The sequence below is a fragment of the Lithobates pipiens genome, unplaced genomic scaffold, assembly GCF_037356315.1.
Source record: "Lithobates pipiens isolate NorthernLeopardFrog02 unplaced genomic scaffold, aLitPip1_a1.2 Scaffold_19, whole genome shotgun sequence".
Classification (NCBI taxonomy): Eukaryota; Metazoa; Chordata; class Amphibia; order Anura; family Ranidae; genus Lithobates; species Lithobates pipiens.
The window spans coordinates 347,126,475-347,703,190 of record NW_027507764.1 but is presented as its reverse complement, the minus strand read 5'-3'; the positions used below and the strand labels follow the sequence as shown (position 1 = coordinate 347,703,190).

General features: G+C 42.5%; 3 protein-coding genes and 1 long non-coding RNA gene across 6 annotated transcripts in view; 1 reads left to right on the top strand and 3 right to left on the bottom strand.

Moving 5' to 3' along the window:
- The window catches only part of BMP6 (bone morphogenetic protein 6), a 227,730-nt gene extending 53,164 nt beyond the window's left edge, over window positions 1-174,566 (bottom strand). Inside the window, exons 1-4 of the mRNA XM_077492163.1 lie at window positions 173,648-174,566; window positions 45,793-45,985; window positions 22,333-22,481; window positions 6,511-6,708 (exon numbers count right to left, since the gene is read on the bottom strand). Coding sequence (XP_077348289.1) covers window positions 6,511-6,708; window positions 22,333-22,481; window positions 45,793-45,985; window positions 173,648-174,104 — 997 coding nt within the window. The 5' untranslated portion in view covers window positions 174,105-174,566. The remainder of the gene's footprint in view (window positions 1-6,510; window positions 6,709-22,332; window positions 22,482-45,792; window positions 45,986-173,647) is intronic.
- Window positions 174,567-215,211: 40,645 nt separating this feature from the next.
- LOC143996871 (enoyl-CoA hydratase EchA19-like) lies at window positions 215,212-379,486 on the bottom strand. Of its 3 annotated transcripts, none has more exons than XM_077492160.1 (6): window positions 379,346-379,486; window positions 335,943-336,110; window positions 297,166-297,263; window positions 296,903-297,047; window positions 266,129-266,278; window positions 215,212-219,040 (listed from the first exon to the last, which is right to left on the bottom strand). In XM_077492160.1, exons 1-6 carry the CDS (start codon window positions 379,467-379,469, stop codon window positions 218,820-218,822), a joined length of 906 nt encoding a protein of 301 aa, XP_077348286.1. In that variant the 5' UTR covers window positions 379,470-379,486; the 3' UTR covers window positions 215,212-218,819. The 3 variants fall into 3 exon arrangements, with proteins under 3 accessions (XP_077348286.1, XP_077348287.1, XP_077348288.1); XM_077492161.1 differs by lacking the exon at window positions 379,346-379,486 and adding an exon at window positions 374,653-374,727; XM_077492162.1 differs by lacking the exon at window positions 266,129-266,278.
- Window positions 379,487-386,187: 6,701 nt separating this feature from the next.
- Window positions 386,188-422,399, top strand: LOC143996870 (uncharacterized). The gene is made up of 3 exons (XR_013277608.1): window positions 386,188-386,352; window positions 418,359-418,455; window positions 420,146-422,399. It is a non-coding gene; the product is annotated as an uncharacterized LOC143996870 (long non-coding RNA).
- On the bottom strand, window positions 401,240-528,139 carry LOC143996869 (uncharacterized). Its single transcript, XM_077492159.1, has 30 exons — window positions 527,971-528,139; window positions 520,238-520,346; window positions 511,643-512,203; window positions 476,492-476,657; window positions 472,835-473,060; window positions 466,864-467,037; window positions 462,667-462,744; window positions 462,460-462,471; window positions 462,180-462,260; window positions 460,794-460,847; window positions 459,164-459,217; window positions 458,786-458,839; window positions 452,522-452,566; window positions 446,960-447,013; window positions 435,493-435,546; window positions 434,210-434,263; window positions 432,065-432,118; window positions 427,889-427,933; window positions 426,123-426,176; window positions 423,299-423,352; window positions 423,170-423,223; window positions 417,817-417,888; window positions 417,548-417,583; window positions 416,972-417,016; window positions 416,848-416,880; window positions 413,579-413,725; window positions 413,379-413,433; window positions 407,841-408,029; window positions 407,589-407,666; window positions 401,240-402,853 (listed from the first exon to the last, which is right to left on the bottom strand). Exons 2-30 carry the CDS (start codon window positions 520,326-520,328, stop codon window positions 402,663-402,665), a joined length of 2,865 nt encoding a protein of 954 aa, XP_077348285.1. The 5' UTR covers window positions 520,329-520,346; window positions 527,971-528,139; the 3' UTR covers window positions 401,240-402,662.
- Between the last annotated feature and the right edge of the window lie 48,577 nt (window positions 528,140-576,716).

The window sequence follows — 576,716 nt, the reverse complement described above, 5'->3', positions numbered from 1 at the left end:
TCATCAGACTGGACTCATCAGCTCTGCAGCCCATTGAACACCTATGAAGTGAGTGTCCCTAGGAACGTTGTTCCATTCGTTTACACTGACTTTTCATACAACGCTCTGGGTTCTTTCAGATGATTGATTGCATTCATTAGGCATTCGATAGCTGTACACATTGGTCTTTGGTTTTCACCTTTCCAAAGTTTTAATTGAGAGATCTGAGGAGCTTTTCATTATCAAACATCTGTCCGTTTTATGATTGGTGTTTTTTATGTGTTTTAGATCCTGCAGGGATCAGATGTCTGTGTTCATTGTTTACATTTAATAAATGACATTTTAAAGTCTTTTTCACATCAATCTACTAGTCCCTTTGATGCGCTGTTTTTGATCGTTTTTTCGATTGATAATAAATGGCTTCAGCCAAACAATAAGAGTGAAAGAAAAGGTTTTTTGTGTTATCATTTATATTCTCTGAAAAATAGTCAAGAAATCATAAATTCTGCCAGGGTATGTAAACGTATGAGTACAGCTGTAATTTACTTTAACATGCGCAAACGCGCATATTGCTACAACAAAACTTTGTGAACAGGCTCCAAGTTTTAGAATGACCAACTTTCCTTATTGTATCATGAAATGTGTTATATACATGTATGAAACGTGTACACTATCTATATATGCATGATGAAGCTTGGCAGCGGGCTATCGGGCTATCACCCGATGGGGGGACAATCACCCAAACGCACACTAGGAGGCTCCCAAGATAGCAGGAAACACACAAGAAACCAACCATGTGAGAGCCTGCCACCAAGGAAGCTGCCCCAAAGTCCAAACCTGCCATCACCATCAGGAAGCACTTTATTGAGCAACACCCCCCTTGGCCTTACAATCTCAGCTGCAGCCTGCTGAGGAGGGTGTTGAGATCATTTCTTTTCCACAGAGGGGGGTTGTAGTGAGGAGGGAGACCATCATTTTGACTCATCCACCCCTGCGGCTGAGCCTGGCTGGGGTTATACTACTTCCCAGTTGTCAGAACGGGGGGGGGGGGGGGGAATTAGCCCTTGAACATGTTATAGATGCTATCCAGACCCGTCAATAATCTTTCACTACACAGATAGACTCAGTTAAAGTAGATCTGTCTATACTGAAACATGATATGCAGAAAATCTGTGGCAGGCTGTCCAATGCCAAACAAAGCATTAGTGATGTTGACGATACGTTGCCTCCCTTGCAAGGTGAGGTCCACTCTCTGCACCAAGCTACTGTAGATCATACTTCTAAAGTGGACAATGTTGAGGATTGATTCGACACAATAACTTGCACCCTGTTGGCTTCCCGGAGGGTTCCGAGAGTAGGGATCCAGGACACTTCATGGAGACCTGGCTTGAATCGGTTATACCTTTGGATACCTTCTCTGCTCCTTTTGCTATAGAACGGGCTCACCGCGTACCCCTGCTCCCATTATCCCCTCGCATACCCCCCTTGTGCTTTACTCACTACTTCAAGGATAAGGAGCAGATTCTGCATGCTGCCCGCACACTGGGTGAATTGAAGTATAATGGAAATTGCATCTCTATTTTTCCACATATCTCTGCAGCCTCTCAGAAAGACAAAGTGGCCTTTACTGCAGTCAAATGTAGGTTGCATGACAAGAACCTCCTGCTAAACTCAGGGATGTCAGTGCGCAATTCTTCACCTCGTCTGCTTCTACTTGGCTGGATGGCCTAGGTATAAGGGGGAGGCTGAGGGGGATCCTTTGTAACAAAATATTTTTTTTTTCCCTTAATGCACATAATGTTAAACATTCTAAGCCTTTAGAACCACTTTTAAGCATTTGAAACATTGCGGGATATATCTATAAGGGAAAATGCAATAGGGTCTTTACCCCTTACTAATTATTGATTCTCACAGGGTGGAGCAGTGAAAAATCATCACTCCCCCGGGGACCATAAACAAGGCCCAGCCTGGTCTAACAAAGTTACAACCCCATCATCAAACCCACAATCTTAGCATTTTTCCCTTTTCCACTGCACAAAAGAACTCCCCCATGAAGGAATAATCCAGGCTGGAATTGCAAATGTATTAAACTTTGCACTGTTAATTTCCAATAATGTAACTTTCAACATCTACAGAGGCATCTGTTACTTCTCAGTTACTTCTGCAGCACATACTTTTGGTAAACTTCCAAATGACTAAGCTTCCTTGCAGAGACCCATGTCAACACATTGCATACATTTCCTCATACATACTCTTCCCAGAGTATGGGTCCTGTAGCTTCCCTCCCCTCTTCAATTGGGAGCAGTCCAAGTGCACCCCCACCAAAGGAGGGCACAAAACCCTTATGAACATGCACTCACATGTCTTCTGTGCAAGGTCTAGATAAGAAGAGTCCCTCCATTCCTCCACTCCTCCACTGTCCACCAAAAAGCCCGGTCACTCCGACCTACCCCTTGCTTTTATTCCCAAGGTGAGTGGCAGGAGGAGGCTACCAAGAAATCTTAATGCAGGACCTCAACTTAAAGGACCTTCCATCCCACTACATCTTCGCAACATGGGGTATGCACTGGGTGTTAAATTATAATAGCTTATTGAACAGAGATTAATGATAAGTATACCGTGTATGAGTCTACATTGTAACAATGATTATATCCTTAATCTTTCCAATTATGTATAAATAAATGAATGAACAAACTAATGTTTAGGGACTTTATACAATACACAAAGTAGATGTGGATTTGTGAACACAAAAAGCCCCTTTGACACACATCATGGGAGCTTAATATAGAAGCATATCTGGAGATGTCCGCCTACACCACACAGTAGGCATACAATCAGAATTGCCCATTTTTGGCCTGTTCCCTGTCACTTATCACCATTCATGTCAGCAGTACTCTAACTGAATTCACCAGTACCACTGGTCTCACTTCATGTGATGTTTTCATCTCCTGTGGCACCCTTCTTATGTCACAACCAATTGACAGTTAAAGTAGAAAATAAAATTACATATATGAGGCAGTCTAACACTTATTAGCATTACACACCTGTAATGCCCTGTACACACAGTCAGACATTCCGACCACAAAATCTAACCGGTGTTGCATACACACCATCGGACAAAGTTGTCGGAAAGTCAGATCGTTCGGAATATGGTGATGTTCGTTGCGTATGATGGGACTACGTAAAGTCTAGTAGCCAATAGCTTTGGTTACCTAATTTGATCTGAGCATGCATGGCACTTTGTCTGTCGGAATTCTCTACAAACGATTGGAAAAAGTCAGATCAGATTTTGTTGTTGGAAAATTTTAGATCCTGCTCTCAAATTTTTTCCGTTGGAATTTCCAAAAGAAAAAGTCAGACAGAGCCCACACATGATCGGATTTTCCGACAATATAAGTCGATCGGACCTTTTCCATCTGAATTTCCGACCGTGTGTACAAGGCATTACTGTTTTATTACCTGCTGATTCTGCTTGAAAGTTGTTCTGCAGTAAAATCATGCAGCAGCACTATCAATATCAGATAGGGTAGCTTTAGATGGACATCTAGTTTTAGGTAGACTTTAACCCCCCTGGCGGTATTCCCGAGTCTGGCTCGGGGTGGAATTTTCATACCAAAAGCGGTATCCCCGAGCCAGACTCGGGACTGCATCGCTGGATCCAGGAGGAGGTTTACTTACCTTCTCCCTCGGATCCAGCGTTGTCTCCCCGCTGTACGAGCGAGCCGTGTCTCGCTCGATGCATCACATCGCCGATCTCCGTGCCCTGCGAGTGTTGCTTACAGATTACATTGCTGTATGTAAATATTTCACATCCCCGTTGTCCCTAGTGGTCTGCCCAGTGTCCTGCATGCAGTTTTATGTAATAAAAACTGTTCTTTATGCCTGGAAACTGGAGATTGTCCATAGCAACCAAACTGTCATTTTACATCAAAAATGGTTTTAGACCAGCTAGAAAACAGCGATAATAAATTGGAATCACTCGCAGAATTGAGCGATAGTGATTTGTGGGGAGATCCGTCATCAAATACTGAAAAGTAATGACAGTGACAATTCTGCAACTGAGCAAATTTCAGTGTTTTTGATTTGATTACATTATTGAATAATTTTTATTATTGTTATATTATTATTTGGTACAGTTATTTATAATTATTTATTATATTATAATTTATGATTTCATTTTTCAAACTTTATTATACCCGGGATGTCTGCTAGACTCTGGTTTGGACAGATTTAAGTGAGTTATTCCTAAGAATTACAGGACTACAATATAAAACGCCAAATTTTCATGCAAAATAATGGTACCTCTTTTAGCACCTAAAATCCGAAATAATCGTACCGCCAGGGAGGTTAAGTAGGCAACAAACAAATTAAAGCCCAAGTTAACATTTTAAAAGCAGTTACAGCAATGGGTTTTCTTTTATTCTCATCAGCAAAAAAAGGTTCAACCCCTATATGACTGCGGTACATATATAGTGGCAGAGCAGGTGAGCACCCAGCTGCCGAATATATGTATTGCTGTCTATTTGTGGGGTGTGCTTCCCCATAACTATGACTAAGCTGTCACTGTCAACTAATGACTGACTTTTAATGACATCAGCGTAGTGCGCCTACTCACAGTACAGCAAGATCGGGAGCCACGTCTATTGGCTTTGGGTGTTACAGTCCATTAAAACGCCAGCTTCAGCTGGAGTAAAGGGGTTAAACTAGATGACTAAAAGCTGAACATTGAGCCCCTACTAGTATAATAGTTTGCCCCAACCCATGTAAATGTCACTTTTGTCTGTATGTAAATACAGGGAAAGTATAAATAAAGGCCTGTGAAATAAAAGAAAAAATGGAATTCATATGCTGAATACAATCATTACAATTATTAACCATAAACAGTTACCAGAATAGAATGTTGTCCTTATAATGGTGTTTTAGGAATGCTTTCCTGATCTGACACCGATGATTTCCAGTGAAAGAAAGGCTCCTCTCTATTTCAACCACTTCTGGACCAGCTGCCGCAGTTTTACTGTGGCAGGTTGGCTCGACTGGGCAAATCGACGTTACCTTACGTCGCATTTCCTTTTGGGCACTAGGGGCGCATGCCCAGAGCCGATGAGAGTGCCCAGTGGGCGCGATGGCAGCCGGGCACCAGCGATCGCTCGTGATAGAGAGAGAACCGGGATCTGTGTGTGTAAACACACAAATTCAAGTTCTTTCAGGGGAGTAGAGACAGATTGTGTAATAAGTATGACCATCAATCTCTCTCTCCTCTTAGACAGTCCCATCCCCCCTACAATTAGAACACAGTTAACCCTTTGATCACCCCTAGTGTTAACTCCTTCCCTACCAGTGACATTTTGTACAGTAATCAATGCACCCAATAAAAATTGCAGATCGCCATTATTACTAGTAAAAAAAAAAAATATAATAATAAAAATGCCATAAATCTATCCCCTATTTTGTAGACACTATAACTTTTGCGTAAACCAATTAATATACGCCTATTGCGTTTTTTTTACCAAAAATATGTAGAAGAATACATATCAGTCTAAACCGAGGAAAAATTTATTTATTTTTTTTTAAATTTGGGATATTTATTATAGCAAAAAGTTGAATATATCGGGGGTTATTTACGAAAGGTAAATCCACTTTACACTACAAGTGCACTGCAAGTGCACTTGAAAGTGCAGTCACTGTAAATCTGAGGGGTAGATCTGAAATGAGGGTAAGCTCTGCTGATTCTAATCATGTGCAAGCTAAAATGCTGTTTTTTTTTATTTTCCTTTCATATCCCCCTCGGATTTACAGTGACTGCACTTCCAAGTGCATTTGCAGTGCAAAGTGGATTTGCCTTTAGTAAATAACCCCCATTGTTCTTTTTTCAAAATTGTTGCTCTTCTTTTGTTTATAGCGCAAAAAATAAAAACCGCAGAGGTGATCAAATACCACTAAAAGAAATCTCTATTTGCAGGTAAAAAAGGACGTCAATTTTCTTTGGGTACAGTGCCGCACGACAGCGCAATTGTCAGTTAAAGCAATGCAGTGCCATATCGCAAAAAATGGTCATTGAGCAGCCAAATCTACCGGGCTGAAGAGGTTAATAATCTTGCCCATTTAAATTACCTTGCAACTTTCTTATGGGTCCCTCTTGGTTACACAGACAACATGTCCACTGTCACACATAGGTAAGGCCATGTTGGTGGTAACAATATTTGTACAATTATTTGTTGTTTCATGCATGATCTGAATGTTTGGTGAAGGATGATAAGCTAGGTCAGGGATATGCAATTAGCGGACCTCCAGCTGTTGCAAAACTACAAGTCCCATCATGCCTCTGCCTCTGGGTGTTATGTTTGGGGCTGTCAGAGTCTTGCTATGCCTCATGGGACTTGTAGTTCTGCAACAGCTGGAGGTTCGATAATTGCATATGCCTGAGCTAGGTCTTGATCATTTGTCCAAACGCATGCATTGCCAACTATTTAAAGCTAAGCTTTAGGTCAATCCAGGTAGCTTGATCTTAGCATGCAGTGTTAAGCATATTACCTGTTACACTGGATACTCTTGACACATCTTGTGAGTGAGAATAGCGATTGCGGTTCTGGTTCTTGCGTTTGCCTGTTGCAGATCTTGCTGTCCTCATATGAACCTCACTTGCTTTGAAAAAAGCTACCATGAATGGTTGCTTGTCATATGGGCCATCCCTGCCAACCAGACCGGCAGCTCTTGTATTTACATTCTGACCTAGAGCCAAATGAAAGATGAGTGTATTTGTTATGTAAGGGAACTATAGCATGTATAAATATACGTATATATATATATATATATATATATATATATATATATATATATATATATATATATATATATATATATATATATATATAATTACATCTATTGAATAGTATAACCAAATGTAAGAAAATATAAGTACAAGAAGGAAATATGCGAAATAAGACATGAGTAAGAATGATGTCTAAAAAATAATTAAGTTACTTTCCATGATTGTACATTAACTTTTAATTTGTTAAGGCAGTAATGAAGAGCCAGCCCAGCAGATCTCTCAAAGAACGGAATTATTAGGAAGACCGTATGTTTTCACCAATAGCTATAACTTTTATGTAGTACTTAATCAGCTTATAAGTGATACAGAAAATATACATAGGATACAACATAAAACATATTTTTTTACTTTTCAGCATTGCCAACAAAAAAATGTGACCCTACAAAAACCTGTTTCTAATACTTAGTATAAACAGAAATCACGGGGGGCATGCCCATCTCTTGGCTGATGAACAATAGCTTAATTTAGCTCTGCTTGTACTGAGGAATCCTGTACTCATCTAGCTCTTTTTTGTGTTTGTTGCAGGCCTCTTTTTTTCACTATGATTTTTTGTTTACAAGCCACTGTATGACACAAAACATGTATGACACAGTCCAGAATATCCCTAAACTGTTGAGTACATATTTTTGAGGTTGGTTAAACTAGATGACTAAAAGCTGAACATTGAGCCCCTACTAGTATAATAGTTTGCCCCAACCCATGTAAATGTCACTTTTGTCTGTATGTAAATACAGGGAAAGTATAAATAAAGGCCTGTGAAATAAAAGAAAAAATGGAATTCATATGCTGAATACAATCATTACAATTATTAACCATAAACAGTTACCAGAATAGAATGTTGTCCTTATAATGGTGTTTTAGGAATGCTTTCCTGATCTGACACCGATGATTTCCAGTGAAAGAAAGGCTCCTCTCTATTTCAACCACTTCTGGACCAGCTGCCGCAGTTTTACTGTGGCAGGTTGGCTCGACTGGGCAAATCGACGTTACCTTACGTCGCATTTCCTTTTGGGCACTAGGGGCGCATGCCCAGAGCCGATGAGAGTGCCCAGTGGGCGCGATGGCAGCCGGGCACCAGCGATCGCTCGTGATAGAGAGAGAACCGGGATCTGTGTGTGTAAACACACAAATTCAAGTTCTTTCAGGGGAGTAGAGACAGATTGTGTAATAAGTATGACCATCAATCTCTCTCTCCTCTTAGACAGTCCCATCCCCCCTACAATTAGAACACAGTTAACCCTTTGATCACCCCTAGTGTTAACTCCTTCCCTACCAGTGACATTTTGTACAGTAATCAATGCACCCAATAAAAATTGCAGATCGCCATTATTACTAGTAAAAAAAAAATATATAATAATAAAAATGCCATAAATCTATCCCCTATTTTGTAGACACTATAACTTTTGCGTAAACCAATTAATATACGCCTATTGCGTTTTTTTTACCAAAAATATGTAGAAGAATACATATCAGTCTAAACCGAGGAAAAATTTATTTATTTTTTTTTAAATTTGGGATATGTTTAATAATTTCAGGAGACTTTAATATGGTCTTGTGTCCAGAAATTGACAGACTATGGGGTCAGCACTCTATTGCTACACCACTAGTAGGATGTGTATACAATTCTAATTTAACCAAAATCTAGTGGAAGGTCTAGGTGGAAGAATTCCACTAGTAGACATGTGCAATTTGCTTTGTAATGCATCCGAATGTCCGAAGAAAAAAAATAACAAATTTGAACTAATACGAAAGAAATTATAATGAAAATAACGAATGAATTTGGCATGATTTGTAATTCATTAAAGGTTTAATGAAACAAAAGGTCAATTTGCAGACTGCATTCCTGAGAACTACGTAAGAAGGGTGTTGTATTGTCATTCTGTGTGTTAATGGATTCAATAAACAAATGACTTTCCAAACTACAAATCGTTATCGTGAATATATATATATACATAAATAACAAATTAACAAATTATATGAAAATGAAACAATTAAACAATAAAACGAATCAATTTCTTATAATGAATATCTATAATCTACAGAAATAACAAATTATCTGAAAACAAATTAATGTAACATAACGAATATAACAGAACAAAATGATGTATTTTATGAATGGAAACAAAACAAAATAAGATTTTAGGTCATGCACAAGTCTATTGCTAATACGGAGTATTGTGCTTCTCACGCACAATAGACTTTATCGACAATTTATGTTGTTTTACTTTGCATGACACACTTGCTCTTGTTCAGAGTATTACACACTTGACTAGACTTATTTCAGATCACTTGCCCCTACAATTAATAACTCAAAAAGCTCAACCGTACATCACACACGGGTTCTCGTTGGCTAGATAAACCTTTAATCTAAAATCAGTGGAGGGATATGAAAGGCCCATACTGGTCTGTGAATCTTGCTGATCCAGGTGTATTGATGTCCGTTAAGTGTGATGCCTATAAGGTGGTAATAAGAGATGGCTTTCACGGTCTATCAGAAAAGCCCAAATGAAATCCTGTACTTTAGCAAACAGGACCTCTACCTTGGTGAAGGGCAAATTTATCTGTTATCCTAAATATCAGAGATGGAGGGCTGCAGGGCGTATAATCTACTCCTCCAAAAATTGTTGTATTCTACTTATTTCATCTTTGAGGCCAGAGACAAGGCTGCTGAAACATTGGCGTACCTTGCCAGGAGAGAAACATCATCTAATATTATACCACAAATATACAATCTAGGAGATGTCCCTTATATCTTATGAGCCTTCACTGATTTTTATTTGTCTTTACATAGGTCCGCTATCACTTATTCATGGGCCAAGTTGCTGGCCTTACTATCTTCTGTACACCTCCCTAAGCTGACATCTCAGGAGAGGCTAGCTGTAGAGGAGCTCATAGGGACCACCAAAGATGTTATGGATCACAAGGGACCATACACACGAGCCGGCTTCTGTCAAAGGGGCATGAGTAAAAAAGGTCTGCCGATTGGCACCTGGCCAGCCCTCTCAGCCAATGGCTGAAAGCGCTGGCTGGTGTGTCCCGTCACAGCACAATAGCTCAGTGGAGATCGATGTACTAACATCAAATTGTTAGTACAGCGGCTCAGCTGGGTTGACAGAAAAAAAATCTATTTTAATTTAGGTGATTGCACCTCACCTATTGTACTTTTATAATTCAGATAGGGAGGAAGGGAGGAAGTTTTTTTCCCCCATTCTTTAGGAGAGGCATTGGTGGTTTTTAATCTCTAAACCTTTCAATGATCATCTTAATTGTGATATTGTTCAGGCTGATATTTCTAATTATTACAGATCCCAAGATCTTTTCAAAGGTTTTGGCTATATTCTAAGGTATATATTCACCAATTTGCAATCCATTTAGTGTCGTTTGGTGTCTTTTGATGTCACTTAGATAAGGCTATTCCACCTTGTCAAAGACATTGTATTTATGATACTGGAGAAATTCAGCTTCAAACTGAACCTTGTAGGACAGTTTTTTTTGTGCAATCCAGCGGGGTCTCAGGGCTGTTTGTTGCATTTCTAGACGAAAAAAGCCCTTCCAAATTTTTGTATTTTGATAAATCTGAAAATGGCCTAGAAAAAGCGCTAACTCTGATACATCATATTGGACAGTTTTTGGAATTTAGAGACAATTGGAACAAAACTATAATGTTTTCTATTGATCGTCCAGTGGAAGAACATATTTATCCCTCTTGTCACCTACCGTAAAGATATTTGAAAGATTTCATTATATGGGTATTAAAATACAAGTGTCACTGAAAAGTTATATGGATAATAATGTCTCCTGTACTTACAGGTTTTAGGGGGTTATTCTGCTGAATTTATTAGGTAGGTTTACTAAGTTCAAAATTATCTTTTTTTGCAGGTAATTAATATTTTTATCGCTTCCTTATGTTTTCCCAATTTTACCTGTGATTATTCCTAGAAAATGTTGTGAACTGGATAGGGTTCTTTCCTTCTGTGTGGCTCAAATCCACCTAGAATATCACTAGAAGCACTACAACAAGCAGTGAATAAGGGAGTGAATAAGTGTGGGTTAGCACTACTACACCTATATTTATACTACACAGTATGAAAATTAACAAATATTTATTGGTGGTTGTGCCCACACACTAAAAACTCAGCCTTAACAATGGAGGAAGCTACAGTGCCTTGCGAAAGTATTCGGCCCCCTTGAACTTTTCAGCCTTTTGCCACATTTCAGGCTTTGTGAAGAATCACCAACAAGTGGGACACAATTGTGAAGTGGAACGAAATCTATTATATTTTTGAAACTTTTTTAACTAATAAAAAAATGAAAAGTGGAGCGTGCAAAATTATTCGGCCCCCTTGCGTTAATACTTTGTAGAGCCACCTTTTGATGCAATTACAGTTGCAAGTCGCTTGGGGTATGTCTCTATCAGTTTTGCACATCGAGAGACTGAAATTCTTGCCCATTCTTCCTTGCAAAACAGCTCGAGCTCAGTGAGGTTGGATGGAGAGCGTTTGTGAACAGCAGTTTTCAGCTCTTTCCACAGATTCTCGATTGGATTCAGGTCTGGACTTTGAGTTGGCCATTCTAACACCTGGATACGTTTATTTGTGAACCATTCCTTTGTAGATTTTGCTGTATGTTTGGGATCATTGTCTTGTTGGAAGATAAATCTACATCCAAGTTTCAGGTCTTTTGCAGACTCCAACAGGTTTTCATCCAGAATGGTCCTGTATTTGGCTGCATCCATCTTCCCCTCAATTTTAACCATCTTCCCTGTCCCTGCTGAAGAAAAGCAGGCCTAAACCATGATGCTGCCACCACCATGTTTGACAGTGGGGATGGTGTGTTGAGGGTGATGAGCTGTGTTGCTTTTACGCCAAACATATCGTTTTGCATTGTGGGCAAAAAGTTTGATTTTGGTTTCATCTGACCAGAGCACCTTCTTCCACATGTTTGGTGTGTCTCCCAGGTGGCTTTCTTCTTGCCACTCTTCCATAAAGGCCAGATTTGTGCAGTGTACGACTGATTGTTGTCCTATGGACAGACTCTCCCACCTCAGCTGTAGTTCTCTGCAGTTCATCCAGAGTGATCATGGGCCTCTTGGCTGCATCTCTGATCAGTCTTCTCCTTGTCTGAGCTGAAAGTTTAGAGGGACGGCCAGGTCTTGGTAGATTTGCAGTGGTCTGATACTCCTTCCATTTCAAAATGATCCCTTGCACAGTGCTCCTTGGGATGTTTAAAGCTTGGGAAATCTTTTTGTATCCAAATCCGGCTTTAAACTTCTCCACAACAGTATTACGGACTTGCCTGGTGTGTTCCTTGGTCTTCATGATGCTCTCTGCGCTTTCAACAGAACCCTGAGACTATCACAGAACAGGTGCATTTATACAGAGACTTGATTACACACAGGTGGATTCTATTTATCACCATCAGTCATTTAGGACAACATTGGATCATTCAGAGATCCTCGCTGAACTTCTGGAGTGAGTTTGCTGCACTGAAAGTAAAGGGGCCGAATAATTTTGCACGCACCACTTTTCAGTTTTTTATTTGCTAAAAAAGTTTAAAATATCCAATAGATTTCTCTCCACTTCACAATTGTGTCCCACTTGTTGGTGATTCTTCACAAAAAATTTAAATTTTATATCTTTATGTTTGAAGCCTGAAATGTGGCAAAAGGTTGAAAAGTTCAAGGGGGCCGAATACTTTTGCAAGGCACTGTATACTTGCATCCTTTGAGACCCTGAGTAATTTGTTTTATAGGAGATATATTTCTCATACTAGGGTGTGGAAATACAAAAAATCTACTTTACTCTGAAACACTGGTGTCTCCAAAGATACTCCACCCAATCTATAGTTTGTTCTTGAAATACTCCTCTATGGTGAAGTCCTGAGCTTCCAGAACTATCTGGACTCTCAAGAGAAACCTATTGGATGGGATTCAGAATTAAGTACTTTCACTAGCTTTACTTGGGAACTAATTTTAAATCTTTTGAGTTTTTTTGCTGGAAATACTAGGTCCCTAGGTCATGCTTTTCCTGATACATGTAACTTAGGCATGCAATGGCAGCCTAAATTGGGGTTAGCAGATGTTGTATTACAACCATAAGCCTCAGAGAAAATGTTGTTGACCTCTGAACATACAAAATTATTTCCACCTACTACTCAAGTCAGATATCTTTGAAACTTAGTAAGCTTGATAAACTATATAATAAATATGGATTAGCTATAGAGGAGGATTGGGCTTTGATTTTTAAACCACAATGATATTTCATCCAGGAACAAGCCGATTCAGATTCAATTTTTACACCACTACATTATAATATGAAACAGATTCCATTATCCTCTTGCTTTAGGTGCTAAAGCGAGGGGGCAGTAATTCTTCATATGATGTGTGAGACCTCCCAGCGATTAGACTATGTTGGTCACAATAAGTTAGTACTTCCAATATCTGAAATCCCTTTTTGAGTATTCTAGGGCAACGTGGGATAATTCCAACTATCATCAACACTGAAAATGTTTGTAACACTTCTCTTCTTTTATATAAAAAATGAATGCTCTAACTTGGAAAAGGGTGAAGCCATTCACAATTATGAATAGAAGGGGTTGGTTAATTCTATGTTTCCAATATATAAGCTTACCTATGAATCTAAGGGCTAAAAATTTGAGGCTGTTTGGTCTAGCTAGGTAAAGATATCAGACACTATCAAATACTCTGACTATCATGGGGATGGTATCATCTGAGTTTCAATGGGTTGGTCATCTAATGCCGCGTACACACGTATCAGACTATCCGGCAGACTTAGTCTGGCGGACAAACCACCGGACTGTCCGCCGGACTTTCTGAACAAGATACCTGCCCACACACGGTACTTTTGCAGCAGACTATCCGCCGTACTTTTGAAATTAACGGACTCACCCACACACATGGAGGAAAGTCCATTAATTTTGAACGCGGCTCCAGGTAGCCGGGACTAGCGAAGGAAGCGTCGCTGGCCCCATCACCTGGTATGGAGTTAAAGGGGAAACCCTACGCCGAAATAACGGCGTGGTGGTCCCCCTCTAGGTCCATATCAGACCCTTATCCGAGCACGCTACCCGGCCGGTCAGGAAAGGGGGTGGGGACGAGCGAGCTGCCCCCTCCTGAGCCGTACCAGGCTGCGTGCCCCCCCACCCCAAAGCACCTTGTCCCCATGTTGATGAGGACAAGGGCCTCTTCCCGACAACCCTGGCCGTTGGTTGTCGGGGTCTGCGGGCAGGGAGCTTATCGGAATCCGGGAGCCCCCTTTAATAAGGGGGCCCCCGGATACCGGCCCCCCACCCTATGTGAATTAGTAAGGGGTACAATGTACTCCTACCCATTCACCTGTGAAAAAAACGTTAAAAAAACACAACACACAAGGTTTAAAAATAATTTATTGCACTGCTCCGGGGGTCTTCCGTCTTGGGGGGTTTTCTCGCCGGACTCCTCCGCTATCTTCTGCTAGCTCTTTTACTAGCGGAGGAGCCCGGATTTCTTCTTCGCTGCCGCCCTCTTCTTCCGACTTCGGGGGTCTTGTCCCCCTCTTCGGGGGTTAAAGGGGGCTCACGGATTCCGATAATCCCCCAGCCCGCAGACCCCGACAACCAACGGCCAGGGTTGTCGGGAAGAGTCCCTTGTCCTCATCTAAATGGGGACAAGGTGCTTTGGGGTGGAGGGGTGCGCGCCCCCTTCCCCAAAGCACCCCCCCATGTTGAGCGCACGCGGCCTGGTATGGCTCAGAGGGGGGGGGCGCTCGCTCGTCCCCACCCCCTTTCCTGACTGGCCGGGTTGTATGCTCGGATAAGGGTCTGATATGGACCTGGGGGGGACCCCCACACTGTTTTTTTGGCGTAGGGCTTCCCCTTTAACTCCATACCAGGTGACGGGGCCAGCAACGCTTCCTTCGCTAGCCCCGGCTACCTGGAGCCACGCTCAAAATGAGCGGACTTTTCTCCGGGCGAGAAAAGTCTATTCATTTCAAAAGTACGGCGGACTAGCACACACACGGCCGTATTGTCCGCCGGACTAGCACACACACGGCCATATTTTGGTGCAAAACTACTTTCTTAGTCCGCCGGACTTTTCCACCGGATTGTTTGATTATCTGTACGCGGCATTAGCCTTAAGCCCCATACACCTTATCAGTATTTCTGCTGAGTTTTTCCATCGGATTTACCAAAACCGTATAATATGAGGTCAAACCTTAGAAGTTTCAATTCGTATGCAATCAGACAGGCCCTTCTACTACATGGTTTTGGTAAACCTAAAGGAAAAACACAGCAGAAAAACTGATAGTGTGTATGGGGCTTAAGGTGTGTGCTGTTCACCAGTAGATTGAACATTCAACAAAGACTGCCTTTTCCTTAAGACTACCCTTGAGGACTGTACTGGTTGATTGACACCTATGAATTCTATGTAAGCTGTTTTATGTATCTATGACATTTAACTGTACTTTTACTGTTTTACTATTGCAAAATAAATAAAATCTCTGCAACAGAAACCAAACATTTTTATACTTACTTAAAGGGATTGTAAGGGTATTTTTTTTATTTTTTAAAAATAAACATATTATACTTACCTCCGCTGTGCAGCTCTGCTCTTCTGGGGTCCCTCGGCGGCTGTCTCTACTTCCTCCCACAGGTACTTCTCATGTTCATGCGAGCTCCCTCTCATGGTGAGAAGCACCTGCGGGCGGGCTCCCGTGATACAGCCAGCAGCTATAGCCTTTTGCTGTATCACACGGCCCCGCCCCTGGCGCGCGGCATCATTGGATGTGATTGACAGCAGCGCGCACTGCTTTCAATCCATCCACTCCAACCAATCAGCGGCCAGGCTGAGTGGCGAAGAGGACGTCGGGGGCGAGTGCAGGACTTTTGACGGGTCAGGTAAGTAAAACGGGGGGGGGGGGGGGGCTGGGGGTGCCGGCACTGTCAGATGTTTTTTCACCTTAATGCATGGAATGCATTAAGGTGACATTTTTTTTACCTTTATAACCCCTTTAAGCACATAAAACACTATCAAGATAACACAGCAAGAGGAATATCAACGCTAATTGATGAGACTATGAAGTCATACACGATGAAGACATGTCAGCTTACTTATGGATTACCCCATAACTCTTTAAGCATAAAACACAATAAAGATCCAAATCCACCTTATATTCTAGGTAAGAGTAGGTTAGAATAAGAAGCACTCTTGCAGCAAGCATAATTATGGTGTAATTGTATTCAAAATGTTTCATTAAGATTATACTTAAAGAGGAGTTCTGCCTTCCAGCAAAAAAGTAAAAGTCAGCAGCAACACCTACTGTAGCTGCTGACTTTAAATATTAGGACACCTACCTGTCCTGGAATTCAGTGATGTTGGCACCCTAGCCGCTGTTTCCATCGGCTCTTGGGTGCTGTCACCACCATTCATAGTAAGGGAACCCAGCAGTGAACCCTTGTGGATTTAAAGCTGTTTCCCTACTGCGCATGCTCAAAGCGTGCTGCGCTTTCTGAATAGTCCAGCGGCAGGGGAAGGAGGAGGGCCGAACTTTTGAGTGATCGCTTTGCAATCTCCCAGAAGTGGGAGTCAAAAACAGGTAACCACTCCTCTGAAAGGTGCCAAATGTGGTACCGGAGGGGGGGGGGGGAGTCAGATAAGCGGAGCTTCCACTTTTGGGTGGAACTCACCTTTAAGGCCCCGTTTTAATTCACTTTTTTTTTTTAAGTATTAGTAGCACCCCATCCTCCACTCCTCCCCATTTATTGTTAATCAAACCTTTCTCTTGGGTTTGGACCTCAATTAAAAAAATTGCTACAACTTCTCTATGCCTTTCCCATGGTCAGAGTTTGTGCCAATGGGTGGACGTCTGAGGCTTTTCCACTCACTTCCCAGGGATGCTAGACAGGGATATTCTCTTTCTCCCTCCTGTTCCATGGCTGCTCAAATCAGGGAAATTTTCTATAATAATGCTGTTATTGACATGTTGAAAAAAAAGCTGCATCCTGACAACTATATGATTTTATAATGAGAGAACTCAGACCTTTCACTTAATACTACTGTCACGGTTATTACCGATTTTGGCTGTTTTTCAGGTCTGATCATTAACGTGTTGAAATCACAAATTTTGCCTATTGATTTTTTACCTGTTACTCGCAATCAGGTAGTCTCACTTACATTTTGCAGGACTGGTGTCATTACATATATTGGTATAGATGTTTGATGGGAACTTTGTGATTATATATGTCTAAATGTTGATCCCCTGCTTACTACTATTACAACTAAAATTGGCATATGCCAATAATATGTCTACTCCACACTTAATGTGTTTATATATTCTAATACAGCTGCTACATAAATAAACACTTCCTAAATTGTTTCACAATATATTTATATATACTGTATATATATTGAGTATGTTTATACTCTATATGTGCTCAACCTGGCTTGACCTGATATCTGTGTGCAGTAAGTGGTGCTGCGGTAGGGGGTCCCATATGTGCTAAGTATCCAACTTAGAAGTAAATACCTTAGGCTCAAAAATATGCTTTATTAGACACCCGGGTAAAAGTCACAGATGTGGGGGCATGGCTTGGACATGGCGTGTGACGTTTTTTGTGAGCTCCTGGCGTCCCCCTGCTTATCTTGACAACCTACATGATTTAACAGCCTCCTTCAGCGGCATGCTAGCTGCGAAACGATACCAGACCAGATCGTCAGCTTGACCGACTCGCTCCCACACTCCCCAAGGGGAGATCCACCGCTTCTTCCATAACGTGCACCGCACCTCCCTGGGCGCCATTGTGGCAGCGCCACGTGGCTCAGGTCTAGAATTACAGGCAACGCTGGGCCCGCCGGGCTCCCCTGGCTCACCCTCTTCTGCCCAAACATGTCAGAGGTCGCAAATTCCCCTCTGAGAGGAGAACCAGACCACCCCAATGGTGACATTAGGACACTTCTACAAAACAGGACATAGAGACCCTGATCCACCGGGTGGAAGAGGCACACCACCGGAACATACAGGAGGTTATGGCAGAGATCCACTCGCTAGTGGAGAGGGTAGACACAGGGGAGACCTCCATCTCCTCCCTGGAACATCGAATGGAGGCCCTGGAACAGTTGCATATCGCACAGGCGGATATAACAGTAGCCCTCCAGCTTCATATGGAGGACTTAGATGACAGAAGCTGCAGGAACAACCTAAAGCTAAGGGGCCTCCCAGAAGCCACTGGCATTGAGCACCTTTCTGCTACGATGAGTGCCATTTTCCAAGTATTAGATTCCCCACAGACTACTGTAGATCTAGACAGGGTTAATAGGGCCCTAGGCCCAAAATCATCTGACCTCAATATGCCTCAAGATGTTGTGTGCCGCCTACATCGTTACCCCCAGAAAGAACAACTCCTCCACAAGGCGTGGGAGAGTGGGGAAGTGGAATTCGACGGAGCATCCATCAAGATGCTTCCCAGATCTCTTCAGGGCAACACTCCAGCAAAGAGCCCACCTACGCCCGATCCTAGACCTGGCACGGGAACAGGGAAGTACATACAGATGGGGATACCCGCTGACAGTCACCTTTCGGAGAGCCTCTGCTTCCTTCCCCCACTACGTACACCCACAAACCTACCAGATCTCTTTGCTTTCCTTGATGTAGAACCCATCCAGGTAATCCTGCTTCTCCCATGCCCGGTGGGCTGCCCTGGCCCCTCTGGGCCGGGGGGAACATCCTCAAGCGCGCCATTAGAGGCCACGGATGAGATCCCAAGCCCTCTCCAGGGAGATATCCAGGGAAGCCTAAGTGTTGAAAGCACTGTTTTACATGCCTGCATGGCTGTTTATGGCTGTTGATTTTATGGCGAACGTTCTGAGTTGTCCCCGCTGACTACCTGCAGTTGGCATGACTAGATTTTTCCTGCACTTACTTACCTGGTATGTCCCCACGTGCCAATGCCCAGATGTACCCATTACTGCACATGAGAGGGGCCTTGCTCTTCTATGACATTCCCTACATGCATATCCCTAGCCGTATTTGGTTTTCTGTGTTTCTTATGAATACAAGGATACAGTACCTCTTCAGGATGTGTGGTCTTTGTGCCCCAATGTTTCCACTGCTCTGGATTTTTTGGGGGGGATTTTTCATATAGCAGTAAGTTATGAGACTTCTGATATGCTGCCCAGATGAGGTCTTTGTGCCTCAATGTTTTTTCATGCTTCATACATAACCCCTCTCTCTATAACAGCGTTGCCTTACCATGCCCCTCACATGTTCATTTAGGGCTAGAGTGACCACTATGTTTTACCTACTGTCATGGTGTCTAATGTGAAGCAGATTATACTATGCAAATATTTTGGGGTCACTGACTGCCACTGTTTAGATGACATCAGAGCCCCCAGGTTGTGGCTGGTTGCCACAGTGTCGGCCCCTCTCCTTGGGTCACTTACTGGAGGTCTCGCCGAATAAGTGTGAACAGACATGTCTGTCCCGTACCCCTCCGTGAGGCCGAGTCAAACCCAGTAAGGCCGCGTACACACGCGGGGACTGTTCGCTCAACTTTGTCCGCTGAACAGTGTTTCAGCGGACAGTCCGCTCGTGTGTGGGCTTTCAGCGGACAGTTTCAGCGGACAGTTTGACGAACAAAGTTTTTCGGAAATCCCGAAAAACTGTCCGCTGAAACTTGGTTTGAGCGGACAGTCCGCCCGTGTGTGGGCCAGTCCGCTGTACTTTCGAAATGAGCGGACTGTTCCCGCCCGGGAGAAAAGTCTGCTCATTTCAAGCGCGTCTCCAGGTAGGCGGGGCCCGCGACGGAGACGTTGCGGGCTCCGCCGCCTGGAATGGACTTAAAGGGGAACCCCAACGCCGAAAAAAATCGGCGTGGGGGTCCCCCCAAAGTCCACAACAGACCCTTGTCCGAGCACGCTACCCGGCGGCCAGGAAAGGGGGGCGAGCGAGCGCGCCCCCCCTCCTGAGCCGTACCAGGCCGCGTGCCCTCAACATGGGGGGTGCCTTGGGGAAGGGGGGGCCGCGCGGCCCCCCCACCCCAAAGCACCTTGTCCCCATGTTGATGAGGACAAGGGCCTCTTCCCGACAACCTGGCCGTTGGTTGTCGGGGTCTGCGGGCGGGGGGCTTATCGGAATCCGGGAGCCCCCGGATACCGGCCCCCCCACCCTATGTGAATGAGTATGGGGTACAATGTACCCCTACCCATTCACCTGTAAAATAAAAGTACCCAAAAAAAAACACAACACACGAGATAAAATATTTTATTGCACAGCTCCGGGGGTCTTCCGTCTTCGGGGGTCTTCTCGCCGGACTCCTCCGCTATCCGCGACAGCGGCGACAGAAGACCGGGCCACCGCCTGTAAAAGAGCTATAAGAAGGCGCGGTGGCCCGGCAGAAGAACCGAAGAGGGGGACAAGACCCCCGAAGTCGGGAGAAGAGGCCGGCGGCGGGGAGGAAGAAAGCCGGACTCCTCCGCTAGCAAAAGAGCTACAAGAAGATAGCGGAGGAGTCCGGCGAGAAGACCCCCGAAGACGGAAGACCCCCGGAGCTGTGCAATAAAATATTTTATCTCGTGTGTTGTGTTTTTTTTTGGGTACTTTTATTTTACAGGTGAATGGGTAGGGGTACATTGTACCCCATACTCATTCACATAGGGTGGGGGGGCCGATATCCGGGGGCCCCCTTATTAAAGGGGGCTCCCGGATTCCGATAAGCCCCCCGCCCGCAGACCCAGACAACCAACGGCCAGGGTTGTCGGGAAGAGGCCCTTGTCCTCATCAACATGGGGACAAGGTGCTTTGGGGTGGGGGGGCCGCGCGGCCCCCCCTTCCCCAAGGCACCCCCCATGTTGAGGGCACGCGGCCTGGTACGGCTCAGGAGGGGGGGCGCGCTCGCTCGCCCCCCTTTCCTGGCCGGCCGGGTAGCGTGCTCGGACAAGGGTCTGTTGTGGACTTTGGGGGGACCCCCACGCCGATTTTTCTCGGCGTTGGGTTTCCCCTTTATGTTCATTCCAGGCGGCGGAGCCCGCGACGTCTCCGTCGCGGGCCCCGCCTACCTTGACACGCGCTCGAAATGAGCGGACTGTTGCCTCGTGTGTGGGCGAGTCCGTTCATTTCAAAAGTTGCGCGGACTTAGTACGACGAACTTAGTTTGCCGTATTTGTCCGCTCAAAAAGTGCCGTGTGTGGGCAAGTTCGTTCATTCAAAAGTTTGAGCGGACTGTTTGACAAACTTAGTTTCGGCAGACAGTCCGCCCGTGTGTACGCCGCCTTAGAGGTGTATGATACTGAGCAATCTATTGGTTATATGACCCATGGTTTCTACATAAGGTGTTGGGCTTGCATACCACTCTTGAGTACTGCTATATCTATGCAACCTGGTGAACATTTCCCTATGAGAGCTATGTCCCTCCTCCACCCTTCCAACCCCCGCCTTACCTCATCCTCCCTCCTTATATATATATTTTGGTTCACTATGCACTTTTATGTTATAAGATCAATCATTCCTTGTCATGTGGTTGGTTGCTTGAGAACAGATGTGCAGTTTTTTTAGCACCTAGCATCTCACAGTGTCCATTTTTTTACTTTGATTCTTTTACATTATTTATTACACTTTTACACGTTGTTACATATATGGATTTTCATTTACAGGATACTTTGCACTTTATTAACCATGTTGAAGGGATTTAAGACATTTGATTTAGCTTATTATTGTCACCCCCCTTTTTTTTCATTTATGAATTTACATATATTTTATCCTTAGAATCACCTTTACATTTGGTGGTCTGATTTATCCAGTTTATCACTTAGCACATTTTTTTAAGGAGCAGTGCACGACGCAAGCACTCTTATTATATACTAATATCAGGCAGCACCACCCATACCTCTTTTTATTCATAAACTATTTATTGCTCGTCCTAAAAAAAAGTATTTATTAATTCTTTGATTATTTGTTTTCCATTTTGTTATATAATTTAAATACCTGATCTAACAAAATGAACAGTTCTTTATGACCATAGCTAAATTTTTTGTATTAGGAAATGATTGGACAATGTCTGAAAAGGGTTGACAAGAAAAAAGGTAGTCTTGTGTTTATGATCCACCTGTGTAGTAATATGGAAAGGGCCACCTCCTGAATTTACCTTGCACATACAACAGTGAGATTCCATTTCATTTACCTTTACTATGTTTGGTATACTGATGCTTGACCATTTTCATACTCTAGTGGTACAGAATTATTGTATTTCATACAATATAATATTGCACCAGCAGGCACAGCTACCCACTGTGCTTGCTAGCACCCAGGTAATGCCCATTTTAGTTACGGGGAGGATAAGTGTCAGTTGAGATAAAACACTTTATATTAAACCCATGTCAAATATTTTTTGTTGGGGTTAAATAAATGTCTAACACTGTGATTACTTATCTGTACTTTAAAATGTATTTAAAAGTATTTGTGGCTATACTACATTAATACCAGTTCATATGTTCCTAATTGGCATAGTTTTTTTTTTTAACAGTCAGAACCTACCGTCTCTGGTTTCTACACTAAGCTGTAGTCCAAGGTTGCGCTGTGGATTCATTACCCATAAGTTGCTGGTTGCAGTAATGTCGAATTCCAGCCAACCTTCCTCAGAAGCCCACACTGTCTGAGTATCCAGGAGGAAGAAATCTGATTCTCTGTTATAGAAACAAAACAACATCATCTTAGTATAGCATTACAAAGCAAGCTAAAAAACATAAGCATGTACCCCCATCCTAAGATAAAGCTCAACCCCCCCCCCCCCCCTTAAAAAATATTTCTATATTTCATTGATCAAAGTTTGACTGGTTCCTGTTGAACTGCCCAAATTTTTTATTCATACATCAGTAAATTAAGAAAGACTTAAAAAGCAAGAAACTCTTTTTTTTTACATTTAAAATATGTATATAAGATAATGATCATCTCTCTTTGTAGTACAGTAAAAGCAGATTTTTTTTAAAGTTCTGCACCTGTCATGCTCACTCTGCCAGGCACGTGCATGGTGAGTGGAGTGGTTTTTAAAATGCTGTACAAAAGAAGGCATGCATCTTGAGTGTTTGTAGGCTCTCTCTTGCCCAAAGTAGAAGAAACACTTTGCCCAGCCAACTTATTCTTGATACAGTTAACCTCAGAAACCATGGCCATAAGAGCATCATTTTTCCAAGACAGGCCTTGTGCATAGAGTTCTCCAGTAAGGACAAGAACCAGGGAAAGACAAGAAATCAATAGCCTGGGGAACAATCACAACCAACTAACCCTTTCATGACAGAGGTAGATTTATGTGGGCAAAATATATTGTACTATCCAAGGCACTGAGTAATCATGGTGAGGCATGGTTAAAAGTGGGTGTTCTGAAATGTCATTGCTTATTGTCACACAGCTGGAAAAGAAGTTGGTGCTGGAAGGTTTCCCTCAACCACGTGTTGAGATTGCTGATTTGAACAGGGTGAAGGTGACTATATAGTGCCCACCATGTATCCTTTCCTGATCTATGTTTGAATGTTGAAGTACCTTCTCTATTGCCCCCCAGACCAGTCCTCCTTGAATAGAACTGCAGGGGAGCCTGCTGAAGAGAAACAAATCATAAACCTTCTGGAAATTCTTCACAGGTGAATAATAGAGCTAATTTCACAGAGTGGGGAGGCCAATAATTAAGAGTGAAGCTAACAATGATTGAGGAATCCCTGACAAAGTTTTGGATAACTGTAGCAGCGTTGAGGTAGTGTATGCAGCAAAGTAGTAAAAAAAAGTCCTCAGGAACAAGAAATAGGAAGTTGCCAGAGCAGCACACACCTGTGCAAAGCAAGGGGAAACCACTGCATCACATACATGAAGAGGTCTGCTTAAACCTCCTGCCTTGATCAAATCAAGTCTTTCATAGTATTATGAAAGACTTGACACGATCGAATTGTCCAGCGGACTTGGTCCGGCAAACAATCTGGCAAACAATCCGCCGGACTTTATAACGAACAGACTTGGCCACACACGCACACTCCGAAAGTCCGGCGATTTCTAATGCGATGACGTACAGCACGTACGACGGGACTAGAAATAAGAAGTTCAATAGCCAGTAGCCAATAGCTTCCTTCTCGTACTTGCTTCAGAGCATGCGTCATTCTTAGTCTGCCGGACTAGCACACTGACGAACGGATTGTCCGCTGAAAGCCAAGTCCGGCGGACAAATTTTGAGTCACAACTACTTTCTAAGTCCGCCGGACTTTTATGATGAAAAAGTCCGCTGGAGCCCACACACGATCGAATTGTCCGGCGTACTGTGGTCCGGCAGTCATGTGTACGCGGCATCAGAATGAGAAACATCGACAGGATTCCTGGTCTTAGCACATTCCCACAGGTTAGTGTGGACCCACTGCTTCACCAGACAAGAGATACAATAAGTCTTAATGTACACGGAACATTTTACAACCTCCTCTAAACTATGCAACTTGACAGATAGTAACCGATGTTTAAAAATGTCTGTTTTGCCACATTTATATGCCGCGTTTAGCTGCATTTAGGAGTGTTTTTTTTCAAATAGTCAAAAATTAAAAACACCTGTAAATAAAACATGGCTAAATGTGAGTTACCGCATTTACAAGCTGTTATAGGCGTTTGTCATTTCAAATGCCTCTGAACATCCATCCTGAATGCATTTTTTTGATTTCCAAAAAATGCTTCTATACTCAACTGCCTAGAAACGACTAAGGCCGCGTACACACGCGCGGACTGTTTGCCCAACCTTGTTCGTCAAACAGTTTCGGCAAACAGTCCGCTCAAAATTTGCATGAGCGGACTTGCCCACACACGAGCGGACTGTTTGACGAACAAGGTTGGGCAAACAGTTCGCTCAACTTTTGAAATGAACGGACTCGCCCACGTAAGGAGGAGGCAAATCCGCCCATTTCGAGCGCGTGTACAGGTAGGCGGGGCCCGCGAAGGAGACGTCGCGGGCTCCGCCGCCTGGAATGGGCTTAAAGGGGAACCCCAACGCCGAAAAAAATCGGCGTGGGGGTTCCCCCAAAGTCCACACTAGACCCTTGTCCGAGCACGCTACCCGGCCGGCCAGGAAAGGGGGGCGAGCGAGCGCGCCCCCCCTCCTGAGCCGTACCAGGCCGCGTGCCCTCAACATGGGGGGGTGCCTTGGGGAAGGGGGGGGCCGCGCGGCCCCCCCACCCCAAAGCACCTTGTCCCCATGTTGATGAGGACAAGGGCCTCTTCCCGACAACCCTGGCCGTTGGTTGTCGGGGTTAGCTCTTTTACTAGCGGAGGAGTCCGGCTTTCTTCCTCCCCGCCGCCGGCCTCTTCTCCCGACTTCGGGGGTCTTGTCCCCCTCTTCGGTTCTTCTGCCGGGCCACCGCGCCTTCTTGTAGCTCTTTTACAGGCGGTGGCCCGGTCTTCTGTCGCCGCTGTCGTCGTCGCCGCCGCCGCCTGCCGTTCTTGTTCTTCTTCTTGTTCTTCTTCTTCTTCTCCTGGAGATGTTGACTCGACGATCTCTCCGGCCGGAATGCCAGAGCCGCGCTGTGCGGTCACTTATATAGTGACAATGGGGCGGTGTCACATGGTATATGTCACATGGGTTGGTCACATGGTGACCCCGCCCCCTTACGATGTCATAGTCCCCATGTGACATCAACCCATGTGACCAACCCATGTGACATATACCATGTGACACCGCCCCATTGTCACTATATAAGTGGCAGCGGAGCGTGTCCCTGGCATTCCGGCCGGAGAGATCGTCGAGTCAACATCTCCAGGAGAAGAAGAAGAAGAACAAGAAGAAGAACAAGAACGGAAGGCGGCGGCGGCGGCGGCGGCGACGACGACGACAGCGGCGACAGAAGACCGGGCGGGGGGCTTATCGGAATCCGGGAGCCCCCGGATACCGGCCCCCCCACCCTATGTGAATGAGTATGGGGTACAATGTACCCCTACCCATTCACCTGTAAAATAAAAGTACCCAAAAAAAAACACAACACACGAGATAAAATATTTTATTGCACAGCTCCGGGGGTCTTCCGTCTTCGGGGGTCTTCTCGCCGGACTCCTCCGCTATCCGCGACAGCGGCGACAGAAGACCGGGCCACCGCCTGTAAAAGAGCTATAAGAAGGCGCGGTGGCCCGGCAGAAGAACCGAAGAGGGGGACAAGACCCCCGAAGTCGGGAGAAGAGGCCGGCGGCGGGGGAGGAAGAAAGCCGGACTCCTCCGCTAGTAAAAGAGCTACACACAGATAGCGGAGGAGTCCGGCGAGAAGACCCCCGAAGACGGAAGACCCCCGGAGCTGTGCAATAAAATATTTTTTCCCCTGTGTTGTGTTTTTTTTTGTACTTTATTTCACAGGTGAATGGGTAGGGGTACATTGTACCCCATACTCATTCACATAGGGTGGGGGGCCGGTATCCGGGGGCCCCCTTCTTAAAGGGGGCTCCCGGATTCCGATAAGCCCCCCGCCCGCAGACCCCGACAACCAACGGCCAGGGTTGTCGGGAAGAGGCCCTTGTCCTCATCAACATGGGGACAAGGTGCTTTGGGGTGGGGGGGCCGCGCGGCCCCCCCCTTCCCCAAGGCACCCCCCCATGTTGAGGGCACGCGGCCTGGTACGGCTCAGGAGGGGGGGCGCGCTCGCTCGCCCCCCTTTCCTGGCCGGCCGGGTAGCGTGCTCGGACAAGGGTCTGGTGTGGACTTTGGGGGAACCCCCACGCCGATTTTTTTCGGCGTTGGGGTTCCCCTTTAAGCCCATTCCAGGCGGCGGAGCCCGCGACGTCTCCTTCGCGGGCCCCGCCTACCTGTACACGCGCTCGAAATGGGCGGACTTTCCGAGCGGGAACAGTCCGCTCATTTCGAAAGTACAGCGGACAAGCCCACACACGGGCGGACTGTTCGCTCAAACACAGTTTCAGCGGACAGTTTTTCGGAATTTCCGAAAGACTTTGTCCGTCCAACTGTCCGCTGAAACTGTCCGCTGAAAGCCCACACACGAGCGGACTGTCCGCCCAAACACTGTTCAGCGGACAAGGTTGGGCGAACAGTCCGCCCGTGTGTACGCGGCCTGAAGGACCCTGTGTACATGTACTGAAAAGATAACAGAGGAGAGTTCAGGGTAAGCTGAAAAATACGCCCAACTGCTCCTAAACGTCCGATTACCAGCAGCATTGTACATGAAGCCTAAAGCATCAGCACTAGTTCCAGACTGGTCGGCTGGAGAATTGTTACTTGTGCAGTAGAATGGAATGGAATACAGATATTTGGATTATATTTGTTTTCAGTCATATATTTTTCTAATCTAAACAGCAAAAGAAACAATTGCCCCTGCTACACAGACATGTTTGACCAAATTTAATGTTCTTTAAACTGGAACACTAAAGTATAAGCCACGCTTTAATGAAACAAAGAGGGTAGAACAATTACTGATACATACATACATACATACATACATACATACACACACACACACACTGTATATATACAGTAGTATTTGTGCATATAATTCTCAAAATGCATTTATTCTGTGGAAAGGTCCCATATTTTTAAGCTAGGTACATCTCTATACCTATGACAGGACAAGCCTGACCCTTGATAATGTTTATTAATATTTTAATTTAGGAAAGTTATTTTACCCCTTGTCTAAATGTTCTTATTGTGAAAGAGTGAAAGAGAATTAATCTCTGAAAAAAAATGTATACTATATAGTGCTTATTTAATGTTATTATATATTTTCCTTGAAGGACATTATTATTATACAGGATTTATATAGCGCCAACAGTTTGCGTAGTGCTTTAAAGCATGCCTGGTTTCATATTCCCCATTATTATGTCTATGTTTCTTTCAGAGAAAAATTGAAAAACAAGGCCACACAGAAATTCCACTTGTAACTCTATTATGTGTAGCTGGCTGTTGACACAGTCCTCACCCCAACATGTTTCGCCCCTCCTAGGGCTTTATCATAGAGGTTTCTTTCAGAGTGTTATCAGTCTGTTGTGTGTTGGAAAACCTGTTGAGTGTTGGAAAACCTGGTTTGGACAGAAAGACAAAAACAAGGGAAATATAAAGAAACGTGGTCTCTCTGAAATTCCTTTATCAATTCAGAGAAAGGAAGGACTCTCATTGATGAGAATCCAGATGGTTGAGGAATGAAGGAACTATACCCTTGAATTAGCTGGAGCTCGGGATGGAGTATGACTTTTGTTGTTACTCCTTGGCGGTGGGGGACAGATTGGGATAGGAGAGGAGAGGAGAGGGGAGGGAGGAGAGGAGAGGAGGAAGAATATTAATAGTAATATTTGGCGTGGGGGTCTTTTTTGCTTCGTTCTTTTAATTTTTACCTATAATTTTTTTTTTTCTTCTCCGTGGGAGGGAGGGGATGGTTATATGTCTGTGGGACCCTGAATCTGGGATCAGATTTTCCTAAGTGTATGACCGGGGTGAGGAAATAACGTTTATCAACAAGGTGATAGGTTATGAACAATTCGATATGATTCCTTAGTTAGGAGATTATTGTTTTAGCTTTGTTAGTATTATGATAGATGCCTGTGTTATCGTGGAAAATGGCGTCCTTTTTTTTCTGTAATAAAATAAAGTGTGGTTTCCTTTCTCTCCATATAAACTGTAGCAAATCTTTCTGAAATGTCTTAAGATGTAACATGGGAACAGTTTATATTTTAAGGCTAAGGCATGCCTCTGAACCATGCTCAAGTGAAACACACTTAATAAAACACACAAAGGCCACATACAAACAACTCTCAAACCATAACAGAAGGGACATGACTTAAATCACATCTTCACATTTTTTTGGCAGAAGCTCAAAGCTTTCAATTAACGTAGTGTTAAAACAATTGCTATGCATCAATAGCACTTCAGCTGAACATTAATTAAGCATGTTCATAAAAAATATAATCAGTTAATCCCTTACAATGACACTACTTCAAAGGCATTGGTGTAAGAACGTTATAATCTCATTTTAATTGAAGTTCACTTTTTGCATTCATACAGTCTAGAGTTGAGAAATACACCATATTTTGTAATCTTATGCTTATCTGAAAATTCTGTTTGTACCTAATCCCAGAAAGAAAAGTGTGGACTAGTTAATTACAAAAGAGTAACCTGGTTTCATTTAATTGTCAGTCTCCATATGCTCTTTTACAACTTGGAGTACTAATAATACAGATGATGACTTCATTAAACGTAAAGCAAGCCCAAAGCAACATGGTTCTTCTCACATAGTACCTTCAAGTACAGCAACTCTTTGGATATATTAACAACCAAATGAAAGCAGCAAATCAGTAACTAAAGGTCATAGCTCAATGGATGTGATTTAAAACCTCATCCCTATACAAAGTACCATGTATCTATTGAGGGTATAACACAGTTAATTCTGTGATCTTATGATTCCAGAACAATACCGTAGAACCCCCTCCTCCAGATGGCATTAGGCATTAGAAAGGAAGTATTTTTTTGAATTTCACCCAAGCCATAACAAAGAACATGATATGAAAGTGTGAAAACGGATTTACTGTAAAGGAAAAGTTCACCTTTGGGAACATGTTATATATTCCACTTGATTTTATGGTGGAACATGTAACATGTTTCCAGTGCTGCAGCCGCCGCCCACTCTTCCCCCTCCCAGTGGCAGCAGTATAGGGATAAGTTCCCTGTACTAGCTGTCACTGTTTGATACACAGCGTGCCTGTGCGAGGCTCCGCTCACACGGCTGCGTCATTCAGATACACAGCTACATGTGTCTGAATGAACTACAAACCCCTTAGCGGCTGTTGGCTTGTAGTTGCAAAGAACTACCAGGGCGCTGTGGAGCAATCTGCTGATTGATGGTGCAATGCTTTCCAGGCTCCTGCAACAAAAATAATAAATGCACATTTTTTACCTGCAAAAAAATGTGCATTCATTATTATTTTTTTTTAATGTGAACTTATCCTTTAATAATAATTTACATTGTAACACAAGATTTATCGCAAATATTTGAGCTTACTGGTGTCACCAAGACTTCTGTGATGACAGGATGCTTTTTTATGTTGAGCTTTATTTTTTGTTATGTTTCACCTGAGAATTTTTTGTTTTGACCCACAACTACCAATCATACTTCCAAGTAATTATCCAGTAGGATTCTTAAAGTGGTTGTAAACCCTTACCCAGTGAAGTGATTAGCCTCAGGTGATACAGAGATTTAAAAAAAAATCCTCCTACATACATTATTCCTGTTTACCTAAAGCCTTCTCTTCTCTACATCAGTTCAAATTGTATAATTTACGCAGCATTTGAAAATGGATGCAACCACCCCCCTTGTAAAATCTCATATGGAAATATGCACAGCTGAGACTGTCTATCCCATGCTGTGTGCTGGAGCTCCCCTTCACCTACCTCTTGATCTCATCCAGATAGCAGAGGATTGAGGCAGAAGGCAGAAATCGCAAAGGTTTACAACCCCTTTACAGTGGGTCCAATTTGGACATTTTCACTTAGGGGTGTACTCACTTTTGTTGCCAGAGGTTTAGACATTAATGGCTGTGTGTTGAATTATTATGAGGGGACAGAAAATTTACACTGTTATACAAGCTGTATGCTCACTACTTTACATTGTAACAAAGTGTAATTTCTTCAGTGTTGTCATATGAAAAGATAGAATAAAATATTTACAAAAATGTACACAATTTTGTGAGATACTGTATATTCAAACCCGTCTGTGCAGAGTGAGATGGAACTATAGAAGGGTGCAATTTTCTCTGTTCATTTTTATCCTGGCCCTTGAACTATTTTTATGTAGAGTATGAGCAACTCCAAGCATTATGGTAATGCCAGAAAACAATCTTAAAGCACAAAAAGTGGCAGATTACGTAGATGAAATGCTATAATTTTATCCAACCCAATTGCCTTTTTCTCCGAAACCTACTGACAGAATACACACTGTATGGCCAACTCTCAAATTTGTGAATAAATTATCAAAAATCAGAAGCTCTTAACATATCCATCCCAGAAGAGGTCCTGTGAGCTTAAAGGGTATCTCCACTGGGAAAAGAAAAAATAATAGCCTACATAATTGAGACAGTCAAGTCTTATTGTAATTTATTGGTATTAAAAATGACCCTTTACTTTTCAATCGTATTTTTATGCAAAATGCAATGCAATATAACTACCTGGAGGCATTCTGTTTCTGGGGGGGGGGGGGACATAATTTCCTGCCTATATGATTGGCTTACTGATTCTCCCAGAAGTCTGCACTAAAATACAAGTCAGATCTTGAGCAACCCCTGCAACATAAATATAATTTTAGTTAGATACTCTCAAAGGGAAATCATGCCTAAAGGGATGCAGACCCTGCCAGTTTCCTCATTAAAGACCTGCAGATGCAGCAGCTGATTGAGAATTATAAAACCATTCCCCTACAGATTCATTTGGCACATGGACACAGACAATTAAACATTTATTTCTTCAGAATAACAGAAGGTAGGAATCTGCAACAAAGTTTGTTAAAATCCTTGCAATGTACATTGATCACGCAGAGGGCAATGTTTTTCCTCAACAAAAGTTACTCTTTAACCTCCCTGGTGGTATTCCCGAGTGTAGCTCGGGGTGAATTTTCACTACCAAAAGCGGCAACCCCGAGCCACACTCTGGATTGCATCGCAGGATCCAGGCAAAGTTACTTACCTAGTCCACAGGATCCTGCAATGTCTCCCCGCTGTGTCCTTGGGCTGTGCTCTTCACCTGATGTACTGTGTGCCATGCTCCGTTCCCTGTGAGCGTTGCGACGCATGGGGGCAGAGCCCGGCGTCAAATTCAAAAAGTGTGAAAAAGATAACACATACAGTACACTGTCATCTTACAGATTACATTACTATATCAAATTGATTTATCTCCCTTTTCTGTCCCTAATGCTTTGTCCAGTGCCCTGCCTGCACTTTTATATTATTTATGCCATTCTTTCTGCCTGGAAACTTGAGAATGTCCATGGCATCCATCCTTTACGTCAAAAGTGTTTTTTGACCAGCTAGAAAACAGCGATAGTAAATAAGAATCTCTTGCAGAATTGAGCAATAGTGATTTGTGAGGAAATTTGTCATCAGACACTGAAAGGGACAACAGCGACAATTCTGCGACTGAGCAAATTTCTGTGTTTTTGATTTACATTATTGAATACATTTTATTATTATTATTTTTGACAATTATTTATAGTTATTTATTATATAATAATTTATGATTTTGTGTTTCAAACTTTATCATACACTGGATGATATGCAAAACAATGTACCGTTTTGAGACGCAAAAATCTGACATAATCATACCGCCAGGGTGGTTAAGGAGCACTTTACCTTTAAATGGTTGAAATCGACCATTACAGTAGATATTTGGGGACAAATGTACTTTAGAAAAACAAAATGCCCAGACTTTGTCAATCATGTCGACAGTGCCAGGGAAGCAACAGGATCAAAGGTGCATCTCTCGGTCCTCGTCGCTAGATAAGAAAGAGGCTGGGTGACCCAGTTGAGATTATTGATGCCTCTTTGTTTACTTTAACGGCAGGGACTCAGAGATGCTTCCTTCTTGCCAAATTACATCTCTGGGTCCTGCTGCTAAAGTAAACAAAGGGGCATGGTCACCCATGTGACGTTATTGAGCAAATATGGACATGCCCATTTTTAGTCAATTACATCACTCGGGTGACCCCGCCCATTTGTGTACATTAGCAGCACAGATCCGGAAACATTATTCAATGCAAGGAAATGAACAAGATTGGTCGTGTCTTGACATCGGTTGAGGTTTTTTCTTTCGGGCGGATCGGTGATTGACGTGGGCAGTGCATAGCTGAATAACATGATTGACAATGGATGTACAACGTGGAACAATTTTTTAAATGTATATGATTAAAGGTAAAACATTTGGGTGTTTTCATTTCTAGGGTACATTCTATTTTTTGTTAACAGTACCCCTTCCTTTTTAACATGGGGGTTGTTTCTAAGGGCCCACTTATTGTTATAAGGGGGTTTCCAGATTCCAATAGGCCCCCCCACCCACAGACTCCCACAATTACCAGGCCAGGGTTGTGGGGAAGAGGACATTGTTCCCATTATTATAGGGGCATGGTGCTTTGCCATAGGTGTTTACCCCCCATGTTGAGGGTATGTGGCCTGGTATGGGGTGGGGAGGGAGGCAGGCTGCATGCTCAGCTAAAGGTCTGGTATGAAATTTGGGTGGGACCTTATACCATTTTTTTTTACATTTGATATTTTTTTTACATTTGATGTTGGATCCTCCTTAAAATTCATACCAGACTCGAAAAGGCCTGGTATGGATTGTAGAGGATCCCCCGTGCCATTTTTTTGTAAAACACTGTCCTTGCTCTTTTGTTTACATTCACCTGTCAGACAGGAATCTCTGGCTGACAGCTAAATGAGCAGGCAGGGATGTATAGTCACTAGGGCTGTTAATGATTAAAATTTTCGTGTTTGATTAATCGTTTTTTTTTTTAATCGAATAATCAACTAATTTAGATTAATTATAATGCACATACAGATCCAACTACTTTAACTGATCTCCTTGCATTGCAACTCTGCATTAGTCAGTGGTAAATGTGGTATACACTATATACCCCGACACTAGTTAGTTTCCACAATCCATGACTTAACTTCACAGGTTACAAAAAAACGTTTTAAATTAAAATTGTAGCACTGACGTAAGTAATTTTTTTTCCACAGTAGCGTGACAATCCCTCTACCTCCGGTATAACTAATCACTCTCACCTTATGGCATGGACCCCTGTGCAAATAGGTGGTCATGCAAGCGGGTATCAAAAGGGTTAACACGGACCATAAACCTCTCTCACATCTCCTTAGATCTCAGCAGGTCATTGGTAGAAAGAAAAGATCTAAGTGCTCACCGCTTAAGTATAAGATTAAATTTTTGTGTTCAAACACAAACTACTCACATAAAGATGATAAAAACACAGCATGTAAAGCCGACAATTGTGTTAGTTCCATAGGACAGCAGTGGGTGACGTCATGCGTAGCTCCTCCCCCGTATGCATTGCGTTCAATCAGAACTTCAGCTTCACCAGACTCCTCCCCCCTTCCCTTTGTTAGCAGACGTAGGCACTTGGGGAAGGGGGAGGAGTCTGCCGACGTCAATGTCCATGACATCACCGGATCTCCGACGGAAGTTCCTGAAGACCTGGTAGCTGGTGGAGAAGTGAGTACCAATCAAAAGAATTTTGATTGATCAAAAAACGTAATCAAATAATCGAGGAATGAATCTATAATTTCCACAGCCCTAAAAGTCACTGATTGTTAAGACAATAGCAGGTGCCGCTTCCTAACAATCAGCATCTCTAAGCTGGAACTGTCACATTTAACAGGGGTAGGAATACCATTACACAATGTTTTACTGCATCATGCAGTAAAATAAGGTGCAAAAAAAATGTAATAATGTAAAATAAATACATTGAAGGAATGCATTATTTCAGAAACGTTTTTGTTAAATTGCTTACATTACTGAAAAAGTTATGCAATATTTTACTACTATTTTTGAGCGCAATGATCTTTATTTATTAGTTAGAGCAATAGCAATTTACTGAAAAGAAAGCAGTATAGGAAATATTACAAAAAATGTTTTATAAATTGGAATAAGTAACATTAAAATACTTGTTTTTTTAAATTGTGTATTTAACATAAAAAATACTTAACTAAACTCTCTAAGGTTTTAGGTTCATTGCAGAGTTTGAATTAGGTTTAATCTGATGAGCAAGAATCACCTGGTCTCTTAACATGACTCTGTATGCTTAGCTGTTTAGATGGTAAAAATGAGAGCTCACAGCTGCCAAATGTACAGCTTTTTCTTGACCCTCAAATAACTGTACCAATCTAATGGACTGTGGGGTATGGTGTAGGTATGTTGGAGAGTATTTTATTATGCTCAACAGACATACCCTAAAAGTCAAATATCCTAAATACATCTATACTTCCATCTGACAAGGTTTTCGCAAAACACAACAAACAACAAATTATCTAGCAGAATAAAATTAGGAATTGTTAGATACCAAATATGATAGAGATTGTATGTATAATTTTTCTTGGGAGATCTAAGTTGTCTTATTAGCTTTTGTGGACCTTTTTAATTAGGTGTGTTTGGCATCTAACCATATAACCATTTTTTATGAAGGTAACTCCATTACAGCAGGAATTATTAAATAAGTTTACAGTTGAGAATTGGAAATGTTTGAAAGCTCAGTTTTGGTTTTACCCTGCATTTGTGTTAAAACGTATCCCATTCTTCTTGCATTTCTCCCTTTGTGTGAAATTCCTGGTGATCCTGCCTTCCTAATTCAAACTGATCTGCATCTGTTTACTCATCAAATAATATTAGGTAGCCATGGGCTTTTTACTGGACATATAGTAGAAACAAAAACACTGATATGAAATCAAGAAATTTTACTTAAACATAAATAATAAGAAAAAACAAACATTGGATACTGCAAAAATTAAAAATATGACTATTTTTAGGTTCACATAGATGTAGTGATCCAAAGAAATTCACATGTAAACTCTGCTTTTGTGGTATCCCCTGTTTGTTGTTTTTTTCTTTTTATTTATATGTAAATATTATTTCCTGATTTTATATCAGTGTTACTGTTTCTTAGAAAGTCTAATATTATTTGATACGAATACTGTTGTACACGGTCGTGGACGTATAGCACACAGTGTCTTGTTTGCAAATAGTTATATACAATATTTATATTTGCCTCTGATAAAAAATCTTCAAGTTGAAAGGAGGACACCTTCTATATCCATTATTTTCTACGCTATTCTTTTATAAAAGAGATTGAAGATATTTACCTTTTTTGTTTTACTGAGGACTCTGACTGATCGTCCCTGACCAGCTGCTCACACACGTGAATTTCAGTCCTTTCTTCCGTGAAGTATAAAAAGAAATAGTAAATTTAGCTTTTACCACTGGATGATTCTATCAGCGAGAATAGATGCAGTAAGAAAGAATATGCGCCACCTCTCATATTCAACCACTTTCTGGAATCCTCAGTGCAATGCATGGTGTAGCCTACCCTCTGGCAGAAACATTCTTTTAATAAATGCCCACTTCCTTGCATCTTCATACATTACTAAGAGCCGCCTCACTAGTCAATAGCAATATCCACATTTTTAGGAAGTTTTGGCTCAGCATTGACCTAGTATTTGAACATGGAGGGGGCAACTCTAGATGTCTGAACTTTACATCTGCTAGCAGTTTTTTTAAGTGTAAGCCCTTGTACACACGGTCGGAGATTCAGACGGAATGTTTCCTATCAGACCATTTTGTCGGATATTCAGACTGTGTGTGGTCTGCATCGGACTGTTTCTGACGGAATATCTGACGGACCAATTTTTCCAACTTGCCGGTAAAATTTTCCGACAAAATGCTCCGATCGGACATACTCCGATCATGTGTAGCCTACTCCGACGGACAAAGTGCCATGCATTCTCAGATCAAATTCCTAGACCAAAGCTATTGGCTACTTGCCTGAACGTAGTCCCGTCGTAACGAAATAACGTCATCACGTTATGTACAATCGGATTTTCCGACAACTGAGTCCGACCGTGTGTATGCAACATCACTTCTGGACCTCTTCCGGAATTAATCCGTCAGAATAACTCCGACGGATTTGGTTGTCGGAATCTCCGACCGTGTGTACGGGGGCTTAGACTCACTAGAGAAAAAAACAGCTATAATAGTTCAAAACAGGTACTCGCTAAAGACAGACTTTTTCTTTCCCTTTATAACGCATAAAAGAGAGAGGAAAAAAACTGCAAAACAACATCTCTCCATGGGAGTATTTAGAGAAGTTAATTTGTATCTAGAGGCTACAAAAACATATGTCCCCAGCCACCCATCAAAGATTGATAATACTAATTCAAGAACAGAAAAAAAATTATTTAGAAAAAGATCTGTCAGTTTTGCACTGGGCGAGAACTCTAGCTTGCATACATCTTGGCGATTGATGTCTTTTTATCATCATAGTTTAGTTTTTCTTTAAACAATACATTTCTTTGACTTCTCTCTTTGAACAGCTTGGCGATTTTTTAGCATATTTTCAGCCAAAATAAAATTGATAAATAAGTCCCGAGTCGACAATTAGTATGATTGCGCATCCACTGAGTAAGGATCATTCCAAATAAAAATCTTACATCTCAGATTCATTTAGCCTTGATAACTGCCTTTTTGTATAAGGGCCCTACATTCCAGGACTACAGATTTGCCAAACAACAGCTTTAAATTCATGCAAAATTCCTAGGAGCATCAAAGAAAATGAAATATAGTTGAGGTATTTAACTAAATGTGACATGTCAAGAACTGTATCCTTGTTTGCGCTGAGCAGCTGCTCTAAGTTGGCTAACATGTAGCGCACTAGAACATAATGTAAGTCTTCCAAATATGAAGCTGGCTGCCTCTATTGCTGTACTTCCTTTTGTAAAGATTATGAGTGCTACACTCCCAACAGGACCAAAATGACATTCCTAATGAATCACGGGGAGAAATTAAAATATGTATCCAAATCAGCTTCTGCAGATGTTAAAACACCAATAATGTTGACAAAATATCTATTCTGTTTGTATGATGCTTTGAGTAATGTCTTGTTTGTATACTGATCTTTGTAAAATAATGTTTGGACATGAGCATTTGGTATTTGTAAGCTTCCACAGACAGTGCTGTTGTCTAGCCTGGCACTAAGCCTTTCCCCTGAGGCTAACCTATCCCTAAGAGCAATGTTGTCTAGCCTGACATTATGCCCTTCCCCTGAGGCTAAGACTCCACTGACAGCAATTTTGTCTAGCCTAGCATCAAGCCCTTACCCTGAAGCTAAGCCTCCCCTCACAGCAATGTTGTCTAGCCTAGTATTGATTGCTTCCCTTGAGGCTAAGTCTCCCCTGAGAGCAATGTTGCCTAGCCTGGCACTGAGTCCTGCCCCTGAGGCTAAGCCACCCCTGACAGCAATGTTGTTTAGCCTAGAAAAAAAGCCTTTCCTCTGAAGCTAAGCCTCCCCTGACAGTAATGTTGTCTAGACTGGGATTGAGTCCTTCCAATGGAACTAACCTTGAGTCCTGCCCCTGAGGCTAAGCCACCCCTGACAGCAATGTTGTTTAGCCTAGAAAAAAGCCTTTCCTCTGAAGCTAAGTCTCCCCTGACAGCAATGTTGTCTAGCCCAGCACTAAGTCCTTCTACTAATGCTAAGCATCTACTGACAGCAATGTTGTCTAGCCCAGCACTAAGTCCTTCTACTAATGCTAAGCATCTACTGATAGCAATGTTGACGCTGTCTATCCTGACACTAAGCCCTTTCCCTAATGCTGAAGCTCCCCTGACAGCAATGTGGTCAAGCCTAACATTAAGCCCTGCCCCTGATGCTAAGTATCTACTGACAGCAATGTTGTCTGTCCTAGCACCAGGTCCTTCTCCTGATGCTAAGCCTCAATGTTGTCCAGCCTCTCACTAAGTCCTGTCCTTGGTACTAAGCCTGCAAAGATAGAACTGTTGTCTATTTTGGTACCAAGCCCTGCCCCTGAAGTCATGCCTGCACAGACAGAACTGTTGTCTAGCTAGTCCTAAAGCTGTGCCCTTAAATCTAAGCCTGCACAGACAGAACTGTTGCCTATCCTGACACTGAGCCCTGCCCTAAAGCTAAGCTCTGCTACTTTAATGGCACTGCCACACTAGCTACTGCACACATTGCTTTGATGAAGATTCTATGACATTGTACACCTCTGTTAACTATGCACAGGGCTGTCATTGGCTGGGAGTCAAAAAGTGTCACATGCTCCATTTTAGAATATTTCCTGAAACAAAACTTGTAACTTCAAAAAGGTTCATAGAACAGAAACAAAATACTATCCAGGAATTAAAGATTATGGGTTTTACTTCCTCTTTATTCCCCTGAAAAGTAAAAGTATAATGGGCTGGTATCACATACTAGCCCATTATGTGGCACTTACCTACAAAACGAAGCCTGCGATGTCCCCACAGGTGGAAGCATCCATCTTCACCCCTCTTCCTTCCAGGGGGGGCGGACTCCAGGTCTGTGACTGGCTGGAGCCTTGTGACGCCATGAACACGGGAGCCGCCAGTCACGGCACACACTGAGGAAGAAACAGCACGGAGGGACGTTTCTTCACTACACATGCACCAATTACATCATCGGTGCACTACAAGGTAAATATCTCCTAAACGGCGCATGTTTAGGAGATAGTTTCAGTACATATAGGTAAGCCTTATTATAGGCTTACCTATATGTAAAAATGTCTCAGGGGGGCTTACAACCACTTTAAGTACTTAAACATACCTAAATGCAAAATCTACCTCTATGATTATTGGCAATAAAAAAAAATATGTGTTTGTTAAGTTTTAATTGAATGTTTATAATACAGGATAATATTCAAACTTTTTTATACCAATCCAGATTTTAAGATTTTTTTTTTATAAGCGTATCATTACTACACATAGTAGGTTTCATACTTCAGTCATTATATTTATACATTTATGTACGGTAAGTCATAAATTAAGTGTGCCTAAACAGTATACAATAGATACTGTACATTCTGACTGCTTTATTTCCTCAGAAAGAACTGGGGATAAACCTGGATAAGCTGGACATGCTTATACAGTCTATGTAAGAGGGGAAGGGGGTAATCTTCCCTTTGTTATGTAATGTTCTGTTTATTTTTTTCTGGGTTTATATTACATTCACTTTTATAATGATGATGTAGCCACTGCCCAGAGCAATCAAAATTGGACAAAGTCAAATGGTTCATAGGCTGCTGGGAGACTATCATAGATGTGGGGGGCTGTCTAAGGAAAACGAAGAAAAGAAAGGAACTGATTACTTGGAGCTTCTGTCACACAAACAGAAGCCATGACTGGCTGTGTTCTTCATTGGTTAAGGGAAATGAAGACATGCCAGAGAAGACACCTGAAAATGGAGTAACTGAATATTATTGCTCAATGTACTTCATCTGTCTGTGCATAGAGAGCAAGCTTAAGCATGGGGAAGGCCCAATGTAATAGAAAAGTCCCTATCAGTAAACAAGGAATCACTCACAGCAAGGAGCAGAGACCACTGAACATGAAATTGTATATTGTCTTTTTTGAAACAAAGAACTTGGATGTTTTGTTGGAGATTTCATTGTGTGAGACTGTGCACACAGGTGTTAGGGCTCCACTTCCTCACAATCTTTACTTTGCTCTGTTTCTACTCCCTTTCTAGAAAAGGAACATGGGAGACAATGAGTGGACGAAGAAAACATGGATTACCAGGTCACCGCCTCATATAAATTCCCAATTGTTCTTTTTCTTTTTTTCATAATAACTAGGGATGGAAGCACATAGTTCTTATCTAGTTAGATCTGATGATTATAACCATTTTATTTAATTATTACTCCAATTTATTGTCCCGTTTCTTTTACCTACACTCTATAGGGTGCTGTCCTCATGGAATGTTGTTATTATTTGCCATTCCTTGATATCTAGTCATCTTCTATGTTTGATTAATGTGACATGCGATCCGATTGGAGCAATTGTTCCCCTCTCTTCCAGGAGCTGCAACGAGTGCCACTGGATCTCCTTCTCCCCCTTTTGGGTGGGTGGACACCGCTGCGCCGTGCCTCAACATCACGACATCAGCGCCAGATGTGTGGCGTTGCGTGGTGCCGCGTGGCCGGCGCTATTTGTACACCTGGCGACTGATAGGAGGGATGTTTTTGGCGTGAATTATGGACGGCTTGTCCACCCAGTTGTTGGCGCCTCCCTCCCCTGGTGTGCGCCTACGTGACGTTGGTGGATGTGGGGTGGCTGTGCCCTTATGGGCCCTACTCACAGGAGGCTGGTTCACTCTGTTGGTTCTTTTTAATTTATATGGTTCCCCTTTTGTATCTGGTCTGGAAGCTTTATGGTTCAGTCCCAGGTAATTTATATACTTTTCATTCACCGTTACTCTCTATTAGTACTATCTGGTACTTTGTATTTATCTAACCTTTCTCACAATTTCACTTCCCTACTCTCCAACTCCCACCACCCTTGTTATCTATCTGCACCTGCTTGGACTGCATTGACACTTCCTATTATAATAACACTATCTATCCTGCCCTTTGCCGAGTACAGGATATTTTGCACACTATATATATTAAACTATATTACTCTCACAGCAGTCCTTGTTTGGTTTTAGCACTTATGGTCATCGTGATCAACTTTCACTTTTGGGAATCCACCTCTCTTGGATGTGTTCCTTGTTGGGTTTCGGGCCGCTCCACACCATCTCAGCTCCCTAGGGGTTCTCTGAATGCAGTGCCACACTCTCATCATATAGCTATGTTTGTAAGTACTTTACTGTGGGGGCTTTTATGGGTTTAATCTTTAAATCTTCTTCTCATCACCAAGGCCCCTTTTGCTTTGCAGGGCCAGACCTTATAGATACAGTTGTGCTCATATGTTTACATACTCTGGCAGAATTTATGATTTCTTGACCATTTTTCAGAGAACATGATAACACAAAAACATTTCTTTCACTCATGATTAGTGTTTGGCTGAAGCCATTTATTATCAGTCAACTGTGTTTACTCTTTTTAAATCATAATGGAAACAAAAACCACACAAATGACCCTGATCAAAAGTTTACATACCCTGGTGATTTTTGCCTGACAACATGCACACAAGTTGAAACAAAGGGGTTTGAATGGCTATTAACATCCTCACTTGTGATCTGTTTGCTTGTAATTAGTGTGTGTGTATAAAAGGTCAATGCGTTTCTGGACTCCTGATTAACCTTGAATCTTTAATCCAGTGCTGCACTGAGGTTTCTGGATTCTGAGTCATGGGGAAAGCAAAATAATTGTCAAAGGATCTGCGGGAAAGGGTAGTTGAACTGTATAAAACAGGAAAGGGATATAAAAAGATATCCAAGGAATTTAGAATACCAATCAGCAGTGTTCAAACTCTAATCAAGAAGTGGAAAATGAGGGGTTCTGTTGAAACCAAACCACGGTCAGGTAGACCAACTATGGTTTCAGCCACAACTGCCAGGAAAATTGTTTGGGATGCAAAGAAAAACTCCCAACTACAGGTCAAGTACAAGACTCTCTGAAAACATGTGGTGTGGCTGTTTCAAGGTGCACAATAAGAAAGCACTTGAAAAAAGATGGGCTGCATGGTCGAGTTGCCAGAAGAAAGCCATTACTACGCAAATGCCACAAACCATCCCGCTTACAATACACTAAACAGCACAGAGCCAAGCCTCAAACCTTCTGGCACAAAGTCATTTGGAGTAATGAGAGCAAAATTGTGCTTTTTGGCCAGAACCATAAATGCTACATTTGGAGAGGAGTCAACAAGGCCTATGATGAAAGGAGGTGGATCACTGATGTTTTGGGGATGTGTGAGCTACAAAGGCACAGGAATTTTGGTCAAAATCATTGGCAAGATGAATGCAGTATGTTATCAAAAAATACTGGAGGAACATTTGCATTCATCAGCCAGGAAGCTGCGCATGGGACGTAATTGGACATTCCAACAGGACAATGATCCAAAACACTAGGGCAAGTTGACCTGTCATTGGCTACAGCAGAATAAAGTGAAGGTTCTGGAGTGGCCATCTCAGTCTCCTGACCTCAATATCATTGAGCCACTCTGGGGAGATCTGAAACGTGCAGTTCATGCAAGACAGCCCAAGAATTTACAGGAATTGGAGGCTTCTTGCCAAGAGGAATTGGCAGCTTTACCATCTGAGAAGATAAAGAGCCTTATCCACAAATACCACAAAAGACTTCAAGCTGTCATTGAAGTTAAAAGGGGCAATACACGGTATTAAGGACTGGGGTATGTAAACTTTTGATCAGGGTCATTTGGGTAGTTTCTGTTGCCATTATGATTTAAAAAGAGTAAACACAGTTGACTGGTAATAAATGGCTTCAGCCAAACACTAACTATGAGTAAAATAATTTTTTTTGTGTTATTCATATTCTCTGAAAAATGGCCAAGAAATCATAAATTCTGCTAGGGTATGTAAACTTATGAGCACAACTGTATTTCCACTACCAGATAGTTCATTTTTTAAGTCACGTGCATGCTCCTGAAGATTGGATCAATCCATGAAAGCATAGAGGTATCCAATGCCGTGTCTCTACTTACCATACTTTTTATACGTGCATTATGTGATTTCAACTACCTATTTTTCATGTGATTACTTGTTTCTACTACATGCAAAATTGTGTATATATATATATATATATATATATATATATATATATATATATTAACTGTATTGATTCCATTATGCATCATGATTACTACCATGTGCCAGATTATTATTGTTATTATTATCATTAATAAACTATTTTTGTATACCTATGTCCTTCATTGAAAGCCCCACCGCCCCTTTTCCCTATTTTCATGGATTGGAACACTCTAAATTACTAATGCGCTAAAAAATGTCATATGGCTATTGCTAAATGATGACTGGACTGATTAACTCCCTGGATATTATAGACCACAAAATAGCATTTTTAATGTACAAGAAAATCCTTTTCTTGCATTACATTATTGTACAAAGGATGAGTAATACAGTTACATAAAGTTATGCTGTCACCCATAGGAGGATAGGACAGACACTGGGAACTAAAACAATATTGGACAGGAAGTATAACCCTTGCTAATCCATCATGCTTTAGTGGTATAGAAAAGCAGGAGTGATCATAAGACAGATTGGTAGGACCCGTGTCTCCCAAAGTAATCCAAGAAAAGGATTTAATGGTAATTCCCCCCAAAAAAATTTTCATGGTACATTAAAGGGCCACAGCATGAGTAATTCAGTTACCCAGGGTTATGCTGGATAGGATACTGGGAACTAAAAAAACTGAACAGGCAGTATAACCCTTCCTACCCCCGTCGTGCTTTAGTTGTATGCAAAAACAGTAGCAGGAGTGATCATAGGACAGAGGGGTGTCATTTAGAGTGCTCCAAGAAAATGGTTTTAATGGTAATTCAAAGATCCAAAGACTTTTTTTTATTGCAAATTAAGGGACACAGCATAAGGACGTCCAAAGCAGTCCAAATGAAGGGTGGGCAACACAGCAAACAACGTTGCATTATACAAAAACATGTTAACATTTGGGGATAGATAGAGCTCATAGGTCTCCCAGCTGTGTTCTGGTCTGATGATGGCGGCTTGTACACTGGGTGACTGGGATTATAAATAGACAAGGCTTTACTAACTTTATTTAGCAAGGTCAGTAAAAGATGCATGTAGAGGGAAGGGCATGCTGCTACATCTACTGCCTCATATACTCTGCATTCCCTACTGCTGCCTGCTACACACTACTATACTTAATGCTGACCCCCTTACTGTGCGTTACTTACTACTGATCTCTGCACTCTACATTATTACTGACCTCCGTGTTACTTACTGCTGATCCCTGAACTCTGAGTTACTACTGAACACTGTGTTACTTATTACTGACTCCTGCACTAAATGTTACTACTGACCCCGATACTGTGGATTACATACTACTGACCTCTAAACAATGCTTTAGTTATTTATCACCAATGCACTCATACCCACTCATATGACTTGTCCATAGTGAGCATCCTGGGAGCCAGAACACGTAATTAAAATGTAAATTTTTCCCCTTATGACTATGTATTGTCATGATTGCCTGTTTGTTACTCTTGTATTGTCATGATTACCTATTTGTTGCCCATGTATTCTAACAATTGCAGTATAAGTGACATATAAGTGACACACGGAAACAATGTGGACAGTCCTGGCATTAGGACCCAAAGAACTCACCAGCAGATGCAATGCAATGCCAAGATCTGGTGAGTACAATTCAGGGAGGGAAGGGGGAGTTTGTACTGTTATAGGGTGGCTGGGTGGTTCACTGGGGGAAGAAGGGATTTTTTGCTTGCTTGTTACATACTTTTGATCTCTACATTCTGTGTAGTACTCTCCACTCCAGCACTCTATGGGGTTTATTTACTAAAAGCAAATCCACTTTGCACTACAAGTGCACTTGTAAGTGCAGTCGCTGTAGATCACTGTAGATGTGAGGGAAAGCTCTGAAATGAGGGGAAGCTCTGCTGATTTTATCATCCAATCCTGTACAAGCAAAAATGCTGTTTTTTTACTTTCCTTGCATGTCCCCCTCAGATCTACAGCCAGTGCACTTGTAGTGCAAAGTGGAGTTGCCTTTAGTAAATAACCCCCCCCCCCCCCCCCCCCCGTTATGCCTCTCCCATTGTTAGCACAATTTGGCCATGCCCACCCTTTGGTAGGGCATGCTACACATGCTGCTATTTACCCCATCCTCAGCTCCACCCTGCCTTACCCTCACCAAAAGTGGTTTTGGTCATTAGGGTGATCCCCAGATGTCATGTTGTAAATCTGGTTACCTTATACTCTACGCTCAACATTTTTTTTGTTTTGTTTTTTTCCAGTGTCTGATTCTTCTGTAGGTGGCAGCCAAACCGCATGTGTCTGAATTACTTATTCTGTGTCCCTTAATATACGATTAAAAAAACACTGCTTTATAGATAGAAAAGGTCCAGTGACCCCTTTTGTGATCGGATGTGTCCAGACCAGCAGAAAAAACTTCCAGTGAACTCTGCTGTGCTCAGATGTATTCAGACAAGCAGAAGTTCATAAAGGATACTGTTCTTCTCAAGTTTGTGTGTCCCCTACCTGGGTTTGCATTGGTTTCCCAAGGGTACTTTAGGTACCTTTAACCTGCACTTGCATGTCTGTCACATTAGGACAAGCATATGTGTTCGTGCAGCGACTGTATCCTTATAGACATGAATGAGCTGCTTGCATGATGCAGCACCTTCTGGCTACTAGGGCGTAGCCAAAAACAGCCTGTTCATGGTATATGGGCCTTAGCACCTCGGTAATAAGGCCTGAATGGTAATAGCTTATTAAAACACATTTTCATGAGAAGTACCTGTTTTTGTGTTCTGTTAATACTTGATAAACGCTGATTAAAAAAGTCTGGTTTTCATAGGTGCCCAAGACACAATCCTTGTAAATACGGAATTCCGCAGCCGTCACTGCCTCTCCCTCTGGAATCTGTGATAGATTAAACTTGAATTCTTTATGATGTCTTAGACGGGGTGACAGCTCCTTATCATATTCAACTAGAAATAGAAAAAATAGAAGCCAGTCAAAGTATATCCTAAATATTGTTCTGCATTATAAAATGTATGTACAACCCCACTTCCAAAAAAATGTGGATGCTGTGTAAAATCTACATAAAAAAATAATGCAATGATTTGCAAATCTCATAAACCCATATTTTATTTACAATAAAAATACATATCAAATGTATAAAACGGTAGTAAACCACTGTGGGTTTTTTTTGCAACCTGCAAGGTGAAGCCATAATGTGCTAGCATTCATCACATACTAGCACATTATGTGAAACTTACCTTAGAAAGATGCCTACCGCTGACAAGACTTCCATCTCCACCCAGTCTTCCTTCCGGTTTTGTGGATCCAGCTGTGTGAGTGGCTGGAGCTGCAATGAAGTCACTCCCGTGTGTGTGCACGGGAGTCGCCATTTACGGCACAGGACTCTGATGGAACGGCCCTCCAGAGTGCATGTGCCGTTGACGTAATCAGCACAGTATACAGTAAATATCTCCTAAACGGTGCATTTTTAGGTTATATTTACAGTACCTATAGGTAAGCCTTATCCCCTCACTTTACGCCCCATTTCCTTACTCACCTTCTCTTCCAAACTTCTTGAAAGACTGGTCTACAACCAACTGAGTGACCATCTGACTAAGAACAAACTTCTTGATCCCCTTCAGTTCGGATTTCACCCTCAACACTCTACAGAAACTGCTCTCCTTAAACTCACAAATTACCTACTAATAGCTAAAACCAATGGACACTATCCTGTACTGCTTTTCCTGTACCTCTCTGCTGCCTTTGACACTGGCTGAACAAGGCTCTTCGAGTTTGTGAAGAGTGGGAGGTCATCTGAACCTGACACCTGGAGAGAAGGTACCAGTTGGTAACCAACACGCATATTTGGAGAATTTCACAGTCACGGTGCTACCCTATGTTCCACTGACACAGTGGACCACCCCCTCCGCAAAAAAAAACTCCACTCCTTTGGTCTCCATGACTGTACTCTTCACTGGTTCTCATCCTACCTATCCCACCGATCCTTCAGTGTCACTTACAACTCTACTTCTCCTCTCCTCTTCCTTTCTCTGTCGGGGTCCCCCAAGATTCCATTCTTGGACCTCTCCTTTTCTCAATCTACACCACCTCCCTGGGTCAGTTGATTGCCTCCCATAGCTTTCAATATCATCTATACGCTGATGACACCTAAATATATCCCTCCACCCCCCAGCTCTCTCCATCTGTCTCCTCAAGCATCACCAAATTACTAGCAGACATATCAGCCTGGATGTCACATCACTTCCTCAAACTCAACCTATCCAAAACCAAGCTCATGTTATTTCCTCCACCAGGTGCCACTTCCTCTGATTTCTCTGTCAATGTCAATGGCTCAACTATCAACTTGTCTGCCCACGCCAAGGTTCTAGGTGTAATCCTGGACTCCAAACTAACCTTTCGGCCCCAATCTTATCGCTATCCAAAGTTTGCTTCCTTAACCTCTGCAACATCTCCTTCCTAACCAATGTCACCACTAAGCTTCTATTCCACTCCCTGGTCATCTCTCACCTTGACTACTGCAACTCCTTCCTCATTGGCTTACCTGTAAATAGGCAATCCCCACTTCCGTCCATCATGAACATTGCTGCCAGGCTCATCCACATCACAAACCGTTCAGCGTCTGCTATACCTTTCTGCCAATCGCTCCATTGGCTGCCACTCAACCAACAAATTAAATTCAAGATACTAACAATAACTTACAAAGCCATCCACAACCTGGCCTCCAGCTAAATCACTAACCTAGTCTCAAAATACCAACCTAATTGTTCTCTTCGCTCCTCCCAAGGCCCCCTGCTCTCTAACTCCCCTGTCACCTCATCCCATGCTCACCTTCAGAACTTCTCCAGAGCCTCTCCCATCCTCTGGAATGCTCTACCCCAATCTGTCCGACTTTCTCCTACTTTGTCCACTTTCAGATGATCCCTGAAAATGCATCTCTTCAGAGAAGCTTATCTGGCCCCCACTTAACAACTGCACATTTACTTTTCCATCAGTACATTACCCACAGATATTACCTTTTGTATCTCTTGACCTTCCCTCCTAGATTGTAAGCTCTAAGGCACATGGCTCTCTGATTCCTACTGTATTAAAGTATATTGTGTTTGTACTGTCTACCCTCAAGTTGTAAACGCTGCATAAACTTTTGGCGCTATATGAATCCTGTATAATAATAACAATATCATAGGCTTACCTATAGGTAAAAATTATGCATGGGAGTTTACTCCAACTTTAACCTGAGAAAATGTGCCATTTTAAGAAAACAAATTGGAAATTGATGGCAGCCACACATCTCAAAAAAGTTGGGACAGGGCAACAGAAAGCTGGGAAAGTAAGGGAAATAAATGGAACTAACAAGGAAGAGCTGGAAGAATATTCTGCAACTAATTAGGTTAGTAGGCAACAGGTCAGTAACATGATTAAGTATAGAAAAGGCATCTTAAAGAGTCAGAGTGTCTCGGTAGTAAAAATGGTCAGAGCTTCCTCAACTGTGCAAAGAATAATGTCCCTCAATGTAAAATTGCAAAGACTTTGAATATATCACCATCTACAGTACATAATGTCATCAAAAAAAATCCAAGAATCTGGAGAAATCTCTGTGTGCAAGGGACAAGGTCGAAAACGCAATATAGGATGCCTGTGATCTTCAGGCTCTCAGACCGCACTTCATTGAAAACAGGCATAATTTTGTGATAACTATCACTGCACAGACTCTAAAAAACTTCCAAAAATCACTGTCTGTGAACACCATTCTCTGTGCCTTTCACAAAAGTAAGTTAAAGTGGTTCTAAAGGCAGAAGGTTTTTTTGAATGTATAAAGATAAAAAAAAAAAAAAGTCTGCATGAAACAGCCCCCCTCCTACTTACCCCCTAATACTTATCCTCATTGGCTGAGAAAGCAGTGGACGCCATTCGCTCCTACTGCTCCCACTGCTGTCGATCAAAGTCAGTGATCCAATGAAGAGAGAGAAGGGGAGGGGCCGAGCTCTAGGAATTCCAGGTACTGTATTGTATATTTTTACCGTCATATTCTTTCAGCTTGGACCAATGTAACTAGGTCTATATCACACCTGGCAGATGTCCCTGGAAACTTGAAATCATTGTAGTAGACACCACTATTTGATCTCCACTTGGTTAAAGGTCCCATGATAAGCATCCTGCCTGATGAAATCTAAACACAGGCGATCGGCAGCTCTTGGAAAGTGTTCATTGATTGGATGAGGTGGAAAAGAAAGGTGGTGATGTTGGCTCAAACTTGTCTTGCATACACACGGTCACACAATGTTGTCGGAAATTCAGAATGTTAAGAATGAGGTGACGTACGACGAGCCGAGGAAATTGAAGTTCAATAGCCAGTGCGGCTCTTCTGCTTGATTCCGAGCATATGTAGAACTTTGTGCTTCAGAACTGTGTACACGCGATCGGAATTTCCGACAACAGATTTTGCTGTCGGAAAATTTGAGAACCAGATCTCAAATTTTGTGCAATGGAAATTCCGATGGAAACTGTCCGATAGAGCATACACACGGTTGGAATTTCCAACAGGGAGCTCCCATCGAACATTTTCCGTCGGAAAATCCGACCGTGTGTATGGGGCATTGGTCTCACTTGCTGCCTACTTCATACATTTATATATTTATACATTTATACCTTGATATCTACTAAAATTGCAAATGGGAATAAAAATAAAAACCTTTATAAATTATATGTAAACCCTAAAATGAGCTCCATTTTAGTCTGTTAAACATAGTTATTGCTTTTGAACTTGTAAGTTACCCAACACATTGGGAGATTCCGTCTAAGTTTCCAATGGAAAAAGTCTGATAGAGCCCACACACGACCGTTTTTTCCGACAAAATAATCCAATCGGACCTTTTCCGTCTGAATTTCCGACCATGTGCACGCTGCTAGATTTTCACAGGGTTCATTAGAAACTATAGCAAATCATATAAAGCCTGCCACCTTTCCTGGCTGAAAGAGATCTTAGTAGAGATTAAAACTATACTTTGAAAATGAGCAAATGGGAATTACATATGATTATTTAACCTACTACAGGGCTGTATTTAGTTATCAAGCTGTCCTAGGCACAATATTATGCCCTTTTCTACTTTCTCCACTCTTTGTACCTTGCGTGAATTTTGGTAACAAGGACTGCTAGAATGAGCTGTTAGAAGCATCATGCTGTCTTCATTTTATGCAGAACTACTTTCAGATGTACAGACCACCAAAGAGAAAGAAAAAAAGCGGGCTCATGTTTCCTGAACTACGATGCCTCTCGACATTTCTTAAAACTCTCTTATTGGATTTAGTCAAAAAAGTCCAAGGGTGGACAGAAGAGGGAAACAAAATGAGAAAAAAGTTAATACAGCCCTGTTCTAATGTGTAAAAGTGGAGCTCTTCTTTAGATTACCTTTAAATGACATACAGTAGTTGTATTTATTATGTCAGTTCTAGAAGCTGCTGGTTTTCAGAAGCACTTCAGTGTTGAACGGGGTGGTGATGGTAGACTAACATTCCCTGAAGTTTACACAAATGTTAACATTTATTTTTACAATTTTACTAAATGGTGCGATGCTTGAAAAAAAATTGCCGACAGAGCATAAAATATGCTGGAAATATGCTGTACTGGAAGAAAAAAACAATACATGTTTAATAGTAATTCAGCTGAAGTCATAGGGCTTTTTGAGGAAATGTCAATCATAAATCTCTAACAGACTTCCACTGTGTGTTATAAGGTTAGCAATTTTGATGCTTGGCGAACTTTCAAAGTATTGCTTACTGTACTTTATATAAATTGTGCTGTATGTGACAGTGCATTAAAAGATAAAGGATCTACAAGTTTGAGATTTAAAAAAAAAACCATAGTTTTAATAATATTAATGTATTTAAGTAATATTTGTATTTATAATTTTAGCCATACTGAGTCTTACATATAATTATTATGTCTATGAAAACATATTTTATACAATCCTTTAGCTCTATGGTTATCTGCTTGTCTGGAGATCATCTTTAAAGCCCTTGTATTGAAATCACTCCAAACACCACAGGTTATTAAAGCGTTTAAGGGGTTGTGACAAGTTGAGTATAGATTATGTGACTCTAGCTGACTACTACTGTCCATATAATGCCAGGAGTAAAAAGGGAGCATATATGTAGGCATAACTACATATACCGAACCTCCTCTTTGCTGGCTATGGGGGAAGGGCTCGATCCTTAGCCAGGCTATGTGTGTCCACAGATACACACAGTGCAGCTTAGCCCAACCTCCTGCTCCCTCTTCATGGGATTTGATTGACAGCAACAGAAGCCAATGGCTCTTGTTACCGTGTCTGTGTCTGTAAGCAGAGTGAGAGAAGCCATGCTGCTCTCAAACACAGCGGTGGATCGAAAAAGGAGCCAGGTAAGTATTTGGGAGGGTGGAGGGGTGGCTGTGGGGAGCTGACACTGGAAGTTTTTTTTTTTAAAACCTTTAGCCTTTAGAACTGAATTAAATCCACAATACCCCTCCATGGACAACAAAATGCTATTGCATTTGACAAGCACAGCACTCAATTTTCTGCTTGAAGCTTGTAGTTCTAAAACGCTCAACAAGCCAAATCCCATTAATTTCAATGGTCCCTGTTCACATCTGAGTGCTCTGTCACCTGAAGCAAAATGCCCAAAGCTCAAAAAGTACATGAGCTTTTTTTTTTGGCAGATTACAAGCATTTTTGGCCCAATAGACTTCAATAGAAATGCCTGACTTGAGCATTTTTTGAGGGTTCTACAAGCTTTTTACAAGGGGTTTCTGCTCAAATAGCAGCTCTCCATCCCTATTTTCCTCTCCCTCGCCTCCCCTAGTGCTTTCTATTGGCTAAACAAAAATGTCCGAAGCTGTAAAATGCTTGTAATACACTTCTAAAATGCTTTTAAAAATCCTGTAAAAAGCTGCAAAAAATCATCTGAAAAACGCCAGTAAATTAATACGCTCAGGTGTGAATGGAGCCTTAAGGAATTTTAAGTGTAATTTATGAGGGTCAGTGACTCAGATAGACTCATATACTCTACAAGAGAATTAGACTCTGTATAAAACCAAAGACCTGGAGAACATTGCCTATATTTTTTTTCACTTTTAATCCCTACTATTTTGCTGTTGTTTATGTCATATCTTTCTGTAAATATTTTCCTGCACCATATTCCTGTTTTCTTTTTATGAAAATTATACCTTCACGTGAAGGATGGCCATGCTTTAAAATAAGACTTTTGTATTTACCAAAATTCTGTTTCTTGAAGCCCAGTGAGGGACACAGTACTATGGTAAGTCTTGGATATGTGGGTATATACTGCCACCTACAGGAGGTTTGAACACTGGCAAAGAAAAGAGATGCTGGCCCCCATATAACCCCACCCCCAACTGTCAAGCCTCAGTTTCGTGAGAAAGCAGTGCATAAGGCCAATCACACAGAGCAGTGGGATCAGTGTCCCTCAATGGACTTCAAGAAACAGATTTTACAGTAATTACAAAAATCTTGTTTTATTTATCTTCTTTTGTGGGCTGTAGTAAGTCTGGAGTGGGAAGTCCAAAAGCAGTGAATGAGCAAAACCAATATGAAAATCAATAGATGTGTAATTATAAAAATGAATGTCTAAGTAAGGCTTGATGGGTACAAATGTACCAAAATGTAAAGGACATTACAAGGGAAATTACACCAAGGATTAACTTGGCATTCCACACCAGGGCAGATAATTCCAAAAGTAGGATTATTTGATCCTTCTCTACCTATTATTGTGACAACAGATGCTTCTGACTATGGTATTGGTGTAGTACTTAAACAGTACTATGCAGACCAGGTAGAGAAAACTGCTACTTTTGCATCTGAAACTCATATAAAAGCAGAACAAAAGTATTCTACTGTACAAAACGAAGCCTTAACAGGCGTTTGGGCAACAGAAAATTGAGAATATACCTGTAGGGTCGACAGTTTACATTATGGATTGAGCTTTGTCCATTAACCACCTTAAAGTGATTGTAAAGGCTATTTATAAAAAAAAAATAACAAACAAGTTACAACACAAAAGTTTTTTTGCCTTAATGCAGAGAATGCATTAAGGTAAATTTTTTTTAACCTTAAACCACTATGTTTACCACATAGTCATTAGGGCTAAAGCAAAAGGAAGGCTTAAAGCCAAATGGTCAGCAAGGCTACTAGATTTTGACTACATAATACAATCTGATTTTGAAAAATGTTACTGCAGATTGTTTGTCAGTTACCCCTACGTGCAGTTACTAGTACACAGGTTGAGGATGTTGAAGTTGTTGTATTTGCTGATGTAGATGCAGTTACGACATCTCAGTTCAGATAAGCGTGTCTTGCATGGCAAGAACAATTACAGGATATTCTAAAAAGAAAATGACCAAACTCTGAATTTTTTTTTAGCCCTGTTCTATGACGTTACTTAGACAGAAAATGTCCTCAGATGATGACGGTATTGTCCATGGATCTCATCCTTTGCTAGTACTAGAGACCTTGAGAGAACGCCTTATACAACTTTCACCTGAGGACAGCCAGTTTGCTATAAGAGTAAATGGCCAGAAATTGCATTTGTCTCAAAATATAACATCTGCTACTGTAATTGCATGTCTCTTCACAGTTTTCAGCAGGGAAGGCAACCCAAAGGAACTCATGCTCTGACAATGGACCACAATTTGTGTCATCCAAGATTAAATACTTCCAGAGAGAGAAAAATATTGTGTATAGGAAATCTTCAATTTATTGACCCCAAGCAAATGAGAGATTCAAAAGAAGCCTTAAATAAGCTCTTCAGACTGCTAATCTTACAGTGAAATATTGGTAAGTTTTTATTATAGTGTTCCTAGATGTAGGACTTGATTAAGGCCCAGTTCATATCACAATTCCTGCATTCTGGAAGCGTTTTTGCATGTGCGTTTTAATTTGCATTTGCAAACTTTCCGGGACAGTGCCAACAAGCTAAACCAAATTCCTTGTCCTGGGACATGTCACCAAGCAGTCAGGTGGGCTGTAATTTTCAAGAGAGAAGACAGAGCTCCTGCAAGTTGGGACGTTGCTAAATTCCAGGGGACACAGAGCCTCCTACTCTCCAGGTCTTCCCTTGCTAGCCAGGGTGTCCCTTAGAAGAGACTGTAGGGTGTGGAGATCCCTCTGTCTTTCTTCCTCAGCTCTAGCCTGGAGGCAGAGCCCTCTCAACCCCAAGGTTCCCTTCCAGGCTACATGACACAGCTTTAGCACCCCATCTTCCCCCCCGACTCTCCTGCGGCCAGGCTCCACAATATTTATGGGTTGATCCAGCCATAAGGGGAATTCTTACTGCCATTTCCTGTTATTGATCCAAAAGGGATACAGTTTACAGAGTGAAGGAAGTTGTCCTCGTGGTGTTCTTTCAAGTCAAGTTGGGCATCCCATAATCCTTCTGCCTCATCTAAGTTGTTTTCCCCAATAAAAGAACAAAAACAAGCCCATGGACTGATTTTTTATCTCCAAATGAAAGTTGGAAAATGCGTGTTGCCTGGTTGTGTAGGAATAGGGGGACTGAAAAACCAGCGGCCCTTTAGGGGGTAGCGCAACATTAATTTAAAGGATTTTTTTTTTACTGCATGTTTGTTTTTTACTTTTAGTTAATATTTGTCACTTTGATTTTCAAAAATTCACACTTTGATGTTAACAAAAATGGAAAAATGACTCAAAAGTCTTTCATAAAAAAAAAAAAACAATTAAAATGTAATTTTGATGTTAATTATTTGCTTTGAACTTTAAACCCTGTAAGCAAATTATTTACATATACCTAAATATTTATTTAATTGTAGCCACTTCAGCCCCAGAAGGTTTTATTCCCTCCCTGACCAGAGCATTTTTTGTGATACGAAACTGCATGACTTTATCCTCCCTGGTGGTATGATTATTTCATATTTTTGATGCTCAAAGCGGTACAATTCTTTTGCATGGAAATTCTTAGGAATAATACACTTAAATCTGTCCAAACAAGAGTCTAGTAGACATCCCTGCTATGATAAAGTTTAATACACAAAATCATAAATTATAATATAATAAATAACTCAAAATAATTATAACAATTAATAATATAATAATAATAAAAATGATTCAATAATGTAATCAAATCAAAAACACTGAAATTTGTTCAGTTGCAGAATTGTCGCTGTCGTTACTTTCAGTGTTTGATGACGGATCTCCCCACAAATCAGTATCACTCAATTCTGCAAGTGATTTTAATTTATTATCTCTGTTTTCAAGCTGGTCTAAAACTGCTTTTGATGTAAAGGGACAGTTTTGGTTGCTATGGACAATCTCCTGTTTCCAGGCAGAAAGAACAGTATTTATAATATAAAACTGCATGCAGGGCACTGGACAGACCACTAGGGACAAAAGGGAATTATTTGATACAGTAATTTAATCTGTAAGATTACAGTGTATTGTATGTATTGTGTGTGTTTCACTTTTTGAATTTGGCGCTGTGCTCCATCCCCGTGCGTTGCAACACTCGCAGGGAACAGAGCTCGGCTCTGTAATACATCGAGTGGAGACACCGCTGCTGCACGCAGCAGCAGGACATCGCAGGATCCTGGGGACAAGGTAAGTAACTGTACCTGGATCCTGCAATGCGACCCTGAATGTGGCTCGGGGTTACCGCTTTTGGTACTGAAAATCCACCCCGAGCCACATTCAGGAATGCCGTCAGGGAGGTTAACTGACAATTGCGTGGTCGTTCAACGTTGCACCCAAACAAGATTGATGTCCTTTTTTTCCCACAAATAGAGCTTTCTTTTGATGGTATTTGATCACCTCTACGGTTTTTATTTTTTGCACTATAAACAAAAAATGAGCGACAATTTTGAAAAATTTGCTATAATATATATCCCCAAAAAATATATAAAAAAAACAATTTCTTCTTCAGTTTAGGTCACTATGTATTCTTCTGCATATTTTTGGTAAAAAAAACCCGCAATAAGCGTATATTGATTGGTTTGCCAAAAGTTATAGCGTCTACAAAATAGGGGATAGATTTATGGCATTTTTATTATTAATTTTTTTTATTAGTAATGGCGGCGATCTGCATTTTTTATCATGACTGCGACATTGCGGCAGACAGATTGGACACTTTTGACACTATTTTGGGGCCAGTGACATTTTTTACAGAGATCAGTGCTATAAAAATGCACCGATTACTGTGTAAATGACACTGGCAGGGAAGGGGTTAAACACTAGGGGCGATCAAGGGGTTAAATGTGTTCCCTAGGTGTGTTCTAACTGTAGGGGGATGGGATCACTACAACATGACAAAGATCAATGCTCCTGATGACATGGAGCAGTCATGTTTCTAGGCAGAACAGGGAAATGCCTTGTTTACATAGGCATCTCCCCGTTCTACCTGTCCTGATCGCATGCCACAGGCAAACATAGAGATTGTGGGAATTGCAGGCATGCTCATGGGGTGATTAGCCCACTAGCCTGCGATTTAAAGGTGAAGTACAGTGTGCCGACGTATATCGTCATGCGCTGGACGGCAAGTGGTTAAAATTTCTGCTGAATGGCCAGAAAAGAGAGGACCTGCAGCACAGGATGTAAAATAAAACAACAGTTGCCATGGCAGTCGGATCTTAATAAGCATATATCTAGGGAGGGGGAGGGAGGGGCAGTTAGCTTAGGGCAAAGGAGCAAAAAGGATAAGTGCATTATTTGAAAAAACTGAAAACTATCAGTTGCTAAGTCTGTTAAAAATCAAAAAGATAAAACTAAAGCCGCGTACACACGGGCGGACTGTCTGGCCTACTTAGTCCGCCGAAACACATTTCAGCGGACAGTCCGCTCGTGTGTGGGCTTCAGCTGACTTTTTCAGCGTGCAGTCTGGCGGACTAAGTATTTCGGAATTTCCGTAATACTGTCCGTCGGACTTGCATTTCGGCGGACAATCCGCCCGTGTGTGTGCCAGTCCGCCGTACTTTTGAAATGAGCGGACTTTTCCCGCCCGAGCGGGTATCCAGGTACGTCTCCTTCGCGGGCCCTGCCGCCTGGTATGAACTTAAAGGGGAACCCCAACGCCGAAAAAAATCGGCGTGGGGTCCCCCCCAAGTCCACAACAGACCCTTGTCCGAGCACGCTACCCGGCCGGCCAGAAAAGGGGGGCGAGCGAGCGTCCCCCCTCCTGAGCCGTACCAGGCCACGTGCCCTCAACATGGGGGGGTGCCTTGGGGAAGGGGGGGCCGCGCGGCCCCCCCACCCCAAAGCACCTTGTCCCCATGTTGATGAGGACAAGGGCCTCTTCCCGACAACCCTGGCCGTTGGTTGTCGGGGTCTGCGGGCGGGGGGCTTATCGGAATCCGGGAGCCCCCTTTAATAAGGGGGCCCCCGGATACCGGCCCCCCACCCTATGTGAATGAGTATGGGGTACAATGTACCCCTACCCATTCACCTGTAAAATAAAAGTACAAAAAAAACACAACACACGAGATAAAATACTTTATTGCACAGCTCCGGGGGTCTTCCGTCTTCGGGGTCTTCTCGCCGGACTCCTCCGCTATCTTCTTGTAGCTCTTTTGCTAGCGGAGGAGTCCGGCTTTCTTCCTCGCCGCCGGCCTCTTCTCCCAACTTCGGGGGTCTTGTCCCCCTCTTCGGTTCTTCTGCCGGGCCACCGCGCCTTCTTATAGCTCTTTTACAGGCGGTGGCCCGGTCTTCTGTCGCCGCCGTCGCCGCCGCCTTCCGTTCTTCTTCTTCTTCTTCTTCTTCTCCAGGAGATGTTGCCTCGACGATCTTTCCGGCCGGAATGCCAGGGACGCACTGCGCGGCCACTTATATAGGGACAATGGGGCGGTGTCACATGGCTTTATGTCACATGGGTTGGTCACATGGGTTGATGTCACATGGGGACTATGACATAGTAAGGGGGCGGGGTCACCATGTGACCAACCCATGTGACATAAAGCCATGTGACACCGCCCCATTGTCCCTATATAAGTGGCCGCGCAGTGCGTCCCTGGCATTCCGGCCGGAGAGATCGTGGAGGCAACATCTCCTGGAGAAGAAGAAGAAGAAGAAGAACGGAAGGCGGCGGCGATGGCGGCGACAGAAGACCGAGCCACCGCCTGTAAAAGAGCTATAAGAAGGCGCGGTGGCCTGGCATACTCATTCACATAGGGTGGGGGGCCGGTATCCGGGGGCCCCCTTATTAAAGGGGGCTCCTGGATTCCGATAAGCCCCCCGCCCGCAGACCCCGACAACCAACGGCCAGGGTTGTCGGGAAGAGGCCCTTGTCCTCATCAACATGGGGACAAGGTGCTTTGGGGTGGGGGGGCCGCGCGGCCCCCCTTCCCCAAGGCACCCCCCCATGTTGAGGGCACGCGGCCTGGTACGGCTCAGGAGGGAGGGCGCTCGCTCGCCCCCCTTTCCTGGCCGGCCGGGTAGCGTGCTCGGACAAGGGTCTGTTGTGGACTTGGGGGGGACCCCCACGCCGATTTTTTTCGGCGTTGGGGTTCCCCTTTAAGTTCATATCAGGCGGCGGGGCCAGCGACGTCTCCTTCGCGGGCCCCGCCTACCTGGAGACGCGCTCGAAATGAGCGGACTTTCCTCCGCGTGTGTGGGCGAGTCCGTTCATTTCAAAAGTAGGGCGGATAGTATGGCGGACTTAGTACGCCGTATTAGTCCGCTCAAAAAGTGGTGTGTGTGGTCAAGTCCGTTCATTCGAAAGTATGACGGACTGTCCGTCGGATTGTCTGACGGACTAAGTTGGCCAGACAGTCCGCCCCGTGTGTACGCGGCTTAAGGCATATACAAAATGGAAACAGAGTGTGAAAGAAATACTCTTTCCGCTTGGATTCCCATGTGACATGACATGTTCAATTGTTTCCTTCTGAATTGAAATTCGGACACATTTTTTGTTTTTTGGAAATTCAGATGTATGCAAATTTCTGAATTACAATAGTGAGGAATTTAAACAAATCTAAAATAACAAAACAAAATTTCGGTTGAAATTAGAATTCAAATAGTTTTCGATTTGAATTTCTAATGAGAATAAAATAAAGGAATAGTATAGAAAAGAATATAATAGAATATAAATGAATATAATAGAAAATAAAAGAATATAATATAATAGAGCAAAACAGAATAGAAAATAAAATAATACAAAAAAATGAATAGAAAATAAAGGGGTGGAATAGAAAATAAAAGAATAGAGTAAAATGGAACAAAATAGAATAGAAAATAAAAGAACAGAATAAAATAGAATAGAAAATAAAGGAATGGAACAGAATTTAAAAATAAAAAATAAAGAATTTAACCATGTTCTGAAATTCGAATTTCAAATAGAATAAACTGGAATTTGAATACAATAGAAAAGAATACAATGGAATAAAATACAAGAATTCAAATTTTGAATAGAGTAAACATTCTAAAATAGAATAGAAACATTTTTCGAAATTCTAATTTTGAATATAATATATTGGAATAGAACAGAAAAGAATAGAATAGAAAATAAAATAATAGAAAAGAATAAACAATAGAAAAAATAGAATATAGTGGAAAAAATAACAATATAATCATTTAACGAAATTCGAATTTCAAATAGAATACATTTGAATTTTCATAGAAAAGAATAGAATACAATAGAAAAGAAAACAATAGAAAAAACAATAGAATAGAATGGAATAGAAAGAATATAACTATCTTCCAAAATTCGGATTTAAAATAGAATAAATTTAATTTTGAATGGAATTCAATTCAAATGGAATTTGAAATGGAATTTGAAATGGAATTTGAATGCAATTCGAATTCAAATTGATTAGAATTTTGCAAATTCTGAAAATTTGAATCAATTCAAATAGACTAAACGAATTTTGAAATCAAATTAACTGAATTAAAAAGTTTATGCAAATTGATAAAAAGTAAGCTGCGCTTTGACCAAATAATATATGACATATTAACCAAATAAGTGAACACAAAACAAAAAAATGAAAAATAAAAAGTGATTGAAAATGTTAAGGAAGTCCCAAACAGTGAAACATGTGACTTATGTAGAGTCCTCCAATATCTATTGAAGATTCTGATGGTTCTTTCAATGAAGGATGAACCAGCAACCACCGGTTCAATGAAAATCTCATGACTTTATAATGTGAACACAGTGAATCCATCACCACGCAAAGTGCATGCTTACCAGCTGCACAAGTTTAAGCACTTGTGGCTAATACCCAGCCAGGGCTTTTTCCTTCAAAGAATGTAGATATTTGGTCTGGTCAGTTGACATAGTAAGCCGTTTTGGTCAGGACTCAGGAACGTAATTGGTGGTACAGCTTATGGACCCATACATGGTTAAAGTAGTGATGAGGCAATGGCAGCTCAAAACGAAAGAGCAGGGAAAATCGGCATAAGTAAAACCAGAATGTTATTTCTTCAAAAAATCAAAAATCAGTATTGCTTACAAAGCGTATACAGATTCAGTAAAAGATTCCAATATGCAGGCAACAATACAAACGCCCGTGCAAGCGGGATGTATAACGCGGTGACGTCAGCACATCGCTACACCCAACGCATTTCGTCACTAATCTGACGTCGTCCTGGGGCAGGGGCGGCGTACTGACGCACCGCTTAATATAGTAAACACATACAAGCAAGCCTGCACTGTATTAGAAACTGTACACCACCGAATGCACTGTATATATAGGCTACACTGAATGCAGAGTATATATGCAGAGTACTAGTAGACTATATATATATATATAAAATAAATACACTGCCTGTTCTCATTGAATATAGAGTTTACACTGTATATATAGGCTACACTGAATGCAGAGTATATATATATAAAATGGGTAGAAATATAGGCAAGCCAAGATTTCTACCCATGTAGAATACCTTTACACCCTGTTTTGTAGCACTAGTGAGTAAGTAGTAAGACTCCCCAGACGGTGGCAACATTCCAGGGCTCCTTCCCACTGCTTTGTTACAAGGGGCCTGGAACACACAGATTTGCAACGCTCTGCAACTTTCTTCAATAGTAAAAAAAAAAAGCCTGCTGAAAAACCGTGCAATCTGTATTATTTTTGGCTGGCATCATTCCTCTTTGTTAAGGGTAATACAAAACACACCATGTAAGCCTGTTTTAATGACAGGTCCAAAACTCGGCCACAATAAATTCCAGGGGACATAATTTGCTGTAAGAAATACAGTGATTTTGAGAAAAAGAATATCTGTTTGACTGAGAATTCCTCTGTAGTGGTTTCCTGCTTGTTTAAATTAAGGGAAAAGAAATGAAACAAAATAATCTATGCCCACATTCTCTTTCAATGGTGTTAGGCAAAGAAAACTTTTGACAAATGGAAGGCTGGCCTCTGTTTCTAGCACAAAACCGTACACATATGGCGTGTGTTTCCAATGCTCATTTCCATATTTAGCACTTAATTGTCTTTTCATGTTTTCCTTCATGTATTCAGGCACAAATTAGGTTTTACAAACGTGAAGAAAGCTAGGGGTTCAGAAGTGTGCTTACCAAACAAACAATATGCAATAACAATTATATAATCAACCAGCTTTAACATTTAGGGCCCCTACACACTAGGCCAGGGGTCGACAACCTATGGACCGCGGGGCGCACCTGGCCCACCACCGCTAAACATCAGGCCCATCAGTGCACGTGATCAATTCACGTGCACTCGGCCCGCAGACATTTTAACCACAGTCAGCTTTCCTGGGATAACAATTAATGCGGCTAAGAAGCAGTTTGCCTGTTATCCCAAGCAGCGAGAGGGGACGCCCCCCCTCCCACTGCCTTCCATTGCTCACCCAAGCTCTCTCGGCTGAGTGACCAGCCGGCACATCTGCCGGAATCAGCTTCAAACGGGTCTCTGATCTAGTAACCCGGAAGCGATGTCATGACATCAATTCCGGTTTACAAAAGACTCAAAGGCGACAAATTTAAAAAAAAAATGACAGCATTCAAAACAGCTAAACTTGGCGTTTTCAATGTTTTTAAGTGCAAAGGAGGGATTTGGGGACTTATAGACCCCAGATTCCCCCATAAAGAGTACCTGTCATGGCCTATTACTGTCACAAGAGATGTTTACTTTTCTTTTGACAGCAATAAAAGTGATCTGAGTTTTTCATCTGAAGAAAAAATAATAATATCAAGCACCCCATCCCTCCGTACTTGCGCGCAGAAGCAAAGACATTCGAAAGTCACAACCGCAACTGTAAACAGTGTTCAAACCACACTTATGAGGTATCACGATCATTAGATCGAGAGCAATAATTCTAGCACAATACTTCCTCTGTAACTCTAAACTGGTAACCTGTAGAACCTTAAAGCGTCACCTATGGAGATTTTTAATTACCGTAGTTTGTCAATATTTCACGAGTGTGCGCAATTTTAAAGCATAATAGGGGGCTGTGTAAAATGCAGAGGGGGCTGGGTGGGGGGTTTGTGTGATGTGCATAGGGGGAGGCTGTGTAATATAAAAGGATGCTGGGATTGGATGCACATGGGATAAATACCTTAATGCACCAGATTTTGCACTCTCCAGCTTTAGTAAATCAACCCCCTAGTGTGCAAAGGACCTTAGAAGTAAAAATACTTACATCATATATCAAAAGAAAAACAGCTAAATTTGAATGTTCAATCCATTGCAATTAGAGATGGGCTGAGCAACCCCCGGTTCGGTTTGCACCAGAACTCCTGAACATGGAAAAAGTTTGGATGCGAATTGAGAATGCGAACCCTATTAAAGTCTATGGGACCCAAACTTTAAAAATTAAAAGTCCTAATTTTGAAGGCTTATATGCAAGTTGTTGGACATAAAAAAAGTATGGGGGGCCCGGGTACTGCCATGCTGGACATGTATCATTGCAATTTAAAAGAAAAAGATTCTCTTTAAAGGAGCAGTGGTTTTAATGATGCAGTAAACAGTAAAAAATCTAAAAATTCTTTAACTATAGTGCCTGTGGGGGGGGGGGTTCTGCCCCCCCCAAAAGCACCTGGTTCCCATGTTGATGGGGACAAGGGCTTCTGCCCCACAATCCTGGGTGGTGGTTGTGGGGGTCTGTGGGCAGGGGGCGTATCAGAATCTGTAATCCCACCCTCCCCTATGTGAGTGAGTATGCAGTACGTTTTACCCCTACTCATTCACAAAAAAGTATCTTAAATAAAAACAAAAACACACACACAGATTTTGACAATTCGTTTATTAAAAATAAAAAAGAATGTCCCCTAATGTAGAATAATCGTCAGTCATGACACCTGCCTGCTCCTCCATCTCACAGTTCTAAAATATGTAAGGGTGGGCCCACCTGGCGACATAACTTGGTGGCATCACCCTATCGTGTTGTTACCGACCCAGCATGCATCAGTTGATAACATCACATGGGAGAGGTGCCATCAGGTAACGTAGCCAGGTGGCTTCTCGCCATACCTATTTAAGAACTGTCAGATGGTGGTAACCTTCATGGCGTGTGGAGCTTTTTCTTTGGGTCTGGCTGTGCGTCAGGAAACGTAATTGACAATGTATCCACAATATTGAACATTGTTTTTTTATTTTTAATAAAGGAATTGTCAAAAACTGTGTGTGTGTTTTTATTTCTTTTTGACACTTTTTTTGATGAATGAGTACCCTATACTCATTCACATAAGGGGGGACTGGGATCTTGACAAAGTGCATGCACGTGAAACGTGTCATCACGGTAAGTCATGCTTGCATTCTACACTGGCACTCTGAGGCTTCTTTTTGGTTTTCCTGGTATCTCGAGCAGCTTGTTTTCCACCTCACAAGGGCTTTTAGATTTTGGACCCCCCTTAGAAGTACCCACCCTATCCCATCAATGCCCAGGGTCCTTGGCTTGGTAACATTGGTTTTTTAATCTTTAATCTCATTTACTCTTGTTGTGGACAATAGAATAAACTTCATAAACGAATAACTAATAAACTGATCCCTGCAGCTATTTTCTCCTACAGTGATCACTGAGGGCACCGAGCGCTGCCATTGTTGCATGTGTTCATTGAAGGAGATGATGGTGAGGAAGGGCATGAGGATTTCCTTCTTTTTTTTCTTTCTCTTTCTATTGTTCTCTTGCTTTTCTTTCTCTTTTATATCTTTTTTTATCTTTGTCGTATCTCTTTTGGGCACAGAGGATAACCAGGGTTGTACTGGGTTAATGAAAATGTAACAAAGGTAGAAGTTATACAGTCTTATAGTAGATCAATATGAGAGCGATTAAATGGTGAGTCAGCTAAATGATAATATAACTTTTGAGTATGAGTAATAGTAACTGATGCCTGCCAAGAGGATGTTATTTGTAAAATAGTGGATGTGTTGTACTGATGTATTAATATGTAAAACGACATCACTATCTTTGAGAAAAAATTAAGAATTTATAAAAAAAAAAAAATCTGAAAAACCACGTAGTATGTCTAGTATGTCACTACATTCATAATTGTTGGCCAACATTTGTGTGACCGTGTGTATGCAAGACAAGTTGGAGCCAGCAACCTTCGAACAAAATTCCACGGTTTTGCTGTCAGGAACTCAGATCGTGTCTACGGGGCATTATAATGTTCTCTTCTGTTGTCCTCTCTCCTGCTCTATCATGTGCCTCTGATTTCAGGATCTCTTCACTCCTACTGGATGCTTTTGAGCCCCAGCCCAGGGTCATCCCTCCCCAGACTGGGGAGCTCCCCATGGGCTTGACACACTCCACACCCTCTCACTCCAGATCCTCCACTCGACAACTCCTCCCCAGCTGGGCTGACCACAGGTATTTTAGGAGCCCTGCTCCCTGCCAATCCAAATTGGGGATTGATCAAGGCTCCTCAGATACCTCAAGCAACTTCACCTCTCCTTCCAGGACCTTCTAGATGGAAGAGGGAGGTGATGGTGATGCCACCTGTCAGTCACCCAACTCTTTCTGAATCTCTCCCAGCCCAGAAGGAAAACAAGCAGGCCTAGCCACAAGCCAGGCCTACCTACCCTGTCAAAAACTCCTCACTTTGGTGTCTTACTAACTAGATGGTGCTACATATATTAGAGTGTCTCCACACTGGATGAATGAGCACAGGTGGCACCTTTGGACATCAGCATTGACAGTCCTAGCCACAAGCTAGGCCTGCCCAAATTTACCTACCCTGTCAAAAACTCATCACTTTGGCGCCTTGCTAACTAGATGGTGCTACATATATTAGAGTCCCTCCACTCTGGGTGAATGAGCACAGGTGGCACCTTTGGAAATCAGTATTGGCAGTCTGGGAGAGGGTATGTCTAGCTATACTAGCAGATTTAGATACAATAACTAACTGAAGCTGAACTCCGGATAAAACTTTATAAACAGTTACAACAAACAGTTCTTTGGGGGGGGGGGGGGGGGTAAAGGTTTTACATAAATAAATAAATAAAAGCTGATCATTGGAAAAACCAATGTCAGTGATAAATGGTTTCTCTGAACCCCAAAACTGATGCATCTGCATGAAAGCGTGCTCTTTTGAAAAACAACTGACTTACTGGCCAGATCAACAGATACAAATAGAAAAAAGAAAGCTTAAACAAGGAAATGAATACAGCCATCACATCTAAGAATTGGTAAGCTACATTTTAATAAATGTTTGCTTTTAGGTACAATACTGTCTTAAATAATTACAGATCATTGCAATTTGAACACAAAATTCTTCGGATTTAAGTGCAAACACTTCCTTCCTGTTCAACATCAGTTTTTATTAAATATAAAAAGTTCTTGTAAATCAAGAGTAGCACAGCATATTCTTTTACTTGGTTTTTGACATTCTCATCATTCAATACCTAGCTGCATCAGCCTTAGCTAGAAAAAAAATGTAGTGAAATCCGGCATTGGCTTGGGTATAGGTTCAGATTTCATAATTTCTTGTCTGCCAGTACTAGATTTTTATCACTGTTACTGCACAGGACATCTTAGGTCAAACATGTACTGTTCATAAACACTAGACTACACTCGAGAACAGGTGCAGCAAAGTAGTACATAGGAACGGTTAACCACAGCAAGTGCTATGACAAGGCACAGGTTCAAAGTAGAGTTTAAATCCCATTGTCTGCCTTGACCCTGTTTCTCAATTAACAAGAAAAAAGATCTGAAACAATAATCCAGAGATAATACTTAGCTATTAACCCTCACACAAAGGGAGAACAGAACCTGGCAACTTCAGCGTAGGGGTTAAATGTTTTTCTCCCTGACCTCAGTGGAGAGCAGTGGTTGTCTGCATTTAATTTTCAAACCACATTTAGTCCTTTTCCGCCTTCACATGACCACAAAGAAAAACATCTTTCATGCTCTACATTCTTTTCTGATTTCTTTTGGGTTAATCTTCACATTCTGCTAGAAACAGCTCTTGTTCATGTAGCCAGAACTGTGAAAGCTCAATTTTATAGGTCTTCCTCATACACAAAGTACTAGCACTAAGGATATGTGTGTATTTTTTCATCCAGTGGCTATTCTACACACAGAAAAACAATTAGAACAGAATTTAGTGCTTATGGTTTGGTAATCAATTAAATACACTAAAGCAGTAACGTTACACTGTCATGAGTGTGGTAGGCAAGGTGATTCAAGGCTCTTTGAGCACTATACAAGGAGTTGGGGAGATATCCTACCCAAGAATGTAGGAGTGTAATCCTACTGTGTACTCTGCTCATCACCTTTTAGCACATGGCAGCTAAATTAGGAGGTGCAAGAAGTATAACAAGTATGAAGCAAGGTCACTACCTAGATCAAAATCTGTCAGCTTCTTAATAATGGTTCTAACCATCGACCAGAAGTTCTGGAGTTTATGACATGTCCAAAAAAAAATCACCTTCATCCCTTTCACACCTCCAACAACCACTGGACGTCTGGGGAACATTTTAAACAGAACTGGCTGGACCTTGTACCATCTTGCCAGGATCTTATAGCCCAGTTCCTGCTATAGAAGAGTATTGTGCAAAGTATAGAATCTGCTTCCTTTGATCTGGGGAGAATGTGATCTCCAGATTCATTTACGATTGGAGCAAGTATGTGGGCATGAAGTTTTCTGACAGTTAAAGTTGAAGTGCGTGCATAGCTAAAGGCATTAAACATTGCCGGGCTGAGTGATGCACCCCTCTTGACGGCTGGGGGTGGGGGAGGGGAGTGTCAAACAGCTGTTGGAGAGAACTAGCAGATATTGGGCCCAAGTCACAGAAAAAGTCTGAATATATACCGGATTGCAGAAGTTGCTGAAAAGGCCTATCTGAGACCCCAGGTGGGTACTCCAGATTCCCCAACACAGGGGTGAGTCGGGACTCATGGAACAAGAGCTTAGAGGAGTTGTCAGCTGTCCTGAGGGTCCAGAGCATAGGGCCTATGAAAGGGTGGCCTTTAAGATTAGCCAAGAGTGCTGGGCAAATCCAGGGGAAACAACAGAGGGTTGACTGAGCTAGCTTGTTCCAAAGAGACCTATTGCTTACAACTGTAGTCCCTGCACCATGCTATCACTCTGTATAGATACGTCACTTGGTGATACTTCATAGGATCTGGGATAGCAATACCTCCATTCAGTCTGAGAATTGTGAGATAGTTATGTGATAGAGGTGGATGAGAACTGCCCATACAAAGCTTGAGGATTTCCCATGAGGAATGACTGTGGTATTGTGATAAGTAAGGTCTGAAATAGGTACAGTACCCTACATATGATAGTCATCTTTAATATAGCTTTTCTGCCAAACCAGGTGTATGTGTGTCTGTACCATCGCCGAAGCTCTTCTTTTATGGACTGTTGTAGAGGTGGCAAATTGTCTTTGAACATTCTATCAATGGACAGGAAGATCTTAATAAGTAATATTGACTCCGCCCAATGGAAGAGAAACTCTCTACGCAGGTTTGCTACATATTATGTGGGCATGGAGATGTTCAAGGCCTCTGATTTATAGAAGTTGATTTTAAAATTAGACAATTCCTCATATGCATACGGTTCTCTAAGAAGGTGTTGAAAAATCATATCCGGGGAAGTAATAAAAAAAAACAAAAGATCGTCTACGTAAGCGGCTACTTTAAAGTGCGTCTCGCTCACAGGATAGCCCTTAACGTTCTTTCAGACATGTCGCAGGAAAGGTTCCGGCATCTAAATGAATATTAGGGCAACAACGGGCATCCTTGTCATGTCATGTTGGACAGGGCAAAAGAAGAGGAGATGGCTTCATGTGAGTTAAGTTTTAACTTTATTTGTCTGGCAAAAACTGAAATACTAGTTTTGGTAGACCAAACCTTGAAGAAAGTAATTATTTTACCAGGCATTTTTAGAAAGGCATGTTTAATAATTTTAATAAATTCTATAATTTTCTAAGACTCAAACTGGTATATAGACTGTTTATTATCTGTTGATGCCTTAGTATATCAGTTAGCATATCGATAACCTTGGGGCAAAACAGGTGCTACTAGTAAGATACTTATGCTACAGAGGAAGCTTACACTGTTGCTTAAGAATTCCACTGAGACCAGAAGGATGCAAAAATGAACTGCAGCTGTTTGGAAAGTGTAATAACATCTGTAATAAGCCACCATCCACCTACACCAATTGAAATCAAGACAACCATAAAAGATTTTCTTGAAGTCCAGCGGGACACAATTGTGAAATTCATATTTCAGCACTAGTTAATTGTTTGCTTAGTACAGTTAAAGATGAAAATGAACTGCTACCGAGCTAAGAGTCTAAATTACCTTGATACAAAAACACTGCTTTAAAAGGGTACATTAAAGCAATTGTTACCCAAAAAATAAAATTGGATCCTGCTACTTTAAAGCATGTTAAATAGCACAGTGCTTGTACTGTGTAATTTGGCCCCCTGTATCACCTGAAATACCTGACTGATCCTGCCTGGTGCTGCCCTCCCCTCTGTAAACTGACCCCAGCTTATCATGGCTGCTGAGCCCTGACACCGTGGTCAGTTTACATGCGTTCATGTAGAAATGGGGATATTATTTACAAAGCAGATACACATACCAGGCTTACCCCATACTGAGGCAAGAGGCATGCCGAGGCAAGTTCCAAACAAGTACTAGATTGTTGCTCCCCTGATGGGATCCCCCATGGGCAAGGGTGCTCATCCACGCAAAAAAACATAAACAAAAAAAACATTCAGGACAAGTCTGAGTACCTACATCCTACTAGCCGAGTGAGTAAAGTGCTTTGTGCATGAGCAAACATAAAAAAGTGCTATATGCCAAAGTACAAGACAATGGCTGGTCTTCTGGTAGGTATGAAAGTTCTTCCAGTCTCAGCCAAAAGGCCCATCTCAGGAGGCAGGCATATAAAAAAAAGTGTGCAAGAGTGCTGTGACCTTGGTGTCATATTGAAAACACAGTGAGCTCAAACCTAAAATGAAGAACCACCAGTATACTTGAGACAAAGCATTTTGCTTGAGTCAAACCTTTCCACTAGACCTCCAACAACAGGTACAGGTTTTCGATGGTCGCAGACCACTCCAAGTATAGCAAAATCAGTCCTTTCTGAAAATTAAGCTCCACGTAGGAGTGAAAAATGTTAGCATTGTAAATATAGGAACTTCTTGATAAATAGGAACATTGGCTTTTAAATGGTGGGTGACTACTAAGCAATGAACTGGTAAGACAATAAACACTTTGGCCAGGATTATATAATAGGCAGCACAATTTACAGAGTACAGCAGTTAGGAGTAAGCAATGTGTACAATGTGTACAATATTTCCCCTCACTTTCTATTCCAGAGGCCATAACACTTGATTCTTATCTTCACCGCAAGTTATTTTAGGGTGAAGTCAAGGGTCACGTAGTATGATCAGATTAAGTGTTAAGTTTCAGGGCTAGGTTATTAGTTGAAACAAACTTATATTAAAATGAAGGGCCTTTCTATTTAGTAGCTTTCCCACCCCTTATGTAAGATGCTGGTTTAAAAAGCAAAATACCAGTAAAAAAGACTTACCTTAGACCACAAATTCTGACCCGAATGCCTTAGGCCTAGTGACGTCACCTGGATTTACCGGGGAAGACTCTGTCTACACAGCATTCTCCTTCTGCTGTCAGTCAAATCCTGTGAGGGGGAAGTGGGGGGCAGGGGGCGAAATCGCGTCGTGTCTATGTACAGCTTCATATGGGGGCACATACAAAAGAGAAGGATCAGACTGCACCAGTGGGGAACCCCAGAAGAGGTGGAATGGGTATGTATAACATGTTTATTATTTTAATAACAAAATGAGCTTTCAGAACCGCATTAATGTAGATCTAAACCCTAAATTGATGATATTAAATTTTTTACCTTCATAGTAGGAACATATTTAATGAACGCTGCAGATTTAAAAAGAAAATAACTTTTGAATTTACATTAACACGTAAAATCTTATTAGAGATTTTAGTGTTTGGGTAAAGATTTGCTTTAATTAACATTAACTTAATTGGCCATAGAATGTGTGCATAGTAAGGGACCAAAATATAAATTCCAAATTCTAATAGGCAACGAATAATATGAATGGTTTTGTTTAATCTAAAAGAGCTGCTTAATACATTAGTGGTTTTAAATGTCACTCCAATAGATTTACTGATTTTTTTTTAATTTAAAAGTATTCATATAGCACAACATAAAAATGTAAAATTGTCCCATATTTTCTTTGTGACTTCATAGAAACCATTTTGTTGGTAAGTTTTTAGGAACTAATATTTCAGTTGATTGTTGAACATCATGGTATTGTTTTTCATGAAATTAAAGAATGAAACAGGTATATTTTCCCCTTAATTTAACATGTCACATCGGTAGGATATAGTCAGGAAGCAAATTGCAAGCTTCCTAAAACAATTCTGTATGCTGAGAAAAAATCAAAGTATGGACGTTCATCCAGAAAACTGGAGATGTAGCCAGACATAACTGTGTTTTGTAGCCAAGAATAAAATATGGGAATTAGGACCTCAATAGCTACAAAGTACAAACTGCGATCCAACATAGTAGCTCAAAGACGTGTAATGGATAACTGTGGCACAGAAAAGGGGAGGTAGGGATTTCCTCACCCAGTAAAACTAATGAGGTGTCTTGAGGCCTCTTTTGCTAGTGTAAGGAACAGCATAGAATAATAGGAAAAGTAAATGGCCACACTGTAGATTGACTCACTCACCACATGGAATTGCACAATTGCAGACTGCTGCTGAGAATTCTATGACATTTGAACATATTAACAAATATCAAATTGAGTCAATTTATGCAAATGTTACAGACAGATGTGTATTTATTTAAAGTGACTGATTAGGCACAACGACAGAGTCTGGTAGTAAACTCCCCCCAAATAACTTATACTCACCTTCCCTGAATTCTTTGCCTCTCACTTCTTCCACTGGAGTGCTGAGCCAAAACCTGTGTAAACCCTTTGATGGAAGCTTGCCCTAGGTTGACAACATTATCCTTCTCCTTGTGACAGTGTGCAGACCTGGCAATTGGCCAACCTGGCCCAAAAACTGCATCCTAGGAGGAGGTTACATGTTTCTCTATACCTAGAAGCACTGAGTATTTGAAGGAGATCTCTGGGAAGGTGACTATAATGCACCGTACACACGATCGGACTATCTGGCGGACTTAGTCCAGCAGACCAGAGTATGCCAGACAATTCGACCGTGTGTGGGCTCCGGCTGACTTTTTCTTCCCAAAAGTCAGGCAGACTTTGAAAGAAGACTTGACTAAAAATTGTCTGCCGGACTCGGCTTTCCGGCGGACAATCAGCTCGTCTGTGTGCTAGTCCGCTGGACTTTTCAAATGAATGGACTTGCCCACACACGGAGTAAAGTCCGTTCATTTTTCCATCAGCGAGATTGACACCTTGCTAGCCCCGTCACCTGGTATGGGTTTTAAGGGGAACCCCTACGCTGAAAAAAACATCACGGTGGTCCCCCCCAAAGTCCATACCAGACCCTTATCTGAGCACGCAACCTGGCTGGTCAGGAAAGGGGGTGGGGACGAGCGAGCGCCCCCCCCCCCTCCTGAACCATACCAGGCCGCATGCCCTCAACATGGGGGGGTGGGTGCTTTGGGGAATGGAGGGCCCTTTACGAAGGGGGCACCCAGATCCCGGACCCCACCCTATGTGAATGGGTATGGGGTAGATCGTACCCTTACCCATTCAACTGGGGGAAAAAAGTGTAAATAAAAAAACAAACAACACAAGTTTTTAAAGTAGTTTATTAGGCAGCTCCGGGGGTCTAGCAAAAGAGTATAAGAAGATAGCCCAGGGAGCCTGGCTATCTCCTTCTTTGTCATCCGGGGGTCTTCTTACAACTTCTCTGCACTTTCCAGCCTCTTCGCCCGCTCTTCGGTTCTTCTGCCGGGCTCCTGTGCTATCTTCTTCCAACTCTTTTACTAGCGTCGGCCCAGTGGTCTTCTTCTTTTTCTATGCCAGGGACACGTTGCACGGCGACTTATATAGGCATAAGGGGCAAGGCCACCAGGTGATGTCACATGGTGACCCTGCCCCTTATGATGTCACAGTCCTGGGGCATGCTGGGACTGTGACATCATAAGGGGTGTGGTCAGAAGAAGAAGAAGACCGGGCCAATGCTAGTAAAAGAGCTGGAAGAAGATAGCGGAGGAGCCCTGGATGGCGACAACAACAAAGGAGAAAGCTGGGCTCCTCCACCTGCAAAAGAGCGGCAAAAGAGCAGAAGATAGCGGAGGAGCCCGGCGAGAAGACCCCCGAAGTCTGAAGAAGACCCCCGGAGCGGCCTAATAAACTACTTTAAAAACATGTGTTGTGTGTCGAGTGGGTAGGGGTATGGACTTTGGGGGGACCCCCCACGCTGTTTTTTCGGCGTAGGGGTTCCCCTTAAAACCCATACCAGGTGACAGGGCTCACGAGGTGTCAATCTCGCAGATGGAAGCAGTGACATTGACTTCCTTCGCTAGTCCCGTCGTACCTGAAGTCACATTCAAAATGAATGGACTTTAGTCCGTGTGTGGGCTAGTCCGTTCATTTGGAAAGTCCAACGGACCTCTGCCAAAAATACGGCGGATTGTCCGCCGGAAAAGTCAGTTTGTGTGTGGTCGTGTGTGGGCAAGTCCGCTTGTCCGGATAGTCCGATCGTGTGTACGCAGCATAAGTGGTCAGGGGTCAGGCTAGCAATAGGACCTGACACTTTTTCCCATATGGCTCTTAAAATATACAATAACATCTCTGTTGTTTTTTTACTTAAAGTTGAAAGCTTTGTGTTTCTGTCCATCCACTGCTGAGATTTGCACAGCTCTGCCACACAACAGAGCCCTGTCTGGTCCCCAGGCTATGACTGGGTAGTGAAAGAAGAAGCAGAAGATTGAATAGCTCATCTTTCTTTCAACCTGCACTCTCCTTATACCAGCACATTTCATGTCCGCACATTAATATTGCAGCACAGCTGATTGGCTACTTGTGCTGCTTTCCAGTCTAAGCTCTGCTGCACATTAGGCTGGATTCACATGGAGCGGATCTGTTGGACGGAATCCCCTAGCTCAGCGGGGGATCGCTTAGTTAATCCTCGCTGAGCAGGAGGATGACAGGTGCGTCTCCACTCACTGTGCAGGGACCCACCTGTCAGAAGCACGCTGTTCTCTATGGGGGGATCAGATGAAAATGGACACCACTGATCCCATCCGATCTCATCCGCTGGACAGATGGCGATCTTATCGCCATCCATCTGTTTTGAGGGGATCTTGTCGGATCAGATGGCAGGCGGGTATCAGCGGACACATCTTGACATCCGCCTGCCCATAGAAGTCAATGGGTGGACAGCTCGGATCTGCCTGCAAAACAGACAGGCGGATCCAACTGAGCCGATCATGTAAAAGGGGCCTTAGACTACAAGATGTTGATACTAAGTCCAACTTAGGTACTTACACTGTTTGTATTTAAAAAAAATATTTAATGATATATTAATGCATACAGTACTGCATTATTTTATTATAGCAACTTTAAGGCTGGCTTCACATCTCCGTGTGGAGCTGATCACAGCAGGGGTCCGGTGTGTCCCTGTTCACTGTTCCAGGTCCGAATTTAGCCCAAAATTTTGGCTGAATTCTAACCTGAAACGGACCAGAAGATGCACAGGAGTCCTGTGCAATTTGCTCCACAGCCGTCCCGGAGCTGTGGGAATTGGCTCAATTGAGAGTCGGTCACAGGCTACTGACATGCAAATTAGATGCTGAGAAACCCACATCCAATTCGTAATAGTGTGAACCCAGCCTAAATGTTTTTTATAGGAGCTTTATGATACCTCTGGATTTAGATGTGCTGCATTTAAGACATATTTTTGGTGCGTTTTACATATATTGCCATTCTTGTGGAATGTGCCTAAAACATTACCAAAACAAGCAGAGCTCTTTTAATGAACTGCACCTGACACAGGTGTGAGAATTTCCTTAATATGCTTTTAAGCCCCAAAACAAAAATGTAATATATTGCAAATGACCAATTCTTCCAGAGTATTGTATTTGCCCTAAGTTTGGTACATAAAACGTGTAACCATTTACCAGAAACTTTCTACTTTAGTATTAAACTGAATTGAGCTATGGGGTTTTACGGCCCCACAAGCCACAAATGTAAACAAGCCCTTATTGTCCTGAGCGTCTTATAAATCTGCTTTCACACTAATGCACTACAGATTATCCACACAGTGTGGGTGCAGCGCAGTGCACCTGCGGCTTTCCTGTGGGTTAGCTGCGCTTTGCCATAGACTTATATTACATCTTGGGGGTGTGGTGTACTTTCAGAAAGAGCACCAAACCTCAGGACATAATAGAAGTCTATGGCTGAGTGCAGCGAACCCATAGGAAAGCCATAGGGGCATTGTGATGTACCTGCGGATCAGTGTGAAAGCAGCCGAATAACCCTTTTTTTTTTATAAGTGCCCCCAGCCCTACGGATCCCCCACTCAGTAGTAACCACCGGCTCTGCTGATACACTGGTTTGCTGATCCTCCTCTCTTTCTGGTCCTCACTCACCTACGGCTATATTGCTCTCATGGTGCACACCACATGCGACATTGCTAGCTTTTCCTGTCTGCCAACTCTGCTGGTCTTTCACTGCTCAGTACTCTCTCTCCCATGCCCATTCAGCTTCCGCTATAGCATTCCCATGTTGCACACCGTGTATACTGTTTGCTAGTTGCTCCACTCCAGTCTGGACCCCGCTCACCTTCCTGCTGCTCCACACTGCACACCAGATGAGAGGTCTGCACCAGTCACTTCCAAAATATATATACATTAACCAGAAGTGACTGCTTATGATGTCTTTCCAGTTTTCTTGTTGATCTGGTGCATCCTGGGATATCTCATACCTGCAATACCTCCAAAACAAAGTGATGCTAAAGCTGAATAAAAGCCTCTCAAAAGCTGCAGGTGTTGTACATATGAACAGGAATGTAAGCTAACCGTTATTTAGTGACAGGGGCTTTGATTGGCATTCATAGCGCTTTAAATGCCACATTTTGAAGCAAGTGTAAACAAGCCCTTAGGACTGAAAAGTACAGTTCCCTGTCCAACATAAGCTGATGTCATGACCAGTTTCTGTCATACGACATGCTGGAAGACCAGCATTCGATCAGTGCTCTCTGCGAGCGTAGGCCAGTGTGTTCACAATAGCTCAGCGGGGAGATTTACTGCACTAACATCGATTGTGTTAGTATGGCGATCTGTACTTTTTTGTTTCATTCAGCCCGCTGGGTTGAATGAAAATAAAAACATATAGTGTACCCAGCTTTATGCCATGTACACACGAGTGGAATGTCTGACAGAAAAAGTCAGATGGGAGCTTTTTATCGTATATTCCGATCGTGTGTATGCACCATCTGACTTTTTAATTATGACCGACCTAGAAATAAAACATGTTCTAAATATTTCCAATGGAACAATACCTATTGGGAAAACCGCTCGTCTGTATGCTGTTCTGACGGACCAAAAACGACACATGCTCTGAAGCAAGTATGAGACAGAAGCTATTGGCTACTGGCTGTTGAACTTCCTTTTTCTAGTCCCGTCGTACGTGTTGTACGTCACCGCGTTCTTGATGGTCGGACTTTGGTGTAATCGTGTGTACGCAAGACAGTTTCAGTGGAATTCCATCGAAACTCCGTCAGAAAAACCTTCAGAGTTTATTCCTACGGGAAAACTGGTCGTGTGTACAGGGCATTCGTTTCTAAGCAGCATGGCCATCTGTTTCCCTCACCTCTCTCCCTACCGACAATGCCAAAAAAAAGGAGACAAATTTATGATTGACAGCTCTGGTCTCTGGCAGCAGAAGCTGCTCTGCATTGAGCACTGTCATTCACAAAAGATCACACAACCTGTGGCACTGTGTGTCTATCAGCAGCTGCTTTTACACATACACAGCACGGCTGATGGATCAAACAAACAATACATCGCTAAGTCATCTTCCATTTTTAACAATGAGTGACCAGTGTTGTCAGGAGTGATCAGTGCTGTCAGGCTGTGTTCTGCAATGCACTGGCACCTACATCACTGATCATCTGGTCATAAAACTGAAAGATTGCTCAGTGGTAAAAGCAGCCGCTGCAGTCCGAGTGATCTGTCACAATTATGCATCAATGATCAGTGCTGCATTCAGAATAGTAATACATCCCTTAGCACTGCGGCTTTGTGTAATCTATCTGTGGATGCTTTTACTTTATACAAGACATCAGCAGAGACTTTACACAGAATCTCAGCTCTGAACGATCTTTTAGTATGAGGCCTCGTGCACACTGGATGTTTTTGGATGTTTTTACAGCTGCTGTTTTTGGCTTCAGACATTTTTTTCTACAGCCACTAAACGCTCCAGCATGTTATCCTATGTGTCCATGTACACATAAGCTGTTATCAACTGTTTTTGGCTGGGGTGTTTTTTGGCTGTAAAAAACCCCCAAAACTAGTGGGTTCTGAGAGGAGTTTTTCTACTGTAAAAATGCTCTAACATAAAGAGCTAAAAACTTTGAAAAATGCAGATAAAAGCTCAAAAAACGTGGCTCGCCAGCGTTTTTTTTACATTTTTGATCACATTGATAAAAAAAAATGCTAAAAAACGCTGAAATTTTTTGAAAAACTCACTGCAAAGCTACTGCCATTTTTATAATGTTATTATAACATCCAGTGTGCATGAGGCTGCATAATCAAGCAGGCCTGATCATAATAATAGTGACAGATCACTCAGTTTAGAGAGGGGATGGGGCTCTGTGCTGGCTGTACCCACCCCCCTTCCCCACAGGAATGCCCATAATTTGGACTTGAAAAGAGAGTAGAGCTACAGCCAACATATAGAAACGTGTTTTGGGGAGAACCTGAGCCACCAATCAGGGCAGATGCTATATGCACTTGGTTCCCCTGGGGAATAAATAACATAAAACAAATAATTATTTAAAAAAATAGGCTTACCCGGATTATCTTTAAGTCCTAATAGTTTCACTGCTCATGTATGGTGTATAAAGAAACTGCAGAGTGTGTTTTTGGTACATGTCATTCTTCATAAATTCATGAACAGTATTATATGAAGCAATATTATTTTATTTTTCTGGTTCATGGCCAGACAAAATAAATTGTCCTTTCTGAAGCAGTAGGGCATTTGAGAGACACACCTTGGGAAGATAATAAAATGTACTGAGAAAGAAACACAAATGTCCTACTTACTCCAATATAAGCAGCCTTGCCTTAGTGCCATTAGTAAAGGTCAGACAACTCTCAGGAGCTCTGCTATTTTTAATAACTATGAACGCTCCTTTGGTCCTTACGATCAGCAGACCAACCTATCACAAATTATGGATGACTACAGGTCTCCTACGTGTCTTTTCCCAGCAGTCTGGCTTCCTCTGCCAGTAAAATCTGGAATACGTATTTGACCAAACCATCGAGTCTGGTTGTTTATGGAGTAAAATATTTTTTTTAATGAAATCATTTACTTGTCTTACAATGTCTTGTGTCTCAAGAGAACCAAGCCTCGCTTTGGCAAATGGCTAAAAACGTGCCCATTTTTATATACTTTTTAATTTTTTTATTTAAAAGGGCAGTCTACCATAAATTGATATTGTAGTTAAAGGGGAAAATAGTGACCTGCGTCAGCCCCGGGCTTCTTCAATTTCTTGGATACTCCAACAGTGAGCCCCATTGCAGATCCCATCCATCTGGGAATTTCATATGTTTCTGTGAACATTTGCATGTTTCAGCCTCCCCCATTGCAGCAAACATAAAAAGTTAATAAATCCAACTGGGAGAGCGGCTACCTCTGCTAATGGGCCAAGAGCACCAGAGACATCATCAGGCAATATAGGAAACTGATCAGTGATTTAACTCTCCAGGATCTACCAAAAAAATCTAAGTCAAATTGGCAACTGAATATTTATGCAGCCCTGGCCAATCTCATTGCCCAGATGATTGCTGGGAGTGTGTAAAAATATTCTTATACCCGCAACAGAGGAATCTTGTCCCTGAGGCCCACAACAGCCTGGGGGGGGGGGGGGCAGCTGTTTATCGGAGACCCAGCAAGGCTAGCTAGGACCTTTTCTAATGAAATTTGCTGAAGCTGACTCAGGCACTTTTTTTTCATTTTGGAATGTAGTCTGCTAAAGTGTCTGGAGGGAAGCAACCAACTATTCAAGGACAGTAGTGAGTGCAGGCTGGTGTGAGATATCCTTGAGACTGTATGCTGCTGCCATACCTCTTGTGCTAGAGTCAGTGTTATTCAAATGGGTAATTGTCCATGGTTTCCTGAAGAGCTCAGACCATTAACTACCTGCACAAGCACTTTTGCTCACATTACTGTGGCTGCTAAATCTCTTGTAATAGAGTCAGTTCCACAGGAAAGGAAAGCACCACTATAGTCTTCCTGATAAACTCAGTCCAACGTTTGCTGCAAGCAAGAATTCATGCTCACTTTCCTGAGAGGAAGATTAGTGTCCTCAAGTTTTTTGCTAGGAATTACTGGTGCATCCTACAATTTCCCCGTACCTATCCAAGTTCAGGTTTTTATTAAAGCATCAAAAAGCATACCCCTTGCCTGCTTAATTAGTTTAAAGAGTGATCGAATCTGTGTGCCTGGCTGTAGGGCAATTACTGTGAAAAGAACCCTGGGAATATATTCAATAGATATCGCTATATATAAGCCCTGTACCCATTGCTTGACAAAGGAGTTCATCTGACAGGTTAGTTTCAGTGCACATGCTCAGAAACCCAACTCAACAAGCCCGCTGACATCATGATGCTCGAAGGAGCACTCCATGAGCGCTCCAGCCCTCTCTTTTGGCTCCCATCTACACACAGCTGGCTTATGGATCCAGCTGAGTGGCGGTTCATAACATCCACAGCACAAATGATGACCTTTATCCCACCAGAGATGGACTTTGATTTTAGCTTGCAAAATGTGAGCTGCTCTTACACCTTTCACTTTAAATACATTTTAACGGTCTGCACTTAGAAGAGTTTCTGTGCTCTTTTCTCTTTTACATGCTTTTTGGAGATCACTTCTGCACCTAACAAGAGGCTTGCCCTGAGCTGCAGACATCCTTGTGCTTTTGCAATCCTACTCCTGGATAGACTTGATTTACATGCTTTATGTTTAAATTTTTTTCTTAGCCTCATTTATTGGACTCTTTACATAGACTGTAATTACATTACTTTGCGCAATATTCTATCCCATTTGATCTATTCAGCAGCTCCTGTGGGGATAGCACTACACATTATAATAATTTTTTTATGCCTATGTGTAATTTTAGCCAGTAGACTATTTGTCGAAAAAAAAAAAATCTTCTAGCAAAAATTCAGTTAACAAAAAAAAAAAAGATCACAAATTATATACTGATATACTGGAAAGAATTGTTATATAAAATCAACTTATTTTTTAGAGGCCAACCTTTTGTCCACACCTTCATAAGTCTTGCATGACAGGGGTCCTTTACAGCATGCATTCTGTTTTTACAATCACTAAAAATAATTTATTATAAAAATATATTTTTGATTTATGAAACACTACTAAAAACGCCACAATGTAATCATTACAATGAATTCCCTAAATACTCTCTGCTAATAATTCCTTTAAGACCCTTCAAATAATCATAAATAAACCATTTCCTCATCATTAGTCCACTACAGCAAATATGTAATTATTTTTCTTTCCATAAGCTCATAAATAAATTAGCAAATGCAGTTTGCATTGCTTCATACATTGCATATAAAACCAAAAATGTTTACAACCTCCATTCCCCTATCACAATGAGTATCACATCTGCTGTAGCCTGTACAAAATCAAAACTCTATACTATAATATACAGTTCTTTGATTGCATGTAGTAGATATTGTGCTAAAATCCTCCTTTTCTCAGTACTTAGTGTTTGAATTGGATAATGTTTTTTAAATGTTATTTTGGGCAAACCCCTGTAATCGATGCATGGGTGCAAAGTGGAGTCCTTTTTTTTTCAACAAAGAATAAAGCTGCCCCTGTAGGAAAAGTGTTCAGTGTCTAATAAAGCCCTTCTATAAATTCTCATAAAGTCATTCCCTGAGCACCTTTAGTTCAAGTTCAGACTGATTGAAAAGGTGGGCAAAAGGTATTTCTGCCCCCGGGATCAGTTCAATAGGCTAATCATACAGGTGATGTGGAGGTTATTGATCAGCATTCTTTATATCACATACATCTCATGGCATTGTGTTGGCAGGTTTTCACATGACTGGGTAGTTACCACATCAACTTGTGATTCCCTGACTGGTGGAGAACTTGTTTGACAAGGTTCTCTACAGTGTTCTTCTCAAATGGGGGGAGGGGATGTACACTTTATGGTCCATGCTCCCTAGTTGATGGAGGGATTGTGGGTATAAAACCAAGAAATACCAGGTTGACAGGGATCTCCTTGTGCGTGTGACGTCCCTTCACACACGCGTTTGTATTTCAGCTTGGCTGACATGTGGGGAGTCAGTCCGGTGGCCACCGTGCTGTGTCTCCTTTTTTGGCATAAATAAAAAACAAACAAAAATATTGCGCTTGGGGCAAAACCTAAAAGCTGCAACTAAAAACCATCAAATATCAAATTATGGATCAAATCAGAAAAATGTTAAACATAAAGTTGCACTAGATATATGCCAAATATATACTATATACTATAGTGAAAAAAGTAATAAAACTCAGTATAGATTATATATAAAAAACAAATAAATCAAAAAAGAACACCATATGAAAAATTCAATAAAAAAAAAGTCCTTATAGCCAAGAAATCCTGGTTCTAACTAAAGAATAATGAACAGGGAAATCAGTCCTTCTCAAAAATGTTATGAGACCTTCCTGGTTTTGCCAGTATCGCTTCCAGGCCGGAAAATAGTTGGACTCTTACCGCAATGGGTGGACTCCAAACCTACGGAGTCGTTAGCACTGGCAGACAACCCTCTGCAGGGATCACTTATGCATATTCCGTTCCCACACGCTACTGAGGGCGTGAGTGCGCGCGAGTCCTTCGAAGACTACTGACGCGGGCCGAAGAGTTCCGGTAAGTATTGCAGTAAGAGTCCAACTTTTTTCCGGTCTGGAAGTGATACTGGCAAAACCAGGAAGGTCTCATTAAATTTTAGAGAAGGACTGATTTCCCTGTTCATTATTCTTTAGTTAGAACCAGGATTTCTTGGCTATAAGGACTTTTATTTGATTGAATTTTTCATATGGTTTTCTTTTTTGATTTATTTGTTTTTTATATATAATCTATACTGAGTTTTATTACCTTTTTCACTATAGATTTCACATATATCTAGCGCAACTTTATGTATAACTTTTTTCCTTTTTTGGCATGCCAGCGTGACGCTGGATGGGACCTTGTCCACACTGGCCTAATTTTCCAGTCCCCATCCAGAATTTTCCTAAGCATGTTAGGGTGGAAAATAATATAATCTCTAAAATACTTGCTTTATTGCTAAATATATGGCCTGGAATATGTGGATGGGGCTCTTGGATGCATTTCTGTACAACTTTAAAATTTCAGGAAAGCATTTCTAAAGAAAAAAAGATACCTAAGGCTTCCAAGTTTTGTTAAAATTTTTTACCACAGTCCTCCCCACTCTTCTTTTTCTCCTACCTCTTCCTCTTTACCCTTTTTCACTGCTTATTCTTGCCTCTTTTCTGTTTTTGTCTCTTTTCCTCCTGTTTTCCAATATTCTGTCAATCATTGGCTCACATAATTCAGCCTTTTCAGGAGACACTCAAACTAGTAAATTACCTATGAGGCACTATACTACTACCAATAAATATGAAAATTATCAACCAAGCTCTTAAACCCTTGTGTTGACCCAGTTAAAATTTATGTGAATACTGTATTATTTCATTACTGTGTCATATTTTTGCTTTATAATGTATTCTTCCTCATGCATTAGGTTAAAGAGCCATGCTTATGTTTGATGTAAGTACTTCTTCTGTACTTGGAACAAAATTTCTTAATAAAAACATAATCTTAAAAAAAAAGAGAAAAGAACGAGAGACAGAAGTACTTGCGACTGAAAGGTATGTCATTAGAGAAAGGTTTGAACTGATTCCAGATGAAAAGAGAATATTATTTTATTCTTTTTCTTACTGTGTATAATGTATGGATTTTTAATACTTTTTTTTATGTATGGCCTTTAGTACTGTAACCAATTTTACTGTCACTATCTTTTTTGATCCACTTCATGTAATTCATGTCAAATGATGCAAGCCTGGTTTCATCTAGATGAGGCCACTAGAGTAAGGCCTCTCCCTCACAGGTGGCTGGGCGAAAGCAGTAAAAAACAGCCTTGGCTTTATGGCCCCCTTTTCATCCACTAGAGCTTAGACTATAGCTTAGGGGGCTGTTCACATGCTGCAACTGCAATGCGTTACTTCGAAGGCCACAGCAAATTGCCATGGCTGGCAAAAAAAATGTATTGTAATTATTAACACAGTGGCTTTTTAAACTGTAAGCACACTTTATTGATTCTTGCTACCTTGCTACACATCCATTAAGGTACCACAACATTTTTCTATATAAAGTACAATATATGAATGATAACACAAAAACTTTTCTTTCACTCATGGTTAGTGTTTGGCTGAAGCCATTTAGTATCAATCAAATGTGACTCTTTTTAAATCATGATGAAAACAGAAACTACCCAAATGTTTGTGATCAAAAGTTTATGTACTCTTTTTTTGGCCTGATAACATGCACATAAATTGACACAAAAGAGGTTTGAATGGCTATTAAAGGTAACCATCCTCACCTGTGATCTGTTTGCTTGTAATTAGTGTGTGTGTATAAAAGGTCAATGAGTTTCTGGACTCCTGACAGACCCTTGCATATTTCATCCAGTGCTGCACTGACATTATTGGATTCTGAGTCATGGGGAAAGCAAAAGTATTGTTAACACATCTGAAGGAAAGGTAGTTGAACTGTATAAAACAAGAAAGAGATATAAAAAGATATCCAAGGAATTGAGAATGCCAATCAGCAGTGTTCAAACTCTAATCAAGAAGTGGAAAATGAGGGGTTCTGTTGCAACAAAACCATGGTCAGGAAGACCAACCAAAATTTCAGCCACAACTGCCAGTAAAATTGTTCGGGATGCAAAGAAAAACCCACAAATAACTTCAGGTGAAATACAGGACTCTCCGAAAATATGTGGTGATTCTGTTTCAAGATGCACAATAAGGAGGCACTTGAAGAAAGATGGACTGCATGGTCGAGTCACCAGAAGAATGCCATTACTATGCAAATGCCACAAAGTATCCCACTTACAATACATCAAACAGCACAAAGACAAGCCTCAAATCTTCTGGCACAATCATTTGGAGTGATGAGACCAAAAGTTCGCTTTTTGGCCACAACCATAAACGCTTAATTTGGAGAGTGAACAAGGCCTATGATAAAAGGTACACCATTCCTACTGTGAAACACGGAGGTGGATCGCTGATGTTTTGGGGATGTGTGAGCTACAAAGGCACAGGAAATTTGATGAAAATTGATGGCAAGATGAATGCAGTATGTTATCAAAAAATACTGGAGGAACAATGGAGGAACTGGAGGAATAATGGATAACATCAATAAGGGAGCTAGGAAGGCGGTGGAACCCTTATGGGTAGAGCACCAAAGGGATGAAGCTAAGGGGAAAATAATACTGGGACTATGCTATAGGCCCCCTAACCTGATGGAGAAGGGCAGCTATGTGGCAGCTACTGTACAGTTATGCACACAGCCTGATGAAGAGTATGCTATGCTCGTAACTGTACAGTAGCTGCCACATTACATATGTCTTCAAGGTCAGTAAAAAACTTTTGCAAAAGAGCTGGTTGTATCTGGAGCATGCTACATACAGAATGTAGGGTTCAAGAGTGCATTACGTACAGAGTGTATGGTTTAGGAGCCTTGTGTTTTAAATATGTAGTCTAGTGGGTGAACTACAGACTGTCATTGGGAATGCAGCTGTGGTCAGGTCCACGGCTATGTTTAGGTGGTCTGAGACAATCCTTTTCAACCAGGGTGCCTTCAGGTTTTTTCAGGGGTGCCTTGGCAAAATGCCTAAAAATTGGCCAAAAATGTTATACAAGCCAGCGGATAGATCAAGCCTGCCTTTTGGTTACACAAAGCCACAGGTTTTTATTGTGCACCATTACAACATTCTAGCTGCCGATGTCCTAAAAACCAACAATGTTGCGGTTGATAAGGACAACTTTGGGCACTGGCCCAGCATCCTTGTTTGCCTCTTTCCTGCCCCTCTCCATCAGCACTGGAGTCACATTAGCAGATTGAGGGAGAGAAACTGAAGTATAAACCAGAATAAACCTCTCCCTTCCAGCACAGAGTTTCCCTCTACCCCAGTGCGGAGCTCTCCGCCTTCCAGAAATATATTTCCAGTCTCCCATGTAAGGAGTTTCCCGAGTAGTACAGAGGGCCCTTCAACCCCCAGATATGGAAAAAAAATCCTGGAAGCTGGTTGGTTTCTATGGAGAGCTGCACCAGATTTTTCACTCTAGTTTTTTTTTGTAAATCAAACCCACTGACTATTTTAATAAAGTTCTTTTTTAAAGGAAGACTGAAAAGCACATGTAATGTAAGAGTTTAAAAAAAATGATTGTGCTGAGGTTTGTATATGTCTGATAGACTTTGCTTATGCTGTAGTAATTGAAGCATATTCTGGGGAATTCATAAAGAGTGTCCTAGAGACTCTTTAGAAGTCCATCCTGTTTCCACATGACAAATGTCAATGCTTGCAAGAAGATACAGATAGCGCAGCAGCTGAGGAATTTTGTAGCTGGATGGGAGAAGCCTAATGGGGATTCAGAGACAGTAATTCCCCATCCAGTCCAAGGTATTTCACAATTCTAGCTATGCCCCTTCAATCCACTGCTAGAATACAGATTCGATAGAGTAAGGAAGTCTTAGAACCTGTTCCAGGTGTTAATTGCTGTCACTGGCTACATTGGAAAAATCTTCCCCTATGGGAATCTTTCCCTATAAAAATCTTCCCATATCGATTTTTTTTTTTTAGCAGAGTGGAAAAAGGACAACATTTCTGTTGTCATTTTTATAACCCAGTTGGGCAGATTTTTCTTACACTTTATCCTTGAGGCATTGGTTTCTGGAACACAAAATCAGGGTAAATTCCTTAACTGGGCACAGGCAGTGATAGAAACCTGAAGGAGGTTTAAAACTCCACTACTTCCCATTCTATTAAAAATTAAAAAGAAAGATTTTAGCTTGAGACATATTTCAGTGTTTGTTGGTAGCTGTAGAGAACAACAAATGGTTCCTATTAACATTGTCTACATAAAGGCAGCCATATACAAGCAATAAAATTAATAAAAGCGGAGCATTACTGAACATTTCTAATTCATAAGAGAGCAATCTATTTAGAGTAGGTAATATTTTATGATTCCACTTATCTCTTGCAAAATTATTTAAAAGTATTCACATCATTAGCCGAAGCCATTCTTTTAAACACTGCATGGGGACTGTTTAAAGAATTAGATATGGAACAATTCTGAAGCAGGCGCTGACTTTATGATGCCGTTGTGCTGCTTACTTCTTTAATTACCAATTATGTCTAGTGCCCTTGTAATTTTATTCTTTACTTTTTTAATAATCGTGCGGTTTAGAAATTGTTTCCAAGAACATTTTTAGTATTTTCTTGTGCCCATGATGCACACACATAGTCACTTTAAGTTTTGCAAGACTTTTAACTGTGCTTTTTTAATACAAGAAATATGAGGTCCAGCACTCAACAGCTGTGTTTGTTTACAGGGTTTGCAATTAACACTGAACTAATGGAGAGATTCCAACGACTTTCTTGGCACTGTGAGTATAAATTAAAATATATAGTCAAGGACCCAAAATCATAAACTTGCCATTTGCGGTGTGCAAAGATTGATATGCACACCATGGCAAACCTCACAGCACTGTGGGGCCCAAACATAGTATAGATCACAGGGTAATGATGTCACATAATCACAAAAGCATTTTTTCTTTTACCGTTGCCATAAAACATAAAACCTGGCTGAAAAACATGCAGACTTGCAGAGGGTTTTAAAAATGTCAGACATGTAAGGAGACCCATTTTAAAGGCAACCTGTATCGAGAGAAATATCTTGACTGCCACTGCTGATCTTGACTTCTGAAAATGCTGGTTAACTGGCTGACATACTTCAGTGGCTTCAGTACTCTCTGAATAGCAGAATAGAGGAAAACATAAAACAATAGGGCCTCTTGCACACTGCTGCCTAAAAACACAGCGTTTTTAGGCATACCAGCATTTTTTTTACTGCTCTAAATGCAGCCTATTGTTTTCAATGTGCCTGTACACGTGCACTGCGTATAGATGAATAAAAAATTACAGAAATTTGAGTCACCAGTCAGTATTTTACACATGTATGTGTGCAAAAACATGCACATACGCAAGTAAAATGTTAATTTGAAGTGTTCAACATTCAATTCTGGGAAATAGATTCTATTTTACTAGTTTACACACAAATACTTGCGAAAAAATACACAATATAGGAATAGTAATGTTCAAACATCAGTACCATGTGCAAGTATCCTGAGACAAGTAAGGAGTTCTTAAACTTGGTGCATATGTGTTTGGGTCAGTATTGAAGCTGGCCTGGCTAGCATTTTCAGAATAAAGTCAGCATAGGCATCCTACATGTTGCGTGGGGAAAGGCAAGAAGCTTATTTCTGTCTGTGCAGACATTGCAGATTTTCCTTCACTTCCTCTTGTCACTAGGAAAAGAAATTAGTCAAAATTTGTCAAAATCTTTCTAACTGGGCCACAAATAGTATTAAAAACAAACTGGGGGTTCTAATCCTTCCACGTAATGCCCGAAACTAATAAAATGCTTTGACTGGACATACACTTTAATGGTAAAATCAATTGGCCTTCAACTAGCCCCCCCACCCCCCCCAAAAAAGGGGTTATATAGGCAAGTTGTCCATAAACAATTTTTTTATTGTTAATCCTATCCACTATTTAAGAATAGTAGGTAATCTCCCTATGTATCGAGTACAAAAGCACTGCGGACCTCAGAAGATTAGGATGAACAGCCCATCATCTATGCTATGCAAAGAGATATAATACCTGGTGGGCCCCATCAATCAGAAATGGGGAATTGCTCGATACTCACTGATTCCTAAATGTCAGTATCAGTATTTGAATAATCTGGCAGCCTGATAATACACATCTAAATAGTCAGACCCCACAGTGCATTGCCAAGTAAATTCACCGCAAAAGATTATGGATAACTGACATCCTAAAATGGTTTGTATCTCAGATAAATTGGATTTCAGGAAGCAAAAAGATCTACTTCTAAAATGGTACACTCCTACTTTTTGTAAGGCAGGGTAACAAGAAAAATATAACTGGCTGCCCTTAACTTTCCTCCAAAAAAACTATTGCCCAACTAACCAAGAAAATGTACCAAACTACTATATAATACCAAAGTATATCTTAGAATGGGACTTTTAAAAGGCAACCAAAGACAACAAAAATATATTATAAAAATAGATTGCATTAATTTCACTTTAAAAACTCATCACATGAGGCACATGTTTAAAAACAAACATTACGTCAACATTGTTCCACATAAGGCACAAAACATAGAAGAAGTGGTGATACCCAAAACCATGAATGGCTGTATGATCAAGGTTCAATAACAGCAGTACATGGAATGGGCTATCCAAAGGGGATCAACTGGGTGGGCTTCGCGCACAGTGCTCTGCGCCCTGAGCCCACCCTTTTTTGACCCTAGAGCCTACCTACTGTCCAGTTTTCATCTATGAACATTTACTGACCACTGGATGCAAGATAGATAGATAGATAGATACTTGTATTTCCAAATTTAACTATTCTGACAATTAATCCATCTCAACAAATACATAAACAAATAAAACATGAACATAAAATGATGCAGTAGGGTCAAATATATTAAAGAATGTTCCTGCTCATTGGATATTACAACAAATAAACACCTAAAATAAGAAAAGTATTAGTGTACCATTCTTGTTATGAAAAAGATGGGGAAGAATTCCTCATTCTTTATCCCTTCCCCAACCCTCTGTGATAATTATGGAATACCGCAATCAGAACTATTTAGGTACCTCCAGATCAAAAATGTCTTTATGCCTCTTTTAACCACAGACAGTTCACTAACTAATTTAACTAACTTTGAAAAATGTTGTAAAAACAACCCTCATGCTAGGGGCATAATCTCGACCTTATATGTTCAATTGTTAGCTAAACCTGAAACAGTAAAACCAGCTTATGTCCAGAAATGGGAGGTGGACTTAGAACAAACACTGGAAACCACAGAATGGAATCAAGTCTGGTTAACAACCAAAACAGCCTCTCCCAATATATTAGCGGTAGAGGCGAATTATAAAGTACTAATAAGATGGTACCTTGTACCAGCTAGAAAAGCGAAATATGTGCATAACTACTCATCAGATTGTTACCGTGGATGCGCTGAATTAGGAACACATTTCCACATTTGGTGGTCATGTCCCAAAGCTTAAATGAGATGAATGAGATCTTTACTATAGCATCTAAAATGTTAGGAATATCCATTACCCCAGATCCCTCAATGGCACTCATCAATCGAAAGCCAAACTTTCTAACACACACCCAATTTAAATTAATTGTTAATTTATTCACCGCAGAAAAACAAACACTTGCAAGAGCCTGGAAATCCCCTTCATTGATTGTGGATGAGGTAGTGAATAGGATGAACAACACTATGACGCAAGCCAAAATGGCAGCTCTTGAAGCTGACACGCTTATCAAATTTGAAAAAGTATGGCATCCGTGGATAAAAAAAATTTTACCATCAAATTTTAACAAAGAATTTCTATTACCATGGTAGCTGACCCAATGGGTAAGTGATTACAGTATATGGATTCTGAGTGATATGGTGGCCCCCGACTCGACCCTGCGGACCTCTCTTCTTCCCTTCCTAGTTTCTTCTCTTCCTATCTTTCCTTTCTTCTCTATCTATTCCTATTATGATTTTGAAGCTCTTTCCTACTTAAGAAGCTAATTCCTCTAATAAACCATACCATTAATATGCGTTACTGTTATCGTAGTAATTATAGGAAAATCACCTGGCTTTTAGGAAAAAACTCAAGACCTTCCTCTTTTAGCAGATGATCAAAGCTCGCCACAGCGCCTAGAGGCGATTCAGTTCGCATTGTGCGCTATACAAGTATTTCATTCATTCATTCATTCATAGTTGAATATATAATTTACATTGTTTTGAATATATAACTCTGAGCTTCATTACTTCTGTTATATATTATGTACTAAACCTATTGTCAAATACTCTATTGTATGTTCAATAAAATATTTTGGACAAGGAAAAAGATGGGGAAGTGGGGAAGAAGTCAGATTTTTACTGCTACTCAGAGCTCCAGTACTTCCCCTATTTTAGTGAGATGGTGACACCAGTTTCACCATGTAGGGGAAAGTTAGGGCAAGTCTCAAACACCAATACAGACACCAAAAGCTTTTCTTAGTAGAGTACTGGAAAGCCAGAACTAGACATGTCCGGTTCGTTTTGTTCCAAATCAAAATTCGGACAAAAGTTTTGTTATTCAGAAATGTGGATATAACCAAATTTTCAAATTACAATAGTAATGAATTTTAAAAAATCCGAAATAATGTAACAAAATTCTAATCTAATTTAAATCAAATTCCAATAGAATTTGAAAACAAAATTAATTTTGAAAACAAATTAAATAAATCTAACAAATTTAACTCAGCAAAATTATTTAAATAACAAATCGAAACCAAATTTTTGCGCCCTAAATTCTGTACTGATTAAATGAAAATCGTACATTCTGGTATCGTACGAGAAAAATGTGTCCCTTTGGATAATTTTGTGAGAACTGTCGTTATCAGCTCTCAAAAGCTGTGTACTAACAATCAGATTATTGACGATCGCTTCTAAAGCAGTATTTTGCATCCAATATTTTGATTGTGAGTACTAGGGATTACACTATAACAAACATATTTTGATGACATGCTTGAAACATCTCAGCAAATTTCCAAATTTGAATCATGGCTCCAGCATTGCTTTATTATTTCAATCAGTTACATGTGAGCATTTGTAGCGGGGCCATATATCATAACAAAGATGCTGCAATCCTGGTGTGAACAGCGTGAGAGCATAAAATAATTCAGCACGAAATGCTGGTCATTGCACCATGCAGTTATGTGACACTAGAGGGCTTTGCTGGAAAACATCATCTAATCATTAACTGACAGCTGAAGGGCATACTGTTTTGATTGTCAAACAGGTTGTATATGATGCAAATATATGAGTCAGAAATGATTTCACATAAACATTTTAGCAGCAGCAGAGATCTGACTCATAAGCTCCGACACAGGGAATAACAAGTCTCCCAGCACATCTGTGCAATGCAAGTATGTTCAGTTGCTGCAGATCTCCAGAAATATTGCTAAGCACAAATGACAGTGGTATTCAAAGCAGAACTCTAGGGGAGAATAAACAATACTCCATAGTTCAGTTATGCATTGATTAAAATAAATCATTAAATGTATTTTCACATACAGATATTGTAATGCTTAAAGCCTAATTCCATTATATATATATATATATATATATATATATATATATATATATATATTTATATATATATATATATACAGTGGTGTGAAAAAGTGTTTGCCCCCTTCCTCATTTCCTGTTCCTTTGCATGTTTGTCACACTTAAGTGTTTCGGAACATCAAACCAATTTAAACAATAGTCAAGGACAACACAAGTAAACACAAAATGAAATTTGTAAATGAAGGTGTTTATTATTAAAGGTGAAAAAAAATCCAAACCATCATGGCCCTGTGTGAAAAAGTGATTGCCCCCTAAACCTAATAACTGGTTGGGCCACCCTTAGCAGCAACAACTGCAACCAAGCGTTTGCGATAACGTGCAATGAGGCTTTTACAGCGTCCTGGAGGAATTTTGGCCCACTCATCTTTGCAGAATTGTCCTTATTCAGTTACATTAGAGGGTTTTCGAGCATGAACGGCCTTTTTAAGGTCATACCACAACATCTCAATAGGATTCAGGTCAGGACTTTGGCTAGGCCACTCCAAAGTCTTCATTTTGTTTTTCTTCAGCCATTCGGTGGTGGACTTGCTGGTGTGTTTAGGATCATTGTCCTGCTGCAGAACCCAAGTTCGTTTCAGCTTGAGTACACGAACAGATGGTCGGACATTCTCCTTCAGGATCTCTTGGTAGACAGCAGAATTCATAGTTCCTTTTATCACGGCAAGTCTTCCAGGTCCTGAAGCAGCAAAACAGCCCCAGACCATCACACTACCACCACCATATTTTACTGTTGGTATAATGTTCTTTTTATGAAATGCAGTGTTCCTTCTACGCCAGATATACTTGGACACAGACCTTCCAAAGAGTTCCACTTTTGTCTCATCGGTCCACAGAATGTTGTCCCAAAAGTCTTGGGGATCATCAAGATGTGTTGTGGAGAAATTGAGACGAGCTTTGATGTTCTTTTTGCTCAGCAGTGGTTTTCTCCTTGGAACTCTGCCATGCAGGCCATTTTTGCCCAGTCTTTTCCTGATGGTGGAGGCATGAACGCTGACCTTAACTGAGGCAAGTGAGGCCTGCAGTTCCTTGGACGTTGTTGTGGGGTCTTTTGTGACCTCTTGGATGAGTCGTCGCTGCGCTCTTGGGGTAATTTTGGGCGGCCGGCCACTCCTGGGAAGGTTCACCACTGTTCCATGTCTTCGCCATTTGTGGATAATGGCTCTCACTGTGGTTCGCTGGATTCCCAAAGCTTTGGAAATGGCTTTATAACCCTTTCCAGACTGATAGATCTCAATTACTTTCTTTCTCAATTGTTCCTGAATTTCTTTGGGTCTCGGCATGATGTGTAGCTTTTAAGGATCTTCTGGTGGACCTTACTGTGTCAAGCAGCTCCTATTTAAGTGATGCCTTGATTGTGAACAGGTGTGGCAATAATCAGGCCTGGGTGTGGCTAGAGAAATTGAACTCAGGTGTGGACAACCACAGTTATAGTATGTTTTAACAAGGGGGGCAATCACTTTTTCACACAGGGCCATGATGGTTTGGATTTTTTTTCACCTTTAATAATAAACACCTTCATTTACAAATTGCATTTTGTGTTTACTTGTGTTGTCCTTGACTATTGTTTAAATTGGTTTGATGTTCCGAAACACTTAAGTGTGACAAACATGCAAAGGAACAGGAAATGAGGAAGGGGGCAAACACTTTTTCACACCACTGTATATATATATATATATATATATATATATATATATATATATATATATATTTTTTTTTTTTTTAAACCCATAGGCCTGCAACAGTAAATTAAAACAGTGCAGGCACAATACTTGCTCCCTCCCTGTTGCCATCCCTTGCAGATTTCGTCCGGGTCTGTGACCCAGTGTTGTCCTTTTCTTGGTTCAATGACCACCAATATCATTCTACCCAAGACTTGAAGGACCTGGGGGGGGGCATCACTGTAAGACCCTGCACTCACAGTATAATGACAGTGCCCTTATCACATTAGCAATGCTTACTGCTGAGGACCACCCAGAGCAGAAGATCCCCTGTTTGACCAATCAGCAGACATCAAAAAGTTAACTATAAAAAAAAATCTAAGATACATGCAAAGTGGGCCCTCCATGATAAAGGGGGGCAGGGCACCATAGTTATCTTAGAACAGATTTCCTTTAACTATTTCATGAGTTTTGATGTGTACAGTTGTGCTCATAAGTTTACATATTCTGGCAGTATTTATGGTTTCTTGGTCATTTCTCAGAGAATATGAATGATAACACAAAAACTTTTCTTTCACTCATGGTTAGTGTTTGGCTGAAGCCATTTATTATCAATCAACCGTGTTTACTCTTTTTAAATCATAATGGCAACAGAAACTAGCCAATTGATCCTGATCAAAAGTTTACATACCCCAGTTCTTAATACCGTGCATTGCCCCCTTTAACATCAGTGACAGCTTGAAGTCTTTTTTTGATATTTGTGGATGAGGCTCTTTATCTTCTCAGATGGTAAAGCTTTCCATTCCTCTTGGCAAAAAGCCTCTAACTCATTTGAGAGCTCGCCAGAGTGGCTTAATGATATTGAGGTCAAGAGAGTGAGATGGCCACTCCAGAACCTTCGCTTTAATCTGCTATAGCCAATGACAGGTCGACTTGGCCTTGTGTTTTGGATCATTGTCATGTTGGAATGTCCAAGTATGTCCCATGCTCAGCTTCCTGGCTGATGAATGCAAATGTTCCTCCAGTAAGGTATGTAAACTTTTGATCAGGGTCATTTGGGTACTTTCTGTTGTGATTATGAATTAAAAAGAGTAAACACAGTTGAATGATAATAAATGGCTTCATCCAAAAACTAACCATGAGTGAAAGAAAAGTTTTTGTGCTATCATTCATATTCTCTGAAAAATGGCCAAGAAATCAACAATTCTGCCAGGGTATGTAAACTCATGAGCACAACTTTAGATGCCCAGACCAAAATTATTAGCATTGGCTTGAGTTAGTTAATGGGACTCTTCCTACCTACATTTTTTTTTTAATCTTGACTCAACAATGTTAAACACAGAGTTGAAATACATATATGGGAGAAGTTTTCCCTGCCAAATATTTGAGATTTTTTTTAGCCCTGCCAGGGGGCACAGATGAGCTAGTGAATTAACATTTCTCTGCTAGCGAAAAGCAATAAAGCTCAACCACTTCCCTGCCTCAAGCCTGTGACTGAACAGCGAAAGAGCAGCAGCATCTCACTACTAGGGATGGACGAACGGTTAGGCCCGAGCATCGGCCCAAGTAGAATTTTGGTTGTTCTGATCTTCTGCGAACACCAAACAATATGCAGTGTTCGGGGCAAATTCGAAAGCCGCCAGAACACAGTTAAAGTCTATGGGACATAGTTACATAGTTACATAGTTAGTAAGGTTGAATAAAGACACCAGTCCATCCAGTTCAACCTGAGTAAGTGTCTACAATTGTCCCTATCCCAGTATATTGCACACTCAAATTGGTCCCTACCCTCAAGGAGCCCTCAATCCAAGGTCCCCATTCACATACTAGGGCCAATTTTGGATAGAAGCCAATTAACCTACCTGCATGTCTTTGGAGTGTGGGAGGAAACTGGAGTACCCGGAGGAAACCCACGCAGGCACAGGGAGAACATGCAAACTCCAGGCAGGTAGTGTCGTGATTGGGATTTGAACCAGCGACCCTTGTTACTGCTAGGTGAGAGTGCTAACCACTACACCACTGTGCCGCCCTGTGCCGGACATTAACATGAAAAATCAAAAGTGTTAATTTTAAAGGCTGATATGCAAGTTATTGTCATAAAAAGTGTTTGGGGACCTGGGTCCTGCCCCAGGGGACATGTATCAATGCCTGAGGGGTCTGGTATGGATTTTGAGGGGGACCCCCACGCAAGTTGTTTTTTAGATTTTGGTTCGAGGGTTCCCCTAAATATTCATACCAGACCCAAAGGGCCTGGTAATGGACTGAGGTGGATGCCATACAATTTTTTTCAATGACTTTTATCTGTATTGCCGGGACCTGACAATTCATTATAGCCGCTAGTAGTTTTAAATTACTTTTTTCCTTTAGAAATGTCATTTTGTGCAGGGACTGTTCTAAACATGGGAAAAATTTGCCACTTTACAGACATACTATAGGTACGAAATGTAAAGGAATATTTCACTTTTATTGTTTCACTTTAAGCATTATTAACATCATTGCCCTCGAAAAAACAACCGTTTTTAAAACTTTTTTTGCATTGATACATGTCCCCTGGGGCAGGTCCCAGGTCCCCAAACACTTTTTATGACAATACCATGCATATAAGCCTTTAAAATTATCACTTTTGATTTCTCCCATAGACAATTCATTATAGCCGCTAGTAGTTTTAAATGACGTTTTTTCCTTTAGAAATGTCATTTTTTGCAGGGACTGTTCTAAACATGGGAAAAATGCGCCACTTTACAGGTATACTATAGACACCCCCCAGGTACGAAATTTTAAGGAATATTTCACTTTTATTGTTTCACTTTAAGCATTATTAAAATCACTGCTCTTGAAAAAACTGCCATTTTGAAAACTTTTTTTGCATTGATACATCACCCAGGTCCCCCAAACACTTTTTATGACAATAACTTGCATATTAACCCTTAAAATTAACACTTTAGAATTTTCAAGTTCGTGTCCCATAGACTTTAACGGTGTTCAGGTGTTCGAACAAATTTTTTGCCTGTTTGCATGTTCTGCTGTGAACCGAACCGGGCGGTGTTAGCAAATGTGTGACTGATTGACCTACAGTGCTGCCCTTCTTCTCTCAATGTGATTGCTGCAGTACATAGGCTACAAGATGCTGATACCAAGTTAATTGCAGCTATATTTACTAGATGCATTAAGAACTAAATTTGATTATATTTAATGAAAATGATACTGCATTAATTGTTGTTTTTTATGTCTGATGTTCAGTTTGAAGGATGTAAAAGCAATTTATTCTATAAACTGTTTAAAAAAATACCCTTTTTATTTATCAGATTTTTATTATAAGCTAATAAATGTGAAAAACAATGTTCTTTTTAATAATTTTTTAAAACATACTTTTTTATTTTTTTTTATTTTACCTACTTTTTGTAAATAAAGCCCTTAGATTTCTTATATATGGTATAGCAAGTGCTATGGTACAGAGAAAAAAGATACTCTGACAACTGGAGCCAAAGGAAGTCTGTTTAACAAACATCATGTGATCACCATGTTATATCTGTTATGGTGATGATGAATACATGATCAGGAGCCATACTGATCCGTTCACAATGATTAGTTGAGACTAGGAGCTGTCAATGAAGGGAACTAACTTCACATCATTTTTTTTCTTGAGATAAAGCTTACAGTAAATACTCAAATTATATAATGACTTCCCATTAAGTACTTAATAAGGCAATGAATTAACAAGGCCTTTTTAGCAAAGCCAGACATGATATCACTATTAATACAGTTGTGCTCATAAGTTGAACTAACTTTGTCAAAATGTATACAATGTGCACTATTCTTTAAGTAAACATGAGTGATCAGACCAAACATTTTACTTTTATTTTAAATGTGATTCAGGTTAAACTATTGGACATCACAATTGGCAAAATCATTAAACTATAGCAATAAAAGTAAATAGTAAAACAGCCCAGTTCATAAGTTTAGATGCCTTTCTATTTAACTCTATGTACCCAATTCTATGACTAAGTAGCGACTTGTTCCTCCCACACGTTATGTCTCCCCCAGATTCCCACTGAGTACTTGATACTCAAACCCTAGTTTTCAAACCCTTGATCCTATTCCCCACCTTAGTTATTAGCAGCATGGGATTGTGCTCACAGCCGTCATTTGAGGCCCACTCCATTGCTGATCATCCATCAAAAACATGCTTATCCTCACAGGCCTTGTTAGTGTTGATGGTTGTGACCATAAAGTTCAGTTTTGGTCTCATCCCTTCAAATTATTGTATTTCAAAAGTTTTAAGGCATCTGTAGGCGCTGTTTGGCATTTTGTAAGCTGACTGTTTTGTAGTACTGGTGCAGCAAAAACAGCTAATATTTTACAAAGTTGGCCAAGGGTAAGTAAACTCATGAGCATAATTGTATCTAGTGTTATTTAAGTGGAGTTGAATAAGGACTTGTATTTGATAGTTCGACATTTCATTTCTTGGCAAGTTTGTTTTAAGATTCCATATATTTAATGTATTTTTTTTTCAGTCAGGATATGATGATGATTAGCCTTTAGATTACTTTCTACTATAAACCCTAGTCTTATATACAGAAATATGTATGAGCCAATTAGAACTAAAAAATAATTGGTGTTCAGCTATAACTTGCTAATATTTACATGCTATTGTGCAAAATCTACACTCAAGTTTTCCCCTGAAGTGTTGTGTAATACTTTTGTTCCCCAATTAGCACAGCTGGGTTGACATAACTCTGATGTGTGTGTCACCACTTTCTATGAAACTTACGCTGACACAGCCCATCAGGAAGCAGCTGGTAAACATGTGAAGAAAATCTAATGAGTGCTTGTTGGCAGCCGGTTCAGCTCATTTAAGGGGGGACTTCACCTAGCAAGTCGTGTATATGCTTCTAACCTCCCTTCTAAGAAAACATCATGGTATGGCATGATCACCGTTCCTTAGAGAGGGAAAGTATACTGACCACTTAATAGGCCAAAATACTTAGGACACAAACTTACTGCCTAGATATTGAAGTTGATTTTGATCCACTTTTTTCAGTTTGGGACTGCTTGGACAAAATAATTTACAGATTTAGACCAAACTTTTTGCCAGGCTTTTCTAATAGCTTAGATCCCCTTTCGCTGCACTTGCTGTCCTCCTGTTGAGAAAGTCTGACTTCCTCAACAGGAGGTTGGACTTAGTAAAAGGAGATTTAAGCTAGTGACCTACAAAATTTACAACACATGGACTGGAGCTTAAGAAGTATCTCTCACCCACCCTAACAATACATTTACAAATTTGTATACCCTTTTTAAGTGTGTAGGGATAATTTAGACCATGGGTCTTCAAACTATGGCCCTCCAGTTGTTCAGGAACTACAATTCCCATCATGCCTAATCATGTCTGTGAATGTCAGAGTTTTACAATGCCTCATGGGATGTGTAGTTTAGCAACAGCTGGAGGGCCGTAGTTTGAGGATCCCTGATTTAGACTATCACAAGATTGTGAATCTCCAATGTTCTGATATCACCTTATTTGGGGGGGCGCCCTGCACTACTGAGCTCTTGGCATGTTGCTCAAAGCTGCTTTTAAGCTGAACTTAAAAACTTTTTTTATGTACACAAAAGGCCAATTTCTCTCAAATATTGTTCACATATCTGTCTAAATCTGTGTTAGTGAGCACTTGTCCTTTGCCGAGGTAATCCACCCACCTCAAAGAGGTGTCATATCCAGATGCTGATTAGACAGCATGATTATTGCACAGGTGTACCTTAGGCTGGCCACAATAAAAGGCCACTCTAAAATGTGAAGTTTTATCACACAGCCCAATGCCACAAATGTCACAAGTTTTGAGGGAGCGAGCAATTGACATGCTGACTGCAGGAATGTCCACCAGAGCTGTTGAATTGAATGTTCATTCCTCTACCATAAGCCGTCTCTAAAGGCGTTTCAGAGAATTTGGCAGTACATCCAACCAGCCTCACAACCACAGACCACATGTAACCACACCAGCCCAGGGCCTCCACATCCAGCATCCAGCCTCCACATCCAGATTGTCTGAGACCAGCCACACGGACAGCTGCTGCAACAATCGGTTTGCATAACCAAAGAATTTCTGCACAAACTGTCAGAAACCATTTCAGGGAAGCACATATGCATTCTCGTTGCCCTCATCGGGTTCTCGACCTGATTGCAGTTTGTTGAGTGGGTAAATGCTCACATTCAATGGTGTCTGGCACTTTGGAGAGGTGTTCTCTTCACGGATGAATCCCGGTTTTCACTGTATAGGGCACATGGCAGACAGCATGAATGGCGTGTGGGTGAGTGGTTTGCTGATGTCAAGGTTGTGGATCGAGTGGCCCATGGTGGCGGTGGGGTTATGGTATGGGCAGGCATATGCTATGGACAAGGAACACAGGTGCATTTTATTGATGGCATTTTGAATGCACAGGGATACTATGATGAGATCCCGAGGCCCATTGTTATGCCATGCATCCACGACCATCACCTCATGTTGCAGCATGATACTGCACAGCCCCATGTTGCAAGGATCTGTATACAATTCCTGTAAGCTGAAAAAATCCCAATTCTTGAATGGCCAGCATACTCACTGGACATGTCACCCATTAAGCATGTTTGGGATGCTCTGGATTGGCGTGTTCCAGTTCCTGACAATATCCAGCAGCTTCGTACAGCCATTGAAGAGGAGAGGACCAACATTACACAGGCCACAATAAACATCCTGATCAACTCTATGCAAAGGAGATGTGTTGCGTGAGGAAAATAGCGGTCACACCAGGTACTGACTTGTTTTCGGACCCCCACCCCCCCCCCCCCAATACAGTAAAACTACTCATTTTAGAGTGGCCTTTTATTGTGGCCAGCCTAATGCTGCGTACACACGACCAGACTCCACCAACAGTCCGCCGGGAAGAACGCCAGACCTAGTCCGTCGAAAAGTCCGGTCGTGTGTACACCTGTGCAATAATCATGCTGTCTAATCAGCATCTGGATATGCCACAACTGTGAGGTGGATGGATTATCTCGGCAAAGGACAAGTACTCACTAACACAGATTTATCCAGATTTGTGAACAATATTTGAGAGAAATAGGCCGCTTGTGCACATAGAGAAAGTCATAGATCTTTGGGTTCAGCTCATGATAAATAGGAGCAAACACAAACGTGTTGTGTTTATAATTTTGCACAGTGTAAATGGAATATGTGGTGAAAAATTTCTGTTCTTCTAAAATGTATTAGTTTATAGTATTATTAATTAATAGGGGATGTTCACACATACAGGTGCATCTCGAAAAATTAGAATATCATCAAAAATGTAATTTATTTCAGTAATTAAATTAAAAAAGTGAAACTCATATTTTATATAGATGCGTTACACACAGAGTGATATATTTCAAGGATTTATTTTAATTTTGATGTTTATGGCTTACAGCTAGTGAAAACCCAAAATTCAGTATCTCAGAAAATTTGAATATTACATAAGACCAATAACAAAAAGGATTTTTAATACAGAAATGTTGGCTTACTGAAAATTATGTCCATATACAGTATAGTATGCCCTCTTGGTTGGGGCTCCTTTGGCATGAATTACTACATCAATGCGGCGTGGCACAGAGGCACATTGCGGTGTGGCACATTGATGTAGCCTGTGACACTACTGAGGTGTTATGGAAGCCCAGGTTGCTTTGATAGCAGCCTTTGTTGGGTCTGGTATCTCTCATCTTGATTAAAGAAAAAACAGCTGTAAAGTACAAGTTTCCTCTTGACAATGCCACAAAAAAATCTCTATGGGGTTTAGATCAGGCAAGTTTGCTGGCTAATCAAGCACAGTGATACCATGATCATTAAACCAGGTATTGGTATTTTTGGCAGTGTGGGCAGGTACTAAGTCCTGTTGGAAAATGGAATCAGCATCTCCATAAAGCTGGTCACCAGAGGGAAGCATGAAGTGCTCTAGAATCTCCTGGTAGAGGGCTGCACAGACTTTGGACTTGATAAAACACAGTGGACCAACACCAGCAGATGACATGGCTTCCCAAATCATCACTGACTGTAAAAACTTCACTCTGGACCGCATGCAACTTGGAATCTGTGCCACTCTTTCTCCAGACTCTGGGACCTTGATTTACAAATCAAATGCAAAAGTTTCCACAGCCCGTGATGATTTGGAGAGCCATATCATCTGATGGTGTTGGTCCACTGTATTTTAGTTCAAAGACAGCGCAGCCCTCTAACTCACCTGACCTAAACCCCATGGAGAATCCGTGGGGTATTGTCCAGAGGAAGATGAGAGACACTAGACCCAGCAATGCAGATGATCTGAACGCCGCTATCAAAGCAACCTGGGCTTCCATAACATGTCAGCAGTGCCACAGGCTGATTGTCTCCATGCCACATTGATGCAGGAATTTATGCAAAAGGAGCCCTGGCCAAGTATTGAGTGAATACTATACTATTCGTGGACATACTTTTCAATAAACCAACATTTCTGTATTAAAAATCCTTTTTTTTATTGGTCGTATGTAATATTCTTATTTTCTGAGATAATGAATTCTAGATTTTCATGAACTGTAAGCCATAATCATCAAAAAAGAATCATTAAATCATTAAAATAAAGAAATGCTTGAAATATATCACTCTGTGTAACGCATCACAAAATATATATGTCACTTTTTGAATTGAATTACTGAAATAAATTAACTTTTTGATGATATTAAAAAAAATTGAGATGCACCTGTGTATGAAGTAGTTGGCTCAAATGCCTATCACCAAGTTTCAATTAATATAGAGAAAAAGGAAACGGTCTGGTGTCCCCAGTGACACACTTCCATCCCTGTAACATATAAGAAACAAAGGATTCGCCCTGGGACTTTAAATGAAGTGGGTACTGTTTCCACCAGTAAACATAACAGTAGTAAATATAGTATATGGTTTATTCAAATACAATTGTTTACATGCATAAATAACACCAACAGTTGCCAATTAAAAAAGATACATAAACAAGGAATATTGGTACATAAATGTAGTAGTAGTCATAGTACCCGGGCATCATGCTACCCGACTAGTTTCGCGAGATCCAGCTCGCTCTTCATGGGTGGATGTGTGTAACAATGTACCACTGAGCTTGACCATGGCTCCAGGTATGCGGCCTCGAGACAGCGGCAGCAGATGCCTCCCCATACTTTTTATCGACTAACGAGGTCTCTAGTGATACATCACTAAACCTATGCCATGCCTGCTCTCCATTTGGCCCCGGGTGGGGTCCCATCTGACTCTGCCCCCTCAGCTCCCTGGGGAGGCATCTGCTACCGCCGTCTCGAGGCCACATACCTGGAGCCATGGTCAAGCTCAGTGGTACATTGTTACACACATCCACCCCTGAAGAGCGAGCTGGATCTCGGGAAACTAGTCGGGTAGTATGATGCCCGGGTACTATGACTACTACTACATTTATGTACCAATATGCCTTGTTTATGTATCTTTTTTAATTGGCAACTGTTGGTTATTTATGCATGTAAACAATTGTATTTGAATAAACCATATACTATATTTACTACTGTTATGTTTACTGGTGGAAACAGTACCCACTTAATTTAAAGTCCCAGGGCGAATCCTTTGTTTTTTATAAGTTTCATTTAATATGGTTTCTTGGTTTGCATAGCTTCATTGATCAACAGGAAATATACACTTTCTAGAGCACATTAAACCATATGGGCTTCATAGTTCATATGGAATAGGTTTCGAATTATACTGCACTCTATCCCTGTCAAGTTCCTCAACTTCTAGGTACATTTCTTAAAAGGTTTATGCTGCATTTATTATACTACTCATATTTGTAGTTCACTGAGACTATGCAGGCCTTTAATGCTGATGTATCATTGTACTTTATGCAATGCATATTTTCTTTCTAGACTCCAAGCAAACTTGTTTAATTTGAAAAAAACTCCACTGAAAATACACTAGCTTCTAGTGAATTCCCATTTTTTTCTTAGGCTACCTATTTTTAATACTTGTCTGCATTAGAGGCAGCTTGAAGGCTCGGGATGGCATTATGAGATGGATGGCTTGCCAGCTGGATGGACCTGCTTATACAATGGGAGGTCCCATTTTGTAGCTATGATGGAAAGGTTGAAGAGACACAACTTGCTGTAAAACATTTAGCAATAAAGTTTTAATGCTGAGAAAATTTGTCAAATTCTTGGAAGGGTCTGAAGCAATGACATAATCTAACTACATCCAACTGTAAGAATGTACGTCTCATAAAAGCATCATGTAGCAATGGAGAACAAATAGAACACCAACAAAGTGATTTAGCACATGTAATACCTAAACACATTTTGGGAGAATTTATCAAAACTGATGCTGTCAGAATCTGGAGCAGCTGTGCATGGCAACCCAATAGCTTACATTATATCTTTAATTCTCAAAGCTTAATTGAACAAAGACAGAAGCTGATTGGTTGCCATGCACAACTGTTCCAGATTCTGGCTGCACCAGTTTTGATAACTCCACTCTTTTCCCCCATTGCATATTTATGACACCAAAATAGGCAACTACTAGACTGAAAATTTAGATGGTAACTTAATGCTCAACTCCAGGGAAATGTAAAAAAAAAATCCATGTTAGTTATGCCAAGGGTAGACATGAAGAGATTTAATCATTTACCTTACACCCTGATGCAAGGAACGATTTGTATTTTTTTCATTTGTGTTCAGTTCGACATTAACATTTTATATTTTGTAATACTGAGGTATCAGTCAAATGATTATACAAGGGTTCTACAAACTTTCTAAACAAAGGGTCATTTTATTATCCTTCAGACTTTAGAGGGTCTGGACTGTAGTCAGCGGAAGGAGAAAATCTCCTAGCATCAGTGGAAGTAGACAAGTCACAGGCTTGGTGGTCAATGGTGGTAAAAAAAAAAGACAAAACACTGTGGTCAGTAGGAGAAGGAATAGTGTCCCATCGTTAATGTTAGTGGAAAAATTATGCCCCATCATTGGTGTCAGTGGAAAGAACAGTTTCCCCATGTTGGAGTCACTGGAAAGAGTAGTGACCCATTGTTGGTGTCAGTGGAAGTAATAGTGCCTCGTATTAGTGGGAGGAACATTCCCCCAAGGGCAGGATGAGGGCAAGCAAAGGGTCACATATGGCCGCAGTTTGGAGACCACTGGATTAGACAAACAGCAATGTGCAATTTGATGTTTACTGGATAAGTGCAGGTTAAATTGACAATGCCAACAGAATGGTAACTGGTATGTAATAAACAGATCATTATAACACAGGCAATGCAACTATAGCAGTAACAGGGACTGCCTATGGGCAGCTTTCAATTACAGATGCTAGGTGGCAGCACAATACAGAATAACAGGTTTCTATAGCACAATGTATAAGGGAGAATCACTGTGACATAAACAGTACACAGTACAGTTCAGACTAATACAAATACAGTTATTTGTTCTTCCCTGGGGTAATATCTCTCTCACAAGGAGGATGCCAGCAGCTGGTAGCCCATGTGGTCAGCTGCAGGCTCCACAGAGAAAAGCCAGAAAGGAGTTACTCAGGTAGCAGAAAAAGTTCAGGGTGTGGGTGTACTGTACAGAGGAGCAACTGAAAAAGCAGGGTGAGCCCACCAGCAAGGCAATATTCTTAGGCCAGCTAGCACAGTATCCACTACAATGGCTGGAACTGAACTGGAAGCTGCATCTTTTTTGCACCTTCACTCAGTGGCTGGGAACAATGGAAGACCAAAAACCTAGTAACGAGGTGGAATGTATATGCCCTAGGTATGTCCATGGGATAATGGGAGTCCAGGTGGCTGCTGGGGTGAGTCTGCGCCCACTGTTGAGCAAAGTGGATAAGAGGGCACCCTGCTACACTTTTATTTTTATTTAACTCTGTGCTTTTTTGTATATAAACTAATTTTCAGAAGGTTTTTAACTGACATATCTGTAAGAAGGTGGCCCAAAACTAGCATGGTCAACAGATGACAAAAATATATGGTATAATTTCACTCAAAGCAAAATAATTATAGGAATATCAAGTAACACCAGTTTTCTACATCTTCCCCATGTAGAGGATGAAGAATTATGACTCTTCTGAGATTCTTAAAGCCTACATTTAATCTGTTTCATTTGTTCTTATCTGGTACCCTCCTCTCCTCCTTCATCAACATACAAATAATGTGTTAATAACAAAAAAACAATTCTGGTTTCATTACATACCTTATTCTAGACCAATGCAAAAAGATCAAGTCTGAGGGGAGGGGCCAGATGCAGCAGGATGCAGTCCATAGCTTTCTGAAATCATCACAGAACCCTCTCAAGAGCCCTCAGCCCTGATGCAAACGGAGGACTGGCTCTAAGACCCCTTTCACACTGGAGTGCTTTTGAGGTGTTTTAGCGCTACAAATAGTGCCTTTAAATTGCCTCTCCTGCCACCACAGTGTGAAAGCCTGAGTGCTTTCACACTGGGATGGTGCACTTGCAGGACAGGAAAAAAAAGTCCTGCAAGCAGCATCTTTGTATACATCGCTCCCAAAACACCCTGCCTATTGAAATGAATGGGCAGTGCTGCCGAAGCGTCTGCAAATTGCTTCATCAGTGACGCAACAGCTTTTAACCTTTTCCTCGGCCGCTAGTGGGGTCTCAAAGCGCCCTGCTAGCGGCCGAAAAGCTCACCTATAACAGCGGTAAAGCGCTGCTAGAACTAGCGGCACTTTACTGCCAACACATCCCCTCCAGTGTGAAAGGGGTCTAAGGAGGAGTTTTATAAATATCAAAATGCCTTGACGAATGGATGTCAGTCTGGAGACGTGGGCATGCACACTGCCTTAGGTAATGTTCACATGTGATGCTGACCCTCCATGATTGAAAAAACTGAATATAATGGACAATGAATAAATGGTGTGTGCCAGTCAGGATGGGCAGGAAATTACTAGGAAAGGATGATGTTGGATGTCCTCCAGCCAGGAAATGAGGCAGACTCTATCTGACTTGTAGCTTCTAAAGCACACCGTGTGATGCTCACAGTGTGCAGCAAAATCATAGTAAGCATTTTCCATACAGGAGGGGAGCCCGTACAACTGTGCAAGAATGCAGGTAAGGGTGTAGTTCAATTTTAAGCACCCAAAGTCAGGTAAAACGACCGTTTCACCAGTATATGAAGAACTTGACTTATTCCCTTTGTCTGTTCAGTCCTAATCGTGTCTAATTAAATTTATCATTCATATCTCACCAGCAGAAATATTCCACTGACTTTACTAAAAGTCTTTTACATACTTTTGTATATAAGTACCTTTCCTAATCCCCTGCCAATCTCAGTAAAACATTTATTATCATAGCACTCAGAAAGCTGTTTTAACACTATCCTTGTGATAAATTACCTTGTGGTTTCCGTGGAGACATGGAGCCTAAATTACTAAGGGATAGGTGTGAATGCTGGAGTATCATTGTGGACAAGCAAATCGTATTTACTACAGAAGTGCGCACATGCTACATTATATACAGTACAGTTGTGCTCATAAGTTTACATACCCTGGCATAATTTATGATTTTTTGGCCATTTTTGAGAGAATATGAATGATAACACAAAAACTTTTCTTTCACTCATGATTAGTGTTTGGCTGAAGCCATTTATTATCAATCAACTGTGTTTACTCTTTTTAGATCATAATGACAACAGAAACTACCCAAATGACCCTGATCAAAAGTTTACATACTCCAGTTCTTAATACCGTGTTTGGGCTCCTTTAATATCAATGAAGTCTTTTGTGGTATTTGTGGATGAGGCTCTTTATCTTCTCAGATGGTAAAGCTGCCCATTTTTATTGGCAAAAATCCTTCAGTTCCTGTAAATTCTTTGGCTGTCTTCCATGAACTGCACGTTTGAGATCTCCCCAGAGTAGCTCAATGATATTGAGGTCAGGAGACTGAGATGGCCACTTCAGAACCTTAATTTTATTCTGCTGTAGCCAATAACAGGTCAACTTGGCCTTGTGTTTTGGATCATTGTCATTTTGGAATGTCCAAGTACATCCCATGCGTAGCTTCCCTGCCTGATGAATGCAAATGTTCCTCCAGTATTTTTTGATAACATACTGCATTATGTTTTTGCCATAAATTTTGACCAAATTTCCTGTGCCTTTGTAGCTCACACATCCCCAAAACATCAGCAATCCCCCTCCGTGTTTCACAGTAGGAATGGTGTACCTTTCATCATAGGCCTTGTTGACTTCTCTCCAAATGAAGCATTTATGGTTGTGGCCAAAAAGCTAAATTTTGGTCTAATCTCCAAATGACTTTGAGCAGAAGGTTTGAAGCTTGTCTCTCTGCTGTTTGGCGTATTGTAAACGGGATACTTTGTGGCATTTGAGTAGTAATGGCTTTCTTCTGGCGACTCGACCATGCAGCCCATATTTCTTCATGTACCTCCTTATTGTGCATCTTGAAACAGCCACACCACATGTTTTCAGAGAGTCTTGTATTTCACCCGAAGTTATTTGTGGGTTTTTCTTTGCATCCCAAACTATTTTCCTGGCAGTTGTGGCTGAGATTTTAGCCGGTCTACCTGACAAACTGGTTTCAACAGAACCCCTAATTTTCCACTTCTTGATTAGAGTCTGAACACTGCTGATTGGCATTCTCATATCCTTGGATACCTTTCTATATCCATTTCCTGTTTTATACAATTCAACTACCTTTTCCCGCAGATCCTTTGACAATGATTTTGCATTCCCCATGACTCAGAATCCAGAAACGTCAGTGCAGCACTGGATGAAAGATGCAAGGATCTGTCAGAAGTCCAGAAACTCATTGACCTTTTATACAAACACAATAATTTCAAGCAAACAGATCACAGGTGAGGATGGTTACCTTTAATAGCCATTCAAACCCCTTTGTGTCAACTTGTGTGCATGTTATCAGGCCAAATTTACCAGGGTATGTAAACTTTTGATCAGGGTCATTTGGGTAGTTTCTGTTGTGATGATGATTTAAAAAGAGAAAACACAGTTGATTGATAATAAATGGCTTCTGCCAAATACTAACTATGAATGAAAGAAAAGTTTTTGTGTTATCATTCATTCTCTCTGAAAAATGGACAAGAAATCATAAATTCTGCCAGGGTATGTAAACTGTATATGCAGAATTTACCAACAAAATTGGGTTGGTCCAGTTGCATGCTATGACATTTTTATTTGATCTAGTTCATCTAACCACTGTTAGCATTTTTAAATGCTGACAACATGTAGGAATACAACTGCATCAAATGTTAGTGAACCAGACACTGCATGATACTGTACTGCTTAAGTATGCATGCGCAGAAGCACAAGCACTAGGCGGGGTACCCGATTCCATATGCTGCTGCTTAGAATAAATATTCCAAAAATAAATACTCATACATATGTTTCCTTTTTTTCTATGACAACATAGCATATGGGGCTTTGTTTTATATGCCATTTAACTTGGTGCTTAATTTTTAACCACTTCAGCTCTGGAAGGTTTTACTCCTTTCATGACCAGGACATGTTTTTCTATTTGGCACTGCATTTCTTTAACTGGTCATGCAACTCTGTCCCCAAATGAAATTTCTATAATTTTTTTTTTCCACACCAATACAGCTTACTTTTGGTGGTATTTGATCACAACTGGGTTTTTTATTTCTTGTGATATAAATGAAAAACGACTGAAAATTTGGAGGAAAAAAATATATTTTCTACTTTCTGCTGTAAAACATATCCAATACATTTAAAAAAAAAAAATCTGATTTCTTGTTTGGAAATTTTGCTTGGAAATTTTGCTAGCTGCAGGTTACCTTGATGGGAACATCAATGTGTCATTTTCCTATCGATAATAACAAAAAACAACACAATTAAACATTAATTAATGTAATATGTCTATAAAACATAATTGATTATATATATATTTATTTAAGAATTATACATTTCATGTACAGGTTAATGTAGACAAGTACCGTTGTCACTGAGAGCTCCTGGGTCACTGATGGCTCTTCTGTGAGTCCTAGCTCGTCATGGTCTGCTCCACACAGATCTGGTGACAAGGCCTCAGTTGATGTTGATGGCAGAGTAGACAATGAAGTTCTGCAGTCGCAATGTTCCATCAGAAAGTGCAAGCTTTCAAGATACCACATTTGATAACACTGAACAAATTACACTTTGCTACAATGTAAAGTAGTGAGTGTACAGTTTGTATAACAGTGTAAATTTGCTGTCCCCTCAAAATAACTCAACACACAGCCATTAATGTCTAAATCGCTGTCAACAAAAATGAGTACATACTATGTAAGTACAATATACAATAAGTGCAATATAACAACGCCACGCCAAAACTGTGGATGTGGTCAGAATTCATCAATATTTAAACTTTATTAAAGGACCATAATCTTTAATGGCTGTGCAACAAGCGAGTATGTAGCAGATAGAGAAATCTCAGTGCACTCCAATTTTAGAAAAACTATTATTATTTATTTTTATTTTTTTAATAACAAACATGTTATAATTATCTGCTATATGTAGTGTTTTTTCACAGAGCAGCTTGGATCGTTCTATTTCTGGGTCCCTCGCTGGAACCCCTAGCCCCTCCCTCTTTAAGGGTGACACCACTGCAGGCAGCTCACTATGGGGGCACCCAAGCAGGTGCACTCCCAAATAACCGCTCTGTGTGTCCAATCACAAATTGAGCCATAGGTTGCCACCTCCATCATCGGATTGGCTCACTAGCTGTGATTGACAGCAATAGGAGCCAATCACTCTGACGCAAACAGCCAATCAGCAATGTGAGTCCCCAGGGAGCAAAGACTCTTGTGGTCGGTGTACATGCCTCCGTCATCTGCACCTCTGCTTTGACTTACACTCTCTTCCTCTTCCTGCCTGTCGGCTCAGTGTCAGTGTCTGCTCTTTCCCTCTTGCTGCTGAAATTACTTGTATAATTCCATAGTATGGTGCCTTAGGGTGTGTGATTTATAATAATAAAAATCCAATCCATAAATTATTGCCGAGCACAACTTGGCTCTCATGTGACTGTCCGCCTCTCCCCTCCTCTACCACACCCACCCCCCTCCTGGCTAAAATCAGCGAGTGATTATCGGCCCCTCATGCATTAACTGTATGATTGAGAGAGGGGAGAGGAAGGCCGATCATGTGAGCACCTAGTTGCGCTATGAAATAAGGCATAGACTTTTTTTTTTTAAGCATATACGCACACACACCTATCATTATTAAACACAGAGGATTGTGTAGAGAGAAAACTGTGGGCTAATAACCACTTTATTCTCCTATTTTTTTAAACATGTTTGGCAGAAGCCGTGCAGAGTGAGGAGGGAACATGCCAGTCAATAGTGCCTGCCAGCACAGATGAGGAAGATTTTGAGGAGGAAGTAACTGAGCATACCTCAGGCACAGATGCTCCATGCAAAGGTTAGTAAAATATGCTATGCAATATAATATTGTATAGAAATGTTTCCACATTGGCTATGTATCAGCAGTGGGTGACATTATTTCCAACTGTTCATAACCATTGAGATCCGAATTTGAATCTGATGCCACTGGATCATACACTTACAGCAGGGTAAGTATTCTTTTTATATTTTCTCTTAAAAGAATAATATAATAAAATTGTAATAATTAAAGTCCAGATCATCACAAACCTGAACAGAGACATGGAACTGCATTGTGCCTATCAGGATTCTGGAATTGACATACAGTAACACGGCCCAAGACAACCCACAGTTGACCTTACAAGAATTGATGTGACGGAGGTGTTGATGATCGAGTTTTTCTGAATATAGATGACATGGATCCTATCTCCTACACACGTACGTGTACATTATCTTAGAATTAACATTTACTTTTTCTAAATGCAAATTTTAATTATATTTCTTCATACATGTCATGGTGCGAAAAGTGCAACGATTTTGCATATGCAAATGGGTTTGTTCAACTGCTGTCATGACTTAGAAAAAATAAGGGATGCAGCAATTGCATGCATTCTAGATATGCATGGAGGAACATATGTTTTTATTGCCAAAGTTTATTGACATGAACTTTAAAGAAGTTTTTATACTTGTACACACTATTTTCAACACCATAGGCGTGCTCACTGGGTTTGCTGGGTGTGCCCAGGCACACCCTAATCATCCCTGTGCTCTGTCAGTGTTTCACACCATTTTTTAGTGCTGATTGCCTGCAAAATGTCTGTCCTGTCCCTGTGTAACTCAGTCACCACCACTGGGGTTGGGTCAGACTGGCAAAAACAGCTGTGCTGCGAGTGGGAGGTGATTGAGCAGGGAACTAGGACCACAGCCGCGGAGTAACCTCGCCGCATTTGCCGATGCAGCTTCTATGGTTCCGGCTGCAAGTCCCAGAGGCGCCGGCGGAGTGATCTACATCTGCACTCTGCCCCCCCTCTGGCCTCTCTCTCCCTTAGAAGCAGCCGACTATTGGAGCCTGGAGAGCGGCAGACGAGTGGCTGCAGCCCGCTAGATCGAGGTGAGCACTGCAGTGAGTGAGACAGCACTGAGCAGGGCACCTGGGCAGGGTAGATGCACCAAAAAAAAGAAAAAAAACAACCATTCCATATGAACCCTGGCTTGTCACTTACTATATAATTATATATATATAAATATATATATACACACACATACATACACACACTACGTCTTTGGTATTAAAAAATAAATCCCAAGTGTATATTGACCACTTCCCTTATGCCCACAACAACAATATATGGCGGACGGGAAGCAGTGAAAAATGTGGGTTAACGTCAGCCCACATTGAGGGAAGTGGCGGCCGGTGCTCAAAATTTTTTGGGGGGGCAAACAAACTGAAAACAAAAACAAAATTTGCAGCCACTGTGCCCATTAAACGCAGCTACTGTGCCCATCAAACGCAGCCACTGTGCCTATCAAACGCAGCCATGCAGCTACTGTGCCATCAATTGCAGCAACTGGGCCATCAAATGCAGCCACTGTGTCCATCAAACGCAGCCGTGCCATCAATTGCCCCCACTGTGTCATCAAATGCAGCCACTGTGCCATCAATTACCACCACTGTGCCATCAAACGCAGCCACTGTGCACATCAAACGCAGCCACTGTGCCCATAAATTGCCACCACTGTGCCATCAAACGCAGTTACTGTACCCATCAATTGCTGCCAATGTGCCCATCAATTGCCGGCACTGTGCCCATAAATTGCCACCACTGTGCCATCAAACGCAGTTACTGTACCCATCAATTGCTGCCAATGTGCCCATCAATTGCCGGCACTGTGCCCATCAATTGCCGACACTGTGCCCATCCAGAGTTGATAATTATAAATCCGTTGCTCCCTTGTCAGATTTTGCATTGGGAATGGTTTCAAAACATTTTCAGAGAGCGCAAAGGCATCAACTGCTACGAATACAAAGTTGAGATTTTCAACATTCGCGTCATAGTTGGGCAAGTTTAGGTTTCCATTCACCAACCTTCTATGAAAATCCATTTGATTGATTATACCACCATCAGAATTATGGCCATTCTTTCCAATATCCATAAATATATACTCATAGTTTGCATTTAAAACTGCCATCAGGATGATGCTGAAGAAGCCCTTGTAGTTATAAAAATAGGACCCTGATTTGTGAGGGGGTCTTACGTGTTTCCCATCTATTGCTCCTCCACAATTAGGAAAATTCCAGTGTTCGTAAAACTTTTGGGCAATTTCCTTCCACTCCTCAGCATTTTATGGAAGCTAATATAGAAAGAAGAATTCATGACATATCAATATAAATGTGTTTAAATTAAATTTTATTCTGTGCAAAGGTTACTTCAACACTTATCAATTGTGGTTAAAATATATGCACTGTACCTTGATGTAGTCTTTTTGTAGGACTAAAATGATGGCTCGATAGGTTTCAGGTGTGATAACACCAAGGGCTTGCAGGGAAATGCAATTTTAAAGCGGAGGTCCACCCTAAAGTGGAGCTTCCGCTCATTGGAACCCTCCCCCCCTCCGGCGCCACAATTGGCACCTTTCAGGGGGGAGGGGGTGCAGATACCTGTACAGTACAGGTATCTGCACCCACTTCCGGCATAGATATCTGCAGAAGGTACGCCCCTTTCCGCAGAATCTACGCCCCTTTCCGAAGGTCCCCCGCTGTCTGCTGGGAAACACACGGATCCCAGAGACAGCGGGGACCATCCTTATTGCGCAGCGCGACTCGCGCATGCGCAGTAGGGAACCGGGAAATGAAGCCGCAAGGCTCCACTTCCTGATTCCCATACCCAAGATGGCGGCGGCAGCACCTGAGAGACGATCGAGAGATCGGCTTCGGGTGCCGACATCGCGGGCGCGCTGGGCGGGTAAGTGTCATTATTTTAAAAGTCAGCAGCTGCAGTATTTGTAGCTGCTGGCTTTTAAAAAAAAAAACGGCGGACTCCCGCTTTAAGTTTTAAATCCTGTAGACTTCCACCTGTGGCCAGGTAACGCATTGTAGCAATCAATCTTTGTTCCGCAGTGATTGATTCTCATATGATGGTATTTTTCTTGATGATATATGGCTGCACTGCATTCAGTAGTATATTAAAAATCGTGTCGGTCATTCTTAAATAATTCCTGAAGTCGTCAGGAATTATTTTCCTGTAATTCCCTCAGAAGTGTCATATTGTGGTCACAATTCTGCAGCCATTTCTTGCACCAGGTTCTCTTCTTTTTAAGCTGGCTATGGATAGCCAACACACCAAGGCCAACTATGGTAAGTACCTCTGATGTTTCCATGTCCATCTTAAAAATCATACTGGAAAGCTATTAGAATAGTTTTTTACATTTTAGAATGGGGGGGGCCTAGAGACTGTCTATAATTGTAAAGGGTGCCTTGACTGAAAAAAGGTTGAGAAACATTGGTCTAGCCATTACAATTTGGCCTTTGCCAAAGTTGCTTAAATCCTTACGCTTGCCTGCTTTTCCTGCTTTCAACACAGAGACAACATGTTCAGTTGCTGCCTAATATATCCTATCCACTTTCAGGTGCCAATGTAACAATATAATCATTGTTATTCAATTTACCTGTCAGTGATCCTAATGTTATGGCTGATCAGTGTATGCAGTCCTTTTTGGTATGAAAACTGGCATGTCACAAACAGGCAGTGGTGTTGTAGATAATTAGGAGAACCAAAGCTTTCACTAAGTGGAAGAGGGCATTTAATAGTAAATTTGGCAATGTCTCCACTCAGGACTGGGCCTCTATGAACAGAGGGGATTTTCCTTCTTGGGAGATTAACCAGTAATCTAAGCAAAGTAATTGAGAGCAGAGGAAGAACTGTACCCAGCATATAACATTACCCATACATTATTGATACATACCAGTATAGAAAAAAGTATATGATAAAAGATTAGTAATAGTAAATGCATCCAATATATAAAAATATAGCATTAGCAAATTAACCCAATCAGGCGTACTGGTGGAGTTGTATACATATACCCAGGTATATACAGTTAACTAGCAAAGATACCTTCAGATGAAACTGGTAACAAGGTCCAGTTGCAAGGACCCCTGGGAAATTAGGTAGGTTTGGTGTTTGTTATGGTTTTGAAGAGCTAAATACTGAATTAATTGGTGATGCAGAGATCCTCCAACTGGTTCTTGATCAACTTGAGAAGCAACTTCTTACCAACAACATCAGCGGTGTGACAGGCTATCTACTTTGTAATCACTTGTAGTGCCACTCAAGGTGCTCTGCTGGCAAAAAGATCCTTTCAGGTCCACCTGTCAGTTTTTTAGGTGGACCTGAATGGACACAACATAGAGGTCTATGGAGGGATGGATGTCAGCGGTGCAGAGACAGACCTGTCATCTGCCTGCTCAGCGGGGATCGACGGAGGGATCCCCCCGCTGAGCAGAGCAGGCTCCGTACATGGATACGTCCGTATGAAGGAGCCCCAAGTTTGCGGGTTGTCTTGATCCAGAAATCAGCCTGAGGCCATTCTCATTCCATCCACCTGCTGAGCTAGTGGTGTGCAGTGTCTCTCATCCCCTCAGCCTACCTACTATGCTTCTCAGTCCTGTTGGATACATCACCTGACTCTACCCTATGCTGTTTACTGAGCCCTGAGCTATATTTAACCACTTCAGCCCTGGAAGATTTTTCCCCCTTCCTGACCAGAGCACTTTTTGCTACTCAACACTATGTCGCTTTAACTGACAATTGCGCAATCGCGTGACGTTGCATCCAAATAAAATTGACGTGCCTTTTTTCCCCACAAATAGAGCTTTCTCTTGGTGGTATTTGATCACCTTTGCGGTTTTTTTTGCGATATAAACAAAAAAAAAGAGTGCCAATTTTGAAAAAAAACACATTTTTTACTTTTTTGCTAAAATAAATATCCCCCCAAAAAATATATAAAAACATTTTTTTTTCCTCAGTTTAGGTTGATATATACCATATTTATCGGCTTATAACACGCACTTTTCCCCCCTTAAAATCCGGGGAAAGTCGTGGGTGCGTGTTATACGCCGATCCCCACTGTCTGTGAGGCAAAAAGACTGAGCGCCGCCGAAAAATACCATGCGGCGCCAAAAAATACCGAGCCGTCTCCTCGGCTCCGCTCGTAGTCCCGCCTCCCTGCTGTTTCTGCGAGCGCTGCCGAAAAAGACCGAGCCGGCTCTACTGTGTACTCGGCTCGGCTTGCAGTCCCGCCCATACTGGGCGGGACTGCGAGCCAAGCCAAGCCGAATACACAGTAGAGTCAAATCAGTCTTTTTCGGCAGCGCTTGCTCCAGAAACAGCAGGGAAGCGGGACTAAGAGCGGAGCCGAGCAGACGGCTCGGTCTTTTTCGGCGCCGCTCGGTATTTTTCGGCGGCGCTCGCTCGGTCTGTCTTGGCGGCGGAATATTTAAACATGGAAGGCTGCAAATGGTGCTGGGCGAGCTGGAAATGACACTGGCAAGCTGCAAATGACACTCTGCAAGGCTGAAAACAGCGTGGGGCAAGCTGCAAATGACACTGATCATTCTGCAATGATGGACAAGGCTGCAGATGCACACTGACGGGCATTTAAATGTAAGTTTTTTTTTCCCTTAAACTTCCCTCCTAAAACTTTTTTCCTTAAAATGCCCTCCTAAACTTGGGGTGCGTGTTATACGCCGGTGCGTGTTATACCCCGATAAATACCGTATTCTTATTTTTGGTTAAAAAAAAAAAAAAGGCAATAAGCGTATTCATTTCATGGATTCATTTCATGGACTTTTTTATTATACATTTTTTTTTACTAGTAATGGCGGCGATCTTCGATTTTTATCAGGACTGCGACATTATGGTAGACACATCGGACAATTTTGACACATTTTTAGGACCATTGACATTTACACAGTGATCAGTGCTATAAAAATGCATTGATTACTGTAAAAATATCACTGGCAGGGAAGGGGTTAACACTAGGGGGCGATCAAGGGGTTAATTGTGTTCCCTAGTGTGTGTTCAAACTGAAGGAGGAAGGGGACTGTGTAGGGGAGATGACAGATCGCTGTTCTTATTCTGTCTCTTCTCCTCTCAGAGAACCGGAAACTGTGTATTTACACACACAGATCCTGGTTCTGCCTGTGTCAGCAGCGACCGGTGATCGTGACCGCCGGGCATTCGCATCCGCGCCGGGGGCAAGCATCGGCGCGCGCCCCTAGTGGCCACAGGACGAAGCGATGTAACATAACGTTGTTTCACCCAGCCATGCCATTCTGCTGCAGAAAAACTGCTGTGGCTGGTCGGCAAGTGGTTAAGGTAGCAGAAGCTGTATATCAACTCTATTTTATTAACCGGTTCCCAACCAGCGCACGCCGACGTACGTCGGCAGAATGGCACGGGCAGGCATATTGGCGTACAGGTACGTCCAATCTTCAATGCCGCCCTGCCATCACAAGCGCGCCATCGCCGGTGCGCTCGCGTGCCGGTCGGGTGCCCCCATTTGTCCGGTCGCAGGTCCCGCGGACTTGATCGCCGTGGGCATACCCGCGATCGTCTCACGGGATAGCTGAATGGAGGAAATGCCATGTAAACAGCATTTCTCCATTCTGCCTAGCAACTAGTGACGCTGATCTCTGCTCCATGTGATTGGAGCAGAGATCAGTGTTCACTAAATGAAAGCCCAACCCCCCCACAGTTAGTAACACATCCCTAGGAACACTTAACCCCTACACTGCCACCCACTGGTTAACCCCTTCACTGCCAGTGTCATTTACACAGGAATCACTGCATTTATATAGCAGTGATTACTGTATAAATGACAATGGTCCCAAAAATGTGTCAAAAATGTCCGATGTGTCCGCCACAATGTCGCAGTCACAATAAAAATCGCTGATCCCCACCATTACTAGTAAAAAAAAAAATAATAAAAAATTATTAATAAAAATGCCATAAAACTATCCCTATTTTGTAAACGCTATAACTTTTGCGCAAACCAATCAATAATCGCTTATTGGGATTTTTTTACCAAAAATATGTAGAAGAATACGTATCGGCCTAAACTGAGGGAAAAAAAAAATATATTTTTGGGGGATATTTATTATAACAAAAAGTAAAAAATAATGCGTTTTTTTCAAAATTGTCGCTCTATTTTTGCTTATAGCGCAAAAAATAAAAACCGCAGGGGTGATCAAATACCACCAAAAGAAAGCTCTATTTTTGGGAAAAAAAGGACGTCAATTTTGTTTGGGAGCCACGTCGTACGACCACGCAATTGTCAGTTAAAGCGACGCAGTGCAGAATCGCAAAAAGTGGTCTGGTCTTTGACCAGCAAAATGGTCCGGTGGTTAAAGAGGTTCACCTAGTAATATACTACACACATACAGTAGCACAGACCTAACTTTCTGACACAGTGCATGTGAGATAATAACAATAGGACAGAGACACTTCTGTCACCAGACTTTAGACACTCACAGAAGCTGCAACTGTTAAACTATTAGAAGCCAGGAACACCTGCCTAATAGTCTCTGCATCTGGCCTGGATGAAATACATCAGTGGCCGCTCCCGCATGCATGGTTATGTCTATTTCTGTGTCAACTTCCTAAAAATACCCTTTGTAACGAATCAAAGTCCTCCAATCTGGGGTTTCTGACCCAGCTAACACAGATAGGAAGTACCTGTCCACAACCAACTCTATAATAAATACCAAGCAACAGCTATTTAAACATCAAGACAATAGAGGAAAGAGCATATCCCTAAACCCATCTTCTTTAGTCTAACCCCTCCTGTTTAATACACCACGATATAAATCAATAGGAAAAGTGCGATGTATGTAGCTGATCAGCAGGAATATCTAGGGAACTAGGCACAAAGATGTCACCACCAAAGAGAAAAAGAGAGAGTGAATGAGTGAGTCAAAGAGTAACGTACTGAAAGCAAATACATCATTGGCATTTTATGTGCAATACGCTGTAAGTGACAGGATTGCTTTGAATATAAACATTATTGTCGATTTACAGATGGTAGCAGAATATTTACACTTATGCAAACACTTTAAAAATGTATAAATAAAGTGTATATTGCAAGGTATCATATAGGATTATTTCATGTTTAAAGCCTATAAAATATAGTAACACCTAGTGACAGGAAGTGTTTCATAGCTGTAATGGTCAGCAGGTTTGTCATTAAGTGATTGAAATTTGGCTTATTTATTTCTCCCTTGCAGAACGTAATATGGCACTCTGGCCTCCCTGCTGTTACTGTGCGTAGTAATTGAGTGCATCTAGACCTCTCAAGACTTTGATGTTTTTAATGTTCCCTGTCAGTCACTAGTGACTGCATTTCAATAGACATTATGTCACCTCTCTGGCACAAGTAAACATAATGTCTAACACCTAAATAACGTGTGCCAGGCAAGCGTAAGGCAAATGATGACAAGATAAGTACACAATTTTGCACCTGCAGGAAGAATTATTCAAACGGCTGAACATGGACAAGATGAGTGCTATTTGCTGCTCCTCCCTGTTTCATCCAGCTGTTTTGGTGAGCTAAGTAGTATATTATGCAACACGGCTTCTAGAGATTCCAAAAAAGTGGAACAAAAAATGCTTTTAATTTATTGAATTTACACAAATATTTAAAAAATGGAATGATAAAAAAAAAGAATTAAAGAATTCTGACAATGATTTAATGCTTTAAAGGGCCGGTCCACCATAAAATTTAAATTTAGATTACATTTATTGAACACTGATGGTCTGTGTCAACCCCTTATATATTGTTTTATATGGCTTAAATACTACAGACAAATGTCCCTGCTATAATTTCTGGTTCTGTTCCTGCCTATTTGGGAATTTTGGATGCTCTTATCAGTTTCCGCGTGTTCTAGTTCCTGTTGCTGTATTCTCTATAAAACATTTAAAAAAAATCCAACAGGGAGAACGGTGCCCCCCTACAAAAACCACAGCTTGCGTTGCCACATTTGTTTAGGCAAAATAAGGGACAGGGTGGGGGGAGTTGAAGGGTGAAATACATTTTTAGGCGGTGTTGAAATACTGTATTTATTGGCGTATAACATGCGCTTTTTCACGCTGAAGATCGGGTGCAAATAGCATGTGCGTGTTATACGCCGATACTTCAATTTTAGCTGCCTCGGAATGGACAGGGAGGGGGGAAGCACGAGCGCCATCAGATTACATACCGTGAGAATCTCCTGTTTACCTGGTGGTCTCTGTAATAGGAAGTCCCATCTCCTGGGCCACCATTGGACCACTGTTCTGTTTATCATAGGAGATTCTCACGGTATGTAATCTGTCAGCGCTTTTCCCGCCCCCCTCCCTGTCCCCTCTAGGCTGCATATGGGCATCGATCAGGCTGCACTGATGGCAATGTTGAGGGTGCTGCATTGAAGGCAATGGTGAGGCTGCTGCATTGAAGGCAATGTTGAGGGTGCTGCATTGAAGGCAATGGCGAGGCTGCTGCATTGAAGGCAATGGTGAGGCTGCTGCATTGAAGGCAATGGTGAGGCTGCTGCATTGATGGCAATGGTGAGGCTGCTGCATTGAAGGCAATGGTGAGGCTGCTGCATTGAAGGCAATGGTGAGGCTGCTGCATTGATGGCAATGGTGAGGCTGCTGCATTGATGGCAATGGTGAGGCTGCTGCATTGATGGCAATGGTGAGGCTGCTGCATTGAAGGCAATGGTGAGGCTGCTGCATTGAAGGCAATGGTGAGGCTTCTGAATTGATGGCAATGGTAAGGCTGGTGCACTGATGGCAATGGTGAGGCTGCTGCATTGATGGTAAGGCTGCATTGATGTGGACAGATGAGGCTGCATTGATGGCACTTGTGAAGCTGCAGATAGGCATGATCAGGTTGCATTGATGGCAATGGTGAGGCTGCAGATGGGCATTGACCTGTATTTTCCTTAAAATTTCCTTATTTAAAATTTATGTTTTTTTCCAGAAACAAAATGAATGTGCGTGTTATACGCCTGTACATGTTATACGTTGATAAATACGGTAACTTCAAAGCAATCTATTTCAAAGACACACATGGCTTAAAGTTCTTTACAGAAACAAAAGAACAATTATAACAATGTATTAACAAGAGACTTAAGCCCCGTACACATGGATGGAGACATCAGCCGGTTCAATAACTACCCAAAGTTTGGCCCGTGTGTACATCAGCTGGTTCAACAGAAGCCGGCCATTTGGCATGCTTCTGTCAGATGAGCATGCTGGAAAACCAGTAGCTGACCAGCTCTTGATCAGCGCTCTCAGCCAATGGCTGAAAGCGCTGACCGGAGTGTTCTGGTGGGGTGGCGGCCCCCCTGTCAGAACACAACAGCTCAGCGGAGGAAACCACTGTACTAATGTTGGATTGTTAGTACAGCGGCTCCGACTGGAGCAACTCAGCGAGTTGAGCAAAAAAAAACTATTCTTGTGTAATAGGCTTTAAGCCTCGTACACACTACTAGTCTGGCTGAACGTATAAAAACTAACAGCTCAGGTCGGAGACACTGTACTAACAATCCGATGTTAATACAACAATGTCCCCTGCTGAGCTATTGTTTAACTAATGTTAAAGTGATTGTAAAGTCTCTCTAAAAAAAAAAAAAAAAAAATAACAAACATGTTATACTTACTTCCTATATGCAGTTGGTTTTGCACAGGGCAGACTGGATCCTCCTCTTCTCGGGTCCCTCTTCGCTGATCCTGGCTCCTCCCTCCTGTTAAAAGCCCCTACAGAAACAGCTTGCTATGGTGGCACCCAAGCCGATCTGCAGCTCTGTGTGTCCATTCAGACATGGAGCTGCTGTTCAGCCATGCCCCCTCTTTCTCCTGATTGGATAACTGACTTTGATTGACAGCTGGGGGAGCCAATGGCATCGCTGCTGTGTCTTAGCCAATCAGTAGGAAGAATCTCAGATGAGTCAGGGACTTGTGGACATCGCTGGACAGAGATGGGGCTCAGGTAAGTATTAGGGGGTGCTGGGGAGGCTGCTACACACAGAGGGTTGCATATGCATTAAGATAAAAAAAAACTTCAGTACAATGGAACCGTTCTAATAGGAGCGACTCAAGTTGCTCTGACTTAGAAAAAGGTTCTTGTACTACTTTGGGGGGACTTCAGAGCGGCTTGCATTGACTTCTATTAAAGAAGTAGTTTGCAAGTTATGCTGAGGTCGCGCTGTGCGGGGCAGCTTCAGAGTCGGACCTGCTCTTAAAGTCACAATTTGAAGGCTTTTTGTTAATATGTTTGAAAAACGTAACAATTAACTTCTCCTATTTGCTCATTTCAATAAACTGTTGAAATTGCTTTGTTATAACTGTTTGATAAAGAAAAAAAAAATAGAGGTTATGACAGTGTGCATAGGGAGCTGCAACACACCCCATTTTCTGGCTGGGACATTTCCAGCATCATATAGCTTTTCCTCCCCAGGTTTACTGTTCCTGGTCCACCCCATATATTAGTTCGATTTTAGTTCTTTCAATCATTGAAGTTCAGCTTCACATGCGGGCATTTCATAGACCAGTCTGCATGCAAATGCAGCCTGCCTAGGAACATCTACTCCAACAGACTGATATCCACCCATCAAGGTAAGCCTACAGCAGTAATGGCGAACCTTGGCACCCCAGATGTTTTGGAACTACATTTCCCATGATGCTCGTGCACTCTGCAGTATAGTTGAGCATTATAGGAAATGTAGTTCCAAAATATCTGGGGTGCCAAGGTTTGCCATCACTGGCTTACAGCTTGCATAAGGGCTGAGGTCTCATGAAAGGAGTTCTGAGGCAGTGATGTTTTCAGCAAGATATGTACAGAAATTAGATGACCCCTCCCACCACCCCTGATCTAACTTCATTGCATATAGAAACACAAAGACCCAGCAATTATGTCACTGGGTGCAAAATAAAGTATAAAATAAAAAAGTAAGCTTTTTTTTTCCATTGGCAAATTAATATAAATTATTAGAGATTCAAATCCAGGATATATTGTTATAAAATGTTATTAGCCTGTTGTTGATTTTGTGCTCTCAGTGAGGTGAAATGATGGTGCTAAGACTGAAATTACCAACCCTGTAGATCTATCTGTACACTAGATACTTATGACCAGCCCACATGTGCATTGTACATGTACATTGTAGCAAGATTGCAGGTAGGATTGAGGCCCCATCCACAGCTGAGCAATGCTCCCTTGTCGCATTTTTGGAGCTGAACCATTGCTTTTGAATGGGCCTTTCTCTGATCCAAAATGCGTCAAAGAAGCTAATGTACCAAATGTTGCCAATGGGTCAAGTGTTCTTGCTATACGCGTTTTTGGGCATTTTTCACATAATTTTAACTAATGGGGGCCCAAACGGCAATAAAAACTAGCAGGTGTTCTAATTCCTCTCCATTCTATCCAAAACCAAAAAAACGTTTTGCCTTTAGTTATACTTTAACAGTTCCGTGAGTGGGCTGGTTATTAGGTTTTATGGAACCATGGTAGGTAAGCAACAGGCCTACATCCATCAGCTAGATACCAGTTGGGCACCGTTTCATTTTCTGTCACAGTTGTTCTGTATTATTTAATTTGCTCCTTTGCCTCTTCACTTTGCTTCTATGTCAGTAATATGCTGTAAGTCACCTGCTTCCATGGATCTGATCTAAGTTCCCAAGCACTGTGATCCGAAGTGCAGGAAGTTTGAGGATAGATCCTAATTTCTATTTCTACTGTGAGTTTCCCATCACACCTTTTTCAGTTTTGTCCTTTTTTTTTTCTAGCACACGAACCAAAAGCTAATTTTATTACCCTCCTGTTATTTATTCTCCCTAGGAGACATACTGTATAATTACTGTACTACAGTATATTATATGGCTTATGTATGCTACTATAACTGTCTAAAATGTGATTGCTTGATCCAGGTTACTGCCCATTGTCATTGCTCTTTGCACTCCCAGATTGAACAAGCCAGTATATTTTTTCTACGTTTTACGATTAATTTAAGCAAAAATGGTTCCCTATGGAAATAATAAAAAAAAAACCTAGCCATATGGCAGAATTAATAGCAATAATTAAATACTGGCATTGTTTCATGTAATTTAGCTTATCTAGTCAATGTGAAACTGCATTTCCCAGTGGGAAATTTGGGTTACAAAACAGGGAAACATTTAACCAAAGCACTGACATTATGCAATCATTGACTTCAAGAAGAGACTCGCAGCACAGCATGAGGGCTATGGATTTCAGTACAAAACTTGAACTTAATTGATCTGGTGATGTAATTATGGAACAGAAGGGGACCTGTGGTGAGCTAAAGCAAGATGCTTTGCTGTTAAATATGCACAAAATTTGCAAATTTAAAAGACATTGATACATACATGGAAAGCATGACGAATGGGCTGGGGAAACAGCAAGAAGGGAGTGGAGCACGACATTTACAGTTCCAAAATCTTCCAGCTTCAAGTTAAATATGGGTTTTTCACTGTTAGGTTAAACACATTGACCAAAATGTGTATTGCTGTGTCAGATGAGGTCAGCTCCACAGTAAGTTGACATTTGAAATATTGTATGAGTAAAAAAGCCACAGATGTGTATGTATATATGTGTGTGGTTGGGGTTGGAGGTTACACAGGGTTCTCTATTCTTAGGAGGCCAAGTATCAGAGACAGATGCATTGTTTGCATTATTAAAGAGCTAGCCTGACCAAAATTAATATTTCAACTGGGTGTTAGTAGGGTAAAATGCCCATTCAGAACTATCTCTCAAAAACTGTGTGCCAAGCTCTGCATAACAAATGGAATCTAAGTTGTTCTGCTGGAGTTACTATAATGGTAATAAATGAGGGTTTCCCTCTCAAAGCATCCATCCAGCATTGAAGTGCCTATAGATTGATTTCAACATGGCAGAAAAGACTGCATGCTCACAGTCCTTGGGGAACCAGTCCATAAAGCTGGGGTGTCATTTTCAAAGAGGCATTTAGTAGTTTTTTTTTCATATTTTTAAACAGAAAAAAAAGGTATCAGGTTATGCAGATTGGCTAATTTTATGGATATCTTCGCTAGCAAATCTGAAAGCCTGGTCTACAACAAACCTCAAGCATTATAAATCAATTTGCTCATTTTTGGTGGCATAGTCAACCCATTCACATGTATGTAAAACTGATAAGTGGGCTGTCTTTAGCTTAAAAAAAACATTCACTGGTATAGCGATAAACAACAACAAAACTGCAGAGTATTATTTTATTTTGCATCAAAATCCTTCCCACACTTATATTCAAGGCTTATGATGCATTTGAGGTACAATTTAAGGTAGAAACACAGAAAATTAGAGTAAAGGGATACCACACTGATGTTGTGCATGCTTTGGTATACTGCTGGAACACAGAAGCTTACATGTTCATGACAATTTAACTGAACCCCTAAAAACACAACCTTTTGCCTTAACCGCAATAGACCATATGCACCTCAGATCTCACTTTTTTATATTTGCTTTAGACTTTTCATCCTATTAAGACATCACTACCATCCAGTAGAAAATTTCAGCATATTGGACCCTACCTCAATGTTTGCCCTGTGCCTAATTTTGTATAAAATAGTTCAGGGTAGGGGTAGTTGCAACTGACAGTTCTCCTAGTCTTAAAAAAAAAAAAACGTAACCCCTGTAAAGATTTCCTCTACCATGCCTTTTACAATTATGGTTACAGGGCTTTACACATATATTTAGGTTGCTTCTCATTTCCCTATAAAATAACAGATTCTGTAAGTCTATTTTAAATACCAAGGATATATTTTCCTAACTATCCTGCTCTTTTGTGCCGCTGAAGAATTAGTGTAACTATACAGTATAACAGAATGTTGTCAAAATGGGCATTGTTTCTTATGCCCTGTACACACGGTCGGAAATTCAGACGGAAAAGGTCAGACAATCCGATCGTGTATGGACTCTATCGGACTTTTTCTGTCAGAAATTCCAGCGGAAAAAGTGTGAGAGCTGGATCTAAAATTTTCCGACAAAAAAAATCCGATCTGACTTTTTCCGATCGTTAGTAGAGAATTCCGACAGACAAAGTGGTACTGATGCTCAGATTAAATTACGAGATCAAAGCTATTGGCTACTAGATTCTACGTAGTTCCGCTGTACGTAACAAACGTCACCTCGTTCCAAATGATCGGATTTTCCAACAACTTTGTCCGACCATGTGTATGCAACACAAGTTTCGGCCAAAATCCGTCGGAAAAAATCCGACGTGTGTACAGGGCATTAGATCTACTCAGATATGACAACCCTACTAATGTCCTTATATGCATTTTGTTCTATGGAAAATTGAGATTATGACTGTGCCTGTTGCCAGTTGACCACATGTAACTGAACATGTCAGTACTGGCTACTATTGCTTGTACAGATCATATATTCATATCCTCATTAATTATATTCCTCATAGGTAGGGATTAACAAATCTGCCTGGGTTCAGTTCAGAACTTCAAAGCTGAATGCGAACACATCTGAATATATTGGACTTTTTTTTTTTACAATGGACTTTTTATTGAATTTTAACAAAGTAGCGTTATTTAGAGGGAGACGAAAAAGTAAGTCATCCTTTACAGTTAATGTATCAAGTTATAATGTTATATAAAATGACAACTTCAAGGAGGAAAGCATGAATGAACTTAGAAACAAAGGCATGTAAAGGTCTTGAATGTATAATATAATGTAGTCCATACTTGGCAGGAACTTTTCTAAATACAGTATTTTGTGTATCAGGTCTATGTCTTTGCTAAGATATATCTATATAGCTCTAGGCCAATAATTTGGAATAGTTTCCTAATTCAGGACCAACCAGAGCAACGGTAGACTTGAAGTCATTGACCCTAAAGCTGATTCAAGTTAGAGGCAGAAAAAAAAACATTGTGACTTCAGGAGAGGGGCTTTGGAGCAATAAAAAATGCCTGATGAGCCTAAATATGGGTAAACGTGGGTAAACGTGTCTAAATGCGCATTAACGCTAGGTAAATGAACATTCTGGCCAATGAAATGAATAAATGCCGAAGTGCTTGACAGGCCTAAACGTACTTGAAAAAAGGAGCATTTTTGTAGCTGCTTTTTTTCCTGCCAAGAGAATAGCATTTATAAGAGCCCTAGTGTGCATGAGACCTAAAAGTTCTTCAATGGACTTGTTTTTACATTTTAATTACAGTATGTATTTTGTATGTTTTATGAGGGCATACTGATAATGTAGGGCACTTCCTGGCAGGTTACTTGTGAATAAGAATGTGTTCTTTGCGCAAAAAGCATAAGACTTTGCTATCTGCCTGATAAAGATATATACTGACTGTCTGGTGCATTTCCTGACAGGTTATTGCTGAACAAGAAGGTCTGCTGTGCCCATTATCAACAAGACTAGGACTCCTGATATGACACAGGAGGGCTGTAATTGCTGGATGCTTATATACTGAACTCCAAATATGGGATGTTATGTGCCTTTTGCTTGCATTTCATCATAAATGACACCTTGAGGAATTGCACAGTGTAGGTGTATGGTAATATTCAGTCGAGCATAGAAATTGTATATATGAGATTATTTGATAACTTCATTAACAGAGTAGCCTTTGGCAGAATGCGTATTTTAACATTCCTAGCATATGTCACACTATGGAGAAAAATACATTGTTTTACGGAATCATATCTAGTGATTCCTTTTGAAGAACAGCAATGATGTCCCACAAGCACGGCTTTTCAGTATACTGAAAAGCAAGGCTCCACAAACAGGATTAAGACTCAAGCAATATGTTATTTATACACTACTGTGAGCTATACAGGCCATTTGAGCTGACCAGTTATATATAGGTTATCCAAAGACATTCTGGTAGGTTAATTGGCTTCTGTCCAAAAATGACCCTAGTATATGAAGTGGAACCTTGGATTGTGGGCTCCTTAAGGGTAGGGACCAATGTGTGTGTGCAATTTACAGGGATAGGGACAATCGTAGACACTCACTCAGGTTGAACTGGATGGACTGGTGTCTTTATTCAACCTAACTATGTAACTATGTTGGGCATACAAAGTTTAAATTTTTATGTTGTTTTATCTTTTTTTTACTAAGTAATAGACTTGAATATGCAGTTTATATGATTCTTATTTTTAAAGATGGAACACGTGGTATATGTTTGTGATTGCATTGTGGTGGTGGTTTTGCATTTGTATGGACCTAGAATTCTTAAATCACCCTAAAATCCCCTATATTTTGCAAAAGGAGATGTATTTTCCCAGAATTATTGGAAACCTTCTAAAAGGTGTATATGAGGTCTCAATCACTGCAAAGAAAATGTATATAAGGTAAAAATACAACAGTAGACTTTTGAACAGAGGACTTCCTAGTCCATAATCAGTATTTGCATAAAGAGTTAATAAAAGCAACCCTAGCGGCGGTTTGCTTATGAATGCAGCAAAGATGGTTTATGTAAACAGAGGCTGTGTCTTGAAACATATAGGCCTCCATCTTTCTGAATCAACCAGCCTTTTCAGAAAAGAACGTAATTCTCACTAGCACGTCATTAGGGAAAAAAGAGTTCATGCCAAGTGAACCAAATAATTAATATGAGACAGAAAGTAGCAATTGGGGTGGGAAAATCAATGATGGTGTTATTTATTTGCACTTTGCGCAGGTCTTTGATCTGGTGAGGCCCAAGAAGATCAAATATAACACTTACAGGACATAACGTGGTGCAGTCTGACTTCAGATTTACAGTATAAACATCACATGTGGTAGAATATTAAGGTGTGACCGACCCAAAATCCACTCCGAGCTAAACATAGCCTGTGAAAGAACAGCTTATTCAAAATAAACTCTTATAAATTTACAAGTACACTCATTGTGATGAGCATTGGTTTAGATTGTTTCTGTTGTGTAGTTGTAAAAATAACAATAGTAATGTGAAACTCAGGGCAAATAGTTTAGTATACATTTGAAATATCATACTGAAGGGTTCACAATTCAGTTCAGCTAATCCTTGTGGTTCACACACCATTGCCACCTTGTATATTAAAGTTCTATTTAGTGCTCCACGGTTCTTTTATTCTTCCTGGATCACCTTCCAGCTCAGAGGTGATGATGCTGAGTCAGTCTAGTGAGCAGGTGAGAGGATACACAAGAAGTATTACGTGTATAAAGCAGTGCTAAAGATCAGCATAATAAAAACACAAATGAATTAAACATAAACAAATGTAGTGATATCAACCCTATTAAGTGAAAAACACATGAGTAAAAGTATCACCAAATACATGAAAATAAAGTCCATGAAAGACCATATCTAAAGGGTAGGATGAGAAAATAAGTGCACAACAAAAGTTCAAAAGGAACAAATTGTCCATGATTCACTTGTTCCACTAGTGTCCCCACATTCCCAATTTGCGGTGCTTCTACCACCAGGTGTCACCAAGTGCTCAAGCTTCTTACCAGATCCTGTGGATCATTATATAGTATGGCCAAATGTGCATGTTAAATCTTTTTGTGAAGGAAAACTCTAAAACACCAATACGTATTAGACATGTGCGATTCGTTTCGTACGAATCTCAAATTCGTACAAATTTCCCAAAATTCGTACGTCCGGGAGGATCCGAAATACGAATTGCCGTGCGTCCGAATTCTGTACGGAATACGAACTTTTGTTTACGAATTTCGGATTTCGGATCAGTTGTCATCGAATCGACGACGACTCAGTCATTATGCTTATTATGACTTGCAAAAGACTTCTGTAATAGAAGTCAATGTAAGTTGCCTGAAGACATCAGTGAAGGACTTTCCTCCTCTCTGGGCAGGCTGCCAAGAAAAGATCAAAGTGATACAATGTTTCTTCTTCAATGGGCTGAACTCCCTATGTAGAAGTTCTTAGTTTAACCATTTAAAGACTAAATCTTTTCTGACACTTGTTGCTTACAAGTAAAAATCCAGTATTTTCTGCTAGAAAATCACTCAGAAGCCCCAAAAATTATATATATTTTTTTAGCAGAGACCCTAGGGAATAAAATAGCGGTTGTTGCAATATTTTATGTGACGCGGTATTTGTGCAGAGGTCTTTCAAATGCAAGTTAGCCCTTTTTTTTTTGGGTCGACCTCTAGAGAGCACTGACATTAGCAGCGTGACATACAGCAATGACACCTGCACCGTGATAGAGTGATCTGACACCAGCACCGTGATAGAGAGCACTGACATCAGCAGCGTGACATACAGCAATGACACCTGCACCGTGATAGAGTGATCTGACACCAGCACCGTGATAGAGAGCCCTGACATCAGCAGCGTGACATACAGCAATGACACCTGCACCGTGATAGAGTGATCTGACACCAGCACCGTGATAGAGATCACTGACATCAGCAGCGTGACATAAAGCACTGACACCAGCACCGTGATATACAGCACTGACACCAGCACCGTGATATACAGCACTGACACCTGCACCGTAAGCAGCCCCAGGAGAAAGTCAGCATAGCAAAGGGATGGTGGGAGCCCCTCATAATAAGCAGCCCCAGGAGGAAGTCAGCACATCACAGGGATGGTGAACTTTACAAACCTACAGGTCATATTTGCAGCCACAAAATAATTACTAGCTGTGCACACATAGTCCCACCACATGGCCAATGACATAACACATGTATGAGGTGAATCTGGGATCGACAACTACAAGCATTCTTTTTTTATATGTGAAATTCTGAAAATTCAGGACTCTTGAGACAATGGAGGCGAGGGAAGGTGAGGGTAGGCAAAGAAGAGGGTGCAGGAGATGATCACCAGCACCAGCACCATGATATAGAGCACTGACACCTGCACCGTGATAGAGTGATCTGACACCAGCACCGTGACATAACACATGTATGAGGTGAATCTGGGATCGACAACTACAAGCATTCTTTTTTTATATGTGAAATTCTGAAAATTCAGGACTCTTGAGACAATGGAGGCGAGTGATCTGACACCAGCACCGTGATAGAGAGCACTGACATCAGCAGCGTGACATAAAGCACTGACACCAGCACCGTGATATACAGCACTGACACCTGAACCGTAAGCAGCCCCAGGAGTAAGTCAGCACAGGGATGGTGGGAGCCCCTCATAATAAGCAGCCCCAGGAGGAAGTCAGCATGGTGCAGGGATGGTGGGAGCCCCTAGGAGATGATCACCAGCACCAGCACCGTGATATAGAGCACTGACACCTGCACCGTGATCATGCTCATTATGAGGGGCTCCCACCATCCCTGTGCTGTGCTGACTTCCTCCTGGGGCTGCTTATTATGAGGGGCTCCCACCATCCCTGTGCTATGCTGACTTCCTCCTGGGGCTGCTTATTATGAGGGGCTCCCACCATCCCTGTGCTATGCTGACTTACTCCTGGGGCTGTACCGTCCTGTGCTGTGCATATTATGAGGGGCTCCCACCATCCCTGTGCTATGTTCATTATGAGGGGCTCCCACCATCCCTGTGCTGTGCTGACTTCCACCTGGGGCTGCTTATTATGAGGGGCTCCCACCATCCCTGTGCTATGCTGACTTCCTCCTGGGGCTGCTTACGGTGCAGGTGTCAGTGCTATATATCACGGTGCTGGTGTCAGTGCTTTATGTCACGCTGCTGATGTCAGTGCCCTCTATCATGGTGCTGGTGTCAGATCACTCTATCACGGTGCAGGTGTCAGTGCTCTATATCACGGTGCTGGTGATCATCTCCTGCACCCTCTTCTTTGCCTACCCTCACCTTCCCTCGCCTCCATTGTCTCAAGAGTCCTGAATTTTCAGAATTTCACATATAAAAAAAGAATGCTTGTAGTTGTCGATCCCAGATTCACCTCATACATGTGTTATGTCACGGTGCTGGTGTCAGATCACTCTATCACGGTGCAGGTGTCAGTGCTCTATATCACGGTGCTGGTGCTGGTGATCATCTCCTGCACCCTCTTCTTTGCCTACCCTCACCTTCCCTCGCCCTCCATTGTCTCAATAGTCCTGAATTTTCAGAATTTCACATATAAAAAAAGAATGCTTGTAGTTGTCGATCCCAGATTCACCTCATACATGTGTTATGTCATTGGCCACGTGGTGGGACTATGTGTGCACAGCTAGTAATTATTTTGTGGCTGCAAATATGACCTGTATGTTTGTAAAGTTCACCATCCCTGTGATGTGCTGACTTCCTCCTGGGGCTGCTTATTATGAGGGGCTCCCACCATCCCTGTGCTATACTGACTTCCTCCTGGGGCTGCTTACGGTGCAGGTGTCAGTGCTGTATATCACGGTGCTGGTGTCAGTGCTTTATGTCTCGCTGCTGATGTCAGTGCTCTCTATCACGGTGCTGGTGTCAGATCACTCTATCACGGTGCAGGTGTCATTTCTGTATGTCACGCTGCTGATGTCAGTGCTCTCTATCATGGTGCTGGTGTCAGATCAATCTATCACAGTGCAGGTTTCATTGCTGTATGTCACGCTGCTGATGTCAGTGCTCTCTATCACGGTGTTGGTGTCAGATCACTCTATCACGGTGCAGGTGTCATTGCTGTATGTCACGCTGCTAATGTCAGTGCTCTCTAGAGGTCGACCGAAAAAATAGGGCTAACTTGCGTTTGAAAGACCTCTGCGCAAATACCGCGTCACATAAAATATTGCAACAACCGCTATTTTATTCCCTAGGGTCTCTGCTAAAAAATATATATATAATTTTTGGGGCTTCTGAGTGATTTTCTAGCAGAAAATACTGGATTTTTACTTGTAAGCAACAAGTGTCAGAAAAGATTTAGTCTTTAAATGGTTAAACTGAGAACTTCTACATAGGGAGTTCAGCCCATTGAAGAAGAAACATTGTATCACTTTGATCTTTTCTTGGCAGCCTGCCCAGAGAGGAGGAAAGTCCTTCACTGATGTCTTCAGGCAACTTACATTGACTTCTATTACAGAAGTCTTTTGCAAGTCATAATAAGCATAATGAGCAATGTTTTTGCCTTTAAATTCATCTTAAAGAACGTTCGTACACGTTAACGAACCTAACGACAATTCGTATCTCATACGAAACGGAACGGAATTTCGGACACGAAATACGAAGTACGAATTCATTTTATTACAAATCGAAATGGAACAGAACGAAACTAATTTATTGACGGCGCCCATGTCTAATACGTATATCCAGTCAGGGTTGTTTTTTCAGCATGATGAAAAATAAAAAGCATAAAGGCCCACAGTGTAACCCATAAAAAAAATTAATAAAAAATGTAATATCAAGAAAAACTTGTGAACGAAGTCAGACTAGACAAATCTTTGGTCAATAAGTAAAAAAAAACTTGGATCCAGCAATGTAGCATGTAGAAATAAATATATAGCAAACACAATTGCTCTCCCATATGAAGCAGGCTGGGTGGCTGCACCGGACTCTTCCACCAGTCAGCAAGCGTGCGTGATGCTTTAGCGTTCTAGCCATACCCAACGCGTTTTGTCAAAGAGATGACATTGCAGGGGGTCTGGCTACTTGTGGTTCACACACACCATTGCCCCCTTGTATATTAGAGCTCAGTTTAGTGCTCGATAGTTCTGCCTTTTATTCTTCCTGAATCACCTTGCGGCTCAGAGGTGATAATGCTGAGTCAGTCTAATGAACAGGTGAAAGGATACACAGGAAGTGGCAAAGCAGAACACTGAAAATTATGTGTCACCTGCCTGGCTGTGGAGTATGCCACACTTACAACACTAGTAGAACAGAATTTCAAATCCTTTTGTTGGTATGACTGTGCACAGATATGAAATATGTTTTAACCTATATCTAAACCCAAATTGTAGATATTTTGTTGGCTAATGTACTGTGTATTATAAACAATAGCCATTTTTTCATTTCAAAAACCCTTTTTACATTTTTCTTTGCTTTTTTTGCATATTAGTTCTGCTGGTCTCCTGCAGCTTCTTCCTGTTTACCTGCATGCGTTCCAGAGGCAGACGCATGTCATTTCTGTTGTTGTGAACATCTTCACAGTTGTCCACAGGATCTCCTGGTATTACTTTATTGAAAGCTGAAGATTTAAAAATATTGAAAAGTACTTTTGTAGTTGCATGTTTCTGTGAGATTTTAGTGATTGGGTTTGGATTTAAAGAAGTATCTCCTGAAGTTAAAAATGATTGTTAAATCCCCCAGGGTCCCATTGCACATACTTTGTTTCAAATCTGTGCATTGGTTGCTGAGCCAGCATGGTTAACTCCTTCACCCACAGCTGTCCGACCACACTATTAGCAAGAAGACCTATCTACAATTAGCTCTGATTGATGTATTCATACCCCTTGATATTTTTCACATTTTGTGATGTTACAACCAAAAACATAAATGTATTTTATTGGGATTTTATGTGATAGGCCAACACAACGTGGAACACAATTGTGAAGTGGAAGGAAAATGATAAATGGTTTTCAACATTTTTTAGAAGTAAATATCTTAAAAGTGTCCCATGCATTTGTATTCAGCCTCCTTTACTCTGATACCCCTAACTAAAATCTAATGGTCAGAAGTCACCTAATTAGTAAAAAGAGTCCACATGTGTGTACTTTAATCTCAGTATAAATACAGCTGCTCTGTGAATCCCTCGGAGGTTTGTTAGAGAACCTTAGTGAACAAACAGCAGCATGAAGGCCAAGGAACACACCAGACAGGTCAGGGATAAAGTTGTGGAGAATTCTAAAGCAGGGTTAGGTTATAAAAAAATATCCCATGCTGTGGACATCTCACGGAGCACTGTTCAATCCATCATCTGAAAATGGAAAGAGTATGGCACAACTGCAAACCTACCAAGACATGGCCGTTCACCTAAACTGACAGGCCAGGCAAGGAGAGCATTAATCAGAGAAGCAGCCAAAAGGCCCATGGTAATTCAAGAGCAGCTGCAGAGATCCACAGCTCTGGAGAATCTGTCCACAGGACAACTAATCGTGAACTAGTCGTGCACTCCACAAATCTGACCTTTATGGAAGAGTGGCAAGAAGAAAACCATTGTTGAAAGAAAGCCATACAAAGTCCCAAAGTTGCAGTTTGCGAGAAGCAATGTGGAGGACACAGCAAACATGTGGAAGAAGGTGTTCTAGTCAGATGAGACCAAAAGTGAACCTTTTGGCCTAAAAACAAAGCTCTATGTGTGTCAGAAAACTAACACTGCACATCACCCTGAACACACCATCCCCACCGTGAAATATGGTGGTGGCAGCATCATGTTGTGAAGATGCTTTTCTTCAGCAGGGACAGGGAAGCTGATCAGAGTTGATGGGAAGATGGATGGAGCCAAATATTAGAAGAAAACCTGTTAGAGTCTGCAAAAGACTTGAGACTGATGCAAAGGTTTGCCTTCCAGCAGGACAACAACCCTAAACATACAGCCAGAGCTACAATTGAATGGTTTAGATAAAAACATATTCATGTGTTAAAATGGCCCAGTCGAAGTCCAGCCCTAAATCTAATTAAGAATCTGTGGTAAGACTTGCAAATTGCTGTTCACAGACGCTCTCCATCCAATCCAGTTTTGCGAACCGTCAGTATTTTTACTGGCAGCCAGTAAAAAATTGACTTTTTTCCTGCCAGTAAATACCAGTGACAGGAAAAGGCTGCCAGTAAAAAATACGTCTGTTACACCCAGCCAAGACCATCCGAGTGCCTGCTACAGTGTGTTCGGGCGGCACTGGCGGAGGCAGGTCTGGCAGAGCCGGTGCCTATGCGTGTTGTGTGACGTCATGGAGCAAGGGAACCTGAGGGGAGTGGCAGCACCCTTGTGTGCAGGTCTGCAGGATGGTCTGCAAAGGTAAAGCATAATGGGCTCCTATGCATCACACAGGAGCCCATTATGTGTCACTTACCTGAAACCGAAGCCTGCGATGTCACCGCTGTCCCCCCTAGCAGCGAGCATCCATCTTCACCCCTCTTCCTTCTGGGGCCGCAAACTCCGGCTCTGTGACTGACCAAAGTCGCGTGACGTCCCTCCTGCGCACACGCGCGGGACCCATCAGTTACGGCATGACCCCCTTTAGAAACAGCACGATCTGCCCTTTGTAAGACATTGACGCATGGCTTTATTGTAAATATCTCTTAAACTGTGGAGGTTTAGGAGATATTTCCAGCACCTACAGGTAGGCCTTAATATAGGCTTACTTGTAGGTAAAAGTGGTTGTACAGGGTTTAATAAACAACACATATGAAACATCACCTAAAAAAATATAGACTAAAACGTATAAACCGAGTAAAAAGAAAAAATGTGTTTCTTGTTAAAAAAAAAAAAAAAAAGAAAAAATTTGAAAAACGTTTGCCACACTTGCGGTGCCATTAATTGTAAATGACACCCAAATACAGCGGTCGCGATGCTTGTTTTCCATGCAAAAAACTCACAATAAAAGTATCAAAATGCAGTTAAAAAACTGCAACTCTCAAAAAGGTGCATGAGATTCTTTGCTACGTTTGTCATGTATACGGAAGTCCATTGAAATAAATGTTTCTGCCCTATGCATGAAAGCACAAAAAATTTGCATATTCACAACGCCTGACGTCGCACAACATTATGTGAATGGGGGCTTATAGCTTCCCTTTAGTAGCCCGGGTTGTAATTGTAAGCAGATCTGGTTAGTATTTGTTCAGCAGGTTAGGTTATTAATAAAGCATTCTTGGCAAAGAATGGGTTACAAAAAAGTAGATGCAGACAGAAAATAAAAGTCTTTTTACAATCCCACACAAAGGCATAAAATAGACACATGATGGCCAAACTCTACTGCTGGAAGATGTGGAGCTATGATTTATGATGTCATAAGATTCCTTGATAGACTTTGCAGATCTATTTCGTTTTTTTGCAGAAAGTGAATTCTATATGTTGCTGCTCTGAGCTTACGATACAGAAATGATGCACAACTATGTAATGTCTGCTTGCAAATGAGTAGATGTATGAAACACCTAACATCTTGAATGTTCACAATAACCAATTGTGCTTATTCTTAATACATAATGAGGTATCTGCTTGCACAAAAAAAAAATGTTTTCCCATATAAGATTTTTATTTTGAACATCTCCTAAATTCACAAAAAAGCGTGAACTTCGTTTATCATCACAGGGTGATACTGTGGCTACACAAATAACAGTGTGCCAATGTCCTGCTATTGTTTAGAAAAGATTGGAATAGAAATATGGACTTTGTAGGCACATGCATAAATTTAGTAAATGAATTGGAAATTTTTAATTGGATAACGTTAAAACCATTTTATACAGACAAATTAAAAAAACATATAATTGAGTGACCTCAACTACTCTCATCATAACACCTCTAATAATTATACATATACCACATCTAACAAGCGCAAAGGTTAGAAGCACGTAGAATGATATGGATCCAATGGTTGTTTGGATATGTGGAGAGGTTGAGTCGTGTTCGGAGGTCGCGCAAAAAAAAACGCTCTACACATTGCGTGCGTTGATGAGCTTCTTCAGGAGATTGCGTATCTAATAGACACGTAGGAAGGTATTATAAGAATACATCATAATATCCAGAAAAAAACATAGTTATATATAAGTAAAAAGATAGTCACTCTGATGAGGCTCAGCAATACATGCAGCCACAGAACAAGCAGCCAAAAACTCCTACATTCAACACAATTAAGCTGTCTACCACCACCATGCTGTGTTTTAAATTGTATTCAGATATTGGAAACACAGACTGGTAATGCTGTTACCATTATATGAAGGCCTGTGGCAAAATAACCACAAGATGATATTAATGATAACCTGATGCAAAGTACTGGGTATGCTAGGGGTGCTGATGGGCAAATCAAGATTTGGCAAACTGCAAATCTGATGTCAATGGGGGGAGGGCTATGAATCCTGTAACAAAAAGACACGGAGAGCTGGGCAGTACCCTGGGAGACATTTAACAAAGTAATCAAACTCTTTTAAAATGTTTGTATGGTGGGGGAGAAGATCCATATAATATGGTTTATATTTAAACGTTTACATTTAACTTGCTTTAAACCCTTCCCCCAAAAGGATGTACCTGTACCTCTCCCTTAGGCTGGATTCACACCTATGCATTTTTAGTGCTTTTTGCATTTTGCAGATTTACACTCCAGAATGTGTTCCATAGGAAACCATGTTAAATGGACTGTAGTGCAAATCTGAAAAATGCAAAAAGCACTAAAAATGCATAGGTGTGAATCAGGCCTCAATGCAACTAACGGGTCATGCCTACTTCCTCCTGGGAAATCTTAACCCTAAGTCCCATTTATGGAACTCTGGGACTCCAGCTCTCCTCCACCAAGTTAAATCCGTTACCGACATTCTACCTCTCTCTACACTCCTACCATCTTCTACAGTGGCATTCATGGACCACAGCTCTCCAAATTAATAAAAGCACTCCCTAAACCACTACGCACTCTAACAGACCTAACACTGGTAGAGTCAGTCCTTGTAAATGATCAACCAATCTCCTAATTTTATCAAGCCCTACTGGCAAAATCCTCACAGGGTTGGCCACCCTTTTTAACTAATTGGGAACAAGATCTACAAAAATCACCATTGGACACTCAGCGATCTGAGGTGGCATTACACCCCAGTGGTGTTAAATAAACAAACCACGAACATGTGTGATGGTCGTGCCCGCTCATTCTCCCGTATTGGTTGACTATATTACACTGGATCAAAGAGATCTAAGGCTCTGAAGTGCCCAATGACCCATGGGTTATACTGCTTAATTGTACAGGCAGATCAGCACGAACCTATAAAAAACCTAGAACACCTCACTTTCTGAATGCGGCAAAAACATTTATTCCCAGGCTCTGGAAACAACCAACCATCCTAACTCTCTGCCAGTGGCTACTGGAAGTAGATCATACATACCATATGGAATATCTCACATATACCCTTAGAAATAAACCTGAATTATCTAAGAAAATATGGTCCTGCTGGTTAGCCTTTAAATTCTCATCCGCTCCTGCAGAAATTATGTCTCAATCAACATAAGGAGACTTGTAATCACTCATTATGTGTTTGCAGATGAGGCTGAGGCAGGACACCTCCCACCCCTTTCCCATCCTCTCTTTTCCCTTTTCTCTCTCTCTACCTCTACTTATTTTCCCCTTATATCACATACAGTTTCCATTATCCTCTATACGAGGTATGCTTGGTCCTATACTGGCGTTATCTGCTTATATCCTTTAATAGGTTATCGAGTCATAAAGGCTTATGGTTACTGAAAGGCCCTAAGCCTCTATTGATGCCTTGTCTATGACTAATACTATGTTGAATGTTCAATACGCCTGGTGTCATCTTGTGTTTGTATAGTAAGCTCTAATGAGCAGGGCCCTCTGATTCCTCTTGTAACAAATTGTAATGTAAATGTAATGTCGGCCCTCATGTTGTAAAGCGATGAGCAAACTGTTGGCGCTATATAAAACCTGTATAATAATAATAATATAATAATAGTATGCCATCAGGTGACTCATACTACTGTTTTATTTCTCTGTGACCTGTATCTTGCTTTTCAATAAAAGCGTATTAAACAAAAAATCATGGAGGAGTGGAAGAGGACTCTAGTGGCAACCTGTGAAGCTCCATGCCCAAAAGGGTTACGGCAGTGCTGGAAAATAATGGTGGCCACACAAAAAATTGACACTTTTGTAGCAAAGTGTCATTTCTTCAGTGTTGTCACATGAAAAGACATAACATATTTACAAAAATGTGAGAGATGTACTCACTTTTGTGAGATACTGTATATATATATATATATATATATATATATATATATATATACAGTGGTGTGAAAAAGTGTTTGCCCCCTTCCTCATTTCCTGTTCCTTTGCATGTTTGTCACACTTAAGTGTTTCGGAACATCAAACCAATTTAAACAATAGTCAAGGACAACACAAGTAAACACAAAATGCAATTTGTAAATGAAGGTGTTTATTATTAACCACTTCAGGACCGCCGTATTGCCAATGTACGTCAACACAATGGCACAGGCAGGCACAATCACGTAGATGTACGTGATTGCCTTCCAGCGGGTGGGGGGTCTGATCGGACCCCCTCCCGCTGGTTACGGCGGTCCGGTTCGCTCCAGGAGCGCTCCGTGATGAGGGGATGGCCGTTCGTTTTCGGCCACCCCCTCTGGATCGCTCCTGGCCAATGAGAAGCTTCCTCCCACTGTGTATTGTTTACACAGGAAGGAGGAAGTGATGTCATTCTCCTCGGGGCGGTCTTTTTGACCGGACTACGAGGAGAAGACTAATAGTAAGTGTGCACCAACACTACACTGACATGTAGGTACACACAGGCACACAAACCCCCCCCCCCCCCGATCCCCCCCCCGATCGCCCCCCGATCCCCCCCGCCCCCCCTCCCCCCCCAGTCACAGTGTCACTGATTGCATTGATCATTTCTTTACTGATCAATGCATTCAGTGTCAGTTGTGACAGTAAAAGCTGTCAGGACAGTTAGTGTTAGGTCCAGGGTAGCCCCCTATCACCCCCCAATAAAGATTTAACCCCCTGATTGCCCCTAGAGTTAACCCTTTCACCCCCTTTTGCCAGTGTCACTAAGCGATCATTTTTCTGATCGCTGCATGTGTCGCTAGGTAGCTAGTTATTTTTTTAGGTTCACCGCCAGGTTTTTATATCGCTTGGTACCCCGATATACTACTCAATAATGGTTTTAACCCCCTGATTGCCGCTAGTTAACCCTTTCACCCCCTTTTGCCAGTGTCACTAAGCGATCGTTTTTCTGATCGCTGCATTAGTGTCGCTACAGTCGCTAGGTAGCTAGTTATTTTTTTAGGTTCACCGCCAGGTTTTTATAGCGCTAGGTACCCCGATATACTACCCAATAATGGTTTTAACCCCCTGATTGCCACTAGTTAACCCTTTCACCCCCTTTTGCCAGTGTCACTAAGCGATCATTTTTCTGATCGCTGCATGTGTCGCTAGGTAGCTAGTTATTTTTTTAGGTTCACCGCCAGGTTTTTATATCGCTAGGTACCCCGATATACTACCCAATAATGGTTTTAACCCCCTGATTGCCGCTAGTTAACCCTTTCACCCCCTTTTGCCAGTGTCACTAAGCGATAATTTTTCTGAACGCTGCATCAGTGTCGCTAGTGTCGCTAGGTAGCTAGTTATTTTTTTAGGTTCACCGCCAGGTTTTTATAGCGCTAGGTACCCCGATATACTACCCAATAATGGTTTTAACCCCCTGATTGCTGCTAGTTAACCCTTTCACCCCCTTTCACCAGCGATCACAGTATAAGTGTCACTGGTGACGCTGGTTAGCCAGTTAGTTATTTAGGTTCCCCGTCAGGTTTTTATATAGCGCCAGGGACCCCCATATACTACCTAATAAAAATTTGAACCCCCTGATTGCCCCTAGTTAACCCTTTCACCACTGATCACCGTATAAGTGTTACGGGTGACTCTGGTTAGTTTGTTTTTTATAGCATCAGGGCACCCACCATTTATTACCCAATAAAGGTTTAACCCCCTGATCACCCGGCGGGTGATATCAATTAGGTTTTAGGGTCAGGGTCTGCGTCGCCCCAGGCAGCGCTAGGTTAGTGCCAGTACCGCTAACACCCACACGCAAAGCATACACCTCCCGTAGTGGTATAGAATCTGAACAGATCAATATCTGATTTGATCAGATCTATACTAGCGTCCCCAGCAGTTTAGGGTTCCAAAAAAACGCATTGTTAGCAGGATCAGCCCAAATACCTGCTAGCACCTGCGTTTTGCCCCTCTGCCCAGCCCACCCAAGTGCAGTATCGATCGATCACTGTCACTTACAAAACACTAAACACATAACTGCAGCGATCGCAGAGTCAGGCCTGATCCCTGCCATCGCTAACAGTTTTTTTGCTAGCATTTTATATTCAAATCCGGAAGGCAGTGCTTGGTTTTCGGGGTCCCGTACGTGGCTAGGCTCCCAAAAAGTCCCCCACATGTGGTATTCTCGTACTCGGGAGAAGCAGCAGAATTTATTTTGGGGTGTAATTTGACTTCTGCCCATAGCATGTGTGAGCAATATATCATTTAGTGACAACTTTGTGCAAAAAAAAAAAAAGTTTGTAATATTCCCGCAACTTTTGGCAAAATATAAAATATTCCATGGACTCAACATGCCTCTCAGTAAATAGCTTGGGGTGTCTACTTTCCAAAATGGGGTCATTTGGGGGGGTTTTCTGCTATTTTGGCATTTTATGGCCTTCGAAACTGTGATAGGTAGTGAGGAGTTAAATCAAAAATTTGCACCCTTAGAAATCCTGAAGGTGGTGATTGGTTTTCGGGGTGCCGTGCGCGACTAGACTCCCAAAAAGTCCCACACATGTGGTATCCCCGTACTCAGGAGAAGCAGCAGAATGTATTTTGGGGTGTCATTTCACATATGCCCATAGCATGTGTGAGCAATATATCATTTAGTGACAACTTGGTGCAAAAAAAAAAAAGTTTGTAATATTCCCGCAACTTGTGGCAAAATATAAAATATTCCATGGACTCAACATGCCTCTCAGTAAATAACTTGGGGTGTCTACTTTCCAAAATGGGGTCATTTTGGGGGGTTTTGTGCTATTTTGGCATTTTATGGCCTTCGAAACTGTGATAGGTAGTGAGGAGTTAAATCAAAAATTTGCACCCTTAGAAATCCTGAAGGTGGTGATTGGTTTTCGGGGTGCCGTGCGCGACTAGACTCCCAAAAAGTCCCACACATGTGGTATCCCCATACTCGGAAGAAGTAGCGGAATATATTTTGGGGTGCAATTCCACATATAACCATGGCATGTGTGAGCAATATATCATTTAGTGACAACTTTTTGTAAAAAAAAATTTTTTTTTTTTTTTTGTCATTATTCAATCCCTTAGGACAAAAAAAATAAATATTCAATGGGCTCAACATACCCATCAGCAATTTCCTTGGGGTGTCTACTTTCCAAAATGGGGTCATTTGGGGGGGATTTGTACTGTCCTGCCATTTTAGCACCTCAAGAAATGAGATCGGCAGTCATAAATTAAAAGCTGTGTAAATTTCAGAAAATGTACTCTAATTTGTAGACGCTATAACTTTTGCGCAAACCAAAAAATATACGCTTATTGACATTTTTTTTACTAAAGAGATGTGGCTGAATAAATTTTGCCCTCAATGTATGACTAAAATTTCGTTTATTCGATTTTTCTTATAACAAAAAGAAGAAAATATCTTTTTTTTTCAAAATTTTCGCTCTTTTTCCATTTATATCGCAAAAAAAAAAAATCGCAGAGGCAATCAAATACCATCAAAAGAAAGCTCTATTTGTGGGAAGAAAAGGACGCAAATTTCGTTTGGGTGCAATATTGCATGACCGCGCAATTACCAGTTAAAGCAGCGCAGTGCGAAATTGCAAAAAGACCTCTGGTCCTTAAGGTGTTTATTGGTCCGGAGCTGAAGTGGTTAAAGGTGAAAAATAATCCAAACCAACATGGCCCTGTGTGAAAAAGTGATTGCCCCCCTTGTTAAAACATACTATAACTGTGGTTGTCCACACCTGAGTTCAATTTCTCTAGCCACACCCAGGCTTGATTATTGCCACACCTGTTCACAATCAAGGCATCACTTAAATAGGAGCTGCTTGACACAGTAAGGTCCACCAGAAGATCCTTAAAAGCTACACATCATGCCGAGACCCAAAGAAATTCAGGAACAATTGAGAAAGAAAGTAATTGAGATCTATCAGTCTGGAAAGGGTTATAAAGCCATTTCCAAAGCTTTGGGAATCCAGCGAACCACAGTGAGAGCCATTATCCACAAATGGCGAAGACATGGAACAGTGGTGAACCTTCCCAGGAGTGGCCGGCCGCCCAAAATTACCCCAAGAGCGCAGCGACGACTCATCCAAGAGGTCACAAAAGACCCCACAACAACGTCCAAGGAACTGCAGGCCTCACTTGCCTCAGTTAAGGTTAGCGTTCATGCCTCCACCATCAGGAAAAGACTGGGCAAAAATGGCCTGCATGGCAGAGTTCCAAGGAGAAAACCACTGCTGAGCAAAAAGAACATCAAAGCTCGTCTCAATTTCTCCACAACACATCTTGATGATCCCCAAGACTTTTGGGACAACATTCTGTGGACCGATGAGACAAAAGTGGAACTCTTTGGAAGGTGTGTGTCCAAGTATATCTGGCGTAGAAGGAACACTGCATTTCATAAAAAGAACATTATACCAACAGTAAAATATGGTGGTGGTAGTGTGATGGTCTGGGGCTGTTTTGCTGCTTCAGGACCTGGAAGACTTGCCGTGATAAAAGTAACTATGAATTCTGCTGTCTACCAAGAGATCCTGAAGGAGAATGTCCGACCATCTGTTCGTGTACTCAAGCTGAAACGAACTTGGGTTCTGCAGCAGGACAATGATCCTAAACACACCAGCAAGTCCACCACCGAATGGCTGAAGAAAAACAAAATGAAGACTTTGGAGTGGCCTAGCCAAAGTCCTGACCTGAATCCTATTGAGATGTTGTGGTATGACCTTAAAAAGGTCGTTCATGCTCGAAAACCCTCCAATGTAACTGAATTAGGACAATTCTGCAAAGATGAGTGGGCCAAAATTCCTCCAGGACGCTGTAAAAGCCTCATTGCTGCTAAGGGTGGCCCAACCAGTTATTAGGTTTAGGGGGCAATCACTTTTTCACACAGGGCCATGATGGTTTGGATTTTTTTTCACCTTTAATAATAAACACCTTCATTTACAAATTGCATTTTGTGTTTACTTGTGTTGTCCTTGACTATTGTTTAAATTGGTTTGATGTTCCGAAACACTTAAGTGTGACAAACATGCAAAGGAACAGGAAATGAGGAAGGGGGCAAACACTTTTTCACACCACTGTATGTGTGTGTGTGTGTACAAAACAGGCCTTCAGTACACTGCTCAGCGCCAAATTATCCAACCACTCTTGAGTCTCCTTCTCAGTACAGGCATACCCCACTTTTAAGCACACAATGGGGTTTATTTACTAAAGCTGCAAAATCAGGCTCACTTCTGCATAGAAACCAATGAGCTTCTAACCCCAGCTTGTTCAATGAAGCTTTGGTAATAAAACCTGGAACTCATTGGGTTCTATGCAGAAGTGAGCCTGATTTTGCACTTTTCAGCTTTAGTAAATAAACCTCATTGCGTACTTAAAAGTGGAGTATGCCTGTATATAGAGACAGAAAATAATTAAATACAGTATATATTAATAGCATTGATACTATGTACCCATTAATCCTTTAGATCTATCAGGGATCAAGTGAGGTAGCGGCCATTTAAAATGCAGTAATAAGAGTTCCCATACAGTACAGTAATAAAACAAAAAAAATAAAAAAAAATATATAAAACAATCTAAACAATCTAATTATTAAAACTGTCAAATGTTAAAACAGCGCTAATACTGGATAAGTGTCCAACTCCACAAAAGAATATATGATGATGTAGTAAAATGAGTCTATAGTTGTAGGTGATCCTAGGTAATGGATTGCATGTGCACCCTACACTGACTCCCAGTCTTCACCACAAGAGGCACTTTTTCCCCTATGGAGTTTAAACTCACCAAAACATTGAAATAAATCAGCCTTAAACAATCATTTCCTTCAACCAGACTTCCATCATCATATTAGAAGGCAGGCAAATATTATGCTCCAAAAGGGTTCATAAAAACACAGAAATGCTTCCTTATTTCACCTCCATATCAATCAAGGTCTGGAGGCTGTAGAAAAGATGGAGGAGACCAGGAGTTTCCTTTCCCACGATCACAGATACCTAAAAGCCTATGGTGGGGCAATAAGCACATTGAGACCTTGTTTGATATTGAGGTGAAATAAGGAAGCATTTCTGTGTTTTTTTTTTAACCCTTTTGGTAGCATAACATTCACCTATCACTATAGACTAATTTTTCTACATAATCTTATATTCTTTTGTGGAAAAGAAACGTATAAAAACAGTTAATTAATACAACTGTCCAGTGTTTTATATATATATATATATATATATATATATATATATATATATATATATATATATATATATATATAATGTTTGGGGGTAATTTTGTTTTAGCAAAATAATGTCGAATTTTAGGTATATGTGAGAAATGTCAGATTTGCCCAGGTTTTGAAGTGGTTAAATACAGAAGCAACACTCCACTCTGATTTATTACAAATCTAATAATATTAGTATTACAAATCTAATAAATCTAGTAATATTACAAAGAACTTTTGCCTTCTACACCTGATTTTTAATCAAATAGTAATAGGCCCGAATTAACCAGTGGAAGGAGCAGCCACAACAGATTTAAAACTTTTAGGAACGTTTCTTCTTAAAAAAAATAAAACTTAAAGGCTAAGCATTGTACAAACTGTTAACTTGTACAACAGTTTCAGGCTGGGTTCACACATAAACCGGCCACAGATCACACAGGAACGCTGTGCTTCCCTGTTCTCTGTTTCTGTTACGGCGCACGGGAGCGGAGAACGGCGGCAAATTCAAAAAAGTAAAAGTACACAAAACACACACAGCACTGTAATCTTACAGATTACAGTGCTGTATTACAAAATTACACACCCCCTTTGTCCCTAGTGGCCTGTGCAATGCCCTGCATGCACTTTTATATTATAAATCCAGTTTTTTCTGCCTGGAATTTGGAGATTGTCCATAGCAACCAAAACGTGTCCCTTTTTCAGTGTTTTAGGATTTGATTACATTACTGAATATTTTTTATTATTCTTTATTATATTATAAACTTTATCATACCCAGGTTGTCTGCTAGACTCTGGTTTAAACAGATTTAAGCGCGTTATTCCTAAGAATTACAGGACTACAAAATAAAACGCCAGATTTCCATGCAAAATAATTGTACCGCTTTCAGCACCTTATTCCAGACTGAATCATACCGCCAGGGAGGTTAAAGGTTAAGTTCATCCTTTATTTATTAAGAATTACAAGCTGTCTGTCGTGCCACTTAATTGCTGTGAATGAATGATGCAGCTGTGCAAAAAATTGCACTTAGTGCTGAAAATTATATACCCTATATGCAAAGAATTGGTTGTCTTATATAAATACAAACAATAGCAGCACTCCCAAATACCTCAATACCTAGATACAAAAAGTATAGTCCCCCTATTTGATGTGTTGCTCTGTTGCGCCGCTAAAAAAATCATAACATTTTTTTATATTCAGTCCCATATAGCAATAGATCCATAAAGAAAGGTTTCAAGTTTACTACATTATGGGTTCCCTCCTCCCCTTTCTCTTGTTTGAGTTTAATATACAGTGCCTTGAAAAATTATTCATACCCCTTGAAATGTTCCACATTTTGTCATTTTACAACCAAAAATGTAAATGTATTTTAGTTGGATTTCATGTGATAGACCAACACAAAATAGCACATAATTGTGAAGTGGAAGGAAAATGATAAATAGTTTTGAATTTTTTTTACAAATAGATATCTGAAAAGTGTGGCATGCATTTATATTCAGCCACCCTGAGTCAATACTTTGTATAACGCCCTTTCGCTGCAATTACAGCTGCAAGTCTTTTTGGGTATATCTCTGCCAACTTTGCACATCTAGAGAGTGACATTTTTGCCCATTCTTCTTTGCAAAATAGCTCAAGCTGTCAGATTGAATGGAGAGCGTCTGTGAACACCAATTTTTAAGTCTTGCCACAGATTCTCATTGTCCTTCTGGAAAGTGAACCTCCGCCAAGTCTGAAGTCTTTTGCAGACTCCAACAGGTTTTCCTCTAATATTGCACTGTATTTGGCTCCATTCATCTTCCCATTAACTCTAAACATCTTCCCTGCTCCTCCACACTCATTGAGCGATGAGCTATGGAGGGTTGGGGAGTGGCCGTCTCAGCAGCTCGCTGAGAGGCTGATACTGCCATCAGTCCAGGCACCAGGTGGGTCCAGACTTCGGAAGTTGGGATGATGCAGTGCCGAGATTGATCTTGGTGACGTCAGCAGAGAGCAGACTTCAGACTGCTCTCTGCTGAAAACAGGTCACTGCTGTTCCCAGGGTCAGTCCACGCAGCTCTATAATGTGGGCCTTTTTTAACATATCTGCTGTCAACAGCACCACTGCAGTCTGCAGCCTCTGTCTGCAGAGTATCAGCTGTGTTCAACATCCAGCCATTTCGTAACCTTATGCATGTAACATATGATTCTGCACCACAGAGCTCAGTGGGAGCAGGTCCTCAATGAGACAAGACCTGTACTCCTCCTTTTTCTTCACTTTCTGCATCACCCTCGCTTAAACAACATTCTCCTGCTGCATTTGCCACAGCATCTGCAACCTTTACTGTCAGGAAGTAATTTCTTGCAGTGGATTTCAGAGGTGTAGTATATGCCACATTCAGCGGGAAAGAAGGTCCTTAGGCTTCGCTGAAGATAGTTAAAGCGGGGTTCCACCCTAAAGTGGAACTTCCGCTGATTGGAACCCTCCCCCCCTCCGGTGTCACAATTGGCACCTTTCAGGGGGGAGGGGGGTGGAGATACCTGTCCTGCCGCGCTGTCTGCTGGGACACACACGGGTCCCAGAGACAGCGTGGACAATTCCTATTGCGCTGCGCGACTCGCGCATGCGCAGTAGGGAACCGGGAAGTGAAGCCGATTCGCTTCACTTCCTGATTCCCTCACCTAGAATGGTGGCGGCAGCAGCCGAGAGCCGAGCGATCGATCGGCCTCGGCTTCCAGCATCGCTGGACCCCGGGACAGGTGAGTGTCCATTTATTAAAAGTCAGCAGCTGTAGTATTTATAGCTGCTGGCTTTTAATATTTTTTTTGTAGGTGGAATCCCTCTTTAAGCAATGTTTCTGCAGCTCACCTCAGCTGCAGATTGATAACATGCCTCATCTCTTCCTCTAATATTGAAGCCTAACCAAGCTGCTTAAATATTGTCCAGCCACTGCACAGTATTTGTGGCTATTGTCTTCCAGATACAGTGCCTTGAAAAATTATTCATACCCCTTGAAATTTTCCACATTTTTTTATGTTACAACCAAAAACTTAAATGTCTTTTATTGGGATTTTATGTGATAGACCAACATAAAGTGGCACATAATTGTGAAGTGGAAGGAAAATGATAAGTGGTTCTTTACAAATAAATATCTGAAAAGTGTGACGTGCATTTGTATTCAGCCCCCTATACCCCTAACTAAAATCTAGTGGAACCAATTGCCTTCATAAGTCACCTAATTCATAAATAAGTCCATCTGTGTGTAATTTAATCTCAGTATAAATACAGCTGGTGCAGCTTGGTGCAGCCTCCCCTCTTTAGGTATTTAACCACATCAATACAGTGCACTTACACCCCCTTCCTGACCAGACCAATTTTCAGCTTTCAGCGCTCTCACAGTTTGCATGACAATTACGCAGTCATGCAACACTGTACCCATATGAAACTTGCGTCCTTTTTTTCACACAAATAGAGCTTTCTTTTAGTGGTATTTAATCACTAGTGGGTTTTTTATTTTTTGTGCTATAAATAAAATAAAACGTAAATTTAGTTTCTGTCATAAATTTTTGCTAATTAGTAATTTTTCTTCATAAATTTTGGCCAAAATTTATACTGTTACCTATCTTTGGTAAAAATAACCCACATTAGTGTATATTATTTGGTCTTTGTGAAAGTTATAGAATCTACAAACTATGGTGCCAATCGCTGAAAATTGATCACATCTGATCAGGCCTTCAGTACATCAGGTGTATCTCATTTCTTGAGACACTAAGGCCGCGTACACACGCGGGGACTGTTCGCCCAACTTTGTCCGTCAAACAGTTTCAGCAAACAGTCCGCTCAAAATTAGCATGGACGGACTTGCCCACACACGACGAACGAACAGTTTGCTGAAACCGTGCGCGATGACGTGACGGACGGGACGGAAAATACAACGTCCTATACACTGCATTATAACTTTCGGCGTGTAAATCCTTTCTGAGCATGCGCGGAACTTAGTTTGACGAACAAGCCTACACACGAGGGGACTGTTCGCTGAAACTTTGTTTTACGGAATTTCCGAAAAACCTTGTTCAGCGGACTGTTCGCTGAAACTGTCCGCTGAAAGCCCACACATGAGCGGACTGTCCGTCGAAACACTGTTCAGCGGACAAAGTTAGGCGAACAGTCCCCGCGTGTGTATGCGGCCTAACAAGTCAGGAAAGTACAAATACCCCCCAAATTACCCCTTTTTACAAAGTAGACATTCCAAGGTATTAAGTAAGTAGCATGGTGAGTTTTTTTAAGTTGTAATTTTTCCCACAATTCTTTGTAAAATGAAGATTTTTTTTATTATTTTTTTTACAAAATTGTCATATTATCAGGTTATTTCTCACACACAGCATATGCATACAACAAATTACACCCCAAAATACATTCTGCTACTCTTCCCGAGTACGGCGATAACACATGTGTGAGACTTTTACACAGCCTGGCCACATACAGAACACCAACATTGATGTAGTACCTTCAGACGTTCTACGAGCAAAAATGACGCATCTCATTTCTCAACCACCTATTACATTTTTGAAGGCCCTGGAGTACCAGGACAATGGAATTTCCCATAAAATGACCCCATTTTGGAAAGCAAACACCCCAACGTATAATCTGTGAGGCATAATGAGTCTTTTGAACGGTTAATCTTTTTCCAGAAGTTTTTGGAATATGTGGAAAAAAATTAAAACGCATTTTTTTTTACACAAAATTGTCAATTTATAAGATATTTCTAGCACATAGCATGTATATAGCAAAAATGACACCCCAAAATACATTCTGCTACTCTTCCCGAGTATGGTGATACCAAATGTGTAGGACTTTTACACAGCGTGGTCACATAGAGAGGCCGAACATTGAAGTAGTACGTTCAGGCATTCTAGGAGCATAAATGACACATCTCATTTCATTCCTACCCATCACACTTTTGAAGGTCCTGGACCACCAGGACAGAGGAAATTACCCACAAAATGACCCCATTTTGGAAAGCAAACACCCCAATGTATATTCTATGAGACATGGGCTGCAAATAGGTACTCGGGTACTCTGATGGGCTGGAGATAGGTACTCTGGTACTCTGATGGCCTGGGTACAGGTACTCGGTTACTCTGATGGCCTGGTGGCAGGTACTCGGGTACTCTGATGGCCTGGTGACAGGTACTCGGGTATTCTGATGGCCTGGTGACAGGTACTCGGGTACTCTGATGGCCTGGTGACAGGTACTCGGGTACTCTGATGGCCTGGTGACAGGTACTCTGATGGCTTGGTGACTGGTATTTGGGTACTCTGAAGGGCGGTGACAGGTACTCGGGTACTCAGATGAACTGTGACAGGTACTCAGATGAACTGTGAAAGGTACTCGGGTAATCAGATGAACTGTAATAGGTACTCGGGTACTCAGATGAACTGTGACAGGTACTCGGGTACTCAGATGGACTGGGACAGGTACTCGGGTCCTCAGATGGACTGGGACAGGTACTCTGGTACTCAGATGGACTGGGACAGGTACTCGGGTACTCAGATGGGCTGTGACAGGTACTCGGGTACTCAGATGGGCTGTGACAGGTACTCGGGTACTCAGATGGGCTGTGACAGGTACTCGGGTACTCGGATGAACCGTGACAGGTACTCGGGTACTTTGATGGGCTGTGACAGCTACTCAGGTACTTTGATGGGCTGTGACAGGTACTCGGGTACTTTGATGGGCTGTAACAGGTACTCGGGTACTTTGATGGGCTGTAACAGGTACTCGGGTACTTTGATGGGCTGTAACAGGTACTCGGGTACTTTGATGGGCTGTGACAGGTACTCGGGTACTCTGATGGACCGTGACAGATACTCGGGTACCATGATGGACTGTGACAGGTACTCGAGTACCCTGATGGACCGTGACAGGTACTCGGGTACTCAGATGGACTGGAACAGGTACTCGGGTACCATGATGGACCGTGACAGGTACTCAGGTACTCTGATGGACCATGACAGGTACTCAGGTACTCTGATGTGCCGTGACAGGTACTCGGGTACTCTGATGTGCCGTGACAGGTACTCGGGTACTCTGATGGGCCCTGACAGGTACTCGGGTACTCTGATGGGCCGTGACAGGTACTCGGGTACTCTGATGGGCTGTGACAGGTACTCGGGTACTCTGATGGGCTGACAGGTACTCTGATGGGCTGTGACAGGTACTCAGGTACTCTGATGGGCTGTGACAGGTACTCAAATACTCTGATGGACTGTGACAGGTACTCTGATGGACTGTGATTGACAGGTACTATGAGGGGTGGTGACAGGTCCTCTTTATTGGGGGGGGCAATCAGTGTGCTTGATGTGTACTGTAGGCGGTAACGAGATGTTACTGCAATCTCCTCCTCACGCGATCGGTGTGTGAGGAGGAGAACCCGGTAACATCTCGTTACCGCGGTTTGTTTACATTTTAGTGATCGGCTGTGAAAGGATCACAGCCGATCACGTGGGTAAACAGCCGGCCAATGGCTGTTTATCAGCATTGGTGACGAGCAGTGTTCCCGGGGGAAAACGCCGCCACCGACGTGCACGCGCAGCGCGCTCACGATCGCGCGCATGCGCCGTGCACAGTCGGGTGTGACCATCTGTGATCGGCCGTGATTTCATCACGCCCGATCACGTGGTAAACAGCCATAACCAATGGCTGTTCACCCCCTTCGGTGGCGAGCGGTGTCTCCATGACACGCCGCCACCGAAGAAACAGGGGTGCGCGCGCACGTTCGCGCGCATTCCCTGTTTAAACGGGAGGCCGTCATATGATGGCCTCCCGCCACAATAGGTGCGCCGTCATTTGACGGCCAGCGGTCAGCAACTAGTTAATGACATTTGGCAAACAGAAAGCAGCTTTTGTAGTCTGTGCACCCACAAATAAAGATCACTAAAACTGTAGCACCTCCTTATTCCTGAGCAGTTGCAAGTGACCCCCAGTTGACTTTAGAGGGCTAGTATTTTGGTTTTTATGGTCTGGTCCTTGATGTATGATGGGATGAAAAGAAGCTGGTCACCAGTCACTTTAGTCTTTTTTTGTATATTGATAAACTCTACAATAGGAGAAATAGTTTAGGTGTGTAGGATACCTGAAAAAAAGAAAAAAACACAAAAAAGCAAGGCCCAAGCAGAAACCTTTACACAGACATCCAGGGAGAGGCCCCAGGGGTAAGATAATTCTGGAAAGGTGCTCGCAAACATTTATTATTTCTCAATCTCTAAACAAGGCCCTCAGGCATTGGTTGGGTCAGATACATAACTCAGTAACTGTCCTTCCTACTTTAGTAGTACTATTTTACTGGAACCATCTTCATAGTCCCAGGCAGAAACTGTAGTTGTTCCTGATACATACAAAAAGGTAGTCCTAAAAAGGGCTGTTTGGTCTCTGAACTGTGAACAATGGGGGATTACACAAAGATATGTAGCCCACTACACTGAAATTCACAATAAATCAGTGCAGTATAGAAACTAGTTTTTCCCCACACTGTCAGCTCTTCCTGAACTACTCAAACACACACTGGAAATGGCTTCTGGGAACCCACTTTTCTATGGTGAGAGACTGGCACATAACAAATCCTTCATTACTGGCGATTCTAAAGCCTTGCACACTATTGGATTGTTGGCCAACAAAACCGTTGACGTTTGTCTGAAGGGCGTTGGCCCAAACTTGTCTTTCATACACATGACACAAACTTGTCTTTCATACACATGACACACAATTGGTGGCCAACAATCACGAACATAGTGACGTACTACTTTTTTTTTAGCTCTTTAGCGCCACCCTTTGGGCTCCTTCTGCTAATTTCATATTAGTAGAAGTTTGGTGAGTGTTGATTTGTGCTTTTCATTTTGTGCTTTTCATGTCGTGCTTTTCAGTTAGTTTCTGAATGGCCGTTCGTCAACCAGACATGTTGCGGAATCAGAGGAGATAATGTGTTATTTATTATTGGCCTTGGAATTATTGCTTTGACATAATTTTTTTGGTTAAATAATGATTTGATTTGGTATATTTTCTATATTTTTTTATGCATAGAATGCACTTTTGGTTAAGTTCTATTGGCAGATAGCATATCTAATTTTATTTGTCTCCTTTTTTTAATGCACAATAAAAAAAATTGTGGAGAATAATACTTGGCTGTATGTTTTACTTTAAATGACAGCTTGGGAGAAGGCAGTTACATTTAAAAAAAATACAATGTAAAATTGACAAGAGACAACAACACAGTTGTATCTTTCATATTAAAAACTATGGGATAATGGTGTTGTGGTAACTTGCCCAAAAAAAAAAAGAAAAAATAAAGCATAATAATTTTATTCTTGATATCAATAGAAAAAAAAAGGTATTTTTTAACTCCATCAGTATCACCAACAAAGCAGCTTCATTATTATCACATTAAAGAAGAAGAGAATTGTGTGCAGCATTTCGAGATTTCCTAATTTGCCACATCACGAATGTTAATTCTCCATTACGAATGCTAGTTTACAAGACCGACCACTTCTGGCTTGTTCTTGCTTCCGAGCATGCAAGAATCCGACAACAGACATTTGTCCACAGAAAATTTTAAAACCTGCTAGCCAAAATTTGTCCACGGAAAATCCGTCAACAATCGTCCGATGGAGCATACACAAGGTCGGATTTTCTGCCAACAGCCTGTCGGAAAATCCGATCGTGTGTACAAGGCTTGACCCTGCTGACCACAGTAAGGAACATTATGGGTCCATTAAAAAGTGTTCTGATACATTTTCCTATAAATTGTAGATACCGTGAACCTTGCACCCCCTCCCCCCCCCCTTTATTCACTGAAAACTCACCAGGCGGAGAACCCAAACTTCATTCCTAGTTTTAGCCGGTTATGTCCCCCTTTTATGATGCATTTTATCACTAAGGACTTTGTAGATGGCATGGGGTGAGAGTCCCGTTGTTATACATTTAACCTATTCCTGATATGTAGGCAGCTCCTCGCAGTTTCCTACCTGGCAGTACATATTCATTTTTCTTTCATAACCTGTAGCTCTATTTAGCCAATGTGAACAAAGAAAGGAAGCCAGCAATAAAAAGCTGATGGGGATTGATATATTGTCACCAGGCTAGGAAAGGACTGGAAATCAACAGCAGTAAAATCTAATAGAAATTCTAAAAATCTCCTACACTATCCCAAAACTACAAAAACACATTTTAGCTAGAGATAAACTTTAATAACGTGCACAGACGTATGTTAGTATTTTTCCAATACAGGCTTTTGGAGAAATTCCCCTTTGTTCTATATTAGCATTCCTTAAGGATGTAAACAGCTTGGTTATCGTGTGAGCAAAAAAGTGATAAGATCTGAAAACAGAAACCAAATCTAATCTAAAAAGCAGGAAATTCGAATAATGAAATGTATGGCACAAGGGCAGTCACCGTAACAAGCCCCTCTGAAAAGGAAGGTCAGCATCTGGCTTCCTTTCAGCAGTTTTCTTATCAGAACAGACCTGAAAAATATCTGTTCAGTTTTGTGAAAGTCATTTTTACTCAAATATGTAGAGCTATTTCTTATAGCATGGAACTCCTAATACTGAAAGTTACTGTAAATATTTTTTCTGGAAAATATTAAAATGGAATTATAGCGGTCACATGTTATGTTCAGACAGCACTGTGATTTAATTATTTTTACAAATTTCATTTTTAAATTGTTGTCTCTTAAAAGTCAAGTCTACGCACAGCTGATAGTTCAGTCATTCTACCCACTTATGGATAGATGTTGAGGAGTTGTAGCTCCTTATACATTTTGGGATCTCCGGGGATGTTGTCTCCCTAATGCAGCATTAAAGGGATATTCTGTATATTGGTTTTCTACATGATTTCTTTATTATAGAACCAACTGAAAAAAAAACATAGCTTTTAAAAATGCTTTTCCTTTCTTATTAGTAATGTGGATGTTTAGAGTTCTTATGAGTCAGCAGGTGGAGCTTACTCCCTTTCACGTTTTCCAATTTCTCACTTTCACGTAAAGCCTGATTTTTTTTTTTTTTGTACACACAACTGAATGACTGCTCTCAGTGATTCATCACTTATTAGAGGGCTCTGTCTGCGGTTTCAGCAAAACATAGTGAGAAAAATAGTAGGAAGCTACTTATAACCCATAGTGCTTTGAAAACCCTTTGTCACATATTATATGTGTGCTTTTAAAGCAAAGACTGTTTACAAACAGTGAAAGAACAACAACAACAGTTTAACAAAGAATACATAATAAACACAACTGATCAAAAACTATTAAAGTTTCGCTTTAACACGAAAATCCAAAAAGAAACTTCACACAACTTGAGAACCCAGGTACGGTAAAACCTTGGTTTGACAGCAACTTGGTTTGACAGATTTTTGCAAGACAAGCAACATTTTTTTATAAATTCTGACTTGATATACAAGCAATGTCTTGATAAGTAGCATCAAGTTACAGCTGAGTATAAGCCCCTGTACACACGGTCAGAGATTCCGACGGAATGTGTCCTATCGGACCGTTTTGTCGGAAAATCCGACTGTGTGTGGTCTCCATCGGACTGTTTCCGTCGGAGTATCTGACGGACCAAGTTTTCCAACTTGTCCGTAAAATTTTCCGACAAAATGCTCCAATCGGACATACTCCGATCATGTGTAGCCTACTCCGACGGACAAAGTGCCACGCATGCTCAGATCAATGTCCTAGACCAAAGCTATTGGCTACTAGCCTGAACGTAGTCCCGTCGTAACGAAATAACGTCATCACGTTATGTACAATCGGATTTTCCAACAACTTTGTCCGACCGTGTGTATGTAACAGTTTTGTACAAAATCCATCGGACAAAATCCGTTGGACAAAATCCAACGGATTTGGTTGTCAGAATGTCCGACCATGTGTACAAGGCCTATAAGAGCAACTCAAATTGTTACTGATTAAAACAGGAACATCTAACTATGCGGGGTAAAGCTGTCCACATAGACCATCCTCCTCCCCGCCATCAACGTCATCCCTTCCACGCTGCACTCCATGAGCGGATCAAGCCTCGCTTTCAGATCACTCTGCTGCAGGGTAGTCTTCCCAGTCACGATTACATATTGACAATGGTGAGAGCCGGTGGTGCGCAGGATGGTCTATGTGGACAGCTTTACCCCGGATGCCTGCATACTCAGATGTGTTAGTTTTAATCATCAACCATGTGAGTTGCTAAATGTTGTACATGTAACCATATTGCTACTCTTATAGGTGCCTCTCTTCTCATTTATACTCTGTAGCTCCTGATTAATTTTTCTTCTAATCCACTTGTGGAGGCTGCCATTTGTGGATGGACATTTTATGGTTACACAACGTATCACATTGCTATAATCTTTTTATATGGACTATAAACTGAAGGACTTACAAATAAATGGTTGTGGAGTGAATAATCTGAGTTTCCATTATCTCTTATAGGGAAATTTGCTTTGATATACAAGTGCTTTGGATTACAAGCATGTTTCTGGAAGGAATTATGCTCGCAATCCAAGGTTTTACTGTACAAAGATAACTAGTGTTTTTCAGGAGATGTATAAAGCTGCTGGTTACCTTGTTTCTATTTTATTCCTAATAAAGAAAAATATTAAAAATACATAAATGCATAATTCACAGGCATACTGTTTTGCGTGTTACAGAACCACCTGTTGCATTTTAATATAATATGCAATAAATAAAAAATCTGAATGGAGCATGTGACCCCCCTAAAATGGCAAGTCAGTTCTAATATGGTTTTTAAAGGTTTTTAACATTTGTAAATATTTTAACTACTCATATGGGCTAGTATATAGTGACTGTAGTATTTGCATATTAATACAGCAAGCATATAATTATGTTTTTACATGTAATGTTACTACCCTAGAATTAGAATATGGCTCAAGGGATAGAGAATGGTCACATATCTGGTAAGATTGAACTTACTTCTCCCAAAAGTAAAATCAAACATGACATAAGTCCCTTTAAGAATACACATAATACAGGATAAAGAATGAATAACATATTATTAGTGTAACCTTTTTTGGAGCATTTTATTATCTCAGTTTTTCCATGGAAGAACTGACTAATATTTTATATTAAATTTATAAATCTTTTCCTAATAATGGAAACAACATTCTTTGAATTTTTTCCTCTTTTCTCTTACATTAGCATTGCAAGAACATTATCGTTAAAGGTTGAACTGACCCATTATTAAATGAAGACAAATAAACAAAAAAGAGTCATTCACAGTTTCACAAAATTAGTAACTTCTGCAACTCACAAGTGTTTGATCTCAATTTTTATTAGAAAAACTTTTTTTTTTTTTTTTTTTTTTTTTTAATCTGCTGGGTTACAAATAGCTAAAACTCAGGCGGTGTAAGCCACTTGCTTGATTGCTGCCAGTTATTTACAATTACAACTTTCATTGAGTGCAGTCAGTACTGTCCTCCTCACTATAGTTCTGTCCTATTGTAAAGAGACTTGCACTAGACACCCTGTTGTTTGCCCTCTTGTTCAATCACAGAACACTTTGTATTCTGTGAACCTATTTACAAAATATAAAGCATTGTGAATGCATTCTGGGATTGGACAGGGAACACGTGGTAGAAAGGGTGGCTTGTATGTAGGAAAGCCACAAGCCTCTAGTCGGAGTTCCTGAACGTATAGTAAAAGCTGTACTTTTTCTATAGCTCTTGGTAGAAAATGTATTTGCAGCTTGAATAAAACATTTTGTGGACTCTTAAAATATTTGGCAAAAGATTTTGTAGAATAAGGTTGCCACTTACAAGCCATTGTTTTAATGTGATTAAGATTTTATTGATACTTGAAAAGACTGGGCAACAAATGCAGGAAAACAAGTGTTTTGCTTCATAACAAATACTACATTGTTAAAGAAATCTGCTAGCATGTTGCTACCAGCTGAGCATAAATCAAGCACAATTTATTGGTCCTTAAATGTTCCGGTAATAAAACAAAACCAAATTAATGATATACATTTACCCCATAGACAGGCATGGATTTTCATCGCTTTTGAGCTCACAGCTACAATTCTCTTCTAGGATCACCTCTTCTACATTGTATATAGAAATGATCATACTTAATTGTCCTAACTTGTCCATAAAAAATTTGAGAACGTGTTTAAAAGCTTATTTGAGATGACTGATCTTATCCTAATAATGTGGAGAAAAAAAACCTGTGATTTATAACCATACAAGGAAAAGCTGCACCTTTGTCTCTGACAATCAGTGGCGGCCCTTTTGCAGGGCGCAGGGGCGCTGACCCCCATCCTTGTGTCCGGCCCCCTAATCTACATGCGGGGTGCCAAACACATTGATTCCAATGGGGTTTTTTTTTTTTGAAGCACCTGATTGGAGCCACAGACTCTAATCGGCTTCAAAAAAGGGTGGGCTCGTTGTGTGACAATAGCAAATTAATATTTGCTATTATCACACTGATTCTCCTCCTGGCCAATCAGTAATCAGGTTAATGAGACCCATTTCCCGACTGGCTGAAAGGAGAAGTGATTCTATTAGCTTAGGAGGGGGGAGGAGACGCACCTGCTGACACCTATAGACACATAACTGCTACACCATACTGGTCATTTGGCCCTGGCCATACATTTGTGGATTAATGCTAATCAGTTGAAGGAACATTGCAGTCAAATACAGACTAGCATTTCTCCTTCTTGGACTTCAATAAGGAGTGTAAAGACAAATGAGGGTGTGAGTAATATATAATATCCAATCAGATTTTAGTTTAGTTTTTTTTAACAGAAAAGTTTATTAATTTTGAAAAAGACAAAAAAACAACAAAAACAGTGGTACATTTGACAGTCCACAAATACAGTTTAGACAAAAACAACTTGATAATACAGTAGAGGGTAGTGTTTCTATGCCTGGGGACCCAAGCAGTTTGAGGCCTAAATCGGTGAAACAAATAAAAGGGGTCCCAAAGGTTGGGTACAAGTCTAAATCTACATTGAATATAAGTCATTGGAGGGGAGTGGTGGGGGGGGGGGGGCGCCTTTCACGTTTTACATTTCAGCAGATCTCGGGTATTCAGTGCCTGAATCCAAACCCTACTCCAAAGACAAAAGCCGCTCCTTAACCCATGCCACCCATATCCTCTCAAACTTTTTAGGGCAGTTGCATCCTGTATAGATTCATTTGTACAGAGGCACAGCTGCATCTACTAAGTATCTCCAGAGTTGCACCGATGAGGGGGAGGGGTCATTCAATTTCTGGAGGATCGCTTTTCTGGCATAAAAGACTGTGTAGCATACAATCAGTTTTTTTGATTGGGTGGTCTCAAGTGTATCAACAATACCCAGGAGTAATGGTATTGGGTCACGCAGGACAAGTAGCTTGCTAATTGAGTTAATATCTTTAAACACTCCATCCTAGAAAATCGCTGACAGGACCAGGTTACATGTATAAATGAGCCCACCTCCATGTTACATTTGGGGCAGACCGGGCTCCTGGTGGGGTAGCTCTTAGCTAGCCTCTCCGGGGTATAATATGCTTGGTGTATAAATTTAAGTTGGGTGAACCTATCTCTCGCGGAAATCATGAGGGGAAGGTACTGTCTGAATACCTTCCTCCCAGTCATCATCAGTGAGTGCAGACACGTCTGTCTGCCACTTGGAGAACAATCGAGTCACCTTGGAGGTGTCTAGCCTGACAAAGTCAGAGTAGAGAGCCGTCAGTGGCTTAATGTCCTCCAATAGGGTTGAGCATGTGCTCAACCCTATTAGTCGCTAGAATAACAGGGAGGGGGAACTAAGCTCCGTGGGCATGGCAGAGTTGCAGGTAGTGAAAAAACATGTGGTTAGGCACTCCACGATCTCTCTTCAGAACGTCAAATGTGAGCCAGGGACAAATTGTGAGATGTCCTTGTGTATAACAACATCTAGGTATTTAAATTGTGAGACCCTTTGCAGGGGAGTGTCAGTTGGCAGCCTATCATGTGAGGAGTGTAGTGCAAAGAGGACCAATTTTTCACAATTGATAAGTATGCCCGAGTATTTACCGAAAACGTCAATAAGTAGAAGGGCCTCCCTCAGTGAGGTTGTGACATTGCTAAGGTACAAAAGGGTATCATCAGCATATAGGGAGATTTTTTTCTTCTACAGGGCCTATTGAAATGCTGTGCACCATCGGTGAGGAGCATAGTAGGATCGCCATTGGTTCCATTGCCAATGCAAAAATAGGAGAGAGCGGGCAGCCCTGCCTAGTGCCCCTATGAAGACCAAAGGTGGGGGACAGGACTGAATCAGTGTGTACCCTTGCTCTTGGGGATGTGTACTGAGCCTGCACCCAGGAAATAAATTTATGGCCAAAGTCGAAACGTAGCAGGACCTCTCATAGATATACCCATTCACAGAGTTGAATGCTTTTTCAGCATCCAGGGAGGCCACTGCGTCAGATTGGGCCAGGTGATCCCCAGAACCCAGAACTGTGTACAACCTCTGCAGATTGATATCTGTACCCTTGCCCGGCATGAACACGGTTTGATCTTCATGCACCAAGGTTTGGATGACCTGATTCAGTTGCTTAGCCAAGATCTTAGTAAGAATCTTGGCATCAGCATTGAGCAAGGAGATGGGACAGTAGGAAGCACACAGCTCGGGTCCTTGCCCGGTTTTGGTATGACCGCATCTGCCATAGAAGCCATGAGGGTCTTGTCTTTTAGGGACTTGACTATGATCTCATGAAATTTGGGCATCAGCTATTCACTATATTGTTTGTAGAATTCCAGTGGAATACCATCTACCCCCGGGGTCTTTCCTGCCTGCAGGTCACCCAAAGCACATTGAACTTCCTCTATTATTATGGTGCTGTCAAGGTGTTCTCATGCAGTGGCGGTGAGGTTGGGAAAGGTAATCCGGTCAAGAAAAGAGGTCAGTTCTTCTTTTGAATACCCAACCCTAGATTAGTATAATTCGCCATAGTAGGAGACAAATCCTCATTGATGGCCGTGGGGTCCACAATAATGACCCCATTTGCATCCTGTATATGGAGGATAGAGGAAATTGGTTGCTGCTCCTTGACCAACCAGGCCAAGAGCCGTCCGTTCTTTTCCCCTTGTTTGAAGATGTGCTGTGTTTGTGCCAGTTGTTTTTTCGTTTTTGTCACCCTGAGAAGCATCACTTCCCGGTATGCAGATTGCATGTCCAGGTATGTGATTGGATTACGAGAGAGGACGTACTGTGATTCAAGAGTCTGTGCTTTAGCCTCTGCAACTGCTATGGTGAAAGCTGCATTTTTGTCTAGCTCGGGAAATAGAAGACTGGCAACAACCCCTGATGTAGGCCTTAAACGTGTCCCAAGTGTTACCTATAGAGGCATTTCTTACGTTCATCGACCAAAATCCGGTCGTGTATTTAGGAATTTCTATCTCTATTGTGGGATCAGAGCCATTAGCGTGAAAGTCTCTCAGAAGGAGGTGTTTTGGTCCGGAAACTGCACAACACAGAGGCATGATCCGATATGCCCCTAGGGAGCACATCAACCTCGTGCCCCCGGGAGAGCAAGCCCCCACTAACATAGATCAGGTCTGTGTGCAACATGGCACAGTAGGATGTGGAGTGGCAGGTGTAGACCCTATCTGCCGGGTGCCTCCACCGACAGACATCTATCAGGCCGTACAGGGGTGCCCATTGCAACAAGGGACAGTCCACACCGGTCCCCTGGGACAGTCTATCTACAGATGGATTCGGAACCATGTTGAAGTCACCAGCGATAATAAGATTATCGGTGGGATAAGCAAAGAGGAGAGGGGTCAGGCACTTCAAAAGAGCAACAGTAGCCGGTGGCGGTATACAGATTCCCAGAATAACCATTTCAATAGTATCAATAACCACATGTAGTAACGTGTACCTACCCTCCAGGTCCATCTTAACCTCCGGCAGCTCATATGTAAGAGATTTATGTATTAAGATACTAACACCCCTGGCATAACTGGAGTGTGTTGAATCAGATTTTAGTTTACTGAAGTCAGACCATGAAAATAAGAATTCTGACTGATTGTTGTGGGTAGCTGTTCTTGCCCGTTTACCTAAGGGGCTGTATCTGAATATGTTTTTACATTTTTACTAATATGAAATTAAAATACAACATGGAAATTGAGAACACCCCCCCCCCCCCCCCCCCACCACCACCACAAATTATTTGCAAAAGGTAGGTCGATTTGTAATCCTCAATCCCTGAATCATCTCTTCAATAAAGGCTATTATTGATGTTCTATAGAAAGATAGTTTAGACATACAGCTGTTCCCATTATGAAAAATAGCTTTCAAATTTCAAATTTTTCATAGTTTTGGCATCATAGAAATCACAGTACTAGGAAGACCATGATTTTCACAGTCTATAGCATTATAAATATATTTTTCTTGTGTGTTTTTCTTAGAATGATTGCTAGGAAGTATGGATAAGATTCTTTGCCATGAATTTAAACAAGATGTAGAAAATGATGACTTCTACCACAATAAGAACTCAAGCGAGGTACCTCTGACATGCCAACACTTATTTCATTTTATGTTATATATTTATACTTCATTTTAGCCATTTTATGGAGAGGAATGCTGTTTAAGAATGGAATGCATTGGAGATAGCCTCTTACTCCTGGGGAAGAAACATGCTGGGTAAAAATGCTGACAGCAGTATGCTTTAAAATACTTGAACATTTGTTACAGGCACAGTTATGTCCACGAACTGTTATTGTTATGTGGAACAATAGAATATGTAAGATCTAACATGAATAATATGGAAAGAATCCAGTGTAAACCTCCCAGATACCATGAAAATAAAACCTTAAGTAGAAAATTCTCATACTGTTATGTGCTGAGTAGGTAGACCAAGGGAACAGACAGAAGGCAACCAGATCTGTCGATCAGCATTACTGAGCCCTTGTACACACGGTCGGAGATTCTGACGGAATGTGTCCTATCGGACCGTTTTGTCGGATATTCCGACTGTGTGTGGTCTCCATTGGACTGTTTCCGTCGGAATATCCGACGGACCAACTTTTCCAACTTGCCGGTAAAATTTTCCGCCAAAATGCTCCGATCGGACATACTCCAATCATGTGTAGCCTACTCCGACAGACAAAGTGCCACGCATGCTCATATCAAATTCATAGACCAAAGCTATTGGCTACTAGCCTGAACGTAGTCCTGTCGTAAATAACATCATCACGTTATGTACAATCGGATTTTCCGACAACTTTGACCGACCGTGTGTATGCAACAGTTTTGGACAAAATCCATCGGACAAAATCCGTCGGACAAAATCCAACGGATTTGGTTGTCAGAATGTCCGACCGTGTGTACAAGGGCTGACAGTGCACTTTAACTGAAACCTAGAGAGTTAACCTACCCAGACCTGAGATAACATTTGCCTGATTTGACAGTTTTTTTGGATGGATCATACAGAATAAATAAAATGTCCCTGTTGCTACTGTTAAATATATAGAAATAATGTAATTTGCCTGAACAATACCAATGTTCGCCCCCTTCATTTTCTATTTACCTCTAGAGAAATATTCTGCAGTTGGGCTCACTAACAGATTGGAGTGCCAGAGGTTAATCGCATGATACTTGCACATCCAATAGTCATTGGGTATTCTATGGGCACTTTGAAGCTAGTTAGAGGCACAAGATGAAATGCACAGATAAAAAAAAAACAATAAAATATATTTTTGTACAGGTTTCACTAAAATATCTTTCCAAACATTATCTTGGCATATGTAAACTAGAGAATGTAAATTTCACAAACATTCTCAGGTGAGGAACCAACCGGGTGCATTTGTTCTAATTGGAAGTGATTGATTCTCCACGAGGGAATCTTTGTAAAAGTCACATTCTATGACCTATAAATAGACCCCATAGTTACGTTCCTAGATTGAGTTATTTCGGGGCTGCAGTCAGTGGTTTTACTAAAGGGGGCTAATTATTTTATGAACAGGGGAAACAGGGTTGAGCAGGAGATGGGGATTTCTGGAACACTTTACTTTCCTTCAATTTGATGAATAAAGTAGGCAGACTTCCTTTCAACTCTATTTGTATTATTTATAGTTATACTATTACACCTTAGGCTCCGCTGCAGGCTAACGACATTGATTTGGATTTGATTCCCAAATTTGGAGTACATCCTCCACAAAAATATATGAGATTGTAGGCTCTATTGACTGCAGAACCCCTGCTTTCGTGGCAAAAAATTTTTTTTTTTTGGCAATCTCTACCTCTAGGGATACAAACAGCTTTAAGAACTTTACAGAAGTTCGGCACTGGTGCATTCCACCAACAGCTGAAAAATATTCCACCTTGATTTTTGACACCTTTCTCCTCGATTACACCAATGTGAAAATAATGTTGTTTTTTTTAAGACTTACTTTTTCCAGAAGTCTTTAAGCCAGTTACATGAGTACAGAGTGTATTGTTGATGCCCCTCCGGAATATGGCCTCATACTATAGCGTACATCTGTGCCTGCACCGGGATGCACATTTGTCCCATGCATCCCCATGAAGGTACTCCCAATCATGCCAAATGGGCCGCAGTGACTGCACAGACACATAAGCTACTATTCCCAATTTGACAGTGCAGGTGCGCTATACAAAAGCAGACCCACGCAGCTAGTAATTTGGGAGCAGTGGCTGCATCCCAACTGAAATGAATCAGACTGCCTGCATGGAGATACATGAAACACTCGTGCATCCCAATGTAGGTAAACATGGCCTTCACACAGACATACACTATAGTATATCTGTATGAATGTGGCCAATGTCCTCAGTTTTCTGGCTTGAATGACTCCTAAGAACATCTTGTGGAAGAGAATAGGTGCTTTGGGGTACCATGCCATAGAAAAGATATTACAGAGATGTTTTTTGTTTTTTTACTGGGGGTGATGGGGTACCATTTAATGGGTAAGTGCTGGGGGACCATTTAATGGGTAAGTGCTGGGAGACCAATTACTGGGTAAGTCCTGGGGGACCATTACTGGGTAAGTGCTGGGGGACCATTACTGGGTAAGTGCCGGGGGACCATTTAATGGGTAAGTGCTGGGAGATCAATTACTGGGTAAGTGCTGGGGACCATTTACTGGGTAAGTGCTGGGGGACCAATTACTGGGTAAGTGCTCGGGACCATTTTTTATGAAAGAAAATGCTCTCTGAGCTTTAATGTGGGAAAGACATTATACTTGGAACTTTAGGCAAATAAAACAAGTATCCATGAAAAAAAATCACTACATGTATTTTGAAATACTCCTAGCATAACTACCTGGAATATATTCTAATGTTATCTACCTGAACTCTGCAGCACAAAAGATTTCTAACTGAATGTTACGCACTGTGTGCCAATAGCTGTGTTACATTGGTAGCTACTGAATTGGGCAAGGTGTGTAAATCACAAAAGTGGCTGTACAGAATTAAAAATATTTTGAAAGGTATAAAAGCTCTCTATATGTTCTATAAATCCTTTTTTTTTTCATGTGGTGTTTATGTTACCTTGTTCAACCCCTGGAGAGACTGAATTTAGAATTTGTATTTTATAACCTGTATAAAAGCTCTCAGTATGCATTTCTGTGATATTATATATCCTATTTATTTTTTAAATAGTTTCTAGTTTTTAAATCTAACCCATATTTTATCACTGCTAATCAACTAGGTTATTGAATTACAGGATACAGACATTTACATGCTCACACATACAGATACTAGATTCGTACAGTTAAAGCAGAACTCTGGCCAAAAATAACAAGATAAAAATGAATAGTCCGTTAAAACATAAAAAGACAAAACAAGCTTTTGCTGCTATATTCAATTCAGAGATTTCCCTTGCAGTACTTTTTTCATGGTCATGCAGTAAGGTTTCTATACCCCCTCCTCCCTTTACCAAGCCCGGGGGGGCGATTGACGGGGATTCACAGGACAACTGAAGCAACCTACAGTGACCGATGATTGCAATGTGCAAGAAAGGTGAAAAGATTCACTTGTGGTTGGATTTTTCCATTGTTCTATGTATTTAGGCTAAGGTTGGTGCTAATTAAAACACCCGTACTTCTGATTGGAAGGGTGAAAAATATATGGTCTGGGTGAATGATAGGAAAAGGGGAAGGCGGTTTCAATTTCCCTTTTCCTCATGGGAAAGTGGTGGGAATAAACGGTTTCAAGCTCTCCCTGGGTGCTCGTGCTCTCAGGGGGATCTTCTGGCCAATGTGGATTATAATATTACTGCGCAAGATATCAACAAAAATGAACAAAATTGAGTAGGATAGCTGCTACACGAGAATGTGCCAAAAATTCAAATCAAATAGGTGCAAAAAATTTAGCACTAATAACATGTGTACATCAATAAAAAATGTATAAGAAACATAAGAAATACATAAGAAACATAAGAAATAAGTCCAACATATTAAATTGAATCAATATATATATAAAGGTTTCAAAGTAAATCTCATAACGTGCCACAAAGAGTCCAGCAGAGTTACACCGCCCAACATCTTTGTGACAGATTCTCTATCTGGAGCTACAGGCTATCTTCTTATTGAGTGTTTATGCCTTAGCACAGGGCCCTGGAATATACTAACCAGACCTTTCTTGGTCACATACTGTGTCCTGTGGAAATATTTTTCCTGCATATGTTCTGAAGCCTCATCATTCTCTTTGAAGCTCACAGCCACTGTGCTTTCATCTAGAGTCCACCAGTCTATTAAACTTACACCTGCTAGGCTTGATATTGAAATTCTTACATCTCCATAGCCAAGATTTTGATGAGAGTGGCTGGGGTGTTCTTCAGTCGGGATCTTAGACGTGGTCGGAGGACACCTTGGAGGTTCTGGGTTCCTGTATCCAGTGGAGAGAGTTTTCCATCCCTGTTCCTGTATTTAACGGAGAGAACCATCCATTTTTTACATATTGATTCAGTTTAATATGTTGGACTTTGGTTTCTTATACATTTTTTAATGATGTACACATATTATTATCGCTACATTCTTAGTATCTTCTGGGCACACGTGGCTTGGGAGAGGGATACAGGTGACCTCTCCTGGGTCTCGTGTATATGCCCAGGAAAAAACTGTTTAAACTGGGCTTATCTGGCCCCCAAAGGGACTATAAAGAGAGGGTTCTGTCCTGTTAGGCACAATCTCCTTAGAAGACTGAGCTGTGGTGTTCCCCTCCCCTTTTGTCGTGGCTGTAATTATGTGGTGGTGTCACCTTTGTATAAGTAACGATACAAAGTGGGACTAGTTTGTTAAAGTTGATAAAGTTTTCAAATGTTTGTATTGTGTGGAAAGTTATGAAGTTTGTAATATATTATATGCAGCCTGAGGTGTAGTGGCTAGGTTGCTTAAAGTTTATATATTTAGTCTTTTATATGATGAACTGATATATTGTTTTTGAAACCAATAATAAACAGCCTTATAAAATCCAACACTTGTCTGCATTTCTTTAATTTAAGTATAGTTTGCTATTTATGGTTCCTGCTTGCTGTCCCATGAGCCTACCATTCTGTTGGAGCTCATAGTAAACACAGTTTACTACACTTCAGTTGTGAATGAACACAGTGAGTGAGCGTGTTTACTGTGTTTATTTATAAAAAGGAGGGGGCTGGTAAATGACATATTTACTCGCCCCTTCCCCCGCTTTCTATCCTGAGACATCCCCCGCAGCAGCCGGGAGGAGAGGAGAGGAAGGAAACCAGCAGCACTGGGGACAACCCAGGGGGCAGTAGGGGGACTCAGCACCACACGCAGTAATTAGGGTGTGCCCAGGCACACCTGGCAAACCCTTTGCGCACGCCTATGATCACACTACACCTGCATTGGATGCACTACTTTTGGAAACACACTGCAACCAGATCACATTCTGGTGTGAACGAGCCCTATGGGCAGATGATTCATGTAGCTGAGATCCACCCCTCGTGCCCCTTCTGCCCCCCTGTTGGACAGCAGGGCTTCCCTTTGCATTTAGCTGATATCTGCATAGTGCACTAACCCAACTGTAATATCCTAGGAGGCTCTGAGAAGAAGCCAACTACACCTGACTGTGTACTCGCTATTGACTTGGTTGGGACCTCCTTGGAAAGAAAGGCGAGTCCACAGGCTTGCTGCAAAGAAATCCTGTTCTCAGTAAAATGTTGTCATTTCAAATCTCTTTCAGTTCTGTACGTTTTAATTACCTGATTTTTATGCTTCAGCTTTAATACATTCCGAGTCACTGTCCTGGGACAGGTAGGTAGGTCACATGTATAGCTGTATGCTTGTCCTGCTTTAGTGATCCTAAAAGTATTAACGTCATAGACTTATAGGAGGCACATTTGTTTTTGCTATTTATTCTGGTAAACACTTGAGAAATACTGCATCTAAAAAATAAAAAAATAACAAAAATGTAATGAATTTGCCCAATTTTGGATCCCTTTAAAGTGAAAATAAACTTCCATCACTAGCTTTTACCTAGAATAAGGCTTACCTATAGGAAGCGTAAATATCTCCTAAACGTGCGCCATTTAGGAGATATTTACTGTACATGCAGTCAGTGACATCACTGTCGCATGCACTCTGAAGGAACGGCCACTCGCGCTGTTCCTTCAGAGACCCGTGCACCCATGCGCATGCACAGAAGTGACGTCATTGTGGCTCCAGCCAGTCACAGAGCCGGAGTCCGCAAACCCGAAAGCATGATGGGTGAAGGTGGGAGCGCCTGCAGCTCTGACAACTCAGTGCTGGAAGAGGTTTGTTTTAAAGAGGAACTGCAGTCTGCTCACATAATTTGTAATGAAACATCCACACGGCTCCCGCATCATTGGATTTGATTTACAGCAGCGGGAGCCAATGGATGCACTGCTATCAATCCATCCAATTCAGAGCCTGGACCACCGGGCAGAGGAAGAACACGTCTCCGCCGAGAGAAATTCCAGTTCTCAGGTAAGTAAAACAGGGGGGGGGCTGGGTCACTGCCAGGTGTTTTTCTGCCTTAATGCATAGGATGGTGAAAAAAACACGAGGGCTTACAACCCCTTTGAGGTAAGTTTAACATATTGTGCTAGTTTGTGATGCATACTAGCACATTATGACATTACCTTGCAGGGTAACAAGAAAAGAAAAACATCCAGCTTTAAAGATCCTGTAAGTAAGGAAAATACTTTTTTGTTCTCTCTTGATCTGCTCTTAAATCCTGTTGTGGCCAACAACACACAGCTTTTTTTTGTTGACTGAATGGTGTCAGCCCTGCCCAGTTGTCTCTGGATAAACTACTCCACCAGGCACCTTTCTATTATAAAAGGTAATTCGTTCTGTAGAGCACTTTAAACGGAGTTCCGCAATGCAATGTCCTCACACTAAGCCGACCCATCCCTTGACTCCCGGGCAGAGGCGCCAGCATTTTCACAGGCTGGTTCCCTACTGCGCATGCGCAAGATGTGCTGCACATTTTGAGTGGTCTTTGCTGTCTTCTGGGACCTGTGTGTCTCCCAGAAGACAGCAGGGGGGACAGGACATGGCGTTATTTTGTTATAAATATAATATTACAAAAAATTTCAATGGTGTATTTAAAGTGACACTAAACTCTATTCAAGTATACACTTGTCCACTGTTTATTCCAAACAAATGCAAATGAGAAGGAAGAGGAAAGGTTCAGAAGCTCACAGAGGATAAGGAGAATAAGGCAGAAAAAAATACAATAAAAAACAATTTAATCAAAAATAGATTACAGGGCTGAAAAAAAGTTGTTGAATTATTCTCAGAGAATTAGGATATTGTTTCATTTTATATATATGGGATGTATATATATATATATATATATATATATATATATATATATATATATATATATGGATATGCAATTAGCAGACCCCCAGCTGTTGCAGAACTACAAGTCCTATGAGGCATAGCAAGACTCTGAAAGCCACAAGCATGACACCCAGAGGCAGAGGCATGATGGGATTTGTAGTTCTGCAACAGCTGGAGGTCCGCTAATTGCATATCCCTGGTCTACAGGCATACCCCTCTTTTAAGCACACAATGGGGTTTATTTACTAAAGCTGGAAAGTGTAAAATCAGGGTCACTTCTGCATAGAAACCTATGAGCTTCCAGGTTTTATTACCAAAGCTTAATTGAACAAGCTGGGGTTAGAAGCTGATTGGTTTCTATGCAGAAGTGATCCTGATTTTGCACTTTCCAGCTTTAGCAAATAAACCCCATTGTGTACTTAAAAGTTGGGGTATGCCTGTAGACAATGCACTTAGCGGACCTCCAGCTGTTGCAGAACTAGAAGTCCCATCATGCCTCTGCCTCTGGGTGTCATGCTTGTGGCTTTCAGGGTCTTGCTATGCCTCATAGGACTTGTAGTTCTGCAACAGCTGGAGGTCTGCTACTTGCATATCCCTGCTGTAGACAGAAAGGGAATAAATAAGAAGAATATATATATATATATATATATATATATATATATTTTTTTTTTTTTTTTTTTTTTTTTAAACAAGAAATAAAGAAGAATAGTTTAATGTTGTTTTTTTAAGAATATCCATTAATGCAACCAAATACTACTACTACTACTACTACGCGGGGAAAAAAAAAAAACAGGCAATAGCCACTGCAATGTTACAGCAATAAATCATACTACCGTACTATGTCATTACAGTATAACACAAAGCATAGTAATTATAGTGGTAGCGCATATAAGCAAAACTGCAAAACCAGCATAGCACATGTCTGTTTGATCATCAAAACAAAACTGGAAAAAAAAGGAAAGCAAAACACAAGTTGTTGCAAACATCTAGTATAAATAAAAGTTTCTGAATGCTAAAAATAAGGAATTTTTTTTTTTTTACTTTCTTCCACAGACAGCATACTATCACATTTATATCATTTTTATACACAATGCACTAAAAGACATTCGGGAAGCCTGATTCAGCACTTCCTTGTCATCCTGTGTTTAGGGTTATTATATTATTATCAGTCTAAAAGTTGCCTTGTCATCTCAACTCATGTGATATTGCAACTTTCTATTTTCCCACAGTATCGCTGTGCTGTTTTTATTTACTTTATATTAATATAACCCCCCCAATCACCATGTTTTCGCCCTAAAATGAATGACGTGTAGCGTTAAAATAAGAGGTGAATGAAAACTGCAATCAAAAGCTTGTGAATAAAAAAAATAAATAAAAAAATGTAAAGTGACTATTTCTTGTGTGTTCTCCATATGTTTTTCGATTAGCTTCACATGTTTTAACAGAAAAAGTATCTTTGCAGTGCAATAAATCTCTACCATATGCACAGTTTCTATGTATTTCTGAGCAAAATAGCTTGTGCCTATTGCAACATAGTTGACATGAAAGCAATGATTACGCTTTTGTGCCTGTAAAGTGTATTTATAGCTTCTTTTTTTTTTTTTAAGTGTAGAAGGGTTAGGTCCTCTGTCAAGTTTTTATTGCTTTCCATGAAGGGTTAGGTCCTCTGTCAAGTTTTTATTGCTGTTTGTGACCCCGGTGGGGTCACAGACAGCAATAAAAACTTGACAGAGGACCTAACCCTTCTACACTCCAAAAAAAAAAAGGCTATAAATACACTTCCCCCTCTGTATTGGTCCTGTTGGCTTTAATAGAATAAGAAGGGAATCCAAAATGTCAATGTTCTAGATAAGAAATAGAGAGGAAACCTTCCAATGGGGAGATGTGTTTCAGGGGCAGCTGTCTGCCTGTATGAGGGGAATGCCTACTAACTTGTAAAGAGTCAACTTCCTGTTCCATCTTCCTGACAAGAAGTCAGGGCAAATCTCCCCAACTGGCCACAGACAATTAAAAAAAATTCTTTTTTTTTGTGCGGATAGATCAATGCCCCCCCCCCGAGCCCCCCTTGTGGAGGGTGATAACTCCTGCCAGTTTGTTTTTTGCTATCTGTGTCCTATTGGGAAGATTTCCCTTCATTTCCCATCCTATTGTCACAATAGGAAATTAGAGAAATTCCCTCCAAAGTGAGGTTGTCACCAAAACTGTCCCCTTTATTCCTATTGTGGTGACAACTCAAAGTTTGTGATATTCTTTCACTCTCAGTGATAACTTTCACCAGGTAAAATAGCATGATGAATCTCCTTATCGGGGACAAAGACAGCAATAAAAAGCTGTATGAATCAAAGAAAAAAAGAAGAAAATAATTGTGATTTTAAAGAGTTGTGCCGAAATAAAGTACTTACCCGTGTACTAAGAAAAAAAAAAAAATGCAGAAAAGCAATAAAAACCTAATAGGTGTCTTAATTCCTCTTTACTCATTCCAAAACTAAAATACATTTTGGCTTCAGTTATATATTAACTCAGTAATAAACCCAAAAGAAAGCATGTATTGCAGCTTACCAATTCTTAGATGTGATGTCTGCATTAGTTTTCTTTTTTTTGGATTTGTTTCTTTGATTTTCATCTGTGATCTGGCCAGTAAGTCTGTTGTTTTTCATCAGAACCAGCTCTCTTGCAGTTACAGGGATGAGACAAACCATTTAACACTGACAGGGGCGCATAAATGATCAGTTTTCATTTATTTATGTGAAACCTTTAACCCAAAACAATAAAAAAAAAAAAAAGAAACCTGTTTGATGTAACAGATTATAAAGTATTAAAGGGGTTGTAAACCCTCGCCATTTTTTACCTTAATGTATTCTATGTATTAAGGTGAAAAACATTTTTTAATGCAGCAGCGCCCATTATACTTACCTGAATCCTGAAATTTGCACGACGGGAACGAGCACACCAGCTCCGGTCGGTGTCTCGTCTCCTGATTGGATAGATTGATAGCAGCGCAGCTATTGGCTCCTGCTGCTGTCAATCAAATCCAATGATGCAGGCGCCGGAGGGGCAGGGCCGAGTCCGGCATTCGTGTCTATGGATGCAAATGCTGGACTCGGGGGTTCTCCCACAAGATAACCCCCTCAGGAGAGAGCTTCTCCTAGGGGGTTACCTGATGTGGAGAGGAGCCGCGAGAGCCGCTGGGGGACCCCAGAAGATGAGGTTCGGGGCCACTCTGTGCAAAATGAGCTGCACAGTGGAGGTAGGTATGATAACTTTGTTATTAAAAATAAATAAATAAATAAAAACCCTTACAATCAAGTTAACTGGAGTTCAGCTTCAATTTGTTGGTGTATCTAAATCTGATAGTCCATCTAACACCCACTCCACCCAGACTGACAATGCTGCTGTCCAAATTTGCTCCCTGTGCTCCTTCATCTAGAGTGAAAACAGAGCAAAAAAAGTAAAACAAAAAAAAGAAGAAAAAACTAATGCAGCCACCACATCTAATGACTGGTAAACTGCAATATATCACATTTTCATTTTCCCTACGCTACCCACATCTAAAAAAAAAATTATTAATATAAAAGCACCCCTATATTGAAAAAGGGTGGGCATGGATTAAAGACTTACCCAGGTTGACGAAGCTCATGACCATGTCAGCATCATTGAGAAACGCACTGTCCTGGGCACTGGCCAGTGGACTGTTCAGTAGACTCTTGACCTTCATATGATGGCTATGAGGGTATGTTCTGTGTGACCAGTCTCTAAGGTCCATTCCCTGTTCCTGACCAGACATGGCATTATACAGGTCCAGCATGAAGAGGGGAGCAGAGTTGAGTTTCCCAGGCTGGTGCAGCTGAGCAGGACTAAGTCCATGCACCGGTCTTGGTCTATGGGGCAGTCCAAGGATGGAGAGGATCTCCTTCTGCATCTCCCTCTTTTCGTGGTTCTTCAAGCGCCTGTATAAGAAGCCACTGTCCATGTTGGCTCTTCTGCTGCTTTCAACCAGTGTCCCTTGTGCCAGGGACAGCAGCAGGGAGCAGGAGACCCAGAGTGACCAAGAAATGGGTAAAGCTGACCTCTCCATGCTCCCTGCCAGGGAATGAGCAGGGTCCAAGTAGTCCCACCTATAGTAGATATTACTGATGATCTGAAGACAAGCTCAAGGAGAACATTTCAAATGTACACTTCCATTTCCTCCTGAGTAATGCAGGTTGATGGTCCTCAGGGCAGTGCACAAAGAGATGGGAAGCACCTGCCTAGTACCTGCCAGTCAGCTCCCACTTTCCTTCTGAAGAGCTCCTTCAGTATTGCTCATCATATGTCTGTATCCTGCCCATAACAGTCATCATCTGGCATACCATCCCAAGGACACCAGCTGCTGATTAATGGCAACAAATGAAATGGTGTGGAAATGAGCCTCAGAAAGGAGAGGAGCCGTTATCATCACATGTGCTGTGCTCTATTTCCACCCTTTGCAGTGGGAAGAGAAAACTTCTTAGAGCTTTCTGTGCTTTGCTCTTCTTCCATCGCATGTACTGACTCACTTCTTCTGCACAGGGATTTATGTGCGGGCAACACGGGCCCACAGGAGACATCTAGTGGCCGTTCTGTAGAATGAACCAATTCAGGTCAATCCTAGGCACAGTGACTTACATGCTAGAGACACAGAACAACTGACTTTGCTCGCAGGGAAGCAGGAAAAAGGTTTAAGCCCCATACACACTATTAGACTTTCTGCTGTTTTTTTTTCTTTCAGATTTACCAAAACCATATAATATGAGGTCATACCTTAGGAGTTTCAATTTGTATGCAATCAGGCAGGCCCTTGCACTACTGGGTTTTGGTAAATCTGAAGACAAAAATCAGTAGAAAATCTGGTAGTGTGTATGGGGCTTATAAGGCTCTGTTCACACCTAGGTGTTTTTCGGACATTTTTTTTTTTTTTGTAAATTATTTTTATTAAAGGTTTATTAAACATAGAAAAAGATACATACAAACATTGAACATAATAAACATTCAGAGCTACAATTCCTAGCACCTAGTGTATAGTGCAACGCCCATACCAAATAATAACAGACATCAGAAATCCTTCCATATTAAACCCTAGTAAAGGGGGGGGGGGGGGACATATACAATGTACAATCATTATATACACTATGATATGCCCATTTTTGGGCATTTTTGCAGAGTTTTTCAGAGTTTTTGTACAGGCGTTTTTAAGGTTAAAAGGTCACCAATGTAAAAGAATTAAAAACGCCTATAATCTGCCAAAAAAGAAGCTCCTGTACTTTTTTGAACGACGGGCATTTTGAGCGACGGGCAATAATGCTCAGATGTGAACAGGAAACATTGAAATGAATGGGATTTGTCTTGGGCGTTTTTAGAGCTGAGGCTAATGCCCCGTACGCACGAGTGGATTTTCCGTCGAAAAAAACTTGGATTGTTTTTCCGATGGAATTCCGCTCAAGCTTGGCTTGCATACACACAGTTACACAAAAGTTCTCTGAACTTTCGATCGTCAAGAAGGCGGCGACGTACAACACTATGATGAGCCGAGAAAATGAAGTTCAATGCTTCCAAGTAGGGATGAGCCGAACACCCCCCGGTTCGGTTCGCACCAGAACTTTCGAACGGACCCCAAATTCGAACGAACTTTAGAACCCCATTGAAGTCTATGGGACTCGAACGTTCGAAATGAAAAGTGCTAATTTTAACGGCTAATATGCAAGATACTGTCCTAAAAAGGGTTTGGGGACCTGGCTCCTGCCCCAGGGGACATGGGTCAATGCCTAAAATGTTTTTAAAAATGGGAGCACTGATTTTAATGACGATTAAAGTGAAAAAAAAAGTGAAATATTCCTTTAAATATGGTGCCTGGAGGGTGTCTGTAGTATGCCTGTGAAGTGCCACGTGTTTCCCGTGTTTAGAACAGTCCCTGCACAAAATGACATTAAACGGAAATAACACCATTTAAAACTGCTTGCGGTTTTAATGTTATATCTGGTTCCTGCAATATGGTTGAAAATCATTGAGAAAAATGGCATGGGTAGCCCTCCCTGCCCATTATTAAAAAAAGGAAATGCGTGTGGCCCCCAGGCCCTATATACTCAGAACAGCAGTATACAGGCGGTGCAAACAAGACAGGGACTGTGTAGGTTTGTTGTGTTAAGTTGAATCTGTTTGTAATTTTCAACTGGTACATTTTTAAAGTGTAGCTCCAGTCAAAAAAACTATTTTTAAGCTTTTTGGAAAACATAGGGAAGGGTTATCACCCCTGTATAATTTGTTTTGTCGTCCATTTTTTTCATCTCACTTGCTGTTGTCTCCTTCCGTTTGCAAGTAGGAGATGTTTGTAAGTTGGATGTTTGAAAGTAGGGGCCTGCCCTATATGCTCTGCAGAAATGGCGGAACAAGGTGTTGGTTTTGCCACAACATTGTAAGCCCTCAAAGTGACTCTTGGTGGGCGCTGGAGCGCCCTGCTGTGAACGATTATATCAAGAATTGTAATTACATGCCATTGTTGAACAGTGGTAGAAAAATTGACCTTTGGTGGTTGTGGTGCTGGTGCCACAACACTATAAGTCCTCACCGTTACTCTGGGTGGGCACAGGAAGGGGCCCTCCTGTGAAATATTATATCAAGAATTGTAATTACATGTCCCTGTTAAACAGGGGCAGAAAAATTTGGCCTTAGGCACTGCTGCTGGTGCCACCACACTGCAACCTCTCCCATATACTCTAGTTTTATTGCAGGAATTAGCCCTGCTGCAAAGCATTGCATCAAAAATTGTAATTAAACGCCCCTGTTAAACAGGGGCAGAAAAATTGGGCCTTAGGCACTGGTGCTGGTGCCACCACACTGCAACCTCTGCCATATACTCTTGTTTTATTGCAGGAATTAGCCCTGCTGCAAAGCATTGCATCAAAAATTGTAATTAAACGCCCCTGTTAAACAGGGGCAGAAAAATTGGGCCTTAGGCACTGGTGCTGGTGCCACCACACTGCAACCTCTCCCATATACTCTTGTTTGATTGCAGGAATTAGCCCTGCTGCAAAGCATTGCATCAAAAATTGTAATTAAATGCCCCTGTTAAACAGGGGCAGAAAAATTGGGCCTTAGGCACTGGTGCTGGTGCCACCACACTGCAACCTCTGCCATATACTCTAGTTTTATTGCAGGGATTAGCCCTGCTGCAAAGCATTGCATCAAAAATTGTAATTAAACGCCCCTGTTAAACAGGGGCAGAAAAATTGGGCCTTAGGCACTGGTGCTGGTGCCACCACACTGCAACCTCTGCCATATACTCTAGTTTTATTGCAGGAATTAGCCCTGCTGCAAAGCATTGCATCAAAAATTGTAATTAAATGCCCCTGTTAAACAGGGGCAGAAAAATTGGGCCTTAGGCACTGGTGCTGGTGCCACCACACTGCAACCTCTCCCATATACTCTTGTTTGATTGCAGGAATTAGCCCTGCTGCAAAGCATTGCATCAAAAATTTTACTTAAACGCCCCTGTTAAACAGGGGCAGAAAAATTTGGCTGATGGCATCAACCAGAACCAGAAATGTTCTTCCAACATATCAGCGGAGGAGGAAGAGGATAGATAATCAACATAACAGGACAGTCACTCAGCATCAGCATAGGCAGTCTTGAAGGGATGTGATATTTCCAAAAATATTATTCTGTTACATCAGCTTCAGGTGCTTGGTAGCTGTGGGTGATCCAAGACTGATTCATCTTGATGAAGGTCAGTCGATCAACTGATTCGGTGGACAGGCGCACCCTGTGATCGGTAACAAAGCCACCAGCAGCACTGAAGGTGCGTTCCGAAAGAACGCTGGATGCAGGACAGGCCAGTAGCTCAATTGCATACTGTGCAAGCTCTGGCCAGTGATCCATCCTCAAGACCCAGTAAGCCAGAGGATTTTTGGTGGGAAAGGTGTCCAAGTCTGACCTTGCCCCTAGGTATTCCTGCACCATGTAAATCAGACGCTGGCGATGGGTGCTGGAACCGATCATACCTTGGGGCTGCGGACTAAAAAATTGTCTGAAAGCATCAGTCAGACGGCCACCTTCTCCACCGCTCCTTCTGACCGATGCCTCAGCAACACGTTGTCCAGGACCAGGAGTTTGTAACCTCCCAGTCTCTGGGAACGCGTTGCACAGACCTTTCTGCAAGGCCTCCCGGAGATGTCTCATCCTCTGCTCCCTCTGCGATGGCAAGATAAGGTCGGCAACCTTACCCTTGTACCGTGGATCAAGGACAGTGGCCAGCCAGTAATGGTCCCTCTCCTTGATCCGAAGAATACGAGGATCCTTCCGCAGGCTTTGCAGGATCAGGGAGGCCATGCAGCGTAGGTTAGCTGAGGCATTCGGTCCGGAGTCCTCTGGGTCACTAAGGACAACATGATCCGCAGCTACCTCCTCCCAGCCACGCACAAGTCCACGTGTTTCTTGGGACTGTAAATCATCCCTACAAGACTGCTGCTGCTGCTGCTGATGCTGAGTGCCAGCCTCCACCTCCATGCTGACACAATCATCCTCCTCCTCCTCTTCCTCCTCCTCATCCTATTCCTGTGTGATGGGTGGCACAGCAGGAACACTGTCTGGATAAAGGGGGCCTTGAGAGGCAAGGAAGTCCTCCTCTTCCTGCCTCTGTTCTGCCTCAAGTGCCCTGTCCATTATTCCACGCAGCATATGCTCCAAGAGGTGGACAAGAGGTACAGTGTCACTGATGCATGCACTGTCACTGCTCACCATCCTTGTGGCCTCCTCAAACGGTGACAGGACAGTGCATGCATCCCTGATCATGCCCCACTGGCGTGGTGAGAAAAAACCAAGCTCCCCTGACCCTGTCCTGGTGCCGTAGTCGCACAGGTACTCATTGATGGCCCTCTGCTGCGTGTGCAGCCGCTGCAGCATGGCCAATGTTGAGTTCCATCTGGTGGGCATGTCACATATAAGGCGGTTCTTGGGCAGGTTCAACTCCTTTTGGAGCTTAGCCAGCCGAGCACAGGCATTAAATGATCGGCGGAAATGCACACAGACTTTCCTGGCCTGCTTCAGGACATCCTGTAAGCCGGGGTACCTGCCCAAGAACCGCTGCACCACCAGGTTAAGGACGTGAGCTACACAGGGCACATGGGTCAGTTGTCCCTGTCGGAGGGGGGAGAGGAGGTTGGTGCCATTGTCGCAAACCACCATTCCTGGCTTAAGCTGGCGTGGCGTCAACCACCTCTCGGCCTGCCCCTGCAGAGCTGACAAAACATCCGCCCCAGTGTGGCTCCTGTCCCCCAAACAAACCAGCGCAAGCACGGCATGGCATTGTTTTGCCTGCGTACTTGCGTAGCCCCTGGAACGCCTACGGAGCACCGCTGGTTCTGAGGACAGAGCACTGGAAGAGGCCATGGAGGAAGAAGAAGAGGAGGGGATGGAGGAGAGAGGTGTGTCACAACCAATAGTAGCATTTTGGAGGCGTGGTGGCGGAAAAACCTCCAACACTACTGCACCTTGTCCTGCATCCTTCCCAGCTGCCAGAAGAGTGACCCAATGGGCCGTGAAAGACAGGTAACGTCCCTGTCCATGCCTGCTGGACCATGAGTCAGCGGTAATATGCACCTTACCGCTGACCGCTCTGTCCAGCGAGGCAAGGACATTGCCTTCCACATGCCGGTAGAGAGCCGGAATCGCCTTCCGTGAGAAAAAGTGGCGTTTGGGGACCTGCCATTGAGGAACCGCACATTGTACAAACTCACGGAAGGGGGCCGAGTCTACCAACTGAAAAGGCAGCAGTTGAAGTGCTAGCAATTTAGCCAAGCTAGCATTCAACCGCTGGGCATGTGGATGGCTGGGAGTGAACTTCTTTCGCCGGTCCAGCAGCTGGGGCAGGGACATTTGCCTGCTATAATCGGACGTGGGTGTACCGCTAGCAGAGTTCCCAGAAGCACTTGGCTGTGACACACCTAATTCTACACCTTCATTCCTCTCAGAGCAGGTTTCAGAGAGGACTGAAGGTCTAGTGGGGTTGGAGATGCCAGCTGATGAGGAGCAAGGAGAGGTCCGCTTTGTTCTTTGGTGTGGGTCTTTGAGGTACGCTTGCCAACGAGCTGCATGGCAGGTCAACATATGTCTGGTCAAGCATGTGGTGCCCAAGCGGCTGATGTTTTGGCCACGTGAGATACGCTTGAGACATATGTTGCAAATAGCAGCGGTGCGATCTGATGCACTCGTCTCAAAAAAGGCCCACACCAAAGAACTTTTAGAATAACGCGCAGAGGCAGCGCTCTGCGCAGGCGGAGCTCTGCGGTGTGATTCAGTCGGTGTGCTGCCCCTAAGCTGGCCCCCTGAGGGCATCCTGCCTCGTTGGACATGTGCCTCCTCCTCCTCCTCCTCTCTCCTTCCAGGCACCCACGTGGAGTCAGTGCCCTCATCATCCCCTCCCTGTTCATCGCTGTAGCAAACCTGGCAGTATGCTGCAGCTTGTGGAACATGACTGCCAGATTGCTGTCCTTCTTGAGCATCCCCTCTCTCTGCGCTCACGCTACTGCCTTCCTCTAGCTGAGTGTCATCATCAGAGCCCACAAAACACTGGGCATCCTCCTGTAGCATGTACCCAACACTGTGCTCAAAGAGTTCAGGAGACTGCTCAGGAGGACGTGGTGGGTCTAGGGAAGGAGTCACTGATGATGACATTGAGAGGAGGGAAGACGATGCGTTGGCAGCTGCTTTGCTAGTACCCTGAGACTGGGTGAGAGAGGATGAGGAGGATGAAGAGGGCTTGGTCATCCACTCTACCAAGTCGTTGGCATGTTGCGGCTCAACATGTCCAGCTGCCGAAAAGAAGGACAAGCGTGTCCCATGGCCACGTGCTGATGACAATGCACCGCGTCCACGAACAGCACTGTTGTCTCTAGACACAGAGCCTGCTTGCCCTCTTTTATCGGCTCGCGCCTGTCTGCCTCTCCTTGCTGGCCTTCCAGACATGGTAATGGCCTGAAGGGAGTTGGGTAAAAAAGCAGTTGGGTAGTGTATATTGTGCTAGAGGCACACAACACCCACTAACTCCTGCAGATGCCTTTATTATAGAACACCAGAGATAAAGGGGTATATACAGATGTATACTGTGCTGTGCTGGAGGCACATACAACTTCCAATAACTCCTGCAGATGGCAAGTGGGCTCAAATAGAGAACAGCTATGTAGGTAGATATAGCGTTATGTACTGGGTACAGAGCACGCAGACAGCACGCATCTCCTAACACTACTGACTGCAAGCTCTATTATAAAAAATAGATCACTAGCTTTATATGTGAGGTGAATATAGCGGTGTATACTGCGGTCAGGGCACGCAGACAATAACCACTACACAACAGCAAGATCGAAAATCGGCCGAAAACGATCGGTGTGTACTGTGTTGAAGGTACCCAGAACACCCACTGCTTCAGACGCCAACACACTACACAAGGCCGCCGCGCTGGCGGCCTTATATAGTGTGGGGCGTGCACTACACAGCCTGAGCTATGATTGGCCACAGGCATCCTGCCTGTGGCCAATCATGGCTCTCCTCGCTGCTGGCGCTGCGATTGGCCAAGCATGCGGGGTCACAGTGCATGCTTGGCCAATCATGAGCCAGCAATGCACTGCGCCATCGCAGTGCATTGTGGGCCGTGAGCGCCACACGAATTTGGCGCGAACGGACCAAAATGTTCGGACTTCGCCGAACGGACGAACAGCCAATGTTCGACTCGAACACGAAGCTCATCCCTACTTCCAAGCATGCGTCAAATTTTTTCTGAGCATGCATAGGAATTTTGCATGTCGGAATTTGTACAGACAATCGGAATTTCCAATTGGAACTTTTTCCGATCGAAAAATTGAGAGCATGCTCTCAATCTCCGCCAGCAAAAGTCCGATGGATTATACATATGATCGCATTTTCTGACCAAAAGCTCTCATTGGACTTTTGCTGGCAGAATTTCCAATCGTGTGTACGGGGCATTAGGCCCCATTCACACCTGAGCGTTTTGTAGCTGAAGCTACAAAACGCTGGAGGGGAAAAAAAAATCAATGATTCTCTATGGAGATGGTTCACATCTCCACTCCAAAATGCCTAAAGCTCAAACAAGTTCTGGAACTTTTTTTCTAGGCAGATTTGGGCATTTTTCTGCTGTTTACATTGGTGACCCTTTGACCTGTTCAAAATTGCAGCAAAAAACTTGGCAAAAATTGCGGCACAATCGCATGGCTTTCTGCCTGAAAACGCTACGCTCAGGTGTGAATGGGGCCTTAGAGCAGAAACATGCCCAAAAAAGCCTAGCAGACCCCATTCACACCTGAGCATTTTGTAGATTGAAGCCTGAAGCTACAAAACGCTGGAGGGGAAAAAAAAATCAATGATTCTCTATGGAGATGGTTCACATCTCCACTCCAAAATGCCTAGAGCTCAAACAAGTTCTGGAATTTTTCTGCTTTTCAGGAAGTCGACGCTGCGCTAATCACAGGCAGTGAGACATTGTCCCGTTGCGTGGCTGCAGAGATTGGGCAATGTCTCACTGCCTGTGATTAGCGCTGCGCCGACTTCCTGGCGGGCTCAGCACATGGTCCATGCAAACACGCCTGAGCTCATCCCTAGTCAGGACAAGTCTGATCATTGGAGAAGAGCAGACTGAGCTCACAGCATAGCTAGAGAACTGACCACTGTGTGTTTTCCTGCTTAGGCTTCATGCACACATAGCCTAATTTGACCACCGGCCGGTCGGTCGGTCAGTCAAAACGTTCCTATATTGAACGGGATTCTATCACGTACAAGAGAGGGAGGTTGAGCAGCTCCTAAACTATCCTAAAAGCCTTTGTGTACATGGACATATAGGGGTCAATTCACTAATGTTTACTGCATGCGATAAGGGTATCATATTACTCATTTGCATAGATTATTGCATGTGGTAAATGAAGTCAATTTTATAAAAAAAAAAGGATTATGTGGTATTTACCGGGAAAAAAAATGTGATGGTAAATATCGCTTTAAAAACACTTAAATCCAATTCACAAACAGGCCAGAGAGTAAAAAAGCATGTGATATTTATCATCAGGGTTTTCCTGGCAGTATCATATGCGGTATTTGTATAAAAAAAAAAAAAAAAAGTGTGGGTCGAGGGGTCCCCCACGCTGCTTTTTGTCTAAAAGCTGGTAGCTAAGGAGCGGGTGCCCACCGTCGTTTTACCTCGTTATTTTGCAGAGGAATATCATTGTTATGGAAGCAGCTAGCTGCCACTCCCCCCCGGTATCCTCTTCTTCAGCGAGCAGTCCGCTTTCAGATAAAAGTGGTCTCTGTGGCGGATTCACTGCGAGTTCACTTTTATCGGCGGTCGGAGAGGGGCCATCGGTAGAGGCGGAGGCGATCGGGTTCTTCTCCCTGTTAGGCATGGAGAAGAGTGAGGGGAAGATGGCCTCCATCCATCTCCATATCATTGCAGGGCGGAAGCGACCTCAAAACTTCTCTTCTGCCCATAGCTCTTAAAGGGATATTTTTTTTTTCAAATGACATTTAATAATTTTTTTTTATTAATGCATTTTAGTGTAAATACATATATATATATATATATATATATATACATGAGGTCCTGTCATGCTTTTTTACTATTACAAGGGATGCTTATATTCCTTGTAGTAGGAATAAAAGTGACACCATTTTTTTTTAAAAAGAACAGTTTAAAAATAAAAAGTAAAATAAATAAGATTTGCTTTTTCTTTTAAACGTTCCCCGTCCCGCCGAGCTCACATGCAGAAGGGAACGCATACGTGAGTAGCGCCTGAATATGAAAATGGTGTTGTGTTCAAACCACACATGTGAGGTATCGCCATGATTGTTAGAGCGAGAGCAATAATTCTAGCCCTAGATCTCCTCTGTCACTCAAAACATGCAACCTGTAGAATTTTCTTAAACGTCGCCTATGGAGATTTTTAAGGGTAAAAGTTTGTCGCCATTCCACAAACGGGCGCAATTTTGAAGCGTGACATGTTGGGTAACAATTTTCTTGGCGTAACATTATCTTTCACAATATAAGAAACATTATTTATTAAATTCAAAATGGGTATTTTTTCCCAAAAAAGTGCGCTTGTAAGACCGCTGCAGTATTTTTGGACATGTTTTTCTTTTTTTTTTTTAATTAGTATCAGTAGGAAAGAAAAAAAGCAAAAAGGAAAAGATCTTAGGTAGGAAAGAAAAAAAGCACTATTGTTTCTGGGCTGTACTATGGGTACAAATTACAACTAACATACACATATGTGGTATCGCTGTGACTGTCAGGACCATAAGAATTTATTTTGGGTTGCTCTTTGGTGGTAGGCTATGGTAGTAGAAAAAAAGACACCAGAATTTAACCACTAGAGATCCGCGCTATAGCCAAATGACGGCTACAGAGCGGACCTGCATTGCCGGGATGCCGTCTATTGACGTTGTCCCGCAAAGGAGCGGTCTGCGTGCCCCCTAAAGGGCGCACGCAGCGCGCTCTGTGGTCAGTCACAGACCAAAGTAAGGGGTCGATCCCGACCCCTTACCACATGATCAGCTGTCATCAATGACAGCTGATCATGTGATGTCAACACAGCCGGCAGCACAAGGAGAAAAAAAAAACGATCACCGGTGGCAGTGAGAGGGATATCAGTGCCACCTAGCACTAGGCAACAGTGCCGTCTACTAGTGCCCATAGTGCCACCTGTCAGTGCCCACAGTGCCATCTGTCAGTGCCCACAGTTCCACCTATCAGTGCCCATCAGTGTCACCTACCAGTGCCCATCAGTGCCACCTATCAGTGCACATCAGTGCCATCTATCAGTGGTACCTAATTTTTAATGCAACTGTGTTATCAATTGACTTAAAGTGGAATTTCAGTCAAACATAAAATTCTGCCCTTGCTTAGTACATTTAAAAACAAATACTTTTGTATTATGCAGCTTCTTAATTGCTAATTGTCTAGATTAGAAACAACAGTGTAACTAGACAATCAGCAGTCTCTTGAGGTTTGTGGACAATGCTGTGCCTGTGCAGCTGAATGTGGCTGCTCTCAGACACTTACTTAAACTGTTGTTGGCTTGTGTGCAAACATGGGAGCATAGCTCTGAGTGGACCCGCCCCTGGTCCACCCAGCTCCACCCCTGTCTGACCAGGCCCCCCCCCCATGTCACACCACTCCCCCCCGTTTTGCTTACTTCCTACCGGGCTAGCATTCTTTGTGAACACCTGCTGGCAAGCTACATCACTTCTGAAAATGACATATCTAGCCAGCAAGAGACTTGCCCAGGACCCGGAAGGAACAGAGCAACCAGAGTGGAAAAAGGTCACGTTACAAGCGGGCTTTTCAACAAAATTAAGTACAAGGATGCAAATTTTGCTCTTCTTACTAATGCAGATTTTATAAAATAGTCGATTCAAGTTGATTGGTGCTTTTTGATGGTAATGCCTTTTCTTCCAATTTAATACTCAATACTTAAAGTGATTTTAACTGCTTGCTGACCAGCTGTCATCATTATACTGCAGCAGCGCTGCACTGGGGGGGGGGGGGGGGTGCCAATGCGAGTGGCCAGCGGTCGCGATGAGAATCAGAACAGGGACGTGAGTGTAAACACACAAATCCCTGTTCTGTGAGGAGAGGAGAGGCAGATTGTTCCTACTAGCTTGGAACAACAATCTGTCATCTCCTGTAGTCACTCCCATCCCCCTACAGTTAGAACACACACCAGGGAACACAGTTACCCCCTTGATTGCCCCTAATATTAACCACTTCCCTGCCAGTGACATTTACACAGTAATCAGAGCATTTTTATAGCACTGATCGCTGTATAATTGTCAATGGTCCCAAAAATGTGTCAAAAGTGTCCGATGTGTCCGCCATACTGGCGCAGTCCTGATAAAAATCGCTGATCACCGCCATTACTAGTAAAACAAGTAATAATAATAAAAATGACATAATTCTAAATTTTGTAGATGCTATAACTTTTGCGCAAACCAATCAATATACGCTTAATGCGATTTTTATTACCAAAAATATGCAGAAGAATACATATCAGCCTAAACTGAGGAAAAATGTTTTTTATATAGATCAGACCAAAATGAGGGACAAAGAGGAGGAATGAGGGACAGAGGGACATTGCTCCAAATCAGGGACAGTCCCTCCAAATCAGGAACATTTGGTAGCTATGCTCGAATATAATTTTCTTTTTTTTTTAAACTAGTTTAGTATCACCTTAACCCTTTTTGGACAGTGTAATATAGGGGTAGGCAACCTGTGGACCTCCAGCTGTTGCGGAACTACATGTCCCATGAGGCATGGCAAAACTGACAGTTACAATTACTCCCAGAAGCAGAGGTTTGATGGGATTTGTAGTTCTGCAACAGCTGGAGGGCCACAGGTTGCCTACCCCTGGTGTAATGCCCTGTACACACGGTCGGATTTTCCGACAGAAAATGTGCGATCGGATCATGTTTTCGGAAAATCTGACCGTGTGTGGGCTCCATCTGACTTTTTATGTCGGATTTTCCGACATGCAAAGTTTGAGAGCAGGATCTAAAATTTTCCGACAACAAAATCCGATCGCATAAATTCAGATCGTGTGTAGACAATTCCGACGGACAAAGTGCCACGCATTCTCAGAATAAGAGACTAAAGCTATTGCTACTGGCCCGTTTATACGACGTTTATACGATGTAGGTGTTTGACGTCACCTCGTTCTGAACGATCGGATTTTCCGACAACTTTGTGTGACCGTGTGTATGCAAGACAAGTTTGGGCCAAAATCCGTCGGAAAAAATCTGACGGATTTTGTGGTCGGAATGTCCAACTGTGTGTACAGGGCATTACACATATATGTGCGGCATACAAGAAATTGGGGTTAATCCTGGGCGCCACAAATATGTTTTTCTTTGCTTGTGCTGGAAGCGCACACAATCGCATGCTCCCAGCACAGAGACTGGGCTGTCTCCAACAGTCTCTGGTCTTCTACTAAGGATTGGGATCCAGATCCCAATCACATGATTGCTGTGATAGCCTCTGATTGGCTTTCACAGTGATCATTCATCATTCATTCTCTGTGAAGAGAGAAACAAAAGATACCTCTGGAGAGGAGGAAAATATTGTATACAATGGGGCTATTACTCCTTGCTGGAGGAGATGTCTCTACAAAAAAAAGGTCTGTTAAAGAACAAAAAAGAAAGCTTAACAAGTTCAGTGGCTGACCTAGTTTAGTAAGTGTAGGTGTCAGTTTTGGTGGCGGTGTAAGGGCCGGTTCACACCACAGAAAAGATGTCTTTTTACAGTGCCTTTTTTTTCTCTTTTGTTTTTTTTTTCCAAACTTTCCTTTTCTTTGTTTTGTTTTGTTTGTTTTTTGTGTTTTTTATGTGTTTAGATGCGTTCTGATGCATTTTCTAATTGTTTTGCCTCGTTGCAGTGCAGTTCCTTGGAGAAAATTTTCAACATGTTCTAGTGTTGTTGACTGTCCTGGAATGCACTGCAATGGTGTGAACTTTGCCACTGAAATCAATGTAACTTATTGTACATGCATTTTTGATGCAGAGAAAAAAATGCAGATTTCCTTTCATAATAAAATTAAAAAAACAAAAACAGGATGTATCTATTGACAAATCCAATCAAATAAAAGCCCAATTTGTCCTGAGAAGAACAAGGTATAATTCACAGGGGCACACTACGTAGATGTGATGATATGTTAGTTACACTAACATATGCCAAAGTTGCAAAATTGGGCTTGGGTGTTAAGAATTGTTTTGACTCTGGTCATGAAGTGGTTCTAAAGAGAATTTTTTTTTACCCTAATACTCTCCCTGCATTAAGGTAACATTTTTCCAGTATTTGTATTGCCCCCTCACCCCCTAAATATCGAATCCTCACTCAATCCATCGCTTTGCCCGTTTGCAGCAGCTCTCTCTAGGACAGAGAGGTTAAACAAACAAATCCGGTTAGCAGAGCGCACCCACACAGCGGATTCCTATGATGGCACACAGAGAAGAGAAAGAGCCTAGAGCACCAGCGGGGGACCTCAGAAGGGGAAAATCGGACTGCTCTGTGCAATACCATTGCACTAAGCAGGCAAATATAAGCATGTTAATCATTTAAGAAAAAGTAAAGGTTTCTGACCCCTTTAAACACTTAAACCCCAAATTAGAAAATACAGTGCAGGGGCGTGTCCAAGATGGCGCAGGGAGAAGGCACTTGACTGGGGAACTCAGCTGTTTGGACCTATCTATTTGGTCTCCTCTCTGCCACAGGGGAACCCACACCAGGCTATGACTAGGGGAAAAGCCTTGCATCCCCCTGCCATGCAAGAGATACTACCTGATCACCTCACCAGACACAGCGGGGAACCCAGAAAGCGCCATTTGCTATGAGATGCCCACACAGATGGACTACAGGCAAATTTCACAGCAAGCTAACTCAGGCATATTGTGGTGAAAAGGCAAATGAAAAATTACATTGTGACTAGTGTTGAGCAAACCCAAACTGTAAAGTTCTGGTTCGTACTAAACTTTTGGGTTTTTGGGTCCCAAATTTGAACCCGAACAATTGACTGAACGGGTTTGGGTCCGGTGATCGGCAAGGTAATGGCGCATTTTAAAAAGCCCTGCAGCAGCCAATCAACATTTGTTTTAACTGGTGTGCCCTTAGAAGCCATCACAGCCATGCCTACTAATAGCTGTGATTGGCCAGTGCAGCATGTGACCCAGCCTCTATTTAAGCTAGAGGCACACAGCACATCTCTCTGCTTTAGATAGTGTAAGGAAAGGTTCCTGTCTGTGTTAGGGAGAGAATAACATAGGAGTCCTGATTCTGAAATCTATTCTAATTAGTCAGCAATTTTACACTGCACTGAGAGAAAAGATAGTGTAGGGCAAGGTTCCTGTTACTGCTTTGAGGCAGAGAGAATTATCTAGGAGTCCAGATTCAGAAATCTATTCTAATAACTCAGCGATCTACACAGATTTACCTGGTTGGGTTGCAGTGTACAGTCTTTTTACACTGCCATGAGCCCAGTGCCAGAGAAAATCTAACTTTTATCTGCAAGCTCAGTGCACCAGCACTGCATCTGTTACTGTGACATACACCCTGTACATACTCTGGGTGTATTCTGCTATTGCAAAAACACCCATTTAGTGCAAAAAAACAACTTTGCAGTGTTTTCTGCTTATGTGGAGGTGTGTGTTGCACAATTTATATATTTTTCTTCTATTGTGCTATTCTAAAAAAAGTTTTAGGGCAAAAACATTTTTTTTGAATAGCATTTTCGCCATTTCTGCAGCTCTAAGATACATGTTTACATACTCTGGGTGTATTCTGCTATTGCAAAAACACCCATTTAGTGCAAAAAAAAAAAAATGTTGCAGTGTGGAGGTGTGTGTTACACAATTTATATATTTTCCTTCTATTGTGCTATTGAAAATCATTTTTTTAGGGCAAAAACATTTTTTTTGAATAGCATTTTTGCCATTTCTGCAGCTCTAAGATACATGTTTACATACTCTGGGTGTATTCTGCTATTGCAAAAACACCCATTTAAGGCAAGATCCTAAATTTGGAAAATATAAGGAGAATGTCAAAGAAGGGACGTGGCTCCAGTCGTGGTGCTGCTGGTGGAGCTCCTGTTGCAGGGAGAGGGCGTGGTCGATCTGTGCCAGCTACATGCACAAGTGAAACACCTTCCTCAGGTGCGAGTAGATGACAGAGCCTGCAGCGGTATTTGGTCGGGCCTAATGCAGCTGTACGAATGTTGAGGCCAGGACAAGTACAGGCGACAGTAGATTGGGATGCTGACAGTGCCTCCGGTTCCTTGACATTGTCTCCCACCCAGTCTCCTGATGAAAGATCAGAGTTGGCACCTGCAGCCAATGTCCATCAGTCTTTCACATCACCCCCTTGCAAATCAGCCAAGCAGTCTGGGCCCCAAATCATGCAGCAGTCTCTTCTGCTTTTTGATGACTCTGTTAGCAGGGTTTCCCAGGGCCATCCACCTAGCCCTGACCCAGAAGTGAAAGAGATTGAGTGCACTGATGCTCAACCACTTATGTTTGAATATGAGTACATGTGAGGACCATCGCAGCACGTCTTGGATGATGACGAAACACAGGTGCCAACTGCTGCTGCTTTCGCAATTGTGCAGATCGACAAGGAGGGCAGGGGTGAAGACTGGGTGGAAGATGATGTGGAGGATGATGAAGTCCTTGACCCCACATGGAATCAACGTTTTTGGTAATATTGTCACATCACAATTTTTATTTTATTTCTTTATATATCAGTATATTTTGGGCGGGATTTTTTTAAGAAAAAAGCATTAAAAAAATTGTATCAGTATCCGTTAGTGTCAGTGTCAGATTGTTTTTTGTAGAACAAAAAAAAAAATGTGCACTACTGTTTCATAAAGGTACTATGGGTACAAACAACAACTAACATACAATTCATTGGTATCACTGTGACCATCAGAAGCAGGAGAATTTTTTTTTTTTTTTTTTCCATAAAAGTTTTATTTTTCATAAAGGAAAAAATTACAGATTGTGTTACATAGTATGCCAGAGGTACAATCAGGTAGATAACATATAAGTAACCATCCCATACATAAAAAAAACTATAAGGCAAACTTGTTACTGGGTATGTGGTCTAATGAACCCGCAAAACGTTTCAATTGGAAAGGTAAAAAGGTAAAAAGGTCCCCTAACCCCAAGAGCTTTGGCTAAAAAACGTGAGTGTAAGCTTCGGAGGGGAGAGAGGGGAGAAGGTGATTCCTAGATGTCAGCCTTTGCGCCGGAAAGAGTTCTATCCGAAGTCAGGGAAGAGAAAAAGGCACCTTGGCGCTTGGCGTATTCGGGGTCTGATTGGTCCTTTCCTTGGAACAGGGTGAGCTGTCCTGGATATAGCGTGTGCCTAATGGTCTCAGATTAACCCGGTAAATAGAGCGGTCGTGTCAGTCTTTCGTGTAAGGGGAAGGGGGGTAAGCATCTGGCGTCAAGTCATAGAGCACTGGGGTACTGTCAGGGGGTCTGGGATGGGAGGGGAAGGAAAAGGGGGAGGGGACAGGAGGGAAGGGGAACACATCAGAGGGGTCACAGAGAAGGGGAGAGGAGAGGGAATAAGGACCTTTGTGGTCTATCCTCTGACTCCCACCAAGACAAGTCTTTCATAGGGGCTGGGTATGGTAGCTCCAGTTCCGGGTGTGAGGAGCCCCATTAGCCTTGGGGCTGATATGAGGGTGATATGAGGGACCTCCTCCAGTCCCGGACGCGTCATCATGTCAGGGGGACATAGGGTCAGTTTCCTTCAAAGGCTTGGGCGTTCCTAGAATCGTGTGTGAATGGGCTTGTAGGGGATCCGCTATCCGCCGAGGAGTGGAATTGGGTCCAGAGCTCCCATGTACGTGCGTATTTGTGGGGGGAGTCTCGAGCAATATGGATGAGCTCCTCCATTTCCGCTATCTTCCCTACCCTGTTCAGCCATTCAGAGGTGGTCGGGATCTCAGTGGATCCCCAATGTACCGGAATGCATAACTTGGCAGCGTTCAACATGTGCATGCCCAGGGACTTTCTGTAGGAGGGAGTAGAGTTGGGGGAATGGTGTAGAAGAAGCCTAGCTGGTAGAAATTCAATTTGCTGATTCGTAACTTGAGAGGTGATTGTGTGGACCTGCGCCCAGAAAGTCTGGATTCTGGGGCATGACCAACAGATATGAATGAAGGATCCCGGTTCTGTCCGGCATCTCCAGCAAGTTTCCGGTATTGCGGCATTAAATTTATGTAAGCGAAGCGGTGTACGATACCACCTGGAGAGAAGTTTGTAGTTGTTTTCTTGTGTATGTACGTTTAGAGATCCCTTGTGTGTGGTGATCAAAATGCTTTCCCAGTCAGCTTCTGAGAATTCTACCTGAAACTCTCTCTCCCAAGCAGGACAGGCCCTTCCATCCTTCGGAGAGTACAGCCAGAACAACATTGCGTGTATACTGGATATCAAATGTCGTTGTGGAGTGGCTTGGGAACAGAGAGTTTCAAATGGGGTAAATGTCCGAGATAGAGCTTCCGCTCGGTTAGACGCTCTAAGAAAGTTGCGTATTTGGAAGTACGACCAAAATGGGAGAGGCTGACTATCGGGCCTAACAGGGAGGGTGTTATGATCCAGAAGCTTTCCACCCTTATAAAAGTGGTGAGCTTGTATATCTTCATGGGGCCATTCAGATTGTAAAAAGCCTTTGGTCATGCCGGGGAGAAATGCAGGGTTCATGCGAATCGGCGTAAGTGGACCTGGGTTCGACGATAATTGGAACTGTTTGCAGGTTAACCTGAAGCTATTAAGGGTAGCTCCTATGAGGGGGTGTTCTTTCGCTAGCTTAGGTACATGGGAAGGGAGAATCCAAGGCAAGGTCTTAATAGGAAGGTCGGAGAACTGGCTCTCAAGATGAACCCAACCCTTGGATTCCTCTTGGGTGACCCAATCCACAATTCTACTCAAGTGGCAAGCAAAAGAGTAGTTCCGTAGATTTGGGAGGCCAATGCCACCCAAGTGTTTGGGCTTTGTGAGTTGGACGAAGCTTATCCTAGGCTGTTTATTCTTCCAAAGGAATTGTTGGGACAGACGTTGGATGCGTTGGAAGAACGAATTGGAAGAACGAATTGGGGATCGCGATAGGGATTGTCTGTAGCAGGTAGAGAAAGCGCGGGAGAACGTTCATTTTTAAAATGGCCGCGCGGCCAAACCAAGAAAATTGGGGTTTGTCCCATCTGCGTAAGTCGTCTGTCATTGTGTGGGCTAGTGGGTGATAATTTTTAGAGAATAGGTCGGATAAATGGGTTGGGAGCTGGATACCTAGGTATGTATTTGAGTCAGTCTTCCAGGAAAACGGGAAGTTATCTTTACATTGTATAACTATATCTGGAGGGAGGGAGATGTTTAGGGCGTTGGATTTGGAGAAATTGATTTTTAAATTAGAAAGGCGGTTAAACAGAGCAAAGTCTTTCAGCAAGTTGGGGATAGAGGTTAACGGTTCACTAAGGAATAGGAGAATATCATCGGCAAATGCCGCTAGTTTATGAGTGTGTCCTGCTACATGTATTCCTTTGATATTGTCGTTCGCCTGGATGCATCGTAGTAGTGGCTCGAGTGTCAGGATGAAGAGGATGGGAGAGAGAGGGCAACCCTGTCTCGTCCCGTTCCGGATGAGGAAGGCGTCTGACAGGTGGCCATTGACCCTGATTCTTGCTGTTGGGGTGGTGTATAAAGACATAATCAAATTGTAGAACCTATCTGGTAGGCCCAGGTAGCGTAGAACCGCCCCTAAATAGTCCCAGGCCAACCTGTCAAACGCCTTCTCCGCATCCAGAGACAGGAAGAATCCCTTTTGTTTAATGAATAATATCCAATGGTGAAGATTGATCGCTTTTACGGTGTTGTCCCTAGCTTCACGGCCAGGGACAAAGCCCACTTGATGGTTGCCAATTAACGTGGGGAGAAAAGGAAGGAGGCGATTTGCCAGGATCTTGGCGAATATCTTAAGGTCTACATCCAATAATGAAATTGGCCTGTAATTAGTAACAGCTGTTGCATCTTTTCCGCTTTTCGGAATCACTGTAATGTGACCCTCTAAAAGCCTGTGAAAGGGCGGTGTTGTCGCGTTCAGTGAGTTGAATGCTCTAAGGAAAGGTTTTGTTAAAATATCAGAGAAGGTTTTGTAATAGGGAGCTGGAAGGCCGTCTGGACCAGGGCTCTTGCCTGGTTTAAGCTGTTTAATGGCCGATTTAAATTCTTCCTCAGTAAGTGGATGGTCTATGTCTTGAGCAGTCTCTCTAGGTAGCTTATTAGGGCAATATTTTTGTAAGAATTGCGCGATGAGTGTCTCTCTGTGTACGCGTTCCTTATCATTTGCGTATGTAGGGGGAAGATTGTAGAGCCCTTTGTAATATCGCTCAAACTGGGTTGCTATGTCCTTAGGAGAGTTGTATGCAATACCTTGGGGGTCTTTAATGGTGTGTATGTTTGTGCTAGCTTTTTGGGCTTGAATTGCTCTCGCTAATAATCTCCCGCACTTGTTGCCTTGTTCATAGAACAGTTTGTGAGTAAGGGTGATTTTACGACGTGCTTTGCGATTGAGTATTTCGAGAAGTTGCTTTCTGGTTTCTATCAAGTCTTGGAGGGTATTCTGCGCTTGAGTGTGTTTGTGAGAAGATTCTAGTCCCCTAATTTTAGTGATTAATGGGGTCAGACACTCTTAATGTGCTTTTTTCCTAATGGCTGCGAGTTCCATGAACTTCCCTCGAATGGTACACTTGTGAGCTTCCCATATCGTCAGGGGCGTAACATCTGGGGTGTCGTTCTCCCGAAAGTAATCAGTTAGACTGCTATGGATCGAATTAATGTCAGTCTCTGACGTGAGAAGGGAGGTATCGAGTCTCCAGGTTTTCGTGGACCAGTTTTTCTCGTCAAGTGAGAGGAGAAGGGTAACAGGGTGGTGGTCTGCTATGTTGGAAATCACCACTTCCCTCCTTTTTTGCACTTACGGATTTTTCCGTCACCCAATAGAGACTTGCTCCATCACGTCCAATGTTTACAACTTGCCTGCATTTTTTGCACATCTTTTGCACAATTTTTGCACATTTCTTGCATATTCTTATTTTTATGGCATTTTAATCTTTTGTAACATATCATTTCATTGCATCTATGTTTTATGTTTATGGTATTTAGGTTTTATATTAACTTCCATATAGCATCACTATTAGTCTCAATATCAGATTATGCTATCACTGTGATAATTTATTTTATATCTGGGCACCTTAGTATAATTTTCACGGTCATTTCACCAGGTATCACACCTAATTTTCAGCTTTATATGAATTTATTTGCACTTGCACCTTAGTAATTACTTATTGATATAGAGATAAGTATTGTATAAGAGTGTCACGGCACTTGCCATACCGTGATCTTTTGTATTTTGTATTTTATTATTTTTTTTTTGTGTGGTTTTTATAATTTTGGGTTTTTGAACCAGCATGCTGGAAAATATATATATTATACGTATTTTTGCCTAAAATCAACCAGCACGCTGGAAATTACACATATTCTCACACATGTGAAATTGACTAACAAACATAGCACATTTATGTTCACATTTTACACGCCAATATATTGGTAGCCCTCACATATCGGTATAGCGCCATATCTATTATCTCTCTTTGTTTGCTATGAGCAAGGGCTCGATCGTGGCTGCTTTCAATAAGGGTAGGTCTTTTTGGGAAAGGAACAGGTAATCGAGCCTGGAGTATCGGTTATGTGGTATTGAAAAGAATGTATAATCCTTATCATGTGGGTGCAAAGTGCGCCAGGAATCATGCATGGCTAGATTATGAAGGAGCATTTTGATCTGTCTCAAGGTTTTATATGGGAGAGAGGAGGAGCCCGAGGAGGAATCTAGGAGGGGCTGAAGTGCCACGTTGAAGTCGCCTCCCAGGATAGTGATCCCAGATTGGAAGATTGTCAAATGTTCGGTAACCTAGCGGAAAAAACTGGTTTGGGCTGTGTTAGGACTGTAAATATTCGCCAGGGTGACGGGCCTGTTGTGGATGGTACCTTTAAGGAAAAGATAGCGACCTTCTGGGTCTATGAAAGAGTCAATAAGTTGCCATGGGGTAGCTTTGGATATTAGAATTGAGGCCCCCTTAGTTTTCGCTAGCGGATTGGTGGCGTGGAAAGCTGTTGGGTATCTATGGTTCGTCAATTTGGGGATGTTTTTTGAGCAGAAGTGGGTCTCCTGTAGGAATATCACATCTGCCTTTAGGGCATGCATCATGTTAAGGATCTGACTTCGTTTTTCGGGTATATTTAACCCTTTAACGTTTTGCGATACAACTTTAAGGGTGGTTGACCGGTCCTGTGAGCGTGCCGGGGCCATGGCGTTCAGGTTGGCTAAGAGTATATGCTTAGGGATGTCAGGAGCCCGGGCTGTAGTGTCTTGACGCGCCCGGGAGCAGAGGGAGCCACGTATGAGCGGGAGGTGTGTCGGAGCGTACCGCTCAGGAGGCCTGAAGTGTCTCGGCCGGAGTCAGAGGGGCCGGGACCAGGTAGCGGGGGAAGTGGAAAAGGAGGAAGGGTAGGAGTGAGGGGGAGGGTATGAAGGGAAGGGTGAGGGGTAGGGCTTGGGAGGAGAGGAACAGTCAGTAAAGGGAGTAAAGAGTAGCCGGAGGGGTGTGTAGCACTGCTACCTTACCCTAGGTCAAGATGAGAAGTCCGGGGTATGTCAGCGGTCGGGTCGTTTCTCCCGCTGTGTGGAGGTGTGGAAGGTAGTCCGGGATGAATAGGTGCGATGTCCGGTCCTACGGGAGTCCTCTTAGTTCTTAGTTGGATAAAAGGAAAGAGCCTGCTAGTAAAGAAAGCATATCATCATGTGGGGAAGCCATCAGTCCAGTCTAATGGAGATCTCAAGATATTTAAAAAAAAAAACAAATGAATCGTTAACAAAAGTAAAACGTTAACCAAGTATAACATAACAACCTGCACATAAAGAGGGAGAGTGCATAAGCAATACTAGCGAACTGTGTACGATCCAGAATGCCTTCTCGAATCACTAGGTCGGGAGAGGCGTGAGTCATACAAACTAGGGGGAGGAGGAGAGAGGGGAAGTGAATCTACTAATGGGCTTACTCATCCCCTCCAGGTAGGTGGTCAAAGCAAGGACGTGGATAGCAAGTTGCATAATAGAGCGGATTGGGGTGACCTGACGGACAATGGTACCATATGAGAGTTAATAATCCAGATTATGGATCTAAGGTCTATTCTGTTAGATGAGGCCTGAACAAGCAAAACAGTAGTGATATTACGACACAATTAACAATATCAAAAAATAAATCCTATCTTGCCATACGTTGACGCGACCAGCTAGGGGAGAGAGAGCCAGCCACCTCCGGGCAAGAAGTCGTAACGGAAGCAGGTCACCTCGTTCAGGAAAGGAGGCAAGTCGCTTACTGAGTATGGACTGTGGGACTGTTGTCCTCCCGTGAAGCCAGTGAGGGGTAGGCCGTGGGGTGTGGGAAGATGGCTGGCTGTCTCTGTGCAACCCTTGTTTTCCCTTTTCAGCCCGTAGTGTCGTATTCCCATTGTCATAACATGCCTGGTATGCCCCCTCCCCCCCCCTGTTCTTGAATCATTTCCCTCCCGACCCCCCTGCCCCCCCCTACTAAGGGGGGGTAACCTGAGTCCCGTAGCCGCAGAGGCAGTCACTGAACGGTGGGGTCAGTTCTCGAGCACTTTCCGGTGCGGACGGGCCGTAGCTTGGTAGACAAGCCTGTGGGGTGTAAGAGACAGGTGACAGGCGATGAACTGCGACCTCTCTCCCTCCCGTGTAGACGATTACCTGATCACCTGGTAAAGCTTAATCGGGGGCAGGTGAGAAGTCCACAGGATAGCTGCAGCAATAATTAAAAAAAAAAAAAAGGGGGGGGGGGGAAGGGGCAGGCAGTCCCAGATGTTTGAAGTGGGTCCCAAGCTGTGCATAGTGGGTCTCTTGCAGAAAGGGGTAATGCGTGATTCTTTGAGGGGTAAAACTGCTCAAGGGTTCCACCGTGATCCTAATGCGACGTGCGCTATGCAAGGTCGAATCAACTGGGATCACACTGTCAGCATTCTTAAGGATGTTGGTGTATCATTGCAATGGGCGTTGAAAAGCTGTAAGTGCTTACAGGGGGAGTTGCTCGGTTTGCACACCGTCGGAAGGTGTTGCCTCTTGTGGCGAGAGACTGAAAAAAAAAAAAAAAAAAAAAAGTCGCCCGCCACCATGGTGCTACTGGAGTGACTGGGGCAGTTGTAGATCGCCTGGAGGGGTTAGCGTATTAAATTGAGTTATACTTCCCATCTCCTCCTCCTTAGTTCCTTGAAGAATGCTTGATCAAGCGTTGTCGGGCCTGGCCCTTCTGTGTGCAGGGGAGGCCGTGGGGCTGGGGCATACTCTGTCTCCATGACCTCTCTGTGTGGGTGGTCTCGGTGAAGAGGATCTGCGTCTCCTGATGTGGAAGTCATCCCTTTCTGGAATGGTGTCCATCGAGGTGGTTCTTTGAAGATGAGCCGTACGGAATGCTTTGTACCAGTCTGGGAGCTCCACAAGTGGTATTTGTAGCGTGGTGCAGAATCCTCTGAGGTCTTCAGGAACCCTCAAGTTCGCGGTGCGGCCCCCAGCAGTGGCTGACAAGCAGAACGGAAATCTCCACCTGTATTGTATGCCCTTGCGGCGTAGCACATCAAGCAATGGTCGGAGATCACGCCTGTTCTGGAGAGTCAGAGGAGAAAGGTCTTCAAATATTTTAATGTCTGATCCCTGGAAGAGCAAGTTGGGATGATCCCTGGCTCCTCTTAGAATGTCCTCTTTGAGCTTGAAGTTGACAATGCAGCAAATGACATCTCTAGGGGGATCTGTATCTCTTCCTTTGGGTTTAAGGGCCCTGTGCAGCCTCTCAAATTCCACGGGTGTCTCTGGTGGTCTGCCCAAAATGTCATTAAATATCTGCATCGTGGCTTGTGAGAGGGCGGTTTGCTCAACATTTTCAGGGATACCTCTGACCCTTAAGTTGTGGCGACGTCCCCTGTTGTCGAGATCCTCTAAGTGTCTGTGGACATCTCTGAGCTGGGAGTTGTGGGCCTGGGACGTGTGATGTAACTGCTGTAGAGCAGTGTCATGGCGGTCAGCTGCCTCTTCCAGGTCAGACATTCTGACATGCATCGCGTGGATGTCCCTCCTCAGCTCCGAGATTGCTGCAGTGAAGGAGCACTTAATGTCTGCTGCGACCGACCGGAGATCAGCCATTGTCAGTGCGTGAGTCTCGTGTGGGTGTTCTGCTCCCCCCCTGGCTCCTTCTCCCGGCGGGCTCCCGCTAGGGGAGCGAGGCTCCATGCAGGCCTGTGATGAAGCCTCGGCCTCGCGTGAACGAGGCCGGAAGATTTCGGGTATGCTGCGGCCGGGATGTGTTTTGGGTCCCCGCGGGGATCGCGAGCGGGACGGCGATCCTTTACCTTTGTTTCTCCCCATATTGACGGGGAGAAACGGCTCTCTGGCTGAGGTTCCGAGGACTCCCGAGGACGGAGCTCAGCAGTCAAGCGGCCATTCACCTCGGCTCCAAGCCACGCCCCAGGAGAATTTTATTTTGGGTTGTTCTTCGGCGGTAGGTTAATGGTAGTAGCAAGAACTATACAACTACATTTAAAAAAAAAAAAAAATGTAAAAAAGGCAATAAAATAAGAGATGATAAAAAATCACTCAAAAGATATTGCAGCAGCGCTTAATTAAGTCCATCAATCTTAGTAGACCCTCAAATACAATAGATCAAAAATAAATCAAAAATAGTCCCATAGAGTCCTGGAAAAAAAGGGAGAGGTAAAAAAAAGTGTCTCAAGTGAAAAAGTCCTTGCTTCCCCTTGTCTGAGGCTTCAACCAAAATCCACCATGTGAATCACCAAAGCTCCCCCAATGGGGATACACTCACCAGACAAAGATCAAATACAGGCCTTTTCAGGATCTTTTTCTTTATCCACCTTTCCCCCTGCTATTTCCGATTCTCTCCACCAGATGTCAGCACAGAATGGGATGGGTTTCCGAAATATACAAAAACAAAGGGACATCTACATAGTGTAATCCCGTTCCCTTTATTGATTCAAATAAACCCCCCGTTAATCACATTCTGCGTACCATAAAACATATCTTTAAGAGCATATAAAATGAAAGTGCACTGTGCCTTAACAGGTTCCGGACACCGGAAGACCCCGAGACCGGAGGCCGGAAGTCAAGCAGCTGGAACGCTCGTCCTGAGGGGCAATCATCATATCCGGTAGACCACATCCCTGACGTTTCGTCATACACTGACTTCTTCCCATTCTGTGCTGACATCTGGTGGAGAGAATCAGGGGGAAAGGTGGATAAAGAAAAAGATCCTTATGCTCAAAGGCCTGTATTTGATCTTTGTCTGGTGAGTATATCCCCATTAGGGGAGCTTTGGTGATTCACGTGGTGGATTTTGGTGGAAGCCTCAGACAAGGGGAAGCAAGGAATTTTTCACTTGAGCCACTTTTTTAGGATTTATTTTTGATTTATTGTATTTGAGAGTCTACTAAGATTGATGGACTTAATTAAGCGCTGCTGCAATATCTTTTGAGTGATTTTTTTATCATCTCTTATTTTATTGCCTTTTTTACATTGATCGTTTAACAAATAGTAGCTGCTGTTGTATGTATTTTAAAGAAAAACCTTAGGTTATTCTCATCCATAAGGCGCAGAGCGGTGGTACTTTGGGGCGCAGTGTATACACCAATTTTTCTTACATTTAAATTTTTTTATTTTTTTTACTATTTAAGATCAGTTTCCTTTTGATAATAATAAAAAAAAAAATTGGAGATATCCGTTACACTTTACTACCAAAAGAAAGTCCAAGTTGTCTTGAAAAAAATAAGGCATAATCCAACTCAATGCACAAAGTAGTTGCGATGATATATACGGTTTTACTAACACATGTCAAAGTTGCAAAATTGTGTTCATGCATTAACATTTGTTTTATAACAAAATGGGAGGGAAGGGATGAAGGGATGATGAAACTGGGGTTTCCCAGTGAAACTTGTTGATGTCACCACCTACAGCATCAGACACCTCTAGCACCACCCTGCATGCCACCTCGCTGCTGAGTCAGTTCGTGTTTCTTGGCTGAGCTCTTGATATGGAGGATCCAGGAGCCATTTTTCTCTTTATAAGGCTCTTCATATGGCAGCTAGCCTACCTTTTGCATGACGGGCTTTTACTGTGAGTGGCTTTTTATGGAGTTAATATGAATCTATATAGCCATGATGAGAATCTCCTACAATCTACAAAGCCATAAATCACCTGCTTGCAATACCGCTGCACAGCGTTACATTCATTGACCTACACAGACAGTGAGTAATTAATCGATGTGTATCTTCAAATCCTGTTGTCTGAACTACTGTGTAATTTCCACTTAGAACCTTATTATTGTCTAGGCTCGGACCTCTGTTCATTGACTTTGGTTCAGTGGATTAGTTCTGATTCATTATCACAGCCTTGTTGATATATCAACTGCTGATCTGGAGTAAGATGAGTTTAAAAGTTACACAGCCTGTCGTCATTATCTACAGCCTAGTGGACTATGTACATCTGTAGCCGCAGGCGGCTCCCTGTCTTCATTTTGCTCTTTCCTCCAATCCCTTGGATTAACTTTGTCCTTTTGCTCTGCAAATTTCACCACGGACTGCTACATTTAATGCAACATTGTTTATATCATAAACTTTAATTCTGCAACGGCCGTTGTTTCTGTGTACAATTTACTAGACATGTACGCCGTCAATAAATTTGTTTCATTGCATTCCGTTCCATATTAGCCATTAATTCGTATTTCGTAATTCGTGTCAAAAATTCAATTTGGATTCGTACGAAATAAGAAATTTCGTTAGGTTCGTTAACTTTTCGTAACAATAATGAATGTTCATTATGATGAATTTATCATTATAAGGGGCTCCCACTATCCCTGTGCTGTGCTCATCATGAAGGGCTCCCACCATCCCTGTGCTGTGCTCATTATGAGGGGCTCTCACCTTCCCTCCTGAAAGTTTTTCTCTTTTAAATTCCCTCCTAAACTTGGGGTGCGTGTTGTACGCCAATAAATACGGTAACTTTAGCTGATATAGACAGTTTTTTCTGACATACAGTATTCAAAGAGGGTGAAGGTTGTGCTTGTAAATTTTTTTTTTTCCGTTCAAATTTAAATTTGAAGTTTCATTTCAAGTTTCAAGTCATTTCAGGTTAAATTTCCAGCTTTGGGACAGGTTATTTTTTTAATTCTTTATTTTCTGTCAAGTATACAATCGGAAGAAAAACACCAAACTGTACAACAGGTCAAGTGCTATACTAGTTCTAGTGACAACAGAAAACATACAATGTAAGACAAGCACTAAAAGACCATGTGAAATATGTTTGTTCTTCCTGGAAGGGATTATATATATATATGATGTCTTATCCAAGGCTTTAGTGCTGACATTCTCTCCGACTGCCAGACTCGATATTTTCCAACTATAAGGAGGTGTTATGGTAGAAGGGTAGACGGGCAAATTCACTGGGAAGTCTTGTCAGTTGGGGTGTTAGGAAGAGCATTAAAGATTATCTGTAGAATAGGTTTGCAAATAAGAATTTTTCACAAGGGCCAAATAAACATACCTACTAGCTAAATACATTGCACGTAATAGTAAACATGCATTCAGATTTATTGCTTAACGGTTCAACTCTTTCAGTTTTTTCTTAAGTTTTTTTTCTAGGCCAAATGGAAGATCAAAATCATTCCTTCCTGTATGCTATAATAGGATCGTATAGGGGGCTTTTGCAGTGCCCAAACAACCTTAACCATTTCAATACTGTTTGAAAGGAAAGCATGCTTCTCAAAGGAGCTTTATGATTGTATAATTTTGATCCCTATAAATTAGAATGAGGCAGGAATTGTATATGGAAACAGTACTTGTTTTACTTACATAGTAGGTGAGGTTGAAAAAAGACACAAGTCCATCAAGTCCAACCTATGTGTGTGATTATATGTATTACATTGTATATCCCTGTATTTTGCTGTCATTCAGGTGCTTATCTAATAGTTTTTTTTATCAATGCTACCAACCGCCCCCAGCCCCCCCCCGCTGAAACCACCGCCTGTGGAATTTTATTCCACATCTTATGCCTTGTACACACGGTCGGAAATTCCGATGGAAAAGGTACGTTTGGATTATATTGTCGGAAAATCCAATCGCGTTTGGGCTCTATCAGACTTTTTCCGCCGGAAAAAACTTGAGAGAAGGATCTCAAATTTTCAGACAAAAAAATCCGATCTGACTTTTCCCGATCGTTTGTAGAGAATTCCGATTGGACAAAGTGCCACGCGCAGATCAAATTACGAGACCAAAGCTATTGACTACTAGCCTCAACGTAGTCCCGTCGTAACGAACGAACGTCATCACATTCTGAACGATCAGGTTTCCCGACAACTTTGTCTGACCGTGTGTATGCAACGCCAGTTTAGGACAAAATCCGTCAGAAATATCAGTTGGATTTTGTGGTCGGAATGTCCAACCGTGTGTACAAGGAATTACAGTGAAGAACCCTCTACGTAGTTTAAGGTTAAACTTCTTTTCTTCTAATTTTAATGAGTGGCCACGTGTCTTGTTAAACTGCCTTCTGGGGAAAAGTTTTATTCCTTTAGTGGGGTCACCAGTACGGTATTTATAAATTGAAATCATATGCCCTCTCAAGCGTCTCTTCTCCAGAGAGAATAAGTTCAGTGTTCGCAACCTTTCCTCATAACTCATATCCTCCAGACCCTTTATCAGCTTAGTTGCCCTTCTTTGTACTTGCTCCATTTCCAGTACATTCTTCCTGAGGACTGCTGCCCAGAACTGGACAGCATACTCTAGGTGCGGCCGGACCAAAGTCTTGTAGAGCGGGAGAATTATCACAGTAACATAGTAATTGTTTGGTCATGTCTCATAGCTCTGAAACCATTGATGAATATATATTTTTTGAACATTATTTATTTAGTTGAGCGCTCCACTAGAACAGATAAAAACTGTTTGTGGCCACATAAAAAACTCAAAATTTCAAAACAATCTATGCAAAAGCACACTGCAGCCAGACACATGCTATAATCCAAGTGTACACAATGCAATGCCAAACAATACAGTAAGGAGCAGCTGTATACTTTGACATATGTGGGAGTTATTTAGGAAAGGTAAATCCACTTTGCACTACAAGTGCACTTAAAAGTGCAGTCACTGTAAATATAAGGGGTAGATCTGAGATAAGGGGAAGCTCTGCTGATTTTATCATCCAATCATGTGCAAGCTAAAATGCTGTTTTTTTATTTTCCTTGCATGTCCCCCTCGGATCTACAGTGACTTTACTTCCAAGTGCACTTGTAGTGCAAAGTAGATTTTCCTTTAGTAAATAACCCCCATGGTGTTCAGTGAATCCATGATTACACTTGTTTATATTTGGATGAGCATTTAAATTCCTCCCAATAATACCATTTAGTCTGATCCGCTGACTTATTCCCGAGGGCTGCGGTAAGGCCTTCCATAGTCCTGACAAACTTCCTCAAAAGATGACAAGGCACTGAACTCAGGGACATTGCAAGCCTCAGTGATAGAGGAAAAGTTGTCCAACTCTTGGGTTGATAAGAAATCCATTGCTCTTATAACCCCTCACTCAGCCCATTTACAGAAGACTGTATCTGACTGACCTGGGAGGAACTGAGGGTGTCCAACAATAGATGTCAAGGGAGATGGAAAACTCTGAATATTAAGAAAAAAAAAAGTACCTGCCCATTTCATTAAGCATTGGCCCTATTAACGGCCAGCCCATGAAATTCCAGCCAGCGGGGCAGGTGAACAGTTCTGCTCTAAGGAGACCCATTATTTGAACTTACTAGGTCTGCACCGGTCTATCACTCCTGCCATGTGAACTGCCATGAAGCAGTAGTGGTTTTAAAGTGGTTGTAAAGGTACACGTTTTTCTTTACCTTAATGCCTTCTCAGCTGTCAGTCAGATCAGGATTAAGCCCGCACAAGTGCCCCCATAAGAAGTGGCTTCCTATGGGGGCACTCGAGGGGAGGGAGGAGCCAGGAGCACCAGCAGGGGCCACCAGAAGAGGAGAATTGAGACTTCCGTGTGAAAAACCATTACACAGAGCAGGCAAGTATGACATGTTTATTATATTTTTTAAATAAAAACCAAAGTTTTACAATGTAAGTGTTAATCTCTTTCTGACCCGCTCACAGTAGATGTATTGCAAGTGGGCGGCACAGCCAAACACTGTGGCACACCCATACATCTCACTGTACTTACTAGTTTAGTGGTGTGTATGCGTGTGCCCCCTGCTGTGATTGGACACAGCACAAGTTTGTCAGCAAATTTAAGCCAATGATTTTGGCTGAAACTTGCTGATCGTTCTGTGTTGACAAACACATGGAACTCTGTGCACAATCAGCAATCTGTCTGTTTCTTCTCCCTGAAATTAACTCACTTGATTTCAGGGAGAAAAAGCAGACAGATCTATCAGTAAAAGTAGCACACTTTACACTTGTTAGGCACCCAGGTAACCCCTTCCCAGCCTGTGCCATTAGTACAGTGCACAGTGTACAGAGTTTTATCACTGATCACGGGTATTATGCCCTGTACACTCGGTCGGACATTCTGACGCCAAAATCCGTCAAATTTTTTTCTGACGGATTTTGGCCCAAACTTACTAACACAAATGATCAGATTTTGTTGTTGGAAAATTTTAGATCCAGATCTCAAACTTTGTGTGTCAGAAATTCAGACGGAAAAAGACCGATGCAGCCCACACACGATCGGAATTTCCGACAACACAATCCGATTGCACATTTTCCAACGGAAAGTCCGACCGTGTGTACAGGGCATTAGTGTTACAAGCGATGTCAGTGTCAGTAATGCCGTGTACACATGATCGGACTATCCATCGGATTTGGTCCGGCGGACTCTCCACCCGTGTGTGGGCTCCGGCGGGTTTTCTTTCCAAAAGTCCGGCGGACTTAGAAAGAAGTTTTGACTCAAAATTGTTCGCCGGACTTGGCAGTCCAACGGACAATCCGCCCGTCTGTGTGCTAGTCTTCCGGACTTTAGAAATGAACGGCTTGCCCACAGACGGAGAAAAGTCCGTTAATTTTGAACGTGGCTCCAGGTAGCCGGGACTAGCGAAGGAAGTGAATGTCGCCGCCTCCATCGGTGAGATTGACACCTTGCTAGCCCCATCGCCTGGTATGGATTTAAAGGGGAAGCCCAACGCAGAAAAAACAGCGTGGGGGTCCCCCCAAAGTCCATAGCAGACCCTTATCCGAACACGCAGCCCGGCCGGTCAGGAAAGGGGGTGGGGACAAGCAAGCGCCCCCCCCTCCTGAGCCATACCAGGCCACGTGCCCTGCAGCCCCCCACCACAAAGCACCCTGTCCCCATGTTGATGAGGATAAGAGCCTCTTCCCGACAACCCTGGCCGTTGGTTGTCGGGGTCTGCGGGCGGGAGGCTTATTGGAATCCGGGAGCCCCCTTTAATAAGGGGGCCCCCAGGAACCGGCTCCACACCCTATGTGAATGAGTATGGGGTACGATGTACCCCTACCCATTCACTTGGTGGAAAAAAGTGTAAATAAAAAAACAACACAAGTTTTTAAAATAATTTATTATACAGCTCTGGTGGTCTTCTCTTCTTCCATCTTGGGGGGTCTTCTCACCGGACTCCTTCTGCTAGCTCTTTTACTAGTGGAGGAGCCCGGCTTTCTTTTTCGTCATCGCCGCCACCACCCTTGTCCGTATATAAGTCTCTGCACAACGCGTCCCTGCCATTGCGGGCAGAGAGAGCGTTGTGTCAACATCGCAAGGAAGAAGAGAAGAAGGCGGCAGAAGACCGGGCCAACGCTAGTAAAAGAGCTATAAGAAGATAGCAGAGGCCCAGCAAGAAGAACCGAAGAGCGGGACAAGACCCCCGAAGAGCGGGATAAGACACCGAAGTCGGAAGAAGACCCCCGGATGGCGGCGGCGACGACAAAGAAGAAAGCTGGGCTCCTCCGCTATTAAAAGAGCTAGCAGAAGATAGCGGAGGAGTCCGGTGAGAAGACCCCCAAGACGGAAGAAGAGAAGACCACCAGAGCTGTCTAATAAATTATTTTAAAAACTTGTGTTGTTTTTTTATTTACACTTTTTTCACCAGGTTAATGGCTAGGGGTACATCGTAGGGTGGGGGGCCGGTATCTGGGGGTCCCCTTATTAAAGTGGGCTCCCGGATTCTGATAAGCCTCCGCGTGTAGACCCCGACAACCAACGACCAGGGTTGTCAGGAAGAGGCCCTTGTCCTTATCAACATGGGGACAAGGTGCTTTGGGGTGGGGGGCCGCAGGGCCCCCTCTTCCCCAAAGATGTTGAGGGCACGCGGCCTGGTATGACTCGGGGGTTTCCTCTCTCGTCCCCACCCCCTTTCCTGACCGGCCGGGCTTCGTGCTCGGATAAGGGTCTGCTATGGACTTTGGGGGGACCCCCATGCCATTTTTTCGGTGTAGGGCTTCCTCTTTAAATCCATACCAGGCGACGGGGCAAGCGAGGTGTCAATCTCGCCGTTGGAGGCAGCGACATTCACTTCCTTTGCTAGTGCCAGCTACTTGGAGCCACGTTTAAAATGAACGGACTTTTCTCCGTGTGTGGGCAAGTCCGTTCATTTCATGTTGTCCGCCGGACCTAGCCCGCCGGAAAAGTCCGGTCGTGTGTGAGCAGGTCCGCTCGTTCGGAAAGTCCAGTGCACCTCAGCTGCAAAGTCCGGCGGTTTGTCCTCTGGATTAAGTCCGCCGGATAGTCCGATCGTGTGTACGTAGCATTAGTGTCCCTTCCAGCCAGTGCCAATTAGCGCTAGATTGCCCATCACACTATCACAGTCACACAAAAGTTACTGGTCACTGCCATTACCAGTATAGTGTCTGTACGGCTCAGCATCTAAATCATGATCAGGAGAAATTAGATTTTATTGGATATGTTTTATACTAGAAAGTATTTTTTCATTTATATAATAAAAAAATAAATAAAAAAAACAATGGTGAAGAAATATCACCAAAAGAAAGTTCTATTTGTGTGAACAAAATGATATAAATTTGAATTGCGTACATTGTTGCATGACCACGCAATTGACAATTAAAGTAGCACAGTGCTGAATAGCAGAAAATGACCTGTATGATGAGGTCAAGCGGTTAAGCTATGTTTTAGGGAAGTGAATGTAAAAGCTATTTCTTAGTATGTTTGCCATTATATCACACTGTATACTTTTTCCTTTGGCAAATAATTTTTTAGTGAACGCTTTGCAAATCTTTCTACTTGGGAATCCTGCCACTAACACCACTTATGCCGCATACATGCGATTGGACATTCTGACAACAAATGTTCGATGTGAGCTTGTTGTCAGAAATTCCGACCGTGTGTATGGTCCATAGAACATTTGTTGTCGGAATTTCCATCAACAAATGTTTGAGAGCAAGCTCTCAAATTTTCCCACAACAAAACTTGACGGAAATTCTGAGTGTGTGTACACAATTCCAACGCACAAAAATCCACGCATGCTCGTGAACATTTGTGGGGGCATTACTGTTGCAGGCTGACAATGCTAATCCACTGCCCTGCAGTCAGCAGCACAGTCTTCGGGTCTCTTGTGTATGCTCCTCTTTTTGGCAATTAGGCTGCCTATATTGGTCTATTATAGGCAGGAGATAGGAATGTACATGACAATGCTGCTGATAATTCTAAGGTTGTGGCTTGCTATTATCAGCCTGCAATGGGAAGTGCTGGTACTGGCAGGATCTCAAGGTAAGAAAATTTGCAACAGATTAAAAAAAAATATATATTTGATTTAGAAATCTGTGGCAAAAAAAATTTGAAAAATAGACATAGACTTTCCATATGATTTATTGCAGAATTGTGTGACACATTCAATATTTTATTTCCATAACTTATAATGTGCCTGGCTTTATGATTATTATATTTTACAGATGTTGAAGTTTAAAACCATATTTTATTCCTGGGTTTATCTGGCTAATTTTAGATGCAAGCTCACTAGACATCTAAAGGGTAGCGGAGCTTGCTTTTCATTTCACAGTGGTTTATATGGTGGTACTTACCTCATTATTAACACCCGCAGCCATATATATTTTTTCCTTTGCACAGGTAATTTTACTCATTCAATAAACATACAATTAGTGTAAATGTACTGCTGACATAACATAATTGAAAACACATATAGGGGTTGATTTTCTAAAACTGGAACACTCAGAATCCAGTACAGCTGTGCATGATAGCCAATCAGCTTCTAACTTCAGATTGTTCAATTAAGGGTCCTTTCACACGGGGCAGATCAGTTCTGATCCGCCCCGTGGATATCCGTTTGCTCAGCGGGATCACTCAGTCGATCCCCGCTGAGCAGGGAGATGACAGGTCCGTCTCTGCACACTGCGCAGGGACAGACCTGTCACTGCGCCGCTCTCCCCTATGGGAGATCGGATGACGACGGACTGCAGTGCCCGTCGTCACCCCATCCGATCCGCAGACGGATGGAAAAATAGCTTTTTCCTCCGTTACACTTTTTCGGATCGGAGCGGGTCGGATGTCAGTGGACATGTCACCGCTGACATCCGACGCTCCATAGAGCTCTATGGAGCACCCGTTCAGGTCCGCCTGAAAAACTGACAGGTGGGCCTGAATGGAACGTCAGTGTGAAAGGGGCCTAAGAGTTGACAACAAAACCTTGAAGCTGATTGGCTACCATGCACAGCTGCACCAGATTTTGTACTCTCCAATTTTTTGTAAATCAACCCCATTGTATTCAGGAGTGTGTTGTAGGCGTGTATAGTATACTGTATATGAATGCTGCACTCAAGTTCTGACGATCTGATCGAGGAGGGACATCTTGTGGTAGATTATTATAAATGTAGGAATAATATCTTTTTAAAAAAAATAGTGGATATAAAAAAAAGTCTAGTCTTTAACTTTTATATATATAAAAAAAATCAATTCTAAAATACTGGTCATTTTTATTTAATTAAACCTAGAAAAATATGTAAACTACTGTAGGTGAAACAAATTAATCTTATAAATTACGGAGATGGATGGACAAATCCCAAGTGACAGCTTGTCACTGCTCATTAAAAAAAAAAAAGATCTGTCAAAAAATCTTTTTTATATCATTTTCTGATTTTGTTAATAGAAACACATTGTCAACCTAAAAGTGCTTTCTGGTTTTTACAGTGGATTGACTTATGAAATCTGTTTATGAACATTTGCCCTTAAAGTGACATTGAACTACTGTATATCCTTCTCCAAAAATAATCCATACATGTCCTGTAATCTGTTTTTCATGAAATCATTATTTACTGTGTTTTTCTGCCTTCTTGTAATGTCTTCCATGAGCTCTCAAACTATTCCTTTTCCCACTAACTTCCGTTTGTTCGGAGCTAGCAATGCATGTTAGCTGATGTCATGTGCATTGCTCTATGCACACTACACATCCTATAGTCCATAATCCATTTTGGAAGAGAACAAGAGGGTGGTTACATTTCTACATACAGTGAGACTGTGAAGAACGAACAAAGACATACTCTAATGTGAACAACCTTGAATTAAAGTGGTTCTAAACATAAAAAGGTTCTTTACCTTAATGCATTCTTTGTATTAAGGTAAAAAACCTCTTAATAGTGACTCCCCCCCCCCTCCCAAGCCCCCATAAATAGTTACCTCAGCCCAATCTCAGTCCAGCACTGTGCACGTCTGCAGCAGCTCTTCTCCCCTCTTCCTGCTTTTACTGGCTTGGCTGAGAGCTGTGGGGGCCTTTGGCTCCTGGTGCTGAGTCAAAACCTGTGTGCAGAGAGTATTGGGCAGGGCCAACTGGGCTGTGTATCTGAAGCAGCTTCCCATAGAGACACTTGGCGGGGGGGGGGAGCCAGAAGGGCTGGCAGTGGACCCCAGAAGAGCAGGATCGGGGCTGCTCTGTGCAAAACCATTGCGTATGACACGTTTATTATATTAATTTAAAAAAAATTACAATTACTTTAAGAATACATACTTAACCGCTTGCCAACCACGCTATAGCCGAATGACGGCTATGTCGTGGCTCGATAAGTCTGGGAGGGCATGCGTTGACGTCCTCCCAGAATCCCACTCTCATGCACCCCCGGGAATATCCGTGACCGCTGGGTCCTCTGATAGTGGCCGTTTATCACGTGATCGCTCCGTCAAATGACAGAACGATCACTTGTAAACAAACCCGTGTCACGTTCAGTTCCTCTCTCCCCTCTCTGTACCGTGCGAGGGGAGAGATCAGTGGCAGAAGCACTGTGGGCTGGATCTGTTGTGCCCACAGTGCTGATATGTGCCCATTCCAGCCATCCATGCTCAGCATACCCATCTATCCATCCATCCATGCTCAGCATACCCATCCATACTCAGCATACTGTACCCAGCCATACTCAGCCGTACACAGCCATCTCAGTCGTAGTCAGCCGTGCCAAGCCATACTCAGCCCCCCCACCCCAAAGCACCTTGTTCCCATGTTGATGAGGACAAGGGCCTCTTCCTGACAACTCTGGCCGTTGGTTGTCGGAGTTCTCGATGCTCTCTCCTGCTCTAATGCTGGGGGAGCGGTGTGCCACTACTCATACTGGCATGGGGTGGGTGATGTCACCACCCCATCATGCCCGGGGTGGTGGTGTCATAAGGGGCGGGTCCTCTGGATGACTTCACCCGGTGACCCTGCCCCATGCCAATATAAGTAGTGGCACACCACGCACCCAGCAATAGAGATATTGTTCATGCTGGAATTTTTTAACCTCTATTTAAGTGTATGTATACTATTTTTTTTAAATAAAATTGTCTGATTTACACTATGAGGCTTCTCCCTTTTCATATATGATCTTTTGAACACATGGAGCTCATTCCTGTAAGTGGATCAAGACATGTTTGAAATCTCCACACCTGTGATCATTCTGGTACAAGCTTCCTTGTTCTCTGTAATAAGGATCCATCAGATCTGGTAAGAGGCCACTCTCTTTTCTTGTGGATGGAACACTTTGCCATTTTTCTTGAACACTGGTGGTCATGGAGTTGAATATATTTTTTTTACAAAATGTTTGATAAATACACTGCCTGTAAATATGTAGCCATACAAAAAAATTGCTTTGCAGGAGGTAAATGGCTTTTTTTTCATGTGTGCGCTGTAATATTTTGTTCGGTTTTATGGTCTTATGGCTGCACCAGCTTTAATGGGTGTGCCCCCCAAATATCTTTGTCTATTGTATGGATTCTGACCAAATCCTTTTGGGCAGGAGCACCCCACTCCCTCATCATTGCCTCTCATTAGTGTCCACCTGTGTCATAGGTGGAGACCTTTTAGTTCTCCCATATAGAGGAGTATAGCTCCCATGGTTCAGAGAATCAGGATCTCCCAGTCTTTGAATAGTGTAGGACGGAGATCACGTGACGTCACCCGCGGTCATTGATCATTTTAACGATCGTATGAAGCTTCGTTATTGTAAGTGTGTTTTTTATGTATATTTATCATTAAAACATTTTTATATGGAGAGCACTATGGCCTGTCTTTCTATCCACATGGTCTGAGGAATTGTGAATACTGCTATATACCGATCCAGTGTGGGTATTCCACGAACGTGTCAGTTCATTTGACTCTGAATGGGAGAAAGCTGTGTTTTTGTTTGTGAATCGGTCGGATATTGTCGGAGAGGAGTACAGCGATTGGATGAGTTTATATTTAAGTGCATATGACCCTCTGTAATTTAAAGGGTCCATACAATGAGGTGAGCAGCCAATTTTACCATTGGTGGTGGTCCCCCCCCCCTTGGCACTAAGTCACTTTATGCATGAACTGACTGTATACCACTGAAGATTCCTCACGTGGACTTTTTGACTCAAAAGCTATCTTTGGACTTTTTATTAATTTTAATATGTTAGTAATCATTTTATTTTAGTTAGAGCGCTGTACCATCTGTTTGAAATAGTGTAGGACCCACTAACTATGGGGTACTTTGTCGCAGTAAGTGGGCTTAAGCACCATTTAGCAATATGGTGTGATCAAATCCCCATATTTTTTTAAAAATGTTCAGGTGTTTTAAATAGCCTTGCAGGAGGTAAATGTCTTTTTTACATGTGTGTGCTATAATATTTTGTTCAGTACTAGTAGTAGTCAAATACCACTATATACAGAGCAAGAAGGGTTTTCAGTTTAGCCCCTGGCAAAAAAACACAATTACCTAACTTGATATTATAACTTTAGAGTTACTGGAATTGCCAGATATTTCATGTACTGGAAAGCTGCAAAACACATTTGTATAATACCATGGATATAAGGCCAACTAAACACATTCTGGTCCTATCCCCCAGTGGCTTATTTAATAACAAAACAAAAGCAATAAATGAGTAGTAACCCAGAACAGGCCAATCACAAATCATTAGTAGGCCCACTCTAAGCTACTATGGATTACTGCACATTACTGTACTTTGCACTCTATTATTATCAGTTTCATCCAACAAGTGAAACTAATCAGTGAGCTACTAATGCTATCCAACAAACACTGCAGCGGTGCCAAAATCAGAATGTTCACTCAATTTATTTTAATCCGAGTTCCCTGTAATCCACTGTAGAATGAATACTAAGAGTACCCAATGAGATTACTGGGAGTGTATTTCCAAAACCTGTGCTGTGTAACATTCTTACCTTCAGAATTCTGTATCACCAATTACATTTAAAGTGTTTGTAAACCCATTTGTATACCTTGTGAAATGACTAACCGCAGGCCATACACCGTGATGAAATAAAGCCTCCTACATAAGTTGTACCTGTTTATCTGCAGCCCTTCTTCCTCCACAATTCTTCAAAGTCCAGAATTTACACATAATTTCTCAGCTCCAGAAGAGACGAGGTGGGGATCTGATGTCAAATACTACACAGCATGGGGGATGAGTGTAATCTGAGACCTGAGTGGAGGGAATGGACGCAATGTCCTCTACACAATCTCATAGGGAAACATGCACAACTAACAGGCTATCAATGTGAGCTGGGGGGGGGGGGGTGCATCTCTTGGGATTGCTTGGTGTCATAGACTGTCAGAAGTGACTCATAGCAGATGATATATAGCAGATGTAAAAGAGAGGAGACAGAAATCACACTGTGTCCTTGGATGAGCCAAGTACACACTATAGAAGGATCTGCTTTGCTCATTTTTCATCTCTGGGGTTTACAACCAGTCAGGTACAAATTTGAATGGTAGATGTGAAAACATCTTAGTACTGCCATGTTTTTTTTTTATATCAGACTTTCCACGTGTTAAAGACAGCAAGAAGCCAGCAGTGGGTGCGTTTCAGACTTTCTTGCATATGTCCCAAGCAGGGATTCTCACATCACCATTGACAAATGAGACTGGATTAGACTTGTATACTACAGCAATGCTCTCAATAATTAACTTTCAATTTTGATTAAAGGATACCCTTAAAAAAATGGCAGCTGAATACATATTACACATTATGAACTAAGTGATTTGAGCAATCATATGGATGTTCTGCCATTTTTTTAATCCTGCAATCTTGAAAAATACAGAAAATAAATTAAATGCACACTTTTTTATTTCAGAAATTCAAACATCTAGCAAAATCTTGTCTATCTCGTGAATACTGAATAACATAGAAAGACTCATATTTCAGTTGCTCATAGGAACACTCAAAGTATTCACAACCTAAATCCTCTAAAAATAAATAATATGAATAATGATGATTTTGAAAAACAATCTGTGTACTATATTTTGCTCTACTAAGAACATACTCTTTTTTCCCAGGGGTTTATTTTTTACATTCACCTTACTATTCTAATGGAGCAACATACAAAGCAGTGAACTGTATACCGAGGAAGAATTGATTTTAATAACATACGCAACCAGAAATTTTTTAAAACAAAATGAGAAAGGGAAAGTGGGAATAATTCACTAACATTTATCGCATGCGTCACGTGACCTTTTTTTCTGAACATATTTAATATATTTCTCAAAAATAACAAGGTTTGCATTAAATTTCGACGTGAATGATAGTTTTGCAATAAATAATGTTTTCTAAAAGTGAAGATTAATTAAAAGTAAATTCATCCATACAAAAAACGAGGAAGGTGGAGGAATACCCCCTACTGAGACATTGGGGTTTATTTACTAAAGGCAAATAGACTGTGCAGTTTGCAAAGTGCAATTGCACTTGCAAGAGCAGTTGCTCCAGAGCTTAGTAAATGAGCAGAAGCTCTGCTGACTTCCATCATCCAATCATGTGCAAGCAAAAATTCTGTTTTTTAAATTTCCTTGCACGTGATTGGGTATTCTTTGCAAAGTGAAGCTTTACCTCATTTACTATTTGCCTTTAGTAAATTAACCCAATTGAAGCCTTAGCGTGCCTTCATTCACAGAACAATTTTCCTTCATTGCAGTGTGTTACAGCCTGTTGAAAAAACATTTAGATAACACAACATGAAAATAATATTACCGGTAGTTTAGGTGCTAAATATCATAAAAATAACAAAAAAAATCACAAAAAAAGAAATGGAAACAGATTTGTTAAGTAAGGCATGATTTATTTGACTTGATAGAAAAGAGTTGCAGCTGTAGTTGCAGTGAAAGGTGGTTCTACAAGGTATTGACTCAGGGGCTGAATACAAATGCACGCCACACTTTTCACATTTATTTGTAAAAAATCTTGAAAACCATTTATAATTTCATTTTAATTAAGTGCCACTTTGTGTTAGTCTATCACATAAAATCCCAATAAAATACATTTATGTTTTTGGTTGTTACATGGCAAAATATGGAAAATTTCAAGAGGTATGAATACTTTTTCAAGGCACTTTAAACGTACCAAAATCGCACATGTCCTTAAAGCGGTGTTCCACCCAAAAAAAAAAAAAATTAAAAGCCAGCAGCTACACATACTGCAGCGGCTGGCTTTTAACAATAGGCCACTTACCTGTCCTGGAGTCCAGTGATGTCGGCACCTAAGCGAGTGCTGCCACCGTCATTACGGGCAAGGGTAACCGACAGTGTAGCCTAACGGCTTCACGCTGGGAACCCTACTGCACATGCACGAGGCCCTGCTCTTTTCTCCTACTGGCCCGGCAACAGGGAGAGGAAGAGGTAGGAGGAGTGATGTCTCGGGCCACAGCCCGACTCCCAGAAGTGGGAACAGTATACCTGTCAAAGAGAGGTATTATGCCCCCCTCCCCAAAAAAGGTGCCAATTGTGGCACTGGAGGGGGAGCGGAGACAAATGAGCGGAAGTTCCACTTTTGGGTGGAACGCTGCTTTAAGTGAGTTGAAGAAGAGGGGGGAAAATGCACCAAAAACGAATGTAAACGTGCATTCAGAAATGCATTTGGGGTGAAGAAATTGTGGTGTGAACCAGCCCATATTGGGGAAACCTGACAGTCGCTGACAACCAGCAGTTCTAGTACTAGAAGCCATTAGGACTTTCAGGAGTCCGGCCACTGTCCCTGTGCTGTTTTACAGCTGATTGGAGCTTCCCAAAGGCTTTGTAAATGCATTGCAAAAGCTTGCTCTACTTTTTCTCTTATACTAAGCTGAAGCATGTGTGAACAAGGCCTAAATGACTTGTAGCAAACTCTTAGCTGATGAGTAGGACACAGGTAACCATTCATTAACCACTGGAAGGATTTGCCCCCTTAATGACCAGGTCATTTTTTGCGATACAACACTGCGTCGTGCGTCGCTTTAACTGACAATTGCGCAGTTGTGCAACGTTGTACCCAAGCAAAATCCTTTTTTCCAACAAATAGAGCTTTCTTTTGGTGGTATTTGATCACCTCTGCAGTTTTTATTTTTTGTGCTATAAACAAAAAAAGAGTGACAATTAAAAAAAAAAAATCCGCTATAATACATATCCCAAAAAATATATAAAAAACTAATTTATTCATCAGTTTAGAACGATATGTATTCTTCTACATATTTTTGGTAAAAAAAAACAAAAATCGCAATAGGCATATATTGATTGGTTAGCTCAAAAGTTATCGCGTCTACAAACTATGGGATAGATTTAGGGACCTTTATTTATTTTTTTTATTGTTTTTACTGGTAATGGCAGCGATCTGCGATTTTTAGCAGAACTGCGACATTGCGGCGGACAAATCTGACCCCACATTTTAGGGGCCAGTGATATTATTACATTGATCAGTGCTATAAAAATGCACTGATCAATGAATAATGACACTGGCAGGGAAGGGGTTAACACTAGGGGCGATAAAGGGGTTAAATGTGTTGCCTCAGTGTGTTCTAACTGTAGGGGGGATGGGCTACCTGGGACATGACAGAGCTAGCTGTTCCTTATCACTGGGAACAGCAGATCTGAGGTGTCCCCTGTCAGAACAGTTAAAGTATTATAATGTTCAGCTTATGAAATGTTTTTAAAAATGGCATGAAATATTTAAACACTAACTCATATTAAAGTATCTGTATGAAATCATTAGCTTTTATTAGCTTACTAGGGGTGCAGAATTGCTACTAATTTATGCAATGATATTGCTGAACATTATCAAGTTTATAGCACATTATAGTACATTAAAGTATATATAAAAACAAAACTTTTTGTAGAACTGCATTAAGAAGTAACATTTTTCCTTTTTTTCCAGGCCTCCCCATAACGAGGACACAGAGAGCAATACAAATCGACTCTGCAGAAAAAAAAAAGTTTTGCCTTTTTCTCACCCCTTCCTGAACGCTTTCATACTGTTCATAAGCACAATGTCCCATGCCAAGGATACCTTAATGCCCTTGTACACACGGTCGGACATTCCGACCACAAAATCCCTCGGATTTTGTCCGACAGATTTTGTCTGAAACTGGTGTTGCATACACACGGTCGGACAAAGCTGTCGGAAAATCCAATCGATCGTAACGTGATGACATTATTTCGTTATTACGGGACTATGTTCAGGCTAGTAGCCAATAGCTTTGGTCTAGGAATTTGATCTGAGCATGCGTGGCACTTTGTCCAATCGGAAATTCTCTACAAATGATTGGACAAAGTCCAATCGGATCATGTTGTCTGAAAATTTTCATATCCAGCTCTCAAACTTTGTTGGTCGGACATTCCGACGGAAAAAGTCAGATGAAGCCCACACATGGTCGGTTTATCCGACAACGCGGTCCGATTGGACATTTTCCGTCGGAATGTCCGACTGTGTGTACAAGGGCAATACGTGTCCATTCTTTGAGAGCCAGCAGTCAACCCCTGTGCGTGACTGCTGGCTCTTAATCCCAGCTGTCACTGACAGCGAGAGTCTACACTGACGGATTGGGAACTGTGATCACTTTATGATAAAACTGGCAAAAAAGTGTCCAACAAGGAGACCAAATTACTGCTTGGCTGAATTTTAAATGAAAGCGATAAACTCTTTTAATAATAACCAAAGATTATTATAAAAAGCAAGAGAAGAAACTCTAATTTTTAAATGAAAATTGATGTCAGAATATAAAATGCAGGCCTCATGCACATGGACAGTAAGGCTGGATTCACATCTATGCAGTTTTAGTGCTTTTTGCATTTTGCAGATTTGCACTACAGCCCATTTAACATGGTTTCCCATGGAACACGTTCTGTAGAGCAAATCTGCAAAATGCAAAAAGCACAAAAAATTCATAGGTGTGAATCCAGCCTAAAAAGCTGAAACTATGACCAGCGTGAAATTCTGGGTGATTTTCTACGCCCAGGGAGCCGCAGGTGCCATGTACAGCCTGCTACAGAAGTGAATTGTTTGTATGTGGCCATACTCTTGTAAATGGCAAAACTTTGGTGAATCTGTGTTTTTCCATCCATGCACGTACGATATATTTGTAGTTATACTAGTATGTTCTGGTAGATGCTGATGTATCATGAAAACATCAGCTTTTTTAAGAATACTGCTGTGTACAGCCATTTAATTGTATGGCAGGCCGTAAGCGGCAACTGAAATGCCCAGGAATTGTACACTGACCATATTTTCAGCTTCTCACTGTTCGTGTGCATGATGAGATCCAACATAAGAAAACTCAAAAGATACTAAATAATTAATTAATTATAAATTTATACAACAGAATACATAATTACTGTGGATTAGTTGAGCAAATTAGAGTTCACCATTATTATAACATTACCAGTATAGACACAGGTTTATCTACAATTTTCCTTTCCTTCCTTCTCCTGCTTGGAACCTTCTGGCTCCAGCAACTGACTCTTCAGCAAGAACGTTTGCTCCATTGTCAAATTCGTATTGCATTGCATCTGTAAAATTGGCAGCATCAAAGGTACTATAGTAGGCAGAGGCTCTGTCAGCACGCATACATTTCTGAGGGAAGGACGATATTTGCTCTGCTAACTCAATAGCACATTTAAGTCCTGAAAGAAAAAGAACATAAAATACATGACGCATTTTCTCTCTCAATCAATATAATCATAAAAGGTATAGGTGATCTATATACCGTAGGAGGTTTACAATGCCTCCAAAGGCTCCTCTCGAACAAAGGGGGTGGTGTCCAGTGGGTCTATAAAGTAGGATTTTCCCGCATCTCTATTAAATAGACAGTAAGGAAAAGAGTGTTCTTCTTAGATGGGATTTTAAGTGGGAAAAAAAGCTACTTGGGGAATGAATGCGTATATGAGTTTTATTTAGGATAAACCATATAAGAAAATTACCGTAAAAAAATACAAATGTGAAATATACATTAGTATGAAAAAGCAAGCAAAAAATATATAGACAAAAAACATGGGATGCAGTATACATGAACTAGAATGCAATACAATATGAGACAATAACAATCATCGACTCCACAACACATGTACAGGAACAAAGGGACCCAAAGGGTTTCGAGTAATCACTCTTCTTCAGGGGTACTGATTGGAAACAGCACGATATGAATGTGTCTTCAAATAAGGGAATACTTCATGAACACTTAATGAAGGATTATGCAAACATCAAAGAATATATAAACCAAAAAAAACAGGAGAAAGGTGCATATATATTATGAACACAGTATATGATAACAACAAGGGTATAGGCGTCAGTACTGACCATAAAGTATTGCCGGGAAGCATCGTAATTTGCTGCATCCGTATGAATGTTGCATTAAAAACAATGAAAATGATGAGAAACCATCCGGGGCAGCTAGGTGCTGTTGATCCCAGAGACTGCTACACCGAGTCGGGGGGAGGGAAAGAGGGAAAACCCCTCTGCGTCCAAGCCCAAGGAATCCCCGGGGGGGGGGGGGAGGAAGAGAGGCACACAGCTCCCCCAACAGAGGGCGCCCAGAGAAAACCACACAGCAAAAAGGGGTAACAGTACATCAGAGTTGGCCTCTGTGCCCTAAGGGAAAAAAGAAAAAGAGAGGAGAGGAAGAATGGGGTGTCAAAAAAGATAAGACAACGGCCCTCCATGTGCTGTGTAGCAGAATACATACCTGGGGTAATGTATGATGAAATTGCCCCAACCAAATGGTAATGGCTCCCCTGGGCCCTAAAAGGAGATAGATGGGCTGCTGGGTGATAAACCATAAAAATGGATGCCTGGATGCTGAGGAACTGGCAACAGATGCTCTGTTAATATAGAGGAGTGGGGGGATGGCCAATTGCGCTGTAAACCAGCTGCAATTGTCACCAGGTGTTTGGGAGGAGGCGCCCCACGGGCCGGTGGCACGCACGCCGGCCCCCATGGCAACCACGGCCGGTGTGTGTAAACAACGCTGAGCACGGCTCAGCCCGCCCCTGGCGGGATAACGTCAGGCACAGGACGGGGGTGGGGCAGGGACCCGCACCCCCGTTAGGCCTCATGCACACGAGATGAGGGTGAAAACTCTGCTAAAAAAAAGCTGAAACGTGCGTTTAGAAAAGCGCGTTTTGCCGCGTTTGCATGCCGCGTTGGCGTTTATAAGCGTTTATAAAGATACCATCATGTAGACCCTCCCCAAGCTCTCAAAGCATGTTTTTTTTAACTATTTCTACTATTTTGATCAGAGTGAGCAGCAGCAGCATAGAGAGCAGTTGTACACTTGCATTTGCCTCTTTCTGTGGTATACATTTTGAAATGGATCCCATATTGAATATATTTCAGGAAATGCTCCTGAAGTTGCTCTTGATGAGACAGCAACGTCATCGCAAATTTCGTAAGAGGTCCAGAGTCAGAGCTCATCGATATTGGACCCATCCGTTGATGGGAAAGCGAATGTCCGTTGGATATTTCACAAATATGTATGTGCAGCTGCGTACCTACCCCGACAAGCTTTTTAATTTTAGCCGGATGTCACATTTGATCTGCTCTTAGAAAAATTACGACCTGGTCTGACATTCATGGACACCAATATGAGGAGCAGTGTCATCAGAGGAACGTCTGTTGGTAATGATCAGGTATGTGTATATATTTATAAAATATATTTATCTATAGATGTACAGATGAATTTTTTTCTCTGTCCTTTATTTTAAAAAAAATAATGTCTATTTATAGCAAATTATCCAATTTTTTAAAATATCTAAAATTTTATTGTGGCAATTTTTAAAATGTTTTCATTATTTCTAATATAAAACAATATTAAAATAGTTTTTTTTTTTAATCTTAATATATTTTTTTATTCATTTTTTCTAATTGTTTTATTTAAAAGCAAATCTATGTTAATTAGATTTTTTATAATTGTTTTAAATTTATTTGGCCAATTTTTTAATATATTTTCATTGTGAAATATGTATTGATTAATATATTTTAATTCTTTGCTGCTGTATATGGTAGTATAATATTTTTTAATGCCTTATTAAAATATCCAGAATCCTAACCCTAACCATTCATCCTAACCCTAACCACTAACCCTACCCCTAACCCTAAACAATAACCCTAACACTAACCACTAACCCTAACCCCCAACACTAATCCTACCCCTAACCCTAACAGCTAACCCTATCCCTTACACTAACCCTAAACAACCCTAACCCTAATCCAACCCTTAATCCTAAACAATAACCCTAACCCTAACCACTTACCATAACACCCAACCCTAATGACCAAATTACATTTCCGCAGATGGTCACAGTTGACTTTGAGGCCATGTATCTCTGATGCAGAAAAGTGCATGACGTTTTGCGACCCAACTTTGGGGCCCCCTATCTCGAGGTCACTTGGTGATAGGAACCTCAAAATTTGGATATGTCGTAGTGCTAGTTCCACAGTGTCTGCATATCAAATTTAGGGTTCCTGGCAATAAGTGGCCCCAAGATATGGGCCCCCAAAGTCGGGTCGCAAAATGTCATTCTTAGATCATATTTCTGAGTTTTCAGGTCCAAAAAATTGGGTTCCTTTAAAAACAAACGCTTATAAATGCAAACGCGGCTAAACGTGGGTGCAGCGTTTAGCTGCGTTTTGCGTCTGAAACTTGGAAATTTTTGCGTCTGAACCTATTTTTTTGCTTCTGGAAAAACGAGGTTAAACGCAACTGCATAAAAGCGGCAATAAAACGAGACTGTGTGCATGGACACATAGGATAACATTGAATGAGTTCAGGGCCAGTTGAAAAAAGTGTCCAACTGCATCTGAACACACGTATCACAACACAACAGCATCTCGTGTGCATGAGGCCTTAGAGGCCCGTGATGCAGGGAAAGACCAGCAGAGTGAGCGGGCCATGCATAAGATGACCCGCACCTCCGCGATATGGGTCCCGCCGGCGGCAATGACATCACCATCTGCAGCCCCTCTGCGTCAAGTGGGGGAGTAGGTACCACCCCCCTGGGGGAAGAAAACAGATGAACAAACACCCGGCTAGACTGAAACTCCCCCCCAGACCTGGCTGGTTAAAAAAAAGCCGGAAACGCAGTCAAGCAGGAGGCAATATAGGAGAGCTGTGTAGAAAAAAAAAAGAAGGGGGGAACAGAGCTTTGAAGTACAACAAAAAATCTAAATGAAATATACAAGATATTAAAAATAAAATGATATATATATATATATATATATATATATATATACATATACATATATACAAATATATACAGATAAAAAGCAAAACAAAAATACACATGTTGTACATTAGGGGAGCTATCGACATATTTCCTCAATTTGTTTTGTAGATTGGGATGTGGATGAGAAGGCTAGGAAGGCATCTCAGGGGGTTCCCATTCCGAAAGGGTCTATATGAAATCGCAGTGTTGAGACCTGGGGGTTGGGTGGCGTTGAGTCTAAAGATCCACCTTTGTTCAGATTGAAGCAGAATTTTGTTTAGGTCCCCCCCACGCATGCCAACATGCACCTGCCCAAGATGATGAACGAAAATTTGGGACAGGAACCCTCATGTATATTTGTAACATGGCGGCCATAACAGTAGTTTAGGATTGCATGTTTTCATGGCTGCAATATGTTTTGAGGTTCTGCGGCAAAACTCCTGGATGGTTTTGCCAATATAAAAACTGGTGCATTCACAAGTAAGCAAATATACCACCCCGCTTGTTTTGCAATTTGCAAAATCTCTTGGTTTGAAAAATCTGCACAGTTTGCAGCCACCACAGGTAAATGTACCTAGGTTCTTACAAGGGTTGCGTTTGCCCCCGCTCTCTGAATTCACTGCAGACGAGCTGGTCCCGAAGGGATCTCGCTCGTCTGTGTGTGAAGCTGGGGGTGGCGGGTACGAAAGGGCCAATGGCAGGATCCATAATCAACATGTGCCAGTATTTTGTCACAACTTTTTTGATAGCTATGTTGGTTGGAAAATCTCGTGATGAAATCTAGGTTTAGGCCTAGACTTTTTGTTTGAGGGGTTATAGAGTATGTCCTTGTGGGTTCTGGCACATGCTCGCTTGTAGGCTTTTTTAAGACAAGTGTTGGAGTATCCTCTCGCATGTAAGCGTATTCTTAACAGATTGGCCTCTTGTTTGAAAATGTTATCATCAGTACAGTTCCTACGGGTACGCAGGTACTGACTGTAGGGAATGTATGCAATGAGGGGTTGAGGATGAAAACTTCTGGCATGGAGAATGGAATTGCGGAGGATTTTCTAAAGAGGCTTGTGCTGAGGGATCCATCACTGTCCTTACAGATGTTTACATCAAGGAATGTGATGGATGCTTTATCCCAACTCAGTGAATGATAAATTGCAAGTATTGTCATTGAGTGCCACCAGAAAGGCTGGTAGTTGGGTGGTGGGCCCATTCCACACCAGGAGGACGTTGTCAATATAGCGATACCACATGGCGACGTTCTCCATGTGCGGGGCAAGGCTGGCAGATTGGTGTACCATTTTCTCCCACTTCCCCAGGTACAGGCTTTGCGTATGACGGAGCACAAGAGGCTCCTCTCGGGCTACTGTCAAAGGGTGCAAAGGGTAGGCTCAGCAACCTTGCACTTTGCATTGATTGATATGCTGCTTCTTCTAGGGATTCTAGGGAAGAAAATGTCACACTTCTGCTATGCACCATTCAGGATACAAAGGAGGAAAAGTCTGCATTAGCAAGCTGAAAATACATGACTGTTATGCACCCTTAAAGGAGGAGGAGAATGCAAAGTGGTAATGGGAATAAAAAAACAGCTCACAAACTTTACTATGAAGCTTTATTGCAATTAGCCAATATGTATGAAGTTGAGGGCTTTAGCTTTATAATTATTATTCTGGAAGAATACATTTTCCTTTTAGATCCATTGTTGCTGCTATGTTCAACAATCGCTTAATTAGGCCTATTGCCAGGGATAAAAAAGTCAGATGTTGCAGCCAAAGTTATCTGAAAAAGCTATTTGCTTAAGAAAAGTTGAAATTAATATTATTAAAGTACTGCTGCTATATTTAATATTTTAGTCTATAGTACACATGCAGAATATGTGATGGTCGACTATGGTGTTGCTGATGCTATCCGTGACAATTGTACTGCTCCATAAAACCATATGTTAGTTGTATTTTTAGATTTTTACTGAGCAAATAAAAAAATGACTATATTATAGGAAGCTCCTTGTTCCTTATCTTTTGAGCACTTATTATCTACCCGAGATATTGAAGGGGACATACACCTTGTGCCTGTGGGAACATGCAAATCTAATGAGTGACCCTGGAAGATGATGCAATTGAGCGCTTATTGACCTGTGGGCCAGTTGACAAGGTGAGCATGCACACCTGATGGTGGTGGGACGCGGTGATATATTTATTCCACGATTCACTGCTGTATCCATTTAAGGACTATAAGGCTGGGTTCACACTATTCCCTGCATCCAATTCGCAATACCTGGAGATTTTGACCGGCTCTCTATGGAGCCGGATCACATATCTCCTCTGCGGCTCCGGTGTGAATTGTACAGGAGCCCCGTGCGTCTTTTGGCCCGTTTGAAGTCCGAATTCAGCCACAAATTTGGGCTGAAATTGGACCTGAAATGGTGAATGGGGATACACCGGACGCCTGCTGTGAGCCGCATGTGAAGATAGTGTGAACCCAGCCTTAAAGATTGATGAAGCGGGACTTCTGCATCTCTTTGAAGTTTGCAAACTTAATTGGACTTTATTTCATCACTTTAACAATGTTCTGTTCTTTTGTCTGTGTTTTATGGGGTATTAGACAATTTTTGGTTTAGTAACCCAGCGGGCTATTTACGTTTGTCATTTGCTTTATATTCTATATATTGTGAATTTTTGCAATTTATGAATAAAACCCATCTATTTATTTTATAGTTGATGTTATATATATATCAAATGTTCAGTATTTATTCCACTATATGCAGGTTTGATGGGCTGGAGGGTGTTTACTTGGAAAACATTTTGTTTTTTACACTTTTTTATTGTTTACTTTATTATTATGAGATGTTCTTAACCACTTGCTTACTGGGCACTTAAACCCCCTCCTGCCCAGACCAATTTTTAGCTTTCAGCGCTGTCACACTTTGAATGACAATTGTGCGGTCATGCTACACTGTACACAAATTCATTTTTGTTCCCACACAAATGGAGCTTTCTTTTGGTGGTATTGAATCACCACTTGGGTTTTTATTTTTTGCTAAACAAACAAAAAACACAGAAATAAAAAAATAAAAAAAACATGTTTCATAGTTTGTTATAAAATTTTGCAAACAGGTAATTTTTCTCCTTAATTGATATTTGCTGATGAGGCTGCACTGATAGGAACAGAAAAGACGACACTGATAGGCACAGATAAGGCAACACTGATAGGCACTGATAAGACGGCACTGATGGGCACTGATAAGACGGCACTGATGGGCACTTATAGGATGCCACTGATAAGCCCTGATTGGTGGCACTGATAGATGTCACTGATGGGAACTGGTAGGTGGCACTGATAGGTGACACTCATGGGCATTGATAGGTGGTATTGATAGGCAGCACTAGTGATGAGGCACTGATTGGTGACATTTATAGTTGGCACTGTGGGCACTGATAGGTGGCGCTGGTGGGCACTGATAGGCGGCACAGTTGTGCACTGGTAGGTAAGGGTAGGTAGGTAAATTCTCTCCACGATTGGGACTGATGTCCCTCTCACAGCCGCCGGTGATCGGCTTCTTTCTCTCTCTGGTAGCATGAAAAAATAGCCAATTACCGACTCTGTTTACATCACATAATCAGCTGTCATTGGCTGACAGCTGATCACCTGGTAATGGGTTGGGATCAACCCCTTACTCCAATCTGTGATCAGCCGAGTCTCATAGACTTGCTGATCACAGAGAGCGCAACGCGCCCTATAAGGGACGCGCAGGCTGCTTGAGCATGGGAGGGCATCTATGGATGCCCTTCCGGCAACATAGGTCCCCGTTGTAGCCGTCTTTCGGCTATAGCGCAGATGGGAAGAGGTTAATCTATTTCCTTATTTTCTCATCATATATGTATTAGTTACTTTGGTGGTTTGCTATTAAGCACCTGGTGTTTGCAGCAGCTCGGATTGTCATTTGTTTAGTAGTCATTTCTGGCATCGCAGGAGAATTTTTTTCTTTATCTACTATTTTTTTTTTCATGTTGCCCTCAAAGTCACATAAAAAAGGCAGATCCTTGCCCTGCTGTAAAGTATTTTAAAAATGTTTTGCCACTGGTTGATTTCTTCATGGTTCACAATTTTCAGACTTTATGGTGCATTCGACATACAGTCCACGAACACTGGAACATTTACTCCTAATTGATACACAAATTTCTTTTTTTATCTGAAACATGTGTGGAATTAATTATTAAGGCAAACAATAACACGCAAATTGCTGTAATGTATACACACATCTCCTTTTAGTTTTTTGACTAACACGATCATAAAATTCTAGATCAAGTTAATTGGTTTCCCTTTAATACAAATCATGTTTTTTCCTGCTGAAACTTATGTGTCTAGTTTACACTTCATTATGTCCGTCTCCACCCGAACATCCTTTAGTAAGTATAACCTGCCAGGAAAAACATGCCAAGTGTCATTCTACTTTGCTTTTCGGTATATTCAGCAAACACCACTTGATTTTATTAGCATTAGTTTTAAAGATAGCTTATTACCTGCCAACTAAAACAGTCATATTTCAATCTGAATAAGGGCAACAACATACTCAGGGTGCAAGACAGCTGTAGTGAGACTAGAGAGACATTAGTCACCTTTTGGATGAAATGATGGTGTTTTCAGGAGGTTTGAGTAAGGTTCTGTTGTAATATTGTATACTTCATACATGATCACCTCCCTAGGCTCTGCTTGTGTACAAACTATGTGCTTGTAAGCACAAACATTAGGCAGAAAATGTCTTGGCATTTACTTCTGAAACATTGCTCAGTTTGGCCATGTGGGTATAGTTCATAAAAAAAAAAAAAATTGATTAGCTTTTCTAAATATCCACCACTTATGATGAAAAACTGATTTTGCAAAGCGTATAAATAATGATACAGATGATTATTGGTTCTCAACCAGTGGCCCAGCATTTGCATGGGACTATCAAGTCACTCTTTATATCAGCCTTTCTCAACCTTTTCAACACAGAGGAACCCTTGAAATAGTTCTCCAATCTCGGGGAACCCCTGCTAAAAATTAGAAATGTACAACTCATGATACATTAGTGTGATGGTCAGTAAGAATGGTCCTTACATTGGGAAGAATTACCTCCTTACAGATAGCTAAAAAGATCAATGGTGTCGGTGGGAACTTATCCAAGAGGCAGAAATGGCCCAATGCTGAAGGAACCCCTAGCAACCTCTGGAAGAACCCTAGGGTTCCACGAAAGCCTGGTTCAGAATCACTGCTCTATATGTTTAAGGTAGATTGCCATTCAAAACATCTTCAGTTTGAATAGCTGCAACATAGATATACAGTATTCTGCAAAATTTTTAGGCAGGTGTGAAGCAATGCTGTAAAGTAAGAATGCTTTCAAAAATATATATTTTCATTGTTTATCTTTCTTCATTTACAAAATGCAAAGTGAACGAACAGAAGAAAAATCGAAATCAAATCAATATTTGGTGTGACTACCCTTTGGCCTCAAACCAGCATCAATTCTATTTATTTAAAGATATGATTAATTAAGTTTTCAATAGCATACAGAGAAAACAAAACTACCAACCACTCAAACAACCGAAAAAATAAATAAATTCCTAAATCACAAAAAAAAACAAAAACAAAAAAAATAAACAGGGTCTCACAACGTACTGTGATATTTGGGGGTTATTTAGCCTCTGTGTAGAGCACACCAGTGATCAGAGTCCACGCCAGTTATGCCATTTAAGGGCTTGTTGGCCCACTTTTATTAAAAGTAAAAGAAAACAAGTCCAACAACAGATGGGTTTCCCACACAGGGGTTTCAGCTTTCCACAGCAACAGCGTAATAATAAAAATGAAAAATGCCAGGCCACCTGGCTCTCCTCAGCAATACCGCCGTTCAGGCTTACACTTCAGCCCTTTTATCCCTATAACAGGGATGTCATACAACTACTGTACCTCTTTTTCTCTTCTTTGCTGCTCAGCCCACAGCTTTGGGCCCTCTGATTATACCATGCAGACATGCATGCTTCTCCCTTGTTTGCCTGGACTCCTCGGGAGGGTGGAGCCCAGAACCATGGTCTTGGCTCTGTTATAAGCCCAGGACCCACCTGTGCAATCAACCAGCATGACTTCTGGCTGTTCCCATAACCCGGTCCCAGGATTGGAGATTCCGTCCCACCCATAACACTATGGAATCTCCAGGCTCCAGGTCCCAAACTGGATTTTTGAAAACAATGAGGAAACTGAAAAGCCAGTTTCCTCACAAACAAACAACTTTCCTGGAGCCCCTCAACCTGCCTGGTTGAGAACCCTGCATTCTTCTGCTGGTGGGGTACCATACTACCACAGTACATAGAAAAATATTGGCTGTACAGAAAGCTCAGCATACATGTATGAAACACCAAAAATGTTTTGTCACAAGGGTCATGAGAAATATGGATGAAAAAGCAAAGCTTAATAACCTGGATCCAAGGAGGCCAAGGTATGAGGACTAGACAACCACCTACCCCATAGTTTATTAAAGGGGTTGTAAACCCTCATGTTTTTTTCACCTTAATGCATCCTATGCATTAAAGTGAAAAAACACCTGGCAGTGACCGGCCCCCCAGCTCCCCCATTTTACTTATCTGAGCCCTGGAATTTCACACACCGGAGATGCACTCTTCCTCTGCCCGGAGTTCTCGGCTCTTGATTGGATAGATTGATAGCAGCGCAGCCATTGGCTCCTGCTGCTGTCAATCAAATCAAATGATGCGGCACCGGGGGGGGGCATTCCGGCATTCATGTCTATGGACGCAAATTCTGGACTCAGGAGCGCGCCCACAAGGTAATAACAATAATAACACAATATACGCAGTAATTGTTTTGCATATGCAGAGATAGACAATTCTCTAAAGACGCCCTTAAGGCAATTTTTAGGATGTAACACATTGGGAAGTCTCAACATGGTGGAAATGAAGGAGCCCACTCTTTCCCAAAGTCAGAGAACCACTGGACAGGACCAGAACAGCATCAGTTCATATGCAGGTTGAAACACAGTCATTATCTGAAACAGAAACAGCTGTGTAGGTGGTTTAGAACTGGGTGATGAACACCTACTAAGGAACTCTGCTACTACGGTCAGGTTGTCAAAAACTGTTTACTGTCATAGGTCATATAACGTCAAGTCTGAACACAGCAACAAGATACAAGGAAGTTAAATTGCATCAGAGGGTTTTTCCCAGGCAAAGATTTCAAAACAGACTGGGGTTTCAAGATGTGCTGTTCAAGCTCTTTTAAAGAAACAGGCAATGTTGAGGACCATAGAAGCAGCAGTCAACCAAGGAAACCTAATGCAGCAGATGAATGACACATCATGCTTCCTTCCCTTCAACATTGGAACATGTCCAGCAGTGCCATCAGCACAGAACTGGTGGTATAGGGAGAAGGGATTTGGGTTTCTAGAGCACTGGGCTGACTTTTCATTGGGGTGTAACCTATATGCTAAAGATGGTTTGCACCTGAATGGTATAGGGAGAAGGGATTTGGGTTTCTAGAGCACTGGGCTGACTTTTCATTGGGGTGTAACCTATATGCTAAAGATGGTTTGCACCTGAATGGAAGGGGGAGAAGTTTATGGGAAGGCTGGAGGAGTATTTAAACTAGGATTAAGGGGGGAGGGTGAACTAGAATTCCATCGGACAGACAGGTCAGTTAAGGGTCAGACAGTAATGGAGGGTGGAATGGGAAATAGATGGGGGGGGGGTTATGGCAGGTGACAAGAAAGTTCCCATGTTGCAAACAACCATTGGAAATTATAGTGACATTTGTACTACTAAACAAGATATGAAAAACACCAGAGCAAAATGTAATAATGCATTAAAGTGTTTGCTCACCAATGCCAGAAGTCTGTCAAGCAAAATAGGTAAGTTGGAAGCTCTGGTGCACGAGGAGAGCTATGATGTAATCGGTATTGCTGAAACTTGGCTTCATTCCTCACATGACTAGGCTATTAATATTCCTGGCTATGCACTCTTTCGGAAGGACAGAGTAAAAAGGAAAGGTGGCGGGGTCTGTCTCTATGTGAGAAGTGATCTCAAACTGAGTGTGAAAGAGGACCTGGTTGATGGAGAGTGTGATGAGTCTGAAGCATTATGGGTGGAACTGTATATAGATGTGCGTAGTTCAAAGTTAATCATTGGAGTTTGTTATAGACCACCCAATGTTAATGAGGAGGTGGACACCAGTGCTCCCCGCACAGATGGATCGGGCTGCAAGGGCTGGGACAGTGATAATAATGGGGGATTATAACTATCCAGAAATTGACTGGAGTAATGGCACATAACGGCATGCTGGGACAGTTAAAGGGAAAAAATTTATAAACCTATTACAGGACAATTTTATGGCCCCAACTAGGAATGATGCTCTGTTGAACCTGGTAATCTCAAACCATGCAGAGCTTATTAATAATGTTCATATAAATAAACATCTTGGTAGCGGTGACCATAACATGATTTCATTTGATGTTAGCTGTAAGCAAAAAACACATACAGGAAAGATAAAAACACTTAACTTCAAGAGAGCAAATTTTCCAAGGATGAGGGCTGCACTCCAGGACTTGGACTGGGAGGGAATATTGGCATCAATGGGCACAGAACAGAAATGGGAATTCTTCAAAATGACTGTTTGTGAACTCACTGCAAAGTATATTCCCATGGGCAATAATTTTAAAAGGCTAAAAATAAAAACTATGTGGCTCACGTCCAAAGTAAAAAAAAGCTATAAACAATAAGAAAAGAGCTTTTAAAAAATATAAAAATGAAGGAACACTAGTGTCATTTAAATGTTACAAATAATATAACAGAATATGTAAAAAGGAAATCAAGGATGCAAAACGAACGACAGATTGCAAAAGATAGTAGGACAAACCCAAAAAAATAATTCAAATATATTAATAGTAAAAAGGTCAAGTCTGAGCATGTAGGCCCTTTACAAAATAATCTAGAGTGGGTGACTGGGGACAAAGAGAAGGCAAATTTTTTAAATACTTTCTTCAGCTTTATGTATGCAAAGGAGCATGGGGGAGCTCATGTCCATAATGGTGGTAGTGACACAGCCCCAAATGATCCACAATGGCTCAAAATGGATATAGTCCAAAATATTTAGACAGAATAAAGGTGGATAAAGCACCTGGACCAGATGGCATCCACCCACGGATCCCAAGAGATTTGAGCGCTGTAATTTCAAAGCCATTGTATCTAATTTTTAGGGACTCATTAATGATGGGAATAGTACCACTGAATTAGCGTAGGGCCAATGTGGTGCCTATATTTAAAAAGGGAACAAAGTCTTTACCAAGAAACTACAGACCTGTTAGTTTAACTTCTATAGTCGGGAAGGTACTGGAGAGTTTAATAAAAGACCACATAGACGAGTTCTTGCTGAAAAAAAAATTTTAAGCAACAAACAGCATGGATTCATGAAAGACAGAAGCTGTCAAACAAACCTGATTTCTATTTATGAGTAGGTAAGTAAAACCTTGGACAGAGGGGTGGCAGTGGACGTGGTATACTTGGATTTTTCAAAAGAGTTTGACATAGTTCCCCACACACGGCTCATGTGTAAGGTAAAGTCTACAGGCTTGGAAATAGTTTGTAAATGGATAGAAACTGGCTAAAAGACCGAATTCAGAGAGTAGTGGTTAATGATTCTTACTCTGAATGGTCTAAGGTTATCAGTGGTGTACCCTAAGATTCAGTGCTGGGACCCTTACTTTTTAATATCTTTATAAATGATATTGGGTCTGGGATTAAAAGTAACATTTCTGTCTTTGCAGATGACACCAAGCTATGCAGTGGAATAACTTCCTTACAGGATGTCTCCAATTTACCAACCAACCTCAATGCACTAATTGGGCAAATATGTGGCAGATGAAGTTTAATGTTGATAAATGTAAAGTTATGCACTTGGGGGCTAAGAATATACATGCATCATACATACTAGGGGGAGTACAACTGGGGGAATCAATGGTGGAGAAGGATCTGGGGGTTTTAGTTGATCATAAGGTCAAAAATAGCATGCAATGACAAGCTGCGGTTTCCAAAGTGAGCAAAGTCCTTTCTTGCATTAAGAGAGGTATGGACTCCAGAGAAAGAGATATAATTTTGCCCCTGTTCAAATTAGTAAGACCTCATCTGGAATATGCAGATCAGTTTTGGGCACCAGTTTTCTGAGGAATTTGTTTTTACTACCAGTTCTCAAAAAGGATATCAGGAAACTGGAGAAAGTGCAAAGAAGGGCAACCAAACTGATAAGAGGCATGGAGGAACTCCGCTATGAGGAAAGATTAGAGGGACTGAATTTATTATTCTTCAGAAGAGGAGATTAAAGAGGAAGTAAACTCTCCCACTCTGATGCTTCTTTTCATTTAGTCCATTATAATAAGTAATTATCAAACTATAGCCACTGTAATCCAGCCCAAATCACATATTACTTACTGTTTAACCACTTAACAACCGGCCCATAGCCGATTAACGGCTACAGGGCGGTTGTTTAACTCCGAGAGGCCGTTAATGGGGCGCGCACTCGAGAACATCCGTGACCGCCGGGCATCATGGATCACGGTAAACGGCCGCTCATCGTGGCCGTTTACCACGTGATCGCTCTGTCAAATGACGGAGTGATCACTTGTAAACAAACCAGCTTCATGTTATGACGCCGGTTCCTCCCTCCCCTCTCTGTACCAATCGGTACAGCGGAGGGGGAAGAGATCGGTGTCAGCAGCGCTGTGGGCTGCATCTGAAGTGCCCACATTGCTGCTCACCGAATTTAACCCCTCAATTCCCTGCCAAGACTCTGCAATACCCCGCCAATACTCTACGATACCCCGCCAATACCCTGCCATAAATTGCCATACCCAGCCATACTCGGAGATACCCTGCAATACCCATACGATCAAAGCCAGAATCTTTTTTTATTTTAGGCTTCCCAGCCTAGAGGTGAGATGTGGGGTCTTATTGACCCCACATCTCACTGTAAAGAGGACCTGTCATCCCATATTCCTATTACAAGGGATGTTTACATTCCTTGTAATAGGAATAAAAGTGATCAAAAAAATTATTTTTGGGGAAAAAAATGTCAAACTAAAATAAAGTAAAATGAACAAAAAAATTTAAAAAATTAAAGCACCCCTGTCCCCATATGCTCGCATGCAAAAAGCAAACGCATACGTAAGTCCCACCCACATATGAAAACGGTGTTCAAACCACACATGTGAGGTATTGCCGTGAACGTTAGAATGAGAGCAATAATTCTAGCCCTAGACCTCCTCTGTACCTCAAAACATGTAACCAGTAAAAAAATTTAAAGCGTCGCCTATGGGGATTTTTAAGTAGCGACGTTTGGCGCCATTCCACGAGCATGTGCAATTTTGAAGAGTGACATGTTAGGTATCTATTTACTCAGAATAACTTCATCTTTCACATTATGCAAAAACTGGGCTAACTTTACTGTTTTTTTTTTAAGCACAAAACAAACGCGTTCGAAAAATTGCTGCGCAAATACCGTGCGAGATAAAAATTTGCAACGACCACCATTGAATTCTCTAGGTTCTTTGCTAAAAAAAAGATATAATGTTTTGGGGTTCTATGTAATTTTCTAGCAAATAAATGATGATTTTTTACATGTAGGAGAGAAATGTCAGAATTGGCCTGGGTGCTCCAGGATGCCTGATGGTGCTCCCTGCATGTTGGGCCTCTGTATGTGGCCACGCTGTGTAAAAATCTCACACATGTGGTATCGCCGTACTTGGGAGTAATAGCAGAATGTGTTTTGGGGTGTAATTTGTGGTATGCATATGCTGTGTGTGAGAAATAAACTGATAATATGACAATTTTGTGAAAAAAAAAGGAAAAAAAATCTTGATTTTGCAAAGAATTGTGGGAAAAAATGACGACTTCAAAAAACTCATCATGCCTCTTACTAAACACCTTGGAATGTCTTCTTTCCAAAAAAGGGTCATTTGGGGGGTATTTGTACTTTTACGGCATATTAGGGTCTCAAGCATTGAAATAGGCCGCCAGTACTTCAGGCATGATCAATTTTCAGATATTGGCACCATAGCTTGTGGACTCTATAACTTTCACAAAGACCAAATAATATCCACCAATTTGTACTTATTTTTACCAAAGATATGTAGTAGTATAAATTTTGGCCAGAAAGAAGAAAGAAGAAGAAAAATTACTAATCTGCAAAATTTTATAACAGAAACGAAGAAAAATTCATTTTTTTAAAGAATTTTTTTTTTTCTTTTATAGCACAAAAAATAAAAAACCCAGCGGTGATTAAATACCACCAAAAGAAAGCTCAATTTGTGTGAAAAAAAGGACAAAAATTTCATAATTATTGTCATTCAAAATGTGAGAGCACCAAAAGCTGAAAATTGGTCTGGTTATTAAGGGTGTTTAAGTGCCCAGTGGTCAAGTGGTTAAAGAAACTTTAAAAAAACTTGTTTCCAGGGGTTAGGCAGCACCATCTTAACCACTTTCAGACCGGACCATTTTGCTGGTAAATGACCAGAGGTCTTTTTACACTTTGGCACTGCGCTGCTTTAACTGGTAATTGCGCGGTCATGCAATGTTGTACCCAAACAAAATTTGCGTCCTTTTCTTCCCACAAATAGAGCTTTCTTTTGATGGTATTTGATTGCCTCTGCGATTTTTATTTTTTGCGATATAAACGTAAAAAGACCGCAAATTTTGAAAAAAAATGATATTTTCTACTTTTTGTTATTAGAAAAATCCAATAAACTCAATTTTAGTCATACATTTAGGCCAAAATGTATTCAGCCACATGTCTTTGGTAAAAAAAAAGTCAATAATTGTATATTTATTGGTTTGCGCAAAAGTTGTCACATCTACAAACTAAGGTACGTTTTCTGGAATTTACGCAGCTTTTAGTTTACGACTGCCTATCTCATTTCTTGAGGTGCTAAAATGGCAGGGCAGTACAAAACCCCCCCAAATGACCCCATTTTGGAAAGTAGACCCCCTAAGGAAATTGATAAGAGGCATGTTGAGCCCATTGAATATTTTATTTTTTTGCCTCAAGCGATTGAATAATGACAAAAAAAAAAATTTTTTTTTTTTTTTACACAAAGTTGTCACTAAATGATATATTGCTCACACATGCTATGGGCGTATGTGAAATGACACCCCAAAATAAATTCTGCTGCTTCTCCTGAGTATGGGGATACCACATATGTGGGACTTTTTGGGAGCCTAGCCGCGTACGGGGCCCCGAAAACCAAGCACCGCCTTCAGGCTTTCTAAGGGCGTAAATTTTTGAGTTCACTTCTCACTACCTATTACAGTTTTGAAGGCCATAAAATGCCAAGATGGCACAAAACCCCCACAAATGACCCCATTTTAGAAAGTAGACACCCCAAGCTATTTGCTGAGAGGCATGTTGAGTTCATGGAATATTTTATATTTTGCCACAAGTTGCGGGAAAATTACAAACTTTTTATTTTTTTTTTTTTTTTTTTAACAAAGTTGTCACTAAATGATATATTGCTCATGCATGCCATGGGCATATGTGAAATGACACCCCAAAATAAATTCTGCTGCTTCTCCTGAGTACGGGGATACCACATATGTGGGACTTTTTGGGAGCCTAGCCGCGTACGGGGCCCCGAAAACCAAGCACCGCCTTCAGGCTTTCTAAGGGCGTAATTTTTTGATTTCACTCCTCACTACCTATTACAGTTTTGAAGGCCATAAAATGCCAAGATGGCACAAAACCCCCACAAATGACCCCATTTTAGAAAGTAGACACCCCAAGCTATTTGCTGAGAGGCATGTTGAGTCCATGGAATATTTTATATTTTGCCACAAGTTGCGGGAAAATTACAAACTTTTTTTTTTTTTTTTTTTTTTTCACAAAGTTGTCACTAAATGATATATTGCTCACGCATGCCATGGGCATATGTGAAATGACACCCCAAAATAAATTCTGCTGCTTCTCCTGAGTATGGGGATACCACATATGTGGGACTTTTTGGGAGCCTAGCCGCGTACGGGGCCCCGAAAACCAAGCACCGCCTTCAGGCTTTCTAAGGGCGTTACAGTTTTGAAGGCCATAAAATGCCAAGATGGCACAAACCCCCCCCAAATGACCCCATTTTGGAAAGTAGACACCCCTAAATTTAGGGGTACACTAGTGAGACTAGGTAATAAATGGCGGGTGCCCTGAAACTATAAAAAAATAACTAACCAACCAGCGTCACCTGTAACAGTTATATGGTGATCACTGGTGAAAGGGTTAACTAGGGGGCAATCAGGGGGCTTTATGCGGTAGTATATGGGGGTCCCTGGCGCTATAAAAAGCTGCAGCGAACCTAAATACCTACCTGCCTAACTAGCGTCACCTGTGACACTAATACAGCGATCAGAAAAACGATCGCTTATTAGGCTGGGTTCACACTGGAGCGATGCGGGAACGCCACGAATGCGCGGCGGGTTCCCGCATCGCATGCCTCCCGGCGGCAGTTCACACTGCCCTATGCGAACTGCTGGGAGTGTCAGTGAAATGTTACTGACACCCCCAGATCAGTTCGCATATCGCAGTGCGATCTGCAAACTCGGATCGCATGGTGTGAACACCCATGCGATCCGATTCTGCTGCGGGCCAAAAAAAGGGTCCCGTGCGAATTTGCGGCGGGTGCGGCGGGTGCGGCGAATGGCTGAACTCGAATCGCACAGAGATCGGATGTGATTTGCACTGCAGTGCGGTGCGAATCACATCCGTTCTCATAAACCGCTGCAATGTGAACCCAGCCTTAGTGACACTGGCGACGGGGGGTGATCACGGGGTTAAACCTTTATTGGGGGGGTTAGGGGGGTACCTTAGAACTAAAGGGGGCTAACCCTAACTGCCCTAACAGTTATTAGTCACAAATGACACCCGCCGGGTGATCAGGGGGTTAAACCTTTATTAGGTAATAAATGGCGGGTGCCCTGAAACTATAAAAAAATAACTAACCAACCAGCGTCACCTGTAACAGTTATATGGTGATCACTGGTGAAAGGGTTAACTAGGGGGCAATCAGGGGGCTTTATGCGGTAGTATATGGGGGTCCCTGGCGCTATAAAAAGCTGCGGCGAACCTAAATACCTACCTGCCTAACTAGCGTCACCTGTGACACTAATACGGCGATCAGAAAAATGATCGCTTATTAGGCTGGGTTCACACTGGAGCGATGCGGAAACGCCGCGAATCCGCGGCGGGTTCCCGCATCGCATGCCTCCCGGCGGCAGTTCACACTGCCCTATGCGAACTGCTGGGAGTGTCAGTGAAATGTTACTGACACCCCCAGATCAGTTCGCATATCGCAGTGCGATCTGCAAACTCGGATCGCATGGTGTGAACACCCATGCGATCCGATTCTGCTGCGGGCCAAAAAAAGGGTCCCGTGCGAATTTGCGGCGGGTGCGGCGGGTGTGGCGGGTGCGGCGGGTGCGGCGAATGGCTGAACTCGAATCGCACAGAGATCGGATGTGATTTGCACTGCAGTGCGGTGCGAATCACATTCGTTCTCATAAACCGCTGCAATGTGAACCCAGCCTTAGTGACACTGGCGACGGGGGGTGATCACGGGGTTAAACCTTTATTGGGGGGGTTAGGGGGGTACATTAGAACTAAAGGGGGCTAACTCTAACTGCCCTAACAGTTATTACAGTCACAAATGACACCAATGCAAAAAAAAAAAAAAAATGACATTGGTGTCACTGTGACTGGGGGGCAGGGGTAATTGGGGGGGTGATCGGGGGGTAAAGGGGGGGTGTGAGTGTGCCTGGCATGTTCTACTGTGTGTGTGAGTGTTGGTGCAACTTACTGATCCGCTCTCCTCCGTGTCGGAACGAAAAATACCGACACGGAGGAGAGAATACATCACTTCCTCTCCTGTGTTTACATTACAGGAGAGGAAGTGATGTCACCGGGGATTTCTATTCGTCGGGAGCGATCGCGAGGGGGTGGCCATGAATGAATGGCCGTCCCCTCGTCCGGGATCGCTCCCGTACGAATACCGACCGCCGCAGGCACCGGGCGGGGGCCCGATCGGGCCCCCGACCCGCGGGAGGCAAGGGACGTACATGTATGTCCTTATGCCTGCCCGTGCCATTGTACCGACGTACATCGGCGTGCGGCGGTCGGCAACTGGTTAAGTATTGTTTTCTGAGTCCACAGTAGAGTGTATTTCCTGTACTGTTAACCAAGCCTCCTTCTCAATCCAACGTTTCTATGGCAACCCTGCTTCCCTGTTCATAGCTGACTTGTTTTATTTCATAGTATTTACTTGTGCTGATTACCTAGTGTTTGCCTGTATGAGTCCTATCAGCTTCAGCTGATAAGACTGCAGTTATTTCTGTCCCATTCCCTGGTTTACACTGTATGTCATGTCACATGGTGTGTAGAAGGAAGCTCTGAGTGATTAGCAGCCTCCTGGGAGTTCAGTGTTGTGTGCCGTAGGAAGTCCTGATAACAGATAGATAAGACATAGAGAGTGTACCGTAAATCAGGGGAGATCTGGGCATGCTCAGTGATGTTTTTCTAAAGAACAAAAAGGATTACAACAATACTAAGCAAGTAAAGAGATATCTACAAGCAGTGTTCATTATGGTTTTCTATGCTGATTTACATGGGACAAAGTTGTGGGGGAGGGTTTACAACCCCTTTAAGGGGGAATACCATATGATCAACATGTACAAATATATAAGGGGTCCATATAGTGAACTTGGTGTTGAGTTATTCACTTTACGGTCAACACTGAGGACAAGGGGGTACTCTTTACGTCTAGAGGAAAAGAGATTTCATTTCCAAATATGGAAAGGTGTCTTCACAGTACGAGTTGTGAAAATGTGGAATAGACTCCCTGCAGAGGTGGTTCTTGCCAGCTCAGTAGATTGATTTAAGAAAGGCCTGGATTATTTCCTAAATGTACATAATATAACGTACTAACATTTATAGGTAAAGTTGTAAAGTTGAAGTAGGGAAAAGTTGATCCAGGGAAAATTCAGATTGCCTCTCTTGGATCAGAAAGACATTTTTTCCCCTGCTGTAGCAAATTGGATCCTGCTTTTCTAGGGTTTTTTCCACCTTCCTCTGGATCAACTGTGGGGATAGGATTGGGTAAATGGGATTGTATGATATTTATTTGTTTATTTATTTTTTATGGTTGAACTAGATGGACTTTTTTTTTTTCAACCTGACTAACTATGTAACTAAATCAGCAGGACCCAGGTACACCCTACTGTCCAGGGAAGTCTGGCCAAGATTGGTCTTAATGGAAGAATCACGACCAAAAAGCTATATCTCTGATGTGGAAACAAGACTAACAGACTCAACTATGCATGGAAACATAGGAACTGTGGAGCAGAAAAATGGCAGCAGGTGCTCTTTACTGATGAGTCAATATTTGAAGTATTTGAGTGTAGCAGGAGGCAGTTTGTTTGCCGAATCTGGGGCACTAAGCAACAGCCTAAATTAGTTACCAGCACAAAGCCAAGAATTTAATACAAACTATGTATGACCTCACAATATATCAGTGGATAATCCTATTATAAGTGATTAAAAACTCCAATTATTCCATAAGGCAAATGTCTAGGTATATATACTCAAGACTGCTAGGAGAACAATCATAGAGAAGAAAAGATTCCCTGTGAGCGCCGTGACGCATTGGGGGTGGAGCTTGGCGGCCAATTCAAAAAGTACAAATTAAATAACACATACAGTACACTGTGATCTTATAGGTTACATTACTGTATGAAATCATTTTACATCCCTTTGTCCCTAATGCTTTGTCCAGTGCCCTGCATGCAGTTTTATATTATATATACTGTTCTTTCTGCCTGAAAACTTGAGATTGTCCATAGCAAAGAAAAAGTGTCCCTTTAGAGGAGCGTGGCCAGCGCGTGACTGGAATGGCCACTTGAGACCTGAGCTCTTCACATCTACGGCGACGAACAGCGACTAACCTCACACCTCAGCCCTTACCGGACCCTCGGTGATCAGCACTACCGCCCGCTCTACCTCGGGAGGATGTTGCTGAAGAGAAAGGAGACCAGGCTGCCCCGCAAACTAACAGCTTTTATGTACCAGCCATCAGCGCGGCGCGGCCAAGATGGCACCGCTCCGACCTGGAGAAACACACAGGCAGAGGCCGCATCTTCTCCCCACAGAGGGAATGACCACAGCGCAACGTCTGCCGCACTGGTAAGTGCATGTAACGGGGGAGACCCTCTATGTTTGCCTCCCAGGACTCCGACCACACACAGCCCAGCTAAGAGTAAAATGAGGCTGGATGCCTCAGAGACAGTCAGGGAGGGAGGCAGCACAGGAGAGATGCCTTATGCCTTCCCACTACAGAGTCCTCAGCCAGACGCCATTGCTTCTTTCCCCACCATAGGGCAAGCTGTCATGGACATTACCCTCAAAGAAATGCTCATGTCACTCTGGAGCTCCTTGCAGTCGGATATGCTCTCATTTATACAGGGCTTTGGCAACAGAATGGGGGTACTGGATGACAGGATCACTCATTTGGAAACAAATGTGGATGCTATAACTGCCACCATAAATGACATAATTGACATGCAGGAAGCACAGGCCCAAGAAACGAAATGGCTGACTGACAAATTAGCAAATTTAGAGGATAGAGCCAGGCGAAATAACTTTAAAATTAGAGGGGTGCCTGCAACAGTACAAAACGTAGACTTGCCTGCCTTTGCGAAAGGCCTCATAAAATCAGTGCTTCCTGAGGCAAAAAACATTGCCAAAGCCTGCGTTTTTGCCAGACTCTGTACCCAGAGATGTTATTCTCAGAGTGCATTTTTTTCATATCAAGGAGCAATTCATGCAGAAGGTGAGAACTATGCCAACGGTACCTGAGCCCTATAATCACTTCCAAATTTTTGCTGACATATCCCAGCATACCCTGAGCAGGCGTAGGCAACTCAATAACATTACTAAAACCCTGAGCTATAATCAAATCCAGTACCAGTGGATTGCACCTGCCAAAATCTCCATCAACCACGCAGGCTCAAAACATGTGATATCCTCAGTGCAACAAGGGCTGGGAGTACCCTTGTTTCTTCAACAGTTTTTAGGGTTGGACACCCCTACAATCGAAGAGCTCCCACTTGTGAACACCGTTCTACCTCCACCCTCTTCCTTTCCTCACCCCCCCTTTCTTTTTTTTTTTCTCGCTCCCTCTCTCCCAAACAGGTACCTTGGATCTGCTGATCGCTTCTCAACCAGAGACTGCTTCCGTTACTTCCAAAGGGTTAACACGCAAAGGACGGTGAACATCTTCCTCCCAACAGCACTTATAATCACGGATACCACTCGGCTGTCAAGGAAGCCGTTGTCATCTACCCCACCGACTAGAGCAAAGGTACTTCAACCCGCCACTGTTGTCACTCACGTATTCACCATGACTATAAAAATTGTCACTATTAATACTAAGGGCTTGAATCACCCTGCAAAAAGAGCCTCTCTCTGGGCTTTGGCTAAACAATCCAAAAGCGACATTAACTGTGCACAGGAGACACATTTCCTGGCCAGCAATCCTCCTTCCTGCACGAATAGAAACTTTAATACTGTATTCACAGCTAACGCACCCCAGAAAAAGAAGGGAGTACTAATTGCTGTTAGCAACTCCTTGGCCTTCCAACAAGATCATTGCCTTTTAGATCCAGGTGGTCGCTACATAATTTTCAACAACGCCCCTTATATCATTGTTAACGTGTATGTCCCGAACACCCACCAATTCCGCTTTCTTCGGAAACTGCATAAAAAAGTCCAATCTCTACAACATGGCACAACTGTTTGGTGTGGTGACTTTAATTGCACCCCTCATCCAGAATTGGACTCCACCTCTTGCACCAAAAGGGGACGTCCGGAGTTAAACTCTCTTCTACATGAATTGGGACTTTATCATGTATGGAGATGTACCCACGCGGATGAAAAGGACTTCACATTTTTTTCCCCTTGCCACAATTCGTATTACCGTATTGATCTCTTTCTCACAGACCAATGGACTTTACAAAAAGTCTCTACCTCTACTATTCATCTAACCTCTTGGTCCGATCACTCCCCTGTAAGTATGATTATGGAGGAAACTACCAGAGGTGCCCCGACCTATCTATGGTGGTTGAACACCAGAATATTGCAATTCATGCCATATGCCCAAATCCTAGAGGACAATCTTGTGTCGTTCTTTGAACAGAATAATGATCCGAATGTTTTATGGTCCGCGCATAAGGCATTCATGCGTGGACTCTTTATTCAATTGGGGGCTCGAGATAGGAGACAAAGGAGGCAGCGAATGAACAAACTACTGGCAGACATTCACTCTACTGATCTCTTTAATAAACAAAATCCTACACAAACGCTTAAATTGCAACTTATTGCTCTCAGATTGGACCTTAGAGTAGAGCTCTACTTTTGGACACCCATGACAAATACCAAACACGACTTAAAATGAAGTTCTTTGCTGAGAGCAATAAACCAGGTAAATTACTCTCTCACCAGATCAAAGGCCACTCCTCTAAAACCCAACCGCCCTTCATCTATCACCCACATACTAATGCTAAATTGACCAACCCGCAAGCCATTGCCAATGCCTTTAGCGCTTATTATAGCTCACTTTATAATTTGAAGGATGACCCGACTCAACCCCAACCCATGACCACGCAGATAAAGGCATTTCTTGACTCGAATAGCCTACCTAGCTTAACCCCCCTTCAGGTAGACGAACTGAATGCGCCATTCACAACAGATGAAATTGCGCGTGCTATACAGTCTTTACCCAACAACAAAGCACCAGGCCCTGATGGTTTTGTGGGAGAATATTACAAGATTCAACCACATTCTCACCAAACATATCACCCCAATGTTCAATTCTGCTGCCTCCTCGGCCTCTTTCCCCCAGGAAATGCTGAAAGCTTTAATTATCACAATACCAAAGCCAGGGAAGGAACCCACCTCAACACAAAATTTCCAACCTATTTCCTTGCTTAGCCATGATGTAAAACTGTATGCCAAGGTAATAGCAACTAGGCTGAATGATTTAATGCAGCTATTGGTGCACCCTGACCAGTCAGGTTTTATTAAAGGACGTCAAACGTCTGATGCGACCCAACGAATGATTAACATCGTCCATCACACGGTGACCCATCGAATGCCTTCTCTGCTTCTGTCTTTAGATGCGGAGAAGGCATTTGATAGGGTTCACTGGCAATATCTAAGACATACATTCGAAAAATTTGGATTCCAAGGCCATATTCTATTAGAAAGCTTAGCCCTTTACTCCTCCCCATCAGCACAAGTATATTGCTCATCCATGCTATCCATTGAATTTAGTATAACAAATGGTATGCATCAGGGTTGCCCCCTCTCACCCTTAATCTTTGATTTATTAATCGAACCCCTTGCGGCTAAAGTCAGATCCCAAGCACTTGTATCGGGTGTCATTATTGGAGGAAAAGAACACAAAATCAGTCTTTTTGCGGACGATGTGATTTTTTCATTAGCCAACTTCTTCGTCCTCTTCCCTGGCTTCTTTACAAAAATTATTGGATGAATTTGGATGTGTATCCTATTATAAAGTTAATGTGTCCAAGTCTTACATATTACCTTTAGCAATATCTCAACAGCAACAGCACCTGCGCGACCAGTACCCTTATACTTGGTCTGCAAATTCCATCACATATCTGGGCACTAATCTCACGAGCACCACCAAAGCTTTATACAAATCAAATTTTATCCCTTTCCTAACCACACTTTCTAAAGATCTAGCGAATATCTCAAAACTTACGCTTTCCAGCTCAGGCAGACTTGCGGCATTCAAGTTGCTCAAGCTTCCCCAGCTGCTCTACCTATTCCGAGCATTACCCATACCTATACCGACTTCCTTCTTAACGCAGATTCAATCCATACTTCGAAAATTCATATGGCAAGGAAAAAATTCAAGAATAGCACGACATATTTTCACGAAACACAGAAAAGTAGGTGGCATGGGATATATTAATATTAGAGACTACTATAATGCGGCTCTCCTGGCCCAACTCAGAGCCTGGTTTACTCCTGACCCGAACAATCACTGGAGCACTATAGAAGCTTCTCAGGTATTAGGCAAAAATTTACAAAATTGGCTATTATCTACTCCCAAAATTAAGAAATCTGATCACCACCTATCCCCAACCATAAAAGCATCGGCAGCGGCCTTCGCTTACTTGTTGGCGCACTTATATACTACGGTTCCTACCTGCAAAATTCCCCTCCCCATTGAAGCGCTTAACCTATTGATTCGAGGCATACAACTTTCCTCTTGGAAGGACAAGGGTATATCATACATTGCTGACCTATACGATAATGACTATATACATCCTTTCACCTCTTTGCAAGGCAAATTCTCACTCCCTGCTACGGAATACTTTAAATATGTTAGGATATCACATTGCCTAATACGAACCCCCTCTCTTCGCCGTAATATACCAACAGTGGCTTGGACATACTTCTCAAACGCCTCAACGTCGACCAAAGGTATTTCCCTCTTCTACGCCTTACTAGATGGTAAAAACACTTTCGAGAAATTGCCCCCTATGTTAAGCTGGGAAAGAGACTTAGGTACCTCATATTCCTCACAACAATGGCACACTGCATTGCGAGCCACTCACATGGCAACAAAATCGGCTAATCTATGGGAACTCACATATAAAATGAACCTTAGGTGGTACATCACCCCAACACAGATTCACAGGTATAGCCCCACAACAGATCCTACCTGTTGGAGACTTTGCGGCCTCCCTGGTACCTTATACCACATACTATGGGCTTTCCCTAAATTAACTCAGTTCTGGACAGATATCTTTCAACTCATAACAGAACTCACTCACATTGCCTCCCCACCAACTCCAGAACTGACGCTCCTGAATATTGGAATTGAAAATTACCCACACAATCTCCAATGCATAGTTACACATATATGTCTATCAGCAAGGTTGACCATTGCACGAAACTGGAAATCCCCAGACCAACCATCACATACAGAAGTCATACGAGCGACACATCTCCATGGAATGTATGAACGCATGTATGCCTCAGCGGAAGGATCTTTGTCGAAATCGACACACCGCTGGGAAGCTTGGCTGGAATGGTACAAAACGGCCAAGCCTGTATTCCACTGAACATTTACACTAATTAATGAGAGACACATATCACACATGTCCTCATACACCTTCCCCATCCCCCCCCCTTTTTTTTCTCACTATCCCCCCCTCCCGTCTTAAATAATTAACCTGCATTTTAGCCATGTGACCATTAATAGTTTATGCCATCCGGGTATCTTTTTCCTGTCAATACCCCATTGGTCTTGTTATTGTTGTTTTCTGTTTCTTTCATCTGTGTTGATTCATCTTTTCATAGCAGATGTAAAACATACCAAAGATATTACAACATTTGCATCTATTGCTACCCCGCTTGCGGGGGGAACCCCTCGCTCTTGTGTACAGTGTGTTCCCGGCTGGGGTACCTGGGGAAAGGGGATGACCTCCTCGATGTTTGTATTCTGTTACGATAAATTTGTGATCCCATCTTCATTAGAATGTGATTGCACTGTTGTATTTAGAAAATTGCTGTACTGTTGCCACGTGCTGTATTGTTAATGGTATTTTATTACCGTGACCTCTTTAACTTGTACTCTGCGTATATATTTCTTAATAAAAAACATTGAAAATAAAAAAGTGTCCCTTTACATCAAAAGTGGTTTTAGATCAGCTAGAAAACAGCAATACTAAATTAGAACACTTGCAGAATTGAGCGATAGTGAATTGTGAGGATATTAATTATTATCATTATATTATTTTTTTTATAATTATTTATAGTTATTTAGTATATTATAATGTATGATTTCGTGTTTCAAACTTCATCATACCTGGGGTGTCTACTAGACTCTTGTTTGGACAGATTTAAGTGTGTTATTACTAGGAATTACAGGCATACAATATAAAACGCCAAATTTTTATGCAAAACAATGTACCACTTTGAGATGCAAAAATCTGACATAATCATACCGCCAGGGTGGCTACTACAGCACAGACAAGAAGCAAAGTGGTTGGCCAGTGGCATGAATAGCAAACATCTTGAATTTATCTCCATGAAGTTTACAGGATGCTTCTTGGGATAGCCGCTTACTGGAAATTCAACAAGAATGTGTGGAAGCCCATTGTAAGAGTGCATTTTTGTTGGTTGAACTAGATAAACTTGTGTCTTTTTTCAACCAGACTAACTATGTAGCTATATTCCCACAATATTTCAGGCTCTCAGAAGGCAGCAGTAATGGTGACTTTTTTGTAAAAACATTATTTTCAGTGTTTTTTTTTTAGTTTATTTTGTTTGGGTGGGAGGCTTGGGTGTCTGGCAAGAAAGCAGACTTCCATTTTCATTGCAAAACTGCCTTAAATGTAATAGATAATATATTTCAACATGGCATATGTAATCTACGCAAAATTAAGAACCTTTACCAGAGAGAAGTGTCACATTTAAAATGCAAGCATGAGTGATCAAGATTGAGAATCTCATACACTCTTCCTGTAAGTCATCAAACATTTTTAATAGTAAAAAAAAAAAAAAAAAAGCATGGTATTGGTGCCTGGTAAGCTGGCAAGTAGAGAACCACAGGAACAAAGTCAGGCTACTTTGCAGATAATCCTGTTTTGTAGCTGCACCTGAGGGACATCACTTGACACAATGCTCCCAATGGGTAGTGGAGCAGAATACAGTGCAGTGCTTTATGCACATTTATGCACTGCCCTTTTTTCTGGTATTCCATGGAAAACTAGTGAGCAAAAAATGCAGGTGTTGCAACCATCACAACCAACTTGGTTTATGCTTTCACTTTTTTTTTATGTTTGCTTCCTTTAGGCAATGCCATTACTATCTGTCTACTTTAGTTTTGCAAAGACAGATAGACAGGGCAATCTATGAAAAAGAGCCAGTTAGCAGTGAAAATACAGGCCTTTAAGCACTTCAAAACAACAAATTATTCATATATGCAGTTGAAATATCATAGTATTCAATATTCGCTAACAATAAAATTTGACTAGTAATGCTACGTTGCCAAACTAAATGTTGATATTAGTCTTCTATGAAACGCCAAAACACAGCTGACTCAACAGTCATGGCTCATCATACAACAGAAAATCAATACTTACATTGGGGTGGGGGGAGGGGTAGTAATGCCCCATCGTTAGCATCAAGAGGAGGAATAGTGCCCCATCATTGGTGTCAATCTTTAGAAATAGTGCCCCATCATTGGTGTCAGTGGGAGGAATAGTACCCCATTGCTGGTATTAATGGGAAGAATAGTGTGTCATCATTGGTGTCAGTGTGAGGAATAGTGCTCCATCAATGTTATCAAAGGGAGGAATAGTGTGCCACCATTGGTATTAGTGGGAGGAACAGTGTGCCATCAATGATGTCAATGGGAGAAGTAGTGCCTCAACATTGGTATCAATGGGAGGAATAGTGCCCCATCGTTGGTATTAATGGGACGAATAGTGTTTTATTATTGGTGTCAGTGGGAGGAATAGTGCCCCTCCGTTGGTATAAGTGGGAGGAATTGTGTGCCATCATTGGTATCAGTGGGAGGAACAATGTGCCATCATTGGTGTCAGCGGGAGGAACAGTGTGCCATCATTGGTGTCAGTGGGAAGAATAGTGCCCCATCGTTGGTATCAATGAGAGGAATAGTGTGTCATCATCGGTGCCAGTGGGGGGGGGGGACTAGTGCCTCAATGTCAGTAACTATGCCCCACTTTTGCTAACAGTGGAGGGAATAATGCCCAAAGGGCAAGGTAAAGAAAGCAGATGGCCACATCCGTCCCCTGGGCCGCAGTTTGGAGCCCACTGGCTTAGGTAAATACATCTGCCATGTGTAAAGGTGGTGGGCAAGGGTCTCAAAACACAAGAACTTTGTTGTCAAAACAGGATTTTTGTACTTACTGTAAAATACATTTCTTGGAGTCCATTAACCACTACAATACAGGACACTTTCGCCCCCTTCCTTCCCAGCCAAATTTTCAGCTTTGAGCACTCTTGCATTTTCAATGACAATTGTGCGGTCATGCTAGACTGTACCCAAATCAAATTTTTATCATTTTGTTTGCACAAATAGAGCTTTATTTTGGTGGTATTTATACACGACTCCGATTTTTATTTTCTTCTTTCTATTTTAAAAGGAATCCAATAAAATTGAATGTTGTCATAAATTTAAGCCAACATGTATTCTGCTACATGTTTTTGGTAAAAAAAATTCAGTTAAGTGCATAATAATTGGTTTGTGTGATCACAGACATATGTACGCAAATGATCATGTACAGATGTGTGCAGGTGATCACGGACATATGTGTGCAGATAATCACTGGGACATGTGATTTTAGTGGGACATATTTGGGGGACATGTGTTTTTATTATTTGGGGACATGTGTGTTTTGGGGACATGTGTGGGGACATGTGTGTTTTGGGGACATGTGTGTTTTACACTAGACTGGTGATCAGTGATTAAAAAGCTGTAAAAAACAGCTCATACTCACTGATCACCAGCCTGCTGCAGCGATCTGCTCTCCTCTCCTCAGCGGCGACTTCCATGTGAAGAGATTCTAAGATCATGGAGAAAGCTGTAGTACATCAGCTACAACTTCACCTGGATACTCACAAACTCCTGGACCCGCTGCAATCAGGCTTCCGCCCAGGTCATGGAACAGAAACAGCTCTCCTCAAGATTTGGGATGACGCCCTCGAAGCGGCAGATGACGGAGAGCCGTGTCTCCTCGTACTGCTAGACCTAAGTGCAGCGTTTGATACAGTAGATCACAATACTCTACTCGTCCGCCTCACAGAAGTAGCCGGAGTCCAAGACATAGATCTCCATTGGTTCGCGTCCTTCCTAGGAAATCGGTCACAGACAGTGAAACTAGGAAAATTCCTCTCCGAAACTCGGGCAGTCACCTGTGGAGTCCCTCAAGGCTCTCCGTTGTCACCCGTTCTCTTCAACATTTACATTCGCCCACTCCTTCAAATCATCAGATGCTCAGATCTCTGCTTCCACTCTTACGCTGACGACACGCAACTTTATTTCCGGATCAATGGAAAAAAAGATCACCAACAACAACTTGAAAACTGCCTCAAATCAATAGAGGACTGGATGACCACCAACTCCCTCCAGCTGAACCAATCAAAGACAGAGCTTCTTATCTTACACCCAAATCATAAGCCCGCAACCAAAACCTCCTGGTCTCCACCAACCGTCTTTGGGCAGACTATCTCCCCAAAGACCAAAGCGAAGAGTCTCGGGGTTATTTTAGACGCACAAATGTCAATGGATGCGCAAATAGGAGCAGTAGTCAGTCGATCTCACCATCTGCTGCGCATGCTTCGCAGACTCATCCCTTTTATCCCAAAGAATGACAAAGCAGTGGTAGTTGGAACAATCATTAATTCACGACTGGACTACGCAAACTCGCTGTACATAGGATTACCACAATATCAACTTGCGCGATTACAACTGATCCAAAACACGGCGGCAAGGCTGATAACAGGAAAAAAACCCTGGGAATCCATTTCTCCTTCACTGAGGAGCTTGCATTGGCTAACCGTAAAAAATCGGATCACGTTCAAGACCCTTTGCCTCACCCACAAATGCGTGCATAGAGAAGCTCCGCAATACCTAATGGAGAAAATAAATCATTACACACCAAACAGCAGTCTTCGATCAGCCAACAAAAACCTCCTCCTCGTGCCCAAAGCCCGGTATAAATCCAAGGGGGATCGGAGATTCGCTGTCCAAGGGCCTCGGCTATGGAATGCTCTACCAATAAACATCCGCCTGGAAGAAAATCACCTGGCTTTTAGGAAAAAACTCAAGACCTTCCTCTTTTAGCAGATGATCAAAGCTCGCCACAGCGCCTAGAGGCGATTCAGTTCGCATTGTGCGCTATATAAGTATTTCATTCATTCATTCATTCAAGAGAGGCAAGCCGATTGTCTAGCAACCAGCTGTTTGTTTACATCACATGGCGGCTGTGATTGGACATGGCCATCATGTGATCAGGAGGGCCAATCACAGAGCCCTCCTGCCGATCCTAGATGCGCCATGTCCGGCTGACACGAGCGCATCGGGATCGCGACACTGCGATCCCCTCCTTCTGAAGGACATTCCTGAACGTCCAGTCAGAAGGAGAGAGTTCCCACCCGGGCGTATATATACAGTGGCCGTAGTAGAAGTAGTTAAGCAACACGGTTAATTGTGAGACACGTGGGTTATACAGCAGATTAGACACTAGCAACTAAACTGTCAGTCAGTCAGATACACCCCCCCCCCCCCTTCAACCTCCAATTGTGTGAAAAAGCAGTAGAAGGAGTAGATCATGAAGACGGAGGACATGTGCCCCATAATGAATTCCACGGTAAGTACAACGTGTTTCCTTTTCTTTTTAAATTCATTAGGGGATGTAAGATTAATTCTAAGACAAGAGGGACATTAAAAAGCAGTCCAACTTAGGGGCAGACAACACAGCAAATAAAACACTAACAAACCCTTCAAAAAACAGTTTACAACTAGAGTAGCTTGCAGCTCAAAGAATTTCCAGAAGGACCTTATGTCTTAAGCTAGCACATCAGAAAAGCCCTGTACATCCATCTGGTACAAGGTGAGAAGACTGTCAGGTCACCTGAGACCAGGTGACAGATGCACTCCGTAGGAGTCGGAAGTGCACCGCTAAGATAGTGGACCCTAGGACTGACTGCTGCGGATAGTACCCAGGGAGGTTTCAGGAAGCAGGTCTACTGGATCACTAACACAGATCCCAGTGGGAGCTAGAGCATAGGTTCCCCAGGGAGCGGAGTCTAAGAGCCAGCAGGTGTTCACCAGAGCCTCTAGTGGTGAGGATGGCCTGCGCTGCAGTCTGGCTCCAGGTCATGGCCCCTAAGGTCTCACAACTCACGCTCATGGTAGACTACAGGAGAAGGAAGCAGCAGGCTGGAATAACAAGCATAGTAAGAGATAAGGCAGAGGTCAAGGCTACTAGCAGACAGGAACAACAGAGTACACACCAAAGGTTCAGGGTCACAGGCAAACAAGGATAGTTGGGGACACACCAAAAGGTCAGGGTCACAAGCAGACAGGGATAGTTTGAGAACATGCCAAGGTTGGTAACAGAGACAAACGAAGAGCACACAGCAAGCAGGAAACAGGAAGCCAAACACACAATGAATACACAATGGTTGATCAGCACCACTGGCTTGCAGTGCACAGGTTAATATAGGGTTCCCTGATAGGGCCTGGGGTGGAGCCATGCTTAGAGGAGAGGTTATAAAAACAGCCAGGTGAGGGTGGCTGGCCTCTTAGTCTGAACACATGAGAAGAGGTAAGCTGACAGAGAAAGATTACTGCATAACCATGACAAAGAACATGGGTCAGCCAGGCAAATCCAAAAAACAGATGCATGATTCTGAAAAGCCCAAGGGGCATTTCTTGATCTGGTGGACTGCACATTTACAGGAAATTGTGAAACCTTGTTCTTAAATCTATAGTCAAAAATGCTGATCTGCCCGATTATGCATTTCAGGAGTCCTCAAGAATAACAAAAAATTTGTATGTTCAGAAGGAAGCCCTAGAAGGAAGCCCTAGCTAAGAGATAAAGAAGACCAGCTCGCCCCACATCCAAACAATGGAGGGATATCTCCATGGGATGGAAGCACAATGTACTGATTAAAGTGAAAGGGAGAAACCTCCTTACGGATCCTTTATTCGGGAGTAACACCAGAAAAGGTGCTGCTAACTCAGAAACCAGAAACTTACCTTGCAGTGGTGATGAAAATATAGAAAACTACTTTGTGTGTGAGAATAGATAGAGGAATTTCACAGATGGGTTCTAAAGGCATTTTTGGAAGAATTGACAGAACCAGGTTGAGGTCCCATGTTGTCACAGGTGGAAATAAATGTGGAGAGTGAATGTTCACCAAAACATTTTGGGCCAATTTCAGGTGGATGTTGGGTAAAATAACCATTGATAAATATACCCACTAGAATATAAACAAACAATGAATGATATAGGAAATTACCAGTTCACTAGAATATAAACAAAAGGAGCACTAGAGTACACGTTTTAATATTAGGAGATATAGAGATCTCATGCATAGATTTACCATGCAACCCAAACCTTTCTGTACCCAATGACAAAACACATAGTACCCATAGTGACTTGCATTGTTATAAACTACCATATAGACCCAAAAGCATACTAACTTCACTTAGTAAACTAGAGCTTTGTTCAAATTCCTTTTGGTTTATGGTGGGTTTTTATGTTTTGAAGTTCGGATTCCAAAACCAATCTACACTAAAGAAATTTGCACTGCTTTTTGTATTGGGAAAAAAAAACACTACAGAAACATGCATTATAGAAATAATAAGAGCAATATTGATTTAATATTTGTTTAGACTCACAGCTATTGTTTACCGTGAGCTGCATAAACTTCAATTTTGGAGTTTCTTTGACACATGCATTGACAAGAGAGAAAGCATTAGGCCGCGTACACACGGGCGGACTGTTCGCCCAACTTTGTCCGCTGAACAGTGTTTGGGCGGACAGTCCGCTCGTGTGTGGGCTTTCAGCGGACAGTTTCAGCGGACAGTTTGACGAACAAGGTTTTTCGGAAATTCCGTAAAACTGTCCGCTGAAACCTTGTTTGAGCGAACAGTCCGCCCGTGTGTAGGCTTGTTCGACAAACTAAGTTCCGCGCATGCTCAGAAAGGCTTAACACGCCGAAAGTTATAATGCAGTGTATAGGACGTCGTATTTTTCGTCCCGTCGTACGTGCCGTTCACGTCATCGCGCACGGTTTCAGCAAACTGTTCGTTCGTCGTGTGTGGCCATGTCCGTCCATGCTAATTTTGAGCGGACTGTTTGCCGAAACTGTTTGACGGACAAAGTTAGGCGAACAGTCCCCGCGTGTGTACGCGGCCTTACAGTTAAGGAGGTTAGACAATGGGGTTGACTTGCTAAAACTGGAGAGTGCAAAATCTGGTGCAGCTCTGCATAGAAACCAACCAGCTTCCAGTTTTCTTTGCTGAAGTTGATTTGAACCATGCACAGCTGCACCAGATTTTGCACTCTCCAGCTTTAGTAAATCAATCCAAATTTATCCTACATATTCTTTTGTCAAATTTGTTTATTGAATTTTAACAATTAGTATAAATAAGTACATATGATAGCAGCAAAAGAAAAGATCACATATATGGTAATAATATTGAGTTGCAGTTCCAACATAAACTAAAAGTAGTTTAACTAAAACAATTTTAGCATGGATCCAACTACTCCAAAGATTGCGTCGTACATTGTTTAAGTGAGGATAAAACCAGCTTAGACCAGGTTATTATAAGATAACCTCAGATAATTAAAAAAAAAGGGTCTTAAAGAGTATAGTTTTTAAATAAAAAAAAAAAATGTATTATAGAATCTAAAATCGTACTGAAACTATATACAATTGGTATAATGATAACCAAGGAAATAAAAGTTCTGCTGCCAGAACTATATAAAGAGTAAATTAGAGATGGAGAATAGGGGGAAAAAGTATAAGAGAGAAAGAAGATAAAAGAAAAAGTAATAGATAGGGAAGAAAGAAATGAGAGGTAGTAGGGGTCCCCAGGGTAGTACATGGTAATAAACACATACCATGAATGCCGAGAGTGGAAGTATAAATCGAGATTACCAAGGTCTTAGTAGGGAAGCATCAAAATTGGAAGGCAAAAAGTGAGTCACCCAGGTATTCCATATATTCTCAAAGTTGGAAATGTTATCTTGAGTTATAGCCTCAGTTTTGGCATGGATCATTGCTTAATTGACTCTATTTTTAGTTTCAGCAATTATTAAGGATGGGGATTTCCAAGCGTTGGGAATTGTTTGTTTTGCGGCTGTAGTGATCTGTAATAGGAGTTTGAAAAGGAGAGAATGGTTGGTTTTAAGTTTAAAAGTGCTATTGTAGGATCAGGATTGATAGGGATTTAAAACAGTGTTGAAATCATAAGAAATACATCTTTCCAGAAATTTGCTACCGGGCAATACCACCAGGTATGAAGATGTGATCCAAGATCACCGCAGCCACGAAAACAAGATGGGGAATAATTTAGAGCAGTGGTCTTCAGCCCTGTCCTCAGCGCCCACTAACAGGGTAGGTTTTATGTATTATCTTGGGGAGATGGTGACTAGTAAGGATGAGCCGAACACCCCCCGGTTCCGTTCGCACCAGAACATGCGAATAGACCTAAACTTCGTGTGAACTTTAGAACCCTATTAAAGTCTATGGGACTCGAACGTTCAAAATCTAAAGTGCTAATTTTAAAGGCTAATATGCAAGTTACTGTCCTAAAAAGTGTTTGGGGACCTGGGTCCTGCCCCAGGGGACATGTATAAATGAAAAAAAACGTTTTAAAAACTGCAGTTTATTTGGGAGAAGTGATTTTAATAATGCTTAAAGTGAAACAATAAAAGTGTAATATTCCTTAAAATTTTGTACCTGGGGGGGTGTCCATAGTATGCCTGTAAATGGGGCGCATGTTTTCCATGCTTAGAACTGTACCTGCACAAAGTGTAATTTCTGCAGGAAAAAAAGTCATTTAAAATCACTCGCGGCTATAATGAATTGTCGGCTCCCCGTAATACAGAGAACAGTCATTGAAAGTCATTGATAAAAAAAGATGGAAGAAGACCCCCGGAACTGTGCAATAAATTATTTTAAACCCTTGTGTGTTGTGTTTTATTTACATTTTTTTCACAGGTGAATGGGTAGGGATACATACTCATTCACATAGGGTGGGGGGCCGGTATCAGGGGGCCCCCTTATTGTCGGGAAGAGGCCCTTGTCCTCATCAACATGGGGACAAGGTGTTTTGGTTTTGGGGGGCCGCACGGCCCCCCTTCCCCAAAGCACCCCCCCATGTTGAGGGCACACGGCCTTGTGCGGCTCAAGAGGTGGGGGCACTCGCTTGTCCCCACCCCCTTTCCTGACCAGCCAGGCTGCATGCTTGAAAAGGGTCTTATATGGACTTTGGGGACCCCCACGCTGTTTTTTCGGTGGAAGTGCTTCCCCTTTAAGTCCATACCAGGTGACGGGGCCAGCAACGTGTCAATCTCGCCGCCATAGGCAGCGACATTGACTTCCTTCGCTAGTCCCGGTTACCTGAAGCCGCGTTCAAAATGAACGGACTTTCCACGGTGTGCGGAAAAGTCCATTCATTTCAAAAGTACGGCGGACTAGCACACACACGGCCAGATTGTCTCCTGGACTATGAGTCCAGCGGACAATTTTTGAGTCAAAACTACTTTCTAAGTCCACCGGACTTTTGGGGAAAAAAAGTCCGCCAGAGCCCACACACAGGCAGATTGTCCGGTGGACTCTGGTCCGCCTGATAGTCTGATCGTGTGTATGCGGCATTAGTGATCCAAATCTTATCCCAATCAGCTGCTTCCAATGAAAACCCAAGATCCATCTCCAACTTAGCCACATATGATGGTGGGTCTGAGTTAGGTTTAGTAATAAGATGAGTGTAAAGAGTTCAAATAATTCCCTTAGTGTGTGGGTCACATTTCAAAGCGCTCTAATTTATCAAAATTAATTCTTCCGTGGGGGCATACTTTTTTTTTTTAATCTGAAGAAATCGAAAGAGCTCTGAATTAGGAAGTTTGTGACTTTCACATAAGTCAGGGAAAGTTTTGAATGACATAGAGGATGCTAGTTTACAGAGTTGAGTTAAATTAGTGAAGGTCCATGCTTTAAAAGATTTAGGGAAAGATCAAGCAGGATAAAAAAGTTTATTTTTAAGAAATGATAAGAGGTATATGGGGAGATTGTAGTCCATTTACTAATTAAAATGTATCCCAAATGGCTAGCATATGTTTAGTTATAGGATTATTGAGTTTTTACGGTCCGAGGAATTAGACATACAAGGTTGGTTATTGAAAGTTTGTCGCAATCTATTGATTCCAGCACAACCCAAAGCAGAATTTCACGTTTTGAATGATATTTAGGGATATGGGCTAATTGAGCTGCATGGTAATAGGTGGTAAAATTAGGAAACCCTAGTCCCCCTTTGGGCTTTGGAAGGTAAAGAGTGTGTTTGGGCAGACGGGGTTTCAAGGAGCCCCAAACGAAAGTTAATGCCTTACGTTGTAGTATTCTGAGAAAGTATGCTGGAACAGGGATAGGTAAAACTCAAAAAAGATGAAGAATCTTGGGCAGTATAGCCATCTTTATTATGTTAATTTTACTTTTCCAAGATAATGGTAGAGAGGACCATTGCGTCAGAAGATTAGATATTTGACGCAAAATTGGAGGATAATTGGCAGTAAAAATGTCAGAAAGATTGGGTGTGAGAGTTATCCCTAGGTAAAGAAAGCGTGAAGTGGACCAAGAGATGTTTACGCTTGTTGTAAAATATGAAGATGTAAAAATATATTTAAGGTGTGGTAGAACAAGGCTCTGTCCCTGTGAAAATGGGATTAAAGTGGACACAGAGTCTGCATATCGGCAGATTGCAGAGCTCGAGAGCGTAGGTTTGAAACTATTGCTATTGCTATTTCTGGAAGGGGCTCTGTAGTTTGGAGATCCTTCAGAGTCTTGGGTGGGATGGGATCTCCAACAATGTTGCCAGGTCTTGTGGACAGCCAACAGGGTGTGTGCCCAGGTGCACACAGCCCATATAACGAGGGGCTGGTAAGAGCAGAAGAAAGAGGTAGGTGGAGTTGGAGCAGTGACTGCTAGTGAGTGTCTCTGTGTGAGGATAGATGCTGTGTGCATTTAGAAGCTCAAAGCTGTGTGTGTTGAAGGGCTTCAAAGCTGTGTGTGTCCAAGGAGCCAGAAGCTGTATGCGTTGAAGGGCTTAAAAAGCTGTGTGCGTCCAAGGAGCCAGAAGCTGTGTGTATTAAACGGCTTCAAAGCTGTGTGTGTCCAAGGAGCCAGAAGCTATGCACATTGAGGGGCTTGAAGCTTTAAGGAGCCCAAAGTTGTGTGCACCCAAGACCGTGGGCCTGGAAGATCTGGTGGTTTGAGTTACCAGTATCTATAATAGCAGTGCTGTTGAAGAATAGCCAGGTGGGCTTGCATTTTCAGTTTTGTTTGAATGACGTGTAAACCCCATGCGTGGGATTCCTTAGTGGACTTATGGACTGTTTTTTTTTGTTCATTTAATAAATGTGGGCTACCAGGCCCTTAACTATAAATGCCTGTCTGATGTGGACTCACTACAGAAAACCGCATCTATCACTGAGCTGAACAATCCCCAATGCCACAAAGGCTATAGATTTTTGAGAGTTAATAATTAGACCAGATACGTGGGAAAAATGATCATGTTTACTTGTAAGATTAGGAGCAGAAATATGAGGGGATGACAAAGATTAAGATATCATCAGCAAATAGGCAAAGTTTATGTTGGTGACAAGCTAAATCTAGACCTTTAATAGAGGGGTCAGTACGGATTGATGGAGCAAGGGGTTCAATAAGTAGGGAAAATACGAGTGGGGAAAGTGGACATCCCTGACGCGTACTCCTACAGATGTCAAATAGGTTTGATTTATATCCAGCGTATTTAATTTAATTTTAATTTAAGCTTTGGGATTTTTGTATAATGAGGAGACCCAGCTAAGAAAATGAGGACCAAATCCCCAATGCTGCAGGACAAAATGTAGGTAATTACACAAAACTGTATTAAATGCTTTTTTGATCTAAAGATAAGAGACAGATGGGTATTTGTTGTGATTTAGCTGCCTTAATTAGTAAAGTAGTCCTGCATACATTATCTGCCGCTTGACACTGTTGGATAAAGCCAACATGGTCTTTATTTACTAAAGAACCTATTACGCTATTTAAGCGAGTCGCTAAGACTTTTGCTAGTAACGTAATGTCAAGGTTGAGTAATGATATTGGTCTAGAGTTAGAACAAGATGTATTGTCTGACTGAGGTTTGGGGATCAGTGACATTATAGCTGTTCGTGTTTCGGGATGAAAGGATTGATCGTTAAGGAGACAATTAAAGGGACGGAATTATGAAACACGTCAGGGCGTGACCACGCGACTTACCAGTTCGAGTGGAACTACGATCAGCGGTGAGCTGGATGCCAATAATGTGACATGTTGGATTGTTTACATTGCTCCAGTAAGCATAATTGTACGACGGGGGAATGGTTTTGTTATAATAAACAGTTTAACACTATGGAAGTCATCCCCTTGTGTTCTTACATGGTTTATCCACCGCACTGCACCGTTCCTGACAAGGAGAGCTGAAGTTTCCAGTAAGAGACTGCAGACTTACGTTCTGAAGGATCTTATAGGCCCTGTTTACACTAACTTTTGGTAAGCAGACACACAAAGGGGTGTGCACGTGGTGGATTGGTGAAGGTGTAGCAGCTAATGATTTATGCATTAAGATCTTGCTTTAATCAGAAGCTTACTACAACGCTTGTATGGTCTTTTTCTTGGCACTTCACTGTACTGAACTGTCAATAAGAGGAGAGGGTTGGTTATACCACTCTATATATATTCATTTATAGCAAATTGATGGACATTTTAGTGGATGCTTGCTCTCAACATCATTTAATATGAGAACATTTTTTTATTATTTTATTTCTTTATTGCATTATATGAGATATATTGTTTAATGTTTTTTTATTCATATGAAACACTGTTAATTCTTTGTTTTTATAATTGAGCATACTTTTTTTATTGATTAGGAATTTTATAATAGGGGCTGTAAGTGCAAGTAATACATTTATATTGAGTGCTGGGTTCAGGATTACTTAGTACTTCTGATATTTACTTTACATTAGACAATGAAATGCGTTTGTTAACATTAAAGCAAGGATATGAGAGAATTTCTTATAGTATAGGGCAGAGAAGCCATCTGGGCCTGGACGTTTATTTGGTTTAAGAGAGTTAATTTAATTTTGATAGCAGTAATGGGGCTTTCAAGGCAATCGTGTTGGGTTAAAGGAATAGTGGGAAGTTTGACTTGTGAAAAAAATGATTCTGCTAAAGTTTGATCAAAAGATCCTTCCTTTTATATAAGGAGGTAAGATGTTTTTAATTCAATCTCATTTTTATTGATATAAGAAAAAGACATGGTAGAAAAAAAAAGGAGTACAGAATAATCCAACATATTTGTTTCACACTGATACATAGACAGATAAGCAGAAAAATCCAACTCTGCTACAATGGGGTCAAACCATCTCTAGGTTAATATGAGTTCTTGGGATTCGGTTTGTGTAGTATGATGTAAGAGCCTGTACGCCCACAGTGTCTATTCCAAGGTAAAGTGAGTATGTGCGCATCACTATCCTCTCAACGAGTGATGCCCACCCATTACAGTTAGGCTAGGGCTGTTGTTCCTATTCTGGCCACATCCCCTCTGGGAGGGAGCACTGTATGTGCCACCATCCCGGTCTAATGAGACTGGAGGTCTTGAATTAAATAATCAGGTGTTGTTGCCCCATGTATAAGGGAGGGAAGAAAGGGGGAAGAGAGTAAGGGAAGAGGGGTCAGGACAGTAAAGAGCTTTAGGGTTCAAGAAATAGACATTCCACCCTGGTCACACAGGTGTATCGGTAGAATCCTCTGTGGCCCACGAGATAAATTCTGAGGAATATCGAAACATAGGCCACGAGGTCCAGGTCTTGGAAAATTGCTCCTCCCTACCCGTTTCCTGTGACAACATTCATTCCAAACTATTAATTTGGTCCACTTCAATTGCCCAATCCCCCAGGGAAGGCACGTCCGTCGACCTCCAATGTCTGGGCAACACTGTTCTAGCGGCCGCCAAAAAGTGGCGCAGAACGTCCTGCTTGATTGACTTAAGTGGTCCCGGGAGCAGAGATAGCAGAACTAACTCAGGAAAGGGTGTGATTGAGGTCGCCATGAGTCTGCAGTACAAGTCTAGGATCTTTTGCCAGAACTTCCTCACAGGGGGGCATTCCCACCAAATGTGAAGTAAGGTTCCCCTAGATGACAAGCAAAGCCAGCAAGTATCCAGAAGCGCAGAGTTTATCCAGTGCAAAGTCGAAGGGCACCTGTACCAATGGGTCAACAGCTTAAACCCCTTTTCTTGAGAGTTGAAGGCTAGAGACATTTTGTGGGTTAGTATGAAGCACTTTTGCCAGTCTACAGGTGAGATGGCCCAGGTCTTCCTTCCATGCCTGTGTGTAAGGGGGAAGGTCAGGATTATAAGCCGTATGCAAAAGAGAATATAATTGAGAGACTACATGTGTAGGAGGGGTGGCCTGGAGCAGCATGTCCTCCAAGTCAGTAAGTATGTTGGGTAACAATGGGAAGGTGCGATTGAAGGATATCACCTGTTGGCTCTGCAACCAATGCGTCGAGGTATGAGCAGATGAGTCGGGGGGAACGTCTTGAGTCAGAGAGAGGTCTGAGGGTAGGACTTGAGCAAGTCGTCTATGGTCCTCCTTTCACCAAGGTCCAAAATTCGCTCCCCCTAGGGCCGGTGGAAAAGCCGGAGTCCCAAACAAAGGAGTCATGGGTCCCTTCAGGGGAGATAGGGTCTTGGAGGAGTTCATTCAGGTCCAGATTTGTATGGTTTGTCGGGTGAGGTCGCTCAGGGGTTCCTCTCCTTTCAGGAATTCAGTAGGCGTCCACAGCAACGCACAGAGATCTATTGGGTTAATATGGCTCTCTATCTGCATCCACAATTTGGAGGAGGAATGATGAAACCAGTTAAGTATACGTGTGAACACAGCTGCTCTATAGTATATGGAGGCATCTGGAGCTCCTGCTCCGACATGAAACTTGGGGAGCGATAAAGTCTCATAGCGTAGCTGGGGTGAGATGTTTTTGAAAGGTGTGGAGGATCTTTAATGGATTACTAGTAAATGTAACATGAGATCATTTCAGTCGAATCGGTTTAAAGGGGCGATTCATTTTTTAAGTGCTCGGGCTAAAAGAGTATCTATTTATTATATTATAAGTTTATTCGCTTATCCTACTTATTCTCAGTAATCTAATTTCATAGACACCTTAAAACTCATAAAGAGTATATAAAGTTTTGTGTTTGTCTACTTTTTTAGTTGCAACATAGTGCACAGGTTACCTCTACTCTAACATGAATATATATATACACAGTCACGTCATGTCTAACTCAAATCAAATATTCCAGGGACTTTTTTTAATAATGAAAAATTATGAATATGTTTTGAAAGTGAGTAAATTGGTGTGATGCATTTTACTAAAATAATTTCTTCCTAGTAGCAGCATCTATGAGTAATGTTCGTCTCTGGCTCCCGGGTAGAGAAGCAAGCCTCTATCCTGGCAACATGCCAGTGGTAGTGAATGGTCACATCCCATAATTCACCTTCTGACCATCAATTTATACAGTTGTCAGTTGGCAGAGTACTTTTCACTAGTAAACATGGCAGGGTGGGAGGAGCAAACTGTCTTTTGAATGAAAGACCTTTCACGTAGAATATTACTTTATTAATATTGTTAAAAAAATGTATATATTAGTTTTACACTTAAAATGTAAAAAACTATTTTGGAAAATATTACAGAAGTGTGTTCTGTGCAAGAGGAAAAATAAATCCTTTAATATAAGCTTCACAATATTTGAATTCTTTTGTGGCAGTGATGAGTCAGAGTAATGACCCAGCTTGGCACTGACAAAATATTAATGGGAGGCTTAGTGTAACTTAGGACAGCTGTTTTCAGAATGGCAGCTTCTCTTGTATAAACTTAGAAAAAAGTACGAATGATGAGAGCCCCCAAAGAAATGTGCACAGAAATTAATGTAATCATCCTGTTTGCATTTTAGTACATTCTGAATGTGTTTTGTGAGCCATATTATATTTACTATTACAAATTCAGGAGCTATGCGACTCTTGTACAACTTAAGCAAAGCTAAGCTGGTACATGACAATGGGCCACATATATATGAAGCATATTTGGGACTTTTGGCAATATGGCCATGGAAAGACATGGTTTAATAACCATTTAAACAGCAGTAATATGCTAGGTCACATGTAAATTATAGGTATTATATTCATTTTTTTGCCATAGTTTTCCATTTAATTCTAAATAAATGCTACTTTACCATCAAATCACAATATACTTATATGAACAAAATATTGCCATTTATTAACCACTTCGCGCCCGCACTATAGCCAAAAGACGGCTACAGCGCTTACGCTAACTGCCGGGTGGACGTCCTTCTGTTTACTTCCCCTCTGCGCGCCGCCGCCGCGGGCACGCATCGGGGAAGTTCTGTGTTGGTCGTGTCCCTTGGACACAGCCAATCACAGATCGTGCTAAATGGCCAATCATAGCGGCCATTTAGCACTCGATTGGCGTGCCCAGTGAGAGGTGATCTCATATGTAAACATATGAGATCATCTCTCATCATCGGCTCTCCCTCCTCACACAGAGACAGCGTGTGAGGAGGGAGAGCTTCCATGCTGAAGCCGCAACGTCAGTGAACAGTAAGTTAACACTCACACAGTAAAACACACACACATACACAGTGAAACACACGCAGTGAAACACACACACGAACACACACACATGCCCACCTGTCCCCAGTGCCACCTATCAGTGCCATCTGTCCCCAGTGCCACCTGTCAGTGCCATCTGTCCCCAGTGCCACCTATCAGTGCCATATGTCCCCAGTGCCACCTATCAGTGTCATCTGTCCCCAGTACCACATGTTACCTGTCCCCAGTGCCACCTGTCAGTGTCACATGTCATCAGTGCCACGTATCAGTGCATTTGTCATCAGTGTCAGGTGTCATCAGTGCCACGTATTAGTGCCATTTGTCATCAGTGCCACAAATTAGTTCCATCTGTCATCAGTGCCACATCAGTGTCACGTGTCAACAGTGCCACGTATTAGTGCCATCTGTCATCAGTGTCACATCAGTGTCCCATGTCATGAGTGCCACATATTAGTTCCATCTGCCATCAGTGTCACGTGCCATCAGTGCCACGTATCAGTGCCATCTGCCATCAGTGCCATGTCAGTGTCACGTGTCATTGCCCTGGTGCTCCAGGGCCTTCAAAAGTGTAATAGGTAGTCAACAAGTTAGATGTGTAATTTATGCTCCTAGAACACATGATGGTGCTCCCTGCATGTTGGGCCTCTCTAAGTGGCGAGGCTATGAAAAAGTCCCACACATGTGGTATTGTAGTGCTCAGGAGGAGTAGCAGAATGTATTTTGGGACATTATTTGTGGTATTTGTGGTATTTCCTGGCTTGTTCGGGTCGCAAGAAATTAGATAGGGCACCAGTGCATCAGGTGTGATCAATTTTTTATGATTTGCACCACAGCTTGTGGACTCTCTAACTTTCACAAAGACCAAATAATATCCACTAATTTGGGTTATTTGTACCAAAGATATGTAGCAGTATATATTGTGGCCAAAATTCATGAAAAAAAAATTATTTGCAAAATTTTATCACAGAAACAAAGAAAAATTCGTTTTTTTTCCAAATTTTCGGTCTTTTTTCATTTATAGCGCAAAAAATAAAAAACCCAGAGGTGATCAAATACCACCAAACGAAAGCACTATTTGTATGAAAAAAAAATGACAAAAAATGAATTTGAGTACAGTGTTACATGACTGAGTAATTGTCATTCAAAGTGAGAGCACCAAAAGCTGAAAATTGGTCTGGGCAGGAGGGGGGTTTAAGTGCCCAGTAGGCAAGTGGTTAAACATAATGCCAGAGCCAATGAATACACAACTTTAATTCACTATTGACCATTTTATTATGCAGTCCCTGTTTTTTTTTAATGCAATGTAATTTGCCCACACTGAGTCATAACTACCCACTGTCTACAAATCATCCATCAGTTTTACCATCTTGCAAAGAAGTCCTAATATAGCCTTCTTTGGAAATATAAGCAGGGTTGGGGCTGAGCCCTGTTCTGTGAGTGAATAGACACAAAGAGCAGGGCTCAGGAGCTAGCACACATGAGTGTCCCCATGGCAAGGAGCTTGCTGTGGAGCACTCAGTGGCAGGCAGGAGCTAAGAGCACCAGCTCTTTCATTCATTCATTTCATTCATTCATTTAATTCTCTTTCACATTCACACTCACCTACATATAGCTTACGAGGTTTTACTTATCTCAAGCAAGGAGAAATATATGGGCATATATATGGGAATAGAAAGGCCCTTCCTCCCTTTCTGACTTGGTAAGATATAAGGTACCAAAAATAGTAGATGTTTTGACATGCTAAAATGTTTACTGTTTCATAAGACATGTCTACAGGGAAGGCCATTGCAGGTTCCTATAAGGTCTGCTTGCCTTCCAGGTGTGAGCTGAACTGAACTATGTGAGCATATCAGGACCAGGTCCTCTAGTAATCCTAAAGAGCATCAGCTTGATGTCCACGGGTATTTCCCTGAAGTTTTCTTTATCTGGTAGCTCTACATCCACAATCTTAACGTAAAGTGTGAAGAATCAACCCAGATGCACAAAAATCTTCTAATACATTAAAAAACCCCTGCATTAGATGAGTTGTTGATTGTCATAAGCACCTCATATTGTCAAGTAGGATAGCCCTAACCAACCCAATCCACACTTAAGTACTACATTGGGCTATTAAATCAAATTCAAGTTTATTCTGTTTAAGACCATTCCAAATCCCAGTGATTCTAATTTTAAATACTATCAGGAATAAAAAAAAAAGTAGTTGATGACATTTTGCCAATTTTAAATACAAAGGTTTTCAATTCTCCAATTTTTATTGGTGCCAATGTAGACAGAAAAACTGGGCTCAGAGCCAGTTATTCAGTGCTGAGTTATACAGTATTACCTGATTCTGAATGTAACTGTGTGTCATATGTCAATATGTTTTATCTAAGGTAATGCAACCTGTGCAAGAACTGACACAAGCAGATCTAGATTTCTAACTTGAATTAAAAGATTTAACGTACATTCACATTATTGCCCTGAGGCAACGCATGTTACATGGGTTGGTACAATGCAGTGCCATTCATTCTGGGTGACACCCCAACGGACCTTGCCAATGGATTTGTGTTTTGCACTGCTGGAAATGTTGCCTGCACAGTTTTTGGTTCAGTATGGGGTGCTTGGCAAACCATTTAAAAGAATGGGCTACCCTAAGACTACATATGTTACCGTACAACAATACGCAGTGGAACAGGCTGATGTAAATGGGCTCTATTTTATATTTGCCCAATGTTACTATGAATAAACACCATGCTATCTTGCAAACAAAAACAGACAGGAATTTACTAAGACTGGTGCAGCCAGAGCAGCTGTGCATGGCAGCCAGCCAGCTTCTAGCTTTAATTTTCAAAGTTTAACTGAACAAGCTGAAGTTAGAATCTGATTTATTACTAAGCATGGCTTCTCAAAATTCGGTCTGCTTTAGTTTTAGTAACTTTCCTCCTAAAGGGTACAACTACAATCTAAGTTCAGCACCAACCTTGTCCATCAGGAACCACACGATTTGCTAGACCAAACTGATATGCTTCCTGGGCCTTCACTTGCCGTCCTGTAAGAATCATATCCAGGGCTCTTGAAAGGCCAATTAACTGTGGCAATCTGACTGTTCCTCCATCAATAAGGGGAACTCCTGTAAGATTAAATAAATGTGTTTTATTTATATCAAGAATGAAACCAACTTGTCAGAGAAGGGAAAATCAAGACGTTATCCTGAACCATCTATAACTGCCCATGGAGGCAATTACCATTCCATACAGTATATTTAGGTAAAATGTGATAAAAACCTCTATGTAGCAACCCTATTCTATACAGAGAGAACACAAGTCCCACTCCAAGGAAGGTAGCCACCCTGGCAGTATGATTATGTCAGATTTTTGTGTCTCAAAGTGATACATTGTTTTGCATAGAAATTTGGCATTTTATATTTTAGGCCTTTAATTCTTAGTAATAACACACTTAAATATGTCCAAACAAGAGTCTAATTGACATCCCGGGTATGATAAAGTTTGAAACACTAAATCATAAATTATAATATAATAAATAGCTATAATTATAAAAAATAATAATATAATAATAATAAGATTTTTTTACCCCACTATTTACTATCGCTGAATTCTGCAGGTGTTCTAATTTACTATTGCTGTTTCCTAGCTGGTCTCAAACCACTTTTGACGTAAAGGGACACTTTTTGGTTGCCATGGACAAATCTCAAGTTTCCAGGCAGAAAGAACTGTATATATGATATAAAAGTGCATGCAGGGGACTGGACAAAGCATTAGGGACGAAAGGGACTGTATGATTTCATACAGTAATGGAATCTGTAAGATTACAGTGTACTGTATGTGTTACGAATTTTGAACTTTTTGAATTTGCTGCCGAGCTCCGCTCCCGTGCATCATGAAGCTTGCAGGGAACGGAGCCCGGCACACAGAGGCATCGGGTGGAGGACACAGACTGCAGACACAGTGGGGGGACATCGCAGGATCCTGTGGACAAGGTAAGTACATTTCACAAGGATCCTGAGATGCAATCCCGAGTGCGACTTGGGGTTACCGCTAATGGTACTGAAATTTAACCCCGAGCCACACTCAGGAATACCACCAGGGAGGTTAATGTGCATATACATAAATAGTTAGTATGCTTGACAAATGACACAGATCCATCAGTTTCTGTCCCAAAAATAGGAATTCTTTGACTTAACTGTGAATTCCATTTGTCTTGATGTACAGTAAAGGACACTGGAATTTATTCTTAGACTATGGGTTAAATGCTGCTACCTTCAGGTGATCGAACACTGGCAAAGCTTTGCAAGGAGCACCCCCATATCCATATAACCCCTCCCACTCAGTGAGGCTACAGTTTTGTAAGAAAATTACAGAGAAAAGAGGGGAGGGTCCTGTATCCTGTAAATGTAAATGTAAAACATCCTGTAAATGTAAAGTACAAGACACAGGTACTTCATTCTTAGTTCATGGCACATCCCCAAACAATAAAACAAGGGGTGGGTAACTAAAGCCAAAATACCCGCAACAAGCCCACAGGAACCAAGAAGAGTCAACGGTTCAAAATAGAAGCACTTTGCAGCCAAAGCACACATCAGCAGAGGTTCAACCAACCCCCTAGCAAAATAACATTTTGAAAAAGCAAACAGAGAATTAAAGGGTGGCCCCACAACCTTTAAAAAAAAAAAACAGTTACCGTATATACTCGAGTATAGGCCGACCCGAATATAAGCCGAGGCCCCCAATTTACCCCCAAAAAAACTGGCAAACTTATTGACTCGTGTATAAGCCGAGGGTGAGACATGCCTGTCCATCCCTGTGTGTCCGTCCATCCCTGTGTGTCCGTCCATCCCTGTGTGTCCGTCCATCCCTGTGTGTCCGTCCATCCCTGTGTGTCCGTCCATCCATCCCTGTGTGTGTGTGTGTCCATCCATCCATCCATCCCTGTGTGTGTGTGTCTCCATCCATCCATCCATCCATCCCTGTGTGTGTGTGTCTCCATCCATCCATCCATCCATCCATCCCTGTGTGTGTGTGTCTCCATCCATCCATCCATCCATCCCTGTGTGTGTCTCCATCCATGTGTGTGTGTGTGTGTGTGTGTGTGTGTGTGTGTGTGTGTGTGTGTGTGTGTGTGTGTGTGTGTCCAGCCTACCTTTGTCCCGAGCCTCCGTCCCGTGCCTTGCCTCCTTGCCTCCGTCCCGTGCCGTGCCTTGCCTCCTTGCATCCGTCCCGTGTCGTGCCTTGCCTTGCCCCCGTCCCGTCCCGTCCCGTGCCGTCCCGTGCCCTCTTCGTCGGCGGCCATTGTAAAGTTCAAAAGCTGCGCCGCCGCCTTCGCCTGTGATAGGCGGAACACTGAATTTCCCAGCAGCCTGTGTTCCGCCTATCACAGACGTCGTATCATCCTCGTCCGTAGTACGAGGATGATACGATGTCCGTGATAGGCGGAACACAGGCTGCTGGGAAATTCAGTGTTCCGCCTATCACAGGCGAAGGCGGAGCCGGAGGCGCGGCTTTTGAATAGAATGGCCGCTGTCTGTCTGCTCGACACGCTGATCGAGCGGGCAGACAGCGATGACTCGAGTATAAGCCGAGGGGGGCACTTTCAGCCTCAAAAAAGAGGCTGAAAATCTCGGCTTATACTCGAGTATATACGGTACTAGATGCTGAAAAGGCTCAGAATGAGCCCAGGTAGGGAAGGAAGGACTCATTCCCAGATGGCACAAGCCCTAGCAAGACAAGTCAACCACCCAGCCCGGTGGAGGAGAAAGGAGGAGTCCCATAGAGGGACTACCCTGTGAAGGAACTGAAAAGCAATCAGTTTCCAAGGAAAGCATGGCAAGAAGACATAGAAGATCATTCATAGGGTGAATAAGAAGAGCCTCAGGGAAGCAAATGCACTGCACTACCGCTGCTGGGGGCCACAAGGAAAATAAGGCCCCAATTTAATTAAGAAATCTTATACTGGAGAGACGCCTAGGAATTGAGGTAGTGCTCTGCTTAGGTAAGAGCACCTAATGATGCCCCAGAGGGATAGAAAAGGTAACAACAGGCGACAAGGAGAAGCAGCTTTGCAAAAGAGTATATATAAGAAGTGCAAAAGCTGAGGTGGTAATAAAAAATACACCAGGCCAAATCAAAATCTGCATAGAACCCAGGGCTAGGTGTTTAGCAATTTCAAGCCAAGGAAGTTGCGTGGTGAGAAATAGAAACAATTTCTGGGATGAGCTTTCCTTTCATCTTATATTATGTAGAGCAGCTATACAATTTAGGGTGTTTTGAACATGAGCTAGGCAAGTGCCAGGATGCCTACAGACTGAATGTGGATGGGAAAAGATGCTTAAAGGTAGAATATGACAAAAAAAAAAAAACAGGAGGAAAGCGACCCATACCAGTACTAAACTGGTGAATGAAGTTGACTTATATAAAAGGTTTTTTTTTTTTTTTTTTACAAGGTGACTGCTGAAAGGCTTCACAGCTCACAAGGCAAGACACATGATAGTTCACAAGCCTTGTAAAGGGAGTGAAGTATATCAAAAAAACTCAAGCTGATATGAGTAAAATGGGGTCCAAATAATGATTAATCTCTCCACTGAGGATACCTGTGACCCTGAGTGGGAAAAATCCAGGTATTGGCTGTCTCAAAGAGTTTGCCAGTATAATCTGGGAGGACTTCTCAGATAAGGGCAACTGGGGGGTGCCAATGAGAGCATGTTTGACATCGGGTCAACCATAGACTAAAGTTGTGCTGAAAGAAGACTGAATAAGAACAAAATTAAGGTGGAATTCCAGGATCAATCTAACTAATCTTAAAATTACTCTGACCCCCCTTCTAACACTTATACTCACTACTCTATAAAAGAAAGATGCATATACTTACTTATTTTCAAGCCACTTTGGTCACATGATTGGCTCCCCTTTGTCATCTAGCAACTGCTTCATGGGACAGGAGGGAATGCTCACAACAGATTCCCCATACTAACACCCCTTTCACTTGTGTGCTATTTACCAAGCTTTTCCTGGGCAACAAAAGCACATGAAAACTATTTCCCATTAAAGTGGTAGTAAACCGCTGCAATAAAAAACAAAACATTCCCCTGTAAAACAATAGCATAATGTGCTAGTATGCATGCACCTTAAAACGAAGCCCTCCAGCAGCATGCGGTCACTGCTGAGAGGGCTTCCATCTTCACCCGGTCTTCCTTCCGAGTTTGCAGACTCCGGCTGTGTGAGTGGCCGGAGCTGCGATGATGTCACTGTGTTCAGTTATGGCACAGTGCTCTGAAGGTCTCTGAAGGTCAAGCACGGTATGCTGGACCTTCGGAGAGCATGTGCTGGTGACCTCACCGACTGCACTCAGGGTGAATATCTCCTAAATGGCGCACGTTAAAGAGGAAGTAAACTCTCCCACTCTGATGCTCCTTTTCATTTAGTCTATTATAATAAGTAATTATCAAACTATAGCCACTGTAATCCAGCCCAAATCGCATATTACTTACTGTTTAAAGAAACTCTAAAAAACTTGTTTCCAGGGGTTAGGCAGCGCCATCTTAAGAAGTATTGTTTTCTGAGTCCACAGTGGAGTGTATTTCTGCCCTTACATTGAGCACTTCCTGTACTGTTAACTAAGGCTCCTTCTCAATCCAATGTTTCTATGGCAACCCTGCTTCCCTGTTCATAGCTGACTTGCTTTATTTCATAGTATTTACTTGTGCCGATTGTCTAATGTTTGCATGTGTCAGTCTTATCAGCTTCAGCTGATAAGACTGCAGTGATGGCCAGATTTACACTGCATGTGATGTCACATGGTCACATGGGGTGTAGGAGGAAGCTCTGAATGATTATGCAGGCTCCTGGGATATCAGTGGTGTGATGTAGGAAGTCCTGATAACAGACAGACAAGCACATAAAAAGTGTGTCGTAAATCAGGGGAGATCTGGGCATGCTCAGTGACGTCATTCTAAAGAACAAAAGGGATTACAACAATACTAAGCAAGTAAGGAGATATCTACAAGCAGTGTTCATTAGGGTTTTTTATGTTGATTTACATGGGATAAAGTTGTGGGGGAGAGTTTACAACCACTTTAAGGAGATTCATTTTACCTGCAGGTAAGCCTTATTATAGGCTTACCCATAGGTGAAAATCACAAAGCGGACTTTACTACCGCTTTAAATCATATGTAACTGTTCACACTGCAGGTGCACTGCGCTTTGACAAGTCCTGCATGCTACATCATTGGTGAAGTTTTTCAGAGGAGCACACAAAAGGCACCTTCCATTGGATGTCAAAGGGTACGCATCAAAAGCGCATAAGTGTGAAAGGACCCTTAAGCTGCACAAAAGCACATCAGTGTGAAAGGCCCTAAGCCTATGGGTGATGTCACTGCTCAGATATTTCAGCCATTGTTGAAGCTCTCTCTGCTTTCCTCTGTAGCCGGTGATGCTAACACAGGGGAGATCGCATGGCCAGACAGGAGCGGCATGAAAACAGGTAAGTATATGCAACCTTCTTACTCAGGGTAGTTAGTATAGGGGTTAGAAGGGGGAGGGGGCAGTTTTAAGATTAGTTTGATTGATCCCAGAATTTCTCTTTAAGCTGGCCACAGATTACCCGTTTTCCTTTTTTTTGATCAGCCAGAAGGAAAAAAAACAAAAAAGAAACAAACAGATTCTTGCATCTACACAACCAAGGTAGAGGAATCCTCCCCATTAAAACAATGGGGGGGGGGGATGTACGAAAACTGGAGCGTGCAAAATCTTGTGCAGCTCTGCACAGAAACCGATCAGCTTCCAGGTTGTAGTGTTAAAGCTCAATTGAAGTTAGAAGCTGGTTGGATACCATGCACAGCTGCACCAGATTCTAAGTGCCCCAGTTTAAGTACATTTCCCCAATGTATTCTGACATGGAGGACTCTCTGCATAAAATACACTGATCAGCGGGCGCAGTAGAACTGGCCGAATTTTGAGCCATCTATGGCCAGCTTTACACTTAGACACCTTTGGCAGTACAAAGATGGGTACAGGAGTCCAAAGAGGTTGCTTTTGATGGGTTCTTATTAAAAGGAGTAGTTGAAACTCATTAGCTCTCACATGAAACTTTAGTAAGGAGATAAAGATTTATTTGATCTGGAGAAAACTTGAGTAAGTTGGTCAGTTAGACTCAGAAGCCTAAAAGGAAGAGGTCTTTGTGACGCATTCTGATCTGAATGTTCAGGGTGTGATCAAGTGTTTAATGCATGTAAGCGCCACAGAATGTGAAGGTTTTTTTTTTTAAACAACCTAAGGGGCACAATGATGTTGTGTCTGCTATAAAGTTAGAAAATCTCTCATCTGAGAGATATATTGGCAGGTCTATAGACGATCACACCAAGGTAAACTTACTGCAATCATTGAAATATTTTTTTTTTTGGGGGGCATTATGGGAAAAGAAAAAGACTGCCAAATACAGGTGAATAGGTAGATGTTATAATAACATAAGATGATTAATGCAAGACAATAATAGTTAAGGAAAAAACGCTGGAAGGGTATATACATGATAACCCATGTCCTCAAACTGCTTGTATGCTTAGCTTTGAAGTATGTCTTGTAGGATATAATGTAGTATATATGTCAGGCCACCTGAGGCCAGGTGACAGATGCACAGCGTTGGGGTCAGGCGTGCACCGTAAGGTAGTGGACCCTATGGCTGATTGCTGCGGATGGGAGTCTGGGTGGTAAAGGAAGGCAGGGCCTCTGGAACACCAACACTGATCCCACTGGGGTTAGAGCGTATGATTCCCTAGGGCGTGGAGTCTAAGAGCCAACAGGTGTTCACCAGAGTCTCTAGTGGTGAGGATGGACTGGGCTGCAACTGGCTCCAGGTCGTGACCCCCAGGGTCCCATAGCTCACGCCCACAGTAGGCAACAGGAGGATAGGGATAGTAAGGGAATAAGCCAAGGTTGGGGCCACAAGCAGACAAGGACAACAGAATACAGGCCAAAGGTTCAGGGTTACAGGCAAACAGGGATAGTCCAGGACATGCCAAAAAATCAAGGTCACGAGCAAACAGCAATAGTCCAGAACACGCCAAGGTCGGTAACAGAAACAAACAAAGAGCAGACAGCAAGCAGGAAACAGGAAGCCAAACACACAATGTTCATCAGCAGGGCTGGCCTGCAGTGCACAAGTTAATATAGAGTTCTCTGATAGGAGCTGGGGTGGAGCCATGCTTAGAGGAGAAATTATAAAAGCAGGCAGGTAAGAGTGGCTGGTCTCTAGAGATGAATACATGGTGAGAGGTAAGCTGACAGACAAACTCTATTGCATAACCATGACAATATACTAACAATCCAACAAGACATGTACTGTACAGCCAGAAGCCAGTAAGTAAAGGTACAAGGAAACCCTGTCTTACCCTGTCCATGTCCCTGCTTCTGTACAAGTTTCAGGCTTTGCTTGTCACTGTGGGCATATCCCTGAAGGAGTATTCAGGGTCTGGGTGCCACAGGAATGGGACCTGGACCTGTATAAGAAGATTAGGAAAAATAAACCCTGAAAAAGTTTGAACAAAAAAACAACTCACCACAATAGAAGGGGTCCATCACCTAAGGAGACTGACAAAAAAACGAGAGCCTCAAGGAGTGGGTGCATTATATGGATACTCTAAGGGGTGGTCTTGGCAAAGCTTTGCTAGGGTCCAATCACTTGAAATTAGTGTACCACACATAAAGCTAGCACATACAATTAGCTTTTTTTGGGTTCATGTTAGTGATTCTGTCAGTTGACATTTCCAGGCATTTTTTAGTACAAATCAGGCAGCAGGGCAGTTACACACCAGTTACTGTATAGGATTTAGAGCTTTGTCCAACAACAGATCTTGTAGCAGCACCAGTATTACTCTGCTTAGTGCTTTTGACGTTCGGGAAAATACAATTTGAGTCAATGAAATGTGTAGTTCCATTAATTTGCAAATATGTTTATTTATTAATTATGGCACTTATATAGCACTATCAATTTATACAGTATATATATATAATTAACCTACCACCTGGAGGAAATCCAGGCAGGCACAGGGAGAACATGCAAATTCTGTGCAGGTACTTCCATAGGTGAGATTCAAACCGACAACCCTAGTGCTTCTAGGCAAAAGTGCTAACCACTTAGTCACTGTGTTGCCCATATTGTTGGGCTATTCAATAGCTACTCATGATATTCAATGGAGCTGCTAATGACCATGGCACACCAGAGATTTGAAGCTTTCTGGAGAAAAGTGTTGTCATTTGTAAAAGTAAATCTGTGGCTAGATTCATTTGTAACTGCTACACATCTCTCCTACAAAGTTGCTATTATGATATGACCCTTACATATTAAAAGAGAAGTATGAGTTTTTTTTTTTGCTATTCATACTTACCTAGGTGGATACAGCATCAGACCGATGCTGCATCTGTCCCCGGCGCCTCATCACTGAGAACCGAGCCATTGAACATTGCCGTCTCATCGGCTTGCTGGGAGGCTGAGACTGCCATCAGTCAAGGCAGCTGGCGGATCCAGACTTCCTAAGTTGGGATTACATGCTGCCTCGGGTGATGCTGGTGACGTCAGCGGAGAGACTTCAGACCACTCTCTGTCGAAAATGGGTAAAAGGAGTGCAAAACAAATTGCACTCCTGTGACTTATAGGCGAAGCCCAGCCTAAAAAGCTCAGGCTGGACTACTCCTTTAAATAGTTCCAAGTGTGGTCCCAGGTTTTAAAGACAAATTCATAAAATATTCCCAAAAGTTCCAATCACAGAAGCACTTATGTGGACCAAGCACACAACGAAATGCTCCAGAAGAGGATATAAGGGACTGCACTGTGCAATACTATGGAGGTAAGCATAACATCTTTTTTATTTTAACTAAAAAAATACCCTTTATTATCACTTTAATCCACTCAATTATAACCTATCCCAGGCACGGTGAACTGTTCATAGACAATGTGTAGTATTGGATAAATCATCACATGACATTAATACACAGCATTTCGTGATCATGATTTATTTGATGATTTTCTTTTGTTTGCATAGAACCAGAAAAGGAACTACAGTTGGTATAAGGGAGAAGCTTTGATGTGCTTTATTTTACCCACGTTTCTCCCAGAAAGGGATCGAGAAGACAGATTGTATCTTTGGTTTTGGAAAATTTGAAGACAGATGTGTCTACCACAGTTGTCAAAATAGGCAGTACATCAAACAATGCAGCATTTTGCTTGTGTGGCTTGAAAACGGACCACATGATTGTAAACATAGAGCAACAGGACTCATGAAAGCCGTATTCCCTGTTTGCACATAGTGATGCAAGCTATAATTTTAGCCCTGTGGAGCTGTCAACAAACTTTGACTACCATGCAGTGAACAGCACATTAAATGCAGGGTACCACTGGCTTAATACACAACTGCCAAGCTCTAAAAACAAGTTATTTCTTACAAGTCGTTGAATTAAAGCATAGCTAAACCCAAAAACTAAAAGTTATTACATTGCAGCATACCAATCCTTAAATGCATTAGCTGTATTTGTTTTTTTTAAGGCTTATTTTTTTTTACTATTTTACTAATGGCCATTAACACACTTCCACTCTAATGCCTCGTACACACGATCGGATTTTCCGACGGTAAATGTTGGATGTCAGGCTGTTGGCGGTAAATCCGTCCATGTGTATGCTCCATTGGACAATTGTTGTTGGACTTTCCTCCAACAAATGTTGGCTAGCATGTTCTCAAATTTTCCGCGGACAAATGTGTGTTGTCTGATTTTCCGATCATGTGTACACAACTCCGTCGGACAAAAGTCAATTACAAACACGCATGCTCGGAAACAAGGACGAGCCAGAAGTGGTCAGTCTTGTAAACTAGCATTCGCAATGGAGAATTAACATTCTTGACATGGCTAATTATGAAATCTCGAAATGCAGTGCACATTCTATTCTTCTTTAACGTGATAATAATAAAGCTGATTTGCTACTGATGGAGTTATTGCAAACAAATTTTCAAAGGCTTTTTTTTTCTAGTGATATCAAGAATAATATTATTGTGCTTTTTTTTTATTAGGGCAAGTTACCACAACACCATTATCCCGTAGTTTTTAAGATCAAAGATACAACTATGTTGGTGTCCCTTGTTAATTTTACATTGTATTTTTTAAAATGTAACTGCCTACTCCCAAACTGTAATTTTAAGTAAAACTAAAAATACTAAATAAAAAAATAGCCAAGTATTATTATCCACAAGTTTTTTTTTTGTGCATTAAAAAAAGAAAACAAAATTAGACATGCTATCTATCTGCCAATAGAACTTAACCAAAAAGTGCATTCTATGCATCCAAAAATATAGAAAATATACCAAATCAAATCATTATTCAACCAAAAAATAATGTCAAAGCAATAACTCCAAGGCCAATAATAAATAACATGTTATCTCCTCGGATTCCACAACATGGCTGGTCGACAAATGGCCATTCAGAAATGAACTGAAAAGTGCGAAATGAAAAGTGTGAAATAGACCACATCAAAAACACACCATAAAACGCACTGGAAGGCATAAAAAAAACATGCATGCAGAAAAGCATCTGGAACACATCCGAACTGCGTTTCTATGGTGTGAACTGGTCCTAACAAGGGAATTCACCTCACTTTGAAGAGAGTTATCCATACTTCCTTTTCTCTGTCTATAACAGAAAGTAAAGGAAAACTTCCCAACCTGACACAGAAAACTAAAAGATTTATTCCTTTCCTACTCTATCGAAAACTGAAAAAAAGTTTTGAGTGTATAATTTAAAGTAAACCTGTCTCAAACTTGGGTAAATCAAGATGAGTGTATCATAAGAAAACATACAGTATAATTAGAATGTACCTTTAACCACTTGCTTACTGGGCACTTAAACCCCCCTCCTGCCCAAACCAATTTTCAGCTTTCAGTGCTGTCACACTTTGAATGACAATTGAGCGGTCATGCTACACTGTACCCAAATTCATTTTTTATAATTTTTTTCACACAAATAGAGCTTTCTTTTGGTGGTATTTAATCACTACTGGGGTTTTTATTTTTTGATAAACAAACAAAAAAGACTGAACATTTTGAAAAAAAAAAAATTCATAGTTATAAAATTTTGCAAACAGGTAATTTTTCTCCTTCATTGATATGCGCTGATGAGGCTGCGCTGATGGGTTGCACTGATAGGCACAGATAAGGCAGCACTCATAGGCACAGATAAGGTGGCACTGATGGCCACTGATAAGACAGCACTGATGATGAGGCGGCACTGATGGGTCCTGATTAGAGGTCGACCGATATATCGGCCGATATTTGGCATTTTTTAATTAATCGTCATCGGCCGATTGTGCTGATAAAAAAGCTGATTACATGTTCAGCGCGACTTGCAGAAGACTTCTGTAATAGAATTCAATGTAAGTTGCCTGAAGACATCAGTGAAGGACTTTCCTCCTCTCTGGGCAGGCTGCCAAGAAAAGAAGTGTGTAGAAGTTCTCAGTTTAACCATTTAAAGACTAAATCTTTTCTGACACTTGTTGCTTACAAGTAAAAATCCAGTATTTTCTACTAGAAAATCACTCAGAAGCCCCAAAAATTATATATTTTTTTTAGCAGAGACCCTAGGGCAGTGATGGCGAACCTTGGCACCCCAGATGTTTTGGAACTACATTTCCCATGATGCTCTTCTACACTGCAGAGTGCAGAAGCATCATGGGAAATGTAGTTTCAAAACATCTGGGGTGCCAAGGTTCGCCATCACTGCCCTAGGGAATAAAATAGCGGTTGTTGCAATATTTTATGTGATGCGGTATTTGCGCAGAGGTCTTTCAAACGCAAGTTAGCCCTTTTTTTTTCGTCCAAAAGTTTTGAGTACCTGTTTTTGTGTATTTAATAAATAGTTTTTTTTTTTTTTTAATCTAAATTATACATACAAGTGAACTGATTGGAGGTTTGTTTTGTTTAATAAATGTGTAAGAAATTTTCTGCATCACTTATTAAGGCTGCTTTCACACTGGATCGGGCAGGCGTTGACGGTAAAACGCTGCAAGTTTTAGCAGCGATTTACCGTCATTTTAGCCCCGCTATTCGGCTGCTAGCGGGGCAGTGAAGCACTGCTGCAAAATCGCATTGCATGTGCTTCAGCAGTGGTGACCATTCATTTCAATGGGCAGGAGTGGTGGAGGAGCGGTTTACACCGCTCCAAAGATGCTGCTTGCAGGATTTTTTTTTTTTAACATCCTGCCAGCGCATCTTCTCATTGTGAAAGTACTCAGGCTTTCACACAGACTGCAGGGGAGCCATTTTGAAGGCAATTTTCAGGCGCTATTTTTAGCCCAAAATCGCCTGAAAAACGCCCCAGTGTGAAAGGTGTCCAACTTAGATTTTATGAGATGAAGGGGGAAAAAAAAAGGAAAAAATTTATAAAAAATCGGCCTAACATATCGGCCCAAAAAAATCGGCATCATATATCGGCCATCGGCCGCCACGATTTCTAAATATCGGCATCGGCCAGAGAAAAACCCATATCGGTTGACCTCTAGTCCTGATAGGTGGCACTGATGAGTGTGTGATTTGTCTCCCAGAGTACAGACTAGAAGCATGTAGGAAGATGGGACAAAGCACTACATGTACTTTGTCCCCTGGGGCATGTGTTATAACAAAAAATGAGGCTTCTTCTTTAACTGGTTCCCGACCAGCACACGCCGGTGTACGTCGGCAGAATGGCACGGGCAGGCAAATTGGCGTACTTGTACTTCCCTTTAAATTGCCGCCCTGCGGCGGCGCGCTCGCGCGCTGGTCAGGACCCCCGTGAGTCCAGTCGCGGGTCCCGCAGACTCGATCGCCGCGGGCATACCCGCGATCGTCTCACGGGGCGGCTGAACGAGGAAATGCCATTGTAAACAGCATCTCCCCGTTCTGCCTAGCAACTATTGACGCTGACCTCTGCTCCATGTGATTGGAGCAGAGATCAGTGTTCACTAATTTGATTGTTTACTTTAAATATATATAAAATGTTGTTCTTACTGCATATATTCTTTATCTTGTCAAAGTTTATTCAGCATATTAGCCGGCGCCATTTCCACTGTGGTCTTCCTCTTCTGAATAGATCTGCATTTCCGCTCACAGTACATACTCATCTCGGTAATCCTGCGTAAGTGCACTAATAACAAGATACCAAAGCCACTTGAAACTCATGCCGTCTGTCTCTCCTCCACCCTGTGACGTACGAGTCACAAGGTAACCATGATCCTCTTGGGGAAGAATTCAGAGGAAGCATCGCGGGCTGATGTCTACAACAGGAAATGACGCAGCCCCGCCATAGACACGGAATTATCGAGGATACGGTGCATGTGCCTTAGACTTCATTACTCAGCAATATATCGATAAGTCGGAAAGGAAGCAGGTAGAGTAAAAATGAATACTTGCAATACATTGTTATTATTACAATACAAAATTATATGCAAAGTCAGAATTTTGGGTATAGAACTGCTTTAATGAATTAATTAGTTTATAGTCCCAGCAACAGATGGAGAAGGGGGGAAAAAGGTGTTTTTTTGGTCAGTCCTTTAGCACCAGCACCAGCTCCCATGGAAGTTGAAGCAGACTCTGGAAGATAAACAGAAGAAGGACAAGGTGCCCCAAACTGAGTGCAGTATGTTTTGAACAATTTATTGTAGAATAAAAGAAGGCCAAATGGCTACTCACACGTTATTATGGGGTCTGAGGTAGCATCGATAAAAAAGAAGCCTGGGACCCGAAACCAGAAGAGCGTACCAGCGTGGAACACAAGCTCCATGGATGCCGTGAACTGGAAGTGACGTGTGGACGTGTCACTTCCACTTTTATCGTAACTTCCGGGTCACAGGCTCTTCCAAGGAAGTACGGACCCCACAGTGACCTATAGATGTCACCATTATATGCTCATGTGCCTGATTATCACTTATAACGTGTAAGTAGCCATTTGGCCTTCTTTTATTCTACAATAAATTGTTCAAAACATACTGTACTCAGTTTGGCACACCTTGTCCTTTTCCCAATGCACTCTACCACCATGGCCTGTATGCACGCTCACCATGCAAGACTCCATTGCTGAAGAAAAAGCATGTTGAAGCTTGTTAATGTTTGCTGCACAACATTTAGACAAGCCTGTGAAATACTGGGAGAATATAGTCTGGTCAGAAGAGGCCAAAATTGAACTTTTTGCATAATGCACACCATGTTTGGAGTTCAAATGTCACTGCGCATCACCCCAAAAACACCATGCCAACAGTGAAGTTTGGTAGTAGGAACATCATTGTGTGGGGCTGTTTTGCAGCATATGGTACTGGCAAACTTCAAGTCCTTAAAGGAAGGATGGATGGAAAAATGTACCAAGCCATCCTTGATACCTGCATGTGCCTATTTTCCCCCGCTCACCAGAAATATCTGTGTTTCGAAGTAGAAAAACTCCATTTTCAGTTTGTAGCCTTGCCTTTCAGTCTAGCTACTGCACCTCGGATGTTAACAAAACCTCTGGCCCTTCCTCTGGCCAGATTAAGGACTCAAGGTATAACAATTATAGCATTCCTAGACGACCTGCTCTTGATAGACCGGTCAGTAGCCCACTTAGACCAAAGCATGGTCACCACAGTCAACTACCTGGAATACCTAAGTTGGGTCCTCAACCTAGAGAAATCTTCTTTAAAACCATTAAGAAGACTGGAGTACCTGGGTCTGGTCATAGATACAGCCCAGAAGAGGGTGTTTTTACCCCAGGCAAAGATCAGCACCATAAAGGAGCTGGTTCAGGTAGTCAGGGCAAAGAAGGGTCCTTCTATTCGTCTTTGCATGAGGTTGTTGGGGAAGATGGTGGCTTCATTCAGAGCGGTTCCCTATGCTCAGTTTCATTCGAGACTGCTCCAAAACTGTATCCTATCTGCTTGGAACAAGAAGGTCCAAGCACTAGATTTTCCAATGTGTCTGTCGCCAAAGGTGTACCAGAGCATCAGTTGGTGGAGGATATCCAAGAATCTGCAGGCGGGGAAATCCTTCTTACCAGTTACCTGGAAGGTGGTAACAACAGATGCCAGCCTGTCAGGTTGGGGAGCAGTCCTGGAAGAAGTGACTGTCCAAGGGAAATGGTCCAGGCCTGAAAAGACCTTGCCCATCAACATTCTAGAGATTTGGGCAGCGTACCTAGACCTAAGGGCCTGGACATTCAGCTTGCAGAATTGTCCTGTCAGAATTCAGTCCGACAATGGCACAGCAGCGGCTTATAACAATCACCAAGGGGGCACCAGAAGTCATGCAGCCCAGGGAGAGGTAAACCATATCCTAGCCTGGGTAGAAAAGCATGTGCCATACATATCGGCAATCTTCATCCCATGGATCGAGAATTGGCAAGCAGACTACTTAAGTGGCGTGGGAATGGTCCCTTCACCCTGACGTCTTCCTCGCTATATGCCAAAGATGGGGGATCCCAGATGTATATCTGTTTGCATCCAGGATCAACAGCAAAGTCGACAACTTTGTGTCAAGAACAAGGGATCCACTTGCATGTGGAACAGATGCGTTGGTGACCCCGTGGGATCAGTTCTCACTGATTTATGCATTCCCTCCTATTCTGCTGCTACCACAGCTTCTTCGCAGGATCAAGCAGGAAAGGAAGTCGGTGGTGCTTGTGGCCCCAGCGTGGCCCAGAAGATCTTGGTATGCAGAGATTGCAAAGATGGCGGTAGGGGACCATGGACCCTACCGCCACATCCAGACCTGATTTCGCAGGGACCAGTGTTCCATCCTACCTTACAAATGCTAATTTAATGGTTTGGCTATTGAAATCCACATTTTGAAGAATTGTGGGCTTTCAGGCTCAGTGATATCTACATTGATTAATACAAGGAAACCAGCTTCCAGAATCATTTATTATAGAGTCTGGAAGGTATAGGTTTCCTGCTGTGAATCCAGGGGTTGGCATCCCAGAAAGTATGTCATAGGTAGAATCCTTGCTTTTCTGCAAATGGAGTTAGAGATGAAGCTGGCCATGAGTACTATCAAAGGCCAGGTCTCTACATTATCGGTATTGTTTCAACGATCACTTGCTTCGCATTCTTTGGTCTGTAGCTTTATACAGGGGGTGACACAGCTTAATCCACCAGTTTGGTCACCCCTGAACTCTTGGGACTTGAATTTAGTTCTGTTGGCATTACAGAAATGACCTTTTGAGCCATTACGACATATTCCCTTGGTCCTTTTGACAAGGAAGCTAGTTTTTCTGATAGTCATATCTTCTGTAAGAAGGGTATCAAAATTGGCTGCTCTTTCTCGTAAAGAGCCATATTTAATTAATCACAAGTATTGCGTCCTCATCCTAGCTTTCTGCCGAAGGTGTTTTCAGGTTTTCATCTAAACCAGGATATTGTTCTACCTTCATTTTTACCAGAACCCTGTTCTATGGAAGAAAAGTCACTACATTCTCTGTATGTAGAGAGAGCAGTCAAAATCTATTTGGAGGTGACTGCTCAGATTCAGAAAATGGATGTTTTGTTTGTGTTGCCTGAAGGTCCTAGAAAAGGACAGGCAGCGTCGAAATCTACTATTGCTAAGTGGATTCCACATGTAATTATTCAAGCTTATAGTTTGCAGAGGAAAGTTCCACCTTTTCAAATCAAAGCGCACTCCACCAGGCAGGGGCGGATCCAGGGGGGGGGCAACGGGTCAATTGCCCCCTCCGAGAATACCGGCAGCTGATGACAGCAAGGCCAGTTCCGCGGGTACCCATGCGGCCGGTTCCGCGGGTCCAATCGCGGTCGGTTCCGCGGGTACCCACGCTGAGTGGACGGGTGAGAGGGGGGCAGCTGGGCGGCTTAGGAGGGCTGCTGGCCAATCAGGAAGCCAGCAGGCAGGGGAGCAGGGAGATGACATCATCTCTTACTGCCCTGCATCCCTCCAGTTCCGCCCTCACTGTGTAGGAAGCTGTGTGCAGCAGAGAGATTGCATCATCTCTCTGCTGCCTATCTTCACTCTGGTACCCAACAAAAGTCCACCTTAGCAGAAAAGTGACACAGTAGGTGACAATCCGCAATGTGTGGCAGGCTACGTGGCAAGTGGCAATCCACAATGTGTGGCAGACTACGTGGCAAGTGGCAATCCGCAATGTGTGGCAGGTGACGTGGCAAGTGACAATCCGCAATGTGTGGCAGACTATGTGGCAAGTGGCAATCCACAATGTGTGGCAGACTACGTGGCAAGTGGCAATCCGCAATGTGTGGCAGGTGATGTGGCAAGTGACAATCCGCAATGTGTGGCAGGTGACGTGGCAAGTGACAATCCGCAATGTGTGGCAGGGTACGTGGCAAGTGGCAATCCGCAATGTGTGGCAGGCAACGTGGCAAGTGACAATCCGCAATGTGTGGCAGGTGACGTGGCAAGTGGCAATCCGCAATGTGTGGCAGGTGACGTGGCAAGTGGCAATCCGCAATGTGTGGCAGGTGACGTGGCAAGTGACAATCCGCAATGTGTGGCAGACTACGTGGCAAGTGGCAATCCACAATGTGTGGCAGACTACGTGGCAAGTGGCAATCCGCAATGTGTGGCAGGTGACGTGGCAAGTGACAATCCGCAATGTGTGGCAGGTGACGTGGCAAGTGACAATCCGCAATGTGTGGCAGACTACGTGGCAAGTGGCAATTCACAATGTGTGGCAGACTACGTGGCAAGTGGCAATCTGCAATGTGTGGCAGGTGACGTGGCAAGTGGCAATCCGCAATGTGTGGCAGGCAACGTGGCAAGTGACAATCCGCAATGTGTGGCAGGTCACGTGGCAAGTGGCAATCCGCAATGTGTGGCAGGCTACGTGGCAATCCGCATCTGGTGGCAGGCGACGTGGCAAGTAACAATCCGCAATGTGTGGCAGGTGACGTAGCAAGTGACAATCCGCAATGTGTGGCAGGCTACGTTGCAAGTGGCAATCCGCAATGTGTGGCCTGCTACGTGGCAAGTGACAATCCGCAATGTGTGGCAGGTGACGTGGCAAGTAACAATCCGCATTTGTTGACAAGTGACGTGGCAAGTGACAATCCACATTTGGTGGCAGGCGACATGGCAAGTGACATCCTCAGGGCTCCCACTGATTCTGCATTATGGTGAGTTGAACCATTTAATTTTATATTACAATGTATTAATAGAAATAATGCGCTTCAATCATCCTGACACAATAACAACCATGGTGCCGTGATGATTGAAGCGCAAATACCAGCCATTTCCCATATAAATTGCCCCCAAAAAAACATATTTTATAGCAGTGCCCCTCCCGAGATTAGACTCTGGATCCGCCCCTGCCACCAGGGCTGTTAGTGCTTCATGGGCAGTGCGTCACAAGCCTCCATGGCTCAAATCTGCAAGGCCGTAACTTGGTCTTCAGTCCATACATTCACCAGATTCTATCAGGTGGATGTAAGAAGGCATGAGGATATTGCTTTTGGGTGCAGTGTGCTGCAGGCAGCAGTATAGGTCCTCAGATCTGATTGCACCTTATTTTTGTTAGGTGCCTCCCTCCCCTCAGATAGCATTGCTCTAGGACATCCGATACAGTAATTACTGTGGCTCTTTGTCCCGTAATGTACAATAAAGAAAATAGGATTTTTATAACCGCTTTTCTGTAAAATTATTTTCTTGGAGTACATCACGGGACACAGAGGTCCCTCCCCTCTTTCTGGTTACACGTGTATTGCTTTGCTACAAAACTGAGGTACTCACGGTAAGGGGAGGGGTTATATAAGGAGTTAAACTTCCTGTCTAGGGTGTGCCCATCACCTAAAGGTGCCTATATAACCCATACTGTAATTATTGTGGCTCTGTGTCCCGTGATGTACTCCAAGAAAAGGATTTTACAGGTAAGCTGTTATAAAAATCCTATTTTCTGCTGCCATTCCAAGCCCCCGTGTGGGCAGATTGGATGCTCGGTTATTTTCTCAGAGAATTTTTTAAACGTAAAAACCACCGCTATAACAGCTGTAAAGCCCCGCTAAAATTTGCAGTGCTTTACCACTAACACCCCCCGCCCCAGTGAGAACGTAGCCTAAATGGTAAGGAGTTTCAAAATGTTGTTACCTGTATAGTGTTTTGTGTAGATGGCTTTACTAATAGGTGATTTTTTTTGCCTATCCTGGAGTCCTTCTTTAACAGTTTTATGCAGTCAGGCAAACTGAGCAAGTCTTCCTACCCTAACATGAGAAGCAGTACAATATGGGTAACAATGTACATTGCTTCACAATACAATGCTGGTATGTTCAGTGGGTGAAACTTAAGCTAGCTATGCAACAGTAGATTTTTGAATAAACATTCAAACAAATATTCATAAGAACATTAGTTTGAAAATTCTTTGTAGTCTTGATAACTGGACAAATGTTGTTTGAAGGTACCTCAAAATTCAATTTGCTTTAAACATTCAATTTTGAAATGGGTGTAATTTCCTAAATGTAAACTACATAAACTTAGAAATTCATCCGTTTGAGAAACATTCCATCCTGCGCCTTTGAATTTTCTTAGCACTGTGGTCAAAAGATGAATGTCGATTTGGGCCAACTGAACATTACAAATTCAAACGAACATTCTACCAGTGTATAGCCATCTTAAGTGCTCTTCCACTTACTGCACTTCAAGCCTTTTGAGAAGGTCTCTTTTCTTGATATGGAGCTCACTTGCACAACACAAACAAGATCCCAGAATGTATTTTGTAAGAATAGAAACGCAAACACTACTATGGCAGATGTTCAATATCACAGCAATAGTATAAACATAGCAGAGGCCAAACAAGTGGAGAAAAGCTATCTGAGACAGAAATGTAAACAAAACAAATATGTACACTTATTACAGATGTCGTTTTGACATAAAAATACTTGTCTTTCAAGGCAACTATTTCCCAAAATATAGCTATCAAAGAGGTTCCTGTCTTACTTGTTTAGTGTACTGGAACTACATATCTTAGTGACACATATTATAGTCAACTCATTGAGACATACGAGAATTCATTTCTTTTTAAGGTTATGGTAACGGTCTCTGGGTAATGGTACTGCTTTGTCTACTAAATAAACCATCTGCACATCAACAACAAAAGTAAGTGAATCCCTCCCATCACCATCAATTTTGATCCCTATCTTGAGCAACCCAGATTTCCTCCCGGGGTTATAGGACTAACTGTTTCACTGTATAAAGTAAGAAAACATATGGTGTGCTAAACACTTCCAACACGGATACAACTGGTGGTCCTCCACTTAACTTGCAACAGATCCAACATTCTCCATACTAGGCCCTGTGTAGATACTGCAACTCATACATTTTTTATGCTCACTAAATACTCCAGATAAACTCTCATACATTAACTTCATTTAAACATGCATGCAAAGAGGAATGTCCTATTAGCCGTGACCTTTACATTCCCTACAAATGGCTTCTGATGGAATCTTAAAAAAACACAACTACACTACCTGTACCACTGCTGAGTCCCTCATAAAGATGCTCTATATGTAACAAATATCAAATGCTGGCTACCTAAACAAGAGTTTGCCCCGTACCTCCAGATGTTTTTTAAGTGTATTTTCTGAGTCAAGCCCATAAACACTAAAGAAGAGAGTCTTCTCCTCTTCCTTGCCTGGTGCACATTACCCTCCCTGTTCACTCTCATTCACTGCTCTCTCTCCTACCCTTTCATCACCTAACTCTCTACATCTCATTACCAGGGCCGCTGTTAGAAATCATGAGGCCCCGTACAGCCTACCTGACAGGGCCCCATTCAACCACGCCCTTGCCCCCACCCCTGACCCCGACTTGAAGTGAAATGCAGGTTTGTTGCCGTTTACATATGTGTGTGAAGCCAAAACATGTTTGCAATTAGTAAGCATGAAGGAGCAGGGAGCAGTTTACATTTCTTTTCAATTGTATTTTATTAATTACAAATAAAAAAAAATCTTACATTGTATCTTTACATTTTTTTTATTGTCATTTTTGCTTTCACAGGGGATGGACAACATTCCTTGTGATAGCAAGGGCCATAACAGGTCCTCTTTATAGGGAGATATGAGGTCTTTTAGACCCCATATCTGTCCTCTGGCCTCCAAAGCATCTGTTCAAGCTAAGATCAGTTTGATCATATGCTTGTTCAAGAGCATATCGTGATGATTGAGCATATCATTGATGATATTGAGATATCATCAACCTTCCAATCCAGCAACGATGGGAAGCAATTAAAGGGGATTGGTTTGGGGGGCAGTAAAAATGCAGCTCCGCTGCACGTTTATTGCTCCTCCAAATTAGTTTTTAAAGTAGCATGTTTCTTATTATCATCAGGTTACAATTATCACACAGGCATCACAGTAAACAGGGGCTCTATCATGAAGTTATCATGAATGTATCATGACTTTGTCACATGGCTGTTGAGTGCTGGCTTAGTTAACTTATGGCTGTATTGCATATAACAGACTGTAACAGTACAACCATAACAAAGTCAGCACCCAAAAGCAATGTAACACAGAGCCATGACAGAGACCCTGCTGTGCTGCCTGTGTGATGATTGTACCCTGCTGTGAGATATATAATAGGACACAGTGAGTATTCTTTCCCCTATTTCCCACTCACTGTGTCCAGTGCAGCCACGATCTCCTCCTGCTCTTCCCTGTCAGCCATTCAGCTTCTTCACATCTGGTGAGGATTGCAGCCGGGAGCCGAACGGAGAATCACAATATCACTCCGCCAGCCGGGACTAATAAAATAGTGGGGCGGCATGATATATATGCGCCCCGAAAATGAAGAAATAGTCCCTCTGTTGTGCTCCCCTCCTGAGCCCCTGCATTGACCAGATGAGGCGGAAGCAGGGAAGAGTTTAGAATTTTTTTTTTTTAAATGCAGTAACAAATTGTTTATGATGCCCGGGCCCCACTGTGTAGCTGATCTGGGCGGGCCCAGTACATCAGGGCTGATTGTACTGCCCTATCAGCGGCCCTGCTCATTACAATTCTACAATTGATACATCCAAGACTGACACACCAGCCCCCTACTCACATGGGGTGCTTCTATGTTCCCTTCAAAAGGCACAACCTCTGTAACCACAGGACCATCAATAACACCCCTTTAGTACAGCAGCCCATATACTTCACAAGTAGTAGAATTCCACCCACCTCATATAGGGTTTTTGGGACTTTCAACCCATCTACTTACTACATCGTTAATTGTATAACTAAAGTTAAAATATACCTTAATTCTCTGTGTTTTCAAGAAAATGCAAACCCTTGTATCTTGGAATTGGTTATTTAAAACTGACAGGAAAATGTTAAAGTGGTTATAAAGTCGGAAGTTTTTTTTATCTTAATGCATTCAATGCATCTGTGCAGGTGTCCCCCTCAACCCCCCCCCCCCCAATACTTACCTGAGCCCTATCTAAATCCAGCAATGTTGCACGAGAGACTCAGCTGTCCAGGACTCCCCTCCTCATTGGTTGAGATATTATGGCACCATTGGCTCCCACTGCTGTCAATCAAAATCAGTGAGGTAATGAGGCAAGGAGGCGGGGTGGGGCCACAGCTACGTGTCTGAATGGACACAGGGAGCTGCGGCTCGACTTGTGTGCCCCCATAGCAAGCTGCTTGATTTGGGGGCACTTAACAGGAGGGAGGGGCCAGGAGCACTGATGGGAGACCCGAGAAGAGGAGGATATGGGCTGCTCTGTGCAAAAACACTGAACAGAGCAGGTATGTATAGACATGTTTGTTATTCTTAACAAAACAAAAAAAAGAGACTTCAGTATATTTTGTAAAGGCAGAAGGCTTTTTATCTTAATGTATTCAATGCATCTGTGTGGGTGCCCCCCTCAACCCCCCCCCCCCCTCAATACTTACCTGAGCCCCATCTAGACCCAGCAATGTTGCACGAGAGACTCAGCTGTCCAGGACTCCCCTCCTCATTGGTTGAGATGGTGCTGTGACATTGGCTCCCGCTGCTGTCAATGTCAGTGAGCCAATGAGGCAAGGGGGCAGGACAGGGTCGGGCCACAGCTCCGTGTCTGAATGGGCACAGGGAGCTGCGGCTCAACTTGGGTGCCCCTATAGCAAGCTGCTTGATGTGGGACCACTTAACAGGAGGGAGGGGCCAGGAGCACCAATGAGGGACCAGAATCTGGGCTGCTCTGTGCAAAAACACTGAACAGAGCAGGGATGTATAGACATGTTTATTGTTCTTAACAAAAGAAAAACAAGAATTCAGTATCACTTTCAACATTTACAGACCGGAAGATTTTCCTACTTAATGACAAGGCCATTTTTTTTGCAATATGGCACTGTATTGTTTAACTGACAATTGCGCGGTCGTGCTGTACTAACAAATGTGACGTTCTTTTTTTCCCAAAAATATAGCTTTCTTTTGGTAGTATGTGATCACCCCTGCGGTTTTTATTGTTTGCGCTATAAGCAACAATTTAAAAAAAAAAATTATATTCTTTACTTTTTGTTATAATATCTCCAAAAATGATTTTAAAAAACAAATTTCTTCATCAGTTTAGGCCAATATATATTCTTCTACATATTTTTGGTAAAAAAAAAGAAAAACGCAATAAGCGTATATTGATTGGTTTGCGCAAACATTATAGTGTCTACAAACTATGGAATAGATTTATGGCATTTTTATGGCTTTTTTTTCTTTACTAGTAATGGCGGTGATCTATGATTTTTAGTGGTACTGCAACATTGCAGGGGACAGATCAGACACTTTTGACACATTTTTGGGACCATTAACATTTATACAGCGATCAGTGCTATAAAAATGCACAGATTACTATGTAAATATCACTGGTAGGGAAGGGGTTAACACTAGGGGGCGATCAAGGGGTTAAATGTGTTCCCCGTGAGTGTTTCTTACTGTGGGGGATAGGACTGACTGGGGGAGGAGACTGGGGGAGCTGTTCCTACTTACTAAGAACAAACGATCTGTCTTCTCTCCCCTGACAGAACAGGGATTTATGTGTTTACACACACAAATCCCCCTACTGGCTCTCATCCCCGCGATCGCGGGTGGCAGGCGGTGATTGCGCCCACTGATCCCCCGCCGTGCAGCGTGCTCTTAAAGGGGAACATGCCACTTTGCCGATGTATATCGGCGTGAGCCGGCCAGCAAATAGTTAATCCCTACATCATGTGCCTTCCCTAATTACTCCTGGTCTGTATGCTTTCTCTTGTTATGTATACCAAAAAATGTATAAATAGTGCACAAAAAAACTTAAGTGAATCTAGAGAGTGAAAAAGAGTCAAAAAAATAATCATCCTCTAGAGGATTTAACCTTTAATAATCTTTAGGTCCTAAAACCAATGAAGCTGGAGAGAAATAACTTTTCTAGAACATTGCTTTACAAATATTAATCACTTTCAGACCGGACCATTTTGCTGGCTTACAACCAGACCACTTTTTGCGATTCGACACTGCGTCGCTTTAACTGACAATTGTGCGGTTGTGCGACGTGGCTCCCAAACAAAATTGACATCCTTTTTTTCCCACAAATAGAGCTTTCTTTTGGTGGTATTTGATCACCCCTGCGGTTTTTATTTTTTGCGCTATAAACAAAAATAGAGTGACAATTTTGAAAAAAACGCATTATTTTTTACTTTTTGCTATAATAAATATCCCCCAAAAATATATAAAAAACATTTTTTTTCCTCAGTTTAGGCCGATACATATTCTTCTACATATTTTTGGCAAAAAAAATATCACAATAAGCGATTATTGATTAGTTTGCGCAAAATTTATAGCGTTTACAAAATAGGGGATAGTTTTATGGCATTTTTATAAAAAAATTTTTTTACTAGTAATGGTGGCGATCAGCGATTTTTATTGTGACTGTGACATTATGGCGGACACATCAGACATTTTTGACACATTTTTGGGACCATTGTCATTTATACAGAAATCAGTGCTATACAAATGCACTGATTCCTGTGTAAATGACACTGGCAGTAAAGGGGTTAACCAGGGGGTGGCAGTGTGAGCTGTGTGTAAGTGAACACTGATCTCTGCTCCAATCACAGGGAGCAGAGATCAGTGTCACTTGTTGCTAGGCAGAACGGGGAGATGCTGTTTACATCGGCATCTCCCTGTTCAGCCTCCCAGTGAGATGATCGCGGGTATCCCCTGTGGCAGGGTGGCAATTACAAATGGACGTACCTGTACGCCAATTTGCCTGCCCGTGCCATTCTGACGACGTACATTGTCACGCGCCGGTTAACCGATGCAAGGTATGTGAAGGTGCAGCATACTCCAGAACTAATTACTGACTGGCTTTCCATCAATGAAAATCATTATCGTTAGAAGCTGATTGTTTACTATTCACAACTGCACCAGAATCAGTGTGCACCAGTTTTAGTAAAGCCTCCAATGTCCAGAACTATACAAGTGCTCCAATGTTAATTTGTCTCTGAGAACACATACTGTACCCAAAGGTAATTGAACTTCACTGTGATCTTCAAAGTAGGGGGTCGACCGATATAGTTTTTTCAGGGAGGCAACAGATTTTTAGGCTGCCTTTATGGCAGATAGCCCATATTCTGTAGATTAAAAAAAAATTATTTTTACACTGTCCTTTTACATTTTTTTTATCACTTTTATTGCTGTCACAAGGAATGTAAACATCCTTGTGACAGTAATAGGCAATAAGAGGTACTCTTTATGGAGGGATATGGGGTCTATAAGACCTCAAACCCCTCCACTGCACTTAAAAGTATTCAAAACACCAAGATCTGCGTTTTTAAATACTTGCTATTTTTTAAAAACTGGTGTCTTTAGGATGAGAGAAATATGGAATCTTGACATCCCTCCTGGGCTACTAGATCAGAGACACGAACTGCTCTGGCCAGCTGGGGGTGACGTTCCGGCTGATCGCTCGGGAGACCCGGGCTGAGCAGCAACTTGTGATGATGCCGAGCGGCTGCTTAGCCACATCAGTTGTTATTACAAGAAAGCCAACCGCCAGTTCCAAAGAATGGTACTGGGGTGATGCCTGCAGCTGCAGGCATCACCCCGGTACAACCACTTGAAGCATTATCGGTAATATCGGTAAGTTTGTTACCGATACCGATTCTTAAAAAAAATGAATATCGGCCACGCCGACAGTCGGTCATCCCCTACTTCAAAGTGTTACAAAGTATCCAGTTCAGTAAAAAAAAAACATTCTTTGAGTTAAAACAATGCACCCTTGAAACTTCAAGAAGACCACCACGTTCTCCAGTGATCCCCTTCACTAAACAATTAGACCAGGACTCACCATGCATGTCTTTTGCAAAGTAGGCAAACCAGCTTATACTGCCTTGGGAAGTAATCCTCCTGACTGTGTGTGTATTTGCTCAGGGATTCCAAGGAGGGTCGGCTGCTCCCTGGTGTCCCTTCCACCAAGGGCTATCCACTGGTACTCTCTTTCCAGGGTTGACGTTTGCTCAGTTCTTCTTGAGAGAAGCTGTACTTATACAGTGATGGCTCAAACAGATCACAAGTGGCATGTGACATAGTAACGTGATCTCTGTTTGAACCATCACCCAGTCTCCTGAGCTGGCAGAGGGTGTAGCATTTCCTACATCTGCATTTTGGCACTTGTTTGTACCTCTCAAAGATCTAAAAAGGCTGAAATGAAGTAAAGTTCAGGTCCTGCAGTATGAACTTTCTGTAGATGTGTGCATGCTTTGGCACTGACTAGAAGACGCAGTTGTATTGTGGATTGCAGTATTCTGTTGTATTAGCAATTCACTGTAACATACCTCCTCCTAGTTTTAGGAATGAGGGTGCCCCCTCATTGGGAAGATGGCTTTGGGGAAGACTTGGAAGGATTTGTGACCTATGAAGGGAGGGCTGAAATTAAGTTATGAAGTTTTGAAGTTGAAACCTGGGTAGAGCAGTTGTGTTTTCTGCATTTTGAGGAGTTAAAGGCTCCTGGGGGGGGGGTTCTTCCACTGGTGGATAAAACTACTTTCACTTATTTGATGAATTGGTCAACTGCTTCCCTAAAAATGTCTGTCATGAAAATACATATGTTTGAGGCACTTCCTGTAGGCAGCATCCAGGCTTTTAGCCACACGATTCTTCGCATGAGAATGGAGATTAATGCACAGTCCTGGAATACAGGATTGTGCTGGTTATTCACTGGCCTAGTCCAATTTATTGTAGTTTTTTTTTTTTTTTTTCAAAAAATTTTTTATTGAAAAGAATGGTACATTACAAAGAATATAACGTAGTAAGGACAAAGAAATTTTTGAAGTAGAAGTGTAAGTCGTATACGAGCAGTTACATGACATGAAATGTATTGTGAACACAGTACTCTTTGCAGGAAATAGAAGCCAAACCATTCTCCCTCAAAAGAAGGAGAAGGGGGGGGGCCTCAACTGGATGGATCTAAGAATAGTATGGCACCTTGATATCCTCAAAAGGAGCCAAAGTCAAACATGTAGTATGCATAAGGATAAAACAGACGACTAGAGGGAAGGGGGGGTTGAAGGGGGGGGGGGGGGGTGGAACGTGCTGAGACAAGTATTTATTGTAGTTTGACCTACTAAAATTGAAGTGAGAGCTGGTTGCAAGGCTGGACCTACCAGATAATTTTTTAGTGAACTACTTTTCCACTGGATAGATTTTTTAAAGGAGTTCAAACCTTTTCTGAAATTATATAATCATTATAGATTACATTTTTTTTTTTGCGTGTATTTTTCCATGAACAACAAATGTCTTTATAGATTTTGGAGGTCTCTTTGTAACCAAATGGGCATGGCAAAACAGAGTAGAAGTTCTTCAAAGCTAAAGCCTTTACGTATGGCAGGCAGAGAGCTTTTCTATGTTGGCAAGCATGGTGCATGAAGCTTCAGGTTTGAAAGAGTGAAGGGGAGAAAAATCTTACACAGTCTCCTCTAACACTGCTTCTATATTCTCCTCATTCCCTTCTGTTTCTGCCTTATCCAGGGTGGCATATCGGGATCCAGCTCAGATATAGAAGGATAATCTGGAGAATTGGTGTGGCGTTATGTAGCCCTAGACAAAGATGGCTGTAATAAAAATGTTATTTGTTTGAGGAATTGTGACATAGATGCAGAAAATTCTGCTTTTGACAGCTCGGTCACTTGTTGCATGCCTGAACTAGAGCTAGAATCGTACGCAGAGATAGGTGTTAAAATTGGTTCCTGCTCCAGTGCAAGGGAAACATGGAGTTTGCGTGTTGTTCGGGCCTTCAGCAGAGCGATTGTTCGTGGTGTAGCAGTAGCTTCCCTTCATTAGTTTGCTGCCATAGCTAGAGTTGAGGATATTCCTCTGTGTGGTATTGTGTAGTAGGGTGCGGAATATAGGGTAAGCATGTCCAAAAGAAATTTGCAGCAACCCGGGTATAGACTTAAAGTCGCAGCAATTTTAAAAAGGTGCCTGCACTACTTTTTTTTTTTGTTGCATTTTATTTTTATTGTTTTTCACAGTGGGTATCTTAACAAAAAAAATCATCCCTCCCTGTCTTGCCAATGTAACTGAACAGTCCAAAAAACAAACCAGCTGGAGGACATGATTTCCAAAAAACGTGTGAACGTCACTGTATGGATATCCACGGGGGGGGGTGGGGGGGAAGGTCAGGTCTTGGGGGACCAGTCCACAAAAAATAGGGAGAGTGCCCCGGCCCCTGCAGAAAGTTCAATGGTAGGAGAAATAATGCTACTGAAGAAGAAAAAAAGAAATAGTCACCAGGTCGCAGCACAGGCACACCCAAACCAGGTATGTAAAGACAAATATGAAGCTTTAATCCCCTCCACAGGAGCAGTCTGAGGTACATAAAACAGTACCTATATATGGTCACAAGCCAGGGTATCCAACCATCCTGAGGCATCCGACTAAGTCTCAAAGAACTTAACCGACCCAAGATGCTCCACACGCAATTTATGAAGCGGTATTTTGGCGGAGCCTGTTTCCTGCTTCCACTGAATGGACCATGATTTTTACCGTGCGCTGTAGTAGTTCCAGGTTGTGGTGAGTGGTGACAGCAGTATCCTCCACGCCCGATCTGCGGGACTCATCGGTGGTTCGTGACCCCTGAATTTATCCAGATTGTGCTAGATGAGGCCACACTTGATCGCCAGTATCAATCCAGCCCATGAGTGAGGTTTTACTGACCTCTATAGCAGCCTGGATAGCAGAGATGGAGGAGTCCTCCAGCGGGTGTGCTGGCGTCTCAGGCTGAGGTATCTCCTCTCTGTCCAGGTCCATGACAGGGAGCGGCCACAGGTCCATTTGGATGGCAATAGCGGTCCCAGCCCAAGGAGGCAAGAAGGCTGCCACACGTGTCCCAGGCAGAGAGCTCCAGAGCTTGGAAGGAGGCTGCTTTTTACCCAATCTGTCTTTGGCCGACATGGATGGCACGGGGGGGGGGGGAGATACCTGACTTGGTGGCAGGAGTTTACTGAGCAGGATGGCTCAGATAGCAGGAGGATCCATCAGGATTAATTAGTTAGGGAGCCAAAGCTCTCACCAGGAATTCCTTGATTCTTCGCATTTGGCCACGGCCCCTGCCTGCACTACTTTGGCGCGACATTTGATGCAACTTTTGTCCAGAGAATTTAAAGTCAGATTAAAGTTGCACCAAAAGTCTGATCAAAGTTGTGCTCCAAAGTTACACTGGAAATCATGCTGCTTTGGAGATGCGCTAATATGAATGGAGCCTAAAAACCCTTATGACTTCAGAACCACTTTAAAATACTTTTTTGGGGGGGGATACAGCATGACACACAATAGGAAAGTGTAATGGTACAGATCCATTACCTGCAAACAGTTGTTTCTAGTAAAAAATGTTCCTTGAAATGTTGCTTTCTGGTGATGTGAAGTTTAGCAGCTCATCTGTCCCCTTCTGCCCTCTCCACCATTCACAAAACTCATATTACTACCAGTGGCGTCACTATTGGTGTGCTGTATCCCCCAAATAATACTAAACTTCAGCTTTAATGATCAACTTCTATGACTTTTAAATGCACTGCCAACTAGAGTTAAAAAGTAGTATGCTTCAAACTTATTTAACCACTTGGGAGTCAGTAAGAATATTAACAGTCCACTATAACTTCATATGTAAAACTAAAGTTTCCCATACATGGGTCAGTTCCTTTTGCTCAGCCAGCAGGAGAAATGAAAAACTAGCCTGTTTACCCCATCCACACATTCAATGCAGATGCAGGAATCCTCCTCGCTGTGTCACTGTATTCTGACAGTAGGACTCCCCCACCGTCAGAATACACTGCTCAGCGATCGAATGGGAATTTCCCAGCAGGACCATTCATGAGATGTCGATCGATAGATCGACTTCTAATAAACAAGAAAAGCTACAGATGATGCACTGCTGAATTTTAATCCATGTATGGCCAGCTTAAGTATTGATTATGAAAGATTACTTCTGAAATTCTGCTTTTCAACTTACTTATGTGGTACAATTTACTTTTTTTCAAAATTGTGCATCTATCTTTTGCATCTAGATACTCCCTAGTGTGTTTCATGATTCAGGCACTGTCCACTGTATAGGAGTAACAGAGCCACATTTAGGTATATTCCATGTTAAGATGAAGGTTAGACAGCCCGAAAGCAATAGAAAAAGCATCATTACTACCCAGACACATAGCAAATAGCCCCAAAAATTGTCTGTCTGTCACATAAATGCAATGTTTCCTAGACAGCATTAGTAGTTTACAGGTTGATTTCATGCATTACTTGCGATTTCTCTATATCACATAGACTTACCAAAACGTCTACAGAACACTCCAAAGATTGCACTTTCTTCCGCAACTCGAAGGTCAGCCAGAAGAGACAACTCAAGACCCCCTGCTACAGCGTAACCACTCACAGCAGCAATTACTGGTTTAGAAAATTGCATCCTGCTAGGCCCCTGGGAAGAAAAGGATCCTCACTCACATGTTCATATTTAGACTAAACAATAAAAAAGATACCGGTAGTTCTAATTTACACATTTATCAAAAACATTACATTTAAGTAGTCTTGCATACCATGGGTCCTGGTCCTTTGGTTATATTTGGCTCTATCTTCAGAGAGTCAGCGCTGTGAGCTATTTCCTTCAGATCAAAGCCAGCACAGAAATTTCCACCTGTGGAAGGTAATAATGAATGTTATATCAGTCACTGACAGCAGCTATTTTGTGGAATAAGAGAACCTGTTCGATCTTTGTTCACCTTGTCGATGCCAAAGCTCATCTCCAGCTCTAGAGAATGTCATCATCTGACCCACAAAATGGTACTAGAACCAGGGCAGGCACGTTCGCGTGCATAGAGATGCACACATGTGCAATGTTCCTGGCTATTACCTTTTTGGCACAAAAGCAAGATGAAAGCTAATCTTGACAGAATCCTTGACATAAACACGTAAAAATGTTTCTTTTAATGGCTTTCAATCATTTTTTTGTTACTGACATTTTTCAGATGATACGCTAAACCTAAAATTTGTTTTACATCTCATCCAGCTCAACAGTGCTTGCAAACCTTGAAAAGCTTGAAATTGCCTTACTGAGAAAACTGATTTTTCATCGCACACCGCATGCCAATGTACGTCATCAGAATGGCATGTACAGGCACAAGCACGTACATGTACGTGCTTGCCTTCCAGCGGGTGGGGGGTCCGATCGGACCCCCTCCCTCTGGATGCGGTGGTCCGTTTCGCTTCAAGAGCGATCCGGGATGAGGGGATGGCCGTTGGTTTCTGGCCATCCCCTCTCGATCGCTCCTGGCGAATGAGAAGCTTCCTCCTGCTGTGTATAGTAAGCACAGGCAGGGAGGAAGTGATGTCATTCTCCTCGGGGCGGTCTTTTTGACTGGACTACGAGGAGAACAGTGAAAGTAAGTGCACCAAACACTACACTAACATGTAGGCACACATAGGCACACAAATCCCCCCCCCTGCCCCCCTTCCCCTCCCAGTCACGGTGTCACTGATTGCAGTGATCATTTATTTACTGATCACTGCATTTAGTGTCAGTTGTGACAGTAAAAACTGTCAGGGCAGTTAGTGTTAGGTCCAAGGTAACCCCCTACCCCCCCCAATAAAGGTTTAACCCCCTGATTGCCCCTAGAGTTAACCCTTTCACCCCCTTTTGCCAGTGTCACTAAGCGATCATTTTTCTGATCGCTGCATTAGTGTCACTGGTGCCGCTAAGTAGCTAGTTATTTTTTTAGGTTCACTGCCAGGTTTTTATAGCGCTAGGTACCCCGATATACTACCCAATAATGGTTTTAACCCCCTGATTGCCAATAGTTAACCCTTTCACCCCCTTTTGCCAGTGTCACTAAGCGATCGTTTTTCTGATCGCTGCATTAGTGTCACTGGTGCCGCTAAGTAGCTAGTTATTTTTTTAGGTTCACCACCAGGTTTTTATAGCGCTAGGTACCCCGATATACTACCCAATAATGGTTTTAACCCCCTGATTGCCCCTAGTTAACCCTTTCACCCCCTTTTGCCAGTGTCACTAAGCGATCGTTTTTCTGATCGCTGCATTAGTGTCACTGGTGCCGTTAGGTAGCTAGTTATCTTTTTAGGTTCACCACCAGGTTTTTATAGCACTAAGTACCCCGATATACTACCCAATAATGGTTTAACCCCCTGATTGCCCCTAGTTAACCCTTTCACCCCCTTTTGCCAGTGTCACTAAGCGATCGTTTTTCTGATCGCTGCATTAGTGTCACTGGTGCCGCTAAGTAGCTAGTTATTTTTTTAGGTTCACCGCCAGGTTTTTATAGCGATAGGTACCCCGATATACTACCCAATAATGGTTTTAACCCCCTGATTGCCCCTAGTTAACCCTTTCACCCCCTTTTGCCAGTATCACTAAGCAATCGTTTTTCTGATCGCTGCATTAGTGTCACTGGTGCCGTTAGGTAGCTAGTTATTTTTTTAGGTTCACCACCAGGTTTTTATAGCGCTAGGTACCCCGATATACTACCCAATAATGATTTTAACCCCCTGATTGCCCCTAGTTAACCCTTTCACCCCCTTTTGCCAGTGTCACTAAGCGATACATTTTCTGATCGCTGCATTAGTGTCACTAGTGTCGCTAGGCAGCTAGTTATTTTTTTAGGTTCACCGCCAGGTTTTTATAGCGCTAGGTAACCCCATATACTACCCAATAATGGTTTTAACCCCCTGATTGCCCCTAGTTAACCCTTTCACCAGCGATCACTGTATAAGTGTCACTGGTGACGCTGGTTAGCCAGTTAGTTATTTAGGTTCCCCATCAGGTTTTTATATAGCGCCAGGGACCCCCATATACTACCTAATAAAAATTTGAACCCCCTGATTGCCCCTAGTTAACCCTTTCACCAGCGATCACCGTATAAGTGTTACGGGTGACTCTGGTTAGTTAGTTTGTTTTTTATAGCATCAGGGCACCCACCATTTATTACCCAATAAAGGTTTAACCCCCTGATCACCCGACGGGTGATATCAATTAGGTTTTAGGGTCAGGGTCTGCGTCGCCCCAGGCAGCGCTAGGTTAGTGCCAGTACCGCTAACACCCACGCGCAAAGCATACACCTCCCATAGTGGTATAGAATCTGAACAGATCAATATCTGATCTGATCAGATCTATACTAGCATCCCCAGCAGTTTAGGGTTCCAAAAAAATGCATTGTTAGCGGGATCAGCCCAGATACCTGCTATAACCTGCGTTTTGCCCCTCCGCCCAGCCCACCCAAGTGCAGTATCGATCGATCACTGTCACTTACAAAACACTAAACACATAACTGCAGCGTTCGCAGAGTCAGGCCTGATCCCTGCAATCGCTAACAGTTTTTTTGGTAGCGTTTTATATTTAAATCCGGAAGGCAGTGCTTGGTTTTCGGGGTCCCGTACGTGGCTAGGCTCCCAAAAAGTCCCCCACATGTGGTATCCCCGTACTCGGGAGAAGCAGCAGAATTTATTTTGGGGTGTAATTTCACTTATGCCCATAGCATGTGTGAGCAATATATCATTTAGTGACAACTTTGTGCAAAAAAAAAAAAATGGTAATATTCCTGCAACTTGTGGCAAAATATAAAATATTTCATGGACTCAACATGCCTCTCAGTAAATAGCTTGGGGTGTCTACTTTCCAAAATGGGGTCATTTGGGGGGGGGGGGTTTGTGCTATTTTGGCATTTTATGGCCTTCGAAACTGTAATAGGTAGTGAGGAGTGAAATCAAAAATTTGCACCCTTAGAAACCCTGAAGGCAGTGATTGGTTTTCGGGGTGCCGTACGCAGCTAGACTCCCAAAAAGTCCCCCATATGTGGTATCCTCGTACTCAGGAGAAGCAGCAGAATATATTTTGGGGTGTAATTTCACTTATGCCCATAGCATGTGTGAGAAATATATCATTTAGTGACAACTTTGTGCAAAAAAAAAATGGTAATATTCCTGCAACTTGTGGCAAAATATAAAATATTTCATGGACTCAACATGCCTCTCAGTAAATAGCTTGGGGTGTCTACTTTCCAAAATGGGGTCATTTGGGGGGGTTTTGTGCTATTTTGGCATTTTATGGCCTTCGAAACTGTAATAGGTAGTGAGGAGTGAAATCAAAAATTTGCACCCTTAGAAACCCTGAAGGCAGTGATTGGTTTTCAGGGTGCCGTACGCAGCTAGACTCCCAAAAAGTCCCCCATATGTGGTATCCTCGTACTCAGGAGAAGCAGCAGAATATATTTTGGGGTGCAATTTCACATATAACTATGGCATGTGTGAGCAATATATCATTTATTGTCAACTTTTTGTAAACTTTTTTTTTTGTCTTTATTCAATCACTTGGGACAAAAAAAAAAAAAAATTCAATGGGCTCAACATGCCCCTCAGCAATTTCCTTGGGGCGTCTACTTTCCAAAACGGGGTCATTTGGGGGGGTTTTGTGTTATTTTGGCATTTTAAGGCCTTCGAAACTGTGATAGGTAGTGAGGAGTGAAATCAAAAATTTGCACCCTTAGAAATCCTGAAGGCAGTGATTGGTTTTCGGGGTAATGTACAAGGCTAGACTCCCAAAAAGTCCCACATATGTGGTATCCCCGTACTCAGGAGAAGCAGCAGAATATATTTTGGGGTGCAATTCCACATATAACTATGGCATGTGTGAGCAATATATCATTTAGTGACAACTTTTTGTAAACTTATTTATTTTTTTTGTCTCATTATTCAATCACTTGGGACAAAAAAAAATATTCAGTGGGCTCAACATGCCCCTCAGCAATTTCCTTGGGGTGTCTACTTTCCAAAATGGGGTCATTTGGGGGGGTTTGTACAGCCCTACCATTTTAGCACCTCAAGAAATGAGATAGGCAGTCATAAATTAAAATTCCAGAAAATGTACTCTAGTTTGTAGACGCTATAACTTTTGCGCAAACCAATAAATATAGCTTATTGACATTTTTTATTACTAAAGACATGTGGCTGAATAAATTTTTCCCTAAATGTATGACTAAAATTGAACTTATTCGATTTTTCTTATAACAAAAAGTAGAAAATATCTTTTTTTTTAGCAATGTCACCGGTTCCCAAAAAAGTGTCAAAAGTGTCACTTAGGTGTCCGATTTGTCGCAGTCCCACTAAAATGCCATAAACCTATCCCAGAGTTTGTAAACTCTATAATTTTTGTGCAAACCAATTATTTTTTTTTTTACCAAACATATGTAGCAGAATACATATTGGCCTAAACTGATAAAAAAATTCCATATTTTACATTTTTTTATTGGATGTGTGTGCAGAAAGTAAAAAATATATATATTTTTTTTAAAATTACGCTCTTTTTTTGTTTATAGCGCAAAAAATAAAAACCGCAGAGGTGATCAAATACCACCAAAAGAAAGCTCTATTTGTGGGGGAAAAAAACGATATCGATTTTATTTGGGTAAAGTGTTGCAGGACTGCACAATTGTTAGTTAAAGTAAAGCAGTGCCGTATTGAAAAAAATGGCCTGGTCATAACCTTCCGGGGCTGAAGCGGTTGAAATATTTGCCAATGTAAAAGAAAAAAAAGAAAAAATTGCAGGGTAAAATATACTAAAACCAGCTCAAATTCTTTAATAAAAGCAGTGTGTGTGAGTGAAAGAGAGAGAGAGAGAGAGACAGCGAACATAGATGTGGCAGTTAGCATGCAGAGCAGCATTAGTTTCCTTTTTTAGGCTTTCTTTCCTTTATTTTCACCTGCTGATCTGGCGGCACAGGGGTGTAGTGGTTAGCACTCTCACCTAGCAGTAAAAAGAGTTGCTGGTTTGAATCCCAACCATGACACTACTTGCCTGGAGTTTGCATGTTCTCCCTGTGCCTGCGTGGGTTTCCTCCCACACTCCAAAGACATGCAGGTAGGTTAATTGGCTTCTGTCCCAAATTGGCCCTAGTATATGAATGGGGACCTTGGATTGTGGGCTCCTTGAGGGTAGGGACCTATGTGAATGTGCAATGTACAGGGATAGGGACAATTGTAGATACCTCACTCAGGTTGAACTGGATGGACTGGTGTCTTTATTCAATGTAACTATGTATGTAGTAAGTGTGATTTAAAAAAAAATAAACAAGCTCTCCTGCAGATGTAGCAGTTACAGGGTTAAATAAAAACATTTACCACTGACAGTGGTGTTGTTTATGTAAAACCATTGCCCCATTGGATTTAATACCTCTTTAATTCATACACCTAATTCTGACCGTTTTCTGTAAACTAACCATATATATCTGCTCAGATGTGATGAAAAGAAACTCTTCATACTGCAGCAGCCGAGGCATTTCTGCCACAAACCACCCCAAGATGCTGGAGATCTGGAGGTCCAGATAGCTGTAATGAGAACTGGTGACTCAATGCAGTTGGACAGCATGAGTTCGAACTCCTCCTTACTGTACTATGGAAAATGCTATAACTGCTTCACATGCCATCATTGTGACCACACAGAAAGAACCCCCAATGGAGTCTAAGACAGAAATAAAAAGTTAGAGAAGTTTTAACTCTTATCCATTCTATCCAAAGCAAAAATGTTATAAACAAAACATAGATGACACAAACGGGTCATCCCTGGTTTTTAATAACTCCACTCTGGAAGAACAGATAAAGCACAGGATTTCTCGTAACATCTTACTGCATCACAAAGTAATTTGTATTAACACTAGTTGATATCCAGATACTTTCAAACAGCTGCTTCAAATTTCTAAATGAAAACACACTCAAATTTTGGCACCCTTAAATTTTTTTGTGTGTTAGAATAGTGTTCTAATTAAGTCTTCACAAGTCTTTTCCAAGAAAAAGTAATTCTCATTTTCATAACTTATTCTTGGTCTGCCTGTAAAGCGGTTGTTACGATACATATGTTGGGGTCGAAGATACCAACTTCACAAATACGTTCATTAAAAGTTTTCAGAAGTACGGCTAATAAGGAAAAAGGTTAAGGAGAAATTTGTTCTATTGACTGCATCTCTAAGCCCTTGTACACACGGTCGGAGATTCCGACGGAATGTGTCCGATCGGACCGTTTTGTCAGATATTCCGACTGTGTGTGGTCTACATCGGACTGTTTCTGTCGGAGTATCCGACGGACCAAGTTTTCCAACTTGTTGGTAAAATTTTCCGACAAAATGCTCCGATCGGATATACTCCGATCATGTGTAGAGAATTCCTATCGGACAAAGTGCCACGCATGCTCAGATCAAATTCCTACACCAAAGCTATTGGCTACTAACGTGAACGTAGTCCCGTGGTAACGAAATAACGTAATCACGTCGGATTTTCCGACAACTTTGTCCGACCGTGTGTATGCAACAGTTTCCGACCAAATCCGTTGGACAAAATCCAACGGATTTGGTTGTCGGAATCTCCGACTGTGTGTACAAGGGCTTAGGTGCCCTGAGTCAGAGACACAAACACATTTACACTCATTGGAGTTTCAGTAAAGTCTCTGTAAAGCCACGAGTTGTACCATCCATGTTTTTACAGGTATCCCCACATATATGTAATGATGCTGTGAGTACTCCCTGCTCCAATAGTAAAATAGGGCTGCATGTCAAAATGTACCTGACAGACCTCAAAATCAGAGCAGGGTACACAGTAAAAGGGAAATCTTTTAGGAGTTAATTTTAGCACCCTAAGCTTTTACCTCTGAAACTGGAATTGTGGACACCTGTTGACAATATAGGCCTACAAACTACTGATGAGAAAAGCAATTTAGCAGTTTATATTAACTAAAATAGTTGCAATTAAATGTTATGTGTACTGTGGGAGACCAGATATAGTGAATGCAGGGTCCTGGGTTTAGTAAAATAAAAATTGCCTAGAACAGTGATGGCGAACCTTGGCACCCCAGATGTTTTGGAATTACATTTCCCATGATGCTCATGCACTCTCCAGTGTAGTTCCAAAACATCTGGGGTGCCAAGGTTCAACATCACTTGCCTAGAGAATGTGCCTTCTTGGGCCACATCACCAGATGTTATGTTACAATGATCTGGAGTGGAATTGTGTATACTGAACTACCTTGAATAAAGCAACCATCAAGCCCAGAACTCTCATGAAAAAGTGGAGGTTTGGCTGGCTATTGGACTGCAGAGTCTGAACCCAAGAAAAACCCTGGACTGAACCATATCTAGGAGACCCAAATACTCCATGTAAGGAGTTGGTTCCAGCACTAAATTCTGAAGGTTCAGGTTTGGGATGCAACTGAATCCCTGCATAGTCTAAACAGTTTATTGACCATTGGCAGAAAAGATCAGTGCTGACTGTTCCCTCAGGAGAAGATCATTCAAGGATCTCATTATGGGTATGCCCTGTGAATGAGGCAGAACAGATACAGGGAACAGAACTTTGTTGAAAACATGAGTTGTAGTGAACAGACTAAAGAGAGCAACGAACTGGTAAAGATGCGTGTCCAGAGCAAAAAAGATGGGGATATGTAAGTAGGCATCCTTGATGTCCACAGAGGGCAGGATGCCCCCCAGCCCCCAAAGATGGAGGGAAGGAATGATTGACCAGATACATTCCATGCAGAATTTTAGGAATAGGGTCAAGTTGAAGCCCTGAAAATCCTTCTTTTTCCAGGACAATTAATATAGAGAGAGAGGAGTTGTGTTAAAGCAGCATGGTGGTCTGCTAGTCATTGCAAGGATTTTAGCAGGTTTGACAACATGAAGCAGGAGATTAAAATTCTACCTTGCAGCCCAAGGACACTAATCCTTTGTGCTGAGATGTTCAGCCTAGGTGGCAACAGAAACTAATAGATATGCCCCACTTTGAGAATGTTAATGATCTATAAAGAAATAACTATTTTGGGGAGTCATGGCATGAAAAATGTTAATTGAAGGGTCAGTAAAGAACTGCTTCCAGAATGTACAACAATAAAGCATTCAATCGTCATTATGATTTGGGGATGCAGGTCTAGTCATGGTGCTTGTAGAAGGGATGAAGACAGCTAAAAACACATTGAAACAAATATTATCACCAAATGATCTTCCTTCTGCAGCTGAGGTGTTCCCTCATACTTTACAGGAATATATTTCCAGTAAGATAATACTTCTCAACATACTGAATGTAAAGGCTGTAAAGAACTGGTTTCATTCCATTATCTTAAAGATCCTGTCTATCCAGGAAACAGCCCGGACCTCAATCCCATTGAAATTTCTTGGGCTAGACTAAAGCATTGTTTTGGAAAAGGAAGACAAAGAAACGAATGAAAACTCATACAATCTATAATAAAGTGCTATTATATTATTACACCAAAAATGTAATTTATTTAACTTTTTTGTACATAAAACCATGTATCATTTCTGTTGAAGAGATATTATATGAAATAATAAAAAAAATGTATTCAGCATTAAATTTGGTATAGAATTACACATACTTTTATGGGTTTCAGCCTTTAATAGTAAATACAGTCATGGCCAGAAATATTGGCACTCCTGCATTTCTGTCAGATAATGCACCACTTCATCCAGAAAATTATTGCAATTGCACATGTGTATGCATTCTCATGTATATTTCTTTTGTTTTATTGGTATGACACAAAAAAGTGGAGAAACAAAAAGCCAAATCTAAAACATTCCACGCAAAGCTCAAAAAATTTACTGGACAAAATTATTGGCACCCTCAAGTTAATATTTGGTAGCACACTCCTTGGAAAAAATATCTGAAATCAATTGCTTCCTGTAACCATCAATTAATTTCTTACACCTCTCTACTGGAATTTTGGACCACTCCTTTCGTCAACTGCTCCAGATTTCTCAGATTGAAAGGGTTCATTTTCCCAACTGCTGTTTTGAGATCTCTCCACAGGTGCTCTATGGGATTTAGATCTGGACTCATTGCTGGCCAGTTCAGCACGCCATAGTGCTTTGTCTTAAACCATTTCTGGGTGATTTCTGAAGTGTGCTTTGGGTCAGTTTCCTGCTGTAAGACCCATGACATGTGAGACAACAGAACTGGCTAGACAACGTTGTCTAGCCAAAATAAATGAGCAAACAAGCAGGACAAAACTCTGGATAGCCGCACACTGGAAAAAGACTTGAAATCCCATCTTTAATTGAAACAATGTGGGCCACATCAAAACAAAATCAAAAACTCCACAGCAAAAGGTAATCCTCGAGGACTGAAGCTCTGTCTCCCATTGAACAACGTGACGTGGGTCACATCAAAACAAAATCAAAAAATCCACAGCAAAAGGAACAACAGGGTACAGGAAAATACTGACGAGTTTCGCACCGCAATCAGTGCTTACTCATAGCTCATAGCTGATTGTGGTGCGATACGCATCAGCTTTTTCCTGTACCCTGTTATTCCTTTTGCTGTGGATTTTTTGATTTTCATTTGTTATGACCCACGTTGTTTCAATTAAAGATGGGATTTCAAGTCTTTTTCCAGTGTGCGGCTATCCAGAGTTTTGTCTTGCTTGTTTGCTCAGTGTGTGTGTAATGGTCGGCACCTGGGGCTCATCAATAGGAGACAGAGCTTCAGTCCTGGAGGATTACCTTGGAGCAGTGGTTCATCCTTTCTAGCCAAAATAAATGTCATGACACCAATCATGCATCCACAATCACCCTAGCCAGCATTGTTATTCTGTGATCCATCATTCATGTGGCTCAGCCATTGGGAGCTGACTGTCTCTGCTTCAGGTAGCAAGCTCCTGATGACACGCTCAGCTTTACCAACCTGCCACTCTGCTCTGACTCCGGAGGCCTCCTGGGATATGTGACAGGGCTATCTTAGGAAGCTGCAGGAGTAGAAACACATTATTCTCACATTATAAGAAAGGTGGCAGGGCGTGCGGCCAAAATAAAAAAAAAAAAAATTATTTAAAAAACTTTATTTTTAAAGTGGAGTTGCAGTACAATTTAAAAGTAAGAAAACTGGAAGACAACGATAAATGGGGTTCATCCCCTATATACACCCACTCGTGATAGCAAAACATTTACTAATTAACATTTAATATTAACATTCTACGAGGAAGCGAGCTACCATCTGATCAAATGTACGCCGGTAGATGTGGTGTATCTGGATTTTGCAAAAGCATTTGATATAGTTCTCTACAAACGCTTAATCTACAAACTGAGGTCTGTGGGTATGGACCATAGGGTATGTTCTTGGATAGAAATCTGGCTACAGGGGCATGTCCAAAGGGTGGTAATAAATAACGTGTACTCAGAATGGTCTAGAGTGGTTAGTGGGGCCCCCCAACACTCTGTCTTGGGACCAATTCTGTTTAATTTATTTATAAATGATATTGAGGTTGGAATAAATAGCTTAATCTCAGTGTTTGATGACACAAAAATAAGTAGGGCAATAACATCACAGCAGGATATAGAAACTTTACAAGGGGACCGGAATAAATGAATGGAGTGGGCAACTAGATGGCAAATAAAGTTTAACATTGATAAATGTAAGGTAATGCACTTGGGAGCAAAAATATAAAGACAAGTTACTTACTAGGAGGAGAACCCCGGGGGGGATTCTAGGACAAATCAATGCCAAGCTGCAGCAAGCAAAACCAGTGAAATTTTAGCATGCATTAACCACTTCAGCCCCAGAAGGATTTACCCACTTCCCGACCAGGACATTTTTTGTGATATGGAACTACATTGCTTTAACTGACAATTGCGAGGTCATGCGACACTGTACCCAAACAAAATTTATGTCCTTTTTTCCCACAAATAGAGCTTTCTTTTGGTGGCATTTCATCACCTCTGCGGTTTTTATTTATTGCGCTATAAACAAAAAAAGAGCGACACTTTTGGAAAAAAAACCACAATATTTTTACTTTCTGCTATAATAAATATCCCCCCCCCCCCCCCCCAAAAAAAAAAAAAAAGAATTTCTATATTAGTTTAGGCCGATATGTATTCGTCTACATATTTTTGGTAAAAAAAAAAATCACAATAAGCATATACTGATTGGTTTGCGTAAAAGTTATAGTGTCTACAAAATAGGGGATAGATTTATGGCATTTTTATTATTATTATTTTTTTTGTAATGGCGGCTATCTGATTTTCAGCGGGACTGCAACATTTCGGCGGACAGATGGGACACCGTTGACACTTTTTTGGGACCACTGACATTTATACAGCGATCAGCGTTAAAAATAGACACTGATTACTGTATAAATGTCACTGGCAGGGAAGGGGCGATCAAGGGGTTAAGTGTATTCCCTCATGTGCATTTCTGTGGGGGGGTGGGACTGACTAGAGAAGGAGACCGATCACTGTTCCTAATTACTAGGAACAGACAATCGCTCTCTGCTCCCCAGATAGAACGGAGATCTGTCTGTTTACATTGACAGATCTCGGTTCTGTGTCTCTCAGGAGCAATCACGGGTGCCCGGCAAACATTGCAGCCGCCGGGCACGTGCATCAGCTCCTAGGTCACATGGCGGGAGTGTGCGCGCGCCCTATACTCCTTAAAGCACCCACTGTACAGCTATTGTGATTTGCGCAGGGGAGCCAACCTGCCGCCGTATAATGACGGTGGCTGTTCGGCAAGGAGTTAAAAAGGGAATTTACTCCAGAGATAAATCGATAATCCTGCCACTTTATAAAACTCTGGTTCGGCCGCATCTGGTGTATTCTGTCCAACTCTGGTCACCAATCCTAATAATAAATAATAAATAATAAAATCAGGAAAAACTGGATTGATGCACAAAGTCTAACTGTTTATTTCACTCCATTTTATGCCCCTTCCACCAAGTGGTCTTTACTGTACGACAGGGTGTGGTTCTGTTTTCTCTTCCTCTTCACCCTTGTCCTTATCCCCCTTTATTTTTACTCCTCCTGCTTTTATGCCTTGTGATAAATGTAGTCTTGTGGATCTCATACCTCTTTTCGTGACAACTTCCTGCTGGAATTACATTAGTCAATTCTTTGACTTATATACACTTTGTATTTTGCACTGTTCTATTTAGTGTTAGTACATTTTGTTAGTGCATTTTGTACTTCTTTGTGAGTACTTTAATAAAAAAAATCTCCACTGAATAAAAATAATAAGAAAATTGTTAAGCAAAGCTATTGAAAATTAAAAGAAAAATATAGCATGTCCATAATTCACGTATATGTGTATGCAAAGCAGAAATTTTAATTGTAATATACTACTTTATCTTGAGTTGCATTAAAGTGACTCTGAAGCCTGCTTCACACTGATGCAACATACGCTTTGGGAGCTTTGACATGTTGCATGACATGTATAAATCAATGGTTCCCTATGAGAGCTGTCTTAACTGGTCCGACACAAGGCCAGTGAAGAACTGACCAGTGTGAGGACAGTCATTTCCAAATCAACTCTATATCCTCTCTGAAACATGTAATCTTTACTTCTCCTTTTCACAATAGCCCGTCACCTCAAACTCTCTTTTCTTCACCCCTCTTCTCCACCCCACAATCTGTACATATCACCGTCCTTTCTCCCCTCTCCCTATTAGTGCACTCATCACCTCTTTCTAACTCTAAGCCCATATGCTAATAAAACCCCCGGGACGCTGAAGCACGTCTCCTCATATAAATCGTATTCTCAGATTACCTCCCTTACGCTTCTGCTTCTACTAACCTCTGGAGATATATCCCCAAACCCTGGGCCTTCCTTGCTTAACTGTACCCAACATCCTCTGGCAGTAGTCACAATCTATGCAATTTAGTGTCTATTCCTCTTCTTCCCAAAACCAGCCTCCTCTTCTCGTGTGCCCTCTGGAACGCTCGCTCTGTCTGCAACAAACTCACTGCCGTTCATGACCTCTTTGTCACTAACTCCTTTAATCTACTTGCTATCACCCAAACCTGGCTCCATGAATCGGACACTCCCTCTCCTGGTTCCCTCTCCCACAGTGGCCTTCTCTGGACTCACTCTCCTAGACCTAATGGACGCAAGGTTCACTACGTCTATTCTCTCCAACTTCACTAAGAATTGCTGTGATCTACCTCCCCCCTGGACCATTATTACCTTACCTTGATGAGTTTTCGGCCTGGCTACTCTACTTTCTCTCATCTGAAATTCCCACAATCCTTCTTGATGACATCAACATCCCTGTTAATACAAACACTCCTCTTACTAAACTTTTTAGTCTAACCTCCTCCTCATTTGACTTTAAGAAATGGGTACAGGCTTCTACTCACTTTGATGACAATCAGAGTGGTAAGAAGGAATGAACTGCTGAAAGTGAATTATTCAGAGCCTGCTCTGTGTCCCACAGCTGTCCTTTGGAAGCGTTGCATGTCAGCCACTTTTTGCTTAACCACTTACAGACCAGACCATTTTGCTGGTCAAAAATCAGACCACTTTTTGCGATTCGGCACTGCGTCGCTTTAACTGACAATTGCGTGGTCATGCGACGTGGCTCCCAAACAAAATTGACGTCCCTTTTTTCCCACAAATAGAGCTTTCTTTTGGTGATATTTGATCACCCCTGCGGTTTTTATTTTTTGCGCCTTAAACAAAAATAGAGCGACAATTTTGAAAAAAACGCATTATTTTTTACTTTTTGTTATAATAAATATCCCCCAAAAAAATATAAAAAAACATTTTTTTCCCTCAGTTTAGGCCGATACGTATTCCTCTACATATTTTTGGTAAAAAAAATTGCAATAAGCGATTATTTATTGGTTTGCGCAAAAGTTATAGAGTTTACAAAATAGGGGATAGTTTTATGGCATTTTTATTTATAATTTTTTTTGTACTAGTAATGGCGGCGATCAGCGATTTTTATTGTGACTGCGACATTATGGCGGCCACATCGGACATTTTTGACACATTTTTGGGACCATTGTCATTTATACAGCAATCACTGCTATATAAATGCAGTGATTCCTGTGTAAATGACACTGGCAGTGAAGGGGTTAACCAGTGGGTGGCAGTGTAGGGGTTAAGTGTTCCTAGGGGTGTGTTACTAACTGTGGGGGGCTGGGCTTTCATTTAGTGAACACTGATCTCTGCTCCAATCACATGGAGCAGAGATCAGCGTCACTAGTTGCTAGGCAGAATGGAGAAATGCTGTTTACAACTGCATTTCTCCATTCAGCCGCCCCGTGAGACGAGCGCAGGTATGTCCACGGTGATCGAGTCCGTGGGACCCACGACCGGACTCACGGGGGTCCCGACTAGCACGCGAGCGGCAGGACGGCATTGAAGATTGGACGTACCTGTACGCCAATATGCCTGCCCGTGCCATTCTGCCAACGTACATCGGCGTGCGCTGGTCGGGAACTGGTTAAATAAGATGGCTGTGCGCCAGGGTGCTCTGCGCATGTGCAATCTTCGTGCACCATACTTGGAGCTACATTGCGTGTGCGGCTCTGTGTTTGCACAATGTTCTGTGTGGTAAAGCCACATGCACTGTGGATGACCAGCACAACTGCGGACCCCGCATCTGCTATGGTGAACCATCATGCGCAATGGCGAACCCCCATGCGCAGATTCATGCGCAAGAATGGCAGCTAAAACAGCAAGGTATTCCTACCCAGCAGCTAGCCCAAACTCCCCCTGTTGTCCCCACCACACAGGTTTCCAGCCTCTAGCTAGATAAACAGATTGTTACAACACATGTGGTACCCCACAATAAGTAAATAAGTGGGTTTCACTTAATCGTCCAGGCACATGGCAACCTTAGAAAGGAAGAGCCCAATCTTCACCCATCACGGCGGGATCCATCACTTGGAGACCTTCAAGGACTGGGTACCCTTTTCATGTTTTAGGGTCCACTCCATTGGACCTGTACAGCACCCTGGATCTGTACAGCACCCTGCAGGAATTCCTTAGCTCTGTAGTGTCCAGGATTCCACTATACAGGGTCCAGCGCCCGAAGTTGGCGTTACACGCAAAAACTTGCAGGATCCTTGCTTCTTCTTTGCGCGGCTCGGGTACCATTTATTTAAGCATATAAGCTTTTCTCAAATCGATCTGTTTGGTCATTTCCCTGATTCATTTAAGAACTGTTCTGGGACTCATGACCTGAAGCTTGAGAGAGCTCAAACAAATGTGCCCATCCACCTTGTAGACACTGGTAAAAAATGGAAATACTTCCTGTATGTGAGGGGTTAAATTGGGGCAGACTTCCTATCTAAGACTTTGGTCTACCAGTGTCCATTCACCTAGAGATGGCATATAACCCAGTAAGTAAGGAATAATAGCCTAACTCTGTGTCCCGTGATATACAATAAAGAAAAGTGCACCATATCCAGTTAAAATATGGGCAGTCTAATCCACCATAAAAGGGTGTAGTCTGCCACATTTCTTTGGTAAAAAGTACCCAAACCAGTGTATATTATTTCGTTTGTGTGAAAGTTATAGATTCTACAAACTATGGTATATAAATTTGGAAATTGATCAGTCCGGATGTACTGGCAGATGGTCTCATTTCTTGAGGCCCTAAAATGCCAGGACAGTACAAATACTAAATACTAATAGCTGTGTTAAAGTATTCTGATGGCAGGGACTTCTCTGCTGTCTCTGCACGAATCAGAGCTGCAGCCAATTGGCTGCAGCAGTGATGGAACTTTCCAACAATCAAGTTTAAAAGAAATCAAACATTGAATTGGGAACGTCCATAGATGGATCAAAATTCGGCTGGTTCCTGATGAATTTTGATCTACAGTATCTATGGCCAGCTTTAGATGCAATTTTTTTGCTGTTCTGTTGTAGCCTACATAAACTATTATGATGTATTTGTTTAAATATCTGTATACCCTCCTTGTCATGGAAGGCAAAAGGCATGATGGACAAACTTTAAAGTTGAATTCAGCCTTGTCTTCAGTCTTGTACAGGCTTCTCTGCTGTACTGGAATTACGTAGTCTGATTTTACTGCACAATATATGTACCGTACCTCACAATGTGCATTAGAAGCCACAGCAAGTCAGATTGAGACAACCTCATTTCCTGCTGGAGGACATCCTGCATCATCTAGTCCTTTCCTCTAACAGACTTACTATCCCTGGCCTGCCACTTTCATTCATTGTATTTCAATTATTTCCCTCATGGAGGTTCAGCATTACATGTGAGTATCACCTAGGGCAGTCTGTATGCAAATGCAGCCTGCCTAGAATGTCCACTTCTCCACACAAATATCCACTCATCAAGACATTTTGATATTTGCAGAATTTGTCTTAAAGTGGCTGTAAACCCCTACAAGTACCCAGTGAAGTCACTTGCCTCAGGTGATACACAGAGATGAAATAAAGAGAATCCTACATATCTTGTAATTGCGTATCTGCAGTCATCTCTTCTCTACATCCGTACAAGTGCTGGATTTTCTAAGCTTGTCTGAGAGTTCAGAAAAAAGGGGCAGAGAGCTGAAGTTCCACTCTACAGAGCTCAGTGAGGAGAGCTCTGAGAGCTGATTGGAGGGAAGAGATACGCTCCCCTTCACACAGCACACAGGAACAGAGCTGAAGCTGGAGATCCCTCCACCCACTCCATTTTTCTCTTGGTGTCACGAGTCAGTATGAATCAGAAGTGATTCATACTGATGATTGGAGAAGAACGAGGCAGTAGACAGAAATTACACTTAGTGCTTAAATCATTACACACCAAACCGCAGTCTTCGATCAGCCAACAAAAACCTCCTCCTCGTGCCCAAAGCCCCGTATAAATCCAAGGGGGATCGGAGATTCGCTGTCCAAGGGCCTCGGCTATGGAATGCTCTACCAATCAACATCCGCCTGGAAGAAAATCACCTGGCTTTTAGGAAAAAACTCAAGACCTTCCTCTTTTAGCAGATGATCAAAGGTCGCCACAGCGCCTAGAGGCGATTCAGTTCGCATTGTGCGCTATACAAGTATTTAATTCATTCATTCATGCTCTTTGTTTATATTTCATGTCTGAGGTTCACAACCACTTTAACTGCCAGCTGACTGATTGCCTCATTACTGATGGCTTTTGAAGAAAATACTGAGGCAGGGTGGTATTATGTTTTCAAGAAGCAATGTACTTCACCCTGCTGGTCCTCTCCCATCAGCCATGATCTGGCTGCATTGTAAAAGAGACGCACAGAAACCCAGTAATGATGTCACTAAGCCTAAAGTAAGGTATGTAATAAAAGCGTATAGGTTTTTTTTTTTTTACAAATTACCTAGCATGTTGATGGATGGGTGGAGGAACCAGGGAAGGCAAGATAAAAGAAGATTATACTATACCAATTCTAAGTAAGCTAAGTACATAACAATACTAGTTTCTTGGCATGCAAGGGCAAATAATCAGAAAATCAGTTGTTTTTGTGAATTACCTCTATTTTCCTCAGTGAACTGACTGGAATCCAACAAGTGGGGCAAACCAAGCTAATCAACTAATGCCACGTACACACGATCGGACTTTCCAGCAGACTCGGAATCCGTCGGACAATTCAATCGTGTGTGGGCCCCAGCGGACTTTTTTTTCCCCAAAAGACTGAGGGACCTAGAAATAACACATGTTTTAAATCTATCCGACAGAATCAAGTCCGACGGACTAAAAATTGGGAAAACCGTTCGTCTGTGTGCTAGTCCGACAGACCAAATACGACGCAAGGGCAGTTATTGGTTACTAGCTATTGAACTTCCTTGTTTAACCCCGTTTATGTCATCACGTTCAAAACAAACGGACTTAGTCCAGTCGTGTGTGGCCAGGTCCGTTCGTTCAGAAAGTCTGTCGGACCTCTGCCGAAAGTCCGTCGGGAAGACCGTCGGACCTAGTCCGTCAAAAAGTTCAGTCGTGTGTACGCAGCATAACTCTGAAACCAAACCAGTCGCTGCTCATAAGGAAATTGATTTGTGTATGTTTTGTTTTCAAGAGTCAGCTTTTCTTGCAACCAAAAGGCTGGGTTAAGCTCCCATCTGGGTCTCAATTGGCTGTTCAGTGGAGGTCCTAGGAAGATGGACCCTGGTGATGGACATAGCACACTGATGGAGATGAAATTATAATGTTTAACTTCTACTGGAAGTGAAAACCCTATTTATTATTTGATTTGAATTTTATAAAGTGACATCATCTTACATCTTACAAAATGTTTCATGTATGATGAGAAATAGTCAGATATCAATAAAATTATTCACACTTTCCACTGAAAAAGCTGCATGCTAAGAACTGAATCTGGTTACTGTACATAGTGTGGTTTAATCAGACAGACAGATGAAATTAAACTGATTAACTAAGCTTTACTAAAAATAGCTATTAAAATAGCAATTTGGAGAGAATGGGTTAAATATGACTTCACCAATGATGTAATCCTGTTTGCACTCACAACAAATCCATCTAAGCAGGTCTTTCACAAAGTCAGGGCCCAATTATCAAAGATTTCTTTCCATGTATGAAAAATGTAGGATGTGAAATAATAAAAACAAGTTTCTTAGGAAAGTTTAAACTTAATAGCTTCCCAACTCAGCTTTCTGACTTCCTGGTCATGTAACAAAAGGTGCAAGTCATATTTTCTTAGCAAACACTGAAAAAAGGAGCCTGTATCTCATTTTGAAGCAAAGTGAAGGGGAACGTGGAAACTTAAACTTGGCCCCTCTACTTATACGTCAGAACGACTACTGGGATTAGTGTGCTTAGGGTAGAGTTACTGTGCCTGATGGCAAATCTTTGCAAAAACTCAGCTTACATTTTGCGTAGCTGATATTTAGAGAATACAAATTAGCTTCTGTATTTTTCATATAAATTTGTCAAGGGCTCAAAATATGCATACGGATTACATCCATGCTTTATGTGCACCTGTCCTCTAAATGCACTAAAGTATCAACACATTTCTAACAGTTCTACTGACTGAAGTTTGGCACTTAATCTAAATGTTTGAATACAATGATATATACTGTATGCCTTCCATAGGATTCAAGGGACCCTAAACACAGTGCTGGGCAAACGCACTATGCGTACAAAACATATACTTACTGCATGGGACACGAGATAAATTAATACAGTTGTCACTGCTAAATACTCAAACTCATGTCTAACTAGATGAGTATTAAAGAGGAAGTAAACCCTGATGAGTTTACTTCCTCTTTCATTCCCTGCAACGGAAAAGCATAATGGACTACCATGCATCGCATAGTAGTCCATTATGTGTCACTTACCTGACACAGGAACCAGCGAAGTCGCCGCTGTCCCCTGTAGTCCGCCGCATTCATCTTCTTGGTGGGGTCTCGCAGCTCCGCCGCTGTCATTCGGCGAAGCCGCAATGATGTCACTCCCGCGCATGCGCACGGGAGCCGACACGCGCGGCAGCTCCATCTCTGAGAATGCCGCGCTCAGTGCGCCTGCGCGCCGCTGTCTACGGCGCATGCACCGTAGACAGCGGTGCCTGTTTTCGGGCAAATATCTCCTAAACCATATAGGTTTAGGAGATATTTCTTGGACCTACAGGTAAGCCTTAATCTAGGCTTACCTGTAGGTCAAAGTGGTTTGTAAGGGTAGCTCCATAATTTGCAATATATGTGCGACCAAGACTGCACTGTAATCCCCTATAGCAGTGTTTCTCAACTCCAGTCCTCAAGACGCCCCAACAGGTCATGTTTTCAGGATTTCCGTCAGATGAAATGGCTGTGGTAATTACTAAGGCAGTGAAACTGATCAAATCACCTGTGCAAAACAATGGACAGCCTTAAAACATGACCTGTTGCGGCGCCTTAAGAACTGGAGTTGAGAAACACTGCCCTGTAGCCTAGCACCTACATGTGCTACAAGCTATAAAATGCTAACAAAAAAAATGCTTTATTCTACACATAGATGAGATTTTATACCTTATAATTATACCAACGTTCACCAGCAGCTATTTGGTTCCCAGGGATTTTAAATTACAGATGCCATTTTAGAGGCCAAGTTAACCTTTGTGAAAAATAAATCATAAATGCACATACTTTTGCATAAAAAAGTTGCTTTATATTTTTTTTCACAAGAGCCTGGAGATCATTGCACTTGTGAGCAGTAGATCACAGTTGCAATGTCAGGCTCCTGCAGACAAGCCCTACAGCTTTTTTCCTGTACCTCAGTACAGGCTGTCAGTTTGGAAGCTGCAGGGCTTGTGAATGAACTATTATGGTACTCATCAGCACTCTCGCAGTTCATTGAGAACTACAAGATGTCTGCCAAAGTGGCAGACAGATCTTGTAGTTTTCTCATTCACAGCTTGCTGTAAATGAATGAATGACGTAGCTGTGTGGAAAGAGTCCCACACAGTCACACCAACTTTGAAATGTGACAGCAGGTGGGGGGAGGCACAGGGAGGGGGGCTCTGACAGCGCAGAACAGGTGAATGGGCGGCATGTTACACCCTAAATATGGGTGTAATGTAATAGGCTCCTATAGGTGAACCTATCATTTAACATTGTGTGCCAAACTGAGGAAATGTCTTTAGGGTTTTGTTTAAGTATAGTGTATCTTTTCTCTGTTTGTCCTAGTGGCTACTGTCACTGGGACTGAAAGTGGGAGAAAATGCTAAATTCGGTGTTCAGATAGAGTAAGAAATAGGAGGGAAATATTACAATAAGGAAACTTGTTCTGGTGGTAAATGGCTATGGGGGGATTTTTCTTCATTTTGGAGAGATTTCTTCTCACTTCCTAAGTGTCTATAGGTCTGGAAGTGAATGGAAATTCTCCCAATGAGACACAGGCTAGAAAAAACTTTTTATGGTTTTATGAATTCCCGATTACAAATTATTTTGGCTTTAGCTATAATTATGCAAACATGTTTGAGAACAAAATTACTCTACACAGAAAAACTCAGAAAAAAAAGTAACACAGATCAAGATAGTACAAGGTTAAAAAGTAAACAAAAAAAAAAAAAAAAAAGACAGAATAAAAAAAATTGTACCGCTTATCATATGACTACACACATCTAAAATAGGGGTGTATTTATCAATGTTTCCCTGTATTACAGTGCCTTGCGAAAGTATTCGGCCCCCTTGAACTTTTCAACCTTTTGCCACATTTCAGGCTTCAAACATAAAGATATAAAATTTTTATTTTTTGTGAAGAATCACCAACAAGTGGGACACAATTGTGAAGTGGAACGAAATCTATTGGATTTTTGAAACTTTTTTAACTAATAAAAAAATGAAAAGTGGGGCGTGCAAAATTATTCGGCCCCCTTGCGTTAATACTTTGTAGAGCCACCTTTTGCTGCGATTACAGCTGCAAGTCGCTTGGGGTATGTCTCTATAAGTTTTGCACATCGAGAGACTGAAATTCTTGCCCATTCTTCCTTGCAAAACAGCTCGAGCTCAGTGAGGTTGGATGGAGAGCGTTTGTGAACAACAGTTTTCAGCTCTTTCCACAGATTCTCGATTGGATTCAGGTCTGGACTTTGACTTGGCCATTCTAACACCTGGATACGTTTATTTGTGAACCATTCCTTTGTAGATTTTGCTGTATGTTTGGGATCATTGTCTTGTTGGAAGATAAATCTCCGTCACAGTTTCAGGTCTTTTGCAGACTCCAACAGGTTTTCATCCAGAATGGTCCTGTATTTGGCTGCATCCATCTTCCCCTCAAGTTTAACCATCTTCCCTGTCCCTGCTGAAGAAAAGCAGGCCCAAACCATGATGCTGCCACCACCATGTTTGACAGTGGGGATGGTGTGTTGAGGGTGATGAGCTGTGTTGCTTTTACGCCAAACATATCGTTTTGCATTGTGGGCAAAAAGTTCGATTTTGGTTTCATCTGACCAGAGCACCTTCTTCCACATGTTTGGTGTGTCTCCCAGGTGGCTTGTGGCAAACTTTAGACGAGACTTTTTATGGATATCTTTGAGAAATGGCTTTGTTCTTGCCACTCTTCCATAAAGGCGAGATTTGTGCAGTGTACGACTGATTGTTGTCCTATGGACAGACTCTCCCACCTCAGCTGTAGTTCTCTGCAGTTCATCCAGAGTGATCATGGGCCTCTTGGCTGCATCTCTGATCAGTCTTCTCCTTGTCTGAGCTGAAAGTTTAGAGGGACGGCCAGGTCTTGGTAGATTTGCAGTAGTCTGATACTCCTTCCATTTCAAAATGATCGCTTGCACAGTGCTCCTTGGGATGTTTAAAGCTTGGGAAATCTTTTTGTATCCAAATCCGGCTTTAAACTTCTCCACAACAGTAATACGGACCTGCCTTCCTTGGTCTTCATGATGCTCTCTGCGCTTTCAACAGAACCCTGAGACTATCACAGAGCATGTGCATTTATACAGAGACTTGATTACACAAGTGGATTCTATTTATCACCATCAGTCATTTAGGACAACATTGGATCATTCAGAGATCCTCGCTGAACTTCTGGAGTGAGTTTGCTGCACTGAAAGTAAAGGGGCCGAATAATTTTGCACGCACCACTTTTCAGTTTTTTATTTGCTAAAAAAGTTTAAAATATCCAAAAGATTTCGTTCCACTTCACAATTTTGTCCCACTTGTTGGTGATTCTTCACAAAAAATTTAAATTTTATATCTTTATGTTTGAAGCCTGAAATGTGGCAAAAGGTTGAAAAGGTCAAGGGGGCGAATACTTTCGCAAGGCACTGTACATGGCATTCACTGGGTAAATCTTGCTAGTTTGAATCTTTCCAGAGCAAATTTTGATAGTACAGCACTTTGTACGAATGGTTTGGGTGAATCCTGTTAAATAACATGAATGTCCTTTCATTTATTTGCTAACATGCTTTATATGGTGCTGAAAATAGGATTTTTGCCCCATTATTTCCTTGGAGGACTTTATGGGTCACTAGATTATATTCTAAAACACTGGGTTATACTGCCACCTTCAGGAGAATAGGAAACTAGCAAGCAAAACTAAAAGGACAGCCCAGTATGGCCCCTCCCTCTCCCAGCATTCCCTAATTAGTAGCAAGCAATGATAGGAGTGGATCATATGAGCAGAGGGTAGGGACCTGTGTCCTGTAATGTATTCTAAGAAAGGGATTATACATTACATGAACAATCATCTGGTAAAATGTATTATGACCATGTGGCAGCCTTGCAAATCTGAGAAACAGCTCCCTATTGCTGAAAAGCCCATGAAGCACTAAGGCCTTGGTTACACTGATATGATTTAAATGCAACTTGGGTTGCACTGGATTGAATGACAATGGAAATAACATTGCTTCCAATAGTACCCGTTCACATCAATTTAGCGCAGCTGTGATGTGACTTTAGGATAGGGTCCTGTGCTACTTTGGTGTAATTTGCAGTGTAATTTAATTCCACAGAACATGCAAACCACATCCAAAATGCAACCAAAATCGAACTACATAATCAAATCAAAGTAGTGTGAACCAAGCCTAACTGATCTACTGTAGTTGAGCGCACTTTGACAGGGAAAGAGTGAATCTTGCCTTGAGGTCAAAAGTTTGAAAGATGAGATGTGGAATCCACCTACCGAAAGCTGAACAAGAAATAGGCTGTCCTCTATGTGGACCTTCGGGCATGAGAGAGTCGAACTGTCGAAAGGGAGCTGTAGATAAACTCAAACTGCACATATCACATTCAGATAATGGAGGAAAATCCCCTTAGGATGTTTAGGAGCAGGACAGAGATGTAGAAACATGTCCTGATTATGGTGATAGCAAGAAACCACACTGGTAGCAAAAGAGGCCTTGGACTTTAAAACAACTTGGCCCTTGCAAAGCACAAAAAAAAGGTCCTTTACAGGCTAAGGCTGCCAACTTAGAAACCTGCCTGATGATGAGAATGAGAGTGATGAGAATGATGAGTGATGAGAATTGTAACCTTGCAAGTAAGTAAGGATAGACCGCAAAAAAATCCCTAATTGATTTAAAGGGCAGTCTTTGAAGAGTTGACAGAACCAGGCTAAGATTTAACTGGGGAGTCACTGGGGAGTAGACAAGTGGAACAATGTTGGCTATACCAGGTATGAAGGCCATTTCTAAGGAGTAAGAGGCAAGGCGTCCAAATGTTTAAAACCATGTCTTCCAAATTTCATAGAAAGCGACAGCATAAAAAGACAGAATAGTCAGACAGAATAGTCCATCGAGTCTGCTCATTTTTTTTAACTTTATTGTCCGAGTATAAATCTATACTTGTCCCAAGCATGTTTGAAGCCATTTACTGTTGACTGTCTCACTACCTCTGCTGGTAGTTTATTCCAAGCATTAACTACCCTTTCAGTAAAATAATAATTTCTAAGATTAGTTCTGAATTTTCCTCCAGTTAGTTTGAGGTCATGTCCCTGTGTTCTTGATTTTGGTTTAGTATTGAAAAAACTGCCCTCCTAAACCTTATTCACCCCCTTGATGTATTTAAAGCTTTTAATCATGTCTCCCCTTTTCCTCCCCTTTATTAAGTTCCCAAAGTTGCTCTCAATATGTTTTATCCCCCAGACCTTTCACAATTTTGTTACCTGTCTTTGGACTCATTCTATTTTATCAATATCTTTGTGTAAGTGAGGTCTCCAGAACTGGACACAGTATTCTAAATGAGGTCTCACTAAAGATCTAGATAGAGCAGGGGTAGGCAACCTCGGACCTCCAGCTGTGGTGAGACTACAAGTCCCATGAGACATTACAATAATCCCTCTAGTGATGCATTCTAGAATTCTATTCATTTTGCCCACTTCCTGGTCACACTGCTCATTTTGCAATCATCTGAAATAAGTACCCCCAAAATCTTTTTCCTCTGTAGTGCTGGCTAACACTGAACCCCCAATGTTGTACTCTCTCAGGGGACTCTTTTTCCCTAGGTGCAATATTTTACATTTAGAAACATTGAATGGATGAATGAATGAATAATATATAGCGCTGCAATGCGAACTGAATCCCCTCAAGACGCTGGATTCGTCCTGTGTTGTCCAGCTTCTTAGAAGAGGTAGGTCTTGAGTTTTTTCCTGAATGTCTGATGGTTTTCTTCCATGTGGATGTAAGTCGGTAGAGCGTTCCATAGACGTGGTCCTTGGACTGTGAATTTTCATTCTCCCTTTGATTCGTAGCGGGATTTGGGAATGAGGAGGAGGTTTTGATTAGATGACTGCGTTTGGGTTTGTAGTGGTTTATTTCCTCACGTAGGTATTGAGGAGCATTTCCTTGTATGCATTTGTAGGTGAGGCAGAGGGTCTTGAATGTGATCTGATGTTTTATGGTTAGCCAATGTAGGCTCCTCAGGGAAGGGGAGATGGATTCCCAGGTTTTTTTTCCTGTTATCAGTCTTGCCGCCGTGTTTTGGATGAGTTGTAAGCGCGCAAGTTGATATTGGGGTAGTCCTATGTAGAGGGAGTATGCATAGTCGAGTCGGGAATTAACGATTGTTCCAACTACTGCTGCTTTGTCCTCTTTTGGAATGAAGGGGATGAGTCTACGTAGCAGGCGGAGGAGTTGGTGAGATTTGCTGACTACTGATCCTGTTTGTGCATCCATTGACATTTCTGAGTCAAAGATGACTCCGAAATTCTTGGGTTTGGTGCTTGGTGAGATGCTCTGTCCAAAGAAGGTGGGAGGAGTCCATGGGGTCTTAGTTTTGAAATTTTGGTTTGCGTGTAGAAGAAGCTCTGTTTTTGATTCGTTGAGTTTGAGGGAGCTAGTGGTCATCCAGTTGTCTATCAAAGTGAGGCATTTTTCTAGTTGCTGATGATGGTCTTTCTGTCCCGTGATGCGAAAGTAGAGTTGAGTGTCATCAGCGTATGAGTGGAAGGAGAGGTCTGATATTCTGATGATTTTGAGGAGTGGGCGGATGTAGATGTTGAAGAGCACCGGTGATAAAGGTGAACCTTGAGGGACTCTGTACGAGATTGCCTGGGTTTCAGAGGTGAATGCTCCTAGTTTCACTGTCTGAGAACGATTTCCTAAGAAGAAACATTGAACTGTAGTCTCCACTGCTTTCACTAATCTTCCTGCAATGCCAAATCATGTTCCATGTTGCAGACACCTCCCTCAACCCTATTATATACCTTTGTGTCATCAGCAAAAAGACATACCTTGCTCAACAAACCTTTAGCCACACTTGGGTATATAATCTTTAGACAACTGCATAGCCACTGAACCCTCAAGGGTTAAGTCCTAGCTTGTACAACTTTGTATTAGATCATTATGTGAAACTGTATCGAATGCCTTGCTGAAATCAAAATATGCTATGTCCACAGCACCACCCTGGTCCAAAACATTGGTAATATAGTAAAAAAATTTAATCAGATTAGTCTGACATGATCTGCCCTCAGTAAAGCTGTGCTACTTTGGGTCCAGAAAGTTGTGTATTTTTAAAGTGGTTGTTAAGCCACTCAATAATATTTCTACAATCTCTTCTGCTATATGAAATAATCTCCCCAGTGCATTTGTTTGTTTTTTTAAATGCCGCTGTGTACCACATTTCAGAGCCGCGATCGGCTCTCATGTGACCAGCTGCCTCTCTTCTCTCTCATTCTGACAGCAAAGCGGGTGGGGCTGAGAAACCCCCGCTAACGTCAGCCAGAAGGAGTGGAGGAGAGAGGCATACGGTCACGAAAGCACTGATCGGCGCTCTGAAATGAGGTACACGGCGGCATTTAAAAAAAATTGCACTGGGGACATTATTTAATATAGCAAAGGGAACTGTAGCAAGGGTATTGCCTTATGATAGCAGCAGGAGGGGAGGGCTGGGGAGTGGATGGAGCAGGGAGGGGAGGGGGGAGAGCACAGCGAGAGCTGAGGATGACAGAGGCACGTAAACTGACCACGGTGTCAGGGCTCAGCAGCCATGATAAACTGTGGTCAGTTTACAGGGGGGCAGAAGCAGGCAGGATCAGTCAGGTTTCCTTGTAATAGGAATAAAAGTGATCCATTTTTTTTAAACAGTGTAAAAAAAAAGAAAAAAAAAAGTAAAATAAATAAGAAAAATTATTTTATTTTTTTAAAACACCCCGTCCAGACGAGCTTGCGTGCAGAAGCGAATGCATACGTGAGTAGCGCCCCTGCATATGAAAACGGTAGTCAAACCACACATGTGAGGTATCGCCATGATCAGTGGAACGAGAACAAAAATTCTAGCTATAGACCTTCTCTGTAACGCAAAACATGCAACCTGTAGAATTTTTTAAATGTCCCTTATGGAGATTTTTGAGGGTAAAGTTTGACGCCATTCCACGAGCGGGCGAAATTGTGAAGCATTACATGTTGGGTATCAATTTACTCGGCGTAACATTATCTTTCACAATGTAAAAAAAAAAATTGGGCTAATTTTACTGTTGTCTTATTTTTTTTATTCAAAAAAGTGAACTTTTTCCAAAAAAAGTGAGCTTGCAAGACCGCTGCCCAAATACGGTGTGAAAAAAAGTATTGCAATGACCGCCATTTTATTCTCTAGGGTGTTAGAAAAAAAAACAATATATAATATTTGGGGGTTCTAAGTAATTTTCTAGCAAAAAAAAAAAAAACTGTTTTAAACATGTAAACACCGAGTCTGAAAAAGAGGCCTGGTCCTTAAGTGCTTAAATGGTTTGCTACATCCAGGTCTCCCTCAACATATGTGTTGTGCCCAGTTCTCATTTAAGTGATCCCATTGTATTTTTTCCTTCTATCATGAAAAAAGGTTTCATCTCCTTTCTTAATAGATTTAGAAACCCCACCCCTGACGTGAGCATTGCGGTCAGGTTCGGGAACATGAAGTGCTGCCCAAGAAACTTAAAGCCACAGGTCTTCCAGTGCCTCCGAATGGCATTGTCTAGATAAACCCTGGTCATAAGATCTTACAGAACCGATGTACAGCGTTGAAGAGAGAACTGAATTGCCTTGAACCCCTTGACTCCTCCTCAGCCTGATAGGCCACCATCCATCGTGAGCACCTTTCAAACCACTGAGTGGAAGGACTTTCTGGATTCCAGTGCCGATTTTTTACTCAACACACCAGGGAAAGCCTAGTCCTGATGGTGAATGGGACGATAGAACATGATCCCATGATCTCAGTGACAGTTTCAGAAAACAGACTGATCAGTCTGTAAATTTAGGGGCCAATAGTTGCAGCTGAGCAGTGTCTCTGACACTCATCTCACACACAGCCCAGCGAGTTCACTCCCCCCTCCCAGTAACAGACAGGAGAGGAGAGATGCATACGGCTGCTCCTCCTCCATCCACCCGTCCCCCCGGTCTCTGCCTGACCCACCCACTCTCCCATCCCGGCGTACAGCTGTGCTGTAAAGAGAGGGGTGGGATGTGTGCGGAAAATATGAAGAACAACAGCTACACATTCCAAGCTGTATGGATGATGCCTGAGCCACCAACTTCCAGCCTCTGCCCTCGAATGAGTGAGCACTGCATTTACACATTGCATTACACATCACTGAACTGTCCCCATCTTCCTCCTTTCTCTCCCCTATCTGTCTCCCTCCCCTCTTTGTTCTTCCAAGTTCCAGTTAGCACTTATGCAACCCATACATTAATCACTTTTTTTTTGTTCGATCATTACACAGAAAAAAAATATATGATCCAATTCCACCACCTACACATTCCAGGTGGATGGGAGAATCCTCCCACTGTGGACCAGTGGCCAAACATCCAGGGTTGCTGTCCTGCCCCTGCTATTGACAGCGCTGGTCTCTGTCTCCATGGCAGCAGCAGTGCATTAGGACCCAGTGCTGGTTATGTTATGGGGCTGATGAGCGCATGCCAGTAAAATTGGTTGTAGACAGCTGAGCCCCCTGCAGGTCGCTTAGCAGTGGTAGCACTGCATAGCCTTCTCTGACATGCTGATTGGGATGCGATCCAGGTGATGCTCTCAGGCAGATCTAATATTAAAGTGATTGCAAAGGTAATGTTTTTTTTTTAAATAACAAACATATCATACTTACCTTCACTGTGCAGTTTGTTTTGCACAGAGGGGCCCAAACCTGCTCTTCTGGGGTCCCCCAGCGGCTCTCGTGGCTCCTCCCCACATCTGATAACCCCCCCGGAGAAGCGCTTCCCCAAGGGGCTTACCTCCTTGTGGGCGCACTCCAGAGTCCAGCATTTGCATCTCTAGACAAAGTGTTTCTTCAAAAAGCACCAAAAAACACATATATGTGAACCAGGCCTAAGATGTTTAGTAACATAAAGGGGTTAAAAAAACTAAAATTAGCCCTTTTTTAGTACAAAAAAAAAAGCATAAACGCTACTGTAAGGGGTTCCTTTTTTTACTGTGGAACTGTGAAAGTAATATTTACAGTAGTGATTTGCTCTTTTTATACTATAAAGGGCTATTCTTTTTTTTTTTAACCCCATTATGTTACTAGCCGATTAATCGATTATGAAAATAGTAATCAATTAATTTCACAATTAATTAGTTGTCAATTAATCAATTAGTTGTTTCGCCCCTAATGTGGAGGAAGCTTAAGGTTCATGTTACCAAACATCTGGCTCGAAACCTTAATGCATTGGAGAAGATCTGCAAAGAGGAGTGGGACAAAATCCCTCCTGAGATGTGTGCAAACCTGGTGGCCAACTGCAAGAAACGTCTGACCTCTGTGATTGCCTAGAAGGGTTTTGCCACCAAGTATTAAGTCATGTTTTGCGAAGGGTAGTAGACAACAAAAATAAACAAAAATGCAGCGCTCAATGGGACCAGTAGTAAAGAACAATTGCTGATAGTATAATCAATTAATTTATTGGATGCATGCTGGGATTTAAAATTAAAAACAATTGTCAATGAAAAAATGAGATGATAAAATTATTAAACTTCATAAGCATAACTCTTTATCATGGTTGAATTGATCCGAAAATTTAGTATATACGATACCACCATGACTTCCAGATGACAAGGGGTTAATGTCAGAAAGTGTGCTCCAAGCTCCGATCCTTATTGGCAGACCCAATGGTTCAATGTGCAGGGAGAAAAATAGAGGTGGAGAGACACCACTCTCTAAGGTGCACTTAGTGGCTGTATTCAGGATATCAGACTCGCTGTGATCCAGGAGGTGTATTGTAGATCGCTCCTCTAAACGGCCTTGGTCAAACTGGCTGGAACCTGGCGTGCTGGAGAGTGCTCTGGATGGTGCGCACTGAATCTGGAAGCCTGGAGGCAGGGTCAGAGCCGGAAACGAGGAGTACCAGGAATCTAGGCGAATCACAAGCTCAAAGTAGCCATGGCGACTGTAACTTACATGTTTCACGCTCCTGCGCTTTATCAAAGCTTTGATAAGGGGGGAATAATCGCTCCCCTAGAGCAGTTGCAATACCAAAAGGATGAAGGTGGTTTAGCACTTCCCAACCTTTGGTTTTATTATGTTGCTGTCCAGTTACAGCATTTGATCTCTGCTTTCTACCCCATCTACAACTTTTATGTACCAAAGCAAACTCTGTCCAGGAAAGCCTGGAATCTCAAGCATTTCAGAAACCTAATAAACAGATGCAGACTTATAATCTTCTCCAAAAAAGTCTGGAACAAATCTAAACTGCAGCAGGTGGTAGGGTTCACTACATACAGCCCCATATGGTGCAATAACACGTATGCGTAGTTGGCTAAATTGCAGCAGGGCACCAGGTGGTGAGCTTTTGGGGTGATCCACCTTTTCCATATCATTCAGAATGGGAGACTGCTGTAATTTGCCAAACTACAGAATAGGTTTGCTCTGCCCCCTACCATGCTTTATTATTACATACAAATACAACATGCTGTCAAAGCTCAGGGCAATGTGGGGGATGGGTCCAGTTGCCTACTCCTATTTTTAATTTGAATCAATCTGTCACCGGAACCAAAGGATTTATTTCCCAATATTATAATATAACTGGTTTTCTAAAGGCTCACCCTGTAAAAGTGACAACTCAGTGGGAGGTGGATATAGGTCCACTTTCAGGGGATCAGTGGGAGGAGGCTTTCCAGTTGGTAACCATAAGCACCTTGAATGTTTCTCACAAATTGTCACAACTATATCCTCTTTTAAGAGCACATTACACTCCTCTCCGGATCTACAAAATGGGCAAACTCACAAACCCACTATGTGGCAAATGTAGAAGAGCACCCAAAAATCTCACTCATCTTCTCTGGCATTGTCCAAAGTTACACTGGTACTGGGCCGGGATTCTGTCCACTCCAATGCCTTGTACACACGGTTGGACATTCCGACCACAAAATCCGTCTCACTTTTTCCAACGGATTTTGTCCGAAACTGGTGTTGCATACACACGGTCGGACAAAGTTATCGGAAAATCCAATAGTTCGGAAAGAGGTGACGTTCATTGCGTAGGACGGTACTATGTAGAGGCTAGTAGCCAATAGCTTTGGTCTCGTAATTTGATCTGAGCATGCGTGGCACTTTGTCCGTCAGAATTCTCTACAAACGATCGGAAAAAGTCAGATCGGATGTTTTTGTCTGAAAATTTTAGATCCTACTCTCAAATTTTTTCCGTCAGAATTTCTGACGGAAAAAGTCCGATAGAGCCCAGACACGATCGGATTTTCCAACAATAAAATCCGATCGGACCTTTTCCATTGGAATTTACGACTGTGTGTACAGGACATTAGAGTTTTTCAAACTAACGTGACCCTTGACTGAAAATGTTGTTAGGTGCTCTTGGAGAAGCGATCCCAGAGCAGATGACAAGAGTGGCCTTTACCCGTGCCTTTTTTTCAGGAACACAAAGTGATTAAATTTTATGGAAAATCCACAGACCCTCCCTTCATTAAGTCCTGGGTGACCCCTATAGGGAATACTTTCCTTCTTAACCAATATATATACCAACATAGAGGATCTATGGGCAAGTTTGAGAGGTCTGGGTCCTGGCGAACTTATTCAGATGCGATTATTGCAATGTCCAGATATATAACTCCACCAAACCATACTGCTATAATGTATGTTGTTCATTCCCTCTATACCTATGTTTATTTGTGAGAGAGATTATTCTGAGTTGCACATCGAGGAATTGATACGTTTGTTTGTTTTCTGACTTTCCATGTATGGCTGGTAACCTATGTTTTCAAATGTATGTACATTGGAATGTTTTATGCAGTTCAGTAAAGCTTTCTTGATATAAAAAAAGATGTAAAATAAAAACCACCTTCAGAAGGAAAGAGTCTCTAGGTTTCAAAGCAACCTTGGGAAAGAATCAGAAAGGGTTTTTTACAAGATGACTCAGACACTCATCTAGTAGAGGTGATTTCAATGAGAAAAGCCACTTCATGAGAAAAGAGCAAACAAAGGAAAATCTATATATTTCCACATCTATCTCTATAGGCCAAGTCTCTTTGGAGTAGATCATGACATGCATTGTCTGGCCTGAATAAGGACTTCTGAAGGAAGTGACGTTATCGGTGTGCGACCAAAGTCTTTTAATATTGTCCAGTTTGTTTGTAAATCTGGAGTCTAGAAGGTTTAAATCTGGCATACCACACATGAGAGACAGAGGTCCTGGAACATCTCTGGGTGAAGAGATAATTTTCCTAAGTTCAGTCATTGATGGCTGAGGTAATACAATTGTCAATTGTCCACTCCTGAAATATGGACAGGGAATAAGGCTGGAACAATAAGCTCTGCCCAACCCAAAATCAGTTCACCACTGCTTGGCACAGTCTGAATGAATCCTGATCAGATGTCTGCATATTAAAGAAGTTCAGCAGTGACCACGTTTCCTGCACTGCCAGGGTGTCCAGGACGCCTCCCCCAGCTTGCCGGGCTGGCATCCATCGTGAGGAGCTTTCAAGCTAGTGGAAGAAAGGATTTGCCGAATTCCAAGTCTGGGTTGGTGAGCCACCAGGTAAGAGACAACCTGTTCTTGGGTCTCAGGTGCATTGGTAGATTCAGAAAATGTGCCTTCATTTTGCAGACAGACAGAATGTTGGGTGTGGAACTGGGCAAATGGAACTGCCTCAAAGAAGGCTATCCTAACACCTCAAACTCTCATGCTGGAGCTGGAAGACTCCTGGACGGTATGGTCCGGATCTGGGAGTGGAGAGTTGATTCTCTAATGATGAAGGAAAACTGCATTGAGCCTAATCCAGCATCAGATGCAGGTATTCAAGGCAATGACTTGCTTTGACAACTGGACAAATGGAACTGCCTCAAAGAAGGCTACACTCCCAGAACCCTCATGCAAAAGTGAAGCGTTGTAAGACTCCTGGACTATATGTTCTGGATCTGGGAGAGAAGAGTTAGGATTTTGTCTTGAAGAAGGAAAACTTTGGACTGAGCTTTATCCAGCATCAGACCCAGGTATTTAAAACAATGAGTTGGTTTTAGTGATGAGGTACAGGCTCCAGCCAAACCTCCGCAAGGGGTCAGGACAGCTCTGCTGACATTAACCAGCATAGTCTTTGCTGACTGTTTTGTCAGTAGGAGATTGTCTGGATATCCTGCAAAAAGAAAGTACTGGAAAATTACAGTCTTGGGACCTGTAAGGAAGGCCAGCCTGGTAACTCGGTAGTTTCAGATACAGGTTGCTCCATGTCAATACAAACCGATATGGTAACTTTAAACCTAAGAGTAATGTCAGCAGATTGAAACTCCTCAGGCACAAATTTATCCAAAAAAGAATAGTGCGGTGACTCTTAATCTGCAGCTTAGTGTGCCGTGGCTGCTGCAGGAATGCCAGAGACAGACTCTGTAGGAAATATAGTATAAGTTTGCTTGTGGCCCCTGCGTTCTCAGAGTCAGCTATCATGGCAGAGATTATGCAACTAAAATTCAGCTGAAAAATGTTTTTTCTCCCAAGGCAGGAAAGCCAAACCCAAGGCAACTAGGGAATATTCTAAGAAGTAAGGGGACAAAAATTCAAGCTGTCAGCATCAGATCCTTTTGGAGGAACCTTACAGACCCCCTCAGAGCTGCTAGAGGACCTTGAGTTGGAGAAGCCCATGGGACTGCTCCCTTTGCACTTAGGATCCGGCATAACATGGTACAATTAAGACAAACTAAAACACACCAGAATCCCCTGGGAGCCTCACAACCACAGTGGGAAAAGACAGTGTGAGGGTGTACTCGGCACAGCTGAGAGAGATACAACACTAAAGCTGGCCATACACCTATAGATTATCTGCAGGTTTTCTATGGTTAGATGGAAAAACTGTGTGGATGGAGGAATCTACCACTTTTTCCATCTAACCATAGAAAATCTGCAGATAATCTATAGGTGTATGGCCAGATTTAGGGTATGTTCACACCACATGTGGTGGTACTAAGTTGGGTGGCTATTCCAGCGCAGCGCAAGATGCCTTGTCTCCTTTGTCCCTGGTCCACCCCACTACGTTGCGTTTGTGTGTGGGTATGGTGTGCTGAAAAAGTACTGTATGCAGTACTTTTTCTCAGCGCAGTGCCATTCACTGTCTCACACCGCGCAGGAACTTTGTGAGATGTCTGTGTGATATCTAAATAAAGTTTGCAAAAAAAAAAAAAGAAACAGTGTGATGCACCGTCCTTGGCTCCACCATACCCCAGCCACTTCATTGCATTCATCATAGTTTCCTGTACATATAAATGTACAGTGACATAGCGTAGCAGAAATATTCCTTTTCAGAACTGTTTATAATTAGAGCTAACCACTTCATGGCTAGGAGCAGCTGTCGCTTTTTCGAGAAGGGAATAATTTTTCAAATTTTGTTGTCTTAATAAGACAACAAAATTTGGGGAATTTTTTTTTAAATAAATACATATACAGCGGTATATATATAGATTTTCGTGAGAGAATCGTCATCCTTTATTCTAAGCGAAAAAAATCGCGATTTTCATTTTGGCCAGAATCGTGCCACTCCAATATATAAATATATATATATATATATGGATATATCTCACAACCTCTGTATAAGGGGTTTGGAGAGGTGGGGGTGTAAACTGCAAGGGGAAAGGTCAGCAGGAGGTAGAGAAACAGCAGCACACTGAGCTTCCCAGTGAAGAGTTGTGCAGGAGGACATGGCAGCAGAAGTCTTGACCACTAGAGTACAGGCTGCGCTCCCAGCACAGCCATGAAACTGACCATGCTGGGCTGCATGTGCTACCATGCCTAGCATGGTCAGTTTGAAATAACAAAGCAAGGGAACTGGCAGGGTCACCAGGTATTTTACACAAAGAACACAAGCTATTTTTTTTTTACCACAAGTACATTGTACAACAGACACATTTTAGGAATATGAAATGTTGGCCTATCATACACTTAATTATGGAAGTACTGAACTTGCATTAAAATACATCCCCATGGCTATGCTGATACCAGCTCACATTGCCTTTCAGCATTAGGGAAGTGCTTTGAGATAATTTTCTTGAAGTAATGAGGGGCAGCATCCTGCATACCTTTTCATTCGTGCAGAGGATACAATTTGTTTTGTGTTTTTCTTTCAGGCTGGGTTCACACTTGAGAATGCAGCAGCTCACAGCAGTAGTCCAGTGCATCTCCATTCACCATTTCAGGTGCAACTTCAGTCCGAATTTTGGGCTGAATTCGGACCTGAAACAGTCCAAAAGACGCACCGGACTCCGGTGCAATTCGCATTGGAGCCGCTGTGGAGATGTGTGAACCAGCTCCATAGAGAGCTGGTCACAATCTCCTGCTATGCGAACTGGATGCGGGGAAACTCACATCCAATTCGTATAAGTGTGAACCCAGCCTAAAGGGAAAAAAAATAAATACAAAAAATAACCATGAAGTGTTGAACCTATATTGCAAATACAGGTCCAGCTCTCTCCATAAGTCTAAAGAAATCACTGCATCAACGAAATTAAGCACTTCAAAATACATGTCCCCTACTTTAAACCAGGAGTGTGAATATGGGCAAATTTTAGAACAAATCTTCAGACACTTTCCACTTGAAAAATAGACGTTGGTTGCAGTTTGAGGAAATTCTCACATGGGCAAATCTTTTTTTATGTTAATTTTGAAAGACGAATCTTGTTCAATTCGGGAATCTTTTTGGAAAACAGGTGAAAACCACTGAGATAAGTTGGGGAAATGTAGAAAAAAAAGGGGGTAGGCTGAGCAAACTTCTTGAATTGAAGTTGAATTAGAGCTAAATGCTCCCTATAGGAGTCTATTTATTTTATTATATAAATTAGATATATCTATATATATATATATATATATATATATATATCTATCTATCTATCTATCTATCTATATATATATATATAGATAGATAGATAGATAGATAGATAGATAGATATATCTCATTTTTATAATAAAATAAATAGACTAGTGGTCAAGACTTCTGCTGCCATGTCCTCCTGCACAACTCTTCACTGGGAAGATCAGTGTCCTGCTGTTTCTCTACCTCCTGCTGACATTTCCCCTTGCAGTTTCCACCCCCACCTCTCCAAACCCCTTATACAGAGGTTATGAGATATATCCATATATATATCCATAGATATATATATATATATATATATATATATATATATATATATATTGGAGTGGCACGATTCTGGCCAAAATGAAAATCGTGATTTTTTTTGCTTAGAATAAAGGATGACGATTCTCTCACGAAAATCTATATATATATATACCACTGTATATGTATTTATTTAAAAAAAAAATTCCCCAAATTTTGTTGTCTTATTAAGACAACAAAATTTGAAAAATTATTCCCTTCTCGAAAAAGCGACAGCTGCTCCTAGCCATGAAGTGGTTAGCTCTAATTATAAACAGTTCTGAAAAGGAATATTTCTGCTACGCTATGTCACTGTACATTTATATGTACAGGAAACTATTATGAATGCATGTGCTGCCACCTGGTGGTTTACACAAGCCTGCGATTTGTAGCTTAAAAGTTAACTCTCAGGCAGACATTAGGATAGTGGTGGGCAGCTGTATATAACAGAAGACAATAAAAGAACTCTAACAAGTGTTAAAAAAAGAAATTAAAACGCAAAAGCAGCTTCGTCTTTGCTATCCTGTCTGGTTTAAATGTAAGGCTCCTTGTGTTTCAGTTGCGCACAAGAATAACTGCAGATTTGGTAACCATGTGATTTGGTTATTCCTCTACTATGTCACTGCTACAATATATTGAAATTTTAGAAGCGTGTGTAACTAAGGGCCTGCTTACACCAGCAAGTATGCATTGTGTAGGGTCAATGCAGGGGCGGACTGACAACTCATGGGGCCCCCCGGGCAATAGGAGATTATGGGGCCCCCAGGCAATCAGTATACACAAACACACACAGTATACACATACATGTACACACAGTATACACAGACATGTTTCTATTGGCTGAGAAGGTACTGGAGAGGTGGGCAGCTATAATCTCGGGATTTTTAGACCAAAAGGATGTCGGTAAGGGACATTTCAGAGACAGATGTAAAAAAAAACACAGATTTTTACATACCGTCCCTGGTTTTACTGAGGCTGGCAACCCTGATGGGGCCCCCTAGTGGCCCGGGCCCTCGGGCAGTGCCTGAGTGGACGAATGGTCAGTCCGCCCCTGGGTCAGTGTAATGCACTGTTACAATGCATCCCGATTTTTTGCTTCTTTCCTTTAAATTTACAAAAAAAGCTACTTCTTTGAACATTATGCACTGTAGCATGCTGCAGTGCGTTGAGTTGGGTAAAATGCAGACATGCACACCGATGCACATGTATGGTGTGAAAAAGGCACATAGAAAGCAATTGTTTGTGCGATGAACCTTTGTTAATAAATGAAGATCAATTGCAGCTCAGCACAACTGGTGTGAATGAACCATAAAGGAGTTTTTAATAAAAGTCTACAAATTATTAAAAATACAACATGTTTAACATAACTTCAGTAAAAACATATGGACCAAATGAATGTCCATACATTTTCATGGAGTTCTTCTCTAAAGTCCGAGATATGCATGGATAAAGTCTGCAAGAAACACTCCTGCAGCCATAAAAAAAAAAAAAAAAAAAAAAAATTTAGACTGATTTCCTTTCTCCATTAGATATTCGCACTGGCTATGAGACTTTAAAATGCTCTCAATTACAGACAGCTAAGGATGAGCTCCGGCGCGTTTGCATGCTCCACGTGCTGAGCCCGCCAGGAAGTCGGCGCATCGCTGCGCTAATCACAGGCAGAGAGACATTGTCTGATCTCTGCAGCCGTGCATTGAGGCATTGTCTCACTGCCTGTAATTAGCGCAGCGCTTTGCCGACTTCCTGGTGGGCTCTGCACGTGGAGTATGCAAACACGCCAGAGCTCATCCTTACAGGCAGCATAAATGTGAGGGGATCCCCAAGGAAATACAAAGCAATTTGCACTAATCTTCCATAGCTACATTCTACCAAGCTGTGTTCTCATTTAGACTTCATTTACATACCTGTGTGAATGTCTACACTAAAAACAACATGGTTGCATTCAGATCCATAAAAAAAAAAACACTTTTGACAGTTTTTTACAGTGTTGTGAATATAGTCCTAAAGTGAGCAAGAAGTACATACCAAGTATTCAAACGGATCCCATGAACAAATTGCAGTATTTGGTTCTGCATGTTCACCCTGTTTTAAACTTTGTTCAAACTTCTGGTAAAAATAAATAAAACACATTTACCTAATCCATGAAGTACAGCTGCTGTTAGGGATGGGTCCTTTTCAAATTCATTAAATGCTTGGACAAGCTGACCAGCAGTATCAGGATTAACAGCATTTCTGGCTTCTGGCCTATTAATACCAATTGTTAGGATACTACCATGTCTTTCAGTAATGACATTCATGTTTCCTACAGAGAAAAAACACAAGTAACATTCAAATGAACATCATTTAAAACCCAGCTTTGTTATTTGAAATCATATAATTGACTGTGAGAAGGAATTTAACATAAAGAGAAGTTGCAGTCGTTTTTACATTGTTTAAAAGTCAGCAGCTACAAAAAGTGTAGCTGCTGACTTAACCACTAGGCGTCCGCGCTATACCCAAAAGACAGGTACAGCACGGCGATCAATTGCTGAGAGGGCGACCCTGGACGTCCTTCTGTTTACTTCGTCCCTGTGCGCCGCCGCTAGTGCACATCGGGGGAAATCTGTGTTGGCTGTGTCCCCTGGACACAGCCAATCACAGATCGTGCTAAATGGTCAATCACAGCAGCCATTTAGCACTCAATCGGAGTGTCCAATGAGAGATGATCTCATATGTAAACATATGAGATCATCTCTCATTGCCGACTCTCCCTCCTCATACAGAGGAGGGAGAGCTTCTGTGCTGCAGCATGAGTGAAAAAAATCATAAATTGCAGTGCCACACTAACAAAACACAGTGCCCACAGTACCTATCAGTGTCATCTGTCCCCAGTGCCACATGTCCCCAGTGCCACCTATCAGTGCCAACTGTCCCCAGTGCAACCTATCAGTGCCACCTGCCCCCACTGCCACCTGTCCCCAGTACCACCTGCCCCCAGTTCCACCTTTCCCCAGTGCCACGTGCCATCTGTTATCAGTGTCACATGTCATCAGTGCCATGTATCAATGCTATCTGTCAATGTCACATGTTATCAGTGCCACGTATCAGTGCAATCTGTCATCAGTGCCACGTATTAGTGCCATCTGTCATCAGTGCCACGTATTAGTGCCATCTGTTATCAGTGCCATGTGTCATCAGTGCCATGTATCAGTGCCATCTGTCATCAGTGCCACATCAGTGTCACGTGTCATTGTCCTGGAGCTCCATGGCCTTCAAAAGTGTAATAGGTAATAGTGTAATAGGTAGTCAATAAGTTAGATGTGCAATTTATGCTCCTAGAACACGTGATGGTGCTCCCTGCATGTTGGCACTCTCTATGTGGCTAGGCTGTGAAAAAGTCCCACACATGTGGTATCGTAATACTCAGGAGGAGTAGCAGAATGTATTTTGGGGGCGTTATTTGTGGTATAAACATGCCATGTGAGAGAAATAACCTATTACAATGACAATTTTGTGGGAGAATAAATTAAATCTTCATTTTGCAAAGAATTGTGGGAAAAAAATGACAACATCAAAAACCTCACCCTGCCTCTTACTAAATATCTTGGGATGTCTACTTTCAAAAAAGGAGTCATTTGGGGGGTATTTGTCTGGCTTGTTCGGGTCACAAGAAATTATCAGGTGCGATCAATTTTTTTATGATTTACACCACAGCTTGTAGACTCTCTAACTTTCACAAAGACCAAACAATATCCACTAATTTGGGTTACTTTTACCAAAGATATGTAGCAGTATAAATTGTGGCCAAAATTTATGAAGAAAAATTAATAATTTGCAAAATTTTATCACAGAAACAAAGAAAAATGTGGTTTGGTTTGGTTTTTTTTTTTCAACATTTTTGGTCTTTTTTCATTTATAGTGCAAAAAATAAAAAACCCAGACGTGATCAAATACCACCAAAAGAAAGCTCTTTGTATGAAAAAAGGACAAAAATTTAATTTGGGTACAGTATTACATGACTGAGTAATTGTCATTCAAAGTGTGAGAGCACAGAAAGCTGAAAATTGGTCTGGGCAGGAGGGGGGGGGGGGGGGTTTTAGTGCCCAGTAGGCAAGTGGTTAATAAACACATGCTCACCTTTGCCACGGTCCAGCGATGCGGTCACCCGAAGCCTCGGTTCTCTCCCTCTCCTCTCTGCAGTGCCAGCATTGCAAGTGTGGGCACCCGACTGGGACAGCTTGCGGCTTCCCATGCGCAAGTCGCGCTGCACCTATGGTTGCCACCTCATCCCTTTAAACCTGAACACATATTAATTACACAGGTTCTGTGGCTGAATAAGGTGGTAATTAAAGCGGGGTTCCACCCTAAAGTGGAACCTCCGCTGATCGGAACCCTCCCCCCCTCCGGTGTCACAATTGGCACCTTTCAGGGGGGAGGGGGGTGGAGATACCTGTCAAAGACAGGTATTTACACCCACTTCCGGGCATAGACTCCCGTGGGAGTCTACGCCATTTCCTGTCCTGCCGCGCTGTCTGCTGGGACACACACGGGTCTCAGAGACAGCGCAGAGAATTCCTATTGCACTGCGCGACTCGCGAATGCGCAGTAGGGAACCAGGAAGTGAAGCCGATTCGCTTCACTTCCTGATTCCCTCACCTAGAATGGTGAAGGCAGCAGCCGAGAGCCGAGCGATCGATCAGCCTCGGCTGCCGGCATCGCTGGAACCCGGGACAGGTGAGTGTCCATTTATTAAAAGTCAGCAGCTGTAATATTTATAGCTGCTGGCTTTTAATATTTTTTTTTTGGTGGAATCCCTCTTTAAACTCACTTGGTGCCTTATCTGCATTTAATTAGCTGCAGAACCTGTGTAATTCAAAGGTGTTCGGGTTTAAAGGGATGAAGTGGCAACTTTAGTTGCGCCTTCTCAGTGGCAATCTTTTGGGACCTGTGACATGTCCCTGAAAATTGCAGGGAGGGCGGGAGAGAGGAAGAGTCGCCTAGGCGGCGATAGTGAAAGTGGGAGCTGTCAAAGCTAGGTACCTCCCCAAATTTTTTTTAGCATGTCAGGGGGCGAGGAGTGCTTAAAGTGGAAGTTCTACTTTTGGGTGGAACTCAAGTTTAAAATGCTTTTTTTAAATTATTATAATAACCATGTTATAGTCACTTGCTCTGTGCAATGGCATTGCACAGAGCAGCCCGAACCTCCTCCTCAGCCAATGATCTTGGCTCCTACTCTTATGTGTCAGACATGCAGGCGCAATACCAAGTCAGGATGTGTGCATCCATTGACACGCATAGTGCGGCTCAACTCTGCCCCTCACCCTCTGCTTAAATAATTTGACTGACAGCAGCAAGAGCAAAAAGCCAAGCTTGTGAGAAAGGGGAAAGGGGGGAGAAGACTGGCAGATGGGCACATCAATGAATCGATACAGGGCTCAGGTAAGTATTGGAGGGGGGGGGGGGATAGCAAGTGACAAAACACTTTTTACCTTAATGCAGGGAATACATTAAGGTAAAAAAAAAACATTTTACCTTTAGAACCACTTTAACCCCAGCCTAACATAAAAGCAAGTAAGATATTGTGATTCTACTGTACTTATGATTATTAACATTCTCTATATGGCAAGCAGAATGCTGTACAATATTTTGCAACTCAATTTTTTTGTTTTTTTTTATGCTCACCTGTCACATGGCCAAGAAAAACAAATGATCTAATCATAGCTGCATAGGACACTGCCTTTTGCATTTAGCTTGCCGGCCTGGCTTCATGGTAGCCCCTGTAACACTAAACCTAGGTATAGGCAAATGCATGTTGCCTCATCCATCCCACGGTGAAGAGTGCCCAATCACATGGTTTGAAGCCTAACTCCATGTTTACTTTCAATATTTCCTTTACTGAAATAAGAGCCCGCTGTCAAAAAAGTGTCCCGGAGGGGGCGTGGCTAAACACCGAGCGGTATGGCAGCTTGATTCCTCAGCTCCTGCACCGAACGGAATAAACGGACTGTTACAGCACCGATCGAGACACCAAAATGATCTCAGCGGATCTTCACAACCGGGGGAACCCGACCGGAGGCTCTAGGAAACGAAAGGACCTCAAACCACCGAAGAAACTTACCAAATTCTTTGCGATCCCTCATGGAGGAAAGACCCAAGATGGCGCCCGCGGCGCCTCACAGCCTTCAGGCTCACAACGTTCGGCGGCCTCTTACACAGACCTCCCGGACGCATCAGACGATCCCACGGTTCCTCCAGGAGACTCTGCCAGCTCCCTGCCTTCCTCGGGGACATCTTCCACTTCAAACAGCCCTGCTAAATCGCGGATCCGCTTAGAATCTTCGGATCAGGACCTGGAGGTAAGGCCTTCCCAGGACCAACCACTGACATTACCCCCCCCTGCTTCCCCCATTGCTTCTTTCCCCACATCTAATCAACCAGTCATAGACACTATGCTAAAAGAGATGCTGATCTCACTACACAGCTCCCTTCATCAAGACATCTCATCTATGTTCACTGCCTTTCAAACTGAACTGCTTCACACAGGCCGCAAGTTACACAGAGTTGAAACACAAATGGGAGCTATGACTGAGACGGTGAATGACCTAGTTGATGCCTACGATCCCACGAGAGCTGAGCAACAATGGCTGAGGGCCAAAATGGCGGACCTCGAGGACCGCAATAATGTAAAAATCAGAGGCATACCTGAATCCATTCTTCCCACTGACCTGAATTCATATGCCCGGCAGCTCATCTCCACAATTCTGCCTGATCTACCACAGATTGAAACTATAGTCGATCGCATTCACCGCTTACCAAAACCTCCACACTTACCGCCTGAGGTACCTCGCGACACCTTGATGAGAATCCATTTTTATCACACTAAAGACATGCTACTTGCTCAATCCAAGCGCATGGGTCAACTCCCACCCCCCTATGCGAAGCTCCAACTCTTTGCTGACATCTCCCAATATACTCGGCAACAGAGACGTCAACTCCAAACCATCACCAAACCGCTCAACAATCACAGAATCCCTTATCAGTGGGGTTTCCCTACAAAGCTGGTGGTCACCAAAAATGGTACCCGCCACAACATCCACACAGTGGAAGAGGGCATCAAACTGCTCCGCACCTGGGGCATACTCCCAGAGATCGCAACTACTGGCTCACAGCCATCTGCAATGTTCCCTCAGAACTACAATAACCATCAACGATCCAACTTGATCCAATGACTACAAGATTAGTGCTGCACCACCTCTACTGGTTATTTGCAACCCGCTCAGTGCCTGCTCGTTGTACTTAGTTCACTGACTTTTCCCCCGGTTTTGATCGGCAGTCCTGGATACACTGCTGATCACTCCCTACCCCCCCTCAGATTACACCACCGGCTGTTTCTCCATCAGCTCATTCTTTGCCTTTAACCATCTCCTTTTTGTTTTTCTTTTTGTCTTCCACCCCCTCCTACCTGTTCTTTTGAATTAGCAAGAACATCTACCTCGAAACTATACGTAGGATCGCATCCTCGTCCTCTTTACGCAATCCGTGAAATCCAGGACCGTTTCTACTAGAAACTGTAAGTACTGCTTTACTTGCATTTACCATCACTCTCCCTCCACACTATGCCCAAATTTCTGTCCCTCAATGCTAAAGGCCTAAACCATCCGGCCAAGAGAAAATCCCTCTGGCGTACGGCTCGAGACTCTCACTGTGATGTGCTTTGTGTTCAAGAAACACATTTCAAAAATTCCACAGAACCTACTTGTTCCCACAGATTATTTCCCCACATCTTCAAAGCCTCTGGTCCAGAAAAAAGAAAAGGGGTGTTGATTGCCATCAACAACACTTGCTCATTTACCCTTCATGACACCTTACAGGATCCGGAAGGCAGATACCTCGCAATAGCTTGTGACCTAAACAACACCAGATGCACTATTGTTACTCTGTACGCTCCAAACAAACGACAAATCCGCTTCCTCTCTAAATTAATGAGGAAAATCAACAGATTTAAACAAGGCCAGTTGATAATCTGTGGAGACTTCAATCTGGTACCTGACTGCTCCATAGACTCCTCCTCCCAACCCAAAAGGTTGACCTCCCCTATGGGTTCTTTCATTCGCTCCCATGATCTTTTTGACGTCTGGCGATGCCATCACTCCACTGAAAGAGACTACTCTTATTTCTCCCCCCGTCACAACTCTTACACCCGGATTGATTATTTCCTAGTGGATAAGTGGACCTTACCTAAAATCTCCTCATCTACAATAGACACCATTACGTGGTCAGACCACGCACCGGTTACCATTTCCCTAGAAGACTCATCAGCATGCTCTCGAACCAGACTTTGGAGAACTGACGCAGCGATCATCTCCAACCCACTCCTCCTACATCAGAGACTGTCTAGTCGAATTCTTTAATTCTAATGTTGGTACTGTTACTGATAATACTGTCCTTTGGAATGCCCATAAGGCATTCATTCGTGGTATACTCATACAAATAGGTGCTAGAGAGAGGAGGAAGAGATCACAGCATCTAAATCTACTCACTTCAGAAATTAACAAGCTTGAACACCTAAACCAATCCGCTCCCTCCCCAACAACTAAAGCTAAATTGGATACCCTCAGATTGGAGCTCAGATCCCACCTCTTGCAGGCATATGAGAAAGCCCACAATTATTTTAAAGCAACCCACTATTCTACGGGTAATAAAGCGGGCAAATTTATGGCAAATAGAATCAAGGGCCACCATGCTAAGTCCAAAATTACCCATTTATTTCACCCCACTACCAAGCAAAAACTACATGACCCCCAAAATATTGCAGATGCATTCAGTCACTATTATAATACCTTATATAACTTAAAAGATGATGCTTCTGTTATCTAACCCTCGCTGTCAGACATCCAATCCTTTCTACAAGAAATTAATCTACCGAAATTGTCACCAGATCAACTGGCTTCCTTAAATACCCCTTTCACAGCCTTGGAAGTCGAATCCGTGATAAAAGCCCTCTCGTCCAATAAATCACCTGGCCCAGGTGGCCTTACTAGCAATTATTATAAACAATTCAACTCCATTTTGTCTCCCTTCCTAACTTTAGTGTGCAATGATGCTGCCTCTTTCTCCTCCCTCCCACCAGAAATGTTACAAGCTTTAATTGTCACTATACCGAAGCCAGGCAAGGAACCAACCCATCCTCAAAACTTCAGACCGATCTCCCTTCTAAACTTAGACACAAAAATCTACGCCAAGTTGATTGCCAACCGATTGTTGTAAGTTATGCCCCTCTTGATCCACCAGGATCAGACTGGTTTCACCAAGGGTAGACAGGCGTCTGACGCCACAAGGAGACTTATCAATATAATCCACAAAGCTGAGGCTAATCGAACGCCTTCTCTGCTCCTTTCCTTGGATGCGGAGAAGGCGTTCGATAGAGTCCACTGGCTATATCTCCAAGCCACTTTATCTAAATTTGGGTTCCAAGGTCCGATCCTCTCAGCCATTATGGCTCTATACTCCACCCCCTCCGCACGGGTATACACCTCTGAAATGCTATCCACACCCTTTTCCATTTGGAATGGCACATGCCAGGGTTGTCCACTATCCCCATTCATTTTCAATCTAGCCATGGAACCCTTGGCGGAACATGTACGCCAAGCTCACTCCATCTCCGGTTTTAAAACTGGGGAAATCGAACATAAGATAAACTTGTTCGCAGACGACATAATATTGATGGTCACGAACCCCCAATCCTCCCTGGCTTCGATACAACTCCTTTTGCACAGATTTAGTAATGTGTCTTATTATAAGGTCAACGAACACAAATCCTACATACTGGACCTGGGAATGGATGCTATCACTAGCAATATCCTACGCAACACGTATCCTTATCCTTGGGCTGACAGCGGTGTCCCGTACTTAGGGATTACACTAACCAAATCCACTAGATCCCTTTTCCTCATTAACTATACAGAAGCGAAAGAAATGCTCCTCTCTGAATCCTCCAAATTTACTAAATACGAATTCTCCTGGGCCGGCCGCCTGGCAGCATTTAAAATAATGATCCTGCCAAGACACCTCTACATCTTTAGGGTACTCCCCATCCCACTCTCAGCCTCATACCTTTCATCCCTACAGTCTATCTTGAACCATTTTGTATGGCAAGGAAAGAAATCTAGATGCAACCTAGCTAAACTTATTAAACACAGATCTAAAGGTGGGATGGGATTCACTGATATAAAAGATTACTACTTGGCCACAATTTTATCTCAGATGAAAGACTGGCTGCTGCCCTCTCCCATGACGCTTTGGGGATCCATTGAGAATGCAGACACACCAGGCCCAAACCTCCGAGATTGGCTATTTAGCACAACCTCCACTACCCCCTTCTTACGACACTATTCCCCTCCTATTCAAGCTTCCATCAAAGCTTGGAAGATACTACATCACACCACATGGTCCCAACTCCCAACCAAACAAATTCACATCCCTCTCAACACTCTGAAGCACCTCACGCCAGACTTGACTATTCCCTTATGCCCCGTACACATGAGCGGACTTTTCAACATCCATAGTCCGACGGACTGATTCCGTCAGACTATTCGATCGTGTGTGGGCTGCAACGGACTTTTGATTCACCAAAGTCTGACGGACTTTAGAATATGGAACATGCTTCAAATTTTTCCGACGGAACTCCGCCGGACCCGGTCCCTTCGAAAAATTCGCTCGTGTGTATGCTATTTCCGACGGACTAAAACCGACGCTAGGGCAGCTATTGGCTACTGGCTATGAACTTCCTTATTCGAATCCAGTCGTACGTCATCACGTTCGAATCCGTCGGAGTTTAGTGTGATTGTGTGTGGCCAAGTCCGCTCAGCCGAAAAGTCCGTCAGAACTCTGTCGGAACTCCGGCAGAACTCCTTCGGAAGTCTGTCGGACATAAGTCCTCTCGTGTGTACGGGGCTTTAGAGATTACTTCTAAAATGTCCTCTACCCTGGAACTTCGCTCCGTGCTACATAATAAGTCCTTCCGTCAAATTAGCTTAGCTCTCGGAGCCCCCACCAAGGATTTCCTGACCTATCATAGACTACGAACATGCCTTTTAACAGATCCCTCACTAGAAGGAGCCATTCCTGTGTCAATATGGAAATATTTGTTTTCTTCTAATTCCTCTACTAAAGGAGTCGCCCTCATTTATTCCACACTGCAGGAAAAACGCACGTTTCACAAATTTAAACCCCTCCTTGACTGGGAATCTGACTTACAACTCCAATTCTCAGACCAACAATGGATTACTGCAATAAACTCTGTATACAAGGCCACTTCATGCACCACACTCTGGGAACTCTCCCAAAAAACACTTATGAGATGGTATCTGACCCCCCATAGAATTGCCAAGTTTCATCAACCCACCTCTCCAAATTGTTGGAGAAACTGCGGTGACTCTGGTACCCTACTACACATTCTTTGGTCCTGTCCTCTAATTCGCTCGCTCTGGGATGAAATTCAAGCCCTGCTCAGGGAACTTTTACATTTTTCTATTACTCTATCTCCCCAACTAGCCATTCTTAACCTAACGGCTGAAGACCTGATTCCAGCCCATAGGCATGTGCTCACTCACGTCCTCTTAGCCACAAAACTCCTTCTGACAAGGAACTGGAAAACAAATAACATCCCACTTAGAGCCGAAGTTATCAATCTAGTCCAAACTCACTTTATATATGAAACCACTCTTGCCAGATCTACGACCAAACCCTCCTCTGTTACACAGCTTTGGTACCCATGGTCCTCCTGGGACAATGCCAACTGTAAATGTTGATGATTCAATTGTCGATTGCTGGTGATCTTGCTACTCCCCCCCCCCCTTCCCTCTTCCCCCCTCATCTTATATATATATATATATATTTTTTTTTTTTTTTAACCACCCCCTTTTCCCGAGATACACCCTTATCCTTCTTTCTCTACTGTTGTCCATCAAAGACATTCCTTCACATTGTGGCTTCCTTGGAAGCTGTTTTTCATGATTTGTATTACTGATTGTTACTTTAACCACACTTTCATTCCCTGTACTGTACCGTTTTGGTTAAATGTGACTCATGTCACTCTTTCACATATAGTTTGGGTTACGTACTTGCTACTCATACATCTACTTTTCTGCCACTGTATGACTTGTTCACTGTGATAATTCAATAAAAATTATTTTGAAAAAAAAAAAAAAAAGTGTCCCACAATGTCCATCAATCTTCAATCACTCCACCCTCCCTCGATGGGAGGCGTCCCACCGACTGATGTCTCTTGGCTGTGACAGCCATTATATAGGCAATGGCGGGGCCATCCGGTGATGTAATAAGTGAACCCACCCCCTTATGATGTCATGTAATATCAGAGGGGGCGGGGTCACCCGTTTACGTCACTGGCTGATACATTCTACTAGTAATGGTGGTGATCAGCGATTTTTAGCGGGATTGCAACATTGGGGCGGACAGATCAGACACTTTTGACACTTTTTTGTGACCAATGACATCAATCAGTGCTAATAACAGCCACTGATTACTGTATAAATGTTCTTGGCAGGAAAGGGGTTAACGCTAGGGAGCAATCAAGGGGTAAATGTGTGTCCTAAGGAGTGTTTCTAACTGTGGGGGGATGGAGACCGATCGCTGTTCATTACCAGTTGGAACAGCAGATCTGTCTCCTCACTCCTGACAGAACGGAGATCTGTCTATTTACATTGACAAATCTCCATTCTGTCTCTCAGGAGCAATCGCGGGTACCCAGCAAACATAACAACTGCCGGGCAGGCGCATCGGCTCCGTCGTAGTGCTTTTAAAGCGTCTGATGTACAGCTATGAGGATTCACCCAGGGGAGCCAACTTGCCGCAGTATAACTGCGCCGGCTGGTCCTTAACTGGTTAAATGAAATTTTTTCCTTTGGAAATGTTTTTCATGGCCATGGACTTTAACGGGGTTCGCATGTTCTGGTGCGAACTGAACCGGGGGGTGTTCGGCTCATCCCTAGCAAAAATGCAAAACACACAGCAAGAAGCACTGCAGAAACAAATAAAAGCAAACTGCATATGTGTGAACCGAGCCTAAAGGGTTAGTAAACTATTGTTCCTCAAATTTATAGCAGGGGTAATGGACTACCAAGATTTTGCATCTTTTTAACTGTGGTATGGAACCTTCCTTTATTAACTTTTTACATGAATTAAACATGAGCATTTCTATGCAGTACTATCAGTTTTACCAAACTTGAAGTCTAATTCATTTTAAAACATATTTTGTTTTAAAAAGTTGGGAAGGATTAGAACCTCTGGCAGCTTTTACTGCTGAGTCTCCCTCAGAAAGATTTTCTTACACTTTTTATCCCAAGGGACACAAACGGGAGTAATTAGGGGAAATCCCACCACTTACAACTGTCACAAGATCCAGTGTCTCCATTGGAATATATCCACTTTGTTTTTGTTCCATAGATGGAGTGAACTTCTTTTCTGCAACATCTGCAAGGATGTGCAATGAGAAAGTGAATGAAGTGCTAACTAGAGAGGGATTCCCAAGAAGTAAAGCAGACCCTTGTCTACTCCAGGAATCAAGAAGACAGATGGATATACATCCTTATCTATGTCAATGACATTATAACCCGTTTTGAACAAAAAGGGGATTACAATTTTGAAATCAAAGAGCTAGGGAACATTAGCTATTATCTCGGAAACCAAATAAAGAGCGAAGAAGATGGAAGTTATCTTCTCAACCAATCTCAGAAACTCTCAGAAATCTTGGAACAATTCCATATGCAAGATGCAAGGGAAGTGAAAACTCCTATGGAACCAGGCTATCAAAAGTGCAATGAATCAGAAAACTTGCTACCCAACAATGGCATGTATCGCAGAGCAATCGGTAAGCTGCTATTTGTTGTCACTGTGACAAGACCAGACATAGCTGCAGAAGTGGGCATATTATGCAGAAAAGTCTCAGGTCCCTGTCAGCGTTCCTCAAAGGAACAATTCAGATGAAGTAACGGTTACCAGCAACATCAGATCCAAAACTGGTCAGATATGGGGATGCTGATTGGGCCGGGGACTGCACCCACCGCAAATCCACAAGTGCATTCATCTTCCAATATGGGGAAGGAACCATAAGTTGGTCTAGTCGAAAGCAAGCAACTGTTTCTCTATCTTCAACTGAAGCAGAGTACTTTTCAGCAGCACACGCATGTCAAGAAGCAATATGAATTTGTCAACTTTTTGTGGACATTGGGGTAAAAACAATTCCCATTTTGAAGACAACCAGGTATGTATAAAGCTTACACAATCCGATGCGTAATGCCCCGATGCCCAATCATAGGACCAAACACATTGACGTCAAGTATCACCTATTGAGGGACAATCAAGAGCAAGGTGTTATTGACATTCAATACTGCCCTTCAGAGGAGATGACTGCCGATGCACTCACCAAGCCTTTATTGAAGGAAGGTCATAATTATATCCAGAAGAAGCTGAATGTAATTTGACAAAGCACATACTGTTGAGATGGGGGGTTGGAAAGAACAGCAGCATGGTTGCTAAAAAAAAAACTGACAATACTCTATGCATTATATCTACTATTTATGCAGCAGGTGTAGTATTATACAGTGCCTTGAAAAAGTATTCATACCCCTTGAAATTTTCCACATTTTGTTATGTTACAACCAAAAACATAAATGTATTTATTGGTATTTTATGTGATAGACCAACATAAAGTGGCACATAATTGTGAAGTGGAAGGAAAATGATAAATATGTGTGGCGTGCATGTGTATTCAGCCCCCCTGAGTCAATACTTGGTAGAACCACTTTTCACTGCAATTACAGCTGCAAGTCTTTTTGGGGATGTCTCTACCAGCTTTGCATATCTAGAGAGTGACATTTTTGCTTTTAGGCCAAAAAGTAAAATTTTGGTCTCATCTGACCAGAGCACCTTCTTCTACACGTTTGCTGTGTCCCCCACATGGTTTCTTGTAAACTGCAAATGGGACTTCTTATGGCTTTCTTTCAGCAATGGCTTTTTTCTTGACACTCTTCCATAAAGGCCAGATTTGTGGAGTGCACAACTAATAGTTGTCCTGTGGACAGATTCTACTGCCTGAGCTGTGGATCTCTGCAGCTCTTCCAGATTTACCATGGGCCTCTTGTCTGCTTCTCTGATTAATGCTCTGTTTGCCCAGCCTGTCAGTTCAGGTGATGTCTTGGTAGGTTTGCAGTTGTGCCATACTCTTTCCATTTTCAGATGATGAATTGAACAGTGCTCTATGAGATGTTCAAAGCTTGGAATATTTTTTTAATTTTTAGACCAAAATTTTACTTTTTTGCCTAAGAGCAAAACGCTATGTGTGGGGGAAAACTAACACTGCACATCACCCTGAACACACCAGCAGCACCATGTTGTGGGGATGCTTTTCTTTAGCAGGGATGGTCAGAATTGATGGAAAGATAGATGGAGCCAAATACAGGGCAATCTTAAGCCTCGTGACGTCAGACTTTTGTCTGAAGGGCGTTGGCCAGGAAGTTGTCTTGCATACAAACTGCACACAACTGTCGGCCAACAAACACGAATGTAGTGGCAGAATACGTGCCACCCTTTGGGCACCTTCTGCTATTGTTGTGTTTGGTGAGCATTGATTTCAAGCTAGCGTGTTTGTACTTTGGACTTTCGTCTGACGGACTTGTGTACACGCGATCAGAAAATCTGACAACAGACCGTTGTCCGCGGAAAAATTTATAAGCCTGCCATCCAACAATTGTCCAATGGAATGTACAAACGGTCGGATTTTAGGCCAACAGTCTGTCAACACACAATTTCCGTTGGAAAATCTGATCGTGTGTATGAGGCTTTAGAAGAAAACCTGTTACAGTGTGCAAAAGATGTGAGATTGGGGCAGATGTTTACTTTCCAGCAGGATAACAACCCTAAACATACAGCCAGAGCGACAATGGAATGATTTCGATCAAAGCATATTCATGTGTTGGAATGGCCCAGGCAAAGTCCAGACCTATGTCCAATTGAGAATCTGTGGCAAGATTTGAAAATTGCTGTTCACAGACGCTCTCCATCCAATCTGACAGAACTTGAGCTATTTTGCAAAGAAAAATAGGCAAAAATTTCACGCTCTAGATGTGCAAAACTGGTAGAGACATAACCAAAAAGACTTGCATCTGTAAATGCAGCGAAAGGTGGTTCTACAAAGTATTGACTCAGGGGGGCTGAATTCAAATGCACACCCCACTTTTCATATATTTATTTGTAAAACAATTTGAAAACCATTTATTATTTTCCTTCCACTTCACAATTATGTTCCTCTTTGTGTTGGTCTATCACATAAAATCCCAATAAAATACATTTATGTTTTTGGTTGTAACATGACAAAATGTAGAAAATGTCAAGGGGTATGAATACTTTTTCAAGGCACTGTACATGGTAGGTTCGAACCCCAGCGGGTCCTTGCCAAACTGGTCAAACTGTCTATAGCCTCGTACACGATCGGATTTTTCGCAGACAAAGCATCAGACTTTTGTCTGAAGGGCTTGTGCTGTGAACTTGTCTTGAATATAAACGGTACACAATTGTTGACCAACAAACACAAACGTAGTGACGCACTACGTGGAATTTCAGCTCTTGAGCGCCACCCGTTGGGCACCTTCTGCTAATGTTGTGCTTGGTGAGCATTGATTCCGAGCATGCGTGTTTGTACTTTGGACTTTTGTGTGACGGACTTGTGTACACACGATTGGAAAATCTGACAACAGACCGTTGTCCGCCAGAAATTTACTAGCCTGCCATCCAACATTTTTTGGTGGAAAGTTGGCCAACAATTGTCTGATGGAGCGTACTAATGGTCGGATTTTAGGCAAACAGTCTGTCATCAGACAATTCCATGTCGAAAATCCGATCATGCTTACGAGGCTTATGGCTGGCTTTAGATCTTTCCAATGGGGACAAGGGTAGAAGTAAAAACCTAAAAGAGATACATCTTCCTTACTTATTCAAAACTAGAATAATGGCGCGTACACACGACTGGACTTTCTGCCAGACTAGGTCCGATGGTCTTCCTGACGTACTTTCGGCGGAGTTCTGACGGACTTTCTGAACGAACGGACTTGGACACACACAATCACACCAAAGTCTGATGGATTCGAACGTGATGACGTACGACCAGACTAGAATAAGGAAGTTCATAGCCAGTAGCCAATAGCTGCCCTAGCATCGTTTTTTGTCCGTCGGACTAGCATACTCACGAATAGATTTCTCGATAGGAACTGGTTCCAGCGGAAAAATTTGAAACATGTTCTATTTCTAAAGTTCGTCTGAATTTTAGACAGCAGGTCCGATGAAGCCCACACACAATAGAATTGTCTGGCGGATTCGTTCCGTTGAACCTTTGCTGTCCAACAGTCTGGTCGTTTGTACACGGCATAACAATTCTGACTGGATTTATACTTTAATTACTGAAACATAAATGTTGCACATGAACTCTGGATGATAAAAGGCAAATAAGGTATTGACTGGATCTAACCATAGTAAACAATATATTTGTTAGTAGTCACAGGGGACATGTTTGTATTCTTGGTGTATTCTCCATCAGTGGTAAGAAAGCAGGGTTAGGTAGAAGCAGAACACCTAGATACCTGAGAAAAAAAACATTAATCAAGGAATTAGAAGTAGTCATCACCATATCACTACTACTCATCACTTCTATAGCCCACCTTTCTTGACATGTCGCCAAAGAATTATTTCACACAAGTAAAACAGTGCGGGAGTGAGGAAAGGTAAATATATGCTGTTGTAAAGGGAGTGGCAGGAGTTAGTTGACCCTTTACAAGGCAGCTGAAGACGTCAGGGGTGCGTTTACATCAAATACAAAAAATCAAGAATGCCAAATCTGTTTGATGCTAGCAAAAAGTCGAAAGGTCTGATATACCAGGCTGGTCGCAGTGTCTATATTTCCTGGTTTATTGCACAATACTTTGGCCTTGCAGTGCTGGGCAAAGTTGAAGCCCCTTTGGGAAAACACATTCTTCATTGCATGTGTATGCTTTCCCATGCATGCTTTGACTCTATCCTTATATACATTTTGCAAAATGAAAAAAAAAAATGATAAGCTTGCATTAAAATGTTCAATATATATGGTAAATCCCTAAAACAGCAAGAATTAATTATTCCTTGTTTGTCGTCATTCAGCTAAGAAAAGTAGCAGGAAGGATGTGTGGTTTAGCATGCAAGGTGTATTGTGACCTCTTGCAGATATCAGCGGTTCAGGAAAATAGCCAGGTAAGTGGTTTGCACGTTTTTAAATGATGCCATCTGCTTGATTTAACAGAATGATCTTGTTTTTGTGTGGACCCACTGGACTTCAGGTTTAGGAACTATTTATGTTGGCTGTCTTTGTGGATAACCACAAGCTACAAAAATAGAAAGATGTGGGTGTTCAGGTAGAGGCACTGCTAGGTTCAGACGTCAACAAGTGTATTTATGCAAACAAATATCCGTCTATCCTGGCACGATGTAACGATGAGCGGGAGTCCCGAAAGTTTAATTTTAACTTACTTTTTTTCCTATACATACTGTACCGTAGTAATATGTCTGCTTCATTGTCTATGCAATAGAAACTGGAAACAAAATTATGGATAAGAGATGGAAAAAATCTTTACTTCTAATCCAAATAGCGGTACACATAAATAAACATTAAAAGTTTAGACAATTAACCACTTTCAGACCGGACCATTTTGCTGGCCAAAGATAAAAACGTATTTTTTCCTCAGTTTAGGCCGATACGTATTCTTCTACATATTTTTGGTTAAAAAAAATCGCAATAAGCGATTATTGATTGGTTTGCGCAAAAGTTATAGCGTTTACAAAATAGGGGATAGTTTTATGGCATTTTTATAAAAAAATTTTTTTACTAGTAACGGATCAGCGATTTTTATTGTGACTGCGACATTATGGCGGACACATCGAACATTTCTGACACATTTTTGTGACCATTGTCATTTATACAGCAATCAGTGCTATACAAATGCACTGATTCCTGTGTAAATGACACTGGCAGTAAAGGGGTTAACCACTAGGTGACAGTGTAGGGGTTAAGTGTGTCCTAGGAGCGTGTTGCTAACTGTGCGGGGCGTGGCTGTGTTTTACACATCGCTGATCTCTGCTCCAATCACAGGGAGCAGAGATTAATGACACTGTTGCTAGGCAGAACGGGGAAATGCTAAAGTAAACAAGCATCTCCCCATTCTTCCTCCCATGAGACGATCGCGGGTATCCCTGCGGCGATCAAGTCCACGGGACCGGCGACCCGACTCACGTTGGACCCAAGCGGCGGCGCGCACATGATGACACGGCAGCAAATTTAAAGGGACGTACCTGTGCGGCCATTTGCCTGTCCATGCCATTCTGCCGACGTACATCTGTGTGCACTGGTCGGGAAGTGGTTAAAGTGATATTAAAACCAATGTCAAAAATTTCATATTTTGCAGCATAAAATCATGTGGTGGCTGCATTAGTTTTATTTTCTTGGTTTTTTTCCCTCTATTTCCACCTGGTGATCTGACCACTAACACATTAGACTCTGGATGAATCAGTACAGGGGGCACCTTTGGACAGCAGCATTGTCAGTGTGGGAGAGGAGGGTAGTGTTGGATGTACTAGCAGATTTAGATACACTAACAAATGGATTTCTAGTGAGTTTTCTTGTGCATCAGTTATGTGCCCTGTTCAATGTCGATTTCATATCAAATGTTTTTTTTTTACGTGCAGAAAACTGCATACACTTTGCAGATTTCTGCACATAAAAAAATCTGCATGCTGTGGTGTGAACGGGGCTCATAGAGAACCATTGTTTTCTTTGAATCCTTGCTGAACGTATGCAGAAAAACTGATGCCTCTGCAACGTGGAGTGAAGGAGGCCTTATGCCGCGTACACAAGTAGCAGACTATCCGGCGGACTTAGTCTGGCGGACTTTCCGCTGGACTGTCCGCCGGACTTTCCGAACGAGCTACTTGCCCACACACGGCACTTTTTTAGCGGACTAATACGGCGTACTAAGTCCGCCGGACTATCCGCATTTTTGAGATGAACGGACTCGCCCACACACGCGGAGGAAAGTCCGCTCATTTTAAGCGCGTCTCCAGGTAGCCTGGGCCAGCGAAGGAGGCGCCGCTGGCCCCGTCACCTGGTATGGAGTTAAAGGGGAATCCCTACACCGAAAAATCGGCGTGGGGGTCCCCCCGGGTCCATATCAGACCCTTATCCGAGCACGCTACCCGGCCGGCCAGGAAAGGGGGGCGGGGACGAGCGAGCGCCCCCCCCCCTCCTGAGTCGTACCAGGCCACATGCCCTCAACATGGGGGGGTGCCCAACCCAAAGCATCTTGTCCCCATGTTGATGAGGACAAGGGCCTCTTCCCGACAACCCTGGCTGTTGGTTGTCGGGGTCTGCGGGCGGGGGGCTTATCGTAATCTGGGAGCCCCCTTTAATAAGGGGGCCCCCGGATCCCGGCCCCCCACCCTATGTGAATGAGTATGAGGTACAATGTACCCCTACCCATTCACCTGTGAAAAAAAGTAAAAAAAAAAACACAACACACAAGGGTTAAAATTGTTTATTGCACAGCTCCGGGGGTCTTCTTCCGTCTTCGGGGGTCTTCTCGCCGGACTCCTCTGCTATCTTCTGCTCTTTTGCTAGCTCTTTCACTAGCGGAGGAGCCCGGTTTTCTTCTTCGCCGCGGCCCTCTTCTTCTGACTTCGGGGGTCTTGTCCCCCTCTTCGGTTCCTCTTGCCGGGCCACCGTGCCTTCTTCTAGCTCTTTTACAGACGGTAGCCCGGTCTTCTGTCGCTGCTGTCGCCGTCTTCTCTTCTTCTCTTCAGATGTTGCCTCGTTGCTGTCTCTGCTCACAATGACGGGGACGCAGCACGTGGCGACTTATATAGGGACATCACCAGATGATGTCCCCGCCCATTATGATGTTACAGTCCCAGAGTCCCTGCCATTGTGACCGGAGACCGTGACGAGGCAACATCTCCAGAAGAGAAGAAGAGAAGAACAGAAGGCCAGAAGACAACGGCGACAGAAGACCGCCTGTAAAAGAGCTAGAAGAAGGCGCAGTGGCCCAGCAAGAAGAACCGAAGAGGGGGACAAAACCCCCAAAGTCGGAAGAAAAGGGCGGCGGCGAAGAAGAAAGCCGGTCTTCAGGACAAGACCCCCGAAGATGGAAGAAGACCCCCGGAGCTGTGCAATAAACTATTTTAACCCTTGTGTGTTGTGTTTTTTTTTTTTACTTTTTTTCACAGGTGAATGGGTAGGGGTACATTGTACCCCATACTCATTCACATAGGGTGGGGGGCCGGGATCCGGGGGCCCCCTTATTAAAGGGGGCTCCCGGATTCCGATAAGCCACCTGCCCACAGACCCCGACAATCAACGGCCAGGCGGCGCGGCCAGCGACGTTGTCGGGAAGAGGCCCTCGTCCTCTTCAACATGGGGACAAGGTGCTTTGGGGTGGGGAGCCGCGTGGTCCCCCCTTTCCCAAGGCACCCCCCATGTTGAGGGCACAGTCTGGTACAGCTCAGGAGGGGGGGCCGCTTGCTGGTCCCCACCCCCTTTCCTGGCTGGCCGGGTAGCATGCTCGGATAAGGGTCTGATATGGACCTGGGGGGGAACCCCACGCCGATTGTCAGGAAGAGGCCCTTGCCCTCATCAACATGGGGACAAGGTGCTTTGGGGTGGGGGGCCGCAAAGCACCCCCCCATGTTGAGGGCACATGGCCTGGTACGGCTAAGGAGGGGGGGCGCTCGCTCGTTCCCACCCCCTTTCTTGACCGGCTGGGCTGCGTGCTCGGATAAGAGTCTTATATAGACCTTGGTGGGACCCCCCACGCCGTTTTTTTGGCATAGTGCTTCCCCTTTAAGTCCATACCAGGTGACGGGGCCAGCGACGCCTCCTTCGCTGTCCCCGGCTACGTGGAGACGTGCTCAAAATAAGCGGACTTTTCTCCGGGCGGGAAAATTCCATTCATTTCAAAAGTGCGGCGGACTAGCACACACACGGCCGGATTGTTTGCCGAAATGCGAGTCCGGCAGACAAATTGGAGTGCAAAAATACTTTCTTAGACCACCGGACTTTTAGGTAAAAAAAGTCAGCCGCAGCCCACACACGGTGGGATTGTCCAGTGGACTCAAGTCCACCGGAATTTTCCACCGGATTGTTTGATTGTGTGTATGAGGCATTAGCCATACATGCTCTTCTGCAGTGCATATGTGTAAACAAGAAATATTCTGACAGGAGGAGGGAGCAGAGTAAGCAAAGTTGCTAAAAGAAAAAGGATCTGCCAATCTCAACTCTAGATCCTCCACTTTAACAGAGATCATCTAACAAACTGCGAAGAATTGTCTTCACATGACAGACAATGGAAGGAGTTCGAGCAACAGTTATTAGCCTTGTCTTGTATCCTATATCCTAAAGCCTGGTACACAGTTTGAAAAAAACTGTCATCTCCGGTCGGAGCCACTGTACTAAGTATGCAAAGTTAGTATGGCAATCTCCCCTGCTCAGTTGTGTTCTGACAGGGGGTGCCCCCCCCCGACAGAACACTTGAACACTTTGATTAGCGCTCTCTGGCTGAGAGTGCTGATCGGGAGATGGTCGGCTGCTGGTTTTCCAGCATGCTCGTCTGACAGAAGCCAGCCAAATGGCCTGCTTCTGTTAGACAGGGTGGCATACACACGGGCCGAATGTCGACCGTTTTTTTTTTAACCGCCCGATGTCTCCTGACATTAAGCCTGTGTACTTAAGACTTTTAGCTGACAGTAAAGCATAGGTCTGCTGAAAGACGACCTGATACAGCTTTTCCATGTTTAATTTATACAAACTGGTACATACCTAAAAGAAAATAGATTTTTAATCAAATTTTGGTTGTGAAGTACTTGCACCTACGATTGTTACTGGTGCACTATCCTGTCTGCTAATTGGGTACTACATAAAATATCTACTTGGTCTGACCTAGATTTTCCATGCCTATGATTCTTCTCTTCTTGTTACTGGTTCAGTACTTCATTCTATTAATTAACAACTCAATCCACACAACCAAGTCCTGGTAGTAACTCTAAGTCTAAAGGAGGGCAAAAAGGGGATCTACCCATGGTGCCCTGGCTGTTAGGTTAAAGCTTTAAAGTTGTATTCTCAACTGCTAGTGTGGCATCCAGTCTCAACAGCAATAAACTGCAAAAAATATATTTTATCTACCAATGTGCTCTACTTGGAATGTCTCCAGCTTGCTATCTCTGCCAATGCAATGTGAAACAGAATAATTATATATTTTCAAAACAAACTGTGAACCTGAAACCAAGTTAAACATTGTCATTCCCAAATCAATCCATTACAGATGACTCAATGACGCAATTTAAACATCTGCCATGCTGATGACTTAAACGTTGCACACAACAGGGAGAAACGGGAGAAACACAAGCCATACAGCAATCTGTAATTTTTAGACATGGTGTAGGGTTGTCAGTTCAGTGCACTAGAGACGAGCAATGCTTAACAGTAAATGGCCATGTCACATCTTAACAATGCGGTTCCACCCTGTACGCACTCAGTAGTGTTAACTGTAAGTACTTGGATCTGTTCCATATCAGATACATTAGTTATACTAAGGAAAAAAAAATATTATTTTATTCATTTCACTTGTTTAACTCAGACCAACAACAGGCACTTAAAAAAAAACACAGTGTATGTGGTTCATCTCAAAACGGCGAACGGCGTGAATGATATTAGGTTAAATATGAAGTCTTTCAGAGTAGCAATATACAGGTTTATCAACAGCTGATGTAAGAATACATCAGTTGCGCCATGGAGGCCTATAGTCCCAAGTGATAACAAGTGCTTCTGAGTATTGTCAAAAAATCCTATCAAGGCATTTAGCATTATCCCACAAAGTGATTTGAACACAGGATGACTATGATTGCTTTAAAGGGTTAGTTCACCTTTACCCAATAACTGCCTATGCAGATAAGGGGTGTCTCTAGATAAAAACAAACTGTGCAGCTTTGACCAAAGTTGAAGAATGCCCTTGGCACAGGTACGTACTTCATAAAGCCTGACTGAAAAACTCCAAGGATGTTGTTAAACAAGAAGGTTAAAAATGGAGCCAGGTGTCTTGCCCATAGCAACTAAAGCCTTCTTGTCATTTTTTAACCTGCAGTAACAACATAAGAGAAAGCATACAAAATTCGGTGGCAAACCCTTTCATACCCTTGCAAACTATGAAAGCCTCAGCTGCTGTACTAAAATCCCCCTAAATAATTTGATGGTATGTGAAGACAATAAAAGCAAAATCTTCAACCAGTACAGCGCTCTAGATAAATAAACTGGCTACATTGGTACATGTGTAAATGAAACATTCACAAAACAAAGTATCAATTATAAATTCAACAAATACATGAAAGCAATTAATTGAATTAAACTGTCAATATAAATAATAAAAAGGCTGTATGTAGTGTGCTGTTGGAAGGCAACATGTTTTATTTCATAAATACAAGAGGTGTTTGAAATATGAACTATGGCTATACCAGACCTTTGCATTCTTGGGGGGTTGTCTGGAATGTAACAAGTTGCACATCAAAGCTTTGTAGCATATAAGATTATTCATCTGAAGAAGCAAGGCTGAACAAAAGATTGGCTCCTGACCATCTGGTGTGGTAATGCTAAGCAAGTGAGCTCCAAACAGGGCCATGACTGGCAGGAAGATTGATGAAAGTGGGTTACAGAAATCAAAGGCATTGAAGATTAACCCAGGATGCATAGATATGATACATGCACAATGCTGCCCCTAGAGGCCGATACAGCAGGGAGGACAGAAATATAATATATTAAAAGGACGACCTCTTGGCAATATCTCATTGGACAGGAGACTAGTGGGGGCGGTCACGAGTGAGTCTGAATGAATGTGTAAAAAGTGCACACAGAAGGAGTCTGCCCTTTTTTGTTCTTGGCTCTTGCCTGATGGTTCTCTGAGCCTCGTGGCTCTTTCTGTTACCATCTTGAGCCCAGTTATCAACAGTAACATTATCAGAGTTTTAATACACTAGCTAACTATAGGAATAGACAAATGAATACATATATGGAATAAATAGAGGGAATCCATAACCACCCTTGGATGATAATATTTATTTTGAGAATATATTTCAATTGGCACCCCAGAAAGTCCCCCAAATAATTTGATGGTATGTGAAGACAGTGAAAGCAAAATCATCCACTAGTACAGCGCTCTAGATAAATAAACTGGCTACATTGGTACATGTGTAAATGAAACATTCCCAAAACAAAGTATCAATTATAAATTCAACAAATACATGAAAGCAACTTATTGAATGAAATATGTCAATATAAATAATAAAAAGTCTGTATGTAGTGTACCAACAGACATCCAGTGAAAGTCCAATGAAGTCCAACTTCTAAATACTCCTTCCTTCACCAAACTCCAGAAATTGCACTCACCAGATTTGTGTGCCTATCTTTTTACAGATAAGACAAACATAGCTTGCATAGACTCAGCCACAATGGGAGATCCTTTTGAACAGCACCCAGGAACTAAATCCTTTACTGGTCTCCTCCCAAATGTGTAAACGCAGCTCAGGGTGGAGTCATGACAGAAAAGTTATACTAATGTAGGTCATACATGGAGCAATTTTCTTTCCTGCAACACAGACAGTGTTGACTGGGGAATCCCTCCCGTTGAGCCATTGTATTCTCCCCACCGGTGGAAGCTGTCACCACCGGAAGAACTCAGTGATTATTGCTAGTGGCTATACCAGCTGCTAGTGATAATCGCATGTAAAATCCTGCAGGCTGGTTGTACCCAATTGATCAATCTATTCAGCCTGCCTATACATGATTTGAATCTCTGCTGGTCCCTGCTGAACCGGCCGAGATTTGTGCCATCTATGATCGGCCTAATAGTGTGATACGGCAGAACACATCTTTATTTAAATCAATTACACATTAACAGAAGAAAATATCACCATAAACAAGCTACAACCCTGTGCAGCTGGACCAGTAATGCAGAAGGGACTGAGAATTCCACTGACTGCCAGCTTCACAGTGCCTGCCCACAAAAAAGTACTGCAATCTCCATCGTTCACAACTGATGGCATTAGCCTCTACTCCCAATGCATTTCCTACTACAAACTTTATCAAGGAGATACCCTTCATAAAGTCCTGATGATGAAATGCGCAGGGGTGGAGCCTAACGCTGTCAGTCGTGAACTGTGGATATTGCAGTACTTTTGTGTGCGTTGCCAGGGTCTGTGAATACAGCGGCTTGTGGATTTCTCAGTGATTTCTGCATTATTGATCCAGCTGCTCAGGGTTGTCATTTGTTTATGGCAATATTTTCTTAACCTTAATAATTCTATGACTACTTGCATACCCAAATAGATATTAAACATATTTTTTAAGGACATATAACGTTTTCATTTGTTACAATGTTTTAATAAAAAACACCTTGTTTTTTTTATAGGCTGACAAGCCAATCTTAGATGTTCATTTAAACAGTGCCTACAGATAAAGGTAATCTACTTTAATTAAAACACAAGGTTTAAAGGGGAAGTACAGTCAAAGCTTGTTTGGCTGTACTTATCCTGTGGATCACAGAAGTAAAGTTCGTTCTGCACTCCTGTGACTTGTTGCCAGCAGAGCGCAGGCTGAAGCCCTCTGTCAGCTGATGTCACAGAACTGGTCCAGGCTCAAACAAGATTGCGACAATGAAGATCCGCACACATGCCTGGTTCGGCACCTGGCTTAGCCTCTCAGTGAACTGCTGAGAGACTGAGGCGGATGCTCCCGCCCCCTCCACAGCTCAGTGCTTCAATGGGTGCAGGGGGCAGAGCAGAGAGCTGTTTACTGACAGTCAGCCGCTCTCTGCTCAGAGAGCTGTGAGAACTGAGTGATCGTCAGTGTTTGATAGCTCTGTTCTCAGTGCTAGAGCCGGCGGGGGACAGATACAGCATTGGACAGATAAGGTGATAAACAATATTGGTGTATCAGACAAAAGTCAGTTTCAGGTGCAAGGTGCTGCGATTATTCCCATAATCGCACAGGGTGTAACTCCTTCAACATGATAATTTGTGAACAATGTGGCAATGTTGCAATGGAGAGGGCAGTGGTGCTGGTGAGGGGGGATATATCCTTCGTGGTTCCGTGTATGCCAATGAAGTCACGTGACCCGTGACGAACACGTGTCGGGACACAGCGACCGGAAGTGACGTAGACCGAGCCCGCAGCTAGTTTATACACTGTTTGTACAGTTTGTACTGTTTATACTTGAAGGCTCGCCTATGCGCATCACAGTAGAGCACTTGCACTTTATGCGATTTCTATGATCGCAACACGCTGCACTTTGGAATTTATATTGTTTTTTTCCACTATTTTATGTATTTATGTTTTAGATTATATATTAGCAGCAATGAGTATTATTGTTTAATTGACCACACAGGCACGCCTTTTTATTATATTTGTATTTATTTCTAAAATGTTATTAATACCCAATAACTGTGGATTCAGTATATTGCCTTTACCGATAGATATACCTCTCCAACGTACAGCGCACCACTACCTTTCCTACTTACTATTCCTCCGGGTTCAGATATTTCCCTTCCAGTGTGTGCAGCAGTACTTTATTTCCCTTCTATTACCTTGACGTGGCGCAGGAATAATTCCTTTTACTAGCATTGGACAGATGCTGCATTCATCTAAGTAAGTAGGAATTTAAAGATATATATTCCCATACTTCTCTAGTTTGGGGTTGCTTTGCTGCTTCAGTTATCAAGTCATCTATGAATTCTGTATAATAGCAAAGTGTGCTTGATGAGAATGTGAAGCACTCTGTCTGAAAATTTAAGCTAAACCAGAAAAACGGAAAATTGTATACTCACCTTTCCGTAATTTTCCTTTCCTGACGCATCCCATGGCAGCACACACACTGGGTTGTGACTCCACCTCCACAACCTGATAGGACCGGTTAGCTATAAGATTTGAAGAGGAGTCCACCGTTGCATTCTCAGTAACTATCACCTTAGAGGGGTGGGATCTGTGTGCTGCCATGGGATGCGTCAGGAAAGGAAAATTACGGAAAGGTGAGTATACAATTTTCAGTTTTCCTGACGCATCATGGCAGCACACACACTGGGAAATAACTCGCTACATGGGAGGGTGCCTTTCAGAAGTTTTTTATTTACTCAAGTACAAGATATGGATGAGTTTGATTGAATAATTGATCTCCCGAACTCAACCGTAGTTAATTGAGCCGGGTCTATTCTATAGTGTGACATGAATGTGGTTTTTGATGACCAAGTTACTGCCTTGCAAATAGTCTCTGGTGATACTCTGCTGTACGCTGCCCATGAGGCCGCCATCGCCCTCGTTGAATGCGCTTTCAGGTTTTCCGGTATTGGAAGGTGTTGAACTAGATATGCTTTCTTGATGACTTTAATCAACCATGAGGATATTGTCCTTGAAGAAGCCGCTTGACCTTTTTTGGCGCCATGCGGAATGACCAGGAGGTTTTCTGACTTCCTGAATGGAGCGGTAGCCTCCAGGTAGGCAGATATTGCAGACTTCACGTCCAGAGGGTGTGGATTTCCGTCTGTGTTGAGAAAAACAGGAAGATTGATCTCCGGATTAAAGTGGAAGCTGGATGCTACCTTTGGCACAAACTGTTCCGAAGGTCTGAGTACGACCCTGTCTGGGAAAAAAATAGGTGTGGTTCTTTGATTAATAGAGCTTGCAGCTCGGAGACCCTTTTGGCCGATGTGATTGCAACTAGAAATGATAGTTTTAGTGTCAAGTCCCATAGGGATATTGATCCCCCCGTCGAGAAAGGTTCTTTTGTTAAAGCTTCCAGGACGATCGACAGGTCCCAGGTCGGAAAAATTGGTTTTCTAGGAGGCCTTATTTTTAGGCATGCTTTCTGAAACTGAATGATGAGGGGGTTTAAAGCCCACTTGATTCCTGTCATTGCGGATATGGCAGAGACGTGAACTTTTAAGGTGCTTGACCTTAAACCTTTCTCTAGACCTAGTTGTAGAAATTCTAACACCTGAGAGACTGATGGAGAAAGGGGGTTCCAGGACTGTAGTTGGGCTATTGCGGATTTTTTTTTCCAAATCTTATTATATATGTTGTTTGTCGATTTCTTCCTTGCTTGTTGTAAGGTGGATATTACTCTTAATGAACAACCCTGATCTAGCAACCTTTCCCTTTCAGTTTCCAAGCCGTCAGGTGTAATCGCTCTGGTGACAGGTGTAGAAATTTCCCTTGTGAGAGCAAGTCTGGGAACAGCGGAAGTGGGAGAGGCTCTTCTGTGTTCAATTGCAGGATGGTCGGAAACCATGGTCTTCTGGGCCAGAAGGGCAACACTGCTATTACCGTGGAAGACGAAGTCCTCAGTCTGGCCAGAAACCTGGCTATCAAGGACACCGGAGGGAATATGTAACCTAGGCGAAATTCCTAAGGATGGTGGAGACAGTCGATCCCTGTTGCTGCTGGATAGGCGGTCCTTGCTAAGAAGCGAGTACATTTGCGATTCGCTGGAGTTGCTGCCAGATCCATATCGGGAACACCCCATTTGCGTGTCAGAAGAGTAAAGGCCTTGTGACTGAGAGACCACTCGTTGTTTGAAATAAATATTCGACTTAGGTCGTCCGCAAGTTGGTTGTGAATCGCGGGTACGTATACTGCCTTCAGATCCGTCAGGTAGACTTGAGCCCACTCGATTATAGGTCGTATCTCCTGCATTAGGACCTTGCTTCTGGTGCCCCCTTGCCTGTGGACATAATTCACAGCCACTGTGTTGTCCATACGCAGGAGGACACTCTTCCCTGAGAGGAGGGGACTGAAAGTTAGAAGTGCTTGCCATGCAGCCCTGAGTTCCAGAACGTTTGAGACTATCCCTTGTGGACAGAAGGGCCAGCGGCCCTGTGCTCCCCGATCTAGATGATACGCTCCCCAGCCAAGGTAACTGGCATCCGACGTTACTATTTCTGGGAGTGGATGAACGATGGGACGACGGCGTGTTAAATTGCTGGTTTGAGTCCACCATCGTACTGACTCCTTGACTGTCCTGGTGATTGTTATTTGTTGTGACATTGACACCCCGTTCCATTGTTTTAGGAACGAATTCTGGAATACCCTCGAGTTCCATTGAGACCACTGAACCATTAGAAAGGTTGATGACATTGAGCCCAGAACGCTTAAGCATTTTCTTGCAGACAGGTGGTCTACTGATAGTAGCTTTCTCACTTTGCGGATAAGAGGATGAAGTTTCTCCTGGGGAAGCCCTGCTGTGTTGGATCTGGTGTCCAATTCGACTCCTAGGAAGACCATCTTCTGTACTGGGACCAGGCTGCTCTTCCTCCAATTCACTATCCACCCGAATTGCTGGAGCGTGGAAATCAGAATTGAACGATGTCGTAGAAGTGTTTCTCGATTGTCTGCTAGAAGAAGAATATCGTCGAGATAGTGTAGGACTCTTAGACCCCTTTCTCTCAATAGTGCTATAACCGGAAGTAACACCTTTGTGAAGGTCCTGGGTGCCGTTGATATCCCAAATGGGAGGCTTTTGAATTGAAAGTGTTGCCTGCCTATCGCAAAGCGTAGGTACTTTTAAAAGGTTTGATGCACTGGAATGTGTAGATAAGCGTCGGACAAATCGACCGAGAGCATCCAATCTTTCTCCCCTATTGTTAGTAATATTGATTGGAGACTCTCAATCCTGAATTATTCGACTAGAATCATTTGGTTTAACTTTTTTAAATCCAACACGGGCCTCAGGTCTCCTGTTTTCTTTGACACCAAGAAAAGGGGAGAGTAAAACCCCTCTCCTCTCTGCTCCTGTGGAACTTCTAAGATTGCTTGCTTCTGGAGCAACTCCATAATGTATCTGACCAAAAGCTTTCGTTTCAGGCGCGAAAAGGGTAGTTTGGTAGGTCTGTAGTGGTTTTTTGGCAGTTTTCGCTTGAACTTCCACCTGTGACCTTGCTGAACGGTGGATATCGCCCAGGGTTCCTTTATTTTGTCTATCCATACTTGGGCAAATAGCCTCAGCCTCGCACCTACTATTGCGGGCTGGGCATGCGTGGCATCAAAAAGATTTTTGTTGCTTGGATCTTAGACCCGATTTTCCTCCCGTGACCTTTGATATTGCGGAATCTAGTTTTGAACCAAAAAGGTTAGTGCCATCATAAGGGATCTTACACCAGCTGGATTTGGAAGTTGCATCAGCAACCCAAGGTTTTAGCCAGAGAGCTCTTCTGGAAGTTACTGAGGCTAGCATTGCTCTTGCTGAGGACCGTATAACGTCCACCGCCGCCTCCACTACGAAATCACCCGCAAGGCTGAGTTCCTGCAGTGCTGAAATAATTTTGTCTTGGTCTGCTTCTACAATTAATTTTTCAACGCCAGACGTCCAGGAGGTGATGGCTCTTACGACCGCTGCTAGAGCAATTGCTGGTCTACAGGCCCCCCCCGCTGCTGAGTAGGCTTTCTTAAGGACGAGATCGATTTTGCGATCCATCACATCCTTAAAGGTTACGGTGTCTTCTATTGGTAGGGTTACATGGCGCTCTAAGCGCATCAGTGAGGAGTCTACCACGGGAGCGGAGATAAGAGGGTTCACTGCTGGCTCTTTTAGGGGATAGAGCTTCGCTAATCTGTTGTTTAAGCCGGACTTCTTTTCTGGTTTTTGCCATTCATCTTTTATGAGCTCCTCTAGCTCTTCAATAAAGGGGAAGACCTCAGGGTCTTTTTTTAGGTTAGGGAAGTATTTCCGTAACTTAGGCGGGACGTCTCTCTCTTCCTCCCAACCGATCGCCTCCTTAACCGATTTCGCAAATGGGTTTATTAATGCAAAGTCGAAAACTGTAGGGGCCAGGGGATCCTCATCCTCTGGGGAGTCATCTGGATCCTGAGGGGTGTGAGAGGTTGAGGCAGAGTTAGATGACCTGATTGGATCATAAGCTGTCACCTGTAGGATTGTTTCTTTAACTGAGTCTCTTATAATATTGGAGGCTTCTCTAGCGTCAGCTTCCTTGTCCCGAGTTGCTTCCTCCAGACAGATTTGGCAGACAAGCTTACTAGGTAATGCTTGCGCTCCACAGACCCAGCAGGTATTAACCGCAGGACGGGTATGGTGCTCCTCTCGGTGTGAGGATGACGCTTCTCTGCGATGACGGGAAGACCTTGACCGACTTCGCCGAGAGTGAGAGTGTCTTGAGGGGGAACGTTCCTTTCTTTTAGAATGGGATGACCCCGATGACCTGCCAGAGCTACCAAAATGAAAGGTATTAGTGGCAGTGCTCTCTTTTTCTCCTCTTCACTACTTACCAATCCATACGTCCCCTTACCTTGTGGTTCTAGGATGGTCTACTAAGGCAGCGGTCTCCATAGGGAAGAACAGAGTACACCTGTGACCAGAGGTTTTCAGTGTAAGAGCCAATGCAGAGTATGGGCAGAAGGTGCAGACACAGAAAAGAATGGCAAAGTACATAAAGATGATAGAAAAAAGGCTTACCAGAGATCAGGAGGACTTGTCTTGCAAGGCAGCAGGCTGTGTGCAGAGATCAGGATGGTAGATGATGTGGAAAGCACAAGCAGCACTTCAAAACGAAAATTAAATTTTTTAAATAGCCCGCCGTCGCCGGAGGAGTGACGTCACCGCCGCGCATGCGCACTGGCCGGCCGCGCCGTCCTGCGCCATCTTGGATGCTGGCAAATGCAGAGGGCAAGGGGAAAACGTCACTTCCTGAGCGCCGAGCGTCCGAACGGAACCGCCATGATGGAGAGGTCACAGCGCCGTGGAACTACAGGGCTCAGCGTGCCCAGAGGGGGAAAAAAGAGGAAAAAAAGAGAAGAAAACTGAAAACGGAAAGTAGGCAGAAAGGGAGGCATGCCTGGGAGGTAAGTGGAAGCACAACAAATAGGAGGGGGGAGACCGCTGCAATTATTAAAACCTTTTTAAGGTTTTTTCTCTTAAAAGTCCGCTGATTTGTAATTTTGCCCCTGAGACCACCAGAGTGGGGCTCCCAGCGTTATGGCTCATTTAGAGACCGTACGGACAGGGACTTCCAGGTAGGAGAGGCTGAACCTAGCTGGGGTAGTGCGGTAAGGGGTTCCATGCTAACCGATCGCAAAACGTATTGACCTATTCAGGTGAGGAAAAAAAGGAGAATGCAACGGTGGACTCCTCTTCAAATCTTATAGCTAACCAGTCCTATCAGGTTGTGGAGGCGGAGTCACAACCCAGTGTGTGTGCTGCCATGATGCGTCAGGAAAGGATCTTTTAATGCACTAATGATCCAATACAAATTCACCAAGATTTAAGTAATGGAGGTTTTTAGGCTGGCCAAGTCAAAGAGAAGATTAGAATCTAGCTGAAATGATGTATAGGGATGTGAATCATGTAGGTCATGCACAGAAACCCACAAACATCTTGCAACTGAACATATTTTGCATGAAGTGGTGATCCAACATTTTACTAAATGTGAGAGACTGGTGGGCCCTTCTGCTAAAAGGGGCAGTGACAACTTCTGATGTCAAGAGTGTACTTACTACTTTCTCAGTATACAATAACATCTCTTGATAATTTTGTTGAATAACTTATTGCAAAGGCACACCACAGCTGGTATGAGGTTCTTTGTCTGAAATGCTGTCTTTGTTTCAGGCCAAACATGTCTACTGTTACCAAACAACTTTATCTTCAATTGGTCAGTCCACAACTTGTTGTTCCTGGCTTACGCAGGCGCAAGCCATACATTATGCAATTTTCTTTCCTTTAATCACAGGTTAAAGGAAAGAAAATTGCATGATTCCCCCATCCACACAGTTCTGCCAGCAGGGAGCCTTCTCCACCAGCAGGACACAATGATCACTGCTGGCAGCTATAGCCATCGGCAGTGACCAGGTGAAAAAAAAAACCCAACCTGATGGATTGACTTCAGTAAAACCGGCCTGTCCATAGATAGATTGAAATGTGTCCGGTTCCTGCTGAATCGACCAAATTTGATTTATCATGGCTGGCTTTAGTCTTTGCCTTGATTTTCAATGGCAAACTGTAGTCTTGCCTAAATTTTCTTTTTGGACAGCAAGGGCTTTTTGCTAGCGCACCAATCATACATATTACCACAATTTTTAAATTTCTTCAACATAGTAAAATCTGGATTTTTTTGCTAAAAAATTATGTTATATCTTAATTTTTTAACAAGCCCCCTATGTGATAGCATTGGTCAGGTGACAGATACTCTTTATGGAGACAACCAAGATTTTTGTAACTATATCTAGGTAGACAACAGAGTAAAGTTGTAAAGTCTATTTATGATTGTACTGTAGATACATGTATTATGCAGAAAAAAGGTTGGAGTCTCTTGAAGAATTCTTTTAGTATAAAACAGCTGAATTAGTAGTTGTAGTAGTTGAAAATTGATTATTTTTCCTGCAGTGGAACAATTGGTTTCAAATAAGGTGGCACTCTTTAGAAATTCCTGGCCTGACTCACAGGCATCTTCAACCTTAAAATGCTTCTTTGATCATTGCATGATGCCATGTGCATCAAAACTAGACCCTAGATATCTAAGCTTTAACCACTTGCTTACTGGGCACTTAAACCCCCCTCAGTCCCAGACCAATTTTCAGCTTTCAGCGCTGATGCACTTTGAGTGACAATTACGCGGTCATACAACACTGTACCCAAATGAAATTTTTATCATTTTTTTCCCACAAATAGAGCTTTCTTTTGGTGGTATTTAGTTACAGCTCGGAGTTTTATTTTTTGCTAAACAAACAAAAAAAGATGCAAAATAAAAAAAAAAAAAAAATCATGTTTTAATAGTTTGTTATAAAATTTTGCAAACGGGTCATTTTTCTCCTTCATTGAAGTGCGCTGATTAGGCGGCACTGATAGGCTGCATTGGTGGGCACTGATGGGCTGCATTGGTGGGCACCGATGGGCTGCATTGGTGGGCACTGATAGGCTGCACTGGTGGGCACTGATAGGCATAGTTAAGGCGGCACTAATAGGCACAGATAAGGCGGCACCGATGGGCACAGATAAGGCGGCACTGATGGGCAAAGATGGGCACAGATAAGATGGCACGGATGGGTGGCACGGATAAGTGGCACGGATGGGTGGCACGGATGGGCACTGATAGGTACCACAGATAGATGGGACTGATGGGCACTGATAGGTGGCACTGATAGGTGGCTCTGATAGGTGGCACTGCTGGGCACTGATGGGCGGCACTGCTGGGCACTGATGGGCGGCACTGGGGTGCAGCACCTTTGAGGCAGATTTTGGGTGGCACTGTGGGTGGCACTGCTGGGTGGCACTGTGGGTGGCACTGTGGGCACTGCTGGGTGGCACTGTGGGCACTGCTGGGTGGCACTGTGGGCACTATGGGCACTGCTGGGTGGCACTGACAGGGGGGCACTTACTTTATTTCAGGATGGCACTGCGGGTGGCAGGTGGGCACTGGCAGGGGGCAGGTGTCCGCTTAAATTGCTGGCCGTGATCGGGACTGATGTCCCGAACACGGCCGCCGGCGATCGGCTTTTTTTTTTTCTCCTCGCGCTGTCAGCGCGAGGAGGAATACTAGCCGATTACCGGCTCCGTTTTATCACATGATCAGCTGTCATTGGCTGACAGCTGATCACGTGATAAGGGGTCGGGATCGACCCCTTACACGGATCGGTGATCAGGCGAGTCTCACGGACTCGCCGATCACAGAGCGCGCCGCGCGCGCCCCTCAGGGGGCGCGCAGGCCGCTCGTATCCGGGACGACGTCAATAGACGTAGTCCCGGAAATGTGGGTCCGCGCTGTTGCCGTCATTTTGCAATAGCGCGGATCCCAAGTGGTTAAATGAGACAGGTTCCACCTGCATACTCCCTAAGTAGACTGCAATCATAGGCACATAATCGGGAACATTGGATTGTGATTTCATGCATTTGAAGTGGTGGTTAGTGTAGAAGTGTATAGCGTAGCTGCTCTCTATTGCCTAGTGGACTCTCAGTGTGGTTCCCAGGAAAGTCAACTTGCATTAAGTGAAATAATAAGCCATAGAGAATGGGCCAGATAGACCTTTTTTGTGAAAAATAAAAGGTTATGACCAAACTCTACAGATTGTGTTCTCATACTTTCTCTCCATACATGTTTTAAAGTGGTTCTAAAGGCAGAAGTTTTTTTTTTTATCTTAATGCATTCTATGCATTGAGGTAAAAAACCTTTTGTGTGCAGCAGCCCCCCTAATACTTAGCTGAGCCCCATCTCGAATGAGCAATGTTGCATGAGAGCCGCAGCTGTCCAGCACTCTCCCTCCTCATTGTCTGCAGACAGACAGCAGCGGGCGTGATTGGTTCTAGTTGCTATCAAAGTCGGTAAGCCAATGAGGAGAGAGAGGGGTGGGACCTAGCCATGCCCCCATAGCAAGCTGCTTGCTTTGGGGGCACTCGGCAGGAAGCAGGGGGCAGGAGCACCGGCAAGGGGCAAGAGAAGAGGAGGATCTGGGCTGCACTGTGCAAAACCACTGCTCAGAGCAGGTAGGTATAACATGTTTGTTATTTTGAAACAAAAAAAAAAAGCCTTTAATATTACTTTAATTGCTGCCTGTGTCCACATTGGGGATGCTTCCCCTCACTTCCTGGCCCGGTGACTGCTTTCCCCAGAACGTGACAAGAGTCTCTCCAATCGGTCACATACGGCAATACTCAGAATGCAGAGGTTTAAAGTGTGTGTGTGTGTGTGTGTGTGTGTGTGTGTGTGTGTGTGTGTGTGTGTGTGTGTGTGTGTGTGTGTGTGTGTGCATATGTCTCCACACACAGCAGCAGTATTCATGATAGACTGAAGAGGGGATAGCCTATGGCGAGGCAGGCCAATGAGAAGGGAGTTGCAATAGTGAAGGTGAGAGATAACAAGGGAGTAAATGAGGAGCTTGGTGGTTTCATTTGTTAACAAGGGGCGAATTTTAAAGATGTTACGGAGGTGAATTATACAAACTTTTGACAATGATTGGACTTGAGGCTGAAATGACAAGTCAGAGTCTAGGATTACACCCGTTACCCTGGCGTGAGGGGAGGGACTGATAGTTGCATTGTTGATTTTGATGGAAAAGTCAAGGAGGGGGGCACAAGCGAGGGGGGGGGATTTAGCTTAGTTTTAGAGAGATTTTGTTTAAGGAAGTGGTCCGACATCCATGCTGATATGTCAGTTAGTTAGTAATGCGAGAGGAGACTGAAGGAGTGAGGTGAGGAGTAGACAGATAGATTTGGGTGTCATCGGCATATAAGTGGTATTGGAAGTCGTGAGTAGTTATCAAGCGACCAAGGGAGGAGGTGTACATAGAGAAGAGAAGGGGTCCAAGAACAGAGCCTTGGGGGACCCCCATAGAGCGGGGCAATGGAGAGGAGGAGACAGAGTTGTGGGTAACACTAAAGGAGCGCTGTGATAGATAGGTAGAGAACCAGGATAGAGCAGAATCTTGGAGGCCAAAGGAATGGAGTTTATTGAGAAGGAGCGGGTGGTCAACAGTATCAAAGGATGAAGAGAGGTCAAGTAATAGGAGAATGGAGTACTGGCTGTTGGTTTTAGCAGTTAGTAAATCATTAGTGAGTTTTAGTAAGGCAGTCAGGGGTCAAGAAGGTTATTTTCACTGATTTAAGAGCTAAGACGGTTGTAAACTATCCATGGGAGAGTTACAAGGTCAAAGCCACTGCTGACCAAAAAGAATACATTTACCCAAAAAAATCTTGATTATCCCCAAGACTATTAGGCAAATATCCTAAGGACTAATGAGACTAAAATTTTACTTTTTGGTAGGTTTGAGTCCCGTTACATCTGGCATAATACTAATACAGCATTTCATAACAAGAACATCATACCAACAGTCAGACATGGTGGTGGAAGCGTGATGGTCTGGGGCTGCTTTGCAGCTTCAGGACCTGGACAACTTACCATAATTGATGGAACCATGAATTTTGAGCTCTATCAGAAAATCCTAAAGGAGAATGTCCGGCCATGAGTTTGTGACCTCAAGCTCAAGTGCACTTGGGTTATGCAGCAGGACAATGATCTGAAACACAATAGCAAGTCCACCTCCAAATGGTTCAAACAAAGCAAAATTTAGGTTTTGGAGTGGCCTAGTCAAAGCCCGGACTTAAATCCAATTGTGATGCTGTATCATGACCTTACACAGGCCATTCATGCATCCAATATGGCTGAATTAAAACAATTCTGCAAATAAGAGGCCAAAAATGCTCCACAGCAATGTGAAAGACTCCTTGCCAGTTATCACAAATGCTTGATTGCAGTTGTTACCACCAAGGGTGGCACAACCAGATATTAGGTTTATGGGGCAATTACTTTTTCATATAAAGCCAGGCAGGCTTGGACAGCTTTTTTGCCTTAATAAATGAAACCATAATTTAAAAAACTGCGTTTTGTATTTACTCTGGTTATCTTTGTATATTATTAAAATTTGTTTGATGATCTGAATCATTTAAGTGTGACAAATAAAAAATCAGAAAGGGGGCAAATACTTTTTCACACAACTGTATTATCGATCAACTGTGTTTAAATCACAGATGGTAAAGCTGCCCATTCCTCTTGGCAAAAAGCCTCCAGTTCCTGTAAATTCTTGGGCTGTCGTGCATGACCTGCATGTTTGAGATCTCCCCAGAGTGGCTCAATGATATTGAGGTCAGGAGACTGAGATGGCCTTTTCAGAACCTTCACTTTTTTCTGCTGTAGTGAATGACAGGTCAACTTGGCCTTGTGTTTTGGATCATTGTCATGTTGGAATGCCCAAGTACATCCCATGGGCAGCTTCCTGGCTGATATAACAGTGTAAACTTTCTGTCCCCTCAAAATAACTCAACACACAGCCATTAATGTCTAAACCACTGGCAACAAAAGTGAAAATGTGCAAATTGGGCCCAAAGTGTCAATATTTTGTGTGGCCCCCACTGTTTTCCAGCACTGCCTTAACCCTCTTGGGCATGGAGTTCATCAGAGCTTTACAGGTTGCCACTGGAGTCCTCTTCTGCTCCTCCATGACGACATCACGGAGCTGGTGGCTGTTAGAGAGCTTGCGCTCCTCCACCTTCCTTTTGAGGGTGCCCCACAGATGCTCAATAGGGTTTAGGTCTGGAGACATGCTTGGCCAGTCCATCACCTTTACCCTCAGCTTTTTTAGCAAGGCAGTGGTTGTCTTGGAGGTGTGTTTGGGATCTTTATGCTTAAATACTGCCCTGCGGCCCAGTCTCTGAAGAGAGGGATTCATGCTCTGCTTCAGTATGTCACAGTACATGTTGGCATTCATGGTTCCCTCAATGAACTGTAGCTCCCCAGTGCTGACAGCACTCATGCAGCCCCAGACCATGACACTCCCACCACCATGCTTGACTGTAGGCAAGACACACTTGTCTTTGTACTCCTCACCTGGTGGCCACCACACATGCTTGATACCATCTGAACCAAATAAGTTTATCTTGGTCTCCTTAGACCAAAGGACATGGTTCCAGTAATCCATTGTCTGCTTGTCTTCAGAAAACTGTTTGAAAGCTTCCTTGTGCATCATCTTTAGAAGAGGTTTCCTCCTGAAATGACAGCCATGCAGACCAATTTTATGCAGTGTGCAGCATATGGTCTGGGCACTGACAGGCTGACCCCCTACTCCTTCAACCTCTGCAGCAATGCTGGCAGCACTCATACGTCTATTTCACAAAGACAAACTCTGGATATAATGCTGAGCACGTGCACTGAATCACTTTGGCCAACCATGGCGAGGCCTGTTCTGAGTGGAACCTGTCCTGTTAAACCGCTGTATTGTCTTGGCCACTGTGCTGCAGCTCAGTTTCAAGGTCTTGGCAAACTTCTTATAGCCTAGGCCATCTTTATGTGGAGCAACAATTATTTTTTTCAGATCCTCAGAGAGTTCTTTGCCATGAGGTGCCATGTTAAACCTCCAGTGACCAGTATGAGAGAGTGAGAGAGCGATAACACCAAATTGAACACACCTGCTTCCCATTCACACCTGAGACCTTGTATCACTAACGAGTCATATGACCCCAGGGAGGGGAAATGGCTTAATGGGCCCAATTTGGAGATTTTCACTTAGGGGTGTACTCACTTTTACTGCCATCGGTTTAGACATTAATGACATTAATGACTGTGTGTTGAGTTATTTTGAGGGTACAGCAACTTTACACTGTTATACAAGCTGTACAATCACTACTTTACATTGTAGCAAACTGTCATTTCTTCAGTGTTGTCAGACGCTTCTTGAATGCAAAGAGATTTATTGTCTCTAACATGAAAAGATATAATAAAATATTTACAAAAATGTGAGGGGTGTACTTCACTTTTGTGAATTACTGCTAATGTACAACATCACCATGAACATAATACTATTTCCACCTGGTTTTAGAGTGGAGATCAGACATACTCATACAGGGCTCCTGCCCAGGTTAATCAATAGGAATTCACAATACTGTGGAACAAAACTAAATTTGCAAAATGACAACAGTTTGCAACTCATACAGCAGTTTTTGTATTTTTACCCATTGTTTTTGAGTTTACTCACTTTTACGAATAATCACCAATTAACAGAAAATCATACACATCTATATGCTTGTTTTGATTCTCAGAATAGATGTTAGGACCTGAGATATAATTAAGATTCCTAACTGTTATAGCTTTACATTTTAAAATTCGAATAAGGTCAGTAATGCAGTTCTCATAATAACAATCTGCCATGGTAGTAAATAATTTTGCAAGAAGATAATATCACATACAAAATATACCTGACTGAACAGATCACTTCAGCCTTTGAGAAAAGTGTATTCTGCAAACCTCAGAAATTGCTCACATGAACAGAGTTCACACTACTAAGCTATCCACAGTTCAAATGCTCACCTGATAACAATCTGCACTGTCATTCTCACTGTATACTTTTGTAATGTTCTACCTGCATGTGTAAGGACACAGTTCTGGGCCACAGTGCCAGTACTGTGCCAGGCATCATGATGGCACCAACATCCCACTTTTAGTGCACAGAAAATATGTGAAAAGGCCTTCCAGTCTAGCCTGTAGCTGGCTCTGTACAGACTATGGCGCACATTTTATGGTAACTGGAACTAGCATGGGAAGGCATACTTAGGCCCCTTTCACACCGAGGCAGGTTTTCAGGCACTACATCGCTAACAATAGCACCTGTGTAGCGCCTGAAAAAAACTGGCCCCTTTCACTCCAGTGTGAAAGCCGGAAGGCTTTCACACTGGATTGGTGCGCTGGCAGGACGGTGAAAAAAGTCCTGCTAGCCGCATCTTTGGAGCAGTGAAGGAGTGGTGTATTCACCGCTCCTAAACCGCTCGGCTATAGCGCCGGCAAAGCGCCACTGCAGCGGTGCTTTGCGGGCAGTTTTAACCCCCTTTTCGGCCGCTAGCGGGGGTTAAAACCTCCCCGCTAGCAGCCGCATACCGCCGCTAAAACGACGGTAAAGCGGTGCTAAAAATAGCGGCGCTTTGCCGCCGACGCCCGCACCGCCCCAGTGTGAAAAGGGCCTAAAGGACATATTTTAACTCATCTGTTTTGTGTGCATTTTGTAACTAGTTACACTTGCTGAGCTCTGGGCAACAGCTAACATACAAAATACTACAAATAAGGAGTGTCAAAGGATTTTTTATTCTGTTTATCCATTTCTGCGATTTAAACAACCCCAAGACACTGCACAGTCAGGTGGATAACACCTAGACCCCTTTCACACAGGCCAGACTCTGTTTTTCTGAGCTGAGCAGCCGATGACAGGTGTTTACAAAGTGGACACAGCCCGCTCTGCTCTGTGGGCAGCCTGATGTAAATGGGCCGGCTGTTCATTTACACCCGACTGCCATCCGATCCAGCCAGATGGATCCCCATCCAATTGTTTTTGCCAGTTTGGGCACAAGTCCGTTTACATCTGACTAGCCATAGAGAAGAATGGAGGGTCCGATTGGGTCTGCCTGAACAACAGACAGGTGGACCCGATCAGACCTCCAAAGAGATATTGTGGTGTTTGCTCCCCTCCCTGCTGAATAGACAGTGAAAGAGCAGAAGACTGATGAGGTCATTTCTCTGTTCTCTTTGCTGTCTCCTTATATCAGCACACCTAATTGGCTCTCAGACCTGTACATCCCTCTTCCACTCTAAGCGGGTAGTAGGTTTAATGGTGGATATTTCCTTTTTTTTTTTGATCAGCAGTGGGCAGGATGCCTGTACCAATCAATGACAGGCTGTCACTCTCCAAGGCTGTTCGCATGTAACAGCACATGGATCAACTACCCGTAATTAGAGAACTCTGGATGGCCTTACTCATGAGTAAGCACTCTTGGTAGTGTGAAACTCGTTAACTATTGTTGCTTTGCTGTGACCCACTTTTGTGTGATTCTGCTCCACGAATAAAAGGCATTTGAATTTATCTTTATCTTGGAGTGCGGCCATCCAGAGTTCTTCAATTATTTGCAACAAGTATATGCCGTGCCTGCGCCTGGGTTTCTCCATTCCTGGTGGGACTGCTTTCTTGGATATGTGGACTTACCTGGAGCAGTGGTTCTCTCACATACCTGTAATTAGAGACGGATATGTGCACCTGGATATGAACAGTCTTCGTTCAGCTGCACATATCCATCCTCAAAAGCAGATAATTGCTTCATGTGAAATTACATACATTATGAACAGTCGCAGACAGCTGTGGACCGTGTTAGACTGTCATTGTTTTGTACAGGCTTCCTGACTGTAAACACCTGGCTGTACCTGTCATAGAAATACACTGATCTGGGCAGTGTTGAGCTCCAATGTCCAATCAACACAATGCATGAGGCCTTAAAGCGGACCTTCAGTCATTTTTTCAACTTTTCAGCTATTAATTCTTCTGCCTTTGTTGTTTTAACTTTGGATAGTTCAAATAAAAATTCTGGCAGTAAATAGCTTATACAGCCCACTTCCTGTTTCTTGTCTGGTAAAAAGCCTAGGCTTATGACATCATGCACAGCTCCCTTTCTCACTCTTGTGTGAGTTTGCCAGAAAGGGAGTGGGGGTGTGAGTCATAAAAGGGCCAGTGAGAGCTACAGGGCTGCAGAGCTGGAGGTGTGCCTCTGTGTGTCTGTGTAAATCCAGGAAGTGAACAGGCAGCAGCTTCAGCTGCCCACAGTTAAAATGGCTGCAGCCAAACTTAGTGGAGGGAGATTTCTGCAGCATATTTGGCAACTACAGAATCACAGTATATATAAAAGCAATATGCATATATGAGTGGTTGCAGGGAAGCTTCAGAATGGCAAAGATGTTTTTATTACAAATTATGTGAGCAGATTGCAGTTCCTCTTTAAGACTATGAACTAGTTTAATAATAATAAAAAAAAATATTAGGCCAGCAAAGCTAATGAAAAGTATTTAGTGGTGCTTGTACATACTTTCTTCATTGTACTAATAATCTCAAGGAAACACATAGCCTGACAACTCTAATTGAAAATGGCAGTCTCAAACTCTAAGGTCTGAACTCTGGCCTCATCATGCCCCCTGCATCCTAGAGTACAATGTGCCAAGCTAAGGTTCAGGGAAGCTCGGGACCCATATGACAAAAGAATAAGTGAAGACAGGTATCTCTTGGAACAGAAATAAATGAGCTGACATCACTTGGAAGGTTCAGGGGCTAAGGTTAACGTCCTTATTTTTGCTTGACTTTTTAGAATACCTAATTTACCAAAGCTGTGGTCTCCAACTTAAAGATGAACTCCAGGCTTACCTTCACTCCTGCACAGTTGTACAGTCTCCTCTCTTGTACAGAAATTGCTCTGATTTCACTGCACACTGTAGCTTTTCACAGCGTGCGTTAGACGCTGCAGCAAGTCAGATACAGCCAGTGTTACTTCTTGGCTGCAAGATATCCAGCAACCTGTGACACCCATTTCATCCATTGAATTTCAGTTATTTTAATCATTGAGATGTTACCTAGGGTGGTCTGCATTCAAAAGCAGCCAGCCTAGGAATGCCCACTCCTCCAAACTGACAACATCCACCCATCAAGGCACTTTGATATTTGTATGGCTTCTCCCAAAAGCCATCTCACTGCTTGCATCAGGGCTGATGGCTCCTGAGAGGGGTACTGAGGTAAGGTGCTGTTTGTGTGATGTTTTCAGGAAGCTATGTACAGAACCCTGTGGGCCCCTTCCACAAGCCTTCATCTGCATGCATTGCATAGAGAACTACAGCACCCTGTGATGGCATTACTGGTTCTAAAAAAAAGGTATGTAATGAAAATAGAAAGATTGTATTTAGTAAGTTTATTAGCATGTTGATTAGGTGAAAAAAAGGAACCAGGGAAGGCAAAATATGACCAGATTAAACAGCAGCTTTAAAAAGGCCAACAATTGTATCCAAAAGTTCAGTGGATGGCCACGTCTAAATCATGCATGGTAGAAATAATCCACGTCAGGAATACAGCAACGACAAAATATATTGTTTAAAAAATATAACAGGGAGAGACCCTTTCCAGGAAGCTTCAAATTCAGAAGCCCCTCACCAATGTATTGTTGCTGTATCATGCTCATCCTCCTTATTAATGTCAGGGGGAGTAAAATAAACTCCGTTGTTAGCCCTTCTACACATGGTCGGACATTCCGACAACAAAATCCGTCTGATTTTTTACGACGGATTTTGTCCAAAACTGGTGTTTCATACACATGATCAGACAAAGTTATCGGAAAATCTGATCGTTTGGAACATGATGACGTTCCTTTGTTACGACAGGACTACGTTCAGGCTAGTAGCCAATAGCTTTGGTCTCATAATTTGATCTGAGCATGCGTGTCACTTTGTCTGATCGGAATTCTCTACAAACGATCGTGCAAAGTCCGATCGGATCATGTTGTCGGAAAATTTTATATCCAGCTCTCAAACTTTGTTGGTCGGACATTCAGACGGAAAAAGTCCGATGGAGCCCACACACGGTCGTATTATCCGACAACGCGGTCCGATCGGACGTTTTCCGTTGGAATTTCCGACTGTGTGTACAAGGGCTTAGTGTCAGTAAAAGTACTGTGAAATAAGACCAATTGTCGGTGTCAGTGGATGTAAAATAAAACTATATGGGCAAGGTAGCAAGGTATTATTCCAGACTTTAATGACACTGGAAGTAAAATAAGCCCCATGTTGTCACTGACGGTGGGAATAAAAATGAGCCGCATATCATATGTGTTAGTGGGAGCAATAATAGTCCTATGATTACTTCGATTTTTTTGTATTTACTTACCAGATCATACATCCCTACACCACTGTTCTGCATCTCTAGTTGGAACTGTAACTATCCTGTCACTGCGGACCCTAAGCATGAAAGTGCCCAGATATTCTACAGTAGATACCTTGACAATTAGGTTTAGCAACATATTTTTTTTTCTTAATTATAACAGGTTTATGTTAGCGTGACACTTAAAACACAAATTCTAGGGTTTCTGGGGTACATACCTCTTGACTGGTCACAATTACTGGAGTACAGCCTTTTCTTACTAGAAAATACAGCAGTGAAGGCTTCTGAAGACAATGTCCAGGATTTCCAGACCTGTGGTCTGAATACACGGTTTACAAGCATCCCAAAACTGGATGGAGCGCTGAATGAAAAGGAAATTCACAACATTATTAGTTGGCTTATAAAGCTCACATAAGTACAGCAACATTTTGGAAGTGCAAATCTTGATGAGATTTCAGAAGCACTAAAAACCAGACCACTTGAAAGCCACAATTCAGTAGAGTGTTATACACTGTATTTGCAAATATCATTAAATGTGAACTAACACTTCAAGTTAGCAGAAAAAGTCTATCCTACTTTAATTTGTCTGCAAAGACAACATTTTCAAAACTACACAGTCTGCAATGGCTGCATACTCATTATTCTGACATAATACTTTAAATGTAAAGCCCGATACACACGATCAGATTTTCTGCTGATTTTTGTCTTCAGATTTACCAAAGCCATATAATATGAGGTCAAACCTTAGGAGTTTCAATTTGTATGCAATCAGGTAGGCCCTTGTACTACACGGTTTTGGTAAATCTGAAGACAAAAATCAGCAGAAAATCTGATAGTGTGTATGGGGCTTTAGAAGCACATAGGTAGGAACAAATTATTGGAAAAAGGTGAGAGGATGGGCATGGCCTGGCAAGCAGTGTGTGTGTCTATAGACGCACCCAGATCAGCAAAGGGCATAGACAGGTATTTCTTTAGCCTACTCAGCTAAAGTAGACACCATCAAATAGGTGGGGATAGGGCAAAGGCTTGGGGACTTGCCGTAGAAGACAGAAAGGGACAATTTTAAAGAACAAATAGGACAATCTAAGGTATCAACCTCCTCCTCTTGAGGGTTTAAAAGCATAACTGTGTATAGAGTGGAGAAGGATTGGAACAGCTGTCAGGATTTTATTGCTTTTTGTGTTCCCATTAGAGATTCGGCCTTCCTATTTGTCTTGTTTACCATTATTACCAAGAGTGAAAGTGAAAGAAAATCACAAATTTTGGATTGTCACCAGAACAGGAATGGGGGTGAAATCATCCAATGAGGATACCATTTCTGATGACGACCAAGGATCCCCTCACTTACCCTTACTTCCTGTTATGGCTAGAGAACAGCTGCAGGGCCTTGTGGTGACGTCACTCATAGCCTTACTACAGAGCATCCATTGTCAGCTGTTCCTCCGCTACACTGAAGCTGGCGCTGGGAGCCGATCATGTCACTGGACCGGAGCACCCTCAGAATAGGTAAGTGTAGACATCTTTCCTCTACAGGGTAGTTAGAATAGGACTTAGAACAGGGGTGGGAGAAGATTTATGTATAGTTAGTACTTGACTGGACTTGCACTTTAAGATCATCCAAGTTACTAGCCTTGAACTATTGTGTTAATAATTGTCCCACTCACATCTTTCAGCATTTATAGGATATGTAGTCGGTCGAGCATTTTGTCAGGCACATTCCTCGGTGCACTGACGTCAGCCAGTGAAGGAATGTATGACGGGTTGCACCTGCGCAGTGCACGGGGTTTGGAGCTCCAGCTGATTCCACCTTACAGGAAGTGACGAGGGTTGCGCATTCTGCCAGGTTGATCCTTTTGTCACAACAACGGGAAACTGACTGATTGCAGTATGTTAAAAATACTGAATTTTTTTATTCCTTTTTTTTCCATTAACAATTTTTTTTTTGTTTACATACTTTCACCATAGTAACGCTACTACTATGTACATTGTAACAGCAACGTTTTCAACTGTCGTGAATGGGTCAACCATTCTTGACAACTGTGATCACTAGTGATCTGTGATTGGCTACAGCTAATCATATGGTACAGGGGGCTGTGATTGGCCCAGGTACCATGTGATAGGTGTGGGCCAATCACAGCATAGGCAACACAGCTGTTATGAATGAATTCAATCATAACAGCTTAGGTAACATTGTGATCATGTGGTGTAAATAATGTGACAAGTGATGGTGCCAAAAATTAATAAATATTAAATAAACATGAGTGCAGCTACCTTTTTTTTAAATGGAATAAACCCCTTTGTAATCTAATTAATACTGAGGAAAAAGTGTGGCACTAACTCACAAGTTAGTGCCACACTTTTGCCTCACTATTAATAGTGATCATGTGATCGCATAGGGATCACATGATCACCAGAATCTGCAATCCGCTGTGTCCGGCAGTCGCGGGGGACAACCCGTTTAGAGTGCTCTCCTAAACCCGTGTAGGCAAATGGCGGACAGGTACGTAATTGTGCCTGCACGTGCCGCCCCACCGCGGTACATGTACTGTAGCGGGGGGTGGGAGGGGGCTCAAGTGGTTAAATAGTATATCTCTTTGTTTCTAATAAGAGTTTCTGTCAATGTTAGGTTGTCAGTAAATAAATGCCCTATCAGTAAATTTTTATGCTTTGTCAGTATAAAAATGTTGTGTGTGTGTGTGTGTGTGTGTGTGTGTGTGTGTGTGTGGGGGGGTGGTAACTTGGTTGCAGTGTAGAAAAATGCAGCATGTCTGCCAGACTGAATGCCACTGCATTAGAAGAACCAGCCGCACTGCTCTCTGCCAGAGCTGACACTGCACCATCCTGCATGGTACCACGTTTTAGGCAGATCAAAGATGGTGCGATTCTCTTTCCTGCAACCACGGATTGCGCCCGTGTTGATGAGGGAATCTCCTCCACAAAGCTATTGTTTTCTACTAGCAGGAGGGGGAGGGGGGTTGCCAGGAGCCGTCCCTGCTTGGAGAACACAGTGATTATTATTAGAGGCTAAAGCCATGTAATCTGGCATGCCGGTTGTAGCCAAGTCGATGGATGGATTGACCTGGATACAATTAGCCTGCCCATAGTTGGAATCTCAGCCAGTCCCTGCTGAGTTTGGAACCATCAGGCTGGGTTCACACTGGTGCAATGCGGGAACCACTGCGATTCCTGTGCAAGTTCCTCGCAATGCATCTGAATCTCAGGCAGTTCACACTGCTCTTGGTGAACCACAGCGGGTGTCAACAGAAAGTTAATGACAGTTCGCAGAACGCAGTGCGAACTGGGGAATCGGATCGCATGGGTTTGAACACCCATGCAATCCAATTCCAGAGAAAGAAAAAAAAACAGTCCTGCACCATATTGGTGAGAATGAAATGCACTTTCAACCATACAAACTGCGTGGATGAATTTGCACTGCACAGACATCGCATGTGATCTGCACAGACATGTGGTGCGACTCACATGCGATGTCCGACACCACATCAGTGTGAATCCAGGTCAGGTTTATTGTGCAGGCTAGTGGTAATGTAGGTAAAACAATGTCACATTCAGCTTCTGCACACTTCTTTTATTGCTTTCCACTGAAGAACACCACCACAGAAAAGTCATGTCCCCTGCCCCCCCCCCCCACATATAACCCAGGCACCGCCATCATAAATAATATGAAAGTCACATGAAAATGACTGCTGCTACTGAAAGGGTTAACACGGCGCACAAGTCCATTGACAGCCCGTACGGCCAATGTCAGAGAGGAAACTACAACAGGAACTTCGTTACCTTACGCTCCGTGCCGATGTTCCGTCAGATTAGGCGACTCGTCAGAATTGGTAACGGAAGTGACGTATTTGTCGCTGCCATTTTACTACACCCCGCACTCCTTCATAGTAACTATACACCGAGAAGGGGGCAAGCGGACATCTTGTTACACCCACGGGAGTTTTACATTTTTCACTTATTTTTAACAGTAAAGTGAGTTTATATAGTGAAACACAGTACTTAGAACTCCGTCTGACTGGTTAGATGTTGTATTTTAAAAGCAGCGAACTTCTGTCAGATTAGCAAACCTATGAGATGAGCTGCTTTTAAAATGCAACATCTAACCAGTCATACGGAATTCTAAGTACTGTGTTTCACTATATAAACTCACTTTACTGTTAAAAATAAGTGAAAATGTAAAACTCCGGTGGGTGTAACAAGATGTCCGCTTGCCCCCTTCTCGGTGTATAGTTACTATGGAGGAGTGCAGGGTGTGGTAAAATGGCAGCGAGAATACGTCACTTCCGTTACCAATTCTGATGGGTCGCCTAATCTGACGGAACAGCGGCACAGAGTGTAAGGTAACGAAGTTGCTGTTGTAGTTTCCTCTCTGACATTGGCCGTACGGGCTGTCAAGTACCATTGTAAAATTTCCTGCAACTTCTGAAAACATCTCACCCCGTCACTTCCAGTGCGGCTCCGTCACTGAAACAGCTGACTGTGGGCATTTACCGCGCATTCGCCAATTCCCTGATATTAACGGCGCATGCGCAGGATGTTTATTTAATCGGTGGATAAAAATTCTACACTCAAGTGGGTGGAGACTTGCGGGTGGGAGGGCGGAGCTGAACAGATGCTTAGAACGTCAGCAGCAGCCCCGCCAACCCCACTAACATGCCCCTGAATCGCGTGATCTTTGTTTACTGTCGAGAAAAATTATGGCTTCAGCTGCTATTAACAGCAATCGCGCATGCGCGGGATCTTTGTTTACTGTCGAGAAAAATTATGGCTTCAGCAGCTATTAACAGCAATCGTGCATGCGCGGCATCTTTGTTCACAGGTCGATAAAAATTATGTACTCAAGCACATTCTTATTGGTGCTGAAAATTGATAGACTCGGGCGGGCGATGGCTTTATTATATCATCGGCAGCACCAATATGTAGTGTATTTATTAAATCAGCAGAATATGGGCACAATGTCTGCGTTTGGGGACAGTGTCTGCGTTTGGGGCACAATGTCTGCGTTTGGGGACAGTGTCTGCGTTTGGGACACAATGTCTGCGTTTGGGGACAGTGTCTGCGTTTGGGGACAGTGTCTGCGTTTGAGGACAATGTCTGCGTTTGAGGACAATGTCTGCGTTTGGGGACAGTGTCTGCGCTTGGGGCACAATGTCTGCGTTTGGGGCACAATGTCTGCATTTGGGGACAGTGTGTTTGCGTTTGAGGACAATGTCTGCGTTTGGGGACAGTGTCTGCATTTGGGCACAGTGGCTGCGTTTGGAATGATCACAGCCGATTGCGTGGTAAACGGCCAATGGCTGTTTACCAGCATCAGTGGCGAGCAGTGTTCCCGGTGTTGTAAAATTTCCTGCGACTTTTGAAATCATCTCACCCCGTCACTTCTGGTGCGGCTCCGTCACTGAAACAGCTGACGGCGGACCTTTACCGCGCATGCGCCAATTCCCTGACATTAACAGTGCATGCGCAGTATATTTATTTTCACGGTGGAGGAAAAATTCTAGCCTCAAGTGGGCGGAGACTTGCGGGTGGGCGGGTGGAGCTGAACAGATGGTTAGAACGTCAGCAGCAGCCCCGCCCACCCCACGATTTTCTTCACTGGTCAAGAAAAATTATGGCTTCAAGCTGTTAGTAGCGCATTATGGACTCAAGTGGGTGGAGACTTGCTGGGAGGGAGAGATAGAGCGACTGCCTACATATACAGTACATTGTTCTGCCAATAAATACGCCTCACTGTGCCCCACAAACGCCGCCTTACTGTGCCCAGAAATCGCCACCTCACTGCACCCCAAAAATGCCGCCTCACTGTGCCCAGCAAATGCCTCACTGTGCCCAAAAAATGCCGCCTCACTGTGCCCAGCAAATGCCTCACTGTGCCCAAAAAATGCCCCTCACTGTGCCCAGCAAACGGCACCTCACTGTGCCCAACAAACACCACCTCACCATGCCCAGAAAACACCTCATTGTGCCCAGCAAACGCCTCACTGTGCCCAAAAAATGCCACCTCACTGTGCCCAGCAAACGCCTCACTGTGCCCAGCGAACACTGCCTCACCGTGCCCAGCAAACGCTGGCTCACTGTGCCCATCAAACGCAACCACTGTGCCCATAAATTGCTGCCACTGTGCTATCAAACACAGCCACTGTACCCATCAATTGCTGCCAGATTGTCAAGCCGTAGCTGTGCTCCCTGGGGATATGATGATCACCCATCTGTGCTGCTGGAGGGAGCCCAGACGGGCATAAATGAGGGACCTGCATGTCATGGTAAGTGAGACCATCTCATATCCCACTTCATCTTTCCCGAGAACAGGGACCCCCTTCCCCTCCTCTGAGGACAGGGACCCCCTCCCCCCAAGACAGAGACCCCCTTCTCCCCCCTGAGGACAAGGAAACCTTCTCCTCCCTGAGGACAGGGGCCCCCTTCTCTCCTGGGGACAGGCACCCCCTTCTCTCCTGAGGACAGGGGCCCCCTTCTCTCCTGGGGACAGGGACCCCTTCTCTCCTGGGGACAGGAACCTCCTTCTCTCCTGGGGACAGGGACCCCCTTCTCTCTTAGGGACCCCCTTCTCTCTTGGGGACAAGAACCCCCTTCTCTCTTGGGGACAGGAACTCCATCTCCCCTGGGAACGGGGACTTCATCTCACCTAGGGACCCCATCTGCCCTGGGGATCAGGACCCCACCTCCCCTAAGAACAGGAACCTGATCACCCTGTGTGCGCTAACCTCACTGCCCTGCCTGCCATGTGTCCTGTGTGAGGGCCCTCCTGTGACAGCTCTTATAAGGATTTCACCCCACTGTGTGATCCCCCTGCATGACTGATCCCTCTGTGTCCAAAACTTACACGGGGAACCCCTCTGTTTGCTACCCCTACATGTCTGCATACTCTGACCACCACCTGTACCATTTCCACATCCACTGACTGCCCCCTGTATCCTGTGCACATGTTCCGACCACCTCTTGTACCATGTATGTAGCCTCTAGCAACCTCCTGTGTCCTTTCTGCAATCTATGACTATCTCTTGTCTTTTAACGTGTCTGCAGTCTCTTAGGGGGAGTCTGGAGAGGAATCAAGAGTGAGAGAACCGCCAGGATTGGGATTATGGGAGGAGTCAGATGTGTATGGACTGTGGAGAAGAGACTATTGAATAAAAACCAGAACCACCAACCTGGAGCCGTCTAACTGAGCCCTGCACGCTGCACTGGAGAGGAGGTCAGTGACAAGAGGGCATTCATATAAAGGTTTCCCATCATCTCAGTAACACCTCCCCCCCAGTGTATTCACTCTGCGGAAGGTGGTCTCTGGTCACCAGAGTTCCCCCTCCCCCCCCCACATAACATTTCCCGGCATTCCCCTTTACATCAGAGTCCGCAGGATTCTTCCCTAAGGCAAAGGAAAATGGTACAAAGCATGATCTAAGGAGGAACTCTGATGTAAGGGGTGCTCTTGTCACCAGAGACCACCTTATATCAGAGTCCACTGCATTTCCATTTACATCAGAGTTCCCACTTACATCAGGGTCTGCAGCATTGCCCTTTGCATCAGGGTTCGCAGAGTTCCCCCTGTTAGATTAGAAGGGATGGAGGCCCAGAGACATGTCCAGAGTACACAGAGGATACATGGGTTAGATTAGAAGGGATGAAGGCCCAGAGACATGTCCAGAGTACACAGAGGATACATGGGATAGATTAGAAGGGATGGAGACCCAGGGACATGTCCAGAGTACACAGAGGATACATGGGATAGATTAGAAAGGATGGAGGCCCAGGGACATGTCCAGAGTATACAGAGGATACATGGGATAGATTAGAAGGGATGGAGACCCAGGGACATGTCCAGAGTACACAGAGGATACATGGGATAGATTAGAAAGGATGGAGGCCCAGGGACATGTCCAGAGTACACAGAGGATACATGGGATAGATTAGAAGGGATGGAGGCCCAGGGACATGTCCAGAGTACACAGAGGATGCACAGGATAGATTAGAAGGGATGGAGGCCCAGGGACATGTCCAAAGTACACAGAGGATACATGGGATAGATTAGAAGGGATGGAGGCCCAGGGACATGTCCAGAGTATACAGAGGATTCACGGGATAGATTAGAAGGGATGGATGCCTCCTCTGTTTTCTCTGGGCCTCCATCCCTTCTAATCTATCCCATGTATCCTCTGTGTACTCTGGACTAGGGATGAGCCGAACACCCCCGGACCAGAACTTTCGAACAGACCCCAAATTCGTACGAACGTTAGAACCCCATTGAAGTCTATGGGACTCGAACGTTCGAAATTAAAAGTGCTAATTTTAACAGCTAATATGCAAGATACTGTCCTAGGACCTGGCTCCTGCCCCAGGGGACAGGGGTCAATGCAAAAAAAAGTTTTAAAAACTGCCGTTTTGGCGGGAGCACTGATTTTAATGACGATTAAAGTGAAAAAAAGAGTGAAATATTCCTTTAAATATCGTGCCTGGGGGGTGTCTGTAGTATGCCTGTGAAGTGCCACGTGTTTCCCGTGTTTAGAACAGTCCCTGCACAAAATGACATTTAACGGAAATAACATCATTTAAAGCTGCTTGCGGTTTTAATGTTATATCTGGTTCCTGCAATAGGGCCACTAGGTGGCCTGGTACTTGGTGATACTAGATATGAGAAGGGCAACCCAAGGTCAGGCTATGAGTATATAGGGAATCTCCGCCAATGGGTAGGAGTTTTCTTGAAACCCTTGGCCTGCTGGGAGAGCCTATATATTCGGGTGAGGTCAGGTGACCGGAGTTCTGTGCCACCTGGACAGCGGTCTGGGTGGACATGAGTTATACGCCCCAGGCTGCTAGGCCAGAGAGTGCGCCTATCCTGGGGGCATCTGATTGCAAGGCTGTGTGAGGTCCTATCCAGAAGTAAGGAGAGCAGCGCAGGGATGGGATTGCGGTTTGAGTAACTGAAAGTACCGGAACCACATTCTCACCGAAAGGGCACAATGGAGAATCGGGAAACTTCAGGCGGTGATCAAGTCAGGGACCCAGCCAGATAAGGAGACGTTTGCAGAGCAGCCTTTTGAGTCAAGTCAGGGACCTCGCCGGTTAGCAGGGGTGAAGCTTGAGAAGTATCTGGAGTGCCAAGCTAGGGACCCAGCAGGTAAGTGTGGGTGACCCTTGAGGGGATACCACTGCAAACCTTGGAGGAGCTCAAGGGATTTATAGTCAGTGAATCAGCAGGTCTAGTGAGAGACCCGGGGCCCAGTGTTGAAGAACTACGAGAGGCAGTTGTAGTGAAGCTGAAAAGACTGTTATGTTTGAGTTAGGAACTGTTAAAGACTGTTACCATAGAAGACAGCAATCCTGCACGAGTAGATGTGGCTTCTTGCTGGGGCCCTTCCCTGCACAGCTGTCCTCCTATTAAAGTCTCGGAGTCTGCCAATTGAATTTGCAACTACCTAAGGCTGGCCTGGCCCTAACCCTCTTTTCCCCAAAAATACAAAAAGGACTGTTAAGAGAAATAAAACCTCTTTTACATCTAAAGAAATGTCTGGCACCCAGTAACTTTGTCCATCTTGCACCCACCATGCCTCACAACCCACCACACACAGAAGGATGTCAGGTATCTGTGGCCTGGAAAGTTCTCATTAGACTGAACAAGGCCAGAGACCTTGCTACATTGATTTTATCTATTTATTTTTACACTTTAACTTAAAAACGATTTTGTCTCACTTTTATTCAAAGAATGTAAACATCCCTTTGTAATAGGAATAGGGCATGGCAGGTCCTCTTTATGGAGAGATCTGGGGTCTATAATCCCCACATCAAGGGGGTACAACTTTTAATTTGCAGGGAATTGCCTATTGAAAAAATAGATATCTGAATGATCCAACATTCAGATATCTCCACTCAAAGTCCAGGACGTCATATGACAGCCTACCGGCGGAAAGTGGTTAAAAAGTATATTTAGAAGATACAGTAATGTTATAATTTGCGCCTTATCCCTGGAATTCATAAAGACTGGCACAGATAGAATTTGCAAAAGTGCCTCATGTACATTCTTTTTTTTTTTTTATCTTTATTTAAGGTTAGCGGGTTAAACAAAATGGCATTATCTCACACATGCCAATCAACATCATCAAATGAAAGGCAACAACAGAAACCCATGTCTACCATTGGGTAATTTTTTTTTTTTTTTTTTTAAAGCCACATCAGCGAATCATGAAGCGAGACTAGAATCAACTTTACGTTCATCGCTGTCTCTTATTTAATTTCACATCATTGTAGCTATGGTTTATTTACTCCCACCACTTTTTTTTTTTTTTTTTTTTTGAGTAATAATAAATTTCATGTATCACTTTATTTCTTTATCATAAAAAAGTATACCATTTTTTTTATTTTTTTCTACTCCCTTCCTATTCTAGTCATTTACCCTCTATCCCGAAAACTCCCCCCCCCCCGAACCCCACCATGTCAGTAGTGTTCCTCTTCTAGATGTCTTCCTCTAATACCTATCTTTTTGGTCTCAGCTGTGCTACATAGCTCCATTCCTGTTTAAACTCTTTCCATCCTTTCCATTTTCTTTCAAATGCTGCTCTTTCATCTTCGTCATTCATGCATAAACTTTCGCAGTTAAATATTCCCTCTACTGCGTCTACCCATTCCCATATCGTTGGGCATTCAGCCTCATACCACTTATTAGGAATCAGTTTTTTTGCGGCGTTTAAGAGATGTGGAATAATTGTGTCTTGGTATTGTTTAACTCCTCCCTCAGTCCCATGGAAAAGCACTATCCAGGGATCCGGTTTTATAGTTGTTTGAGTTATTTCTTTTATCCTTTGGAGGATCTCATCCCAATATATCTTAATTTTTGCACATCCCCACCATAGGTGTGTCATTGTTCCTATGGCTTTACATCCACGCCAACACTCAGCCGTTGTTCCTTGTTGATATTTAGCTATTTTATCTGGAGTGTTGTACCACCGCGAGATGAGTTTATAATTCATCTCGGCTGTCCCATTGTCTACTGCCGAACTATGTGTTATATTCAATATTTTGTTTATCGTCTCTTTATCTTTTTGTGACCCTAATTCCTGTTCCCATTTTTTTATATATGGCGGTATCTCCCTCTGGCTGGCCCGTATCAACAGCTCATATAGCCTTGATATTGTGCCCTTAACTTTATCTGTCTTGCAGAGTTGCTCTAACCCTGTGAATTCATTTTCAACTCTACCTGGCTGAGGTAATCTTTGTATAAAATGTACCAGTTGGAGATATCGCCATCTATCTTTCACCATAAAACCAGTGTATACTAATTCTTCAAATGAAATAAGTTTCCCGTTTTTAATTATATCATTTAATTGTGACCCTTCTTTTTTAATCCAATTCCCACCTATCTCCCTTTTCCCTGGGGGAAAGTATTCATTATCTTTTAAAGCTATCATCGGTGAGTTGTAGTGTCCATTTAATCTTTTATATACCCCGTCCCAAATCTTAAGTGCAATCCGTGTCAACTCATTTGTGTTTATATCCAGTGCCCTATATTTCGGGGGATTCCATATTATCTCCCTAAGTTGTGCCTTACTATATATACCTTCGAGATTTACCCACCTTTTTTCATTCCCTTTTCCCCTTACCCATTCTACTGTTCTAGATAATAAGACGGCTTGGTAATAATAATACAAATCAGGGACAGCCAGTCCCCCATTCCTTTTCTCCTGTTTTAATATCCTGTGGGAGATCCTGGGTTTTTTATTATTCCATATGTATTTGCTCATTAATGAATTTAATTTTAAAAAATAATTGGAGGGTATCTTAATCGGCAACATCTGAAATTTATATAATATTTTGGGAAGGATGAACATTTTAAATACATTTATTCGGCCAAGCCAAGATATAGATCCGTTAGCTACCTTCCTAAATTCCGCTTTGATTTCATTAAGTAATGGGATATAATTCAAGTGGAACATCTTATCTAGCGTGCGTGCTAATTTTATTCCCAAGTATTTTAGTTCTTTTACCCACTTAAATTTACATTTTCCCTGAATTAATTGTTCTTCCTGTTTACTAACGTTTATATTAAGGATTTCCGATTTTATTTGATTAATTTTAAAATTCGATATTTTCCCATAGTCGTCAAGGGCCTCAATAACTTTTAGTAATGAACTTTTGGGGTTGCTGATATAAAATAGTACATCATCCGCGTATGCAGCGAGTTTATGTTCCTCCTGCCCCGCCCTAATTCCTTTTATTTCTGGATTATTTCTAATCGTCGAAAGTAAAGGTTCCAATGAAAGCACGAAGAGGAGGGGCGAGAGTGGACAGCCCTGTCTGGTCCCGTTCTCCATCTCAAAGGGAGGGGAGGGCAACCCATTGATATTTACAGTCGCAGAGGGATGTTGATACAGTGTTTTGATCCACTTGACCATCCTTGGACCGATACCCATTTTTTCTATTGTCTGAAACATAAATTCCCAATCAACCCTATCGAAGGCTTTTTGGGCATCTGTTGATAGTAGTAAAGCTGGGGGTTCCGTCTCCTCCCTTTGAGATAGCAATAATAGGGTTCTAACCCCATTATCTTTTCCCTCTCGGCCAGGCACAAACCCCACCTGGTCCGGATGTACCAGGAAATTCATGACTGTCTTCATTCTGTTCGCCAGTACCTTTGCAAATAGTTTAGTATCTACATTTAAAAGTGAAATTGGTCTGAAACTGGCACACTTAGTTTCATCTTTCCCTTCCTTTAATATGACAGTGATAGAGGCGAACAGTGCCTCTTTACTTATGTCATATTTTTCCCCAATTCCGTTCATATACCTGCAAAGTTTTGGTACCAGGATTTCCTTAAACCTTTTATAATAGTAGATTGTTAGTCCATCAGGTCCTGGGCTCTTCCCCAAAGCTGAGTCTGCCAATGCCTTATTTATTTCTACTTCTGTTATAGGTCTTTCTAGATTTTCTTGATCTATTTCCCCTATCTGAGGAAGTCTTGCATTGTTGAGATATCTATCTATATCTTTTATGTCCCCCCCTTTTTTCTGCTTCTTATTTTTTATTGCATATAGTTTCTCGTAGTATGTTTTGAATGTTTCTGCAACCTCCTTTGACGTATACACCAAATCCCCGTGTTCTGTTTGTATTTTCTCAATGTAGTTGATAGCTTTTTTCTTTTGAAATCTATTGGCCAGATATTTAGTGGGTTTATTTCCTTCTTGGTATCTTATTTTCCTTAATTGATTAAGGTATTTTTTTGTTTCTTGTTCTCTTAGCCCATGTAGTTCTTCCCTTTTACTTAATAAATTTTGGTATATCTTCTTATCCGCGATCCCCAATTTTATTTTTTTTTTCAAATATAAATTTTTATTATTATTCTCCCGAACCTGGGGAGGGAACCCCGCAATACAGATAGCGGAACAGTTATCAACAAAAAGCAAAACAAAACAAATGCAGATCAAATCAAATATGCAAGGTAAGTACATTGCAGGATACAGCTTAACTGACAGTAACAATCGCCTATGTCATATGGACCCACAAGCATGGCAATTATACCGCATGAAGGAGAAAGAACCCTTCAATTGGAGCGTAAGATTCCGGGGTCTACCCTCCCCAATCCCCACCCTTTCCCCAGAGGGAGGTGGGCGTGAGTCTACAAAAAGGACATATTGGGAAGTACCCAGAGGGGAAGGAAAACAAATGGGGGGGGAAATGGGGGTTGGGAGGGGGAAAACCGAGAAGGAAAAAGATGGCAAAGTTCAGAAGAGAGAGGAGAAAGGAGCAGACAGGGGGGGCGGGGCTGAGACACGGCGGTGGTAATCAACCATGGAATTGACTGGCAGAGGGCGCATGGACCGGAATAAGCAAAAATGACCCCAACAGGAGAAGGGCTCGCTATCGCCCCAGTAGTCGCTGACCCTCTGCTGAGTAGATGAAGGCATTCCAGACGTCCCAAGTCTGTTTGTGGGCCTCTTGCTTATGCTGTGCGGTTAGGACCAAGTCCTCCATTTTCTTTACCTCCTCCACCTTCCGCAGCCAATGTGTCACTGTTGGGGGAGCTTGTTGCTTCCATCGCAAGGGGACGCAGGCTTTTGCTGCGTTGAGCAGATGTCGCAATAACGACTTTTTGTAGATGTTAGCAGAGATTGTGGAATGGTGCAGGAGGAAGAATGCCGCGTCATCAGGTATAATGTATTCCGTGAATTGCTGGGAGATGCGACGGACCTCCCCCCAAAACCCCCTTAGTCTAGGGCAGGACCAGAAAACATGGAGCAGCGTTCCCTCCTCCTCGTTACAGCGCCAGCACCGATTCGAGGCGCGATCCCCAATTTATGTTGTTGTTCTATCTTACGGATTTCCTCACTAAGTTTGTTAGTCCTTTCGGCCCGTTCTTTTTTTTTTTTGTGAGCCTCTAGCTATCAAGATCCCACGGATATATGCCTTATGGGCATCCCACAGGACTTGCCCAGAGATGTCCTCGGTTTCATTTATTGAGAAATACTTTTCTAGTTCTCTACCTACAACTTCACCCCCCTCTTTATCTCAAATTATTTCCTCGTTTAACCGCCACCTAGTGGCTGATTTACTATATCCAGGGATCTGTATCTTCATTTTTATTGGAGCGTGATCTGATTGTGTTATTATTTCTATGCTTGTTTCCAATACTGTCTCAAGAGCTCTATGTTCCACCAAAATGTAGTCAATCCTGGAGTACGTCCCGTGCACAGGAGAAAAGAACGTATAGTCCAATTTATTGGGATGTTGTGCTCTCCAGACATCCACTAGTTGATTCTTATTCAGGTCTTGAGTAATCTTTTTCAATTGGACGTTGCTCCTTCCCCGTGCACGGGACGTACTATCCAATTCGGGGTTCAGACAGAAGTTTAAATCTCCCATCAGGACCACATATCCACTTTTAAATTCCTTTAATTTAGTCAGAATTCTTTTCAGAAATATTATAGGGTTTTTGTTCGGGGCGTAGATGTTTGCTAGTGTATACTTTATGCTGCCTAGTTTACCTTTTAGAAATAGATATCTTCCCTCTGGGTCTGTTTCTCTTCCCTCTACAGTAAAACGGGTATTTTTCCCAAATCCTATTGCAACTCCTCTTGCTCTATTAGTAATCGTATCCCCATAATACCAACTTGGGTAGTCTTTAGAATAGAGCCTGATCCTTGACGTGTGTGGAATATGCGTCTCTTGCAGGAAAATCACATCAGCCTGATATTGTATCAGTTCTGCCAGAATTTTATGCCTCTTTTTTGCAGTACTGAGCCCCTTGACATTATAGGACAGAAAATTTAACTCCTTTTTTTTGTTATCCATATCTTATCTTTTTAACCCATTTACTTTCTTTTTCCCAGAGGATTCCACTACTGACATGTCCCCTACCTCTTATCCCCCATACCTCCTCCCCCCCATCCCCACACCCCCCACCCTTATCTCCCTCCCTTCCCCCGACCCCACACCCCCCACCTCTATCTCCCTCCCCTCCCCCGCCCTCCCAACCCCCCTCCCCATCAACCCTCCTCCCTCCCTTTGGGCACCAATCGGCCCTTGACTTGTAAATAGACCACATTTCTCTGGCCATCTCCAAGTCTTCAACGTTCTTGAGGTGGGGTTCTAGATTTGGCCTCCTTGTCCTCCCTCTCTAGATGTATCTATAGAAAGTGAGGGAGTTACTGGGCCCATCTCTTATCTAACCTTATATTCATCTAATCTCCTCCCAGCGCCCCCCTCCCCTCCAAAAACCCATCAACAGTTCTCTCATATTATTTCCTCGTACCCCTCCGACCATCCCGGAATAGCAGGGGTTTGAATTTCTAATTTATCGCAAAAGGCCCCTAGCTCCTCAGGGAAACTTAGTTTAGCCATTCTACCATCTTTGAATGCAAGCAAACATGCCGGGAATCCCCAGCTGTATCTAATGTTCTGTACTCTCAGTAGTTCCAGCAAGGGTTTTAGAAGGCGTTTTCTAGCCAAAGTTTCAGGCGCAAGGTCAGGGAATATTTGTATCTCAGTTTCTGCATATTTTAGGGGGGCTTTCCCCCTTAATTTTTTCCAGATTTCAGCTTTATCCTCGTAATGTTCAAATCTAATAATGATATCTCGAGGTCTCCCTGTTTCTTCTGGCTTTTTCTTCCCGATCCTGTGCACCCTCTCAATTCTAGGGAATGCCATTTCTCCTCGGTCTAATATAGGCCTAAATATTTCTTCTATAATCTCCCTTAGCTCCTCTCTTTTATTTTCAGGAACCAATCGTATTCTCAAGTTTTGTCTCCTATTTCTATTCTCTTGATCTTCCAATCGATAGAGGATTTTCCTCTGGTTGCGATATGCGACTTTAACTTGTTCCTGTGCTATATTTAATTCCTGAGCTTGTATGTTGATTCTTTCTTCTGCCTTCTCCACTCGTGTTAATAAGTGGCCCAGATCATTTCATTAACATGTTTATCTCTGATTTTATGGCGTTCTCCAGTTTTAAAAGCATCTCCCTCATCATCTCTTTTGTTAACCCTTGGTCATCCAGCCTTTGGTCTTCGCATTTACTTAGTTCTGGTTCGCTCTCTGTTGTCATTCCGTCCCTAGAATGGTCTAAGGTCTCCTCTATTTGTTTATCCAGTCCCCTATTTTTCTCGGAGTTAGGGGGAATCTTTTCCTTCCCACCATTCCTGGGGCTCGCCCCTTGCGTCATGTATTGTTTTATGGTACTTTCAGAAGTTAGGTTTTTGGGGGTCTTAGGGCCTCCCCCCTTATTTTGCCTTGATGCTCTGCTCATAGTGCTTTTTTTTTTTTTTTTATCTCCCTTGATCGTCTCCCCAGGTTGTTGGGCTTGTTATAGCCCACTCCCCTATTATGTCTACACGACTTATTTTACAGGGCGAGGTCTAGCATTTTGGCTTAGCGAGCTTGTTGTCTCTCAAAGCAAAATGCTTCATCCGCCAGGCCAAGTATTGATATGCCCTTAGGTATGATTTCCTGATATTGCAATACTCAGAACAGCGATCAAGCCTCTTCAGTCCTGGCGTTGCTCGTCAAAGTCCTGTTGACTGTCCAGTCCTCCAAGTGGCGCTTTGTGTAATACCCCAGCTTTAAGCCACTTCTATGCCCACTCAGGGGGTTTCCAGTAATTCACATTATGCATACAGTTTAACAACCTGTTTGAATTTTTGGTCCCCGTCTATCCGTAAATTGAATATAATTCACGTTATAATCTATTGAAATATAATATTTAGGACGGTAGCCAGAGTTATCCTATACCAGGTATTATTTCTCTGAGTCTCTCTACCCAGTCCACCTGAAGGCCGTCCTGTGTGCACCTCTTTTTTTTTTTTTTTCAGGCGGAGGGAAATTTCCCCGCTGTTATATCCCGCCTATTTATTACCAATCGGTCATCAGTATTTATTGATCTAAACGTTAATGTTTATGCGTATAAACCCAGATGAAGTAGTAACACAGTAACAGCCATTGGGAACAGCCGTGCCTCCCCAGGGACCAAGTAGCGAGGCTCTCAAGCGAGACCTGTGTCTGTGCTGTTTCTTGTTAGTTACTTCAATATCAACAGTTAAGTTAATTGATTCTGGTGTTAGTAGGACTTATATCTGCAAATGGGGACCTTACAGTGACTACAAAGCATTAACCATTTCATGCATTGCACCTCACAGATTTATGGTTCTGTCTACCTGATAACCACATTCAACCCTCTCGAGGGTATCCTTGTTTGCTTCTTTACAGCCGGCTAGATATCTTTCAGGGCGATTTTATCAGTCCACCCATTCAGTTTCTGGGCTGCATCCACGTTAATTAGCATTAAATCAATGACACTTACTTCCGTGCCGGGATGTGCCGGGATAAGGGATAAATGCAGGGCAGTTTAAAACATTCCCTCCTACTACGTTTGAATATCCAATAAACCGTTTATAGGCAACCACTGGTTAAATTAATATTGCATCTGTCCCATGTTTTCATTCCAAAATAGTGACTGTGTTAAGGACTAGCACCAAGTCTATCATTCAAGCACAGTTCATACAGTGACCAGAGCAAGAGCAAACATATCAATCCAACTTATCTTATCTGCCTCCAAACGGTGTGTCCCTTATGCTGGTCTCCTTCTGGGGTTCCGTAGCTACGTTGGTTGCTGTACTTCTCCAGCGTAGCACAGCGTTGTATGGCAGAGGTGGAGGAGCTGAAGAAACTGCGGGGGGAGAGCGGGGGAGAGGAGAGCGAGGTCCGGGAGGCTTTCGGCCGGCGCTGCCACTTAATCTCGCCGGTAGCTAGATGGATGCCGGAGGGGTCCCATACGGAGGTTAGGCATGTCTGCCGGAGCCTCTCACCCTCCGGCCGTCTCCGCTTTTACCTCCGGGCGCCCTCTCCAGCGAGCCTCCTCCAAGCCCCTCCCTCCACACGTAGCGTCGCTACGTCATCCTCCTGTCCCTCCTGAGAGGTCTACCATTGGGTAATAACAATAGGAAGGAAGAACGACAACCTAAGAGGTATAATGTCCTTATCCCTAACTGGCCGGTACCGAGCCCTTGAACTCCAGAGGACTAAAACAATACAGTCTACCTCATATATATGTTGAGGTGGGATTGGAGGCTCTGGCTTATGCTAAATCCAACAAGAGATATCCAACATATGTGCTCATACAAAAAGTATGGAATAAACTTGGTCAACTACAGGATGTATAGGGATTTACCGGCTACAGTCTCATATGGAACTACAAGGAATTGCAGAAACTGGGTTGTGAGGGTCGGTGGAGGAGTCACGAAGTCATGCTCCTGAAGCATATTTTTGCTGATGGGAAGTTGCGGTCTTTTTCTGCTTTGAAGGAGCAGCATGGCCTCCCCAACTCAATGCTCTTTTACTACATGCAGCTGCAACACGCAGTGCAGGAGCAACCCGACGGGGATCTGTGGGTTCTTTCGCCGACTCCTGTATTCCACTACATGGCGGAGGTCTCTCTGTTTAGGGACTTCATATCCAGATGCTACGCCATGATCCTCCACACCCATCTGGAGGGCTTCCCTCAGGGGGCAGCGAGCAGGTGGGAAAGGGATGTGGAAGCCTTTGAGGAGGATCAGTGGGAGGAGGCACCACAGGCGTAACAGATGTGTTCCCTCAATGTATCCCAAACACTGTCCCAACTGTATATTGTCTTTAGAGCTAAGATTGTTTAAAATGGGGATGAGGATGGACCCGCACTGTCCCAGATGTGCGAGAGACCATGGTGACCTCATACATCTGCTATAGGGCTAAAAAAATTACCCAAATTACATTGATTCTGGATAGGGGTGGTGTCCACGATTAATAATGCCTTTCAGGTCACAGTACCACTGGATCCAAAGCCCTGTCTGCTGGGGATCGTGGATGACATCCCCAAAGGAGATGACCAGAAACAGACCATTGCTAGAGCATTGTTTCAGGCCCACAAACTAATCCTTTGATACTGGAAGGCGGTTGACCCTCCTGCGTTGAAGGAATGGTTCGCGCAGATGGGGGACACACTCCGGCTGGATAAATATATATGTCAACACAGGGGACACCCAAAAAAATTTGAAAAATTATGGTCGCCCTGGTTAGACACCCCTTGCATTTCGCCTGTTGACTTGGTGATGGGCAGGCCTTTAACTTAAAGCAGGGTTCCCCCATGAAAAAAAATAAAAGTCAGCAGCTACAAATACTGCAGCTGCTGACTTTTAATAAATTGGACACTTACCTGTCCCAGGGTCCAGCGATGCGGGGGATCGAAGCCCCACTCATCTCCCCCTCTGTATGGCGGCGCCGGCATTGTAACTGTGTCCGCCCAGCTGTGGCTTCACAGCCGGGCACCCACTGCACATGCGTGAGCGGCGCAGTGTGCCGTGATTGGCCGTGCAATCATCTGGGACCTGTCACGTGTCCCAGATAATTGACAAGAGGGAGGGGACAGAGCTGAGCCCTTCCTGCGCTGAGGGGAAGTGACGTCAAGAGCACAGGCACTGAAGGAGGCAGACTGCGAGGGACCCCCTAGCAACAGCCATTTAGAGGTGAGTAAAAAAAAAACAAAAGAAAAAATTCCCATTTTTTTTTTTTTTTTTTTTTTTTTAGGCACATTCATGATTTTTTTTTTGTTGGGGTGGAACTCCACTTTAACATAATTTGATCAAGTAACCTGGAGGTGAAGGTAGGAATTAGGAGGACTGCTGAGTCACACTGTGCTTAGGAGGTAAACCTCATTAGTGGTGGTGTGGCAGGGAGAAGCTTGGGGTTAACGGGGACTTCTACCCAACCCTACTGAATACTGAATGGTGTGTACATGGATTGTACTAAATGAACCATATATGCCGGGACTCCATGTGATGAATGATGTATTTCTGTATTGACTGTAAGGATTGTTGCTGGTTTTTCAGTGTAAACTGTATGGTTTTTCTTTTGTTTTGTTACAATAAAAACTTTATTTGAGAAAAAAAAAAATGACACCCCATTCTGCTACTCCTCCTGAGTATGGCGATACCACATGTGTGGGACTTTTTCACAGCCTAGCCACTTAGAGAAGCCCAATATGCAGGGAGCACCATCACATGTTCTAGGAGCATAAAGTACACATCTAACTTGTTGACTACCTATTACACTTTTTATGGCCCTGGAGCACCAGGACAATGACACGTGACACTGATATGGCACTGATGGCACATGACACTGATGACAGATAGCACTAGTACGTGGCACTGATGACACGTGACACTGATGACAGATGGCACTAACATGTGGCACTGATGACACATGGCACTGATGGCAGGTGGCACTAATATGTGGCACTGATGACAGATGGCACTAATATGTGGCACCGATGACAGATGGCACTAATACGTGGCACTTATGGCATGTGACTCTGATGACAGATGGCACTGATACTTGGCACTGTTGACATGTGGCACTGATGACAGATGGCACTGATACGTGGCACTGATGACATGTGACACTGATGTGGCACTGATGACAGATGGCACTAATACATGGCACTGATGACAGATGGCACTAATACGTGGCACTGATGACACATGACACTGATGTGGCACTGATGACAGATGGCACTTATACGTAGCACTGGGGACAGATGGCACTGACAGGTAGCATTGGGGACAGGTGGCACTGGGGACAGATGGCACTGATAGGTACTGTGGGCACTATATATTCTTTTTTTTTTTTACACTCGCTGCAGCACTCTGTCACTGTGTGAGGAGGGAGAGCCGACGATGAGAGATGATCTCATATGTTCACATATGAGATCATCTCTCATTGAGTGCTAAATGGCCACTGTGATTGGCCATTTAGCACAATCTGTGATTGGCTGTGTCCAAGGGACACGGCCAACCCAGAATTTCCCCAATGTGCGCCTGCGGCAGCGCACATCAGGGAAGTAAACAGGAGGATGTCCAGGGACACCCTCCCGGCAATTGGGCGCAGCGCTGTAGCCGTCTTTAGCATAGCATGGATGCCTAGTGGTTAAGTACTAAGTTTGTTGCCATTCCAGAAGCATGGGCAGCTTTAAAGCATGACATGTTAGGTATATATTTACTTAGCGTAACATCATCTTTTATATTGTACCAAAAAATTGGGTAAAAAATTGCATTAAAGTGTATTTTTTTTTATATTGCCTTTAAAAAACTGCTGCGCAAATACCATGTGACATGAAAAAATTGCAATGATCACCATTTTATTCTATAGGGCTTCTGCAAAAATATATATATATATATATATATATATAAAATGTTTAGGGGTTCTAAGTAACTTTCTAGCAAAAAATACAGGTTTTTACTTTTAAAAAAAAAGTGTCAGAAAAGGCTTGGTCTTCAAGCGGTTTTATTGTGCGAAGATTTCCAAACTCCTTTAAAAAAACAGCTGTATTATGTCTCCTGTCCTGGGTGGTGGGAAGCCACTGAATCAACAATAAGCTGCAGCTTGGTATGCCCCCTTCACTGTCAGACCAGTTTCTCACACATTTCTATTCTACACATAATAAACTCCACATGTACTGGAACAATTACTAAAATCACACAAACCTATATATTTTCTGAAAACAGAGGTCCTAAAGAAAAAATTATAGTCACAAGGTTGTATTTTAAAAGATATTTACGCACATTTTTATTTTCATTTAAACATACACTACTTTTTTCAAAACAAAATACATTTGCATTATGTTTGCAATATACAAAAAAAATGAAACAATAATTTTACCAAAACACAAAAATATGTATAAAATGATGAACAAAAAAGCATTACATACACCATCATTTAAAAATGTTGACAAAAGATATAAGACATTTTTATAATACTGATAAATTCTTTTTATGTAAACTTTTCAATGCACCGACTCAATCTGTATTTTTTCCTTGTATATACTATTTGCAATTTACCCTAATATTTAAGCTCCATTAACAAACCAAAAATGTTACATTTATAGTTCTATGATTTGTGGTGTTATGTTATTGGTTCACAGTTAGGTAACTAAAATAAAAATGTCAATTATAAAAAACAAAAATATTAATTTGCAAATATTAAGATGCACAGGTATAATTCCAGATGTTCCACTGCAGCTTCATTTACATAATGCTTATGCATTATGAGTTAGCGCATTAAAATGCAATCACCCAAAGGAACATAAATCAATGCATTTTGCCATCGCAGTTGAAAGTAGGTGTTTCACAATTGGTCATATGGCATTGTTAAATCAATACAATATATAGACTGCATATTTTATTATTTATTATTTTTAAGCTAGAAATTAGCTTTACAAATGCATGGTCCTCAACCTTTTGGACACAGAGGAACCCTTGAAATAACTTTCCATTCTCAGAGACCCCCTGCTAAAAATGACTATATCTACAACTCAGTGTTATGGTCAGTTGGAAGAATGCTCCTAACACTTGTCATTGGGAAGAATGCCCGATTGCAGACGGCTACAAAAGATTAAAGTGGTTGTAAACCCATTACAACCACTTTAACCTACAGGTAAGCCTAGATTAAGGCTTACCTGTAGGTGCAAAAAATATCTCAAAAACCTAAAATGTTTAGAAGATATTTGCAGAAATAGCAGCACCAATGTCTATGGTGCATGCGCCATAGACATAAGGCGCAGGCGCACTGAGCGTGCCGTTTCTAGGGCACTCACCACATTGGCTGGTGTCTTGTTTTAACAGCTTCTAAATATGGTATAACTCCATCCACATTATGATTAACGTTAATAATTGTTAAACCTTTATTCTGTAGCTATGGCGCAGTAGTGACAGTAATGATGCCCTAATTCCAGGGCATGTCAGATTCTTAAGGGAAAAAAATATGAACAAATGGTATAACAAATATTTCTTCTTGAGAATTAAATAATACAAAAATCAAACTACAGTCAGTCCTACAACATAAAGAGAAAGTTTTTTTGCCTCTGCTACTCTGAATGAGAGAAAATGCTGATTTTTTTCAGTGCAAAAACATATGCTGTACACGCATCTGCTGTACAATGCAATTTTCCTGAGATCATAATCAGGATTTAGGCTTACAAATTAGCAAGCGCTTCTTGCTTCAAAAATTAGGTCCTTTTCTAAATGGATTATCCCCTGCTCCATATGCAGACAGACAGGAAGAAAGGTCGCATAATCCAGCAGGCCCAGGAAAGCCTCTTTTTCCCGGGGTCCCAGGTACCCCATTTTTTCCTGGATTTCCAGGAGGACCTACAATGCTTTCTCCGTTTACACCATTCATTCCAGGGGAACCTGTAGGAAGTAACATAAGCATATATATTACTACTAGCATTTACTTCAATTGAAAATATTAAGTTCTTATCCTCAGTGGTATCTTGCTTCAACTGGAGCTTTAGTTAAAAAAAAAAAGTGAACAGGCAGGATTTTTATTGCAGAAGAGACATACTGGGGTTGGTTTACTAAAATAATCTGGTGCAGCTCTGTATAGAAACCAATCAGCTACCATTTTTTCTGTAAAAGCTTAAGGCCGGGTTCACACTATACTACACGACAGTAGTAAGACTTTCATCCTACTTTGCTCTGCGACATCAGTCCTACATTGGTCCAACATTTGTCCTACATCCATCCAACTTTCATGAACAGGATACTACTGTGATCCAACTTTTCTAGTACAACTTGTCCTTTAACCAATCAAAACTAACACACAATGGGAGGGGCTATAGCAGGGGGCAGGAAATAACACAATGTCAGATGCCAAAGTCGGATGGTTAGGACAAGGATCCGACTTTGATCCTACTTCAATGATAGTCAGTGGGCTGAAGTAGAATCAAAGTCGGACCAAAGTAGTGCAGGGAGCATTTTCAAAGTCGGACCAGTTAAGAAGGCTCCTATAGGGAAACATTGATTTTCACACATCATGCGACACGAGCTCCCAATGTTGGAGTGTTTGTCGTACCAGTGTGAACCCCGGCCTCATTGAACATGCTGAAGTTAGAAGCTGATTGGCTACGATGCACAGCTGCACCAGATTTTGCACTTTCCAATTTTAGTAAATCAACCCTACTATGTCTCTTTTGCATTAATGTTTCTTGTTTGCCTGTCCGCACTGTACGTGCAACTCAGTGTACAATTTTGGCAATGCCGAGATGAATAAACTCCTGTGCATGCATCTTGGCCCGGCCAATGAAAAAAGCTAGAGATCGATTCCCCAAGGCAGCTCCAGGACATCAGAGAGCTAGATAGAGGACAAACATAGTTCTGCTTTGAGGATATTGATTGACTTGTCGGATTTTTCAACATGCTATATAGCCACTGGTGGGAATCATTGTATTCTGCCCCCCCCCCCCACCCCATCTGAGTGATTCTCGAGTGAAAGGAAATCAATTCATATTTGGCAAATCTCACATTGATGAAATAGGGTGGAAATTACAAGAAAGAATTAATCTACATAGGTAAATCATTAACCGGTTCCCGACCAGCGCACAACGATGTACGTCGACAGAATGGCACGGGCAGGCATATTGGCGTACAGGTACATCCAATCTTCAATGCCATCGGCTCTGGTCGGGACCCCCGTGAGTTCGGTCGCGGGACCCGCGGACTCGATCACCGCGGGCATACCCGCGATCGTCTCACGGGACGGCTGAATGGAGGTAATGCCGTGTAAACAGCATTTCTCCATTCTGCCTAGCAACTAGTGACGCTGATCTCTGCTCCATGTGATTGGAGCAGAGATCAGTGTTTACTAAATGAAAGCCAACCCCCCCACAGTTAGTAACACACCCCTAGGAACACTTAACCCCTACACTGCCACCCACTGGTTAACCCCTTCACTGCCAGTGTCATTTACACAGGAATCACTGCATTTATATAGCAGTGATTACTGTATAAATGACAATGGTCCCAAAAATGTGTCAAAAATGTCCGATGGGTCCCCCACAATGTCGCAGTCACAATAAAAATCGCTGATCGCCGTCATTACTAGTAAAAAAAAAATAATAAAAAATTATTAATAAAAATGCTATAAAACTATCCCTATTTTGGAAACACTAAAACTTTTGCGCAAACCAATTAATAATCGCTTATTGCGATTTTTTTTACCAAAAATATGTAGAAGAATACATATCGGCCTAAACTGAGGGAAAAAAAAGTTTTTTTATATAGTTTTGGGGGATATTTATTATAACAAAAAGTAAAAAATAATGCGTTTTTTTCTAAATTGTCGCTCTATTTTTGTTTATAGCGCAAAAAAAACGCAGGGGTGATCAAATACCACCAAAAGAAAGCTCTATTTGTGGGAAAAAAGGACGTCAATTTTGTTTGGGAGCCACGTCGCACGACCGCGCAATTGTCAGTTAAAGCGACGCAGTGCCGAATCGCAAAAAGTGGTCTGGTCTTTGACCAGCAAAATGGTCCGGTCTGTAAGTGGTTAAAGAACATAAAGAATATGGTTATTGCACACCTGTGGGACATAATTTCTCACAATCAGACCATTGAATGGAAGATGTGAATGTTTTGGATCTTAAGGGGGAATTTTACAAATAATCAGGAAAGAAAAACTTTTGAACTACAAATGATAATTCTATTTGACACAAGAGATAATGAGTTGAATGTGGGCCTCAGCATAGGCTTGCGCACACACTAATCACCCTATGTGGGGCAGATTCCCCCTGTTTAGACCCCTGATATTTCACCAAAGCTCCCTAAGAGAGCTGCTAAAAAAAAAAAAAAAAATAATAATCATAAAATATTGTAAAATAATAAAAAATAAAATAGAAATAAAAACTACTGACAGAAATTGCTGCCCTACTGATACCGTCAGTATATACACACACATGCACATACATGCATATGTGTTTGAGCTTTGGGGTGCAATGCAATAGGTAGGCTTGTGCAATTTGTTTCGTAACGAATCGAAATTCGGCCGAATTTTGCATCTTTCGGACATTCGGATGCATCCGAATGTCCGAATAAAATAATAACGAATAACAACAAATCCGAAAGAAATATAACGAATGAATTCGACATGATTTGGTAATTCTTTAAAGATCTAATGAAACAAAAGGTCAGCTCAAAGTAAATCTTATAGTCCATCAGCTAATTAATTTTGTGCCGAAGGTTGGATTACTGGCAAAGTGCATTCCTGAGAACTGAGTTAGAAGGGTGTTGTATTGTATTTGAGCCGAGGAGAAGAGACGTTGTCATTGTGTGTGTTAAAAGATTCAATAAACAAACGACTTTCCAAACTACGAATCATTATCACGAATGTCTATACATACATAAATAGCGAAGTTCAACGAATACGAACGAATGAATTCGACACTCTACGAATAATAACGAATTATCCGAAAACGTATTAACGTAACATAGCGAATATAACAGAACAAAATGATGTATTTTATGAATGACAACGAACCGAAACTAAACGAAATTTTCCGTTGTGCACAAGTCTAGCAATAGGTTGTACACATCTATGGACCTCAGTTTTCTGAACCACTATCAAATAGTTTCTAATACTTTAATTCTCACCTCTGCGCATCATCAGAACATTTGATAATACCATTTGTAACTATACAATTTTTGCACGAAAACCCTCAGCTGAAACCCTAATTATTACAGCTTCTCCTGTTCTACGAGTTATAACACGACCTTCCAATTTAAAACAACCAATCTACTGCCAACTCAGCTTTCTTCCTTTTACATTTTTGCCTATATGTACAGTATATTAATACATTGTGCTAAGCCAGTATTCGCTCTGCTTTTTTTCTTGATTGTCAGGGAAGCTTATATGTAAAAAAGTGCCCACGCTACTTGTTGAATTAGGTAGAGTATTAGGCCTCATGCAAAAAGCTGCTCATAAACTGATGTTTTGTTTTTTTGTGGCATTTTTTGCTTAAACCCCTAAACACACCTCAATAAAAGGCTATATGTCCATGCACGCATAGGCTTTTAGAGGAGTTTAAGAGAGCAGTGTTTAGAGGCAGTCAAAGCTCATCTCCTGAATTCAGAAGAATCGTGTTTAGGAGAGTAGCTTTTAAACATAGAAAACACCCAAATGCCAAATGCTCCTGAATGAGGCATAAAATGCCTAAAAGCATTTATAATATGCATCTTAGGTGCGTTTTTAACTATGATTTTCTCTTTTAAGGAGAAACAATGTTTACAATAAACTAGTGTACATATGTCCTTACAGTTGACACAAACTGCAAATAAGGCTTTTTGATTTATCACAAAGCAAATTTAATGGAGTTGTAAAGGCTCAAGGTTTTTTCCTTTTGTGCATTCTATGCATGAATCTAAAAAAACTTCTATGTGCAGCAGCCCTACCTAATACTTACCTGAGTCCCATATTGATCCAGTGATGTGCTTGAGAACAGCAGCTCTCTTGGGTCTCTTCCTCCTCATTGGCTAAGACACAGCAGCGGGAGCTATTGGCTACTGTCAATCACAGCCAGTGAGTCAATGAGGAGAGAGTGGGGACGGAGCCAAGCCACATTCCGTGTGTGAATGGGCACACAGAGCAGTGGCTCAGGAGTGAGCCTGCGTGGGGGGTCCCCCATAGCAAACTTCTTGCTATGGGGGCACTTGGCAGGAGGGTGGGGCCAGAAGCGCCGGCGGGGATCCGAGACGTGGAGGATTGGGGGCAGCTCTGTGCAAATCCACTGCACAGAGCAGGTAAATATGACATGTTTATTATAACAACAAAAAAAAACTGCCTTTAATATCACTTTAAGACTTCCACTTAATATGCTATTCTTTACTCTTGACCATTTTTTGGTGACCCTCCTGATTTGCAAATGATTGCCTCTTTCCCCAGCTTATGCTTGTGTTTTTAATTGTAACTCTACTCTCTTATTGCGCACATACTGTTTAATTCACCTTATTTCATCTACCGTATTTGCTGCCAGTGAACAACAGAGGTATACGTTTCTTTTTTCATTGTCTCCTAGAGTTAAAATCCGCAGCTCTTAGAAATAAAACATTATTCTTTTCCTCATACCTGCTCCATAAAATGTAAACTATATACCTGCAGGCCCAGTTGGGCCAGGCTGTCCTATGCCACGCTCTCCTTTAGAACCTTTATCTCCTTTGCGTCCTATATCCCCTACAAGAGATGAATATAAAATCTGTTACTATCAGCATACTTCCTAATTTTATATTCAACTTATTTGTAATAATAAGTTATATATATTAGTAATACAATATATGAGTAATATAATGAAACCAGACGTGTAAAAAAATGCATACAACAGTGTACTAATCACAGAAAGTGCAGCACCTTTTAGCCCTTGTGGTCCTGGTAACCCTTGGATCCCTGGATATCCAGTTCTGCCTCCTCTTCCTGGGTACCCTTGAGGTCCTCTTTCACCAGGTCGGCCTTGGGTGCCTGGTAGTCCTGGTAAGCCTTGTTTTCCTTCACATGGTGGGCAGCTTGGATTCGTATTCTGAAGCAAAGATGGAAACTGGGCTGCAACATAAAGTTCCCTTTTATTAGGACAGTCACAAGTGAGTTTTTTTTTTTACATGCCATTTATTAAAACAAAATTATATGACAATGCTTTTTATTGCAATTAAAAAATTTAAATGTAAATAAGCCATTCTTACTCATAATGAGGAAAATTCACCAAGTGGGTAAAAGTTTGGTTGACCTGTATACTGTCTATTGACATCTTTTGAGAAAGGTGGCAGTGACATCTCTGCCCATTCCAGGTGTATTCCAGGACTACACAACAAAAACCTTTAGGGCCCATTCAGACTGATGGCAACACTAAACCTAATGCAGACATGCTGTGTTAAGACAACCCATTCATTTTAAATGGGCTGCCAGCACATCTTAACACCCTAAAAAACAGACACCATTCTTTATTTCAATGCAGCACACCACAACCCACAAGAGGGTTTCCTGCTACTGTAGTTGTATGTTGAGTGCCATGCAATTTGTGAGTTTCTGTACATTGGGATAGAAAGGCTTTTAGCAGAGTTTAGGAGCAGTCGCGTTTAGGTGAGGATAAACCTCCCTCTCCTGAATGCAGAAGAATCGTGTTCAGGATAGGAATGTTTTGACCGCCGGGCTGCAGGAAAACACGAATTGTGGCAAAATCGCGGATTTCGTTTTTGACACATTTTGTGTTTTCCTGCTGGTGCAGTCAGGGTAGGATAGTGAACATGTAGCCTTAGAGAGATTTCTCCTCATTTTCTATTCTGGGGACAAAGTTTTACCAGACAGGAGGTTCTGCAACAAGGAAACAGAAAACAAGTTTCCAGCCTTCCCCTAAATTACCCCTTAATGACAGAGGGTAAACCAAACCTTAATGTCTGAACCCAATTTTTGAACTTTGGCATGTGTTAAAAAAACTGTATGTACCACTGGATTCTTGGGTCCCCCTATTCCTGCACAGCCAGGCAACACATTTTCCAACTTCCAGTTTGACCAGTCCATGGGCTTGTTTTTGTTGTTTTATTGAGGGAAACTTGGATGGGGAAAAGGGATTATGGGATGCCCAACTTCAACTTCGTGAACAATTTGAGGACAAACGTCTTTTACAAAAATGCAGATCCTGGACTGTACTCCCTCTGCAGTGATATCAATTTATGATTGATCAATAGCAAGGTTCCTCATTTACACCGTAAAAAATATTGTGCTCATTAGACTTTTCATGTTTTCAACTTTGTTGTTTTAAGTAAAGCCAACTAAATTTTTTTCATTTTATAGACCATAGTGTTTTAAGTTAGGAATACATACCTTAACTTATCTGGAACTATATTTTTATGTAAAGCCTACTCAATTTTTCCAGTTTATATACCATAGGTTCAAGTAAAGCCTACTCAATTTTTCCAGTTTATATACCATAGGTTCAAGTAAAGCCTACTCAATTTTTCCAGTTTATATACCATAGGTTCAAGTAAAGCCTACTCAAATTTTCCAGTTTATATGCCATAGGTTCAAATAAAGCCAACTCAATTTTTCCAGTTTCCAGAAAAGTTTAAGTTAGGAAAACATACATAACTTATTTTTTTCAAGTGCTTATATAGCACTGTCAATTTATGGAGCACTTTATATATACATTGTATATCAGTTCCTGCCCTCAAGGAGCTTTCAATCTAAGATCTCTAACTCACATTCATACATACACATACTAGGGCCAATTTACATAGGAGCCAATTACCCTACTAGCGTGTCTTTGGAATGTAGGAGGAAACCTATGCAGGCACACGGTAGAACATGCAAACTGCAGGCAGGTAGTGTCATGATCAGGATTCGAACCAGCGACCCTTTTTGCTGCTAGATGAAAGTGCTAACCACTACACCACCAGTTTAAGAGTGGACATAAACTCATTAAAAATCTCAAGATTGAAATGAGGTTAGTGTTTAGGAGAAATGCAGTTATATAGTTGTAAAAATTCCCAAATACTTTAGTGATAGTCTGGGGGCCATAGGTAGGCATGCCGTCCTGTTAAAAAAGACACTCTGGAGCAGAGTGTGAAGGTCTAGCTTTCCTAAGTGGCTTATCAGCATATTCATAACATTTATGATTAGTCCATTTTGAGATGTTTTTCCAATTTCTTACCATCAATTGCCTTTAGCTGATTTCTCAACAGGACTACAGCACGTAATCTAGACACTGACAGGCAGGAAAGCAAATTATTTTTTGCTGCATGCAATTGGAGTAAGGCTCGATTCACACTAATGCATATTTTGATGCATTTTGCAGAAATACAGGGACATTTTTTAACATGGGTTCCTATGGAACATGTTCACATCAATGCATTTTTGTGCCTCTGCGTTTTTGGAAAGGGTTGGGGACATTTTTTCCCACAAAATGCAGCATTTTGCATGTAATAGACTCCAAATGGACCCACATCCAAAATGCAAGTACCACGGTTTACTGCGATTTTGCCGCAATTTGTGTTTTTTTTTAGCTGTACATTCATTTTATATAACTGATTGCTAAGGAGGGAGCAGGGAAGCCCGGCCACTGTGTCCTTAACAACTGATGAGTCATCAGCTGTCAGCGGGCTTCCCCGCTGAATGTAAAAAAAAAATTGCTGACTAAAAAGAAAATCATGAAAAAAAATAAAATAGCATGGGGTCCCCCCCAGGTCCATTCCAGGCCCTTGGGTCTAGTATGAATTCGGAGGGGACCCCCCACGCCAATTTAAAAAAAACGATGTGGGGTCCCCCCTAAAAACTAAACCAGACCCTTATCCGAGCATGCAGCCCGGCAGGTCAAGAAAGGGAGGGGACGACTGAGCTCCCCCCCAAACCATACCAGGCTGCATGCCCTCAACATGGGGGGCTCTGCGCCCCCCACCCCAAAGCACCTTGCCCCCATGTTTATGGGGACAAAGGCCTCTTCCCGACAACCCTTGCCCGGTGGTGGTCGGGGTCTGCGGGCGGGGGGCTTATCGGATTCTGGAAGCCCCCTTTAACAAGGTGGTCCCCAGATCCCGGCCTTCCCCCTTTTGAGAATCAGTATGGAGTACATTGACTGTGGGGGGTCCCCACCAAATCCATACTAGACCCAAAGTCCTGGTAGGGACCTGGGGGGGGGGGCTGACGCTGTTTTTTTTTTTTTTAGCCGGCAATTTTTTTTTTTATACATTCAGTGGGGAAGCCTGCTGACAGCTGATGACTCATTGGTTCTTAAGGACATGGCGGCCGGCTTCCCATCCCCCTCATTAGCAACCAGCTATATACAGTGTAAAAAAGAAAAACACAAAATGCAAATTGTGGTAAAAACACATGTCCAAAAACGCGGCAAGCAACGCAAAAAGCACTGCAGAAACGCTCAAAAGCAACGTGCATAGATGTGAATCGAGCCTAATTTATCTCTGACTTTAAGGCCTGGTTCACACCTATGAATTGTTTAGTGCGTTTTCAGTTTTTCAGAAAAACACTACAGTCCATTTAACATGGTGACCTATGGGTCATGTTCACATCTATGCATTTTATGGAAAGGGCCAGGACTTTTTTCTGGTTTTTGGTTCCATAAACTTCAATGGATCAAAAACATGCATTGAAAAACGCAAAATGCACCTGGAATATGCGAACTGCAACTTGTATAGGTGTGAACTTAGGTCTAATTCGAACTTATGCAAGTTGAAGTTTGCATTTTGCGTTTTTCAATACATACTTTTCATCCAATGAAGTCTATGGAACCAAAAACCATAAAAAAGTCCCTGGTCCTTTTCATAAAATTCACAGATGTGAACTACATCCATAGGAAACCATGTTAGATGGACTGTAGTGTGCTTCTGCAAAAATTAAAACATGCTAAAAAATGCATAGTTGTGAACAGGCCTGAGGCTTGATTCACACTAATGCACTTTTTGATGCTTTTTGCATTTTGCAGAAATGCAGGGAATTTTTTTCCTATGGAACACGTTCACATAAATTCATTTTTTTGTCTCTGCGTTTTTGGAAAGGGTTGGGGACGTCACAAGGGGGCTCTGCAGAAACACTCAAAAGCAACATGCATAGACATGCATAGATGTGACTCGAGCATGAAGGTTTATAGGCTTCCCATAAAGTAGATACCTGTGAAACCAAGCCTGTGTTAGGCTGGATTCACACCTATGCAGTCTTAGTGCTTTTTGCATTTTGCAGATTTGCACTACAGTCCATTTAACATGGTTTCCTATTGAACACGTTCTGTAGTGCAAATCTGCAAAATGCGAAAAGCACTAAAACTGCATGGGTGTGAATCCAGCCTAAAGCTGGAAATTTTCTATAGAGCCTTGGAGAATTGGACCTTAGCATCTGCATTACAGAGAGATTCATTTAAATGGCAATGGCATATTCTCGGTTTAGTGGACCATCACCCTCTCTTAACTTTCAGAATTGTTTCCCTATTATCCTATATAAAAATATTCAAGAATATGTGAGCCACAAGCTGAATATTACATGGAAACTTCCATGTCTTGCACTAAGCTTTTTGGCGGCATTTTTTTATTTTTTTTGACAATATAGATGTCTTATGCCGCGTACACATGACTGAACTTTCAGTCAGAAAAGGTCAGACGGAATCATTCCGTTGGATATTACAATCGTGTGTGGGCTTCATCTGACTTAAAAAATTCTGACGGACCTAGAAATAGAACATGTTTCAATTCTGTTCGATGGACTCAATTCCTATCGGGAAAACCGTTCGCCTGTATACTGGTCCGAGGGGCCAAATACGACGAAAGGGCAGCTATTGGCAGCTATTGGCTACTGGCTATTGAACTTCCTTTTCTAGTCCCGTCGTACGTCATCACGTTCAAAACTAACAGACTTTGTCCGTTCATGTGTGGGCAAGTCCGTTTGGTCAGAAGTCTGTCGTTTCATAGTTTCATAGTTGCTAAGGTTGAATAAAGACACCAGTCCATCCAGTTCAACCTGAGTGAGTGTCTACAATTGTCCCTATCCCTGTACATTACACACTCACATGGGTCCCTACCCTCAAGGAGCCCACAATCCAAGGTCCCCATTTATATAGTAGGGCTAATTTTGGGCAGAGGCCAATTAACCTACCTGCATGTCTTTGGATTGTGGGAGGAAACTGGAGTACCCGGAGGAAACCCACGCAGGCACAGGGAGAACGTGCAAACTCCAGGCAGGTAGTGTCATGGTTGTAACTCAGTTGAAAGTCCGTCGGGAAGACCTTTTCTGCCGGAAAGTCCGGTCGTGTGTACGCGGCATCATGATAATCCAAATAATTTACTTATTTATGTTAAAATAAGGTATAAAAAAATCTGCAGGCTATATGCTCTTGCTTTATTAATGAATACATTTGATAAATATGTTATATAGGAATATAATCTGAGTACAACTTACCACGCAGGACATTGCTACACAGCTTCATAATGTGGTCATCTGTTATTGATTTTCCCTATAACATAAAAAGGTATCTTGCTATCACATAGGGTGCAAATATCGTCTCCTGCTTATTTTGTCCTATAACATATTATTCTTATAGTCTGGCAATTTCTAAAATTATTTTATTTGATTATATTGCATTTAATTTTTTTACACACCGGTTTTCCTGGGATGCCAGGTATTCCAGACCTTCCCTGTGGACCGCTTTCACCTGGAAAGCCACGAGGCCCTGGTAGTCCGAGTATGCCATGATCTCCCTTCTTACCCTCTGGTCCTGTTACACCCATGTCTCCAAGTTCACCTTTCTGTAATCCAGAAAACAGTGTAATCAAGTACCCAGTATCAGTACTGTTTCCAAAACACATTAGCAGCAATAAGTATAAAGTATACTGAATATATTTTGAAAATGTATTAATGCCTAAGTTTGTGCATTACTGCACATAGTGAAAAAAAAAACATGCTTGTTAACCGCTTCAGCCCTGGAAAGGTTTTGCCCCCTTCCTGACCAGAGAGCTTTTTGCGATTCGGCACTGCGTTACTTTAACTGACAATTGCGCGGTTGTGCAACATTGCACCCAAACAAAATTGATGTCCTTTTATTCTCACAAATAGAGCTTTCTTTTGCTGGTATTTGAACACCTCTGCATTTATTTTTTATTTTTTGCGCTATAAACAAAAAAAGAGCGACAATTTGGAAAAAAAATGCATTCTTTTTTACTTTTTGCTATAATAAATATCCCCCAAAAATATATAAAAAAAAGTATTTTTTTTCCTTTGTTTAGGCTGATATGTATTCTTCTACATATTTTTGGTAACAAAAAATCACAATAAGCGTATATTGATTGGATTGTGCAAAAGTTATAGCATCTACAAAATAGGGGATAGTTTTATGGCATTTTTATTTTTTATTAGTAATGGAGCGATCTGCGATTTTTATTGGGACTGCAACATTATAGCGGACACATCGGACACTTTTAACACTATTTTGGGACCATTGCTTACTGTGTAAATGACACTGGCAGTGAATGTGTTAACCACTAGGGGTGATGAATTGTGCCCTAGGGAGTTATTCTAACTGTGCCTTGTTTACTGAGCATTTCCTTTAGAGGTCGACCGATATATCGGCCGATATTTGCAGTTTTTTAAATAATTGGCATCAGCCGATTTGTGCTGATAAAAAGCCGATTTAGAACTACAGCGGGACTTTGAAATGACTTCTGTATAGAAGTCAGTCTAAGTTGACTGAGTCGTCATGGAAACCCTTTCCTCCTCTCTGGGCAGGCTGCCAAGAAAAGAACTAAATGATACAATGTTTACACTTGAATGAATGAAGTCATCTCTGTGTGTAGAAGTTCTCAGTTTAACCATTTAAAGACTAAATCTTTTCTGACACTTGTTGCTTACAAGTAAAAATCCTGTATTTTCTGCCAGAAAATCACTTAGACCCCCCAAAAATGATATATATTTTTTTAGCAGAGATCCTAGGGAATAAAAAAGCGGTTGTTGTAATATTTTATGTCACACGGCATTTGCACAGAGGTCTTTCAAATGCATTTTTTTGGGAAAAAAATACACCATTTAAAAAATAAAAATAAAATAAAAACAGTAAAGTTAGCCCATTTTTTTTTTTGTCCAAAAGTTTTGACTACCTGTTTTTATTTAATATATATATATATATATATATATATATTTTTTTTTATCTAAATCATACATACAAGTAAACTGATTGGAGGTTTGTTTTGTTTAATAAATGTTTAAATGTAAGAAATTTTCTGTATCACTTATGAAGGCCGCTTTCACACTGGAGCGGGCAGGCGTTGATGGTAAAACGCAAGTTTTAGCGGCTCTTTACCATCATTTTAGCGGTGCTATTTGGCTGCTAGTGGGGCACATATAACCCAGCTAGCGGCCAAGGAAGAGGTTAAATGCGCCCATGAAGCACCGCTGCCAAATCGCATTGCATGCGCTGCGGCAGTGGTGCCCATTCATATAAATGGGCAGGAGTGGTGGAGGAGCGGTATACACCACTCCAAACGTGCTGCTTGCAGGACTTTTTTTTAAGATCCTGCCAGCGCATCGCCTCAGTGTGAAAGCACTCTGTCTTTCACACAGACTGCAGGGGAGCCATTTTACAGGCACTTTACAGGCGCTATTTTTAGCCCAAAAGCGCCTAAAAACTCCCCAGTGGGAAAGGTGTGTTAGATCAAGGGGGATTAAAAATAAATAAATTAAATAAAATCGGCCTAACATATCGGCCCAAAAAAATCGGCATCATATATCGGCTATCGGCCGCCATGATTTCTAAATATCGGCATCGGCCAGAGAAAAACCCATATCGGTCGACCTCTAATTTCCTTGTATGCTGAGCATTTCCTCCCTATCACATCTGAGCAGCCCATGTGACTATAGAGTCACACATGTGGGGGTATACACAGCGGTAAATGGCAGCTCACTCCCTTCTTCTTTCTCCATGCCCACTAACCAGCTAAACACAATGGGGGTGCTTGCAGAATAATGGAGGCTTCATCTCCCTCTTATTCTATGACACAGGCTGAAGAGGCATGACTCAGCCTGTGAATAGCAGAAATCAGCCCACACCATATTTTTGCCAAAAAATAGTAAAGATTTGATTTCAAATATATATTTGTATGACAATTTAAAACAGTTTATTGATTGATGACATCACAGGATCCTGGGAACAAGGTAAGTAGCCTGCACCAGGATCCTGCAATGCAATCCCGAGTGTGGCTCGGGGATACCGCTAATGGTACTGAAATTTAACCCCCGAGCCACACTTGGGAAATCCGCCAGGGAGGATAATTGACACAAAGGGGTTGATTTACTAAAACTGGAGAGTGCACAATCTGATGCAGCTCTGTATAGAAACCAATCAGCTTCCAGCTTTTTTTGTCAACACTTAATTGAACAAGTTGAAGTTAGAAGCTGATAGCTGCACCAGATTTTACACTCTCCAGTTTTAGTAAATCTGGACAGTTAAATGAGTTTGTTCATGGCTCTGCCTAAACTTTGTCCACCAGAAGGCAGCCATTGACCACATAATTAGCTGTAAGGGCTGTTAGGATAAATAGACTATAAAGCTGCAGGGACATTGCAAGCAGGAGCTGTGTGCCTGCTTGTAATATGCATCTTACAAATCACTATGTTTTGAAACTTTGGCCCTCCTATATCATGAGACCCAAACTTTGAGAATGTCATCAAACCACCATACATCAGATTTGGCTAATGACTATAAACTGTGCTGTTAAAATAAAGCTCTGCCAGCCAAACAAAAGGCTATTGCATTTAGAAAGAAAAGAAAAGAAATCTACAGTCTGCATAACTACGGAGCATGAAGTGAAAGGCTTATGTATCTTTACACCAAGCTGAATAATGAAATATAAATACATATTTATGAGTTTTTCAATACCTCTCCTTTTGCTCCTTTGCTGCCTTCTTGCCCCTACGTGTAATTTTGCAGAAAGACAAATATTAATATGGCAGAATGCTATGTCCACATTTTATTAATAAATACAAAAGATGAGTGATTTTACCCTTATTCCTGGGTTTCCAGGTTGTCCTGCCTCCCCTTTTTCTCCCTACAACATAAAAACAAGTCAGAAGTATAAAAAGAAAACAAATATATTGACAGATTTCCATTTGTTGCCTTTTCATGACATAAAAATAAAGGAGCAACTAGTTTTTCATCCTTTGTATGTTAACTTCAGTTTGATAAAGTTTGCTCTATAAAATATCAGATTCTTAAGTGAACCTGTGACCAGGCAATGGACATTTAAGTACCTGCATATTCTTAAAGTGGTTGTATAGGCTCAAGGTTTATTACCTTCATGCATTCTAGAAGGTAAAAGACTTTCTGTGTGCAGCAGCGCTACCAGTCCCCCCTAAAACTCACCTGGGCCCCCTCTCAATCCAGAGATGTGCACAAGAGCACCAAGTGTCACTGCACATTAGGGAAAACTCACTCTTATGTAGTTTAGTATAGATTAAGACAACGTTTTGCCCACTTAGACCTTACACAGTAGTTTTTCAGGACTTTGACTTAGGCAGGGGAAATAACCATAACCTGAAAAAGTAGGATTGTATAGGTAAATGGATTCCAATACTTTTACCTGGGTTCCTTTAATTCCATCATCTCCAGTGTCACCCTGAAAAGAGAATTTAATTTAAATAAGAAAGTTTTTAAATGTACGGTAAGTGTAATAAATAGATTCTAGTAGGGTAATGTTGTTATTGGTCAGTTTCCAAGCAGCTTTCAATGGTAGTTGTTACCTCACAAGTACAAATTACTGTTTGTGAAATGTGTTTGTTTCTACAGATATTTCTATATATCTTTCCAAATATGGGATAGAATTTCCAAATTATAATTACAATGAATTACCTTATGCCCCTTTGGGCCTTGAATTCCCATTGAACCTTCCAAACCAGGCAATCCTGGCTGTCCCATTTGACCCTAGAAAATCAAGCATACATTCATTCTTTAATAATCAGAGAGAAAAGTTCAAAGCATTTATCTGCCTTTGTAAAAAAGTAAAGAAACTGGAAAACTATTTGTATTTGGGATAAGCCTGAGATCAGTTAACATTATTTTGAGATATGTTTAAGATACATTCACATCAACTTTTAAGGATGTAATAACGTGGATCTGCCACTCAAAAAGTGGATATTTGCTGTAGTATAGGGAATATTTAAAAATATTAATTGTGCTTTAGCTGTACCGAAAAAATGTTTTGTCCTGAATTTCTTCTGAATAATAGCAGTGTACTTGATATGCACATTTGCCTAGACACTCCTGTGCCCACAGCCTTATAGCGATATACTGCATAGACATTGTGGAATCTAAGGCACTGTTGCTAGTCTTATTAGATTTGCGTTGAGATTTGCTGAAGTCACTATTGTACTGCTTACTCTTTGCTTTTCTAGAGGCTTTGAGATGAGGAAGAAAAGCCTTGCTTCTACCAAGATGACTGCCTCCACACAGAGAAACAAGACAGAATAAAGCATGGTAAACCATTATTTGGTAAGCATCAAATGCAGGGAGATCACAGGTAATACTGTAGACTAGCCCTTTGTCCCCTGCCTGCTTTTTGTATCCAGTTTAGTTCTACATTACAGCAAAGAAACATAATGCACTGCAAAAGCGAACAGAGATACACTCATCCGTAAGATCACATTTGAATGTTGCATTCAACATCCACCAAAAATGCTTCAGAAATGATTTCACAAATGTCTTCCTACACCAGTGATTCTCAACCAGGGTTCCGTGGAACCCTAGGGTTCCTCCAGAGGTTGCTAGGGGTTCCTTCAGCATTGGGCCATTTCTGCCTCTCAGATAAGTTCCCACCGACACCATTGATCTTTTTAGCTATCTGTAAGGGGTTAATTCTTCCCAATGACCACAATTGTACGGACCATTCTTCCCATTGACCATCACACTAATGTATCATGAGTTGTAGATTTCTAATTTTTAGCAGGGGTTCCCTGAGACTGGAGAACTATTTTAAGGGTTCCTTTATGTTGAAAAGGTTGAGAAAGGCTGGCCTACACTATCCCAAACAAACCAAGTAAAATAGCATTTGTGCTACACACATTGCTGTTCAGTTCTCATATATTTCTGTAGCACCCTCTTAGCGTAGGATGCTAGGAAAATTTAGTATTTGACTCTGTTCTGTAGTCAAGTGATTGTTTGTCCTGGTCAGTTCAGGGTTTCACAAGCTGGGAGTTTGATTGCTTACCCCTGCCTGTGGAAGAAGCTTAGGAGTCATAGGGAGGGAGATTCAAAGGATCAGTCTAAAGATTTATCATATATCAAATATGTGTTACCGGCGCTAACAAAATTTAATAGTGTCAATCTCAAATTATGTTTGCTGCAGTTAAATATATATCCCACCCTAGAGTGGAGTCATAAAAACCAGAGAGAAATAGGCTGCTGGGAAACTACAACATCACTTCCTGCCAGTATCTGAATGAGAGTGAGGCTTGGACATCACGCCACCACAGGGGAACATCAGCTCCATTACACTGCTGGAAAGGCTTGGTGCCGGCTTATGGGCACTGAAAATTATAAGTGCAATAGTTTTTAACTTTTTTAAATAAAGTAGCAGACATACTGAGCAATGATGGCTATTCATTTCTCCATAAGCTCCTGATAATAACATAGCAGAAGCCAATTGCTGACATGCTGATATTGTTGATACGCTGACTGAGGAAGGATTCAGGCTGATGCGTGAGAGGGGAGTGGTTATCCCATAGATGAATCAAAGGCGAACATATCGTTTACTTCTGGTGAGTGGCCAACTTATAAGGTGGTGGTGCTATCACAAAGTGGTGAAACACAGATGTGCTGAGTCACGGATGAATGGTTGATTTCACAAATCTACAGTTGAACTGCACTGAAGATATTCACTGGGTCTATATTATATAATATATTTAAACCTATCTTTTAAATCCTGGACTCTTTCCAAATTATTTGATGTTTTCTTTGGTGTGTTGTGTTTTTTTTATCTGCTTGGTGATTTATTGGTACACATGCTGTGTTTGGTATGTATCACTGAACAAGCACATAGGAAACCATTTGATGGTAGTTGTTTTAAGGATATCAACATTTAAAGTTGCACATTTATCTTTTAATAATTGCACATTTATTGCTGAATTAGTGATGTTTAATATAAATGAAAGTCAGAGCAGTTATCACTTTTTTCTCTGTAAAGATTTATCATGCTCCAGCCAATCCCTGAAGAGAAATGTCCAGCAAGTGGCAGAGAAGGTGATAATGAGTCTGAAGCCCTGGAGAGATTGTTCCTTGCCACCAGGAGCGTTCCAAAGCCTCAGGAGCTGCTGCCCTGAGGTAGTCTGTGGACTATGAAACTGCTCTTAGCTGTGGCATCGCTGAGAGCCTGAAGTGATCTTTCGGAGGAGCTGACTTTGGGACTTCACCAAAAAGGGATTTGGTTTGGGGAAGGATTGTCTCCTGCACAAGACCGTGTCTGGAGGAAGCAGGAAGATGTGTAGCTGTCCTGGGGATTTGTGGGTAATGACCCTGAATTGATCCCTGGTGACTGTGTGTGCTTTTGGTATATAAGTGCCAAAGGTAGCTTGGACTGAGACGGCTCTCATAGGGTCTCAGAGTACTGGCTATTCCCCTGCCCTTGGTAGAATGCTGGCATGTGAGCATAGAGAAAAGTGTCCTCCTATTAAATGCAAGCATTTTTGTGTATACCATGCCCTAACTTCTCTCCTATTTAAAGTTCTTCCAGCAATATCTAACAAAAAAAAAAAATCCCCTAGACTAGCGGTGATAGGCATCCTCTATATATTAGGGAAGAACCAGCTATTACCAGCAGCCCCTACTGGGGTAGCATTACACTGCATAAAAAAAAAAATTAACTAGAAAAACAATACATAGTCTGTGCATTGTTTTTGTCTTTCAATTTGATTCTGCAAAGTCAAAATGAAGGTTGATCGATGTAGGCATTTGTGAAGTGCTCATGAATGATCTGGAATAAATGTGAAAATTGTATCAGTATGTCCTTTGCCATGTATGCATTGTCTAGTTTACACACTGAGGGATACATTGAAGATCAAAGAGACAGATTCAAGCGGACATCATTTCATCCATTGTCAGGCATCCAAGGACACACATCTTCCATCTTAGCTAGGCCCGTCTCCAACCACTGATAGGCAGCCATCTTTGAGAGTTTGTTTAACAGTCATTTTAAGGCCTCTCCTTTCTACCCAGCTATTCACTACATGTACTGTTGGAGGGTAACTACAATTTCTGATTTTTTTCATTTTAAATTTGCAATAGTTTGGTAGCTAATCCCCTTCTGAAATCCTAACACTTGGTGATTAGGTTATTATATTTAGCTGTATTAGTATGATTTTTAGGCAGCCTACGCCCTTTAAATCCGGCTGCAGTGGATCAAAGAATATACAGGTTGGTCAAGCGCAGCTTATTGTCTGTCACATTTAATAAAACTAGTTAAGGTATCTATGAGGGGAAACATTTTTTTAAACTAATTGTATAGTATATAGGTGGTAATAGATTAACTCATTACAACTTGATTGTGTCTTTGTCACATCCCAATTTCAATGTTATGTATGGTGTTGTAAAGTGACTTCTGTATCATAAATTTTAATTTATATTCTATAGTTTTACAGTCCATACTTTCACCTAATTTTATGTTTTTAAAGAATATCTGCATAGGGCAAAGAATCTTGGGAATAATTGATTAGTAAGTCTAATTATTTTTAATAAATCATTTTTATTGGGTGCACTGTTGGGTGCAATCATAGATTGATCAATCAATATAGCTGACTTAATTCAATGTTAACATCCCTGACACCAGGTTATCCAAAGAAAGCCCCTGAAGACATAGGGAGGATATGCAGCTATGTTGCAGAGAGTGTCCTATGTAGGAATCAACCCCAGAATCCCTATGTTGTCAGGTAAGAGCGCCATCCATGAATCTCTGCTGTGTAAGAGATGGCAATACTAAGAGAGAGAGGGTAGTGTTCCGCTTACCAATGATCCAGAGAAGAGAGTCATGGCTTAAATTTCAGAAGAGGCAGGCGACCTCCAGGTTTATGCATACCATTGGGTAATGATGGTTGATACCTGTAGGGGCTGGGGTCTAGAATCTGACATCCCCACTCAAAGAACCTATTAAGTGTTATAGGTGATGTTGGAACACTGACTAATTGTGTATTGCAAGCTGCTGAAGAGGATGTAAGTGTAATTAAACTTCCCCTACATTTCACAGAAGGCCCTCTCCCACAGCTACACACCTCTTACAAGTGTGTTGTCTATCCAACTGAACAGCAGGTACACTACATCTTAGAGAATAGTAAAGCATCAAGCATATTAATATTTTCTACTTTCTCATTATTTCCCATTTATTTTTTCATGAATATGCCTCCTTATTGCTCTTCATTTCTCTTTTTGTGCTTATAATACAAATTCTTCACTGGTAAATGTTTACAAAATTCTGTTTTAAAACTTGGTTACGTGTTAAAACTTTTTTTTTTCTTCTTTTTAAATAAAAATATGATGGATGCAGATAAACTTTCAAGATTCCAAATGGCAAAAAGAAATGTAAAAAATCCACATGAACCTGACCTGTGACTTGTTATAGTGAAAATAAGAACCTGGGGTAGTAAACAGTGCGTGAAAAAAAAACAAAAATTATATGTCTGGTGTTGTTAATAGGATCAAACATTAGAAAAAAAAATAAGCCACTCTTACAACCATCTCTTCAGTATAAAATATACATATACACATTTTCTATATATTGTTTTTTTTCCTGTTGCTAAAATGACAAAATACCCCCTCCATATTGCTCTGCAATAGAAATGTCAAAAAACATTTTGAATAGGCAGTTTCAGTTAGGCAAGGTTTCCGCCATTGCGACCCCAAAGTTGCGCGATTTACAATGCGACTTTTCAATGAGATTTTTGATGCAATGTCATGTGACTGGTGAGAACCATGGAAGAACAAGTGGCACCGAAGTCAGAACAAAGTAGTACAAAAACCTTTTTTGGAGTTGCTGCAACTTGATTAGAATGGGGACCATTTAAATACATGGATTTTGAGTTGTCATGCGACTTCACATGTGTCATGTCGCACAACAACTCACAGTAGTGGAAACTAAGCCTTAAAGAAAATGTGACATAATTTTAGGAGCAGTTTGCAGTTTTACAATTTATCAAGATGTCATGGGACAATTTTCACCTACTTTTAGTCCAGGAAGTCCTGATGGTCCTGGAGGCCCTGGATCACCTTGTATACCCTGGGATTTGTATAAAAATGTCAATATATATTTTTTACAATACAAAGACAACCAGCCAAACATTCAGAACAATACCTTTGGCCCTTGAAGTCCTTCTGCTCCTGGTAGTCCATTTGCTCCATTGTCACCCTTTTAAAAACAGACTACAACTTAGAAGCCACATAACTCATACTTCAGACTGTTTGAGAAATTGTAAATTAAGTTGTTTCACCATGAATGCTGAATTTGCAGCTTACCATGTGCATTACCTTCAAGTATTACATTCTTAGATCATTTCACTATCAACTGCCAACAAGAATTCTCTTGAAATATCGTGAAAAAAAAACGATGTCCTTACTGCATGCATATGAGATCCTTACCGATTTCTAATTTATTTGTGGATAAGTAATTGTGCTGTTTTATACTTGTCAATATTGAAGTTCTCTTTTGATCAAAATGTTTTGGGTGTGGGTCTGTATTAAACAAATTTACAGTATCATAGGCAAGATAAAATTGCAGTGCTGCAAAGCAGACTGGATAATGTAGAGATCGCTCTTCTATTATATGCTGCCATTGATTTGTAACTGACAGGGTAAACACTCTATAGGCTCAGGTGCATTTTCTGTAATGAAAACCTGTCATAAGAGAACTAAAGGAACTGCCATCACTAACCTCCTCCTGAAATACTTGAAGAATGCCTGTTATGCTGACCCACTTATTTAAATTTTTTGAGACACTGACTCAGAAAAGTTTAAGAAAAAGTCAAAAGTTTGCTTTATATGCTTGCCCCAGGTCCTTGAGTCTATTAAGCCTAGTTGGTTAGGTTTACAGCCAGACAAATATATATATAAATATTATTATTATACACAATTTATATAGCGCCAACAGTTTACGCAGCGCTTTACAATGTATAGGGGGGGACAACACAATTACAGCATAATACAAAAGGTACAGGAGGACCCTGCTCGTAGAGCTTACATTCTAAAGGGAGGGGGTGGTTGTTCAGAAGGTAATAGCTGCAGAGTATGATTTGATGGGGGGGTTAAATATATATATATATATATATATATAGAGAGAGAGAGAGATTATATATGTATAGACAGTATAAAGTATATCCCAGTCTACACAACTTGAAAACTTTAAGATTTTGACAATTACCACATGGGGGCAGTACACACCAATCAATAAATATATAGATATATATAATGTATAAAGCATAATTCTCTACCCCCTTAATCCACTGTTAATAAAATTCCTTTTGCTGTATGATAGCTTATCTGAGTTACCCTAGAGTATTTATTGCATGTAAACCCAAGCTTTATATACTTTCTCAGATCTTTTTTAAATATGTGTTATTAAAACTTTATTATTATGAGTTTACTTTTTACTTTACTGCTATAACTCAGCTGTATCCCCTAACTCCCTCCGGTCTTATCTATTTCTCTAGCTTGCACTATTGAAATGTACATATAATCCATCAGAAGGAAATTTAAAGGTCAGCAATGATAATTAAGCTGTAGAAAGATATCCATATCCAGGCATCATAGCTGTATCGTAAGGTTGTATCTCTGTACAGTTGGCTCTTTTTGATCTGTGTGTTCAATGTGCTGCAGAAAGTAGCTTTTCTTGCTTAATAATTTTTGTATTTTATTTTAGGTAACCTGAAAAAGGTCCTTTCCTCACAGTAAAAAAAAATACATAAATAAAATAAAGTAAAAATTAAATAAACTGGGCCTAAACTGCTTGTTTCTTTTATATTCTTGTTGCAAATTATGTATCTGTTGCAATAAAGCAACACGTACAGCATCATTTTTAATTAAGCAAAATATTTTTTTTGTTATAAAATGTTTGTTTTATATTTGATCAAACTTTGCCACTGTGCCAAGATACATTTTGTACATGAATACATATATAGATCTTACTAAAGCATTTGCAAAAGATTACTACGTAATTAATTGTCATTTGTGTGGGTAACAGAATAATAGTGTTCGATAATTTGCATTTCACATGACAATAAATGCTGCCTTTATTCCTGGTATACCAGGATTCAAAGAAGGCCAACACAGTGGAATGTACTTACAGAATTTTCAAAGCATTTTATTCAAATATAAAATATTAACACCATCTATGTAGTTCATCATAATAGCAGTGTAGCAGTATATGTAATCTGGCATGTAGATAATGCAACTCCATAATCTGACCTTTTCTCAAGTTTAGAGTAAATTAGACTTAAGTCCCCTCAAAAATATATTTATATTCAGTAGCGTCTAACCCTCATACATTCACAAACAGTGGATAGGAACATGTCAACCAATCAATTAGCAGCTAGGAGAAGTTGAACTAAACCGTTTTATCCTCAATATCCTACACTTTTTAGTTTTTTAACAAAAAGGAGCCATCTTGCCTTGCTCACATGACAAAACTGAAAGAGTGGACCTGATGGAAAACTATTGTGTATAAACACCAGAGTGCGCCCCACCTCCAAGCAATCTGACCACCTGAACTTTACCAAGTCTTGCCTGCATCATCAGTCTACTGGATCTGCTGGAGAATTCAAATCATTGAAAAACTGCCACTTGACTTTCTCCTCGCTCTTCTATTGGCTGTTTCATAAATCTATACTATAAATTAAAAACTCATAGTATGGACCTAATATGATTCAATATATGGATATTGTTGATATTTGAAAATCTAATAAAAAGTACTGAAAATGTAGAAAGTGAATTACCCTGTGCTGGCCCTCTTTAGATACAAAACAGGTTTTGACTTGGCTGATGGATAAAGTATAGATGTGCTACCCAGTTTGCACAATGAGTCAGTTCTCTTTGAGTTTTCTGTTTCATTTTTTTTTTAAGCATTAAAAATCGATTGTAGTGAATTTCTGAAGGTGAATATTCCAGACTTCATATTCAATGCTCACCTTGAGGCCAGGGGGCCCTACAACTCCTTTAGGTCCAGGCATTCCTCTTTCTCCCTGAAATTGCAAGCAACTATAGACATTAACATTTGTTATCTAATCATAATAGTATATTATACAAGAAATCAAGCGGATTTTAAAAGTGTACACTTTAAAGAAAACCTTTTGGGGTAAAAATATGAAGACTGATTCTGCTGACATTTTTCCTTCAGAAAATGCTAACTGCCTTGATGGCATTCATATTCTCTGGCTTCATAAGTTTCTGAGACAGCATGACAACCTTACAGATTGTAGCAATAAACATCTCATTGGTTGCTTTTATATATATATATATATATATATATATATATATATATATATATATATATATATACAGCACCATGTGTCAATAGTCATGAATAAAAGCACAAAGTGTGCCAGCACTCCTGTGTAAATTAAGAGAGGCCATACTTATTACTTTTTTTATGAGTGAGAGTGGGGGAACCTCTTTATTTGTGCTATTTGGTCCTCATTTTCAAACAGAATGCTTCTAATGAACTTCTTGCCACAGAGAAAACCAGAATTGGTTAGTGAGGGCTGTCTCCTCCACTGATTGAGCATTCTCCTTCTACTGCTGCTCTCTCTTCCCCAGGTATATGCAAATTGGGCGCCAGTTCCCTGCTAGTAGAGGAGTAAGAATCTGGGCGCTATAAAGTAGACTTGGGGCTATAGTTGTGCTATAGCAGGGGTGCCCAACCTTTTGAAGAGCGAGGGCCACCTAAGCGACTTGGCAACCAGCCGCGGGCCGCAATGAGCTGAGCGGGTGCATGCCAGCCCACTCTACTTCCTTTTTTTTTTTTTTTTTTTGCGAATCGGATTGGAGGTAGGCGTTTGTAAACAGATACAAGTCCATTTACATCTGCTACTCTTTAGAGGTGAATGGAGGGTCCAATTGGATTGGACTGACCGTGTTAAAGGGGCCTATGGCTCAGTGCAGGTAACCCTCAGGTGTACTGCTCTGCACCTGCGGATCAGTTTGAAAGCAGCCCAGTAACCACTGCAGAACAGATATGCCCATATATATACTATGATTTTAGCAATAAACGTACTATTAATAACAGTATTCTATTCTATTCCATCATAGAGCAGGAGGTCGCGGGCCACATCAGAGGGCCATGTGGGCCACATGTGGCCCCCCGGGCCACTGGTTGGGCACCCCTGTGCTAGAGTCTTTGTGTCTCTTCAACATCAAAGGTTACTCTACATGTTTAAATATTTTTTTTTTCTTACATAAGATCAGTGATACTATGGGGTATATTTATAAAACATTAACTGGACGAATGTCATAGACATTTGAGCAGGCTGCGTAAATATTGCCTGTTATTTCAATAATAGATTCATTCCTATGATTATTAACTTCATCTAGTGGGCAAAATGCAGAAAAATTTGGCATTGAGGTATTTCAGAAAACTGAACCACATTGTGGCCAGATGGAGTTGACGATCATAGGAATGAATCTATTACAGAAAGTACAGCTGAAATTTGTGCAGCCTGCATAAATGTGTGTAACATTCGCATAAGTAATGTTTTATAAATAGAACCCTATGTATTTCATCTTTTGTGGATTACTACTTTAAATACCATGGTCAGATGCCAGAAAATAGGGCATATTTGTAAATGCATGCTACCAACTTTAGTGACAATAATCAAAGCCTTCTTTGTCAGTTTTGGACTAACAATAACAAGTTAGGCTTCCAGGATGCTAGAAAGAGTAAAAAGCTCAGAGTTACCTTTGATCCCGCTATGCCAGGGAGACCAGGGGCACCACGAAAACCCTAAAATGATTTATAAATGAATTTAATTAATCAAATTAAAAATTGTATAATGCATTTTATCTAACACAATACATTTATTGTGAAAGTATAACCGCACAGGTTATGGTGAGGTTTGCTAAAAAAAAACAAAAATTGCTCCTTGCCATAACTTGTCTGGTCTATTTGTTGTTGATCCCCGAGCCCTGATCAATAGCAGCCATTGTTTCCATGTACTGCACTTATGATTAGTAAATGTGAAATCTCTGCACTGGTCCTAGAATACAAAACAGCTGCTACTCAAAAAACAGGAATAGGGGGTTATTTACGAAAAGGCAAATCCACTTTGCACTGCAAGTGCACTTGGAAGTGCAGTCGCTCTAAATCTAAGGGGTAGATCTGAAATGAGTGGAAGCTCTGCTGATTTTATCATCCAATCATGTGCAAGCTAAAATGCTGTTTTTTATTTTACTTGCATGTCCCCCTCGAATCTACAGCGAATTTACTTCCAAGTGCACTTGCAGTGCAAAGTGAATTTTCCTTTACTAAATAACCCCCATAGTGTCTTAAAAATAAAAAATACAAATGGTGCGCTATTTCCTTATATAAATCCCTGTAACCACATACTACAAAATTATGTTACAAGAAATGTGAATTCAATATTAAAGTGACTAGTGTATTGGTAAAAAAAAAAACATGAGTTCAATATTAAAGTGACTGGAAACCAACAGAGAAAAAATTCCAAAGGAAATTATAAGGATCCCAAGTGCCAGATATGTCAATATACCAATGAATAAAAAATGAATACAAAAGACTTAGGCCCCTTTCACACGTGCGGACAGTATGTCCGTATTTCATCCATCCATTTTCGGATGAAATACGGACATACATGCATCCCTATGGGATAGCGAGTGTCACCGGATGAACATCCGCTGACACCCGATATCATCCGTCCCCGCTATGGTCCGATTCTGCAGACGGAGGAAAAAACAATTTTTCTATCCATCTGCAGAGCTGATTGGATGAACACGGGCAGACGGTCCATGTTCATCCGATGCCCCCATAGGGGAGAGCGGAGATCTGACAGGGCGGTCCCTGCACAGTGTGCAGGGACCGCCCTGTCATCCACCGGCTCAGCGGGGATTAACGGAGCTATCCCCGCTGAGCAAGGGTGAATCATCATGGATCTGTCCCGTGTGAAAGGACCCTAAGTGTATGTGATGCTATTTGTCCAAACACACAAAGTTCTTATCCATAAAACTGAATAAATGATACAAAATATCAAACAAAGTTCATGCATAAAGGATACTAATGAAGTTTGTTTGATGTTTTGTTCAGTTTTATGGATACAAACTTTGTGTGTTTGGACAAATAGCCTAACATACACAGTCTTTTGTATTAATGTTTTTCTTTGGAATTTTTTCTCTGTTGATTTCCTATGCACCAGCCACTTTAATATTAAATTCACGTTTTTTACAATAATGCACTGCACTTATAATGATAACCAATAAACCTTAAAATAAGGCAAGGAAATTGAAAATAAATAGGACTATCATATTCGGATATCTGTATTTGAATCGATTGTGTATAGATGCACAGCTGGGCCAGGAGCATTAAAGAAGAACCGTAGTCTGCTCACATAATTTGTAATAAAAACATCTTTGTCATTCTGAAGCTTCCCTCCAACCAGTTTGCATATTTTTTTATAGATACTGTGATTCTGTACTTGCCAAATATGCTGCAGAAATATCCCTCCACTGAGTCTGGCTGCAGCCATTTTACCTGTAGGCAGCTGAAGCTGCTGCCTGTTCACTGCCTGGATTTACGCACACACACACAGAGACACACCTGCAGCTTTCATTGGCCCTCTTATGAGTCATCCCCCTTCCCTTCCTGGCAATCTCTCACAAGAGTGAGAGAGAGAGCTGTGCATGATGTCAAAAGCCTAGGCTAATGACAAGACAAGAAACAGGAAGTAGGCTGTATAAGGGATTTACTGGCAGAATATTTTTTTACTATCCAAAGTTAAAACAACAAGGGCAGAAGATTTAATAGATGGAAAGATGAAAAAATGACTGAAGGTCCTCTTTAAGGAATCCATTGCATGACTTTGTCTTCTATCTATAAATGATTTATACAGTGCCTTGAAAAAGTATTCATCCCCCTTGAAATTTTCCACATTTTGTAATGTTACAACCAAAAACGTCAATGTATTTTATTGCCATTTTATGTGATAGACCAACACAAAGTGGCACATAATTGTGAAGTGGAAGGAAAATCATAACGGTTATCAAAAGTTTGCATTAGTATTCAGTTCCCCTTAGTCAATACTTTGTAGAACCACTGTTCGCTGCAATTACAGCTGCAAGTCTTTTTGGGGATGTCTCTACCAGATTTGCACATCTAGAGAGTGACATTTTTGCACATTCTTCTTTGTAAATTAGCTCAAGCTCTGTCAGAGTGGATGGACAGCATCTGTGAACAGCAATTTTCAAGTCTTGCAAAAGATTCTCAATTGGATTTAGGTCTGGACTTTGTCTGGGCCATTCTAACACATGAATATACTTTGATCTAAACAATTCCACTGTAGCTCTGGTTGTATGTTTAGGGTCGTAGTACTGATGGAATGTGAACCTCTGCCCTAGTCACAAGTCTTTTGCAGACAGGTTTTCTTCTAAGATTGCACTATATTTGGCTCCATCCATCTTCCTATCAACTTCAGCAGGGACCAGCTTCACTGTCCCTGCTAAAAAAGCATCCCCGCAACATGATACTGCCACCACCATGTTTCACGGTGGGGATGGTGTGTTCAATGTTAGTTTTCCACCACACGTAGCGTTTTGCTTTCAGGCCAAAAAGTTTAGTTTTGGTCTCATCTGACCAGAGCACCTTCTTATACGTGTTTGCTGTGTCCTCCGCATGGCTTCTCACAAACTGCAAACAAGACTACTTAAGAAACAACAGAATTGGGAAGGGCAGATCCAGGCGGTGGCAAGGAATTAATTGGAGATGGAATCCATGTGAAATTTAAAATAGTTTATTGCTGATAAAACATGTAACTAATACACAGTACAAATGGGAAAAATCGTCAGAATGGCCAAACTCACTGTGACAGTTCCAGCCATAGAGCCAAAAGGTGGTGGAGAAATGGCCGTTCCACTTAAGAGAGGGCTGCAGACCAAAAATGGGAAGCCTGAAAACACTTTCCAACAGCTGGGAGCAGTGACCATAACCAAAGTTCATTGGCAACAGCACTTGAAAGACCCACATCATAGAAAAAGGCAGACTTCTCCTTGCTCCTCATCTGGGATCTCCAACCCTACTATACCTCCAGTCCTCTCAAAAACCCGCACCAAGAGGAATGAAGGTATAGTAATAGGTGTCACAAGTACTTGCAGCCAATTTGCTATCAGTACACCACCAATTGATTTCAGCAGGCAAATTTCCTTACCCCAGTTGCTGAACCGTAAAAAGAAATTAGGTCCCGGCCATCCACATGCTCAACGTGTAAATGCTAGCTTGGCCAAATTGCTAGCACTGCAACTGCTGCCTTTTCAGCTGATAGATTCTGCCCCCTTTTCGTGAATTTGTGGAATGTGCTGTACCACAGTGGCAGGTTCCATAACCGGCATTTCTTTTCCCGTAAGGCCATTCCAGCTCTCTACCGCCAGGGTTCAGTGTTGGAGCCTGTTCCGCCACCACGCCTCCAAAAAGCTGGTGGTGATTCTGCCACAACATCTGTATGCTCCCCTCCCTCCTCTTCTTCTTCCTCTATGACCGCTTCTGCAGAATTGTCCTCTAAACCAGCAGTGCTCCCTAAGCACTCAAGGGGCTATGCAAGCAGTCAGGCTAAAAGATGCCATACAGTGCTTGAGGTGGTCTGCCTAGGACACAGGTGCCACACTGGGGCAGAGATTATGTCAGCTCTGCAGGGGGCAGGTTCAGAAGTGGTTGACGCCATGCCAGCTTCAACCACCTCTGAACCACCTTGCAGCATGTTCTGCTGCGAACCGAACTGGGGGGTGTTCGGCTCATCCCTAATTGTTACCATCAGTCAATAGTCCCCTCTAGTTTTTTGAAGAATGTATACATTTCATAGATTACTGTATTTTGTGATTTTGTTTTAAGACTGATAACTTCTATGTTTAATCTCACCGGAATGCCTGGAGGTCCATCTATTCCAGGCTGACCTGACGGACCTTTATCTCCCTGAAAATTGTAAGGTAAATAGTTATTATTTGTCTGGGTTTCAAAGAAATATAACAATGTCTCTACCAATAATTAATAAAAAGTAATTTTATATTCTCAAAAATTACAGTGAGAGAGACCCTATTACCAGACCATTTATTTCAAAAACAATCTTACCCTACAATTGTATTTGCAATTTATGTATTTTGGGCTGGTTGTTTAACTGTAAATGCCTCCTTGTTGTAGACATCCAATAGACCTGAGCCTACTTCTGGGCACTGCCATCTGGGATGTAATGTCAGCAGCTCTAGTGGGCTCAGAGCTGTCCCTCAAGTGACATTCTGTTATATTCTGCTTCACTCCTCCCCAGCTTATATGGGGAGGAGAGGGGAGACGTTGAGCCAATATAGACAGTAAGACCAAAAGAGGAGAAGGCTATAATGTGCAAGAAGGAAGTGGGCTATGCTAGGGAATTGACTCTTTTGAACTAGTCAAAGCAAGTTCAGAGGCAGGTTCCAACTGTTGGCTGTTGGGTGAGATTACTCCTGATATGTTTCCTGGGCTTTGTGGTCTCACCTGCAGGCCAGGGAACCCCATAATGAGTGCCAGGAGGTGGAGGGGATGGAGAGCAGTGAACTTCTGTTTACTGATCTCCCCTACCTTGTAAGAAACATATATTACATGACTACTGGGTTTAACTGTATTTTTCCTCGGCCACTGTGGCTCATTGATCTGCTCATTGTGTCTCATTAAAGAGAACCTGCCACAACAAAATAGCATCACATGAGAGAGGTTTAGTTCCCTGTGTGATAAAAAATAAAGTTTAGTGAAAAAAAGTGTAACAAACAATTAAAGTTACACCCAAGCCCATAACCTCTCCCCTCAAATAATGTTGAGCCCCCCATGCACATTCACATATGAATTTAAACACACATGGCTATGGGAAATTTATGATATCAATGTTTGTCGCTGTTTCCTGACATGTTGGGTGCAACATTTACTTTGATGTAACCTCATCTTTCAAATTTTTCCAAACAGTTGGGTAATATATCGTGTTGTATACCCTAAGTTTAACTTTGTGATTGATAAACCATTGCGCTAATATCACGTAACGTAAAAAAAATAGAAGTGCCAACATTTTATCCTACAAGGTCTCTGCTTTTAGAATATATATAATTTGGGGGTTTTAAGTACTTTTCAATCCTAAAATTATTTTTTTAAATAGGTGTGCAAAAAATGCAAAACGGCTATGGCAGCAAAAGTGTTAAAAGTTTATTGGAGGCAAAGGACTCAATTCACCAACGTATGACAATCATATTAAGTATGCCATATAAACCTCCAAAGAGCCAATGAGTATACAAGTGAGAAAAGTTACGCTTCAAACATCTGATCAGAACATATTTCAAGCCAAAAGGTCTTCGTTAGGAGTATTATCTTCTAATATGACGCTAACTGTTTGATATGATGCTAATCCTGTTTTTGTAATTTCCTGCACACAGGCTTGGATACTCAATGAGAACACAGGTTCACCTTATTTATTCAATGTGACTTTGCAATTTAAACTATTTTCACAGCCTCTGCTCCTTTAGTAAATAAAACCATTGGGGCTGGTTTACTGAAGGCAAATAGGCTGTTTATTTTGCAAGGGAATTTTTTACCAGAGCTTAATGATTGTGGTAAAGTTTCACTTTGCAAAGAATATCCAACCACGTGCAAAGAAATTTAAAATAACAGCATCTTTGCTTGTATGTGATTGGATGATGGAAGTCAGGAGTGTTTTACCACATTCACTAAGCTCTGGGCAAAATTTCCTTGCAAAGTGAAACTTTCCATGCTAAGTAAACAACCTATTTTCCTTTTTTAAATCAACCCCTGTCTTTGTCCACAATGCATGTTATCACAAGGGAGTTGATTTACTAAAGGCAATTAGGCTGTTCATTTTGCAAGGGAAGTTGCACTTTGCCACCACAAATATACGCTACGTGGGTGGTAAGAGGTTAAAGCATACCCTGTTCATTACATTTAAGGATATCTCTGTTTTTAATTTTATCAATTTTTCCTGGGCATTGCCAATTATAATAATCTAGATCTCAAACTATTGGAATGTAATACCTTTGCTCCAGCAGGACCAGGGGCTCCGTTTCTTCCAGGTAATCCTGATTCACCCTAAAACAAGTTCAGAGTATTAGGTCCATTCCTCATGCACAGTGAACAATTTCTAAACTCTCTTAGAAGCCTACCTCCTGGCAGCAGCGTTTTGGCAAAAAAAATCTGACGCTTGTAAAAGTGTGTAAAGTGTTTAGCCACATTTACCTGCCTCAAGAATTTGGTCATTAATTCATTTTATTGGCCAGAATATATAATTTATTCTGGCCATTGAAATAAATGTATGCTCAAGAGCTAAACGTGCCTAGCATTTACCACGCGTTTACACACATTTACAAGCGTCAAGCATGTTTTCTGAATTAAAGCTCTGTTGCTCCTATAGACGCACTGTTTTTTTTCCTGCCTCTAATCTCTCCTGCCACTAAACGCTACTGTCAAAAAATGAATTTAGGTTACACAGATACAATTTTTGACATTTTGCTAATGGTTTATTAATTCCATGCTATATTTTCTAGACCAGTGTTTCTCAACTGGGGTGCCATGAAGTTGCCGCCGCAACAGTCCGATCTGAGACATCCTGTTAGCTCCTGTCCTGCATTGCTGGCCTCCATCTGAAAATATCAGTTTCCTGGCTTCAATTCTTTCAGTTACTGACTCAAAACAAGTGTGTAGCACTTCTACTTTGCAGCACTGGGGTCCTCAGTTTGAGTCCTGGTCAAAACACCATCTGCATGGAGTTTGCATGTTTTCTATGTGCTTGTGTGGGTTTCCTCTGGATACCCCGATTTCCTCCCACACTTCAAAGACAAGCTGGTAGGTTAAATGGCTCATGTCCCAAAAATTGACCCTAGTTTGATATTCTACTGAGTGTGGCCAAGAGGGTTGTCTCCTCATCTGTGAGGAGCAAATAAAGCACGTTGTGCCCCCAGGTAGAAAAATGCTATGTAAAATAAATTGATATTAAATAACGAATAATATTTCTGAAGCTTTTGGGTCTGTATGTAAGTCAAGGACTGAGCAATTTTAGAAGCAGAGATCAGCAATGGCAGCCTACACAACCCCACAATACAGGTTTACGTAACAGAGAAACAATACAATCAGCAACACTGCAGGTAAGAGCAATGGTCCTTGGACTCCAATGTTTGGATTTGTTACTAGAGTTCTTAAAGTAAGCAAGCACACAGTTACAGTTAAGTTGCCCTAAATTCCACCCACTCCTGACTTCTTAGCCTGAGCCTTTACATTTGCTCACCTTAATGAAAAAATATACATAGAAAAGAAAAACTTACTGGTGGACCGTGATGTCCTGGAGCTCCAACTAGTCCTCTTTCCCCTTTACTGCCCTAAAAAAACAAATATCAAAAATGAGCATGCTTTGACTACCTTGCTTAGCATATTAAAAAATAAATATTGTTATCCAAAAATATTCAAGGATAAAATATTCAAAAGAAAAGTAATGCATAGCAGATATTTACTTGACTTCCAAGGTTTGTCCTTCATAACATGTCTATCGGGTAATAATTTAAATATACATACGTGGGACTTTTGGTAGAACAATAGATAATAATAATAAAACTAGTTGCTATATGTACAGAATGCATTACATGTTTTGTTGAATTACATAAATTAACGTATTCCTTAACTTAAATCTTTTATTTTTTCATTTTGGATAAAGTAAGGGGGGTGTTAAAAATGCTGTCAGTTTTGATTTGGGCATCTGTGTCTCATTAGAGATATTTCCATTCACCCTGCCTCTAGACTCAACAGGAAGTAAGAGGACATCTTTTCAGTGTTAGGGGAATTCTTTAGAGTTGTCACCAGAACAAGTTTTCTCATTGGAAGATTTCCCTTCTATTGTTGTAATACCTTTATTACCAGTGATTTTGGTAATCAGGGAAATTAAAGAGTGTATATCCCCATATAGGGAGATAGACAACAATAATAAACAGCTGTTCTAATTCTCCACTACTCCATCCAAACCAAAAAAGAAACACTTTGCCATCAGTTATACTTTTTTTTTTTTTAAAGAAACAACAGGTTTATTCACAATAAATTGCAAGAAACATACAGGCTTAGTGTATAAGTTACATAACAGTGAAAAATCACTTTACATACATGTGCGTATTTCTTCTCCTGAGTGTCTAGTAACAAAGGCCACATTTTATATATTTACAACTAAGTTTCCTGGGTCATTCCATGTTACTCGCCATTTTTTGGCCACATACATGTCTACTATGGTCAGTCCAAGCAGAACATAACTAGTTCTGCTCCATATTTAAGTTCCATATATACCTGGCAGTAAATAGACCTACTCCGTACAGGTGTCCGGTGTGTCTAGCCACCTATCCCAGACCTTGTGGTATTTATCGGGACATCCCCTGTGCTGTTATATAACCTTTTTGTGCGGTAGTGTTGCATTGATTTCCCCTATCCATGCTTGAACCATGGGGGGGGGGGGGGGGTATTACTGAGCATCCAGAGCCTAACATTTTCCTAGCACTCAGAAAGAGAGCTTGAAACTTGTCAATAGATGTGTCTGGGAGTAAGCCCAGAAAACTAATTTTAGGGTCTAGTTGTAGGGGTGAACCCATACAGTCATGCAGAAATCATAGTACTTGTGTCCAGTAGGTCTGGATGTCCGGGCACGTCCATATTAAGTGGTAAAAAGAGCAGGATCGATCGGTACATCTTGGACACCACAGATCCCGAGTGGTCTGGTATTTACAGGTGTGAGATAGGATTTATGATATGATATAATATATAATTGAGTTAATCTGTCGGAGAGTCTGGGGGAAGCTTTTTTGGTGTTTTCAAGAATCTCCTCCCAGTCCTCATCCCCTTTGTGGCCCACCTCCTCCTCCCATCTATGCTTAGCCGTATCTATTGTCCGAGCTACTGAGCGGTTTCTTAACTCGGTCTATAGAGTGGAGATCAGTTTAGAGGGATCTACTCCTGTTATTACTTCTGTCATGGGTAAGGTTTAGGGAGACCATCTTTGAATTGGGCTAGGAGAGCATGACGCAATTGTGCATAGCTATATGCCATGTGTGGGGGTAGCCCAAACTCGTCCTGTAATATTTGGAAGCTGCGAACTCCCAATGGGGTAAGCACCTGGTGTAAGTAAACCACGCCCTTAGATGCCCACAAATTGGTACTGGGTAGTGCCTTCAGTTCCCTCACTTGGGGGTTGTTCCAGAGAGGCGTATGGGAGTGCTCAAAATCAGCACCAGTCATTTTGAGTGCAGTCTCCCATATGCGTCTGTGGTGCACAAGTAATAGATTACAGCCCTCTCCTCCCCTCTTACCATCCCCACCTCTGAACAACACCTGTAAAGGAGAATAGGTATAACTGTTCGGCTTTTTGCATGTCAGGGCTTGGCACCTAGGTTCGTCCGTCTTATGTAAGTGGTAAAAGTGGGATAGTTGAGCTGCAATATAGTACGCTCGAATGTCCGGGAGGGCAGCTCCCCCCGAGGAAGTCGGGTTCTTAAGGACATTCCACACCAGTTTATGTCTGCTGATAATGTGAAGGTGTTTAGAATAGTGTCCAACACTTTGAAGATTTTCATAGGGATAAAGATCAGTGACTGCCAGAGCTTGTATAGAAGTTTAGGCAATAAGATGATTTTTACTAAGTTGATTCTTCCCATTACCCCTAGTGAGAGTGGGGCCCAGGATTGTGTTCTAGTTTTAGTATAGGAAAACAGGCGCTCTATATTATTTGCCATATGTTCTAACGGGTCCCTGGTAACTTGGATTCCTAAATATTGTATAGTGGATACCCTGTGCAGGGGAAGGGATGCGGCATCATGTGTCGGAGGAAACATGTCAAGGGGCAAAATCTGTGACTTAGACCAATTTATGCGCAGACCCGAGTGTTGTCCAAAATCTTCAATGGTTTGGAGAGCAGCCTAAAGAGATGGGCTAGTCTCTTCCAGATATAGGAGCATTTCGTCTGCGTACATGCTTACCGTCCCCACAATGGAACCCATTTAAAGCCCTCGGGTTGTTCCTGATGGATATGGCAAGTGGCTCCACAGCCAGGGAGTACAGCAACAGGGACAAAGGGCAGCCCTGCCGGGTTCCCCGCCTTTATGGGAATGGATCAGGCAGTCTCCCGTTTCCCCATTACCTGGACCTCCGGAGAGAAGTATAGGAGCCTGACCTAAAACCATATCCCCTACGGCATTCCCACAAGTACTCCCATTCCACAGAATCAAATGCCTTAGCGGCGTCTAATGCTATCACTACTCTTGTGCCCATTATCTCATGATGCGCCTGGATGTTCATGTGTAATCTACGGATATTCATGGCTGTATTTTTGCCAGGCATAAACCCCGTTTGATCAGGGTGGATTAAATTTAGAATAAGTGGGTTGAGATGGGACAGTAGAATTTTAGCCAGTCTTTTAATATATGCCTGAAGCAGGGAAATTGGACAATAGGAATCCGAGTGGTGGGGATTCTTCCCTGGCTTTGGCCGTACAATGATTATTGCCTGACGGAGAGAGTTGGGGAGGGTCTCAGACTCAAATATGTGGTTGTATAGCCTAAGGATTTCGGGGATCAATATTTCAGCGTACGCCACATAAAAATCTAGTGGTAGGCCATCTTATCCAGGGGCCTTGGCCGCTGCCAGGGACGATATTGCCGAGGCGACCTCGTCGCTGGTAATGGGTGCCTCCAAGCTCAGCACTTGGGGTTCGGACCATTGGGGGAATTGTATGCACTGTCCAAAGGTTTGTTTCCTGTATCGGACCCGCCACCGATGCCGGATCCATAATAAGAGTATGCTGAGTATCTAGTATGGACACTACTACTGGTGGCCTAGCATCTTGGTGGGCTAGGTAGGCTAATTGCCTGCCCACCCGTTCCCCCATGCTCAAACATACGTTGTCTTGAAAAGAAATGTTTGCGTTTGGCTTGTTTGTAGTGTAAGTGGTCTACTATACGTGTATAAAGTTTAAGTGTTGATGCATTATGCGGTGTGGGGTCTGATGTAAACACATTGGCATTGGCATTGGCAGGGAGCTAATTGCTCAGAAGCCTGTTTGAGCTGTGTAGCGGAAGAGACTTTCAATCTATTTATGCTTCTGGACAGGACAGATCGGGCATGCAACTTAAACGTCTCCCATATCGCGCCCACCGGCGCCGTCTCCCTATAAGTATTAAAGTAGAACCATCACTCCTCGTCTATGTCCTTTTGCCCCCCCAGGGCTGTCAGCCAAAAGGGGTGAAGACGCCTTGACCCGTCTGGGGGGCAAGACAAACAGAAGCCCAGCATGGGGCATGATCTGACAGCGATCTCGCGTGATATGCCGCGTCCTCTACCAGGGGGACCAGCGCATCCGAAACCATAATATAGTCTATTTGGGACATAGTGGAATGTGATGCTGAGAAACATGAAAATGTCAGGTCGTTAGGGTACTTATGTCGCCATGCATCTGTCAAGGAAAAGTCCCTAAAGGTGCGACTCAGTTGGAAAGCACCATGGGGTGTTGTGGTGGGCTGTGGGTGTAGCCTATCTTTGGTTGGGTTTAGAACCATATTGAAATCCCAGAGCCAAATGGACGGGGTTGCAGGGTATTGAGCTATAAAGGATAGACCTGCATTTATCAGACTGGCGTTATATGGTGGTGGTATGTAGCAGGCCAAGATGAGGTAGCATTTGCCATATAGGGTACAATGCATAAAAATGAACCGGCCCTGGGGATCTGTTTGCATAGATATTAAATTAAATTGCATCATCTTGGCTATTAGGACTGACACACCGCGGGAGTATGGGGTATGCATGGCATGATAGGCCCATCCTATCCATGGGTGCTTCAATGCCAGTTGGAGCTGGCCTGTGACGTGTGTCTCAACTAGAACGGCTATGTCTGCCCGCTAGGATTTAAGGCATCCGAAAAAAAACGCGGTGCATTTAATCTGATCTCGCACCCCACGGACATTCCATGTCAAAGATTTTATGGTGGCCATATAACATTGGGTACAAAATTATCAATTAGGAGAATTGGAACGGTCCCCAGAGCAGGGTCACTCTCACAACCACTAGAAGCACACAACAACATCCACAGGGGTTTTGTCCTCATGTAAGGAGTGTGCAGGGTCAGTACTGGCTCGCTTCCATCGGGGTATATACAGTAGAACATAAAGTACCTGTCCTGTATTATCCAGAGCCATTGTAATCAGCAAGGCCCTGCACCCCTTGTACCGTCTGTACCCAAAAGGCAAGTCAAAAGTCTGCAGTCATCCATCAGAATGTATAGGCAAAGTTATTAGTCTTACAAGGGCAGAGGCGTGAGTATCTTACCCTATGCACAAGGTAGCTGTTGCTCGATTTTAGGCATTGTGATTCCTGTCCTTCAGTTACACTTTTAGTTGGATGTTATCACTATTTGATTTGCAACAGATGCTATTACTAAAATAGTACTAAAGAGCACATATATATTTAATGCTCATATTATTTTGTTAGCAATCTTTACCATCTCCATAGTGTCTGTGTTGGTTTTTTTATTTTTTACTTTTTTACTCTCTTGCTTTAAGAGTAGTACTAGATTTTTTAAATCCCAATTGATCTGCACAAATTAGCTTCTGACTATAGCTTGTTCAAGTAAGTTCTGACAATAAAACCTGGAAGCTGATTGGTTTCTATGCAGAGCTGCACCAGATTTTGCACTCTTCAGTTTTAGTAAATCAACCTCAAAGTGTCAGTTTACCTATGTCCAGAAATTTCTGCTGTCAGACTACCTTTTTTTCTACGATCACAACAAAAAAAGCATGTTAGTGGGCTGAGGTGCCTGTTTCTCAGTGCACTATTGCTCTTTTAGTCTGGTTTTGACACTTGCCAGAAGTCAAGTATTTTGTAAGATTTTTCTAAGCTAGTGGAGCATTGGAACATCACCTAAAAATTGCCAGAGCTGGAGCTTTTTGAGATCTGATGGTGTCACAGGTATAGTTTGTTCCAAGATTGGCCCTACTGCTCCTGTAGGTCACAGGAGTGCACTTTGTTCTATACTTCTGTGACCCATTTTCATTCAACAGCAGAATAGAGTCCGCTTTCGGCTGATGTCACTCAGCCAGTCGACAATTTGGAGAGATCGTGGCTTTATTGTCAGGATCTACCCAGATGCCTGGACCAGCAGCTGGCTCAGCCTTTCAGTGAGCCGCTCCCACCCCCTGCATAGCCCAGCACTCCAGTGAGCACTGGAAGGGCAGACCAGAGAGCCAGTGGTTGATAGTCACTGGATCTCTGATCACTGAAGACCAACAACTGAGTGATCGGCAGTGTTTGATAGCTCAGTTCTGGGTCTAAGCGCTCGTACACACGGTCGGACATTCCGACAACCAAATCCTTTGGATTTTGTCCGACGGATTTTGTCCGAAACTGTTGCATACACACAGTCGGACAAAGTTGTCAGAAAATCCGAGCTTACTTAACGTGATGACGTTATTTCGTTAGGACGGGACTACGTTCAGGCTAGTAGCCAATAGCTTTGGTCTAGGAATTTGATCTGAGCATGCGTGGCACTTTGTCCGATCGGAATTCTCTACACATGATCGGACTAAGTCCGATCGGATCATGTTGTTAGAAAATTTTATAGCCCAGCTGGAAAACTTGGTCCATCGGATACTCCGACGGAAACAGTCCGATGGAGCCCACACACTGTCGGATTATGCGACAACACGGTCCTATCGGACATTGTCCATCGAAATGTCCGACCATGTGTACAAGGGCTTAGAGTTGGCAAAGGACAGATGTCGCATTGAATCGATGCTGCGTTCACATAAGTGAGTATGTAGGTTTGTTTTTTTAACATAATTCTCTTTTAATCACTCCTATGTTATGTTTCTCAATCTCTTTATTTAACCAGTTGCCGACCGCCGCACGACGATGTACGTCGATAGCATGGCACGGGCAGGCATATTGGCGTACATGTACGTCCCTTGCCTCCCGCGGGTCGGGGGCCCGATCGGGCCCCCGCCCGGTGCCTGCGGCGGTCGGTATTCGTGCGGGAGCGATCCCGGACGAGGGGACGGCCATTCGTTCATGGCCACCCCCTCGCGATCGCTCCCGACGAATAGGAATCCCCCGTGACATCACTTCCTCTCCTGTAATGTAAACACAGGAGAGGAAGTGATGTATTCTCTCCTCCGTGTCGGTATTTTTCGTTCCGACACGGAGGAGAGCGGATCAGTGAGTTGCACCAACACATCCCACACACAGTAGAACATGCCAGGCACACTCACACCCCCCCTTTACCCCCCGATCACCCCCCCAATTACCCCTGCCCCCCAGTCACAGTGACACCAATGTCATTTTTTTTTTTTTTTTTTTTTTTGCATTGGTGTCATTTGTGACTGTAATAACTGTTAGGGCAGTTAGAGTTAGCCCCCTTTAGTTCTAATGTACCCCCCTAACCCCCCCAATAAAGGTTTAACCCCGTGATCACCCCCCGTCGCCAGTGTCACTAAGGCTGGGTTCACATTGCAGCGGTTTATGAGAACGAATGTGATTCGCACCGCACTGCAGTGCAAATCACATCCGATCTCTGTGCGATTCGAGTTCAGCCATTCGCCGCACCCGCCGCACCCGCCACACCCGCCGCACCCACCGCAAATTCGCACGGGACCCTTTTTTTGGCCCGCAGCAGAATCGGATCGCATGGGTGTTCACACCATGCGATCCGAGTTTGCAGATCGCACTGCGATATGCGAACTGATCTGGGGGTGTCAGTAACATTTCACTGACACTCCCAGCAGTTCGCATAGGGCAGTGTGAACTGCCGCCGGGAGGCATGCGATGCGGGAACCCGCCGCGGATTTGCGGCGTTTCCGCATCGCTCCAGTGTGAACCCAGCCTAATAAGCGATCATTTTTCTGATCGCCGTATTAGTGTCACAGGTGACGCTAGTTAGGCAGGTAGGTATTTAGGTTCGCCGCAGCTTTTTATAGCGCCAGGGACCCCCATATACTACCGCATAAAGCCCCCTGATTGCCCCCTAGTTAACCCTTTCACCAGTGATCACCATATAACTGTTACAGGTGACGCTGGTTGGTTAGTTATTTTTTATAGTTTCAGGGCACCCGCCATTTATTACCTAATAAAGGTTTAACCCCCTGATCACCCGGCGGGTGTCATTTGTGACTAATAACTGTTAGGGCAGTTAGGGTTAGCCCCCTTTAGTTCTAAGGTACCCCCCTAACCCCCCCAATAAAGGTTTAACCCCGTGATCACCCCCCGTCGCCAGTGTCACTAAGGCTGGGTTCACATTGCAGCGGTTTATGAGAACGGATGTGATTCGCACCGCACTGCAGTGCAAATCACATCCGATCTCTGTGCGATTCGAGTTCAGCCATTCGCCGCACCCGCCGCACCCGCCACACCCGCCGCACCCGCCGCAAATTCGCACGGGACCCTTTTTTTGGCCCGCAGCAGAATCGGATCGCATGGGTGTTCACACCATGCGATCCGAGTTTGCAGATCGCACTGCGATATGCGAACTGATCTGGGGGTGTCATTAACATTTCACTGACACTCCCAGCAGTTCGCATAGGGCAGTGTGAACTGCCGCCGGGAGGCATGCGATGCGGGAACCCGCCGCGCATTCGTGGCGTTCCCGCATCGCTCCAGTGTGAACCCAGCCTAATAAGCGATCGTTTTTCTGATCGCTGTATTAGTGTCACAGGTGACGCTAGTTAGGCAGGTAGGTATTTAGGTTCGCCGCAGCTTTTTATAGCGCCAGGGACCCCCATATACTACCGCATAAAGCCCCCTGATTGCCCCCTAGTTAACCCTTTCACCAGTGATCACCATATAACTGTTACAGGTGACGCTGGTTGGTTAGTTATTTTTTTATAGTTTCAGGGCACCCGCCATTTATTACCTAGTCTCACTAGTGTACCCCTAAATTTAGGGGTGTCTACTTTCCAAAATGGGGTCATTTGGGGGGGGTTTGTGCCATCTTGGCATTTTATGGCCTTCAAAACTGTAACGCCCTTAGAAAGCCTGAAGGCGGTGCTTGGTTTTCGGGGCCCCGTACGCGGCTAGGCTCCCAAAAAGTCACACATATGTGGTATCCCCGTACTCAGGAGAAGCAGCAGAATTTATTTTGGGGTGTCATTTCACATATGCCCATGGCATGCGTGAGCAATATATCATTTAGTGACAACTTTGTGAAAAAAAAAAAAAAAAAAAAAAAGTTTGTAATTTTCCCGCAACTTGTGGCAAAATATAAAATATTCCATGGACTCAACATGCCTCTCAGCAAATAGCTTGGGGTGTCTACTTTCTAAAATGGGGTCATTTGTGGGGGTTTTGTGCCATCTTGGCATTTTATGGCCTTCAAAACTGTAATAGGTAGTGAGAAGTGAACTCAAAAATTTACGCCCTTAGAAAGCCTGAAGGCGGTGCTTGGTTTTCGGGGCCCCGTACGCGGCTAGGCTCCCAAAAAGTCCCACATATGTGGTATCCCCGTACTCAGGAGAAGCAGCAGAATTTATTTTGGGGTGTCATTTCACATATGCCCATGGCATGTGTGAGCAATATATCATTTAGTGACAACTTTGTGAAAAAAAAAAAAAAAAAAAGTTTGTAATTTTCCCGCAACTTGTGGCAAAATATAAAATATTCCATGAACTCAACATGCCTCTCAGCAAATAGCTTGGGGTGTCTACTTTCTAAAATGGGGTCATTTGTGGGGGTTTTGTGCCATCTTGGCATTTTATGGCCTTCAAAACTGTAATAGGTAGTGAGAAGTGAACTCAAAAATGTACGCCCTTAGAAAGCCTGAAGGCGGTGCTTGGTTTTCGGGGCCCCGTACGCGGCTAGGCTCCCAAAAAGTCCCACATATGTGGTATCCCCGTACTCAGGAGAAGCAGCAGAATTTATTTTGGGGTGTTATTTCACATACGCCCATAGCATGTGTGAGCAATATATCATTTAGTGACAACTTTGTGTAAAAAAAAAAAAAAATTTTTTTTTTTGTCATTATTCAATCGCTTGAGGCAAAAAAATTAAATATTCAATGGGCTCAACATGCCTCTTATCAATTTCCTTAGGGGGTCTACTTTCCAAAATGGGGTCATTTGGGGGGGTTTTGTACTGCCCTGCCATTTTAGCACCTCAAGAAATGAGATAGGCAGTCGTAAACTAAAAGCTGCGTAAATTGCAGAAAACGTACCTTAGTTTGTAGATGTGACAACTTTTGCGCAAACCAATAAATATACAATTATTGACTTTTTTTTTACCAAAGACATGTGGCTGAATACATTTTGGCCTAAATGTATGACTAAAATTGAGTTTATTGGATTTTTCTAATAACAAAAAGTAGAAAATATCATTTTTTTTCAAAATTTGCGGTCTTTTTACGTTTATATCGCAAAAAATAAAAATCGCAGAGGCAATCAAATACCATCAAAAGAAAGCTCTATTTGTGGGAAGAAAAGGACGCAAATTTTGTTTGGGTACAACATTGCATGACCGCGCAATTACCAGTTAAAGCAGCGCAGTGCCAAAGTGTAAAAAGACCTCTGGTCATTTACCAGCAAAATGGTCCGGTCTGAAAGTGGTTAAAATAATTTGCACATAATATAAATGTGTTTTCTCCAAATTTGGACAGGTTTTTCTGCTTTTTCACAATTTCAATATATTTATTTATATGAGAGGTTATATTTCTTTATATTTGTGTGCGATATTGCACACGATCGATATTTAATAATAAGGTTGGATATATTTGGTGCAATCTTGCGCCTGTTATATGTGATTGTAAAGTTTTTACATTTGGATAGGATAGCTAATAAAATTTTAAAAGGATAATCAATATCTTAGTGTTTTTTTTACATGGTGCTGAGCAGAGGAGTGAAGGAGGAGAGTGCCAGTTGGAGGAGAACTGGAATAGCAAGATCAGTTATACTTTGAAATGCTATCCTTGATCCACTTAAAGGGACAAAAGTGCATTTTGACTGAGCATGATATGTGAAGTCAATAGGTCCAGGTGAGGGTACATCTAGCAGAATGAATTAAATAACCAGAGCCCACACAGTAAATGGTAATGAATATAAGCAGCACATAAGATACTATTTTTAAAGAGACTTCAAAGGACTTTTGGTGTTATGTAAATATGGCTGTATATCAATATGGTCAAGCATTATTATGGAATTTGTGCATTGATATATAATTTTATATACTACAGTGGTATATCCATTGTCACCAGGATAGAAAGTACAAGAACATCTATCTAACTGGATAGCAGTAACTCAAAACCCAACAAAGTTGGCCAAACTAGAAAAACACAAAGAAATGCCATTAGGTTTACACTTTGAAAAAATGGGTAAATATTGAGTTAAAGTTGTGTGAATCTTAGGTGAAAATACTGATAAAGTTAAAGCACAAGTGCACTTTATCCTGTTTTCCCCTTTAGGGTGACCTAATTGACCCCCCCTTCCTCTCCAGAAATGCATACTTACCTCAATACAATGGCCGTCGCTTGTGGGGGTTGCTTATATCCCTGCCAATGGCCATGCCTGCGCAGTAGAGCCCCATAGAAGTCGGTATCCCTGTGTATCCTAGCCATCAGATCGAGGTAAATATGCATGTTTGGAAATGGGGTGAGATTGATTAGGTCGCATTAAAGAGGCAAACTTTCTCTGAAAGTGCACTTATTCTATAAGTCATTCACAGCTGCTGTTTTACTTGCATTACCCTCATTTATATTGTTCAAAGTTGACAGTAAAGGGAATTACGGGTCACCATTACCTTCTTTCCAGGAATGCCAGGGTTTCCAGCTTGACCAATTGGCCCAATTGAACCCTAACATACAGTACAAAAAATAAATCATATTAAGGAAGACAAGAATTATGTCTCATACACAGGTGCATCTCATAAGATTAGAATATCATCAAAAAGTTTATTTATTTCAGTAATTCAATTCAATAAGTGACACTCATATATTTTATATAGATGCGTTGCACACAGAGTGATATATTTCAAGCATTTTTTATTTTTTTTTAATGTTTGATGATTCTGGCTTAAAGCTAGTGAAAACCTAAAAACCTAAAAACCAGTAAAATTTGAATATTACATAAGACCCCCCAAAAAAAAAGATTTTTAACTGCTTGCCGACCGCCCACTGTCAATCAATAGACAGAGGCAGAATGGTACTACTGCACAAATCGGCATAGCTGTACAACAGGTACATTGAGGAGTATAGGGTGCGCACGGCTACCCGCGATTGCTCCTGAGAAGGAGAGAACGGAGATCTGTCAATGTAAACAGACAGACCTCCGTTCTGTCATAGGTGAGGAGAGCGATCTGTTGTTCCTACTGCTTAGGAACAACAATCAGTCTCCTCCCCCAGGCAGGCTGCCCACACTGCCAAAAGTACCAATACCTGGTATAATGATCATGGTATTACTGTGCTTGATTGGACAGCAAACTCCCCTGACCTAAACCTCATAGAGAATCTGTGGGATATTGTCAAGAAAAAGATGAGAGACACCAGACCCAACAATGCAGACGAGCTGAAGGCCACTATCAAAACAACCTGGGCTTCCATAATACCTCAGCAGTGCCACAGGCTGATCACCTCCATGCCACGCCGCATTGATGCAGTAATTCATGTTAAGGAGCCCCGACTAAGTATTGAGTGCATACTGTGCTGTACATGGACATACTTTTCAGTAAGCCAACATTTCTGTATTAAACATTATTTTTTTAACCCCTTCCCGCCGAGCGTACGCAGATGTGCGTACTCGGCTTCCAGGGGTTATACCGGGATGATGCCCACACCTGCAGGCATCATCCCGGTACCGTTTTTTTCAGCGGGCGATTGGCTTTCCAGCCATAACAACCGAAGCGGCTAAAAGCTCGATCGGGAGCACCGATTCATGCTGCGATGCCTCCGGCTGCTGGGGAGGAACTGGAACGAAGCCGTAATCGGCTTCGTTCCAGTATCCTAATAGTAAACACGGAAGCGACGTCATGACGTCACTTCCCATTTACTCGGCTGCCAATGGCGCCGGTTTAAAAAAAATATACCGTATTCAGAATCGCCGTTTTCGGCGATCTGAATACATTGAAGTAAAGGAGGGATGGGGGGTCTTTTAGACCCCCCATCCCTCTATAAAGAGTACCTGTCACCACCTATTACTGTCACAAGGGATGTTTACATTCCTTGTGACAGCAATAAAAGTGATCAAATTTTATTTTTTTTTTAAAACAATTTATTCATTTTCAAATAAATAAAAAATAAAATAAAATTTTAAAGCGCCCGCCACCCCGCAAGCTCGCGAAGCAAAGAAAACGCATACGGAAGTCACGCCCGCATATGTAAACGGTGTTCAAATCACACATGTGAGGTATTGCCGCGATCGTCAGAGCGAGAGCAATAATTCTAGTACTAGACCTCCTCTGCAACGCTAACCTGGTAACCGTAAAAAAAATGTAAAGCGTCGCCTATTGATATTTTTAGGTACCGTACTTTTTCGTCAATCCACGAGTGCGTGCAATTATAAAGTGTGACATGTTTGGTATCTATTTACTCGGCGTAACATTATCTTTCACATTATGCTAAAAAATTGGGCCAATTTTACTGTTTCCTTTTTTTTTTAATTCATGAAAGTGTCCCTTTTCCCAAAAAGTTGCGTTTAAAAAAACCGCTGCGCAAATACCGTGTGATATAAAATATTGCAACAATCGCCATTTTATTCTCTAGAGTCTCTGCTAAAAAATATATATATATAATGTTTGGGGGTTCCAAGTAATTTTCTAGCAAAAAATATGGATTTTAACTTGTAAACACCATATGCCAAAAATAGGCTTAGTCATGAAAGGGTTATTGGTCTTATGTAATATTCAAATTTTCAGAGATACTGAATTTTGGGTTTTTACTAGCTGTAAGCCATAATCATCAAAATTAAAAGAAAAAAATGCTTGAAATATATCACTCAGTATGTGACACATCTATATAATATGTGAGGGAAGGCAGTCCACAAAGTTTAGTGCCTATGGGAATGTTTGACAATTCTTCCAGAAGCACATTTGTGAGGTAAGGCACTTATGTGGCTGAGAAGGCCTGGTTCACAGTCCCTGCTTGAATTCATCCCAAAAGTCCTGACATCAACATGATAGAACACCTTTGGGGTGAATTAGAATGGAGACTGCGAGCAAGGCCTTAGTCCAGTATCAGTACCTGACCTCACAAATGCACTCTGGGAAAATGGGCAAACATTCCCATAGACAGCCTTCCCAGAAGAGTCTAAGCTGTTATAGCTGCAAAGGGTGGGCCAACTCAATACTGAACCCTGCATACACGGTTGGACTTTCTGATGGAAAATATGTGATCGGATCGCGCTGTCGGAAAATCCGATCGTGTGAGGGCTCAATCTGACTTTTTCCGTAGGAATTTGCGACACACAAAGTTTGAGAGCTGGATCTAAAATTTTCCGACAACAAAATCCGATTGTTTAAATTCCGATCGTGTGCAGACAATTCCGAGGGACAAAGTGCCACGCATGCTCATAGTAAATTACGAGACAAAAGCTATTGGCTACTGGCCCGTTTATAGTCCCGTCATACGTTTTCTATGTCACCGCATTCAGACGATCGGATTTTCCGACAACTTTGTGTGACCCTGTGTATGCGAGACAAGTTTGGGCCAAAATCCATCAGAAAAAATGCAACGGATTTTGTAGTCAGAAAGTCTGACCCTGTGTACTGGGCATAAGACTGGGATGCCATTACAGTTCACGTGTGTGTAAAGGCAGGTGTCACAATACTTTTGACAATATAGTATAACTAGTGTATATACTGTATATATATATATTAGGATATATATTAGGAAATAAGACTTCATGAGCATGAATGAACGCAGTATAGTTTTATATTTTTACTTAAGGGACCAATAGGCAAAATAGTAAGTTTAGACTCAATCCTTTGCTTGGCATTGCTATGGGTCACAGCCTAAAACTGAGTATTTGCCATGTGCAGTGTTTTGAAAAAGTATTCATACCCCTTGACATTTTCCACATTATGTCATGTTACAACCAAAAACGTAAATGTATTTTATTGGAATTTTATGTGATAAACCATCACAAAGTGGCACATAATTGTGAAGTGGAAGGAAAACGATGAATAGTTTTCCAAATTTTTTACAAATAAATAGTTGAAAAGTGTGGCGTGCATTTGTATTCAGCCCCCTTTGCTCTAATACCCATAAAACTAAAATCTAGTGGAAGCAATTGCCTGCAGAAGTCACCTAATTAGTAAATAAAGTCCACCTGTGTGTAATTTAATCTCAGTATAAACACAGCTGTTCTGTGAAGCACCCAGAGGTTTGTTATAAAACCTTAATTAACAAACAGCATCATGAAGGCCAAGGAACACACCAGACAGATCAGGGATAAAGTCGTGGAGAATTTTAAAGCAGGGTTAGGTTACAAAAAAATATCTGAAGCTTTGAACATCTCACGAAGCACTGTTCAATCCATCATGCAAAAAAGGAAAGAGTATGACACGGGCAAGACGGGCATTAAACAGAGAAGCAACCAAGAGGCCCATGCTAACTCTGGAGGAACTGCAGAGATCCACAGCTCAGGTGGGACAATCTGCCCACAGAACAAATATTCAGGTGGGACAGAATTCCCATTTTCTGCTTGCAAGAAGCCATGTGGGGGACACAGCAAGCATGTGGAAGAAGGTACTCTGGTCAGATGAGACCAAAATTAAAGGGGTTCTGCACTCAGAATAAAACATTTGCCCATTCTCTTGCCTCTAGTTAATATATTTCATAATGCCACCTGTTTTTTTTTTTTGCATTCACCTACCTTTTGTAATCTTTAGTAGTTTATTTTAAACCCCTGCGGCGATGGGCGGTCTCTTGCGGGGATCAGCGTCATTTCCTGCTGAAGCCCGCACTGTCTCCTGGGATCTCGTTCGTGTAATCCCAGGAGACACTGCGGCTAATGCACCCGACATCTCGCGAGATCTCGGGTGCTACAGCCGACATCTCGCGTGATTTCGGTAATTACAGGCTGTAATTACCGAAATCACGCGAGATGTCGGCTGTAGCACCCGAGATCTCGCGAGATGTCGGGTGCATTAGCCGCAATGTCTCCTGGGATTACACGAACGAGATCCCAGGAGACAGTGCGGGCTTCAGCAGGAAATGACGCTGATCCCCGCAAGAGACCGCCCATCGCCGCAGGGGTTTAAAATAAACGACTAAAGATTACAAAAGGTAGGTGAATGCAAAAAAAAAAACAGGTGGCATTATGAAATATATTAACTAGAGGCAAGAGAATGGGCAAATGTTTTATTCTGAGTGCAGAACCCCTTTAAACTTTTTGGCCTAAAAGCAAAATGCTATGTGAAGTGGAAAACTAACACTGCACATCACCTTGAACACACCATCCCCTCCGTGAAACATGGTGGTGACAGCATTATGTTGTGGGGATGCTTTTCTTCAGCAGGAAAAGGGAAGCTGGTCAGAATTGATGGGAAGATGGATGGAGGAAAATCCAGGGCAATCTTAGAAGAAAACCTGTTAGAGTCTGCAAAAGACTTGAGACTGGGGTGGAGGTTCATACAAACATACAGCCAAACATACAGCCAGAGCTACAATGGAGTGGTTTAGATCAAGGCATATTAATGTATTAGAATGAACCAGTCAAAGTACAGACCTAAATCCAATTGAGAATCTGTGGCAAAACTTGAAAAATGCTGTTCACAGATACTCTTCACCCAATCTGACAGAGCTTGAGCTATTTGACAATGAAGAATGGGCAAAAATGTCACTTTTTAGATGTGCAAATCTGGTAGAGACATTCCCAAAGACTTGCAGCTGGAATTGCAGTGAAAGATGGTTCTACAAAGTATTGACTGGGGGGCTAAATACAAATGCATGCCACTTTTCACATATTTATTTGTAAAAAAAATTGAAAATCATTTATAATTTTCCTTCCACTTCACAATTTTGTGCCACTTTATGTTGATCTATCACAAAAAAAAACACAATAAAATAAAATAGATTTATGTTTTTGGTTGCAGCATGACGAAATGTGGAAAATTTTAAGGGGTATGAATACTTTTTCAAGGCACTTTATATAGTGTGAGAATTTAAAATGGGAACATCTCAGGTAATATCTTATTTAAATCATGGCAACATTCTGAAAAGTAAATGATAAAGGAAAATACCGAAGATAATGATTGCCTATTGCAAGACAAGTATCCAGGCAAACGACCCACTAATTCTCAATGCAGTAATTTTAGCTGTTTTTATTACAAATAATTAAAATAAAAGATTTTGTTCACTAGGTTTACCTTAGGTCCTATTGGTCCAGGGACACCATTTATTCCAGGCAGGCCCTAGGAAAACAAACAGGATACTTAGATTCATATTAAAGTAATATGAACAATGGTAACGTTGTATAGTTGATTTGCAAAAACTAGAATAAATCACTGATGGCTAAACATGGGAATTAAAACAAAGATGAGTTTTAATTTGACATATTTCTTTTCTAGCTATCAGTCTTATTTATGAAATATTTAGGCATCTATTTATCATTGTTTTACCCCAAGGTTCACATATTTCCACCCAAGATTCAATTAAAAAAGATGTGTAAATGTTGAGTGAAAACATTGATGAATATGCTCCTTGGCATTAAGTCTTAAAGTAGACATAGCATTGGGTATTTTTTAATGTTAAGTATATGTAACATAATTCCGCGTACACACGATCAGACAATCCGGTGTAAAAGTTCAAAGGACAATCCCCCCGTGTGTGGGCTCCGGCGGACTTTTTTTACCCAAAAGTCCGGCGGACTAAGAAAGTCATTTTGCACCAAAATATGACAATACGGTCGTGTGTGTGCTAGCTGCTGTACTTTTGAAATGAACGGACTTTTCCCGCACGGAGAAAAGTCCGTTGACTTTGAGCATGGCTCCAGGTAGCCAGGACCAACGAAGGAAACGTTGCTGGCCCTGTCACCTGGTATGGACTTAAAGGGGAAGCCCTACGCTGAAAAAACGGCGTGGGGGTCCCCCCTAGGTCCATATCAGACCCTTATCCGAGCACACAACCCAGCCGGCCAGGAAAGGGGGTGGGGACGAGCGAGCGCCTCCCCCCTCCTGAGCCGTACCAGGCCGTGTGCCCTCAACATGGGGGGTGCTTTGGGGAAGGGGGGCCGCGCAGCCCCCCACCCCAAAGCACCTTGTCCCCATGTTGATGAGGACAAGGGCCTCTTCCCGACAACCCTGGCCGTTGGTTGTCGGGGTCTGCGGGCGGGGGGCTTATTGGAAACCCATGAATAAAGGGGCCCCCCAGATCCCGGCCCCCCACCCTATGTGAAAAAGTATGGGGTACAATGTACCCCTACCCATTTACCTGTGGAAAAAATGTAAATAAAACACAACACACAAGGGTTAAAAATATTTTATTGCACAGCTCCGGGGGTCTTCTTCCGTCTTCGGGGTCTTCTCGACGGACTCCTACGCTATCTTCTGCTAGCTCTTTTACTAGTGGAGGAGCCGGCTTTCTTCTTCATTGCCGCCCCCTTCTTCTGACTTAGAGGGTCTTGTCCCCCTCTTCGGTTCTTCTTGCCGGGCCTCCGCGCCTTCTTCTAGCTCTTTTACAAGCAGTGGCCTGGTCTTCTATCGCCGCTGCCTCCACTGTCTTCGTCGCCACCTTCTGTTCTTCTGTTCTTCTCTTCTCGAGCTGTTGACTCGTCGCTGTCTCTGGCCACAATGACAGGGATGCAGCGTGCGGCGACTTATATAGGGACATCGCCGGGTGATGTCCCCGCCCATTATGATGTCACAGTCCCAGAGGATGCTGGGACTATGACATCATACAACGCTTCCTTCGCTGGTCCCGGCTACCTCTCCGTGCGGGAAAAGTACGCTCATTTCAAAAGTACGGCGGATAGTCCGGCGGACTAGGTCTGCTGGACCTAGTCTGCCAGAAAAGTCCTGTGTGTGGTCAGGTCCGCCCATTCGGAAAGTCCGGCAGACTTTACGGCAGTTTGTCCGCCGGATATAGTCTGATCGTGTGTACGCGGCATTAGTGTAACTCTTCGGGGTTATATATCAATGTTTTTTTTTCACACAAAATTCAATTAGATAGATGTGTGAATCCTGGATTAAAGTTACGCAAATCTTGGGTCAAAAAATTAATAGGTTTTGTCATTACTTTCATCTTCTTTTTTCTCTAGAATGTTGCCTTTCTTCAGGCATCATCCAAGGTCTGTATGTACTTTTTGTTTGAAATGAGACACTGGCTCAACATAACATAATGATGTAAATCCTGTTGTCTGTGTCATTTTTGGTCCTGCTTCATTTGCTTTGTCCAGGCACTGTCCAGGGTCCGCATCTACTTCAATTTCCTGATCTTAGATGCTAACTTGGAAATTACACAATCATGTAAATTCTGGTGCCTGTGTAGCTTTTGGCTTGTTGACACATATTGCCCCAGGCAAACATGCTGATGCCTTTCACCTTGTGACTTGCTACAAAGTTGTTGTAACCCATATTGCACTTCCTAGCCTAGGTAAATCACTTTCCTGGAGTTCAAGGCTTGCTTTTTATTATAAACAGTACATTTGTTTAGAAACATTTTACAATTTTGACATGTAAAATAAATCTTTATGTAGACTTGTAGTTACAGTCAGCTTTATTTTCAGTAACCCACAGTAAATAGTGAGAATCCATCTTGCACAGGTCTGACATTAGCAAGTGAATTCAAACTGGTTTCTAAAGCACGTATACACAATCTGACTTTCCGACGGGAAATGTTCGATGACAGGTTGTTTGCGGTAAATGCAACCATGTGTATGCTCCATCGGATAATTGTTGTCGGATTTTCCGTGGACAAATGTTGGCTAGCAGGTTTTAAAATTTCCCAAGGACAAATGTGCGTTGTCGGATTTTCCGAGCGCGTGTACACAAGTCAATCGGATAAAAGTCCAAAGTACAAACATGCATGCTCGGAAGCAAGGACGAGCCAGAAGCGGTTGGTCTTGTAAATGGAGAATTAACATTCGTGACGTGGAAAATTATGAAATCTCGAAATGCAGCGCACAATTCTCTTCTTCTTTAACCTCCCTGGCGGTACGATTATTTTGGATTTTAGGTGCTGAAAGCAGTACAATTATTTTGCATGAAAATTTGGCGTTTTATATTGTAGTCCTGTAATTCTTAGCAATAACTCACTTAAATCTGTCCAAACCAGAGTCTAGCAGACATCCCCGGTATGATAAAGTTTGAAAAATGAAATCTTAAATTATAATATAATAAATAATTATAAATAATTGTACAAAATAATAATATAACAATAATAAAAATTATTCAATAATGTAATCAAAACAAAAACAATGAAATTTGCTCAGTTGCAGAATTGTCACTGTCATTACTTTTCAGTATTTGATGACGGATCTCCCCACAAATCACTATCCCTCAATTCTGCGAGTGATTCTAATTTATTATCGCTGTTTTCTAGCTGGTCTAAAATCATTTTTGATGTAAAGGGACAATTTTGGTTGCTATGGACAATCTCCAGTTTCCAGGCATAAAGAACAGTTTTTATTATATAAAACTGCATGCAGGACACTGGGCAGACCACTAGGGACAAAGGGGATGTGAAATAATTACATACAATAATGTAATCTGTAAGATTACATGATACTGTATGTATACTGTGTGTTTCACTTTTTGAATTTGGCGCCGATCTCCGTCCTCGTGCGTCGCAGCGCTCGCAGGGCACGGAGATCGGCGATGGGATGAATCGAGCGAGACACGGCTCGCTCGTACAGTTGGGGGGGGGGACATCGCTGGATCCAAGGGAGAAGGTAAGTAAGCGTCCTCCTGGATCCAGCGATGCGGTCCCGAGTCTGGCTCGGGGTTACTGCTTTTGGCATAAAAATTCCACCCCGAGCCAGACTCGGGAATACTGTCTGGGGGGTTAATGAGATAATAATGAAGCTGCTGATGATACTGATGGAGTTATTGCAAACACATTTTCAAAGGCTTTTTTTTCTACTGATATCAAAAATAATATTATTATGCTTTTTTTTTTATTATTTGGGCAAGTTACCACAACACCATTACCCGGTCCCTTATCAGTTTTACATTGTATTATTTTAAATGTGACTGCCTACTCCCAAACTGTCATTTGAAGTAAAATTAACCCAAGTATTATTCTCCACAATTTTTTTTATTGTGCTTTAAAACAAGAAAACAAATAAAATTAGACATGCTATCTGCCAATAGAACTTAACCAAAACATGCATTCTCTGCATCCAAAAATATAGAAAATATACCAAATCAAATCATTATTCAACCAAAAAATAATGGCAAAGCAATAACTCCAAGGCCGATAATAAATAGCACGTTATCTCCTCCGATTCCGCAACTGGCTGGTTGACGAATGACCGTTCAGGAACTAACTGAAAAGCGTGAAATGAAAAGTGCAAAATGAAAAGCGCGAATCAACACTCACCAAACTTCTACTAACAGGAAATTAGCAGAAGGAGCCCAAAAGGTGGCACTAAAGAGCTGAAAAACAACACTACATTTGTAATTGTTGGCCAACAATTGTGTGGCTGTATGTATGCAAGACAAGTTTGGGCCAACGCCCTTCAGACAAAAATCTACAGTTTTGTTGGTGAACAGTGTGTGTATGAGGCTTAAGGGTTACTGTAAGTAGGAGGAACGTGGGAAGGAAGAGACATGGAAAATCTCATTGCCGACTCCCTTTAACCTCCCTATCGGTAATCCCGAGTCTGGCTCGGGCTGGGATTTCAGTACCACGAAAGGTAACCCCGAGCCAGACTCGGGAACGCATCGCTGGATACAGGGAGAGTTACTTACCTTGTCCCCTGGATCCAGCGATGTCCCCCCGCTGTGTGTGCGCGCCGTCCTCCGCTCGATTTACACAGCGCCCGAGTGCCGCAGAGCTCCGTTCCCTGTGACGTTACGAGATCGGCGCCAAATTCAAAAAAGTTAAAATACACAATACACATACAGTACTGTAATCTTACAGATTACAGTACTGTATAAAAAAATTACACACCTCCTTTGTCCTTAGTGGTCTGTGCAGTGCCCTGCATGCACTTTTATATTATAAATACTGTTTTTGTCTGCCTGGAATTTGGAGATTGTCCATAACAACCAAAAAGTGTCCCTTTATGTCAAAAGTGATTTTAGACCAGCTAGAAAACAGCAATAATAAATTAGAATCACTTGCAGAATTGAGTGATAGCGATTTGTGGGGAGATCCGCCATCAAACACTAAATCTAATGACAGCATCAATTCTGCAAATGAGCAAATTTCTGTGTTTTTGGATTTGATTACATTATTGAATCATTTTTATTATTATTTATTATCATTATTTATTATATTATAAACTTTATCATACCCGGGATGTCTACTAGACTCTTGTTTGAACAGATTTGAGAGAGTTATTCCTAAGAATTGCAGGCCTACAATATAAAATGCCAAATTTCCATGCAAAATAATTGTACCGCTTTCAGCACCTAAAATAAGAAATAATCATACCGCCAGGGAGGTTAAAAGGTGAAGGCTTAAAGATGGTCATACTTATTCTTGCTTCACTTAACGGCGAATTGCTGACCTGTTGCTGACCAATCATGCATTGAAGTATTAAAAGTTTCAACTCCTAGTTTGCAGATTTGGCCAGTGACTCGCTAGGTAACAAGCCAGTAATGGCAACATTCATATTTCTGTCTGCAATTGTTTCCCTTTTTCGAAACTGTGATTGAGTAAAGGAACTTTTTAATGAATTAAGGCTGACTACAGATAGATGGAAAATTTTGATCAATCTATGTCCGTTTCTGCTACAGAAGTCAATCTAACGATTGACTTCTCTCAAATGGGAATATTGGAAAATTTTCATTTGATCGGCGCATGTAGCCAAACAGCTGCAACATTGATCAGTGTATTCTGACAGTGGATCAGTCCCCACTGTCAGAATACAATAGCACATTGGGAAGGATTCCTCCATCCAGCTCGCTTGTGGGCATGAGGAAATCCTTTCATTTTCTTTTTTTTTTTTAATCCGCCTGTTGGCTGATCAGAAAAAATAATCCATCTATGGACAGCCTGATGCCTTGTACACAAGGTCGCACATTCCGACCACAAAATCCGTCAGATTTTTTCTGATGGATTTTGTTCAAAACTGTTGTTGCATACACACGGTCGGACAAAGTTGTCGGAAAATCTGATTGTTCGGAACGCGGTGATGTTTGTTGCGTATGACAGGACTACGTAGAGGCTAGTAGTCAATTGTATGGGTCTCGTAATTTAATCTGAGCATGCGTGGCAGTTTGTCCAATCGGAATTCTCTACAAACGATCGGAAAAAGTCCGATCTGATTTTTTTTGTCAGAAAATTTTAGATGCTCTCAAATTTTTTCCGTTGGAAATTCCAACAGAAAAAGTCAGATGAAGTCCACACACGATCGGATTTTCCGACAATATAATCCGATCGGTCCTTTTCCGTCGGAATTTCTGACCATGTGTACAGGGCATAAGGCTGATCATGTCCTACGTTAGAATGACACAACATTGTACCTGAATTCCAGGGGGGCCTGAATCACCTTGAAGCCCAGGCAGTCCTTGTGGTCCCTGAATCAGACAGAAAATAAAAAAATAGACAATAATCCTATTTATGACCTGTTCATCAGATGAAACATGTTTAACACACTTTACCCCTAGTGGCTTATTTAGTTATGGAGGTGAAATAGAAGGATTGCATGGGTTACTATTATTCCTACACTAGTTTATAACTGAAACCAACTGTACTTGCCATGCATTCCTTGCCAGTCCACTGAAGTCACAGCTACAGAATCATAAAGTTTTCTTTTACCATCTCCATGCAGTTATGATACTTCTTATCCTCACAATCCGACCCAATTAACAACATTCATATGCATATTTTCTAAAACAAACCCTTTGTCCTGAAGTGCCTGGTATTCCAGGTGGTCCTGGAGGTCCTGGCAGCCCCTGAAAAACATTTAGCACATACCCTTTATAAGTTTCTAAATGTAAAAGTACATGTATTGGAAAAATAATAGGTAGCACAATGAAACAGTAACTGCTAGCTACAATACATTGGGGTTGATTTACTAAAACTGGAGAGTACAAAATCGGATGCAGTTCGGCACAGAAACCAATCAGGTTTTTTTTTGTTAAAATTTAATTGAACCAACATAAGTTAGAAGGTGATTGGCTACCATGCACAGCTGCACCAGATTTTGCATTCTCCAGTTTTAGTAAATCAATCCCATAGTCACCAGCTAGTTAAAGTATGTGATATAGGTTGATGGAGAAAAATCTAGTACCCTGTTTTCCCCAAAATAAGCCCTACCCTGAAAATAAGACCTACAAGGACTTTAACTAGGGCTTATTTGGGGGGTAGGGCTTATATTGCAGCCATCACCGACAATCACGCTAGGTCTTATTTTCAGGGGAAACAGGGTACTCTGCGCAGAGTCTTTTTTTTTGGGTCAATGTGGTCAGTACCCGACAGGGATATCGAGGTACAGTACTGGTCACACACAAGGCTGTCTCCCAGGGGCCACGCTTTACTGTTTTAATATTGAAAGTCTGCTGTATATAGTGTGGACATTTTCCCAGTACTGTATCTCGATAACCATTTCAAGTACTGACCACATTGTTTGGTGGGCTTTGAAGCCCAAGAAATCTGCTTTTCTATCGCTTTTTGTTCCACGCATTCCACACCACTTCCCTCTGCTTTTTGGATTTGTTTGGCCAATCCTGCCCCCTACTTGTTAGCAGACAGTGAGATCCATTCTTTCTATTTACTATCTATAGAACCTTGACTGGATCCTGAAGAAGCCTAATGGTGAAACGCGTCGATACACAAAGGCTCACTGTATATTATGTATTAATATACATGATTTTAACCTCTTTTTGAATGTTTCATTCATGTTCTGTTATTTTTCTAATAAAACACTGTTATTTTTTCATACTTCTTTGTTGTTTCCTATGCCTTTAAAGTCTGACCTAGGTTTACTATTCAGCACTCCTTCCCTTTTTACTAGCGACATTTTTGGTACCACTGATTGCTGCCCCTGCATAGAGCATCTGTGAGATGAGTGAAGTTGTTCATTCATTGTTAATATTGGGAGTCACATCATCAATGGCTTCCCTATTGAGGACGAGGCAAATGCTAGCATCAGTAGACACTTTATTATAACAGTTGGTAATGCACCCACACCCATTAAAATAAAAGTTATAATTTTCTGAGTATTAGGTGTGCTGCCATTCCATTGAAAATGAATGATCTGCTTTAATTCAGCACATCTTAAGGTAAACAAATGCAAACCATAACTTAAAAGGTGCCTGATTTTTTTTTTTTTATGAAGTGTGAGTATACAATAACCAAAGATATAACATATTTGAAAAAAAGAGAAACAGATATCAATGTACATAATCCTGTTTCATTAATTGTAAATCATTTTTTAATTGTTTATGATGCTTTAGGGTGGGAACATTCTGTATTAATATGCAAATGAATACAAATTTAATAAAATCAGATGCACATTTAATTACTTACTGGTTTCCCATCAGCTCCTGGGGCACCTCGCTCTCCTATACGTCCTTCACTGCCCTATAAGAAGAATTAGTTAATGAAAGTCTAAAATAGATTGTAGAGCAATTGGCTCATTGGGGTCCCCAACAATGTTGTACTTGTATATCTATGATGACACCTTTATGCCAATATGTGCTTAGAGGGTAAGGCTTTGTCTGGCAACTACCTGCTATCAAGAACCATTTTAAACTTGGCAAAGAGAACAAGTAGGCAAATGTAACATTTTATTATTTTAGGAGCCAGAATTATGTTGCCCCACATGAATATAGGAAGAGAGTTTTAAATATGGAGACATTAACAGCTTATTCAGCAAAGCATTGACTTCCTTTGCCAAATGCGTGCAAAGAAAGATGATGCTGGAAGAGATTAAAAGGAGTGTTATTCCATGTTCTGTAAAAAACATGTACCTTTTATAATGCCCATCAATCAACTTAAAAGAGAAGTATGGGAATGGGTTTTGTTTTTAATCATGCTTACCAAGCTGGATGCAGCATTGATTTGATGCTACATCTGTCCCACGCTAGCTCTATCATTGAGAACCGAGCAATCAAACACTGCCGTTCACTTGGTTCTCACAGCTCCATGAGCAGAGAGCTGAGGCTGTGAGTCACCTGCTCTCTGCTCTGCCCCCCCCCCCCCACTCACTGGAATGCTGAACTATGGAGTGTGCAGGAGTGGCCAGCTCAGCCTCTCAGAGACTTGCTGATAGGTTGAGCAGGGTGCCGGTCCAGGCATGTGGGCAGATTCCGACCAGCTCTGAGACGTCAGTTGACAGTGGGCTTCAGTCTGCTGAAAATGGGTCACAGGAGTGAAAAACAAGCTGCGCTGCTGTGATCCACATGAGTAGTACAGCCAAATGAGGTTTAGCTGTACTTCTCCTTTAATCATCTTTGCATGATAGACTTTCTTTAGCTCACATAAAATAAATCTGACACAATTTTGACAGGACTAGTTGTCTTTGTTTGAGACCCCCCCAAGCCAAGAATTCTGAGTCATCTCCTGCTCTTGCAGCACCTCCAACATTAGATAAAATATTTTTTTTACAAATTGAGATATCATTATATCATTATATCACCATGGCTCATGAAAAAAGTAGTCATTTTATATGGAATAAAATGACTAATTAGCAAGGAATTAAAGAATATGCTAAAACAGGGCAGGACACATATATTTCACAACATTTGAACAGTAGATGTGCATGTTGTGTAAAGAAAAAGGACCAATAGTAGATGGCTTCCAAACAATTACATCCATATGTACGGTTTGATTTAAATAGCCAAAATTAGAAAATTATTTCACAAAGTAACATGATTTTCCTCTTTAAATCCTCTAACAGAAAATAACACTTACTTCTAGTCCTGGTGCTCCAGGGGAACCAGGCTGACCTTCAGGACATTGGCAAGAAGGGGACGGTACCCGCTCAAGGGGACACTATAAATGATGTATTATATTTCATGTTTATTAGTGTGATTATATTTCACGAATACAAGTATAATATGCATAAAAAAGAATGTATATCATTCATATAGACTTTTACTAGGTTGGCAATGCATAGTATATAATACAAGAGCATATATGCTGTCTAGATAAATAGTGCAAATAGTATTAATAAAATATACTCTCTACTTACCCTTGGATCATTCTGTAATGAAAACAAAAGTAAGAAACTTTAATATTTCAACTAAGGGGGTTTCTGAATTTGTTATTTGAATTACAATGTTATGACTGTGGAATTTTAGAAAATTTATATTTTATCAGAAAATAACAAAGGTAATGTAATATGCTGCTTTCATATACAGTAGGCATTAGTCTATAAGATTTTCTTTTTAACACCTACCACAGTGTAGATTTCACAGGCTGTCTCTCGTTCACTCTGCTCTGGATCACAGTACAATCTTAATTTTTGTATCTCCATCTAAATACATAGTAGGATATTAGACACCACACACAAGTAACAAGTGATTTTCTATGTAATATGCTTTTATATATATATATATATATATATATATATATATATATATATATATATATATTATATATCTTAGTTTATCTATAGTTGTAAGCAAAGAAAACAGTTATAGCACAAGAGTAACCAATACTCTAAATTAGCAAACTCCCGGCTGAATATTCATTGAATTCATAATAGGCACGTTGGGGGTTAAATCAGCTAGCTTCACACAGACTTGCAGTGCAGCACCCCAGAAGTTAGCAGTAAAATCTGTAATAGCATAAAAGAACACCAGAGGGCACGATCTAAATGCAGTATAATAATTCTTTATTAAAAAAGGAACAAAATTAGCCACTCACATGTTGTAAGAAGAAAAGTGCCTACAATACCATTATGTTGTCAACAGATGGTGATCCTGTAACATTTACACAGAGCCCAGTCTGAGAAATGGAGGCATCCATCAGCTCCAAGGCACTCCAGAGCAGGGCAACCGATCTGACAGCGTGGGGCCGAGCCTAATGACTTTAGACCCCGGGAGGCTTGTGAAAGAGGTGTTACACCTGGAAAAACATGTAGCCACGACCCTTTATCCCTCCCAGTGTCTGAAGTCACTAGGCTTGTTCCCATGCTGTCATATCAGGTGCCCTGCTATAGAGTGCCTTGTTGCTGGTGGATGCCTCAATTTATGGGACTTACAGGATCACCATTTGTTGACAGCTTAGTGGTATTACAAGAGCTTTTCTTCTTACAACATGTGAGTGGCCAATTTTTTTCCTTTTTTTTTTAATAAAGAATTATTTTTCTGTATTTAGATCGCACCCTCTGGTGTTTTTTTTATGGAATCACAATCACATGCTTACCATCTGTTGATACCTTAGTGGAATTACAGGTGCTTTTATTCTTGCAAAATGTGAGTGGTCAATTTTGTTCCTTTTTAAAAAAAATAAAGAATTATTATAATGCATTTAGATTGCACCCTCTGGTGTTTTTTGAATCCATATTTATAAACCTATATATTTATATAGTATATATCTTAGTTTATCTATAGTTGTAAGCAAAGAAAACAGTTATAGCACAAGAGTAACCAATACTCTAAATTAGCAAACTCCCAGCTGAATGTTCATTGAATTCATAATAGGCACGTTGGGGGTTAAATCAGCTAGCTTCACACAGACTTGCAGTGCAGCTCCCCAGCAGTTAGCAGTAAAATCTGTAATAGCATAAAGGACACCAGAGGGCACGATCTAAATGCAGGATAATAATTCTTTATTAAACAAGGAACAAAATTAGCCACTCACATGTAAATAAAATAAAGAATATATTATAAAGCATTTACATTGCACCCTCTGGTGTTTTTTTAATCCATATTTATAAACTTGGCACAGTTCTTGATCTGGCTACTACCTCTCAATACTGTTCCCACACTCCTCACTTACTACCCTCATCATTCTGTTTTCTCAAAGACTGTTTACTAACCTGATCGAAATTCAGCTGATTCAGAAGGGACTGAATTTGATCATTGTGTTGCCTTCCCAGTTGACTTTTTATCAACTTCTGTCGAAGAGACACACTGGAAAGCTTGTCCATCAGCAACTGCAGCTGATTATCAGTTTATTCTCACAAGGGCAGGTCAGAATACAACGTATCAGTGGGATATAAAGAAAGGAGGTATGAGGGAGAAAATCTCTCAGAGAGTAGTGGGATTTTAGTGAAAATTGTTGTGGTAGTGGGATTTTAGTGAAAATTGTTGTGACTGTCAGGCTGAGGGTTTCGTTGAAGTCGAATGTGGGGCTTAATCTTCTTCAGATGAGGAAGACTATGATTTAGAAGTTGAACCTATACCTGTGAAATTCAAAGCCAAATCCACTAAGTTTCCCCCTCTTCAGACCTGTCCAGCTGTGTGGGCTTTTCTCAAACAAACTCTTAAACAAATTGAAAGTTTTTCCTTCCCATGTAATATTACAAATAATCTTATCAAAACACAGCATTTGTGAAAATCACTCGAAACGACCAGATTGTAGTCAAACCGGCCAATAAGGGCGGAAATGTGGTCGTGTTGGATAAGGAACACTACATCAGGATGTGTGACAAAAACGGTGAGTGGTATCGGCAGGTCTCTTTGGACCAGCTAACTGAATTCAGATCTCAGTATCAATCTATCTTTATCCAGGCATTCCAACAGACCCTCATTGACAAGGATCTCTTGGAGTATTTGGAGGTAACATGGCCGATTGGGCCTACGTTTTATGCCTTACCCAAGGTCCATAAGAACCTTGCCGACCCCTCCGGATACCCCGTCGTCTCAGGCATTGGATGTCACACTGAATGAACTATCAAGTATGCTGACAGTCAATTATAACCACACGTTATAGGTTTACCATCTTATCTTAAAGCTACCCAGCAATTAATTAAGGTCATCAAGGGTCTTATTGTCCCCCTGGGAGCTATTTTGGTAGCAATCGATATTGAAGCTCTCTACTCTAGCATCCCTCATCAAAAAGGCATTGAGGTGATCTCTACTTTCCTATGAGAACAGGATAGAAACAACTGGAAACTTTGTTGGTTTATTGTGACCCTTTTGAAGCATATTTTGACTACCAATCTTTTTCTCTTTAATGGTTCTACCTACCTCCAGGTACAGGGGGTTGCGATGGGGACTTTGTGTGCCCCATCCCATGCAAACCTGTACCGGGGGGGTGGGAAAGAACCCTGTTTTCAGAGGAGGGTGCATCGATATACCTCCGCCACATTATCCTCTGGTGGAGGTATATCGACGACATACTTGTAATCTGGATGGGTACCATGGACAAGCTCTTTTATTTCATGACATATACTTTGGCTAATCAATTCAACCTTAAATTTACTATGCATTCGGACACACAGAGTATCCCATTTTTGGACTTATGATTATTCCTGAATTCTGATGGCTCCATACATGGTATCCTTTATCGTAAGATAACCGCTGGGAATACTATTCTACATTATTCCAGCGTCCACCCCCGCTCCCTGGTAGACAGTATCCCTTTCAGCCAGTATCTTAGGATACGTCGGAACTGTGCCAGGGAGGAGGATTTTGAATCAGAGGCTAAAGCCCTTTTTGGACAGCTTAGATTAAGGGGTTAGAACAAGTAAATACTTAAAAAGGCATATCAAAGGGCCAAATCCCGCTCACATGAATCCCTAATCTTTAAAACTGGAACTTCAGACACAATTTCTACTACCAGATTAATAACCACTTTTAGTGCACATCAAGATTCCTTTTGCAAATTGGGTTGCCCAGAATTGGCACTTCTTGGCGGAGGATCTGGTGTTTTCAAAATACATGTCTAACAGACTGGAGATAGTCTATCGTAGATTCTGCTCTGTCAGAGACAACCTAGTTCAAAGTCATTTGTCAGTGCCAGGTATTTTGCAGGGTGCTACAGGGGAAAAGGCACATATTAATACTGTAAATGTGCCCAATGTTCATGGATAAGGGAGGGTTCAGGATGTCCACTACCTAGAGGGGGATATCATTATTCCAAAACCTATGCTGATTGCAAAACCAGACGGGTGGTATACCTAGCTACTTGCGCTTGTGACGCATTTTATATAGGAAATACCAAGTGTACCTTTGCCAGACGTATACAAGACCATTTGTATTATTTGGATGCTTGTCTCCTATATACCCCAATCTGTAAACACATAGGACTCAACTGAATTTTCCCTTAGCTTAATGAATAAGGTGAAGCTCTGCTGTCATCCATTAAACAAGAAGTAAGAGGAAAATCCCTCTATGAGGAAATCCCATTTGTCACCAGGGTCATGGTCACCAGATCTAGTATCACCATTGGAAGGTTTCTCATTTACCCTGTTCTGGTGACAATCCAAAATTGGGGATTTTATTTCACTTTCACTCTCAGTAGTAATGGTAAATAGGACAAATAGAGAAAGCTAATATCCCAAAAAGGGGCAGAGACAGCAATAAAAAAACCTGATCTCCACTGTATCCAAAAAATAATAATAATTAAGAGTTGTAATTCTGCCTCAATTTTTAGGAGAGCATAGTAGTGTAGTTTAGAACTCTTTTTTGTTTGTGGAACTTACAGTAAGAGCTTCATCAGATGTCTGTCTCTTTAAAACTTGTGTTTTGCCATTAATAAATATTGGTCCAATTTCTTCCAGTGCTCGATTCTCAATGAGAGTGTCATCCAGAAATAGATTTGCACTTTTATTTTTTACAAGGATCTTCAGCTGATGCCATTTTTCGTCAAATAATACCTGCGTATGAGAATTATGTTACTACATAATGTTTTCATTTTTCCTGCGTCTCTACTTAAAGCTGAACTCCGGGCAGAAAACGTTACATTTAAATAAATTCCTCAATAGACACAAAGAATATAAATTCACTATTCTCTCCCAGACTTAGTAGACAGCACACACATCTCAGAACGGCTGTTTACTGAAGTCTTGTAACATAGATTTTTTAATTAATGAAAATGTTCATTCAAAGGAATTTTCTTTCAATCCACACAAATGCATTTTTCAGTTATAGGTGAAATCAGGTGATAGCTTTCGGACTTCATATAGGTCTTTGTATATTATGAATAAATTGCCTATCTTTTGAAAAAGAGCTAAGGAAGGGAATAGAGGAGTTAATAAAAATAACTAGGGTTAACTAATATTTTAATTACATATTAAAGTGGTTCTAAAGGCACAATGTTTTTTAGCTTTAAAAATCCTTCTCTGTGCAACAGCTCCCCCCAGCCCCCTTAATACTTAACTGAGCCCCATCTCTGTGCACGAGAGCCTCAGCTTTCCAGGGACTTTCTCTCTCCTCATTGGCTGAGATAGCAGCAGGCACCATTGGCTCCCGCTGCTGTTGACCAAAGTCAGTATACCAATGAGGAGACAGTGGGGGCGGGGCCAAGCCACGGTTCTCTGGCTTCAAGATGCCAGGAATTAACTGAAGTGTACACAGCATGCCATGTGTCATAAAGTGGGCGCAGAAAGTATAACACTGCTAAAGTTGCTGTAAAAACTGATTTAAGTTGTATTTCCGTCTTTTGAAAAAATAGTAATGCAAGTTAGTTTATCCATCACTATTTCTTGGACTTTGTATGTGTAGCACCCTGATGTTTAGGCATGGGTGCTAGTAAATTTACCTGCCAGGTATAGTTGCCTTGGCCAATTAATAGGAGATCAATTTATTCCACCCTAACTCGGGAATTGCTGAACTTCTCTCTTTTCTCTTCTGTCACTAGATGGCCGGCAGTGGCGTAACTAAAACCTTTAGGGCCCCGATGCAAGAAACCATGAAGGGCCCCCCTGAACCCCAGCCAGGGCCCTTCCCTCCGAGTCTGGCGGTGGAACTCCAGGGCGTGGTCACAGGTATGACCTTTGTGAGCCCTGTAGTTCCACCACTGGTATCAGTAGTTTTTATTTATTTATTTTTTTACATTTTTAGGTGCCCAATTGGGGGACTGTCCCTAGGCAGGATTGGGTCCCTGTCCCCAGAAGAGATGAGGTCCTTTTCTCCAGGGCAGATGAAGCTACTGCCCCCAGGTGAGAAGGGGTCCCTGTCCCCAGGGGAGCTGGGGGTCCCTGTCCCCACGTGAGAAGGGGTCCCTGTCTGCCTATGCTGCTGCCAGCCATATGTAGAGGGGGCTACATGGGCCCCCTGCATCACAGGGCCCAGTTGCAGTCGCAGCTGCTGCACCCCCTATAGTTACGCCCCTGATGGCCGGGTATCTGGTGGCATTAGATAAGACAAGGGCATTGCAAGGACAGATTAAAGTAGTTGTAAACTCTTACAACCAACTTTGACCTACAGGTAAGCCTAGATTAAGGCTTACCTGTAGGTCCACGAAATATCTCCTAAACCTACACGGTTTAGGAGATATTTGCCGAAAGACAGGCACTGAGCGCGCCGCGGTCAACGGCGATATGCCGTGAGTGGCGGCTCCCGTGCGCATGCGCGGGAGTGACGTCATCGCGGCTTCGCCGAATGACAGTGGCGGAGCAGCGAGACCCACCGAGAAGATGGATGTGCCGGACTACCGGATGTGCCGGATGGGGTGTCTCAACCAATGGGCAAGGATCTTTTTGGGTCCCTTGGCCTGCTGGGAGAGCCTATTTATTTGGGTGAGGTAAGGTGATCGGGGTTTGTACCACCTGAGCGGCTGTCTGCGTGGACGTGTGTTGTGCTGCCCCGGGCTACTAGGCCAGGCTCCGAGGCCTATTAGCCCGGGGACATCTTGCTGCTAGGCTGTTTGCGGGCCTATCCAGAAGCAAGAGAGCAGTGTAGGGTTGGGACTGCGGCTCACAGCCCAACCAGAACTGCCGGTTCTGCCAGTCAGAGAATCTGTCATGATTGGAGGTAGAGGGGAACCTGTCATCACTAATGGACTACCCACCTTGTTACCAGGGACCACCATGAGTAGCTGAAGCAAGCACCAGAGCAGTATACTCGCCGAACCGAGGATGGTGAAGAATTGGAAAACTTCAGCAGGTGTCAAGTCAGGGACCCAGCCAGCGGATGTGATGCTTGCAGAGCAGCCTTGTGTGTCAAGCCAGGGCCCGAGTGAGCCAGTGGGGTGGAATTTGAGGAGTATCTGTGAGTGCCAAGCTAGGGACCCATCAGGGACATGGGGGGGGGGGGGGTGATGCTTGAGGAAGATACTCAGTGAAAAGATTGAGCTCAGCAGACCTAGTGTCAGTCGATAAGCAAGTCTAGTGAGAGAGACTGGGAGCTCAGTTGGGTGAAGATCTACAAGAGGAGACTGTAGAGGAAGTGAAAGAGTTCATTGTAACCTACGTTAGAAACTGTTCAAGATTGTTGCCATAGGAGACAGCGTGTCTACACATGAAGATGTGGTGTCCGGCTGGATGCCTTTCCCTGCATGGCTGTTTACCTATAGAAGTCTCAGAGTCTGATAATTAACATTGCAACTACTAAAGGGTGTCCTGGCCCTAGACCCTCTCTCCCACAGTTCTGTTTAAGAGACAATAAATCTCGAAGTGTCTTGTGTTCATTAATCTATCTTGCACTACACCCACCATGCCTTGTAACCCACTTACAAAGAAGGATGTCAGCTATCCCTAATGTTAGAGGTTCTCATTAGACCAAAGGGGTCGGGACCTTGCTACGTATGTCTTTCCTGTGTTTATGTGAGTTTCCTCTTAGTAAACTAGTTTCCCTTCTCAATCCTAAACCAAACACCTGTGCCATTGTGGCTTTGGTAATTTCAGCCAGAAAACCTTAAAAGCAAGATACAAGACACAAACGGTCTTCTTTAATGGGGGCCAGCACACGGGACCACAGTGGACAGTGGGGAACCGGGTTTCCTACACTCCAGGGTGTCAGATGCTGAAGATTTTTTTATTTTTTTACCAGAATTATGTTGATTTATTGTTTAGTAGAGCTTGATCTGTTATTCATGGACAGGGGTTAATTATACTTCATACAAACTGAAGTATGATGTTTGGTGGAAGAAATTGTAAATAGGTAAAGTTTACATGCTTTAAAGATGAAATCCAAGTATAGTACATTTTACAGAATAAATATATGTGTCACACCTGTGGGATCCCAATGGAAGCTAGAAATCACTGTAGTAGGATCCACTACTACAGTAATCTCCACTAGCTTCCATGTCCTGTGCCAAGCTGCTGTCCTGCTACATTCTGAACCCAGGTGATCACTCACTTAGCATGGGCGTCATTCAAGGAAAACCTTATATTTCCTCAATGATTGCAAAGCATTCTCTGATTGAATAATGTAGCAAGAAGGGGTGGTGATGCCACAATCTTCACCCTGTCCAATCAGAGAACACTTTGCATCAACTGAGAAAATCAAAAGTTCAGGAAGCAGCAGGACAGTCACTCAGCACTGGTCCTGGAAACTGGCAGGAATCACTGTAGTAGTGGTGCCTACTACAGTGATTTCCAGCTTCCAGGGGAATCTCACAGCTATGGCACATACTATACATGCTTAAACTGGTCCAATTGCAATAACTGGAATTCATCATTAAGGAAGTTCACTTAAAGTGTTTCTAAAGTCAGAAGGTTTTTTTCATTCTCGGCATTAAGGTAAAAAAACGTCTGCAAGCAGCTCCAACCCCCCCCCCACCCCTCCTCATAATTACCTGAGCCCGATCGAACCAGCACTGTGCATGAGAGCCCAGTCACTCTCTCTCCTCATTGGCTCAGACACAACAGCGGGAGTCACTGGCTCCTGCAGCTGTCAATCTCAGCTAGTGAGGAGGGAGGGGGCGATGCCAAGCCGGTGTTTTATCAAATAGTGCCCTCTGTCGAAAAGTGTCTGCACATGCACAGTAGTATGGAAGGCTACTCCAGCTGATTTCCCAATCAGCTGGCATGATGTCACCTTAGGGCATGCACACACCGAGGAGGCATTTTTCTACGGGGGATACCATACACAATTGAAAGCTATGCAAACAGTGGAGGGAGACTGTAGTTTGTGCCTGTTGCAGAGCGGGTTGTGGCTGTGTTTCAGGGCGGGTTGTGGCTGTATTGCAACCTGTCCTTAGACACAGGCAAAACCCACCATTCAACACAGCAAACCCCAACCTTAAACACACTGTAAACCCACCCTGCAACAGTGAGGCACAATCTGAAAACTACGGTCTCCCTTCGCTGTTTGCATAGCTTTCAACTCTGCCTGTCAAATGGTAGCGCCCATTGAAAAAGGCCTCCTACGATTTGTGCGTGCGCTATGGTGACGTCATGCAAGCTGATCGGGAAATCAGCTGAAGTTGCCTTTCGAGCTGTGCATGCGTGGGCACTTTTCGACGGAGGGCACTATTCTATAGAACACTGGCTCAGGAATGAGCACGTACGAGCACCCCCATAGCAATGCTATAGGGGCAATCGACAGGGGGAGGAGCCAAGAGCGCTGGCGGGGGACCCGAGAAGAGGAGGATCAGGGCTGCTCAGCTCAAAACCATTGCATAGAGCAGGAACGTTTATTGTTTTTTGTTTTTTTATTTGCCTATAGAATCACTTTAAAGTTGATGTAAACCGACTCTCATAATTTCTAAATTAATTTCATAGTGCTGATCTATAAGGATATACATGCCTCATGCATGTATCCTTACCTGTCAAATATTTCCCCTTTAGCTGTTTGGAGCCTTGCAATACTCTGGATTACGTAGGCAGGTCTGTTGTCCAGGGCTCGGTGGGTGGAGTCGTGATGTCCGCGGACTTCCCGCCCACCTCTACTCTCCTGTTGGCCAGGTCTCGATATTTCTTACACTGAACTTATGCTGGTCTTGTGGATTATACCCCATGATCACTAACATCCATTTAAAACCCAGGAAAGTCACCACATGATTTCAGCATGCCCAATCATGCTGAAGTGTGGAGCAGCCAATCCTGGGAGAGCTGCAGAATAAAGGAGAGGGGATGTAAAGTACACAGAATTCCTCTCTCACACTTTTGCATGAGATAAGAAAATGACCTGTCACTCACAGCAAGGGGGAAGAAACTGGCACCTATTTCTCTGTGTGTCTGTTTTTATCTTACAGAAGAAAGATAACAGGATTGATCAGAGCTGGGGACAGATGAGATGACATCCTCTGCTGTAACAGATATGAGTCTTAATTTAAAAAAAAAATGTTTGGGTTTATATCCACTTTAGGCTGGGTTCACACCGCTGCGGCTGGGAGACCCGGATGTGATTCGCACCGCACTGCAGTGCAAATCACATCCGATCTCTGTGCGATGCGAGTTCAGCCATACAGATAGTATGGCTGAATTCGCATCGCACCCGCCGCAAACTCGCACAGGACCCTTTTTTTGGTCCGCAGCAGAATCGGATCGCATGGGTGTTCACACCATGCGGTCCGATTCCTGTCCGAGTTTGCAGATCGCACTGCGATATGCGAACTGATCTGGGGGTGTCATTAAGGTTTCACTGACACTCCCAGCAGTCCGCATAGGGCAGTGTGAACTGCCGGCGGGAGGCATGCGATGCGGGAAAACGCAGTGGATTTGCGGCGTTCCCGCATCGATCCAGTGTGAACCCAGCCTTAAGGTTTATGACTACGCTGTTTCTTACCTTTAATTTTGGATCTTTAAACTTAATCACTTGGGAATTTGCATTCAGTTGTGTGACAGTAAAAATTACTGAGTTGTCAGTGCCATCTAGAGTGACTGCTGCCTGGACCTCTCCTGCTTTAGACAGTATTCTCCACAGATCAATGATGTCCTGATTTTCAGGAGACTGTAAACGTATGGTAGCCACAAACACATAGGAGGGAGGCAGACCTTCTGGAAATATTTCTCTGTTGAAAATATAATTTCATGTAAGAATGCATAGTGAAGAAAACTGAAAATCTGAAGTATAAATAAATCTAAATAAAAGTGCCTGACTTCAACATATGGTTATACTGACCCATTTTAGGATTAACAAACTAAAACAAATGTGTGCAAATGTGCTGGGTTTTTAAGGCTATTTGGGGGCATTAAAGAGATTTACCCACATTTCCTGTCCTGCAAACAATGTTTGTAATAGAGGGGAAGTGATGGCAAATTCTCAACAGGGTCAAAAATAGTAAAAAACCTAATAGGGGTTCTAGCCTTCTTCCACTCTAATAAAGTGATCATTTTTATTTCTGTATGTGTTGGAGAGATCATCTCACTTCCTGTCTGGTAAAATGTTGACAGTAACCCTGAAGGTAAGGGTACATTTCTCCAGCAGAATCCCAGATAGTATTATAAAATGTGAAAAGGTTACCAACCCTTCCCCACTCTATCCAAAACTAAGGAAAAAATGTGTCTGCACATGCACCTCAACACCAGTTGTCCCACACATCTGGGTATCTACCTTTGTTACTTCTACCTGGTAAGTTTATGGCATCACCACATTGCATTTGCAAGCATTTCACTAGGGCAGAGTGGTACCTAAGTGCATGGGTTCCTGGGGTTGAATCATACTATGGTCTTTATCTCAAGTACATAGAGTCTGCATGTTCTTCTGTGATGTTTGTGTTCCTGTTCTGTTTGCTTTTTCTGATACTTTGCAAAGGGTGGTATTTGCCATAATGAGCATTTTTTCCACCAAAAAATCTAAAAATCTTAAAGGCAAATAACACATACATTGTAGCTTGCTAAATCGAGACTACAGTTATAAAACATACCATTAGATTAATCGGCCTCTTTTAACCAGTGTATCCAATATAGTTTGTAGTAACATATTTGGACCCACCTAAGCTGTAGTGTCCCTAGTTATATGAGAGTGTTTGCAGATAGGCTGTAACCATCCTGAGCTTTGCCTAAACTTTTTGAACTTTGGTTCTCCTAAGCTCAATGTATTAATTGTGTTTGGCTGATAATGTTGATGAGGTTTTGATGGGGAAATTTCATATTTTATATTTCTTTATTAAAGTTGTCTCACAATATCTAAGAAAGCCTCCAATATCCTGGCTACTTTAGCTGACTTAGACCAAAGGAAGTTCTTTGCAAACTGACCAAGTCTTTAGAATGTTATATTATTGCATGCAGTGGAAGTTGACCATTTCCCTACATTTAAGTGCTAAATATACTACAGCTACAACTTGGAATATTGAGTCTCGTCTCCAGAGCTGCATCATGCATGCATCTGGTTTGGTTATCTGTGCTAAGCCATAAAAGCAGACGGGACTCCGTGGTGAAACGGCATCTTTAGTTAAGAATTCTTGTTATATTTTCTAATATTAATACTTATGTTATCTGTATCTGTTATTACTTATTTAAATGTTATACTTATAACTATTTGTGTGATCTCTCTTTGCACATTTCAAACAACCCCAAAAAACGTAAACTATCATGTAACCATGAGAAAATAGGTTTTCAGTAATCATCGTGGTCAGTGTGACAATCCCATCTGACTAGTCCCTGAGGTGTTTGTTCAGAGGTATTGTTTGGGTAGATGATAAATATCTGAAACACCTTTGCAGTTGGGGGCAAGTGCATCAGTTGGGGGCAAGTGCTGAAGGCAATATATTTTATCCACCTGCCGGAGTGTATATCTGGAGGAAGCTGGGCCTAATAGATTGCTGAATGGAAGGTGCAACTGTAATGCTGCATACACACGATCAGACTATCTGGCAGACTTGGTCCGTGTGTGGGCTCCGGCTGACTTTTTTTCCCCAAAAGTCCGGTGGACTTAGAAAGTAGTTTTGACTCAAAAATTCTCCGCCGGACTCGCAGACAATCTGGCCGCCTGTGCGCTAGTCCGCCAGACTTTCGAAATGAACGGACTTTCCCACACACGGATTCCGATAACCCCCCCACCCCCAGACCCCGACAACCAATGGCCAGGGTTGTTGGGAAGAGGCCCTTGTCCTCATCAACATGGGGACAAGCTGCTTTGGGGTGGGGGGGCCGCAGGGCCCCCCTTTCCCAAAGCACCCTCCCATGTTGAGGACACGTGTCCTGGTACAGCCCAGGAGGGGGGGGGCGCTCACCGCCGGTGTCCCTAGATCGGGTCACAGAGCTGAAGAACGGGAGAGGTAAGTGTAAACAAACCTCTCCCCGTGCTTCCTAGTGAGCCTGTCACTGATCGTCTGTTCCTTGTCATAGGGAACGACGATCAGTGACATCACACACCAAGCCACGCTCCGCTACAGTAAGAAACACACATTAGGTCACACGTCACCCCTTCACTGCATGTGACATTTTTACAGTAATCAATGCATTTTAATCGCATTGATCGCTGTATTAATGACAATGGTCCCAAAAATGTGTCAAAATTGTCTCCGCCATAATGTCAGAGTCACAATAAAAACTGCAGATCGCCGCTATTACTAGTAAAAAAAAAAAAATATTAATAAAAATGCCATAAAACTATCCCCTATTTTGTAGACGCTATAACTTTTGTGCAAACCAATCAATAAACCCTTTTTTTTTTTATATATATTTTTTGGGGATATTTATTGTAGCAAAAAGTAAAAAATCGGGAAAACCGTTCCTCTGTATGCTGGTCCGACGGACCAAATACGACGCAAGGGAAGCTATTGGCTACTGGCTATTGAACTTTCTTTTTTAGCCCCGTCTTATGTCATCACGTTCAAAACTAATGGACTTTCGAACGGACTTAGTCAGTTCGTGTGTGGCCAAGTCCGTTCGTTCGGAAAGTCTGTCGGAACTCTGCCGAAAGTCAATCGGACCTAGTCTGCCGGAAAGTCCGGTCGTGTGTATGCGGCATTAGGGATTGAACACGTAGGGGTTGAACATTGGCTTTTACATTTAAAAGCTATGTATCTCAGATGCAAAAAGTGGCATTTGCCTGCACACACATCTACAAAAGGACATACTGTGTGCACGGAAAATGCAATGCAAAGCAAGTCAAATGCAGCCTCACAACCATCATTAACATTGTACCATTGAGGGAAATGGATATGTACTGACCCTTTTTTGAAGTGTATTTCAAACACATGTCAAACGCAGCTAACAAAAGTCTGTGTGCGCAATTCCTAATTATTTCAAGCCATAAAAATAACCTGTATAAGTTAGAATCTTCACTGGCATTACTGTAAGTGATAGGCAAGCCCATTGAATTTAGTTAATATGGATTTCATAAGTCTTCTAGTTTTGGTCATCTTTTTAAATATATGTTCCCTTTAATTTAGCAAAATCTCCACCAAGTTGACATACAATAGTAGATTCTTTGAAATCAGGATGGTTTTAATGTGTAAACTCTTCAAGCATTTATAATATTACATTAATCTCATACCTGGTGTTTTCAGTCACATCTACAGAAGGCGTAAGAAGATAGGCTTTTTCCGAGACCAAAGACCCGGTTATCATCTGACCTTTTTTATGAATGTTCATCCCCACAAGCAACTCAAATCCCTTCTCATCACGTGATGCCACAGGTATTCGAGTAGGGCACACAGATTCTGTGAGAAAATAGATTATACCATGAAAATACTCACTAAGCATGACACAATGCTGTTTGCAAAAAAAAACACACATGAAATGAAAGCAAATATGAGATTTAACTATTTATTACTGTAGTATAGTAAATGTATCTTTAGAAACCCAATGTGCAAAGAAGCCTTTGGCAAAGCTTAAAGTTATTGGAAACGATCACCTTGTAAAACAACCCAAGACCTGAAAATTGAAATGAAAGGTACATTTGTTTATAGATATATATAAAAAAAATATATATATAAATACCCTTTTCCCCCCTTCTTTTTTTTTTTAGAAATGATCACAGTCCCTCTGTTCTCACCTGTTCTCACCTGCATAAGAGCTTTAGGGGAGGAGAAACAACTGCACACTGAGATTCCCTGTAAATGGTTGTGCAGGGGAGGCGTGTCAGGACAAGTCTGATTATTGGAGGAGAGCAGACTGAGTTCCCAGCATAACTAGGGGATTGACCATGGTGCGTCCCCATGCTTAGTGTGGTCAGTTTTTAATCAGAAAGCAGAGAGACTGACAGGAACATCAGGGATTTCACTCAAAGGGAAGCAATACATAGAGAACAGGATACTTCCTCATACAAGTACATAGTACATCATTGCATATCTGGAATATGAAATGCTGGCCTAGCAAACACTAGCAGAAAGGAAATCTATGGCTACAGTATACACTTTCATTTGATAACATCTGCATTGTAATAGCAATTCAAATTATAGTTTTTAAGTGTTGTAAACTAAAATTGGTGCTAATAAAAATTATGAATTGGAAAAAAACAAATAATAATATATATTTTTTTTATGATGGTCCAATATAAGTTTACTTGAAAAATTTCCTGTCAAGTTCTGAGTTTTGCATGTCTGCTGGTCCTCTCTTTCTACAACTTGCTCGATTCCCTGCATGCTTTGCAGCTTCTCCTCTACTATTTACTTAAAGTAAAACTAAAGCTAAAACTTTTTTTTTTTGTTTTGGCTAGAGTGGAGGTGGATTAGAAAACCTGTCCATTTTTACTGTTGTCTATGCCCCCATTGGGGAGATCTATCTTCTCTATTATCAAGGAAAAGGAAAGTAAAGAAAAACACAAATTTTGGGTTGTCACCAGAAAAGTAAAAGAAGGGAAATTTTCCAATGGGGACACTAGTTCTGGTGACCTGGGGGTCCCAAGGGATTTCTTCTCTCTTCCTGTTTGGCTGCAAGACAGGAAGTTAAGAGAAATCTCAGAAATGGGACAGAGATGGTGAAATAAATCTGAAGAGGATTATAACTCTATCTAAACAAATTTTGCCTATAGTTCTACTTTAACCACTTCTGCCCTTTAAGGATTTGCCCCCTTAATGACCAGGCCATTTTTTTTGCGATACAGCACTGTGTCGCTTTAACTGACAATTGTGCGGTCGTGCGACGTTGTACCCAAACAAAATTAATGTCCTTCTTTCCCCACAAACAGAGCTTTCTTTTGGTTGTATTTGATCACCTCTGCAGTTTTTATATTCTGCGCTAAAAATAAAATTACTAATTTATTTTTAATTACTTTCTGCTATAATACATATGCAACAAAAAGGTAAAAATATAAATTAATTCATCAGTTTAGGCCAATATATATTCTACATATCTTTGATTAAAAAAAAACGCAATAAGCGTATATTGATTGTTTTGTGCAAAAGTTATAGCGTCTACAAAATAGGGGATAGATTTAGAGACTTTCATTTTTTTTTTTTTTTGTGTTTTTACTGGTAATGGCGGCAATCTGCAATTTTTAGCAGGACTGTGACATTGCAGTGGACAAATCTGCTCCCAAAAAGTGACACTATTTGGGGACCAGGGACACCAATACAGTGATCAGTTCTAAAAAAAAATGCACTGATCAATGTATAAGCCTAGGTTCACATTGGAGCGATTTGACATGTTCTCTGACATGTAAGAGAAAGTAAAGGAAGTTTTTTTGTTTTTTTATGAGGCTTGTGCATCACATAGTAAGTGGATTTGGTACTACGTGACAGGGGCTGAAACTCTTGCTGTCCATAGCTAAAGAGGGAGCTGTGGGTGGAGTTCCACTTTAGCAATAAAATATGTTTGTTTAGTTAGTTTATATCTTATTGTGTTTTTTTCATTCTGCAAGACTGTGGGGTTGATTTGCTAAAACTGGAGAGTGCAAAATCTGGTATAGCTCTGCATTCTAGCCAATCAGCATCTAACTTCAGCTTATTCAATTAAGCTTTGACAATAAAATCTGTAAGCTGATTGGTTTCTCTGCAGAACTGCCCCAGATTTTTAACTCTCAAGTTTTAGTAAATCAATGCCTATATATTCTCAACAGAGACTTTAAGCACTGGTAACCAGTGAAAAAGAAGATGTAGCCATGTGGACTACAGTCATAATATGGTGCAATTCCCATCATTCTCCACCTATAGACATATCCCTCTAGTGCTGGGCACCAGTAACTGTCATCACATCTGTGAGCCCTACCAGAAAGGATTGTGGGATTAGTAGTCTTTCAGACCAGCGTTTCCCTTGTGTGTCATGACATCTGGACTCCACATCCCAGGGATCCTTGCTACAACCAGAAGAGACTCCTGGGAGGAATGGTAAAAGGGTCCGGAGATCAGCGCCACGTTCTCTTCTTCCTAGGCTTTGCTGTGTGCACATCTCCCTATGCAGGGAGAGAGAATGCAGCCTACCACGCTGTGATTGAGTGATTTCAACCCAGCCCTAGAGGTCTAAGCCTGCCTGCTGTTCATCAGACATCCACGCAGCACCCAGCAGATCTATACTACGGTTGCCTGCATCCATCAGCCGTGGGTCATCGCTGGTCATTCTGCTGAAGGACCTCTCTTCCAGGATCGCTGTCTGCAAGGTGTAAGCCGGTCTGGTCGTTGGTGAGAGGGCAAGTGCCCATCATTTGAAACCCTTCCTTGCTACTTTATCCGAACACTGTGTACAGACACCTTTACTTTGGGAACACTTTATTGCATTACTGTTTGAAACGCTGTACATAGACGCCTTTGCTTAAAACCACTTCAAGGAGTATCACTAGCCTGTTTAGGCTCTTTGGCTATTATCCCACTATTGTGCCTTATTGGATACAATCAAATGAGCTCCAACTGCCGGTGAAGACTATCAGGCCTGCATCTTGAACACTGATGTTATTACCATTTAAAGGACCCCATTCTATCCCCTATTTCGTCTGATCTCTCATTAGGATATAAAGGTTGAATAGGCCGGCCTGAGGTTCCCCTTTAGTGTAAGAATGCCTGTCCTAGATAGCTAACTTTTTACTGCCTTTACAGTTATACTTCAGGTGGTAATTCATTGTACATATATGTAAATTGTGTTTTTGTGCTGTTGAACTGTTTTTAAGCTGTCTTTAGGGAAATTATTCTCCAGAGTCTGGGCTGTTATCCAGCACTCAGCTGACTAATTCCCCTTTTTTATGTATCAATACCACATCACTTACTCCAGTAAAAGCATATACAGTATATTATAAACATATTTGACTTGTGTGAAGCTTCATTTAAAGGTGCTGTGGAAGATGTCTGAACCCAGAGTGTCAGGTGGGTTGGAATGTTCACAGGGTCCTGGCGATGCAGAACAGGTAAATCCAAGCAGTCCTCAAGGAGGCGGTGCTACACACATATTTAGGAATTTTCCAAAAAGTACACTTTAGTTATACACATAAAACAGTACACAGAAACACATTAGGCATTACCTCTACTTTTACTAAAGAATGTCTGATGCAGATTTCAATAGATGCAATAGCAGCCACTAACCTGTTCCAACCAATTCCACTCTTAGGCTAGGTTCACACTGCTGCGATGTCCGAGATCGGATGTGATTCGCACGGCACTGCAGTGCAAATCACATGCGATCTCTGTGCAATGCGATTTCAGCCATACAGATAGTATGGCTGAATTCGCATCGCATTCGGTACAAACTCGTACAGGGCCCTTTTTTTGGTCCACAGCAGAATCGGATCGCATGGGTGTTCACACCATGTGATCCGATTCCTGTCCAAGTTTGCAGATCGCACTGCGATATGCAAACTGATTTGGAGGTGTCATTAACTTTTCACTGACACTCCCAGCAGTTCGCATAGGTCAGTGTGAACTGCCGCCGGGAGACATGCAATGCGGGAACCCGCAGTGGATTCGCAGCATTCCCACATCGCAGCAATGTGAACCTAGCCTTAATCATAGTGATACAAATGTTCTTTCAGAGGACAGACATGTAAACAACAGAAAGCTAGAGAGAATCACTTCCCAACTAATATATTGCATATAAATATTAACATTAAAAAACAATAAAATTACACTATTTTGGGCACAGACGCACGTCATGTTGAATATACAGTACTTATTTGGACAGCATGCATAGGCAGCAATAAACACAAATCTTTTTTTACTTTTGTGTATCAGCTAAGTGCTGTAGCAAGAGTTAGAAAAAACCTGAGCTGTCAGCATAGAGAAAAGTCAGACCCCGGCTCACAAGCAGCAGCCTTGCTCTCCTTTAGTCTATCCCACTCAGCCTGAGCAGTGCTCTTGCTCTCTGAACAGTGCTAATTAGAGCAGTATTCTGGGGAGGGGAAAGCAGTTGTCAAGAGAGCTGGGCTGCTGCTTGCGTGTGAAAGCAGCAGTCCAGCTCTCCTGGTGTTGCCAGCCTAGACTATATTAACCACTCCAGACCTGGAAGGATTCACCTCCTTAATCAACAGGCCATTTTTTGCGATACGGCACTGCGTCACTTTAACTGAGAATTGCGTGATCGTGCGACCTTGTACCCAAACAAAATTTATGTCCTTTTCCCCCACAAATAGAGCTTTCTTTTGGTGGCATTTGATCACCTCTGCAGTTTTTATTTTTAAACAAAAAAGACTGACAATTGTTTTAAAAAAACAATATTTTTTACTTTTTGTTATATTATAATATCCAAAAAAAAATGTAAAAAAAACAAATTTCTTCATCAGTAGGCCAATATGTATTCTTCTACATATTTTGTTAAAGAAAATCGCAATAAGCATATATTTATTGAATTGAGCAAAAGTTATAGCGTCTACAAAATAGGGGATAGATTTCTGACATTTTTTTTTTATTTTTTTACTAGTAATAGAGGTGATCAGCGAGTTTTAGTGGGATTGCGGCAGACAGATCGGACAATTTTGACACTTTTTTGGGACCAGTGATATTTATACAGTGATCAGTGCTATAAAAATGCACTGATTACTGTATAAATAACAATGGCAGGAAACGGGTTAACAGTAGGGGGCGATCAAGGGGTTAAATATGTTCCCTGGGAGGTGTTTCTAACTGTGGGGGGAGTGGACTGACAGGGAGTACAAAGAGATTGCTGTTCCTAATCACTAGGTACAGACGATCACTCTGTGCTCCCCTGATACAACGGGGATCTGTTTGTCTACATTGACAGATCCCCGTTCTGGCTCTCTGTGGAGCGATCGTGGCTGGCTGTGGACAACGCGCATCGGCTTTGGCGCCATGTGCGCGCTCACTATATCTATAACATGACTGGATGTACACCTATGGCAATTCACACAATAGATCTGACCTGCCGCATTATAACTATAGTGGCTGGTCGGCAAGTGGATAATCCTTGCTGCAGTGCTTAGCACATAAAAAAGAAATAATGTGCATTACTGTATATGCAGTCTAACTGCATTACAGTAATAAGTAAAGTGATTTAAACAATCACCTTGTAAAATAACCCATTCATTTTAAAATAGAAATGAAAAGCAAAAACATTTTTGTATAGATATAAAGAAACAAACAAAAAAAGATCACATTCCCTCTGTCCTCAGCTGCATAAGAGGTGGGGGGGGGGGGGGGGGGGGTGTTGGAGAATCAGCAGCACACTGAGCTTGCCAGTGAATGGCACGTCAGGACAAGTCTGATCATTGGCGGAGAGTACACTACACTAGGTTCACAGCATAGCTAGGGAAACTGCCCACAGTGTGCTCTCCTGCTTAACCACTTGCTTACTGGGCACTTAAACCCCCCTCAGTCCCAGACCAATTTTCAGCTTTCAGCGCTGATGCACTTTGAATGACAATTGCGCGGGCATACAACACTGTACCCAAATGAAATTTTTATCATTTTTTTCCCACAAATAGAGCTTTTTTTTGGTAGTATTTAATCACAGCTGGGAGTTTTATTTTTTGCTAAACAAACAAAAAAAGATGCAAAAAAAAATAAAAATCATGTTTAATAGTTTGTTATAAAATTTTGCAAACAGGTCATTTTTCTCCTTCATTGAAGTGCGATGATGAGGCGGCACTGATAGGCTGCACTGGTGGGCACTGATAGGCTGCACTGGTGGGCACTGATAGGCTGCATTGGTGGGCACTGATAGGCTGCACTGGTGGGCACTGATAGGCATAGTTAAGGCGGCACTAATAGGCACAGATAAGGCGGCACCGATGGGCACAGATAAGGCGGCACTGATGGGCAAAGACGGGCACAGATAAGATGGCACGGATGGGTGGCACAGATGGGTGGCACGGATGGGTGGCACTAAGGGGCACTGATAGGTACCACTGATAGATGGGACTGCTGGGCACTGATAGGTGGCACTGATAGGTGGCACTGATAGGTGGCTCTGATAGGTGGCACTGCTGGGCACTGATGGGCAGCACTGCTGGGCGGCACTGCTGGGCACGGATATGTGCACTGGGGTGCAGCACCTTTGTTTAGGTAGACTGTGGGCACTGCTGGGTGGCACTGTGGGCACTGCTGGGTGGCACTGCTGGGTGGCACTGTGGGCACTGCTGGGTGGCACTATGGGCACTGCTGGGTGGCACTGACAGGGGGGACACATTTTTTATTTAGGTAGGCAAAGCAGGGGGCAGGTGGGCACTGGCAGGGGGCAGGTGGGCACTGGCAGGGCTGGCCGTGATCGGGACTGATGTCCCGATCACGGCCGCCGGTGATCGGCTTTTTTTTTTTCTCCTCGCACTGTCAGCACGAGGAGGAATAATAGCCGATTACCGGCTCCGTTATATCACATGATCAGCTGTCATTGGCTGACAGCTGATCACGTGATAAGGGGTCGGGATCGACCCCTTGCACGGATCGGTGATCAGGCGAGTCTCGTAGACTCGCCGATCACAGAGCGCGCCACGCGCGCCCCTCAGGGGGCGCGCAGGCCGCTCGTGCACGGGACTACGTCAATAGACGTAGTCCCGAAAAAGGAGATCCGCGCTGTAGCCGTCATTCGGCTATAGCGCGGGTCTCAAGTGGTTAATGTGGTCAGTTTTTAAAAGGAAAACAAAGAGGACTAGCAGTAACACCAGGGATTTTGCATAAAGGAAGCAATACAAAGAGAACAGGATACTTCAGCAGGAATATGAAGTGGTGGGGTAACAAATGCTTTAAAAGGTTGCTAAAGGCTTTATTTTTTTTCTTCAAAATAACAAATATGTTATACTTACCTGCTCTGTGCCATGGTTTTGCACAGAGCAGCCCCGATCCTCCTCTTCTCAGGTCCTCCACTGGTGCTCTGGACTCCTCCCCCCCCCCACCAAGTGCCCACCACAGCAAGCCCCTGCTCCCTCCTCACTGGCTGTGATTGACAGCAGTGGGAGCCAATGGTTGTCTCTCAATGAGGAGGCAGACACCTGGGAGGGCAGCCACTCTCGTGCACATCTCTGGATTAAGATTGGGCTCGGGTAAGTATTGGGAGGGCATCGGCAGGAGCTGCATACTGAGGTTTTTTTTACCTTTATGCAAATAATGCATGAATGTAAAAAACCTTCAGCCTTAACAACCACATTACATTTTTAATATTAATATGCCCTTTAAAGAGGAAGTAAAGGCTATTTAAAAAAAAAAAAATGCAACCTGCAAGGCAAAGGCATAATGAGCTAGTATGCATAGCATACTAGTTCATTATGAAAAACTTACCTGAGAACGAAGCCCCCGAAGTGGTCCTCCGTCTTCATCTTCACTGCTGCCATGTATCCCAGAGTGACTTCCGGGTCTCGCTGCTCCGGCGCTGTGATTCACCGGAGCCGCGATGACGTCACTCCCGCGCATGCGCACAGGAGCCGACACGAGCGGCATATTGCAGTGATCTGAGGCCTGCTCAATGCGCCTGCGCGCCGCTGTCTACGGCGCATGCGCCGTAGACAGCGGTGCCTGTCTTTTTGTAAATATCTCCTAAACCGTATAGGTTTAGGAGATATTTCTTGGACCTACAGGTAAGCCTTAATCTAGGCTTACCTGTACGTCAAAGTGGTTTGTAAGGGTTTACAACCACTTTAAATATGTATATTAAGTATTTTGATAAAATATATAGTGGCTTTGTCTGTGCCAGGGCACTAGACTGGGTATGGTGGTTTCTCCAAAATAAAAATCTGTAATATTACTGGCTTTATACAAAATGGAGATTATTACAAAGTATTAATGAATATTTACAAATTTCTGCACTTTACATTTTTGTGACTGTGGTATAACTTTTTACTTATGAAAATTTGTGAGCAATGTATTGCAGGGGAACTCATTATTTTAGCTTCATTTGTTTTTCTGTGGGCACCCCAGAAGTGATTATTGGATCTTTTACCTACAGACTTTTTGATCATTGTTTCAGTTTGATTAGATTAAGACCTGAATTTGTTGAAACGCATTAGCAGCCGTCATTTTGTCTGTTGGGATCTGCAGAAAATATAAATTTATTTAAAATATGCCTTATGCTCTGAACATTACATTAACTACCTAGATGGTACACGCCATTGATAAGACTGAGGTATCAGCTATGATTATATGTTACATATTCACTTTTGCAAACCTGAACTCTAGCATAATTCATTCAGAGAAAGGAAACAAGTGATAGTACAGGGTAAAAGAGAGAGGATTAAAGCATACAGGGGCATCTGGAAGACAAGAACAATGCCTATATATCTAGTCTCTTCCTTCCTGTCTAAACAGATTGCTTCTCAGTGCTGTGACTCTAAAGCCTTATACACACGATCGGACTTTCCGACAACTAAACCTCGGCCGTTCGTCAACCAGCCATGTTGCGGAATCGGAGGAAATAACATGTTATTTATTATTGGCCATAGAGTTATTGCTTTGACATAATTTTTTGGGTTGAATAATGCATTGATTTGGTATATTTTCAATATTTTTGATGCATAGAATGCATTTTTTGGTTAAGTTCTATTAGCAGATGGCATGTCTAATTTTTATTTTATTTTTTTAACCGCTTTAGCCCGCAAGATTTGGCTGCTGAATGGCCAGGCCATTTTTTGCAATTCGACACTGCATCACGGCATTTTGCAATTGACAATTCCGGTGTCGTGCAACGTTATACCCAAACAAAATTGACGTCCTTTTTTTTCCCCATTTTTTTTTTTTTTAAACAATTTTTTTCTCAGTTTAGGCCGATATGTATTCTTCTACATATTTTTGGTAATAAAAATTGCAATAAGCGTATATTGATTGGTTTGCGCAAAAGTTATAGCATCTACAATATAGGGGATAGATTTATAGCATTTTTATTATTATTATTTTTTTTTACTAGTAATGGCGGCGATCTGCGTTTTTTATCATGACTGCGACATTATGGCGGACAAATCGGCCATTTTTTACACATTTTTGGGACCATTGGCATTAATACAGCGATCAGTGCTATACAAATGCATTAATTACTGTAAAAATTTCACTGGCAGTGAAGGGGTTAACACTAGGGGCGATCAAGGGGTTAACTGTGTTCCCTAGTGTGTTTTCTAACTGAAGGGGGAATGGGACTGACTAGGGTAGATGACAGATCGCTGTTCATACTTTGTATAAACAGACGATCTGTCTCTTCTCCCCTCAGAGAACCGGGATCTCTGTGTTTACACACAGAGATTGTTACGAGCGATCGTGGGAGCCCAGCAGTCATCAAGACCACTGGACACTCGCATCAGCTCTGCCCACGCCCCTAGTGGCCACCAGAAGGGGCGACGTAACATAACAGTGATTCGCCTGCCCGTGCCATTCTGGAGGTGCTGGCCATCCGTGCTGGTCGGCAAGCGGTTAATGCACAAATAAAAAAATTAAAAAAACATAATAATATTATTCTTGATATCACTAGAAAAAAAAGCTTCCGAGTATGCGTGTTTGTACTTTGGACGTTTGTCCGACGGACTTGTGTACACACGATTGGTGAGTCCGACAACACACATTTGTTGGTGGAAAATTTGAGAACATGCTAGCCAAAATTTTTTGGTGGAAAATCTGACAATTGTGCGATGGAGCATACACATGGTTGGACTTTCTGCCAACAACCTCACATCCATCATTTCCCATCAGAAAATCCGATCGTGTGTACACGGCATAACAAATGAGGCAAGCTGCTTGGCATAGAGATGCCTCAAAATTGAGCTGTTGCTCCTTTACCATCCAATCAAACTCACTGACTAAGCGTTATTGCTTGTACTGCAGTGCAGAAAACTGGACATGATATAGCTGGATTAAAAATTTGGTTAACCGAAAATTTATGTCCAGCAAGACAATGAATACATATTTATCTTAACTGTAGATATATCTGTTTTTTTACACTCATGATTTAAAAACTACATTTTTTCAGTTGATAAAAATTGCAGATAAACACTTCACATTATTCCAATTAACCACTTCAAAACTGGGCCTTCTCACATACATGTATAAAACTGGAAATGTACATTAAATTATCCATAGCTTTAAAAGATTTTACAGGTCACCATTTTACCAAACCAGTGGTGGTCAACTTGAAAATGACAGAGGGCCTCAAGTACGGCCCGACACTTCCAGATGTCACACAACAGAAGCACATTTCTCTGCATTGAGGAGCATTGCGTCAAGTTAGGCACCGCATTCAAAATAAACTGGTTATAACCAGGGCCAGCCCTACAATGGGTCCCAGTGGGTCCATTGGACCCAGGTGGCTGCTTTAGCAGGGGCAGCTGCGGGCTGGTGACCTTGCCTCCTCTATGGCCCTGCTGGAAATGAAGTGTGTAAGAGAATCACTAAATTGGCATTAGCTCATTGTTGTGGCCACCGACCGGGCGGGAACAGCATTATAAAAAATACACAAACACCATCTCTGCCTCCAGCATAGTGCTTGTCATGGATGGTATCACCTCCTCCTGTGTACATTGCTGGGGGTCAGCAGAGCGGGATGAGTGGCATTGGTTTGGAGCAGCGTGAGGTGGGCATGGCTTGTGAGGCAGAGCCAGAGCAGTGCATGGGTTAGAGAATGCAGCGGAGAAGGGGCACATCATCACACAGCATAGCAGCACAGCACAATTACCCACTCATCACCAGTGCTGCAAGACAATAAAAGAGGATCAGGCACCACTTTGGCAGCTGGTGAGTTCTATTTTCATAGTAAATCTAGGTAATGTGAGTGGCTGGCTGACTTAATTGGTTGCTTTGTGTATATTTACTCACCTCAGGGAAAGTCTCTCCCACTTGCAGAATGATCAGTGCCATCACAGTGCCCATCAATGCAATCACAGTGCCCTCAGTCAATCACAGTGCCCTATCAATGCCATCAAAGTGCCCCATCAGTGGTATCACAGTTCCCCATCAGTGCCATCACAGTTTCCAATCAGTGGCAACCACAGTGCCCCATCAGTGCCATCACAGTGCCCCTTCAGTGGCAATACAGTGCACTCAGTGCCTCATCAGTGCAATTTACAGTGCCCTCACTGCCCTATTGGTGCAATCACAGTGCCCCACCAGTGCCATCACAGTGGCCCATCAGTGTCAATATAGTGCCCCATCAGTTCAATCACAGTGCCATCAGTGCCCCATCAGTGGCATCACAGTGTACCATTACAGTGCCCTATCAGTGCCATCACAATGCCATCAGTGTCAATATAGTGCCCCATCAGTGCAATTACAGTGCCCCATCAATGCAATCACAGTGCCCCATCAGTGCATTCACAGTGCCCCATCAATGCAATTACAGTGCCCCATCAGTGCATTCACAGTGCCATCAGTGCAATCAGTGCCATCAGAGCAATCACAGTGCACCATCACAGTGCCCAATCAGTGTCAATACATAGCCCTATCAGTGGCATCACAGTATTCAATCACTGGCAATCACAGTGCCTCATCAGTGGCCATCCCAGTGCCCCATCAGTTTCATCACAGTGCCCCGTCAGTGCAATCACAGTGCCCTCAGTGGCCGATCAGTGCAATTTACAGTGCCCTCAGTGCCCTATCAGTGCAATCACAGTGCTCCATCAGTGGCATCACAGTGCCCCATCAGTGTCAATATAGTGCCCCATCAGTGCCATCACCGTGTCACTACAGTGCCCCATCAGTACAATCACAGTGCCATCAGTGCAATCACAGTGTCATCAGTGCCCCATCAGTGGCATCGCAGTGCGCCATTACAGTGCCCTATCAGCGCCATCACAGTGCCCCATCAGTGTCAATGCAGTGCACCATCTGTGCCATCAGCATTTTATTCTTGGACCCAGGCAGCACAATGTCTTGGGCCAGCCCTGGTTATAACACACCTCAACGGCCAATCATTTTGATTTTTTTGCAGAATATCACAATGCACACGGAAGAGGTTGGAGTACAATAACCCCCAGCATTGGCATCAGTGAATGCCATAATAACCCTCCCACATTAGTATCTGTGAATGCAATAATAACCTCCAGGATTGGTGTTAGTGGACACAATAATAACCCCCATCATTGGTGTCAATGAGTGCAAGAACAACTGTACATTCTTGTCAGTGGACACAATATTAGTCTGCAGCACCCCCCCCCCCCCCCCCCCCAACTCCACATTGGTAGTCAGCAGCAGTGAAATTTAAACCCCCTCCCTACCGACAATAGTGGTAAGTGGCAGCGAAAAGTACCTCCATCCTCCTCTATAGTTGGCGTTCAGTGGCAGTAAGTTAACTCCCCGCTGCCGCCCTGCTGCTCAACAGCTCGTGGGCCACATGCAGATGGCCGGCAGGCCATGTCATTGGCATCATTGAATCTAAACCCACCAACTTTTCTCATGCTCTGTTGACCAACACTGATAATGACTTTAGAAAGCCTAGAAAGGATGCAAGGGTGTTCATTTACTAGAGGCAAAAAGGCTGTTCACTTTGCAAGGGAAGTTTCACTTTGACTAGGAATTTGTCCCAGAATTTAGTGAATGTGGTGAAGTTTCACTTTACAAAGAATACCAAATCTCATGCAAGGAAAATAAAAAAACACAGCCTTTTTTGCTTGCACATGATTGGCTGATGGAAGTCAGCAGGGCTGCACCTCATTCACTATAACTTTCCTTGAAAAGTTGGAATTCGGAGCTGCCAGGAGTGTATTCCTAAGGAAACTTTTTTAATTATTGCACTTTCCAACTTTAGTAAATAAACCCCATTGTGTACTTAAAAGTGGGGTATGCCTGTTTAGTTGACATTAGGCACTGACTTGATGGGTCTCTTTTGGTGTCCATGTAAATTTAACGTGTGCACTCCTTACCGGACTGTTATTGGATTTATGTAAGATAGCCAGTGTTCATTACCTCTGTTTTCTTTGTTTTGAAAAAATATCAAAATTCAATAAAAATTGTCAATTATAAAAATAAAATAAAATAGGTGAACAGTCTATTTGCCTTTATTAAATCAGCCTCAAAATTTCCTTTTTTCACTTAGAGATTGTAAATCATTTATCCTCTTAGTATGCTGTGCTCTAGAATTTTGCCATAATCTACAGTTCCTTTTTTAAGGAACACATTGCCAAAGTAATGGAAATAATTGCAAATGCAAATTTCCACATCATTTCCATATTCTTGGACAACAGTTGGATATATACAACTAAATTCAGTTAAATGTTAAATTACACATTTCCAAGCTTTGTAAAGTAAGTCTTGCTCTCGGTGGAGTTCCTTGTGATCTTGTCCTGGAACAATAAAGTTTTATGAGGACTGATGTTTTTGGAGTGCATCTGGCTTGTATCTTCAACAGTGGTTGGAGATGCTAAATTATTTCTCACTAGGTGGCAATGTTGACACTGCCGTTATACTGCACATACTGCACATTCTGTATTTCCATGTAAACTCTGGACCTGAGGCCAAAGTGCTCCAATATGATACCAGGATGAATTTTAAACCTAATACAGATAATTGATAGCACCTTAAGATTCTCGAGTAACATCACTGGATTGAGATGGGGCTCAGGTAAGTATTAGGGGGGCTGAGAGGGGCTGCTGCACACAGAAGTTTTTTTTTATCTTAATGCATAGAATGCATTAAGATAAAAAAAAACTTCTGACTTTAGAACCACTCTAACGTAGCAGATGAAAAGACACATTGGGGGTTATTTACAAAAGTCAAATCCACTTTGCACTACAAGTGCAAACTACAAGTGCAAAGTGCATTTGAAATTGCATTGAAAGTGCACATGGAAGTACAGTCGCTGTAAATCCGAGGGTAGATCTGAAATGAGGGGAAGCTCTGCTGATTTTACCATCCAATCATGTGCAAGCTAAAATGCTGTTTTTTATTTTCCTTGCATGTCCCCCTCGGATCTACAGCGACTGCACTTCCAAGTGCACTTTCAGTGCAATTTCAAGTGCACTTTGCACTTGTAGTTTGCACTTGGAGTGCAAAGTGGATTTGCCTTTCGTAAACAACCTCCATCATGCTTAGTTTCTTTCAACATCGCAAGATGTCCAGTGGTGCCATTGGCACCGAATTCATGGAAACCAGTGGGACCTAGGTACACCCATCTAATGTCTGGAGAAGTCTATTTAGAAGTGGTCTTCATGGAAAAATTATCTAGTATAACCATATTGGCACATTGATCTAGATAATATTCAGCATCTTTTGGTTTATGTGTGGAGGATGGATTATTGCACTTAGCACTTTATTTGTATGAAATTACATAGAGCAGTATTTACTCCTTTTAGTGCAGTGGTTAAATAGAAAATTGATTAGAGTGCACTAATATTTGAACTATTAACCCTTAGCCCTTGTACACACGGTCGGAGATTGCAACAGAATGTGTCCTATCGGAGCGTTTTGTCGGATAATCTGACTGTGTGTGGTCTCCATCGGACTGTTTCCATCAGAGCATCTGACGGACCAAGTTTTCCAACTTGTCCGTAAAATTTTCCGACAAAATGCTCCGATCGGACATACTCCGATCATGTGTAGCCTACTTCGACGGACAAAGTGCCACGCATGCTCAGATCAAATTCCTAGACCAAAGCTATTGGCTACTAGCCTGAACGTAGTCCCGTTGTAACGAAATAACGTCATCACGTTATGTACAATCGGATTTTCCGACAACTTTGTCTGACCGTGTGTATGCAACAGTTTCGGACAAAATCCGTCGGACAAAATCCAACGGATTTGGTTTTCAGAATGTCCGACCATGTGTACAAGGGCTTAGAGTGACAGAACACTTCATATGGTTGCAGCTTAATCATTAAGGTTTTTTCTATTTTTATTCTTATCACATATATACTATTTTATCAGCGATTAAGCCCCTTTGATTTAACATTCAGAAAGCATTCATAGATGACAGAAAATGTACTTAAGACTTAAAAAAGGGACAAGAAAATGTAGCTCCAAAATAAGACTGCCCCTTTAAAAGCGGGATTACTATGCGCTATGCCATCAGACGTAACATCTAGCTGAAAATTTAGCCAACATTGTGTTTTCAAAGCGAATTCCCCCCACAACTAAAATTATAAAAGTGCACTTGTTTCAGAGTCTGACAGAAGTCGTCACCTGCTTATTTTCATTGGCAGGGTCTTTATTTATATTATATAACAATTTCACAGTTATTTTACTGCACAGATTTGGAAGTCAAATTCTGGCCATGTGTCATGTGAGACTTGTGAACGTTAAACAAACACTCCCCAAGCTTCAACATAGCCATTCATACAATTGATAGGGGTGCTGCATTAGCTCAGCTGCGCACGCTAAACCAAAGCCAACTCAGTTAGGTGTTCCTGTGTGGTGATGACGTGATTGAAAGGTTTTATATATCAATACATGTTAACGTCATAGAAAACCAGTGACCAGTTATGGTTTCTTTGTATTCTTTGCTGAGGCTGTAAAGATTTATGTTTTACTTTCGGGGCAGGAGAGTATTAAAATTATATAAAATACTAAATAGTATTATACTAAAAATACTAAATCCTACATATTAATAGATACTGAGCATCCAGCCTAAATACTAAACTCCATGAAAGTGCATTGCATCTTTGGGCTGTGGTTTTTTGCAGATTTGCTGAAAAGGGAGAATCACACTACTGACAAAAAATTGTTGTACAAACTGTTTTACCTACCTAGTTATTTGTAGGCTGTCAGTATTACAGTGGTAGTAAACCTGCACCTTTAAAAAAAAAAAACCCTGCAAGGCAATGTCATAATGTGCTAGTATGCATTGCATACTAACACACTGGGGGTTATTTACGAAATGTAAATCCACTTTGCACTGCAAGTGCACTTGGAAGTGCAGTCACTCTAAATCTAAGGGGTAGACCTGAAATGAGTGGAAGCTCTGCTGATTTTATCATCCAGTCATGTGCAAGTTGTTTTTTATTTTCCTTGCATGTCCCCCTCGGATCTACAGCGACTTTACTTCCAAGTGCACTTGCAGTGCAAAGTGGAGTTGCCTTTAGTAAATAACCCCCATTATGTAATACTTACCTTAGACAAAGCCCTCCAACAGCATATTGTAACTGCTGACAGGCCTTCCATCTTCATCCTGTGTTCCTTCCGGGTTCAAGTGCTCCAGGCTTTTGATTGTTTTCCATATAGGTATAGCACTAACCCCCGAAGGAGCTGCTGGTTAGATTTGGGGTTACCGAGAGACAGACAACAGATCCACTTAAAGGGATTTTATTCGCAGAACGTAGACAGAACGTAGACAATGAACAGTCTCTTAAAAGGGATCAGAGGGTTGGAAAGGAAGTTCAGGTACTCTTAGCCCCTGTACACACGGTCGGAGATTTCCACAACCAAATCCGTCGGATTTTGCCCGTCGGATTTTGCCCGTCGGATTTTGCCCGTCGGATTTAGTCTGTCGGATCTTGTCCGAAACTGTTGCATACACACGGTTGGACAAAGTTGGCGAAAAATCCGATCTTTCAGAACGTGATGGCGTAATTTCGTTACGATGGGACTACATTCAGGCTAGTAGCCAATAGCTTTGATGTAGGAATTTGATCTGAGCATGCGTGGCACTTGGTCCGATCAAAATTCTCTACACATGATCGGAGTATGTCCGATCGGCCCAGTTGGTCGGGAAATATTTCCAACATGTTGGAAAATTGGGTCCGACGGATATTCCGACGGAATCAGTCCGATGCATACCACACACAGTCGGATTATCCGACGACACGGTCCGATAGGACACATTCCGACAGATTCTCTGACCGTGTGTACAAGGGCTTAGTGTCAAAGTCATATATTGAGGAACTCGCTTACTTTGACTGCATCCAGAGAATAGCCATTCGCAACTGGATGTTCACTCAAGTTGGACAGTCCTTCTCTCACAAGGCCTAGCAGCCAACAAGGTGCTTACTCAGGAACAAGTCTCTGCCACAGATGTTGTTGTAGAACATGTAGGAAAACTAACTTGAAGAACACTCATATGATACCTGGATCTTTCAGCCAGCTTGGCGATATCCACGAGACCAGATTCTCTGGGGTACTTCAGCTCCTCCAGGCTCTTACTAAGAAACCAACCCGTACATGGCCTTCTTCTGAAGAGTCCTCCCCTGGATAGCGTGAAGTCATTGGGTCTCTCCCAAACCAAAGCCGGCACCCAACCACCTCAGAATCCTCCTTTAGTTTCCTTGCCTTGGGCTAGCCCGCCCCGAGACATCAAGATCAGGTGTATCACACCCAAGGCCATAGCCTTCCTGGGGCTGGTCAGGAGGACCAGGACCATGAAGTCAGTACATCACTCTGGACCGGAACCCCGAACCACGTGATGTCCGCATCTTAAATACCCTTTCCCAGAAAGCACAGCAAGAGCACCACTCCCACTGGACAGGCTCAGAGAGAGAGTAACTTAAGCACCTAACCAGACCATAGTTCCATGCCTGCCAGAAGAGACAGTGCCCCCTGTGGCCAGGCTGAACATCTCATAGTCCTGTCAGACTGGTGCTGAAGTCCAAATTTAGACAATTGTACCCAAACCAAACTGCAGTTTAGGTATAACTTTAACTTTGAAAAACGCCTAGTGCGTGCTCTTCAGGAGCCACCACTACATAGGTTTAGGAGATACTCACTATACCTATAGGTAAGCCTTATTATAGGCTTACCTGTAGGTACAAGTTAAAAATAAGACTTTACTGCCACTTTAAGAAATGCTTAATTATAATATGAGACTATACAGCTTGTTTAGTACAGCAACTCTGGATCCTAAAACTTACCATTAGAGATGAGATTGGGTGTCTTCTGTGTTCATACCTATCCAAACTTTCAAATCACCATTTATTTAATCCAAGCAGCTGCAGGCAGGGCTATTCCCTGCTGTGTAGCTTACATAAACAAAGGAGCAGGGTGTTGAAGACATCAGTGGCCTTCTATAAATGCATTCCCATATTTAGTCAATACAGACCCTTTGTTTATGTGTGCTGCAGGGCGGAGAATGACCTGGTCCGCTGCTGATGGGATTTAAGAGAAGTTTGATAGTTCAGATAATGTAACACATGTTACATGTTGATTGCACCAACAACTATGTTCTGCAATGACTGAATGGATACAAATTGGATAGTTGAGGTAAAGCTGATTTTATGGTCAGATTGTAAGGTAAATGGTGAGTCTAAAGCCGCGTACACACGGGCGGACTGTCTGGCCTACTTAGTCCGCCGAAACACATTTCAGCGGACAGTCCGCTCGTGTGTGGGCTTCAGCTGACTTTTTCAGCGTGCAGTCTGGCGGACTAAGTATTTCGGAATTTCCGTAATACTGTCCGTCGTACTCGCATTTCGGCGGACAATCCGCCCGTGTGTGTGCCAGTTCGCCGTACTTTTGAAATGAACGGACTTTTCCCGCCCGGAGAAAAGTCCGCTCATTTCGAGCGGGTATCCAGGTAGGCGGGGCCCGCGAAGGAGACGTCGCTGGCCCCGCCGCCTGGTATGGACTTAAAGGGGAACCCCAACGCTGAAAAAAATCGGCGTGGGGGTCCCCCCCAAGTCCACAACAGACCCTTGTCCGAGCACGCTACCCGGCCGGCCAGGAAAGGGGGCGAGCGAGCGCCCCCCCCTCCTGAGCCGTACCAGGCCGCGTGCCCTCAACATGGGGGGGTGCCTTGGGGAAGGGGGGGCGCGCGGCCCCCCCACCCCAAAGCACCTTGTCCCCATGTTGATGAAGACAAGGGCCTCTTCCCGACAACCCTGGCTGTTGGTTGTCGGGGTCTGCGGGCGGGGGGCTTATAGGAATCCGGGAGCCCCCTTTAATAAGGGGGCCCCCGGATACCGGCCCCCCACCCTATGTGAATGAGTATGGGGTACAATGTACCCCTACCCATTCACCTGTAAAATAAAAGTACAAAAAAAAACACAACACACGAGATAAAATACTTTATTGCACAGCTCCGGGGGTCTTCCGTCTTCTGGGGTCTTCTCGCTGGACTCCTCCGCTATCTTCTTGTAGCTCTTTTACTAGCGGAGGAGTCCGGCTTTCTTCCTCGCCGCCGGCCTCTTCTCCCGACTTCGGGGGTCTTGTCCCCCTCTTCGGTTCTTCTGCCGGGCCACCGCGCCTTCTTATAGCTCTTTTACAGGCGGTGGCCCGGTCTTCTGTCGCCGCCGTCGCCGCCGCCGCCGCCTTCCGTTCTTCTTCTTCTTCTTCTCCAGGAGATGTTGCCTCGACGATCTCTCCGGCCGGAATGCCAGGGACGCACTGCGCGGCCACTTATATAGGGACAAGGGGCGGTGTCACATGGCTTTATGTCACATGGGTAGGTGTCACATGGTGACCCCGCCCCCTTACGATGTCATAGTCCCCATGTGACATCAACTCATGTGACCAACCCATGTGACATAAAGCCATGTGACACCGCCCCTTGTCCCTATATAAGTGGCCGCGCAGTGCGTCCCTGGCATTCCGGCCGGAGAGATCGTCAAGGCAACATCTCCTGGAGAAGAAGAAGAAGAAGAAGAAGAAGAAGAAGAACGGAAGGCGGGGGCGACGGTGGCGACAGAAGACCGGGCCACCGCCTGTAAAAGAGCTATAAGAAGGCGCGGTGGCCCGGCAGAAGAACCGAAGAGGGGGACAAGACCCCCGAAGTCGGGAGAAGAGGCCGGCGGCGAGGAAGAAAGCCGGACTCCTCCGCTAGCAAAAGAGCTACAAGAAGATAGCGGAGGAGTCCGGCGAGAAGACCCCCGAAGACAGAAGGCCCCTGGAGCTGTGCAATAAAGTATTTTATCTTGTGTGTTGTGTTTTTTTTTGTACTTTTATTTTACAGGTGAATGGGTAGGGGTACATTGTACCCCATACTCATTCACATAGGGTGGGGGGCCGGTATCCGGGGGCCCTCTTATTAAAGGGGGTTCCCGGATTCCGATAAGCCCCCCGCCCGCAGACCCCGACAACCAACGGCCAGGGTTGTCGGGAAGAGGCCCTTGTCCTCATCAACATGGGGACAAGGTGCTTTGGGGTGGGGGGGCCGCGCGGCCCCCCCTTCCCCAAGGCACCCCCCCATGTTGACGGCACACGGCCTGGTATGGCTCAGGAGGGGGGGCGCTCGCTCGCCCCCCTTTCCTGGCCGGCCGGGTAGCGTGCTCGGACAAGGGTCTGTTGTGGACTTGGGGGGGACCCCCACGCCGATTTTTTTCGCCGTTGGGGTTCCCCTTTAAGTCCATTCCAGGCGGCGGGGTCAGCGTCGTCTCCTTCGCGGGCCCCGTCTACCTGGAGACGCGCTCGAAATGAGCGGACTTTCCTCCGCGTGTGTGGGCGAGTCCATTCATTTCAAAAGTAGGGCGGATAGTATGGCGGACTTAGTACGCCGTATTAGTCCGCTCAAAAAGTGGTGTGTGTGGTCAAGTCCGTTCATTCGAAAGTATGACGGACTGTCCGTCGGATTGTCTGACGGACTAAGTTGGCCAGACAGTCCGCCCGTGTGTACGCGGCTTAAAGCCCCATACACACTATCAGATTTTCTGCTGAGTTTTTCCTTCAGATTTACCAAAACCATGCAGTGCAAGGGCCTGTCTGATTGCATACACATTGAAACTCCTAAGGTTTGACCTTACATTATATGGTTTTGGTAAATATGAAGGAAAAACTCAACAGAAAATCTGATTGTGTGTATGGAGCTTAAAGCTTGGTACACATCAGAGTGGGTTGAATGAAAAAAAAAAAACAGTTTAGACATTAATGGCTGTGTGTTGAGTTAATTTGATGGGACAGCAAATTTTCACTGTTATACAAGCTGTACACTCACTACTTTACATTGTAGCAAAGTGTCATTTCTCAGTGTTGTCACATGAAAAGATATAATAAAATATTTTAAAAAATGTGAGGGTGTACTCACTTTTGTGAGATACTGTAGCTTTCCTTATATTGTTTGTTTTATTACAATAGGTCTGAGAAAGAGGGAGCATCTTTGTTGGTCAGTTTTTGAGTTGCCAAGAAGCCTTACATAATGGGGTTGATTTACTAAGGGCAGATAGGTTCACCAAATAAAAGGACGCAGGAAGAGCCTTCTGGCTCTAGGTGTGTTGCTTGATCAAATTCCCAAATAAGTATTGTGACAGTGCGAAGCCCTGCCATGATGAATTGTAAATTGGTATAGAGATGACATAGAACTCTCAAAGATCTAGCTACATAGTTACATTGTAGGTGAGGTCGAAAAAAGAACCCTCTACGTAGTTTAAGGTTGAGTCTTGTTAAACTCCCTTCTGCGAAAAAGTTTTATCCCTATTGTGGAGTCACCAGTATGGTATTTGTATATTGAAATCATATCCCCTCTCAAGCGTCTCTTCTCCAGAGAGAATAAGTTCAGTGTTCGCAACCTTTCCTCATAACTAATATCCTACAGACACTTTATTAGCTTTGTTGCCCTTCTTTGTACTCGCTCCATTTCCAGTACATCCTTCCTGAGGACTGGTGCCCAGAACTGGACAGCATACTCTAGGTGAGGCCGGATCAGAGTCCTGTAGAGTGGGAGAATTATCGTTTTATCTCTGGAGTTGATCCCCTTTTTAATGCATGCCAATATTCTGTTTACTTTGTTAGCAGTAGCTTGGCATTGCATGCTATTGCTGAGCCTATCATCTACTAGAACCCCCAGGTCCTTTTCCATCCTAGATTCCTCCAGAGGTTCTCCCAACAGTGTATAGATTGCATTCCTATTTTTGGCACCCAAATGCACTATTTTACATTTTTCTACATTGAACCTCATTTGCCATGTAGTTGCACCCCTCATTAATTTGTTTTTGATCTTTTTGCATATTTCCACATCCTGCAGAGAAGTTATTGCCCTGCTTAGCTTAGTATCATCCGCAAATACAGAGATTGAACTGTTTACCCCATCCCCCAGGTCGTTTATGAACAAATTAAATAGGATTGGTCCCAGCACAGAACCCTAGGGTACCCCACCACCCACCTCTGACCATTCCGAGTGCTCCCCATTTATCCCTACCCTCTGAACTCGCCCTTGTAGCCAGTTTTCAATCCAAGTACTCACCCTATGGTCCATGCCAACGGACCTTATTTTGTACAGTAAACGTTTATGGGGAACTGTGTCAAACCCTTTTGCAAAATCCAGATACACCAAGTCTACGGGCCTTCCTTTATCTAGCTGGCAACTCACCTCCTCATAGAAGGTTAGTAGATTGGTTTGGCAAGAACGATTCTTCTTGAATCCATGCTGATTACTGCTAATAATACCGTTCTCATTACTAAAATCTTGTATATAGTCCCTTATCATTCCCTCCAAGAGTTTACACACTATTGATGTTAGGCTAACTTGTCTGTAATTCCCAGGGATGTATTTTGGGCCCTTTTTAAATATTGGCGCTATATTGACTTAAGCTGGCTACATTAATGGCTGCGTGTTGAGTTAATTTGATGGGACAGCAAATTTACACTACTGGCTACGTTGGCTTTAGTTTAAGAAGCTCCAGCAGGTGGTTTATGATCAGAGAAAAATGTGTCTTAAAGTGGTTGTAAACCGCAGGTAATTGAGAAAAAAAGAAAAAAACTAATTCCCTGCAAGGCAATGTCATAATGTGCCAGTATGCATCACATACTAGCACGCTATGATAAATTTACCTGAGAACGAAGCCCTCCATTGCCACAATGTCACCGCTGAGGCAGCTGCACATCTTCTCCTGGTCTTCCTTGTGGGTTTGTGGCCTCTGGCTACATTAGTGGCTGGAGGCATGATGATGTCATTATCGGCAAGGGCTCTGAAGGTCCGGCACTGTAAGCCAGACCTTCAGAGTACATGCACCGATGATGTCATCGGCTGCATGCACTATGAAATATCTCCTAAACTGTGCAGGTTTAGGAGATATTCACAGTACCTACAGGTAAGCCTTATTATAGGTGGTAGTACAGAGTTTAGCACCACTTTAAGTTTTCTCTGCATTTGGTAGTTCTGGATCAGGGCTTGGAGCTTAAAGGTTCCAAGGTGTCTTGGGTGGAACAGAACCTTGAATCCTGTGTTTGGGCTTTGCTAGTTGCCTTCAGCCTGTGTGAGGGCACAGGTGTTTAGGATTCTTCTAAGCATGATCTTAGCAAAGCTCAGTGCAGTTACTAACCATTTGGACACACAGTCCTGTTCCTATCAAAGACTGCTTCCTTATGAGGATAGCTACGTGGGCCTGGAAGACCAAGACAGGGTCTGAGAGGCCAAAAAAGCTCAGGCAGTAAGCGGGTCCAGGAGGTTGGAAGAATGTCTGAGAGAGAGAGAGAGCAAACCCAGGGGGTCTGGAGAACCTTAATTGGAAGCCAGGAGCAGGCCGGTACTGCAGCTGCAGTGAGCCTAAGACCCAGGTGGTTTAGTATGTTTTGTTATGTGTGTCTGCTAGGGAAGAACCCCTGTGTGAGCAAGTTAATAAACTGTTTTATTATTTTAAATAAAAATGGCCTACCAGACTCTTAAAATGGTTGTAAAGCCACTGTATCACTGTTAAATAACATTATGTGTCCCAGTGTGCCTTATATAATATATGCCGTTTTCTACCTTATTTCATAGTGTGGCTCGACGCTCACGTGACCAGCCACCTCACTCCTCTCCCGGGCTGACAACTGCAGTGGGAGGGGCCCAGAACTGCCGGGAGGAGGGGAGAAGAGAGAGGTGGCCGGTCACATAAGCACCAAGCAACGCTATGAAATAAGGTAGAAATCTGCATTTTTTTTATAAAGTGCAGACACTGGGACACATAATGTTATCTAACAGGGGATGGTATGATTATGATAAAATTATAATAGCAGCGGGAAGGGAATGGGAGGGGAACAGAGTGACACTGTCACTAGCTGACAGGCAGGGAGGGGGTGGGGGTAACTTTAAATTATACAAGGAGCCAAATTACACAGCACAGGCACTGTGCTGTTATTTATGCTTTTTATGGTTACAAATACTTTAAACAGAATTCTGCCTGAAATGGATTTCACTAACAACATCTACCATTTGAGCTAAATATCCACAAGTAATTCTGGAGTCTAAACTCTCCTTTTGGCCCCACATCTGATCACATCTGTCCAAATCTTGCCACCTCAACATCTCCAAATACACCCCTTACACTAATGACACCAAAAGCTTCTAATTCACTTCCTGGTTATCTCTCACCTTGACTACTGCCACTCCCTCCTCATTGGGTTACCTTTAGATAGGCTATCTCCCCTTCAGTCCATCAATGCTGCTGCCAGAATAATCCAACAATGAAAAAAATTCAAAATACTAACAACAATTTATTAAGCCATCCACAACTCTGCCCTAGCTACATCACTAACCCTGTCTTAAAATATCAACCAAATTGTTCTCTTTGTTCCTCCCAAGACATCCTGTTGTCTAGCTCCCACCTCCTCCTATACTTGCCTCCAAGACTTCTCCAGAGCCTCCCTAACCCTCTTTTCTCAATCATCTCCCCCCCCCCCCGTTAGTAGCCCTCTGATTCCTTGTCTGCCCTCATGTTGTAAAGCGCTGTGCAAACTGCTGGTGCTATATAAATCCTGTGTAATAATAATTATAATGCATGGGTGCAATTCAGGGAAAGAATGGACAAGGTGGGGATCGTGACATCACTTTGTCCAATCAGAAAATGCTTTGCACTCATTGAGAACTTGCAAAATGTTCCCTGAATGGCACTCGAGTGCCAAGCAAATGCCCTCCTTTGTTCACAATGCAGACACTCAACATGAGACCCAGAAGCTAGTGGAGATCACTGGAGTAGAAGTTCCTAAAACAGTGATTTCCAGCTTACATGGGGATCAGTCCAAACATACTTATATTGCTGAACCAAGCTGGAACAATAATATAACTTGCCATACCTAAACCTCAGTTTTAAAGTGGTTGTAAACCCTTACATATACCAAGTGAAATGAACAGCCTCAGATGATACACAGAGATGAAACAAATCCTCCTACATAGGTTGTACATGTTTATCTGCAGCCTCTCTTCCCTACATCCCTTGAAAAGGGCAGAAAAGTGTTAAAAACCTTCCTCATCTGTTAGTATCACAAAGAAGGGGAATGGAGAGATTGCAGTTACAGTGTGCGAGAGCTGATTGGAGGAAATTAACATACCCCCCTCCACACAGCAGTAGATGGTGGTAGGAGACTCAATTCTTAGGACAGGGAGGGCAATCTGTGACGAAGCCCTGAAGCAAAGGACTGTACGCTGTCTACCAGGCACTTGGGTTCAGCACATCACAGATCTGTTGGACAGATTACTGGAAGGGGCTGGGGAAGAACCAGTTGTCATGGTGCACGTTGGCACCAATGTCAAAGTCAGAGGCATATGGAGTGTCCTAAAGAACGATTTTAGGGACTTAGGAGCTAAATTGAGGAAAAGGACCTCCAATGTAGTATTCTCAGGATAACTACCACTAACTCGATCCACACCAGAAATGCAAAGGATTAGTTACATAGTTACATTAGGGAAGTAAATAAGTGGCTAAGGAACTGGTGTAGTAAAGAGGGGTTTGGGTTCCTGGAGAACTGGACTGACTTCTCAGTCGGTCACCAGTTCTATAGAAGGGACAGACTGCACCTAAATGAGGAGGGTGCAGATCTGCTGGGAATGAAGATGGACGAAAAGTTAGAGGGGTTTTTAAACTAGGCGGCGGGAGGGGGTCCAGAGGTAGAGATAGTCTGCAATGAACATATTCCAGAGGGTATTATTGGGAACATTAGTGGTAGGTTGACTAAAGCACATAACCCAAGGTAAGTATAGTAACAAGTCCTATTTGCAACCTCAGAAAACTCCCAATATGGGGACAGTATGCGACTGGTCTAAATGTGGCATGTTCACCAATGAAAGGAGCCTGGCGGACAAGATAGGTAAACTAGAGATACCGTTGAAAGAGGAGGATTTTGATTTTGTGGGCATTTCAGAGACCTGGTTCAACAGCTATCATTATGGGCTGGCTACCATTCAAGGGTATTTCTTTTATTACAGGGATAGAGAGGGTAAAAAAGGGGTATGCCTATATAGTAAGAATAATGTACATGTGAATGTGAGAGATAACATCAATAAGGGAGCTAGGGAGGATGTGGAATCCTTATGGGTAGAGCTCCAAGGGGATGAAGCTAAGGGGAAAATAATACTGGGAGTATGCTATAGGCCCCCTAACCTGAGGGAGGAGGGGGAGATGGACTTCCTATCACAATTTGGATTAGCAGTAAAAATGTTATCATAATGGGATATTTTAATTATCCAGACATGGGCGGAGGGACCATGCATTCGTCTAAGGCTCACCAGTTCCTAGATGTCTTGCAGGATAATTTCATGGGTCAGATGGTAGAAGCACCAACTAGAAACAAGGCTTTACTAGATCTACTGATTACCAACAATACAGACCTGATCACGGATGTGGAAATACAAGGCAATTTAGGAAACAAGGTCACAGGTTAATTGGCTTCAGTATAAATCACACATAGGAAACACAAGGGGAACACAAAGACACTAAATTTCAAAAGAGCCAACTTTCCTAAACTACAAACCTTGCTAGAAGATATAAATTGGGATAAAATCTTAGAAAGAAAGAACATGGAGGTGAGATGATTTTGCTTTAAGAGCATATAAAATAAGGGCATTTGCCAGTGCATCCCATTGGGAAATAAATTTAAAAGAGCAAACAGAAGTCATGGGTGGCTTAACTCCAATGTAAAAATGCATATAAAAGCAAAGGAGAAGGCCTTCAAAAAAAGGCTGAGGGATCATCATCAGCATTCAGACTTTACAAAGAATGCAACAAGATATGTAAGGGTGCAGTTAGGATGGCTAAGATAGAACATGAAAGACAGTATATAAACAGTAAAAGGAGAGATCATATTGGCCCCATAAAGAATGAGGAAGGACATCTGGTTACAAAGGATGGGGAGATGGCAAAGGTATTAAATTTATTCTTCTCCTCAGTCTTCACAAGGTGATCGGGGGGCTTTAGCAACCAAAACTGCAGTGTTTGTCCTCATGACACATCATAGGAAGCATCCTCATGGCTAACAGAGGACAGAATTAAAAATAGACTTGGGAAACTTAACATTATTAAATCACCAGGGCCAGATGGCTTGCACCCGAGGGTACTTAGGGAACTCAGTCAAGTAATTGACAGACCATTGTTCCTAATTTTTACTGACAGTCTACTGACTGAAATGTTACCAGCTGATTGGAGAAAAGACAAAGTAGCACCAATATTTAAAAAAGGGCAAAAAAAAAACAACCCTGGGAATTACAGACCAGTTAGCCTAACATCAACAGTATGAAAACTCTTGGAGGGTCTGATAAGGGACTATATTCAAGATTTTAGTAATGAAAACTGTATCATTAGCAGTAATCAACATGAATTCATGAAGAATTGTTTTTGCTAAACCAATCTATTAACCTTCTATGAGGAGGTGAGCTGCCATCTAGATAAATGCCCATAGACGTAGTGTATCTGGATTTTGCAAAAGCATTTGACACAGTTCCCCATAAACATTTACTTTACAAAATAAGGTTCATTAGCATGGACCATAGGGTGAGTACATGGATTGAAAACTGGCTACAAAGGTGGGTCCAGAGGGTGGTGATAAACAGAATATTGGCATGCATTAAAAAGAGGATTAACTCTAAGGATACAGTGATAATTCTCCCACTCTACAAGACTTTGGTCCGGCCTCACCTGGAGTATGCTGTCCAATTCTGGGCACCAGTCCTCAGGAAGGATGTACTGCAAATGGAGCGAGTACAAATAAGGGAAACAAAGCTAATAAAGGGTCTGGAAGATATTAGTTATGAAGAAAGGTTGCGAGCACTGAACTTAATCTTTTTGGAGAAGAGACACTTGATTGATGTGATATATGATATGATTTCAGTTTACAAATACCATACTGGTGGCCCCACAATAGGGATAAAACATTTTTGCGGAAGGGAGTTTAATAAGACCTGTGGCCACTCACTAAAATTAGAAGAAAAAAGGTTTAAACTTAAACTGCGTAGAAGGTTCTTTACTGTAAGAGCGGCAAGGATGTGAAATTCCCTTCCATAGTTGGTGATTTCAGTGGGGGGCATCGATAGTTTCAAAAAACTATTAGATAAGCACCTGAATGACCGCAACATACATATACAATGTAATACTGACATATAATAACACACATAGGTTGGACTTGATGGGCTTGTGTCTTATTTCAACCTTACCTACTATGTAACTATATTTAACTATGTAACTGTGTGGTTAATAGATAAACTGCATGCTGAGCTCCCTCCCCAACACAACTTCTCAGAAGTGACTCATGCTGATAGGAGAGGAACAAAGCACCAGAGAGAAATTAGATTTAGAGCTTTGGAGAGAAATGTGTAAACACTACAGATATATGGGTTACAACCACTTTAAGAATCACTCCATGGTCCCTCCATAACATTACAAAGCAGGCGGAGCTTGGAAGAATTTTAAAGCAAGTAAAAAGCACTTAAAAAGCCAATCAGCATTTTTTTTAATTATCTTATCTTAAGCTCTGGTTTATGACACATTGGAATTTTAGGGTAATTAGTGCTGCATTTATATATACATTAGGGTTGTATTTACTAAAGGCACATAGACAGTTCACTTTGCAAGTGCAATTGCTCCAGAGCTAAGTATATGAGATTATTCTGACTCCGATTGTTGCGAAGTGATCTCTCCCTTGTGAGACATCTATGCCTGGCCTGTATAAGCAGATATAATCACTGAGGACAATCCTCATCAGATAGCTTGAGCTCACCAATACCGATTTCCATCCACAGATGCTTTATTCTGATCATCAGATTACAGCAGATGACAGGATACAAACAGATGAACAGGTTGTGGTATTGTGCAGTCAAAAGATGATAATTGTCTGTAGCTTACAATGTAGAATACATGTGCTCTGCTTTATGAGGCTAGTTACTCCATTGATGACACCGGAAGTACAAAACACAGGAAGAAGGGTGGAGCATTACATGCAAAGGAAGTATGTCATAACATAAAGGGAAAAAACTTGAGAACACAGGTGCATTACCACAAAAGGTCACTAGATGGCAGCATGTGAACTAAACTTAAACATCCATAGAAAATGGTTAGGAAAACAATATATATATATATATATATATATATATATATATATATATATATATATATATATATATATATATATTGTGACAGAGTGAGGCTCTGTCCTTATGAAATTGGAGGAAAACGAGACACAGACACAGAGTTTGCATATCTGCGGACTGCAAGACTACAGAGTGTAGCTTTTAAATGGAGAAAACTGCTCTGTCAGTTTTCTCCAGGTTTTGCTAGTTTTGGATGGGATTCTGTAGTCTGGAGATCCCTGAGAGTCATGGGTGGGACGGGATCTCCAGCCCTGTGTCCGGGTCTTGAGGATAACGAGCAGGGTGTGTGCCCAGCTGCACACATGCCATATAACGAAGGGCTGTTGGGAGTAGAGTGTGGAGGATGGTGGTGTGTGAGCAGCTTGCTGCTTGAAGCTGTGTGCATCCAAGGAGCCGTGTGCTGTTGTTGAAGGGTTTGAAGCTGTGTGCGTCCAAGCAGTTTGTCGGACGGGGCAAGTACCTATAGCAGCACTACTGCTGAAGAGTAGCCAGGTGGGCTAGCATTTTCGTTTGGATTTTGCTGTATTTAATTTAAGCTTGGACCCCTGCGTGGGATTACTGGATGGACTAATATTTTGTTTTCTTCTAATAAACGTGGGCTACCAGGTCCTTAACCATCAACGCCTGCCTGATGTGGACTAAAAAATGCATCTACCAATTGAGCTAATCACCCCAATATCACAAGTGGTGCTCGAATGCGGGCATGTAGACGGTGGAATCCGGGTCCTTGCTCCATGGTGAGTCGCATCAGGAACTACTGCTAGCTGTGTGTGGCAGCCAGGCGAACAGCATTGCGTATACGTTTATTTGATGGACTGTGTTGCATGCGAGTTGTGTACCTGTGAAGGAAGAATCAAACATCAGATTTTTTTTTTCGTTTCCTGCTGAGAACTGTTACAAGCTGCTGTGTGCATGTGATTGCAAGGATGAGGCAGTCAAAAAGCAAGAAGTTCATGTTTAATCAAGTTAAAGAGGACGTGAGCTCAGCATGGCCTGAGAAGATGTCTCCACCTTGTAGGGCCAGTCAAAAGGGGCCAGTGATTTGTGAGACAGTGAATGCATGGTTCAAGTGGAATCGCAAAGAGTGGGGCGCAGTGCAAGGAGCTGAAATCTTGGCCTCTGACTATGTGCAACCCATGCTGCCTACAGAGGAGGTGGGAGACTTCCTTGTACGATTTGAAAAAGTTGCTGTAAAGAGAAAATGGCCTAGGGACCGGTGGCCAAAACTGCTGCAAACCTTATTGCGGATAGAGTTCCGGTCGGTTTACCATTTGATGGATGGGGACCAGGATGACTACCGCAAGTTTAAAGAGGAAATCCTTATTAGAGGAGCGTTCCATCGTATCATGGGCCGCCAGCAATGCTCCAGGATGGGAGAAGTGTCACCGGAAGACCTAGGATTTGGAAATCCAGAGAAACGTAAAGTTTTCTGTCATGGCCGCCTAGGCAAAGGGGTCAGTCCAGAAAGGAGAGTACATCAGCTTGAATCCTGCATGAGGTATAGCCAACCAGCTTTGGAGCGCAAGTCTGCAGTTACCCCTATCAAAAAGGATCTTGTGTTACCTACAGGGGGCGTCAGTGGGTCCAGAAAGGCTGCAGTTTTGCTCCATGGCCACATGGGGGAGTCAGCCTGTGGAGACACCACACCTGTGAGACAACGCACTCAAATGAAGGCTATGACACCAGCTGCAGGAACTGGTAAGACTGTTTCAGTTTATGATGCTGAACCCAGTGAAGTGGGAGTATGTCCAGTGGGGAGATCCGCAGTACAAATGGACATAGACTTTCTGCAGTGTGCTATCCAGAGCAGTGGGGAGGCGCAGCGTAAAGCCCAACTAGACGCAGGGCTAAAGACTGAAAAGGACATGGGGACTCTGCATATGCCTGCTATGATCCAGCAGATGGCTGGGAAAATTGAGCTAGGGGTGACCAAAACAGTGCTGGTACCATGTTCCCTAGTGACAGCTGCTGTAGGTTTGCCCAGGGAAACTTCCAAGGAGCTTGCAGTGTTGGAGCAGAGAGTTTCCCAGGTCAGCTATGGAGCTGCCCAAATAGGCAAAAGTGCCCCTTTACAGAGAGCGGGTGCTGTGAAGAGTTGCTCAGAGGTTATGGTGACTCATAGACAACCCACAAAAGCAGTAGTTATGTCTACACATAATGAGAATGTTGATGGTCTTGCTGACAATAGTGTTGGCCAATGTGATGTGATTGTTGATTATGATGCTGAAAAATGTGTTTCCTGTAATGTTATGACTGAGCCACACAGTGAGAGAGTGTGGGCGCAGCCCCACAACCCTACGTGTAGCCCAGTGGGCAAGGGGTTAATTCAGCCTGCAAAAGCTGAGTGTACAAAGCTGAATGTGTCTGTAGTTCCACCAGAAAAAGGTGTTCAAAATGGTGTGCTGGACCAAGCTTTAGGTGATGAAGCATCACCCCAATGCAACGTTGATAAAAGTATGGTGTTACAAAATGATGTATATAGAAATGACGAATGTACAGTTGAAGCTAATGAATCCCAGGTTTCTGTGCGGCTTTCTACAGCAGGTGATGCAACGCTGTGGAACTCCCATGGTAGAACCACAATGGACTGGGACAGCTGGGCCAAACAATTGCTAGCCATGCTGAGTAAGGCTAGCTTAAGTAACAAGGGTGTGGACACAACTGCTATGCCAGACAGGGGGATCGCAGACCCGCAGGTGGTTGAGGGCGTCTTGGTCCCTGCAAAGGTTGCTGCCCTCCACTCTGAAGAAACAGTTCAGGGCACTGGCATCGCAGATGTGTTGTCCACAGCCCCACAGCTAAATGATATTGAGTATCAAAGTGATAGTGTGACTTGTAATGACCTGCAGAGGCTCACAAACACTGGTGCAGAAGGCATAAGTGTGAGACATGTGTCTGACAGCTCTCCAGGGGAGCAACAAGCTGTGATGATGGGTACCTCCAAGGAGGATGAGGTCTCTTCAAATGTCTCACCCTCTCAACCTGCAGTCGCTGAGCCCCTCCATGTCTTGGACAGGGTAAAAGACCCTAGAAAGTTCGGGTGTTTAGACATGGGATGTTTAGAGATGACCGAAACATTACTGGAAATGCTAGAATTGGTAAAGATGAACTTACTGTATACTTGGGTATCTCCGCCGCAGTTGGACCAGGTGGTGCTGCGTAGCACCAATGGGTGGAGCCAGGTGGTACAGGCAGTGCTGGGAAACCTTGACCAACAGTGGAATTGGTGGGACCAATGGTTACCCATTTCGCACAGGATCTCCAGATTCTCTGTGAGCGTACTTCTAGTTATTGATTGGTATGGAAGGCACGCGAGAGAACTGCTTGAGATATCAGAGGTCTCTCCATCTGATGTGATGACTAGAAACATCTCTGCTGGTGTGGTCCGAGGTGCGGCGGAGCAGTTGACAGTAGAGGGCGCAGATACTGCCTTTCCCGCTAGGCCTCATGAGAAGGAAGGGCCCAGAATGGACTCAGCAGTAGCAGAGATGCTTTCTGTCACTGGCCCAGAGGTACAAGTTAAGGTGCCCGGAGACACTGTGGGAGAAAGTGTTAATATTGGTTGCCATAACAATGTAATGTGTACACCGGGAAAAAATGATTTATGCTTGGGTCAGGGTAGTTTGTTAGAACAGGTACCCATGGAGTGTTGGACAACGGGTGAGGTGGAGCTGTGCTATGGTCCCGTCGGACGTAGTCCCTCCTCAGGTCTTCTTCTAACAAACACTGAGTTGGAAAGCACTGATGATACGGAAAGCTGTGATCTGTTAAGAGTTCGTTCTGTAAACAATGATTTGGTTGCAGTGGGTACCAAGAGAAACAGTTTTAAACCTGAAATACCGATGGTGAAGGGTAAAATGGGTATTTGTAAGTTGAAAGGAAGGCTCAAGGAAGGCAGAGTTCCCCCAAGAAAAGTGAATAAGCCCAGGGACCCCAAAAGAAGAGGAAGGCTGAGTATAGGACAATATAGGAACCTGTTAAGATCCAGGGGGGAATGTTCCTGGAAGCGCACCCGGAAAAAGGGTTGGGCCTACGTGGCTGACAGCCAGCACAGAGGTGTCCCAACCATCATGATGGGTGCTGGTGTTCCTCCCTCCGGATCGAAACAAAGGGGGGGGGGGGATATGTGACAGAGCGAGGCTCTGTCCTTATGAAATTGGAGGAAAACGAGACACAGACACAGAGTTTGCATATCTGCGGACTGCAAGACTACAGAGTGTAGCTTTTAAATGGAGAAAACTGCTCTGTCAGTTTTCTCCAGGTTTTGCTAGTTTTGGATGGGATTCTGTAGTCTGGAGATCCCTGAGAGTCATGGGTGGGACGGGATCTCCAGCCCTGTGTCCGGGTCTTGAGGATAACGAGCAGGGTGTGTGCCCAGCTGCACACATGCCATATAACGAAGGGCTGTTGGGAGTAGAGTGTGGAGGATGGTGGTGTGTGAGCAGCTTGCTGCTTGAAGCTGTGTGCATCCAAGGAGCCGTGTGCTGTTGTTGAAGGGTTTGAAGCTGTGTGCGTCCAAGGAGCCGTGTGCTGTTGTTGAAGGGTTTGAAGCTGTGTGCGTCCAAGCAGTTTGTCGGACGGGGCAAGTACCTATAGCAGCAGTACTGCTGAAGAGTAGCCAGGTGGGCTAGCATTTTTGTTTGGATTTTGCTGTATTTAATTTAAGCTTGGACCCCTGCGTGGGATTACTGGATGGACTAATATTTTGTTTTCTTCTAATAAACGTGGGCTACCAGGCCCTTAACCATCAACGCCTGCCTGATGTGGACTAAAAAATGCATCTACCAATTGAGCTAATCACCCCAATATCACAATATATATATATATATATATATATATATATATATATATAAATCCTATGCCCCGTTGAGGCAGCACAGAGATAAAGCTTCTCTTTGCAAAGAATACCCAATCACAAGCAAGGCAAATAAAGAGAAACACAATTTTTGCTTTCACGTGATTGGATGATGGAAGGCAGCAGAGATCCTCCTCATTTGATAAGCTCTGGAGCAAGTGCACTTGCAGAGTGCATAGTCTATTTGCCTTTATTAAACCTACCCGATTGTAATTTATCCCAATTTGGTTGCAAATTTACTTTATTATATATACATTTCTGTTTTTATGCATGTCTTTACGTATGTTCGTTTTTCATCTTATTCGTTTATTTTCTAAATATCTATGATTTTGAAATCAAACAGGTCAAGCATATCCATATAAAACAAAAATTGCAGTACGTTACCTTCACATATCTTTTGTTGCATTGTCTCCTTAATCCTATCTATCGTGGTGTAGTCCTCTGCATATAGCACGTAATCTGTAGAAGGACTATTGGCAATTGCCACAAGCTCAGATTTAGTTATTTCAGAACCAACTCCCACCGCAAACATAATGATGTTTTGTGCCCTGGCTTGTGCAGCAATCTCTACCACATCATCTTGGGACTTGCCATCTGTGACCACAATTGCAATCCTGTTCTTGGTAAGGTTAGGCCTTTGAGAAGAGGGAAACACATTTTCAGTGGCAAACTGAATTGCTCGACCTGTCTGGGTATTGCCTCCCAGATATTTCATACTTTTCAAAGCACTGATAAGTTGCTGGTTTGTCCGATGTTGTCCAAGTGGAAATTCTAGCCTTGGGGCATCACTGTATTGGACCACAGCCACCTGAGTGTAGGCAGGTCCTATGTCAAAGCTGCTTGTGATGTTTATCAACCAGTTCTTTGCTGTGTCAAAATCGGCATACCCTACACTCCAGGAGCCATCCACAATGAACACTAAATCATTCACCGCAGTTCTGCAACCTGTTAACATAGAAACACATATAATTTATTTTCACTTTTCATATATAATTACACTTTCCATTTTATACAATGCCAGACATGTTCTTTCAAAAATAGTTGCATTCATGTTCCCAAGGGTTTAAACACCTTGTATTTTGTTTCCAGCTGTTTATCCAATCTTCAGCTGAAGTGAAGATAGGGAATACTGTGAGGTCACTGGAATACATGAATCAGCAGAGTGTTTCAGGTGATGAAGTTGACCCTTTTAAGACAGTAACATGACCAAATGTATAAAAATAGGTCTTAAAATGGGTCGAGCAATACTCTACAACATGAGTCATTACTTGAAAAAGAAACAAAGGAACCACACTCTTCAATCAGATTGTGCCAGGCTAGTTACTATAAAAGTGGGCAGACATATCCAAGCATGTAACCCCTGGAGACGTCAGATATAGACTGATGAAACGGCATTGGCTAGTGTTTGAGATATGTAATTTGCGGTCAGCTGGAAAGCAGGTGGAGCGTTAACCAGTGATTCCTATACAATACATGCTGAGCATTGTCTTCTTTGATGTAAGTGCAATACAACCTTGTTTTTAATACATGATTTGAAATATGGCACCATGATATTATCCTTTTCTCTCCCTTTCTATATGGCAACACTGGAGCTTTGAATACGCTATCTATATATACACTGAATGGATGACAGCAGCAGTTTGGATTCATTCCTGTGACCTCATGTATGACATCTTGGATTTTCCTATATGTGCAATTTGACTCCCTGTGATGAGGGTCAATTAAGTCTGGTGAGTGCATTGTGTATCTGCATGTGGGTGGAGAGGAACCTTTTCTATACTCACGGAGGACGTTTATTCACATGTGGTATCTACACATAAACTTCACAATTTGTATGTATTTTTATCATTTAAATGAAGATGTATTTGTTTATTCACTATAGTGATTTATGATATGTAATTTATGATACAAGAGTGCGGTTCCTTTTATTTCTTTTTCATATTATAGGTGTTTTTACACATTGCAACACATAGCTCTTTATTGTGGTTTGTTTGTTTTTTGGTTACTGGTTTGCATAGGTTTGGAACCTTTGGTTCCCCTGTTTTTTTTTCATGAATAATTACTTTTTGGCTCTGAAGTAACTTGCCAGCCACAACAACATACCGGTGCATCTCCAAAAATTAGAATATCATCAAAAAGTTAATTTATTTCAGTAATTAATTTAAAAAAAGTCAAACTGATATATTATATAGATTCATTACGCACAGAGTGATATTTCTTACTTTTCATTTTGATGATCATGGCTTACAGCTAGTGAAAACACAAAATTGAGTATCTCTGAAAATTTGATTATTGTGAAAAAGTTTAATATTGTAGACTCATGGTGTCACACTCTAATCAGCTAATTACTGTAAATCAAAACACCTGTAAAGGATTTTGCAATCATGGGGAAGACTATTGACTTGACAGTTGTCCAGAAGACAGTCATTGACAAGGAAGGTAAGTCACAAAAGGTCTTTGCTTAAGAAGCTGGCTGTTCACAGAGTACTGTATCCAAGTATATTAATGAAAAGTTGAGTGGATTGAAAAAGTGTAGTAGAAAAAGGTACACAAGCAACAAGGACAACTGCAGCTTTGAGAGGATTTTGAAGCAAAGGCCATTCAAGAATTTGGGAGAGATTCACAAGGAGTGGACTAAGGCTGGTGTCAGTGTTTCAAGAGCCACCACAAACAGATGTATCCAGGACATGGGCTACAACTATCGCATGCCTTGTGTCAACCTACTCCTGAACCAGAGAGAACATCAGAAGTGTCTTACCTGGGCCAAGGAGAAGAAGAACTGAACTTTTGCTCAGTGGTCCAATGTTCTCTTTTCGGATGAAATTAAATTTTGCATTTCATTTGGAAATCAAGCTCCCCGAGTCTTGGGAAGAGTGGAGAGGCACAAAATCCAAGTTGCACGAGGTCCAGTGTGACGTTTCCACAGTTACTGATGATTTGGGAAGCCATGTCATCTGCTGGTGTTGGTCCACTGTGTTTTAAGTCCAAAGTCAGCGCAACCCTCTACCAGAAAATTCTAGAGCACCTTATGCTTTATGGAGATGCTGATTTCATTTTCCAGCAGGACTTGACACCTGCCAAATGTACCAATACCTGTTTTAATGATCATGGTATCACTGTGCTTGACTGGCAAGGAAACTCACCTGACCTAAACCCCATAGAGAATCTGTGGGGTATTGTCAAGAGAAATGAGAGGAAGATGAGAGACACCAGACCCAACAATGCAGATGAGCTGAAGGCCACTATCAAAGCAACATGGGCTTCCATAACACCTCAGCAGTGCCACAGGCTGATCGCCTCCATGCTACGCCGCATTGATGCGGCAGTTCATGCAAAAGGAGCCCCAACCAAGTATTGAGTGCATACTATACTGTACATGGACATACTTTTCAGTATGCCAACATTTCCTTATTAAAAATCGCTTTTTATTGGTCCTATGTAATAGTCTATATTCTGAGATACAGAATTGTGGATGTTCACTGGCTGCAAGCCATAATCATCAAAATTAAAAGAAAAATGCTTGAAATATATCACTCTATGTGTATGAATCCATATAATATTTGACGTTCACTTTTAGATTTGAATTACTGAAATTGAAATTCCTGCTCCTGGGAGGAATGGGTGATTCTGCTCAACATTGCATACTTCAGCACTAACTTTGGCAGTGGGAGCCCATCAATATGGCAATGTCAGGTGTACAGACACAACTCAAATACATAGACTTCATCCATAGAGTATGTAACAGAAAACTGAAATTTGTTTGGTAGACTGACCCTTTAATGTGGTAGCTAGTACAATAAAGACGTATTTCTTTCATGCTTGTTTTATTTTTGGCTCAAAAATAGCAGTGTAGCAAATGGACTTAACAAACTGACCTGAAATGAGCGTACTTCCAAAATGTTAACACCTCACAATTCCTGAGGATTTCCTGAATCACTTATTGTGTTCCAGGAAGGATGAAAATCTGAACTTTATTTTCCCGTAATTTTAAAGGTTTTGCTTTTCAGGCCCATACTTGTCTGAGTACTTAGAACTCTGTCCCTGGCTCCGCTAATGTATGCTGACTCCAAAAATAACTGGACGCTCATGAAGTGTGTTTAGGAACTATTAACACAACAAATTTCTGTTCATAATACAATGTCTGTCTACAAAAAAATACCTGAAAAGGTACTGTTTTTGCACAAAGCATGCCTCTGGTGTTGAAAATATATTTTCAACTGCAATTTGTTTTGTAGTTTACCACTTTGTAAAGTAAACCTATTTACTTCCTTTGCTTGCTAGGAGTCCTAGGTTGCAGATTCAAGCCTAACTGTAACTATTCTTAAACATGTCCCCACCCCACTCCTGCAGCTTATACTACCTACCCTATGTAAAAAAGATCTGTATACGTAACTTTTTGCAGTTGGCTCTGATCTGGTCACGTGATCCCCAGCTCTGCCATCCCTGTGTCAGGAAGTGCTCCACAACGGTTGGAAATTCCAGCAGTGATGATGTCACTCATAGGCTCCCATGGCCCATCTGTTTTTGGCGCTTCCTCCTCTCCTTTGCTGCCACTGCTCACTAGCACAAGGGAGACAGGGATGCGGGATCATGTGACTGGCCTGGAGTGGACTGAAAAAAGCAGGAGGGGAAGGGATATTTTTAAGAATAGTTAGTGTTAGGCATGAGTTACATTTTAAAGGGGAGCTTAACTCTGGAAGCCATTATAAAAAAAAAAAAAAACAGGTGGAAGACAAAGGACTAGTAATCTGAATTCCCTGTTGTCTCCCTGGAATCGATCTTTCACCATTACTGACTTACCATGCCTTATTCTGCCCTGTGTTTCTGTGTGGAGGCAGCCATCTTGGTAGAGAAGCTTTGCTTCCTAATTGTCAGATCCTCCAGCAAGGATAACAGTGAGCAGTACAGTAGTAAAATCACCAAATCTTACTCCTAATTTCCTGAAACTAACAGTCAGAGGCAGCAGTGCCTTAGATCTCACTGTGCAGATACATAGCTAAAAGACTTATAGGCACCAGGAAATACAATACTATTATTTGGGATGAATTCCAGACAAAGCACTGCTTAGGCACAATTATGTTCTCTAACAGATTAGAAATAATCACTGTTTGAGTTCAGTTCCACTCTATATGATAGACCTTCAGCCAGATTTATGCAGGCCATGCATTATACACTTTTTTTCATTCTACCAGCCAGTTGAATGAAAAAAAAAGTGCAGATTCCTCCATCCACACATTCTAAGTGGATGGAGCAATCACTTCCACTGTACTATTGTGTCCTCATGGTGGGGAGCCTTGCCATGAGAACACAATGATCAGTGTTACCAGCTATAGCCAGCAGCACTCATAGTTCAGGAAAAACCCAACAGGATGGTTCATCATTAGATTGACTTCTGTATAACCAGGTTGCCCATACATGGATAGAAATTCAGCTGGTCCCTACTGAACCAGCAAACTTTCAATCCATGTATGGCCGGTATTAGAGTCATAAGGAGGCAATAGGAAGCAATACCTCTCTTAATAAATAACATTCTTCCCTACTAATCTTTCAAATACAGCTTTTCTATTGCTTCCTTATTAATTCCTTATTAAGCTCAGTTATTAATGTAGAACTAAAAGTCGTTGACCCCTGTCAGCTTTTTCTTTCATCTGTGTCCAATTGGGGAGATTTTCACCAGGTCCCCAGGGTCACCAGAACTAGTGTCCCTATTTGAAAATGTCCCCTCTATTCCTGTTATGAAGACAATCCAAAATTTGAGATTTTCTTTTACTTTCACTCTTGGTGATAATGAAAAACAGGACAAATAAAGAGGGTTAATCTAACTAATGGAAGCAAAGATAGCAATAAAAAGGATGTTTTAATCCCTCTCCCTCCTAACCAAAACTAAAATAAGATTTTTAATTTGGTTACTTTAAAAGGTCCAATGCCCCATCTTCTCGTCAATATGTGGAGCCTGGCCTGAGTAAAATGGGAATATAAAATATTTTGTATCACTATGTAAATGACAATTATGTTTAATTTAAGAACCACTTCTGTGTATATACAGTGCCTTGCGAAAGTATTCGGCCCCCTTGAACTTTTCAACCTTTTGCCACATTTCAGGCTTCAAGCATAAAGATATAAAATTTTAATTTTTTGTGAAGAATCACCAACAAGTGGGACACAATTGTGAAGTGGAACGAAATCTATTGAATAATTTTAAGTTTTTTAGCAAATAAAAAACTGAAAAGTGGTGCGTGCAAAATTATTCGGCCCCTTTACTTTCAGTGCAGCAAACTCACTCCAGAAGTTCAGCGAGGATCTCTGAATGATCCAATGTTGTCCTAAATGACTGATGGTGATAAATAGAATCCACCTGTGTGTAATCAAGTCTCTGTATAAATGCACCTGCTCTGTGATAGTCTCAGGGTTCTGTTGAAAGCGCAGAGAGCATCATGAAGACCAAGGAACACACCAGGCAGGTCCGTAATACTGTTGTGGAGAAGTTTAAAGCCGGATTTGGATACAAAAAGATTTCCCAAGCTTTAAACATCCCAAGGAGCACTGTGCAAGCGATCATTTTGAAATGGAAGGAGTATCAGACCACTGCAAATCTACCAAGACCTGGCCGTCCCTCTAAAATTTCAGCTCAGACAAGGAGAAGACTGATCAGAGATGCAGCCAAGAGGCCCGTGATCACTCTGGATGAACTGCAGAGAACTACACCTGAGGTGGGAGATTCTGTCCATAGGACAACAATCAGTCGTACACTGCACAAATCTGGCCTTTATGGAAGAGTGGCAAGAAGAAAGCCATTTCTCAAAGATATCCATAAAAAGTCTCGTCTAAAGTTTGCCACAAGCCACCTGGGAGACACACCAAACATGTGGAAGAAGGTGCTCTGGTCAGATGAAACCAAAATCAAACTTTTTGCCCACAATGCAAAACGATATGTTTGGCGTAAAAGCAACACACCATCCCCACTGTCAAACATGGTAGTGGCAGCATCATGGTTTGGGCCTGTTTTTCTTCAACAGGGACAGGGAAGATGGTTAAAATTGAGGGGAAGATGGATGCAGCCAAATACAGGACCATCCTGGATGAAAACCTGTTGGAGTCTGCAAAAGACCTGAAACTGGGATGGAGATTTATCTTCCAACAAGACAATGATCCCAAACATACAGCAAAATCTACAAAGGAATGGTTCACAAATAAACGTATCCAGGTGTTAGAATGGCCAAGTCAAAGTCCATACCTGAATCCAATCGAGAATCTGTGGAAAGAGCTGAAAACTGCTGTTCACAAACACTCTCCATCCAACCTCACTGAGCTCGAGCTGTTTTGCAAGGAAGAATGGGCAAGAATTTCAGTCTCTCGATGTGCAAAACTGATAGAGACATACCCCAAGCGACTTGCAGCTGTAATCGCAGCAAAAGGTGGCTCTACAAAGTATTAACACAAGGGGGCCGCCCCACTTTTCATTTTTTTATTAGTTAAAAAAGTTTCAAAAATCCAATAGATTTCGTTCCACTTCACAATTGTGTCCCACTTGTTGGTGATTCTTCACAAAAAATAAAAATTTTATATCTTTATGTTTGAAGCCTGAAATGTGGCAAAAGGTTGAAAAGTTCAAGGGGGCAGAATACTTTCACAAGGCACTGTATGTCCCACAAAATCCTCTTTTTGAACATAAATTTGCCATGGATGGGACATACTCTGTAACATCTGGACCATGTAAAACACCAGCCTATCCACCTATGTTCTATCTGTATAGTTCTTTTCTTAAAAATATCACTGTTTTCCTATGATGATTTGGTTTGAAAACCTTTAAGCTGCTTTTCTTTTTAATTCTTTGTTTAGGACTGTGACAAGGGTCCAAGCATAGGATTGCATATGCTAGTTTTTCAGGTCTAGCTGAGAAGCAACTCTAACATACTAAAACAATGGGGTTATGACAGAAACAAAATATCAACATCACAGAACTTGACGTTGCGTTGATGCATTGTAACTTTTACTAAGTCACGTGGGTTGCAGCATAGAAAACCTCTACGTTTTATCTCAAGCAGATGATAGCTTGGACCAGTGCCACTTTCAGTTGCATTTATCAGTTTATATATATACTTTTTGTGTCTAACTATATTGTATAGATCAGGGGTGTCAAAATATATTTCAGAGCAGGTGGAATCAGCGTTATGGTTGCCCTCATAGGGCCGTTTGTATCTGTAAGACTATATAAAAAAATGTTTTATTTAATATTTTTAAAATATTTATCCAGGGCTTTTTTCTCAGAAAATGGATGCAGGGTGTGGCCAAATTGCACTAACAGTGAGAGGATCCTAAAGGGGCAAAAATTACCAGGAGTACCATTGTGTAGCCTTCAGGGATGCACTATGCATAGAGTGCACAGTAAAGAGCGCAGGGTTGAGGAGTGGGTTACATACAGTAGTGGAAGTAGAGTGCAAGGTTCAGATCTCTGTCACAGGCTGACTACATCTCACTTCCACCCCTCCTGGGCTCTGACCTCTGCACCACTCTCCCCCATCCCCTACCTCTGCAAACATCTGCTTCCACAGGCCTCATGTCTAACCCCCACCCGCAAAGAGCTTCCTCTCCTCTCACCTACCCTGCCCTGCTCCAGTACCTCCTGACAGTGTAGGTGGCTTTGCCTCTAATTTTCATCTGTAGAGATTATTGGTCGGGATCTCTGCACCCGAGGGCAGATGGAGATCACTGTGCAGCTTACCGCGTGATGCCCCATCCCACACTGAACCTGCATTTCCCTTGTCCCCATCATGAGTGCAGGGCAAACAGGAATCTGAGAGAGCCGCTGAGAGGAAAGCTGTCCTTTTAAACACAGGAGGCTTCTGTATTTACAAGTGACAGTGGGGAGCGGAGGGCAAGAACCGAAGGTGACAGAGCAGACCATGTTCCGACATAAAAAAATCTGGGTGTGAGGGACTTGTGTTTGACACATGTGGTATAGATAATTATGAAACATACCTGCTTGAGAATCTTCTTCACTTACTTGTCCTTTTACTAAGTGTATAAATACTGCGAATGCAAAAACTTGTAATGCCCAAGTAGGTTTCATTTTGTAGGTTCAAGTGATCTAAAATAGAAACAAAAATATTATCACATTGGGGGTTATTTACGAAAGGCAAATCCACTTTGCACTGCACATGCACTTGAAAGTGCACGGAAAGTGCACTTGGAAGTGCAGTCGCTCTAAATCTAAGGGGTAGATCTGAAATGAGGGGAAGCTCTGCTGATTTTATCATCCAATTATGTGCAAGCCTAAATGCGGATCTACAGCGACTTTACTTCCTAGTGCACTTTCAGTGCACTTTCAAGTGCACGTGCAGTGCAAAGTGGATTTTCCTTTAGTAGATAACCCCCATTATGTCTTTCACATGGAAAAATATCAATATTATAGTAACTTTTTGATAAAAGATTTGCAAACACAAACATTGCACTTGGTGGAGGGCAAGTGAAATTCCACTTACCGTATACTGTATGTTAAATTTCAGCTCTGGAGCTGCCAAGGAAAAAAATAGACATGCCTTTTAGCCAATTTCATGTATTTATCCTCTTGGATGGTTCAGCTACATGACCCATCTTTTGGTACTTCATGTTCACTAAAACCTGTCAGTGTTTACATATTTTACAGGCTGAGGAACTCAGCCACTCCAGCCCCAGAAGGATTTACCCCTTTCCTGACCAGAGCATTTTTTGCGATTTGGGCACTGCGTCGATTTAGCTGCCAATTTTGCGGTTGTGCAACGCTGTGCACAAACAAAATTGACGTCCTTTTTTCATCATAAATGGAGCTTTCTTTTGGTGGTAATTGATCACCGCTGCGTTTTTTTTTGTGCTATAAACAAAAAAAGCGACAATTTTGAAAAAAAGTAATATTTTTTACTTTTTTCTATAATAAATACCCCCAGAAATATATATAAAAAAATTATTCAACAGTTTAGGCCAATATGTATTCTTCTACATATTTTTGGTAAAAAAAAATCACAATAAGTGTATATTGATTGGTTTGCGCAAAAGTTATAGCGTCTACAAAATAGGGGATATATTTACTAGTAATGGCGGCAATCTGCAATTTTTATCGTGACTGAGACATTTTGGGGGACAGATCGCATACTTTTGACACTATTTTGGGACCATTGACATTTATACAACGATCAGAGCTAAAAATAGCCACTGATTACTGTATAAATGTGACTTGCAGGGAAGTGGTTAAACAGTAGGGGGTGATCAAGGGGTTAAGTGTGTTCCCTCAGTGTGTCCTAACTGTGCGGGGATGGGCTCATTACAACATGACAGAGATCACTGCTCCTGATGACAGGGAGCAGTAGATCCCTGCCATGTTGCTAGGCAGAACAGGGAAATGCCTTGTTTACATCGGAATCTCCCGGTTCTGCCTCTCCTCACTGCATTCGTGGGCCGCCAGCGAACATCGAGTTTGCAGGACCTGTGGGCACACTTCTGTGGCATGCAGCAGGCGTGGCCACGTGCAAGCTAGGTGGGATTTTTTTAAAGAGATGTACAGGTACGCCCTTTTGCCTGCCTTTGCCATTCTGCCAGTGTAAATCGGCGTGCGGCGGTTAGCATGTGGCTAGAAATGAAAAGGCCTTACTCTCATTCTATATGGATTTATTGTTGAAGGTGAGAGGTCAGTACTATTCAACTCACCTGGGCCATTTATCATATCCACCTCTATCTTGTGGGACATCTGCTAATCAGTGGACTTCTTACATTTTTAAAGAAACACTTGAGGGCCTTTTAGAGGTAACTAAAACAATCAAAACCTTTAAATGGTGATTTAAGGGAAATACAGGCACTTTCTCGGAATCTGTAATTATTGGTAAAAATTGGAATAACTAGTGTAGCACCCTCTACCTTAGATAGGTAGGTGCTAGTGTAGGGTTTTGTGTATGCTGTGAGCAAGGCCTGTTTGTTTTGATCTGGGGACAGGGGAATGGTTTACTATAGCAGTAGCTGACTGACATGTACTTCAGCTCTTGGGAGCCTCCTCTGTTGCCAAAGGGAGAATGTTCTGGGAAAGGGTCAGGCCAGAGAACTGGAGTGACATGGGGTACATGTGAGGAGCTCTGACCAATCCCCAACTAGGATTGGCAGGGGGCAGGCCTCCTACATATATCCATGGTCAGCCTGCTGTGGGGGGAGTTAGACTGTCGTGTCTGAGGGAACCCCCTTTCTGGGGGGGGGGGGTGTACCTCAGGTGAGAGCCCCGGGAGCTGGGAGGGAGCCTCTCCTTATATGGGTTAGAGGAAATTAACTGACCTGCACAGAGTCCTGACCTCAACCCGATAGAGCACCTTTTGGGATAAATTAGAGCAGAGACTGTGAGCCAGGCCTTCCCATCTAACATTAATGCCTGACCTCACAAATGCGCTTCTGTAAGAACGGTCAAACATTCCCATACACACACTCCTAAACATTGTGGACAGCCTTCTCAGAAGAGTTGAAGCTGTTATAGCTGCAAAGGGTGGGCCAGCTCAATATTGAACCCTATGGACTAAGACTGGGATGCCATTAAATTTCATGTGCGTGTAAAGGCAGGCATCCCAATACCTTTGGCAATATAGTGTACAGTTATCTGCCCTTGAAGTTTCTGCTCCAGCCCAGATAACACTGTGAAATTAACACCATGCACCTAACACAGTCCTCCCGAAGCAGTAAAATTTTCCTGTATGTCTCCTCAGCTAAAAAACTGATAAAATATTTGAGATTTGAAGTTCTGCAAAAAATAAAGTTTAATCAAATTTGTGTTAGCATTACAGGAAGCACCGTGCGGGCAGCACAGTGGCTAAGTGGTTAGCACTTCCACCTAGCAGCAATAGGGTCATTGCTTTGAATCCCAACCACAGCACTACCTGTACAGGATCTGTATGTTCTCCCTGTGTCTGCGTGAGTTTCATCCAGGTACTCCAATTTCCTCCCACACTATGAAGACATGCTGGTAGGTAAAATTGCTCCTGTCTAAATTAGGCCTAGTATGTGTATGTATGAGAGAGAGTTAGGAACCTTACATTGTAAGCTCCTATAGGGTAGGAACCAATGTGAATGTACAACATATACCATATTTTTCGGACTATAAGATGCACTTTTTTCCCCCAGAATTATGGGGGAAAATGTGCCTGCGTCTCATGGTGCGAATATACGATTGGCCCCGCCCCCGCCGCGATCCAGATCGCTCCACGGCCTCGGCCTTAGGAAAGGCAGCGGCTTCAGCCTAGCTACGCAGCAGTGGCCATCTTGTTGCACCCGCCATTTGCAATGTGATCGCTCCGTCAAATGACGGAGCATTCACTTGTAAACAAACCGGCATCATGATGACGCTGGTTCCTCTCTCCCCTCTGTGTACAGATCTGTATAGTGGAGGGGAGAGATCGGGTGGCAGCAGCGCTGTGGGCTGCATCTGTAGTGCCCACAGCGCTGCTCTGTGACAAGTGCCGTCACAGCCATCCCTCCATACTCTGCTAATACTCTGCAATACTCTGCCAATACTCTGCAATATCCTGCCAATACTCTGCAATACTCTGCCATACCCTGCCAATACTCTGCCATACCCTACAAATACTCTGCCATACCCTGCAAATATTCTGCAATACCCTGCCAATACTCTGCAATACCATGCAATACTCTGCAATACCCTGCCAATACTCTGCCATACCCTACCAATACTCTGCCATACCTTGCCAATACTCTGCAGTACCCTGCTAATATTCTGCCATACCCTGCCAATACTGTATCATACCCTGCCAATACTCTGCAATACCCTGCAATACTCTGCCATACCCTGCCAATACTCTGCCATACCCTGCAAATACTCTGCCATACCTTGCCAATATTCTGCAATACCCTGCCAATACTCTGCAATACCATGCAATACTCTGCAATACCCTGCCAATACTCTGCCTTACCCTACCAATACTCTGCCATACCTTGCCAATACTCTGCAGTACCCTGCTAATATTCTGCCATACCCTGCCAATACTGTATCATACCCTGCCAATACCCTGCAATACCCTGCAATACTCTGTCATACCCTGCCAATACTCTGCAATACCCTGCCAATACTCTGCAATACCATGCAATACTCTGCAATACCCTGCCAATACTCTGCAATACTCTGCAGTACCCTGCCAATACTCTGCAATACCCTGCCAATACTCTGCCATACCCAGCCAATACTCTGCCATACCCAGCCAATACTCTTCAATATCCTGGCAATACTCTGCGATACCCTGCCAATACTCTGCGATACCCTGACAATGCTCTGCCATACCCTGCCAATACTCTGCCATACCCAGCCAATACTCTGCAATACCCTGCCAATACCCTGTCAATACTTTCTATGGTAATGGTCACTCTGCATTTTCTATGGTAATGGTCACTCTGCATTTCATGGGCACTGGAAAATATTTTAGTACACCATTTGGTTCAGAATATTCTTTTTTCTTGTTTTCAACCTCTAAAACCTAGGTGCGTCTTATGGTCAGGTGCGTCTTATGGAGCGAAAAATACGGTATGTAAAGTACTACAGAAATTGACAGTGCTAAATAAGCAGATAAAATTAATAAAAATTATAGGATTGCTGTGTACATCAGAACTAAAAATGATGTCATAAAATAAATGATGAATATTATAATTACTGCTGCTATTATTATTCTTGACTTCCCTATTGACTGCTAAACCACAAAATTAAGCACTTGTTTACTGTGGTGATAGAATAGGTGGGAAGGCTTGGAATTTATACCAAGGCCTAGTGAGTTATTGAGGACAGTGTAGTTAGCTGCAAATGTTAGCTTCATGCAGTCTTCCTTGGCAAATTAAAACAATACAAGTCCCCAGCAGTGTATTGACTATGCTAGCAGCTCTCCTGCTATTTGTACATTATTAAGTCATGCCATATGTTGGGATGAGTGTTGTTACATTTGACACTGCCTGGTGTCACAGCAGAGAAAGGTGCCATTGCTAGTTCCAGTTCCCTGACTGTTACACTGACCCTCTAGTCTTCAAGTAGAATAAAGTAAATACAATAAAAAATGCCCTTTTCCCACCAACACCTATTCTGACTAACTTATGTAAGGAGGATCTGTATATTTACCCAATTTCAAGCTGCTCAAGTCCAGTCACACGTTCTCCCCTGTGTCAGCCAGCGCCAGCTACAGGGGAGAAGAGAGCATTCTTAACAACAATTGGTAAAGCCTGGTAGCGGTGACATCAACTACAAACTTACTATAGCCAAACCATTGCCAGCATTCCCTCCTCTCCCCTGCAGTAGGGTTGCCACCTGTCTGGGATTCACCCGGACAGTCCAGGTTCTGAATTATGTGTTTGGGTTTCAGGCAAATAGAAACCCAGACACATTATTCAGACCGGGCAGTGGCTCCCCAAGTAACCAAGATAGTCACACAACAATCTGTTGCCACCCGGGAGCTGTGGGCAGCTGTCTGGGTGCAGGTTTGACATCACTGGGGGACAGGGCAATGATATCAGCAAAAGCAATTTGGCCACACCCACTATTTGCTGTGGCATGCTATGCACACTGCATTACTACTCTCCTTGGGGGAACCCAAAGGTGTCCCAGGCCGCTAAATTGTTCTGGTTTGGCTTGAAGAAAAGGTGGCAACCCTACCCTGCAGCTGTTGATAGCTGACACAGGGGTGCCAATCATATGACTGATGCAGGCTGAAAATAGGTAAATATACAGATCTTTCTTACACAGGCTAGTCAGTATAGGTGTTAGGAGGAAGGAGGAAACAATGTTAAGATTAGTTAGGTTGATCCTAGAATTCTGCTTTAATTCAATATAAATCATTGACCGGGAACAGGTTTGGGGAACTGTAATTTTTAATTATGTACCTTCCTAAAGAGTTGAAGAAAGAAAGTAGGCATGAAAGCCAGGCAGACAGATTCTAGGACAAGCAATTTTTGACCCTGGCTGACATCTGAAAGATCTGAGCTCCTGTTCTGTATGCTAGTTCCCAGCAAGTGACACAGTACATAATAAAACCAGGATTGAGATGATAGCCCAGTGATGGCAAACCTTGACACCCCAGATGTTTTGGAACTACATTTCCTATAATGCTCAACGTCACTGCAGAGTACATGAGCATCATGGGATATGTAGTTCCAAAACATCTGGGGTGCCAAGGTTCACCATCACTGTGATAGCCATATAGTTTGCACCTTTAAGAACAAGTCAGGAAGATTAGCCTATATCTCTCCACTCTCAGGCTGGCTTCAGATTGTGGTCCAACTGTGGTGCATTTACATGCATTATGTCGTTATGAATGGGCTAACAGAACATGGCAACAAAACAAAATAATATATGAACCTTTTTTATTTATGTTTCTGTGCTGGGTGTGCTGCATCATGGGTGACTTCACAGTTACTCTCAGTGTGCCATTGTAAGGAAGTGTTGTGTAATACAGGCATACCCCACTTTTAAGTACACAATGGGGTTTATTTACTAAAGCCGGAAAGTGTAAAATCAGGCTCACTTCTGCATAGAAACCAATGAGCTTCCAGGTTTTATTACCAAAGCTTAATTGAACAAGCCGGGGTTAGAAGCTCATTGGTTTCTATGTAGAAGGGATCCTGATTTTGCACTTTTCAGCTTTAGTAAATAAACCCCATTGTGTACTTAAAAGTGGGGTATGCCTGTACTTTGCACTAGGCTAATCTGCTGTAGAATTGTATGGGCCTATATAAACTCGCTTTAACTTTCATAAATACATTTGTACTGGCAACAATACCTCCCAACGTTTTGAGATGGGAATGAGGGACACCTATCAGCAAAAGTATGCAGGCAGAGGACACGCCCCCTTGCCACGCCCCCTTAAAGGAGACTTGTACAAAAAAACAAGATTGGTTAAACCCACAAGTGCTTATTTTACCACTACTACTTCTTTATATTTTCTTTTGGAATTTACAAATGCAGCAATTTAGAAATTAGATGAAAGGTTTAGTGCTGGAAAACACTTTTTGATCCATAAAAAGTGCATTTTATATACATCTATATAGATCAGACCAAAATTAGGGACACATGAGGAGGAATGAGGGACACGGGGACATTGCTCCAGATCAGGGACAGTTGGGATCTATGATACTTTGCACTAGGCTAATCTGGTGCAGAATTGTATGGGCCTATATAAACTCGTTTTAACTTTCATAAATACATTTGTACTGGCAACTATTACAGTACATGTCTTTTTTTTCCCTTAAAAGCATGAACATGATTTTATCATTCAATTACTTCTTTTCCCCATCTAACAGTATAAAAAAAATGTACTGTATATAGAACTCACTTTATACCATTCCATAATCAATTACTGCAAAGAATTTTTAAATAAATCAATGTAATAGGATATCTTTCTGTTTACAAACCAAAATAGGAATCCAATATTTGCCAACGTATGCATTGTTTCCTTCCTTCATGTACTGATTTCTTGCTTGCAAAAACAAAACAAAAAAAAACACTATGCCATAATCACAATAGCTATTTTACTCTAGTAAACCCTAGTAAATCATCATTATACCAGTCTGAGATTCCAAATTCAAACAAGCTGTGGTCATTTAGAACATTCTCTGAATTTTGCATGAAACAACGCCATGTACATTTGAAGAATACAAATATTGTTAAGTATTTCCTTTTTATGAAAATACTGTTATTATATCATAAATTAACTTACCTCTCCAAATGATCATGCAGTGTCCTAGCAAAGGTGCCACTTCATTGCATACCTGGAGTGTTCCTTATAAAGAGTAGGCTTAGTGCTAAGCTATGAGAGTTTGTTACAGCCTCTGAATCTGACTTGCTGTTTCACTCAGTGGATCAGTATATGCCAGAAGCCCTCTTCTGTCATACATAAACAGACTGCCTAAACCTGTCTCATGTCACATGCTACAACTCATTTCAAACCCAGCCCACCATATGAACATAGGAGCAAGGAAATACTAAAAAGATTATTTATAAGGGTTGCATAAACAAGACGTGCAGGAGACAGAACTAACAGGGATGTTAGATAACACATATAAAAAAAAAAAGTTTATACAAACTGATGAAGATGTAATAAAGTAGTATATACTGAAAAAATAAAAGTATTATAAATCATTATGATTAGCGGATTTCAAGTTGTTATAATAGAACTTCAAATTTTTGGTACCCATACAATAAAACATTTCCCAATATTGAATAATAGAACTTAAAACAATTTTGTACCCATACAATAAAACATTTCCCATTATTGCATAATATAACTTCAAATTTTTGGTACCCATACAATAAAACATTTCCCATTATTGCATAATATAACTTAAAACAATTTTTGGTACCCATACAATAAAACATTTCCCATTATTGCATAATATAACTTCAAATTTTTGGTACCCATACAATAAAACATTTCCCAATATTGAATAATAGAACTTAAAAAAATGTTGTACCCATACAATAAAACATTTCGCATTATTGCATAATAGAGCTTCACATTTTTGGTACTCATACAATAAAAACATTTCCCAATATTGAAAAATAGAACTTCAAGTTGTTGGCACTCATACAATAAAACATTTCCCAATATTGAATAATAGAACTTAAAGAAATTTTGTACCCATACAATAAAACATTTCCCATTATTGCATAATAGAACTTCAAATTCTTGGTACTCATACAATAAAACATTTCCCAATATTAAATAATAGAACTTCAAATTCTTGGTACCCATACAATAAAACATTTCCCAATTTTATAGTTATATAGTTAGTAAGGTTGAATAAAGACACCAGTCCATCCAGTTCAACCTGAGTGAGTGTCTACAATTGTCCCTATTCCTGTACATTGCACACTCACATCGGTCCCTACCCTCAAGGAGCCCACAATCCAAGGTCCCCATTCATATACTAGGGCCAATTTTGGACAGAAGCCAATTAACCTACCTGCATGTCTTTGGAGTGTGGGAGGAAACTGGAGTACCTGGAGGAAACCCACGCAGGCACAGGGAGAACATGCAAGCTCCAGGCTGGTAGTGTCGTGGTTGAGATTCGAACCAATAACCCTTTTTACTACTAGATGAGAGTGCTACCCACTACACCACTGTGCCATCCATTGAAATGAGAACAATAGATTTGAAATGCATAACTCAATTACAAAGTACAGGCATACCCCACTTTTAAGTACACAATGAGGTTTATTTACTAAAGCTCCAAAGTGTAAAATCAGGCTCACTTCTACATAGAAACCAATGAGCTTGCAGGTTTTATTACCAAAGCTTAATTGAACAAGCTGGGGTTAGAAGCGAATTGGTTTCTATGCAGCAGTGAGCCTGATTTTGCACTTTCCAGCTTTAGTAAATAAACCCCATTGTGTAATTAAAAGTGGGCTTTGCCTGTATCCTACTGATGAGAAAATTATTTATCAGATATATATATATATATATATATATACTAAAATAATAACATTTCCATGTTCTGTGTACTGTGGGAGACCGGATATAGTGAATGCAGGTTCTGGCTTTCAGTAACACTTTTTATTACGCAAAAAAAGTAAAGCCAAACTCCGGCTCACAATTTATAATCAGTTACAACAAACTTTTTTCCTTTTGGAATAAAGGTTATGCATGAATAAATAAAAGCAAATAATTTTAATCACCACTGCCAGTGTTAAGTGGTTTGTCTCATCCATATAAACTGATATATTCTGCTGGAGAGCTTGAGTTTGTAAATAAAACACAGGCTTGGTGGCTGGATCAACAGATGGAACTAAAAGAAAGCCTAAAAAGGGAAACTAATGCCGCCACCACATCCAAGAATTGATAAGCTGCAATATACAGGCATAAATGTTTGCTTTTGTGTTTAATACTTCTTTAAATCTTTTTTTTTTTAAATGCCTTTTGGTGGACCATACAGTATTCAGCCTTGTTCAATAAAGGGTTCTTATTCTTAAAGGGGACCTGAACTGTTAAAGCTTTTAAAAAATACAAGAAAAGGACAAATAACTAGTCACCATTATTACAAATATGCTCCTTGCAGCTCATCTTTTCCCCATTTCTGAATTTTTTCGGCACTGTTTTTTGTGGAGGCAGCTATCCTAATAAAGGCAGGTGTTGTGTCCCATCTGTTGTGTATTTGCTGTTATTACGTGAATCGTGTATACTGATATTGAGTGGTAGTTTAGTACCACTACATCCTGTTTATCATGCAATTTGGTATATTCTTTGTATTCCCTTTTGTTTAGAGCTAGTTGGTACAGTCTTTAGCTTGATCCTCCTGCTTTTCTTGTGTTCTCACTCCTCAGATAGTTTCTGTTTATAGCAGACATTAGGCTGGGAACGTCAATATCTACTTACACTTTAAAAGACTGGAATAACACCATCTGTGCTATATTTTGTGAAATAACACTGCACCGTATTCAACTTCTGCTTCATATTGAAGAGTTAGCCCTTGTACACATGGTCGGAAATTACGACCACAAAATCCGTCTGATTTTTTTCTGACGGATTTTGTCCGAAACTGGTGTTGCATACACACGGTCGGACGAAGTTTTCGGAAAAATCCCATAGTTCGGATAAAGTCCGATAGAGCCCACACACGATCGGACTTTCCGACAATATAATCCAATCGGACCGTTTCCCTCTGTATTTCCGACCGTGTGTACAAGGGCTTAGACTGTCTGTGGATTCTGTGAAAACAGCATGTGAAAACCTGAAAAAGAAAATAAATGCAACCATCACATCTAAGCATGGGTAAGCTGCCATGTAATAAATGTTTGCTTTTGGGTTTAACCACTTCAGCTTCGGAAGGTTTACCCCCCTTCATGACCAGGCCATTTTGTGCGATACGGCACTGCGTTACTTTAACTGACAATTGACACGGTCATGCAACACTGTACCCAAATACATGTATTTCATATTTTTTTTTTACCACAAATAGAGCTTTCTTTTGGTGGTTTGTGATCACTTCTGAAATTTGTATTTTTTGTGCTACAAACAAATAAAGACTGGCAATTTTGAAAAACAAAACAAAAAAAAAAAACAATATGTTTTACTTTCTGCTCTAAAGCACATCCAGTAAAAAAAGTCTACATCAATTTAGGCCAATATGTATTCTGCTATATGTTTTTTTTGGGGGGGGGACCCCAATAAGCGTATATTGAATGGTTTGCGCAAAAGTTATAGCGTCTACAAAATATGGTATATTTTTATGGATTTTTTATTTATTTATCTTTACTAGTAATGGCAGCGATCAGCAACTTATAGAGGGACTGCGACATTGCGACGGACAAATCGGACACTAAGCGCCACTTTTTGGGAACCAGTGATCAGTGCTAAAAAATATGCACTGTCACTGTACTAATGACACTGGCAGGGAAGGGGTTAACATCAGGGGGGATCAAAGGGTTAAATATGTTCCTAGGGAGTGCTTATTCACTGTGGGGGATGTGCTTATTCTGTGAGAAGGCTGCTGAGCAGAAACACAGGATCACTACCTCCCCTTCTCACATCTCTCTCGCTTTTGCTTCTCTCGGGAACTATCGGCGGGTCCTGGCGGACATTCAGTCTGCTGGACAGACTGATTGGCTCCAGCTGTGTCCAATTACAGCGGGAGCGGGTCGCCAGCAGCACACGTGAGCGCCCCAGACCTGTAAGTGCAGAATCACGTATAGGTACGTGATTCTGCACAGGAGAGCCGCCTTGCCGCCATATATATACAGTATACAGTCAGCAAGCGGTTAACGCAGTACCTCACTTTTATAATCAATATGGACAATTTTTAAACCTTCTAGCATTAGTAAATAGATAGGAAGGTATATAATATTTACTTGTTTTAAAACATTATTTTTTTACATTTCTTCAGTTACTACCTGGTTTCCAGGCCTAGGCAAATTATGTCATACATCTCAGGGATCTTCAGGAGGGGAGGAGGGTTTTTTTCAGCTAAGCACACTCTACTGCCTACATGCCTGAGCTAAGGGCAAATGGATTCCAGGAAGTAAATTCTACATGGATCATCTGCCCTTACTCTTGATGTCTACAGCCAAAAATACTAGGGTTTTTTTTTTTTAAAGTGATTTCTCAGCAAAATAAACTATAGAAATATGGACGGATAGCGGAGTTTACTAATGACGCATACTGTACACACAGGCGGAATGTCCAACAGAAAAAGTCAGACGGAAGCTTTTCATCGTATATTCTGATCATGTGTATGCCTCATCAGACTTTTTTTCAAAAATTCTGACGGACCTAGAATTAGAACATGTTCTAAATATTTCCGACGGAACCAATTCCTATCGTGAAAACTGCTCGTCTGTATGCTGTTCCAATGGACCAAAAAAGACAAATGCTCTGAAGCAAGTATGAGACAGAAGCTATTGGCTACTGGCTATTGAACTTCCTTTTTCTAGTCCTGTCGTACGTGCTGTATGTCACCGCGTTCTTGACGGTTGGACTTTGGTGTGATCGTGTGCACGCAAGACAGTTTCAGCGGAATTCCATCGGAACTCCGTCGGAAAAACCTTCAGAGTTTATTCCGACGGTAAAACCGGTCGTGTGTACAGGGCATTAGTATTTTAAAAAATGAATAAAATAGCATTTTTGGACTGTGGCGCTCAGATGCAGTGTAGTTCTGCTTTAATACCGCTTTATGTACAGCAATTAATCAACATCCATCTTGTATTGCTCTGATTATGGCAGAATAAATTCTAATTGGTTAACCATAACTCTTGTTTATTGATGTTGATGGTGTCTATGACCAACGTTAAATCATGAAGGTTTATATTATGGGTTAATCTATTTATTTTATTTCTTATTACAGGTACTTATATAGGGCCATCAATTTACGCAGCGCTTTACATATTTACTATACATTACCATCAGTCCCTGCCCTCAAGGAGCTCACACTCTAAGGTCCCTAACTCGCATTCAGTATATATACTTTTGCCTATTTTCTTGTATGAGAAGAAAGCAGGGGCGGACTGACCATTCGGGCACTCGGGCACTGCCCGAGGGCCCCATAACACCAAGGCTCCCCATTAGGGTTGCCAGTCTCAATAAAACCAGGGACAGTATGTAAAAATCTGTGTTTGTTTTTAAATCCCAAGATTATAGCTGCCCAGCCTCTCCAGTACCTTTTCAGTGTGTGTATGTGTATTGTGTATGTGTATTCTGTGTGTGTATATTGTGTCTCTGTGTGTGTATAATGTATGTGTGTGTGTGTGTATATACTGTGTGGCTCCATAATCAATTGCCTGGAGGCCCCATAATCTCCTATTGCCCGGGGGCCCCATAATCTTCTCCTAGTGCCCGGGGGCCCCATGAGTTGTCAGTCCGCCCCTGGAAGAAAGCATACACAGTACCAATGTTTAGAGGACCAAATAAAAAGGCATATTCTGTTGCTTGTTAAGAAGTGTTAAGAAGTGCAAGACATAACAATTCATCAAAATGGTAAAATGTTGTAAATATAATATTATGTCATATGTTTTAGGATACATAATGTAAGGCTATACATCCATATAACGGAAAGGGTTATATGTAAAGGAAATATAAACCAAGGAGTAACTTGACAACTGTTATTTTAAAGGATGACTTAATAGTTTTAAGTAACATCAACAAATCCATGTTTACCAATTACATTTGCAAGTAAATGTTGTAAATATAATAAAATGTAATTTAAAAACATGTTCATGGCTTAAATACATCCCTTTTCCTTTATTCACGATTAAATTATAATGATGTAATCATATTCAGAGTTAACTTAATATTGCAAAATAAAAAATATAAATATATATATAAATAGTGTCACATAGTAATTATCCCTGATTACGCAGGTGGAATAAATACAAATTTTTACATCATAGGAAATACTACATATTTCTCCATGGCCCTACAGCTCCTCAAGACCTTTGGCCACCCCTAGGTTTGCTTTCCAAGCCTCACTATTGGCCACTTTTCACCTGCATTTTTTCCACGCTTAGACTTTTCAACTTTCCCTCTATTTCCTATATTCATAGACCTACCTTGTCCTTATGCCACCCAATCCCCAGTGGAGGTGGTACGCATTCAGGCGTCATGAAATGTCTTGCCTCTTAAGTGTCCTTAGCGTATATAGACTAGTAAATTCTAATGACTGGGTCAGGGTTTGGATTTCCGACACTAGTTCAGCTCGGATTGCGGTCCAAACAAGACATGACTGCTGCAGGTAGGGTTCATACAATTTTTTGGTCTGTCCCTAGATGGTTCTATAAGGACAGGAAATTCAGTTTTGCATTTGCATGTAGCTCATAGTTCATACTAGCAGATGGATTAGCCCCTTCCTGACAAATCTACGCGGCCTTTTAGACGTGGGTCTTTATCTGTGGGGCTGCATACATATTGTATTGAGAGCATGCTACATACAGGCATACCCCACTTTTATGTACACAATGGGGTTTATTTACTAAAGCTGAAAAGTGCAAAATCAGACTCACTTCTGCATAGAAACCAATGAACTTCCAGGTTTTATTACCAAAGCTTAATTGAACAAGCCGAGGTTAGAAGCTCATTGGTTTCTATGCAGAAGTGAGCCTGATTTTGCACTTTTCAGCTTTAGTAAATAAACCCCATTGTGTAATTAAAGGTGGGGTATGCCTGTAGTGCACTTCCAGCACAGAGACCCAGCTCTCTGGGGTTTCGTGCTAAAGATCGGGAACCAGGTGGCCTGGTTCCTGATCATCTGATCACTATGCTAGCCTCTGATTGGCTATCACAATGATCAGTCACTGTGCAGCTCACCTCTGTGTTGTTTTCTCCTCTTGAATGGAAAAAAAGATGCATCAGGGGTTATTTACTAAAGGAAAATCAACTTTGCACTGCAAGTGCACATGGAAGTAAAGTCGCTGTAGATCCGAGGGGGACATGCAAGGAAAATAAAAAACAGCATTTTAGCTTGCACATGATTAAATGATAAAATCAGCAGAGCTTCCACTCACTTTAGATCTACCCTTTAGAATTAAAGCGACTGCACTTCCAAATGCACTTTCAAGTGAACTTGCAGTGCCTTTAGTAAATAACCCCCATTGCATCATTTGCTCCTTGCCAGCGGAGAAAATTGTGAACAAAAAAAATGTGTGTGTAAAAAATCAAATCAAATAATATAATATTAAAAATAATAGAAAGTTCAAATTGCTAGATCAGGGTTTGATCTAGGTCAATGTCAGGGTTACAGTTAGCGTCAAGGATAGGGTCAAAAGTTGTGAAAGTTTAGAGACAAAGGTCCGGGTCAGTGAATTTTAGATTAACAAAGCAATTACATTTGGTATTATTCAGTGTATTTCAGTAGGTTTAGGTAGAATTAAAAAAGCAATTACATTTGGTATCAGTCAGTGAATTTCAGTATGTTTAGGTAAGATTAAAAAAGCAAAATGTGCACTATTGCTTCTGGGTGCTGATACGGGTTCAAACAAAGGTGTACAAACAACAAGTAACATACACATATGTGCCATTGCTGCAATCACTGGGAGAATTCATTTTGGGTTGTTCTCTGGTGGTAGTTTATGGTATTAGCAAGAGATATTTAGGTAAATCTTGAGAAAATCAGTAATGATTGCAGACAGATAGGTGTCCAGCTGTTGCAGAGTTTGGAAGGATTGTTTTGATGGTTTGCCCTCCCTATGAAGAGTTAAGCTGGCCATACACCATACAATTTTCTAATTCAATTTTCTTTAGATTTACCTTCAACAGTGTGGCGTACGGGCCTTCCTGATTGCATACAAATTGAAAGTGATTAGGTTTGATCTCATATTATATGGTTTTGGTAAATCTAAAGGAAAGTTGTACAAGAAAATTGTATAATGTATGGGCAGCCTTATTTGGTTATCTATAGCCAAAAGTCTGCAAGGTCTTGACAGTCAGGTGTTAATTATTTTCTACAAAATATTTCAGATTGTGAAGTATGAACATATCTGTAATATGTTCATCCCACTTTTAGCCTCTAAAGTTAGTCCTTCGACCCCCCTGTACAACGCTTTAGCTGGATAATATTTGTCTGTAGGGGATTTTGGGATGCTTCTGCATCTGGGTGTCTGTACATTTTATTTGTAGCTTATTTTCATTTTTTTCTTTTTCATTTTACTAGTGGGTTCTCTTTAAATTATATCACTGTAGCAGGTTTTTTTTTTGTTTTGTTTTTTTATTTAATTGCTGGCAGATCTTTTTTACATTCTATGACTTTCAACCTTGTTCTTCTCTTTATCACTCTTTTCTTTTTTTCTACTGACTTCTTAAGTATCTTGTCCTTCCATTTTTCTTTACTTTATCCTTTAACACATCTCAATACATTTTCTACTTCTGTCCTTACTTTTGAATTTATATTCTACTATTACACCTCAACTATTTTGCTTCTTTGGTATATGTCCCCAACCTCTATACAATGTTAATTTTTCCTTTAAATTCAAACAATATGCCCTTCGCCTTTCAAATATTTTACATAATATCTTCTTTCCTATTTTCCACAAATTGCATTAATATTGTGATGCTGTCATTGTGCAATGGACACAAACACTGTGCAAGTGTTTTGAAGGTGTTCTTAATAATTTCTAAAAGGCTCCAAATTTGCATCCATGAAGTAAATATTGTGCCTTGCCCTCAATGCACCACAACCCATATACAAAAAAAAAATGTGTTGTGCAGTGGGAAAAAAGGTAAGGGACAGATAAGGCTGGGTGCCCGAGGGCCATTTGGACATGGTTGCATCATTGCTTCTGCTTACGTTGATGTGCAATAATCTAGCCCTCTGTTTAACCCATTGTTTATCTCCTGTGGTCATGCGGCAGCTTTTCTTCATAATTGGTGCTGGCAGTCAGGTGGGGTCGGGATCTGTTGGTGCTTGCTCGGTTCAGTAAACAACAGTGTCTCCCCTGAGGAAGCCATTACTGGAGAAACATGTTGGGAATAGACACTACAACACACGTATACACCTAACATATCCTTGTGACCATACCATGGAGATGTGTATTTTATCTTTGTCTCAATTGTATTTTTGCTATGTATCAAAGTTTGTAAATGTTATATGTTGATGGATTTTGCCCTTAGCACCGCTTTAATCCCATCATCATTCCACTTTATTCTAAGGGACAGGTAAGCAGCCAGGTAGGCTGAAGGCAGATGCAGACATTCTCAGATGTGAGGACCCCATCATATGTTGGCTGTCCAGGTAAGACCACTGTCAGAAGCTTGCACACTATGTGCTGGAGCTTCTAGCTTGCTCTGCATCTTCTACTGTCTAAGAGAGCTTATCTGAAGCTGCTAAAATCAGCTACATTATAACCACCCTCAAGTCCAACAAGCTGAGCCCCACTTTGTCCAAACTCTTTGTGCTGCAACTCCTTCCAAATCTAGTGGAAAATTCCTGACCTTGGTGGACTCAGAGTGGGAGATTCCTAAATGACATTTCTTTATTGTTATGTTTACACTTGTCATATTTATTTAGATGTATTTATTAAAATTTTTTAATGTATTCTTTGGTGTTGATACTGTGGTCGGGCAGTGCTCAGCAGAGGCCAGGCACATCAATTTCCTGTGCAACATAATCCTCCCAAGCACTCACTGCTTTTTTTTATATACAATAATGTAATTATTGTCAGGGCAGTGGAGGCATAGGCTTCATGGCCTTCCACAGCACAGGGAGAACAGGCAGAGGAAAATGGAGGTGCGAAATCCTATAGGAGGAAGGGTAGGCAACAGTAAAAATAAGTTTTGATTCCTACGACAATAGACTTTTCCACCCTTCCCTAAATCAGAATTCGTTTTTTTTTAAAAGGCCAGGAAATGCCAAAATGATCAGTAGAGGTGTGGCCACATGGAGGTAGCAGGGGGCAAGCATTGCTAATATGACCTATTCCCTCTCTTTCCACTCATCCATCTCCTCCTTCTCCTCCCTGTACTCTTCCTGCCCTTCCTCCTCCAAACTGATTATGGCAGCTGGAGAGACTCTAGAAAGATAGAGATATGTGGGGAGAATTGCCAATTGAATCATACATTGAGAACTGTTAAAAAAGGGCCCCTTCCTCCAGTTCATGGCCTTGTTTATTTCACAATAACATTTCTACCTACCATCACAATTTTTTTTAGGTATTCTCAATTTTATTAATAATATTTATAGATTAAATTTTTTCTATATAATTTATATTTATCTATATATTTATTCATTTATGTTTTTAATTGTAAGGCTGTCCCTGCTCTGACCGAGCAAACATGGGCAGGAACCACAGTGCAAACTTGATAAAAATAATGGAAGTTGGGAATGAGGGATTGGAATTTGGGGCTAAAACATTTGGTGGGGGATTCATTTCAATCCCCTTTGTCCTTGTTGGCCCTTTTCTGAGTCTTTCTAAGTCTATTTTTTTTTCAGGGACAAGAGGGAAGAGGCATCATAGGCCTCCTGCCCTTATGCAGAGTGAAACCTTGCGCTTGTCAACACTTACCTCACCCAATGGTTCCAGTAACAACCTTCCCAAGTTTTTTTTTTTAAACATTATTTACATATTTACTTTTTATATATATATATATATATATTTTTTTTTTCTCATAAGGCCTCCCTGAGCTGGTAAAGCAAACAAATCACAAGGCTGTAACAAAAGTCTGTACAAGAATTCATTTCAGTGGGCTGTCAAGGATATACCACTGGCTGGAGGTAGTTGAGGTACAAGCCTGTCCTTTTTCTTACATAACAGAGTACAGGGAGGGATTTATGACTGATAACCTGAAATATTGATCAGTGTGTGGCCATCCTTCCTCGACAGAAGTCAATTTTTGATCAACTTTTGTTGAAGGGATGCATTGGAAATTTTTCAGCCAATCAGATGCACTCACTAATCAGAATAATATATAAAGTACAGCACTATGTGACAAAACAAATGCAATAGTACAACTGAAAACCAGCTCCTCCTCTTCTCCTTTCTGCTATCTTTCAGCTGCTGCAATCACAGCCAGTGAGCCAAGAGGAAAGAGTGGGGGACAGGGCTAAGCCATGCTTTGTGTGTGGATGGACAATGTCCATTCATAGGAGCGTGGCTCAGGAATGAAAAGGCCCATAGCAAAAGGCTTGCCATTGGGCTCACTCGATGAGGGGAGGAGCCAGGACCACCAGCAAGTGACCTAAAAAGAAGAGGATCGAGGCTGCTCTGCTCAAAACCATTGCACAGAGCAAGTAAATATAACCTGTTCACTATTAAAAAACAAAAAACTTTACAATCACTTTAAACCTGTCAAAGATAACCCTTTGGGTACATGTTCTACAAGCAAATAAACTTTTACATTTTTTCAAGTAGTGTTAAACCCTCAGTGTTTTTATAGTTTAACACATTGATCAGAATAAAATAAATATTCATCAGTGAATTATTTAGGAAACTTCTTATCCTAGCACTTACAGCTTACAACTTTCAGTGCTATTGACTCCTGCTCTCTCAGTGCTGAACACCTGAACTTCCAGTCTTCACAGGAAACGGTTAACAGTGGACAGTGCAGTGTGGAGCCAGTCTGTTAGTTTGGAGAAGGGAAGAGATATTGCACAGAACTGTTCCTTATCTCCTCTTTGGTGGTCCCCTGTTGGCATTGTCCACACCTCCTTCCTCTGGGTGTTTCTTAGCAAACGGAAGCTAATGGGCCACCTGTGGACATGCACTCTGAAGCTGGGCTGTGTGCATCTATAGAGACACACAGTGCCGGTTAACCACAAACCCACTTCCTTTTGATAGGAGTTTGACTGACAGCAGCAGAAACCAATGGCTATGTGTCTCCTGTGAGACGAGGAAGTGAGAGGAGTGGTGTAGCAGCCAGGACAATGCTGAAGCGGTGAGGGAAGTAAGGTAAGTTTAGGGATAGGGGTGGGCAGGATAGGTAATGGGGAGTTTTTTTTTACCTTTAAATAGGACTACACTGCATCTGACCACCACAAATCTAAAATTCTATTTAATTCATTTCTAATATTCAAAGCAAATTCACCCATCTCCATGCTTTATTTTGCTAAGAAATCACTTTGAAAAACTCCCCCCTAGCATCTCTGGTCACCATCTTTAGTATGGCCAGATGATTCATGTAGCATTTACTTCCTTGAATTTGTTTGCCCTTAGCTTTGGCATGCAGGCAGGAGGATGTGCTTACCTGAGAAAACCCCTCCAGAAGACTCCTGGGATATGACATACTTTGCCTAGGCAAGAAACCAGGAAGTAACCGAAGAAACATTAAAAAATAGTTTAATACATGTAAATATTATATACTTTCCTGTATATTAAAGTGCTTCTAAAGTCAGAAGTTTTTTTTTTATCTGAATGCTCAAGGCTCTGAAGGTGATCACCCTGCAGAGTTTGCAAAGATGTTTTTCAAGGACCTCCTGGGTCTGCAATCTGTCCCGATGTGCCCATTCCAACATTTGTGGTGGAATGGGCACATCAAGTTCCTATGGGCCACCAGACCCCTGGGGCCACCCCATGTCCATTCCTCATGAGGTTCCTCAATTATCAGGACAGGGATTGTATCCTGAGTGAGGCCAGGAAGCACCCTTTTCTTACATATGAGAATACAACAGTCCATTTCTTCCCTGACTTCTCTGCTGAACTCCAGAGGAAAGGGAAAACGTACCAGGATGTCCTCAGAGGTCTCTGGGAAAAAGGAATTCCCTACAGTATGCTGTACCCCAGCCATTTGAGGACCCAACATACTGACTCTTTGATTCTCTAGAGCAGGGATCTCCAAACGATGGCCCTTCAACTGTTGCAGAACTACACATCTCACAAGGCATTTTAAAGCTCTGACATTCACAGAAATTACTAGGCATGATTGGAATTGTAGTTCCTGAACTACTGGAGGGCCATATTCTGGAGACCCCCGCTCTAGAGGATGCTGAGGCTTGGGTCTCTATGCTGTGGTAAGACTGCTCCATGTTTTGTTTACAGTGTGGCCTGTGGCATATTGGACTGCCTGCCTTATTTTGGGCTTTTTTGTTTCTATTAGAGTCACCTGACCGCAGTGGATTGAGGAGTGCTCAATCTGATTGTCCCCCCTTGTGGTTGTTTGGGGGGGCAACAATGTTTCTTATACTGTTGCGGCCTCTATATCCTGTTTTTCTTTTTTTGCACTTGGGCCTACTACACTTCCTGTGGGCCTACAATTACATCTTAGGACCTGAACAGCTAGGCCACTGTCGTTATCCCAGATCTCATCCGTACTTTATCGGCCTAGATGTACTTTTTCTCTGTGGTTTTAGCTGTTCCTATTTTCTTTGTTTTTCATTCCCCTCTATTTTAGTGTTGTGCTCCTGTCAGAGGGAAGCAGACACAGGTGGATGTTCTACTATTGTTCGGATGTGCCCTCTCGAGTCTGTCTTTAGAGCAAAAGAACTAGTGACTATAACACTGATTACATTTCTATGCTCTTTTTCTAAGTCACATACTTACAAGTTACAGACTGTCACTTTGTTACCTGCTGAGGGATGAAACTGACCTGCACTTTCATTTTTTGCAGGTTGGTAGGGGATTGTTTGCTGCTTATAGAGTTTACTCCTTTCTAAGCTCAATTCATTGGTTTCTGTCCTATTTTACACTACAGTTCTTGTACCATCATCTGTTATAGACTAAACATGATCAATTACTGCTGCAAGTGGTATAGTTGCCTCCCTCCCTAGTCTCTTGTCCCTTTATGTTTCTATTATTTATATTGTTAAACAGCTTAAATGAATATAATGAAATGTACGAGGTTTGAGCAACAGATTCAAATTATCTCTTATGTTTAAATTCCTGCAGACCCACAAGCCACACAAATTGTTTCACCAAGAAACCCACCTGATGGGTAGTAAGACCCTGTCCTTCTGTAAACAATTGGTGAGACAATTCTTCCATATCCCATATTCCAACTATGTCAGGGAGTCGCTATCCTCTTAAACATGTCCCTATAATGCAAGGTTGAGCATGTCATCATTGACCCTAAGGTTCAATATACTGTATCATCCTTCAGCTTTTGTTAATGTATATGTGCCTCCCCTTACTCAACTACCATTTTGTATCTAGTATATGACAGACTTGCACCTTTTTCCATCACTAGAGTCTTGATATTTGGGGATTTTAATAAAATCCTAGACAGGGCTTTGGAAACGTCCAACCCTACCAGGATGCCTGACCCAGATCTTTCACATTGGGCCTCGGCCCTTCATTTAACAGAGATCTGTAGATGAAAAAAAAGGAGAGGCGCTTTTTTACGCCTATCGGGGGCCCATCACTCTGGCTCCAGGATTGACCTTGTGTTTTGCTCATCCTCTACCTGTCATCGCTGCAGCATCTTATTTGCCAGCGTGCATGTCGGATCAAGCTCCATTACTGGTCGTCCTGTGGCGCGGGGGGAGTTGTTAGAGACTGGCCACTCTTTGGCTTAAGGATTGTAAGATGAAGGAAAATATGCAAGGGAAAAATTGCTCAGTACTGGTGAGAACACGGCCACCCCTCTGGTAATTTAAGATGCCTCAAAGATCACTATTCGTGGGACTATATATCAGCTATAAAGGTGGCCAGGATTGGCTTGGAGTCCCAAGTAAGTGACACAGAAGCTGTATTTGCATTGGACCCCTCTCCAGAGGCGTATTCCTCTTTTGCTTATGCTAGGAGATCGCTTTCCCTACACATTACTGGTTTGACTAACCACTGATGGCAAACTATTAAAAGCTAGGCTGTTCGAGTCTGGCAACAAAAACAGGAGGGCTGTTGCCAATCTGTAGGCTTCTTACCAAACTGTAGTTCTTCTCATTCACACGGCTGGGGGCAGGGTCACTTCTGATCCCTCTATTATTTTACAGGAATTTAAAAATTATTATGCATTGTTATACCACTCATCATCCTTACCCACCCCTTTGATATCCTTACCATTCTACAACAATTGTCCCTGCCAACCTTGGCTGCGGATGATGTTGCCTTATTAGATGCTGCTATTTCAGGGGAGGAAATTGAGGCTGCTGTACATTCCCTTCCTCACCTGAAAACGGGTGGCCTCCTGGGAGACTAGTATAAATTGTATGCCCCTGATCTGATCCTGAGGCTCCAACAGTTGCATGCTATCTGTTAGGTGAAGGGAAGTTTGCCCGCTTTCATGTCACAAACTCATATAGTTTTAATCCAGAAACCTGGTAAAGATACTACGCAATACTCTGCATATTGTCTCATATCTCTTTTAATTACAATAAAAAATACTTACCAAAATTGATGAAGATCCTCCTGTTTTTGGTAAATATAGACCAAATCCGCTTTATGCCGGGCAAATCAACAGATGTCAGTATCCGTAGAGCTTTACTCATTTGCAGATCCCCTCTGAAGATCAGGGTACCAAGGTGCTATTGGCAATAGACTTGGAAAAGGCCCATAGCCTTGGCCATCCGGTCCTCTAGTGGGGTTCGGGGTGTTCGGGTCGGATCCATTGAGGAAAATCTGGCCCTTTATGCCGATGATATCATACTCTTCCCCTGAGATACGGGGGCCTTCACTCTGTGTGTCATTAGACCTATTATCACACTTTGTTATTATGACCAGGCTAAAGGTGAATTGGGATAAATCTCTGATCCTCCCAGTGGATCCAGATGCTGTGCAGGCAGCGGATCAGTCGCTCCCACTATGGTGGGCGAATACGATCAAGTACTTAGGGATTCATATCTCACCCAGAGTATAATGTTTTTGGAAAACTCAATCTTTCCCATCCCCTATAGTTTTTTTTAAAACTAAACTGAAAGCCTGGAACAATCTACCCCTGACATTAATTGGGAATATAAACCTACTAAAAATGAAACTATTACCCTCATTGTTGTATGTTTTACGCCACTCTCTGGTATGGATCTCTAAATCAGTCTTCAAACAATTTACCTCACACATCATGGTTTTCTTTGGAGCTCTCACCCCCTTGTTTCTGGCTGTCTCTGCTCCAAAAGCCTTAGACTAGGGTGGACTGGTCTGTCCAAATTTCTTCTCATATTTATTAGCTGCACTGGCCTTGCATGCTCAAAATTGGCTTATTTTGGGTATGTCAAACTCTGTGGTTGCCCTGGAAGCTGCCTTGGTGGGGTTCTATAATGCATTGCAGATTACTTTATTGCAGGGCATTAAAGCCCCTCACCCCCTCACGATTTCCATGGAAATGGTGATTAGAACATGGACCTCGGTTTAGGTGGTATTCCCTTAGTATCACATTATGGTTAAACCCCAATTTACCTATTATTTTCTCCAATCCTGACCCCTCCCTCTGGGCTGCCAGCGCTGTTCTTTATTTGACCCATATATGTGAGGGTGGCGTATTGCAGACGTTTGATCATAGTTACATAGTAGGTTAGGTTGAAAAAAGACACAAGTCTTGAGTACTATGTGTGTGATTATATGTCAGTATTACAATGTATATCCCATATGTTGCTGTCGTTCAGGTGCTTATTTAATCGTTTTTTTTAACTATCGGTGCCCCCTGCTGAAACCACCGCCTGTGGAAGGGAATTCCAAATCCTTGCCGCTCTTACCCTCTACGTAGTGTACGTTTAACCACTTAACAACCGGCCCATAGCCGAATGACGGCTACAGGGCGGTTGTTTAACTCTGGGAGGCCGTCATATGACTCGAGAGCATCCGTGACCACGGGGTCCACAGGACCCGGCGCATCACGGATCACGGTAAACGGTCGCTCATCACGGCCGTTTTCCACGTGATCGCTCCATCAAATGACGGAGTGATCACTTGTAAACAAACCGGCGTCATGTTATGACGCCGGTTCCTCCCTCCCCTCTCTGTACCGATCGGGATATAGCGGGGGGGGAAGATCAGTGTCAGCAGCGACGTGGGCTGCATCTGCAGTGGCCACATCGCTGCTCACCGAAATTTAACCCCTCAATTCCCTGCCAATACTCTGCAACACCCACAAATACTCTGCAATACCCACAAATACTCTGCAACACCCGCAAATACTCTGCAACACCAGCCAATACTCTGCAACACCAGCCAATACTCTGCAACACCCGCAAATACTCTGCAACACCCCCCCAATACTCTGCAACACCCGCAAATACTCTGCAATACCCACAAATACTTTGCAATACCCGCAAATACTCTGCAACACCAGTCAATACTCTGCAACACCCGCAAATACTCTGCAATACCCGCAAATACTATGCAACACCCACCAATACTCTGCAACACCCGCCAATACTCTGCAATACCCGCTAATACTCTGCAATACCAGCTAATACTCTGCAATACCCACTAAGACTCTGCACTACCCTCCAATACTCTGCAGTACCTGCCAATACTCTGCAGTACAATTCCAGCCAATACTCTGCAATACCCTGCCAATACTCTGCAACACCCTGCCATAAATTGCCATACCCGGAGATACCCAGCCATACTCGGAGATACCCTGCAATACCCAGCCATCGTCGGTGATACCCAGCCATAGACACATCCCCCCCTCCCGCCGCCCTCCGGTGCTTCTACCGACTCGCCAATACGATCAAAGCCAGAATCTTTTTTTATTTTTTATTTCAGGCTTCCCAGCTTAGAGGTGAGATGCAGGGTCTTATTGACCCCATATCTCACTGTAAAGAGGACCTGTCATGCCATATTCCTATTACAAGGGATGTTTACATTCCTTGTAATAGGAATAAAAGTGATCAAAAATTTTATTTTTGGGTAAAAAAATGTCAAACTAAAATAAATAAAGTAAAATGAACAATACATTTTTTTTTTTTTTAAAGCGCCCCTGTCCCCATGGGCTCGCATGCAGAAGCGAACGCATACGTAAGTCCCGCCCACATATGAAAACTGTGTTCGAACCACACATGTGAGGTATCGCTGCAAACGTTAGAGCCAGAGCAATAATTCTAGCCCTAGACCTCCTCTGTAACTCAAAACATATAACCAGTAAAAAAAATTTAAAGCGTCGCCTATGGGGATTTTTAAGTAGCGACATTTGGCGCCATTCCACGAGCATGTGCAATTTTGAAGAGTGACATGTTAGGTATCTATTTACTCAGCGTAACTTCATCTTTCACATTATGCATAAATTGGGCTAACTTTACTGTGTTTTTTGTTTAAGCACAAAACTGTTTTTTTTTTTTTCAAAAAAAAGCAATCGAAAAATTGCTGTGCAAATACTCTGTGAGATAAAAAGTTGCAACGACCACCATTGTATTCTCCAGGGTGTTTGCTAAAAAAACATATATAATGTTTTGGGGTTCTATGTAATTTTCTAGCAAATAAATGATGATTTTTACATGTAGGAGAGAAATGTCAGAATTGTCCTGGGTGCTCCAGAACGCCTGATGGCGCTCCCTGCATGTTGGGCCTCTGTATGTGGCCACACTGTGTAAAAGTCTCACACATGTGGTATCGCCGTACTCGGGAGTAATAACAGAATGTGTTTTGGGGTGTAATTTGTGGTATGCATATGCTGTGTGTGAGAAATAAACTGATAATATCACAATTTTGTGAAAAAAAAGTAAAAGAAAATCTTGATTTTGCAAAGAATTGTGGGAAAAAATGACAACTTCAAAAAACTCATCATGCCTCTTACTAAATACATTGGAATGTCTTCTTTCCAAAAAGGGGTCATTTGGGGGGTATTTGTACTTTTCTGGCATGTTAGGGTCTCAAGAATTGAAATAGGCTGTCAGTAATTCAGGTGTGATCAATTTTCAGATATTGGCACCATAGCTTGTGGACTCTATAACTTTCACAAAGACCAAATAATATCCACCAATTTGTACTTATTTTTACCAAAGATATGTAGTAGTATAAATTTTGGCCAAAATTCATGAAGAAAAAATTACTAATCTGCTAAATTTTATAACAGAAATGAAGAAAAATTATTTTTTTTACAGAATTTTCGGTCTTTTTTCTTTTATAGCACAAAAAATAAAAAACCGAGCGGTGATTAAATACCACCAAAAGAAAGCTACATTTGTGTGAAAAAAAGGACAAAATTTCATATAGGTCCAGTGTTGCATGACTGAGTAATTGTCATTCAAAATGTGAGAGCACCGAAAGCTGAAAATTGGTCTGGTTATTAAGGGTGTTTAAGTGCCCAGTGGTCAAGTGGTTAAACCTCTTTTCTTCTAATTTTAATGAGCGGCCACGTGTTTTATTGAAAAATAACAATTAAACAACAATTTGCTTTGCCCAATTCTTTTACTCAATTATTTTGATAGCTCTCCTTTAACTATATGCCAAATCAACATGGAGTTCCTTCTCTGGGAGGAATCCCTTATGAAACCACTATCAACCAACTACAAGGTCTCACAGCCCACTGTGCACTATGGTCTAAACAGTTTATGTTCCTTTTGGTTGGCGGAGTTGCCAGAGCTGGACAACGAGGACTGGGAGGACATATCTCTTCTCCCAGCTGGTGTCTTCCAGGGATCGTCTGATCAAGTTTAAAATACTGCATAAGATTGATTTCACACCACATAGGCTTTACAAGATCTATCCATACTGCCCGCCATGTTGTTGGCACTGTCAAGAAGATTCAGGCCAATTACCTAGATGATTTGGTCTTGTCCTTTCCTACAACCTTTTTGGACAGGTGTCTTAAGTTTTATCACACAACTAACCGATATTCCTATACCCCAACAGATGGAGGCTCTTTCGTTTATACATTACAAGGATTACTTTTATTTTATGCCTGGAAATCTATCATACCTAAATGGAGAGCTACATCTATCCCCACTCTGAACACATGGAAGTCCTTGATAAACTCTGTTATACCTTTATACAAAGAAACATATTTGAATAGGGATGCGCCTAAAAATGTAATAAAGTATAGGATGTCATCTGTCTGATCACACTCCAATTCACCCGATGCTCCAACTGGACCCAGTGACCCAGACCCCTCCATCCTGGAGACTAAATGAGTCTCTACTCCAATCAGAAGAGATCCATTCCAATCTCCTGACCACCTTGCGGGAGTACTTTTCCGTCAAGTGGTCCAGGGTGCACTGATCAGAGTAGAAGCTTGCCTTAAAAGGGAGAGGTGCAGCCATATGGAAGAACTTTTTGCCTAGATGTGTGATGTGTTACTCTCCCATAAGGACACTCTTGCCTGTTCCAGTTATCAAGATCTTCTTAAGCCCCATACATACTATCAGATTTTCTGAAGATTTTTTCCTTCATATTTACCAAAACCATATAATATGAGGTCAAACCTTAAAAGTTTCAATTTGTATGCAATCAGGCAGGCCCTTGCACACACATAGTTTTGGTAAATATGAAGACAAAAATCAGCAGAAAATCTGATAGTGTGTACGGGGCTTCAGAGTTTCGCTCGCTCATATTTCACAAAATGAAGCAAAAACTGGCCTGGGCACATCATTCAATGTACGAATTCTCAAACAAACAGGGCGCATTACTGGCATGGGCATTGCGTGGTCCTCACATGAATACTTAAATTTCCCGTATAATGGCCCCCTTTGGACGGAGGTTGACTACTTCCTCAGATATGGCGGGGGAGTTTAGGTCCTTCTATGAGGGCCTTTATAACATAGGTGGTGGCCCCTCTTGGACTCCCCCTCTGATAACAGAACCATCCCACAGTCATACCTAGCCTCTTCTGACATGCCTTTGCTCGCTCTTGCAGTACAAGAGGAACTGGAAGAGCCTATCATAATTGAGGAGTTGGGAGTTGCTCTGGCTAACTCATAACCAAAAAAGGCCCCCTGCCCTGATGGCCTCACCCCAACCTATTACAAGGCCTTCTTTGAGACGCTTTCCCGACCCTGGTCTCCACCTTTAATTCTATCACGGATGGCAAAGCCTTCCTGCTAGACACTCTGAAAGCGTATATATCTCTGATCCCAAAAGAGGGAAATTATCCATTATGGTGCGCAGGGTAGGACTTAGGGTGGTGGTTGCCGCTGGTCTTGAGTCACTTTCTGGCCCTACCTTCTATTCATTACCACATTACGCACTCCAAGTTTAGGAGGGAATTTTAAGGAAAAAAACTTTTAGGGGGGAAGTTTAAGGAAAAAACTTACATTTGCCCATCAATGCAGCCTTATCAGTGTCCATCTGCAGCCTTGCCTATCCATCTGCAGCCTTGTCCAGTGTCATTGCAGCCTTGTCAGTGTCATTTGCAGCCTTGTCAGTGTAGCCTTTTCATTTGCAGCCTTGCCCCAGTGTCATTTGCAGCCTTGTCATTTGCAGGCTTGTCATTGCAGTCTTGAAGTTTAAAAATGGCGCCGCTAAGATACAGAGTCCCATGTATCTCGGTGGCTCTCTGGTCCTTTTAGTGGCTCTCGGGTCCTCTCCCAATCCCCGAGCAGAGCCGAGAGTAGCTGAGTGTACTCGGCTTGGCTCACAGTCACACCCAGTCCCTGTGTTATGTCCATTATAGGGCGGGACTGGGCGTGACTGTGACCGGAGCCGAGCCGAGTACACTCTGCTATGTATCTCGGTGGGGCCCGTGGGGCCCCCTATTGGGCGGAGCCCATGGGCTTGAGCCCAGTCAAGCCCAATGGCAAGTCTGGCCCTGATGGTGCAGGAACTATCACCCAATAGCACTAATGAATGCTGATTTGAAATTGTTCACAAAAATTCTAGCCAATAGGTTGCACCCACATGTCCCAAGTCTTGTCCATAAGGATCAGGCAGGCTTTTTGCCTCTTCGAGAGCCCCGCGACAACACTATCTGGTGGTGAACCTGATCCACGCAGCCAGATCATCGAACCAGCCTCTTCTCTTTTTTCCAAATGAATCTGTCCAAATTTTCTGTTCTCAACATTACAGTAGACAAGGATATGGTCAAGTCATTGAGTTTGATGTTTCCTCTAAACTGGGCAACTAACTCTATACACTATTTGGGTATTGACATCACCTCTGACCCCTTGAACTTGTATTCAGCAAATGTTTCCCCGCTACTTATTCATCTTAGAGCAGATCTCCTACATTGGCATTCACTCACTTAAACGTGGTTTGGTCACTGCCCTCAAGATGACCATGTTGCCTGGGGTGTGATACTTGATGCAGACGCTCCCCATCCTCCTTCCTCCAGTGTTTTTTAGAGTTAGCTCTTTGTTTCGAGACTTTGTCTGGTCTCACTGAAAACCCCGTATCAAACTTCAACTCTCTCCCAAAGCATAGGGGAGGAGTAGACCTCCCTGATGGGAAAGCCTACTACAGGGCTACACATCTCACAAGACTCGTTGATTGGCACTGCCACGGAGAGGCGAAACACTGGGTGGCCATGGAAATAGAAGACTCCAATGGCAAAGCTAAGAGTTGGCCGTGGATTACCCCACCTTTGCCCAGAGCCCTCATGGATCACTCCCACCCTAGGCAGCACACTGTTGGTGGTTAGGGATGCCTTTTGACACTCCTCAGTGTTGCCAATGCCCTCCCCTATGGTACTGATTCTGGGCAATCTGGAATTTGAAGCCAACCTCCAGAACAATCACTTCCAGTGACTGGCGGCAAGTGGACGGCTTCATCTTTGTGACTTTGTGGGTTCAGATGGCCAACTCTCTTCCTCAGATCCCCGTTGGATTTCTGGAGTGGTCTCCAGCTGCGTACTTTTCTTCGCAGGTGTTCAGGGATCCCGGGCATATTTCAACAGCTCACACAATTGGAAAACATTTGTCACAGGGGGAAGCCAGTCCACTATAGCCTTTTCGACAATCTACACTTTACTGATTCGACTGGTGGAAGGTTTTGTCCCTATATTCCTTTCCAGGTGGGAATCGGACCTGGATATTCAATTCACTGACTTCCAGAAGGAGAAGAGCCTTCATTTTGCCCAGAAGTCCTCCATAGCTACCATAGTCCAAGAGACCCGGTACAAAATTCTGACTCAATGGTACAGAGTGCCCACCACCTTGCACCATTTTCCCCCCCAAGTTCCTAGTCTGAGTTGGCAGTGTGGCAACGCAGAGGGAACGATGTTACATATCTTCTGAGACTGTCCCAGGCTCGGATCATTCTGGCGGTAGGGGACCGGAATGATCAAACATCTGACAAATGTTGATCTGGAAGGGAATTGTCAGGAATCCGCCCGTTCCGTGCGATCGGCTCTCCGTACGCGCACGCGCGTTCGTGCCGCAGGTCGTCGTGGGCACGAGCGTCTTCAGACGCGCGCGGGTGCACGTCGTTCGTATGTGCGCACGGTACACGCACGCACGGGCGAGCGTTAGTACGATTGGCGCCAGTGGCCCTTTTTAAAGGCACAGCTGCGGGGGTTCTGTGCTGTTTCGTCTGCAGCTTGTACCCGAAGTGACCTGCTATTCTGCCTGAACCCTATCTGATACCTGACCCGGCTCCGTCTGACTCTGCTGATCTCTCCTGCTCCGACCCCGGCTTGTTTGACCCTTCTTGGACTGATTCCTGTTGCCGAACCTCTGCTTGTTACCTGATTCTTCTGCTGGCTCCTGCTTGCTTCTGTGTCTGCTACCTCCTCATCCAGAGATCCACCCATCCTGTTTCCACGGTCCGTGGCCTTCTCCACCAGCTGCCTTCTTGCTACAGAGAGCTCCTGCACCAGAGGATCCTCATCTACCTAGCATCTGCTGCTGCACCTGGCTGGGCCCTCCTACCCCGCTGCGCTCCGGTCTCCCTGTTTCCATTCCAGAGAGACTAAGAGAGGTTCCACCAAGTCAGACTCACTACCTGAAGACCCTAACAGGAATTCCGTGGCTTGCTTGCTCTATCTTTTACCACGACCCATTAAAGAATACAAGGCCTCCCTTACAATCCAGTTATTGAATGCAGCTAAGGCATGCATCCCCCCGGAGATCGGAGACACTGCCATCCAAAGCCCTATGGTTTTCTAAAGTACACAAAGTGAGAGATATGCAAGATCTCACTGCCACCCTGTACAACTGAGAGGGGACCTTTCATGAGACCTGGCACCACTTTGTGTATACTGACGCATATCTCCAGGAGGCATCGAAATCTTACTGACCTCTTGGATTTAGTCTTACTCACCTGGGCAAGAGGTACTAACTGTCTATCCCTTCTCTCCTCCTTTCTTTTTCCAAATTCGTTCTTATCCCACACTAGGGACGCTTTCTCCTCTACCAAATCCCCCCCGCCGATACATCCCCTCCTTTTTTTGGATATTTGGTCTAGTTTTGGGTAATACTTTTTGCATGTAGTTTATATCCATGTCCACCTCTATCTACAGGTAGCACCCTACTCCATCCTGACACTGCACGAACCTTATTCTTTAGCACGGCTTGACTTTTATGTTTTTATGCTAGGGTCCTCTTCATAGATATTTGTTAGTTCCCCCAGCTCTACCTGCTCTGCCTGCTGTTAACAAATTTTGAAACTGTTGTCTTTCATGTCCTCATCTGTACAGTGTATTTCTGGGTTGGTCAATATATACATTTGTCTAGGTTACCCGTTTCTTTCTGTTACCTGATAATATCATATGTTTTATGTCATCTAATTGGGTTGTAAACCGTGCCCTCTTTGCAAAATAAAGGAATTATAATAAAGTATGGGATGTCTGTTTGGAGTCTGATGCCACCACAGAGGAGCAGGATAGTCCTGTGGACAGTTCACCTTAAATTATGGTTTCTGTCAGGATTAGACTATAAATCAGTTTGTTATGTTCACTACCTTGTACTGTATGCCCAGATATTTTATCAATCTGAGGTTTCTTTTGCATAAATGGAGGTGGAGAGTGGCTAACAGTGTGGATGATATGTCTTCCTTTCATTATGATCATATTTCTCCTGCAGAGTAGCATTCATATTCCTTCTTTTTTGAGTAGCAAACCTTGGGCTTTTTTTTGTTAATGGTTTTAGTATTGTTTTTCTTGTATTGTGTCTTGTGAGGTGAGGTATGCCTAGAGGCTCTATTTTGTACCTATTGAACTAAAATAATAAAAAGAATAATAAAAAGAATTTGCAAAAAAAAGGCAACATTGATTGAGAGACTGAAATTCCACTTTAATGTAAATAATGCATTAAAGGGGTTGTAAAGGTTTGTGTTTTTCACCTGAATGCATCCTATGCATTCCAGTGAAAAAACACCTGGTAGTCACCCCTAACCCCACCTGTTTTACTTACCTAAACCCCTTAATTCAACCATTGGCTCCCACTGCTGCCAATCAAATCCAATGATGCGGGCACTGGGGCAGGGCTGAGTCCTGCATGGACGCCGAATGCTGGACTCGGGAGCATGCCGACCAGGTAATCCCCTGGGTAAGCGCTTCTCCCAAGGTGATATCTGATGCAGGGAGGAGCCGCGAGAGCTGCTGGGGGACCCCAGAAGAGCAGGTTTGGGGCCACTCTGTGCAAAATGAGCTGCACAGTGGAGGAAAGTATGATATGTTTGTTATTTAAAAAAAAAAAAAAAAATTACCCTTACAATCACTTTAAGGTAAAACACAATTTGGCTTTAGAACCACTTGAAGTATTCTGCCTATGGCATGGCAATGCAAGATGCTTGATTTTCCCTTTATAAGTCAAATAACCCTCCTCTGTTTGTCTCCTTATAATTAGCAATGTTGATACTGCCATGTCCAATATCGGTGTTCTCACTGACCACTGAGGAAACCTCATTAGACATGGGAAAGCCAGCTGGCAGAACTTAGCCCTAGAGTTTCCAAAATGCACTAAAGGAAGGATAATTTGGCTAAAAAAGGTATTTTAGATCCAATGTTGTTTCTGCAGAACTTTTACATTTTTAAACGGCTGACCATTTCACTCTGAGATCTAGCTGTTAAAAAAAGTAGGTCTAAACCATACATTAATGAAGATTTAATTTTCTAAATTATAAACAAAAGCCATTTTTAATTTAAATGATTTTTTCACCTTTAAGGTATAATTTTGCATTCCCCTGCTGGTGATCTCTGCACTCTCTTTTCATCCACTTCTTGCATGCACTCCAGCAATGTCTGCAAGGCATTTTTCAGTGTGGGTTGCTTGATAGTGATAACAATGGTGCATCCAAGCATTAAAGTGATTGTAAAGGCAGAAGTTTTTTATCTTAATGCAGTCTAAGCATTAAGATAAAAAGTCTTCTGTGTGCAGCAGCCCCCATCAGGCCCCCTAATACTTACTTTAGCCTGCTCTAGATCCAGCGATGTTGTAGGAATGTCTCGACTGCCCAGGACTCCCCTCCTCATTGGCTGAGACAGCAGCACGGCTCCATTGGCTCCCGCTGCTGTCAATCAAAGTCAGTCAGCCAATGAGAAGAGAAAGGCAGCGGGCCACAGGTCCGCATCTGAATGGATACAGGGAGCTGTGGCTCAGCTTGTGTGTCCCCCATAGCAAGCTGCTTGCTGTGGGGGCACTCAACAGGAAGGAGGGGCCAGGAGCACCAAAGAGGACCTGAGAAGAGGAGGCTCTGGGCTGCTCTGTGTAAAACCACTGCACAGAGCAGGTAAGTATGACATGTTTGTTATTTGTACCTACAGAAAAACAAGACTTTACAATAACTTTAATGTGTTGAAACTACTTTGGAAACTTATGTGTGTAGAGAGAATCCACACATGCAGTCTTTGATGTTGTAATTTACATTGTAAATTGTATATAGTATAGCAGTAGGGATGAGCCGAACACCCCCCGGTTCGGTTCGCACCAGAACTTTCGAACGGACCCCGCGTTCGTAACGAACGTTAGAACCCCATTGAAGTCTATGGGACTCGAACGTTCGAAATGGAAAGTGCTAATTTTAACGGCTGATATGCAAGATACTGTCCTAAAAAGGGTTTGGGGACCTGACTCCTGCCTCAGGGGACATGGGTCAATGCAAAAAAAAGTTTTAAAAACGGCCGTTTTAATGACGATTAAAGTGAAAAAAAAAAAATGAAATATTCATTTAAATATGGTGCCTGGGGGGTGTCTGTATTATGCCTGTGAAGTGCCACGTGTTTCCCGTGTTTAGAACAGTCCCTGCACAAAATGACATTAAACGGAAATAACACCATTTAAAACTGCTTGCGGTTTTAATGTTATATCTGGTTCCTGCAATATGGTTGAAAATCATTCAGAAAAATGGCATGAGTAGCCCTCCCTGCCCAGCCCCTTTGGGTTTCGTACGCATATTAAGGGGAACCCCGTACCCATATTAAAAAAAGGAAATGCGTGTGGCCCCCAGGCCCTATATACTCAGAACAGCAGTATACAGGCGGTGCAAACAAGACAGGGACTGTGTAGGTTTGTTGTGTTAAGTTGAATCTGTTTGTAATTTTCAACTGGTACATTTTTAAAGTGTAGCTCCAGTCAAAAAAACTATTTTTAAGCTTTTTGGAAAACATAGGGAAGGGTTATCACCCCTGTATAATTTGTTTTGTCGTCCATCTTTTTTCATCTCACTTGCTGTTGTCTCCTTCCGTTTGCAAGTAGGAGATGTTTGTAAATTGGATGTTTGAAAGTAGGGGCCTGCCCTATATGCTCTGAAGAAATGGCGGACCAAGGTGTTGGTTTTGCCACAACATTGTAAGCCCTCAAAGTGACTCTTGGTGGGCGCTGGAGCGCCCTGCTGTGAACGATTATATCAAGAATTGTAATTACATGCCATTGTTGAACAGTGGTAGAAAAATTGACCTTTGGTGGTTGTGGTGCTGGTGCCACAACACTATAAGTCCTCACCGTTACTCTGGGTGGGCACAGGAAGGGGCCCTCCTGTGAAATATTATATCAAGAATTGTAATTACATGTCCCTGTTAAACAGGGGCAGAAAAATTGGGCCTTAGGCACTGGTGCCATCACACTGCAACCTCTGCCATATACTCTATTTTTTTTGCAGGAATTAGCCCTGCTGCAAAGCATTGCATCAAAAATTGTACTTAAACGCCCCTGTTAAACAGGGGCAGAAAAATTGGGCCTTAGGCACTGGTGCCATCACACTGCAACCTCTGCCATATACTCTAGTTTTATTGCAGGAATTAGCCCTGCTGCAAAGCATTGCATCAAAAATTGTACTTAAACGCCCCTGTTAAACAGGGGCAGAAAAATTGGGCCTTATGCACTGGTGCCATCACACTGCAACCTCTGCCATATACTCTAGTTTTATTGCAGGAATTAGCCCTGCTGCAAAGCATTGCATCAAAAATTGTACTTAAACGCCCCTGTTAAACAGGGGCAGAAAAATTGGGCTGCTGGCATCACCCAGAACCAAAAATGTTCTTCCAACATATCAGCGGAGGAGGAAGAGGATAGACAATCAACATAACAGGACATTCACTCAGCATCAGCATAGGCAGTCTTGAAGGGATGTGGTATTTAAAAAAAAATTATTCGGTTACATCAGCTTCAGGTGCTTGGTAGCTGTGGGTGATCCAAGACTGATTCATCTTGATGAAGGTCAGTCGATCAACTGATTCGGTGGACAGGCGCACCCTGTGATCGGTAACGAAGCCACCAGCAGCACTGAAGGTGCGTTCCGAAAGAACGCTGGATGCAGGACAGGCCAGTAGCTCAATTGCATACTGTGCAAGCTCTGGCCAGTGATCCATCCTCAAGACCCAGTAAGCCAGAGGATTTTCAGTGGGAAAGGTGTCCAAGTCTGACCTTGCCCCTAGGTATTCCTGCACCATGTAAATTAGACGCTGGCGATGGGTGCTGGAACCAATCATACCTTGGGGCTGCGGACTAAAAAATTGTCTGAAAGCATCAGTCAGACGGCCACCTTCTCCACCGCTCCTTCTGACTGATGCCTCAGCAACACGTTGTCCAGGACCAGGAGTTTGTGACCTCCCAGTCTCTGGGAACGCGTTGCACAGAGCTTTCTGCAAGGCCTCCCGGAGATGTCTCATCCTCTGCTCCCTCTGCGATGGCAAGATAAGGTCGGCAACCTTACCCTTGTACCGTGGATCAAGGAGAGTGGCCAGCCAGTAATGGTCCCTCTCCTTGATCCGAAGAATACGAGGATCCTTCCGCAGGCTTTGCAGGATCAGGGAGGCCATGCAGCGTAGGTTAGCTGAGGCATTCGGTCCGGAGTCCTCTGGGTCACTAAGGACAACATGATCCGCAGCTACCTCCTCCCAGCCACGTACAAGTCCACGTGTTTCTTGGGACTGTAAATCATCCCTATAAGACTGCTGCTGCTGATGCTGATGCTGAGTGCCAGCCTCCACCTCCATGCTGACACAATCATCCTCCTCCTCCTCTTCCTCCTCCTCACCCTCTTCCTGTGTGATGGGTGGCACAGCAGGAACACTGTCTGGATAAAGGGGGCCTTGAGAGGCAAGGAAGTCCTCCTCTTCCTGCCTCTGTTCTGCCTCAAGTGCCCTGTCCATTATTCCACGCAGCGTATGCTCCAAGAGGTGGACAAGAGGTACAGTGTCACTGATGCATGCACTGTCACTGCTCACCATCCTTGTGGCCTCCTCAAACGGTGACAGGACAGTGCATGCATCCCTGATCATGCCCCACTGGCGTGGTGAGAAAAAACCAAGCTCCCCTGACCCTGTCCTGGTGCCGTAGTCGCACAGGTACTCATTGATGGCCCTCTGCTGCGTGTGCAGCCGCTGCAGCATGGCCAATGTTGAGTTCCATCTGGTGGGCATGTCACATATAAGGCGGTTCTTGGGCAGGTTCAACTCCTTTTGGAGCTCAGCCAGCCGAGCACAGGCATTAAATGATCGGCGGAAATGCACACAGACTCTCCTGGCCTGTTTCAGGACATCCTGTAAGCCGGGGTACCTGCCCAAGAACCGCTGCACCACCAGGTTAAGGACGTGAGCTACACAGGGCACATGGGTCAGTTGTCCCTGTCGGGGGGCGGAGAGGAGGTTGGTGCCATTGTCGCAAACCACCATTCCTGGCTTAAGCTGGCGTGGCGTCAACCACCTCTCGGCCTGCCCCTGCAGAGCTGACAAAACATCCGCCCCAGTGTGGCTCCTGTCCCCCAAACAAACCAGCGCAAGCACGGCATGGCATCGTTTTGCCTGCGTACTTGCGTAGCCCCTGCAACGCCTACGGAGCACCGCTGGTTCTGAGGACAGAGCACTGGAAGAGGCCATGGAGGAAGAAGAAGAGGAGGGGGTGGAGGAGAGAGGTGTGTCACAACCAATAGTAGCATTTTGGAGGCGTGGTGGCGGAACAACCTCCAACACTACTGCACCTTGTCCTGCATCCTTCCCAGCAGCCAGAAGAGTGACCCAATGGGCCGTGAAAGACAGGTAACGTCCCTGTCCATGCCTGCTGGACCATGAGTCAGCGGTAATATGCACCTTACCGCTGACCGCCCTGTCCAGCGAGGCAAGGACATTGCCTTCCACATGCCGGTAGAGAGCCGGAATCGCCTTCCGTGAGAAAAAGTGGCGTTTGGGGACCTGCCACTGAGGAACCGCACATTGTACAAACTCACAGAAGGGGGCCGAGTCTACCAACTGAAAAGGCAGCAGTTGAAGTGCTAGCAATTTAGCCAAGCTAGCATTCAACCGCTGGGCATGTGGATGGCTGGGAGTAAATTTCTTCCGCCGGTCCAGCAGCTGGGGCAGGGACATTTGCCTGCTATAATCGGACGTGGATGTACCACTAGCAGAGTTCCCGGAAGCACTTGGCTGTGACACACCTAATTCTACACCTTCATTCCTCTCAGAGCAGGTTTCAGAGAGGACTGAAGGTCTAGTGGGGTTGGAGATGCCAGCTGATGAGGAGCAAGGAGAGGTCCGCTTTGTTCTTTGGTGTGGGTCTTTGAGGTATGCTTGCCAATGAGCTGCATGGCAGGTCAACATATGTCTGGTCAAGCATGTGGTGCCCAAGCGGCTGATGTTTTGGCCACGTGAGATACGCTTGAGACATATGTTGCAAATAGCAGCGGTGCGATCTGATGCACTCGTCTCAAAAAAGGCCCACACCAAAGAACTTTTAGAATAACGCGCAGAGGAAGCGCAGGCGGAGCTCTGCGGTGTGATTCAGTCGGTGTGCTGCCCCTAAGCTGGCCCCGGAGGGCATCCTGCCTCGTTGGACATGTGCCTCCTCCTCCTCCTCCTCCTCCTCCCTCCTTCCAGGCACCCACGTGGAGTCAGTGCCCTCATCATCCCCTCCCTCTTCATCGCTGTAGCAAACCTGGCAGTATGCTGCAGCTTGTGGAACATGACTGCCAGATTGCTGTGCTTCTTGAGCATCCTCTCTCTCTGCGCTCACGCTACTGCCTTCCTCTAGCTGAGTGTCATCTTCAGAGCCCACCAAACACTGGGCATCCTCCTGGAGCATGTACCCAACACTGTGCTCAAAGAGTTCAGGAGACTCCTCAGGAGGACGTGGTGGGTCTAGGGAAGGAGTCACTGATGATGACATTGAGAGGAGGGACGACGATGTGTTGGCAGCTGCTTTTCTACTACCCTGAGACTGGGTGAGAGAGGATGAGGAGGATGAAGAGGGCTTGGTCATCCACTCTACCAAGTCATTGGCATGTTGCGGTTCAACATGTCCAGCTGCAGAAAAGAAGGACAAGCATGTCCCATGGCCACGTGCTGATGACAATGCACCGCGTCCACGACCAGCACTGTTGTCTCTAGACACAGAGCCTGCTTGCCCTCTTTTATCGGCTCGCGCCTGTCTGCCTCTCCTTGCTGGCCTTCCAGACATGGTAATGGCCTGAAGGGAGTTGGGTAAAACAGTAGTTGGGTAGTTTATATTGTGCTGGAGGCACACAACACCCACTAACTCCTGCAGATGCCTTTTTATAGAACAGCAGAGTTAAAGGGGTATATACAGATGTATACTGTGCTGTGCTGGAAGCACACACAACTTCCAATAACTCCTGCAGATGACAATCGGGCCCAAATAGAGAACAGCTATGTAGGTGGATAATAGCGGTATGTACTGGGTACAGAGCACGCACACAGCATGCACTATCTCCTGAGTGACACTACTGACTGCAAGCTCTATTGTTAAAGATGGACCACTAGCTATATAGGTGAGGTGAATATCACGGTGTATACTGCGGTCAGGGCACGCAGACAATAACCAGAAAACAGCAGAGTTAAAGGGGTATATACAGATGTATACTGTGCTGTGCTGGAAGCACACACAACTTCCAATAACTCCTGCAGGTGACAATCGGGCTCAAATAGAGAACAGCTATGTATGTGGATTATAGCGGTATGTACTGGGTACAGAGCACGCACACAGCACGCACTATCTCCTGAGTGACACTACTGACTGCAAGCTCTATTGTTAAAGATGGACCACTAGCTATATAGGTGAGGTGAATATCACGGTGTATACTGCGGTCAGGGCACGCAGACAATAACCAGAAAACAGCAGAGTTAAAGGGGTATATACAGATGTATACTGTGCTGTGCTGGAAGCACACACAACTTCCAATAACTCCCGCAGATGATAATCGGGCCCAAATAGAGAACAGCTATGTAGGTGGATTATAGCGGTATGTACTGGGTACAGAGCACGCACACAGCACGCACTATCTCCTGAGTGACACTACTGACTGCAAGCTCTATTGTTAAAGATGGACCACTAGCTATATAGGTGAGGTGAATATCACGGTGTATACTGCGGTCAGGGCACGCAGACAATAACCAGAAAACAGCAGAGTTAAAGGGGTATATACAGATGTATACTGTGCTGTGCTGGAAGCACACACAACTTCCAATAACTCCTGCAGATGACAATCGGGCTCAAATAGAGAACAGCTATGTAGGTGTATATAGTGGTATGTACTGGGTACAGAGCACGCAGACAGCACGCACTAACACTACTGACTGCAAGCTCTATTATTAAAGCTAGATCACTAGCTATATAGGTGAGGTGAATATAGTGGTGTATACTGCGGTCAGGGCACAGACAGTAACCACTACACAAGAGCAAGATAGTAAATCAGCCAAAAACGATTGGTGTGTAACTGTGTTGAAGGTACACAGAACACCCACTGCTTCAGATGCTAACAAACACTACACGAGGCCGCCTGAAAGGCGGCTTTATATAGTGTGGGGCGTGCACTACACAGCCTGAGCTATGATTGGCCACAGGCAGGATGCCTGTGGCCAACCATGGCTCTCCTCGCTGCTGGCGCTGCGATTGGCCAAGCATGCGGGGTCACAGTGCATGCTTGGCCAATCGTGAGACAGCAATGCATTGCGCCATCGCAGTGCATTGTGGGCCACACGAATTTTGACGCGAACGGCCCAAACGTTCGGAATTTGGCGAACGCACGAACGACCGATGTTCGAGTCGAACTTGCGTTCGACTCGAACATGAAGCTCATCCCTATATAGCAGTAATGAATAAAGACAGTTTCTATAGTCGCTGGTATAAGATAATATAGCAGTTGATATTTGTACAATGACATCAGGCTTAGCCCTGCAGTACTTGAGGACAGCTTCATCAGGAGGGGTGTTAATTTGCTGTGTACTGGGACAGAACACTGATGCTACTGAGAAGAGACCCACTTCACTGGTCCAGATTCTGAAATGTTTCATCTGCACAGGCATTGTCTCTGAGCTGACCCTACTCACCAGGAACCTTCTGGGGTCTTTGTCCCTGACCTACCACTCGCTCCAGGTGCACCCAAACGACTCGGGTACTCTGATTTATAAGGTCCCGCCTTAAGATGGCTGCCAGTGCTCACCAGAACTTGCAGTGTCCAATCAGAAAGCTGGTTTCTCTGATACACTGAAAGAGTCCATGATGGGACATTTCCCCTAACAGGCTCCACTACATTTGTATAATGGTACAGTGCCACCTACTTGACAGAGGAAAAACCTGCCTACATGTGCCTACAGGAGGATATTTGAGAAATAGGCACACAGAGTTGTCACCCTATAAGAGGGAGTGCCTGAATAACAACCTTCAAGCAGGGGCACACACAGTTTTGTTTTAATAAAACCATACATTTAAAAATACTAAACATGCTTTTTGAAATTATATGAGTGTGATATTTTAATTATTACGTTTACATCCATTTTAACATATTTATTTATGTTTTATTCAAGGAATAAATGCAATTTTGTAATAAAACATTAAATGGTAATATTGTCCAAGCAACCAAACCAATTCCTGTTGTCCTCTGATTTGTTGTGTTGGTAACTCTTCTTGCTGTCTTTCTAATCCAACCATGCATGTGTGTGTGTTGATTGATGATGATGAAATAATGATGATAATGATTATCACTATTATTATTAGAGTGCATTGCTAACTCCATAAGAAAAGTTAATCATACACATTTTGTAATTCACCTTCACTGGTCCTTTCGAGAAATGGCACGTGGAAGAGAGATAAATCCTCAAATTTCCTGCACACATGTTCAGGACATGAATAGGTTTTCAGGTCTGATTATTATCTGCCTAAGAACCATACAATATTTGCACTGGTTTGAATGCTTAGAGCATGTTTCACATACCACAGTGCTAGGAAGCTGTGGGTTGTAGCTACACTGTGGCAAATCTCACTTTAACTTTTTATTGAATGAGATTTGCCCTCACATGAAAACTCAGAACAGTAAGCTATGCTCACACACCAAAGACAAAACACTTGTTGGATGCAAAGACACTAAAACAAGTATGCACAAACTACCATTTGAAATAACTGAGGCATAGTAAAACACAGTGTTTAATGTGCTTTTTGCAAGGGATCCGGAAAAAAAGATGTTTATTTTTACTGTTTGAATAAGTACAGGGTTTAAAACAAGCCCTTACAGATATTCTGCTTTTGTATATTGTGAAATAACTTTTCAGAAACTGGTCTTTACACTATAAATAGTAAGCCTTTAAAGAGTGTCTCTAGCCAAAACTTCTATGTTTTGGGTTCAGTCTGGATGGGATTTCTTGTCACCTCCTGGTGACCGCCATCACTAGGATAGGAAGTGGTGAGGAATCTCCTCAACAGGCATGCGGATATCAATAAAAACCACACCAAGGTTTCAAATGTTTTCTGTTCTTTTTAAAAAGGTGTCTTATATTTGTGTGTTGCATTGAAGAGACCTCCTGTTTCTGTGACAGGAAGTGAGCATCTATAAAAACTTGTCATAACTTCTAACCATTCCCCACACTATCCAAAATTGGTTTTACATAATGTATAATAGTATATTGATTCTTATCTATCTCTAATGTGAACATCACAAGACAAATGATGGCAAATTAAATGCCAAAGGGTAAATCTTACGGAGGGCAAGTGGTTAATAAAAATAATATATTCTTAATATATGACTATATTGTAATAAGTTGTACTTGCATATAGGGATGGGCCAAACGGACCCCTGTTCGGTTTGGACCAGAACTTCCGAACACCGCAAACGTTTGGACCCAAACACTGAACTCCATTAAAGTCAATGGGACCCGAACGTCAAATATCAAAAGTGCCCATTTTGAAGGTTTAAATGCAAGTAATTAGGCATACAATGGTTATAGGGGTCTGGGTCCTGACCTGGGGGGACATTGATCAATAAAAAAAAAGTTTGTGAAAAATGTAATTTTTAACTGAGCAGTGATTTTTTATAAAATCAAACGGTACATGGAGTCTGTGGACAGAGACACGTTCTATGATCAGTAAAAAAAAACTCCTGCAACACTGAATGCCCATTCTGAAAGCACACTGGATAGCATGGGCAAACTCACTAAATAGAGGAAATGATGCCCTACCTCAGGACCTACCACCACGTCCACCTTTGCCTGTGGACACATTTGTTGCTGGCCCCCTTACAGTGCCAAGGGAACATTTACCTCTCCTTGTTGTCCTCCCAGACATTATTGGAAGGGAGGGAGCGGTGCTTATAAGCAAATATAAAGAATAATTTGAAATCTGTACATAGATGCACTTTAATCAATGTAAAGAGGTGCTTGGTGCACTTTAATTTGAGTACTCACACTACACAGACACACTCCACGGATACACCATAATATACTAGTAACGCACGCAAAATGATATGGAGTTAAAACTGGCAGCAACGTACGCAAACTATATGGCGTTAAACTGGCAGTAACACACGCAAAACTATATGGTGTTAAACAGGCAGTAACGCACACAAAATGATATGGTGTTAAACAGGCAGTAACGCACACAAAACGATATGGCGTTAAACTGGCAGTAACGTACGCAAAACGATATGCGTTAAACAGGCAGTATCGCATGCAAAATGGTATGGCATTAAACTGGCAGTAATGTGCGCAAAACGATATGGCGTTAAACTGGCAGTAACACGCGCAATACGATACGGCGTTAAACTGGCAGTAACGCAATCAAATGTCAAGATTACTGACACCGTCTCACTACACTACACTGAAACTATCTGAGCTATCCCTACTCTAGCTGCACATTATGAAAAGATTAATGATGGCCCTCCTCACTACACTCATAATATCCCTAGACTGACACTAAACTAATATTCTACACTGACAATTGAAGCAAAATAGCACAGTATAGCACACTAACTAACTAATAGCACTGAACAGAGCCCTGTTCTATCTCTCCCCACTGTGAAATAACACTGAAAATGGCTGCCATTGAAAGAATACTTTTATACTGTGGGGCGGGAATGAGCCATGATTGGATAAAGTCACGATGACAGTGTCCAATTATGACTCTGACAGTGATCTGTGCCCTGAATGGCCGAAGCAGTGAACGTTTCAGCCAATCAGGGCTTGCAATGCACTGTTCAGCTCTGCAATGCATTGTGGTTGGTTCGGGGGGCCTGAACAAACGGTCGAACGACCCGTTTGTTCGGATGTTCGTCAAACGTCTGAACAACGAAAGTTTGGCCCGAACTTATGATTTGGCTTAACTTTCAGCCCATCCCTACTTGTGTACAGTATCTCACAAAAGTGAGTACACCCCTCACATTTTTGTAAATATTTTATTATATCTTTTCTTGTGACAACACTGAAGAAATGACATGCTACAATCTAAAGTATTGCGTGTACAGCTTGTATAACAGTGTAAATTTACTGTTCCCTCAAAATAACTCAACACACAGCCATTAATGTCTAAACCGTTGGCAACAAAAGTGAGTACACTCCTAATAGAGAAAAAAATCTAATTGGGCCCAAAATGTCAATATTTTGTGTGGCCACCATTATTATCCAGCACTGCCTTAATCCTATTGGGCATGGAGTTCACCAGACCAGGGGCGGACTGACCATTCGGCATTCGGACGCTGACTGAGGGCCCATGGCCAGTAGGGGGCATGTGAAAAGCTCCTAAGGCCGCGTACACACGGGCGGACTGTCTGGCCAACTAAGTCCTTTAGACAATCCGACAGACAGTCCGTCCTACTTTTAAATGAACGGACTTGACCACACACGACGAACAGACAGTCCGCTGAAAGCTTGCGCGATGACGTGTACGGCACGTACGACGGGACTAGAAATACGACGTCCAATACACTGCAATGCAACCTTCGGCCGTGTAAATCCTTTCTGAGCATGCGCCATACTTAGTCCGTCGAACTAGCCTACTCACGAGCGGACTGTCCGCTGAAACCAAGTTTGGACGGACAATATTACGGAAATTCCGAAAGACTTAGTCCGCCAGACTGTCCGCTGAAAAAGTCAGCTGAAGCCCACACACGAGCGGATTGTCCGCTGAAACACGTTTCAGCGGACCAAGTCCGTCAGACAGTCCGCCCGTGTGTACGCGGCCTAAGAGATGCTTGTCGGATCTAGGGGTATGCTGCTGGCAGTCCTGCAGCGGAGCCGTTCTGCCACTGTGGAGTGGGCCCAAGACACACCATCTCCCCCTTGCACCTTTAGCTTTCAGTTTGGGATGCAGTGGGGCGAGTTGGAGGTGGCAATCGACAGCTCTATGGTGCTCACGGCATCTCCCTGGGGCTAGTATTTCTCCTTCAGAGTGTATACAGTGGAGAGGGGAGGGGCCTCTGACCCAGGCAGCTACAAGTTTTATTCTTATTCTCGTGTACAAGTGACTTGTTCTGCTTGTACACTGTTGCTGACTGCTGCCCGGGTCATAGGCCCCTCCTCTCTCCGCTGTACAGAATCAGGAAGAGAACTACAAGCCCCAGGGAGATCCCCCAGTCCACAGGCACCATAGAGCTGCCGATCGCCACCTCCCACTTCCCCCTGTGCTGGGGGTTGGAGGTGCACAGCCAGGTATGGGGGTTTAAGTCTGGGAACCCTGATGTATGGGGGGAGGCTCTCTGGGGACCCTGATGTATGGGGGGCTCTCTGGGACCCTGATGTATGGGGGGCTCTCTGGGGACCCTGATGTATGGGGGCTCTCTGGGGACCCTGATGTATGGGGGGCTTTCCGGGGAACCAGATCTATGGAGGGGCTCTCTGGGACCCTGATGTATGGGGGCTCTCTGGGGACCCTGATGTATGGGGGGCTGTCTGGGGATCCTGATGTATGGGGCGCTCTCTAGGGACCCTGATGTATGGGGGGCTCTCTAGGGACCCTGTTGTTTGGGGGCTCTCTGGGGACCCTGATGTATGGGGGGGCTCTCTGGAGACCTTGATGTAAGGCGGGGCTCTCTGGGGACCCTGATGTATGGGGGCTCTCTGGGGACCTTGATGTATGGGGGGCTCTCTGGGCCCCTGATGTATGGGGGGCTCTCTGGAGACCCAGATCTATGGGGAGGCTCTCTGGGGACCCAGATCTATGGGTGGCTCTCTAGGGACCCTGTTGTATGGGGGCTCTCTGGGGACCCTGATGTATGGGGGTTCTCTGTGGACCCTGATGTATGGGGGAGCTCTCTGGAGACCTTGATGTAAGGCAGGGCTCTCTGGGGGCCCTGATGTATAGGGGGCTCTCTGGGGACCCTGATGTATGGGAGGGCTCTCTGGAGACCTTGATGTAAAGAGGGCTCTATGGGGACCCTGATATAAGGGGAGGGCTCTCTGGGGACCCTGATGTAAGGGGGGGCTCTTTGGGGACCCTGCTGTTTGGGGGTCGGGGGCTCTCTGGGAACCCTGATGTAAGAAGGGGGCTCTCTGAGGACCCTGATGTAAGTGGAGGGCTCTCTGGGGATCCTGATGTAAGGGGGGGGTCGGGGCTCTCTGAGGCCCCTCATGTAAGGGGGGCTCTCTGGGGACCCTGATGTAAGGGTAGGCTCTCTGGGGACCCTGATGTAAGGGGAGGCTCTCTGGGGACCCTGATGTAAGTGGGAGAGGCTTTCTGGGGACTTGTTTACATCGGCAGACCACCGTTCTGCCTCTGTTGGAAATGATTATCGGGTACATTGGGTCTGCCGGACCCGCTGATTAGCTCTCTGTGTGTCCAATCACAGCGGCAGTGGGTCAAACAGCACGCAGACTCGCAAGTGCAGAATCAAGTACCTGTACGTGAGACGCAGCTCCACAGTAAATGTACGTGGTTAATGTGAGTTTATTTTTCTTTATTTTAACTCTTTAAACATTTATTTTGAACATACAGTAGAGAAATTCTGTGACCAATGCATGTAATGTAGCAGTGCAATATATACGTGGGGCTTTGTGAGGGTGTGGCTTGTGTGTGGGTGGGTGGGGACAAAGGGGGCCCCATGAGTTGTCAGTCTGCCCCTGCACCAGACCTTCACAGATTGCCACTGGAGTCCTCTTCCACTCCTCCATGAGCATGATCCCATCCCCTCTGGGCCACAGGGCAGTATTTCAACATGATAACAACCCCAAACACACCTCCAAGACAACCACTGCCTTGCCAAAGAAGCTGAGGGTAAAGGTGATGGACTGGTCAAGCATGTCTCCAGGCTTTGTGAGGGTGTGGCTTGTGTGTGGGTGGGTCGGGACAAAGGGGGCCCCATGGTCCCCTATTGCCTGGGGGCCCCATGAGTTGTCAGTCCGCCCCTGCACCAGACCTTCACAGATTGCCACTGGAGTCCTCTTCCACTCCTCCATGAGCATGATCCCCTCCCCTCTGGGCCACAGGGCAGTATTCTAACATGATAACAACCCCAAACACACCTCCAAGACAACCGCTGCCTTGCTAAAGAAGCTAAGGGTAAAAGTGATGGACTGGTCAAGCATGTCTCTAGACCTAAACCCTATTGAGCATCTGTGGGGCATCCTTCAAACAGAAGGTGGAGGAGCGCAAGGTCTCTAACATCCACCAGCTCCGTGATGTCATCATGGAGGAGTAGAAGAGGACTCCAGTGGCAATCTGTGAAGCTTTGGTGAACTCCATGCCCAAGAGGGTTAAGGCAATGCTGTAAAATATTGGTAGCCACACAAAATATTGACATTTGGGCCCAATTTTCACTTAGGGGTGTACTTGTTGCCAGCGGTTTAGACATTAATGGCTGTGTGGTGAGTTATATTGGGGGATAGGGATGAGCCGAACACCCCCCGTTCGGTTCGCACCAGAACTTTCGAATGGACCCCAAATTCGTACGAACTTTAGAACCCCATTGAAGTCTATGAGACTCGAATGTTCGAAATTAAAAGTGCTAATTTTAACGGCTAATATGCAAGATACTGTCCTAAAAAGGGCTTGGGGACCTGGCTCCTGCCCCAGGGGACATGGGTCAATGCCTAAAATGTTTTTAAAAATGGCCGTTTTGGCGGGAGCACTGATTTTAATGACGATTAAAGTAAAAAAAGTGAAATATTCCTTTAAATATGGTGCCTGGGGGGTGTCTGTAGTATGCCTGTGAAGTGCCACGTGTTTCCCGTGTTTAGAACAGTCCCTGCACAAAATGACATTAAACGGAAATAACATAATTTAAAACTGCTTGCGGTTTTAATGTTATATCTGGTTCCTGCAATATGGTTGAAAATCATTGAGGAAAAATGGCATGGGTAGCCCTCCCTGCCCATTACCAGCCCCTTTGGGTCTTGTACGCATATTAAGGGGAACCCCGTACCCATATTAAAAAAAGGAAATGCGTGTGGCCCCCAGGCCTTATATACTCAGAACAGCAGTATACAGGCGGTGCAAACAAGACAGGGACTGTGTAGGTTTGTTGTGTTAAGTTGAATCTGTTTGTAATTTTCAACTGGTACATTTTTAAAGTGTAGCTCCAGTCAAAAAAAAATATTTTTAAGCTTTTTGGAAAACATAGGGAAGGGTTATCACCCCTGTATAATTTGTTTTGTCGTCCATCTTTTTTCATCTCACTTGCTGTTGTCTCCTTCCGTTTGCAAGTAGGAGATGTTTGTAAGTTGGATGTTTGAAAGTAGGGGCCTGCCCTATATGCTCTGCAGAAATGGCGGAACAAGGTGTTGGTTTTGCCACAACATTGTAAGCCCTCAAAGTGACTCTTGGTGGGCGCTGGAGCGCCCTGCTGTGAACGATTATATCAAAAATTGTAATTACATGCCATTGTTGAACAGTGGTAGAAAAATTGACCTTTGGTGGTTGTGGTGCTGGTGCCACAACACTATAAGTCCTCATAGTTACTCTGGGTGGGCACAGGAAGGGGCCCTCCTGTGAAATATTATATCAAGAATTGTAATTACATGTCCCTGTTAAACAGGGGCAGAAAAATTGGGCCTTAGGCACTGGTGCTGGTGCCACGACACTGCAACCTCTACCATATACTCTAGTTTTATTGCAGGAATTAGCCCTGCTGCAAAGCATTGCATCAAAAATTGTAATTAAACGCCCCTGTTAAACAGGGGCAGAAAAAATGGGCCTTAGGCACTGGTGCTGGTGCCACCACACTGCAACCTCTCCCATATACTCTAGTTTTATTGCAGGAATTAGCCCTGCTGCAAAGCATTGCATCAAAAATTGTAATGAAATGCCCCTGTTAAGCAGGGGCAGAAAAATTGGGCCTTAGGCACTGGTGCTGATGCCACGACACTGCAACCTCTCCCATATACTCTAGTTTTATTGCAGGAATTAGCCCTGCTGCAAAGCATTGCATCAAAAATTGTAATTAAACGCCCCTGTTAAACAAGGGCAGAAAAATTGGGCCTTAGGCACTGGTGCTGATGCCATGACACTGCAACCTCTCCCATATACTCTAGTTTTATTGCAGGAATTAGCCCTGCTGCAAAGCATTGCATCAAAAATTGTAATGAAATGCCCCTGTTAAACAGGGGCAGAAAAATTGGGCCTTAGGCACTGGTGCTGGTGCCACGACACTGCAACCTCTCCCATATACTCTAGTTTTATTGCAGGAATTAGCCCTGCTGCAAAGCATTGCATCAAAAATTGTAATTAAATGCCCCTGTTAAACAGGGGCAGAAAAATTGGGCTGATGGCATCACCCAGAACCAGAAATGTTCTTCCAACATATCAGCGGAGGAGGAAGAGGATGAAAAATCAACATAACAGGACAGTCACTCAGCATCAGCATAGACAGTCTTGAAGGGATGTGATATTTAAAAAAAATTATTCGGTTACATCAGCTTCAGGTGCTTGGTAGCTGTGGGTTATCCAAGACTGATTCATCTTGATGAAGGTCAGTCGATCAACTGATTCGGTGGACAGGCGCACCCTGTGATCAGTAACAAAGCCACCAGCAGCACTGAAGGTGCGTTCCGAAAGAACGCTGGATGCAGGACAGGCCAGTAGCTCAATTGCATACTGTGCAAGCTCTGGCCAGTGATCCATCCTCAAGACCCAGTAAGCCAGAGGATTTTCGGTGGGAAAGGTGTCCAAGTCTGACCTTGCCCCTAGGTATTTCTGCACCATGTAAATCAGACGCTGGCAATGGTTGCTGGAACCGATCATACCTTGGGGCTGCGGACTAAAAAATTGTCTGAAAGCATCAGTCAGACGGCCACCTTCTCCACCGCTCCTTCTGACCGATGCCTCAGCAACACGTTGTCCAGGACCAGGAGTTTGTAACCTCCCAGTCTCTGGGAACGCATTGCACAGACCTTTCCCGGAGGTGTCTCATCCTCTGCTCCCTCTGCGATGGCAAGATAAGGTCGGCAACCTTACCCTTGTACCGTGGATCAAAGAGAGTGGCCAGCCAGTAATGGTCCCTCTCCTTGATCCGAAGATTACGAGGATCCTTCCGCAGGCTTTGCAGGATCAGGGAGGCCATGCAGCACAAGTTAGCTGAGGCATTCGGTCCGGAGTCCTCTGGGTCACTAAGGACAACATGATCCGCAGCTACCTCCTCCCAGCCACGTACAAGTCCACGGGTTTCTTGGGACTGTAAATCATCCCTACAAGACTGCTGCTGCTGCTGATGCTGAGTGCCAGCCTCCACCTCCATGCTGACACAATCATCCTCCTCCTCCTCTTCCTCCTCCTCATCCTCTTCCTGTGTGATGGGTGGCACAGCAGGAACATTGTCTGGATAAAGGGGGCCTTGAGAGGCAAGGAAGTCCTCCTCTTCCTGCCTCTGTTCTGCCTCAAGTGCCCTGTCCATTATTCCACGCAGCATATGCTCCAAGAGGTGGACAAGAGGTACAGTGTCACTGATGCATGAGGGGGTGGAGGAGAGAGGTGTGTCACAACCAATAGTAGCATTTTGGAGGCGTGGTGGCGGAACAACCTCCAACACTACTGCACCTTGTCCTGCATCCTTCCCAGCTGCCAGAAGAGTGACCCAATGGGCCGTGAAAGACAGGTAACGTCCCTGTCCATGCCTGCTGGACCATGAGTCAGCGGTAATATGCACCTTACCGCTGACCGCCCTGTCCAGCGAGGCAAGGACATTGCCTTCCACATGCCGGTAGAGAGCCGGAATCGCCTTCCGTGAGAAAAAGTGGCGTTTGGGGACCTGCCACTGAGGAACTGCACATTGTACAAACTCACTGAAGGGGGCCGAGTCTACCAACTGAAAAGGCAGCAGTTGAAGTGCTAGCAATTTAGCCAAGCTAGCATTCAACCGCTGGGCATGTGGATGGCTGGGAGTAAACTTCTTTCGCCGGTCCAGCAGCTGGGGCAGGGACATTTGCCTGCTATAATCGGATGTGGGTGTACTGCTAGCAGAGTTCCCGGAAGCACTTGGCTGTGACACACCTTCATTCCTCTCAGAGCAGGTTTCAGAGAGGACTGAAGGTCTAGTGGGGTTGGAGATCCCAGCTGATGAGGAGCAAGGAGAGGTCCGCTTTGTTCTTTGGTGTGGGTCTTTGAGGTACGCTTGCCAACGAGCTGCATGGCAGATCAACATATGTCTGGTCAAGCATGTGGTGCCCAAGCAGCTGATGTTTTGGCCACGCGAGATACGCTTGAGACATATGTTGCAAATAGCAGCGGTGCGATCTGATGCACTCGTCTCAAAAAAGGCCCACACCAAAGAACTTCTATAATAACGCGCAGAGGCCGCGCCCTGCACAGGCGGAGCTCTGCAGTGTGATTCAGTCAGTGTGCTGCCCCTAAGCTGGCCCCCGGAGGGCATCCTGCCTCCTTGGACATGTGCCTCCTCCTCCTCTCTCCTACCAGGCACCCACGGGGAGTCAGTGCCCTCATCATCCCCTCCCTCTTCATCGCTGTAGCAAACCTGGCAGTATGCTGCAGCTTGTGGAACATGACTGCCAGATTGCTGTCCTTCTTGAGCATCCCCTCTCTCTGCATTCACGCTACTGCCTTCCTCTAGCTGAGTGTCATCATCAGAGCCTACAAAACACTGGGCATCCTCCTGGAGCATGTACCCAACACTGTGCTCAAAGAGTTCAGGAGACTCCTCAGGAGGACGTGGTGGGTCTAGGGAAGGAGTCACTAATGATGACATTGAGACGAGGGAAGACGATGCGTTGCCAGCTGCTTTGCTAGTACCCTGAGACTGGGTGAGAGAGGATGAGGAGGCTGAAGAGGGCTTGGTCATCCACTCTACCAAGTCGTTGGCATGTTGCAGCTCAACATGTCCAGCTGCCGAAAAGAAGGACAAGCGTGTCCCATGGCCACGTGCTGATGACGATGCACCGCGTCCACGACCAGCACTGTTGTCTCTAGACACAGAGCCTGCTTGCCCTCTTTTATCGGCTCGCGCCTGTCTGCCTCTCCTTGCTGGCCTTCCAGACATGGTAATGGCCTGAAGGGAGTTGGGTAAAACAGCAGGTGGGTAGTGTATATTGTGCTGGAGGCACACAACACCCACTAACTCCTGCAGATGCCTTTATTATAGAACACCAGCAATAAAGGGTAGATAAAGGGGTATACTGTACTGGAGGCACACAACACTCACTAAGCCCTGCAGATGGCTCTATTAGAGAACAGCAATAAAGGGTAGATACAGGTGTATATTGTGCTGGAGGCACACAACACCCACTAACTCCTGCAGATGCCTTTATTATAGAACACCAGCAATAAAGGGTAGATAAAGGGGTATACTGTACTGGAGGCACACAACACCCACTAAGCCCTACAGATGGCTCTATTAGAGAACAGCAATAAAGGGTAGATACAGGTGTATATTGTGCTGGAGGCACACAACACCCACTAACTCCTGCAGATGCCTTTATTATAGAACACCAGCAATAAAGGGTAGATAAAGGGGTATAATGTACTGGAGGCACACAACACCCACTAAGCCCTGCAGATGGCTCTATTAGAGAACAGCAATAAAGGGTAGATACAGGTGTATATTGTGCTGGAGGCACCCAACACCCACTAACTCCTGCAGATGCCTTTATTATAGAACACCAGCAATAAAGGGTAAATACAGATGTATACTGTGCTGTGCTGGAGGCACACACAACTTCCAATAACTGCTGCAGATGGCAGATGGCTCAAATAGAGAAGAGCTATGTAGGTGGATATAGTGGTGTGTACTGGGTACAGAGCACGCAGACAGCACGCACAAAATCCTAACACTGACTGCAAGCTCTATTATAAAAGATAGATATATTGCTATCTATATAGGTGAGGTGAATATAGCGGTGTATATTGCGGTCAGGGCACGCAGACAACAACCACTACAGAAGAGCAAGATCGAAAAATCGGCCGATAACGATCGGTGTATACTGTGTTGAAGGTACACAGAACACCCACTAACTGCTTCAGACGCCAACACACTACACAAGGCCGCCGCGCTGGCGGCCTTATATAGTGTGGGCCGTGTACTACACAGCCTGAGCTATGATTGGCCACAGGCATCCTGCCTGTGGCCAATCATGGCTCTCCTCGCTGCCGGCGCTGTGATTGGCCAAGCATGCGGGGTCACAGTGCATGCTTGGCCAATCATGATCCAGCAATGCACTGCGCCCTCGCAGTGCATTGTGGGCCGTGAGCACCACACGAATTTGGCACGAACGGCCCATAATGTTCGGAATTCGCCGAACGGGCGAACAGCCGATGTTCGAGTCGAACGTATGTTCGACTCGAACACGAAGCTCATCCCTATTGGGGGAACAGCAAAAGTACACTGTTATACAAGCTGCACACTCACTACTTATAGCAAAGTGTATTTTCTTCAGTGTTGTAATATGAAAAGATATAATGAAAATATTTTAAAAAAATGTGAGGGGTGTACTCATGTTTGTGAGATACTGTAGGTAACAGTATACAGAGCATATTGGTTATATCCGCTTCTCAACCAGCAAAGTATCTGTACTTTGCTGGACTTTTTGTCATTTAAACAGGATGATGCCTGCAGTATACTCCTGGAAAAACTCTGATCTTGGTGTTTTGAATATTTTTAAGTGCAGAGGCGGGATTTGGAGTCTTATAGACCCCAGAGCTCTCCATAAAGAGTACATTAAAAAGGGGATTAACTCAAGAGATAAAGCAGTAATTCTCCCACTCTACAAGACTCTGGTATGGCCGCACCTGGAGTATACTGTCCAGTTCTGGGTACCAGTCCTCAGGAAAGATGTGCTAGAAGTGGAGTGAGTACAGAGAAGGGGAGCAAAACTAATAAAGGGACTGCAAGATATTAGTTATGAAGAAAGGAAATGAGCACTGAACTTATTTTCTCTGGAGAAAAGACGCTTGGGAGGGGATATGATTTCAATTTACAAATACCATACTGGTGATCCCACAATAAGGATAAAACTTTTCCGTGGAAGGTAGTTTAATAAGACACATGGCCACTCATTAAAATTAGAAGAAAATAAGTTTAACCTTAAACTGCGTAGAGGGTTCTTTACTGTAAGAGTGGCAAGGATGTGGAATTCCCTTCCACAGGCGATGGTCTCAGCAGGGAGCATCGATAGTTTCAATAAACTATTAGATAAGCACCCGAACGACCACAACACACAGGGTACAGGGATATACAATGTAATACTGACATAAAATCACACACATAGGTTGGACTTAATGGACTTGTGTCTTTTTTCAACCTCACCTACTATGTAACTATGTAACTATGTCACGTGCCTATTGCTGTCACAAGGATGTTTACATTCCTTGTGAAAACAATAAAAGTAATACTTTTTTTTTTTTTTAAAACAGTGTAAAAATAAAAACAAAATAAATAAATGAATAATTAAAAAAATGTAAGGTGTCCCCATCCCCCCATGCCCCCGCACTAAGGCAAATGGGCACGTTGGTCCCGCACGTATGCAAACAGTGATTGCCCCACACGTGAGGTATCACCATAAGGCTTCATGTACACTGCTGCTGGTAAACAGGGTGTTTTATTTCATCTGCCCCTGAACTCTACTCTGTTATATTATCAGTACATGTACACAGGGTTGTTTATACTAACTCGCATTTAGCCACATTTCATTTACAGGCGTTTTTAATTTTTGACAATTTGCAAAAGAAACATTTTAAAAATATATATTTTTTTAAATTTTCTAAACGTAAATGTGGATAAACATGGCTAAACATGGCATGTAAATGTGCCAAAACAGATTTAAATGTCGGTTACTATCTGTCAAGTTAAATCGTTCAGGAGAAGTTTTCAAATCTCCTGTGTACATTAAGCCTAAGGCAGGCCATACATGGGTGGAATTTCGAAAGAATTTTCTTTCGAAAACCTCATCTAAAAATTAGATGAAAATTAGATGGTCAGCACAGACAGGGGGACGCAGGATAAACCAGGCTTTTTACAAGATAGGAAGGAAAACATTACATGGCATGAGCACTGTGCTATAGATCCTTTAACTAACAGTATCTTATTTTATTAATTTTTTATTTTTTAAGGTTACGACCACTTTAATAAAAAAAAATACAATTTGTTCACTGAATGGCGAAGGTACTGAGCAAGAATAAGCCCTTGTACACACGGTCGGAGAATCCGTTGGAATGTGTCCTATCGGACCGTTTTGTCGGATAATCCGACTTTGTGTGGTATGCATCGGACTGTTTCCGTCGGAATATCCTTCGGACCAAATTTTCCAACTTGCTGGAAATATTTTCCGACAAACTGGTCTGATCGGACATACTCCGATCATGTGTAGAGAATTCCGATCGGACAAAGTGCCATGCATGCTCAGATCAAATTCCTAGACCAAAGCTATTGGCTACTAGCCTGAACGTAGTCCCGTCGTAACGAAATAACGTCATCACGTTCTGAACGATCGGATTTTCCGACAACTTCGTCCGACCTTGTGTATGCAACAGTTTTGGACAAGATCCGTCGGACAAAATACGATGAACAAAATCAGTCGGATTTGGTTGTCGGAATCTCCGACCGTGTGTACAAGGGCTTACTCTGTAGCCAGTGTGCAGAGAGGAAGCCACCTGAGCAGGACCCAAAAGATCACAGTTCTCATTTTATGTAGTGTGGGCTACTATGAAGGTTTTTGGCATC

Bases quoted from the DNA above. Each gene is read 5' to 3' on its own strand.
- LOC143996871 (XM_077492160.1), bottom strand. From the start codon at position 379,469: ATGCTTGTAAACCGTGTATTCAGACCACAGGTCTGGAAATCCTGGACA. The intron at 336,111-379,345 runs GTATGTACCCCA...TTTTCTCTGTAG, and splicing joins TAATTGTGACCAGTCAAGAG to GAAACATGAATGTCATTACT. The intron at 219,041-266,128 runs GTTGGTGCTGAA...TTTTTCTTTCAG, and splicing joins TGTGGTTCCTGATGGACAAG to GACTTAAATGTGCTATTGAG.
- LOC143996869 (XM_077492159.1), bottom strand. From the start codon at position 520,328: ATGAAACCTACTTGGGCATTACAAGTTTTTGCATTCGCAGTATTTATA. The intron at 423,353-426,122 runs GTGAGCATTGAA...TGTTTTTAAAAG, and splicing joins TAGGGCCCCCTGGCCTCAAG to GGTGACAATGGAGCAAATGG. The intron at 402,854-407,588 runs GTATATAGTTTA...TACTTCCTACAG, and splicing joins TGGCCCAACTGGGCCTGCAG to GTTCCCCTGGAATGAATGGT.